This window comes from Brienomyrus brachyistius, chromosome 8 (genome assembly GCF_023856365.1).
Source record: "Brienomyrus brachyistius isolate T26 chromosome 8, BBRACH_0.4, whole genome shotgun sequence".
Lineage (NCBI taxonomy): Eukaryota > Metazoa > Chordata > Actinopteri > Osteoglossiformes > Mormyridae > Brienomyrus > Brienomyrus brachyistius.
The window spans coordinates 12,678,256-13,191,860 of record NC_064540.1 but is presented as its reverse complement, the minus strand read 5'-3'; the positions used below and the strand labels follow the sequence as shown (position 1 = coordinate 13,191,860).

Sequence of the window (513,605 nt, the reverse complement as noted above, 5' to 3'; positions counted from 1 at the left end):
CTACAGGAACTATTATTGCTTAGAAGTGGGATAAAATTTGCCATAGCAACAAGCAGGGTATGCACAGGGGAAACACATTTGTTTCTTTTCAAGGTTTAGGCAAGGTTGTAATCAATTACTTCATGTGCCCTTATGAGCATTTCTTTGGAATGGTGCATGTGATATTTTACTCATTTAGAAGTCATTGTGGGAAGGTTGACAAGCATACCGAAAATTTCCTGGGGTCTAGCAGAGCCGAGCAGCCTCTGTGAATATGTGGAGTATAGTATTGGTTATTTGCTTGCACTAACTAATCCTAAATTGCAATACTACTGTTTAGCTGTGCAAAAAAGTATGCTACCTAATATTGAAGTAGAGATATGATTAACCATATTTTGTGCTCAATTTCCTTAGTCCATCTGTATGCTTGGGATATGGACGCGTAACAGAACCCTTGTGCTATATCCTCTTTCACTCCCAGGACCTCTCTCGCGTTACAGCTGCTCAGTGGAATATTCCAGCTCTCCTGCTATCTGTTCACCTGCGCTTGTCTTTTGTTGTACTGAAAAATACTTAACCTTATCATTTACTGTTATTACTACTACTACTACTAATGCTATTTTAGTATTTTTTTAGCTATATTAAAAAATAAACCTTTCCACAATAGCTAATGTTGGGAAAATGTTTTGTAGGAAGCATTATTTTAACAGCTACTTTGAAAAGTTTCATATTGCTTTTAAAATACCTTGGATAAGGAAAATTAAATGTACAGGAAATCTTTATTTTCTAATGGGAGCAAAAATATGCAACAGCAACAATAATAATAATAAATTACTATTATTAGTATAATAATAATAATAATAATAATAATAATGTAATAATAATAATAATGATAATAATAATAATACTAATAATAATAATACTAATAATAATAATAATGATAATAATAATAATAATAATAATAATAATAATAATAATAATAATAATAATAATAATAATGGATTGAAATAGAATATATCTAGCTGCTGGGACCTAGACAGTAAAGGCAGCATCAGGTCTGTGTGAGAGGTCATCCTCAGAGGTGTAACTAGTGTCCAAGTATTATTTCTAAGCCATTACAGAGAAAGGTCAGAAAATCACCTGAGCAAGACCTTGCTGTACCTTGACTGGCCAAATTTTAAACTGTAGAGGGAATAGCCTCTATAGTTTTCTGTTACAAGAGAACAGAATGGTCCCCCAAGAAAGGTATCTTTTTAACAACATTATTTTCGTTTAAAACTACTATGCAGTCTCTCCTGACTAATCCTGAGCAGCACAGATTTCTGAGACAGTGCCCACTCCTCTCCTTGTTCCTGAGTTTTGTTCATCAAAACTTTCACATTTCCTGATCAGTCTAGTGAGATTGTATGGGATGCTGAAATAAATGTTAACAGCAAAGATAAACTATTTTTCTGCACTGTTTTACAAAATTACTTAGTCAGAAGTTGATCTAATTTAAAAAGTAGTGGAAAATACCTAGATTGCACATGTGATCCTGCTCTATCTAACTTTTCCTTAAAATACTACTCCCTACTAGGAGTATTAATCATAACAGTTTGTAGCTGTTTTTGATTTTGGTTGAGTGTATTATGTAGTGAGCGAGAAGGACCAGAGCCAACTTTTGGGTTATTCATCTGGGTCATTTTTCTTCTCATCATTCCTCTGTTAACTGAGCATCTAACGATCCCTGGATGGGACTGAACGAATACAAATCTGAAGCATAGAAAAAGGATTTTTTTTCTCACTTCTAATTACTGACAGGGGAGTAGGTGGGGCTACTTTTGTCATAAACATGTCATTGGCTAGTGAGCTATATTAAACGGGTATAATTATACTGAGATGCTCCAACGGTAAACGTTATACATTTATTATTTTAAAAAGTCGATTACACTGAATTTCGTTGTACGCACCATTACAATGCACTGCAGTTCGTAATATTTTTTTCCATTTGCTTCCTTGTAAAATTAAGGCCAGTATTAAATTAATCTTTGTTCCGGCAGTCAGACCCGCCTACTAAAATTACAGCGGCGATTACGGCACACCCGAAAAAAGCTCAACACCTAGCTTGGCAGACGCCGATAGCACATACCTATGTTGTGCGTCTCAGCTGCAAACCATTGCGTTTCACGTTTAACATATGCGCTCATTAAATATACGTAACCTTTAAGTTAACAAAATTGTAAGCGTTCACATTTATTAAATTAATGTAATGGGACGGACGTAATTGACGTATGTATTCTTACCGACATCAAAGCAAAAGAAAGGCAATTCGCTTGATTTAAATATTAACATTTTGTTGGGGCTTTTAAAGATACCGTAATATCCTTAAACAAAGGAACATTTACGAATAAAACTGGCATTTTATATTGTGCGGATCGTATATAAGGAATTAATAAAGCTTTTAATACAAATGAATTGACCTTTGGCCAATACAGGAAACATTTGATTGTACGCTCCTCTTTATTATTAGTATAGGGTTTGGTAGGATGGTAGGCTGCTTTACTTGGAGCAGATTAGTTTTGTTTAGGCTAGTTGCGAGCTAAAAGAATGACCTTGTTTCGGTTTAGCCTTGCTCAGATAACTCGGATGGAAAAAAAGAGAAAAGGGCTGGTTAAGTGCTTTCGTCATTTACCTAGCAACAGGCATAGCAACGACTTTTTCCTTTATGAAAAGAGGGAACTTTCTCGCTACTTCTCACTCAATAGCAGTACAGCTTAAGAGGAAACTATAACATGTGCATTATGCACTTACATGAAAGTGCATTAGTCCTTCAATAAATACCCATGCTTAAATTGTAATATTAAAATAACATTCATATTTAAGAATGTTTAATAGTTCGTAGATTTATACTGATCATATAACAATATTTGAATACACCCTGTAATTCTGTGCCGGATACCTAATTGGAAGATGGCTGCATGGATAGTTTTAACACTACAAAACCCCACACAATAACAAAATTTGACATTGTAACCACTTTTCGACTCAACAGTATTAGTTCTTAGCGGCTTTTCATCCATTCTTTAGACACATTTCACCTTATCTTTTGTCCTAGTTACTGCAGAAGCAACTATTGGATGTCATAATATACCCCACAGGGGTCAAGTAAAGAACCACATTTTTGATAATTGTTTTTATTATAGTAAATATGAATGCAACAGAAAATGATTTCCCTCAAACATCATTCAAATGTGTACTTAGTATTAAAGCCAAGGTGACAACCTTGAAGATTTAATTACACGAACAATGACTTACTGGTATGATATTATCCTGGAATCTTGAGTGGCTTGAGTTCTGAAGATCACAATTCAGTCCAGTTGAAAGGAGGATGACAGAGTCTGCTTGAAGGAGTGAGTATAAAGATCCATGTGGTGTTATTGTAAGGATCTGATATCTGTATTGAAAAAACAGGAAACCCTAGAGTTACAGTGCAAAGTCATTAATAGGACATATAAAATATATGAAAATGTAGGGGCCAACCAAAAGAATAAAACACCATTTATTGTTAATACAAAAAAAAATCCAAAGGTATGAGTAACAAAACTTGTGCACTTAAAAAACACCCATATAACTAAAGAAACCCTAAAAAAATCATATTATTTAATTCTTGTCAGCAATGGGTTGTTCATTTGAAATAATAATATACAGAATAATCTCCGGAAATATTTTCCATAATTTTACTTTGTAATGTTTGTTGCGTCATTAATATCTTGTACATATTCCAATTGTGATCAGATGAATCTTATTCTGTAGTTTCATACACAAATCCCAATTTGTATTCTTAGAAGTAGAACGTATTAACATTAATCTGTATGAACTACTAAGGTGCAGAGACATATCCTCATTGGCCCTTCCTACTCCATCTTGAAGCGCATTTAGACCTCAGGAGACCACTTAACCCCCCAACCCCACGCCCACCACCCCGTGATGGCCCTGCCCTGGATAATCAAACACCTGCAGAACCCAACGAGAGGCCATGCTCACCCCCACTTCTGTGCCCCACAGCTGACAAGGAGCTTTACAAGAATATTAGGTTACCTGTCTGCACCTGGTAATTGTTACACGTTGAAAATGCCTGAATTATTAACGTTTTATGACAACATGGGACATCACACTTGCCCCATTTCAGCATATTTCTGCAAAGTAAGACTAGCTTCATCCAATTAAAACAAAGCAGCATCTGTTTTGACCCAGTTACCAGCTAAGTACTGTTTATTACTTATTTTTATTTCGCATTATGGTTTTGCTTTTTTTAATGAGATTCAAATTTAGTGCCTCATCACATCACTCATCTGGCTGCAGTATTTTCATATTTTACCATTCATCTAGAAACTACATAAAACACAAAGCACTTGCCTGTTTTTCAATTAATTACATTATAATGTATTATATTTTATTGAGTCGTCATTTAATTAAATCCATATTAGCGAAGCAGCTGAATTAGAGTGAATACTACTACTAATAATAACAATAATAATAATAATTGATACTTTTTATAGATCCCCATGGGGAAATTCTCTTTACGCCTCCCCCCAGCTTGCAAAGGAGAGCCCCCTGTAGCGGCGCCCAGGAAGCTGAGGGTTAAGGGCCTTGCTCAAGGACCCGCAGACGTGGAGAGGCTGGGCTCGAACTGACGACCTTTTGACCACGGGCACAGAGGCTTAGCCCACTGACTGCTAAATATTTTCCATGAAAAGGAATAGTACTAAAAGTAAGACTTGATAGTTCTGGAACATAGTGTACAGTGCAGTATAAGAAACATCTCACAGCAATACTGCATATGACGATATGGCAACATATCATGCCCAGGATAACTGCAGTAGCCACAGCCTATAAAGTATTGCAGTACAGTACCTTCACAGCTAGTGTGTCATACATACATTAATGCATTATTACCCAGTCTACCCTGCATCTGGCACATTCTTAATTGACAAGGGATTTCTACGTGTTCAGCCGGCAGACCATATTAGGCCCCTCTGCAGTTGGATGTACTTCCTCTTGTCTCTCTAAGGAATGTCACTTTTTTAATTCTCTGTTCTGTTTCTTTTTTCCCCTGGGTAGCTTGTCTGCTAGTCGTTATTGATTTAGTTTATGTTATCTCAGGCTGCATTTTTCACTGTTTTAATAGTCTGCCCCCTTTGCCATAATTTGCTTAATTAGTAGAGTTCTAGTTTCTTTGGTAGCTCCTGACATTATTTCCAGATGTTTGTGGGTTCTTAATTCAATTCTTTCATTGTTTCCTGATTCACCTCTTCAGTTTCTTGTCCTGGATGTGATTGCAGTGCATTTTCTTGTAGTTCCTGTCCCTGTGTATGTTTTGGGATCTTTTCCTTACCTGGCCTCTTTTAAACATGTTTCCTCATTCATCTTGCTGCATTTCTGTCAGTCTTGGTAGTTAAGTGATGCATTTATCCATCATTCCTGAATACTACCATGCTTAGTGGTGGATGCTGTAAGGACCGAATAATGTGTATGCAGGTACTTTTGAGTACTTAAATTGAAAATTGCTAATCAGTGTTAATACTCAAGATCTTTCTTCTTGGGAAAAAACTTACTGTGAGTAGTAGACCTGAGGCACCAGGACTGTGCCATTTATTTAGTGTGAGTGAACCTGGTCATGTGACCCACATTAAAGTTCTCAATCCTGGTGTTTGTACCATAACCATCATTCTGAAAGACTTATGTATCTCTACACAGACACTCACACATCTTCATTACAGCCTGTCAAGTCAGATTCCTTAGCAGATCATTTCTAATTGTGTGCTTTATATACCTGATAAACTGCATAATTCCATTTAAAGTTATTAAATGTGATATTTCACTAGTTGTAGATATCGCTTCTAGGTACATGGTTGAAGGCAGGAAATGTTAATTCACGTGTATAATTTTTGTGTGCAGCAAGCTTCACATTTACATCCATACATACCTACATTTATCCAAGCGCATACTCACAGAGTGTTACAAGCACAAAGTAAAATTAAGAATAAATACTACTGATGGTTTCAGAAACCATTTACTCTTATATTCATATACTGTAAACACTCCTTGACATGCATACATGCACACAGACTAAGATGGTTATGTGTGTAGGTTAGAGAAGTTTTGAGGTTTGTGTCAAATGCATTAATGAGGACAGTGAAATGTATCAAATCTATTCTTTTCATCCTCCCAAATATCCACTTGCATTCAGAGAGACATCCATTCATGGTTTGAAAAAGCCTTTCCAGCAGAGGGTCTGTGAAAGTGGGAATTGTGTCAACAAGGTCACCTGTTTGTAATGAGCATACATTTTATTCAGTTTGATCTCAGAGTGTATGTTTTTGTTGTAAATAACTGTTACTTGCTTACTAAAGCACACATTTAATCCATTTCGTCCATGTTTCTGTCACTTATCTAATACAGGGTTTATGGAGGTGAGCATGCTTCATATTTTATGCTTTTTTAACTGCACTGTAACAAAATCATGCTATATGGCGCATGTCAGCATGCGTTTTGCCTACATAGATTGAGCTGAGGTAAAATCTTCCACGGCTGCAATTGAGCCTTGAAGCAGCACAGAGGTGACGTGAGCAGAGAGCCCTGCAGTCTGTACCACACCCAGTGGACCAAGTCACTGTGACATGGTTGGCTATTTCATATGATCCGTCTGCATGCATTAAAGAAGTCGTGTAGAGGAGGCTGATGATGACATGGTGCATCTTTTTAAAGGGACATGTTCTCATTTCAAAGGAAATCATAGTTTGTATTTGACAGTCTTGATGTTTTAATAGAGGTCGGCACATGTCTTTGAGAAGCCATGATGTGTGTTAGCGAATTGGGGAATTGAAATTGTGCTTTTCAAAAAGTGCAGGAATGTATTACAAAATAAGTTCATTTACTTACTTAAAAGGTACCTTTGTCCAAAGCGACATACTATTGAAAAACCAGGGTCGGCCAGTACCTGGAGCAATTGGAGGTTGAGAGTTTTAGATTAGATGTGAACCCATAACCTTCCAATCACAGGCAGAGAGTCTTAACCTGCGAAGTGATGCACTGCTTCTAATAGAGTGCTGTGGAGAAGCTGTGGAGCATCTTTTGAATAAAACATGGTGTATGTTTTGGTATTACGCTGTGTTCGGAATTGTGCTGTGTTTGTTTTGTACCCTATTGTATTCTTGTGTATCATGCTTCCTGTACAGTGTCTAAGGCTGGACTATGATCATTTTCTGTGGGAGGAGCTGCAGTTAACTGAGATTTTGACCATCTGGATCTGGCTGTTGGGACGTAACTTAAGGCAGATGGCAACCCTGTTTGGCACATTACCTGGGATTACCATAACAATAGCGCCCTACAGTCCCAGGTGGTATATGAGGCAGCTAAGGATTGTCCACCATCAATTAAAAAGAGAATATTTAAATGGGGAACTTAAGCTCATATTTAAATAATTTATGTTCATTTCTTCTAAGCAACGATGTAGTAAATTTTATGACTGTTTCTGAGTCAGTTCATGGGTGTCATCTACAATATTTTGATTCATTTAGATATGTGCAGTGTGAAGCAAGGCTTTATTGTACTGTAACTCAGCGTGTGCGTGCCTCAGAGGCTGAGCCGGACTTCACCGTAACTCAGCGTGTGCGCGCCTCAGAGGCTGAGCCGGACTTCACCATAACTCAGCGTGCGTGCCTCAGAGGCTGAGCTGGACTTCACCGTAACTCATCGTGCGCATGCCTCAGAGGCTGAGCCGGACTTCACCGTAACTCAGCGTGTGCGTGCCTCAGAGGCTGAGCCGGACTTCACCATAACTCAGCGTGTGCGTGCCTCAGAGGCTGAGCTGGACTTCACCATAACTCAGCGTGTGCGTCTCAGAGGCTGAGCTGGACTTCACCATAACTCAGCGTGCGCATGCCTCAGAGGCGAAGCGGGTCTTTGCCGTAACTCAGCGTGTGTGCCTCAGAGGCTGAGCCGGACTTCACCGTAACTCAGCGTGTGCGTGCCTCAGAGGCTGAGCCGGACTTCACCATAACTCAGCGTGTGCGCCTCAGAGGCTGAGCTGGACTTCACCATAACTCAGCGTGTGCGTGCCTCAGAGGCTGAGCTGGACTTCACCATAACTCAGCGTGTGCGTGCCTCAGAGGCTGAGCCGGACTTCACCATAACTCAGCGTGTGCGCCTCAGAGGCTGAGCCGGACTTCACCATAACTCAGCGTGTGCGTGCCTCAGAGGCTGAGCTGGACTTCACCATAACTCAGCGTGTGCGTCTCAGAGGCTGAGCTGGACTTCACCATAACTCAGCGTGCGCATGCCTCAGAGGCGAAGCGGGTCTTTGCCGTAACTCAGCGTGTGTGCCTCAGAGGCTGAGCCGGACTTCACCGTAACTCAGCGTGTGCGTGCCTCAGAGGCTAAGCCGGACTTCACCATAACTCAGCGTGTGCGTCTCAGAGGCTGAGCTGGACTTCACCATAACTCAGCGTGCGCATGCCTCAGAGGCGAAGCGGGTCTTTGCCGTAACTCAGCGTGTGTGCCTCAGAGGCTGAGCCGGACTTCACCGTAACTCAGCGTGTGCGTGCCTCAGAGGCTGAGCTGGACTTCACCATAACTCAGCGTGCGCATGCCTCAGAGGCGAAGCGGGTCTTTGCCGTAACTCAGCGTGTGTGCCTCAGAGGCTGAGCCGGACTTCACCGTAACTCAGCGTGTGCGCCTCAGAGGTTGAGCGGGTCTTCGCCGTAACTCAGCATGTGCGCGCCTCAGAGACGGAGACGGACTTTGCCGTAACTCAGCTTGGGCATTCACATCAGGTCCTGGAGAAAGGGGTCGAGTCAGAGGCCGCAAGAGGGTGTTAGATTTAATGAAGCTAATTTACCTGAGCCAAATGGCAGTTTTGACTCTGACTGAGAAAATAAACCCAGCCTATGGGAAACATGCTTAAGTTAGCAAAGCCAGACAGCAAAGAAGTAATCAAAAGACAGTTTATTCACAATTAATACAAGACACATCAATTTAACCAAATATAACATTAATGTAATTCTAACATGTGGCCACAAATTCCTAAACTATACCATCAAGTCAAAACAATTACATACCTCAGTTGAGTGGGCTCAGAGTAACTGCAGAAAATATCTGATTACAGATGTAGATTCATGCAGCACTGTGTGGGTGTTCTGATTACAGAGTGTCTCCCCTTGTTATTCTGGAGCTCTTCCTTAAGTATTCCAAACCAAGTGACGGGATGTCTTTGAAGACTAAATTTCCTGACCAAATATTGTTTTTTTTGATAATTTATTATTATTATTGATTATTTTAGGGGGGGGCGCGGCATAGTGGTGCAGTGTTTAGCACTGTTGCCTCACACCTCTGGGACCCGGGTTCGAGTCTCCGCTTGGGTCACATGTGTGTGGAGTTTGCATGTTCTCCCCATGTCGTCGTGGGGTTTCCTCCGGGTACTCCGGTTTCCCCCCACAGTCCAAAAACATGCTGAGGCTAATTGGAGTTGCTAAATTGCCCATAAGTGTGCATGTGTGAGTGAATGGTGAGTGAGTGTGCCCTGCGATGGGCTGGCCCCCCATCCTGGGTTGTTCCCTGCCTTGTGCCCATTGCTTCCAGGATAGGCTCCGGACCCCCCGCGACCCAGTAGGATAAGCGGTTTGGAAAATGGATGGATGGATTATTTTAGTGACTGTTTTGACCCTGAGTGTGTGTCCTGGAGAAGTGCTGATCTTATCAATTCTCAGACGCTCAGCCAATCGAATTACTTTAGGAGGAATGTGGGAATTCCTGTGTTCCACCAGGTGATAAGGTCCTCCACTTTGGTGGGTTTAGTTTTATTTTCTATATTTCTCTTATGTTAGAATGTACTGTGTTAAGGTTGAGAGTATTGTGCCCGTTGTACTGTGACCATTCAAACGAGACCAAACATGGGTGTATGTGTCCCTAATGTTAGTCTGGGGTAATACCTCCCATGTGAGGGTGAGTTAGCGAGCGTAGGATGCATCTGTGTCTTGAGGCAGCCAGGCCTTGTCGATGGAATTTGGCTGCGGGGTTCTGGCCACCCAGGGGGGTGAGATGTCCCTTTTGATGTGGTGATCTGGTGATTTGGGTCCAGTCTTGTCGGAGCCGGTCGACCTTTGCCTTAAGACACTGGGTGGAACATTACTAGCTTGTCAGAGCTCAGACCGCCGAGGCCTGCAAGGCCGTTGGCCTTAAAGTTCCCACCTTGGCCCCTTGGGACAGACCTTTGTCCCAGAGAGGGTCACTGCCTGGACCCCAAATACTCTTCTAGGGATCCAACTTCTGTAATGTTTACACCTGCAAGGGACTGAGGATGAAGGCGCTTTTGGTTGATGCCATGAGGGTTCGGATGTGATGTCAGAGGTAACAGAATTGGAGCAAGGTGATGATGAAAATGAGGCCACTTGTGATGACACGTGTTCGAAACACCCAGTCCCACCATGTGTACACGTACTGGGCTGAGCGAGTGGAGGCACTGGTCAGAATCTCTGTAGTCTTTTTTCCTAAGTTAGCTTCCACTTGTGCCTGATGGAGGTGATATTCAGTCTTTAAGATAACCTGCTGTACCAAATCCATGATTTTTGTCATGGCACAGGTGCCCTCTTCATAAACGGTGTCATCCCACCACGGGGAGATGGAAGTCTCTAGTTGTACTCTCCCTAGGATGTTGATGTGATCCCTGGTTACCTCCAGGCAGAAGGTGTGATTGGCAGGACATGTAAGTCCTCCATATGTGAAGGAGTTCATCTCACTGATGATACACTATTGTGTGTGTGTGAGACCTGAACTGCATCAGCATGACCATGTAGTGAGTGTATTTTGATGAGTTTTGTGTCATTATGTGAGAAGGGCTGTAGCGTGTTACAGGTGCAAATGATGTAATGAGAGGTCTCATGGCAACAGGTACGAGTGGTAAATAGAGTCTCAGTCCCTTTCAGCGTCATGGATCCCATAAGATGATCCCAATCAATCACCTGGTTCTTCACTACGACTCTAAGGTAGTGTATAGTGGATCCCACTTAATCACCTGGTTCTTCACTATGACTCCTAGGGAGCGTATAGTGGTAGAATTTGGATCCACTTGGCCTGGGTTGTCAGGATCGCTGGGTAGACGGGCAGGCAGGTAGCGGGGAAGGACGAGGCTGGCAGGTAAGGGTGCAGGATATGGGGTGTTATTGAAGGGAACGGGGAAGACAGGGCAGACGGCGACGAACTAACATTAATGACAAGTCTGGGGAATATGGACTCAGACGCGGACTAAATTCACAGATTGATAGAAAACAGCTGGGCACAATCAGGGAAGCACACGTGGATGATCAGGGGGCGTGTCACACGAGGACTGGACGCGCAGGTCATGACATGTATTACTTAGAGGAAAGGTTACAAAGAATCCTATACAACCAATACATTCATTTCCAGTGTACATCATGAGGGTGGTTAGTAATTCTGAATATTCCATTGTTCCCACCATTTCAGATTTTAGCCACTTCTGTAGTTCAAGTTTATCAATCAGGTCATTTAGAACATGTGTAGTTTTTCTAAAACGTAGGTCAAGTATTTCTTGCCTTGCTGTAGCGAACAAATCTTGTGCATATGCTCGGCAGGCTACATCACGCTCAAGGAGTTGTATCTGATTGAAGAGCACTTTGCTAAGTGATAAGAGTGTTTGTGCTTCAGACTTTACTACTTTAAAGAGGTTCTCATTGCCACTGGTGATACTGTATGTTGGAAGCCGGTTGGCTATCTGATTAGCCAACCATGCTGTATACTGGGACTGTCCCGTTATTCTATAGCTATTTGAAATAGAATTTCCTGTTCTAAAAAGTCTGGTTATGTCTGCTAATAAGTCACGTTTGGGCCGCCTAGGTGACACTTATAATCAGAGATCAGATCCTTCAGGCGTGTCTGTAACTAGGTCTACGCTTTATCCTCTGTGTTTTGGGTATGGGGTCCACTGTCGTGGGCCGTCGGGTCCCTATAGAACCTGAATTAGCGTTTGGTTTGTATTCCCTTACTCGAAGACTCCAAGATACTTGGAACAGCAACTCATCCCCCACCAGGAGAGGGGAATCCACCCTTTTCTATCCCAGAACCATGGCCTCAAACTTGGAGGTGCTTATCTGCATCCCGGCCACCTCACACTCAGCTGCCCCAGTGCATGCTGGGGGTCACCGGACCACATCATCCACAAAAAGCAAAGATGTAATCCTGAGGCTCCCGCACTGGACCACTTCCACCACATGGCTATGGCTAGAAATTAAAAAAATATATATATATTAACAGAATTGATGACAAGGGGCAGCCCTGACAGAGTCCAACACCCACCAGGAACGAGTCTAACTTACTGCTGGCAAGAAGGGAGTGGGACACTGACTGGCGGATCGGTACAGCATCAGCAGTAATATGGACATTGCACTTTTCTGTCGTACTGAATAGAGAGCTGAGCAGTTGAGGTGGTTCGGGCACCTATATAGGATGCCTCCTCGATGGCTCCCTGGGGAGGTGTTTCAGATATGTCCAACCCGGAGGAGGCCCCGGAGCAGACCCAGGACATACTGGAGAGGTTATATCTCTTGTATTCCCTCAGAGGAGCTGGTGGAGGTGGCTGATGAGAGGGAGGTCTAGGCATCCCTGCTTAGACTGGTATCCCCCGACCTGACCCTGGATAAGTGGCAGGAATTGGAAAGGAAAGGAAACTGGATTGGTTGTCCACAGTGAAAATGTTACTCTGCGTGACAGTATTTTTATTTAGTAGCTTACTAACTACAATGAAACTGAAGTCGCAGTGGTGCCACTGACAAAGAAAATCATGATGTGCGATTTAAGGTAAAGTTTACACCCAACATTACAATCGAACTTACGCTTAGCTTGTGCAACGCACTGCAGTCTGGTTAGGAAGCTATGAGCCGAATCATTTTTCAAGGAAGAGAGGTCATACATTATGTGAGATCTTCAATTTTAGAATTCATATTCCATGTTAACTGCTGCTAGACTTGCTCAAAGCATTAACGTTAGCGTATTTTAATAAACAATATCTCATATACAAAACTAGGGTGGCAATAGACAATTTTCGGGCGGCATGTGCCACTCTGCGCCACCACAGTAGATCTGCCCCTGTTCATACAGCATTCATAACGCATAATACACATGGCCATAATGTGTTATACCTTTGTATAAATATTTTTAGCCATTTTAGTAATGCTTTATGAATGCAGCATAATGTGTTATGTTATGATGAGACTTAAGGACACTAAGTTTGCGTTGTAATACTCCTATATGCTGTTCCCAAGAACTGAGCCCTAGTTACGTTGTAAAGAATCCCAGCCATATGGACTTTTCCTCTTTATTTCAACATCTTTCTTCAAAAGAACAACAGCAGGGTTCCTCATGAGACATGAAATGTTCTGGACACAAGTTCTGCAACATAAGGGTACTCAAGGGGGGTGGCATTCCCTAATGCCATTGTAATATTATATTAATTATAACATATACACTTTCCTTTTGACAAATCTCATTCTGACTAATGGGGATTACCATTAGGGTATCAGTGTCCTGTTTCTAAACGTACTACAGGCTTGTTCAATAGCAGCCAGTGTCTCATTCAAAGCAGAGAAGAAAAAATTTAGGAATAGAGATTAACTAGATACAGATGGACAACAACAGTCCATCAGGGTCACAGTGTTCTAGAGCAGGGGAAGCTGGTCCATCACACAACTTTCCCTGACACAAAGTACTATCTGGAGTCACAAAATCACCTACAAGCGTCTTTGGATTGTTTGGTGCAATGCAAACACAGGGGAGCAAGTACAAGATTCTATTAAATAGTGTACATTTTGTAACTATGCATAGTTGAGATCAGGCTACACATGCTTACTGAAAGTTCCACTTTTGTTGATGGTAACTAATGTAGGAAGCAAAGGGTATCATATGGAGGGAGCATATGATATCCATTATACCATGCTTCCCTTTGACACCTTAAATTGGGTCAACATGCAAGTCAGCTTAATACAGAATGAAAGTAACATGACAATAAAGTATATTGCAGAAGGAGGGAGAACTTAGAACCTGCTTTGAGTGATGTCAGAGGGCCAGTTGGAGATGACACATTTTTCTGAAAGTCCAAATTACAGTGTAGAAACTGTATACAGTGGTGGTGCAGTGGTTAGCATTGTTGCCTCACACCTCTGGGACCCGCGTTCAAGTCTCCGCCTGGGTCACATGTGTGTGGAGTTTGCATGTTCTCCCCATGTTGTCGTGGGGTTTCCTCCGGGTACTCCGGTTTCCCCCCAGAGTCCAAAAACATGCTGAGGCTAATTGGAGTTGCTAAATTGCCCGTAGCTGTGCATGTGTGAGTGAATGTGCCTTGCGATGGGCTGGCCCCCCATCCTGGGTTGTTCCCTGCCTCTTGCCCATTGCTTCCGGGATAGGCTCCGGACCCCCCGCAACGCAGTAGGATAAGCGGTTTGGAAAATGGATGGATGGAAACTGTATACAAAGCTGTGATGCGATTTCCATCAATCCGAATAATGTAAAAATTTACCAGTTAATATTTACTAGTCATTTTTTTTAAATTTAATTCAAATTTCATTCTCAGTGACTCCAGCCTTCAATTTTGCAAATCTATGTCAATTCAGTTTTTCAACTGCATATCCAGCGTAAGACAGACAGCACTTTGCACATTTTTGCTAGCATGTACTTAACATACCTTTGCTCATCAACAGGACCCCTTCCGGTCATTTAACTTTTAACCTTTTATTTGCAAACATGGTCGTTATCCTGGCAACAACCCCATCCTATGTAATTCACACCTAATATCGGTCATCCCCAATAACAATGCAATTATGAGACTGTCATCTCCTTAGGTCAAAACTTTCAAAAAAAAATTCTCAGTGTCAGAATCGCAACGTCTATATTGTATGTAAAAAAATTTTTTCGAGTTTATTATTTCTTTACAATGTCAGTAGTTTATGCTAAAATATTATCAGCTGACGAACAAGTCAGCTATACTGCAACATCCATCCATCCATTTTCCAAACCGCTTATCCTACTGGGTCGCAGGGGGTCCGGAGCCTATCCCGGAAGCAACGGGCACAGGCAGGGAACAACCCAGGATGGGGGGCCAGCCCATCGCAGGGCACACTCACACACCATTCACTCTCACCTACGGGCAATTTAGCAACTCCAATTAGCCTCAGCGTGTTTTTGGACCGTGGGGGGAAACTGGAATACCCGGAGGAAACCCCACGACGACATGGGGAGAACATGCAAACTCCACACACATGTGACCCAGGCGGCGACTCAAACCCGGGTCCCAGAGGTGTGAGGCAACAGTGCTAACCACTGCACCACGATGCTGCACCGATACTGCAACAATATAGTCTATATACTGCAACAATATAGTCATTAACAGAGAATGCTGATTTGTTGCAACTTTCAGCATTTTTTTTTCATTTAAATCCAATACAAATACACTACTACTTGGCATTATAATTTATTTTCAATTATACAGCAGTCAATTCCAACCAAGAAATCTGATGGGACAAGAGGCTTTCTATGAGTGCAGTTTACAGAGTATCATCGCACTTGGAAATTTCACATCAGTTGTATCACTCTGCTTTACAGGTGTATCTACAGATGTCACACATGCCTCATTTCCTCCAACACGGAGCTGGTGCTGGGCTGATTCTCGTTTGGTGCCTTTGAGAACAAGCCCGTGTTTCCACCGGTTTCAAAAATGAGCTAAGGCAGAAGTCAGTGTAAAGTAAAGGTTCATATGTATTCCGTTTTGTTGGATTTATTTTGATCTGTTTCGGATTTTAAGTTTTTATAAGCTGTCGAACCGAAAACAAAAACGTTTTAAAAACATGACCCGTTGCGCGCCGTCTCTACTGGCCGTATCCAATTCTGTCTCCACAAAGGCTCCCCGTCTGTGAGTTTATTCTCGCTCGCCGTTCTACCACTGGCCTTTCAAGGATCGCGCAATAATAGAGTCTGCTAATAACTGAATTTTGTTGTCCACCTCATGATCTCTTCGCCACTGGACCACCACAATATGTTGTTAGACCTGCAGCATGTTTTATCTTACCGTGCGAAGTAATTCTGCTAATAAACTAGCTATTTTTTTCATTGCTTGTGCTGACGATATTAGACAAATCTATATCGGTTACGGACTGAATTTCCCAGGTACGCGGAAGGTTTGGACGCAATAGCCAATCTCACTTTCACTTTGATTATCTTCTTATGACTGCATCACAGCCGTGATATTTTGGATTACAACCGCACTCATTCTCGTATATTATTGCTTAAGTATTTGAGTTTTATCACATTGAAATATCCAGAAATACAGTGAACAGATTTACTGTACACAGATTATATTATTTGAAAACTCTCACCTCCACTGTTGAGTGTATATTGCAGTTTGTACAGTAAACCTTCAAGCCTCACCTTCGCCCTCTAGTGGTCATCATGCTTATGTCTTCCAACATTTCAAATTCAGTGTTCAGGGAAGTAGTAATATGTATTCCTAGTTAGCAACGGCATAGATTTGGTTTCAGGGATAAAATCAGGCCTGAACCCCCTTCCCACGGTCGTTTAAGTATGATCACAATATTGGAATAATATTACCCATGCCCTTGAGGCTTAGCTTGGGTCTTGACTTAACTTTGCTGACCCATTAATTGAATTCAGACCACAAGAAAACCAATGAATCCAATTGTTTTTCTCATTCACTCGAAATAACTACTCACTGTGCCTAACACTGTAAGATCAGGGCTGCCCATTTCAGGACAAGTTGCCTCAGCAGTTGAGTTGAATATGCATCAATATAAAGTGTCCAAAAGCTAAATTCGAGCACATTAAACGGTGTTCTGTTAATGTGCAGGTATAACATCTTCCAAGACACAGTAATATGTGTAGGGAATTTATGCAGCATAGTCAAAAGGTCCATAACTGCATGTAGGAAGGCAGCTCATTAGTAGCATGTGGTTATTTAATAACAGCAAAGCTAAATGGGATGTCTTTTTATCCGTGAAGTGTAGTTGTGGTTTTTGAAATGAGGACATGTGGTAACACAAATGCAGGACATATTGCATTCAGGGAAGGATCTGTCGCAACAGTAGATGCATTTGTGCCGACCACAATCTACCAGTAGGGAGTGCTCTTTCCAATGAGTATCACTTCAGCCCGACACTAAAAATAGCTATTAGAAAGAGGGCAAACAGTCAGTAAAATGATAATTCCTCTTAGAGTTTGATTACAGCACCCTGTAGAAATGAGGAGAGAGCGACTGCAGGATTAAAGCAGCAGTTGACAGGAAGATCTTTGTGGGGACTTCCATTCAGGTCTAAGTACTGTAAGTCGTGTTATTGCACCCTGTGTATGTAAAATACTGAATTTCCTGCTTGATTAATTCAGTTCATTCATCCATCCATTTCCCAAACCGCTTATCCTACTGGGTTGCGGGGGGTCCGGAGCCTATCCCGGAAGCAACGGGCATGAGGCAGGGAACAACCCAGGATGGGGGGCCAGCCCATCGCAGGGCACACTCACACACCATTCACTCATGCATGCATACCTACGGGCAATTTAGCAACTTGCAGGCTTCAATATACATGCGTACATAGAGACTGATGCCTTCAGGAAAAGTTTTCTGTTCCTCCTGGACTCTGTTGAATGTCACCAACACGTAACTGCACCAACTCATGTTCACAATCATACATTAGACTTGATTATCACTCATAGAGTTTATGCTCATCATGTATCTGTCTGTCCATTTAATAAGTCCTTCTATGACCATTATCTAATCACCTTTGTGATTGAGCCACCCTCTTTGACTATGGCTGAGAAGATTATTAGGACACATCACCTAAATGATAGAAAAACAATCATTACAATTTGTTAATGCAGTAAGTAGTGTTAACTTCATTGACATCTATACTAGACATGAAGTCACCCATGACTTAAATGCAGTGGTTTAGTGATCACACACGCTCTTGCAAACAGGATTGCCACAGATTGGAACTCCACGGGTTTAGAAGTGTTCCAGTTGGTATGGTCTGACAGTCTGCAACAATACAAACTAGCCCTTCATAGGGCACGTTCAGCCTGTTATTCGAACCTCATTGATTGCAATTGAAATAACCCTCGCTATCTCTTTAAAACAATAACTCATCTACCAAATAAGACTGAACCTCTGCTACCGAATAATCTCATCAGAGACAAAATTACAAACATTAGACTTCAAATGTTCAAATGGCTCACAATTAACTTCAATGCAAAAGGAACGTGAACACACAAAAGGACCTGACACAAAACAGGGAGGCTCGGAGGGGCTGAGGAGGCAGGGCGAGGGACAGGTGAAGGGGATGAGGAGGGAGTCAGAGGGGGCACCAGGGGAGGCGATGAGGGAGCTGACGGGGAAACCGGCAAAGGCAAGGAGGGAGGGGAAGCCGCAGCAGGCGATGACATGGCCACAGCCGGCCAAGTGGAGTGGGGGGACCCGCAGGCGACGGAGGAGCCGCAGCGGGAGAACCCGCAGGCGACCGACGAGGCATCAGAGTTGGGGCCGAGGCAGGGTGATGAGGCTTCGGAGGGGGACCTGCAGGCGACCGACGACCCGGAGCCCTAGGACCCGCAGGCGCCCCCCGAGCCCTAGCCAAGGCGAGCCAGGGGGCAGGGTGGGCGGGACCCTAACCCCGCGCCTGTGTCCTCTCCCCTTCTGAGACACAGACATATGGGGTATGGGCTGGGGTCGCCCTTGCCGGGGCAAGGGAAGAGGAGACACTAGGGAGGTCCCCGAGGGGTCCCATTCGAGCTCCTCCTCCTCCAAGGAGGAAGGAGCAATAGTCCGATTGTTCGGGACCTCCTCGGGGACTGGAGCTGAGGGAACTGGAGTGGGGTCAGGAACCGGAATAGGAGCCACAGGGGTTGCAATCACAGGTGCGGGTGGAGCCGCAGGCGGAAGCAGAGGGGCCTCGGGCGTAGCGGGTGCCGCAGGCAGAGGTGGCTGCTCGGGCGTAGCAGGTGCCGCAGGCGTAGGCGGAAGCTCGGGCGTAGGTGCCGCAGGCAGAGGCGGCAGCTCGGGCGGTTCCGGAGGCGGAGGTGGCAGCTCGGAACCAGCAGGGGGTGCCGCAGGAACCTTGAGGGAGTCTGTTGAGGGGGACTGCTCTGTCCTCAACTGTAGCAGCCTCCCCAAGGATGCGGCGATCTCCTCCTGCTCTTGCGACGAAGACGCTGGAGAAAATGCTGCGAAGGCTCCCTGGAGCTGTATGACCAATTGGGCAGCCTCTGGAGCCTCGCATGCCATCTGGTCCTCCATCACCCTCCAGCAGAGACCCTGGAGGGTGAAATACGTCCCAGCCAGGGACATCACCGCGAGCCTCTGTGGAGCCTGGTCTGGAATCTCCAGAACCGGTTGATCAGGCACGGACAGGACAAGCAGATCAGGAGCACTGGCCAGTGCCGCTAGGGTTGGCGTCGTGAACGCAGGCACTGCCCCTTTAAAAGGCCTGGGGATCTGAGGAATAGCATCCCAGACGGCTCTAGCCCCCTTATTCGCCAGCCGAAAATTATTGAATTATTGCATTATTGAATTTTAAGTCCTCTTTTATTTTGATCTGTTTTGGATTTTAAGTTTTTAGAAGCTGCTGAACTGAAAAAAGTTGCGCTCTATCTTTGCTGCCTGTGTCCACTTTTGTCTTTTTACAGGTTCCTCATCTGTGTGTGTGAGTGTATTCTTTATTCTTGCTCGATGTTTTACCACTGTACTTTTGAGGATCATGCAATAACAGGGTCTGCTAATAACTGAACTTTGCAGTCCTCCTCATGATCTCTTCACCATTCAAGTACCACAATATTAGACCTGCGGCATTGTTTTAATTTACAATACAAAGTTATTCCACTAATAAGCTGGCTAGCTGTTTCACTGCTGGCACCAACTACATTAGACAATACTATATCAGTTACGGACTGAATCAATAAACAAAATATGCGGTATCTTATTACTGTTACACTATGCTACTCGATGAACTGTTTTATAAAAGCAATAACATACTCAAAATCATATGGCTGTACTCCAATATATCACGGCTGTGATTTGCTCGCAGGCACGAGGCCAAAGTGCTCTAAATCTGACACAACCGCACTCCTTCTTGTATGTTATTGCTTAAATGAGAAATATACATCGGCTAGTGTTCAGTCTTACATCGCTTATTTTCACCTAAACAAATTCAAATGACAGAAGGACCAATGGCCAAGGACCAATGCTAGCAGCAGAGTCTGCTAAGAGACAGAGTGCTTTATGTTTAGAAGTAGAGTATCTCTAGAGTCTCTCTGAGTTTTTGAACTGTTTTTAAGGAGGTTTGTCTCTAGGGCCTGAGCATAAAAACTTCTTGAAGAGATCTATATTTAGAAGTACTGTATACTTAGAGTGTATGGTGTGTAATTATATACTGTTTCAGATGTGTGTGTGCCTCAAAGCAATGTTTATTTATGCTTTTCAAAGTGAGCATGCATTAGGAATGAGATTACTTGTTTAAGGGAGTGATTCACTAGGGGTGCTGTGAGCTTAGGTGTTTTATTGTGGTGTTAGAGACAGTCTAATGTGTCTTTATTTTGCAGTGTGTGTTTGGGATCCATGTTTATGAACATCATTCTGTGCACATGGTATTGCGTGCCGTGCTCTGCTGAAGGGTGACCCCGCAATAACGCTCACATTTCTTTTTGCATCTCTCTGTTGGAGCTTGATTGATGCAAAGTGAAGATTCTAAAAATAGAACTGAGGTCAACAAGAGCAGTGAAATCTTTCCCACTGGGCCAGCAGCGGTCTGGCATGTCTCCTCACTCTACCAAATATAAGTTTGCTCAACTAAAGAGTTTGCTCAACTAGGGAGTTTCTTTAGCAGCAGTAGCTAGAAAATTTGCTGTATGCTTTTTTATCTCAGGGGGTTGGGAGGGCTGGTTTGTGTCTTACTAATCTTTAAGACTTGTTTTCCAGTAGGCCCTTCTAGGCCCTAACTTGGCACACAGTTATCGATTTATTCTTTGGAAATTTGATCATAGTCAGGCATCTGAAAAGAGAACCTAGGAGGACACCCAAAATAATCTTGCTATCTTAAGCTGCATGCAAGCAACTACAGGGTCACCTAGCTTGCAAGCTAACCAGCTAGGTAGTTACGATGAGTTTTGTTATTCTAGCAACAATAAGACTTCCGGTATGTCATTTCCTGTTCTTATTTCTGAAATTTAAAAGTTGAGGTAGACTTTCAAGATATGTGGAAAAAGGAAAATAACACATAACATTTAGAACTTCGTATTAAGAATCGGAATCAGAAGACTTTATTAATCCCGGAGGAAATTGCTCAGAAAAACAGAAGATATTTCTCTGTTGGAACAAATGAAACTTTAATGGTAAAATATTTAAAAAGCTGAAGTTATATGCTGAAATAGTTAGTCTGAGTATTACAAGGTACTACAAATGTATTTATTTAATTCAGGTATTTTAATTAAAGATATTTATTTGTAATTTTTGGTCCTACTTTAGTATAGGGGCATAAAACTAATTTGTAGACTCAGAATGCTATTCTTGTTAATTAATATATGGGTGTATTAACATTAATAATAAACTATTTTGTTTTATATACAGGATTGCAACTGGGTATCCACACACACAGAAACAACAGAAAACACCATTGGTTTTATCCAGGGGTGTATTTAGGGATAAATGGATAAAGTGGAGTCTTTAGTCTGGGCTAAAGTCGACAGTGGCAAGGAATAAGCTAGGAGGGGGCAGATAGCAAACTTATATAATATAAAAAGTTATTCATGACTTAAATAAATAAATACACATTTGTTTCAGAGGGTTAAAAACCATTTGTTTGAATTAGCCAGACTATTCATTAATCTTCATAGAGCATATGGGTCTCTTTACAAACCCTGCCTGCAGCAGTTGGAAGTAGCCTTTGTTTTTTTGAATGGCAAGTGCTTAGTGGGGTTTGGGTCGGTTATATGTAAAGTGCTTTGTGACAATGACTGTTTTTAAAAGTGCTATATAAATAAAATTGAGCTGAACTGAAATTGAATAGATATGTAACTGTCCTTAAGACATTATGTTTTGACCTGGTTCAGACCCCTAGAACTGAATCTGCACCCTGTTCTTATGAAGTTTCTCATTAATTGTGCAATGGAGAGTTTTTAATAAACTCAAAAACCTCAGAAAAAAATTAAAATGTAGAACTAACTTCGCATTCAAAGTGACAAGGGGTTTTCTGCTTGTGGCCAGTATGGTGCAGTTTTCTTTGATTAGCTGCAAGTGTTTCCCAGAAAGACCTATAGATTGGAGATGTCCAGATTGTAGGCTTTGCAAGCCACAGATGAGGACTTGGGGAGGCCCACAGCCTGGGAGGTTTCGAGGAACAAGAACTAGGACTGCTGCATTAAGCAAAAACATGTCATCTGTACCTTCCTGTCATATGGGTGATTTGAAATATCTAATTTGCCAATCAAATATTAGCAGCTACAGATCAGGAGCTTCAGTTATTGTTCACATCAAAGATCAGTGTTATGATCTGTGTCTGCTTTCTTCCCATTTGGCCAACAGAGGTCGCTGCTGGTGATCTCATCTCCTCCCTCTTGGGTCTCGTTCACACCTGCATCTCATTTGGTCCTCAACAATCCCTATATATTAGTATCTGCTTGTGTTCAGTCCCCTAGTTTGGTCATTGTCATTTTCTGCATCAATCTTTGTAGAAGTGAATTTTGGTGGTTGCATTAATGGCACTCTATCACTCCTCCTGCTAGTCCCGGATGTACAGTAGAATGGTGTTGCTGCAATATTTCTGTCCAATCTTGGACGGTCTGCGAAAAATGTTCATACTGTTGATGTTTCAATATATAGCGTGTTTGAAATTCTGGTTCTTAGTCTTGTTGGCTCATCTCTTTGTAGTTCTTCACCTCCAATCACCATTGTTGTTGTGTATAGACCACCTGGTCCCTACAGTAATTTTCTAATGGAGTTTGCAGATTTCTTAACTAATCCAGTGGTCACTACTGACAAGGCTGTGATTGTTGGTGATTTTAATATACAGATGGAGAATGACAGTGATCCTTTAACCACAACATTTGCTGCTACTCCTGACTCTAATGGTGTGGGTCAGAATGTAGTCGGGCCTACTCATGCCTGTAACCATACCCTGGATTTGATTCTTAGCCATGGTGTCCTGATGTAACACGTATCTATTACCCCACAGAATCCTCTACATTCAGATCATTACTTGTTAATGTTTGAAATGCAATACAGGCTCCTTTGGCCCCAGCTCTGAAATACAGTACAGTTGTTTCATAGCCTCATTATCCACAACAGCATTTTTTGACCAATTTTCACAATCCTTCAACCTTACATCTGGAGCCTCAACTGAAAATGCATGTATGTGTAAACACTGATAAATCATTTCACAGCACTCTTGATCTTATACCTCCACTTAAAAATATAAAGCATAGAGATAAGAAACCTGCCCCCTGGTACTCTGATCATACAAGTGAACTTAGACTTCACGCTAGCTAAAGTGCAAATGGTGCTCAACTAAACTAGACGTTTTTAGATCCACCTGAAAGGAGAGCCTCTCTGAATATAGACAAGCACTAGTGACTGCTAGGTCTGTGTGTCTCTCCAGACTAATAGAAGAATACAAAAACAATCCTAAATTCCTGTTTGAATCTGTGTGTTACGTCACACTCAGGCACGGACACGGACATGGAGCGGGGAAGCAGGACAGAAGGTAAAGTCGGGTAACGTGGGATTTATTAGCAAAACACGAAGCAACGCAACAGACGGTAGACTTCACTAACTTCACTGACTGGACTGGGGAAAACATACCTAACGCAGACTTAAATACATACATAATGGCAGCAACAAGAAACAGCTGGTAAACATGGGGAATCCACACGGGGCTAATGAGGGGGCGTGGCACACGGAAGGAGCGGATGATCAGGCCATGACACTGTGTCTAAGTTAACAAAAAGTTCTTCATCCATCCATCCATCCATCAATATTAAATTCAGAAGTCCCAGAAGCTCTTAGGAGTGATGACTACATTTTAATGGTAAAATAATTACGATTACACAGACCATCTGGAGCATGTGTGTAGCAGCATACAGCTATCAGTCTTCAGTCAATGGTGCCTGGTCAAATGAGTCTCAATCTCTGCTGCAACATTCAGATGATAGGGTTAGAATTTGTTGAAAACAATATGAAAGCATGGAGAAGATGCCAGAAGCATGTTCTTAAAGGCGCTGGGCCAGGACCAGCGGACCTCGTCCATCATAGACGATATTCCGTTGTAAGCGAGTCCACTATAATGGGATTTTACTGTAGTCTATGTCATAATTCCAGATCAAATGCAAGCACAGTGAGAACGGATTAAAATGAAGTACAAGAATATACTTAAAACTGATAAATATCGGTATATAACTATTTAAAGAATCGTTCACATTAAACATTTTGTGTGTATATATATATATATATATATATATATATATATATATATATATAGGCTATACAGTATCTCACAAAAGTGAGTACATCCCTCACATTCTTGTACATTTTTTATCTTTTCATGGAACAATACTAAACATATGACACTTTGGTACAATGTAAAATAATCAGTGTACAGCTTGTATATGAGTGTAACTTTGCTGTCTCCTAATCACACAGCCATTAATGTCTAAAACGCTGCCAACAAATATACACACACACATTTATATATACATATACTAGGTGGAGCACAAATACCCACCAAGAATTATGATGAACATCTGCTATTTGGCATGTTTTTACTACCCAAAAAGAAAAGATTTTTTAAATACTTGTACAAAATAAATATTCTTAAATACCCACTATTTCTGCTTTTACAAAGTCTAACACAAATGCATTTTTAACATGATTGACAATGTGAGTTTTGGATATTTTTAACCCCTTCTGCCTAAGGTACATATCTGTTACTGGCAGCCGTACTGTGGACTGTGGGGGGGAAATGACAAATTACACTGGTCAGTATGAGCTGCCATGTCTGGACCTGTTTATATGGAGAAGTTTTAATTATTATTATTATTATTAGCGTTTGAAATTTAAAAAAAAAAAAACTTTTTGCCAAAGTATATTTCTTTTATTCCTTTTTCTCGTTCTGTATTTCTCTTGAAAGATATTTTATGTATCACGACACGTGTGACCCGTCGCCACGAAATGAGTCTTTAAGTCGCACTGGTTGAATTACGGCAATAGGCCAATGTATGTGCTGTAGGTGAAAAACTTCGAGTTTTTTTTTATTTTGCAAAAACTTACTCTTTGATGTCTTTTTTGACTCTGTAGCATCCAAATTATCATTATTCTGTCATAAAGATGATTAATTCCATGTTTTTCAAAGGGTATTTTTTGATTTTACCCATGCCAATCAAAGGGTAAAAAATAAGCCTAAAAAGCTGGTAATTTCGCCCTACTTTGAGCCGTGTTTACAAAATCTTCACGTGGTCCGAATTCACACTTCCGCATATCAAAACAAAGCTTGTGACGTCAATTTTCCAAATATGGAATTCCATAATTATTCATGGATGCATGCCAGCAGACCAATAAACACCTTGGTTACGGACTGTGGTAACTGTAAACAACTGAAAATATCGCCGACCACGATATGTAACGCGCCACGCCGTTGGCTGGAGTCCGATCGAAAACGAGGCTCGATATGGTGGCGCCCATGTTTTTTTCGCAAATATCTCCAGAAATATTTATATGATGTGAAATGGCATTGTCTAAAGAAAGGAAAGTTGCCGATGCCCTCAGTTGTCTTCGAAACTGTAATCTGACTGGTATTTTGGCCCCAGCTGCCCTACAATCGATTGTCTTAGATTACTTATTGGAACCAGATGGTGATGATGCATTGTCCGAGAATGGAAGTGAAGGTGAGGCAGATTTCGAGGGAATTGATGGTGCGTTCGATTATTTCTCTCTAACTCGGACAAAAACGTCACTTCCCGTCGGAAACACGCCTCTTTTATGACGTTGATGTCGGAATTTTCTTGTCCGAGTTGCCCCTGTGACGTAATTTCAACATGGCCTCTGTGGATGACCAGGATGACCCGTTGCTACAGGTAATAGACGATCCAGAGGTGGAGGCCCCCTCTGGTGGTGATAATAATGAATCTGCTGATGATGATGCTTCTCTTGTGACTGTGAATGAGGCTGAACAAATCATGCAAAATTATGGGATTCAGACTGTTGAGCAGGACTCTGTGTCAGAGCTTGAGAAAATAAGAGACTTCAGCTGTGGCTGCAAGCAGTCGAAGGATGGAAAATGCATTAAGCTGTTTGACGAGATGTTCATTCATTCTATGCGGCTTAACATGGCTGAACTGTTCGAATCCGAGAAAGATCTGATCATCATGTCGAAGATAAGCTGCACAATAAACCAGTCTGCAATGACGGAGAAAGCAAAACGTAAGAACCAAACGGAACGTCAAAGACCCAGGATAGCATATCTCATCGAAGGGAAATCTGTGTGTCGTGACGCATTCAGATTCATGCATGCGTAAGTAAAAAATCTGCTATTTGCATTTTTCAATTCTAAATATCTGACATTAATTTTTGTGATTCCTCGGTTTAATTCTTTTACTTGACTAGACTTGTTATGACTGTAAAATAGCCTGCTGTTTCAGAAATTGCTTTCTTCATTACTACTGTTCAATATTGCTTCCTTTTACTTCAGGCTTTTTTCAGGTGCCTGACTGCTCTGTATTGATCCATGATTTTTTGTTTACCTTGATTTTTTATATTTTCTTTCAGGATCAGCCAGAACAAGCTCACAAGCTGCATAAATTGGTACAAAGAGAATGGACTCTGTCGAATAAAAAAGAAAGCTGGTGGCAGGAAATTCAACAGCAGGGTCACATATATGTAGACGACTCTTGTGAAAGGCGCTATATAAAAATAAATGGAATTGAATAATATCGGCAGATTTCGGGGTGGGGTGACGTCATCCGAATTCACAAACGGTGAACTTCGCCAAGTTTTCTTAAAATGTGAACATTTTTATTTAGGGCAACAAAGTAATCAGTGTCTTAGCGTCTGATTACTTGAATTACGTACAAGTTTAACAATAAATGAATAAGCATGATTGTCACATTGACATTTCGTTTTATTGTATTGTAGTTCGGGCGGCATGGTGGTGCAGTGTTTAGCATTGTTGCCTCACACCTCTGGGTCCCAGGTTCGAGTCTCCGCCCCAGTCACATGTTTGTGGAGTTTGCATGTTCTCCCCATGTCGTCGTGGGGTTTCCTCCGGTTTCCCCCCACAGTCCAAGAACATGCTAAGGCTAATTGGAGTTGCTAAATTGCCCGTAGGAGTGTGAGTGAATGGTGTGTGTGTGTGCCCTGCGAAGGGTTGCCCCCCCATCCTGGGTTGTTCCCTGCCTCGGGCCCATTGCTTCCGGGATAGGCTCCGGACCCCCCGCGACCCAGTAGGATAAGCGGTTTGGAAAATGGATGGATGGATGTATTGGAGTTCAAACGATATAACCATAGTTAAAATCTTCATTCGAAAAATCAGATTCATGTCCTGATGTCTTATCCTTTGTAATAAATACATTGAGAACTTCAGATTCCAGTATAAGTCACTTCATAACGGTATAAGCAAGTTTCTACTAACCGCGTGATGCTATTTATTTATTCATACATACGTACCAAAGTGGACGTTTCTGCCGGCGTCCCGTTTTTGCACAAATCCACAAAGCACTTCGGGATGTGAAGTTAACTTTTTCGTACTCCGAGACCGTTTTTACAGTTGTAGTACTTCGTTTCCCAGTATGCACTGCACGCATATTGGGAGCCACCCTAAAGAAAATCATTTCTGCCAAAAAAAAAAAAACTAGTCAGTCATTAATGGGCAGATGGATACTCAGGGAGTAAACCGCAGCTAAGGAAGAAATTTAAAATAGAAAAGTATGATGGTCGCATGCGAAGTTAAGGAGAATTTAAAACGTAACTTAAAGCGGTGCCTGGGAGCTTGTCATAAAAACAGCCATGGAATTTCGCGATCACTGAAATAAAAACTTCCAAAAGATCACTTCCCATCTCTGGGATCTCGATCTGTTATCGCTTGTCCTAACCCCTTCATCCGTACCGGCACAATATGTCCGAATCGGAGCCCATTTGGTCTGACGCGACGCTAACGGACGCCGATCCGCGGCAGCTCCGGGCAGAGATCGAGCGTCTGAACCGGGAACTGGGCGAAACCACCCATGAAAAGATGCAGGCTGCGGAGTACGGGCTGGCCGTGCTGGAGGAGAAGCAAGAGCTGCAACGGCGCCACGACGACCTGGAGCTGGAGTACGAAAGCGTGAAACAGGAGCTCAGTCAGCTGAAACAGGTACCCGCCTGCCCATGTTCACGATCAGGTACGAGGACATGCATCGGCATGAAAAGGTACCTCTGTTAATAATCTGATTTATCACGGCCATGTAGTTCTGAGCTGGCAAGCACTGTGAATAAATTTCCATAACTATATACTTTAAGCAGTTATTTTTAAAATGTCAGTTTAGGTATTCTGTATGCATTGATTTATTTTGTTTCTGAATTACACTCCATGCTTGACTAGCATCTTTTCCGTGTTACATATTTTAAGGCAGTTAGTGTACTTTTCAGTTATTAGGTAAGACCTGTTGCCAGAGAAAAGCCAGAGTATGATTCAGTATTTCAATCTGCAGTAAAGAATTGGACCCAGAGGAATGGTGAAGGAATGTCCTTTGAAGTTCCAATTATGAGGCATGTAAGAATGGGGATTTATACCTCTTGGGTGCTGTTGCCCATCAGCATAGCAGCGTCTTGCTTCAGAACCGGAGGGAGGGGAGGGGGGGGGGGGATATTACTCCTCTGTTGCCGTGTGACTTCTCTGAAACTTCAAAGTCAGAGTCCCAGCTGGCTGGACATGCTCCACTTTAGGAGCAGCAGTTTAGAATGATGTAAAAATGCTGAGAAACATAGGCGTGCCAGTCTAGAAGAGGTCTGATGATGGCAAGAAGGGAAGTTTCGGAGGCTAGTTTTATGTCTAACAAAACACATACTGAGGAACAGCCCTCTGAGGTTACACGAGGATCTGCTGTTGTATCAAATAAATCAGTAAAATTAAGTTAAAAACCAGTGGCTAATTAACAAAATAAATAAGCATTACCTGTTTGGTCATTTTCACAGTATTGCAAAGTTATGTAATGAAAGGAAAGGACCAGCCTTCAGATGCCAGATAACCAGCATCCCTAGTTTATAAATGGAGTAGGAGGTGGAGCAGGCCATGGACATTGGACAGGAAGTGACATCACTTCTACATTCCCTGTCTTCCATGTCTGAGTGGGTGAGGTCATTAGACGACTGCTCATCTGACAAACTCATTTTTCCACTGAAACACAGTGGACCTGAATGGAAACATCTGTTTATTTCCATGACAATGAAGCTTGGTTTTATAGACAGAGAAAAAATACAGTGTACCTCATACATGACTTGCATTTTGTTCCATTGCTTACACAGTATTCACTCATATTTACATTTGTTCATTTAGTAGATGCTTTTTTCCCCAAAGTGACAACCAATTGAGATAGCAGGGTCAACCAGTTACAGGAGCAATTGGTGTTAAGACCAATCCAGACATGAGGGAGGAAAACAGACAATATGGTATCCCCTTCATCTTTTTATTGCAGTATTTTCCAACAAGAGTACATGGGGTTCCTGCTGGACTAATGAAGGGGTATAAAAGAGCAGATTATGCAGGTCCATGGCACAATCTAAAGTATCACAATATATCTTAATAAAATAAATAGTATATAGTATATAAGCACTCATAGAAAAAAATAGCAAAATCACAGTATTGTGAGTGCATTTTTAACCCTGTTACCTGAGCAAGAATATCAATATTTTCCACTGTGAGTGGAAAGCCCCAATCAGTGAAAGTGTGTTCCCTATCCCTAAACCCCTGAGGGTTAAGTTACCATAGGGACCATCAACAGACAGCCACTTGTATTCTGAAAACAAAGGAAAATTCTCCTGATAAGAATGACCACATATTTGTCAGTTAAAAAGTAAAACATTAAAACACATTAATATAAAACTGTTATTAGGCTATTGGAATTACCTGTGGAGTTACACAAAAATAATCAACACCCACGTGACATCTCTGAACCAATAAGAAAACTGTATTTACCAATACCGTGGTACAGTAAGCCCTCGTGCATTCATAGATCCGCAAAAATTGAATTGGAACCGAACTTATTTGCATCCGCGATTTTTCCGCACATCTGCGAAACCCTCAGAAACCTCTACAGAAGTATTTATGTTTCATTTCCATAGTAATTTATAAGTTTTCATGCTTTTAAGTGTAAAATTGGTAAGACAAATATTGTTAATGAAGATTCTACTGTGTTTTTGGGGAAAGTTCAAGACGTACAATATAAATCAGTTAAAAAATCCCTTTAAAAACGTTCCATTTCATGTAAATACTATACTGTACCTTTAAAAGATGCGAATTCCATTCCCCTTTGGAACTGTCATGACCTGCTCGTCCGATCCTCCCGTATGCCACGCCCCAATCTACCTCGTGTGGAATCCCCGTGTGATCAGCTGTTTCGAGTTGCTGTCATTAGTCTTGTGCAGGGGCGCCACTAGCAATTTTGGGCCCTATGACAAAATATGAGGTTGGGCCCCCCTACCACACCCATTCAGATCTCTGGGGGCCCCTAAAGGGCGTGGGCCCTTAGAATTGTCCCAACTTTCCCCCCCTTAGCGGCGCCCCTGGTCTTGTGTATTTAAGTTTGCGTTTAAGTATGTTTCTCGGTTCTGGTCATTAACATCATTTTCAGTTTGCTGCCTATTATGTTGTCCTGCTTGTCTTTACTTTTTGATTAAACCCGCGTTCCCCAAATCCTTGCATCCTGTGCCTGCTTCCCCGGTCCGTGTCCCGGCAATATGTTACAGGAACACTAATGGTTAAATAAATATTAGAAAATAGTTAAATTACTATTTTGTAATCGTAAGTACACATTAATGTAAATTCAACGCACAAAAATATAAATTTCTTGAAAGGTGCTAATGTTTATTTAAATTGCAAATGCGTCCCGGGTTTCCCTCTCGAGATGATATAATGATATAAACACTGAAAGGGTTTGTTTACTAATTTTACCTTACTGTGAATGCAAAAGAAAATGGCAGCCAATGCCGTGTTCTATGAATTAGTAGGGGTAACTTTAGTATACTGTACTGTAAATGTGCTGGTGTGACAAATATCCGTTAGGCGATACTGTACTCTATTTTTACATCAAACATTTGTTTTTTTTAAAGGTAGTGCACTACTTATTAATGTATAACTGAAATTAAAGTGTTTCGGGAGCATATTTAGGGTTTAAACAATAGAAATAAGCACATATTACCATTTTTAGTGACTCTACCAAACATCCGCAAATCCTCCTCATTCGCGACGTTTTCTGGAACGTAACCTCGCGAATGTCTGAGGTCTTACTGTATAATCACTACTGCCAAATATTTTAGGTCAACTATGTGCTTATTATATGAACAATAATACTATGCAGTCATAAAAATATAATCCATGGACTAGCAGAGGATCGTGGTAACCCTCGTGTATATTCCTGGCGACATAGGCCTAAAGGCAGGAGAACACCCTGAACAGGATGCCACTTCATTGCAGGGCCCATGTTTTGTGCAAATTAACAGGTTGCTTGTTCTCCATTTTTGCTTCTGTTTTTATTACAATAAACCCTATTGTTGTCGCAAGTTCTCATCCCATACTTGTGGCAAACCTCAAGCCTACAACATGGTGCGCGTGACTGAGATCCTCAAGTAAAATCTGGTTTTACTGTGATTTAAGCAATATCTTAACTACAAAATCATAATTACTGTTGAGGTCAGAATCAAGTTTGAGGAATTCTGTAGCAAAACCAATTCCTACTAAACAAACACCATGATACCTGTCCCTGCTAACTTAACATGCTGTCTTGTCCCAGCTAAGATGAAGGCTGTGCCGATATTGGTCTTGTCAGGCTCACTGTTGCTATGCCATGTTATGATGTCATAGGACAGCTTTGGTGTAATTGTTTGCACAGGCTTTCGGACACGCCCATTCCAACCACAGGAAGGTGACGGCGGACGGAGAAAACCGCGAGGAATTGCTGCTGCAGGAGACCGCCTCAAGACAGGCATTATTTGAGCAACGCCAGCTGGACCTCCAGGTGGAGCTGAGGCAGCTACGGAGTGTACTCCTCAGTACCCAGGCTGAGAATGAACGTATGGCAGCAGTCATCCAGGATTTGAGGGAGGTTAGTCAGAAACCCTGAGCTCCATGTATGTGTGTGTCTTGATTTAGCTTGATACCTTAACACAGCATGTGTACATTTCCTGGAGTTGCAGCTGGCTTTCTGTGAGGATAGGTGTGTCGTGTTCATGGGTTATCTAGTGAGCAAAGTGCAATATGGCGTTATTGGCGTTTCTGCATGACAACTAGATGCAAGATGTTGAAGTTCATCCATCCTTATTCTTACTCAGCCAGTGATGAATTTGTTTCTGCTCCAGGGTTGACTGAGCAGAATAAGGGAATCCTCCAGAATTTCCTAATCCAGGCAAAAGACCTGCTGTTTCAACGAGTTCTTGGTGTTTCATTCTAGATGATGTATGTGTGTTTAGTAGCATTTCAGATGTTATGCTAAAGTACCTTATATAGTTTAAAAATACACAGAACAGTTTAAAAACACAAGAGTTCTCACGAGTTTTACAACACAGGATTAGGTGTTTTGGAATAAAAGAATAAGTAGCATTGGGCGGCGTTAATAGTTGGCAGGGCTTTGCACATCTGAAATGTCCTTGAGCTGCCAGGCCTGAATCTAACCTTCAGTCTGCATTGCCAGGTGCTTCCTCAGGGGCTTCTATAAGCAGCGACCACCGGGCAAAGAGATAGCAGTGTTAGATTACAGATCTCTGATTTTCACCATTGTGGCTCTGCTTAAGGTCAACACACTTGTAACTCATTGATCCATGAATTAACGCAAATGTTACATGGATTGTAGCTACATATTGCAAAATTAAAGTCTGGGGGAAAAATAATAATATTCTGTGGTCTTTTGTTATAAACTGTTCTTTGTCAGTACTTAGTCTGCGCAAGTTTTCTAATATTCAGGGAAGTACAGGTGTTTGTTGATTTGCATCTACATTTGGAGCCTGGACTGCTGCACGTAAGTCAATATGAGCGCATTTGGATAGTTATAGGTGATGGGCAAGACATTAAGCACTGTAATATATGCACAGTGCTCTACAGCAAATGACGATGTAAGTAAATAATCCTTAAATATATATATATATATATATATATATATATATATATATATATATATATATATATATATATATATATATATATATATATATATATATATATATATATATATATATATATATATGTGTGTGTATATATATATATGTGTGTGTATATATATATATGTGTATGTATATATATATATGTGTATATATATATATATATATGTGTATATATATATATATATATATGTGTATATATATATATATGTGTATATATATATATATATATATATATATATATATGTGTATATAAAAAGGCAAATGTATATTTTATATATATAAAAAAATGATTTTCCAAACCGCTTATCCTACTGGGTCGCGAGGGGTCCGGAGCCTATCCCGGAAGCAATGGGCACGAGGCAGGGAACAACCCAGGATGGGGGGCCAGCCCATCGCAGGACACACTCGCACACCATTCACACACACACACCTACGGGCAATTTAGCAACTCCAATGGGGACATGGGGGGAACATACAAACTCCACACACATGTGACCCAGGCGGAGACTCGAACCCGGGTCCCAGAGGTGTGAGGCAACAGTGCTAACCACCGCACCACCATGCCGCACCCATAATTATATAATCACAACACATAACAAAAAGAGGCACAAAATTCCTAGTGTTTTGTAAGTTACTGAAAATGAGTAATTACGTTTAGTAGTTACTTAATTAAAAAAATAATTACATTACTTTATTAATTACTGCATATAATTAAGCAATAACATATAAGAAGGATTGTAGCCGTACTTCAGTGAATCATGGCTGTGCTTTAGTGGTACGCATGAGGCTGGAGGCCGAGTGCCAAAGATAATCACAGTGATATATTGGAGTACAACCACACTCCTCGTATGTTATTGCTTTTATACAACAGTTCATCAAGTAGCATTTATAAGGTAACAGTAATAAGGTACAGCATATTTTGTTTATTTATTAAAAGATTTCCGCACCTATGCAAAACAAATAAATAGTTCTCTCAACATTAGCGAAGTGGGATGGGCTATTGCGTCCAAACCTTCCACATACCTGGAAAATTCAGTGTATAACTGATATAGTTTTGCTAATATTGTCGGTGCCAGAAGTGGTGGCTTAATGGATGGGGACGTGCATTTGTAATTGAAAGATTGCTGGTTTGAATCCCTGACCAGTAAGGAACCACTGAGGTACTCTGAGCAAGGTACCGCCCCCAAGCACTACTCCTGGGGTGTTGAATTAGCTGCCCCCTGCTTTGTCACATATGGGTTAAATGCAAAGAACACATTTTGTTGTTGTGTGCTGTGGTGTGTCAGCAATGACAATTAGTCACTCATTTCTAAATTATATAAACTTAAAATCTGAAACGGATCAAAATACATCCAACAAAATCGAATACATATGAACCTTTACTTTACTCTCACTTCCATCTACAATAATTTTTTAAACTTTTGGAAATGTGGGCTGATTCTCAAAAGGCACAGAACAAGTTCCAGCCCAGCACCATGTCCATGTTACTGGAAATGAGGTATATGTAGCATTTTTCAGATACACCTGTAAAGCAGAGTGATACAGCTGATATCCGAGTGTAATCATAGTCTGACAACTGCACTCATAGACCCCTCTTGTCCAGCCAGATGTCTTGGTCGGAACTAACTATAAAATTATTTAGTTACTTGGGAAAGTAACTTTTAGATTATTTCAACTCTCTTATAAATGCATACCCAGACAGCACACATGTCGCCAGACATTGCTTTAAGATCGTAACATTGCTAAATGACTGTGTTCCAATTAGAAACTGTATGCATTCATGTGGGGTAAACAGAACAAATCTACCCTATTGTAGAGGTTTTCCTGTAAGCCTCAGAATGCATAGCTTTCAGTGGTCCCTGCAGTTGGGTGATGTTCCCGTTTATTCCAAATCTTTGGTTCACATAAAAAGGACCTTTTGCTTTAATCTGCAACACTTGTGCTGTACAATGTGCTGGCGGCGTGCTGTTTATACCATCCTGCCTACAGGTGCTACGGTTAGAACCGTGTTCCCTCCACCATCCTCCGTCCAAGCGGAAAACACCCATTCCTACTCACCTGTCCTCACGTGATCAGACCACCCCATGCAATACACCCTCCAGTGGCCAAAATACATAATACACCCCAAAGTTATGAATGGCTCCCACACCTACTGTATAGAATATAAACATATATAGTATAAACCTATTGTGGGTTATATATCCTAATAGCAGTAGGTTAAACATGGTATATTGAGCTGGTTAATATTGTGTTGCTGTTGAAATGCATTGCACAACCATCAGGGGGATTTAATATCAATGTTCAGTAACGATGATTTTGCAGCATAGAGATGCTTTACTGATGGATTTTTCAAGCATTGCTGTGATATCGCGCCAATGCATGTGTGCTCTCTGGGTAGTTGTATTGTTGTCGTGTTGGTTCTGTAACAGTGTGAGACAATACAACTGTCAAATTTTACCTATCACTGTACCTATAATATCACCCCTTTCATTGAGCCACCGTAAAGTCGGATCACATTAGATCATAAACAGAATATTAGGGGAATAGGCTGCACTTGTCCATTAATATCTTCATGCAAGAAAAAAGTAGCAAATAACAAACCCATTTAAATTTCAGTGCTTTTCATTAAATTTTATTGCGTTATTTGATTTGAAAGGGTAATTAGTTACATTACTCATTACAGCCGAAAGTAGTGTAATTATAGTAACACGTTACTACCAACACTGCAAATTGCACTACAGAATCAAAAGATGCATACTGTAGCAAACAATGGGAGCTGAGACTGATAAAGAAAGACTGATAAAAACTGCGGTGAAATAATTTATTGTACAGTAGGTTGCTTTTTATGTAATGAAATAGTGCAGTACAAGTACTTTATCTATCATGTCTGCTTTTTGAAGCTATCCATCACGTATACATTACTATATACACACTATTGCAGGTTTAATTTGGACAGGGGTTACATATGTTATCATGGGATGTAGTGCTGCCCATTCTGTTGCGCTTGTTACAGTAAGCAATGTACCTGCTTATGTCCTACTGCGTCTGCTGTCAGGCGTCTCTCAAACAGTGCATATAACTTACTATGGACCTTGGAAATAAAGACAATTGGATGTTACTCGATGGGATGTAAGTCAACAGATACTAGTATTTAGGCAATCATTTTTTTTAAAAGTCTGATGTAAATGTCACCGGAACTGGATATTCTCCACATATGGGTGCCTCAAATTCTCTATTGGCATCTAGTCAGCTGTGCTCATTTCCGTCCTGCCTTGTCTGAGCTGATACTGTAAATATCACCGAAATATTTATGTTTAGCAAATCCTGAGTCTGTCCTTTATTCATGGTGAATATCGTAGTCTCCCTCCAGTGTTGCCGGAAGGTTGTGGGAATGCACTCGTCTGACCTTCAGAACCAAGTTGTTTGGATTGTGTCACATTTTTTTTGTATATAGTACATAGCCACATTTTGTTGCCATGATTCTTTGTAACCTTAAAATGCATCACTTCTTTAAGAAGCATAATTCCCTATGACTAAAAATACACCTTCTCTTTTGTACAACTGCACAATGTTCTTCTCCAAGTTTCATTCCATAACTGGAATGTCTGCATCATCACAATGCCACATTTGTTCTTGTTGTACCCTCCCCAGACTTGGTTTGCTCTCCCTCTCTTCAGGTCAACCAAGTGGGTGATGTGCAGCGCAGTCGACTGCGCGATGAAATCAAGGAATTCAAGTCCCGGGAGGGCCGGCTGCAGCAGGATTTCACAGAGCTAGAGGAGGAGAACATTTGCCTGCAGAAGCAGGTGTCGCTCCTTAAGCAGAATCAGGTGAGCATGGATATGGGCAGAGTTGCAAGCTTTTGGTCCTAAAGATGCATCAGGAGAGCTAAAGTCTGTTGTATCAGCATGCAATATATTGGTATAAAGGCAGATACATTTGCCTGCTATTCTTACAAATGCATTTGCAGATTTTTTTGTGAAGTTACTCCAAGCTAAATCCCTTCAGATAGTTAAGTTGTGCTTTATGTTGTTGCCACGAAAGATTTCTTTTGTCATGTGTAAAGTAATAACTAATAATAATTTTCTAGTCTGGCCTATCACCTCTTCTTAGGTGGAGTTCGAGGGCTTGAAGCATGAGACCCGGAGATTAGAGGAGGACCTTCAGTTTCTGAATGGTCAGCTAGAGGGTGTCATGCGGCTGAAGGAGATCACTGAGCGGCAGCTGGCTGAGGCTCTGGAGACAATCTCCTCAGAGCGTGAGCAGAAGGCTGCGCTGCGCAAGGAGATTTCCCAGCATCTGGTTGCCAGTTCTGTGTCCCCATGTTCCCTGAATTTGCCCGTAGATGGGCTCAAGGCCAGTGCTGAGGAATCACCTGATGCCCACGACAGCAGCTGTGGCACGCCAGCGAGCCGTGCTGAAGACACAATGGTAGAGGACGGGCGCTTCCATCCTGCCCCAAGTTTGGTGGATGAGCTACTGAATGAGCTCAGCATCTCCGAAATCCAGAAGGCGAACCAGCAGCTCCTGCAGGTATGTCCTTAGCCAGCCGCCGCTCCATAGGCCATACCTGGTTAGTCACTGTGGAAACACGAGGGGGCTGAATGGTTTCCTGTGTACTGCAGGTGGAGAGGGAGAAAGGGGCCCTCGTGATCTCACTGCAGGAGTCCCAGGTTCAGCTCAAACATACCCAGCAGGATCTAGCTGAGAAGCAGGAGCATTTGTGTCGCCTTCAGGAAACTCTTAGTGCCATGAGGAAACTTCAGGCAAGCAGAAGTCAAAAGAAGATAGCTGATGTAGAGCTTGACAATCAGCAGGATACTAGTGACTATGACCTGGACCTTGATGGGCCTGAGATTCTGGCATGCAAGTACCAACTGGCAGCTGCAGAAATTGGGGAGCTGAGAGAGGAGTTGGAGGGACTGCAGGCCAGACACCAGGATGAGCAGGCCCGATTTGAGAAGGAGAGGATCGAGCTGGAGGCCCAGGTACAAATGTTGACAGCGAGGATGTCAAGCCTAGAGGAGAGTAATCGCTCAGGGCATGAGAAAGCAACACATCTGTCACAAGAGCTGGAGTGCATGAGCAGGGAGGCGAGAGAGTGGCATGGTAACCTCAGTGTGGCCCAAGAGGAGATGGCGGCCTTCAGTGAAGAGCTAGCCAGCCTTTATCACCATGTGTGTATGTCCAACAATGAGACCCCAAGCCGCGTCACGCTGGACTTTTACAGACAGGGTGTGGCCAGCAGCCAGCCCTCAGAACCTGATTCAAACTCACAGAATGAACCTTCGGATGTGTGCAACCTGGGTGCTATCATCCGGAAGCAGCTGAAGCATCTCCAGCAAGCTGTGGACCGTGCCGTTGAGATGTCCCGTCAACGGGGAGCAGAGTCAGGGGCGTGTCTGCCAGCAGATTGGGACCAGGAAGCCTGCATGGAGGAGATGCTCAAGCTCAAGGCTCTGCTGAGCACCAAGCGTGAGCAGATTGCCACATTGAGGGCTGTTCTGAAGGCTAACAAGCAGGTGAGGATGAGGACGTATGACCTTCCGGTAGCTCATAATGACACAAAACAGGATGGTGGAGATTGTAGGGATGGTGTCAGATTTATCTATCAAGGAAGCTGATATTGCATGCTCTGTATCTCATTTAATGTTGATTTTCGTCAAGGCAAATGATTATACCCAGGTCATTTATGGGTAAGTCATTGGTTATTGTGAAGGTCAACAATCATAAAGAAACTTTTGGGACAACAGCTTTAGCCAGATAATCATTATAAGGCTATAGGTCACAGAGGTCTGAAGTCAAATCCAAGGAAGTTCTGTTGATTGATTGGTTTGCTGGCTGGGGCACTGCCTACCTGAAGTGCAGCTTTTGACCACTTAGACTGCTGAGGTGGCCCTGGCTAGTCTGAAGAGCAAGTATAAGACTGAGAAGGTAATGGTGACAGAGACCATGACAAAGTTACGCCAAGAGTTGAATACCTTGAAGGAGGATGCCGCCACCTTCTCTTCACTCCGAGCCATGTTCGCCACACGGTGAGTGCATGACTGCCATGTGGTCTGGGCTGTTGATAGCAGAAGCATATTAAGAACACACAGTAAGCGTGAATAATGGAAGAGATTTTTATAAGAATCTTTACCATCTTGTTCAGTCTAAGTAAAGACATGCATCTGTTTGTAACTCTTGGTGTAATGGTCATGTGTGTTTGATCGGTGATCATGTGACCATGTTTATGCATATGGAATGGTATACAATAAATCAGTATGGAAAAAGGTATATGTATCTGCACTTCTGTTCATGTTTGCCCTGTCATATTTGTACTCTAGATGCGATGAGTATGTTGCTCAGGTGGATGAGTTGCAGCGCCAACTGGCAGCAGCGGAGGAGGAGAAGAAGACCCTGAACTTGCTGCTACGTATGGCTATCCAGCAGAAGCTAGCCCTGACCCAAAGGCTGGAGGACCTGGAGTTCCACCAAGAGCAGTCAAGTCGGGGGGGTCGTGCCCATGGTAGGGTGCTGACAGGGCGGGGCAGGGCTACCTCGCATTCTCGCGTAAGTCCTTCATACTTTGCTTTAGCCTCCAAGATACTTAGCGATGGTGCTCAACATTCAGTTACTATTCACTTCCTGCAGCTGTGTGTTAATAAAATCAACCTTCTTTGTCCTTTGAAAATTAGTCTTTTATCCTGTATATTACTGATAATGTATAATACTATCTATCCTTTTTGTATTTTTCCTCATTGTGCAGTAAGGTATAGGCACCTCGATGGGTCCTCTAGCTCCAAGTGGCAGCTGACAGCTGGTCTGTCTCCACCATGACTGCTGGGACCCAAAGAAACCACAGTGCCACATTATCCCGACTGAGTCACTGTTACCATAAATACTCACCCAGTTCTTGATGCCACAAGTTGCAGGAATTTGATGCGCACCAACAGCTGAGGACTCATCAGGACGATCCATGGTCCTCAGTTTGGCCGTAATTTTTTTTTAGGCTTTCTACCAGTCGTTCTGCTTCCTCTGTATTCTCTAAATTTATTTGGCTTGTATGTTAACCAGTTGACCTGTTTTCTGTTAATACATTTATAATTTTTTAACAGTCATTATATGTAGTCAGTCTTTTCATAAGCCCGAATCCATCTTCAGTATTAATTCAGGACTGTGTTAACAAATAGTTGTAATTTGTAGTTCATAACAATGCATGGGCACTCTGACTGGCCTTTGGCTACGTAGCCAGATGTGTAACAGGGCTGGATCCCCTTTCTGACATTACACAGAACTTCCTTGCCATTTCAGAGATGGTCTGATCGAAAGTCACTCAGATCTGAATCTTTATTCCAGCCCATTTTTTTCTGCATTCAACATTTCAAGTCTGAGTACCAAATGTTAGCTTACCGTCTAATATATTCCAGACTTTAACACACCTTTTCTACATGATAGTCAATTCGTTTTGGCCCATCGATATATGTGTAATGTGAGTTTTTTTGTTTTCCTTTTTTATCTGGACAGTGGTGTTTGCATAGCATGCAAGAGTTTTCATGTTTTCTCCATGTAAAGTAGTGGGAAGAACAGTGAGATTGTACTGTGTGGGGTGGCAGTAACTTCTGTCACCTTTGTGGTAGTGATACATATTTACTGACACATCACAGCTTACAGGAGCTATGCAAATGCCGAACTGGTGCTCTTACCTTCCTGAAATTTGTTGTGTAGGTCAATTTCAAACTGCACACAGGGTGAAATCATTTACATGTTTATCACTAATGTCTTTCACTTGTTTTATGAACAAAACTATATATTTTTCTAATTTTACCCAGTGTTGATTATTATTGTCAATGGAAAAAATGGGAATTTAGCAGTATGTGTTACAATAATGACAATACTACATAACTCTGTAGCCTTTTTGTAATGTAGCAATAAAGAAAACTGACATACCTGCAATTTTAATGTAAATATTAAGTATTTCGAAATCAATATTACTCCAAAAATGGCCATTTTCAGTGAAGAAAATTTTCAGCATAATTTATATTCATACTAAATCTCTAAAGACCTTTAGGATCTTTGGTCCGATTATTACATTATTAAACCATATGAATCTAAATTCCCAGTGTTGTTACAGAATTGTGTTTAGAGTTCTGAAAATGGGTAGCATGGTGGCGCAGTGGTTAGCACTGTCACCTTGTTACTCTGGGATCTGTGTTCAAGACTCCACCCAGGTTCCATGTGTGTGGAGTTTGCATGTTTTCCCCTTGTCGTCGTGGGGTTTTCACTGGGTACTCACAGTCCAAAAACATGCTGAGACTAATTGGAGGTAACAAATTGCCCATAGCTATGCATGTGCCCTGCATTGAGTTGGCACTCCATCCTAAGCACTAAGGTCATTGTTTAGTCCAAGTTGCTTTATTAATTTAAACTTTTGCATTTTGCAGAGGGCAACCTCATTTCTGTTTGTTACTTTTATAATGGGTCATACAATGTTTGATATTTATTTGCGTGGTCATGGTATGAAACTAGGCTCTATTGCAAAGCCAGATGCCATTTATTATGAGATTTAAATATAAAACTGTGTGAAAGACAATGGAACTTCAGTGGAAAAGAAATGTTCCTCTGGGAAATGGCTATTAACTGTTACAATAACAATATAGAAAATATTGTATTTTTATACAAATTTATTGTTGGTATTTATTTCAAATGTTTTTGCAAATAACCTGCTATTTTAAAATATTATTAAAGTTATGAAAATGCTAAATTGGTGCCTATTGGATATATAAATTTTCTGAAGATTTAAAGAAATCAGTTTGTGTGTGGGGAGGGTGACAATAACATGGATGAAGTTACTTGGCAGCTAAACTGGGGGTTGATTAAAAATAAACTACTCAAAGGATTCACATAATTGAAAGTCTGCACAAATATGAAAGTGAATGACATATTTCTTGACAATCATATTCCATGCATTACATTCATCTGAAAAATGTCCCCTAGGGGCAGATGTATTCATGCTGTATTGACTTGAGATTATGACAGGGTCCTGCCACTTGGTGGTGCTATTCTTAAAAAAATTTGCCATGAAGAGTAAGGAAGTGATGGAAGAGAATGAGAGAAGTCTCCTTTGGATTGTTGTCACTAACTAGTGTCTGGAAGTTGAGCGATCAGAGATGGTATGTATCCTCTCGCTTTTTGTCAAGATTTTGCATAAGTGAACTTGCAGAAAATGATTGGTTACTAAGATTCTGGCATGCCTCATTGGTTCAGGAGTATGATTCCTATCTCTGATACAAGAGGTCCTGGGTTCAAATTGCATTCCCAATGCAATATAATGCTTACATGTATGGGCAGTGGTGTCTTAATGGTCAGGGAAGCACACTTGTAAATGAATGATTGCTGGTTTGAATCCCTGGCCAGCAAGGTACCACTGAGGTACCCTGAGCAAGGTACTACCCCCAAGCACTGCTCCACTGTCCCTAAATTTGGTGCCCCCCCTGCTATGCTATGATGTCACATATGGGTTAAATGCAGAGGGTTATGTTAGGATAGGTTAGGTTAGGGTTATAAGGCTAAAATCCACCTATGATAATACCCCCGCACCATCGGATTTGTGAGCGTAGTGGGTTGTGGCCTGTGGCCTGGTCCCTACGCATGCACGCGTGCAAAGGAAGGATCTATTTTGCTCCGTTTCTGAGATATTCAAAAACAACGTTATAACTTTTTTCCTATATAGGTGCATTTTGATTTTATTGGTTGACTCTACTTGTTGAGACGGGCCCTAGGAACTTTGTTGCAAGTCTCTGCGATATTCCTAGGCGGAGATACGCCTGCTTCCAGTTTGGATGCTAACATTCTAACTTTTGAGAACAGCAGATTTTACATCGAGGAGGCGCAGTACGCGTAGATCCAAAGTTTCAGCCATCTGACCATGCTAAGGTATTGTACATGCTAACTTTTGAGATAACTGCGGATTCTGCATCTAGGAGGCACAGAACACATAGATGCAAAGTTTCAGCCAGATGTGAGCTTGTTAACTGGAATGCTAAAATTTCCTAAGTCCAAAGTTCATTTCTGAGCAAAGTTGCCACAGTTCCTGTACAGAAATACATATTGGAGCTTCCTGAGTGGAATGGTATAGGTTAGGATTAGGTTAGGGTATACAATAGCTTGAAGTAACATCTATGATGTTCAGAGTGCACTGGCTGCATTAAACCTTTAACTTTTCCCCTTTCTATTGTTTTAGGTTCCCTTGGCAGAGATGCCCATACCCCCAGGTGAAGGCGGCGAGAAGTCCCTCTGGTGAAAGTGGCCCCCTAGTGGCTTGGCTTTAATATTGCATCTATAATTTTTTGTGTAAGTAGCCCTGTGGGGAGGATGATGTATGTTTTGGGTGCTGTCCTGAAACTGCTAAAATAAAATAGAATAGAAAATACAGATGAAAATAAAACAAAAAACGGCAGCGGCTTGTTTCTCCCCCATACCCCCCCGGGTTTTTTTTTTATTTATTTGTACCTCCCAGAAACTCCTGGCGAGAAAGGATCTCCTTATAGCCTAGGTAAGTTACTCTAATGTCTTTGTACCCCTTATTTGCATTTGAATGTTGAAGAGATTTTGTTATTTAATATGGTTGTTCCTGGCAGAGCTGAAGACCCTGTACGATGGAGGCTGACATTGGTGGTAAGTAGGAGTAGTATTTATCCATTAAACCTATATATGGTAAGTATGAAGAAACCTAAAGGTAAGTGAGGCAAATGGCTGGATAACACTCAGAGAGATAAAATTATATGCTTAATTTAATTATATATATTTTTTAATTAAAAATAAATAAGTGGGTCAATAAATAGATCCTACTGTATATTGCTAGGATGGATCAATACATCAATAAATAAATAAATCAAATGAATTGATACAAGAGGATAAACAGATAATACAAGCATAAATAAGTGTGACTAAAAGAAAATAAAATAAAAATGATTGGGGGATATATATATATATATAGGGCTTAAGGTGGACTTTAAAAGAGGGGTCTTTAGGGTTAGGGGGAGCGGGAGTAAGGGGAGGTTTTAGGGTTAGGGGGAGTGGAAGTACTTAGGGTTGGGAAAGGAGAGGGTAAGGAGGAGTTTTTTTAGGTTAACCCTCTGGAGTTGACGGCATCATCGGCGATGTCGTGTAACTTTCTTGTGTATTTCAAACTCGCTGAAATCATATTGTAGAAACATGGAAAAAATGATGACTAAGTCCATAATCTGTCTCCTTTTCATATTCATATAAACGGCAATTGTTGGAAATATTAAAGTTTTTAAAATTGATTTTAAAATCAGAAAAAAAGTAAACCATGTCATCTTTCTTTGTTTTACATTCTAAATAGCCGCATTTCCGCGTATTCAAATCGCATTCGCATGGTAATTTGATGCACAACGCAACAGTGAAACACGATCCAGGTACATCCCCATCAGCGCCATAAGGGGGGGGGGGATGTGGCCAGGTGTGAATGGCTCGTGCATACACATGAAAGTTGCTACAAATTCAATGAAAGGAGCTAGAAATAGTGACATGAGTTTTTCTTATTTATTTATTCAACTGAATGTTGCAACTACACCATTTAGTCATCTTCATGTAGCGAAGATTTTGCTGATCAGATATCTGGGATCAAAACAAGTTTCCATCATTGCTTACTGTGTAATTTTATAATATTTCTGCAAGTGTTCCAACCTGCATTTTGCAACGTCTATACTTGGATGTCAAATTACAAACTTCACATGAATCTGACATATTTACAAAGTACACTAAGATGAATATGAGTTTAATGCCAAATGAAATATATCATAAATAATTTATTTTCCATGAATTAAGTTTATGACATTGAATGAAATGTGTGACCATGCCCCAGTGAGTGAAACTGTCTTCCCTACCCTTAGACCTCAGAAGGTTAAGGGGAAGGGGAGTTAGGGGGGGTCCTCGGGCTTAGGGGGAGAGGGGGTAAGGGGGAGTCCCTTAGGGTTAGGGGGAGAGGGAGGATTCTGAGGGTTAGGTAATAAGGTTAGGGTTGCCGAACTGACGGTTGGTTATGGTTAGGAAAAATGTCATTTTTGATCTGTGTCATCAGATATCAACATGGGTTTTTATGACTGGGCTTGTCCCCAATAGGATAGCAAACCACAGATTAGCATGCTTTAGCAGCATATTTCCTACTCTCCAACAGCCTTTTGTTTGACCCTAAGGCCCCAAATTAGGGTTAGGGTTAGCGAACTGAGGCTAGGGTTAGGGTTAGAAAAACTATGGTATTTTCAAATATCAAAATGTGTTTTTATAACAGTTCTGCTCCCCCGTTGGATAGGAAACCGCCGATTAGCCTACTTTAGTAGCATATTTTCTACTGTCCAACAACATATTGTTTCACCCTAAGGCCTCAAATTAGGGTTAGTGAACTGAGGCTGGGGTTATGCTTAGAAATAATATGGCATTTTCAGGCATCAACATGGGTTTTTATGACTGCCACACCAGCTCTGGACCCTCCTACATTGTAGGCCCCGCTGGGTTCTCCGGTTTCAGTTCCTGCCCCAGCCTCCAGTTTTCCCTATCAGTCCTTCTGCATCCACCAGCTTCTGCCCTGATTCCAGTCCTGATTCCTGTCTGGGTCACTGTCCAGTGAGCCCCTCAGTGCCATCTGACCTTAGCCCTGCAGTTCCCTTGATGCCTCCAGGTCCCACCGGACTGCCAAAACCTATGGAGATCTGTGCTGTGGGACCGACATCTAGCATTCTGGTGTCCTCCAGAGAACCCAGTCCTGCCCTTTCTGCCCTTACGCCTCAGTGTTTGCCCTTCTACCCTGCCTTGTCTTGGTCCCCCCTGGTTTGCACCCTGCCCTGTTGTCTTGCCCTGTCTCGCTTCCTTTGTGATATGTACTTGGTTCTTTGACCCTGTCCTTATGGTCCTTCCACATGTTTGTCCTGTCCCTGACCTCTTGTCTGTTCAGCATGTCGTCCCTATGGGTTTTGTCATTGCCCCTGGTCTCCGTTGAACTCCTAAAACCTTGCCCCTTAGGGTTATTTGTGTTGTGTATGGTCCTGGTGGGTGTGTAGTGTCTCACCCCCTGGTTGTCTGTGGTCCTAACCTGGTTCGTCCAGTTTCCCCATCATCCCTGTTGTGTAGTGTTTTCATATTCGATCTGCTTAGTCTTATTCCTGAGTTTGTTTCGTCTTCCCAGTTCTTCAGTCTTGAGAGTCTGTGCGTCTGCTGTTCGACCCTCTCCAGCCATGTTTGATGAGTAGATGAACTTTTTCTATGATTTGTTGGGACATCTGGCTATGAGCATACATAAGATTTCATCTTTTTATATCCAATGGTTTCTCAGTTATAAGCAATTTTGAGTTACAGTGACTGCATTTGGCGATAGATATGAAATTTGGAGCATCACCCCAGAATGTCATACCATCTAGACATAGCAAGACTGATAAATAGCTTACCCCTCAAATAGTCCACACCCATGAAATACACTCGTCTGTAGCATCAAAAAAACTACCCTGATTAAAATCTTACAGACAAGTTTTTTGTCTACATGTAGATTCTCAGTTCAAATCAATTTTCAATTCAAATTTTGTGTGAATACTCGGTCATACACTGAGTAATTGTAGCCTGCTTAAATTTGATTGGCTGTTAGCCATTTTCATGAGTAGATGAAGTTTTATTAAATGATTAGCTGAACCGGGGCGACATGGTGGTGCAGTGGTTAGCACTGTTGCTTCACACCTCTGGGTCCCAGGTTGGAGTCTCCGCCTGGGTCACGTGCGGAGATTGCATGTTCTCCCCATGTCGTCGTAGGGTTTCCTCCGGGTACTCCGGTTTCCCCCCACAGTCCAAAAACATGCTGAGGATAATTGGACTTGCTAAATTGCTCATAGGAGTGAATGGTGAGTGAGTGTGCCCTGCAATGGGCTGGCCCCCCATCCTGAGTTGTTCCCTGCCTCGTGTCCATTGCTTCTGGGATAGGCTCTGGACCCCCCGTGACCCAGTTGGATAAGCGGTTTGGAAAATGGATGGACGCCACCAATAATAATAATTATTATTATTATCATTATTAAGTTGAAGCAGTTTTGAGAAATAGATACCCAAGTTTATTCTCTTCGTATTAACTCTTCCGCACATGCACAGAAGCCTCTCTCTTCATTTTAGTTGCCCAAGAGCGTTTAGGTGCAAAGCTCTACCACTGGCTGTTGCTATAACAATGGGGGCGGGGCGTTGGGCAAGTGGGGGTGGAGGAAAGCTCTTATAACGAGAGAAACGTATTTCTTTTCTGTTTTTCAATTCTTCTTCATTTCTTATTCGTCCTGCTCTGCAACCGTAACCGTAGAGCTCTCACTCTTTTACTGGAAAATACTTGATTAATGTCTTCAATATAAATCACGTACGACTTGGGAATTACTGCATTGAGTGAAAAGTAGCAGAGGCCAGGAGGCCCCCGGCTCGGAGCTCGAGGACTGCTTGTCTCCTGTTTTCTTTATAAGTCCTTGTGAGTATCAGTACGGATCCAAATTGTATTCGTCTAATGCTTGTGTGTCTAAATCAGACCTGTTGCTGTTGTCCTTGCAGCGTGGTTAAAAGTAGTTTCAGAGGGTTGATAGGTTTACATATTAGTGTTATTTTGAACGGAGAAAGTGCTTCTTTACCAGCATATGAATGTGCGGTTCGCGCCGTAGATCAGCTGCACAATTACATATTTTGATCAGAATAAAGCTGTGGTGGCCGCTGATTGATTCTAATCTCAAAGCATGGAGCTTTTCTTTACTTTAAGTGTTATTGCTATTTTTTTTTTACATAGTAATGCCACTTTATCAAAGAGCTTCGTGGTAGCATGTTAAACTATTGCGTCTTCATTCGCTAAATGATTTTGAACTGTCGTGTGGGTGAGTTCAGTAAATTCAGCACATGATGCTCAGTATCTGGGTAAATTGCAATGTTTACATAACTGCAGCGATCATTATTAAAAGATTAAAGTGCTGCACCATAACCGTTAACGTTTTATTAACAGACGTGACGTAAAGCAGCCATTTGATTTCTGAAGCGACTAATTTGTCCAGTGAATTTATTCAACGTTAGACTAATTCATGTCCAGGTTTATGAAAAATTAATTAACATTTAGCACGGTAAGCTATCATGTTGCAGGGTATGATATTTAAAATATCAAAATTGTTTCTCACAGGATGATATCTGTATTTAATTTCCACATTTTAAACTACAGTGTCTTACTACAAACGTTATAAAAAAAACCCTGCAACGGTTATTGGAAAGAAATTGTTTTAAAAGGTTTTTGTTGTATGTCTGTATTATCACAAAAATAATTTAAAAAATGCTGTTTAGTAAGAGCTTCGTAAGCAGTATATCATGCTTAAAATTCCACAAACGTTAAAATACATTTAGGCAAGATGGGAAAATTGAAATTTTTATGTTTTTAGATCTATGAAACACATTAACCAAAGTAACTAATGGTTATGGTGTCCTTCAATTTTGTTTTTAATAACTGCAATTAACGGAGTGGCATTTTTATTGTCATTAAATGTAAATTATATATTATAATTAAACATGATATTACATGATTAGTTTTGGTAATTTGGTCTGTTCTTCCCGCCAAAGAAATAGTTATTTCTGCAAATAAGTTACTGTTATCTCTTTTGTGAGACCTTGGATAAAATACTTAAGCACGGTCCCCTCCTATCTCTCTCTCTTCCTATGTGTCTGTAGTCGCTCTGTAAGGTTATTACTAAAGGTTAATCTCCTTTCCACAAAGTAACAATGTATATTTAGAATACCCACTCTATTGCTGGTGCCATTTTCCATTAATTTGAATGTCTGGGATGGACTACATTAAATAAGTGGTTGATGGATGGATGGATGGATGGTTTGCTTACTGGAATGCTGAAACGGTAATAGCCCAGTCTCACTGTGCATTGCTGAAGGTTTTTGGCTGTTGTGGGGGTTGTAACATAATTAGATATTTCAAAGGAATTCAGGTCCTAGGAAACCAAGGGTAGTCCATCTAATGCAGCTTGCCCCTTGCTAAAGACCAGGAGCTAGAATAGTAAATAAATAACATTTATAATGTGTGGTTACATTCTAAGTCATAAGCCCTGCTACCCTGACACGGAGGATTAGTTAGAAGATGGATGTTGGGACTTAGTCAGTGATATGGATTCCAAACGTTGATGCATAGCAGTTTGGGAGTTGTGTTCTTATGATCTTAACTCCACTCACATCACAAAGTGACAGAGAGCATTCACTGCTCCTTTGGATTAAGGAACTTGCTCAGTTATTATATGAATGCTCTGTAGCCATAAGATTTGAACCCACAACCTTCCAAACATGGGCACTGTTCCCTAATTAATTGAGCTACAAACCCCACCACTTGAACTAGAAAGTTCTGTGTTCTTTTGAATTACTTCAGTGTATGCATAAAAGTTAAAATGTATATACACTGAAGAGTCAAAACATTATGACCACCCATAGACTATGTGAATATCTATGATTTTGTGCCAAATACCTTGAAACACCTTCAGAGGTCTTGTTGAATCAATGTCTCAGCAGGTCACAGCTGGTCTTGTGGCACAAGGAGAACCAACACCAGGCAGGTGATCATAGGCTGCATTCACATTGCCAGCCACATCGTTCAGTTCCGATTTTTTTTGCTCAGATCGGCTTTGTCTATCTTGAAGGTTCACATTCATACCTACAAGTGACCTGTATCTGACTGCAATGTGAACGCATCGGTCCTCCGTCACGCATGTGCACATTGATACGTTTTTACATGGGTCAACTGTGTCACCAACAACAAAAAACGTCATATATGTGGGACGACTCATGGCATTAAAAATGGAGGCATTAGTAGCTCACGCATGTATTGCACTTTGCTCTGGAGGACGACAAACAGTGAATCAGCTGTACATGAGCAGGTCGAAAAGGAGAAAAAGCCAGGCGGCTAGCTTTTTCTGATTTCGCAGTTATTGCTGGAACTGCTGCAACAAGAGATGTGTGGGTACGAGCCTGCCGGTGCAGGCTGATGATGTCAGCGCATGCGTATAAGCAAAAAGCCACATGAATTCCGATCTGAGCGTTGACATTCAGGTCACATGGCTGCGAATTGGATATGTATTCGATTTAGTACCACATATGAAAGTGACACAAATCCGATTTAAAAAGATCAGATTTGTGTCACATTTAGGCAAAAAAAAATCAGATTTGAGTCACTTCAGCATGGCAGTGTGAATGTAGCCACAATGTTTTGGCTCTTTATAGGTATATGTAGGGGCGGCATGGTGATACAGTGGTTAGCACTGTTGCCTCACACCTCTGGGACCCGGGTTTGAGTCTCCGCTTGGGTCACATGTGTGTGGAGTTTGCATGTTCTCCCCATGTTGTCGTGGGGTTTCCTCCAGGTACACCGGTTTCCCCCTACAGTCCGAAAACATGCTGAGGCTAATTGGAGTTGCTAAATTGCCCGTAGGTATGCATGTGTGAGTGAATGGTGTGTGAGTGTGCCCTGCGATGGGCTGGCCCCCCCTCCTGGGTTGTTCCTTGCCTTTTGCCCATTGCTTCCGGGATAGGCTCCGGAGCCCCCGTGACCCAGTAGGTTAAGCGGTTTGGAGAATGGATGGATGGATGGAGGTATATGTATGTAGTGTGTATATAATACAAATTAAACAATCCAATAAATTCCTTGGACAATTGCAATAAAACATTATTCACCAGGGTATGTTATTCAACTGTCAGGTACTCTACCACATTGAATTCCCAGTTTGCGACTAATCTGCAATGGGATGTACGGATCTGGAAAAATTAAGAGACCGCGCTAAAAAAAAAAAAAAACTTGCATTTTAAAATCCTGGTTTAATCTTGGTTCTGCTGGCAGAAGGCTACACTGAGCAGCAGGTTGCTTCTAGGTTCGTGTGTACGGCAGTACACAAGAATAAGGTGAAGCAGACACTGGAAACGACCAGAAACCAGCCATATAAAGGTCAGAAGAGGTTAATTTATCCGACAGTTTCTCATGAGTTGGAGGATGTCATCAAATGACCTTCAAAAGGAATGGGAAACATTAATTGCAGGTATGAAGTTCACTGCTTGGGCCGTTCATGTCAGGCTCCTAGAAGCAGGACTGAAGTCCCGTAAAGCAAGGAAGAAGCCCTTCATTAATGGGAAACGGAGAAGAACCAGGCTCCAGTTTGAAGGAAAAAAAATATAGTATTCAGACGTACATTCAACGACTGAGTGAAATAAAGAATTGTGCTGTGGTGTAATGATTTTTTTTTCCAGAACTATATATGAAGAAATGCAACAGCATGTTCTCTAAACCGGCAATCCTCAACTTTTTAAACCACCAGGCCCAGCTGTTAGCCTGCGGGGGGTCTGTCCTTGTGGCAGCCCATAACGAACATCCTGGAGCCACTAGTTGATATTCTTGGCCCACCTGTGAGGTCCAATAATTGATGCACCCTGCTCTAAATCCTTACCATCAATGGCCTAGGAGGATTTCTCAAGCTGGCTGTTCGGGTCACAGAAATAAGTACTACTTCCAAAGGACCTGTTGTGTATAACCTGTATTGGTCTATTTTTCAACATGTTGATGGGCACAACAAAATGTGTTTTGGCAACAGCAGGGGACTTGGAAATGTGCGTTTTATGGGTTGGTCACGTAACTTCAATACACAGGACATGACACCAGCCTGAATGAAGGGGAATGCACAACAGTTTTTTCTGTCTAAAAATGGCAGATAGCTGAAAGGGATTTTTTTCTTCTTAAAGTTAAAAAACACCTTTGCTGAGCTCTGGAACATATGTTACGATAAATGTAAACGATAACCAAATGACAAATTCCATTTTTAAAATACGAACTTTTTTCTTATTAATGACCCTCTGTAATTAATTTGTAATTGCGTTTGTGGGTTTCGAGTTTACAAATTTAAGTGAAAGGTTTGTTAGTAGGCAGTTCTGAGATGGTATAATCTGTGATTGACCATTGATTAAGAATTGTATTTATTAATGCATTCATTGGGGGGAAGGGTTTCATTTTTTCCAAAAAGGGAAATCATGTGTCCCAAGTATTTTGGTGAACGATATATTTGATTTAATCCAAATTGCAGATAACAATGCTGACTGATAAAGAATTTTACTGTTGACATATATTTGTGCCTGATGATAATGACTACAATCATACATCTGTTGTCGTTAAGTAATAACTTACACAGTACAGGGCTACAGTGAGCCTTGAGCCAATCTCAGGAAATACAGGGTAAAATGCAGGAGGTCACCCTGAACAGAAAACAAGCCCTTTGTGGGCCACACACTCACATTTTCATGACAATTCAAAGATGCTAGTTTGCCTATCCACAGGATGTGTCAGAATAATAGAGAGGTGGAGGCAGGTAGTATTGGACCCTAGATTTATTGAATAGAATTATCTCTGGTATACTCTGCATATTGGCTCAGGGATTGAATGCACTTCTGCACCTTTGCTCTGCTTTGTACCATAAAGTACATTACATATTATATTTGTTATATATGTATAATATACATATTATACTTGGATTCTGAAATATTTCATTTTACTTTGAAACTTTTATGCAGTTCCATCAGCCCTAATTTATTCTGTGCATGTACTGTAGCAATGCATAAAATTATTTTGAGGTCCAGTATACTGTGATCTAGATTCTCCCAATAAAAAAATAAAACAAAACACGTTATGTTCAAAACTTAACTTACCTTTCTTATGTATGTGTTGAATGGTAAAAACATTTAGGTGAAATGAGGTTAATTCACCCTGTGACCCTTACCAAGATCAATGGATAGAAGATGGATGGCTTGGATGGATTAGTGCACAGGGAAAAATAATTTCTAATCCATTCATCCATCTGTCTATCTGGTACAGCTTAACCGGTATAGGATTACTGTTAGTGATTTTATGTGAACTAAGTTCCTTCCATATCATAAATACAAACCACATTGATAACAAATACATTGTACAGCCTGTTCCTTTTGATAATGATTCCTACAAACATACATCCCTTGTAATAAGTAACATATTATGTGTTCAAACATTCAGTATGCAGTCCTTTGGCAAGACCATGGTGATAAGCTGGACCAAATTTAACACCATATTAAATTTGCTTTCACAAGGATGTTTGCAATGGCACAAAAAAAGGAAAAAATCCTGAACAACACATTTCTTTTTCCTTACAGCTAGAGAGTGTTGGCTAGATGATGTCCTCGTGCAAGTCTCATCGTGCTGTGCAGCTCTTTGAATCTATTTTTAGTTGCACACCCAACCTTATGCAGATTGTAATTTGACATGGTAGCATTCTATCCTGAATTCCCTTCTGTTCCTCTTGGTGCTATATCACTTATGAAGCCTGAACATACAGATAACAGTGCTTGAAGTGGAGCAGAATGCATTACTAGCACCTTAGTGTTTTTCTCTTCAGAGTGTGCCAGCACCTCTCAGTATTGCTGGTACTGAAGAACAAGGGGAGTTTTCCCCACTTCCATCACTGACAAATAGTAATAGGAAGTTAGGGTGGCATTTGAATCCTCATTGCTGGAGGTGTAAGGCAGTGAGTGATACTATTCACTGTACCATTCTGTCCCATGTAAGGTTAATAATGAAAGGTAATGTTTAGACTCCTGCAAGTGCTGTGAAAGTCAAAATCTCCCAAATGCATACACTGCATTGGAGAATTGGTATACTATAGGATAGTGCTGGGTGATATCACATCAATTATTATATCACTCGTGTAATAAACACCAGGAATTCAGATGATGGGCGAAACATTTGGCCAGATGCCAGCTTTTCAATACTATATGGATGTTAATTTACACTCATTCTTAAAGAATAGGATACTATGTATTATATTTTAAGTGTTTTACAGATTTTTTTTTCTAAAAATTTAAAATTACACCATACACCCACCATAATAATATATACAAAAAATGACAGATATATAAAATCGTAAGTCAGAGTTAAAGTGTAAATATTTGTGTATATATAATATAATGTGGTCCATAATACGTTCTTCCAGTCTTCAGTAGTCCAGTGGCGGTGTTTCATGGCCCAGAGAAGCGTCTTTGTCTTATTCTGACGTATTAGCAATGGCTTTCTTGCTGCAACTTGTCCTGTCAAACCTGCAGCTCGAAGTCTTCTCTTCACAGTTGAAACTGAGACTTGCTTACTATGAGTACTATTACGCTGTGCTTGAAGTTGTGGTCCTGTGAGCCGCCTATCACACAAGCTGATGCTCATGAAGGTATGGTACCACAGTGTGTTCCAACACTGCTTTTATGCCGACAGAGGGGGTCATCCAGAAAAGTTGGAAAACCTGCGGGAATTAGTAGCACCAGCTTTCAAGGCTTGATCAACTTCCATTGCTGCAGAACAGCTTTAAATTTTTAACCCATTTTGTGTTCCTTAAAAATGACCTTTTTGTATAATTCTGAAACGTACATTATTTTCAGTTTTGGGCAACCTTACCTGTTTTTTAACCTCTGGCAGTTCACCACTTACCTTTGTACCATTTCAAGCTATTCATTGGACTTGAACAACTTGAATTGCAATAAATAACTGGGAAAATGTGCACATGATACATTTCTTGAGGTATTTCTTCCTCCTACAAGAAATGGAGTATCTTTTGTCCTCCAAAAAAAAATCCATCCAATTCATCCAGCTTCCATCCACTTACTTTCACTGGAGAATGGTGGTGGACTCTGTGCCTGTTTGAGCCAGTTCAAGCCTGGCCTTAGCACACCTGTGAGTTCTTGAGCAAGGCCCTTAACCCCCTGCTCCCTGGCCACTGCTATGGGTGGCTGCCCTTCATGGCTAGCTTGCTCTCACCAACACAGAACAAGTTGGGGGAGGCGTAAAGAGAATTCTATGTAAAAGTACATATTATTATTATTATTATTATTATTAATAATAATAATAATAATAATAATAATATTGATATTAGTATTTTATTATTAGTGGTATCATTATTAGTAGTATTTATAGAAATATTGTCTATCCATCTATCGGCAATTCTCATTGTATTTAATGGCAGAATGGCAATAGACAGAGGATATGTCTGACTAAATCTTAAATGATCCTTCATGGATAGTTTTTGGTTTACTACTAGATTTACCAGGTAAACCCAAAATCTGAAGCTGGGAGAATTAAACCAGTTGAAAAATTGTCATATGTGATCTTACTGTACTTGTCATTTAAATAGATACTAAAGAGGAAAGGTTGCTTGTGTGGAATTGTAGCAATAAAGTCATAAAAACTGTTAAAAGGCCATAAAGTAAAAAAAAAAATATTTTTCTCAACATAACATTGCATTGCAATTAGTGTTTTTTTAACTGCTGTACTGTTTAAGATTAACTTCTAAGTTCAGTTCTTTAATACCTTCCCTACAATCAAAAATGCACTTTTTGATCACTTCCTCAAAACGGTGGAGGAGATGTTGATTTATGATGGATAATCTCCCATGGTATCTGATTTAGTGGGTAGCAAAAGTAGCAAAAAGCATCACCATGCAACCATGCAATGAATATTTCCTGCTGCATTATTGTATTTCTTGGACTTATGGTTTAGTACTGTTCCACTGCCACTGTGATAACTCCAAAACCAATTGATGGATCTTTTTTAAAACCTTGTAGCATTGTACGGGTGATTAGACTAATTTAAATTTTGAGACGGATCACCCTTGAAGAGACAATCTCACATTGAAGAGACACCGCTTAGTGGCAGCAAAGAGAAGGGTGAGTACATATGATATGTATTCTATTTTTTTAACTAGAATTTAGTGATCATTGTTGACGCACCACAGTGCACAACAACGAAATGTTAACCCATATGTGAAGTCGTGACAGAGCAGGGGGCAGCTAATTCAGGGAGCAGCGCTTGGGGGTGGTATCTTGCTCAGCGTACCTCAGTGGTGTCTTGCTGGCAAATATAAGACATTACACACAAAACATTAAAAATGGCCTGGACAAAATTATTGGCACCCTAAACTTAATACTTAGTAGCACACCCTTGCAAATAATGTCATTTTAATCACTTTCTGTAACAATCAATGAATCTTGCGTCTCTCCACTGGAATTTCGGACCACACTTCCTTTGCCAGCTGCTCCAGGTCTCTCATTTGAAGGGTTCTTTCTCCCGACTGCTGGTTTTAGATCTCTCCACAGGTGCTGTATCGCATTTAGATCTGGACTCTTTGCTGGCCACTTCATAACTCTCCAGCACTTAGGTCAAAAAGTACCCAGAAATGGTTTAAAAAGTGTGCTTTGGGTCATTTTCCCATGACCTGGGTCCGGCTGAGACCCAGCTTTTTGACACTGGACCCTACATTGCGCCCCGGAATTCTTTGGTAGTCTTCAGATTTCATAATACTATGCAAACGCTCCAGACTACAAGTGCCTGAAGCAGCAAAGCAACCCCAAAACATCAGTGAACCTCTAACATGTTTGACTGTAGGGACCGTTTTTTTTTTTTTTCTCTTTGAAGGCTTCTTTTTGTTTTTGGTAAACAGTATCACCAGTTTATTTCTATTTGTTTTATAAAACACCTGCATGCACCAATGTGTCATTGATATAGGGACGAGCAATGGCACAATAGCAGGAATAAAAAGTTGCGTAACTGTCTTCAGTAGAGAATGTCCTATTTGCTTCAGTATTGACTACTAAGGACTATTGCAGGGTGCTTTTTTGGTTAAAATATATTAGACTTTTATTGAAAATTTGCAAAAGAGCCTGCAGCGTCGACTCTTAACCACATGAACCAAAGTTTTGATGTACTGTGACTTTGGCACATTTAGAGACATGTGTTCATTCCAGGGGTGTCTGAAATGGGGGAACGCGTCCACCCCAATATCTGCAGAACCATCTCCCTTCTTTCCAAGTTAATAAATAAATAATCAACAGCATGTTCCTTTTCTTTCATTATGATTCCACACATTACTGAGGACAATTCACTGCACATTCATAACACAAGGATGAACCTAGACTGTAGTTGTGTATCAGACAAAATAATTTTATCATATGGATCAGATATTTTTTAGTTATTTTTGGTTATGAAACTGTGCCCTTAACAATATTAGTCTTATTCTAAATGAGCTGACAACAGTGATAAGAGACAGTTAAGTGAGGCTCAGACCAACCTTACGAAAGAATATTTTATGGAGGAAATACTTAACTAAGAATGTTTTGGGACAGTGGAGCATTAACAGACAACTTTATTTAGAACTTACAAATGACATAGAGTTAAGAAGGTTTTGGGAAACGTGCACCTCGACTTGAGTTTTAAACGAATCACACCCAAACAGAAATAGCTCCACCTCATGATAGCAAAGAGAAGATCAGCTCTGGCCCTTGATCTTGTCTGCATGATAACTCAAAAATTGTTTATCTTTTCAAAAATTTGCAGGCATACTGTATGGTGAAGATCTGGACCTTTTCATATTTTGAAACAAACTTGAAGCAACTGCACTTTGTTACGGCCAAGAGAAGGATGAATTATGATGCATATCCTTGTGAACATGATCTATCAATCTATTATTATTTGCTCTGTTTTCCCTTTTTTGATCTTTGATGCATCTAATTACTTTGCAAAAACATTATATGGAAGAAGATCTACACCTAAAAATGTACAATTGCTCAGATTCAACATTACCTTAAAGTTCTATCTGCAATGAGAACCGAGAGCCTCCTTCTTGTGATAGTTAAACTTCCTAGGAATATTGTACAGGTCCGTCAGTCATACAGATTTTTGGTCACTAGCCTCCCCATTTGGCAAATTTTATCCATAGCAGTCTGGTAGCCAAAAAGCGAAATTCAGGTTGGGGGACTTTGCAAAACTTACTGTGGGAGAATCTAATCCTGTCACTTTTTTTGGAGATATGGGCAAAGTGTAAGTTTGGTAGGTAAGGAGAATGCACTGATTAGTGTGTTGTCACACCATCTCAAGGATGAGAGGCGAAGTGCAGCCACGTAGTGGGTGATTCCTCAGCACCACACTAGTCAATAATGATCCAGAGTGAGTTTTTTTTCTTTTTCGGTGTCTGAACTGCCAATCTTGCCACCAACCCCCAAGTTTTTCCCTGTAATTTGGAGGACCTCTTTTATAGAGTTGGATGTAGATGAACGTCATACCCAGGATGAAGCAAATGCAGGTTAAGGGCCTTGTTCAAGGCCCCAACAGAGTAGAATCACTCTGGGCATTCACAGGGTTTGAACCAGCAACCTTCCAGTTGCTGGCACAGATCCCTAGTCTCAGAGCCACCACTCTGTCTCACAAGGTAGGCTTTTCATAATTTTCTTTAGACAGCAGTATTTTTGTTCTGCAAAATTTATCATACGTTCACATGTAGTTAGTGTTCCAACATAACCAAATAAATGGCTTTACAGTGTACTTCCAAACTTCAGTCTCAACTATGTGTGTATGTGTGTGTGCATTTGTGTCTATAACTGTCATGACATGCACACAAGGCAGGTGCACCAACATGGACATACAACAATGACTGAACAGGGGCTAAGAGACGCTAATATACATGACTAACAAAGGAACAAATGCAGGCAGCTATGGCTGGCTAACAAGAGGACAGGAACAAGAGGTAAGACTAACAACTCCAGGCATGGCTGATCAGAAGCCACTCCTGAGGGAAACGCAGGGATTGAACAAGCGGGGGCAGGGCTAGACGTGACAGTACCTCCACTCCCTCCCTACCCCAAAGGTGTACACTCTCGGTGCGCAAAACAAATCGGGGAGGTGACCCAAGGGACCGCATGAGAGGATAGACACAGGGCAGGACCAGGGATGCTGGACAGGGTCGAAAACCAGGCAATCTGACTCTCAGGACCAAAGGAATTAGGAACAGGACCAAGCAGACAGAACAATCAACCATTACACCAAAGGATCAACAGCAGACACTACCAAGAACACTTACGGGACCAGACACTACTTGAACCTGGGGGACAGACAGAAGTAGGACGATGGACTTTGTGGACAACAACCTGGGCAGACAAAATGACAGGAAAAGGACTGACACATGGAAGTACCACCAGAATTGGCCCAGTGTGAACTACAGGGAGAACAGACTAGGGCAGACCCTGTCGCACCCCACTTCCCACGACCTCCCCCTTGAGAGCCTCGAAAATGGCTACAGTAGGCAAGGGGAGGATATGCCAACCTGGCAGGAGCTGAAGTAGCATTGGCTACAGCACAGGTGACGAAGGCGAGAAGGCGGTGCTCTGCGCTGAGTCGCAGCGATTCTTCGCAGGTGGGTTGGTGATGATGACTGCAGCTTCCCAAAGCTCACTGATGAAAAATGAACAGTCGAAGACTAGAGGAAGAGCCACTCTGGCTCTGGGAGCAATTGTCCCCCTCATCAGCTCATCTGTGTCTTCCATATCTGATGAGTATGCTTTTGACCGGTTCTCCATGTTGGGCCGGGAAGTTAGACGGGCAGCCTCCAGACAGGATTGGTTGGCTTCAATCACAGAGCAAGTCCGTCAGAAGATCTCAGATGGATCTTGGGAGCAGTCACGGGGTCGTTCAGTGGGTTCGGTCATTCTGTCATGTCATGCAAGAATTCCCTGAGCTGGGGCATTTTGTGAATCACACAAAGCAGGTGTACCAACATGGAAATACAATACAACAATGACACTAATATACATGACTAACAATGGAGCAAATACAAGGCAGCTGTGGCTGGTTACCAAGAAGGCAGGAACAAGGGGCAAGACTGATTAGAAGCCACACCCAAGGGAAACGCAAGGATCGGTCAAGTGGGGTGTGGCTGGACATGACAGGAACATATCAATGAATCAGTTCTTTCTGAGCTATATGTACTCGTGACAAAAAAAGTTAAGCACCCAGACGGTGGAAATGGTGGAAACAAAATGAATCTGCATGTGGTGAAAGGAACATGTAACTGTCTTGCAGTGATTATGATATCAGATCAAACGGAAAACAGAGTCGGCAGTATGGGTACACCGCTGAACCCGCGCCCCAGAGCCTGGATACATGTGGCAATACAATGCAGAAAGGAGTCGTACAGCCGATTTATCCTCTCCTGCAGCAAGTTAGCCCACAGCTGCTGTAACTGGCTCTCAAGATCCTGCAGAATGGCACTGGGCCTGAGTTGACGTCTGAGCTGTTCCTGTTTTCTGGCATCACCTGGTCAACTGTTCAGTGCCAAAAGCAGTATAATGTCATCTGAAGACAGGGAAAATAGAAGCTCGATGCTCAATCTGGTGAGTTTAAAGACGTGGTTTTTGTTGGTCAAAAGCGCAATGTCATTTCGCTGCCTTAAAATAGCAACGCGCCGATAATGCGCCTGGCCAGACCTCAATTAATATATACCACTCCTACAAGCACAAAATGAGTGCAAAATCAATTGTTTTTTTGAGAACGTGTGTGCTTGGAGTGAAAATGAGGTATAATCTGGAATGAAACTACCAAAACCATTGTGTCGTGCTTTCCACCAGTGCAAAATAGGGTCTTTAATGTTGATAGCCAGATAGCTAGCTAACTAAGATCATTGTTAATTGTGAATATAAAGTGAGATTAGTTTGTATCTTGTTGACAACAAACCATGTAAGTCTACTTAAAACATGAATCCGTTCACTGATGGCTGAGTAAAGATTGGTTTCTATTTGTGGTGCTAAGACATTATGTTGGTTTAGGTTTATTCATTTAAAGAACTTCCTAAGAAAATTTGTTTTTTCATGGTTCTGAAATGAATTTTTGGATATATGTGTTTTTCATCTGATATTGACAACGTATTCTTTGGTATGGCATGATCTCTGTGAAATAAGAGTCTGAAATGTATATTTTCCCGGTAGCTGGAAGCCATGTCATGAAAAGCTTTAAAAACAAATAATAAAACTTTAAATTCAACTCCTACCAGCAGCTAGTGCAAGCATGCAAGCACAAAAAAATGCTCTCTCTTTCCTTAGTAGCTGTTATGGGAGTAATCATCTCTCTTTTCTTGGTACCTGTTACGGGAGTATTATTCTCTCTTTACTTAGGAGTCTTGCAGCTGCATTTTGGACCAACTGCAAAGAAACTACCGCAAACCACTGTGTTTGTTTTTCAAACTTAAGAGCCGAATCAAAGATAATAAAAAAAAAGATTTTTTACATGGCTGGGTACTTCAGCTGACAGTGGGCCCAAGTTACTTGCTATAACTCTGAAAGCGTCAGGAATCCCAAAGATGATAATATCAGTTTTGTCTTGATTTAGTTTAAAAAATTGTTTGACATCCAGCACTGCACAACCCTTAGATAGTTAGAGATGCGTTGAAGTACACCATTTCCACCCGGATTGAGCGGAAGCTATAAATGTGTCATCTGTATAACAATGATATGATATACTTAAAAAAAATTTTAATTGACTATAAATATATTTGAAATAAGTAAAGAAACTGAAGAGTGAGCTTATAGGGGTTGGGGTGTATCTGTGATTATCCTCTAGGAGTACAGCTTGTAAAGGTGTTTTGGAGATTATTATGCGTATGAGTCCATGGCTTTTTCCACATTGTGCTCTAATAGTCCTTTATAATTTAATGCATGTCCAATGTAACTTTAAATGGAATGAATTAAGTAAAGTAAAAATCAGCTAGTTTGTGCAGAAACACTGCAGGGTATTCTACTTGCAAGGATATTTGGCATGACTAAGTAAACTATCAAAAATTAGAATGTTAGGTAACACTTTACTTAAGGATGACACCAACATAAGCCCTTCATGATAGCTGATATAATTTATAAAAACCATGTAGAAATGCTTGTTCCTACTTTTGTAACTATCGTAAATGCTGACATCGGGAACTCCTGTATCAAGTTGACATATCTTTGTTGACTGTTATTTATGCTGACATGAAGTTGTGTTATGATTTTTTTTCATTCAAGTGACAAAGGTTATGACTGACGACACTTCAGTGTATCAGAGGGACATAAAGTGTCATAATTTGTCATGTAAAGCCAGCTGTAAAACAGAAGGTAAATTCTTTTCAAAGGAGCATTACATGGCCACAATGAACAGCAGCATACAGAGAAAAAAAATGAATAACACCAACCATGCGGACATTTTTCATGTCAGCACCATATGATGCAGATTATTTATTTATTTATTTTTATTTTTTTCCGGCAGTGACAACAGAAAATATCTTGCTCCGTAACATTAGCCGCCACTGGCTGATAAATGTTAAGGAACGTAGTTCCTGGTTTTGAGCTCCTGGACCTTCTTGACTGGGAACTTTTGGAGTTCCTGCCCACTTGTTGTTTCCCACTGCACAACAGAAACTCTAACCTTTATGCTAAATAAGTATGGGTGATGCAAAAAGCTCGTAGGTTAAAATTCATATGCATAATTTCATATGAAACCACACCACCTCAAAACAATGGTGGAAGAACAAGTGATTTTGTTAGTAATCTGTTAGTTATTGGGGGGATCGATTGCGATCAAAACGAAACACCGGCTTTTATATTTCATTTCTATGACCTGGAACATTTTTATAACTCATTATTCAATCTGGCCATTAGACTCATCATTAGACTTTGTTTCCACAGAATAAAAAATAGCGTAACATTATTCCGCTCATAAGTGCTGGCCATCGGTTGTTTGAAGTCAGTTGTTGTTCACCTCAAATGATACCAACGATGCTTATTTAATTTGTACCATCTGTAAAGATTGAATGAATGAATATATAAACTTGTGCTTTTGTGACCATGTAACCCTGCCTAAAGTATTCACCTTCTCTTCTACAGTTGGCTTTACATGACAAATTATGTAATTTTATGTCACACTGAAACACTGAAGTGTACAGAGTCAGTCTTATAACCTTTTATGTCGCTTGAATGAAAAAAGCAACGTAAGACAACTTTATGTCAGAATGAACTTATGACAGTCGACCGTAGGTGATACGTCAACTAGACACAGGAGTAGCCAATGTCACCATTTTTGACAGCTATAAAAGATGGAATACACCTTTATAAATGATTTTGCCAAGGTATGTCAGCTGGCATGAAGGGATTCTGCTGGTGTCTTGGAGCCTTAAGTGCACCCTTAAGTCTAACTGAATGTTGTATAAACACGTGTGGCTTTGCAAGTGTTGCCATACAAAATTTACTAAGTACTCCTAGAAGAGAAGTAATAATAATAACAATAATTCAAAATTACTACAGTAGAAACTTGGAAACCGGGCTAATAATGGTCTTTCATATGCCGAGATTCAGCTGCCAAAACATGGTTCGATTGTTATGTGGGCAAGAAGGCCCAACTGGGAACCCCCCCCCCCCCCCCCCCCCCCCCCACTCACTCACATACACATAGAAAATGTCTATTATGCTTTGCTTCTAATGAGGAGACAAATTGTACTGCCTAATGTGGGGAGCATCAAGGGCCCCTAATAGCAAGCATGTGCTTTATTCGGATAACGCAGCCAAAAGAATCTAGCCATTACAGTTAGATGTTCTAAGGGATTCCTGTTGTTCACATTCCCTGTGTTGCTTGTGTTCCCTGCCTAATCAAAAATGTCATTCTCCACAGGGGCTCTGGACTAACTGAACTAGATCTGACTAGACATCCTTGCCTTACTGTTTTCTGCTTTTATTTTATTTCATCACACATGCTGTGTAAGAGAACCTTAATGTGAACAGTATTCCTAGCAGTACCTAATTATGCAGCTTCAGAGAGAATATTTTTGAATGAAATCAGCTTTATACTTTCTAGCTTCAAGGGAAATGGATAGTCTCTGTATGCATTTGAATGCTTAGATGAAAAATACAAATGAATTGGCAGCTGTGCTTTACAGAAGCAATATGCTGGAACATTGCAGTTGTGAGGAGATGCACAGGGACGGGATTGGGGATTTACCTAGAGTCATGTTAGGATTTCTACCTCCGACTTAATATTGCTTGACCCTTATCAATGCAAAAAACATTTTATTGCCCAGTTAATCAAATGTTGCACAATGGTTTATAGTCCAGAGGACATATACCCAGTACATTTCTGGCAGTATTTTTATAGATCAATTAAAAGACTAGTCTAAAAATAAAGATTTTAAAAGCTTATAAATATTAATCTAATGTTAATGTGAAATTATGTTGGTGTCATAACTTTTTCAATTAAACAAAGCTATAAGTTTACATGAATTACTTATCCAGTCCGTATTCAGTACATTTTAATTGTATATACAAATCACTGTACATACACAGGCTAGAACAACAACACAAAGAACCCTTGTAGCATTTGTAATAGTGTATTATACAAAGTTTAACAGTCATTCGGTTACAACACAAGCACAGGATTGCGACCCAAATAACCTATCCGCAGGTGTTCTCAAACACAAAGACTAAGTGATGGTAAGACTTAAACTAAAAGACTAGACTTTGTCTCCAAATTTCTTTTTCAGTACACTGTATATCCCACAGTAATAAACATCACATTTTACACCTGTCATTACAAAACATAGCTGTTAAAAATTTCACTTTATAAAACCCAAATAAAAACCTTGTTGCCATCATCACTGTAGCATTTTAGCTCAGCTGTCGTTCACCTTTCTTGGGTAGTATGGATTTTGAGCTTGGGCTCTTTGTTTGTCCTCACATCCATTATTATTACTATTTTTTTTTTTACTTAATATACTGTTGTTCATCTATGCTTTTTCAAGATGGCAGTTGTATTTTGTGTTTTAGAATCAGGTTATTTGCATAACCAGTTGACAATGAACACATTTGCAAGTCCCATCTTAAAGTACCAAAGTTCCAAAGGCATACCCTGCTGGTTTGGACCGGGAATTAATAGAAACAAGACAGTACCGAGTTTTTAGTACCAAAAGTTTGGTACCTGGTGCAGTGAAAAGGCTCCTGGTGGTGTTTGGAAGTCTTGTGCCTGGAATTTGCGTGTCTTCCATGTGTTCTCTTGGTTTGCACCCACATACAGTGCCCTTCATAATTTTTGGGACAAAGACACATTTTTCCTTGATTTACCCCTGTGCTCAACAGTTTCAACAATTCACACATGATTAAAGTGCATATTCCAGACTTTAAAAATATTTGCATATATTTCAGTTTCACCATGTAGAAATTACAACACATTTAATACATAGTCCCCCTCATTGCAGGTCACCATAATGTTTGGGACACAGCAATGGTGTGTATTAAAAACAGAGAATGTAACACAAACCCCATTATCTCACAAGGACAGTAGAGGGTACAGCACAGACGGAATGCAACAACGGGGAAAAGAAATCCTAAAAGATAAGATTACTAGTCCTCCCCACACAGACACCTCCCAAACTAAATTTAAATGCATATTACCTTTAAGGTAAAAAAAAATTAATTAAATAACAGTAAGGCTGCCACCAGGCTTTAGGAGGGAGTTTGGTTCAGGGGGTGTTTAACTCACTTTGTGTGATGTCACAAACTAAATATCAACAATATGTACCTGATTTAAGCTGAAAATGAGATGCACATTTAAACAACATCATTATTCTGTCTCTGTACTGCAAAATGAGCCATCCTTTGAAACAGAAGGAGATATAAATATCCATCCATCTTCTGAAACTGCTTGCCCTACTCAGGGTCACAGGAGGTCCAGAGCCTATGGGCACAAGGCAGGGAACAGCCCATCGCAGGGCACACTCACCATTCACACCTATGGGCAATTTGATAACTCCAATTAACCTAAGCCTGTTTTATGACTGTGGGGGGAGTGGGGGACCAAACCCAAGCCCAAAGGTGTGAGTTAACCGGGCTAACCACTGCACCACCATGCCACCTAGGATATAAGTAGAATAGATAAGGATAACCTGACAAACCTGACTTTTCTTCTTGTGTTAGAGTCTTGTCATTTCTGGGAAAAGGGTAATGCATTATTCATTCACAAGTAGGCGGCATGACCATAGATATCTATTCCTAAATGCCGAATAAATAGAACAACAGATTATGTTCCAAAGTGCACCTATTGCCGCGAATTGCTAGGACTGACATTCAGTTAATCAGGTTTGTAGATATATCAGATGATTTAAGGATCTGCTAATTGTATTGCACCATTTCATGAAACAATGCGGTGCAAGAATAATTTGCTCAAACCTGCATGTCTGTAATCTGGGGACCTTAACTAATCTTGTGTTTGTTTTTCTACTGTTTAATTAATCCATATTGGATTCCCAGGTTGGAAAAATGTGCTACATGTAAACACATCTGTAATTATTCTAGCTGAAATCCAAGCAACACAGGTTCCAAAGGGGCAATACAACATTCGTTTAAGAATGCATTACGTAGTATTGCATTGACTGTTACAAAATATGTAGGTACATATAATGTATGGAATGGTTAATACAGTATTGTCATTACTGCTGACTGACATGGTGAGAGGAGGAGGAGGTGAGGGAGAAGTAGATGTTGTCCATTCAGTAATTGATGAATAATATCAATCCATCCATTTCTCAAACCCCCTTGTTTTATGCTGGGTCAAAAGGGTCTGGAGCCTATCGACAGGTGCAAGGCAGGGAATAACTCAGGACAGGGCACCAACCCATTGCAGTAACTGATACTTTATTAATCTCTGTGGGGAATTTTTTCTTTACACCTCCCCTAACCTGCTCTCTGTAGGTGAGAGCAAGCTGGCCGCAAAGGGCAGCCACCCGTAGCAACACCCAAGGAGCTGGGGGTTAAGGGACTGGATGAGCTGCAGATGTGCCAAGGCCAGGCTCAAACCAGAGACCTTCCAATCACAAGCACATAGGGTTAGCCCACTGAGCCACAAACTGTCCCTAAATGAATAGTTTCAGGGTTAGGTTTAAAATTTCATTGTATTATGTATTATTTCTACTATTAAAAAACTAGACACTAAAATGCAAATATGATGGATCTAACACAAAAGGAGAAGATGGCCAGGCAGCATTTGCACACTAAGTGATTGCGGGCTTTGTTTACATCTCTAGCAGACATGCAGCTGTTCATCACCTCCCTCTCAGCACCGTTGCCTGGCAGCAAAGTAAATGGATTGCTAGAGCATACTGCTCCTCATTTCTTATCTGTCTGAGATGCAATGGATGGATAATTCATGTGTGACCGAAAAGGAAAGCACCAAAGCTTTGTCCTCAAGTGGATGGATGGAGTCTGCTCTGCTTACCACATGGGGATGGAAGGATTTGCATTCAGGCTACTTGTTTCATGATGAACATGGTTGTTGTTGTCATATTATTATTGTTACTACTATTATTATTACTATTATTATTAATAATAATGATAACAAAAATATTCACAAGATAGTCAACCATAATCATCATTATTATTGACAACAACCATTTTGAATATAACAATAATAATTATAATTTTAAATAATAGTGATATTAATAAAAAAGGTAGCCTTAATTAATCTCATAGACAGCAGAGCTTTATGATGGCCACAATATATTCTATTAAAGATAAAATGAGTTCTAGCTACTCTGAAAGTAACAGGTAAAGTAATGGAGAATGAATCGGGGTGAATGACAATTGACAGTTTTTCATATAATATTCATTTAAACCTCTGGATACATTGTAATATATAATGTAAAGTTGATTAGTACTGCTCAAATACACCCATCCAGAACCTGACCTATAATATGTCTATAAGCTGCAGAGCTCAAAAGTCTTGGCTAGACATGTTCATAATGCTTGTTTTTTTTTTTTTTTTTTTTAACTAACACCTGTGAAAATAGGTTTTTGAGAGGTGTATGTTTAAAGTTTATTTAAAAAAATAGAATAATGACATTTTAAATGGTCTCAGATTATTGGTACTGAGTTTGTGCTGGATTAAACATTTGTATTTATCTATAGGATAAATATTTTTTATACAGGTGAAATGTTCAACGGGTTAATAGTGTGATTTATCTAAAGCAGGGGTGCCCAATACGTTGATCACGATCTACTGCTCGATCGCAAAGGTAGAGTGGGTAGATCGCATGGTATAAAAAATGGAGGATGGATGACGCGTTCAACCGCGCCAGCTGTTGCAAAACTCCAGCAAGCAACCGAGTCGCCTCCAATTTATTTCTACTAAACTTAAAAAACGGTATAAAAATAAATGGGGGAGCTGGACCAAGTAAGAAGCAAAAACCTACCACTTACATATGGAAAGGAAGAAGGGTTTTTCCCTACAATGTCATATTCGAAGTGCGTTTACTTCATCTGTCAGTCTACCATTGCTTTTCCGAAGAAGGGAAACGTGGAGCGGTATTTTCGGACTTTTCATAAAAACTACGACATTAACTTTCCCCCGAAAAGCGATCTGAGAAAGAGGAAGGTTAAGGAACTACAATCCCAGTTCAATTTAAAAGTGCTTTATTTATTTATTTATTTTAAATAAAAAATAATAATAAAGAATACTCGGCATGTCATGACCGATTTCTGTGCGCGGAGCGTGGAAGCAGGAGAAGGACACGTAAGAGTGAGGAATACGGGATTTACTAGGAAAAAGGAGCAGGGACATGAGCAGGCAGCACTACACAATCAGACTTAACTTAAATGACAGACCTAAAGAAACGTATTAAAACGCGGACTGAAAAATACAGGACTAATCAGAAATAACACTAAACGGCTGACAATCGGGGTTTCACACGAGGTTAATGAGGGGGTGTGGAACACAGGAGGATTGGACAAGCAGTGCATCATACGGTATATCTATAAAGAAATATATGTTTCGCATTTTTATAGTAGGTAGATCATTTTGGTTTGGTCATATATAAGTAGCTCGCAAGCTTAAAAAGTGTGGGCACCCCTGATCTAAAGCAATGCATGTTGTCCAACTGTCTTCGTGCGATTTGCAGTGTCTTTTCTTCTCCCCAGGATTGTTGTTCTGAGATAATGAACAAAATGAAGAACTTTAAGCGACGTTTCTCACTGTCAGCACCAAGAACGGAGACCATTGAGGAGACTGAATTCACCGAGCAAATCAACCAACTGAACATTCACCATAATGAACGTAAGAAATGTAGAATGGACAGGATATAAAAAGCACCATATATTTATTATTGAAAGCGGGCATTATAATTTTTCTTCCAAAAATATCTGATATATGTTGAGGGGAAATTAGACAATATATTAAGACATTACTTTTCATTGTTTGTGCATCATCAATGTGTAAATGCATTGTGCAATTTTCTTTGGATTTTACCCATTTTTTAAAAATAGAATTTGTCTTGTAATAATATGGTGGTTGCCTTCTTGAAAGATATTATTATAGTTGAATTGCTGTATAAAAACCATTAATTCATTACCTGCTAATGGATCATCATATTGCTACCATTTTTTAAAACAATGATGGATCACTGATGGATAACTACTATGCCCAGTAAAAAAGGCCTCTGATAGATAGCCTGAGGAACTTACTGCTAAAGCTTTCATAATCCATTCATTGTTATGTGCACAATGGAGGTGGGCAAAAAACAGGAGGTGGACTGAGTCTAGCCACTGGGGGGGGGGGGGGGCAAACCAGCCTGTTCTGTGCCTGTTCCAAGCCCCAATAAATAGAGAGGGTTTGTGTCAGGAAAGGCATCCAGCAGTTTTGACCATTGTGGGAAATGAGCAAGGGCTATAGTGTTATGAGTGGGTCTGATTGACGAAGAAGAGGGAGAAGGAGAAATAAAGGGGTTAGCTGGAGATGAGACTGGGGACACCAAATGTGGGGACATGACTGGAATAAAGGAAAAGGTAGAGAGTTGCCAGACACGATGGACGGGAGATAAGGAGACACTGTTGGAAGTTGTTACAGAGGAGCAAATAATGGTATTGTATTATTTAAAAAGGAAAGTCTTGGCAGTATGAATAGGAGGATAGAAAGGATGATGAGCCTTGATGAGACTATAGATGATGCAATTTGTGCGTATGCTCCTCGGGTGGGAAGAGGATACGGAGGCTTCTTGGGCGCAAATGGATGAATAATTTAGGATGACATGAGAGGGTGATTGTTGGTGGGGATCTAAATAGGCAAGTGGGACAGAGTAGACAGGTGACTGAAATGGTACAAGGAAGATGAGGAGTAGGGTAAAGAAATGGGAGAAAGAAAGGGGAGGAGGTAATAGATTTCATCCTGGCATTTGATTTTGCAGTAGTTAACACTGAGGTGGATGGAAGGAGTAAAGGAGGACTTTTGCAAAGAAAGAAGGGTCTGGCTGAAATGGAGGAACACAAAAATGCCTTCCAAGCTTTGTGACTCATTTTGACTCCATGAGGAATGGGTTACATTAACAATCACAAGCTTTGCAGGGTTACATGATGCAATATACTCCTCTGCCTTGTGACCCTTTGCATGCTTCCCCGTTGTACTCCTCTGCCTCGCAACACCTTGCATTACAGTACTTTTACAAATGATTATACGACAGACACCTGCTAAGAAGATTATGTGCTGTAGAAGAGACGAGGTAGTTTTCACTGGCATCTGAAATTACAGCAATCTGATCTTCAGTTAAAAAAAAAAAAAGTATCAGTGGGCGTTCTCATATTAAAACCCCACGATTCATACCAAGTTGATGTTTTACTCCACCTTTTGAAATAATAAAATATCAATGCTGTAAAATCTGGACTTCTAATGGTAGTTCTCTAAAATTGAAACAATTTTAGTCCATTGTTCATTCGGGCAAAAATAACATTGAGAGTGCACTTAACCTTATAGTATCTGTGTGTTTTTAAGCCATTAGAACAAGTTTCTGTGTTTTTTTCCGAGTCTCATCCTGCAGTCCCTAAAACAAGCTGCTAGGCCCATTGGTGTCTCTGAATTACCTATAATATGTTATTGCTTGAGCGTGGGCTCTGAAATGTACTGGCGTTCCATCCCGGGTGTCCCCCTGACTTGGGCCCTGTGCTGCCTGGGACACAGACTCACCGTGGCACTATATCGGATGAGCTGTTGTGAAAAATAGATGAAACATGTAATTGTCTTTCTTAGAAAAAGATTAAGAATTCCCTAGACTCCAGATTTGTTTTCTTCACTTGGCCTCTATTGAACACACAAACAAGAGTGAAATATGCAGGTATGTTCAAAGACAGTATTTTTGCCCTTGCAGAGGGCAAAGGGTACTAGTGCAAGGATGAGCATGACCCCAGACTGAAAGTGGGGTGCAGCAATTGAATTTTTCTAGCTGCTGTCTTTAATTTTATGTGTGGCTGCCGAAAACTCAGTAAGTATCAGACATGGATTGGTCATACATGCCTGATACCTGATCCGACTAATAGGTGTGGGTCAGTGCCAATACCGATCCCAATAACAGATTGGTGCACCTCAAGTATATGGACAAAAGTATTGGAACACACATCTCAATCATTGAATTCTGGTGTTTCGTTTAGACTCAATGCCACAGTTGTATGAAATTAAGCACCTAGCTATGCAGTCAGGTTTACAAACATTTGTGAAAGTGCGTCATTGTGAAGAGCTCAGTGAATTCAATCATGGTGTTGTCATAGGATGCCACCTTTACATTGTCAGTTTGTGAAATTTCCTCCCTGCTAGATATTCAATTTATTGCAAAATGGAAGTGTTTAGGAAGAACGGAAACATGCAGTCACATAAAGTAACAGAGTGGGGTTGCCAAGTGTTGAGGTGCATAGTGTGTAAATGTCACCAATGCTTTGTTGAATCAATAAGTGCAGCGTTCCAAATTTCCTCTGTTATTAACCCCAGCACAAAAATTGTGCACTGGGAGCTTCATGAAATGGGCTTCCATGGTCAAGTAGCTGCATGAAAGCCTCACAGGACCAAGCACAATGCCAGGTGGTGGATGGAGTGATGTACTGCATGCCATTACTGGTAGCAGTGGAAATATCTTCTGTGGAGTGACGAATCATGGTTCTCTGTTTGGCAGTCTGATGAATGAGTCTGGGTTTGACAGATGCCAGGAGAATTTTACTTGCCTGACTGCACTGTACAAGCTGTAAAGTTTGGTGGAGGAGGGATAATGATACATATGGGGGTTGGACTTGGGCCCTTAGTTCCAGTAAAGGGAACTCTTAAGGCTTCAGCATACCAAGACATTTTGAACAAGTTTGTGCTTCCAATTTTGCGGGAACAGTTTGGGGAAGGCCATTTTCTGTTCCAGCATGACTGCCCCAGTGCACAAAGCAAGGTCCATAAAGACATGGGTGGGTGAGTTTGATGCGTACTTGACTGCCTGCACAGAGCCTCGACCTTAACCTAGAAAATTTATTATGATAAAATATGAAGTTTTCAAAAGTACATTAACAATGAAGGGCAACACCTGATCCCACCAAAGCCAATAATTATTATAATAATAATTATAATTATAATGAATATTTCCAAACATACTTTGTGGTTTTTGTAATTTTTGGTCTTTTTATTCATTTATTCATATTAATAATTCTATTTTTCGGAAGGGAATAGACCCTTCAAAAGCCATTCAGTATTGCCTTGTACATCTCACACATACCCACACACACATGTAGGTTTGTAATTACATCTTTGTGAGGTCTCTCCATTCATTTCTATGTGGAAAACTCTAATCCCAACATGAACACTTTAACCAACACCAAGCCCTAACCCTAACTGTGAGTAACCAAACTTAATACAAGACTTTTTTTTTTTTTTTGATTATTGTATTTACAGATCTTGGTGGGGACCTGAACACAATGCCAAAATAACAGGTTTTTAATCACGTTGTAGGGGACAGTTGGTCCACTTGTGCTCCAGTCTGCGGCACTCCTGATTGCCAGAGCATGTGTGATCATTAAACCATGGGGAGTGTCTGGTGGTTTTTACCACTTTATCTCTCAAAGGAGCTGTTTCATCTAAAATCTGACTAACCACTGTATTGATGTCATGGGTGATTTCATTGACATCTGTATTAGAACTAGAAGTTCACATTACTTACTGCATTAATATATCGTAGGCAATTTCTAGTCATAGTTAATAAAGCATGAAGCAACTTTTACATAAACAAGGAAGCTTCATTGTAGTGCGTATTAAATATCTGTACAATTTCCAAAACATTTTCAATAAACCGCTTCCTACACAATATGTTTTTTTCAGAATTTGCATGGATTATTAATGTTGCGCAGTTTTTACAAGGTTTCCATGCGAATGTATTGTGACAGTGTGATATTAAACCAACTTCCCAAGAGATTGAAATTTATTTTTTTATGTTGTAGAATGCAGTTTACTACACAGTGGCCCACTATTCACTGATAGAATTCCTGACAAATCATGTGTTAAATACGCGCGTTTAATGAGTACCTTTGTACATCTGCCCACACGAGGACATCAGTTGAGTAGGCGGTCCTGCTGTGTGGCCCGAGACATATTCGCGGTCACACTGGTATAAGAATGTAGCAATATGTGTCCCTGACCACCTCCGAATGGTGTTTTGAGCAATCTAATCTCTATGCATCCTCAATGCAATTGCAATGTTAACATGTAACTCTAAAATCCATCATGCTTTCCAGTGGGGACACAAGGACTACCCAAGCCAAAGCTAATTATGGACCATCTCACTCAATTTAATATAACGTACATAAAACCACAGATGATTAGAGGGGCCTGCGGGAACGGTTGGGTAGAGGCTTCATCTGACCTGAAAGTCTCTAAACATTTGAGAGGCAGGCAGAAAATTCTTTTCAGCTGCAAAAAAATACCATCTATATAAATGCCCCAAAGGATCCCAAACCTTGTGTTTGCCACATTGAGAAAGTAGCATCCATGCCCGCAGGATGGAATAGATAGTTGTCAATCAAGGGAGTGAGTGAAGGGGCTGAAAGGAATTTAAAATGGTGCCTAAACTGGTATGAGATGCTAATGGTATCAGTTTGGCTGATATTTTAAGTTCCTGGAGTAAAACAGGAGGGGCTGATAGGTAGATTTTCGAACCCTTTGTGTCCTCCCACCCAGGGGCGCTGCTAAGGATTTTGGGCCCCATGAAAAGAATCTTGACAGGGCCCCCAACACAGTTTATTGGGGGCTTCTCTGGGCCCCCTCTCAGTCATGGGCCCCGAGAATCGTCATCGTTTACCCCCCCTTTACAGCGCCCCTGCTCCCACCCCATCTGATCAACTGACTTGGATAAATAAAGAGAGATGCACCAAAACTAAAAAAGAAAGGCTGCTGCATTTTGTACCAGCTAAAGTTTATTTAAGGATCCAGATGGACAACCCGAACGGAGGCATTATAGTAGTCCAGCCTGGAGGTTATAAAGGCTTCTACCATAGCTTCGGTAACTACTATTTTTTTTATTGTTCTGGAGATGTCACGTGGGTTCATTATTTTTTTGTAACCGCACAGATAGTTCCGGCAGCCTAATAATTTTTTTTTTTATTAATGCGCAATAATTTCACTCAACATTTCAAATACATTTATGGTGTGGTACTCATAAATACGCAGTTATTCTTATCAGCATAATTTTCTTTGGGTGCTTGTGTTTTGAAAACCAATCTGTTCAATGTTTCTATGGTAACTTAACCCTTTTGTACATAGGACTTTCAGGAGACACTATTGCTGTACATAGCTCTCTCCTGAACACTAATAACAGTTTATAAACAAACTGAACGTATTACACTTTAAACGAAATTTCTTTTAAAAGAAGTTTGCCTAAGAGAGTTCAGGAGTGTTGAAGAATAATTGTGGTTATATTAAAGCTCATTAGAATTTTACAAACTCTCTTTGTGTTATATATTGTATTTACATGTATGTTTGCACATATTGCGATAAATATACATATTGTACCTGTCACGCCCAACAAGTACGATCCTCGTGTGTGCCACGCCCCCTCATCATCCACGTGCGCTTCCCCGATTGTGCCCAGCTCTTCCCTTTTATTTCGCCTTGTCTCTTGTATATCCGTCAACGTATTGCCCTGTCTGATGTCGGTCATTGATGTTATGTGCGTCGCTGTACCCCCAGTCATCCCTAATAAACCCTCGTTTTCCCGTATTCCGCCTACCTGCCTCGTCCTTCGCCGCTTCCAGCCTGCTGTCCACCGCGGAGCCTGACAGTACCTGTACCTTTTTAAAATTGTAACCTTTTTTTTTCTTCTTGTAAAATATAAAACATTATAGTAATTTCTGATCAAAATAACCTCCAAAAAATAATACTGAATAATATTTCATACTCACTGCCAGGTGAAATATACCTTCCTATAAATTTCATGCATAGCAAAGCACCTACCTCTCAAAATATGCTAGCATCAGTGTTTGTACCTCCATCAGGGTCCAGTGATCAAAATCTATTCTCTTTCGTAATCCACAAAACAAGCTAAATTGCAGAAATTACCGCTAGATAATGTCCAAGTCACACCTCACAGTTTAATGACAAAGAATGGGAGTCGGGAAAAAATGGTAAAAAAGTCAATATGAGCAAACTTCACTCGTGGTATTCTAAATAAATCTTAGTCAGGGAGTTCACATAAGGGGATATAGCACAATTTATTCAAGCACCATTTATAAATACAGCACTTAGGCCTGAAACAGATTGAATGTGTGGCGTGTACGATGCATTACGGCTGCAGCATTGAACTACTGGAGCGCGGAGCTGTGCATTTGTCCACAGCGCCCATGTTGCTACTGCGGCTCTGCTACCATTTGCGTCAGGTTAGAGTCTATCGGAATTTATACGGCTTACGGTCATACTTGAAGGTTTTATAATTTGTTTCCACGTTAGCTAATATACGTCAGATTTTTCCAACATTAAGAGACATTCCATCCCTAACCTTGAATAACTGTTTGACCACGAGATGGCATCAAAACACCATTTATCCCCCCTAGGAACACTGGGAACAGATGAAAATAGATATAAATATTGGTTTTGACTATAAAAATTATTTAATGCCAAAAATGTAATGACTTATTGTTTTGTAAAATAAATTTGTATCTCTTTAGGAGAAACATTATCAAATGGACTACTTTTGTAAAGCTCTAATAAATTTTGTACTCAAAGCCCCTGACTCCAGGGGCTGCCATTCACTTGAATGGATTTTCTATGCCTTTAGGGAAGTGTTTTTTGTTCAAAATCTATAAGAACGTTGCAGGATCACATGTGACCCTTAACAGCATGAGAGGTACAGACATTTTTAAGGCAATTTGGCACATTTTCTACATGATGGATTACATTTTAGAGAATTTTTTATGGGTTATGAACACTCCTCCCCTATAAGCAAATGAATCCCATTCAAATGAATGGTGGGATCACAAGTGACCCCCCCCCAACTAAATCACATGATGCAAGGTTTTTATGAGAACAAAAAATATCACATTATCAAACTGCTTTATACTATAATGGTCCTTTTAAAATCCAAGAAATCATCATGGTATTTGTAAATCTTTTTTTACTCCTTTTAATACTGCTTGGGATAGGTTACTATATTTGGTGAAAGGAAAAACAGGACATTTCGGGATCAGAATATTAATGAGTTTTCACGTTCACTGACCAGTCGATACATTGAGTTTACCTATGATAATGGCCATCAATAATAGAATGTTTGATTTAGAAAAGTAACAAAAGACCATAAAGTTGACCAGTTTTAACTAGCAAACAATCACATTATTTTTGTTTAGCCTCATTCAGAGTGAGAGATAGTGTACTTGAAAATGGTTAAATGGTTGCCACAGCATCCAGACAAGCTCAACCAGACTTTGTAACAGCTATAAGACTCCTGAACTCCCTGCAGTCCCTCACCAAGTGAGCAGCACCAACTCTTCACTCCACCAGCCACTTAACTTTCTTTAATTGATATGTTTGTATTTGTATTGCTGCTACATTACCTGCTGCTCTACTATACTATATAGCATACTATATTATGTACAGGTAGCTTACATACCACATCCTTATTTATGTTGCATAGTTTGTAATTGTATGTTGCATACTGAATTTAGTACAGAAAGGCTGTATTCAATATTATTATGTAGAGATAGTTTATGCCCATCATTCTAGTTATGTTACACATTTTCCATACCCGCCAGAGATATAATTACAAACCTGCTTTTGTGTGTGTCTGTGTGTGTGTGGCAATGGTGTCTCATATAGAGAGTCAGAGTGGCACCTCTTTTCATGTGTACGGTAAACAGTTCTCAGCTAAAGGCCTGTTGATAGTCATACTGATATCATGCAGGCAACATTACATGACTGATGTCTTTTACTATAGTTTCAATGTTTAGGCTATGTGTCATAGATATGAAAATGCATAAATATTTATTATTTTTAACCATTTTGGCAGTTGCATGTTATCAAAGAAGAAGGCTACATGTGTTCTATGTAGTCAGAGCAGAAAACCCAGTGTAGACGATCATTATGTTGACAAGTTAATAGTTTTCTGGTGTACATTAGATATAGGTTTCTGCTGGAAATATATTTTCTATATAGTCAACATAGAAAATATATATTTTTCAAATAACAGAGGAGCCTACTTACCAATTTTGTCGGGGAAAAAAATCTCAAAGAACATGAAGCAAGATATGAACCCAAGACAAATGCACAGTACTTCTGATTAAATGGAGATGCTACTCTGAACATCTATTTATACTGTTTTAGATTTAGTTCGGTAGCTATAATGTGAATTAGGGTCCTGTAATACTTCTTGCAATGTCCACCACTGGCAATCTGTACAACAGATACCCAAAACATGGCTTTTAAACTGAGCCAGCCTGAGTGCAGAGGGATTACTGTATAATTTTTTATTGTGATTATTATTACAACTGAGCATACACTTCTTGGTCCAAGACAATATTATGGTCCATGGTACTGAATGCTGCAGTTAGACCTAGCCACACAAACAAAGATATACAGCTATGATCGGAAGCCTTAAGCAAATTATTCATTACTTTTACTGTGGCTGTTGCTGTGCTATAGTTTGGTCTAAAACTAGACTAAAGTAGTAAATTATTATTGTTGTTCTGTAGAAAGGAAGATAGAATAAGTGGGATTCATAACCTGTATGATGCACATCTTGGTTTATGAAAGGTTTTATAAATCTGTACAAACGTTTCCTCTTCCACAAGAATGTACAAACATTTTTTGCAAATGAGCCCCCTGGTCCCTCTCTGACCCTGTATTCGATAGTTGATTGAAAGATGTTTGAATATCACCCCCGTACCTGTAATTCTGTACACTACACAGACCTGGCACCGGACTGGCTGGCGATGCAGACCCTGCAACCTGAGCTCGGTTCCCTCGCTGTAGACAATAACAGCCATTCTCCCACCCAGTTCCACTACCACAGCAAGCCACCACAGCAGCACTGCTTCTCTGTGGAGGTCAGTATGGTATACATATAATGCAATTGGTACAAAACATGGAATAAATACATTCTTCATACATATAATACTTGCAGGCCAAATGAGAATGCGTGGATGTCCTCCACAGTACTTGACACACAGAACAGTAATTTTATGTGTACATAAGCTGTAGCAGGTGTTGCATAGTCATGCACAGTATATATACATCAGTGGTTGGCAGCGCATCGACTGTGAGCTCTTAGTAGTTCACACAGAGCTTAAAAGAAATCTGAAGTATTTTTTTTTAATTTTGCATACAGATGTGTATTTGACTTTGTCTCAAACGATGATGAGACCAGGTCAAATACACAGTAGCTCCCCTATACAACTAGTAGCTCCCCTGATTATTTTCTTTGTTAAAGCAGTGAAAAAGGTTGGAGACCCCCTGCCCTGCATGATGTTCTACAATAATGCGGAGTGTTCATTCAATCAGTAAACAATATCATCTTCCTTTTTTTTTTTTTTTTTTGGGGGGGGTGTCATTTTGTCCACCCATCCATGCATACATTCATTCATCTATCCACATGTCCGTCCATTTTTCATACTTGTCCTTGTGCTGGCCACATGATCACATTGTTCATATGTTATATTTGCATTTTCCTGCTAGAACAACATGGACGTACTTTTTGTGAGGGTGACCAAGTAAAAGAAATATGCTTATTCGGAAGTCAATGGCTTAAATTTTCACATTTACTGGGTAGACCTATAGCAATAAGGACGCCATATTCAACTGTGGATAACTGTGACCAAAACATACAAAGCTCCAACACCTTACCTAACAGCCTCTTTAACATGTATGTAGGAGCAGTGTTTTTCAGACCTATTCTAACAGCGACAACATGGACTCTTCAGAATATATTTGGAGTTCAAATATTGTGTGCTTATTTAATAATATTAATCTTATTTTTCTAGGAGGAAAAGTATCAGGGCAGATTCTTCAAGATTTCAGGGTTGTTTATTGAACTAAAACATCTTCACTTTATACAACAGTTAATACCATTCCATAGACAATTTTACAGTGAATCACAGTAATGGTAATGTTTAAAAAGTGTATGGAAAAAAATATCAATTTTGTTCTGAAGGCATAAACCAAAGGATTGTTATGTACCATATACAGATATCTGAGTAATACAATATTTTGTAGTAATGTGATACAGTGAAAAATAGACAGTTCAGTTATATACAGTATACACTTAAAGGTAATTACTCAGACTGGGTAAACAAAGTGTTTGTAATAAAAACTCTCAATGTCATTATCCCCCAAAACACACAGGGTGTTTTGTGTTAATTGAAGTTTCTGTGGTACAGGATGTCAGTAAGCGCATGTCTCTGCCCATGGACATACATCTTCCACCGGAATTCCTGAAGAAGCTGCAGATGGACAGCACTGCACCCTCCAAACCCTTAAGCCGGATGTCCAGACGAGCCTCATTGGTCAGCACCTGTCTTCTATGTTTCTCAGCCAATCACTGTATTAGTCAGTGTCCTCAAAAGCAGAGCCAGTCAAAAGCAGCTTACATTACACACCAATGTACATTAAAAATCACTTATCTGCTGAGTAATTCCTGAAAAGGACATTTTCTCTCGAACATATACTGTACAGTTATGATGTGGTAAAATTGTGAAATGGTGGTTAATTGATGTACATGTGCAGTTCATCTTAAAACATCATGTAGAGGGAAAATCATATTCTATTTGGGCAGTTTTGCTTTTTTGTAAAACTGGAACAGGAATTTCAGAAAAGTTGCACTTGTTAACACATCTTAGTATAAAAGAATGATTCATAAATTCAATTTTTGTGAAAACCATATGAGTTTTTTTTAATTCATCTGATGTTCCCTGACTCCTGCCCATTGTGTCCGGGATAGGCTCCGGACCCCCCGCGATCCAATAGGATAAGCGGTTTGGAAAATGGATGGATGGATGGATGAATTCATCTGTTTTTGTAAATATTTCAAAATCATTCCAGAATGCTCCTTTTAATTTTTGGATATATACAATCATAAAAATTTGACTTTTTGGGTAAATAGTTGGTAAAATTAAATTTGGCAAAAGATGACAATTCATTTTTCTAAAGATTTTTGTGTTTTTGAGCCTCATTTGTGCAATTGTGCAATACAAAATAATGCTAATGAATAATAATAATAATGTTATGTTGGATTCAATGAATGTGGGGCCTGTATGACGAAGCTGGGTGTCTTGCTTAGCTGGATAACGAAGTAGAGGTACAGGTTTCTGTTTTCATGACACTGACTTTCTTCTTAGTGGCAAACACTACCATGGTGACGCATGCTACACGCATAACCTAGGAGCTCATTCATTAAAGCTTTGTAAAAATTAAATGAATTTCTCAGAACAGTCAGATGAACTTTGTGGAGGAAATGGAAAAGACTCATCTGGAGTTCAGATAGAAATGTGCATTTAAGTTGCATTTACAGTTATTTTTTACACTGTGAAATGTCCATTAATAAATACATTTTTTATTATCTAATACACAGCTAACATTCAGCATTTGTTTTATTGTTTTAAGCGAATGACTTTCTTATGTACCAATATATTTATTTTGTATAATCTAAGTTAGAGATATTCCTACTGAGAAGTCAACATGAGTAGGCACTAACACGTTTACTCACATGTAATAGGTGTGAAATGGCCCGTGTGTAAGTATGTCACAGGCAGTATAATCATTGGATATTTAGATTTATTAGAGGACATTGCTGGCAGCCAAATAAGAAGGAAGTGAATATTTGGAGACCACAATGATTATTTTTTTCGGTGATGATTTGGGACTTGTCAGCCATTTTAGACTGCCAAGAGCGATTCTGATGGAATTTGATAAACTGCCCCCGTCTCATGAACCTACTGAACAGCCAGGTTACACCTCCATCCATCATCAGGTTGGCATGGACATATTCCAGGACAAGAATGCGAAGATCCATTGGGTTCATTGTGGTTCAGGGAGCGTGAGGAATCATTTTCACGTATGACTTGGTCACCACAGAGTTGTGACCTTAACCTCACTGAAGGTCTTTGGGATGTGCTGAAGGAGGCTTTATGGGGTGGTTCAACTCACTTGTCAGTACAGGATCTTGGTGAGAAATTCATGCAAATCTGTATGAAAATAAAGGGTGAGATGTTGCATAAGCTTGTGGAAACAATGCCATGACAAATGTCCACCATAATCAAAGCTAAAGGCAATTCAACGAAAAATTCAAATGGCGATTTATTGTTTTTTTGGCCGGGCAGTGTACATGTCTTCTGAGTATATCTGCAGTCATCCCCAGAGATGTAGGGTGTTTGTGATACTTTGCTTTGACTGTTCTGTCCAGTTTGTGCCATCAAGTGCTATGGGATTGAGGATGAGTTTCATCCTTCACCAGATAGCTGTTGCACAATTTTGAGGTGTCTTCTGGGTTATTTTCTCGTTGAAGGCTTTCCAATGAGCCATAATCCTGCTGGAATGATATGCTGTTGAAGTATGCTTTGATAGCTCTAGGCATTGACAATGCCATGAATTTAATAAAGATCTCTAGCTCTGTCACAGTCAAAGCAACCCCAAGCCATCACACTGACTTTTCCATGGCTCGCAATGCACTGATTCTCAATAGTCCATAACATTGACTTCCCGCTCCTGTAGAGTCTTAGGCAGTCCAAAGAAATGTTTAAAGCTGTTTATCTGGGTAGCAAATGTACTTTGGCTTAGAACAAAAAACACAATTTAACATCAGAACATGTGCAAATGAAGAGTAACACAATAAAAACTAGTAAAAATTTCTTATGTTTTCTAAAAAGTTACTGATATCTAGTTGGATGGCTAGGTGGCTAGATTTTATTATATTTCACCAACAGCTCAATTAAATAATTAAATATATTGGTTTAAAAAGTCAGTGACAGATTGACCAGCTGTATGAGGTGTGCTAGTGGCCAAGTCAAAAAAATACATGGCTGCACTGGACGGTCACTGCAAATACTAGGATGGTTTTAGCAGAGGTTCTGAAATGGCGAAGCTGACACACTTTGACAGGCATAATATCATAGTTTTACACCGACACCAGGATAATCTAAACATCATTTTCTTTGCCTGCCTAAGACTTTTGCACAGTACTGTATATGTATATGTGTGTGTGTGTGTGCGTGCATATAATATGCATATATATATATATATAAAGAATATATAATAGATTTTTTTTTGTTTCAAGCAAGGATGCTGAACCTTTTGATGTATTTTTTTTCCTATTTTCCTACCTTTAGTCTGACATCGGCTTTGGTAAATTGGAGACATATGTTAAGTTAGGAAAGCTGGGGGAGGTGAGTATCGCAAACTTTTTCATTTACTTTCACACCCAGGAAATGCTGAAACTCCAATGCTGTGTTTGGCCAACTGCAAAGAGTCTAATCATTCTGCTGCTTTGTGAAAAAACCATAAGCATTTTCTATTCAAAGAGGATCAAATATAGAATAACAATTACGTAAAATAATAGATGTAAAACTTCAATGACATCTGTCTTTACACTGTTCTGTATGTGTTCCTTACATATCCAGGAGTACAGAGATCATCAGTGTCACTTGCAGCAAAAATGATAGAAAAACATGGGAACATTCCCAGGTCCTCAGAGTCACATAAGACTGTGGGTGTATCAACATAAGCACAGAAGAAATACAACAAAATGGCGCACCCAAATGACAAAAGACCAAAACAACAATTCTAATAAAGAACATTCATTGAAAACATAATTAAACCTTATATGAACACTGTGCTTTGCCTCTTTAAAACAAATTGAATTGTGACATGCCTTTTAAAAATGTAAAGTTGGCCTTGACAGGCTGACTGAAAATGATTTTCATGATCTTTTCATGCAACTAGGGTACTTATGCTACAGTATTCAAAGGACGCAGCAAGCTCACAGAGAACCTGGTGGCTCTGAAAGAGATTCGGCTAGAACATGAGGAAGGGGCGCCATGCACAGCCATTCGGGAAGGTATGGCATGGTTTTATGTGAAGTGAAAAAGGCTGCCATTTAGGGACATGGGATGAAATGTTCAGGCCACAGTAGCCTCTTCTTGCTGATGTTATTTGCAATTGTATGATTGATTACAGAAAAAAAATGTGAATAATTATAAATAAATCTGAATGTTACTGCAGTGTCTCTGTTAAAGAATCTCAAGCATGCGAACATAGTAACTCTGCATGACATCATCCACACTGACCGCTCACTCACCCTCGTCTTTGAGTACCTGGTAAGGAGTGGTTTATTTTATTATAATCGTAAAGAAGGAATCGAGAAAGCATATTTCATTCTTTGATTTACAATTTATGTTAATATAACACATTAAATGGAGGCATTGTATTGCTTAAATATTACACCTAGAGGAAAGAATTACAATATTTTACAATATTTTGAATGTAATGCAGCATAAATGACAAAAATGAAAAAAAAAAATCCTCTTCCAATATCCAGTTAATGGTTGAAGAGCTTATAAGTAAGGCTATAATTTGGAATGCTTTTCAGTTTGTTTCAATAGTCGAATGTCAGTCTGTTTAGGGTCACATACAGTATATGAGTGTATGTTGCTTGTTACTCCACCTAAACTTTGTGTACTTTTTTTGCATCTTGAACAGGACAGTGACTTAAAACAGTACATGGACAACTGTGGAAACCTTATGAGTATGAACAATGTAAAGGTAAGCTTTATGTCATTCTCCTGAAATGTCAAGTCAACCTATTGTCACATAAATCCCCAAGTGCAAGGACAAAATATTGCTTGATTTTATTGGCAAGTCTGTGGCGTCAAGTAAAGGAATGTTTTGAAATAAAAACCGCCCAAGCAGCATTCATGTCATACGACACAGTTCATATCTTTGTTGCCTAACCGGTTATAATACAGAAGTTAATACAACAAAAACACAGTCATTTACAAAAATAGTTCCTTTTAAGATATGTCAGACCTTGACCTTATGTTAGGGATAATGCCAAGAGGCACACTTCCCTCCAAAGCAGAGCACGTACTTTATAACATGACTTCGAAACTCAAAACTTTGTTCTGGGATCTGATAGATATTTCGAAGAATGACATCAAGCTCACATGTTTTGAAAGAATTACAAAACATAAAATATGGAGAGTACTATATCGCTATAGCCCGGGTGTCCAATTAATTTAGACAACCATAACAGAGACTATGGATAGTTATTTTTATTACTTGTTTTTTCTTTTATTTAGTTATGAAGCAACTAAATGGACCCCCCCCTTTCCTACATCAGTAGATCATAATTTTTTTTGTTTGTTTATGAGCCACCCAAATCTAGAATGTATATAGTAATGGTAATTTATCCACTTAAACAGGAATTTTAATCCTTACAAGAAACACTGCTTGTAGCGTTATAATAACAACAATAAACATTATTAAGGCTTTTAAAATACTGTACATATGAAAGAAACTGACTCATTACAGCAAAAGTGCTTTAAAAATATTTAACATTAAAGTTTTGAAAGTTTCAAGTACAAATGAACATTAATCAAGTTTTTAGTTCAAGATCTAAGCACTAAATTCTGAACAACTGAGACAGTACAATGAAGCATGATATATAGGCAGTGCTAAGATATTATGCACGCTGAAAGTGCTTTGTTTTGCATCACTCAGTTTTTGTTGTAGTACTCTTGCAGCCTCTTAACAAGCAGGCATAATAGGTGCTTATTGGTTTATTCTGTCCTTATAATTATAATGTTAAGTAATGCAGTTGTAACTTGGCATTCACTGGAAGCTCAGCTTAACTGCACTCATGCTTTATTGGCTCCACAACAACACATAGCCTTATGTTTAACATGTATTACTTGCCTCATTTGTATGTTGCTTTGGACATAAGTGTTTGATTAATAAAAGTAAATGTAAATGTAGTATTGTAACATAATTCTTACCATAACCCAGAAACGCTTATCGTTGACACAGAAATAAATTATTGTCATATTGTCACCACCAAGTGAAGGTATATTTTTATTGTAGACTTGCTCCCCTCTCACTCTATAGAAGCATTTCCAAACTACAATATTATCTCATTATATATAATATAAAATCTCTGTTATGTGAACATAACATCTAATTTTCATAATGTTGTATTTTGATTTTAATGTTTCATATTATTTTTAAATCAATTTCTGCTTCTATAACATGACCCTGGAAAAGAATCCATGACAGTAAATGTGTGGCTCTCTCAATCTGCCTGCCTGTATCTTTCACTTTCTTGTAGATCTTTATGTTTCAGCTACTGCGTGGCCTCTCCTACTGCCATACAAGGAAGATTTTACATCGCGATCTCAAACCACAAAACCTTCTCATCAATGACAAAGGAGAGCTCAAGCTGGCTGACTTTGGTGAGGCTTACGGCACATTCCTGAAACTAAGAGAAATAATTAACCCTTCCGTGCTGTGAGAGAGAAACCATTCGGCCCTAAATTTCCATAAAGGGATTATTTCCTAAAATTTACATTTGTCATCAATTTTAAAATACGTGTTTAAGATTGTGTGTTCACTGTAATTCTTAAAGAAAACTTTTTTAAAAAGTATGTGATATGCCATCTTTGCTATTCTAGGCCTGGCCAGAGCTAAGTCAGTTCCCACAAAGACGTACTCTAATGAGGTGGTGACACTGTGGTACCGTCCACCAGATGTGCTCCTGGGCTCCACTGAGTATTCCACCCCCATAGATATGTGGTAAGTAATCCAAGGAGGCTGCCAAGTGAAAACACTTGAGGAAAACAATTCTGGAGAGTTAAAAACTGTAGTTCTTTTGCTGTCCTATTCAAAACTGCTGTAATGTAGAGGTTGAAAGTATCCTGTTAGTATTTTAGTAACTACAGTATACCTTAGGCATAGTTTCCCTTCATCTGTTCAATTGGAGGTAGGTGAAACTGTTCTTTGATTATTTAACCGGCATTCCAGTCATTTAGCCTTTGCTCAAAAATGAAAAGATTTAAATCACATAAATGAACAAACAGAAAAAAAATTGCTATGAGTAAACCATGCACCCTTCATTAAAATGATTACACAAACCAGCTCACTAAGCAGCGTAACAGCATACTACTAATGTGTTCATAAAGATATTCTTGCTACATTAACTTAATAACGAAGCCACCCTAATCACCTGACATTCTACTGTTACGTCCCGGTCTAGGGACGGGGCGTAAGCAGCGATAAGGATAGGGATATCGGGTCAGGGAGTAATTAACACCCAAGGCGTTGATTTTAACGGAAAACAATGTGTATTTGGGGGAAATGTGAACTTCAGGAGTGACACCGGCCAGAACAATAAACAAAACCAAGTGAACTATGTACCCGCGTACCGACAAAACTTCCTTAACCCGAAAGAAAAATGATACAAAAGTTAAATGCTGTCCTAAACCTCTCTGACACAAAACAGGGACAAAACGTCACACACGCAGAAAACAAATGGCAGTCACTCCCTACAACCCTTACACCCATACACACACACACACACACACACACACACACACAGTATTTACACCGGGAACCAAGTCCAATCCGTAGTCATAAGAATAGTCGATAATCAGACAGTAGTCAAAAGTCGAGAGCCAAAAACAGGTCGTAACAGTGGGTCAGGAATACAATAAGCAAAGCAAAGACAGAGAGCACGAGCAAAAGCTGTCAGGTGGGGTGGTGAGGCATCTTTTATAATCCGCGGCTGGAGAGGCGGGAAATGGGAACGAGGCGATGACAACCAGTCCGTCCAGTTTTGGCGCGGCTTTCGGGGTGAGAGATGGAAAATGTGGAACCGGAATCGGCAGTCTGACGGAACGGGATCTAAAACAGAAAAAGAATGGATGCACATACCCACCCACATGCATACAGGCATAACACCCCCACCCACAAGTGTTGACCCACACACGCAATAACAAAAAAAAAACACAATGGGGGTCCACAAATCAATGTGACCTCGACAAAGCATCAGCCACTACGTTCTCTGAGCCACGTCAATGAACAATGACCAGATTAAAACTTTGCAAAATCAGTGACCAACGTAAAAAGCACTGATTTGAAGAGGACATTCGACTCAAAAAGACAAGTGGGTTATGATCAGTATAAACGGTAATCGGGACACTCCTTCCACCTAGGTATACTTCACAATGTTGGAGGGCCAACAAAAGTGCAAGAGCTTCCTTCTGAACAGTGCTACAGTTTAGCTGGTGTCAAAGTAATTGAGTGGATGATCCAACCCCATGTCATCTTCTTGCAGAAGTACAGCACCAGTACCGCTAGCATCCACCTCTAGTTTAAACGGTCTATTAAAGTCAGAGGTTGATAGCACCGGAGTACTACATAACAACAGCTTAACGGTGTCAAAAGCCTGTTGACACTCTGGGGACCACGCAAAAATTATGCCTTTCCGTAAGAGGCTAGTCAGAGGTAAAACCACATCCGAGAAATTTTTACAAAAACCCTGACAGTAACCAGCCATACCAAGAAACATCCTAAGGTCACGCTTGTTCTGAGGAGCAGGGAACAAATGAATAGCCTCTATTTTCGCCTGCACAGGCTTGACTTCCCCTTGCCCTACATCCATCCATCCATCCATTTTCCAAACCGCTTATCCTATTGGGTCGCGGGGGGTCCGGAGCCTAACCCGGAATCAATGGGCACGAGGCAGGGAACAACCCAGGATGGGGGGCCAGCCCATCGCAGGGCACACTCACACACCATTCACTCACACATGCACACCTACGGGCAATTCAGCAACTCCAATTAGCCTCAGCATGTTTTTGGACTGTGGGGGGAAACCGGAGTACCCGGAGGAAACCCCACGACGACACGGGGAGAACATGCAAACTCCGCACACATGTGACCCAGGCGGAGACTCGAACCCGGGTCCCAGAGGTGTGAGGCGACAGTGCTAACCACTGCACCACCATGCCGCCCCCCTTGCCCTACAGTCTTTCCTAAATAGGTAACCATACCTTTACCAAATTCACACTTTTCTAAATTCAAGACCAAAGAAGCTTCATACAGTTTCCCAAAAACTATTTCTAGCACACGCATGTGTTCTTCCCAAGTATTGGTATAAGCTATCATCCAAATAGACTTCACAGATAGAGACATTACCCAAGACTTTGTTCATCAGCCGCTGAAACGTAGCAGGTGCGTTTTTAAGTCCAAAAGCCATAACGGTATACTGCATAAAGGTAACTTAACTGCAACTTGGTAAGCAGATTAAGAGTATCTGCCTAATAATTTATAATACACCTAATATATTAATATCAGGCGTATTGCAATGCCCAAAATATAGTAATCTTCATACATTTGGTGTATCCTTATGTTTAATAAACATGTTAGACTTTAAAATACAAAAACTCCCACCACCTATGTCTTTTTAACTTCTTTACCCACAATATCTCCATTTTCAATTTTTTATTGATTTTATTAGTTGAACAACACATCCACATATTTTTCACAAACAAGTTAAATGATTAACAATAAGCAATGACTAAGTCAAAATCATATTTACATCATTTATTTCATATTAAGACATGGGAAGGGGTAAATCAATTGTGTCAATAACTATAAACAGAATTAGATAAAAATAATAATGACAATAATAATAATGATGATAATGGGGGCTTTCATGGGAGATCAGGAAATAAAGAATAGAAAGGAAAAATCTCCAGTATCTGTATCTCCATTTTTGAACGATGTTGTTCCTACTGAGCTGTCCCTTTCTTCACTGCCTCTTTAGTGCTTATTGCTTCTATGATTTTTTAAGTCCAAAAGCCATAACGGTATACTGCATAAAGGTGTCCGGAGTAGCAAAAGCAGAAATTTCAGATGCACGTGGAGAAAGAGGAACTTGCCAATAACCCTTTAAAAGATCCAGTTTGCTCACGTAAGTGGCAGAGCTGATACGATCAATACAATCTTCCATACACGCTAGCGGAAAATAATCTGTTTTGTTACGGCGTTTACCTTTCTATAGTCGGTGCAAAATCAGAATGTGCCATCTGGTTTTGGCACCAAAACACATGGAGAACACCATGGACTAACACTGGGGATGGCTAACCCGTTTTCTTCAAGAAGACCAATTTCTTTACGGAGTACAGCACAGTTCTGGGGATTTACCCGATATGGATGTTGTTTAATAGGCACCTGATTACCAACATCGATATCATGACAGAGGACATTTGTACGGGACGGGGTGTCTGAGAATAAATCCAGGCATTTTCTCACGAGGGACCAAATGTCTTGTCGAGCTAAATCGGGGAGATAGGCTAAAACCGTTGGCTAAATTTTTGAGGACTTCGGAATTTGGCAGACGAGCACAGGGAAAACACAGTTGCCCAAGATTAAGATCATCTTGTTCAGGGGAATACTCCAAAGAGGGCACTGGGACAATCGGGATTGACAAAACAGGTAGGGCAGACATAGCATCTATGTCGGAATCTGTACGTGTGCAATAAGGCTTTAGCATGTTTACATGACATACCCGGGATTTAGGCTTACGATCGGGAGTGTCAAAACATAATCCGCATCAGTGAGTTTCTTGGAAATCAGATCAGATCCCAAAAATTGTGCCTGCAGAGAGGGATGAGGCAAACGCAACAAAACCAACACGCGATCTCCAACCTGAAAGAGCGTTTGATCACTTTCAAATCATAGAGAGACTTCATCTCTTTCTGGAAAGCAGTCAAAGGAGCTTGAGCACAATCCCACGCCGCATGCAACCTAGAATGAAGCGATTCAACATAATATACACATATCCACCCACACACATACAGGTATAACAATACATTAAACAGCAAAATTCTTTTCTAGCAAGATGTGACTGCTGTTTGGATGAAAATTTCAACATAAATACAATCACTGCCGGACAGCTCCGTAGCTTGCTCCGCCCAACTAATCCATACTCGCCTCACACTCACAAACCAGTATTTAGAAGCATGGATTACCTGGAAATGTGAAAGTTAATGTAGTTTTACCTTGTTGTAACATGTATGTCCAAAACTATTCCCAGGGCTCCAGGGAATATAGCTTTGACACCAGTTTGCTGACGTAGACACTTTGTTTGTAAAGACAATAACTCTAAAACAATTTCGTGGATCTTTTTTTAAAAATTTCAGTGATGAACTAGAACTTCTAGGATTTTTGAATTTTGAGACAGAACACCTTACTAGCCTGTCACCACAGAGATACACTGTAGCTCCTTTACCTCCTCCAGTTATGTCATCTCATCCCCGTTGAAGATGTACCACCACTGTGTCATACACAGATTTTGCAATGGAGCTTTACTGGAGCTTTGTGTGGCTGTAGTCGAGTGCACAGGGAGTTAAGTAGCAAGCTTCAGACATAAACTTATGGGGCTCCACTGTTGATGATTAGGGTGTTAGAGTTAATTATTTATTACTGCTTCACAGAAACATTATATGAATAAAGATCATCACAGACAAATTGCCCTTAAAATGAGAACTGTGTGGCAGAAATGGAAAGAAATTGCAGTAAGCTTTCTGAGCACAGTAGCTCTAAAAGTATTTTACTGATATGACTTTGCAAACACACTCTAGGGAAGTTTTGGACAGATTGCCCTAAAACTGAAGCACCACCACACAGTGATACAAAAAAATGTAGTTTCAGACATTTGATCATTTTAGTGAAATAACTCAAAAAATATTTGAAAGATATTGTTTAAAATTTTGAGACAAATTGCACCCAATTTGCAGCAGTGCTGTATAGTGATACCAGAGAGAGGGCCAGCTCAGACCCTTGTCAGCATGATAACTAGGGCTACACAAAATCACATCACAATTATATAGCTCATACAAAATAATTACCAGGGATTTAGATGATTGGCGTAAACATATGTCTGGACACCCGCTTTTTGGTACTATATGGACGTTTACTTACACCCACAACTTGGTAAGCAGATTAAGAGTATCTGCCTAATAATTTATAATACACCTAATATATTAATATCAGGCGTATTGCAATGCCCAAAATATAGTAATCTTCATACATTTGGTGTATCCTTATGTTTAATAAACATGTTAGACTTTAAAATACAAAAACTCCACACCACCTATGTCTTTTTAACTCCTTTACCCACAATATCTCCATTTTCAATTTTTTATTGATTTTATTAGTTGAACAACACATCCACATATTTTCACAAAGAAGTTAAATGATTAACAATAAGCAATGGCTAAGTCAAAATCATATTTACATCATTTATTTCATATTAAGACATGGGAAGGGGTAAATCAATTGTGTCAATAACTATAAACAGAATTAGATAAAAATAATAATGACAATAATAATAATGATGATAATGGGGGCTTTCATGGGAGATCAGGAAATAAAGAATAGAAAGGAAAAATCTCCAGTATCTGTATCTCCATTTTTGAACGATGTTGTTCCTACTGAGCTGTCCCTTTCTTCACTGCCTCTTTAGTGCTTATTGCTTCTATGATTCACAAAATCAGTAGTATGTGGCACTCTCCACTGACTGAGTTTAATAAACATAAAGATTCACCGAATTTCTACAGTTTACTAAATTTTGGGTGTTATATTAATATTCTACGGGTAAATAATCTGCTTACCAATTTGCAAGTGTAAATAAATGTCCATATAGTAAGAAAAAGCTAACATCCGTACAAAGGTTTACACCTGTCATCTGAAACCCTGGGGATTACTGCGCATGCGGTATATAATCGCGATAATATCACAATGTGACACCGTGCAGCCCTAATGATAACTAAGAAAATTCTTTGTCCAATCTTTTCCAATTTTATAGACAAAAAGTATGGCTGCTGATCTGGAACTGTTCATATTTTGAAACAAATCGCACCAAACTGAATAAATGGTGCTTAGACACCTGAGATGATTAGATGCTTATTCTTTTGAACACTCTCTGTGGATCACTCTATTATTACTGTATTTTCTGTTTAATCTTTGATGGACCTTATTACCACTTCACAAAAATATTGTATGGATGAAAATCTACACCTGAAAATGTACATGTCAAAATTACCTCAAAACTGGTAAACTGGAACTGCAAGACAGGGGCAGCCCAGAGCAAAAATGAAGCCTGCAGCCACCATCTTGTGGACACAGCCACCTGCCATCTAAACATATTCTGAGGATCTTTTTGCAGATCTCCTCTGAACATTGTACAGGTTAATGATTCTCAACCTGTGAGGTGTGATATAATCTTCTGAGTTTTCTATAATAACATTAATACATTAATATTAGTATAATAATAATTATACAAATTTTCGTTGATAGACTTCCCATTTGGTATATTGTGTTTGTTAGTGATTCATTAGTGGTTAAGTATATCCACATGAATTTAGAATATTTATATGCTACTTTATCACTAACAATTATTGTATTTGTCCAGTTATAAAGCCATTTTGCATAATTTTTACTAGTTGTTGCAGATATGAATTTCATACCCTCAATATAAGATGCATATATAATTTTTCATACTGATGTTGGTGTCATTGAACCAATGTAATGACTCTTGGTTGTTACAAAATGTAAAAATGTCATGACCACTGCATTGAAATTATCCACAGCAATGCTAACACTGGAACATTCGTGCTTCTGATTTTAGGGGGGTTGGGTGCATTCTGTTTGAGATGGCAACAGGTCGGCCCATGTTCCCAGGATCGACAGTGAAAGAGGAGCTTCACTTTATCTTTCGACTCATGGGTAATACCATAAACAGCATGACCATAAAATAGTGCTGATAGCCAAGAGAAAACAATCTGCCACATCACAGTATACTAGGATGGGTGGTACAGTGGCTCAGTGAGAGGCACTGTCCCCTTAACCCTGTTTTGGGATTTGTATGCCACCAGTCCCATCTATATGTGTACAGTGTGCATGTTCTACCCTGTATCACGCATGTTTCCTCCCACAGTCCAAAAACATGCACTTATGCTAAACAGTGTCTCTAAATTGCCGGTACAGCGTGTGGGTATGTGTCTCACAATGGACTGGTATTCCATCCAGCCCTGTGCTGCCCTGGTAGGCTGGAGCTTCCTTACCAAATTTTGACAAGGATAGAAAGTGGCTCCATCTATTCTCAAGTTAAATGACATTTTCATAAAACATTCTGCACATTTTAATTTGATCTCTATAGCCATCTCACTAACATATTTTAATATACTAATAATGTATATTTTTACAATTAAGAGTTTCTAAATTCTTTTCTTCATTAAATACAATAACTTTCATGTATTTGTGCTGAGAGGGGACCAAATCTGGACCTTTCTCTGGATTGTAACTTTGGTAAAGCAGATTTCAGTGGACCTTGAATTTTGTTATATCCTATATTTGTACATTTACTGATCTCCATTGATAAATACCCAAAGGCAATCTCCTGAATGTGACAAACAAAAATTTTACTTGTGCATATTGTTCCAAATCCATCAGACTCCAGTGACCTCCATGAAGGTCATACTTTAGCTTTGAGACTTGATCTATTTTACATAAATAAAACTACTTCCTCTCACCTTACCAGTGTTCAACTGCTTGTTGTTCATTGACCATTGTACATGTCTAGCCAATTTAAGTTGGACCACAGAAGGAGTCATTCATCAAGGACATTGTCCGTACAACCAAAGTTCCAGCTACTCTCCTAAACATTAGCAGATGTCTACATTCTCACTTTATTTTACATGCACAGGCACTCCCAATGAAGAAAACTGGCCTGGGATAACAGCCAATGAGGAATTCAGGTCTTACCTCTTCCCCCAGTACAGAGCTCAGCCACTCATCAACCATGTACCTAGGTAACTGCTAAAACCCGTATGGGTTCACAAGTAATCTATGATCTTTATCACAAGGTAAGTATACCCTTTGAATGATAAACTTACTGCTGCATGCAGCAAGTAAATGTCAAATATGAGAAACAGGATTATCCTGCATATTTTCCTGTTCATATTCTTAATTAGCAAATAAGCAAACTTCTTGTTTGTTGACATAATAGTGTGAAAATGATATGAGAATAAGATGTGTTGATGCTTTTGAAAATTAAGTAATGCTAATTTCAGATTAGACACCGAGGGAATTGACCTTCTTTCAAGTCTACTTTTGGTAAGAAATATAACATTTAAATCAAACATACCATGTTTCGTTCAGTGTAAAAATTAAACAAATTGCAATGCACATTAAATATTTGTCAATATTACCAATAACTAAAACCTTATAATTTTAATACATTAAAAAGCTGTCAAGAAAATTTTTCAAAGGAATATTTTCAGTTTTTTCCTAGCTAATTGAAGCTAAAAATAAATTACTGTAAAAAAAATCTAACACTTAAATAAGCAGCATTTTACATTACCACATATATATTGTATAAACACAGCATTATACTGTTTGAAAAGTATAGTAACTGCTTCTTGATGCCTTAAATCCTGCAGTATGAAACGAGAGAGAGGATTTCGGCTGAGGCATCACTAAAGCATCCATATTTCAAGAGCCTAGGAGAGCAGATCCACAGCATGCCTGATAGTAAGATGACATTTCCTCCTGATTCTCTTTGGGAATCATACTCTGACCTGAATCTATCTCTGATTTGCATTAACAAAATTAACAATATTAATGAAAACAAGAGAGTCGTCTTCATACATTTATACCAGTGAATTAAAAAAAAGAAAAAAATGTTGTAATCTTAGAATGAATTTGCCTGCACTCTACCAAGCTGTAAATGTTAATTGACAAGTATTGTCTGGTTTCCCATTTCTGAAATTCTATATCAGCTGATAGCAATAGGTAAAAGGTGTACCAGTGTAGTAGTGGTGTGCGCATGGTTTAATTAGTACAGGTTTTCCCTCACATCTCCCTCACCTTCCTCTCTCCAGCATCCTCTGTGTTTTCCCTCAGAGAAGTGCAGCTGCAGAAAGACCCTGGCCACAGGGCCTCAGCATTTCAACAAGGAGGTAGGCCTCTGTCCACCACGGACATTCCTGTCACTTCACGCTGCATTGTAAATGTATGTGTGACCCTCAGAAAGAGCATGCAAAAAACTTGCCATAAAGACACTTGTATTGGTGACTTTTTGTCTCCTCCCCTTAGCTCGAGGCAGAAACCGGAGACAGAGCATATTCTAATCCTTTAGAAGAATGGTGTCCTAAAGAATAAGCAGAACCACGCATGTAAAGAAATTAGCTCTTCAGCCAAGACTCCTGAGAAAAAAATCCGGTCCATAGTTTTGGATCATGCAGCATGGAAATCTTCTGTAACCCTTCAAATATGAGCAGGCAGCGAGAACTGCCTTTGCATCACTCCAGTGAGGTGTCCAGAAGAAGGCAACAAATATGAGAACCAATAAGCAGTTTTTCGTAGCACCTTACGAGCCAAAAAAAAAAAAATGATGCAGAAAAACAAGTAGCCAATCAGCAACAATCAGTTACAGCAATCTAGCTTCCAACTTGTGAGAAAGCTTGACTTCGTAACTTGTTATAGGAAACTATGGTGTAGGTCAAGTTAAATTTTCAAGATAAATCAAACATTTGTTACGTTTTTCTGGGTGTGTTTCTTTTGTGGTAAATGAAGACAAGTACTGGAATATGTATTTTATTTAATGTTGTGCTTTTTATTTCCCTTCAGGTTTTGGTATTTTACATGTCATTTATATATGGGGCCATAAAATGAAGAAAAAAGTTTTATCATAGGTCAGCATGGTGGTGCAGTGGTTAGCATTATTGCCTCACGCTTCTGGGACCAGCGTTCGAGTCTCTGCAAGGGTTCCATGTGTGTGGAGTTTGCATGTTCTACCTGTGCCATCATGGGTTTTCTTCTGGGTTTCCCCGTACAGCCCAAACGCATGCTGAGATCGATTGGAGTTATGAAATTGGTTGTAAGTGTGAATGGTATATGAGTGTGCCCTGTGATGGATTGGCATCCTATTTTGGGTTGTTCCCTGCCTTGTGCCTGTAGCCTCCGCGATAGGTTCCTCCAGATCCCCTGAAACCCTGCATAGGACAAGATGGATAGATGGATGGAAGTTTTATCACAAAAGTAATTAAAATGGGACTGTAAAATACATATATCCCAACTACGCAAATTCTATTCTGTGAAGACACGAGGCCAACTTGTGATATATTGATTTAGATATTTTCATATGTAGATTAGTAAACAAAAAAGGTGTTCTTCAAATTAATGTACAGTGACTGTATTTCCCCACATACAAGGCTGATGACACCAGAACAGTACTATTATTGATTAAATGATGACTTCCAGCCCTATGTGCTTTGCACTTGATAAATGTAATAGTTCAGGGGAAGAATATGTATGTGTGTGTGTTTGCTTGGATAACAGCATTAAAATTTGATATAACCAAGGACAGAATACACCTTAGTATACCTCTTTATATTGTCACTGACGATATAAAATATGTCTCTTATTTGTTATAGTTAAATGCAATATACCATGTAATGTTGTATACTACATTATCTTGCACAACCAGTAAGTATCTCTGCGGCACTTTTCTTACATATTCATTGCAGATTAGTATAACTGTAAATACAAGAGAACCTTTACTAAAGAGCAGGGTACAACTCACCACTTAAATTATATCACTTAAAATATATTTCAGGAACACAAAGTAGTTTTGTTGTAAAAGAAAATATTTATTGTCTTAAAAGATTACTATAACTATTTTAACACAAAATGTTACCACTATTTGTTAGTCGTATGACAAACATTACAAGTAACTGCTGATTTAAATGATTACGGGTGTTTGTTTTATAAAATGTAGTTTATTTAGATTTTTTTGCATAAAATGTGGTACTTAATATGTTGTGTGATTAACTGTATTACAGTGTGATGAAACAGAATGTAACGTGAGTACTGCCAAAGCTGATTAAAAGTTAAGACCATAATAAATGTATAAATCATGTTAAACTTGTTTTCTCCCTTTTTATACTTAGGACTACACAAACATTCGCATATACTGGTGGAAAGACTTACCCGAAACCGCGGTAACATATTTACAAAAATGTTTTTCTGTGAAAAATATATTACTACTTTATCCTAGAGGTACAACGCTATGATGTACTACGAAATACAACGGTGAACTATTAACCGTTGTATGCATTAACCTCGAGAAAGCACTGTTTTACTATACCGAAACAGAAAGGGGAGGGTAAACTTAAATGCACCTGCTTTAAAGCCCTTACCCCTACCGCTCACCTGACATTCACCAGGGAGAAAAGAGGAAAGAGAGAAGAAGCAAACAGGGGAGGAAACAAAGTTGTTTGACAAGTATCAGGAACACTGACTGGAGGAGAAGGCACCGACTCCAATATCTACGTACGGCGTCCCCTGCTACCCGACTTCGGGGATGAGAAGGGATCGCTCATCTGTTCATTCCTGACAGAGCTAAAATGATTGTAGACGAGCGGATTCTCAGTCTCTTTAAAAGGAACTGGCAGCATACCCTAACATACTGGAGCGTTTTCTTCAGTTTCGGACTCTGCATCGCCTTCCTAGGTCCCACGATACTGGACCTTCGGTGTCAAACGCAGTCCACGCTGCAGGAGATCACCTGGGTGTTCTTCTCCCAGCAGTTCTGCCTGCTTGTCGGTAGCTCTATCGGTGGGGTCTTCAAGAAAACGTGAGTTTTTATTTAAGTAATGCAAACACTTAATGTTCCATCCGATGTTAATTGAGGGAGGTGAATTCGTGGTTTTTCATGATACACTTTCTTGCCTGTTGAAATGACTTATTTTACAAAAATCTTTCAGCCGCGTATTCCGGTCAGGGGTTGCGGGGTGTTTCACTATGTGCCTAGCGAAAACCTAGTGACTAGTTAAAATAGTATAACTTGGTTGTTTACTTCAGCAGCAACAGAAGAGGTAATTATCGAATATATTTTAGCGTTTTTCTGGTGTGGTCTGTTAAGTCTTGTTTCTTGGTTGTTTTATAATATTATTAGAAATATAGATGACAATTGTGTCTGTACTGGAATCTAAAGAAGTTTAAATAAAACATAGATGTGATCGTCGGGTTTGTGCCATAGTATTTTAGCCCCGATGCCAATCTTCCTTCAAAAAAAAAACGGACAAGGTCCAGGCAAACTTGACTTAGTCCCCGGTCTTTTCAACAGCTATAACCCCCCGGTTTGTGCAGTGTTTCATCAAAGTAGATGTTTCAAAAGCCATTTAAATGGAAGCTGTTTGACCTGGAAGTGTTGGTGGCGTTTGGTTATTTTGTTTCAGTTCTTAACGCGGATTTCATTTTCTGCCCATCGGCAAGTATATTCACAAATTAACTTAATTGTCTTTAATCTCTTCTGTGTGACTGTTTAGCTGGCATTGTGCCAGTTTAGGGATGGACTGTTTGACACAAAGCAAATCATACATTTAACAAACATTCCTTTTTTGTGGTATGGCAACAATGCCCTGTATGTCCCCAGTGAAACAACTTGCATTTTCGCTGTTAGTGCGCTAGTGCGTTTTGAGAACTTGGATACCTTCCAATGGAAAAATATTGCCATTAATAAAAAGGTGCCATTAATAAAGTAGTTTTTTTTTATTAGCTGTATTATGTAATCAGTATTGGTGTAATGTATAGTATACGCTTAAAGAAGAACGTGCTGTTTTTATTTTATATAATTATTGTTCCAGTCTGTTATGGTGTGTGTGTGTGTGTGTGTGCATTCGCCAGAGAAAGTGGATGTAAAAATAACTTATAACCACTGTCCATGAACCTAAGACCTCCAAAAAACAAACCGATTTTCGTTAGTATGAATACTGTGTGGTTAAAGGTTTTACATGTTTCGACTTTTAACACATTTTTACTTTTAACATTTAACATTTCAAATTAAGTTAACTCGGGGCTACTATAATTGAGTGTTTGTTGTGTTGTATCAGTAATATAGGTTATTCCCAGGCCAACAATTTGTCAGCAAACCCGTTGTCCTTCCAGGTTTCTCTTCAGTATCTGTGCTTTTGTTTATTAAATTGTAAGTGAAACCAAATATCATACATTGTTTATTGTACTTTTTCAGATTAATCTTTATCATGTTGGAAAGATAATCCTGTATCATTATATCTTTGGTATTGAGTAGTGAATAACCTGATGGAACTTTCTCGGAGGCTAACAGGAACGGCACTTTGTAGGTGTACACTTTGCTGTGCTTTTATATCACGGTGTCTAATTGTGGTGAACTAGCTAGCAAATACAGATTTCTTAGTGGTGTTTAATCTTCAGGCCATTATGAATCCAGGACTAGATAAAACTTGGTCTACTGAGTTATCAAAAAGTGAGTCAAGGTGACCCAGAGGTTTTCGTTCTAAAAAATAAACTGCTGAGAAAATGTTCGTTTCACTGTTAAGGAAAACTTTGCTTTTATCTGTAAGATAAAGAGCTTTGTAGAGGGCTCATTGTTGCACCCTGTTCTTTTCCTTGTTGCTAACAACCAATATACTGTGCAGTACAAACCGTATCTCACACACATATATACAATATAATATATAGCTACAGCGGACTTTAATATTATTATTATTATTATTATTATTATTAATAGTTTGTTTTCCATGTTGTTCTTCCTCTCTGCTCCTTAGGCTTTTTTGTGCATTGTCTGCCCTCCTCCTGTCCTCGCTGTCAATCTCCCTGGTTTTTGCCATCATTCCCCTTTGTCACAATGTGCTGCTGCTTGCAGTCGCTATGGCCATCGCTGGTCTGGCCATGGGGGTCATTGACACCATCGCCAACATCCAGCTGGTCAAGATTTACCAGAAAGATTCTGCCATCTTCTTGCAGGTGAGGGAATGCTCGGTGATCCTAACGTCCATAGCTCCTCGTGTGTATGATAAGTCATAGCTCAGCTTCCTATGCTCAGATAATTATGCCCTGGAATGTATGCCAAATTTATCGTATTTGAAATCAGTAATATGATGGAATGTATGCAGGTACACAGTTTCTCATAATAGTAATTGTAGTATTAGTACTGCAGTGCAAATTAAGAATGAGAGAGGGAGGTATGCAATTCTTCAAAATATTTTCCTATCATGTATCAGAAATTTCATGTCCAGAAAGAAAAAAAATCCAAACCAGGATTTTATGTTAATGAACCAGTTCAGTATAAAGAGTCAGTCAGAATACTCAACTGGTTGGTTGAATTGGATTGTTACTTTCTGGACCTAAAATGTCTGCCTGTTTCCTGTGAGTATATTGATGTGATAAGCTGCAGAGTTGCTGTGGTAACCCATGATATTTATGTCGATTTCAAAAATCATTTTAAAAAATGTGATCTTAAATCATCCTGTCATTATGTGACTGCCTGTTTCAGAATGGAGAAAATAAATGTTGACATCACTTTTGCTCGGGAAACTTTCTTTTAAATTAGCCCATTGAGTGGAGTTAGAAAGAAGCAGTATATAAAAATTAAGTGGAATACCTGACACAACATGCGAAGGAATGCATAATAATATGGGGAAGGAATCAACTTTGTTTCACCTGTCCAAATCGTCTGTAGTCTAATAAATGTCACCTCTTTTTCTACACCCCTCCCTGCGATATATACACAGGCTCTTCACTTTTTCATTGGCTTTGGTGCTCTGGTGAGCCCACTCATTGCTGACCCCTTCCTGTCTGAAACAAACTGTGTGGTGAGCAATGACACAGGGAACGCTACTGCTATGATGGAGCACCTGAGGAACACGCTCGCAGGAGGCCCCATGCCTAACGTATCCCAGTACCAGCTGCCTGTGGAGGGCAAGGTGATCACGCAGGTCTCCTTTGCCTTCTGGATCATGGCCCTCATAAATGTAAGTAGCACTATCAGAATTTTTCCTCCTTTTGTATTCATTAATACTTTAATGAACACATCGTCTTCCTGCCAACCATTGAAATATTTTTAAATACAGTGTTTCACAATATTTTACTTATGCTAAAAGTAGCATAGCTGTGTCCATTTTTGTTACCCTTTAGTATACTAGTAGCCACGTCTGTCTGGAATAAAGCTCTTGAATGGTTACAGCAGTAAGCTTGATGCATGCAAAATGATTGACTTTGGCCATTCGCAAAATGGTTGACTTGTTTACATGTATCTATGCTGAATTTTTGTAATAACAAGCATGTTTGTTTAATTAGGTAGTTCTCATTCCTTGGTTGACATTTGATGCAAGACATACCGGATGAACTTTGTGCAGGAATGGAAAGGAACATTTTGCATGATTGTCACTAAACCTTAATCTCTAATGGACTTTTACTTCTAGTTAAATAAATAACATGAATAAGCCATGCTGTTGATTATTGTAATTTCTCAGATTAGCCTATTGAAAATGTAATACAGAGTAATGATTTTGCTTTTCTTGAGCAGTTTATTTTTCCTGTTGCACGGTAGCCTCCTAGCATGCGGTTTTTAATGGATATCATTCTGGATCTCTTTCTTTAATTTCTTTCCCTTCCCTTTTTCCTTTCTGTATTACACTCTGAAATTATGTTTTAATATATCACAACACATCCATGGAAAGCACTTTAGGATGACTCTGTTGTGAAAGCCATTATATAAAAATAAATTGCACTGAACAGAACAATACAACAGCATGTTATAGATGAAAAATGCAGCCCCACTACCAGTCTACTTAATCCCTGTAAGTGTGAAGTTATATAGACACTTCTAGTATACTGAGGAATAACTTCACTGTAGAGCTGCATTACCCTGACTGGAACAGGAATCGGTGAAAGTGAAGTAGCCTAAATAACTGAGTAACATAAATATCAGTTAAACCAAGTAGAGAAGTGGATTGTCAGTTGGCAAATAACAACTTGCTGGTGTTATAGCTACTATTGACCTGTAAGTATAGCTGGAAAGAGATTCTCAAGTTATGAGTGTGACCATTTATTAATAGTATGATAAGATTCTCCCGGTAAAAGTTAAATGTTGTATGTAAATTCAGTTCCCATCCCAAATGAGTCAATGACTGATCCACAACTGTTTATGCATTGCCTTTTCAGAAAGTATGTATGCATTGCATATTGTGACTTTTAGTCAACTAAATTTAAATGAGCTCATTTTCAATATTCTTTTATGCCAAATGTTAAGCTATGACACATCTATGAATCTGATTTTTGGCGAAGCAAAGTGTTTTCTGGTGATTCTTGCCATTCATACTGTGGGTTTAATAATGAAGTTCATCTGACTGCTTTTCTTTACCAGCTACCCGTGCCAATAGCAGTATTCATGTTAATGTTCCGGGAGAAGCTGATTCCCTGCTGTGCCAGCGGTATGCCACCATTACTGGATCGGGATGAGCTTGCAATAGAAACTTGTCATGAGTCGAATGCAAAGGACCCAGACGCTGGCGGTAAGCAAAAAAACGTCCTCCGGCAGCACTTGGGTGATTGTACTTGTACAATGCTTTTACAGAACATTGCAAAGTATTGTGTAACGGAAAGAACAACCTGCTAAAAGTTCATAAGAGAAATGAGTTTCTGAAAGGGTCTGGTTTTGCAGGACATAGTGATCCATTCTGCTGCTGTCAGAATAATAGTCTGCGAGGCCTGCCCTCATCCTTCTTCGGAATCCACATCCTGGGTGGGATGGTCCTTTTTATGACGGACGGCATCGTGGTGAGTGTCCAATTGCTATTGCAACAGCAGGAAGTGTTCTGTAGCTGACTGCACCCTGTCTGCTCTTACCATTTCAGTAAATAGACTGATAAGTGAATCATGTCTTATTGGCTCTCTTGTAAGTGTTTACCTTCAAGGTTGATAAAGCACCTAGTGACTGAAGAACAAACAATGTCATTTGCCTTTTCATTGTTGCAGCGGTTAAAGAACCTTTTTAGCAGAGTAATAGAGTTTAAATCATATTACTACAAGGTTATTAACTGATAAATGTTCAGTATGTCATAGAATGCTGCTGTTCATTATGTTGTCATTAACGATTAAATGACCATATTCTTTACTTTGCATTTTCTGCAGGGTGCTTATGCAGGGTTTGTTTATACCTATGCAGTGGCACCCCCAATGTCACTGGCACACAGGACAGCTGGCTATTTGGCCAGTGTCTTCTGGGCCGCCATCACTGTGGGCCGGCTTGTATGCATCCCGCTCTCCTACCGTTTCCAGCCTGTTCGACTTCTCCTAATTAACCTGGTAATGTTTAGTCTTATTTTCAGATGAGGTTGTATTTATTTTAATTATCTTCGTCAAATGCTTAAACTAATGTCATATGCCATATACTTTTATAGAAATATTTACAACTATTTTAATATTGTATTTTTTTTCCAGTTTGATACAGATTGAGATACAAGAGCTCATTCTACCTTAATATTATCATTAGAGGTGCACCGATCCCACTATTTCAGTTCCAATATGATCCTGATACCTGAGGTTATTGGCCGATATGAGTACTTTTTTAAACTAATAAATACAAATGGAAATATGTCAAAAAAGCTTTGTTATGCTTCTAGAAACATACGCAACATACTGTTGCTCTAGTCATTTAATCTTGTTTTAAGCATTTTTGAAGCATTTACAGTTCAGTTTCAGTATCTTCCAGGAGAGTATACATAAGTGGCAAATGCTTAAAATGGCCCACAATTTTTCTCCCCTTGGCAATAGCGTCACTTAAACATTGTTGCAGTAGCAGCCCCTCATATATGACAAGTGTGCAAAGCAGCCCAGTGTAGCAATTCCCAATTCATCCATTGCTTTTGTAATATTACTCGCGTTGACTCGTATGGTTGTGTGCACTTTGCTAAGTGGCATTTTTCACTACTTTCACCTTTCAGTACTTTTTAAAAAGATTGCAACTTGCTGTGCTACTACTTATTGTTTCATGCGTAAAATACTTCCAGATCATCACCCTCTTATCTGATATTCTTACGCTCATGAAAATGACATCACAGCAGTGACTGCGCTCACACCCACTGAGTGGCAAAAAAATCTGGGTAGTTATCGTTTAGTTTGAATGCCGCAAAAAGATATCTAAAATGGGGGGAAAAAGCTGATATTTTAATTTATTCATGAGTATCACTGAGTTGATATATTTCCTTGTCTTCCCTGTTTACCAGGCTGGTGTGATCATCACTGTGTTGCTGCTCCTCATTTTCTACACCAACAGTGTCTTCTTGTTTGTGGGAACATGCCTGCTAGGTCTGTTCCTCAGCAGCATCTTCCCCTGCATGGTGGCCTTCACAGAGGACATCCTTGACTATCAAGGTATATATCTTGAATACTGTTTCTCTCTTTATCAGCTCTGAAGGTTCTTCAAGGTGATGATACACAAGACAATTTTTGGAGCAGTGTTGCCAGGCAATTGCCCACCAGGTGACACAAACTCATCTGGATCTGGATGAAAAGTCGCCCAACTGCTGATTTTAGTTTTTCAGATAGAAAGGCAGGAGAACATTTTAAACTGGACTTGAGGAAGCACTTCTTTGCACTGCATGTAGTTTGAGTATGGAATAGTCTTCCTGTTAGTGTAGTGCAAGCTAAAACTTTCGGTTCCTTTAAATCAGAACTAGATAAGATTTTAACATCTCTGAGCTATTAGTTAAGTTCTCCCCAAATGAGCTTGATGAGCCGAATGACGACCTCTCATTGGTAAATATTTATATGAGTATTGGTTGGCAGCATTACTCAAAATGTTGCCCTGTGTTTTGTCACCTTAAGTGTATGAGTCATTGTGTTGGTCTTCGTAAGGAAGCACTGGTTTTCCTTTGAGATATCTCTCTTCTCACAGGTTGTGCAACAACAGTCCTGGTAACCAGTGCTGGTTTAGGGGAGATGGTACTTCAGGTGCTTGTGGGTTCGGTAAGGGATGTATTTTTTTTTTTCCATACTCCTTGTGCTCTCTTACTTGATCATTACTTGTCTCTGATATTTATTCATTATTTACCCTTGCATTTCACTTATGTGCTCTGATGCTCCCATCATTGTCCATTGTAAGCATTCCACCATTTTTTCCCCATTCTCTTCACCTGACTGCATTTTATGTCCATACACTATATTGCCAAAAGTATTGGGACACCTGCCTTTACCCACACATGAATTTTAATGACATCCCATTCTTAATACATAGGCTTTAATATGGAGTTGGCCCAACCTTTCAGCTATAACAACTTCAACTCTTCTGGGAAGGCTGTCTGCTAGGTGTGTGTATGGGGATTTTTGACCATTCTTCCAGGAGAGCATTTGTGAAGTCCAGCACTGATGTTGGACGAGAAGGCCTGGCTCGCAGTCTCTGCTCTAATTCATCTCAAAGTCATTCTATCAGGTTGAGTTGAGGGCTTTGTGCAAGCCAGTCAACTTCCTCCACACCAGTCCACTTGGCATAATGCAGTCAGACAAGTACCGTTCTCTAGGCAACTGCCAAACCCAGATTCATCCATTGGATTGTCATATAGAGAAGTGTGATTTGTCACTCCAGACTCTAGAGTTCTAGAGTCCAGTGGCGGCATGCTTTACACCACTGCATCCGACACTTTACATTGCACTTGGTGATGTAAGGTTTGGATGCAGCTGCTCAGCTATGGAAACCCATTCCATGAAGTTCTCTCTGCACTGTTCTTGAGCTAATCTGAAGGCCACACAAAGTTTGGAGGTCTGTAGCTATTGACTCTGCAGGCAGTTGGCAAATTCTGCACACTATGTGCCTGAGCATGCGTTGTCCCTGCTCTGTGATTTTACGTGGCCTACCACTTTGTGGCTGAGTTGCTGCTGTTCCCAATTGCTTCCACTTTGTTATAATACCACTAACAGTTGACTGTGGAATATTTAGTAGCAAGGAAATTTCATGAATGGATGGGTGGCATCCTATCACGGGATCACACTTGAATTCACTGAGCTCTTGAGAGCCACCCATAATTTCACAAATGTTTGTAGAAGCAGTCTGCATGCCTAGCTGATTTATCTTAAACACCTCTGGCTATGGAAGTGATTGGAACATCTGAATTCATTGATTTGGAGGAGTGTGCCAATACTTTTGGCAATATAGTGTACTATAGCATACCATATTATTTTGTCACCATGCACAGTGTACTAATATGGTTGGTGTAAAAATAAAGCCCCATTTGACTTGACCTTATTTAGTGTTCTACTTTATGCTTTTAAAAGTAATGTATGTGATGGTGGGCACCTCATCCCATGTAGCCTTCGTATTTCACACCTTTTTCCAATACTGCCCCTTTCTTTATAGATCATTCACAGTGAAGGCAGTTACAGTTTCCTGCTCTGTGGCATGATCATTGGCTGCATTGGCTTCTTGCTGTTCTTTGGTCTACTCTTCTTTCATCGCATGCACAAGAAATACCTGGCAGGTATGCTACCCTACATATGCACACACTGACCTGTGACATTTTTTTAACCCACTGTTCCTATTTTAATATTTTTATTTTACTTGCACAGTCAGGGTTGAATAGGACTAGGCCTCAGAAAGGCAACTAGGTGTAGTAGAACTTAATTTTGTGGCATCAGTCTAATACTGACATTTTTAGTAAAATGTGACCCGTGCTGGCAAAATGAGTCAGAATAAGCAAATTTTCAAAATGGTTACATCCGTTAGAAGTTGTTTACATGAACAGGGCTTTATAAAAACGAGTTCTACTGGTTCAGAGTGATGTCATTGGAAATTCTATGCAAATTTTTAGAAAGTAGGCAAACCTCACTTTACGGTGATACCAAACAATCGGGGGGGGGGGGGATTCCCAGTCATGCCGCGAGTGAAAATTTAAGATAAAGGACTAATTTCTGAAGACAAAGCCCGTACAAAACATTCAAATTATGATGGTTTAAGGTATTTATTTGCTATTTTGATTATTGGGATCGATAGATGACTTGATGGACTAATTTTTGGGAAAATCTCAATTTCGACGAAAATTAACTTTGACATTTTTGACTCTGCACAGGTTAATTACGGGCTATTCCGACTCATTTAGCCAGCACAGGTCACAAATACTATTAAAATATCACATAAGAAAATAACACACAACAGTACCTTTTTATGGTGAAGACTTGTATGTTGTGTAAAGACTAAAGCATGTTGCTGTATGTACTTGTATTAAATCATATGGCATTGTGTAAATGTCTTGCAGGAAACTCCAAAAAGTCGCCCATGACTGAGGAACCAGGGCTGGATTGTGTGCAGCAGTGATATTCAAAGATGTGGACAATGGTGCAAAAGGAAGACTAAGATTAATGGACTGTGTCCAGGTATTTATGGGATGCTTACTGGGACAAGTTAGAAGAATGAAATCAAGCAGTATGATATTCGGCTTCACTATCACTGCCCTGGTCCTGTTTCGAATGTACAGTGGGCTTATATATGTAACCAACATTTTTTTTGTTAAATGCTCTTTACTTCTCTCTAGTCATCAGATAATTTATTTCTTAAAAATTATAAATCTTAAAATTTAACGTTCTCCAAAGATCAAAAAATTTATACTGAAAACGGATTCCATTTATATGCAATAAAAATATGCTCTTCACAACATGCTCTTCTTCAAGACCATGTTCCTCCTTGAATGATGAATTGTAGATTTTTTTTTTTTGTTTTGTTTGTTTTCCAACATGTTCTCAATGAATGAAAAAATATTCCAGTGTTAAACAAAATCACACAACTTGATCAGTCTTTCAGTGTCATGTACTTTTTGTTGTCTTGTATGTCTGAATACCTAGAGTTTTATCATTCTCTCTAGTCACATACACTTCACTAATGAAATCATTAACTTTTGGTCACATTGACTAGCCTTGCACTTCAGGATTTTGTCTGGTTCTGCATTTTACTTTTCGCATAATTACCTTCTGCTGGTTCATGTTCAGAGAGGACAAAGCATATCTTATGTTTCCCTTTCCATGAAATGGGGGAAATTTTAAACTGTGAACTACCAGTTTAGAATTTATAATTATATACATTTTCTACCAATCATCTGTGAATGATGAGAATAAAGATGATTCTTCACCACCTTGACCATAAGTGTTTTAATTATTTTTAATTTTCTTTTCTTTATTTACATTTTGTATAGTTTACTCTTTGTTGGTGATATCAGTTTGCTTAGGGGAAACCTTTATTACCCGTGAACGCCTATGGTGTTTATCACTGTCTACCGAGAAGGCCGAAGGTCATATTGTAACGTTTGTCACTACCCAACAAAGCCATAAACCTCTTCTCTACTAGCCTCCATAATTCCAAACTTTTGCTTACAAAGAGAAAATTTGTTGTGTGGTTTTGAATTTTTTTAAAACACTTTCGTATTGTGTGAAATATTTTATGTAAGGCTGTCTAATAAAAATCACAACATTATTATGAAATACAGTTTAAAGAATATACAAAGAATACAAACATTATGGAACACAACTTTTATGGAATTATTTAAAAATAAAAGGACATTCATTATTGAAATATTTTTCATAGATTATTATATTATGGTGTTCCACACAAACATTTCCAGCAATTTGGCTACCCTGAAATGCACAAATAGCTTTTAATTTCTTTTCCTTTTAATGTTTGGCAGATTCTGCATAAAGATGTAATTTACATGCTTATTTAAATAAAGTGTGAGAAAGTGAGATCCGATCGTTAGCGGTCAGTCGAGACACATGCGAAGGCTCATGTTAATGCCAGGTGTGAATGGACATATTTAGCAGTGTCAGCTTGTGATCAGATCTCCCAGGATGCATGTTCATACCAGGGCCTGCATGTGGCATCACATTTTCTTGGTAGTTTTTGTTTGTTGTGGAACCGAGAGGCTTAATTTACTTGTCTCTGTCACAAAATTTAATGGAATAATTGTGTGAGATTCAGAGAACAAATTAATTGCTGCAATTATTATTATTGTTAGAAATATTTTAAACCATTAGTTCTTCTAGGCATTTTTAATATATAATTCTGCTTTTAATATATACCTCTTTAATGAACTCCAGCTTTATAATGGATTATGATTTTGCAATAGGATGACATGCTCTGGGTTTCTGAAAGTAGTTTGTTGTAAGCAAAGACAGTAATATGGTAAAATATTAGGCTAAACTTAGAAGAAAAAGGAAGAAAAGTAAAACTAGATACTAACTAGAAAGGAAGACAAAAGAAATATGTGTGATGTGTATATGCATATATGCATTCACTAACCAGTTTATTAGGTACTCCTAATGCCCAGCTACCCAGGAGTCCATCTCTTGACGCCCCCTCCCCCAGTAAATTGACTATTTGTGGCCAACTGGGGGCCCCCAAACCAACTCAAGAGTGGCCAGCTGCACATGCATGTTTACAATGTGTGACTATTTTTACAAGTTGCTCATTGTCTAAGACAAAGCAAATTTTGATTTGCTGTTGAGACCTTTGAAAGCTTCATGTTTTGGGGTTAGCCCATTTTTTGCCATTCAGCAAGATATTAGTGACGTGTGGGAGGATGTTAGAAATTCTTGTTAGTCTTTATGGTGTTACTCAATTTGCATGCGGTTTAATATTTCTGCTTATTACCTTTACACAGTACTGTATAAATAATATAATCAACTGATCCCATTTGTTATGTGAACTAAACGCTGTGGGCTACTAGTAGTTTGCTGATGACACAATTGTAACCACTGGACTAAATGGTAGCAGTTTATTTTACCTTAACATAACATATTAAATATTGATTTTCAAAAGAGTCACTATTATGCATTTGCTATATTTGGTTTTTACTCATTTGCATGAACACATTTCACCGACCATTTTCTCGAACACAATCCCGGAATAATCCCTTTCATCAGCATAAAATCCACATTTCCGTGCTGGAAGCTAATACTTTACCCAAAAATATACTCTCTCTAAACTAAACACTAAGGTGTTATAGAATGGGTACTGCAGACAAGTTTTATCAGCAGAACACAAGAGTGCAACATGTTTGTCTGTATGCTGACAGTCCTTAACTGCACATACTAGCCAAGGACATTCACTTAAGTGTATTCTCCCACTGACTTAAATGGGGGGGATTAAACTACTTGGAGTTTAAGGTGCTTTGGGTGGCGAAACAACAAAATATGGGCGTGTCACATGTAAATGACCTGTAAGCGCATTCTGTCACTTATTAAATTCTCTAAAGTGCATTTTCTCACTATGTGCTCTGGAGCATAGTGGAGCTGGAGCACGAAGGCAATCACCTGGTGGCCAAGCCTCCACTGATGGGGTCTGGCTGGCTATAGCTTGAAGGGATAACATGGGTTCACCCTCCTGTGGGCCCACCACCTGCAGTGGGAGCCGTGGGGTCAGCTGCGAAATAGATTAGGTGGCAGTCAATGCAGCGGCCTTTACAGACCGAACGTCGGCTGTCAAAACTGGCTCTAGGCACATGGAACATAAGCCTTTCTGGTGGGAAAGGAGCCTGAGCTGATGTGGGAGGTGGAGAGATACCGACTAGATACAGTGGGGCTCACCTCAATGCAGGGCTCTGGCTCTGGAATCAAACTCCCGAAGAGGGGCTGGACTTTATTCCACTCTGGAGTTGCCCAATTTGAGAGAACGTACGGGTGTCCATAAGTGCACCTGGCACCAGAGTAACCTAGGCTGCTTTTGTAATTGTATCATTGGATGTGCCTGCATTTTTTGGACAACCGAGTGAAGAGAGGAGCTCAGCTGTCAACTGATCACCACCTAGTGGTAAGTTGGATACGATGGCAGGGGAAGATGCTAAGTAAACCTGGTAGATGCATGCATGGTATGCTGGAAGCATCTGGCAGAGGCCCCTGTCAGTGAGGTCTTTAACACCTCTGGCAAAACTTATATTGCATGCTGAGGGTCTCAGGGGATATTGAGTCTGAATAGGCCATATTCAGGGACCCCTCTGCTGAGGTGGCATTGGGGAGCTGTAGCCGTTGTTGGTGCTTGTCATAGTTGTCATAGTGGCAATCCTCGAACCCAGTGGTGGACACCAGGGCTAAAGGGAGCTGTCAGTGGGACCAATATGAATGATCTCATTTTGATGTGCTTCAACCGTCCGACACTGAAGTTTCCCGAGCTTGTGAAGGGGGCAATGCTCGTGTGGCTTGCAGGAGCAAACAATTCATTGTTTTATGTTTTGAAACTTTTGCTTTTACTTACCATCCTCCTGTGATGTTGTGCCAGTCATCATACAGATGTGGATAAATTTCTTGGTACCCTTTCCCAAAAAACATATCTATCGCTGAAATAGCTTGAAACTAACAAAAGTTTAATGACATCCCTTATTGTTTATTCCATATTTAACACAAATCAGACTTTGCTTTTGATTATTGATCCAGTTGAATTGTTTATGTAATTAAACCACGGACAAAAAAGATGGTACCCTTAATTTAATATGTTGTGGCACCAGCTTTTGAAGCAATCAATAGCAACAAGCGATCTCTGTACTTCACAGTGAGACGTCTGCATTTGAAAACAGGTAGTTTGGCCCACTCTTCCTGAGCAAACTGCTCAAGCTGTCTCAGGTTTGAAGGATGGTGTCTCCACACTGCAGTTTTCAGATCTCTCCATAGATGTTCAATAGGATTAAGATTTGGGTGACCAGAGGCTGAGCATTCTGACACTGGGCAGTATGTTTCACTCCAGGATGCCTTGGTAGTCTTGAGACTTCATTGTGTCCTGCACAGTCCTGCACAAAGGTCCCCCATGCCAAATGCAGCAAAGCAGCCCCAAAACAAACCCAAGCCCCCTCCATGTGTCACAGTAGGTATGATGTTTTTTTTTTTTTTAAAGCTTAATTTTTCCTTCTGTAAACATAGAGCTGGTGTGACTGGCCAAACAGCTCCAGTTTTGTCTCATCAGTCCAAAGGACATTCTCCCAGAAACTTTGGGGCTTGTCAACATGCATTTTGGCGAATTCCACTCTGGCTTGTTTTTCTGTGGAGCCCTCCTGGGTCTTCTTCCATGGAGCTCATAATTATTCAAAATGTGAGGGATGGTATGATCAGGAGGTGATGTACTTTGACCTTGGTTCAAGGTTCAGTGGTTTTGGATGGTTTCCTTGGGTCTTTTTCTACCATCTGCACTATCCTACTGATTTCCTCTTACGTCCATGTTCTAGGGGTCTTGGCTACAATCCCATGAACCTTATACTTTTTAAGAATATTGGCTGCTGTGGTCACAGGAACATGAAGCTGCTTGGAGATGGTCTTATAGCCTTTACTTTTAGCATGGTTATCTATAATCTTCTTTCTGAGCTCATCAGAGAGCTCTCTCCTTTGCTTTTTCTGGTCCATGTTCAGTGTGGTGACACAATGATACCGAACAACACAGCAGCATGTTCTTTCCCTTTAAATATACTGAATTGCTGATGAAAAGCTTGAAGGCATCTGTGATACTAATTAAGGTTAAACACTTAGCTTGAAACATGACTATAATGCAATAATACAGTCTCCTTAGGGGTATCAACAAATCTGTCCATACTATTTTAGTATATCTTTCTAAATTTAACAACAAATCATTTCTTGGTGCGGCATGGTGGTGCAGTGGTTAGCACTGTTGCCTCACACCTCTGGGACCCGGGTTCGAGTCTCCACCTGGGTCACGTGTGTGTGGAGTTTGCATGTTCTCCCCATGTCGTCGTGGGTTTTTCTCCGGGTACTCCGGTTTCCCCCCCACGGTCCAAAGACATGCTGAGACTAATTGAAATTACTGAATTGCCCATAGGTGCACATGTGTGAGTGACTGGCATGTGCCCTGCGATGGCCTGGCCCTCCAGTCCTGGGTTGTTCCCTGCCTCATGCCCATTGCTTCTGGGATAGGCTCCAGACCCCCCGCAACCCAGTAGCATAAGTAGGTAGGAAGATGGATGGAAATCATTTCTTTTCAGTTTTATTGGTTTACTCTATCACACACTAAAGGCATGCATGTATACATTAGACAATTGCTTTTAACTGAATCACTTTTCAGGAGAAATTAACCATTGTTTCAATGAGCTATAAGGGTACTAACAAATTTGTCCACATCTGTATGTTTATTCTATTTGTGTAATCACATGAAAGACTATGATCTAGGTATAACTGGAGTCAATGTTGTCTTCAAACTGCTTCTCATTGCATTTATGGTGTGCACCTGTCCATACCCACTGTTTGGATGGGATAATTATCAACAGGGAACGAGGCCATGGATATTAAACCGTGAGTTCAGTCTAATTTTGCAATACAGCAGATATGTAGACGTAAGTATGAACTACGATATACCACCTGAGATATCAATGAGAAATAACCTGTGTGCAGTTAACACAAACAAGCAAACTAAGAGGAAGCGAGGAAGGAAAGATGGTCTGAGATATCAACTAAAAACAACACAAGAAGAAAACCCCTGTCATTGGTTATCCTTGGAAATGTGTGGAGTCAACTGGATGAACTACAGGCTAATGCGTACCATCTGCTGCAGTATAGTATGCATGTATCATGGCCTTCACGGAGACATGGCTTAACTGTCCTGATTCAGATCTGCATATTCAAGGCTTTGGCATAATGATCCGACTTGACAAAGACAGCAACACGATCGGTAAGCAGAACGGGGGTGATGTCTGCTTATTTATAAACCAAAAGTGGTGCAAGACTATAGCTAGGTGGGAGAAAGTATGCGAGGCTGACATTGAGAAGCTGACTGTGGCACTGTGCAGAAATAATTTTTCAAGAGAATTATTGTATTTGTTTTAGTGTACATCCACTACTGCGTAAATGTTAATAATGCATCTGAAGTTATTTTGCACATGGTTAACAAGATGGACAAATATCTATTGATGTGCCTAAGTTTTTACAAGGCAAGTTTAACTATTGTTCATTGGGTAGCATTTTACCTGCATACTATTAGTACAATGACTGTCCTACCCCACTTATTTAGATACCTGACAAATGATACAGTTCTCTTCCAAGAGCTTACAGCTCCTTTCCTCTGCTGGGTCTTTGTACCACTGATCATAACTCAGTTCTGCTTGCCCCCTTATACCAGCCAGTTATTCAAAGAGAGAAGCCTGTCATTAAAACATTGATGGTTTTGTCAGTGAATAACATTCAGGCCCTTTGGGCTACTTTGAATGTATGACATGGGATATCCTTTCTGAGCTGGGCTCAGATATTAATCAGCACGTAGATGTGATATCATCATATATAAAAACTATTGTATGGACAAAGAGATTCCTTCCAAGGAAGTCATAATTTTCCCTAATAAAGGGCATGGATAACAAAGGAATTAAAAGTTATCTTTAAGAAGAGAAGAGTATTTTTGTGGAACATCTGATGAAAGAAGAGGGGTTAATAATGAGGTCAAGCGACCAGTGAGACATGCAAATTGCCCCTTGGGGACAAATAAAGTGTTTTTGATTTGATAAAAATATACATAAATGCAACTGTGGTGATATGTCTTCAGCCTGGTGAGGGATCAAAATTATGTTGGGGACAAACACTAATGTAGGCCTTAAATTTATTCATACAGAGAATGTTGAAGATGAGACCGCATGAATTGAATACATTTTCCCATCGTTTTGACACTCAGGATGTCAGAACCCAATTCAAGGACCTGCCAGAGACACTTTCACCTGGGTGGCCATTGCAGGTTTCTGCAGGTCTGAAAAGGATGAAAGTGAACAAAGCTAAGGATCCAGATGGAATATGTAAAAGGACATTAAAGATTATGTGCCAACGAGTGTTGAGTTTCAAAGACTTCTCCAACTCTCTTTAAACTGCTGGGTTGCTCCTGATCTCTCGAAGGACTCTACCATCATTCCAATATCAATGATAAGCAGACCTAAAATTCTGTGCATGCCTAGTGCATTAACATCATTAGTAATGGAAACTCAAATGTACAAATCAAGGGTAAAAAAAATGCAAAAGGCAAAATGACTGAAGAAATGTCCGGCATATGCAAAAACTTACATTGAGTGAGGACAACAAAATCATTTCAGTCGAATATACAAATCAAAAGTAAAAAAAATGCCAAAGGCAACTACAAAATGATGGAGAAGAAAGTGCATGAGTTGGGGCATAAAGAATGGGACAAAATGTGTATGGGTAGCATTGAAGTCAGGCAAACAGGGCAATCAAAGGTTCTAAAACTCTATGCAGTCACTATAAGTGAAAATGAAAACAAGAAATGGATGGAAACCCTGAATATAAATAGTCACCTACATACATTGAAACTTAATACACGATCAAAGTTTAATGTGATGTCGGTGAGCGGCTTTGAAAGAATTTCCAAACATTCACCTCTGTATCAGTCTGACTGCAAGCCAGTTACATATTTTAGCCACAAGATGGAGCCAAAACAAATCCAGCCGTATGTCCAGTCATCCATGCAACACACAAAATGTCCCTGTAGCATTGAAAGAATGAGTCAAAGCAGAACTGTGATAGTGAAACAGGAGGAAACGACTAATTGGGTCAACAGTATGGTTACAGTGGTACAGCCTAACAAAATCAGAATCTGCACTGATCCACAGAATTTAAATAAAGCAATAAAAAGAGAACAATACCCACTACACGCTATTGAAAAGATTGTCAGACATGCCGAATGCAAAAGTTTTTTTAGTGTTTGATGCTAATTAAGGGTTCTAGCAGGTACAATTGGATGAAAAGAGCTCCAAGCTCTGTACCTTTAAAAATCCATTTGGAAGGTATAGGTTAATCAAACTGCCTTTCGGTGTATCATAGGCCCCAGAAGTTGTTTTGAGGACATGGACGGTGTTGTAAATTTTCTGGATGACATCTAAGTGTGGGGTGAAGATGTTGAGCAGCATGACACGAGATTGAGACAGAATCGGGAGCATTAACCTGAAATTAAACAGAGAAAAGTGCAAAGTCAGAATGACAGAAATGTGTTATGTTGGACATGTGTTAACTGCTGATGGTCTCAAGCCAGTCCAGGAGAAGGTTAGGACAATGCATGAGATGCCTGAGCCTAACGATAAAGCTGCACTGATGAGGTTTCTCAGCATGGTCCAAGTTGGTGCCAAACCTCTCAGTAGTGACTGTACCGCTAAGGAAGGTACTGGTAAGTGACATAGCTTGGCAAGTACTTGCTTAAGTACTTGACATCAATAAAGATTAAAGATACGAAGAAGTTTTCAGTGGATGCAGGCTCAGAAGGACTTGGGCCATTTTGTTCTAGGTCCCTGACAGATTATCAGAAATGGTATGCAGATAGAAAAGGAGCTTTTACCAATTGTGTATGGCTGTGAGAAATTTCATCAATACATATACGGAAAGCCTGTAAACGTGGACCCAGACCACAGACCCCTTGAGACTGTGTTCAAAAAGCCTCCCCAAAAAGTTCCACCAAGACTCCAGCAAATGCTCATGAGGTTGCAGCCCTACCAGCCGCATGCTGCATACAAGCCAGGAAAATAGCTACATATATAGAAACGCTGAGTACAGCCTATTTGAGAGAGAAACAGAACAAGTCCTGGATAATAAGTTACAAGTCCTCTCCCTATCAGCATACTTACCCATCACCAAAGCGAAGTTGAACACCTTTAGAGCTCCAACAGAAGCAGATGAAGAACTACAGTTAGTCACAAAAACAGTAAAAGACTGATGACCAACACATACAAGACAAGTTCCAAAGTACTGGACCTTCAGAGAAGAGCCTGTATGTTCCGATGGTCTCTTAAAAAATGAACGTCTTGTAGTTCCACAATCTTTGGGAGCTGAAATGCTTGTGAGAATTCATTAAGTTCATCTTGGAATAGTGAAATGTATTGAGATAGCAAGGGATGTCCTGTTTTGGCCCTGTATTGGTAAAGAGATTGAAAATGTAGTGCTGACATGTGTGGTGTGCAACACCTTTAAACATATCAACACTAGAGAGCCACACATCTGTCACAAGATTCCAGACCGGCCCAGAAATGGGCATTTATCTCTTCCACTATGAACAAGGAGATTACTTACTATGTGTGGACTACTACTCAAAATTTCCTGAAATACCAAAAACTGACACAAACGACAAGTACAGACATCATAACAGCACTCAAGTCATTCTTTGCAAGATACGGAATTCCTGAAGAAGTCTTTTCAGACAATGGCCTACAGTTTGTATGTGATGCATTCAAGTAATTTGTCAAGAAATAGGAATTCCCACAGTCTAGTCATTGATTTCCGCAGTCTAATAGACAGAGTGATTGGGAAATACAAACAGTGAAAAACCTCCTGAAAAAAGCATAAGAAAAACAGAGATCTATATATAGCACTGTTGGAATACCATGACTCACCTACAGATGTAGTGAAGCTCTCCCTAGCTCAGCTTCTCATGGGTCGCAGACTCAGGACAAAAGGAAGAGCATAAAGGACAGGCAGCTGAAACAAAAATGCTACTTTGATTTGCCACCTCTGACAGTTGGGGAAAAGGTGAGAGTCAGAGTCAAAAACATCTGACAATCCCACAACTCTGATAAAGAGTCATGAGAAACCACATTCCTTCATGGCCCAATACTGGATGGAAACGTGTACAGAAGGAATCGGTAGCCTCTGTTTAAAACTGGAGAGAATAAGTTTCCACAACCATATTCTCTGATTGAAGACATTCGTCCAAAAGAATCAACAGAATCTCAGCCACCATTGCAGACTCCTGCTTCATTACCAACAACAGCAACCATGACACCGAATGTAGCCTTGCGTAAAACAGTCAAAAAGTCACAATATGGCAGGCTGATTTGACTACTTCAGAGGTACTCACCCTAAGTTAAGGGTGGAGAAATGGCAGTTTTTTTCTTGTTAACATCAAACTTCAGTCTTTTTTTCTAGTTGTGGTGGCCCGATGTTGATGTGAAATGCAATATTTCTTCTAATGACTAAGAGCAGCAAAGGATTTTGGGTTTTGAGCAAAGTAAATTCTTGGGTTGGAAAAAAAATCTTTCTGAAGAGGGGAGATGTGATGTACGGCATTCTGGTGTGTGTATGTGAATCCTCCATACCAATAGATGGCGCACTCCAACTCGGCTTCATATATTAGTATCATGTATAAGGCTGTAGAACGAAAACAGTAAACATACATATATAAACATATATAACAGTAAAATATACTATAAGTCATATTCATCTGGTCTTCACAAGTGTCTTTTCAACCACATCATCATACAAAATATCATATGAGAAGCTGATCGACCTCTCACGCGTATAAAACTGAAGAAGAAATCAAATTATGACGACTGTGAATGAAACAGGAGGGAATCAAGAAGGCAACGTGGAACCCGTTCTACAACTAACGAAGTGCGCGGAATGTTCAAGGTGAAATACCAGAGAACCATTCTACTTGAATGAAATTAAAATAATTCATTAGTCTGCGAGGATTTAACACTGATGAAAGCGTCCCATTTTTTGCTTTTTTTGGCAGTTCTTTGGACTTGCATCGGGATTTTGTTCACTCCTGCAGCAAAGGCCTAGCAGAGCATTAAAAAGGAGGAAACCCAGCGTCTGGTCATGTCCAAGACTTCAAGACTTCAGGCAGTCATTGCCTGCAAAGGCTTTTCAACTAAGTATTAGAATTGAATGTTTTATTTGCAGTTATATTAATTTCAGTTCTGTTCTACTCACTGGATTAAAGCTGAAAGTCTGCACTTCAACTGCATCTGAGTTGTTTCTTTAAAAATCTATTGTGTTAATGTATAGAACTTTAAAATTGAAAAACTATTCCAAATATTTATGGCCCTGACTGTATGTCATCACAATTTTCTAATGACCCCATACTCTCCTGTTAACCTGTTGGCTGTGTCTTAATGGTCAAGTTGGAAATTCAGATTTAGGTGGGGGAAGGATGCTTTGCTTTTCTACCTGTCATCAGAAACATTCGTTGGCTGGTGGCTGGTTGACGTCACTGTCTTGAGAGACCGTGTTCTGTAGGGACAAGAACAACCTGATCGACTGCATTGTAATGTATGGCACGCTTCTTTGGAGGGGAAGGAGGAGGAGAATAGGCCCAAAGGTTTAGGGATTACGAGAAATCTTGTGAGACCTTTAAACTCACTGCTTTCTGTTTCAGAAAAAAAGTCAGCAGCCTCCGTGTCCGTGTCCCCTGATCAACAGAGGTGGTAAAAAGGACATACGGTTCCTCATGTAACATATGGGAGGAAGGCTCAAGTAGAGTGGAAAAATCTAGGGCCTTGGGTTCAGGAGTGTAATGACAGAACTGTGGGCGAGTGGGTCAAAAAGTTACAAAACGCATTTCATTATCGATATCAAAACGTGTTGTAAACGGTGTTCCAATTACCACGAGGATCTCCTAGTTCCACACGCAATCACAGTCAGGGAAATAAAAGGAAATAAAGCTATCCATAGCTTTAGTTTACACTGAAAAAAACCTCTCCTAGACCTCTGATGAAGACATGGCTAACTTAGAAAAAAATTCAGAAAGAGCGGTGCAAAGGTTGTGCACAAAGTGGGCCAAAAAAGCAAGGTTTGGGAAAAAGTTGAACAAGTCGTCTCGTCTGATGACACCGTTACAGACTACGGTATCTGCTTTAAGTGTGATGGCGTGTTCAGTTCAGCAGGTAACGTGCTGGAAGCACATCGAAATAGGCTAAACCCCGGCATCCTCTTTCTCCACAATGCTTCCAAACAGCTGCCATAAATGCAGCTGGCGTATATTTCTCAATTTTGGAGTTTTCAATTTGTAGGATAAGCTACTAGTTTGGTGAAATATCACGGTTAAGTGTGCTCTGCTCTACTTCATTTTAGACAAAATTAAGTTAAAAGAAGACCTAAGTTCTACTAAGTTCATTCAAATTTGATAGTTCTAAGATCTGATGTTAAAAAAAGCCGACCCGCGCAACGCTACTGACTACCATATGTTTTGTGTGCCTAGTATGTGAACTATACTATAAGAGTGATGTCACTAGGAGCACTGTTGATCCAATGATTTGTGTCCAAGCAGCCTGTAAGAAGCCAATGTTGCACGACAAGCCAATGGTGTGGGGTTGGAGGGAAACATCACATCTAAGCACACACCAGTAAATTTAGTGGAGCAGTTAGCAGTAGCCTTGACAGTGGAGTTGAATGTATCTGAGAGTGAGAGTGTACTACATTTGAGAGTGTACTACATCCTCTAGATCAGCCACGAACCGTGATGCATCCAGAATAAACATGCAACATTCCTTACCAACAACTGCACACCACCATCCTCCACATCAGTAACAGATCCAATGGAATTCGATTCTGTAATGTCATCTGACAAACGGAATTCACCTCATCTTGTATTCCCTTGATAGTCAGCATATTCTCCACTTTCTGCCACTTCCATCTGTAGATCAGATCATCCTAGACCCAGGAAAAACATTATAAACCACTGCTTAGTCTGACTTAAGGCTTGCTGAGCCTAGGACCTCCCCGGATAGTAACTCTTCATCATGAGGGACATTTGGTGGAACCATACATGCCAAGTAACAAGAATGCGGCCTTTAGCAGGAACAACAGTATAACCCCAAGCCAATTATCACATGGATGGTGTGGAAGGGAACTTCCAGGCCAGGAGGGTTGTATACTGTTGGTGTTGTCAATGTCTTAGGTCTTAGGCAAGAAGACTGTGTATGTGTGTGTCTTGCGCTGACCCTTAAATTGGAAGCTGAAACTGCCTGTATGTGAGGTTAACCGGAGCCTCCTTTGCCATGCTGAGAAAATGGGACATAGGCTGCTGAATGCTGCAGATGAAGATAACGGGGAAGCAGTTAGAAATATCTAATAGAGAAACAGGCGTATATTATTATGTAGTCTTATATGCGTGCTAAGTCTAGCGATTTGCTTAACTGCATGAAATGGATAAAATAGAAATATGTGAAGGGCTAGCAAGGGTGGGATGAAACTGATGCCAACTGGCTGTGCCTGGCCCTAGAGGAATGTGGAGGTGCGTGAAATCACCACCACTGAGGCCATCACACTCTTCATTTTAACCAGTGGGGTAGAAGATTTATTATTTAGTGGAGTTACAGAAATGTATAAGAACCAAGCCCTTCTGATGTTTGGGCTTTCACTTCAACAGGAACAGGAATATTCTTTAGTTTTTTTGATGTGCATTCCGGCTGTGCCCTGCTTTAATAAAGAAATATTATTTTATTCAAGTCGTTTCAGGTAAATTTACTTCATACTTGGTGGTGCCAAACAGAATTTAGAGAAAGATAAGTGAGTACAGGTTTTTTACTTCAAGAATAATATACTGTATAATAACATTTTTTTAAGTCACTTTTATATCACCATTTTCTTAGTTCATTATTGTTACTCAGATACGAATGTATAATTTTGTGAGCAGTGCGAACAGTAGCCTGTGCATGAATGAATGCATAGAAAAAGCTACAGAATTTTAAAAGTAGCTGTGCTACTAACAAGCTACTGAAAAAAGTAGTTAAATTAGTAGCGTCACTAATTTTAGTTAATGTTCACATGCTTATTAGCATTTTAAAATATTTAGAAAAGGATGTATTCAGTATTACTGAACATTGTTCAAATATTTATCTACAACAGCATGCACATACACATACATTAAAGACACTGCACATTGCTGATGCCACTACTTAAACCACCAATATCACTTTTCTTTTCTCGATTTCTGTTAACATGACCTCCACTTCGCACTCGCTGAAATACTTCTCTTTCCCACTTGGTTCATTCATTGTTGTTTAAGAAAAACACTGCGGGTATTTATACAGATTTACATATGCAAATATACATAATTATGGGCAGGACAGGGGGTGGCTGTGGGCTCGTTCAAGTGCGTAAAATTTCACGCTCAATGGGATTTATAAAGGGAATGTGTGTCAATCTGTGCTTATGCAAAGTTTTGTGCATCTGGATTTTTTCTTGCTTCCGCACATTCTTAGTTTTGTCCGTACCTCATGTTTCAGTGTGAATTCTACACACATCGTTATACATGAGGCCCCTGGTCCATAAATACATCCTCCTTACATGCTAACATGGCACAGCAGCATCTTCACTTCCTCTGGTGGCTAAGGAGGGTAAGTCTACCTCCTCCCATCCTCATCATGTTCTATAGGGGCACCAATGAGTGTGTCCTGACCAGCTGCATCACTGCCTGGATTGGGAACTGCAATGTTTCTGACCGCAAGACCCTATAATGGATAGTCAGTGCACCTGAGACCTCTCTGCCCTCCACTGACGACATGTTTATGACATGGGGCACCCATCAGGTATCCAGCACTGTGGAGGATGCCTCCCACCCTTCCCATGATGTCTTTGACCCCCTTCCATCTGGCATAAGGTACCAGAGCACCTGAACCACTTCTGCTAGACTATATAACATCTTCTTCCCATGATGATCCAGACTCTGAATTTTTGCTGCCCGCCTCCTTACAGATCTAAACTTCAATCAAACTCTGACAACAATCAGTACTTTGTGTCAGAGTCAGCGCCTGTCTGACCCCGTCCTCCATGTCCTGTTTTTGGCCAGCGTGTGTTGATGGTCATTCTGTTTCCCCGCATACCTCTTGTAGACCTCAGCCCTTGTGTGCATAGCTCACAGAGGATGTACTCTCCAGTTGTGGGTTCATTGCTAAGCAGCAGGGTGGAGCTGTGGTCATAAGGTTGTTGGTGCCAGTTACAGCAGTAATCTCCTAACACGGTGGTGGACAACAGCGGTCAGTGTACAGCTTGTATAATGGTGTAAAGTTGATAAAGAGAAAAGTCCCCTCAAAATAACTCAACACACAGCCATTAATGTCTGAACTACTGGCAACAAAAGTGAGTACACCCCTAAATGAGAATGCCCAAATTGTGCCCAGTGTCAATATTTTGTGGCCACCATTATTTTCCAGCACTGCCTTAACTCTCTTGGGCATGGAGTTCACTAGAGCTTCACAGGTTGCCACGGGAATCCTCTTCCACTCCTCCTTGATCACGTCACGAAGCTGGTGGATGTTAGACACCTTGCGCTTCTCCACCTTCCGTTTGAGGATGCCCCACAGATGCTCAATAGGGTTTAGGTCTGGAGACATGCTTGGCCAGTCCAACACCTTTACCCTCAGTTTCTTCAGCAAGGCAGTGGTTGTCTTGGAAGTGTGTTTGGGGTCATTATCATGTTGGAATACTGCTCTACGGCCCAGTTTCTGAAGGCAGGGGATCATGCTCTTCTTCAGTATGGCGCAGTACATGTTGGCATTCATGGTTCCCTCAATGAACTGTAGTTCCCCAGTGCCGACAGCACTAAAGCAGCCCCAAACGATGACACTCCCACCACCATGCTTGACTGTAGGCAAGACACATCTGTTTTTGTACTCCTCACCTGGTCGACGCCACACACGCTTGACACCATCTGAACCAAATAAGTTTATCTTGGTCTCATCAGACCACAGGATGTGGTTCCAGTATTCCATGTCCTTAGTCTGCTTGTCTTCAGCAAACTGTTTGCGGGCTTTCTTGTGCACCATCTTTAGAAGAGGCTTTCTTCTGGGACGACAGCCATGCAGACCATTTTGATGCAGTGTGTGGCATATGGTTTGAGCACTGACAGGCTGGCTCCCCATCCCTTCAACCTCTGCAGCAATGCTGGCAGCACTCACACGTCTATTTTCAAAAGCCAACCTCTGGACATGACGCTGAGCACGTGCACTCAACTTCTTTGGTCTACCATGGCGGGGCCTGTTCTGAGTGGAACCTGTCCTTATAAACCGCTGTATGGTCTTAGCCACCGTGTTGCAGCTAAGTTTCAGGGTGTTAGCAGTCTTCTTATAGCCTAGGCCATCTTTGTGTAGAGCAATAAGTCTTTCTTTCAGATCCTCAGAGAATTCTTTGCCATGAGATGCAAATATCTAGTGACCAGTATGTGAGTGTGAGAGAGATAACACCAAATTTAACACACCTGCTCCCCAAGGACACCTGAGACCTTGTAACACTAACGAGTGACATGACAACGGGAAGGGAAAGGGCTAATTGGGCACAATTTGGGCATTTTCATTTAGGGGTGTACTCACTTTTGTTGCCAGCAGTTCAGACATTAATGGCTGTGTGTTGAGTTATTTTGAGGGGACATCAACTTTACACCATTGTACAAGCTGTACACTGATTACTTTACATTCTATCAGAGTTTCATATCTTTAGCATTGTCCCTTGAAAAGATATAATAAAATATTTACAAAAATGTGAGGGGTGTACTCACTTTTGTGAGATACTGTATGTATTTTTATTTGCACAGTTGTACATTTTAAGGGATACCGTGTGAAATGACTGTTGTGTGAAACCAAATGAGAAAATGTAAAAAAGGTATTCAAGGCAACAATGCTATGCCATCATTAAAATCTGATACTTAAATTTCATCTTTGTTGATGACGTAAGGTGCAAGTAATACGTTAAATAAAATATCAAATTGCATTCTTGCATAATAAGAAAAACATTACAAAAAAAGGTCAGTGTTTGCTTATAGGCTAAAACAGACAAAACTGATATACAGTATGCCTTATATTGTCTGCATGAAATATTGTATAGAAGTGCATATAAAGTATCAGAAAAACACAATGTAAAAGTGGCTTGAGTAAGAATATCAGAAGTTTAACAGCAAGTATAATAATTCAGTATTTTACAAATGGAATAAATATCTGATAACAGTGTTAATAAAGTTTACACGCACTATTTTTTCTGCTCTGGTGAAACATCCAATGTGCTACCGACAGTCCAGTGCCCTACTGACATTTTATATTAACTAGCAAACTAGTATCTAGTAAGCCGTGTTCCGCCTGGTATGTTGCATTGTATCGTTAATCCTGTATTACAATGGGCGCTGGTTATATTTGGAAAATACCAGAGCAATGATCTTCAGCTAAATTACAGCCGTATAATTAAACAGCAATGCCGTTTGTCTACCGTCTTGGGTTATAACAAAAACAAATAGTGCACTCTATTTTAATTATACTCACCAAGCCAGCCAGGATCTCTTTTGAATATGAACTCCCCAGTTCCGCATGTAATTGAATTATCATGGTAAAGATCAAAAGAGCCTTTGAAAATATAACGTTAGGCTAGAGTGTCTTGCTGACATAAGATAAGAGAATCATTATTCTAAATGCATAAAGTAATTGTGTCGATATTGAGTCTCTATTATGACCTGTTGTATTTGTCAGTTTAATGTTGTTTTTCATACACTAAAAGCTTGCTTTTCGAATGTATCGTGCATTTCCGAAAGCTTCAAATTCGGCCTGTGCGTACTGCACCTCAAAATTGTGGACGTGGTCCTAAACACCGACGCTGCACTAAATTGAATTTGACTAAAGTGAATTTATAATGTTTTGCAATTTAAGATACTTCCCACATTTTCATTAAAACGTATACCGCTTTTTAGAAATATACAGTGCTACATTTTTTAGATTATTACAAACGCTGTCTGAAATAAATTGCAGTAATGATGGTATATAAGAACGGGTGATACATAAAGCGATTTAGTTCTCCACCCTTTTTGAAAAGTTATGCTTTGAGATTTGAATATTAACACACTTTTTGGCTGTTACCATGGCCTGTATTACGAAGCAGGATTTCGTGTTTAGTCGGTTAACTTGGATTTAAGGTTTATTTTCGCCTAAAAGTGAAGTGAAGGAAGACAAAGTCCATTTAAGGTATCTTAAGTTCGAAATCCGGCGTCATGATACAGGACCCAGGTGTCATGAAGACATAGAGTGGAGAAATAAAAATATAAATCACTTAAGTAAATCATTTTCGGTTTCTTTTTGCCTTTATTTTGAATTATTTCCTATTTAATCACTATATATTTTAATTTCAAGCCGGCTGCTCCTTGTGAAATAGTTTCTGAAATATTTATGACCAAAGCATCTGAAGAGTTCACATTTCTCTCTCTCTTCTATCATTTCAAATTAAAGGGTATTATGCATATTTCAGTAATTCGCTGTTAATACATTTCTACTTCTAGTCAAGATATTAAAACAGATCTGATTTCATTTAATGTTTTTGACGGAAAGCGTTATATTAGCTTTATTATTTAGATGTCACATGGAAATTTTACGTTGTATAGGCCTAAGTATAAGTCTATACACCGGTAAAGCAATATGTTCACCCATTCTTTTTATTTCCTTATCAATTTAGATGGTTCAGTGGATAACAGACTAAAGACATGCAGCTAGGCTAATTAAGGTCTCTAAATTCTAAATTGCCCATAGAGCGTAGGCTAAGTGTCTGTGTTTTGTTTGATTGTTTGTTTGTTTCCTGCCTTGGACTGGTGTTGTCCAGGCTGTACTCCAGTCTTATGTCCTCTGCTGCTTCGGATCAGCTTCCAGCCCCCCAGGGACTTCGACTGAGACAATAAGTTTGTAGATGTATGAACAAAAATCACATGGAATAACACCTTGAATATTATAGAGAAGCTATTCACAATCCTCTAAGAATTAATTATGTAAGAAAATATTACGAAACACTTTTCACAGAACCAGATTTCATTTAATGTGTGAAACAAATGCAAAACCATTTAACTCAAACATGTTAACTAAATTAAATATATGAGCTGAATTATCCATTCAGTAAATTCACCGTAGTGATACAAAATATACACTACCCATTGGCTTGCTAAAATATGTGGTTCGCTGGGTTAAACCTCTGTGCTTGTGATTGCAACGTTGCTGGTTCAGCAATATCTCTGCACACTGCTATCTGTCAAGGGTATGTGTATCTCACGGAAAGCAATCTGGGAGTAGGGGTAAAGAGATCTTCCCCACTATTCTCTTCTGTGTGTGTGTGTGTGTGTGTGTGTGTGTGTGTGTGTGTGTGTGTGTATATATATATATATATATATATATATATATATATATATATATATATATATATATGCACACACATACATATATACACACATACATATATACACACACACAGACACACACGCACATACACAAACTTTGCACCCAACCCATTTGAAAAAAAAAAAACCATAGTCTGCTTTTTCAAACTTTTATTAAAAGAAAATATTTGACACACTTAAATGTAACTCACTGGTTTTGAAGTATAATGAAACAATTTACGGTGCATTGTAAGTGCAATTTAATGAATTTCATGAGTTTTCCCCCTGCCTTATCACAGCAGCAGATTCACAGCATCCATTCCAGCAATTTTTGGAAACTTGCGTCCAAACCCTCTTAGCAACTTTTCAAGCATGCAGACAGTTCTGTCTCATTTGCTAAACGCTCATTTTAAACTTGTTGGCCCAACTTGTCCCATGGATGAACCATCCATCCACAAGACCTGCTCCCAGTTATGTATACTCCAGTGCTTGTGTTGTTTAACTTATAGAGGTTCTTTTACTTGTTAACACAAAGTAAATGTTTTCTAGCAGCAACTCCACCATGCAGTCCAGCTGCTCTCTTTGCTCAGTCTTTGCTTGACTGTTTTAAGAGGTACCGGTTTCCCTCTGTTCACATTAATCGCAGTTCACAGACCATTACAGTCATTTTCTAGTTTCTTTTGCACATCAGAACTAAGTGTTGATTTTTAACCTTTGATGTCACTTTCCTTGCCCCAGACAGTTTCAGGTCACTGTTGCTTCCTGTGAACCTTTTTCTCTGTAAAGAGTTGGTCAATTGTGGCAATGACAGAACCCTTCACTCAAAATTTTGATTTCTTAGCTGTGCCTTTCTAGCCATCCTACTGGGTCGCGGGGGTCCGGAGTCTGTCCTGGAAGCAATAGGCACAAGGCAGGGAACAACCCAAGATGGGGGCCAGCCCATCACAGGGCACACTCACACACACACACACACACCATTCACACCTACGGGCAATTTAGTAACACCAATTAGCCTCAGCATGTTTTTGGACTGTGGGGGGAAACCGGAGTACCCGGAGGAAACCCCACGACGACATGGGGAGAACATGCAAACTCCACACACATGTGACCCAGGCAGAGACTCGAACCCGGGTCCCAGAGGTGCGAGGCAACAGTGCTAACCACTGCACCACCATGCCACCCCCCCCTTTCTAGCCATTACAAGCATAAAAATAACAAATATTTATCAAAAATTCTGACTTATCAGTTGTGATACAGTACAACAGATTGAAATGAGGTGCAGACAGTGCATTAAACCTCTCACAAACTGATCTGGCACAAGAGAGTAAAGTGGTTATGGTTTACTTCATTAACACAGAATCAAGAGTGGCCAAGAGCAAATCGAGTTCTGACATTACACAAAGTTTATGTCAATGCACTGAAGACAGACCTGATATGTCTTCTTTAAAACCAATACTTTCAGCTGTTGTGGCTAAATAATGTGTTACTAAAAGCTATAAACTACTGAAACCCAGTCACATTTGTTTTATGTATTTCTAATATTGTCTTGTACTTAAAGTTTGACAAACCAGCAGTGTTAATTTTGTCAACGAAAATTTTTACGATAAAAATTTGCTGACGACCTTTTATTTCATGACAAAATAAAAATAAATGGAAGAATGTTTGACAACGAAAATTACGGCAAAATCCCTGTTTGTTATGAGTAAAGACATCACAGTAGCCATCTCAAAGCATTGGTTGTTATTCTTATTAACCAATCATTTATATACGGATAAATCTGCAATTGCATGTACCAGTTCTTACAGTCTCTATGCATCTTTCTCATTGGATGATTTATACCCAGTTGGTGCATGTCTGCTTCTAGCATAAATAATGCTAAGTTAATACTACATGATTTTAGCCCAGTTTTTACACTCACTAACAGTTTTTGGAAATTGTTAAGAAAAGCCCCAGATCAGAGGCAAATCAGTGTGCAGTAGGTGCTGGCAAATCAGTGCTCGATCGCTATATGTTAACTGTTCACGTCACCCGATGGAGTTGCCAGTGCATCGCAGATGCCCGACAGATAACTAACAGGTTAAATATCTGGACCTGTCAGTGTGAAAGGTGCTGCGACTGGCAATGAGTACAGCAACAAGCCACATCCAATGACACAGGGTGAGGTGAAACCCAAGGGAGGAATTTAAAAAGGTGTAAAAAGTTCAATTTGATTAGGAACTGTTCTTAGTGTTCAGAGATACACACACACTCACACACACACACACACACACAGACACGAAGGGTATATCTATCTTTATGGGGCCCGCTCATTCACTTCTATGGGAAAAATGCTAACGTTAACTATGACAACCTTAACCCCCACCCTGCCCTAACCATAACTATAACCATAACCATAAGTAACCAAGTAAAATGCAAGAGTTTTTGCATTTTTAGTTTTTTTATAGCAGTCACTGATTTTTATAAAATAGAGTTTTCCCTTATGGGGACCAGGGAACCGGGTATTTATCACATTATGGGGACACTATGGGGACATTTTGGAATTGTATAGAAGTCTGAATTGGTTCAATCATGAATGTATGTTGATGGAACAACAGAGTATACACAGTCACTCCAGGTCAGTCCTGTCAATGATTACCCGTCTGGAAAAGTATATGGCCAGGAAACTGAAGCCAGTGGCACAGATCATGTAAGCAGTCACACTGTGGGTGAGCTGCACAATGTAACCCAAGAACAGAGATGGTACTACATGGGAGAGTAAATAGGCACTGTCCAAGATGGCCATGTCTAAGCATAGACCTCTGGATTGTGCTGAAAGGGTAGATAGAGAGTCAGGTAAAGGATCTTTGCTCATTGGTATAAACACATTGCTGGGGTGAGGATCAGTGACTCTGAAAGGTCTGTGTCCTGGTGATGACATTTCCACAGGGTGTCCTTCACTATATATCTGCTTTTTGCTATTAGGCAGCAAGCTCATGTTCTGCTCCATATCTTCTACCTGAACCGGTTGCATTTTTGACTGGGAACTGGCGAAAAAAACCTGAAATGGAGGTTTGTTACAGTTTATTAGATTTACTGTGTGGGTTACTTTGTTCTCTCATGATCCCTGCTGGGAAAATCATTCACCAAATGAGTTCCTTTAAGGACTATCGTGGTCTTTTCCTGTGCTCTTTAAGCATCTTGGTCATCTATTTAAAGTTGCAAAAGTAGCCATTGCATGGTGTACATGTATATGCAGTGTGTTATTTGTTTAGTAAACCTATATTCATGATGATGTATTTGTTCGAGGTTCTACTCATTTGTACAGATGTTTTTACTTCTTAAACTTAACTCTAACATCACTACTCATCTGTAAACTATGCAGATCAATTACAGATTCAGGGCACAAGTAGGACATGGGAATGATGCACAAAACCAAAACATGCTAAGCAACTGACCTAATTTGGTTTAACTACAAAGATACGTTTTTAACCCTATTACCCGAGATCGTACAGTACTTACCAGCTTATTGGAATGATACAGGCAGATCAGACTGTAGGGAAGTACTTCAAGTGTGCAAAAGGTAAATCCAGTTACCATGGTCATGAGAGTAACTAGGTAAATGTTTCTGGAGAAACTCATCACTGAAGTGGCTCCTGTCAGGACAACCACACTGCTTAGGTACACAGTCCTCATGCCCAACCGGGCTACCAGCTTGTTCATCATCAAGGAGGAAACCACTGCTGTGGAACCCTGTAAGAAAAGTCCTAGGCTGCCCATTCGCACACCTAGAGAAAGAAACGACAGTATATGAGATTTATGCTAAATGCTTTATTGCGTTTGATGCTTGAGTTATTTCATTATGTTACATCATTCTCAACACCTAGAGGAAACACTAGACTGAAAAAATGTAGAATTAAAATGCAGCTGAAGAATGAGAACGACAAACTAAATGTTGCCTACAATAAATGTTTAAAGATGATTATCCTTAACTGTGAAACTACATACTAGCTCTAATATGCAAATGGTTTCATTTTTATTTGGATGAAACTAATTAGTCAAAGTGTGATCGCTATACTATTTTATTGATTCCATTTATTTTGAAAATTACATTTTTAACTGCTTGGATGTCAATAAATTTGGTCAATACTATATGTCCTTATACTTATACTGCTATAATTGTAAAATAAAATGTAATGTCAATTAATAATAAATTATTAGTAATACTATAATTTTTGTTATATATGTTAGACCTGTCACAGAGTCATGTAAATACCCTCATCATATCGCAGTCTCTCCTGTGTGCCTGGCAGGGCAGTGGGCACTCCATGATACAGACCCTCTCCAATGAAGTCTGTATAGAACAGAATCAAGGTCATGAGGGCCATCCAGCTGCACAGCTCAGCCACAAACAACCGGCGGATGACCAGTGGCACCTGCAGGAACAGTTTGTACAGCTGGGGCAGCAGTGAAAGGCAGTTTCTCAGAGATCTGTACAAATGCAAGGGGTGAAGTTGGAAAAGGCATGGAGGACACTTCTTGGTCTTGTACATGTGTCCAGTGTCAGAGTGTGTCACAGTTGCCCCAAGCTCTTCAGAGATGAATGTGGTACTCAGCATGCAGAGCAGTAAGATAATTGTGAGCAGGGCATAAATTAAGGCTTCCTGGCTGCCCAGGTAGACTGCTAAGCCCCCAGCATGCCAGTCTACCACTGGTAGCAGGTAGCCCACACATCCACCCAGGCTGAGCATGAGTGAGTAGATAGAGAAGGCTTTCTGGCTCTCCTCTGCCCCGGGGAAGAGATCCGATACCAGCGCCTCCAGCGGTGTGAAACATGCTTGGCCACAAAATTCCAGTAGGCAAATACTGGCCACCAACAGTAGCAATTCCAACCAGCGAGGATGCCATGGCAGCAGGCTGGCTAAACGCTGGGAATGTGGGATCAATAGCAGACCTAGCAGCACACCCACGCACAGGGCCCAGATGAACGGCCGCCTTCGGCCAAAACGCCCACTCCATCTATCACTTGCGGAGCTAATCATAGGTACAAATACTAGCCCCAACATTGGTCCAACACCTGGTGATAGAAAAGTTAAGACATTTTATATATAGCACTTCCAACATTTGGATATCTATTGCAGTAGTATCTGTTTTAATTTTTGTATTAAACAATGACAAGAGCCAGTTTGCCTTTACAGCGACTCATGCACAAGGGGTGGACAAAATAAGAGAAATACTTAACAACATGTTCATGTCTAATAAACTAATATTAATGAACTAATAAAGAGGACAGTCATTGTTTGCCTTGAGGACTGCTTCAGTCCTTGGAATCATACTACTTCTGAACTGTATGTAGTGAGATACTGGGTAATTCTGATGAGTAATGGAGAGCAGCCTCTAGTTCTTTGAGGACTAAAGCAGTGGATTGCTACTTTGAACTCTGTATTCTGTAACTTCCTATAAAGTTACTATAATGTTCAGGAGACTGGGGCGGCCAATGATTGCATTTGACTTCATCCTGGTGTAGATAAAGCCAGGCAAATTTGTTTAGCTGTGTATATGGGTGCATCTGGTCTCGTGAAAAGGATTCATAGCCATGCAGAGGTTGTATGTTATACTCTTGTGATCCAATGACTTCAATCAAATAAAATGACAATATTAGAGACACCCACCATGTTTTAACTATTGGCAACAGACACTGAATGTATCCTTTAGGATTTTTCAAATGTACATATACATCAATAATGGAAAAATGCAGAGGAAAGGGTCAAATATTATCAAGAAATATCATCAGTCCGTGTCTTTTTCTTTCCATTGGTTGTAGGTCTAGGTTTTGTAAGCCTCACACCAATTTAAACATCTTTGTGCTTTGACATTGGATACAAATGTACTCTACTCTGAATAGCAGTCCCTGAATTAATTCTAGCTTTGTGACGCTAATATGACATCATCTATGTCATGCTAATACATAGTACTAATTGGCATTCAGCCTAATATGACTCACCTTTGCATTTTACATGTGATGTTTCCTTTATTTTGTCCACCCCACACACACAACTGTGCAAAGCGTTTTTTTTTATCATTGACTTCAAATCCATTTGTAAATACCAGTCTTTAATAGTATCGTGTATAATTACTTAACTTTACAGTTAATATATGGATTATACCATACACAAGTTGACTGCATAGCTTACGAAAATTAGGTAGGTACAAGGTGATTCAAATGGATGTGTATTGTCATGCATAATAATGAAAGTATAAAAATCATACTGTTCACTATACTACTATTTATTTTATTACTTATTTTGTAAATTTTTCCAAAACTCGATCTAAATACTGGATTTCTGTATAATGAAATTTATTTTGGACAAAGTTTTGGTCTTTTGAACCCCTTGAAATCTAATACTGAGTTTTAATTGAGTTTCTTACTTGGAGCAATACATGCAGTTATAGTGATATGCATTTGGTTATGTACCTACCTAGCACCATGGTCATGAACTGTTCCTCAAGACCCGCCTCCAGCAGCAGAGGTGGGATGTAAGTGGTGCCTGTAGCCATGCAGATTTCTAGACCGCAAGTCAGTGCATTGGCCAGAAGTAGCTGAATAAATTTCCCAGGCATTGTAGAGTCTGCTGTCAGGTCAGCTTGTATTCCTCATGTATGATTGTATCCTGTGATAATTCCTAATCACAGCTCTTGAAATCTTGATTTCCATGTTATTTTGTGATCTCAGCTCTGCAACGGAGAGCACAGGAAATGTCAACTCTCATTATAACAAAGTTTTGATTTTATATTATTTTGTGATTCATTTTGTGATCTGTTACTTTTAATAGTTTTCTTGTCCTGCCACTGTTTCTGTTGCTACACTTTTTAAAAAACCAACAGAATTAAAACAACGAATCTCAGAACATCCCAGGTCTACTCCAAAGAAGTACAAATGTTTGTTCTGTGACTACACTGTGTGCAGTGATGGTGCCAGGGAGGAGCTTGTGGAGTGCTGTAGCCCACATGACCATAGCACCCCTACACCCTGAAATACCTTTCTTCTTCTTCGCTGTAAAATCTGTAAATTACCAAAGCTGAGAAAGTATTTTTTTCTTATGACATATAAATTTGGTCCCCACAATGTGGTAAATGCAAACCCACACACATCTATGCTATGGGCCACTGAAACACAACACATAGCTAAACTAAACAAAACCCTAAACAACAACAAGTGCACTAACACACAGTCTATTTACTAGATCCTGAACCCCTTTCCAAAACATTTTCTTGAAATCACTTTTGGTTTGCCTTTTAAATATTACTGTGCTTTTTATAAACCAACAGTTATCTGTTTTAATTCCATCCATACATCCATTTTCCAAACCGCTTATCCTACTGGTTTGCGGGGGGTCCGGAGCCTATCCCGGAAGCAATGGGCACGAGGCAGGGAACAACCCAGGATGGGGGGCCAGCCCATCGCAGATCTGTTTTAATTGAATCTGGTAATTCCCACTCACATGTTCAGTGAAGGGTTGAGACTTGTTTTCATAACGACTAGCTTTGTAACTGAGCAGCTATAATCTATTAATACCGTATTATTAAATACACAGTAGTCACAGGAAAACCTGTGAATGTGGAATATTCCCTTTAATATGTCTTATAATTACTTAAAGAACAGAACTATACTTTAGTAAGGAAATTATCAGTTCAAGTATTTCAATACCTCAGCCTTGTGCCCTACGCTGCCTGTGATAGGCTCCAACCCCCTATGACCCTGTGGATTAGCAGTTAACCCTTTTATGTTCTAATAGAATATTCATTTCATAATTAACTCAGGTATGTTCTCCACATAAGGGTGTGACAAAAAAATCCACTATTTCTCTGAAAGGTTATTATTGGGACACTTTGCAAAACCTGCTTCACATCACATTTAACTGCCTAAAGTGCAGTTTCACATTTTGAATCGAATCACTGGGGGTTTTTTTATATTGCAGTCGCAGATTTGCATAAAATAGAGATTCCTCTTAGGGGAGCTGAAAAAGTGCCCCCCACAAAATCAAAATAATAGGTTTTCAAACCCCCCCTCCCCCCATTCTATCTGATTCCATCTTGAATCTAATCTAATTCCAAACATTGAATATAGAATTAGGTATATATGTTAGAATACAGACAAGGTATAACTTACCACAGTCTTTGGGCCTTATTTCCATCTTGTATTTCATTACCAATCTTCTCCATTTTGTTTTTCTTAGACTCTAGCAAGTTGTTGCTTAACCTGACTAGTGTCGTAGTGTTACACCTCCGGAAGTATGAGAAATTTGTCTCTCTCCAGTACTGAATGAAAGAACAATGTTGGACAAATCGTGTGTTCAGCTTGTGAATGAAGTGTCACATACTGTTAGTAATAATTACAGTAGACTTCTTTGAGATGGGTATTACATGCATTATCTCCACGAAATCTCAGTCCTACTGATCAGTCATTCTTAAAAGTATACAAAAGACATTTTGTTTTTGCAAAATTAAGACAGTTTTTTTTTTTTTAGTTTAGAAAATTTAGAAAAGTTTAGAAAATTGCTCATTTATATTCCGAGATAGTTATATGTGGAACATAGAGTATTTATTGGTTACCAGTACATCTTCCTAATAAATAATTATGTTACTGAAAACCATCATTGCTGTCATATGTCAATGCTGTCAATAAATGTTCATTATTATTTCCGTCCACTTATCCATTACAAGGTTGTGGTGAAATGGATAATATATGTTAACATTTAGAAACATTATATTTAAGACTGTACAGATGTATAGATATCAGAGATCAAATATGATATAATGCATTGGAGAAATATATGATTCTGCGGCTATAATTAAATAGTCTTACCTTATTTTTTTATTATTTTTCTGGAAAAAAATCCATTGATTTGAAGCGTGATGTCCGAGTTCTACACACACATCTGATAGACCTATGCACTTACTAAATGTATAAAATAAAGACTTCCTTTAAATGATACTGCTGTTTAATAAATAAGCAAACTTTTTGTGCCGAGAGCAGTGAATCATTTATTCTAATTCTGACTCGCTGGACTTGCTAAGTATTGATGCTTCTAATGAATTTTGGGAGGCGGAGTTAAGAGCCTACAAAAACAACAGATATGTACAGATCAGCCAGAACCAATAGAGAATTAGTGCTAAAGGCTTGGCTGTGGTATGAAACTTGTTTTTCGGCATTCCTAACTCACCTTCTTGGAAAACATATCATAAATAATCATAAGATGACAGTACACACACATATGGGAAGTAGCAAAGCTGCCTATGCTATTTTTATGTTTTATATTGTATTATTTTTATCCAAGTATGCCTGATTGAAAACATAATTAACTAGGCTTAAACTATATACACAATTCTATTAACAGGAATCAAAATTTGAAGCATTTGAATCCAACTCTTATGCATCTTAGTCTGTGAATTTTATGTATGTGCTTACCTTTTTTGAGGACGGAGAAGGCAATGTCATAGTCTTGGGTGGCTTTGGAGGTGATGTACGACATTCCATTAGGATTATAGCTAATTGAACATTCCTTCATTCTACAGTGACGCAAAGAAACCTCCAAGTCATGTCAGAGCCATCTGGCATAAAAGAAAAGTTAAGGACACCTCAGACGAATGATGTGCCCTGCTTCATCTCCACATATCAACACCATAGCACTTGCGTAGGACAAAAGCATTTTTCCATTTTTATTTAAGAAACACTTTTATCCAAAGTAACATACCTTTTTTGGCAAAGTAGGATCGGACAATCCTAGGAACATTTGGGGGTAAATTCTACCTGGGATTCAAACTGGTGACCTAACACACTGAGCCATACATTGGACCCATTAACAGGACCACAAACAGACAAAATAGCTAGGAAGACATATTTGGGTAAATTTGTGCTGAATCTTTTTAACCAAGGCAAATTGTGGCTCTTTTGACAAATCCAAGACTAACAAGTAATTTTATGCAAACCTTTTTTGGTTTGTATATCATCCAGACATTTTGTCATCTTATGGCTAGACTCGGGTTACCAAAGAAAATTGATACTAAAAATTACTATCAGATTAGCCACTCATTTGCAATAGTGACAACTGTAAACTAGACGACTAACTCTTTACTGACAGGGCTGCAAGCATGTCTCGTGAAACCACTACAGATGTAGCTACAATGCCACATATTAGTATTCTGGAATAAGCGCTTGGGGTAACAAATCAGTTTTTTTTTTAATAATAAAATACATATGAATGTGTACTGCTTGTATACAACCTGTTAGTTGGTAACCTTTGAGAGATAGGCATCCCAAAAGTGTACAAGTGTTTTAGAATGCCATTTCTGAACCTCAAAAAAAAGCTGTGGGGAAAGATAAAATGTTTTCACTTAACTGGGAAGAAAGTCCAGTTTAACTTATATTGAAATGAAAAGAGTCAACGTATTAGCAATGTAATAATAATAATAATAATAACAACAATAATAATAATGAGGTGTGTCCTGGAATGAACCACCATTCCATCCAGGGTGTCGCCTAACTTATGTACTTCTAGTAATAGGCCAGAGGTTATGTACTGGATAAGCAGACAAATGGCTCTAATATTTGGATGTGAAAATTTTTAATGAAGGGATTGTTACAAACAGTGACATCTTGTGGCTGTACATATGCAGAACAGCTACACTTCGTATTATGCCACTGAAAACATTCGTTTCATAAATGTCACTCAGATTACTTCACTAACAGCAAACTATAGGAAACCGCAGGCTGCATCACTGTAAAACAATAATTGTTTATGCAGTATAAAAAGTAGGTTGCTCTATTCGAAGTAGATAAATCAATTCTAAACACTTTTGCCACGGATATGGATAACCTCAGTATTATAATCGCTCACACAAGCAGAATATTTAACCATTTCTCTGATGACACAACGTTATTCTGCTCCTGACACAACTCACAATTTGCTTACATTTACAACACAGAGAAAAATTTGTCGTTTAGAATTTTTCCTTTCTTTAAATCGGATGACTGGTTTGAGGAAAACTCATTTGGTTTAAAAAAGCAGAACATTCATGTCTTTTAAAAGCCATATAAAAAGTTTTTGGTCCAAACCAAAGCAGATCTCTCACGACCCTTAATCTCAAAATGATCAGAGAATACATGTCATTCATATAAACATATCCTGATATATAAAATATCCACAAAAATATTCCCTTCCTCATGTAAAGGGAAACAAGACTGTCCAGTCCCCAGATCAAAGTATACATAGTAACAAAGTAAACGTAGTATGGTTTACATTGCAACAGAATGTGACTGCAATTTCAATTTTAAAGGACCTTTCAGGTATTTTTCTTCACTTTCAACATTCATTGGCCACTTTATTAGTTACACCTGTTTAAATGTTCTTTGAAGCAAATATCTAGTAAGCCAATTGTATGTCAGCAGAATACTGTATAAAATCATGCAGGTACAGTTAAGAAGCTTAATTTACACCAGAATGGGGAGGAAATGTGATTTAAGTTACTTTGACCTTTGGATGGTTTTGGTGCCAGATGGGCTGGTATAAGTATTTCAGAAACTGCTGATATACTGAGATTTTCATTCACAACCATCTTTAGGATTTACAGATAATGGACTGAAAAAGAAAAAACATCCAGTGAGTTCATTGGGCAAAAGTGCATTTTTGATGGCAGAGGTCAAAGAAAAATAGCCAGACTGGTTCAAGCCAATAGAAAGACAATAGTAACTCAAATAACCACTCGTTACAACCAATATGAAGAACATCTCTGCAAACCTACAGTGGACTCACCAAATCTGGACAATGGAAGACTGGAAAAATGCTGCTTGGTCAGATGTGTCTGAATTTCTGCTATGACATTCAGATTGTAGGGTCAGTATTTGGCTTAAACACAAAACCACTGATCAGAGCTTCGCAATATGACCAAAATCTCATATCCCAGTAATAATTTAATTCATGGCTGCACGTTGAATTTATGGATTTTTTCTACAGATCAGCTGCAGTACAAATTGAAGAAAAATCCGCAAATAAAAAGGAGGGAGCTCACAAATGTAAAGCAATGCATAAACAGACAAGAGACCATCCACAAATAGGCAAAACCCTTTCACGTGTACAAACTGCTCCGGTTTTTCATGAAGTTGTTCTTTAATATACAGTCCTTAAAACAACCGTGCAGTAAGCAACAATACACAGGCAAGCATGAAAGGCAAATGCGGGAAAGTTACACACCAGACGGGAAGACGTAGTAGAGAACACCAGTAATCACACTAACAAATATGTACAAGGGCTATTTTCAGGACACACAAAGGGTTATATACAAGGCTCCTGAGCATGCTGGGATAGTCAGTCCCCACCGATGTTACACTACTCCCCCTCAAATGTCAGCCGTCCCGGCGACCACCACCCCCAGTCCCCACTTCAGCACTGAGACAAGTCCCAGGGGTCCACTGGCAACCTCCAAGGACGGGAGAGACATCAGCTCCTGATGTTCGCAAGCTCTGGCAGGGCTTAGCTGCTGGCATGACAGCTCCCCCTTGGGCCACCGACCCTTTCTCCTGCACATTTAAGGTGGATCTGGTACCCCATCCAGAGGGTCCCCTTGGCCAGGGAAACCACTCCCAACGACTCCCACAGCCAGGCCCCCATCTCCAGGGACAGCCAGTGCATGGAGCAGCTGGAGACAGTTAACGGTATAGCCTCTTCCTGACCCCGGCCTTTCTTTCTCCCCTGCTTAGTGGGGTTCTGATGTTGTGCGGCAGGCTGGTACTGTTGTGGGGCCTCCTGCTTGCAGGGTCGGGCAGCCCTGCGCAGGCACTCCTGCTCCGCACCTCAGATGGCCTCTTGCAGAGATGCTAAAAGGGCTCCCTCCACTGTCTCTCATAGAGACCATCCACCAGCTGGGCCTCCAGAGTGCAGCATGACTTCCGCCTCCTGCAGCTTGTGGTGCACCAGAGTCGGCCGAGCTTCCAAATGAGCAACACACCTCCTCCAGGACAAGCAGCGACGTCTTGTGGCCCCATAATACCACCTCCTCTACCTCAACCGGGCACCTCTGGCTGCTACCATATCGCTTGCACCTGGCCAGCTTGCCACACAGTTGCTCCAGCTCCCTCTGCTCCTGCTCTACAGACTCCCGCAACCGCTCCCCGTCCTGTCTATCTCACTCCCACTGCTTGCGACCTCTCAGCTGCAGCACGGCTTCTCATGATGCTGCCTCAGTTGGCCCGCTGCTGGGGGTCACGCCATGACTCGTCGCAGTTGGCGAACGGAGAGTACTTGATGACCAGTGAACGGCTGGAGTCTGCAGAGGTGTCCAGCCGGCTTGCAGGAGTGGCTTGAGGTCACAACGCACATGTCCAGGGCACTGCAGGAGAACAGGGCAGCACCTTTGTCGCTGTGCCGCTCCTAGCCCGTCCACAGATGGGCTTGGGTGAGGCTTCCGGACAACATTTTAGCCGGTGCCCCTCTTGCCACAGTCCCAGTTGTCTTCTCCCCAACGCTGCCTCCTCTTTCGCTTTGTCTCTTCATCACTGCCCACAGGTCTACCAGGATGGGTAAGGAGCGTCCACTCCAGCAGCGTCAGTGGAGACGCTTCTGGCATCCCACTTTTGACACCAGTGTGACACTTGGCTGTCAGGCATTGCGGCAGCGACGGTGAAAGACAAGAAGAGACTTGCCCTTTAATGTACAGTCCTAAAATGGCCGCTCAGTAAGCAACAATACACAGAGCCAAACATGACAGGCAAATGCTATGAGGTTACACACCACATGGGAAGGCTCACACATGGTAGGGTAATTATACAACATTAAAGCACATCAGTATTTCACATACTGTATGACACAGGTAATGGTACAGGTGACAGTGAGGAACACAAGTAGTCACACTAACAAATAAATACAAGGCCTATTTACAGGACACACAAAAGGGCGATATGTACAAGGCTAATGAGCATGCCGAGATACTCAATCCCTGTTGATGCTACAATATTTTTTAAATAGTTCTACGTTCCCTTGCAATATTTTTCCATTACTAATAATACATGTACTGTGTCCATTTAACCTTATAATACTTTTCTGTTACTTATAACTGTACGGTGTCCGTTTAAAGTAAAAAAAAAAAAAAAAAAAAAGAGAATTAATGGACTGAAGTATAAACCTGAGGGACACAGACATGTCCAGTTAAGTGTGTTTTAAGCATTAAACTATGAGGGACAATGTACACTATGTAATTTTCATATATGTATTCTTAAATGTATTAATAATTTCACCATGTTCATTCATTGTCAGTGATTGTAAACAAGATAGCTGGACTATTGAAGGTGAAATGTAATTAAAATTTACCCACGAATAAATCTGGATAACCAAGGGGTGTTGCTTGCTTTTGTTGAAAGATATTACACCCGAACTTGTAAAGTTAACTAACTACCGTGGGGTCATAGTAAAGGTTTGAACCTGAACCCAGTTTTCCAGGTTTGGGAATACCTCCCTGGTATTCTCGCTTGATGTATGTGGGAACGTTTGGATATTTACTGAAATATTCCAGAAAGCGGAGCCGAATTTAAACCTCAACTCCAACACTGCGGAAAAACTAGCTTTATATACAGTTTTCCAGCTGTAATATATTTCAGTGTTTGTGATATATTTTAGTATATATATGTGTGCACATCGTGATCATGGCCCAGCTGTCTCGCTTAAAGTCACTGGTGGCGAATGGACACAGCATAATTATTAATAAATATGCATAAAAAATGTATACGTATGTATAATAATATAAGTTACATGGTGTACATGGGGGACTAACTTGTTTCAGGTGGACAAAATTCTCTTTTTGTGGATATAATTCTATAAAACACAAATAAAAAAATACATATTTGTGGATAGTTAAATATTTGTGGACCATGGTACCTATTATGGATTGTTTTCTGTGGGTTGCAAATAATAAAGGCCAATAAAAACTTCCATACAAGTGCCAGATCCCATGTTGTGGCGTGTAACCATGTGAAACTCAATGATTAAAATCCAAATAATTAAAAGATGATTAAATTAAAAGATCCAAATGATTAAAAAATGTTGCCATAAACAATGCATTTTGCAACACCACAAAATAAATGTTAGACTTTAACATGAAACCCTAGACGTTTGTGTGTGTGTGTGTATATATATATATAATATATATATAATCACATATACACACCTCATCATCATATCCCACAGCCCTATCATTGATCCATTCTGCCTTGAGTCAATTGTTCAAGCTTGTGGTGGTGGTAATGGTTGGATATTTTCTTGGCACACTTTGGGCCCCTTACTAGTAACTAAGCATCAGTCAAATGCCACAGCCTACTTAATTATTGCTGCTGATCATGTCCATCCCATTATGAGCTTCGTGAACCCAGCTTCTAATGGCTACTTCCAGCATGATAACATGCGATGTTACAAAGCTCATATCATCTTAGACTGGCTTAAGTTCACTGTACTCAAATGGCCTGTTACCAGATCTCAATTCAGTGCTTATGGGATGTGGTGGAATGGAAGATTTGCATAATGAAGGTACAACTGACAAATCTGCAGCCACTGAATGATGCTATCAACATTGACCAAAGTCTGAGTAATGTTTCAAGATCCTTATTGAATCGATGCCATGAAGGATTAAGGCAGTTCTGAAGGCAAAATGGGTTTCAATCCAGTAGGAGCAAGGTGTACCTAATAAAGCGGCCAGTGAGTATACATTGCTCAGTATTAAGCACAGTGGTTGTGACTTGACCTACATGCACCTGTGCTGTGAAATTCTCTGATTTGATTGCATTCATGACAGCGCCTCATAATTTGGACCAATAGAAAAAATGAACACAAAATATTAAAGCCGTTTATCCATTCTAAAAACAAGAAAACACACCGGAAATGATGGCAAAATTATCAGCTTGCTTAGACAGAATATTAAATTCAATGGTTACATTGAAGCTTGTTGATTACAAGATGTTGATTACAAAAATTGACAACTAACAGCATCAAGATTCCAGACTTTTTTTTACACAAGGGAAACAATGTAAAAGCTGCCTGCTAAAGACCCTCCAATTATTAGTAATCCTCCTCATGCCAGGGGGGGGGGTAGGTAATTACACTTAGTGCTTGCTGCTTACTACATTACCAAAAGGAAGGAAAGACATCTGCATGCCAGTAGATGTTAAGAAATTCAAATAGCTATTTTTATACCCAGGTGTCATTTCGCAATGTCAATTTAGATTCATTCATAGAATGTAGAAATCAGACTGCAAATGCTTAACTTTACAGATACTTACTTCCCTTTGGACCCTTGATGATGTAATTACCTTTGTAATATTTAAATTCAGAAAAAAACACGCCAAATCACAGAATTTGAAGACCAATTGTAAATGGAGTAGAAAACTACAAAGGAGGATAAAGTGTCCTCAGCACGCACACAAAACTCTCTCAATGCTCACGTCATGCAATCACAGCTTTACATCATAGCACATAAGATTACACAATCCTAGCTCTTACCTTACCATGATGAGGTATGAAAGAGGATTCCAATCCCAGACACTTAGCCCTTCCACATCTGAAGTTTAGCGTCTGCTCCATCACATCGTACTTAAGATATAGTACTGTGTTTTCCAATCAGTCAAATTAGAGGATAAACAATGACATAAAGATACTTGGACAAAAGCTTTTCTATCCATTTTTAAGCCTTAACTTGTTTACACTACAGCTAAGAGACATTTATTCATTTGAAATTGCCAAACTACACCATCGTTCACTGTGGGTTATGTGAAACACAACGTAATTCTTGAACTCACAACACAGATATGGGAATGGGATTGGTATAAAAGAAATTCTAAAAAAGTGGGTATGGCATAAGGGCCTAGATAGGAGCTTGTTTGCTCTCACAAGTAAAGAGATGGATATGATGTCGATTTTAAATCATGATAGATTTTATTTTTAAAAATAAACTAATATTACTGAAAAAAAATCAAGAAAGAGAAAACACAAAATGATAAACTGCCTGGTACAAAGGAATGAACCACGAGGTACATCTCCCACGCAAGCCATGAGCAGGTGTACCTGAGCTTAGCAGTGCTCTTTGCCCCAGAGATCCAAAGAACATTCACCCAAGTTGAGAACCAGGTCAACAGATTGAATGGATTGTAGAATGCTCAGTTCAGCTTAAGTATGAAAAGGCAGGTAAATTTACTTATGATTAACCATTTAGCAATAACGCTACAGAACTTGTCCTAGTGCGTGATACCATTTTTTTTATGTTCACAATCTAAGAATCATAGCTCCATAATACTTTCACATAAATTGTGTTACGATTCTTAGAAAGGCTGCATCATTTGCTAGCAAAGATAGGAGTTCTTGTAGGATCGAGGCTAGAACGATTCCCAAACTGATACAATTGCAAGCAGGCCAACTACATACTCCCATGCACACATGTAACATATCTAACATTTATATTCAGTTGACTTTAGGATGACTAGCTTTGAAAGATGAAGTAAACATTATACAATTTCTGAGAACCTGTGGGAAACAAAGACATCCTATCTTATCATTATTCTACACAAGATTACATTCATAGAAGCCCACATGTTCTGATACCCTTAATGTTAGAAGGGTAATTAGAAGGATAACAAATTAGCCTCTGTTCATATTCGTTATTAGACTAGATTTAGACACAGCAAAGCCTTGTAATATATTCAACACAAGCTAATGAGCACCTGATTCCCCATAACCCCTGCCCTCCCACACACACACATACCATTCTAAATAAACTGCAATTAAACTTTAACATTAGTTAAGGAAATATGGACCCATTAATTGTTCAGTAAGCTTTAGTGAAGGGTAGCTTAATGATAAACGTGGCGTGTGACTAATAACTAAGACAACACACACGCATATTCTTGTGTGCACCAAAAAGTACTCAGGAATAAACTGGTCCAAACCATTGAGCCAGGCCAACAGGATACTCTAAAGTTCTAAAGGTAAAAAGAATCAAAAAGTGAACGGCCAAACAGACTGCCACATACATCTAACTAGTCTTCCCCAGATGGAGCTTCTTCTTCTGATACATCATCTTCATCCTCTGGTACCTCCTCTGTCTTCTTGGAGGGAGTCTTCTTCTCAAGCTCATCATCTTCATCTTCTCCACTGGGGCTCTCTGGGTTAACTTCCTCTTTAGGAGATGACTTTTCAGTAACCTTCAGACCACTTGGACGCCCCTTGCCTTTAGTTTTTATAGGACTGGGGGAGACTGTAAAGAGAGACCGTGGTGAATAATGGCCCATCATTAGACACATTCCCACCAAAGTTAATAAACCTAGTTCCTGGGCCATCTCGACCTGGATCTTTTGTAGTTTTGCGTGTTGCTTTCCCACTGCGTAACAGGAACTGTCACCTTTATGCTAAATACGCAAAGGAGAGACAAAAGGGCCATAAGTTAAGCTTCACATTATTTCATACCAAACTATACTGCCACCCCAAAACAATGGAGGACAAACAAGTTGTTCTGTTGGTAACTGCGGGGATTTTTAAATATGGCCGTGGGCACCTGCAGTATGCCGGGATGTACTGTGTGTGCCCTTGGCATTTAGACTTTTTTTCACTTGCGAAATATGTGTTTTTTTTATAAACATGTCAACAACTTAAATGTAAAATGAGGTGCAGAGATGAATGATTTTTTCAGTCATATTTTCTCATGATTTTTGAGCAATTACAGTTGTGTATGAGTAACCTTTGGGTAAAATTCTGCAAGCACCCCTAAATTTGGTCAACAGATTGATCTTTTGTTTTCCACAGAATTCAAAAACGAAGTCACAATATTCCACTAATAACTGCTGGCATGTTTTATCACCGACCTCGGCAAAGACATGTTGGTTATCAAATGAATTTTCCAGTACAGAAATATGAAGGCACAAGCTTAAAAAGGTATTCATTAATGTATTTGATGTAAATGAGATAAAAAAATTATTCCATCTCCTCAGTTCCCCTCTGTTAATGCTAGATTTGTTTAACAAATCTGTAAGATTCTGTTTACACTAGATTCGACACAGTGAACACCACGAGACCGGAAAGCGTGCGCATCGAGGACAGCGTCAGTACACACACTGTGTCTGGAGAGGATGTGCGGAAGTGCCTCAGACAGGTGAACACACGCAAAGCTGCAGGCCCTGACGGAATCCCCGGCTGTGTCCTTGAATCATGTGTGGCTCAGTTGGCCGAAGTGTTAACGAACACCTTCAACCTCTCACTCTCCCAGTCTGTAGTCCCAGCCTGCTTCAAAATGGCCACCATCGTCCCTGATCCCAAATCCTCCACTGTCTCATCACTGAACGACTGGAGACCGGTAGCCCTGACCCCCATTGTGAGCAAATGCTTTGAGATGCTGGTCAGGGACCCTCATGGACCCTCTACAATTTGAATACCGCCACAACAGGTCCACTGATGACACCATAGCCCTGACACTACACACTGCCCTCTCACACCTGGAGAAGAGAGACACGTATGTGAGAATGCTGTTTGTAGATTACAGCTCAGCATTCAATACCATCATTCTCTCGAAGCCGGACAGGAAACTGCAGGATTTAGGACTGAGCAGCTCTCTCTGCAGCTGCATCCTCAACTTCATGTCAGACAGGTGCCAGGTGGTCAGACTGGGTAGCATCACCTCATCCTCCATCACAATGAACACTGATGCTCCACAGCAGTGTGTACTGAGCCCTCTACTGTACTCACTCTACACCTATGACTGCACGGCCGCTAGCAGCTCCAACATCATTGCGAAGTTCGTAAACGACACAACAGTGGTGGGTCTTATCACCAATGAGCTATCACCTACATACGTCGGCATATAGGGAGGAGGTCAATGCCCTGACACACTGATGCCAGTATAACCATCTCACCCTCAACGTCGCAAAGACCAAAGAGCTGATAGTAGACTTCCAGAGGTGCAGAGGTGCACATACCCAAATCACCATCAACGGCGCTGCTGTGGAGAGAGTGAGCAGCTTCCGTTTCCAAGGTGTACATTTAGCGGAGGAACTCGCATGGTAAGTTCACACGGTCAAAACAGTGAAGAAGGCGCAACAGCACCACTTCTTTCTCAGGAGACTGAAGAGATTCGGCATGAGCCCCCGCACCCTCAGGACCTTCTACCGCTGTGCCATTGAGAGTATCCTCACTGGATGCATCACTGCCTGGTACGGCAATAGCACCGCCTACAACCGCAAAGCTCTGCAGAGAGTGGTGCAGTATTCTGGAAGGATAATTGGAGGTGAGCTTCTCTCCCTCCAGGACATCTACAGGAACCAGTGTCTGAGGAAAGTCGGGAGGATCATCAAAGACTCCAGTCCCCCCAGTCACAAACTATTTAACCTACTTCTGTCAGGCAGGAGGTATTGCAGTATCCAGCCCCAAACCAGCAGGCTGAGGGACAGCTTTTTCCATCAGGCCATCAGACTGCTGAACCCTGACCACTAGTATTTCATAGACACTTCACTGGCACTTTTCGACACTTCATGCTATCTATACTGCACATAATTGCCTTTTTCATTCATCTATGGACATTCCATACACACACATACTTTGCGGGATATATATAATATATAAATGTATAGTTTGCATTCATATTCACTCATGTGCATATTTATTCTTATGTTTTGGATTTGTATATTTTGTATACCACTACAGCTTGTGAAGTTTGCACACAAGAATTTCACTCACATGTACTGTACCAGTCTACCAACAATGTGATGTGACTAAGTGATTGATTGATTGATTGTTCATATTCATATTCAGCATAGCTTCTAAGATAGTTGGCCACAAGCACCAGTGCTAATCAGCAAATGATTACTGTAAGCCCTGCCTAACAGTTCTTGGTCAAGTGGAAAGTACCTACTCTGGAGTAGGGACTAAAGCTATGTTCCAGAACTGCCCCTGAGGAACTACAATAGGGTTCAGTTCCTGCAGTGAGAATGCGACAGAAGTTCCTGGTTCCTGAAAAGGCATCTGGTTTCTGAAAAAGGCTCCTGTTGTGGAAAAATGGCTACTTTCCTAGAGGTAAATGAATGTAATTATAAATGCTCAATTATAAAATTATAATTAGGGATGTACCAATCCGATGCCTATATCGGATATCGGTCCAATAATGGCTTAAATAGGTGGATCAGATATCAGTAGCATTGAGCCGAACTATGGGACTGATGTATGAGATTAAATCATAAACTTTTTCTGTATTCATACACGTGCTTCTGCTGCGCACATTTGAATCAGCATGTTTTGGTAAGAAAAGTACAAAAACAATTAACAGTATGGAGAGAGTTAACAACAAAATTATTTTGAAAGATGAAGTAAACATGTGTGTGGAGGTAATTCACGTTTCCTGGGCCAACAAGTTCCAATATCTGCAAAGCCAATGTTTCACGGGGAGGCAGCAGCACTGCAAAGTATAACACGACCAACTTAATAAAGCACCTGCATAAGCATCATGCCAAAGAGTGTGAGGAGTCGAACAGAACAAAAACAGGGGATTGTTCGAAGCAGTTAACTCTACAGGCAGCATTGCAAAGATGTGAGAAACTCCCCAGCAATAGTGTAAAAGCGACAAAAATAACAGAAACGGTGCTCAAATTCATTGTTCTGGATGAGTAACTCCTCGCAATTGTAGAAAATGAGGGATTCCGCCACCTGATTGAACACTTTGAACCACGGTAGTTTGCCATCACAGAAAAAATGTTTGCGAGACCATTCTACTCTAAAGTGCACGTGATTTTGCGGGACAATGCTAGCAATATGAAAAAAGCCTTGGATAGCACAGGATTGAATAGCTTAACCTGCATAGTACATACGTTGCAGCTCGTGGTCAACGAAGGGCTACTGTCACAGTGGAGTGTGAGTGATGCTACAGCGAGTTGTAGACAGATTCTTATAACATTACCTAAATTGGAATTTCTGTTACTTTACTGTTACCAGGTTGACAGTGTCACGTTAATAGTAATTTATTTCATACATATTTGGGTGTGCGTGTTTTTTTTTTTTTTTTACATTGTTTTCCAAAATAAGGTATTTAGGTCAAGTATTTAAGCCTGATCTCTCAAATATAATCTCCATCTCCTCTTCATAGTGTGACGTACGTCTTATTAATCACCGGTATCAGATCAGTACTCAGGATCGGCCGATACCCAAAGCCCAGGTATCGGTATTGGTACTGGAACTGAAAAAGTTGTATCAGTGCATCTCTAACTATAAAAAACTATTAAACAGGTTATGCATTAGAATATCATCCCAGAACAAAAAATACATAACAAGTGAAAATGCTATTAAAATTTGAATCAGTAATAACCTGTGGCCTTCAGTCTTGGTTTGGGGGATTTCTTCCTGTCTGGCCTGGTTTTCCTGATGACCTTTTTATTTCTTTTTTTTGACCCGCCATAGTCACTGTCATCATCATCGTCCACCATGAAGTCTTCATCACTTCCAGATTCCTCTGAAACATTGAGAGAAATTAAAAACCCATTTAGGATTTACACACTTTTACACATCAAATACCAATTACAATATAAAATAATCACCATAAGTATTTTCAGTTCAGTATGTGATGATGCAAGAGATCACCTTATAGGGTACTGTAATCAGAGCACCACAGTCCTTGAGGGGAAATGTTCAACTGGAGGAATGTTTCGAGGTAAAATTACACTAGATATAGTCACCATTATTCATTTGACAGAAGTCCAGTACCCCTGGATTTAAGTGCCACATGTCTCGCACGCCAGAGGAAGAAAATGATTCAAAACAATAGTATTCTATTTAATTCAATAGTCATAGTAGTTTACTAGTTTAAAACCATCACAATTAAACCCACAAATCAAGGTCCTTACGGTCGACGCAGGCCTGTTCATCATCATCATGGTCTTCATCCTCACTGCCAGCATCACCCAACAGCATCTCCCTCTGTTTGGACACTGCTTTGGAAGCAGCTTGTCGTACTTGCCGCACTTTCTTGCTTACCTCCAAGTCTTCATCACTGTCATCTGCAGGGACAAGAAAAACAAAATCAGCAGTCAAGTATGCAACGAATCGATTTGTACAACACCTCTCTCTAACAGGAATCATTCCAGATGGTGACACTAACAGTGCAGCTCCATCAGCCATGGAAGAGGCTGGACCGTCAGAAATCAGTAAGATACTTTTGTGGTTGTGTTTAACCGGCTACAGCAAACATTTATTTAGTGATAGTGATATATTATTTCCATGGGCATGGACGTTTTATGACTTTGGAACTATTCCTTTTTAGCATGACCAGATCACACACAATTTGTGTGAACATGACTAGATCATTGTATTTGTGTATCAAGGTTATTTGTGTATTAAGTGGGAGTCTATGCATATCCTATTTGCCAATTAGTTTGCTTTAGTTATGCTTCTCTATGGCTAGGACAGAGATCGGCAACCTTTTTAAAGCAAAGAGCCAATGTTGGACCCAAGATTTACAAAGAGCTACAACGGGTAAAGGAGGAGGATTGATATACGATTTTTCAATGTGATATGTACTTACAAGTAAATTTTTTTTGGGGGGGGGGGGGGGGGGGTATCTCCGGTTTAAATCACTAAGACGTGTAACAGCGCAAAGGTGACTAACAGTACAACACTGATTAGTTCTGTAGTGATAATCTTCACCCTCCTCCCTCCTTTTGTTTTGCTCTGTAGTCGTCTGCTCTTCGCTCTCCACTTCAGTACTGTAACTCTGCTGACCGAGCAGTGCAAAATGTTCTCACCACTCCGAACTCATCTGGCTATGATATGTAAATCGGAGAAAATATTATATTTTTTACGAAGACCTGGGAAGGCGTGGAGACGATTTACTACAAAGAGTATATGAAAGAATTAGGAATTTCAATAAATGTTGAAGCGTACATCAAATCTCAGGTGCTTAAGAAAAATCCAGAAAGCATACCATTTAACCAGAGAGGTCATCTCGTTTTAGCAAATGACTTTGAGGAAGATGTAAATTATGCAGTTAAGACATAACAGAAGAATGCGACGGACTGCCTCATTCACATATAGCTAAAGAAATATCTAAACGAAAAATAATATTAACCCATCTTTACAAAGGCATGATGACATGAAAAAGTGAATTCGTCTATCGTTATAAGAGGAGAATATAAGGAGAATGCACGCAGTGCTCATATAAAAGTAGCAGAGGTAACCTATGACGGAGTAAAAAAGTTTTAGCAAAACAAACTCCCTGCGCTATAATGGCCATATACAGAACTAAAAGTAAGAAGTACCATACTTTTGGTACCTTCTTGAAGTACCAAATTTCTGGTACCTGTTGCGGTGGAAAAGTTCCTTACATGGCATTGCTTCAATTTTGGGGTGATCATTTTTAAAATTTAATTGCTTACAGTTTGGCGCCCACGCAATTCCACTGCAAAGTTTGAAAAAGATCCATCAAATCACCAATCATCTTAACAGGATCAAGTGTCAAAACTGCCCTTTTTGTTGTTACCACTCTATGGGGCTACTTTGACGTTGGGGAAATCCGTTAAAAATAATCAATTATATTTTGTTACCCTTACAATGTCTCCACAAAGTCTAACCAAGATCCAACAAGTGGTATCTTCTTAACAAGCAGAGTGTCTGTGGTGGCTGCAGTGGACTGGTCCCAAAACCATATATATTCCCCAGCACCACAGGAATACAACTACTAAAGTTTACAGTGTTTTTATACTGAATGGGATTAGGGCCACCACTAATGACTCTTTTTCTATGGATTAATCTATCAACTATTCTACCAATTGGTTGATTAATCTGAAAGGTTAATTTTCGTCCACAGAATCATATAGATAAGGCTTTAGATAATGGATGCCAGCATTTTGGCACAATATGAACATTATTTTCACCCACAATTCGATAAACAGATTAATAATACGCTTAAAATATTAATGAGATGCATACTGTGATGCCCAAAATTAGTAATAGGTATCAATTTGGAATATCCTTATGCATATTAAATTCGGTTAGTGGAACACACCACGTGACTGTTTTGATAAATCCTGAAAGCAATAAGTACTTAAGTTGCGGTGAACAAAGGGACCGCATCTTTTCAAAGTGGTATTTCAAAGATATTGTAGTAACATAAGTAAAAAGATGGTGGTGATGTGACAACACTTTTTGCAGATTAAATTCAGTTTTTTGTTGCAAACATAGTTTTCATTTTCATTTCAGTTTTTTTTTTAATTTACTTTCAGTTTTAGTTTACGATAACACTGATCCCAAAAAGCACAAACACATGCACACACCGGCACCAATCAATCAATGCAGAATAAGACCATATTTCAGCCTAAACATTTTCTCAAGCACTTACTCAATGAAAATTTTAAGGTAGCAGGCAGACAACTTTATGGCTTTAATAATGAGTGTATTTAGCATATACAAGGACAGAAGATATTAAAAGCTTTCTATACTAATGGAAATTTAAACATGAATTAACAACACTTGCGGTGGTTTTCCCTATACTGCCCAATGTCCAGAATAGTGCCTGTGTGTTTTCTCTCGTGCATAGCGGTTGTACATAGCGTTCGTATACCACTGAACTTTTCAGTGTACAAACCACCTTTTTATTTTGTGATAATTTGAACTGCTCCCATAATTACATGGCAATATTAAAAAACAATATTTCTTATAATGAATTGAAGCATTATAGAAATCCATCCATCCATTTTCCAAACCGCTTATCCTACTGGGTTGCGGGGGGTCCGGAGCCTATCCCGGAAGCAATGGGCACGAGGCAGGGAACAACCCAGGATGGGGGGCCAGCCCATCGCAGGACACATTCACACACCATTCACTCACACACGCACACCTACAGCATTATACAAATCATAAAGGTAATGTCATAAAAATTATTGAATGCGTCAATTTAAAATATTGATGTTGATGCATTTTGAGCATCAATGTTATAATGTACATTGACTAACTGCAGCAGCCCTAAATGGGATGCAGAAAAACCATTCAAACTATTAAATATTTTTCAGTATTTTCATTCCGATAACTGCATTTGGGCTGTACATGCAGCATAAATTGATATTGAGAGTCTACAATTTATTAAGCAATTTACCATTATCAAGCATTTCGAAAGTGACTAACAAAAAATATTATTGGGCATGAACACCATTTATGCTCTGATTTAGTTTAAGTTTAAGAAAATATGGGTTAGGACTGACTCTGTGACTAGAAGGTCATCAGTTCAACACCTTTGGCCAGCAGAATGATGCCACCGTGGGACCCTTGACCAATACCTTTAACCTCAAATTCTCCAGGGGTTCTGGATGCTGGTTGGTCCTGTGCTCTGACCCCCCAAACTTGAACCTGTCTGTAGCCAACTAACAGACTCAGGTGAAGGAAACCTTTACCTTAAATATTAAAGTTGACAAACATGATCCAGATATTTCCCTACTCAGTTTGTGAGCTCTAGTCTCCATGGTGCTCCATACCTGCAGCCCGCTTTCTCTTTGGTGCCCGTTTACTTGTCTTCTCATTTTTCCCTCTCTTGCCCCTTTTAGTCTTTTTATGATCATAGTCGCTGCCCCCTCCATTGCCATCTTCCTCTGCAAAATCATTATCCTCTTCACTCCCAAAATCATCTAAAAGAGAAGACAAAATGTTGTTCATAACTAGACACCAAAACAGTTGTGCTTCAATGGTTGACAGGACAGACATTTTTCTGGTGGTACCTCAGAAACTTAACTTTCACCATATTGTGACAAGTTTTGAAATAACAACAGTTAAAAATAATACCAAGATATTTCATATGATGTTAACTGAAAAGCAGACCCACCTGCTGAATCGTTTTTGGATTTGGAGTCTTGGTCATCTGAGTTGTCACTAAAAGAGCAGTTGAAGAAGACAGTCAGTGTGAAACATTCTCTAAGGAATTGCTACTGTTTTCCTAAGAGCGCCGAACATGAATGAGACCAAAAAAGAAGGAAGCACGCTGGACTGCTGGCTGGGTCACAGATTATTTGGTGAACAGGTAAAGGACAAGCTAATCAAGGCAAATACACAAGAGACAATACAATTACTCAATTAAACGCAACTACAATTTTTTAAAGCATCAACAAAAATAGCCAAAGCCTTAGTTGTCTGGACACACTTAAAAGTGAATGAAAATGCAACTGTCGGTAAGACTTGCTCAAATATCCAATATACTGCAGATATGTGCCATTTATCCTGAGTGGCATAGCCTAAAACACCAAAATATGAGTGTGTGGCATGGAAATGACCCTTACGCTCATTTCGATATTGACGCAAGTTCTTTTAATTGCATTTCACTACATGTGATATGCCTCTACACAACCAAATGCAATGTTGTGGTCTTCAGAAAGCCAAACACGCAACATGATGACACTTTCACATTTATGTGAAATATTTAATATATAAATTAATATATATTTATATAGTTATGACAGTGAAACCTGGAAGGGTGTTATTGGGAGGAATGGCCTACCCGATCAAAATCAAAGTAGTGATCAGTTATTGATCTTCTACGCTAACCACAGTTTGTCCATGACGAACACCCTGTTCGAACATAAGAGTGCATAATAAGTGCACTTGGCACCAGAGCACCTAAGGGCGCAGTTCAATGATCAACTTTGTAATTGTATCATTGGATTTGCGTCCGCATGTTTCTAATTGTCTCTATTATGGACAGATTTAGACATAGCCAAGCCACAAGGGGGGGGGGGGGGCCGGTTCGGGGCCTCAGAAATGTGTCTTTGCTTTTTATGGATGACGTGGTCCTGTTAGTGTTGTTGGATGGTGACTTGCATGTGAGGTAGCTGGGATGCAGATCACCACCTCCAAGTCTGAAGCCATGTTTCATGACCGGAAAAAGGTGGATTGTCCTCTTCTGATGGGGGATGAGTTGCTGCGTCAAGTGGAGGAGTTTAAGTATTTTGGGGTGTTGTTCAGTGAGGGAAGTTGTTGTCCAGTGATGGAAGTAGTGTTAATTTCGTCAAAGAAAATTGAGGAAAGATTATTTCAGACTAAACTGTAATGAGAACATAAATGGAAAAATGTTTCACAATGAAAATTACGGCAAAATCCCTATTCATTATGCTTTGATGAGTAAAGACAAGACGAAATTGCTGGCTCTGATTGGGGAGATGACCTAGATCACGGTAGCCATCTCAAAGCATTGGTTGGTATTCATTTACATATGCGTAAATCTACAAGTGCACATATCAGTTCTCACGGTCTGCATGCAGGTTTCTCATTGGATGACTTGTTTTTCCCGCTTGGTGCATGTCTGTGCAAATTCCAGCTTCTAGTATAAGTTCACACTACATGATTGTAGCCCTGATTTTCCGCTTACTGAGCGATGTAAAAACATTTTATCTGGTTTTGTGTCATTTGATCATAACTGCATACGGTAGTGCTTATTAGAGGAAAAGGGATCATTAAATCAGAGCTACAAATGGAAATTTAAATAAATTACCTAACAAATTAAGGTAATGCCAACTGTACAAAATTCAAATACTGCATTACACAGTAACACTTCGTTTTGTTGAAGGATTATCATGTTCCTGAAAATGACCAAATACAACCAGGTTTTGCCTGTTGTTAAAAACATTTAGTATGTAACCTGATTTTCTTGCTTTATTTAGTACAGATGCTCCTCTACTTACGAACCTTCAAACTTACGATCGAAGAGGACAGTAAGTCCAAATTGAGTTCTTTGGGCTCCCGTTTCCTGTCCGCAACATCAATTTATTCCACCTAGTACGACTTCTGGCTGCTACTTCTGCTGCACAGCAGCATAGCGTGCATACTCCCAGCATCCTTGCTCTTTGTACTTGCGTATACCCTTAAAATGATGTCGAATAACGACTTACGAACATTTCAAGTTACGAACAGCCTATCGGAACGCAACTTGTTCTTAAGTAGAGGAGCGTCTGTAATTAGAGTGATTGCACAGCTGCTTCTTTTTCAGGTTATGGACAGTTGGTGAAACTGGTGCTGATCGGGTCAGGTTGGGGAGCATGCACTGATGCAGTATGTTACCGCACCCACCACACAGCAAAACTCCTCAGGACCCTGGCCAGAGATCCCCCAGGCAGATACACAGTCCAGCTCCATGCTCCAGAGATGGCTATCCATCTGCTGTAGCCAGGTGCTATGTGGGCATCCGCTTAGCCTGGTCCAGCCACTTAGGTGCCCAGCAATGAGGATCCTGCGAGCTGGTTCGCCCTCAGGGAAATGCACCACATGGCCGTAGTGCCATAACTGATGCTCCTTCACAATGCAGGTAAAGTACCTCATTCGGGACTCCTCTAGCAACCACTCATTCAACACAAAGTCAAACCAGCAGTACCAATGTATTCTCTGAAGAGACACATTACGAAAGAAGTCCAGTCTTCATCTCAGCTCACTGGATAGCATCCATGTCTCACAGCCATACAGCAAGACAGGAAGCACCAGGACTCTAAAGACTTGGACCTTCGTCCTCTTGCAAAGATATCGGGAGGGCCACACACCCCTTTCCAGCGACCTCATGACCCCCCATGCTCTTCCAATCTGTTTGTTGACTTCATAGGAAGAGTCACCAGAAACATGAATGTCACTGCCAAGGTAAATGAACTTCTCAACAAGGTTGACATTCCCCCTGCGGAGAGACACACTACTGAAGGCTGTGCCTAAGAAGTCGTTAAATTCCTGGATCTTGGTCTTTATCCAGGATACCCGCAATCCCAGACACTCAGACACCTCGCTCAGTCTCTTCAGCCTCAATCAGAGCCTCTACTGACTCTGCTAAGATCACAGTATCATCGGAAAAGTCAAGATCAGTAAATCTTTCTTAACCAACAGACGCCCCACAGCCGCTAGACCCCACGACCCTGCCCAACACCTAGTCCATACAAGCATTGAACAGAGTTGGAGCAAGAACACATCACTGGTGAACCCCAAAATTAACTGAGAAGAACACAAAAGTTATCCCTCCACTTTGTACAGCACTTACAGTACCAGTGTACAGGCCAGCCATGACATTCAGTAACTTCAAGGGGATCCCGCGAAGTCTCAGAATGACCCACAGGGCAGTAGTCTAGTTTTACGCCTAAGAAGTCTACCATCAACCGTATCCTTGCACTCGGGGTTCTCATTCAGCACAAGCGCAAATATCAGCAGAGGTTCTTTGCAGCCTTTGTCGATTTTCATAAAGCATCCATCTTAGTTGATCCAAGCTGAACCTTCAGAGTAGCAACAAGAAGTCTGTCGTCAGAATTCAAAAACTGGGCACTTCTGTAGACCTTGCAGATCTGCCGGAGCCTCCAGCATCTGTCCACAAGGATGTGATCGATTTCCTTTGCCACACCCACCAGTATTGGAGTACTAAGTCCAACGATGCGGCTCGGGGTATTGGAACCTGGACCCAGCAACCTGTAGCCCCTGACCTTTCGCAAAGTCAAGGAACATGGAGCCACTTTCACCCAGGTTTCCAGACCCATGGGGACCGGTACAATCCTCATAGCCAGCCCTGTCAGTGCCAATGGTCACACTGAAGTCACCCATGACCTGAGCAGTGTCACCTCCTGGGCATCCTTCAACCACCAAGTGAAGTTGCGAGTAAAATGTTTCCCACAATGAGACATCACTCACTGCATTTGGAGCACACACCAAGACAACAGGCAAGACACCCAAGCAGTGCCTTAGCCTGAGTCTCATAATATGCTTGTTGAAAGGAGTGACATCAGACACCACTGTAAGAAGCTGATCCACTACAGCAACAGTTACTCCCTGAGTATGGTAGGTGAGAGATCGACCAGAACAAAAGTAGGTATACCCACCTACAGATATCTGGCCACTACCCAGTCTGCGTACCTCAGAGAGTGCGACCACCGAAATGAGGAGTTTATGAAACTCCCCCGACAGCAGAGGAAGATGGTAATTTTGCTGGAGAAACAAGACATTCCAAGCACCTATCTGGATGGGCCGCCTCAAACTGGGACTCAAGCACCGCCATGCAGCAGGCGACGCCTCAGCACCACACTAGCTCTGATCCCCAGCAGACTTGACCCTATTAGCTCCCCAACCGTTTCAACTCTTCCAGGGAAGAGGCTCCCGAAGGCTTTCCCCCATCCCCTTCATGGTGCGTGCAGCCTTCCTGCAAGCTACTCCCACGGAGAGCAAAAGAATATTTAGCTTGTTTTAATTGAGCAGTTGTGAGTTGTTTTACGGTGGCTGGAGTGCCAATCCCGCCACTAAACCCCAAAAAATTTCCCTGCAAGTTGGAGGATCGCTTGCAGGGGCAGATATAGTTTAATGTCAGACCCAAGACTTGTGCTGTGCTGATGAGGGGAGAATTTGGGTAACTTAAAACTTATGCAACCTGATGAGAGAATAGATCCTTGTGTGATATAATGTATAATAAAGCTACCTATAGCTATATATAAAGAAATGTAGACCACACACACAAAAAATAAAACTAAACTTTCAGGCCATTACTGAATCAGGCTGAACTTGCATTTATATTGTTGTGTTATTTCTAATGATATTTTTAAGGTTGTGTCTGTCTATATGGTCATAATACTGAAGGGTAAATCAGAATGACATAACATTGCAGCTGATTCACTTGGATGCCACTATTGACACCTTTTAAATCTAAGTTATTGGTCAGGCATCTCACCTGTCTTCCTGAGAGTTCTTCCCCCCCCTCTTCTTGTGTTTTACTTCTCTGGGTGGAGCACGCATCTTCTTGGGCCTCTCAGACTCTCTGCCATAGCCTTCATCTTTGTGAAATAAAAGCAAAAATGAACACATTCCATTTGCACACCACCAAGCATGAAAAAAACAAATAAAACATGATGCCATTGTTAGAATTGTGTCTTTTGCAGTGCCATCTATTTTAATGTCAAACGTTGTTCGAAATTTGGCTTAAGGTTTGGTGATCATAGAGTGCTTAAAAAGCCGTTATAAAAAGTTTCCTGTGTAAAGCTGCTTACCTCCATCATCTGATTCTTGGAACTGAGAGTAATTCACGACTTTCCTGTTCCTGTAGAAAAACAAATTAATATTTTAAAATAATAATCATCATATTTTTGTTGTCTGTGGAAACAAAACTGAAGGAATTCTAATTACAATTTAAATAAGTGCATTGCACTTAAACAACAGCATTGCATTCCCTGCCCATCTATTCCATACTGATCCCTCATTCACCAGCTTGAACAATTCCCCACCAATTACATGGTTACTTGTATTTGGTAGTCCTGAAAAGGATTACATCAGGCACCTAACAAGCACTGAACCAATTACACATAGTAAACGCAAGGTTGTCAGACGCCGTTTTGTAAGATGCATACACGGTGGGAGATTTATGTAAGCTAATTACACAAGGATCGGACCTGGTACACACAACACATGGGCAAACTCATTCACAACAATAAGGAAATGTAACCATTAACAATAACAACACAACGGCTATTTATTTCCTTCGTAGCTTTAAGAGAGATGAGGGATATTATTAGCCAACCTTTAACTTTACTATTCCAGAAATCGTTATCTACTGGTGGGGTATCTTATGACTGGCTTATATAACGCCCATATTCAAAAAAGGAGATAGAAGCAATCCAGCAAACTATTGTCCAATCAGTTTAACTAGCATTACTGGAAAAATAATGGAAGCTATAATCTAAGTGAAAATGGTAGATTACCTGGATTCAAATAACATTCTGAGGGATGGCCAACATGTATTTAGGAGAGGTTGATCCTGTTTAATTTACTTCTTTGAGGAAGGTACAAGAGAAATTGATCACAAAAAGGCCTAAAATGTGATCTACTTAGATTTCCAGAAGGCCTTTGATGTTGTCCCCCACAAACGGCTCTTGCTTAAGCTCAAAGCTGCAGGGATTTTAGGATCTGTAGTAGCTTGGATCGAAAACTGTGTGTGTAGTAACCTCACTAAACTAAAGACATTTCAATTGCATAAATTAATATTCATGCTTCAAAGAATTAATCAATTACAAACTATGAACATATTTATTTTGCACTGAATGCTGACATTCCAACAATGCACAATATAAAATAAAATTCTAAATATGTTTTACCTTGCCCCACTCCTGAATAGCCTACAGGCCTATAACTGACTGCTGAAACATTGTAAAATTAAATATCTTCCCTCATAAAACACAAAGTGCATTAAAGTGTATTTTAACATTCTCTGTAGGACCACCACAACAAAGTGCATTCAGATCAGGTGCTTTAAAAACTGCTGAAAGATTGCCATAGCCTTCAACAACAACAAATGCACCAGGAAAAGCATACATATGTGCAAAATGAATAAATCCAAATAAGCCTAGTCTATTTCTTGAGGAAACGTGGAAGGTTCTACTTAATGAACAGTAGCTTCTCTGCTTTATCGCGGTGAAGTCTGTTCCTCTTCTCATAGAGAACATGAGATGCAGCACTGAACAGTCTCTTGCTGTCAGTGCCTGTGCACGGAGCAGACAAGTACTTGCATGTCATCTTTGTCAGGTCAAGAAAGCGGCCTTGGTTATTTGGTTAGTATGCAAGTGGGTCATCACTTACGGGGATGGGGACTTCTGAGAGATAACTATCTAACTGGTGAGCAGTTGAACTTGCCATCTGCCTGGCATTTGAGACATTTGAAAGATTTGAGAAATTTTATTTAAATAGGGCTAGTGCATGAATGAACATTTTGTAAATTTTTAATAATTGCTAGATCTGTTATCCCTTGGCAAAAAAATTAAATCATCTGACAGTCACATATAGAGCAAGTCAGAACAGAGTAGCCTGCCTATTATTTGGGATACTCTCTTGGAGGATCTCATCGAACATACCAAACAACAAGGCTGCATGCCCCTCATATGGTGTAGACAGACAAGCCATATTTTCTGAGCTCTGCGCTCCCTCTCATGTGCTTCTCCATCTCCATGCGGGTTCTCCATATCCAACGCAGCCTGCATCATTTCTCGTGCGCGCTGCTTTATCTCCACATCCAAGTAATGATCTTTATCAAGTACAGTTGTGATGAAGTGCAGGGGATCCAAGTAGATCTCAGTAAAACGTGTGTTAAAAAGACACTAAGAGCATCAAGTTACACTGCCCGCCAGTGTTGAGCAGTTGTTTGTTTTCCTCGTGTCTCTCTACCAAATGTGAATATCTGTTCTTTTTAGCAAACCGGTTCATGTGGCTCAGCTCACCAATTAGAGTCGGCTCTTTCGGCTCCTAAACGGCTCTTTATTAAAAAACCGCCCATCTCTTTGTTTAACCTGATGCTGATTAGTGTGACCTGATTTGAGCTTATTAAAAATAAAACGCCGTCTTGTGGGCGGGCTTTTTCGGAAGACAACGTGTTCCGGCCAATGTTGTCCTTAATGTTTAGGCAGCTCAAAAACCCGGACAATTCTATAAACATTAATAAAACGGCTCTTGAACAGGAGCCGGCTCTCATCGTTCACTAAAAAGAGTCGGCTCAAAGAGCTGTCTTGTTTGCGAATGACACATTACTGGTAATGAGGCGTGAAATCTCGTGTCAGTGGGCTCTTTGCACGTCAGCTTCCGTGTTTATGTAAATTAGGCTCGCTCATTTCCGGTTTGTGAAAAATTACATGGATTTACAAAAGCTGTAAACGGCTTCTCCAAAGTACCAACGAGTAAATTAGAGAAGGGCTTTAAGATGTTTGCCTTGTCTTACAATCATGGATAAGAAGAGGAGTTTTATTCGTTGAACTTTGTGGCTGGCGTTAGACTGAGGCATGAAGAAGAAAAAAAAATCGGTTATGATGATCATCCAATTATAAATTATCAATTTCGTCCAGGCAGACGTGTTCACTATAAGTGGTAAAGTGTGGCAATAAATTATATGAATATGATTATATGCAATAAATTATATTTCTTATTCATAATTATATATAATTATAATTATATAATTTCTTACTTATTATATTCTTGCCAGACTAAAGCAGCTACGGATTTGCATATGGCCTGTTGAGGCACCTGCTTTTATTCATATGGAGTGTTTTGTTGTTAGTTAGGACCTTTGTAAACAAAAAGTGCTAACTGGAATTTTTGCCCGTTTTCCCTGTATGAGTCTAATGTTAATATTTTAAGGGCGATTTTGTTTACAGAGACTTCATAATCTGTCTCCTACAGATGTCACAGAAGCACTTTGCACTGAAAAAAAATGGTCAGCTGAGTCATCCCCCTATCCACAGGTGTGCATCACATACAATTAGCCTAATTTCCACTGGTCATATTGAGAAATATGTAACTTCCAATGCAAAAATTAAAGCTGTATATAGGATTAGCCTTGCAAAATGCACAGCTCTTTGGACAAAGGCAAGCTGATCAACATATGCAGCAGAACAAGTACAGAAAGCCAGCCAGAGATAGCTTCTGGTACCATCATGCACAAGGTGGAATTCCTTTTACGAGGCTATTTCTAGAATCACAGAAATTCCCTTGAATGAGCTGAATAGCTTGTGCACCAAGCTTAGAGTTAAGTGCTTCAATGAAAAGGAATACCAGTTCTTGCATGAGTACTGCATCGTAATGAAGCCCCTTACAGCTGCGCTGGACATTTTACAAGGGGATGACTGTTCTTATGGGGCTTTGTTACCCACGCTCAAAGTCCTGATGGCAGACCCTTTCTTTGAAAGGCAGCCTCTCCAGAATGACAGCTGACAGATGTCATTGTCAAGCTATGTTCCTATACATACTGCAGTATACTGTAAGGAAGTCAGTAAAGGTAAAAAAAAATGTTAATATATTTAACAGCGTCACAGCAAAGATTAAATCAAACTACTAGTTTGAGTAAATCACAACAATGGTTAGTATACTGTATGTTGTTCATCCCACAAAAGGCAGATTGTTGGACTACAGTAAATACCCTGCACTGTAGCCTAAATAGTAAAGTCTAATTATACAATTACAATATATATGTTTATGTTATTTTCAGGCCATCTAGACTCATTTTGCAGATGTACTGGGCAACAAAGACACACTTCTTGCTGCTGTCAGTTGTCCAAAATTCAAACTTCAATGGTTAAGGGATGAGGGTGAGGAACGTGAAGGAGCTTCTGACAGCAGTGTGGCACAGTTGCTCCTGTAGCAGAAGAAACTGCCAGTGAGCACACAATGTCAGCCATACCTGGCGATGGAATGGACTTTTTTGGTTTTGAAATCGAGTGTGAGGAGATCTACTCTGCAGAAAAAGAAGTTGTGGACTATTTGAGGTCAGGGGAGTATGAACCAGAGACTCTGACCCAATTCTCAAACATCAAGAAAATTTTCTTGAAGTACAACACTCCTACTCCATCTAGTGACCGCATGGGGAGGCTTTTTAGTTTGGGCAGTTTGGTCCTCACACCCAATTTTCATGTTTTTGGACAGTGCAAGTTAATTGCTGGATCCTTTGACATGGCACTTCATGCAGAAGCAATTGTCACATTGCAAGGACTGCATAACATAATCTGCTGCAATTTTAATGATGGTTCATTTTCAGCATTATCTAGTATAGAGTTTTTTTTTTTTTTTTTTTAAATCTGTCTGAAGTTTGCCGGCAATGCTTTGGAATGAGCACTGCATACAAAGATGAGTGAAGAGGAGAAAGGCGAACAAGAACTGGTCACAAAAAGCCATTCTTATTCTGCTGTATGGAAATATTTTGTATTTTATAGTGACAATGAGCAAAAGGAAGTGATTTGCTGGCGCTGCTTTCTGTCTGGTGGGACAACTCTCAGCAACAGCAAGTTATTCAACACTGTTGGTAGATAAGATAAAGATAGATAACTATATAGTAGGGCTGGCAAACAAAAAATGATCAAAATGAAATTCAGAACCTCTAATCGATGTAATTTCGCCCATGTTGGTTCCTTTTTTTTTTTTTAAATTCTGTTAATAGTTACAAAAAACACGTATGTACACGTACATGTGACAGACATGTACTGTCTCTTTAAAAACATACTATTGCGTGGTTGTCATGTGACTCCTCCACATCCAGTCTGTCACTTAGAAGCAACATGGAAAACTCCAGCAGCTTATACCAAAGAAAAATGCCCTTCCTGTTGTTTGGACACATTGCGGCTTTAGTGAGGACGACACTGAACAAAAAGAGGTCAAATGTAAACCTTGTGAGAAAACAGTTTCAGCTACCAAAGGAAATGGCGACAAAAAATTTCAGCTACCGAAGGTAATACCACCAATCAGTTTCAACACTAGCAATATATAAAATACAATGGAAATCCCTTACAGTGATCATGGTTATAGAAATAAACTGCTTCACAAAGCTTGGGACAGAATCATTCCTGTACAAATACTGTTTAAATAGTTCACTTCTAGTAATCAAGCAGTCAATTCACAGTGCTCATTTTGAGTCTTTTCATATATAACATATGGAGGGAAAAATGTTTTTTTTAACTTGCCTACTTGCCTTGTGGTCACCTGTCTGTTTCTCTACCTGAGGCTAATGCTCAATGTGCAGAAAACATGACAGGAAAAAGTAATTTCTCAATTACAAATATAGGCTCATCAAAGTTCATGATAAACTGCCAAAAACAACTCAATGAGATGCAGGATTATATACAATTCAGTAATGTAATTTGTGCAGCACTGTAATTCGGGTAAAGCATTTCATACAGCTGTATTGTATTATGACAGCGTCAAAATCTTGTAAATAGCGACCCTGTGCATTTCATTACCTTATATTTACGTAAAAAAATAATAAATGTCAATTAGATGGGAATCTGCCCAAGACATGAGGGGGGGAAAAAAAAAAACGGTTATAGTGATCATCTCCTTATAGTGATTTCACCCAGACAGACGTGATCACTATAAGTGGTTTGTTTGCAAGAAATGTAACCTATTTATTGTCTACTTTTTTTTAACGGAACTTGCTTTTTACATTAAAACTGCAACCTTTTTCATAATACGTTTTAATTTCCAGAGATTTGTTTTGATTTCAGTTTGAAATATTCACTAACCATAAATGGTTTGTCTGTTATTTGCTTCAATTATTTTTAACTCATAGTCTCTCATTAGAAAAAATATCCCAGCTTCAATAGTTGAGCATATTTACAGTACAAACCTTGTTGAGGCATTTCCTTAGTTAATTTGTAGTTATTTAATTATGCTCATTTAGTTCACTCATTTATAGCTATCATATTTCTTATTTTCATGCTTCTTTCTGTCTTTGCTACTTGCTCATCATGTTCTTTGCCTCTCATACAACTTACTCTCACCAAGGCTGTCTGACCCCCTGGCTCCAGGAGTCTGTACGAAGAGTCTCAGTGGGGGCAGAAACAGACACAGAACCCGCCGTGTGTAAACATCTTTCCGTAGCATCTTCATTCTGTCTTAATAAACTGCTTAAGCTTAAGGAACCTGCCTCATCATCCAACTCATTCAACCAGAGGTTTCACTGAAGAAATCTATCATTGTCAATGAAATATGAGAGCAAAAATACAAAATAATCATTCATTAATTGTAATCAAAGTAAAATGTTCAATTAATCGTTATATTGATTGGAGGTCATATCACCCAATCCTACTACACAGCCAAATGTAGAACTTATTTTACAACTTCTAAATATAGCAATGATCTTTTTCTAGTCTCGCTCAGACCTATTCAAAACATGCAATATGTTAGCAAAAATTGTTAACTGGTTATTATGTACCGTTTTATGTAAAATGATGTGGCTAAGTAACAGGGTAACCAATTTAGCAGTGATTATTTTTGACATACAGGAATCACAATAAGCAAAATAATTTATGTCAAAGTGATGACAAAGTCAGGCTAGGCTACTTCGAAAGGCTAAATTGGACATACACTATATTGCAAAAATATTGGGACACCTGCCTTTACACACACATAAACTTTGATGGCATCCATTTTTAATACGTGGGCTTTACACGGAGAGTAGGCCCACCCTTTGCAGCTATAACAGCTTCAACTCTTCTGGGAAGCCTGTCAACAAGGGTTAGGTGTGTGTCTATGGAGATTTTGAACCATTCTTCCAGGAGAGCATTTATGAGGTCAGACACTGATGTTTGATGCGATGACCTTGCTCACAGTCTCCACTCTAAGTCATGCCAAATGTGTTCTATCAGGTTGAGGTTAGGGCTCTGTGCAGGCGAGTCAAGTTCCTCCACATTAGACTCGCTCATCCACGTCCTGATGGACTTTGTTTTGTGCACTGGTGCACAGTCGTATTGGAACAGGAAGGGGCCATCCCCAAACTGTTCCCACAAAGCAGGGAGCATGAAATTGTCCATGCTGCAGCATTAAAATTCCTTTCACTGGAACTAAGGGGCTAAGCCCAACCCCTGAAAAACAATCCCATCATAATCCCCCCTCCACCAAACTTTATACTAGGGATGCACCGATTTAACTTCTTCAGTTCCGATACTGATGCCAATACCTGGACTTTGGGTATCAGCCGATTCCGAGTACCGATCCAATACCAGTTATTAATTAATAAGACGTATGTGACACTTTGTAGATTATATTTAAGGAGACATCAGGGTTAACTCTTGTATTTTTGTCACTAATGTTAATGGTTGCATTTCCCTATTGTCGCACGTGTTTGGCCGCGTCTTGTGTGTACCCGGTCCGATCCTCACATGTCTGTAGCGTGTGTAAATCTTCCAGTGTGTGTGCAACTTGCAGTTCGGTGTCTGACAACCTTGTATTTCCCATCTGTGTATTTGGGTTCAGTGCTCGTTGGGTGCCTGGTACATACGCCCCGCCGGTGCTATACTAGCATTAAAAAAGGAATCTGGTTGAGAGATCCGTTCGTCGACCAAATTTTGTACACGAACCAATGCATTTTCAACGAAATTTTTGGTTGTGAACCAAATTGTTTGTAGACCACAGCATTCATGAACCACAGGCACCACTGTACAATACAAGTGTATTAGATGAAAACACTGCACGCTGAGTCTCGCATGCCATGTCCAATCAGTGTGCAGTTAAAACTCAAAAGCGATAATGGGCACACAGAGTTTCAGATGTCAGCAGTGATGCTAATCGCTGGTACATCTTTTAACATTTTTGATACATGTTCGCATACTTTTTTCTACAGCTCAGGTAGGGTGGACACAGAAGAATATTTCCGTGATGGCAAACTGTACTGTGGTTCAAAGTTTTCAATCAGGTGGCAGAATTCCTCATTTTCTACAACTACGGTGGGTAGCTCATCCAGAACAATGACTTCGAGTACCTTTTCTGTTATTTTTGTCGCATTTACATTATTGCTGGGGAGTTTTGCACACCTTCAAATGCTGCCTGTAGAGTTAACTGCTTCAAATAATCCCGTTTTTGTTTTGTTCAACTCCTCACACTCTTTGGCATGACACTTCTAGAGGTGCTTTATTAAGTTGGTCGTATTATACTTTGCAGTGCTGTTGCAAACAGCCGTGGAACTTGTAGCAAGCATGAAATACCTCCACACAGATGACATTTTGTTGCTAGCACCCTCCATACTGTTAACTGTTCTTGTAGCTTTTCTTAGCAAAACGTGCTGGTTTAACTGTGCGCCACTTATGCATAACAGACTTTGAGCGCGCTTGACGTAGCTTCCGCACATGTACAAATACAGAAAAATCTCATAGATCGGCCCAATGCTACCGATATCCGATTGCCCATCACTTTAAGCAATACAGCTGAACTACTGAACATGAAGTGCACACACAAACATTAAAAAATGTTACAAACAGTGAAAGACATTACAGTCGAAAAACTACATATAAAGCTAACCTTACTGGCGAATTTTAATTAATATTTTACTGTTTGTCTGTGCACTTCACATTCAATAGCACAGCTGTATTGCTTATATATTGCATATTTCTGCGTTATTTATTGTATAAAATGCAAAAGACCATAGATCAGATACCTCAAACAGGAGACAGAAAAGGCTAGGTAGACCAGAGACAAAATGTGCTACGCAAGTATTTTTTTTTTATTTCATATTTGGCACGTAATGGAGATTATGACTGAAAAAAGAATTTGGCTCCTAAATATTTTTGGTTCAGGATCCAATAACTTTTTTTTTTTTTTTGGAGCCCTGCTGAAAAGAAGCAAAGGGGGTGTGGCAACCTAGAGAAACACTGCCCTATCTGGCCTCGCTACAGATACATTAATTTACTGCCATAAAAATTACAGGTCCTTTCTCCCCCCACTCGACACATTATACTGTCCTCTGCTATTCCCCCTTACTCACTATTCCATCACTGCAGGACAATATGCCACAAAATGGTTTAAAGACAAACGAGTGTGCTGTATTGTACTGCAGAACACAAACAGGGCTAAAACGTCTCGTCAAGGAACTAATAATCAGGTAGTATCCAGTCTTAGGATTATATTGCTATTCCTGCCGTTCGAATGAATGGGTAATTCTTTCCCCCTTAAAATTTAGTTTACTGTTGCTTCATATATGTTATTTGGTGTCTGTTATACGTACGTAAGTCGCATCCAGGTGCTACGGTCTTTCACAACTACACATGCAATGAAGCCCGCGCAAAATGCAAGTAGCTGGCTAACCAGCTATGCCTACAGCGAAAGGGCCAGTGTTAAAACGTATGCAGTACAGCACGAAAAGGTCGTTTTTTTCGAATAAAATTCACGTATTTTTTGCAAACAACACAGCATTAACGTACGCAGCCATAGCTTACAACGTGCATGCAATGGGCCACACCAACACAAAATACAATCGTACGTACCTCACCGGTCTTGACATTTTTCAGAAATGCTCAGGCTGGAGACTGTAGTACTATAAAATAAAAATCACAAGGGCAATTTGAAAACAATAGAGTTTTCAATTGTATTACTATTGGGAAGCAGACACGCGTTGCCAGGTATTACCAAAACCCACACGTAAAATGAAAACAAATAATAAAAAACGTATTTAAAGACAGGAATTTAGTTTAATTTTACCAACAGCTACACAAAATGGTGAATAAAACAAACTGAAACTGCAGGTTCTGCGCAACCTAGTAGCTCAGCACGAGGCGTGTACTTGGTTTGAAAGTACTGCCCACCACAGAGCTTTACTGGACAATCCTTAGCAATTGATTCTGCCATTGGACAGTTCAAAATACCATCGCGATGTTCAATTGGATGTACGGTCTGTATGTCAGATTTTCATGCTCATCCTAAATTTCCCTCCCCCTTTTTGGTAGGTTGAAGCAACATTACAACAACGAAAACAATAGGACGGCTGTAGTAGGTGTTGAACAGCTCGTAATTGTTGAAAGGAATAATATATTGATTTGTAGGCTTAAAATATTACATGGAAATGTCTAAGTGGCAGCGAATGTATATTTCGGAAACTGTGTGTCAATGGGAGGAAGAAAAAAAACATATTCAAGGCATATTTTTCCACAAAATATCATAGTAGATATTAAATATGGGCTTACGATTAACTCGCGATGTGTTTTCTTATGCAACCCCTCAGACAAATATTGTTTTCTTATAATATTAATTTAAAAAGAAGTAATGCCATTAATATACTACACAATAGCAAAAGGAGTTGGAAGGCAAAAATCGGTTTTATAACTGGAAATATATGATGGAACAAATAATATAAAAAACGAATGATGTCTTGATAAAACTTTGGTTGTAAACTGCCTAATTATGGAAGTGGAAGTGACTAGTATTCAAAAGGCAAATTAATGTTTGAGCCATATACAGGTACATGAGTGCTGAGAAAAAATCTTAGTCCAGTAGAATTTTGATTTGATTAGATTGACATCTTTCAAATGTGTTTCACGATTAAACACTGTTTAGGTCGTGCATAATCTGGGTCAATAAAGTGTATTTTGCAGTTTTAAAATTTTATATGCTGGTACGTGAAGACATAACTAGGAGGATGGATGCCATGAAAAATGTAAATATATACAGTGTACTTCATTGATCTCAGAGGAAAATTCTAAGAGAGGGACTTCATGGACATTACATGCATAATGCATTTTGGGAAAAATATCTGTTTTGGTGTTGATTTCCTGTTGTCTGTTACTCCCTAAAGAGAGCTGTATAATCCTAGGCATACAGGTGATTTTGAAGGCAGCTGGGCAGTACTCTGCCAAAGGGCTTTTTTGTAATATTCTGTGCAGTATTTTTAGTGTCACTCACATGTATGTGACTGGGACGCATGTGTTCTTTAGAATGTCCAAGACAAATACAATAAAGGCTAACTTAATCTAACCTAACCTAACCTGTTTTTTGTGACATGAATATCATTTTCTAGACCACAAGGGGTCAGTAGAAAAACAGAGTTTAACATGTATGACCGGAAAGCCGTATCAACTTCATTTTGAACAAACCTAATTCCCAACTAACTTGACAAGGATAAGAACCTAGTGGATGGATGTATTGACATACCTAATAATTCCTTTGGAAGACCTTGATTTCAGGGTCATTTCAAAATGCTCAAAATGTTTGCAGTTGAACATTTCATTTTAACCCATGGATATGTTGATTTCAGTATTCAATAACCACTTATCCAGTACTCAGGGTCACAGTGAGCCAAAAGCCAATTCCTGGAAGCACAGGGCGTAAGGTGAGGTAAAACCATAGGCAAGGTTTTTTTTTAAGATATCATTTGTGATGTGAGAAAATAATACAACTTCCATTCAGTCCTGCTTAATCACTATTTGATCTGCCTCACTGGGTTTTAGCAAAAGTTCTTCACATATTATGGCAGAGTCATGTATTAGCACGTAAAAAAAATAACTTTGAGTGGCTGCGTGATAATTTTGCTTTTTAAAAAATTTATGAGGTCAGCTGTGGAATGCCATGTTACTCAAAATAAATGAATATATTTATAAATATAAAAAAAAATAGTAAAAAAAATTTTCAATAATTAGATATGTCCTTTCATTTTTAAATAATACAAAATATAATTGTATATGATTACTTAAATATTTTGAACAAGAAACAATAAATATCACAATAGAGTTCAACTTTTCACATCGGTATATTTCTAAATGACGGGTTTCCAAACCAGCGGATTGTTTCGCAATTCCACTTTTCATAATAATGGTACGCTCTGTCAGTCCCTTTAAAGGGGTGGGACTGAGCCTGTGATTTGTTAATCCTTTGCGATCCATTATTCGGCCCAGCAGATAGAGGAAGTAGTCTCGTTGAAAAGTCCCGGGAAGCTGTGGAGGTCAATAATTGGATCCATAGATTAGCCCTGCAGACACTGGAAAGTTCCATGCCAGAACTATTACTCCTATGAAATACCATCGGGATATAAACAGAATACATCTCGAGACAGCATTTTCTCCTCTATAGGTCTCCACATGGTCTTTTAAACTCTCCAGACATGGTGAAAATGCCTGGTCAACGCCTGGTGAAAACGAGTTAACCTGGTACAAACGGATGTGTTAAAAGGATCTTGCAGTACAAAGATATACACTCACCGGCCACTTTATTAGGTACACCTTGCAAGTACCGGGTTGTACCCCCTCCCCCCCATTTGCCTTCAGAACTGCCTTAATCTTTCATGGCATCCATGATGCGAATCTCCCGTTCCACCACATCCCAAAGGTGCTCTATTGGATTGAGATCTGGTGACTGTGAAGGCCATTTGAGTACAGTGAACTCATTGTCATGTTCAAGAAACCAGTCTGAGATGATTCGAGCTTTATGACATGGTGCATTGTACTGCTGGAAGTAGCCATCAGAAGATGGGTACACTGTGGTCATAAAGGGATGGACATGGTCAGCAACAATACTAAGGTAGGCTATGGCGTTGCAACGATGATCAATTAGTAATAAGGGGCCCAAAGTGTGCCAAGAAAATGTCTCCCACACCATTACACCACCACCACCTGCCTGAATCGTTGATACAAGGCAGGATGGATCCATGCTTTCATGTTGTTGACGCCAAATTCTGACCCTACCATCCGAATGTTGCAGCAGAAATCGAGACTCATCAGACCAGGCAACATTTTTCCAGTCTTCTATTGTCCAATTTCGGTGAGCCTGTGCGAATTGTAGCCTCAGTTTCCTGTTCTTTGCTGACAGGAGTGGCACCCGGTGTGGTCTTCTGCTGCTGTAGCCCATCTGCCTCAAGGTTCGATGTGTTGTGCATTCGGAGATGCTCTTCTGCATACCTTGGTTGTAACGAGTGGTTATTTGAGTTACTGTTGCCTTTCTATCAGCTCGAACCACTCTGGCCATTCTCCTCTGACCTCTGGCATCAACAAGGCATTTTCGCCCACAGAACTGCCGCTCACTGGATGTTTTCCCTTTTTCAGACCATTCTCTGTAAACCCTAGAGATGGTTGTGCGTGACAATCCCAGAAGATCAGCAGTTTCTACAATACTCAAACCAGCCCGTCTGGCATCAACAACCATGCCACGTTCAAAGTCACTTAAATCACCTTTCTTCCCCATTCTGAAGCTCAGTTAGAACTGCAGCGGTTCGTCTTGACCATGTCAACATGCCTAAATGCATTGAGTTGCCACCATGTGATTGGCTGATCAGTAATTTGCATCAACGAGCAGTTGGACAGGTGTGCCTAATAAAGTGGCCGGTGAGTGTACTTAGGCTAATACTTTTCCGTTCAAGGCCACATGGTTCAGTCTGTAATACATTTTATTGGTTAACATATGATAATATTTCAGCTTTTAATTATAAGAAATGAAGCTCAACATTTGTGAACCTCTCAGCAAAGAGGTTCATTGTTTTGTTTGAGATGTTGAATTATGTGTCTGACTTTGTGCAAAAGAAGCAAAACTCTGAATTTTACACTCTATATCATTTTAGATTCAAGTTCAAGCCCCCGGTCAGCCCAGTATAAAACTTTATGAACAGTTTCACAGTTTTTTTTTTCTGTTAATATATCCATTATTTGGGGGCGGCATGGTGGTGCAGTGGTTAGCCTTGCATTAGCACTGTTGCCTCACACCTCTGGGACACAGGTTCGAGTCTCCGCCTGGGTTACATGTGTGTGGAGTTTGCATGTTCTCCCCATGTCGTCGTGGGGTTTCCTCTGGGTACTCCGGTTTCCCCCCACAGTCCAAAAACATGCTGAGGCTAATTGGACTTGCTAAATTGCCCGTAGGAGTGCATGTGTGAGTGAGTGGTGTGTGAGTGTGCCCTGCGATGGGCTGGTCCCCCATCCTGGGTTGTTTCCTGCCTCGTGCCCATTGCTTCCGGGATAGGCTCCGGACCCCCCGCGACCCAGGAAAATAGGTTTGGAAAATGGATGGATGGATGGATATCCATTATCTAGGCTATTGAACTTAAATTTTTACTTACACGCTTTAATTTTATGTTCATGTAATTTTTACAGGCGAGTTTCCCAAATATCAAGCGTGGAGCAGCTTTGACATAAAGTAAGCGACAAATTCCAAGACAGAGATCTTTCAGAAGAAGACCGGATGGAGATATACCACTGGTGCGAACTAGATCTAGAATGTGACCTTTTGAGTGTGTGGGAAAATTTACATGCTGGGTAAAATCAAAGCAGCTTAACAAATTAAGAAAATTGTTAGCAAAATTACAATTGTTTGAGCCGACATGTATGTTAAAATCACCCAGAACCAGAATGGACACACAGAGGAAAACAATTAGACAAATTCATTTATAAAAACAGGATTTGCTTTAAGAGGCCTATAAGTAAGTAAAAGAAGAAGTGGTAAACTAGTGATAAGGTGCTATGGGAAGAAGACAAACAGAAATATAACATCAACTAAACAAACTGATAATCCAGGTTTATGGGCAAAGTCATTAACAAGTTAAAAGGCACCAAGCTAGCAGACACCAAACCTAACAAGGAACTGTAAGTCAACACTGTAACACTGTAAGTGTGAGTCAAATAAAACTATACACACAAAAGTGAGCTTTAGTGACTGGTTGATTAAGTAGCCATAACTCCTGAACTGCTGTTGTTTCCAATTGTTGCTGATTGTACACTCTGTCAGGAACACCCAGCTCCATGAATTGAGCTCCCAGTGTTTTTGTTTTAATTTGGCCAAGGCAAAAGTGTGTCTACAGGATGGGAGAGGGTGGTGGACTAAGTCATGACCGGCACATGCGTTCAGTTCAGCTGTTCCATCCCAATATTGTTTTATATCATTCCCAGTAAACATACCCAGACCTAATGACTGACCCTGTACACAGTCATTTTCCATCCTCAATCATTTTTGTGCAACTCTAAAAACTATGAAATCTCTTTAGAACAGGCATGGGTTCAGTAAACTCATCTATTTCAGATTAAAATGCTTCTTATTATTAGTCATAGTCATTACGTTGGGGTGTGGTGTGTGGCTCAGCAGGCTTAGCCTCCGCGCCTGTGATGAAAAGGTCGCTGTTTGAGCCCGACCTCAGCAGAACAGTCACATGTCCATGGGCCCTTGAGCAAGGCCCATAACCCTCAGCTCCCCGCGTGCCATAAGCTGGCTGACCCTTTGCTGTGACCCCAAGCTTGCTCTCACCTGCACGCATGTCTTATAGAGAGCAAGATGTGGTAAGAAGAATTTCCCCAAACAAGGATTAGTAAAACATAACTTAAAATTCATCTTTTAATGAACTTTACATTTCCTATCCAAGTGGCACTAATTTCTTTGCCATATATTATTATGAAGCATTGTTTTAAGTGTTAAGTAAAATGTTGCTATGTTCTGTGCAGCTTGTAGCTGTCATGGCAGTTGACCAGGAACGCTTAGTCGATTCAGTCCCCCGCTTGTCTGTGTCAGTGAGCACATTGTTTTTTCTTATTCACATTATGTATAATTAATCTGAAGTGGGTCTTCTGCGGTTTTCTTCTTTTATAGTCCTGCCCTGTCCCTGCAACCATAAGAAATGCAGGTCTGTTTTTAATAAATGACCTACTGTATATCATGCTCCATTCATATAACATGGGGTTCTGTTCCTGACCACAATGATTCACACTTAGATCATTATTATATTTTTTTCCACCAGGCACATTAATGCATTTTGGCATATTTGAAGTACAAATATATCTGATAGTGAATGCGTAACACATTCTGACACATGATGAAATTCCAAAAACTAAGCATATGGTGAACTATCAATACCATGCATTTTCCATGACCACTTATCTAACATAGGATTTAGATAAGCCTGGAGTCGATAATACGGGGTATGAGGACAAACGGGTATGGAAGATGGATGGATATTGGAAAATATCTATGCATCCATCTTAGCAATGCTTATCCCAGTTTGGGTCCCTGAGGGGCCTGGAGCCTATGGCAGACAGCACAGGGCACAAGGCAGGGGTACAGCCGGCACAGGATGTCAGTCTATTGCAGAGCATGCACACATAATTATACTCTACAGTATGCATATTTTTGAGATTAAGTTAAATACATGTTTTGGACTGTGTAAGGAAATGAACATAACTATGGATATGAAAATGCTACAAGCACAGAGCCATGGACAAATTTGAAGCACCAATCTCAAAGGTGGGAGGTAACAGGGCTACCCACTAACCCGACATACCACCTTATTTGACTTTTTAGACCATCAAAACTATATTTAAATAGTAATCCAAAACAGGCACAGATTCAATAGACTCATCTTTTTCCAATCAAAATACTTTTTATTATTGGTAATATTCACTATAAATGTATTTTAATGAAAACAAGTTGGCAGTAAGGCCAGGTTTTTTAAGTATGTTTACTCTCAGAACATAATAAAGACATATTTAGAATCCCCAAACTAAAGAACATTCTCATTAACTTTACATTTTGGATCCAAGTTTCACTCATTTCTTTGCCACATGGTAATATGAAACATTTTAAAGTGTTAATTAGAATGTTGTTTTAAAATCCGAAATGGGTCTTCCTGGGTTTTCTTCTTTTTTAGCCCTGGCCTGTCTGTGCAACTCTGAGAAGCGCAGGTCTGTTCTTAATAAGCTATATCATGCTCCATTCTCATAACATGGGGTTCTGTTCCTGACCACAATGATTCTGACACTTATATCATTAGAATAAACTTTTCCACCAATCACATTAATCTGTTTTGGTACATTTAGCTGTGCTGAATATAAAAATACAGCAGATAGTGATTGCATCACACATTGTAACATATGAGTATGGTGGCCCTGAAAGCCCATATCATGTCAAAATTAACACGATTTAAAACATTAATACAAAACAAAAACGTTAAGGCACAAAAACATAAAGACAACACAAAATATCAAGACAAAAAACTAAGCAAATTTAATTTTTAAATGTGTTTTGCTTTCTTAATGTATTGTGTTCTCTTAATGTTGTGGTTTTCAAAACAGAAGTGCTCTGTGCCACTGGACACTCTGACACCGATGTCTATGGCAGCTGATTAGTCTTGACACGCTACAGATTCAGAAAACACTTACCCATGTGTTAAATGAGGGCAATTTTAACATCCATGTCCGCTGTGAATCTAAACCCTTAGTCAATGAGTTTCTCAGTCTTGTTGATTCATTTAACCTAACTCAATCAGTGAATGTCCCGACACATGTAAAGGTGCACGTGTTAGACCTTGTTCTGTCATACGGTTTAGATCTGTCTGACATCGATATATACAACACATGTATATCGGACCATTTTGCTGTTTTGTTTACTGTCACGCTGCCATCCTTCCATGCTCAACTCCGTGCTCCGGCTCTAGGTGTGCGCACCATTGATCCTTCAACTGCTGCTCGATTCTCCGTTGCCTTAACGACTCTGTGCTCTGTACCAGTGCAAATTGCGGTGATCTCAACACAGATGAACTGTTTCATCTGTTCCACTCCACATGTAGGCACTTGAGAATCCAGCGATCAGCGTCGGCCATTTTCTCCATGGTCACCTGTGTGCGGTATATCGCAGACGCACTTTGAGCTAGCATAAAAATATGGCATTTTAATTGACTCGCTGGTGGTATTCCTGGGGAATTCTTTGATATGACGTACTGTAGGAAAAATTTTCGAAATTTTCATGTTTGTCAGAGTTTTCAAGATGTCAAAGTTATGACATTTTCTGCATTTTGCTCGATTTGCACCCCTTCAAATATACCCAACTCTACTTCAGGATACATTAAAAAGTATGACGGATGTTACAATATGTTGTTATTTAACATTCTGTGAAGTTTTGTGCCAGTCTGAAGTGAAGAACTTGTGATTTGATAAGCCGGTTTGCAGGATGTGCATGACGCCATTTTGTTCTAGCCATTACCCGATAGTGGAAAATTTGTCCCAAAAGTCACCAAAATAAAGTACTCTAACTGTGTAAAAATGTGAAATTTAAAGTTCATTCAGTTTTTTAAACATCTATAGATTTTCTGAAAGGAACTGTCATGATCGGCTGTTAATGAGGGTTAGGGTTAGGGTTAGATCACAGATCACAGACTTTTTTATCTTAACTCATTATCCATTAAGACAAAAGGGACATTAATTGCAACTTCAATTTTGATTATCTTGGGGCTTGGTACGTCAATTTTTACAAATGAGGGCTCATTTTGTTCGGGAGCTTCACCTCTATCTAGTGGAAACATTGAAATTATCATTGCAGGTATTTGAAAAAAATGTCCAAGTGCCTACCACTTGTTCTGATATTCTGTACTCAGTAGCTCCTACGAGGATTAAACGCTCCAAACCAGTGACTGAACCATGGCTGAATGAGACCACAAGCGCTCTCAGATGCGCATGCAGGCATGCTGAGAGGAAGTGGAAGAAGGACAATCTTCAAGTCTCACATCTTCAAAAATATCCTTCAGGAGTATCAGAGAGCTGTTAAAGGAGCGAAATCACAACATTTCTCAGAGGTTGTATCAAACAATAGTCAAAAACCTCATGTTCTTGTAAATACCCTAAACAGTCTGATTAACCCTTCTGATTTTGCTGTCGTTGAACATTCACCTGCACTTTGTGAACAATTTATGTACTTTTTCAAAGATAAAATAGCAAATATCAGATGTTTTCCATCTACCCCTGCCTTAGTTACCTCCAGCTCTCCTATATGCCAAGCTGTTTTTCATCAGTTTCAACTAGCATCTCTCTCCACCCTAAGTGAAATAATTAAGCATCTGTGGCCATCTTTTTGTCCTACTGACAACATTCCACCACGCCTTTACAAGGATCTATTGAATTCCATCGGGTCACATATTGCTGACTTAATTAATTCATCTCTGATGTCCGGCTGTGTTCCAGCTGCCTTCAAATAAGCTGTAGTACAACCGCTCATCAAAAAAAGCAACCTGGATCACTCTGTTCTCTCCAACTTCAGGCCCATTTCTAAACTTCCCTTTTTTATCAAAAGTTTTAGAAAAAGTTGTTTATAACCAGTTACAGGTACACCTTGATTTAAATGGGATCTCTGAAAAATTTCAGTCTGGTTTTAAAACATGACGCAGCACAGAAATTGCCCTTCTAAGAGTTTTTAATGATATGGTTTTAGCTGCTCACTCTGGTAATTCTGCCATCCTGGTTCTATTGGACTTGACTGCAGCTTTTGATACAGTAGACCACAGCATCCTTTTACCATGACTCGATGCATGCATTGGAATTAAAGATTCTGTTCTTAAATGATTCCAATCATACCTGTCAGGCAGAAGTTCTCTGTCCAGCTACGGAAGTATTCTTCTACTGTTTTTCTTCTTGGCTGTGGGGTACCTCAAGGTTCCATCTTGGGTCCAGTCCTCTTTTCATTGTACATGCTTCCATTGGGGTCCATTTTCGGGAAACACAAAATTGCTTTTCACTGTTTTGCTGATGATCTTCAAATCTGCCTTGGGGTCATTCTTGACTCTGCCTTTAAACTGGATGGACAGATCAGATTAGTTGTAAGGTCCAGCTTTTTCCAACTTAGACTTCTTAGTAAAGTCAAGCACTACATGCCCCCTGATCAGTTTGAGACAGTAATTCATGCTTTCATCACCTCTCGCCTTGATTACTTTAACTTGTTATACATAGGTCTTAGTCAGTCACAACTTCAATGGCTACAAGCCGTTAAAAATGCAGCAGTTCGCCTTCTGACAGGGAAGAGAAAACATGACCATATTACATCCATACTGACCACCCTAAACTGACTTCCTGTACATTTCAGGATCCAGTTTAAAATTTTACTTTTTGTTTTTAAAAGTTTAAATGACTTGGCATCTGCTTACCTGTCAGAGATCCTTGTTCCTTACTCTCCTTCTACAGCTCTGCGATCCTCTGACCAGCAACTACTGAATATGAACAAAGCTCAAAGCTAGAGGTGGCAGAGCCTTTTCGGTAGTAGCCCCCAGTTTGTGGAGCAGCCTCCCTTTGAAGTTCAGAGCTGCCCAGAATCTTAATCATTTTAAAACGCTGCTTAAAACCAAACTGTTGACATGAGCATTTTATTCCTCTTGATTTTTTAAACTGGTTTATTATCTTATCTATTACTATTATTATTATTTTTATCTTATCTTATTGATTTGTGGCCTGCGGTATTTTATTGTATTAATGCTCGCTGTATATTAACTATTTACTCTGTATGTAACAAAATGGGGAAAACAACGACTAACTACACAGAATGACAAGGTCCAGGAACAAAGCAACACAGGGAGCAAGAACAGGCAGGCAAACTAATAATTAAATCAAGGAAGAATATACCAAAGACAAGTAATATATAATCACAAACACAGGCACCAAGGAAAACCCAGAATGAAACGCAAACCACAGAACTCATGAAGTATACATCTAATACAAAGGAAACAAAATCTGCTGAAGACAAACACAGTCTGTGGCTGGATTTGACCACATGACTACACTGGCATACGTGAACCACTCCACACCCGAGCTGTACCGCAAAGACAGACTAGTTACAGCACTGTTACAGCTCCCTTTGGTTTTCCACTGCAGTATGGTCAGCTTGGTAAAGACGGTAGTGACGTAAAACCAAAGAGAAACTTATTTACTGTTCACATGGTATCCATCATGTGCAATTATTATTATATATTTTTTTTTACTGTGTTCTAATTTCTGATAGCATGTCTCTGAGAATTGCAGTGTTATGCATATCAAACACTAGTGGAAGTAGCGTTTGCTTGTGTCAGTTTGCATTATGAATCCATTCTGTTCAGCTGTTCTATAGTAACTTTTTTAAGTAGGAGGTTGGAAATTTTCAAATCCCAAGTAATCAAGAATGTGTCAATACATTGTGATGTGTGATATCGCTAATAAAAATGGAATATATGCTTTTTCCTTCAGATAATCCATGTGCAGAAAAGTATCTCTGTGCATTTTGACCAAGCAGATGGTGGCGATGTGACCAACTTTGTTTGGTCACATTTTTGGTCCTGCTGGTAAGCCATGTCATGTGTAGTTATGGCTTGGGTATGTAGGAATATTTAGCTCAAATTTTTATATCTCCATCAGTATGTACTCATATTAATTCAATTTTAATCAATTATTATTTAGTGATGTTTATTAACTAATTGTTATTCCGAATGGTTGGTTCCTCCAAACTCCGGTAATGTAAACGATCGGTAGCGAAGCTCCCCTCACGGCCGATGAGAGAGAGTCTCGCGATATTTCAGGCGAGTTTGAGGTTTCAGAGCGTAGTATCCAGATTGCACAGAGGCAGGGACTATTGTGAGCACTCAATGACGGAGGCTGAAGTTGTGTAAAAGACATGCATTTATTCCTTACTAACACTACAACTAGCATAAGACAGACATTACACTTAACATAAACAACAAACATGAAATAACGGAATAGAAACAAACAGAATGTAATTATGGAATTATGGAAATGCAATGACCAGATTGAAATGGGTAACCTTAAAAGGAAATACTGTTCTGCAAAGCAAGTACAGTTTGTGGAAGCACGACCCTAAAGTCATATAGCAGGTTAACAGGACAGCTTAGGTTGTTATACTGTAATGAAAGGAAGCTGGTTTACTTGGCAGGCTTCAGGACGGGCTCCTTTACTTGGCCTCGCGATGCTTTGGCATACATGTCGTATATGCATGTGTGATCCTACAGGTACAGTTTGATTCTTGGTGGCAGTGGAAAAGCGGCACAAATGTTTTCTCCAAGGGCTGATTGCGTCCTTTGGCACTTATCTACGTCGTAGCACTGCGGCTTCATCTTTTGTGCAATTTGCCCGAAAATGAAATCCGGTACAGTACAGATCTCCCTTAATATAATGTTTTTACAAAGCAATAATAAGATCTATCAAATACCTTTTGACGTTTGACATTCACTGGGTCAAATGTTGTCTGCTTTCACTTTTCCCTTTGATGCCACTAAGTGGTGTCGCCTCAGTTTTGGGGCGATCGGTCTCCAGATTGACATGGTGTTAGTGCAGTGCCCATGGGGTGCCTCTGCAAAGTTTGGGTGATATCTATTTTTGAGTTATTGTCTTAACGGTATCAAGTGTCAAAAGTAGTTAAAATGCACTATAACATTTTTTTATTTAAGAAAAAAACATACAACAAGGTGACATCAAATCATTGGAAAGGAAAGATAAACCAGAAGAAACAAAAGGGAAAGATAAATAACAATAATAGAGTCAAGCAAATAATAATAATAATAATAATAATAATATAATAATAATATAATAATAATAATATTAATAAATGAAAGAATGAAAGAACCATTAAGTGATGTCAACATTTATATAATAATGTATATAATAATAATATACATATAATTGTAATATATTATAATGTTTATTATAATATGTTATAATTATACATTTTAAATGGATGGGTGCGGTGCGATTATAGTACACATTCGGTGTACATGTTTATATCTTGTAGGGACTACTACTGCAGCTACTACTGTTTAGGCAGAACTCAGAGGATGTCTTACCCACATACCGAGTTGGGGTAGAAAGGAAATGAGTTGCTGTGAAATAAAAGACACATTTTTGTTTTTTAACTTTACCTGGGTCTGCTGGCTTGTCTTTCTCTGCCATACCTTCCTGAAACTTTAAGTAACCAGAGATTTTAACTAACGTGTCACAGGATACACAGAATTGACAAGTAGAAATCTCAGCGGCTAAATCTAACACCGGTACATCTTTACAACACTGAATGAAAATTGTAAAACATTGAATGAACATTGATATTACATTGGTATTATTCTACTTTCCGCTGATGTTCAGCAGATCCTAAACTCATGCTTACAGACTCGATGTAATACTGATATTCATGCTGTCACATGAGCGCAATCCTTCCTGCACTCCTGGTCCCTGGTTCTAGCCTGGTTTTCACTTTCTTCCCGTATATTTCTCCATTACATCATCCCTAATCAGTTCTCATGTGTTCCACCTGCATAGCTTCCTATTTAAGTTAGAGCCTTTCCTTTGTCTTTCATTTGGTTTTCTTTGGTAAACCGTGGTGCCACATTTTGCACCAGCTGCTTCTCTTCCAAGTACTGCGGCGGCACAATAAGGCAGTTCAAGGTCACCAAATGCTTTGCAGCATTTTGCTTGCTGTGCCCACTGGACTGTGTGTTATCTCTGGCTGATGCAGTGTAATGTTCTGCACTTCCTGTTCTCCTGGGGTGCATAGATCTAAGACTAATCTTAGTGAATGGTTTGCACCTACATCTGTCTCAGTAGAAATGAATTTCCAGTAATGTAGTGTAAATTAATCAAAAACAGTAAATTATAAGTAGACATTCATTGCGAAAACAACAGACTTGCTAAGAATCCCGGTCTAATAATGATACGGTAGTAGCAACAGAATCACTTTCATCACACCTATATATTTTTATTTGTTTTGACAACAGATTTTACAAAAATACATTCTGTAGCCCATCTTGCAGTGGTGTGAGAATTTGTGAGACGTTCCCAAAATGCAAAATCCTAGTTACAGTAACATATTATATTGACTTTATTTTTATTATAATTAGGCTCTGAACCTAAAAGACTGAATTCTAAATTCTTTTTTCAATCATTAGGCAATTAGCATACATGCAGCCTATACTAGAAAAGCATTATCTCAAAATATAACTGTAAGACAGGGAAGAGCTTTTTATTTAACTTGAAAGCAGTTACATATAATAAAAATGTTTTTTATTCTTCTCAAGCATGACACGTGAGATCTTACTGTACTTCCCCGGATGTGAACTGTTTTTGTTCGTGTATATTTCCGCAGTTCTGAATCTGAAACTTATGTGTTTTGTTTTAATTTTACCTCTCTTTCTTGTTTAAACTATTCCCTAAATGAGGTCCCTGCTTTTTCTTCCCATCAATATGTCATATGGATCTTTTGACTGTTCTTAACAAAGCACGTACTACAATAAAATAACCTTACTTCAAATTTATAAATGAAGATTCTAAACATTGCATTATATTCAACTCCAATGCTGTACATAACCAAACAACGAATTTTGGCATCTGTGCATATGTCATTCATTTACTTGAACTTTATAAAACATTTAAAAATACGGTCAGAGATTGTGTGAGTGGATGTGGTTTGTGGAAAGGCAAAGCCTGTATTGGTTAAAATATGATGACAGACTGCCCACTCCCCTGTGTTGCATCTAGTGGCGTATATGGGTCTATATCCAGGAGGTCTGTTTGTCTGCAGGGAGAAAGCTAAAAAGAAAGAGAAACGGGAAGGGAGGGTGAGTGAGGAGGAGGAGAACCTTTTTGCCATGGACCTCATTGCCAGAATGGCACTGGAACTGAAGCTCTTATGTTTCCTTCTGTGGATGTTTTCTCTCAATTTGTGTTGCTACAGTGGCACTGAGAATGAAGGTAGGGTCACATCCATAGCATGTATATTCCTTGCTGTCTGTGTGTTTGGAGTTAATGCATTACGAGACTAGATCCAAGCAACATGCATGCTGTCTGGTCCTATTTACCAGAGTTGCTGCTTTTCAGGGTTTAGGGTAAATAGAGGATAATAGGGTTAGGATTGCTATGAATTTCTCATGGAGCAGTATACATGCACCGTGAGTGATGGACCTGTAAGCCACTGCTGTGTATGGATGCGAAGAGAAGCTTTATGCGTGCACTAGCTTTGACTATAAGCATTTCTTACATGGCCTAACTAGACCTTATTCTTTTCTTATTTCTGAACTGTATAAATAATAGATAATGTGTGGTGGCTGACTGGGTAGTATGGTTTCCCCAATCCTCCAGAGTTAGAGATTTAAATCCCACTTCCTCCGTGCATGTGTGTGTATGTATATACATGTGTGTGTATGTGTGCATGTTCACCATGCATCATGCAGGTTTCCTCCAAAAGCATGCGGTCTGGCTAACTGGTGTCTCAGAAAAAATCCCACACTTTATAGGTGTGTGCCCTGTAATGAACCAGCATCCTATCCAGAGTATCCCCTGCCTTGTGTCCTACGCTGCCTGGGATAGGCTATAGTCTCCTCTCCCTTCACAAACCAGAGCAAGATAAGCAATGGGAAGATTATGGCTGGATAAGTGAAGTGTTGCTGTTAACAGTTATAAAAAAATGTAAAAAGATTTTTAATGTTGCGGACAGGAAACAGGAGCCCAATGAACATAAACTGGACTTACAGTCCTCTTTGTTCGTATGTCTGAAAGTTCATAAGTAGAGGAGCGTCTGTCTTTATTTGTGGGGATGGACATAATATTTTGGTTCATTGAGTTCATTGTGTGTGTGTGTGTGTGTGTGTGTGTGTGTGTGTGTGTGTGTGTGTGTGTATGGTCCAGGTATATATTACATTGTGGGGACCAAATTTTGAACTATTATTTTGACATTGTGGGAACCATTTTCTTTTTATAAAAACTGACAACAAGAACATTTCACTTATCCAGCCACAATTTTATAAAAATCTATGATGGCAATAAAAAAACTAAAACTGTTTTTTGGTTACTTATGGTTAAGGTTAGGGCTGGGCTAGGGGTTAAGGGCATCATGTTAGGATTACAGTTTTCCCCATAGAAATGGATGGAGAGTCCCCACAATGATATATTTACAAACCTGTGTGTGTGTGTATGTGTGTGGTACTGATATACCTTACCTCATGCTGACCAAATGTCAACCATAGCCACAAAGTGATGAATACACATTTTTTTTACCTTATGGTTAGGTATGGTTAGGGTTAGTTTCTTGGTCCTCAAAAGGGATAACTCAATTTTCCAAAAATCCATGACTGAAATCAAAATATTTAAAATGAAAAAACTCTTGTAATTTGTTTGGTTACTTATGGCTATGGTTAGGGCTGAGTAGGGGTTAAGGTCGTCATAGTTAGTGTTAGCATTTTTCCCATAGAAATGTATGAGTGGTCCCCAGAGAGATATGATTACAGGTCTGTGTGTGTGTTTGTGTGTGTGTGTATAGCTGGATTAAGAATTTTTATGGGGAAATTAGAGGTATATTTTTAAGAATCCTATAAAAAATATTGCGAAGATTGAGCCCGGGGGGGTGGAATTGTATCCTCACTCTACAGTCCACAGAACTAAACAATGAACCACTGTGCCATCCAAGTTAATTAAAATTATAATTAACTAATCAGCAACCCAATGTGATAAAAACCTGGAACTTTTTACCTTTTTTGGTCCCCACAAGAATAACCTAATTTTTATAAAACGTGTGCGTGCTATTAAAAAACTAAATATGCAGAATGTCTTGCATTTTGCTTGGTTACTTATAGTTAAGGTTTGGACTGGGTAGGAGTTAAGGTTGTCATAGTTAGGATTAGGGTTATACTCATTGAAATGAGTGGAGAGTCCCCATAAAGATATGAAAATGTGAACTGTACACCTATATTGTATATTACTGCAAGAATTGCAATATTTTTATGGATATTGCCCCACATGATGATGGGTGTCAGGGTCTGTACCGTGACACCCAACTGTTCTTTGTGTCTCCTTCCCCCTTCCCATTTGGCCAGCAGGTGTTGCTGGTCATCCTGTTCTCCACCCTGGTTCTTGTCCTTCAACCTCCTATTGTGTTTTTCCCACCACCCATGACTCTGCTGCATGGCTCTATAGGCTGAGTGTGTAGTTTATTCGATTTTTGTTTCCCAGTTAGAGGTTTGCCCAGGTTTTGTCCTATTCACTTCTATTCCTGTTTGAATTTTGGTTTCATGTTACTTATCCTAGGGGGTATTTTCCGTACGTGGATTACTTAATTAGCTGGATGTAATTGTTGACGATTTGGCATGATCCTGGATCGGTCGGTTTCCCAAAACTCTTGCTGGATGTGTTGTCATGGGAGCACATCCAAATCCTCAAACCTTAAACAAGGATTAGCTCACGCACGTAATCAGTGTCCGTGCGTTGAAATCCAATCAGCCATGGCCTTGCCATTCATGAATGAGCGACCAATTGATATCAGTGCGCAAACTATAAGAAGAGAATTTCATACAGAGAGGGTTTTGTGCGATCGGCAAGATCCTTTATTGCTCTCGGAGGAAATTCGTTTTGATAGATACCGCTTTAGCCGAGGGGGAATATTGTACCTCAAAGATTTATTTGCACCTTGTATACACACACACACGTGGACAAAATTGTTGGTACCCTTCGGTCAATGAAAGAAAAACTGACAATGGTCACAGATATAACTTTATTCTGACAAAAGTAATAATAAATAAAAATTCTATGAAATTTAACCAATGAAAGTCAGACATTGCTTTTCAACCATGCTTCAACAGAATTATTTAAAAAAATAAACTCATGGAACAGGTCTGTAGTTTTGTTCGGCTATAACGGACAGCAGATACGTTTTCGGGATTATTAATTGTCACGCATCTGATCAGGTAAAGTTGGTTTACTACCTGGATAATATAATAATGAGTAAATGGTGTCCTGTACAGTGTTGATTGATCTTAAATGTTGAAGTATCGTACCAGCAGCTTGAAATGATCGTATTTTCTGAAAAATTATCATACACATGCAATTTCCATGTTGCTCAGAAAATCTGCTTCAATAACACATATTATCATAGACTGTGCATATGATGGTGTATAATGCAACTTTTACCTACAGAACGTTTGTAAAAACCACCTCTGGGCAGAACAGCGCCTCTAGCACAGTAAAACTGGCGTCTTTCTCCCATTCATTTCTGAAAGTCTGATGGCGATGTTGTGTATGCTTATGCGTCTTCCATAACTGCAACTCCGCCATGCAAATCCGCGCTTAAACCTTTCATCATTGTTTACTTTGTGCGTCACCACGTGTTACATCGTGCGTTGATTGGCTGTAAAGGCATGTGAGACGACTGCACATAAACAGCCGGATGAAAACAGAGATCTGTACCTTGTCGTACTAATGAAATAACTTAGCCATAAAATGAAGGGGTAAAATTATCATACATTATGGGATTTTTGAAATTATTGATCGTACATCATACAGAGGGTAAAATTATCGTACAAATATGATAATTATCGTACGTCTGGCAACACTGGTCCTGTAGTTGTGTTCTGGGCATACAGCAACTCTAGATATAATGGACTGTTTTGCCAGGTCCCTTGAAGTCCGTTATAACGGGATTTTACTGTAAAATAAAAGCGTAAGCATATTATAAATGTCAAACATGAAATGCAATGACTGAAACTGAAAAAAAAATCTGTTAAAATAATATGAACAGGAAGATATTTTTATATTTTGTTTAATCACTGTCTAGTTTATTACTAAAATAGCAAAGACTCAATATGGTTATTTGTGCAGAACATTTCACACGGATGCGATTCAAAGTATTTTATGGAGATCAAATAATACAGAATAACATTATACAGTAAGAATGACACGTGAACTCAACCCAGAAGGTTCCTTGTTGGCTATCGGGATCGAACCAGGAACTTTCACAGTGTAACGCGACAGCATAAACCCCTGTACCACCATGCCACTGTACTAGGCACTTTTAACATTTACGTAACTTACGCATTTAGTCTGTCTGCAATTCATTGCCAAGCCAATTCCCTGGCTGTATTTATGGCCACAGTATTGCCTTTTTTAGCGATTGCATCTTTGTAATTTTCATACAGCTCCATCAGCAACGTTTGTTCTGTGGCAGAAAGAAACACCACGCTCGTTTTACACGCTTTCTGATTCAGTTGATCTATCATTCATCCATTCATTTGGGCTTCTTTAAATATCACGGGTGTGCATACTAAGTAAGACTATGCTGGTCTGCCTTGAATGAGCCTTGATTAGTTAAATCTGAACTGCATTCGTTGAACGACATGAGGCTAAGTTTAGAGACGGTGCTTGGTTGAGTCTGACTTTTTCGGGAGAGTCTGCCTTTCTTTAGCTACTGGAAATGAACAAACATGGTGAGGCTCAGGTCTCTGGCCACGCTCAAACCCACAACAAAAGGGATATCCAGATGGCAGACAAGTGCTTAGCCCATTCAGCCATGCATTGGCCTGGGGAACTGTGAAACACTAGGAGCTACCTACCTGCGAAATAACTGGGATGAACAGTTACACCAACTGGCCAAATGGGTAAATGACACTTGGACTAAGGCAGGACAGGGTCCGATCCTGACAAAAAATAGCTTATTATAAATGTCACATGCAAATAATACACACATACACACACAAAACAGATCAATAAAGAGCATGCAATACAGATGACTGTATTGCAGCAGCCAGAGTTCTCACAAACACTAAAAAATGTGATCGCGTTACACCGGTCTTATCCTCCCTTAATTGGCTACCAGTTAAGTCTTGGATTGACTATAAAATATTGCTGTTAACCTATGAAGCACCGAATGGCCTTGCAGCAGAATACCTTAGTGACCTGCTGACCTGATACAACCCTCTGCGCTTGCTTCGTTCTCAAGGCACGGTATATCTGTTAGTACGTAGGGTCGAAATGCTACGGCAGACTGCAGAGCTTTCTCCTATAGAGCTCCTCAGCTATGGAATGGTCTTCCTCCCGATGTGTGGGATTCAGGCTCACTCACAATATTCAAGTCTAGACTAAAAACACACCTGTTTAGTTTAGCTTACAGGGACACTAGTTCTAGCTCTAGCTAACTCCTCACTCCCAGTCAGACCTATAGTGTGAGGTGTAGAGTTGGGTGGGGATCGGTGCCATTGACATTGGATAAACTGGACTGTCAGTGCTGTCACTCTAGCTTCACAATCCCTGGTGGAATTGGAGTGCTGACATTTCAGGGACTCCCCATACCTGCGTTCCCACCTGCCTCTCCCTCCTACTTATGCTGCCATAGCCATATCTGCCAGAGTTTGCACATTGCACTTCATATTGTACTTACTTAACTATTAGCACTGCCTATAGTCTCCCCTACTTTGACTAATTGCAAATTTTATCTCCCCTACTCCTCCTGGGGGGTGCTGCCTGGAGACCTCGATCTATTAAGATATTCAGCACACCCTGCTATATGTGACGTCGCCACCACCAGTGACGTCCCTGCATTCAGCTCGCCGTTCTGCCTGTGCCATCTTCCATGTATGACTCACTGCCTTACCTCTGGTTGCCTGATGACTGGAAGGAGAATCGGCACCGGCTTGTCATCACCTCCCTGCTCCCCGGTTATGTCTCAAATCTTATGATTTGGACAGCGTGACTTGGCACTTAACCATCTCTTCTATTTGACTCTCCCTGCCGGCCCCTGGAGGATGGGCTCCCCCATTGAGTCTGGTCCCTTCCAAGGTTTCTTCCTTCTAGGGAGTTTTTCCTTGCCACTGTCGCCTATGGCTCACTGGGGGCTTTGGGTGGGGATGCTGTAAAGCGCTTTGAGACAATGTAATGTTGTGATAATGCGCTATACAAAAATAAATTTCTTGTTATCGTTGATGACAAAAAAGAAATATAGCAGGTCGACGAAGTAATGTCTAGTTTTCACATATCTGACCATATCATGTTCCTGTATTATTACAGCTTTTCAATATCCCCACCCCGACCTGGCAAATGGTATCATGCCTTCTGTGAAAATCTTGAACACAGCCTTCAGATTTGTTTTGGCACAGACATCATTATAACTACCTAGCTAGTACCTACCATCAGCAAGCATTACTGATTTAAAAATATGCCCGAATAACTTAATTTATGCATGTAGATAATGTGTAGCTACCAAACATTTAGAGACCTATTTTGTATCAGGTGCAAAGTGATATCAGGCCTTTGCTAGCATGAGGCCAACGCATTTCAGTTTTAAAATAGCATGGAGTCAGATGCATTGTTCGTGCTTTCCTATTTTGAGGCTGTGGAAAGCAGTTGCAGTTTTTGACTAACAAAAAACCAGGTCTAGAGCCCTTTTTTAATGATCTGAATCAATACAGCCATGGTCTGAAACACATGGTTCAAATTCTTTTAGGGTGTGGCCAACTCACTTTTGCTATTTTGGAAAAATAGTCCATAGGCGCATGGTTCAAAAGGGTTGCATTAAATCTCGTAATTAGTCAACATCGGGAGCGGAGCAGGAGGGAGCAGGTGTAAAGTTACTGATATGTCACTGTTAAACTAGTATGTCACTGTCAAACTAGCAAAAGTGGCTTGACCATCCCCTAAAAGAATGCCATGCACTTCACACCATGTGCTTTAGATAATTAAAATAGGGCCCTTAATGTGTTTAGTCAGAAGGTGGTGTACGGGCTAAGACTTCTCTGTCTGACAAATTTATAGTTCTGCTCCTAGTAGATCAACCTAGTAGGGGATAGGAGACAACTGGTGAACACGGTCTGTTGATGACTTTTAACGCACCTAAAAAATAAGGATAAATCAAATCAAAGATGTGAATTTCGCACATATGCAATAACTCCCTGTCACATTTAAAGCACTATTTTCTTGGCATTTAAGTGTGGTAATAATCCTTTCAACAACTGACCTAGGCTTGGATAGTATGAAGGTAATATAGTATACCACAGAATTTTGAGAATATTTAGTTTTGTTACTCTATCGGCAAAATAGTAGAGACCTCCTACTCAGTCAAGACAAAGTGTGTGACAAGGCTGAATCCATTCATATGTAGACTTAAGACCACTCGAGATTCTGTTGAAAACACTCCAGAGGTGAACAGCTTGATTAGCTGGGCATTTGTGTAGACATGTGTCAGTGGTTTGGAAGCTGTCAAGAATCCCTATGATCTTACCAATTTCTAAAATGGTGCTGGCATTACTGGCTGGCTGCTCGCATGCCAAGTGTACTGTGGGTATTTTATCTTTTTATGTTTGAATGAATGAATGTCACATTTATATAGCACTTTCTAAGACACCCAAAGCGCATTATACAACCAACAGGGAGCCACTTCAACCACCTCACTGTGTAGCACCCGCCTGCATGACACAATAGCAGCCACTCTGCACCAGTACGCTCACCAGAGAGTAGCTAAGGAGGTGAAGGGGCAGGGGAGAATTCACCAATTAGATAGAAGGGATGATAAAGAAGATTGAATGGGCTTAACATCTTATACTGAATTAGAAAAATGACTCTATTATATTACAGCACATCACAAGAATGCTCGGCTCAAGAATGACATCACAACATGAGGCGATGCAATTAATATGATATTATTACCAGCATTGCATGTTATACACATCCAATTCAGGCTTTTTTTTACCTTCAGTTTGGTAGGGATATTATAACGCAGGGAGTTTAAGTCTCGCTAAAACATTTTTACTCTCTCATAGGAGAAAAACCTAGCAGGGTTTGCAATTTTAATGATCATTCCTTTTCAAGATTATCTAGTATATGTTTAAAAATCACTTTAAAGTTTACCTCCACTGCTTTTGCATGAGCACTGCTTGCGTTCTCTGACACAATCATAATCATTTTCATCCTTGCTGTTTAAATCACTCCTACATGGGTTTGTGAGAAATTTATGTTGAACTCCTTTGTTTCATAAATACCTCCATATTTAGATCAAAATTGATACTGAGAAAATGCTGCAACAATTAGGTATGACTAGGAGGTGGGAATGTAATTCATCAGTAGGCTGATTGGTGTGTGTGTGTGTTTGTGGGTTATGTATATATTACATTGTGGGGACTCAATTTTATAAAGATCTGTGACTACAATAAGAAAACTAAAAATGGCAAAAGTATTATATTTTGTTTGGTTACTTATGGTTAAGGTTAGGACTGGGTAGGGGTTAAGGTAGTCATTGCTAGGATTAGGGTTTTTCCCATAGTAAAAAATGGACAATTCCCACAAAGATACATATGATACATAAGCATGTGTGTTGCGGGGTGGGGGGGGGGGGGGGGGTGTGTGCATACCCTGAGATAATATCCTGCAGGTAGCCCTGGATAGAAGCAATGATGTCCTGAGATGACCCAATGCCTTTTTATACAGGACTTCTGTATTTACAGCACACTCCAGTCTGTTATCCAGGTGCACTCCTAGGTACCTGTGTGTATCCACCTCTTCCACATTCTCTCCTTCAAAAATGATTGAAGACAGGGGGCTTTTTGACCTCCTGAAATCAATCATCTTCTCTTAGGTCTTCCCAATGTTGAGCAGCAGCTGATTTGTATTGCACCACTCAACAAAGTCCTTCAGCAGATTACCTTAAATCTAAAAAGTTATCCAGCTAAGCAAGAAATCATGCTTCCTGGAACACCCCCCAGCAATTCTCTGTTATAAATGTTATAAATACGATATACAGTACAAGATGTATACAGTGTATTTTCTCTGCTGTTAACTGCTTATAAAAGGTTACTTTGCTGAATCAAAGATATGACATTTTCTTGCTAATAAAGGTACTCAAATGGTGAAGACACTGTAAATTTAATAGCAAAGAATATTGAGTGTATGCACTCAGTGTGTGCAAAAACTGACTGATAGTGTACGTGCATCCCCAGTTATAAAATATAGTGCCCAGGGACTGTTGTTGTATGCCAGAGTTGGCGTTTTTTTACTTTGTATTTGTACAAATGATATGTGTTTTTCTTTAGAAAATTACTCTAATAAGTGGTTAAAATGCAATACAGTACATCAACATGCTTCTACCATAGCTATGGAAGTGTACCTGTATGACACAGTATGGCTATGCATATAATTCAGCTAAGGATAGGTTTTTCTGTTTTTGCTGTAACTGAAACTGAGGCTTCATTTTGACTCAGACTTCAGAAAAGAACGTGTTGCCCATCCCTGGACCCCATGCCATTGTTTTCCCTGTGTCCAAATGGCTGACCCTTGACTCTCATTCCTCCCCACTGCTTTGTAAACCTGACTGGTGTCAGTACATTTATGTGCTACAGTTACAGCTTGACTGCACCAATTAATCAGATTACTGACCTTGTCCCAGTATACATGCATGGGAGGGGAATGGATTTAATGACCAAAATATGTCCAATTCCGCTACAGCAGGCGGCAATATGGCTCCTTTCAGCTTGTTAGTATTGGGCTTTTTCTGGTTGACCTATTACGTCACAGACATAAATAAATAATAAAAATTAATAATAATGAGTGCATGAACAAATTTAGTGACAGAAGCTTAAATTACGATCTGGTCAGAGGTACAGGCACAACAAGATCAGGATAGGATAACAAGAAATAAAGTATTTTGTATACTATGACAGAGCAGTATTGAAAAGTACTTCAAAAGTATGGTTTTAATCAGACTAACAAAATAATTCGATTTTCTTAGTGTACATGTAATCAAACTGTCTATGGTATTAGTTCTGCTCCAATTTTACAGCTCTAAGCTGTAATGTATGGACAGTGATCTTGCTTTTGTACCCATGGATATCCAGGGTACAGTTCTACTGGGTCAATGAAATACCAGGAACCAAAGTTGAACTTCCATGTTTCCAGATGGAATAAAAAAAAAATTATTGAGATCCCCTTCTTTCAGCAAGGGTGTTGTCACGACTTCAGCGGGGAAACAGCACAGACGCCGTGAGATTGGGTGACCGAGGGTTTATTAGGAGAGAGACAAAACAGGAACATCTAAGAAACGCAGGATGGATGTCAATGACCGGACTGGAGAAACGTACTTTAACATGGACTTAAGTACAGAGGACTAACAACAACAACGAACAACAGCTGATAACACGGGGATTCCACACGAGGTAGTGAGGGGGCGTGGCACACGGGAGGATTGGACGATCGGGGCATGACAGGTGTTGGGGATCTCCAGCTGTGAGGGTATATCCTTCCTTTTTGTATGTGCTTGCTGTATATCCAATGGCTATCTTTCCATCTTCTGTAATACTTATAAGGTCTAGGATCACTGTTACCATTGAGTCTATGTAAGGAAGCACAGGGCATGAGGCCTGCAGCCCACTGTAAGGCACACATTCTCACACTATGGAAAATTTAGAAATGTTCTTGGACCACAAAGTACCCTTAGGAGAACTGCACAAATGCAGGGTAAACATGCAGACTTCATGCACACATATCCAGGGAAGGAATTCAAAGTGCCAACCCTGGGGCTATAAGGTTACTGTTCTGCCATATATTATAAAACGTTTAGGAGACAGGAACTGTAGAATGGAGTATGTTTTATTGGCATCCTGAGGATATAATCACATGCAAAATAAACATAAAAAATAACTGCTACGCTCTCTAATACAAAGCAAAACAGAAAATAAACTCATAAAAGCCAGACTGCTTCTACTTCTCTCCCCTTCATGCACACAGCAAACATACAAGCATCATCTAATTACACCACATTGACTTGGTCTCCAAAATTAGCCCTCCTCCAAAAAACACACACATTGTGAGAACTCAACACACAGAGCCCTGGGTGTGTGTCTCAAAGTGCCCAGCCCTGATTGTTTCTGTTATCCAGTAATTATTGCACTTTCACAGATTTAATCTGATGAAGTCTGACAAATTTTAATCTCTCCAGTCATAATATCTGGTGAAAATAATTCCCCCTTAATTACAATTTTATTAAAATAGACCCAATTTCCACATATCTTTCTATTCAAAAAACGAATCTTCATTTTTTTATGAATTGGAAGGGTATAGGCTTGCCTCTATGCAGGACAAAACAACCATTATTTGTTTAATTCATTCTGATAAAGTGTGCACACCATAAAAACAGTAAAGAGTGAGAAAGAACAGATATGGCCAAACAAGCTAAGTATATTAATAATAACATTTATTTTGCATTATGCATGTGTGGCTATTGACAGGACTTATTTTACTTGGTGCTATGACCACGATAGCATGTCACGCTCTGTGTGTTTTATGGTGTATATAATTGCATTGTTGGTAGGAATATTTTTAGGTAAAAGTAGGACAATTTTAACTAATGACCGCCAAGCTCTCTTTGCCATACACAGCTCTGTGTTATGTGACTGGAGTAGGGAAATTGCAATTTCCCCGATCGTAACTAAGACTCATTTGGAAAATTAAAAACATTCTTTCATTCCCTGATCTTGAAAAAGTTATTCAACCCAAAAACACAGACGAGCCACCAAATCGCCATCCAGATATAGCAGAGCTAAATATACAGAACCAGAATGAACCAGCATGGAACCAACACCACCCGATTAAGATGGACCGGGGGTGTAGGCTGCCCTGCCTGGTGCCAGTACCCGAATGAACCTGCACTGACTCTCTGCTGTGTTCCTGTGAGACGTGGGGACAAAGATGTGGGAGTTAACCACAGAAATCTCCATTAGTTGTAACACGAAGCATTAGCAACTAGCATCAGTCCGGCGAAGATGGCTATGCTTAATGCCAGATCGATCTCCAACAAAACTTTTATTCTGAATGACTTTGTTGCATTCCGGGATTTGGACTTTCTATTACTGTTGGAAACCTGGCTTACCTCTGGTAACTCGAGTGCTCTTCAGGAGCTCACTCCCACAGAGTTTTTTGAGCATGCCACGAACTGCGGGTCATGGTGGAGGTATTACTACGGTATTTAAGAAATGTTTTAAATGCCATGCTGTTGTAAAATTGTTGTTAAATGCCAGCTCTCATTTGTAATGTGGGGATTGCTGTATATTATAAAGCCTATGTAAGAGAATATCATATTTCTGGATGTATACAGGCTTTTGGACATAGAAACCTATATGCAAGTATATGCTTATTTTTCAATTATTAAGAATAAATATTTTTTGTATCTTGTTGACCTTTATCTACTGCAAGGCTCATCTCAAGAAGACGTCTGGAAAAAGATTTCCCAGCAGGAAGAGGTAGATCAGGGAGAAGAGGAAGAAACAAATTAATGCCATCTGTCCCCATTCTGTGATCCTTTGCCCTGCCTCTCACAGTCAGTGCAGAGAGACAAACTCATTGTTCTAATTCTGTCATATTTTAGCATACGCTACCAAAGGAACACAAAATAGTACTTTTTCTGGTGTACTCTATTAAAGCTGAGACTGCTTGAAGTGCCATAGGAAGGTTATGTCTGTGGATATACTGAATATTAAATTTCAGTATGAATAATATATTTACAATAACTTAAAAAGTAACAGTGAAAAACTAGTTGTCTACAACATGAAGGAAAGTGAAATATAAATGAAAAGAAAATCAATCATTTTAAATTTTAATTAATCACAAAATTTTATTTCATGAAGCATGGCCTTTTAAAAGAGAATCCCATATCACAGTTCCCCAATTCCCTGCTGAAACCCACATAAAAAACGTGGTAATTAGCTGGTGAGCTGAAAAAGGTGTGTCTGAGCAGGGAAATCTGTGTTGCACACTGGTTCTCCAACACTGGAATTTGGGAGTCCTGCCTTTTATGTTGCTAAATAAATGTGCAGAAAATGGTGATATCCAAATTAAAGGTTGTGAACTATTATTCCATAGCTAAAGTAACATGAAAGGATACGTGTGGCACAGTGACTGTAATCTGAAGGGGTCATGCAAAGCAGGACTTTTAAGGATTTTTAAGGTTTTTTTAAAAGTGGTTTTTGAATTTGAACTGTCTTATTTACATCAGTTTTATGTGTATAGTACTTTTGACACTGAGAAATGTTACAGTTCACTTTGAAGAGACTTATGTTCAAGGTCCCTAGATTAAATCAAAATTTTGGGATGATCCAACTTCACGGGGAAATCTAACGTGGTCTAACCAGCACTGAGCAGTATGCGTTTGCATACTTTAAGGCAAGACGGTGAGGAAGAGAAATGCAAATACAGAAGAGAAATGTAACAATGCAAGACAGCATGGTGAGCGCAATAAAGAAGCTCTGGCAGATCTAGCTAAGGTAGCATCACTGGCAGGTGGGACACAAGCATGAGGAATCCCTGAACACCGGTACTCCAATGACACATGAGGTTGCATGCAGAGTGAAAGTGCATTCATCCTGAAGCCTATCCCAGGCAGCAGTGGACAAAAATCTGAGGCACTGGCATTCTCATGGATAGAGTGCAAGGCCATTGATTGGCATATATATGCACACACCTTTTAGTCTAACTGCATGTTTTTGGAATATGTGAGGAAACCGGAGTAACTGCTGAAAACATAATTTTCAATCCATGCAGTATTAATACAGAATTCAATTTAATATATTTCCTATAAAAATCAGAATCTTTATTGTCATTGTACAAGTACAATGAAATTGGATGCAGTCCCTTTCAGTGCAAAATAAAAGGCAAATAAAAATTTGAATTACAAAGCTAAATTTCTGAATACAATGTAAAAATAAAAAAATAAATGTACATATCTATTTACAGTGCAATGTGCCGCAACTGTGGCAGTTGCAAGAAGTTGCACTGTAGTCCATATTGTACATGGAAATGAAGTGATGTATACAGTGAGGGAAATAATTATTTGATCCCCTGCTTAATTCAACTTCACGCAGGTCGCATGTCAAGGTCTTGGAGACTTGCTACATATGTTACTATGTAGCTAAGGATCAGACTTGTTGGTCCCACGTGTCCCACAGATGCTTGACATGTACCTGGCTGCCCACAAGACAAGAAAGCAGGATTCATAGGACCAGTTGACCTTCTTCGATATCTCCAAGGTCCAGTTCCAACACTCATGTGCCCAATGCTGGCACTTTTGACAGTGGGCAGCGATCAGCATGGCCACTCTGACTGGCCTGTGGCTAAGCAGTTCCATACACAGCGGGGCTTGATTCACTGTGTGTCATGATGCATTACTCCCATGACCATTATCTTCCATATGTCACCTTCTCTTGGTTCGTACAACATGGGATAGTTACCATATAATACCTCCCAGATCTTGACATACACAGTTGTTATGAGAAAGTCTATATTATTCACTTCATGGAAGGGTGGCCATAACGATTTGGTTCATCAGTGTATGTATTTATAAATAATTATTATATGGTAGTACCCTAATAACAATATGCTGTAATTAAATATCACCGATGATTAAATAAAGCAAAAGTAGCAAACAAAAAACATAAAAAAGATAGCAAAATGTTACACGTAACTTGATTGAAACTGTATATTAAAATCTAAAAAAAAAAAGAACGGAGAGAAAATTTCAAAATTATGTCCCTGAACGTCATTTTCACTGCTAATGACTTTTGCATGAAAGTGGGGGAATACGGAGGTAATAACTGCTGTTTTCTTGGGATATGTTAAAAACTATACATTAAAAAAAAACAATTCTTGCTGTTTTGCAGTAAATCTGCTTGACACGTCTTCAATATCAGGTGATTGGGGCTGGCAAACGTACCCATCACATGGGGTGAGTAATCAGGATGCCTTTTTTATTTTCTTTTTTTAAAAACTAAAACCAGTTATATATGTTAAGTTCTTGTGCCATATAAATGTTGAATAAGTGTCTGAATCAAAAAGTCATGGATACTATTTATACTCATGTTGTTCTGTCTATCCATCTATCATCCAGTCACTTATTCAGTACCAGGTTGTGGTGAACCTGGGCTTATCCCAAGAAGTATAGTAATTAGGTTAGAGATACTCCAAACCGGATGCGACACTATCCCAATGTGTAAACTAACACATAGTTACTCATTAAGGGCAGTTTAGAAATTCACATAATCTCTCAATGAGAACATTTAAACATCATCAAACCTGCAGCATTGGCGGTATGTAGGCACAACCACCACTCCTATGTTACATTGGTTTAATCAGTACAGAAGTAATAATAAAATCCATACAGGAGATACAGAAACATATAAGTTCCTATATGATATGCCTAAGTAAGAACATAAATAAGAAATACCATCATTACATGTTAAGCCACATTTATTCAGTAGACCATACAGCTAAAGGAAAGTAATATGCATTTATATTAAAGTAATACACAAATATGTTTCATGTTAACTGTAAAGTATGAGATTTATGTTACGAGTGGGACATTCTAATTTTGCCAAGTTCAATGAGTCCCTGGGTCAACAAAGGAGGGGCTTTTATTGCACTTATTTAACCAATCACAGTCTTCATCATATGACATCACTACATCAGTCCATTATTTTTTTCTCATTTTCAATCTCAAGGCTTCCAACTGTAAGCTAGGCAGCGCTGTGGCTTAGCGGGCTAAGGCTCTGCGCTTGTGATGGGAAGGTGGCTGGGTCAAGCCTTTTTATTCTTCTTGTTTTAATTATCATTATTATGATTACCCTCATAGTGGTGCAGTGGCTAGCACTGTTACCTCATACCTCTGGTACCTGGGTTCAAGTCTCTAGCAGGATTCCATATGTGTGGAGTTTGCATGTTCTCCCTGTGTGGTTATGGGTTTTCCTCCAGTTTTCCCCCACAGTCCAAAAACATGCGGAGGCTGATTGGAGTTACTAAATTGCCCATAGGCGTGTGAGTGTGCCCTGTCTTGGGTTGTTTCCTGCCTTGCGCCCGTTGCCTCTGGGATTGGCTCTGGACCCCCCGTGACCCTGAATAGGACAAAAGATTTCAGAAAACAGATGGACTATTATCCTCATGTAATAAAGGTACTATACTGTTATTACATTCAATGTTTCATTAAGGTCATTTTTGTCTTAATTCTGGGATGGATTCTTAAATTTGGGAGTTCTGCGATAGATATTATAAAATTATTAGTCTACAAAATTTAGCATAGAGATTATTAACTCTCTAGTAACCAAAAGGTGGCCAGTTCAACTCTTGGGATCTCTTAATGTTCAGATGTAGAAATGACTTTGTATCAGTTCATCTGATCTTCACAATGCTGTTCTTCGTGAGAGCCTCAGTGACTGGTAGCATGGGTAACCAGACCTCTTTTTCGAAGACAACAGAATCTAGCTAATCCCTCTAGTGTTTTCTGGGTCTTCCCTCTATTGAGACGTGTCTAGGTCCCTCGGTAGCTGACTTAGTGCCATCCTTATAAAACACCTTTGCTAATTCCTCTTGATCTGAATGTGTGTCAAAAGTTGCTTTCTTTAATTCTGAATAACATGAAATTTTCCTAACAATGATGCAGTATATGTCATGTGTATTATCATGTCTATGTGTAATTCATATTGAACTATTAAGCTGTATTGTTAAAAGCTACACCTACATTTTGCATATTAATTTATCTGAATTCAATTCCATTTTAATAGTACTTCCGTAAGTTTAAATTCAAATTGCAATTCTGCATTGTTTTCAACTGAAATTCAAATTCAGATTCACAAATTGATTTGGAATTTCAGGGCCATTTCAATTCAATTCCGAATGGTGCAGGACCCTGACTCCTGCTATACACAGCCTGCGTAAGGTCCTCTCCCCCTTTCCCAAGGCATGGAATGATTAACAGAAATCAGATTAGGGCATTGCATTCATTGCATTTACAAATTTATCAAAGCTACGAATGTTCACCTCTACAGCTGCCTTCAGTATAGCCTTTCCGGCCTATCAGTACCTTTCTGCTGTCTTAGGAGACCCCATGCATGCATTTCGCTGAAAGCCTATTTCTTCAGCTTGACAGCTTCCCTTACCACTGGTGTCCACCAGCTGTCCCTGGGATTATTGCCGATTACTGTGGATTCAGGGCACAGCTCTTTCTTTTCAGGCTCAATTGGCATGTATGAAATGTTTTTCCAAAGGTATGTGGTGAATTCATCTTGCAAAGAATCTTTTTATTTCATCTTCAGTCAGATGTTCATTAAACGGTGCCTGCTTGTTTGGACTGCCGTAGGGGCATGGTAGGCAGGGGAACGTGGGAGACATAAGATTTGTTTTTTTTTCTTTGATTGGCGTGATTTTGTTTCTGTAATTGGCATGCTGTGCTTTTCGGGTTTTGTGCATTTGTGAAATCTGTAATTAATGACATGTCTAATTAATCGATTTATTTGCTATTTATTTTGGGAGGGGCGTGGAATAGAGGGAGGTTTTTTTTTTTGGGGGGGGGGGGGGGTTGTCTCTTCCTGGAAGAGACAAACACAGTGAGAATGGATGGAATGATTGGAATTGATGGAAGACATAACATACTTAACTAAGCCCCAGAGGACCTAGCCCTCCTGACCGCCTTCCCTCTCTCGTCATCGGAGGGAGAGTCACAGTGGGATCCTCTGGGGCTTTCCCTGACACCTTCCCCAGGGACCACCTCTATAGCTGGACTGGACATGGTTGAATTGCATGGCGATATTGCGATTAAGTGTGTTAAAGGAATGTTTGTATTTTATTTTGCATGCTTGTGGGTATAACTACTGGAAGGTCTGGTTTTTATTTCCTTGTAATTTTTTCTTGCTGGCTTCTTTTAAGCACCTGATGGGCGGTCATGAGTATAAAACTCCTGGACTGAAAATGATCCCACCTCCGTGCCTATGGTATTATATTTAGACATTCTGTGTGCCGGTTTTTGTGTGAATATTCTGTAGCTGATATTTCTGATAAGAGGGCCCACTAGCTTATCTCTCCCATATATTTACAGGTTACCCTATATTATTCCATCACAGCCAAGCCATCCACTACCTAACTTCATCACCAGTTCTCATGTTCGTCATTCCTTTTATTCACTGTTTGTGCCTTAATTCACCTGTTTATTTATTTGTTCTATTTATTCACTCCATTGTCCATTCTTCATATTCATTATCATATTAGTTTTTCCTTAGTAATATTTAGTTGTTCTTGTATTATTTTGTGTCAGTCTAATTTATTACAACTGTCTTCCTTGTGAGGATAAACAAGCGCTAGGAGTTACTGATTTCATAAATTCAGATTCCTCCAGATATCTCAGATGATAACTTCCTTAATTTTTGTGTGAATAATTCTGATTAACTGAATAATCCCATGGATGGCTCTCACACTGCTAATGTGATGAAAACCCCTCCAGCACAGCTGATATGTTCATTAATTTCAACTGTATTTTTTACATAAAAATTTGTAATCGAATAAAACGTATATTACATGTGTCTTAATATCGGACATCTTAATACGTACTCTTATTTTTAGGTTATGGAATAATGTTTCCACTTTTTCCTGTTATTCTAGTGGGAGTCCATCAATGGAATGAATGAATACTTCAGCCCAATACAGGCGTATCAAGTTTGTAATGTCAGGAGTCCTGGTCAGAAAAACTGGCTGTGTACTAACTGGATCCAACGGGACGGTGCACAGCATATCTATATCGAGGTCAAGTTCATACTGCGGAACTGCAACAGCATGCCTGGTGTGCTTAGCACCTGCAAGGAAACCTTCAACCTGTATTATTTTGAGACAGACCATGATGTTGGGACTAACATCTGGTATAACAGGTTTTCCAAGATTGACACGATCGCAGCAGATGAAAGCTTTACCAGCATGGACCTAGCAGTGCGGAGGCTCAAGTTAAACAGAGAGGTGCAAGGGGTTGGTCCCCTAAACAAGAAGGGCTTTTATCTCCTGTTCCAGGATACAGGAGCCTGCATCACTATTGTTTCTGTGAGGGTGTACTATAAAAAGTGCCTGGGGATGGTCCACAACCTGGTCGTATTCACAGACATAGTGGCAGGAGCAGACTTATCAGCGCTGGTGGAGGTTTATGGTCAATGTGTAGACAATGCGGCTGAGGAAGACACCCCAAAAATGTACTGTAGCGCTGAAGGGGAATGGCTCGTCCCGATTGGGAGGTGTGTATGCACTGCTGGGTTTGAACAGCAAGAGAACGCCTGTGTAGGTAAGTAACGACATTTTCTGATTCCACATTTCAATACATATTTCAGATTGGTACTGGATATATAAGTATTAAAAATCAATGTGGTTGATAAGATTTTTAAAACCACTGCACACCCAATTAACCAAAATTAATTATGGAGACACAAAAGAGCAAATGTGTGTGTGTGTGTGTGTGTGTGAGAGAGAGAGAGAGAGAAAGAGAGAGAGTATGTGTGTGTTTACATATAATTACACATATACTGTCTATCTGTAATTATATGCTGTATATAGTACTGTGGAAAAGTTTTAGGCAGTCAGAACAATATGTCTAAATATAATACCATAGACACGGAAGGGGGATCATTTTCAGTCCAGGAGTTTTATACTCAAGACCAGCCCATTTTGTCTTCATTCTGGGGGAAATTCAATATATTTTTTATTACAGGCTTTTCAAGTATCAAATAATAAACAACTTATTGAACTGTTCAAGTAGTCTGATTTTCAGCCCCACCTTTTTACACAATTGCGCACTGCTACTTACTTAGCCAGTTACTTTGTACCATGCCTGAGCATGATTGCCCCCTCCTTCCAATTCCCCCACTGGTCTCCCCTCACATTGCACTTAATGGTCCTGGCCCAAGCATCATTACATCATCATTACAGTGTATCTTTTTTGTGTTAAAGAAAACATCAGAAGAGAAGCACAATGCTCATGCAGCATAATGGAATTCATGATAAATTTCCTTATTTTGTGGCTTATTTGGAGCTGTTTTGGCCGCGGTGACACACGTAGAAACACAGCATGAAACACATTGATTATTATTTATTTGTGCTGCAGGTATAAGAACATAGTCTCAGCACATCTGCGGGTACTTGGGCGCCCCAACGGGTGGCTGCCCTTTGCGGACAACTTACTCTGCAAAGAGCAAGTTGAGGGAGGTGTAAAAGAGAATTTCCCCATGGGGACAATAAAGATGTCAATTAAATTAATTAATTAATAGTCCCACGTTTTACCAAATGAGTCTGTGCAGAATAGTGTTGCATGGGATACCGATACTGAAAAGTACCACGGTACCACATTTTTGAAAGCTGTTCAGTATTACATTTCTACCAGTACTAATTACACTACTACAGACATTGGTAATGCTATGGTATCGCTATCCATCTAATCTGAACCATGGACTCACTATATCTGAGTGTTGCGTAAGGCAAGGCAAGGTGGTGCAGAGCACAGAAACAGGTGTGGGAATCCAGGAGTTTAGGTAAAAACTCAGGATTTATTAAAAGGGGTAAGCACGATCAGGAAAAGAGAATCATTAGCGATGTTAAGACGTTAATGACCATATTGGGGAAAGACTAAGAAGACGGTAAGGCCTTAGACAGAGCGAAAGTAATTCAATGTCCTTTGTGCAAATCCAGTGCTTCTTGGTGATGTGGGTAAGATGACAGTACTTATTATTAACAAACACACACACACCTCCACCTCTCTTTTTCCTGGAGTTTAGATTATAATCCATCCTCACGAATGTTAAGTTAATTGACGAGTCCGAGTCCGTCTTTGAAAACCAGCTCTCTGTGAAGCAGATAAGGCAAGATTTCCGGTAGTCCAAAAGGTATTGAGTGCAGGCCCACAGCTCATCCACCTTGTTCCTTAGACTCTGGCCATTACCCTGCATAACCGATGGAAGTGGATGCCTGTGGGGTTGCCTTTTGATACGCTCCCGAACTCCTCCCTTCCTTCTGCATTTCCTTGATTTAAAGTTGTTGCTGCTTTTGATACACTCGGTTGGTAACAGCGATGTATCATTAATCTGGATATGTGTAGAAGGAGCTATGAGGCTCAACAGAAAATCCTGATTGTAGGTGATGTGACCTGTCTGGCCTCCATATATGAAATTGTTGCCAACTGCATATTTAAGAAGATCAAGTGAAAAAGCCCTCAGAATCAACAACAAAATAGCTAGATTATGCTTCATAATTGTGATTCACGTGGATTTGAGTCTTCGTGACACAAACTTTCAAGCACCACTGGAAGTGGTTCCCGATCAGAGTGCCACCACCACAGCAGCAAAGGTCCCCAAAGAGTTTTTGCAGGTTCGGGGCCCCTGAAGAGCTGCACAGTGACCAAGGGAGGACCTCAAGGTGCAAGCATGACTGGGTGCCCGTCTTCCCCTGGTCCTGTGGGCGTATTGTGCAGGGGCCCCATGGCTGCAGAGGATTTGACTCTGTGCTGAGCATCTTCCGGGACTTTGTGGGGTTTCTGGGACACTTAACTCCATCAAAGGGGGGCAGTGTAGCGCTGTGGTACCAGCGGGTAGCGTAGCAGGTTGGACTGATGCCAGCCTTCTGAATAGGTCTCCGTATTCGCATATATTGTCATGTAATTGTGCTGTAATGTCAAGTGTAGCGTTAAGTGTTCATCGTCGTACATAGAGTGTCTGTGTGTGCCCACCATGCATGTTAGGAGTAAGTGGGGTGACGGTCAAGGTGGCCAGTACAAGTATGTTGTAAGAACGACTGGTATGGGTGTAATAAAGTCTGCCTAGTGGTTAAACCCAGAAATGTCTCCATTTAATTGACCTCAAGATGGCTCAGCAACCCTTATAATATAGCAAATAGACTAGGTTAACATCATCAATCTTTACCTAAAGAATATTATGCTACACTGTTTTTAAGTTTTAAGTAAACTGTTTTTACACAGTTTTAAGCAGATAGTGGAGCCTACTGTGCTGCAGGGAAGCTAATTTATTTGCTTATTGAGCAGATGAATGGAAGAAAGCCAAGGAAACTGCTATAACCTTTATGGGCACTTGTACTATGTGTTTGCTATTTTCCTTTTTACAGTGGAGAGTAATGGTGATGAGTTTGGTCACAGAAGAAATATGTTTTACAATTTTGCATGCTCGCATGTTTTTTTTTTTCCCATTCATTACCGCAGCGCCCTCTCAAAATCCATACAACGAATCAGTATCCATAATATGATACCTGTTACGGACTAAGGGCATGGTGCAGGCAGGGAAAACAAGATGATAATCCACTTGCAGCTTCGAAAGACACCAGGGGGTTATTGGGGAAATTGAATACACTGGGCAAAACTACAAAAGAAAGGGACCACAGGGGATCAGAAAACCAACGGGGGAAAAAACAAGGAATTAACTAAACACCATAGCATAAACACAACTATCGATCTAAGCAGATGATGGGAACAGGAGTGCGCAACAGAGCAGGGTAACATTCACAGTAACTTGAACACAGGGACCTAATACAATAACTGACTAAAGAACTGAACAAAGGCAGGGACTTAAGCACATTTAAATAAAACACCTGGGGGTGTACCACAAAGCAGGATTAAGGAAAAGTCTGACTTATTTTGACTCATTTAAGTGGGAGTTCCATTAACCATAAGTAAGCAAACAAAATACCAGACTTTTGGCATTATTTCTTTTTTATTTGCACTCACGGATCTTTATGGGGACCTAAAAAGGAGTCTCCACAACTTCAAAATAAGAGGTTTTTAATACGTATTGGGGGACATTTGGTCCTCACAATGTAATATAAACATAATCCACACACACACACACACACACAAACACACACATAATTTACCATGGACACCATTCATTGCATTTCACAGACACATACTTACACATATAAATGCATTTCAATGTCAAATGACTGTAAGACACAGTTGCTGCATAGCTTCAGAATGAATAACAACATGCTCTATTATCGACTTCCATCAGCTTGTGAGGTGGGGTCCTACAAACCTTCAGCAGAAGACAAGCTGTGTAGAAAGTGCCCCCTACACAGCCATTCAGATGCAAGAGCAGCTCTGTTTTGTCCATGTGAGCCTAACTACTATCGCTCAGCTGCAGACCCTCCAGGCACACCATGCACAAGTGAGTGTCTGCTGAGGAGTGCCCATGCTCAGTACGGAGCCAAATAAGAGGTTGGACTAAAATTAAAGTCACCAACACCACATCATGCTGTCGATGATTAATATGTCATATGCGCATAACAAAGCCACTTCTCCACTACAGCACAGTAAATAAATTAAAACAGCTGTATAAACGTCTAGAAATTTGATTGAAAAGTTCTGACAAAAACTTTCAAAATCCATAATACTTTGTTACAGGACTAAAACAAAAGTACAAAAACGAGAAGGTAAACATTTCTTGCCCTGTTTATGATTGCATTTTTGTTTGCATTTGTATATAAAATTTTGCTTTGCTATGATTAATCTCATTCTGCGTTGGTGAAAATGTGCAAAACGTTAGATGATAGACTCCTTGTATGAAGGTGACTACAATAAAGATGTGGAGATTTCATTTTTGCAGGGTTACTTTTCATTGTGGGGTATCATAGCTTTCAATACAGTTTCCTTTCCATTACTCTCCTGCAGGACCCCCATCTGCTCCAGTCGATGTGATTTCTGAGGTGAACGGCACTTCTGTAAGCCTGGAATGGGGCCTGCCACTGGACCTCGGTGGGCGGAGTGACATCCTATATAATATAGTTTGCCTGAAATGTGTTGAGAACTGGACAAAATGTGAGGATTGCAATGCAGCCGGAGAAAGCAGTAGAAGCAGCAATGGAGGAAAGAGGGGAGCGATCCCGCCTGTGCGCTTCATACCTCAGCAGAGAGAACTGGAAGAGCACTGGGTTATGGTGCTGAACCTGCTAGCACACACAAACTACACCTTCAACATTCAGGTGTTCAATGGAGTGTCACACCTTAGCCCAGAACCAAGGAAGTTTGCCACTGTCAATATCACTACAAACCAGGCAGGTAGGGAGAAGGCCACTATAATGGTAACAAGAAGAAGCCGTTCCTTTTCTTATTGTGTTTTTGTTTATATAAAGCAGCACTTTTTATACATGGGTTCCTTTCTGTTGTTTTCATAATATAGACAGGTGTTAAAAATTTAGACTTCTTTTATATATATATTCTAATTTTAATATTCATCCATCCATTTTCCAAACCGCTCATCCTTCTGGGTCACAGGGAGTCTGGAGCCTATCCCGGAAACTATGAGCACGAGGCAGGGAACAACCCAGGATGGGAGGCCAGCCCATCACACTAATTTTAATATAAAGCTATATAAAACCCATAACATTAATTTCTGTCTGTGAAACAGCTTACATTACATGGCAATCACTCCCACACTAACGCCAAATTAGAGACACCAGTTAAACCACATAGACCAAATTAGAAAATTAGAGAATCTTTAGGAAGCCTATGAGGAACCTATTTAGGAACCACTGAGCCACCATGCCACACTATATCAGGCATCCAACCATCCATCTTCCAGCCACTTTTCCACTACAAGGTCATGGGGCACACTGTTTTATATTACGTCATATTGGACAATTTGAGGATTGCAATGCAGCTGGAGAGAGCAGTAGAAGCAGCAATGGAGGAAAGAGGGCAGCGATCCCAGCTGTGCTCTTCTTACCTCAGCAGATAGAATTGGAAGAGCTCTGGGTTATGGTATAGCTATGGTGGGCAATCCATCCATAATTTATCCACAAGCATTTATCCAACATCTTCACATTATATTGAAGCATATATAGGGAACCACAGGGCAAAAGGCCATATCAGTATGTTTGCAGAAACAATATTAGGTCTAAAGAACAGATGCAGTGTGAAATATTACCAGGGAGAAATTGTACACTTTTCTGGATCTTATATTTGCGCTTTTATATCAAACCAGTTGAAGCAGAATGCAGAACTGAGTAAGAGCTGTATTTACCCTGCCCTGTAGCACCATCCCAGGTGATCGCTATCCGGCAGAAGAACACCAGTCAGAACAGCATCACTTTGTTATGGCATGAGCCGGACCAGCCCAATGGTGTTATCCTGGAGTATGATATCAAATATTACGAAAAGGTACATAGTTTTTCCTTGCAGTAAAATGGAGTGCTTGTATAATGTACACTCTGAAGTTTAAGATACACTTGCTTGTTAATGTAAACAGTCTCATGCTCCAAATAGCAAATTATGTGGCTACAGCTAAATATGTAGCGCAAACAGACTGATTAAGAAGTTCAGTTATTGCTTGGATAAGAATTATAATGCATAAGATGTGTAATATAGCATTTTTGCATCCAGCTGGCCCCGATTTGGTGCTTCTAAATTCAGTCACTACAGTTCTAATGAAATACGTAATGGGCACTGTCCAGTGCTGGCTTGAGAATACATCCAAATGTCTGCAGTATTCACAAGCCTTGTGGTGTCTGAACAATAACTGAACATTATAATAAAAGTGCAATATATGAAATATATGGAGCCTTGTAGGTTCTGTGGTACAAAAAAATAGCATTTGGTAATTTAGTAGCATTTAGTAATTTGTGCTCTCTATTTGGTACTACAATCTACTACTAGTTAGCAATCTGTGTGCTTGACTTAATAATTTGTGTTCTTGAGTTAATAATTAGTTCCATTGAATTAGTAATACTAACCTTACAAACTTGAGCATACAAATGACTAACTCGAGAGCATTAATTGTTATTGAGACCGCAGGAATTAATCACTAGAGAGTTTGAATTACTACAAGAAATAACATCAGTCGTAAATGAATAATTTAATAGTGAAATTATGCAATGTGTCTTTCATCTACAGCCATTAAAAACACAATTTTATTGTTCCATTTCATTAAACATTGTATTATTTTGATCCTTAAGCAAAAGAACTTGATTGACCTACATATATACATCTGATTTTCATGTAGGACATGGAACATCAGACATACTCCACCTTCAAGTCCAAGGACACCAGTGCCAAAGTGTCTGGGCTGAAGCCAGACACTCGCTATATGTTCCAGGTGCGCGCCAGGAACTCTGCCGGCTGTGGGCGCTTCAGCCACAGCGTGGAATTGCACACTGGGAAATCTGGTGAGGACTGACCACAGCCTACATCAACAACCTAATAGTATACAATTAAATATAGGCTACTTACATAGCTCTACAAATTCTCCTAAAAAAATTACAGGAATGTTCTTGGGGTTGTCAGCATGTATAATGAGGTTTACCATTTTGTTTCATATTTTTAGAGCTTTTTGGGTATGACGCTATGACAATTATCTGGATTTTCATAATACTGGTCACAGGCCTGGTGGTATCTCTTGCTGTCTTCATCTGCATGAAATGGTAAGGGGGCATCACATTTCCTAGAGCTGTGTACCTTAATAAGTACCTTTTAAGTTTTTAAAAGGCAGCGTAAGCTGTAATAGACATACTTTAAAAAAAGGCACGTAAGGTGTAGATGTTGTGTATGAGTATTTATATTACTATAATTTAAAGAATCAAAAAATATTCATTTATATATGAGCTGTCTTCTTGATTTCTAACTTAATAACTTAATATTTTCCCACTTTTCACACTAAAAATCATTTTATAAAAATTTACTGCGACTGCAAAGAAGGTAACCTGTTATTCTAATTAACACTATTTCATAAAATTTACGCCAAAAAATGCTTAAACATCCATCCATCCGTCCATTTTCCAAACCGCTTATCTGTCAGGGTCGCGGGGGGTCCGGAGCCTATCCTGGAAGCAATGGGCACGAGGCAGGGAACAACCCAGGACAGGGGTCCAGCCCATCGCAGATTCTTACACATTAAAACTAATTAAACATATTGTTAAACACTTAACAAAAACTTAAAAATAAAATAGCTGAATTTTAGCAGATGTCAATCTTCTCTTCTTGTTGCAAACTGCTCCAATAATATTGAACAGAGATGTTGAATTAAGAAAATATCTTACACAGTTTGGTTTCCTGTGTTCCTGTGGTGCAGGCCCTGCAGATCCAGTAAAGCCATCCAGAATTCAGATGAGGAGATAACGAATGACCAGCATAGGCACAGTGTGTATTTACATACTTACATTCTTTATAGCATATTTACTGAAGTTTAAGCTGTAAAGTTCATCGGGGGGGGGGGTTCTTTTAGAGTTACATATCTATATGAAACTGTTACATTTACATATATATATATGTATGCATGTGTGTGTATAATAGCTACATTGCCAGATGCCAGGCTTCACAGCGACAGCAACACATATGAAGATCCATGTCAAGCTGTACATGAATTAGCTCAGGAAATTGAGCCTTCAAGGATAACAGTTGTGAAAATCCTTCACTCAGGTCAGTTTTATTGTACTTGTAAACCTGTATATGGTAAACCTGTAAAATAATGTACGTGGCAGTATTCTTGCACTATGGTTTAATATTCCCATTCATACAGGCGAATTTGGAGAAGTGTGCTTTGGCCGCATGAAGCTCCCAGGGAAGCGTGATATTCCAGTGTCCTTGAAAACTCTGAAAGAGGAATGCAGTGAAAAGCAGCAACGGGACTTTCTGAGCAAGGCCAGCATCATGGCACAGTTTGATCATCCCAATGTCATTCACTTGGAGGGCATTATCACCAGAAGTAATACATTATGTCCTTGTGATTGATATATATATATATATATATATATATATATATATATATATATATATATATATATATATATATATTGTGTATGGCCACGTTAGATGACAATATGGTATTGTATACATGCTGTGTATGTCTCTATCTGTCTCTCTCTCTGGTATATATATATATATATATATATATATATATATACACCAAGATCTTAGTAGTAGATCCTTTAAGTCCTGTAATTTGTGAGGTGGGGCCTCCATGGATAGGACTTGTTTGCCCAGTGCATCCCACAGATATTTGGTCAGATTGAGATCAGGGGAATTTGAAGGCCAAGTCAACACATTGAACTCTTCATGTTCCTCAAATCATTCCTGAACAATGTCTACCATGTGGTGGGATGCATTATCCTGCAGTAAGAGGAAATGCTATTGCTATGTGGGAGTGCAATTGGTCTGCTACAATGAGTCAAAGCAACATCCACATAAATGCCAGGAGTCAAGGTGTCATGGCTGTGCAGAGCACGGACCAGGGAAGCAGGCGAGGATGACGAGGAATCTGGAATAAGGGTTTTAATAGACATTGGGAGAGGCAGACAAGACAGAAAACGCCATAACACTACAATGACCGGACGGGGGAAAGAGACTTGAACACAGACCAAATACACTGGACTGTGGATGGCAACAGAAAACAGCTGGTGAACGTAGGGATTCCACATGGGGTAGATGAGGGGGCGTGGCACACGGGAGGAATGGACGAGCGGGGCATGACACAAGGTTTCTCAGCAGACCATTGCCCAGAGCATGCTAGCATGTGTTTGCATATGTGTGTGTGTGTGTGTGTTTGTGTGTGTAAATATATATTCTGTACATAATTATTATGAATGTTACTGCCTCAATGAGTCTAAAAAACAAAAAGGAACCAGAAGAGATATGTATGAAGCAGTAACATTCACAATGATTATAAAAAGTATTTTTTGTATATTGACTATACTGACAACTGGTTTCTTACCCCACAGGTAAACCACTAATGATAATTACTGAATACATGAAGAATGGATCTTTAGATTCCTTCCTCAGGGTCAGTATTAATGTCGTTTGACGTGCATATACACGTGAACTATCAAAAAATGTGAAATGATTGTTTGTTTTCCTTAAAAAGCCTGGCCTTGACCCATCTACCCTTGATAACTATCGTTCGATCTCTAATCTTCCTTTCTTTTCTAAAACACTGGAACGTTTAGTTTACTCTCAGCTCCTTTCCTTTTTGCATGACAATAGCCTCCTTGAACCACTTCAGTCTGGTTTTTGCCAATTCCACAGCACGGAAACCGCTTTGGTTAAAGTTTTAAATGATCTATTAGTTGCAACTGATACTGGTGCCATAAGCCTCCTTCTTTAGCTTGATTTAAGCACAGCCTTTGATACAGTTTCACATGCCATTCTTATCCAGAGACTTCACAATCTAGGAGTTTGTGGGGCAGTGTTTAATTGGTTTATTTCATACCTCACAGACAGAAAACATTTTCTTACCCTATCTGGTCAGACATCAGACATATCAGTCACACGTGGCGTTCCCCAGGGCTCTGTCCCGGGGCCACTGCTCTTCATCATTTATATTCACCCTCTAGGCCAGATCATTCGCCGTTTTAATCTAAATTTTCATCTTTACGCCAACGACACCCAGATCCAGCTCCATAAACACCCTCCCACCTGCACATATAGAAACCTCCATTCATCCATCCATCCATTTTCCAAACCCCTTATCCTACTGGGTCGCAGGGGGCATATAGAAACCTGCCTCTCTGAAATCAAATTATGGTTGAGCCATCATTTTTAAAAACTTTACAGTGATAAGACTGAACTAATTGTCTTTGGGACAAAATCCACACTTAGCAAACTTTGCCCGATAACCCTCAAATTGGACCACCCTACCATTTTTCCATCTCCTCTGGTCCGAAATCTTGGTGTCACCTTTGACCCAACCCTTTCATTTGACAAACAGCTTCATGTCATAGTAAGTACTGCTTACTTTCACCTCCGTAGCATCGCCCGTATTAGGCCACACCTTTCAAACTCTGCTGCCGAGTCCCTCATTCATGCCTTTATCTCTAGATGTCTTGACTACTGCAACTCACGCTGGTATCTCTGCTAAATCTCATCATAAACTTCAGATAGTTCAGAACTCTGCTGACCGCCTCCTTACTCACACTTATTCCTACCAACACATCACACCCATTCTGCAGAGTCTGCACTGGCACCCCATAAAAGAGCACATTTATTTCAAAATGCTGCTTCTGACACTTAAAACTCTTAATAATGAAGGTCCACCATATGTTACTGATTTGCTTCTGCCCTACCAGCCTCCCTGCAGTCTTAGATCTTCCTCCGCTGGCTCTCTCCTCATCCCCCTTTCCAAATTACATAACTATGTTGACTGTGCATTCTCCCGTTTAGCTCCCCGCCTTTGGAACTCACTCCCTACTGCCATACATTTATCGACCTTTGTTTCAGATTTTAAAACCAAGCTAAAAACCTTTATTTTTGCTAAGGTATTTAACCTTCCATATGCATGTGTTATCGGTTTTTGTGTATTTTCTCTGTAAGCGTCTTTGAGTTTATGCAAAAGTGCTATATAAATAAAATAAAATGTATTATTAACATACTGAAACAAAAGAAAAAGGGCGAACTCTCACCTTTATCATTGCGCATTATCCACGTGTTGTGAATTGTCCACAGACATGCGTTGAGAGTGTAGTTATAAGACATATATTATGAAATGCAGGGCAGCAAGAAGCATGCTATATGCATAGGCATCCTTTGACTTTCATCCTATTGAGTCATGTCCGATCTCTTTTCAGTCTGAGATATACAGTAAGTAATATACACTGATCGAGAGATGTCTGAAAGCAGAACCAATAGGATGATAGGGAATGTATGTCTTAGTGTAACAGGTGCAGGAGAATGGGCAGCATTTCCAATCATATAATAACCCACTGTCCATATCTAACTTGTAATACAGTATGCATACAGTAATGAGTATGTGATGGGCAGCTACAATAAGCAGATATGATACAGGCACAGTACCTGTACCGTACTATTTCACTACATGGAAAGAAATTTACTGTCGTGCACAATAAACGATTTTGCCACAGCTTCAGATGCTGTCTTCTATCTCAGCTCCCATTGCTGCCACGTCCAGCTGCTCCACCCGTCTGATCCCCTCCTTTTCCCACAGGTGTAACTCTAAACTAGCCACACCTGGGGCTTATTAGTCTTACCTCTCCTTCTTGCCCTTCTGTTAATTACTCACAGCCACCTTGTGTTTGCTCCCTTGTAAGTCAGTTATATTAGGGTCTCCCAATATTATGCTCCCTGTTCAGCCATTGTTGTCATCTATCAGAGCCTGTTATTCTGGGTGGTTGTGTCAATAAAGTCCCCATGCAGGGGGTTGTTCATCAAGCCTACAGCTTGCATTTGGGTCATGCCTTACCCACAGACATGACAATTGCTTGCTCACATCTCTTTTTATTCTAAAATGTTGTGATTTTATATTTATATTATTATTTGCTGTAGTGCATATTATAGTACTGTACTTAATGCCTTGCCTGTCTCCCATAACTGTCAAGATACATCCAAATTGACTTGCGTGGTCCTCGTCCCAAATGCAGATACAAATTTTCATATCTTTATGTCGAATGCCCAAATTAATCCCCAGCCCTATGTATACATAGTATTTGAATAACAGCTAACATTCTGTTTCATTATGCTTTGCTTTATACTGTTTTAGTCAGTTGACACATTACTTAGATGGCACTATTGCCTCACATGTTAATGGTGGGAACTAGAACTTTGCCCCAAATTCTGAAAGCATTATTCTTTGTCACTGCTGTGCTTCTTATTGTCAATATTCTTATTGTCAATATTCTTTTTTTGTAATGTCCAATACAGAGACATAATGGACAGTTCACTATCATCCAGCTGATTGACTTTCTGCATGGGATCGCAGATGGTATGACATACTTGGCTGATCTTGGATATATCCACCGTGATCTGGCTGCCCGTAACATCCAAGTCAGCAGTAACCTGATGTGTAAAGTCTCTGACTTTGGCCTGTCACAAGTGCTGGGGGCTGGCCCAGATGCAGCCTACACCACTGCTGTGAGTTCTCAGAGCTTTACACCTAAACCTGGAAACATATTTCTAATGTATTTCATAGATTATGACCAAGAATACACATAATGCATTTGCTGCTTAAAGCGATGCGTGAGGCAACCTCGTCATAACAGCACAATCATGTACATACTTTATGTGCATTTTACACTATTTTGATAAGAAATTAACATGAATTTTAACATTTATACGAGAGAAAATGCACAATAATTTCTTGTGATGACACATAAATACACATAAAACTAGAAATATTGGATGGACTGAGTGGAAACACGAAAGCCAATAAAGGTGCTTTTACACAGTGCAGTGAACCAATTGTCATGTTCAAGAAGCCAATCTGAGATTATATAAGCTTTGTGACGTGTCACGTTATTCAGCTCGAAGTAGCCATTAGAAGCTGAATACACTGTTGTCATATTGGGATGGACATGCTTAGTAGCAATACTCCGGTAGGGTGTGGCATTTCAACGATGCTCAATTGTTACTAAGGGGCCCAAAATGCACAAGAAATCGTGCACATTATAGGGATTTCGTGAGCTCGATTTAGTACTTTCTAGGAACGTTAAACTAATTTAACTGCACGATTTAATGCATTGTGGCCAGTTGAAAAAAAAAACATCCAAGGTTTCTCCACGGTTCTGTAATTACTACTCTATCAATATTGTATTAGAGTATATTTTATAGTTCTTACTGTTGTATATCAGAAAATGTTGGTCACAGTGCAAATGAGAAGTAAATATAAAATAAATATTTTGAGATATTAAAAAATAGTAACACTTTACAATAAGGTTCCTTAATAACTTAGTAGTAACTCGATTACTACTCTTGTACGAATCATGAACATATATATTAGCTACTTGAGGTAAAAGATGTGTTAGGATACATTAATGATGAACAAACATAAGATCAATATTTCACTTTTTGTGTTATTTTTTATTTGTTCCTTCCGTAGTTCACAAAGGTTTATAGAAGTAACAGATACAGTAACAACTACAGTAACTGCTTTAAATAAATGATCCAACATGTTTCATTAACGATGAAGGGACATGAGATCAATATTTCACAAAAAATCATGGAATTAATTTCCAGACATGGAAAAGCTATGAAAAATAAAAATAGAAAGTTTTGGAAAAGCCATGGGATTTTTGAGAACTTTTAAAATCGACTTTTGCAGTATAACCCCCTCTCTCTCGAGGAGTATCTTGATTATACTGAAACGCCAGCGGAACTTGTACGCCCCAGCATGCTCGTGGGCAAATGTATATAACCCGATGTATGTCGCTCCTTGTACTGTTGTTGTTATTGTTGTTGTTATAGTTAATACTTGTATTTCACGACTGGGGCTTGTATGTTTGCCTTATGTGCACCCTGACCGATCCTCATGTGTCCTTAGCCATTTATTTAAATAGTCCACCGAGCGTGTAGGCTACCTCACAGACTTCCTTGTGTGTCTGCGGTTTTGTTGGTTCTGGTGGTCGTGTTATCCCACTCTGAGCAGCGTTGGAATATGTTCCGTGTCAGCGCTGGTCGTGAGTGTGGAAGGCCGTTGGGACCGAAAACAAGTCGAAATACGTCTGGAAGTGGCATGAGAGAAAGGCGACATACATATCTCTAAAATTAAATGCAATGGAAGATGCATCCATATCCAAAGGATGAATGCAAGATCATAACACCTGGTTCCTCTGCACAAAGTACCTGTCTGTAATGGTGTCGTGATAAGAACGCTTTTCCTGAATGGGTTGAACAAAAAAATGTTTCTTTAAAATTTTGCTTTAAGTCCTGGAGAAGTCAATGAAAAGTCATAGAAAAGTGTACAAACCCTATTAATAGATATAGTGATTAGTACAGCAGCAGATCACCTAATTAACATGATAATGACTAGCCATTCATTTTCTGTAATGACCTGTTCAGGGTTGCAGGGGGGCCAGAGCCAAAGGGCACATGGCAGGGAACAACTTTGAATGGGGTGCCAACCCAGCACCCAGCATGTTTTTGAATCGGAGTGCCCAGTGGAAACCCACAATGACATGGGGAGATCAGCAAAATCCACACATATGGAGCAAAGGTAGAGATTCAAACCCTTGTTCCAGTGGTGTGAGTCAACAGTGCTAACCACTGCACCACCATGCCACCTCCCATGAAATTGAGCTTACAGCAAATGCTTAATTAACAATTATAACTAAATGACATTGTAAACATGAACTCCAATGGGAAGATATTATTTGTTCCCCAGCCTATTTAACATGGCATGTCTTCTGAATAGATGGATTAACTACATATAAAATCAGACATGGGTTGGCTGCATGTTCTCCCACTTTATTTTCTGGTCACAGTCCAGTCACATGATCCATGTTCAATGAACCACTACTGTATTTCCCATTTGCACAAGTACATTGGAATTCTTCTCTTCACCTACCCTGTCTTGCTCTCCATAACTTGGAGGGCACAATGCAGGGTCAGCAACACGCAGCACCCTTGGAGATGGGGGTTAAGGGCCTGGCTGTCATGCTGCTGCTGGGGCTCAAACAGGCAAACGTCTGCCCACAGGCTCAGACACTTAGCCCTCTGATCTCATGTTCATCAGTAATGAATCAACACATCTTTTTTCTCAAGTAGCTACTATATTTGTTCATGATTTGTTCAGCAGTAAATTATTTACTACTAAGTAAATAAGGAACTGTATTGTAAAGTGTTACCAAAAAATGAGTAATATAAATGCCATTTTAAGACACAAAGGTAATGACCTGATTGTTGGGAAAAAAATTGTGCAAATATGCCTGTAAGTGGGATGTGCAATAAATGAATAGGTGTAGTTTCAGAGTTATGGATCACTAGGAGTCAGGTAAAAACACAGTATTTTTACATTTGTTGATGATCCATCTAGTATGTCTAGAATTTTTTAAAGTTGGTAAGCGTGGGAGCGGGGGAAGCGGGGGTTGGATTCCCGATATCTTAGCAAGAGGATGCGCCTTGATTTTCTAGACATGGATGCTATCCAGTGACCTGAGACAAAGACTCCATTGTTTTGGTACTGTGTCTCTTTGGAGAATCCTTGAGTACTGTTGGTAATGAGGCACATTTCCTGCATTGTGGGGGAACACCAATTATGACACTACAGCCATATGGCGTGATTCCCTAAGGGTGATCCAGCTAGCAGGCTTGAATTAGGCCAAGGGAATTAGGCCAAGGAAACATCCATGTAACACCTGGCTACGGCAGATAGATGGTCATTTGCAGAGGGTGGGACTGGACTGCGGGATCCTGAGGTCTTTTGTTGTGTGGTGGGTGTGGCGACGCACTGTACCAGTGCATGCTCCCCAACCTCAAATCATCTGTGAGTGTGGGACGAATATGGCTTAGATGGACCAAATTACAGGGCGGTCTGCGGAATAGAATGCTGTAGTTTTCAGCAGCACCAAATCTAGTTTGTTGTATGTAATACAAACATAACTCACTTGCACATGCACATGCACACACGTTGGTGTATCTATCTAAATGGGGACCTATTCTTCTCTATGGGAAAAACCCTAATCCCAATCACGACACCCTTAACCCCTACCCAGGCCAAACCTTAACCATAAGTAACCCAATAAAATACTTTATTGCATTCATAGATGTTTGTGGGGACCTGGAAAATGGCCGTCACAATGTCAAAAAACAGGTTTTTATTACATGTGGCCTAACACCTGCACTATAGAAAATGGCATAATGCAATCATCTCCATTGTTTCAGAAATTGGATCAGTAATCCTTCCTTTTACAGTAATTATCTGGTAAATATACAGTAAATTATAGTCTATTATTGGTTAATTACCACAGGTAGTAAGTAGGTAAACACAGAGAAATACAACTGAAATACAAAAAAAAATCTCCACTATTACCCTTTAATACCATGGAAGCAAACTAGAGGAAAACTGTTCCTGCAGGCATTGTTACCAGGTAAGTATAAGGTTAAATTTAATATATCCTTTATAAATGGGTGTATCAATGAACAATAACTTGAATTGATGAGTAATAGGGTAGATGTTTTTAAGAATTTGTTGTCTATTTTACTAGGAAGTATGCAATTATACCCGAGTTATTACCAAATTAGCAATTTTGTTGCGTTAAAGGGCAATAGTGGGGATTTTTCTTATTATTTCAGCAGTAGTTTCTCTGTGTTTACCTACTTATTACCTGTGGTAATTAACCAATAATATGCTATAATTTTCTATATATTTACCGGTTAATTACTTAGTAATTATACGACTGTAAAAGGAACGGCTAGTGTTGTATCTTTAGTTCCGGTGCTGCTAAATTTTAAACTGAGACACTTTAAAAAGTGAAATTGAGTGAAAAATATCATGATTCATATTTTGTGTAGCCATACTCCTCTCTTTATGTTTCTGTTGCAGATGAAAAGACACAAAAAAACAAGTATAAAAGCAGTATAAAAGCTAAAGATACTCACAGTGCCTACAGCTGCAGGCACCCATGTGAAGATGCGAAAGATGTATTTCAATCTGTTGGTTTAAACTTTTGTATCTCATTACTGTGAAAAAGTGGCCATTGATCATCATACATTTCTCAAGTCTTTCCAAGTATTTGGAACTTTTTCATAATTTATTAAGTTATTAATCAAAATGTATCCTATACAGAATTATTTTATTAAGAATAAATAAGTAAGAAATACATAATTAGTAAGAAATCCTCGTTAAAGACATTTAAATTGTGTTTGTTAATTTTGAAATTACACACTGTACTCTATTGTTCCTCACTCTCATAAGCTAATATATTTCCAGATTACCTTCAATACTTACTTCAGTATAGACAATGAGACGTCTTCTAGCCTGACTTACAAAAAACAAAGCATCAGGAACTCCCATGATTCAGCATTTTGCATTTAAACTGGAATGTGATGATTATCAATACCATTTGGCCATTTTGTTGAAGATTTTATATTATATTTGACCTAGGTGGGAGAAATACCCATCCGCTGGACAGCCCCTGAAGCTATCACCTATCAAAAGTTCTCATCGGCCAGTGATGTATGGAGCTATGGAGTGGTGATGTGGGAGGTCATGTCATATGGAGAAAGACCATACTGGAACCTAACTAACAGAGATGTAAATACAAAGCATTTTTATGATTACATACATTTATTACAGTGTATTTTTTGTATTCATTCTTTGTTTTATCCATGTTTTGCTATTTCAAGCTAGGGTATATCCCAGAAATGCTGCCTGGGAGTCTCCAGGTCCCCCTACAACCCTGACCAGGATGGATGAATGCATGGATTGACTTTTGCTATCGAAAACCTTAAATATCAGTCATATAGAGAAACAGGACATGAACAAACAAAGCTTAGAAGCCAGAGTAACGGGTTTGGTAAATGTCTAGGCAAAAGTATTGTATGTCCTGGTAATAAAAAGCAATGTATGTAATTTCCACCTTGACAGCATGGTCTACAAACAGGTGTGATCAGCTCTAAGTCTCTTTCAACCATCATTACCTACAAACTACTCCTCAAAGCCTCCTACTGATTTGTTCTCCACAAAAGGCTTGGCGAGTTCTTCTGAAAACATAAATATAGATAAACAGTAACATCAAATCTTGCCTTATCTTCTACTAAAGCAGATATACTGTATATATTAAATGTAAAGACATTATCATTTAAAACAGGATTTGGATTAGAGGTAGGCAATCTAACCCCAAAAGGGCCATTGTGTGTGTGGATTTTCGCTACAACTCCCTAATTAGATTACTAATTAGAGGACTGATTGGCTAAGGACTCCTCAGTCCTGGGTTTGAACAGCTGACCTGAAGGATATCCCAAAAACTTGCATCCACACTGGCCCCTTGAGGATAAGATTGCCTACCCCTGAATTAGATGATGTTGATATAGAGTAAAGTGGTGTGTCACATATTTGCATTACCTGTGTCCAGAAGGTCACAGGTTCAAATCCTGTGACTGGTAGAGTAACCATAGGCACTTTCACACTGCTGGAACTTTCTTCTGAAACCAGTACCCTTTTTGGGAACCAGGGACTTTTGTCCTGTTTAAACCGCAGGGACTCAGCCAGATTGTAGTTCCTGGGAGGCTGTTATAGAACCCCTTTTTAGTACCTACTCCAGACTCGGTACTTTTTGAACCTCTGGGGAGGCGTTTACAGCAAAAGCTTGCTGATTGGTTGGCCATGAGCACCACCACTAACTTGGAAATTATGCAGAAGTACTTCAAAATATATATCGAAGTCAATATTTAGCAGATGGAATTATTTTTGTACCTCGATCACATTTAATGCATTGTTTAATACTGTACATTTTTTGCTTGCTTCTCCATATTTCTCTATCAGAAAATTTGATCGCTAACCAATTTATTTTTGTCTAATATCACTGGTGCCGGCAGTGAAACTTGCCAGTGCTTATGTGTAAAGTATTAAGTGCATGTTGGTTTTTAGGATTCTTGCATATATATCTATTTACTTGTAGAAAATTATCCAAATTCACATCAGCTCTTCTCCACCACAGTTCTTGTACATTATTGGCTAATTTTACAGTGTAGCAATCATTTAAATGGTATATTATTTCTATAGGTGATAAAGTCAGTGGAAGAAGGCTACCGCTTGCCAGCACCTATAGGATGCCCAGGGGCACTGCATACTCTCATGTTAGACTGCTGGCAGAAACACTGCAATGAAAGACCAAAGTTCTGCCAGATAGCCATAATACTGGACAAGCTGATGCATAATGGTGAAAACCTGAAAGTACTGGATGCACTATGCAGGTATTACTCCATTACATTATACCATGCAGATAAAGAAAACAAATGTGAAAACCAGTGCCTAGAAGTGGGCCGGCACTCACTGGCAGACAGTACCATCACCTCTTTATTTTTCATTTTGGAGTACTGGGAACAATTATCTGGCACCTAGTACTAGATAGGGGAGTACTGGCACCTGCTTTTCCCCTCCACTTCAAGCTCTGATGTAACCATCATTGTTCAGGTTAGATATAATGAGTCCAGCAGTCTCCAGTGTGAAGAAAAGAAATTCCCTTTTCAATACTTTTAACTTTTATTGATTTTTGTGACCAGACTGGTTGTTCACTTTTAATTCTCATTTGCTTTCATTCTAGGGTAAACAGCCGTTTGAGCAGAAACATTCCAGATTTCAGCAGCTGTGGTTCAGTGGAAGAATGGTTAGATATTATTAAAATGGGCCGCTACAAAGAACACTTTGCTGCACGTGGATATGTTACACTCAGACATATAATCGGAATAAATCACCAGTAAGTAACAGCATCATTAAAAATAAATGTCATATGCTCAAACAAAAATTTTTGCCATGCAACATCCAGCCTTACCTAAGAGGGTCATGGATTAAAACAGAATACTTTGGAACCAAAATGAATTCATTAATTGTCTGCTGATTTTGTAAGAAATCTACAACTATATATACGACTGAAATAATAAATAGACTCCATACCAGTGTTTGCTAGAGTCACCTTTTACTGGAAGTATACATTTTGCATTGATAGGCACTGTAGTAAATGGTATGGTATGGTATGGTATGGTATGGTATGGTATGGTATGGTATGGTATGGTACGGTGCATGCCATGATGTATGATATGGTATGGTATGGTATAGTATGGTATAGCATATAGTATGGTATGGTATGTTATGATGTATGGTATGGTTTGGCATGGTATGGTATGGTATGGTATGGTATGGTATGGTATGGTATGGTACGGTACGGTGCATGGCATGATGTATGATATGGTATGGTATGGTATAGTATGGTATAGCATATAGTATGGTATGGTATAGCATATAGTATGGTGTATGGTATGGTACAGCATATGGTATGACATGGTCTATGGTATGCTACTGTATGGAATGGAATGGTATGGTGCATGGCATGGTGTATGATATACTATGGTGTATGGCAGTGGTTCTCAAAGTCGGTCCTCGGGACCCACTGCCCTGCTTCTTTTCCAGCTATCCCTGCCCCACATACAAGTCCCAGCTGTCTTTCAGCTTCTGATTGGATAAACACATCTCATCCAGGTAATCAGCAGTGTGTAGGGCAGGGGGAAAAAAAGTGAAAAAAAATAGGTTTCTTGGTTCTTATATATAGGGATAGGTACATAATAATAATAACAACGATAATAACAATAATAATAATAATATTAATAACAACAACAACAGTCTAATTACCATATATCTGTATATTTACTTGCCAATAATATATTTATTTGGCAATAATCTCAAATTTAGCCAAAGCACTTCTGTTAGGTCATGTTTAATATTGTTCTTACATAGGCATAAGCCCTAATAATACTAATACTAACAGTAATAATAACAGTAGTGGTAGTGGTGTAATAATAATAATAATAATAAGAAGAAGACAAAAATACTAATTCTATCTATCTATCTATCTATCTATCTATCTATCTATCTATCTATGTGGATATGCATCCGCGGGGGGTTGGGGGGATGGGGGAGGTCGTTTATGCAGGGCTCTGCAGCCCCAAAGCCTGACAGACTGGTCCCCAGGACAAATAAGTTTGAGAGACGCTGGTCTGTGGTATGGTATGGTATGGTATGGTATGGTATGGTATGGTATGGTATGGTATGGTATGGTATGGTATGGTATGGAATGGTGCATGGCATGGTGTATGATATGGTATGGTATAATATGGTATGGTATAGCATATAGTATGGTGTATGGTATATGTTATGGTGTATGGTATGGTATGCAGTGTTAATTTTTGCAAGAATTTCAAATTTATTTAAGTCACTTACTGAAAATCATAGTGAGATTAAAGTCACATTTTAGCCTTTTGTTTTTGTTTTGTTTTAGTTCAAATTTAGTCAGTGGAACTCAGGTTAAATTTTAATTTAATTTAAAGCTATTTTTTAGTGATAATTTTTTCAGGAGGCCATTCAGCCCATCAAGCTCGTTTGGGGAGAACTTAACTAATAGCTCAGAGTTGTTAAGATTTAATTTAGCTCTGATTTAAGGAAACCCAGGGTTTTAGCTTGCACTACACTGGCAGGAAGACCATGCCATACTTTAACTATACGCCGTGTAAGGAAGTGTTTTCTCAAATTCAGTTTAAAATGTTCTCCCGCTAATTTCCACCTATGGCCAAGAGTTCTAATATTTGAACTGATATTAAAGTAGACATTTGGCTGAACAGCATCGAGACCTGTTAGAATCTTATATACCTGGATCATGTCCCCCCTTAATCTCCTTTGTGTGAGGCTGAACAGATTCAGCTCAGTTAACCTCTCCTCATAAAGCATTGCTCAAAGACCAGGAATCATTCTTGTAGCCCTACTGTACGTTGAACCTTTTCCAAGGCAGCAATGTCCTTCTTAAAGTATGGTGACCAAACCTGCACACAATATTCTAGGTGGTGTCTTACCAAGGAATTGTATAATCATAGCATCATCTCCCTTGACTTAAACTCCATACACCTAGAGATGTAACCCAACATCCTATTGGCCTTTTTTTATTGCTTCCCCACACTGGTGAGAGCAGGACATGGAAGCATCAACATACACACCGAGGTCTTTCCCATAATCAGCTTCCTTTATTTCAGTGGAACCCATAAAATGTCTGTACTTTATATTTCTGCTCCCTGCATAGATTACCTTACATTTATCTACGTTAAATTTCATCTGCCAGGTATCAGCCCAGTCACTAACTAAATCAAGATCCCGTTGTAGCCTCTGTGCTGCTAATTTAGTATCTGCTACACCACCCACCTTGGTGTCGTCTGCAAATTTAACCAGTTTACTGTACGTATTGGTGTGAATATCATTAATGTAAATTAGAAACAATAATGGTCCTAAAATTGAACCCTGCGGTACCCCACTATGAATGCAGGCCCACTGTGACATTGTGCTTCTAATAACTACTCGCTCCTTCCTGTCTGTTAACCAGTTTTCAATTCAAGCTGCTACAGTTCCTAAAATCCCTGCAGCTTTGACCTTAAGCAAGAGCCGTTTGTGGGGGACAACATCAAAGGACTTCTGGAAATCTAAGTAGATAATGTCGTAGGCCTTTTTGTGATAAATTTCTCTTGTAGCTTCCTCAAAGAACTCAAGTAGATTGCTGGATTACTCTGCAGGAGCTCGGCCTGATTGTAGTTCCTCAGAGGCATTTCCAGATCCAGATACATCCTCATCAGCACCATAAAAGGGGCGGGGGATGTGACCAGGTGTGAATGGCTCATGCATACACATGCAAATTGATACATATTCAATGAAAGGAGCTACAAATAGTGACATGAGTTAGGTTTTTCTTACTTATTTATCCAAATGAATGTTGCAACTACACCATTTAGTCATCTTCATGTAGCCAAGACTTTGGTGAACAGATATCTGGGATCAAAACAAACTTCCACCATTGCTTACTATGTACTTTTATAATGTTTCTGAAAGTGTTCCTAACTGAATTTTGCAACGTCTATACTTTGATGTCAAATTACAAACTTCACATATATCTGACATATTTACAAAGTACACTAAGATTAAGATGAGTTTAATGCCAAAACAAATATCCATCTATCCATCCATCCATCCATTTTCCAAACCGCTTACCCTACTGGGTCGCGGAGGGTCTGGAGCCTATCCTGGAAGCAATGGGCACGAGGCAGGGAACAACCCAGGATGGGGGGCCAGCCCATCGCAGAGCACACTCACACACCATTCACTCACACATGCACACCTACGGGCAATTTAGCAAGTCCAATTAGCCTCAGCATATTTTTGGACTGTGGGGGGAAACTGGAGTACCCGGAGGAAACCCCACGACGACATGGGGAGAACATGCAAACCAAAACAAATATATAAGAAATAATTTATTTGCCAGGAATTACGTTTATGATATTGATATCCATCCATCCATCCATTTTCCAAACCGCTCATCCTATTGGGTCGCGGGGGGTCCGGAGCCTATCCCGGAAGCAATGGGCACGAGGCAGGGAACAACCCAGGATGGGGGGCCAGCCCATCGCAGGGCACACTCACACACCATTCACTCACACATGCACACCTACGGGCAATTCAGCAACTCCAATTAGCCTCAGCATGTTTTTGGACTGTGGGGGGAAACCGGAGTACCCGGAGGAAACCCCACGACGACATGGGGAGAACATGCAAACCAAAACAAATATATAAGAAATAATTTATTTGCCAGGAATTACGTTTATGATATTGATATCGATTAATGATATTGAATGAAATGTGTGACCATGCCCCAGTCAGTGAAAGTGTGTTCCCCACCCCTAGACCCCAGAGGGTTAAACCACGGTTTTTGATTGGGCAATACATGGATGGTTCGAGAGGGAATGCAGATAGAAGTGCACCAATTAGTATACCTACTAACATTCTCTGTGTAGTCATGGATGTTACTGTTGGCTTCTTTGAAGACATTCATGTCTGTTGCCTGCAGGCAGCCCTGCAAGTCTGCCAGTGCATTTTCAGCCCATCTTTTAACGGTTCCGACTGTGACTGGGTTTGCTTTCAGTCTTGTGGTGTAGGTGGGCTGTAACAGGATTGCCAGGTGGTAAGCCTTACCAAACTGTGGTTTGGGGACAGCAGCATAAGCATTTCTGATATTACTGTAGCACTGGTCCAGGGTATTGTTTCCCCTGGTAGGGAAGTTAACAAACTGGTTTGGGCAAAGCTGTCATAATATTCAGTAATGAAAATGGCTGCACATGTGTATATGCATAGATTTTAATTCAGTATGGCGAGAACCTGATTCTTCAATCATCTGGAATTTCAGAGACATTCAGAGGCTGGGGGTGACACTCCTGGGCCACCAGAAGAAAATCATGACCAGTGTGCAAGTGACTCGTGTCCAGGTGCTCAACAGAAGCATGCCGTCAGTGTATGTATGATGAAGGCCTAGGCTCCTTCTGTCCTTAGGAATGTCCAACACACTCATATTTTCAGAGACAGAAATATATAAACTCCTGCTATTACCGTTCAACATATCCATGAATTGAAAAACATACTGCTGAAGATTTTGAGGAGTTTTGTTTTACAAAACTTAATCAATGGAGTTTTTTTTAAATAAATCATTTTGAAGCAAATATGAATTTGGATTAAAACTGTTGGATTAAGTCTGTTTATTAGAACAAAAATATATGATTAGTCTTTTTGTGTGTTTGTGTGTGTATAATTATTACAAGCACCATAGAAAACAACAAAGTACTAAAATGATCTTTCTGTAAAACCTTTGGCTACAATGAACTTCTTGTAGTACTAACTATATTAGATATTCAAAAGTCAGAAAATGCATATATTGTATATACAGTGCAGTGCAAAAGTCTTAGGCAGTCAGAGGAAATGTTTCAAGCAATTACATATATATTTTCTCAGAACAGAAAACACAATTTAACAGTAGAACATTAAGCAAATTAAGAGCAACACAATAAAAACTAACAGGAATGTCTTATGTTCTCCAAAAAGTCACTTGGATGGCAAAAAGTCCTGTTGGATGGCTAGAAGAACTCCGCTTCAATTCCCAAACCTCCCCTCAGAGGCACCTCAGTCTTTCCACGTATTCTTTACATCGGCTCAATTTATTATTAGTCGAGTCAAAAAATATATTGGTGTATAGGATGGTTACCCCAAATACTGGGATGACAATAGGAGAGGTAAAATATTTTGAAAAGGCTAAGCTGAATCACATTGACATACATCATAGAAGATCATTTGAACATTATTTTCTTAGAACACCTAACACTTTTGCACAGTACTGTATTTATATATGTAACATTTATAATAAATGTACAAATATTCCACCTCCTTTAAAGTCTGGTTGTTGATTTTTCATTTCTACCTTTCAAAATTCAAGATACTTTATTAGTTCATTTTCTCATTTTGTTTTTGAAAAGACTGAATATCATGTCACACCTTGCATCCAAGTCCAAGTGCTCTTCAACATGGGGTTACGTTCCAACCCATCATAAGTGTGTCACGATCAGTGCCGGACGGACCGGAGATCGTGCGGGCAGGCGTGCAGGGAGCAGGCAAACAGGCAGTAATCGGGGTAAAACTGGGGTTTATTACGGAACGGGGAGCAGGAGACACTAAACCATACAAGATCCACAATGATCACAACAAACTACAATGACGGACAGGGCAAACGAGTCAGACCAGGACTTAAATACACAGGACTGATTGAAAGTAAACGGACACAGCTGGGTACAATCAGGGAAGCACACGTGGGTAAGCAGGGGGCGTGGCACACACGAGGAGCGGACGAGCCGGGCATGACAAAGTGCAAAATATCGGAGGTCATCTATAAACACGATATGATAAATAAATAAGTAAATAAATAACTAATGTCACTGAATGAATAAATAAATACATAATTACAGTATCTTTTCTCGATTGCTTTGGCACATTTCATGAAATATGAACATTATCAAGATTATAAGACAAAATTACAATCAAAAAATTTCTGTGACTTCTTCAAGACTTCAAGGTAAATTTCAAAGAAACATTTTTTTGTTCAACCCATTCTGCTTTATTGCAAATTGTACTCCACAGAATGTGCAGCTTCTAAGGAAAGAGAGAATTATTTCTTAGAACAACTCACTTTGCCATCACTTAACAAAGAACAAACAAGAGATTTGGATAAGCTAATTACAAGAGAAGGGGTCCTCGATGTCATTTGCTCGCTTTGCAGCGGTAAGATGGCTTTGGACCTGAATTCTATAAGATAATATGGCAGGACATAGTAGACCCTCTCGCTCACATGTACCTAGACTCTTTTGAAAAAGGTGGCTTGCCAAAGACTTTGAATTTAGCAAACATCCTCCTTATATTAAAGAAAAATAAACCTACGGATGCCTGGAGCCGTATCTACTTACCCTAGTACATCCCGACCACACACTTTAAACAGCATGTTCTCTCTGTATCCTTGGATGCAGAGAAAGCCTTCAACCAAGTGGAATAGAAGTATATGTTTGATACCTTAGGGAAGTTTGGACTTGGTTGGGACTTTATTAAATGGGTGAGAACTCATTTAACGCAATAGAACTGCTGACTGAAAGTATTAGGGCTCACAAAGATGTTAAACTGGATAAAACCATGCATAAAATCTTCTTATAGGCAGATGATATCTTGCTTTGTATTACAAATTCCAAAAATTTTATCGATTATAATCTCATTTGGTTTAACATCTGGTTACAAAGTAAATTGTAGTAAATTTGAGGATATGCCCCTTGGGGACTCTCGGGTAAAAGACCCTCCTGAAAATTTTCTCTTTTGTTGGTCCACATCTGGATTTATGTACCTTGGCATTAAGGTGTTTCCCAATTTGGGAGAATTATGGAAACTCAACTTTTCACCCATTATAACAGCTGTAAAGAAGGATCTGGAAAGTTTGCATAAGCTCCCACTTGGGAAGGATGAGTCTTATAAAGATGAATGTGCTCCCCAGGTTTCTTTACCCGATGCAAAAGATCCCTTTATATATATATATATATATATATATATATATATATATATATATATATATATATATATATATATCAAGACAAACTGTACTAACCATAGAAAAATTCTTTCAACATTTTCTAATTGGCCATTCAAATTTTTCAACATTCTCTCAGCCTGTCCAACAACATGTGAAACATTTCATTTCAAGTTTTTATACCTTTCTATATTTAAACTCCATCCGGTTATAAGGAAATGGGAACATGATTTGGGCACAGAATATATTAACGATGACTGGAGACAAGCAATAGAATGTGTTAGGTCACCGTGTATGTGTAAAGAGAAACCCAATCCATTAGTTTGCAATAAAATAAATAAGCAATTCACTCCAATCTGTATTAAATGAAAAAGAGATGTTGGTACATATACAGTATCAATTGCTTCTGGGACTTTTACATTTACTTTTGGAGTAAGACAGCTAAAAACCTGACTAAGTTATTGAAGGTCGCTATTCAGAAAGACCCGAGTTTTTTTCCTGTTGAGTCCCAAATTTCTTGTATTGCACCTGGCAGACAACGTTGTCTAGCCTCTCAACACCACTATAGTATTCAAGAAGGCACTAGAATGTGTCCAATTCCTGAGGTGGCTGAGGAGGTCTACTTCTGGCTAACTCCAGGCACAACTTTTGTAAGAGCAGCTAATCTTTGCATGGTCTAAGTATTGTCTGCCTATCTGTGATCAAAATGTGCTTGCAGTAAGGCTCCTATCTCAAAAAACAGGGGGCAAGGCTTATAACGATATTTTCGGAAACAACAACAACAACAAAGACACTGCATAAACATAATAATTTATTCAAACATTCTGAGTCGTGTAGGTGTAGGGGAATAGTAAAGTAAGGAAAAGAATTGGGATCTTTTTCTGATCATGTGTGTGACAGTAAAATAAGTATTTTTTCCATAAAGTCTTAATAGTGTTCCATTTTACGAACTGCTTTCATGAAATGTGACGGGACAGGCTTCTGAGTGGTTTTGTGGTATTTAAGCAGAAATGCTTAAATGCAAAAAATAACTGTAAAACACTGAATCCTGAAAAATACAAAGGTAAGGAAAGTTATTATTTTATATCTTCTTTTGTATCGTGGCATTCAAGTTTGATATGCATTCAATTATGATGAAATGGTAGGTAATAGTTCAGGAAATACAGAGTATTGTTCAATGAATTATAAAAACTTCTTTGTATGTACAGATCTTATTCTGGATTTTTTTTTACATGCCATCTACAAATATACATGAAACATATAAAAAGACATGAATGAACAATTTTATGATTATCCTTTACATTTTTACAGAAAATTTTGAAAAATCACAGAACACAGAAAGTAGTCTGAAACAGTTGCCATGCAAAATGAACAGTTATTGCTTTATGAAACTACATTAGTACGTGTTAGTATCGATCTTACATGCTTGTGTTTTAATATATAGAACAATTAAAAAGTGCTGCCTTAATCATTATTTATTTTTATTTTGCCATTTTTTCCAAATTTTGAACAGATAAGGCTACATTTCACTGACCATTTTGGCCAAATCCTCTGTGTAAAGGTCTTAACATTTGAATAAAAACCCACAGCAATAGATCAATACTGAGACCTGTTGAAATAATAAATATATTTTACCACGTGTTTCAATGAAGAAAGACGTTTTGGACACAATGTTCATCTTAGGAGTATCATATTGGTAATACAATCCAGTTAATATTGATGTAACACAGTAAGCTGGCTGGCTCATGAGCTCGGATCGAACTGTCAGACTGCTTTCTTTGATAGTTGACTTCTGTTTTGATGTTGCTGTCATTTGTTGTCTCAATGTATGAATTCCTACACTTGAGAATCCATAGCATATTTTTTTCCAACTGCTGTCCTTCCAAACTGATATATAGATCTGTTGTACTGCGAAGACCTGGCATCTGGTAGAATAAAACAAAAAAACACACTGTTAATTAGCAACAGTACAGCATAATTTATATATATATATATTAGGGCTGGGACTTTCACGCGTTAAGTTAGTTAATTACGGAAAAAATTGCGAATTTAAGAATATTGATGCATTTCATTCGCACTATTCTGTCCTTGCTAATGTGATTGTGCAGTTTTTAGCTTGGCAGATAGCTAACAGGCTTCTCCAATAAACATTTCCATTTCCATGTATTTTTGTTTTTTAAAATTACAAATTACTTGTGTATTAATTTAATACTTTTTCTCACACCCGTATTTTGTTTTTGATTTAGTTACATTTCACGAACAAGTAGTTTGTACAAAATGACTTTTTGGTGTATTTATGCCCATTTCTGGATACAACTGACCACATAGGCCTGTATCAGAATACATACCTATCATATGTATATCAAATGGCTTGCCAAATCATTTTTGTGGTGGCCATAAAGCTTCTTTGAGGTTTTTCTCATACCATGTGTATTTCAGACTCCAGGACATTAACCAAAAGTCCTTTAAATCTTTAAAGCTGACCAAACTGCTGCTGTCTAAAAAGAGGAACCATGATATATTTCATAATTTTTATACACCAGACATTCCCAATAATGTCAGTGGTGGTTTCTACTGCATGAAATTGTGACCAGTTGAAATCCAGTAACTTTCTTCACTCAGATGTACAGAACACAAAGTTGATATGTAGGGCTAGGAAAGCCTATCATGTTGTCCTTAATAAATGCATGTGAAATTGATGTGTAACAGTCAATGTTTTTGATAATTAGCAGCTGTAAGTGTTCTGTGCAGCAACCCATTAGTCTGTGCTTCTTTCAATTTATCATAAGGAGTTATCACGCCAGCCCTACTCTTGTGACCCAGTTACAAAGCTGATCAAACACATTGGAACAATAATAATTAATTTTTCATCATAGTGTTTGTTTCAGCCTTTCCAAAGCTACTATATAATTCCTGTAATTACGTTTGTTCTCAATCCACACTTAGCACTATTTTATTTTCCATTAAAGCATTAAAGTCACCTAATATTACTACACATTTTCTCACATAAAAGAGCTTTCATTCATAATTCTTACTGCTATTTTATATATTTCTTGTAAGTCAAAGTGCAGCCTGACACTCGGAAACCTTTATTGGATTACAGACAGTCCCCGGGTTAAGACCACCTGATTTACAGACAACTCGTTCTTAGAAGCAGACTGGCATAAATCCTATAAAAATAAAATAAAGTACTTATTAAAGTAAAGTAAAAATTGGGGTTAAATACAATGGTTCATAATAACAAATGCAGGCATGCACTACTCTGATGCTCATGAGAACATTGTGTGGTTTCAGTAGTTCGTTGGCTTGAGGTACAGTCCAGTACCCTATTTAGTTACTTTTATTATTACTGTATAATTAATGATATTATATGCTATATTATAATTTTTCCAACTTCCCTACAAATTCAACTTAAAGACAGACAGACTTAGGGAAAGGATTTAATTCCTAACCTGGGGATTGCCAGTATAATAGACATACATTCTGTTTCATTCTGTTGGAGATTTTAACAATTTTACCTAGGTTCAGTCAACACATTACATATCACACAAGTGGTAAAAACATGGCGGACAAATGCTACACCCATCTATGAGGGTGGCAGAAAGCCCCCCCCCCCCCCTGTTTAGCTATCTGCAAATTGGGCCACATATCCATATTGCTGATTCCACTGTACAAATAGCAAATTGAACACGAATCACTAAGTGTGTGAAAAGCAGAGCTGCAACTACAAGACGACAACAACAGAAAACTTTAACAAACTGTCTGATGTCATCACCAGCTACAACTGGATATACAGTACTGTCATACTTCCCACAGTAAACATGAAGAAATGATTTGCAACTAGTCTTAGGGGATGGGTTGTGGTTTAGAGCATTTCCAGTTGGACCTTGAGCAAGGCTCTTAACTCCCAATTGCTCCAGGGACACGAACACAAATATCAACACTCAACCGTGCTTTCATCAGTATATATGTCTGCATGTTTCAAAGATGGGAAGATGAGATAGACAAAAAGACTATCTCCACATTGGGGATGAATAAAATATCACTATTCTATTCTATTCTATTCTATTCTATTCTATTCTATTCTATTCTATTCTATTCTATTCATAATTAAAATTGCATGTGATATGGATGCCTGTGAATAAATATTTCTTTGCTTCTGGCAGCAGTCGGTGTAAATGACAATACCTTGTTAATTATATATATATGCGTTTTTAGGAAATTATTTTTATTATATTGGGTGGCACTTTTGAAATGTTAAAATTGTTAAAACGGAATAAAATTGACAATACATTTAAAAGAGAAAGAAGTCCAGAAAAAAAGCTATAATCAATAGATTTTTACAGATGTAACTGGAATTGGAACTACTTACCTCTAAAAATGTACAGACAGCATGTTAGCACAATGGAGGTCAGGAAGCATCCAGTGGAACCAGCCATTCCGAGCCAACAGGACCAGCCAAACTCATAATGCATTCCTAAGTAAACATTCTTCAATACAAGTGTGGCTCTCTCTACATATACATCCACAGCATACCACACAGAGCCAATCATTCCTGGAATACCTGGCAAATGTAACGCAGAAATCAGTCTAAGGTCAGCATACAACCATTTTGTAAAAACATTGCTTTACCCAATAAAACACATTATAAATCAGGGAGTGCTTTCATCAGGACCTTAATAAATAACATGAATAAAATTCTCTTTCCTTCTGCTTATCTTCTCAACAAATTTGTCCCAACGCTGACTTTTACAATTAAAACTATATAACTCATACAGTGCAAAACCAAACTAGTTGATTATTATTATTACTATTATCCATATATTATTATTATTATTACTAATAATAATAATAACCTTGTTGATATTATTATTATAATTGTTGTAGTTGTTGCTGATATTTATTTGCTTTTCTTACTATTGAAATTTCTTTCTTGACTCCGTTTATAAGTATAGCAGGCATCCTACCTCCTAAACCAAATATGAAACCTGCAAAGTAGCATATCCGGAGCTTGATATGCGGCTCCTCCTTGAGCAGCTTTATGACGTCCAGGCCCAACACGAGGATTATGAGCGCAAAGCTGGCAAGGATGTCGGCTGTGATCATCAGAGCACGAGTCAGCACTATCTTCACTGCAAGAGACCACAAGATGTGCACTGCAGTATATCCCATACTGATAAGCCTTGTAATCTCTGTCATTTAATGGCAGCATTTTTTTATGTTGGGGGACAAAATTATTATTATTATTATTTTTTTAATTGATACTTTATTGATCCCTCTGTGGGGAAATTGTCTTTACGCCTCCCTCAGCTTGCTCCATGTAGAGCAAGCTGTCCGCGAAGGGCTGCCACCTGCAATGGCGCCCAGGAAGCTGGGGGTTACAGGCCTTGCTCAAGGACCCACAGACATGCTGTGGCTAGGTTTGAACCTGTGACCTGCTGCTTACAGGCTTAGCCTACTGCACCACACGTTGTCCCCTTATTTATCTGTATAATTTCTTAAATTGTTAATCAGTTCTTTATCTAGTTATGGTAAATGGAAAATTGTGAAATTTAGCCTTTAAAAACAAAAAGACACAACCATGTAACACATGGTTTTCTAGTGTAATATCAAAAACAATTGTTTGTTTGTTTGTTTGTTTGTGTATGATGTTTCCCATGCTACTGAAGGTCAGCCACACCTTTTATTCAGTCAGATTTAGAGTTGTGAGTGTGTGGGCTGTCTTTAAAAAGTCCTTGCCTCCATTTAAGGAAGACTGCTAGGGAAAATGCAAAACTGTCCTTTCTGAATATAAGAAGACAGCACAGGAACACTAGAGTGGTTTTTGTATTCAGTATAATTTTTATTTGGGGAAAGCTAAATGATATAAAACACTGTTGCTTGCTTTCATAATTAATTGCATTAGTGCAAATTTTGTGTTAACAGTAACAATAGAAATAATGTGTTTTAAATTCAAAATTATTTCTTTGGAATTTTTATGTTTTTTCATCCTTAAAGGGGCAGTACACCCCAAAATCTATAAATACGTTTCAGATATGCTGTATGGCTATTTATCCATCTTGATTGTTGTGGTGAGAGTTGCCTCGTTTTAGAGATTTGGGCTGTATAAATGTCAGTCTTCTCACGAATTTAATGGGACTGAATGGCATTCTTTCTGTGTTGATTATAGTGCCAAAAATACATTTTAAAAATTCACCAGTGTTACAGGTTGGTGTCTGGAATTTGGTAGAAACAAAATAGTTCCTACATGAAATTGCTCATTACAAGGTCTGTGGATGATCTGGAGTAACCAAGTCACAATTTCTGGTAAGAGACATTGCTGTTAGTTTTCCATTATATTCACAAGAAGACATTTCTACAGCTGATATCTCTAAAACTTGGCAAATCACACCAAAACTATCAAGATGGATTAATAGCCCTACAGCATACCTGAAACATGTTTTTTTTTGGGGGGGGGGGCTTTCAGTATTACATTAAATCAATAAACCATGAAAATCAATAAAGTTATGTTGTTCTGACTAAAAAAATACAATGGGTCAAACAGGCAAAATGCCTTTGTTTGGGCTAAAGAAAACTATCCATCCATCCATCCATCCATCTCCCAGCTGCTTATCTTGTTCAGGGTCTTAGGGAAAAACAAACTATCCATTCTGTATTGAATTAGACCTTATTGAGTCTATGTTAGTGCTCATTATGCCCCCATCAAAAGTAAGAGTTCAAATTGCAGACAGCAGTCTCCAACATAACATAATATCTGGTCAGCTTTCTGTCTTTTGTCTATATTAAGTATTCTTTACCAATTCACTTTCATCTGATCAAATCTGGGGTGCCCTGGTAAGTCTCTTATCTTTACCTTTGAAGTAAATTATGTTTAATTGGGTTTTTAAAGAGTAAAGTAAGTCAATTAATTGTAGTTCACTTAATCATCGACTTAATTATTAAGTATATTACATGTGTCATTATACCACATGGATTATAAGGTGAGAGTTAAGGACTTACACGGATGTTCTGCAAGTATAGTCTCATACTGGTCACATGTACGGATTCCATCCTGGGTATTGGTCACACACTCCCACCACAGGCCTCTGCACTTCTGACTGACCTGAAATATAGTATGTATTTCAGGCATTGCATGTATTTGTTGAGTTTTTTAGCTTACAAGCATACTACAAAGAATATTCAGAATCAAATTAAGCAGCATTAGTACATTGAAACAATCATAGTTAATGCTGTGGTAGGTACCTCTAGATCATCATCTGCATTGACCATCCAACAGTCAGTCCAAGTAGCCACAACAAGGAAGACGGTGGACACAAGTGCCAGACAGAATGCCATGAACTGAAGAACCACGATCATTCTAAACTCTGGAGGACTCCAAGAACAAAGCACTTTTTTATCAAATGTTTAATTATAAATGTTTAATTTGCTATACATAGCAAAAGACACGGTATGGTGGGGTGTGATATTTACATAGATTTCATGTAAATTAAGCCACATGTATGTGAACATTAATTCATAAATACAAAACGTTAATTTGCAAGAGCTAATATAATCACAGCTGGGTATGCATGTTTCTTCCTCTCTTTAAATTGGATGGGACAAAGGATTACAAAGGATTGTAACAAGATACTTAAAATGAAAGCTCCTGTTGTAAAATATTGATCAACGGATGGATCCATTGTTTGTAAGAACTTCTCCTGTACAGGGCCAGGATGAGGCTGGAGACAGCATAGCACATCAGGCAGGGGATACCCTGGATGACACGCTAGTCCATCGCAGGACACATACAGTATGGACAACTTAGAAATGCCAGGTTTTTGTTTTGGTTTTTTTTTCTCGTGCCAGTTTGTCTAACAACTTATTTTAAGAGCTGGGGGAAACCCACAAAGATATGATAAGAACATTTTAACTCTGTACACACAGAGCTAGATGCAGCCCCAACTCTGGAGATGCCATGCAGCCGCGCTATAAACTGGGCCATGGTGCCATTAATTAAATAAAAATTAAAAAAACGTGTTTCATTTATTGAAATATTTCAAATAAATTTATAAAAAAAATAAAAAATCACTCATGCTCAGCCACTCACTATTCTACAATTCAAATGACTCTGTAAACATTATTAATAACTTGTGTAGATCAAAGGATTACCTATACAAAAATTGGTTTGTTAAGACTTAGCATTATTACTACTGGACCAACTGAAAATGAAATTGTAACAAATACCAATGACAGTTTCAACTAATGATCTTCAAGTTTAAGTCGAAAATCAACTATTTTAAATTAAGTGAGAAACTTTTTAGTCATTATAGTGAAAAAATAAACATCTAAAAAAGAAATATCAAAGATCATGATTTGTGGTAGCTGTTTAATGAGCTTTTAATTTTTAGTTTTTATTAACAATTTTAATTGTATTGATCTGGTATAATTAATGAGTACTAAGAAAAACAGTGCTACAATTCATTAAATTCATCTTTACTCATAATGTCTAGGGTACATCAGCTGTACAACATGTTTTTAAGTCAATTAAATCTATTTTTAATCCTGTTGATTCTAGGAACTTATGTAAATAGGAATATTTACATGAATTCATGGAATCAGTGTCCTATTTAGACAAAAGTTCATATCAAATCCATTTTATTATATAAGGAAAAGTAAGCTTTAAGTATTGAATACAACCATATTTACCTCCACTTCGAGCAGGCAGGACACATGCTTAGATTCTACATGAAGGTTTTGTGGTAGATAAACCAGCCGTCTTGATGTACACATGAAGAGGGAGAAACAAAACTGAGTGAAAAAACAGGATAGACAGGCTGGACCAAACCAGATGGAAGCATTGGAATGGGAAGCTTATTATGAATAATTCAAGGGACCAATTAACTCTCCAAATAATTAACTTTTGCTTTTTCTGTTCACTATTTTGGGCCCTGTAATGCAAGTTGTGTATGCTTTGAATGCCTAATCAGAGGCTGCTGTCAAGAACTGTAATCACAATAATAGATGCCATTGCATGACAACAGATGTAAGCCAGCATTACCCCATGTGATTCTGTGAAAGGATTTAATGACTTATTGGCTACTGAAAATGCAGAGTTATTGGATAACACTTGACTAGATATGTATATTCGAAAAGGATTAAAATGTATTTTCCTTTAATCCATCATTGGAAAAATATCAGGTACATTTTAAATGTGTCATTATGTTGAAAACTATACAAACAATATTTTATATGTTTTGATAAAACTATATATTATATATATATATATATATATATATATATATATATATATATATATATATATATATACATATATCACCTTTGTCACGTGTTCATTATTCCAAGACCAATATTTTACCTTATGGCTCAGATTCTCTAAGATTTATGGTATAGAGGCTAAAGTAAAACTAGTTCAGATTTTATTTGTCTTATATGCAACAAATTCAACCTCAACAAACCAAAAATCAGCTTGAGTCATCTATCAGTCATGATATTTCACGTCCAGATGTATCAAAGCACTGAGCTCCATTATGTTTTTTCCCCCAAAAAATATCACACACTTAGTAAGAATTAGAAATGCAAATTCAAGGCTTGTCTTTCAACTGTGGGTGAAAACCGATGTGACATGAAGAGAGATTGAAATTCCACACACACATAGGGTGGGAGATGGAGGTTTGATACATTTGGACATGAATTGTCTGGACTGATAGATGACTCAAACTGTTTATATGGTTTGTTGAGGTTGGATTGGTTGCATAAGAACTACAAATCTATAATCAAATATATCAAGCTTCAATAATTGTCTTTGTAGCTTAAAATGTATATTATGAAAGCAGAATTTTTTTGGGAAAAAAAACTTTTCTTCAGTTCCATCCAGATATGGTTAGGTAAACTGCTATCTCCGATACAGTGTGAGTGAACTGGCACCCTGTGATGGACTGGCCTCCTGTCCAAGGTGCCCTTTGGTTTGTGCGCTGGGCCTCCTGAGGTAGCACACTACCCAGGTAATGGAATAATTCACCCATTTTCTGTTCCTGCTTGTTATTAAGGGTCAGGGGTCTGCAGTCTATCCAGGAAGCTATGGGCACAAGACACGGTATAACCCAGGACAGGGCACCAACCCATCACAGGGCACACACATCATTCACATCTGCACACAGTTTTGTGACTTCAATTCACCTTAGCATGATTTTGGACTGTGAGGGGAAAAAAGGGAGGAAGCCCCATGATGACACAGTAAGAACATGTAATCCCCACACACACAGAGCCAGAGGGCAAACCATGGTCCTAGAGGTTTGAGGCAATAGTGTGAACTATTGTACCACTGTGCTGGCAATGTAAGAATATCAAAGGCAAATCCACACTGTATCTGGAACAACTTTTGAAAGAACTTCAATTTCAGATTAAAAAACACACACACACATTTTTACAAAATACAATGGCAATTTATTCAAAAAAGAAAACAGAACAGTAATTTATTTTACATGGTGTATTGCTCGCTGAATACCCCTAATGAAATCTGTTGTATATATGGAAGTGATTATAAACTTCTAAGCTGAATGAATGAGTACTTGCCATTATAGTTATAATATTAATAACTCTGTTTTATTAACTATCTTCTGTTTTTTTCAGCTTGTTACATGTTAATATGTTTTAACACATCCAACAGAAATTCAACTGAACTTGGGACAATACAAAACAATTTAGTTTCATGAAAGTCTTGGTTACCTATTCTTCCGGAAAAAAAAAGAATGGAGTATACAATAATAATGTTTTAGTATTACATGTGTATATCCAGGTGAAAAATAAGCTCACAACATTTTATGCAACATATCTTAGAAATGACACACATTAAAAGCATTGTATAATGTTTGTATAAAACTGCTACTTTAACTGCACACAGGATTGTTGAAATCAAAAGTGAATTATACATGTAGCCATGAATTAGCAAAAATGATGATATGTGAGTTCATGTCAAGTTTATGTACAATACAGTATAAGGAAGAATCAATCCTTTTTTTTCAGAACAAGAATAATATTCACCGAACATTTCTAAGTAGATACGGACCAATTAAATGTAACGTTTTAAAATGTCAACATTTTAATTATTAACTTCTTTCTAGTATTATGTTAAAGTGATGTATGTTTTTCTGATGAATTGCTACTCTCATTCTAGCAGGATATTTTTGGAGTGCTTTGTACACTTGTTCCTGGGGGAATGTCCTACCTAGTTCTTCAGTGGTGGAATAACTTCAAATGACATCAAATCCACTGCACTTTCCCAACATAGCTTCTATTTGCTGATTTCAGCATCTTATACAAATTTTCTTGAGCAACCAAAGTGTCACTGTTTTATTAGTCAGATTTACTTTTAATTCATTTTAATTGAATGTTCATTTATTGTGACTTACCTTAAATAGATCTGTCAAACCTGCTAACCCACTATAATGACAAAAATAATTTCATCTGAAAAATATGGTGACAAAAACAAGAAAATTAAATTTAGCCATGCTAGCTGTTTTGAATATTGTCTGTTTTTATATATACAAGCAGATGATTGCTTGTCTACTTTGTACTTAATGTATTTTATTATAATTTATCATTTTAGTTGTAAGGCGAAGTCATCTAAAAACTTAGGGTAAATATTAAGAAAAAAATAATAATAACTAATTTATTTCAAGAATACAGTCCATTTCAGTTGGGCCTATGGATATAATACTTAATGGCTTTTTTGAGGGAGTGTCTTGTTTGTTGCAAAATCTAAACAGCATGTGACCAACAGTTGCCCACTTTGCCCAACTACAAGTACTGCTCTCCTTTGTCTGGTGGAGAACTTTTTACATTTGGTCTGCAATTTAAAAAAAGAGAAAAAAAACATGTTTAAGTAAATGCACAATTATATTTTCAGAAAATCATAAAACAAAAGGAAATACTGATTTAATCATTCACACTGTAGGAATCGCAATGCTAGAAATAAAATCATTACATAATTCTTAAACATTATACTGACAATTTTTGGAGTTAGGTCTACACAATGTATACAGTAAATCAATATATTCAGTTAACATGCCTCTTCCAACAAGTTTACAGAGAGGTGAATAAATGACGGAGATTGCAATCTTGAGGATGAGGGGAAGCGGGAATTTTAATTTGAACTTTAAAACCAGCTGCTTATAAATTACATATATTTATACTGTATTGCATATACTAAAAAAAGTGTAATATGGGTCCAAATTTTGAAGCTAAGTGGGATCAAGGAAAAGGAAACAGTGAGTAGAACTTGGATAATCTTCGAATAAAGGCAGGGGTGGTCAGTCAGGGAAACTAGTTTCACTCAACAATTCAGCCCTGAATTAGAAAGAGAAAACAGTCAGAAAACAGAATTAGACAAGAAGGGATACATATATAGACTTTCTTTTGATTTGTGCTTTCAGTGGTAGTTTACTAGTAGAAGCAAATGGACAAGAGAAAAAGACTAAAATATTTAAAAATTAATTGTTAAAAGTTAATTTCACCTAGTCAGCTGTCATGAAGAACACAGTCTGAAAGTGTAACTTTATAGCTGATCAAATTTAGCTTCCGCTTTTGTTAATCATTTAAAATGGTTGTGATGCAGTGTTGAAAGGCTGGTTTTGTTATATGCGATACATTGATCAGCATTGTATAAAACATAAATGCCAATGAACATGCCATGAACATGCCAAAAGAGAGAGATTTTTATTTCAAAGCTGAGTTACTCCTGCTCATATAGAATTATATAAATTTTAAAAGAACACAACATAAATTCTTTGAAATTTTCTCCAAGTAGTTTATGTATTTTTAAAATTCCGTTTTCAATACATTTTACATGCATAAAAACATACTGATCAAAGGCCTTTGTTGCTGTCTTGAGGGAATCTGTACATATAGTTCCAAAAATATATCCTACATGGACATGTGTCATCAGTATATTTTACCTTCACAAAAAAAAAAGCTTAAGCTATATCAAACAGTAAAATAGTCCACTTTGAATCAAGCAAATAAGCCTTATATATTTCCATTATATTTGTTTCTATATATTTGTTTGACATAACACAGCTGTAAATCTATAATCCTTTCTTTCATAATCACATTTCTCTGATGTTGATGTGTTATCAGTTGTGCAGTGTTGAAAGTGTTTTAAATCAATAAAATCATGATAATAGCAATAAAAATATTATCCTTTAAAATGAGGATTCGTCAATAGCCATCACATTCAGTACATTATATTGATATGGAGTAAATATTCCAAATTGTGAGAGACATTTATGCTTTGTTCACGTTGCACCTTACACACTCGACAGATTATCCCATTTTTTTCCCCCTTTGTTCCCACGCATGATTGGCTTTTGTCAGCCGTAATTCATTGCATGTGACTTCTACCCACTCTTTGCTTCCTGGTCCCTTTCTGTTTTATGATTTAATGTTCGTTTTTGTTTTTAATTGATAGTCTTATAAATTTTTTTTTACTTTATTTCATAAGCAAATTACTCCTTATATGAAGATACATTTTATTTGATGTGTCTTTATTTCTGTAATGTGTTTCGATCAATCTAATAATCTTGCCACAAAATTGCTTGACATTGTGGCCAAGTTAATATATTCCAAAATTTTAATTAGATAGAAATGTTTCATTTTTCTATTATGTTATATAGTGTTCCATTTAAAACATTACAGTTAAGACTGTTATATAATTATATGCTTGATATGTAAACATAAATATTTTAGCTAACAGAATTTATAGTCTACTTTTGCTTTTATTAATTAAAATATGAAAAGCCTTAGTAGCTTTTATTTACCTCAAAAGTTTTACTTTATTTAAGCTGAATGTTTTCATAAAATTCTAAAAATATGAAGTTAGAAAAAGAAAATTATTTTTGCATCTCTGTAAACTGCATAATAAAAATATATAAAATTTCATCTGAATCTGCACTCATGTTTGGAGGGATGTTACATAAGTTTACTTTGAAATCACCTGAATCTCATCTCCTAAGATTTATTTACTTGCATACTATATGGATGTTAGTGCGTCTGCGTGTGCAAAAGACTGCAGAATGCAGGGGAGGATGGGGGGAGCAGTTAAAAATAAGTCATAATCATGCTGCAAGTGAGGAGCCCCTTGGCTGAAACTACTAGAGAGGTGTTACACATACTCCCTGGCTGTGGAGGGCTGTGATTGTCGGTAATACTGCTGCCCTCTTCTCTCCTCATTAGGACAAGAGCAGCACAGGAAGGACCCCCCTAACATGGTCAGGCTGGCTGCCGCCCAGCCAACAAAAAGCGCAGAACCAAACTCATACCTGCAACACAACACAAGATGATTTATTTATTAGTTTGTTTGTTTAAAAAACTAAATAAAAAAAAACTCAATAAAAAAAATGTATATAATAAAAGTATGCAACTTGTGTCTTAGACGGTTTTTAGCATTGTAGTTCATGTTATCACATATATTTCAAAAAGTTTATTAAGTTTGGAACAGGCTCAATTACTACACTAATAATTTTAAAACAAATAATACTATTAGTATTAGATGAATGTACTGATGCATTTGAATTACCTGGCATTTACAGGTGTGTTGGGATTAAAAAACTGATGGGACACTTGTGTAGCATACCAGGATACTGACACCAGTGTACACAGCCCTGGAAAGAAAACAAGCACATTCATTTTAAGACGTAATGTAAGGATCAGGCCTCCATATTCAGGGATTTGGGGGGATATGTGCAGCGTCTTCATTTGATTGCCTTTAGCAAGTAGGCCTAAATCAAAGCTACAGGCCTAAAAGTTATTTTGTAAATTTGTATCATGTAAATTTAAGGACTGTATTTTTCATTCAAAAAATAAGACACAAATGATCCATTGAATCATAAAAAACATCTTACAAGAACCCATTTCAGTTAAAATGATCTGTTTAGCTTGGTGTGCTGTTCACCAATAGAAAATCATCATTTCCAGTAAACCCTTTAGAATTCAACCAAAGGTATAATGTACAAGATTTGCTAGGCAATAAAAGAAGATAATAATGAGTGTGTGGTATGTGTGGAGAGCTCACCGGCGAGCAGGAAGAGCACCCCGCCGGAGACAGCGATGCGGCTCTTGGTCAGCGGGTTGTTGTCTCCAACTCTGGTGCACTTCATTCCTACCACACTGACGATGATGGCGATGAACCCCATCAGAACAGAAACTACCATCAGAGCCCGGCATGTCTGGATATGCACTGCAAAGCAAGGAGATGGGTGCAGTTGGAGGAAATCAGTAAGAAATCCGAATGAATGTGCAGAAAAAATTCCATTTTATAAATGTAATTTTAGGAATCATGTACAAAGGATTAATAGGTGTGTGTGCGTGTGTGTGTGTGTGTGTGTGTGTGTATGTGTATTATGTCCCCCACAATGTGATAAAAACCTGTTATTTTGATGTGGGGACTATTTTTCAGGTCCCCGCAAAGATCTGTAAATGTAATCAAAAAACAAAAAATGCAGAAAGTCTCATATTTTGGTTAAGCTTAGGGCTTCATAGGGCTTAAGGTCGTCATGTTGGGATTAGAGTTTTCCACATAGAAATGTATGAGTCAACATAATATAATTACAAAACTCTGTGTGTATGTGTGTGTGTGTATGTGTGTAAAGTTTGCAAGAAATTTGCACAATCACCCGTAATCCACACCCTGATACAAGACTGGTAGTGCCTGGATCAAAAGAACGACATGTAAGTAATAAAGCAATAAGGTGTTCATTGTGCCCACTCCCTTAACTGGACATTGTTCATTGTGAATGTCCCTCTCGCTGGTTTAGCATTTCCCTATGACTGTGACTCATTCATACTTCATTCTGATTCTTTATTCAGAGCTTCTACTGTAAGTTTCTATGGGGCTCTTTCTTGCTTTCTAATGTAATGTGTGAAAAATGTTCAAGACTAACATTGGATGATGAAAGGTCTTGTAGCAGATGTCACAATAAACAAAAACTACTGAGAATATGGCCATAGAAATGGATCAGAAGACGCATAAGGGTTATATAGGTTTCTGTATTTAGATTTAATGATTGGATTATTATATTCATCTAATAAGGAAATGTTACTGCCACTCCAATAAATTACTGTTCTTGTGAAGCGGGACTTACTGCAAAATCAAAAGTTATGCTCTGACAAGACTGCATGTATACTGCAAATTATACATGTTATATATAATTACACAATTAAAGACATAGCTCGGATTGAAAACAACAGATTTAGTGGTTCTGTGTGTAACGCATCAGTTAGGAGTATTGATAGTAAAACTCCAATATGGTGGATAAACAGGTATGGTCCCATCACCAAATCACCAGTTGTAAAAACAGATTTCCTATCCTTCTGTTCACACTGTAAAGTTTGTGATACCAATTCTTCTAATCAGTAGAAATTTAAAGCTTTAGATTTATTAAACTGGGTTTGTTTCACTTTCTGTCTCATAATTGGCAAGTCATTAATAACATTTATCGTCTATCCATCCATCTTCTGTAACTGGTTGCCGTATTCAGGGTTGTCGGGGGTCCGGAGCCTATCCCAGAGGCTACGAGTGCAAGGCAGGGAACAACCTAGGATGGCACACTCACACACCATTCACTCACTTATCAGTCATGGTTTGATTAAATTTAATTTGCCATTTTTATATAATTTCCATTTATGCTTTATGTATGGCCTTCATGTAATGTCTCATTATTGTTTACAGTAGTACAGAGAAAATATGATATATAGCATCATTAAACTCATTTTATACATACACAATAAATGAGGGGAAAATCAATTCAATTTGCATTAGACACATCACAGAAAATGTAGAAACAATACCAAGGAAAGTATGTAAAATCGTGCATGACGTCTGGAAGTATATATAAATATATAAACATAGGATAAACTTCTATGGTGAAAATAAAAACTTTAAAATCACTCTAAAACATCTATAGATAACTATATTATAAAAATGCAATTAGGAAAGATTATCATCAAGCTGTATGTCCCTGTTCCTACTTATAAAAAAAAAAACACATTTAGCTACTAACTTACTATAGGCTATGTAAAAATCGAACACACAAACAATGTTTTCATAAGATGCGGGGAAACAGATTTCACATTGTGAAAATGACTTTGGCGACTGGCCCAGCACTGGGCTTTTCTTCTCATAACAACTGCTTCTTATTAGAGGAACAATAAGCTGCATTTATTACACTGATAACTAATAGGATTGAATCCTTGAAACATGCCCTGCAATAATATTTTTAAAATAATTTTTAAATCATAAATTGAAAAGATTATAACAGATCTGACATTTTTTAACAAATGAATTTTAAGCATTAACAAAGCAAATCTTAAAGTATTAATTACATAAGACAGTGTCTCTAGAATTAACTTTGTGATCTCAAAATATACCCAAGAATGTCCTTATGCTGACAGTCTCTGTACTTTGTTTCACAGCATTAGTTTCTTTGTAACGAAATAAAATTAATGTAATTAACTGCTGGTAACTCGTACCCAACAGCCGAAAACCAAAAGAGCAAATTCATGAATCATTCATTTAATTATAAAGAACTTTATTCTGTAGGCCTACTATACATAATGTAATGTATAATAAATATTTTATTGTTTTAGTGCAATAAATTTGAATACATATTGTATACTTATATGCCATAACATTTGCAAATTGAGAAAAATAAATGCAAAGGTTGTTTGTTTGAATGGATAGTGCTGCATATTGACGTAGTAACAAAGCCACGAAGATTAAAGTATAGCCAGGTTCTGCAATACATTTCCTGATTTAACTTAGATGTGACAGAATACTATGTAGGTTTCAATATGTTTAAGGAACTGTATTTATAATAAAAAGTTTAAGGTTTAACCCTAAAGAGGAATGCCTGTTGATATTACGTTGAGAATGAGCAGCAACATTTTTTCCAGTGCATATCCAGCTATACAACCCAAGTTACATTCGATATAGACATGTTTGACAAGAGAACAAATCTGTATGAAAGCTGAAAGACCCAGGAAGACTAGGGTCCCACTTAAACTCACCATCTAATGACAACATTGAATCGAAGACTTTGCACTGCACCTGCCCAGTGCTCTGGGAAGCACAGGACATCCAAAGGCCTTCATATAGCCCAACTGCTGTAATAATGGCATCCCCAGCATAAGATGATTGCTTCCATTGTGGCAGCGCTGTGGTTGAGATGATGCCAATCCACCCTCCAAGTGCTAAGAAGTACCCCAAAAGCTGGAATCCAGAATTAGCCATTTCTAAACAGATGTGAGTAGAGGATTTTTGAGCTTGTATTCCTTTTTCGTTAGGAAAGTCCACCGAGATCTCCTAAGAAATCCCCTCAAACAGAGATAATAAAGTTCACCCTTTGCTGGTACAACAGAAAATGTTTCTTCACCTCCAAAGCCGGACTTGCCGTCTTATACTTCCTTTTAAAAATCAAACAGCAAACTGTAACCACAGCTGGAAGATCATGTGCGCTATTTCTCCTTCTGTTGCCTGTTTAGTCAACTGCAAGTTCTTTGTTTTGCTCGTGTCCACAGCCCACTCTGTCATTTGGAGATTGTCTTTCCTTCCCAGTGATTCAAAAGCTTGGAGGGAGGAGGGTGATCCCTCATTGACAGTTACGCTAGGCTCGGTCAGAGGCTTCTGTGTTGCTTTTAAACAGTCTGTACCTGGATGCTGCTTTGAGATTCAGAAAAAATACTTCAGAGACTAGAACGGCCGTCAGGGCTCAGAAGCGAGCTCACTGGAGACTGCATAGTGTTCTTGTCACACTCTGGTGGGTTTGGATGGTGGTCAAGGGGTTGAACTGCAATAAAAACTTTGGAACAAAAAAGCTTTGACAGACTCAACTGCAGAATGTGAAAGGGGCGTAAACCAGGCCGCTGATTGGCTGGTAGGAAAGCAAAAGCTACGCCCACTGAGAGAATTCCAGGCATTCAAATAATTAGGTACTCAGAGTGGTAAGATCACTAGTGAAGTCATTTCCCAAACAAACAGAGCCTATTACATTTTGCTCTAATTACTTTACAGCCGAATACAAATAAATTTAGCCTCATGAATACAAAACCATTTAAATATCCTGACAGTAGCATCAAATGTAGTTGAATGTTGTCTATCAAAAAGCACAAGGAATCTGGGAGGTGAACATCAGACCCATGACCCTTAAAAAAAAAAAAAGTTTCAGTGTAGCAAAAAGTTAAACCTAAGTGAATGTCTTGAGATATAATATGCTGGTGTTTGTTAAATAAGCCACTGAGGCACATAGTTCACTATACCATGCTGTTAATGACAGCTTTCTGTGTCACAACACAGACTCAAAAGCATTCACTTAAAATAAATTTATTGGCTTCCACACCCAAACAGAGCACTTTGAGCTGAGCTATTCATCCACAGTGCCTGGTTTTCTGCCCATTGGTTCCTGAAACCATGAGACAACATACCGCAGGAAATAAGCAGCCAATGGAACTGGGGCAGCTAAATGGACAGGCAGCTCCAGAACAAGGTGCACAAAAGCCAAACAAGTGCAAAGGGACAGCAACCAGAACACAGGAACATGAAAATGGGGCTGAAACACAAAAACAGGATAACCACAACAGACCTAAAAAGAAGGCGTCAGTTGCCTGGCACACCAGCTGCAGTACTCTGGTTAATCAGGACCACAAACACAAAAACAAAACGATGGCACATGGAACCGCAAAGCTGCTAACAATGCCAGCAACCCTGTCCAAAACCCTGAAATAAAACAAGCAAATGAAACCCAGCCCCACCATTTAAGAAGTTATACTCTGAACCAAAACAAGCTGAAACTTACATTTAACGACCGGCAAAAACTAAGAAGGGAGCAATGCTCACTGTCCCATTTAAATAAGTTTCATGCACATATAGAACACATAAACCTAGCTCAGTTACCTGATTGGAAATGTATAAAATCAGTTTAACGATGCTACCTGATTGCAAATGCAGCACAAGTGTGATAGTTTACGGCATGTCCATTTGTGATTTTGTTTATGACAAGACGACTACTGGCCACACCCAATTTTCAATGAAAAGTCCATTTCCATTGTTAAATCCCCAGACCTCAGAGAGTCTGAATCTCTACCTTTTTACCCTAAAATACTCTATGATAAGTTTCATTACATAAATGTATTATTCAACTGAATTATTTCCAAAAATATTTTCCATCTGCAAAGCAGCCTCCCCCCCTTCATAGTTTACATTTGAATTGAATTCACAGGACTGTGTACACCGAATGAGCCCTTGGTCACAAAGCCCCTTTGCTCTTAGATGGATTAAAATGCCATAGGGGTTATGCTATGTGCCTTAACAAATCTGTGCAAGTGCATTGAGGAAAAACATTGAGGCTTCAGGATGGCTGCACCAACTCAACCTAAGTGAATTATCAGGTCATTTCTGTCAGGTAATTTTAATACAATTATAGAATTGTTTTAACATACACTTTTTATTTTTTAATAACTTTATTGAATTTTGTTTTATAATTTTTTACTTTCTTTTAATTATTTAACTGGAATCTTAACAATGTGATAATTAAAACAAGCTGAAAGTAGCAATGTAATTAACAAGACTCAATATTAAGCTGAGCTTAAAAGTCAGCTGACATGATCAAAGACAAGTTTTCAGCTAACAAGACAAGACTGAAATGCATGGACAAGACCTCCCAGAGACTCCCTATGTGTTCAGACATGGGAAAGGCTTTTGTTTCCAGTCCTTGTACTACCTTATTAGCGTCCAGTAATTAGCCACCATTCTCCATTTGAAGATGTAGGCCCAAGGCATCCCAGACCATTCTCCATCAGAATGATTCAAATACAGTGTGCACATTAAGGATTTGTGTTACTGTCGTTTCCAAGACATCAGAGTACCCTTGACAGCTACATCTGCTGAAAGGGCATAAGGGAGGCACTTATTTGTTGTCTGGGCTGGGTGGCTCCATTGTGGACATAATGTGGGGTCCCACCAAAGGAATGTTGATCTGGAATAGGAAAAATAGGCCATGTTTTCTAGAGCATTGTACACCTGGTTCCAGTGAAGGGCTGCTGTCTGTGGAGAATAAGTCAACATCGGCAACATAAACATGACTCTAAAAGGAGACTCCTGTAAAAGCACAGATCAGGGGCGAATAGTGAAAATGGGCACAATGATTGAAAATGTGCAAAAAAAACAAACATCCCTTAACTGCTATGTTATGAATAGGTGCCAAAGCACCCTGTGAAGAACATTTCCTATCCTATTTCATGTTCACTGTATATTTAGTTTTTGTCTACTAACATCATCATTAACTGTATTAAAACAGGCAGATAAAGCCCAACAAATCCTTTTTCATTGGTAATACATTTTACTGTGTCTGTTTGCCGTAACACATGCTAAAAATGAAACTACTTAAGATATGTGCAAGTTATTGCTACTTTTTTCCCATTAAAACTGCAAGCCTGACCCAATCTATGCATACATGAATCATTTGATTTTGAATCATCTACTTTAATTGCTGTCATTTTGGCTGACCACAAGTAACAGACCATGGTATAGAGGAATTCTTTTTCTTTTTGTAGTAATTAAACAAATAGAAGTTTATGTTTTAATGACTTACTTGTCGTTTTGGTTCAGTGACATTCAGAATCTTTTGGTATAATGGGCAGGATTTAACAGTACCCCATCCCAAAGTGTGTCCTCTAGGCACGGAGGACGAATGGGGGGAGGACCAAAGGGACCAAACACAAGGGTGGATATACAAGGCTAGGGACAGATAGGACACCGGACAGAACAGAGCATGGCAGGACTGACAGGGTAGCCGGAACAGACACCACACAAAACCAGAGGGGCTGAACCACTGGACAAGACAGGAGTGGACACACGGCACAACATTGGATACTGAACAGGCAGGGGCTGGATCAGGAAACAAAAGGACGACAGGAAAAACCAACATTGAACAGGGCCACCAGACAAAACAGACCAAACATGAGACGGAACCAGGCACCAGGGACAATGGACCAGGGACCACAGGGACAAACGCCAGACGTCAACCAGAGTCCAAGGACTGTTGCATAATCAAATGGATGTTTGATTTTGGTGAAAGAAAGTTCTGTCAAATCTCCTCAAATCAACATCATGATTAATGTTTTACCTTGATTTCGATTAATGAGCAATTATTTTGTGGGGATTTTTTGCCCTCATATTTCATTGATATGGTTAGTACTGTAAATATGCTCTTCTATTAAAGCTGGGATATTTTCTCTATAGACAGACTGTTTATCTTTATGATGTTAAAGTAACTGAAGGAAACACACAGATGAACCATTTATGGTTATTTATTGAATATTTCGAACTGAAATCCCAGCACAAATTGCTTGAAATGAAAACGTATCATGGAAAAGGTCACATTTCAGTTTTAATCCCCAAAAACAGTAGAAAACAAATAGCTTGCATTTCTTGCAAATAATAACAAAAAATGTTTATAGTGATCATGTCTATCTGGGTGAAATTGATCATTATAAGCAGATGATCATTATAATCGATTTTTTTCCCCCTTTTTCTTTATGTCTCAGGCAGATTACCATCTAATTGACATTTGTATATTTATCTCATGTATATAAGGGAATAAGACATACAGCATTGCTACTTACTGAATTTCATTGACTCTCAAAATAAAGTACAGCTGTTTAAAAAGCTTTTCAAATTATAGTACTGCACAAATTAAATTACTGAACTCTGTATAATTCAAAAATGCTATAATACAGTACAGTACTGTACAAAAAATATAGCTTAATGTAGTTTTGCTGATGTATATCAGTGACTCGTTTTAGCAGCTTATCAGTTTTCTGTGCACACGGCATTGGCCTCAGGAAGCTAACCAGAAGCAGACCAGTTACCGCAAGGCAAAGTAGGCAAGTAAAAAAAGAATTACCGTCACTTTCATTTTTTCCTTGTGTTATGTATAACACCCAAAATGAACACTATAAGCAAACTACTTGATTACTATAACCAAATAAAAAAAAAATAGTACAGTAAAATCCACGTATAACAGACTTCAAGGGACCTGGCAACACAGTCCGTTATATCCAGAGTTGCTGTATGCCCAGAACACAACTACAGGACACCATTTACTCATGCCACACCCTAGCAGACACACTTGTGGTATAGATTATTGTACATGTAGTAATCCAACTTTACCTGAGCAGATGCGTGACTATTAATTATCCCGACTACGTATCTGCGCTGGATATCACCAGCACGCTACGTGCCTTGTAGGCGGAGCCTGCATGTCCATTATAGCCGAACAAAACTACAGCCAAAAGTGGCCCTGGGGGGCAAATTGTTTGTCCCTTATAAGCAAAATTCCATTACATGCAAGTCCGCTATATCCAATGCTTTTTCTGCATGTTCTTAAAGGCACACAGCCGGGACCAGCAGACCTTGTCCCTTGTAGACAATATTCCGTTATAAGCGAGTCCACAATAATGGGATTTTACTGTATTTGTAAATCAAAAAACAAAGGAAATGATCAAAGACTTCCAGAAACAGCCACCTACTCATCTACCACTGAAACTGAATGGCTCATTCCTATTGCATGTACATGTTCCTGGCTGAAAGTGAAATATGATTCTGATTTTAATATCGCTGAAGTTAAGCTGATGTGAAGTACTATACTCACAAAAATTACAAATACTGTATTTCACTGTAACCTCTTTTAAGATACATTTTCAAGTTAGTGAGAATGTAGTGTATCAACATGTCATAATAAGCAATTAAGAATGGGCAAATATTGTTAAGTGCTCCAAATCTGTCAGATTGGGAGGACACAGATTTTTGATTGGATTTAGGTCTCGGTTCTGGCTGGGTTATTCCAAAACTTGAATTTTCTTCTGGGAAATCCATTTTTTGTTGATTTGGGTGTATGGTTGGGGTCCTTGTCATGCTGAAAGTTGAAATTCATCTTCAGCTTTCTAGCAGACACCTGAAGGTTTTGGGCCAAAATTGAGTGGTATTTGGTACCGTTTATTAATTCTCTTCAACTTGACTAAAGCCCCAGTTCCAGCTGAAGAAAAACAGTCCCAAACATGATGCTGCCACCACCATGATTCACTGTGGGTATGGTGGTCTTTTGGTGATGTGCAGTGTTGTGTTTGTACCAATTCTACCTTTTGGAATTGTGGCCAAAAAGTTCTAACTTGCGTTCATCAGACCATAACACATTTTCCCACTTTTCAGAGACTTTATGTATTATTTTTTTTGCAAAATTTAGCTGGGCCAGGATAGGCCCCACCCCAGACATATGGAGAATACAGGAGATTGTCACAACCAGTACTAGCCAGAAATTCCTGCAGTTCCTTCAGTGTTGCTGTAGGCCTCTTGGCAACCTCCCTTACCATTTTCTCCACTTCCTGAAGACTGTCTTCATTGTGGTCCATGGTACATCTAAAGCTGTGGAAAATTTTTGATACCCTTCTACTGACTAATACCTTTCAACAACAAGAACCCTTTCATGCTTTGCAAGTTCTCTGCCTTTGCTATAGCATGCAATGGAGTGAATTTTCATAAAAAGGTCACCTTTGTCAAGATCAAAAGGTGCGTCAACAAAGTATTATGGTAAGGTGTGCACACTTATGCAACCAGTTTATTGTTTGTTTTTTATATTTTCCCCCTAACAGATTTGTTTGTTTTTTCCCCCTAAATTGATTTGTACAGGATATAGGTCACATTACAGTTGAAAAAAGTTTTGAAATGATTTATCGTGAAATTTTACGATAAATGAAAAATGGCTATAATTTCTGACAGCTTATTTTAATACCTTTGTTAAACCCCATAAATTAAAGCTGAAAATCTATACTTCCCTCATATCTCAATTACTTAATTTCAAATATATTGTGGTTATATACAGAGAGAAAATTACAAAGATTGCAAAGAGTGTCCAAATACTTATGGATCTAACTGTAAGTAAGTAATTACCTATGGATCTCTTGTATCAACTGGGAGGAATTTTGGTTTAACTCCTCCACACTGAATTGCTTCAAATGTGTGATGTGTGAGGGCTTTCTTCCATGTACAGCTCACTTGATGTCCCTCCACCTCATTTCAATTGGATATATGCAAGCGAGGGAGGACTACTGAGGGCAGGCAAGTGGGTCTCTGATAGGGGCTCAAACCTCAGCTTGTGCTACATAGACAATGTCAGTGTTTTCTCATTGTTGTAGTTTGAGCATGAGGACAGCCTGCTGTTGTCTTCCTGCATGCAGTAAGCCACTCCAGGGGTTTAACTAGTGGTATGGATTTCATGGTATCTGCCAGTGAAGTTTATCTCATTCTTTACTATTGTGGAAAAGGAAACATATGAGAGGTCAAAAATCAGTGTGAAGGATTCCCCCTTTTTAGGAACATGCGAAGATTAGATTAGGAATGAAAGAAAGAGTATACAAACAAAAATCACAGAAAGCTTCCAACATAAATATATAAATCATAACAATTGACTACAAGTTTAAATGTCATTCACTGATATTTGTCAAAGCTTCTCTCTAGTCTTCCTGCTCAAAAGAAACAGATCTATAATTAGAAACTAAAGCATTCCATCCTAATTATAAGCTACACATAAAGGAAACACAACATACATTTAAGGATACCCTTTTGGCCTGTAAATTGCCAAACCAGAATTAAATTCTTCCTTAATTTACAGTCTTTATTGAACCTGACAATCCTTTCTGACAAAACTTCATGTTAAGGATGATACTTGATTGATATTCATAGGCCCAGTGTGTGAGCCTGTGCCCAATGTAGCCGCAGTTTCTTGTTCTTAGTTGACAGGAGAGGAGCCAAACACGATATCTGTTGTAGTTCCCCTTCCACCTCAAGGTTCGACATGTTGTGCATTCAGAGATGCTCTTCCACTTACCACTTTTGTAAGGTGTGGTTATTTCAGTTACCAGAACCTTCCTGTCACCTTGACCTAGTCTGGGCATTCTCTTCTGACCCCTTTTATGAACAAGGAACTTCTGCCCAGAGAATTGCCTGTCACTAGATGGTTTTTGGTTTTTTTGCGCCATTCTGTGTGAAAATCCCAGGAGATCACCAGTTTCTGAAATATTCAAACCACTCCATTTGGCACCAACAATCATGTCATGGTTGAAGTCACTTGCATCGCACATTCTCTTCATTTGGGGTGAACATTTAACTTTTACACCAAGGTGCTTCGGCATGATGAAGCATGTGTACAGCTGTTCCTAATTTATAGGATGAACTTTTCGCTTAGCAGCTCAGCCCATAACCGTAACCTAGGTGTCATCTTAGATGCAAGTCTCTCATTCAAATTGTATGTGTACAGTTAAGTAACCTTGCCAAACTACTACGATTCCTTACTATTCAACAGACTGAGATATTGATACATGCTTTTGTATATATTAGGTTAGACTACTGTAATGCTCTGTTATCTGGGAGCACACACTGTACGTTAAATACTTTGCAGCGTATTCAAAATGTAGCGGCTTGAATTGTCACTAGAAGCAGAAAGTTCGAAGATATAATCCCTGCTCTTTGTTCCCTGCACTGGCTTCCTGTTAGGTTCTGGACTGACTTCAAAGTTCTCCTGCCTACATACGAGGCACCTAAAGGTCTACCACCTGCGTACCTAACAGAAAACATTACTTTAGGTTTACAAGCTGTATCGTCCACTCAGAACACAGAACGCAGGTTCCCTTGTTGTTTCATAATTAAAAAAAGTAACAGTTGGCGGGAAAGCATTCCGCTACAGGTCCCCTATATTGTGGAATGGTTTGCCAGCCTATGTTTGAGATGCCGAATCAGTCTCAGACTGAAGACCTATTACTTCAGTTTAGCTTACCCGCAACTTAACATATAACACACCATAATTATTGCTGCTGCTGTACATGCCATTGTTATGTACTATGCTTGTCCATTAATGTATCAATGCATGTTCTAACCACCCATGCTCTCTATCTTTCTCCCCACGTGTCTGGAAGATACCCAGGATGGGCATCATCTGACCTGGAGTCCTGGTTCAGTCCCATGGAAGTCTATACCATGTATACCTTACTTTTAGCAAGCGAGCCCACTGTTTTCTTTTTTTATATATAATGTTAGTGTCCCCTGGGGGGTTGGGCAGCCAATTGACCTTAGACCCCCAGAGGTTTTTTTTTTCTCCCTACTTTGGAGTTTTTGGTTCGTTTCCTCGGTTGCCATCTGACTTTCTATTATTTCTTTGTCTTTCCATTTCTTTATGTTGTTGCACTTATCACAACACAACCATGTGTAAAGTGCCTGGGGCAACGCTGTTGTGAAAGGCGGTATATAAAAATAAATTAAATAGAATCTATCCTAGTCCACTCCTGCTTCCATAGTAAGCATTAACTTTCAGAAGAAAAATAAGAGGCATTCTAACAAAGTTGGTGGTATGAACACATAATGAATACATTTACTCTGTATCTTCCATATTCAAAGGCATCACACCAAAAGTCAAGTTTTGTCAGCCTGCTGCTTTATTTTCACAATTACCTTGTCAAATCAAAGTTCACAATTAATTTAGTGAGTCTGCAGCCTGCTGTGTCTTGCCTAATCCTGCCAAGTAAATAACTTGCTGGGTCTCCATGGAAACAAGTAATGGTTACTTTCATTTGCACCCAATGCAAGGAAGGAGTGAAAGAGCATGATGCAGCTTACACCACTGCACATTTAAAGCTACAGGCTTTTATAATAAAATCAACTTGTGTTTCTTTAGTCAAATTAGTCAACACTTTTTATCAGAGGTGGCAATTTCAGGGCCATTTACTTTCAACCAACCAGTTGAGCATAAAGAGTCACAGTCACAGAGGACTCAGCTGGTCGGTTGAAAGTAAATCTGGTCTGGATTTTTACTTTCTGGACCTGAAATTGCCACCTCTGCTTTTTATATTGAAACTTTATATGCCATAAAAGTGAAAATTAAAATCAGAAACATTAACATATATCCTATTTAATAAAAGTAAACTGAATATCAGCATATTTTCTGATCTTTAATTGGTTGCTTGATGATTTAGTGATTGTGGACCAGCTGTGTGCTTTGGTTCACAAAATTAAGAAGAGACCCCCAGGATGGTACGTTTATAAAACAGGAAAGCATATGAACTCAATGAAAGAGGTCTAATTCCAATGATTTCCTTGCATGAAACAGGCAAAAATAAACATACATAAGTGATTTTTTTCGAGTTCGGATATTGTCCCTTTGTTGAGGATATCCTTTTGACATTCAACACACTAGTCCAATGGTAAAGCCTTGGTATAGGCGAGTTGATATCTGTAAATTTCCCCCTGTATAAGCAATGGAGCCTACTAGATAACCCAGCATTGCATAAGCAGTTATGGAAAATGGATGGGTGAAACATTAACTTTCCAAGTCATTTGGAATGTATTCTGCTCTCTTTAAATAGGTCTTTTTTCAAAACCTAGCTGCCTAATAATGCAGGACCTTTGAAAGGAAGTCATTATAAAGCTATACAGGTACTATGTTCTAGGCATACTATTTGACTTTAACGTTGGCTACGAATGCATTGGAGTTAATTAATACGATAGTGTTGAATAAATAGAATTTTCTAATAAATAATTGCAATATATTTTCACTGGTGTTCTGCACAATTCCAGACTAAATTAATCTTACTAAGCCTTTGTTTTTCTTTCATTTATATAACTCAAGCAGACAAATTCATTTAGGAAACATATTAGTACAAAATATTCTAAATATACAAAAAAAAGAATACAAAATAAAATAATTTTATATTTGTCTACATATTTAAATACTAGTTTTCAACAAGGAACCTTGTGCTTAAATGGTGCATCAATATTTCAGACAGCCTTACTTAAAAACATATTTAAGTAAATTCAGCTTTAAATTGTGTTCCCTATGTAAATACATTTCCACCACACTGAATATCGAATGGCACTGATGATATTTCTGAACACCTCCTTGAAAATGTCAGCGGTTTGAAGCTGTTTGTGTTTATAAAAAATAAAACAACAACAAAGAAAAACAATTGTTCGCATGTACCAAGACTTCTTAAAGTGACAGTATGGGAGCAGAACTAGGTGACGTATGAGCTGGTAAATCTGCTCCTTTGCATTTTATGCCGTTTTCTAAAGAGTTAGCCCATAGCCCCATTTGGCTGTCACATTCTGCTCATTGCTGCGTCCTCCTACTCTATGACTGTAGGAGGACACAAAGAGAGGTTCTTTGTGTCACTAATACAAGGATACAGCCTATTCCATAACTCTGCAGCTGACCCGGCTTTGGTCCAGACTGCACCATTCAATTATAATTAACCTACTGTTTAAGGGAAAAAACAAGAGAATTGGTATTTGAGTTATATTATGTGTGAGTTTTACATTTTCTTATACAGATTTATTGGTTGTAATATCAAAATACTGTAGTTTGTAAAAGCTTTTTTTTTTTTAATTTATCACAAATAACAGAAATAGTCACACCTTGGTTAAACCACACAGACCATACAATATGAACATTGTAGAAACATACCATCCAAGGTGCCATCTGTTTGTGCATCCTGGGATAAGTTCTAGGTTCACCATGTACTGGACAAGCAATATGGAAAATGGATGAATTTATACCAGAATATTTACATTCACAGTCTCGTTGGCATGTAGTGAACAGCCCAAATTTTGGATAGAACAGAGCGCCTGTTCAATTATTTAAATTAATTTGGAAATGGTTTGTTGTGTCGTCACCAAACAAAAAAAGTTTTGTATGACTTAAGTTATGTTGTTCTGACATCTTTGATTGATATATATATATATATATATATATATATATATATATATATATATATATATATATATATATATATATATATATATATATATATATATATATACATACATACATACACACACACATATATATATACACACATACACACACACATATATATATACACACACGTACATACATACATACACACACACACACACGTACATACATACATACATACATACATACACACACACACACACACGTACATACATACATACATACACACACACACACACAGGTCAAAAATTTTGTTTTCTTAATGATGCCAAGGAAATTTGACAAAATTTTTATATTATTGCCCAGTTTCTGGATTTCTTACTGTCCAATTACATAATTAGATGTTCAGTCTGCACTGCCACCTTGTGTTTATCAGGAGCAATACATTCATGGGAAATTATGGCTTTATTCTTTTTTTATATGTCAATACTGTCTGTTCCATGTATCCATTTATCCACTCCATTCCTTGAGGGATATAACCTAAAATATTTCTAATGGTTTCTAATTTCAAAAACATTTCTAATGTCAGAAACATGGTTCAAATTTGCCAATAAGTACAAAAAAAATTGTTGCTCTATTTAAACCAAAAAAAAAAAAACCAAAAAAAAAAAAAAACACAACAAAACCCTCACAGCTCATCCTTCTTCTCTTCGGAGTCAGACTTATGAGTCTGAGTGTCCTTGCTCTTTAATCCTGACTGGTTTGTGTCTGTTACTGATGGTTTTGTCCCAGAATCTTCACTGATCTTATCTGTAAAAGCTTTTGCAACTGGCGTTTGGTCCCTTTGTCGGCTTTCGTTTCTGGAAATGTCTGATTTGTCAATAGTCTGTTCATCCATCCTGTCAACAGCTGGTTTGTCCATATTTGCAATGACCAGTGTATCCATCTGCTTTACAGCTTGCTTATCTTTTTCTGCCTCTTTGACCTTTGTTTTTCGTACCTTTTTCTGTTCTTGTTGTCCCTGTACATTTGCTGGTTTTTCAGCATCTTTCGTCATTCCTTTTTCATCTACTGGATTACCAGGCTGTTGATCAATAATTTCATCAGACGGAACTTGGGATTGCACTCCTGCCATAGTTTCTGGGACTGAGGCCATTGGTTCATTGATATTTTTCTTCACTTCAAGGAAATCAGCATCCACTGGACTAGATAACATTTTGAATAGGTCCTCAGCCTGGATTCGCTCCTGGAAAATCACCACAAGAGGAAATAAGAGAAAATATTTGTCTCATTTTAATATAAAATCAGAACACACTATTTTTCTCTTCTGTATATCAATGCAATTGAGAAACTATATAATGGCCATCAACAATGTATTTTGCCAATAAGCCACTCCAATGCAGTCACTCCTGTTACAGTGTCTTATCACCATCATTTTCAAATAAAATCATTTTCTGTATAAAAACAAGATTTGGTCTACAAAAGGCTGTTTTTTCAAAAATTAGTCTTAAAAAAGGGGGGTCATCTTATATTCAGGTTCAGCTTATGTTCCCGTCAAGACGTGGGCATGCCCAACCGCATGGTGGCTGTGGCTCACTACCCCTGACTCGCAGCAATTGATGGTAGCAAGTTTGGCATGTACAGTACTAGGCAATTCTCATAAGACCTACAAAATTGGTAGGAGCTGTTCATGGTATATTAATGTTTTGTTATTTCTTATTTAAAATGCATATAATTACATTATTTGCCACTGGAATCACTTTTTATTGTGCAATACATTTTGTTTGGTGCAATTTACTAAGTTTTGGAGTCATATTCCGTTTTTCAGTCATACATTCACACACTCTCTTAATCTCTCTTTGAAGCGGTCGCTTTGAAGACCATGTTAAGATTTTCTCTGACTTTTTGCATTTTTTAAAACAATCGGTCATTAATCACTATGATATTAAAATTGGCATCATAACTCCTCCTCAACTGTTAGATGATACTACCTACCTGACAACCTACTTTTGAACGACTTTGTTCAAGATGATGTCTTTCCATTATTCAGGCGTGTAGGACTAGGTGCTAGTTGTGTAGCATGGCGGCCAATTCACTTAAGTCAAAACACTCATTGCAAATTATTGTATTTGGCAGCATCTATTCCCTTTATTTTTTAGACCCCGAATATAAAATGACCACACAGATGTATTTTGAGAAAAAAAAAATCTTATCTTTGGGTCAACACGGTACTATTGTTCACTTGCATAGCAGTTTTTGTATGCAAGTAGTGTTTCCCACTAAGACCATATCACTTTGCAGTTCGTGTACAAATGCAAATGCAATTCCATTGTGTACTGCACTTGGTTACTAATATATATACCCAGAACCTGTCATGGTTAGCTGTTTCACTAAATTACTCCCACACAACTTTTCTGCCCTTCCTTTTTTGTTTTTACATCTTGTTTGATTTTCTCTCAGATGTTTTTGCCCCCGTTGCTGCTTAAGACAAATGCACCCTACAATGAGAGTCTAGACTCCTAATTTCTACCTGAAGTCAACATATTTAAAGTTTCTTTTTACATTTTAGAGAATGTAGTTAATATTTTCCTCATTTATGATATAACTATCCAGTGGGCAGGCGCACATGTAATTGAAAGGTTGCTGGCTCGAATTCCCGACCAGCAAGACACCACTGAGGTACCCTGAGTAAGGCACCGCCCCCACTGCTCCCTGGGCACATTAGCTGCTCCCTGCTACGTCACGATGTCATATATGGGTTAAATGCAGAGGACACATTTTGTTGTTGTGCACTATGTGAGTCAACAATGACCACTGATTATTAAATTCTATCCATAACCTACTAATCAGAATGCTAATTTTAATGACTCACCCGATCCACGGATTAACCATGGTGCCCACAGATATAACTGTGATCCATGCATCAATACTACCCAATACTAGTCAGGTGTACCTGATAAAATGGGTCCTACCCAGGATAAGCAAAGTGTATCTAATAAAGTGGCCACTGAGTATAGGCAATATACTCAATATACTCAATATTTGAGTACTATGTTATGCATCATGACTAAGAGAAGGCAGGCACCTTTTCATTGTGGCGTGGGTCTAGGGTAAACCACAAAGCAACAGCACATCTTTGGCCCTTTGTGACAGCCGTCACACCGTGGGGATTCTCCTTCCCAGCTCCGAAGCCAATGACCCTGCCGCAACGAGGTTTCACTTTGGCCTGAATGACAAACATATGCATCATTCAATGAACAGTTTAACCCAACAAGAAATACAGCTGAACATATAGCAAATCCAAAACTGTTGTAGTTCAGTTTGGTAAATATTTTACAGACACTTAATACAATATTTACAAACTGAACTGCAAGACAACAATTTTGTTCAGCAGACCAAACAATTGGTCTGGGATATTCAGCTTAATTGATTATCTCTTCAAAATAACATTAGGCATGTCACTGCAACTTCCAATTAAGAATATTAATATCATGTTGCATACGACATACCCTGAACTTGACTTATAATATTTACAAGGATAATATTTACATTATAAATGTTTTATACTTAATATATGGAAACAGATGATCCCCTGTGGTGACCACTAATGGGAGCAGTCAAAAGAACATGCAGGTACTTAATATCTAACTCCAAGTTAATGCAGTTAAAATAATTCCAATATTTGGAACCGCAAGTGTCCTGTATGACATAATAAAGGAACGTTTTCACAATTTAGTGGCAAAATAAGTTATTGCTGATGAATACATTCAGTAGGTCTTGTTTTTGGTGAAGGCTGCAAGTGTATTACATACAATTTAAAACATTTCACAATACCCATATTATGGTTGCTGATTTTCAGTTACATACCCCATTTCTGAAAAAGAAGGGATATTTTCTAAAGGGCAATAAAAACAAAGTTCTACAACATGTAAATTCTTTGTAATTTAGCAAGTTAAAATTCTAAAGAAAATTACTTTTAATATTTCGGCTAACCAATCTGACTGTATTTATAAACAAATTATGAATTTGATGCCTGTAACACACAAAAAAAAGTCATGAAGAGGAGAATCAGACAATGGCGACACAGACTGTTCAGCAACTGAAGTCTTGTATCAAGCAACATTGGGCAAAGATTCCACTTACAAAACTGTAACAATTAGCATCCTCAGTTCCCAGACAATTAATAAGTGAAATTAAAGAAAAGTGGCACGAAGGCATACATGCTTCTGTCCCAACTTCTGAGTGTGTTGCAGGCAAAAAAAATTCTAAATTTGTTATTTGAAATACAGCATTGAAAGTCTTTTCTCTGTATTTTTATCAATCAAATACAAATCTCATATTTTTTTATTAAAATATCCCAGGTTTTCCCAAAAATTGGGTTTTTAACATAGATAATGAAGATAATCCATGAGATTTTTCATTCATTAAAGTTCATTAAAAGTACCTCCAGAAGTCATTAGTAGTTCCACATACACACTATCCTGCACAGCAGATCCATATCTTAACCAAGGTAAGTGGGCATTAATGTGGAATGCTTGCTCTCTGAAGTAGATTAACCAGATCTACCATGCAGGAAACTAAGCATTTTAGGTCACAAATATACACCTACCGTAATGGTTTTAGCATCAAGTTCTGTGAAGATGAAATCACCCCCTTCAAAGTCATCATTCAGGTAGAGAATGGCACTGAAATTGGACAGAGAAAGAAGAGAACAGTGTATCCAAAAGCACAGTATTGTCTTTACCTCATCATTTCGCCTGCTGTGTGGTTCATTGTTACCTGTAGTCCCTGTGTGTGTATGCAGGTGGCTCTTTGACACATTCATTGAGCTCTGATATCAGCTGGCAGTTGTCCACGTGTATAGGGTGACTTAAATCCTCACGGCCTTCTTGCTTGTCTACAGAGAAATAGAGTTAGATTTATTCACAGAACTGGGTAACTATAATGTGGCATCCAATAAACTGCATAATAATTCAGATCCTATAATAAACTAACAGCACCAGAAAATAGCCACCATGTAGATCATATGCCACCGTTAACTAAGAGTTCCGGTTTAAATAATTTAATCACCATTAGATTCTCAAACGTTCATGCACTATGTTCACTATGAGATGTTTCTTTTTTTTTGTTGGTGCCCTACAGAAAGTTGTGGAACTTTGCTGAAGTTGTGTGTTCTCTATATGCTGCCTCTAGGAAGAATAGTAGGAAAACATAAAACTATTTTTTTCATAAATATACCTTTGTTGCACCAAATGAGACGCACTCTAGTAAACTGCTTTTATGAAGTAACAAAACGGTGATAATCTGTCTCTGAACACTAATAAAACACAAGCCGTGTAACTTGTAAATTGAGGACCATGCTGATAATGTCTTGTTATCAGCACTCGGTTTACCATCATCAACAGTATAACATTTTAGTTTCATTGAATAAACTCCTTACTTAGGAGTGATTCTCAGTAGAGACCACAAGTTTGCTGGTGCAATTCTACATGCCTCAATTTCAATCTCCTCTGCTTTTTTTGGTTAGATATGAGCATCTGTACTGATCAACTGCCCAACACTTTCCTTTTCACACAGCCAAACAACCTGTAATAGGGATGGAAATCAATTGATTCATGCTAAGAACACAGCACATCACAGGCAGAGCTACTGCTCAGTAAAGGACTGAAGACAGGGCTACAGAAGGCTGAGGAGAGAGTGGAACTACAAAAGATACAATGAGCCATGGACGACACGGCAAGTAACAGAACCAAACACCAACACACAGAAAGGTAAATACATGCAAGCACACTACTTTCTGACTTGTTTGTCAGCAAGTCCTTCAGGACTGAACAGTATGACCTCCCAGAGTTTTTTGTTTCCTTTTCTTTAAGTGATCGGGGGCAAAGACACTATATATAAAGTAATTTAAATGAACAGAAATAAAGCATAAAAATATATAGTGCTATCGGTTAATGCATCTTAAAACACACTTTAGGGAAAATGTACTGAAGGCATCTGTATACAAATTAGTGCAATGTGGTTTGTTTATTTTATCTGATGTTCCTCCTTAGATAATGTAAACTCCCTTATATACAAACTACTTCTGGATTCTATCTATTATTTTTCCTTTCTGGGTAATATTCCTTATAGATATTCTACACAGTGCATTTTTAATTAAGTAAAATGTGTCATAGCAAAATGCAAATGGACAAATTAATTAGAAACTGGAAATTGGTTGGGACCACTGAAGCTATGGTTAGACAATTAGATATTATAAAGCATTATAACATCACATTTTTCCAGTAAGTACAAATTATCAATCAACATAAAATGTAATTCAGTTCTCTCTGAATATATAGGATAAACACAACTAGTCAAAAGATTTTGCACACACAAATTTTCTACATTTGGATGTTATGCACTTAACATTCACTAAAAATACACTCAATATTCTTTGCTAACAAATACATTTACAGCATGTTCACATTTGAGTACCCTTTTTAGTGGTTAAATGTTATATCTTTGATTCATCAAAGTAACCTGCTCTAGCAGTTATAAAAGAGACAATTTGAGGAATTCTTTCCACAAGGGAAATTGAAAACTGCTCTGTTTCATGGGATGATACAGTTAACTAGAGTGTGTAAAGTTAAGAGATAGTCTAGAATTTGACTATGCCATCACCATACAACCAGTTACTAGGATGTCAGGCATGCACGGTTACATACTCTTTCTATGTTATAAAGGAAACTGCTTTATTTGACTTACATTTTTATGTATAGTTGGTCAGTCAACATTCAAATGCTTTGCAAGAATAAAAATCTACAGTTTATGAAGTAAAGGGAAAAGTGGTAAAAACCTGTGGTGTGCAAAAACTTTTGACTGGTAGTGTACATTTTCTCTATGGAAATATAAATAATATTACAATATTCCTTTATATAAGAACATTGTGTTTACAATGCAACCAATAATAGTACGGTATAAGACTATTGGGATCCATATTTTTCTCTCAAAACAACTAATAAATAATAATACTAGTAATAATAATAATAATTATTATTATTAAGGTAAACAAGTAATCAAAATTCTTTATGTAAAGTATATGGAATTCTGAACAACAGCAGAAAAATGTACTCACCATCAAATGCGGAACGGCAGACCAAGTGAGTGTAGGAGAAATAAAGTGGAGTTTCTAAGCGGAAGTAGGACTCTACAACTTTGCGCACTCTCTCACTCAGGTTGAAGTACAACTGGGCACTCTTGAGAGGGACCTTCCCCTCCTGCCCCATCTATATGAAAAGATAAACATACAGACCCTAACATCACAAAACACATTTCACCGAAAAAAGAAAAAGTGAATCTTTAAATCTATAAGGAAGAAAGACACTTGACTGTTACATATTTTTTGATTCATAAGCATTTCTATAAAGTTCACAAATAAACAAGATGACAAATTAATAATATATCATTATAATAAAAATAAGTTGTTACTATTATGTCTATTCTCCTTTTAGCTTCGGAAAGGTCTTAATTTATCTATTTGATCATGGATTTTCATTTCAAAACATACAAAAAATTGAAGCCTTGCCTTTGCAGCTTTCAGGACAGTAACTCCTTGGAACATCTCGCTAGGAGAATGAGGTGAGGGCTTCCCCCTGTAGCCATCACCTTTTAATGCAGCTGCCTTTAAGACAGTCATGGCATCATCAGAATCGATAGCATGAGTCAGAGTGAGACGCAGTACAGTGTCAAATGAGAAAGTGACAAATGAGAAATGGTATAACATGTCTTGCTAAAGCAGGTTTATTGGTTGCACCTATGTAGCTAATGGGTCCTCTTTTGAAATGCTTCCTTTAAAAGGCTACTGATCATGAGTAAAGGGCATGATAACTCTTGCATGAGAATACAAACGTACATTGGACAGCTGGTGTAGCTCCCGACACTCATCATCGGTTATCACCCCATCCAAGACCACCCTCTGAGACCCATTCAAGGATCTAGATGTCATGGCCACAACGATATCACCAAACGGCACACTTCCACCTGTGAGGACAAAGCCACACATATTTAAGATTAAAATATCAATATACTCATTTAGTATACAACACATAACAGAAATAAAAATTCCAGCAAACACTATTGTGGTACTTTAAACTGAAACCTATAATTGTGAAGAATAAAGTCTTCATATGACAACTAATCTAGGTGTTTTAACCCTTTGGAGTCAACGGGAGCGTTGGCGATGTCACGTATCTTTCTTGTGTATTTCAGTTCATAACTCGCTGAAATCTTATTGTAGAAACATGAAGAAAAAAAAAAAACGCTGACTAAATCCATAATCTATCTTCTTTTCTTTTTCAAAACGTCAACTGTCAGAAGTATTAAAGTTTTTAAAATTAGATTAAAATCGGCAAAAAAGTAAAACCATGTCACCTTACTTTGTTTTACCTGCATCGGGGGCATGTAGTTGCTACATATTCAATGAAAGAAGCCCAGAAATAGTGACATGAGGTTTTTCTTATTTATTTATCAAACAATGTTGCAACTACACCATTTAGTCATCTTCATGTAATCAAGACTTCGGTGATCAGATAACTGGAATCAAAACTAACTGCCACCATTGCTCCAGTGTTCCAAACTGAAATTTGCAATATCTATATTTTGATGTCAAATTACAAACGTCACATATATCTGACATATTTACAAAGTACACTAAGATTGAGATGAGTTTAATACCAAAACAAATATATAAGAAATAAATTTCTTTTAATACGCATTTTTTTGGTATTCTTATAATTCATGGCAAATAAATTATGACATTGAAGGAAATGTGTGACCATGGCCCAGTCAGTGAAAGTGGGTTCCCTACCCCTAGACCCCAGAGGGTTAACTACCAGCAGCTATTTAGTAATCTCCAGTATGCTCACCTTCTCGCACAATCTGGGCAATGTCAGTTGACTCCTTAGTCTTTTCTTCCACAAGTGTCTCAATCTCCTTCATAAGATGGCCAATTTCCTCTGTTATCCGAGCTGCTGTCTCTCTCTCTGTCCTATAGGGTGTTTCAGACTGGTGTGATTACCAAAGTCAAATAATAAACAAAGGGGAAAACTTGTAATGATCTATACTGGAGGGAATGTGAATAAACTGTATTACTTCTGTTTGTCTCTCAGCTTCTGAGGCATGATATCAGGAGGAGTCCATGAATCCTAAAAATGGGTGCAATGAAGTGGCAGTTACAGATTTTCCCTTGACCTGAATTCCTGAATGAGTCTTAGTTATATAGCATCATGCAGGGAATGTGATTTCAGAAGTATTAAAGTTCAGAAGTTTAAGCAGAAGAATACACCTGGAAAAAAAGTGAATTAAAAGATTTTTCACTACATGCAGAACAAACTATTGAAAATCATAAAACTGAAATTTTATTTTACCTACCGGATCAACAAATGCAATTCCAAAAACTTCATAACCAAAATACAGCAGTTCCTTCTCCAACAGAGATTGTATAATGTGCTTCTGGATCACCTAAGAGCAGAAAACAAAAATTAAACTCATAGAGCGAAATTTATTAAGCAAGGGAAACCAGAGTGAGGGAGCAAACAAGCATCTTTCCACAGCTAACCCACTGCGCATCAATAGTAAATCCTGATGGCCCTAATTTAACCGTTAGTAAATCTGGCCCATGGTCTGTAAAATTTTCAATCATCCATCCATCTTCTGCCGTTTATCCATAATCGGGTCAAGGGGGCAGCAGTCTATGCAGGGAAGCCCACTGGGGAAATACGAAGGCGTTCCAAGGCCAGTGGTGAGATATAATCTTTCCAGCGTGTCCTGGGTCTGCCCCAGGGTCTCCTCCTGGTTGAACATGCTTGAAGCACCTCCCCAGGGAGCCAACCAGGAGGCATTCATGATAGATTCCTGAATGTCCTCAACTGGCTCCTTTCAATGCAGAGGAGCAGCGACTATTTTGAGCTTCTCACCCTATCTCTAAGGCTGACTCCTTTCTGTCACCTTAACCTAGTGGAGGGGTTTGCGTGCTTCTGTGATCCTAGGAGATATGTTGTCTGGGGCAATATCCCTGGTAGGGTCCCCCAAAGCAAATTGGTCCTAGTTGAGCGGCCAGACTATGTGCGATTCAGAAAACCCCTATGAAGAAAAACATAAAGGACAATGTTACCCTGCCCAGACTGGGAGAACCCAAGGCCTCACTTTGGAGTTAGGCCTGGGGTGGGAGCTTGAAAGCAAGCTCCTGGTGGCCAGGCCTCCACCAACGAGGAGGCCCAGCTGGGCATAGCGCAAAGGAGTAACATGGGTCCACCCTCCTGTGGGCCCACCACCTGCGGGGCAAAACAATATTTCATATTTTGTAGGACTACCTCTCTGGCAGAAATGCCCACAGCCTGCTCTTCTCCCAAAACAGCAGAATAGTAAGCCACATTCTGATTCATGACTTCCTCCTCTGGGTGAAACAGCAAGTATGTTTTGGCGCATTCAATGGCCTTCTCATAATTCTCCCCTGTGACAAAGATAAATCATTTAAGTCTAGATACACAACTTTCAGATCTACAATACAAAAAGCAATTTTGTATTCTACATCATTTTAAACTAATCAAAAAACCTTACAACAGACACCAAACTACAGGTTAGTGACGCACTATTGAAGTATGAAAATTGCAAGTAGTTGAAATGTGCTGGCAGGAAATCTTCCAAAGGTTTTTCAGAGCCCGGCAGGACGGCTAGTTCGATGGCACAATTTTGTTTGCAGTTAAGAATTTGCATGTAGTGATCTGTGAAAGAGAAAACAGAAAATGTATGCTAGCTACATTCTACCTCCAACACATTTTTATTAAGTATTTAGTACACACATACTTAAGTACTGGGAGTGCCTAACTATTTAATATGAACTTGTCTGTGAGCGCTGAAGGTACAGAGTCCCCCTTTGTTTAGCCTCTGAACATCATTATCCTCAATAAGTTTCCGTACTGCCCTTATAATATAGCTTATTTTATGCATCCTACGTGAAGGTCAAACAACTTTTTTTTTTTTGGTATTCCTTAAGCACCAAATCAGCATTTGTTATATCATTTTTAACTATTAAGGTGTGATGATGGCTGAATTAACAATGCCCGTAAGAGGTAAGGGTAAGCATTTATTAACTGGAAGATTTAATACAGTTGTAATAAAACCAAGCTTATTATTATTAGTGGTCAGTGGAGGCTTAATGGTTAGGGACATGCACTTGTAATTGAAAGATTGCAGGTTCGAATCCCCGACCAGCAAGGCACCACTAAGGCCCCCTGAGCAAGGTACCACCCCCAAGCACTGCTCCCAGGGCACTGAATTAGCTGCCCCCTGCTATGTCACATATGGGTTAAATGCAAAAAAACACATTTCATTCTAGTGTGATATGGTATGTCAGCAACGTCAATTAATCTCTAAATTCTTATATTCAGCACTCCAGAAAGGTTAATAGTTTAAATGTATGTTCATATTAAAATAAAAAATTAACACATTCGGAAAGTATAAAATGCTCCACTTATACTTGCCTGTCATTGACTGGAAAAGATCAGCAGAGTACTCCAGGTAGTTATAACCATCATAGTCGTAATTTCCCTCACAGAGGGCACGGCATTCCAGATCGGCAGCAAAGTATTCGTCCACTGCTGCCTCAAAGTGCTCAATTGCAAGGCTAAACTCATCCAAACTGTAAAACTTTTTTCCTTGCAGGAACTCTGACTAGAAATACACACAAATATTTTCATATTTTTAATTGAATTGCAATGCAAACCTCACAATGTCTATATTAATATTATTGCAAAGAGGTATTATTACCAATAAAACAAATTAAACTGAATAAAATCTATGTACCATACAACCACCCGTATTCACCAAATACACACAGAAAACCCACAATATCAAACCTTGGCCCATTTCCATTACAGGCTGCATATTATTTTCACAATAGCTGTATGTAATACTAACAAAATCAAGCAGATAGCAAAGTTATGATGTGGATTTCTGTATTATTTTTAAAATTCCCTTTTAATTGTTTTAATGACAAGTTTAACATTAGCAAGAAGCATTTAACATTTAATTTAATGCTTGGTTTTTGTAGACTATAAATATTACATACTATCAAAAGAAGGGATACAATGAAGAACTATTTTTCAGACAAAATCAGGAGTACTGATGCCATACAAACCCCATTTCCTGAAAAGTTGGGACATTTTCCAAAATGCAATAAACAAAAATTTGTGATATGTTCATTTACGTTTATGTAACCAACAAAATTGCCTAGATTTTTACTGACAGTTCAACTGTATTTTGAAAATATAAACAAAGTTAGAATTGATGACTGCAACACACCAAACAAAGGTTAGGACACCGTTAAAATAATATTGAATATCATGAATGGGTATCCCCCAAAGGCTCCGTCTTTGCAAGCATGGCTCACCCATTTGTGCCAAAGAGGCCTTCTTGATTCATTAAGGTATGTTTATCAACTGTGCATTATCATCAGTTTCTTATTATAAATATGGCATGTATGTGAATTCATGTTAAATAAATCCCTTATCATAACGCCTGAATATATACGTAAAACCTATGTGTGTATTTTAATTGCTGTACCTAAATTCAGCACATTGCCGAGTCACTCTTGTTACTTACTTTTATTTTCATGAAGAAGTGCAGCAAATAAGTTTTATTACTTTTATTTTGTAGCCAGCTGATCCAGAGGAGGACACGGGGAAGAATGTTGAGATAGGGATCCTAATTGTTGCTAATGATGCCAGTGGATGTTATCCCTAAAGATGCCTGTACTCTCTCTTCGGTACTGGAGCATCAAATTGTTCTGAGCAACCTTAAAGACATCCCTGATGCATTTGTAATTTTGATTGGCCTTCTCCATGCACTGATATTTTGGAAATTATCCCAATTTTTCTGGAAATTATTTAGATTTGTAATTACGCCCCCTCCCCCCAACTTGACTCATTACTTTTACTGCACAATGATTATCTCCATGCTAGTGTCTGCTGCATACCATCTTGATGGTAATTTTATTGTACTCTTTCTTATGCTTAGTTTTTACATGTATAATCAAATTGTTAGTGTGATATGAACCTGTTCTCTTATCTCAAGAGTGAGTACATGTATAGTAAGTGTGAGTACATGAGCACCGAATGAAAAGTAACCATGTTACGTAAAGGAAACACAAAAGTACAATGAAATGAGGCGGTCTCACCATGTGGGGCTTTGCTTCCAGATCTTTGAAGTGGATCTCCTGAACTCCTGCCATCATCCTATAGTACTCCAGATTCTGCCTCATTTCCATGTGCTCAGGGTTGGCCAGAGAAAATGTGTAGGCAGCAGCCACTGCTTTATCCAACTTGTTGATCTAATTAAGTCAAAATATCAATTGAATATTAACAGGATACTCCTCATCCCAATGAAGTGCTGAAACAATTTTCATACCCAATTAAATATGCAAATAATCAAGTACTTACTTTGCTGGATTACACAAATCAAAGACAACAAAAACCCATATGGACGATCACATGTTATTAAAACAACACATTATACAACAATGTATTATATTTATAAATATAGCAAGCTTTTTCTGCAGAATGTAAAGATATAAGCAAATCAGGTCTCTTATGTACTTCTTTTCGCCAAAATTTCAAAATGACATCCCACAGAGAGCTTCTCACTCACACAGTATGCTAGATAAAGCATTCAGAGTATTTTCTTACAGCCATTGTGATTCTGTTAACTATGGCAGTATTTGTTTTGGTTGAATTTGTATGGCAAGAAGAGTATGACAGCTCAAGGTTCCCTAATTCCGGTCCCAAAAAAGATTAGTCTCAAATTCAGTTTGCAAATTTCTCTGCTCAAACATAAACTGCACTAGTAATGAGCTGATTAAGATGTGTTTGAGCAGGGAAATCAGCGAACTGTGTTTGATTCTGGTCCTCCAGGTTTGAAATTCGGGAACCCAGGCATTAGGGTGCTTAACGGGTAGAAGCAGACTTTATACTGCATTCCAGACAACTCGGAACTCGGGATTTTTTTTAATTTTGCAAATACGACCTCCGACTTGACTGGAACACAGCATCAGAGACAGGACTACATGACTCACAGTTGACCGCATATTAAAATTGCATGACTGTATCGATAATATCAGGAAAGACATCTAAGCTGTACTCTGTCCAGGCTATGCACTTCCAGATCACAGAAATACAATCCTTAAATCACTGAACAATCCTTAAATCACTGAACACCAATAAGGCAAAGCACACATTTTACACATATCAGGCTCCAGCTCCAAAAAGGTCATAATGCGTCTTTAAAAATATTTGCAAATAGTCTTGGTTTGCTTACAACTGGGGAAGTTGCTAAGGGAACCTCCAATAAAAGAATGAGATTAACTATACCAAAATGCATAAAATGAAATTCATAGATGAATTTCAAAACAACAGAAAAAAAATCTATATATCTTTATAATGTAAATTCAAGTTATTCATCTATGCACGACTCGCTCAAGATGATGATTCAGGACTACTTCGAGATTTTCTGTCTACTCTGGTAAACCGAACCCGCAAGCAGTAACGCTCTCCGCCTAACGACGTGGCACAAAAAAATCAAGGGGGTGTATAGGCAGTACCAGTACTATTTCAAAGATTAAAAACAAATACTGAAAAAAACTAGTCATAAGAAAATGCTAGTTACGGAAGTAAAATACGTATAGCAGATTTAATATACGATATGATATTTTCTTTATAGCGAAGCAAAATTTGTTTAATTTTAACAAAATGCAAGTATATGTTGTAGACAATAGCGCACAAACGGCGCATATCACTGCTCAAATATCTTTTAAGAATGACCAAGCAGTAAAAGTGAAAAACACCAATTAATTTAGTGTTTGCTTAGAATTACTTGCATGATTTACATTTCCTAAGATGCATCAAACAAACAAACAAAAAAAATAATTAATTAATTAAATAATAATAATCTACCTTGAAGTAGGCAACTTGTAGATAGTTATAGGGTGTTCTTTTCTGAAACTCAAGTTCCACTTCCTCGCTGATTTTGTGTTTAGATGGTGGGCCCAAATTTTCGGCTTCGCATGAATTTACGCAGTCAGCCCGTTTTAAAATTTTCTGGAAAAAGCTGAGATCCTCCACAGAACCGTTGCCCGGTACTGGAAATCCCAAGCCCGGCACTGGGTCGCCGAAAGCGTTCAGGTTTGCACACGTAAGGCGACAATGCGCCTTGACACGTCGGATTGCCCCCTTGTTCAGAAGCGCCCGCTCCATGTTAAGGATGACCGACATCCAGTCTCCCTTGTAATAAGCTTCCAGTGCATTGTCGAAGAGCAAATCGTACGGTTCTAATGTAACATTTATATTAAGAGATGTGTCCATAAAGCAATGATGAATAAAACTTAAAGTACAAATCAGATTTCTTACGTATCTATACATGCTAAAATCGGTCCTTTCCTAAGCATAAGCTAGAAGAAACCTGGAAGCAGCCGCCTAAAGTGAGGAAGAAACTCCTAAACGGAGGCACACATACTGGATACAGTGGGTGGAGTCCAGGGATCGCCAACCTGTCCGTACACAGTCAAATGTGTCCGTAGCAAGACTAATATATGTCCGTGGCAAAATGTTTTCATTGACATAAAAACTATGTAGTAGAGCTCGGCGATATAAATCATATACCGACTTATCGTCATATAAAATTTCAACAATAAAGAAAATTAGAAATTTAGATAAACTATCGACAATAAACATTAGGGGCGTTCGATTTGGGCTTAGGTCTGTCTGCAGCTGACGTGAGGTGGAGCGAGATCTGCCGGCGGTTGCAGGTATGTAGTATAAACTGACTGCAGCCAAGTCGGACAACTTCTACTCTTCGTGGTGTGCGAGACCTGACTGCAGTGACAGCACTGTCAGAAAGATGTAGATAAATCTATACAAGTATCACCTGCATACACATTACTTCTTTTACAATAACCAAATCATGATCTAAACTGTTAAGTGGAAAAATAAACTATTGTGTATAGTGGCCCTGTGTAAAAATATAGTTGCCAGAAAAAAGATCAAATACATTTATTTTAAGGATTCAAAGTTTTGGTCATGTACAGAGTACAATGTAATTCTTACTTAAATGCCTTCTTCACAGACTAGACATTAACCAAATAAAGCAGCGCAACTTTACAGTAACTTACAATAAACAAACAACCAACTTACGCGTACTATCAGAGCATTTATGTAATTTATTTAAACTTTATTTTACCAGGTAAATTAATTGAAAACCAGTTGTCACTACTTTACGTGCTTTTCGGCAGAAATAGCAAATAACGCTTCGGAACTTCCTGGGATACAAACGTCATGCGTGTGTCTAAAATCTTCAGCCAATAAGAGCAAACTTGTGTCGTTAGGGAGGCGGTTCCAGTTTGTGCAGCCAGCTGAGGGTTTTTATATCATTATTGAAGCTTTAAATTACAACACAAGTAATAAATGAAGAGTGAACATTAAGATTAACAAAAAAAGAACATTTACAAGACATTTACAAAACAAGCCAGGGGCACATAGTAGCAGCATATGCAGTTATAGTACATAATAAAACCGGATAAGAACAAATTTAGGTAAAAGAGATAAATATCAATTAGGCCACTTAAAAAAAAATTGGTTCTCGTCCTTTTTTTTTGGAGGGCGGGATTTTTATTTTTTTACAAATTTTGATTGAATGTTTGGACTTACGAATATGTAAGAAAATACATATTTGAAAATACATACCAAAGAGAGCAGACCTACTTAGTACGCCTTCTCAGTTCTTCCCGTTTGTTGCGTTTCAAATATATTAAATGTAAGAAAATACAAAAATGTAAATTCCTTGATACTTGTGTATCTCATAAATGCCTTCCCAACTATGGATTTGGATACTTTATGCTGATGTTTCATTCGTGAATATAAAAATGATACTATTTGAAACCAATATTCTGTTTGTCATTCCCATTCTAAATGAACAACCAAGATTTTAAAATATATATCTAGAAAGAAAGTGTATTAAAACATGTTAAAACACGAGGAATTTACAAAATACAGGAACCTGAATGGTTGAACAAGGAAATGCAACTCTACAAACAAGTACTTAAGAACATGTACCACATCACTTCCCCAGATTTAAATCTTTGCACCAGCCCATCTCAGGTAGAGACAAATTTAGGTTCATGAAACCATTCCAAGACTAGGATTACACAATGTGGATCAATCGTCGATGTGGAATGCGCGGGAAATTCAAATTTCGTCATTCTTGGGCATTTTCCATGCGATTTTAACGAAATAAAAAATTTAAAAAAATTCGGGTCAGAGGCATTTCGGCGGGTCTGGAGGGGACGAGAACCCATCCATCCATCCATTTTCCAAACCGCTTATCCTACTGGGTCGCGGGGGGTCCGGATCCTATTCCGGAAGCAATGGGCACGAGGCAGGGAACAACCCAGGATGGGGGGCCAGCCCATCGCAGGGTACACTCACACACCATGTACTCACACATGCATACCTACGGACAATTTAGCAACTCCAATTAGCGTCAGCATGTTTTTGGACTGTGGGGGGAAACCGGAGAACCTGGAGGAAACCCCATGATGACATGAAGAGAACATGCAAACTCCACACACATGGGAGCCAAGCAGAGACTCGAACCCAGGTCCCAGAGGTCTGAGGCAACAGTGCTAACCACTGCACCGCACCAGCTAGCATTGGTTAGTTGGGCCGACGTCGGCTGTTGGTCGTTATGTCGATGGTCAAAAGCGGACGTCGACACATCGTCAGCCCAACATAATGGTCTACATAATGAAAATAAGATTTTTGGATATTATTGTTTGTTAGATACATTAACTGCCTTTGAATCGATGAAATACACTTGATGTCGTCCAAATTTTTCGTCGGCGTAACGTCTGGCAGACGTCTCATATATCTTTACTCTATGTCCAAGATCGAATTTATACAGATTTCTTTTCAGATCAAGATGAACTGTACAACCTATACCTACACAGAAAAAGTTTAAAGGATTCCATAACAATCCCTTTTCTTCGTTGGCTTCACGTCCTGACAACGTCGGGTATTGACTAACTCATGGTCAGTCCCGAACGTTGTCCAGACGTGCAGCCAACGTCCAGAATGTACAGTATACCACAACCATAACAGCTTCCCAGCTAACATTTAACGTTGGCCCAACGTTGGTAGAACGTCGGACATAACGTCTGCCCAACGTCATTAGCAGACGTTGGCCGGACGTGCATCTGCACATCGGGTTTACGTCAACTCAACGTCTGCAGCGAACGTCAAATGCACGTTGTCCCAACGTGCAGTAAACCAAGTAGTGATAAGCAAATGTGTGCAATTCTCTGTGGCCAACGTAAAACCAACGTCCCACGGACATTTTGGGGACCATGTGCCAACCTACTTTCAATGTCTGGGTTACGTCCACTCAACGTCTGCAGCTAACGTAAAATGCACATTGTGCCAACTCTCAATTGCCAATTAAAGAGTTAATCATAGGTCAACATGCAAACTCACAAAAGATTATTTAGACACTTAATTATATTGCTATGATCAAGGCGTGTCTAATAAATAAACTTGATCCTGTTGAAAGTTTTCGTTAGCTTACCGACAGACGTTCATCGCGTCTGTAACCCAGGTTACAAATATTGTAAATAATAAAATAAATAGTTAGTAAATAATTAACTATAAGATAAGACATAAAACAAAGATTTGTAAAATAGTCTAATTTACACGTGAAAACATTTACATATAAAAATAAATGTTGTGCCCCTTCCTTCTCCTCTTGCATGCGCAGTAATGTAGTGCATAGGAGAGAGAGAGACTAACGGCAACAGGCTAAAGAAGCAGCAGAGACGCGAAGTTTGAATAATTTTGTAGTTTTCAAGATGAATTTCGGATCTTTTCTAGTTAAACAGTGTTGCAGATTGTTGAAACGGTAGCGACCTTAACCAGAGAAGTTTTGGCCAGGTTTTTATTCCACCCGGGAGAGTTTCCCGGGCATCGAGGGATAACGATGAAAGTTCATTAGCTCGTGCGCATGTGTGAGGAGACGCGCGTGCACGAGGACAGGCGAGGTTTGCCCAAGGATTTCGCGCTTTAAGAGGCTGAGACAACGTCACAACCGGCTCGAAGGGACACGGTTTGAACTTTATTTTTCCTACTGGAAGACCATCTCACTGATATTGTGGTAGGATTGTGCAATTACCTCTCATTGATTAAATGGATGAGGACTGAACGGAACATTGAACTGAATCATATTATAAAAACATCCCATGTAATGTACTGTTCATTATTGAATTCTTTTGCCATGTTGTTCATATGGTTTGAGTTGAATAGTATATTTTCAGCTGTATCCTAAAAGAACACTGATTTTAAAGGTCAGTACATTCAAGAAAGGCGCTATAGTATGAGTTGCAGACTCTTTCAGATTGAGAGTTACTGAAGGGAAGAAGGTAAATAGTTTAGTGAATCTAATTATCAACCCAAGACTAAGTATACAGACCGGTCTTAGAAAAAATAGAAACATCTAGTTGACAAAACTAATGAAAACTACGATAGTAATTACCAAAACCTATCCTAAACCTATCCTATTTGTCTTGAGTGACAAAAGTGATGATGAGATGTAAAGAGCACGTTTATGGGTACTTCCATTAACCAATGTTTTGCACAATGATTTAGTTTTGTACACAAACAATTTTTCTGCCAAATGAAGTTCTATAATTTTAAAGTTGATGAGAGAACTCTGTCTTTACCCTAGAAGATATCTTATTTTACCTTTTGAAAGTACATGTCTGGTTATTCGCTTACCTCGTGATGAGCCTTTGCTGAGGTGAATAGTTTTGGAGATACAATTAATTTATTAGGACAAGTTCGATATTTCACAAATCTGGAGTTGTTCATTTTTTCTATCTATTTTTGGTGCTACTAATAAAGTTAAATTTCAGTAAATTTACATTATGGTAAGCAGGCAATTTGGTTTTGAATCCTTTTCAAGGTTGGAACATTTTATCTAATGAAGAATAAATTTTTGCTCATGTATCATATTGGTCATTGGTGCAATTTGTAAAATCACAAGTACTGTTCGAATTTTGTGAGATGAATCTTGTGTTGCACACTTTCAGTTTCACTATAAATTATAATCTAGTCTATACTTTATAAATAACTTTTGTATAACTCCTGTAGAGATTGGTGCAATATTCTGTCCATCCTTTATTTAAAAATTTCATAGTTGCAAATGTTTGAAAGTTGTCATTTTGGCTGTTGAAACTGTGCCTATTTGCAGATTGTATCTCCAAATGTAGAGCTAGTCACATACACTTACCTTATTTGTGACCTATCACAACAAAACCGGTTATGTCGCGCTGAACTTGACAGCAATTTGTGAAATCCGAATTAATCTGTTGCACTCTTATTTCACAATAAGCTTACAAAAGGGAAATGAACGACGAGTCCATATTAACCTGGTCAAGTTCAGAGCGACTTATGACCGGTTTTGTTGTGATGGGTCACATTTATAACTAAAAAAGGCGTTGATACATTATTTGGTCCTGTTGGCATCCACTATTGTAACTAGTCTTAAATGTTCCAATATTTGTTTAAATATCTGCTTCTGTCAAGTAGTTTATAATGGCTTTCATTTTGAAGTGTTCCTGAATATTAGGTTAAAATTGTTTGAATCAATGCCTAACAAGTAACTGATTAAAATAGGTATTTTATAAATGGTCTGTGTGTTAGGTCGGACTACAGATACTTGTTTAACACATTCCACAGTTGTGACAGGGACTAAAAAACCGATATATACCTGCATATCTTTTAAATCATTTTCTGCATAAACATGTATTGTGTAAGCAGGGTAATGTCATATTAATATTTCTTTATTAAACTGTAGCGTTCACAATGTACCATGTGTTATGTACATAGAATACAAGTATTACCTGTAGTGAAAGAACAAGAAAATTAACATAATTGGGTACAAATGTTTTAAAATTCAAGGTGATTTTATTATTTGTGATGCAATTTAATGATGTTCATTTTCCATTATTACTGCTGAGTTGAATTATTTATCAGTGTCCTGTTAACATAGCTGTTATCATAACAACTGGAATGTTAAGAGTTACCTGAAATAAATTATAGGCAACAAGTTGTGACCTCAAACATTCTATATTACATGTATTTGGGTTGTTGATGTCATCCTGGTTAATGTTTGATGTTCAAGATGCTGTGTGTTTCTTGATGTCAGTTTTACTTGGTACCTCGGAACTTTGTACATGTAAAATGTTAGATTTTATGGGGATTTTAATATTTCATATCCCTTGTAAAATTTATTTTAAGACAATATAATAAATTTAATTTGGAAAATTTGAGTGTGTGTCTTTTTGTTCCCTTTTTAGAGAATTTTGATCATTTTCTTCTTTATTATATTTAGTTTACTGAGCGTTGGCACAACGTGCATTTTACGTTAGCTGCAGACGTTGAGTTGACATAAACCCGATGTGCAGATGCACGTCCGGCCAACGTCTGCTAATGACGTTGGGCCGAGGTTATGTCCGACGTTCTACCAACGTTGGGCCAACATTAAATGTTAGCTGGGGCCATGCCGCACCACATTTGAAATCGGCCAAGAAAAAAAAATTTAACGTTTTTTTTGTCAGTAAATTTACACTTATGATTAAAGAATTTTCCATAGATTAGAAGTTCAAAATGAAAAGAAGATCGCTATTTGAATCAACAAAACCAAACAAGACATTTTCAAAACACAATGTAAAGGTCAGCTCAACTCTGTTTTTAACAAAATGACAAAGATCAAACCAAAACCTTTTCACATGAACACATTTCCAAAACAAATGAGACAAATCTTCTGGGGGACGTTCACTGTGATGCCTGGCTCGTCCGCTCCTCGTGTGTGCCACACCCCCTGATTACCCACGTGTGCCTCCCTGATTGTCTCCAGCTGTGTCCGATTACTTTAATCAGTCTTGTCTTATTTAAGTCCTAGTCTTGCTTGTCTCCCTTGTCCGTTATGGTGTGGTTATGGTGTGGTGAAGTGTTTCCCGTTCCCAAGTCTTTCAATAATCAAGGTCCAGATTTGAAGAGCCCTGATTTAGACTGGGGGGTGGCATGGTGGTGCAGTGGTTAGCACTGTTGCTTCACACCTCTGGGACCCAGGTTCGAGTCTCTATTCAGAGTCAGACCTGATGCTTTGGAAAATAAGGAGATAGCATTAATGGCCAGTGGCATTTCAGATGCATCTTTTTCTTAAATTGTGGTGTCATCTGCGACCTGACTTACCATAAAATTAAAGTTCGTACAAGAGATGCCTTTCAAAGGGCTAGATATAATTTGGACAGCGAGTAACTGTGCACAAATAAGAAATAGATACGGAGATACAGGGCAGCCCTGCCTCACCCCCCTGTTTACCTCAAATCTTGGTGAAGTTCCAAATTTAAGCTTTATAGAAGAATTGATTTAATGGCATTACTGAAAAAATGTCCAAAGCCAAACTTAGCATGTGCAGAAAAAATAAAAGGATGCTCGATTGTATTGAAAGCTAAGAAGAGTATATAACCAGGGGTGGAGCTATAGGTGGGGTGGGCGGGGCCGCTATAGGTGGGGTGGACGGGGCCACTACTCCAGGGCCCTCCCCTGGATCGTAGAGGACCCTCCCATATACTAAATACACATTAAGTTATACTATAATTTCTCCAAAGCCCTTGTAAAGTAAAAAGCAATATTTACATTTTATATGTCTGTCATTTTTTGTATAGATCTTTATTATGGTGGATGCATGGTGTAGTTTTTAGAAAAAAAAATCTGTAAAATCCCTACAACAAAAACTTAAAGTATAATAGATAGTAATGTTTTGAAGTCAAACAAAGCTGTTCCTTTTGTATTTAATGATTTTCTGTTTGAGGTTTTTGCAAAAAACGCAGTGCATAATGGGTAGGATCTAGAGGCTGACTAAAGTCCTCGTCCGTCTGTCGACATACATCAGGACTAGGAAAGTGCATAATGTTCATGCCTAGTTGCGTTTGTTGGTCCAGAAAGTAATTCAATTTCGCCATGTAGGCTACCTTCTTAAAAACTGATATCAAAGACTACAATAAAACATCCCGAAATATGTAGTCTAATAAAACAGTTTAAAGAAGGTAGCCTACCTGGCGAAATTGCAAACAAACAAATTAAAAGGCCCACAGCATATAATCGAGCTATATCCATGCAGTTTTTAAGAACGTAGCCTACATGGCGAAATTGAATTACTTTCTGGGCCATAATGATCTAAATCACGCCCATATACAGTATTCATTATATTTGTTTACTAGAGATTCTTCACTGTCCCGATATAGCGGACGCGCAGACACATGTAAGAGTAGCGCCATCGCGCATGCGGGATCAATGACGTCCAGTAGTTGCTGTTGTGCGACGCCGTAAAGTGTAATGCGGCGCACGTATGCGCAGAGCTACAAATCGGACAGAAACTGCCCGTCAGTTAGTGACAAGACTGTTTAGATGCAATTTTCACTCACCAGAAACTGCGTCTATATCCAAAGTTTTAAAAGACATTTTTTAAAAACCAAATGGAAAATACGAATAGTTCTCCAGATCAACCCGATATAAATAATAGTGGTAAGTTTGCATTGTAAATTGGTGTTTTGGGAATTAGTGAAAGTACTTTGAAAAACCACGAATTGTGTACATTGACATACCACAGTCATATTATTTTTTTATTCTCCGTTTTGCACATTGGGTAAATTTTAAGAAGTTTTAATATGACTTTTTAATGTTATTCTATACAATAATTGATTATCGATTCCTTTTTGCAAGTTCGCCATGTTTACCAAGTTGTGTGTAATCAGAGATAAGTCTAAAAATAACTGTATCACACAAGTGGCAGGTTTTGAAAATATATTATGGAGGAACTTTACTATTGAAGGGTAACCTGTGCTAATATATTTAAATTGACCACAGTATTTGTCGTTAATTAACCCGGCACGAAGTTTTTACCGAAAAAAATTCAGATGACAATTAATTATGAAATCTATATATTTTGTGTATGATTTGAGGCTTTGTTGTCATTCATATTTTTGTAATATTTTATAAATTGGGCTGTATCCGAGTGCAATAATAATACATTAAAACTTGAGTTCGAGTCTCTCATTAGTATGTTGCTTATTATCCCTGTATCGTCTTGGTGTTTCCTTTGGGTATTCCGGTTTCCCCCCATAGACCAAAAACATGCTGAGGTTAACTGGAGTTGCCAAATTGCCCATGGGTCTGCATGTGTGTGTGAATGGTGTGTGAGTGTGCCTTGAAATGGATTGGCGCCCCGTTCTGGGTTATTCCCCACTTTGCACCCATAACCTCCAGAATAGGTTCTGGACTCCTCCCCAAAGGAAAAAAAAAACGAATGGATGAATTTTGGTTTTGAGAAACACTTAAACTGATGGTTACATTTTTGTTATTGAGATTCCTCTAATAACAGTATTTGTGATCAAAGAAGAGTAGTTTTAAGAAACTAATGCTTAATAATAGGAGACATTATGTTCATACTGACTGTTGATCGCATTTCTGCAGAACATTCTGTTTTGTTTTTTCAGCTTCTCAATGGCATATTTGTAATGATGATTTTGATGAAGCATGAGGAGTATCAGTTGCATATTTCACTAGGAGAATAAGGCTGGACTTAGTCAGACTCCAAGATAAAGCTGTTTTTGATGAGTTTGCATGCAATTTGTGTTAAGAACTTGCAGGCTTGAATGTGATGCTGGCTCTAATGTGATGTGGGAGACCTTCAGTTATTAGACCCTGAAGGTTGCTGAGGGCTATGTTGGTGTTGCCAGTGTTACCAGAAGGAGGTGTTTCATCTTGTAGGGCACCCTGGATATTATGGAGAGGAGTCGCAGTGCACAACTTGGTGGCAACTCCAGTCTGTACTGGGAACTGAGAAGGACAGCTGTGAGCAGATAAGGAGGCGTTTGTTAGACAAATCTGTGAGCAGGTGACACACCATCTGTGCTCTAGTGACCCACGTCCTGCTTACAGAGGAATTATGCACATCTGAATCTGTTCCTCAGAGACTTGCTGTTAGGGCGGGTGATGGAACGGTCCTTACGGATGACACTGCAGTTGTGACCCGCTGGGCAGACTACTTTCAGCAGCTGTTTAAAGCTGACCCCCCAGCTAGTATGTTGGACATCTCTGAGTTCATGGTTCTCGAAGCTGACCCTCCAATCAGCTGTGAACCAGTCAGTCTCACTGAGATTGCACAGATGGTGAATCAGCTGAGGGTAGGGATCTGGCTGCAGGGATCTGTGGTATCCGGGGTGAACTTCTCCAGGCTGGTGGGAAGGCTGTCCTCCTGGCATTGCAGGCAAACTTTGCTTATATTTGGGAGTTAGGCGTCATCCCAACTGCCTGGAAAATGGGACTTGTAGTCTCTATCTGGAAAGGGAAGAGTGATTGCCTGGGTTGCGGGAACTACAGGGGGATAACACTGCTTTCAGTGCTGGGTAAGGTCTTTGCTAGGTTCATCATTAACAGGATCCGTGATCACTTGCTTGCCTGTCGGCAACTGGAGTTTTTATGCCTAAGAAGTCTAACATCGACTGTATCCTTGCACTGAGGGTTCTTATCCAGCGCAAGCGCGAATATCAGTAGAGGTTCCTGAGACTTTGTGGGATCTTCCCACAGTTGCTGGACGTCATGGCCAGCCTATACACTGGTACTGTGAGTGCTGTGCAGAATGGAGGTAGAATATCTGGAGAACCATGCCAGGGGTGTGTTCAATGCTACTCGGTTCAATGCTTGTATGGACTGGGTGTTGGGCAAGGTTGTTGGGTCCAGCAGCTGTGGGGCATCTGTTGGTGAAGAAAGATTTACTGATTTTGACTTTGGCGATGCTGTGATCTTAGCAGAGTCAGTGGCGTCTCTGATCAGGGCTCTCGAGAGACTGAGCGAAGAGCCTAAGTGTCTGGGGTTGTGGGTGTCCTGGATAAAGACCAAGATCGAGTCCATTAATGACTTCTTATGCACAATCATCAGTAGTGTGTCTGTCTGCGGAGAGAATGTCAACATCGTTGAGAGATTTACATACCTCTGCAGGCAGCAGATGGATTGGAAGACCATGGGGAGTCATGAGGTTGCTGGAAAGGGGTGTGTGGCGTTCCCGATATCTTTGCAAAGAGGACGAAGGTCCAGGTCTTGCTGTATGACTGTGAGACATGGACGCTATCCAGTGAGCTGAGACGAAGACTGGACTCCTTCAGTACTATGACTCTTCAGAGAATCCTTGGCTACCGCTAGTTTGAACTTGTGCCCAATGAGTGATTGCTAGAGGAGTCCCGAATGAGGCATATTACCTGCATTGTGAGGGAACATCAGTTAGTTACAGCACTACGGCCATGTGGTGTGTTTCCCTGAGGGTTCACAGGATCCTCATTTCTGAGGACCCAATCGGCTGGACCAGTTAGGGGGATACCCACGTAACACTCTCTCTATCTTTCTGTCTGTGTCACTGATAGTGACCTTGGTGGAGTCCACAAGCACTCCTCATGGTTTGGAATTGGTAAGTTCATATCAGTCCCACCGCATTGGGGATCCCTTGGACCTTGTTATGCTGGCACACCAAGTACAGAAGGTAAAACATAATTATATCTTTATATCATATTTGTTGAACATGCTCATAAAGTCTTCTGGGATGGCAGTTTTTGCTTCCTGTGAAGTGGTTTTTCCCATATAAAATTTGGAATTAATACTGCAGTTAAAGCTTAATAACAAAATTTCTGCAAATTTTCACATTGCACCTTTAATAAAGACATATGTTAAATAATATTCTGCTATGACAACACCTCTATATAAAATCTGAATCTACTGCACAATGTAAATTAATGGCTTGGTTTTACAGGGAAATGAGTTTGTTAGGGCCAATGCCTGCAACAAGTTAACAGTTATCGCAGATCAAATTAGATACCTACAGGAACAAGCAAGAAGGGTAAGGAGATTAAGAAGGTCCCAGTTCTTCTTTTTCATAATCATATTTATAATTATCATCACTATGTTATGATGTGTGATAATTTCTGGGCCAGATATCATCTGACTCTAGAATGACCCCTGGTGATGCAATATTACAGTGATTTTAAATTTGAAAGATGTCTTGACCTCCTTGTAATTATATTCTTTAAAATGATACAGGGTGATCTTTGTGGAACTTCTTGTTAATGTAGGTTTTGGAAAATGCAAAAATGGATGCTGAACTCCACCATGTAGCATGTAACATGGTCAAAAAACCTGGAAACATGTATTACCTATACATGCGAGAGTCTGGACAGCGATATTTTTCCATTCTGTCTCCTAAGGTAAAGGGGGAAAAATTATCAATGACAAAATTTACTACAAAATGCACTGTTGAAATTACTAGTATTCATGTTGCGTTTGGATTGGCTTACAGTTGTTGTTTCATGTGTACTTAAATGTATTTAGGTTAGACGTAAAAAAAAATGCTTAGGCCACAATTAGCATGAAGAAAAGGAGTAAATGGCTCTCTTAATTACATGATTGCATCAAGATGAATTTGTAGCCTCATATATGATTGCAGCAAATCTAGACTCATTTAGTCATCTTATTCTGCAAGCAACAACTGGATGACTGTCTCTATGATTGTATTAGCCTTGATTCACAAAGTGTGGTCCTGTTGTGGTGACTCATAGTATGATAATACAGTATATCGCAATTGTTTTATTTGCATAAAAAGAACCGAATTAGAACTCAATCTAACAGCCACACCACAATATTGCTAGATATCTGAAATCTGAACTTAACATTCTTATAAGTACCTTTCAAAATATTTATTGTGATTTTTTTTTTCCCTTCTCAATGTAAGGAATGGGGTTCCAGTTGCCCACACAAATTTCTTGGTGCCTACAAGCTTCAACATGATATGTCCTGGACACCATTGGAGGAGTCTGAAAAAAAAGATTATGAAAATAGCATAATGGACAAGCTGCTGAGCAAGAAAACTGCTCTTCCTTTTACTGAGCCCCACTTTGAAGATTTCTTCAAATAAATTTGGAAACAGTATATAATGCCGTCGTAAACTAATGCAAAGGAATTTATTTAAAAACTGTCTAAATCATCTCAAATCACTGTTTAAGATTTTACATTACTATGCAATGTGACACCATGTTTTACTACATTTGTGCAATTTTGCTGTAATTTGTTGGATTAGCTGCATTTGAAAAAGAAAAATAATTTCCTTAAGTGATTTTGAAAACATTATAGATGACAAATTGTCAAATGTAGGTTGCTGCACTCTTGCAGCCCAAAAGTGCATCATGTTTATCATATCATTACACTTAGTAGGTTCCTGAAGTAATTGGTTTTAAATCTAATTGAATGATACCTAACTTTCTCATTTAGTGTATATTTAATGCACATATTTTAAATACAGGATATGTGTCATCATAACCCCTTCCAAGCCTAGTAATATTTTTCACAGGGGGACAATCCAAGAATTTTGCTGAGCATCATCATGTTAACTGACAGGGTGTCACTTAATCCCTGATCTAATATGAGTAGATGGAAAATTATGGTTGTCAAATGTGGGTCTTTACCATTTGGGATGATGCCTACCTTGTGCAATGGATTCTGTAGACCTTTTGTTTCTGTATTCAAATACAGACACACTACCAACATATTTTGCAATTCAAATTTATTATTAAAGAATATTATTGGTGTTACCGATGACAGCCAAACGTATCCAAAAATATTCCATAACAAAACTGACAATAATACACACCCACAATGAATCCAGAAAGGCATTAATTTCTAATATAGGAAAGAATTCAGTGTATACATAAATAATTTAAGCATTAAAAGTGTTTTAAAAATATACCCTCTGCTATGGTTATCTTCTTCTTAAACAATTAGACTAGGCTGCAGATTGCAGGTTGACTTATTTAGGTGACTGTTTTTAGGTAATCGTTTATGAAAGGCAAAAGTTCCCAGTTGTCAGTAGCAATATGAACTTGACCTGCATCTTCTGTATTTACAATTTTCAGCAACAGATGGTATTGAGGGGGAAGGTAAAAGAGGACTTTGTAACACTTTTTGTCAGGTTGCTTAGAGATTAGGTAGGGATTGAAATTCTCCTCAACAAGGTCAGAAATTTGCCGACCTCCAAGATCAAAACAAAACAAACTGGAGGCTTTTTGACTGAAATCATCTTGGCACATGGAGTTCCAGAGATGGTCAAAGAGTTGTTCTTGGGACTCTTGGGTCCAGTTCACTGGGACAGGCAAGGGTACAAATAAATCTGAGAAAGGTACAAGTAAATCATCCAACTGAGTATACCAGGACATCCCGTCATCTGTACTGAACACGGCACAGACATGAAGGTGGGTGGGGTATGGCTGTCGAGGCTGTAGTGCAAGCCGCACCACAGGTGGCTTCCTGCTTTTGAACAGGCACGGAATGTTAATATCACTCACTTTTTCATAACAGGAGTCTGTCAGGTCAAAATGTAGACAGATACTAAAGAGTTTGTCGTATAGAGCATTTACATCACCTACATGTATCAGATGGTACTCCAGGATCATCTTGGAAACCAATCCAGTGCTGACATACTCTCCCTCATAAGTTGTCGGACAATCTCCATGGCTCTCTGACTTTGTTTTCTGCATCACTTTCTGTGTCCTGATGTTTTGGACTCTTGTGAGTTTTAGGATTCTATTTTTTGTTTGGTGTACAGTCAAAGAGTTGGACAGTCCATCAGTCTCTGGCATGATAGAGGAGAGGGAGCATGTTTTAGCAGACCTCTCCACATCTGGTCCTCTTGCCAAGACCCCAGATAGCTTTTCTTGAGATAGATTATTCAACAATGTGTAATAGAATCTTGCATGGTCTTGAATATCTGTGTCTTCATAGTTATACATCAAGTACTGCAGGAGATCAGCTAGCTCACTGAACACCTGATGCAAGCTAGGGTGTTGGAGTGAATTGCAGCACACAATGAGCACTGCATTGCCCATCTTCCAGCCACCTGTTTTGCAAAGGCTTGAGTTAATGAGGACACTGAGCAGAAAACAGAGTGAGGCCCTTGGAGGAATCTGACTTTCCCTGGACACTCGACTCAGTATTTTGAGATGCCATTTTAGGTTTGTAAGGGTCATGAGTGGCAGAGGTAATTCCACAATCAGTCTCTGTAAAGCTTTCAGTAGCTGGATAGGCCACCCAGACTCTTCCAAACATTCTTGGATTTTATCAATTAGATTGATCAGATTTGGTGCAAGGTAAAAGTGTCTTGAATAAAGCTCACAAATGTTATTTGTCAGGTTATCAATAAATTTCAGATTATGGTAAAAATAGCTGAGAAATATAAAAGTTGCTCTAAAATATGTAACGGTCATCTCTCTCTTGCTATTATTGTCCACAACTTTGTACAGAGTCATCAGATGACGGAACAAGTAGCCAACACCTTTGTCATCGCTCTCATCTGCTTCCATGTACACCAAGCTGAGAAGACGCAACCTAGAAAGCATAGTCTTGCTGTCGTTAAACACAGTGGGCAGTAAGGATGCAGCCAACTGAGGTGTCACAAGTACTGGCAGGCTTTCTTCTCCATTGCCAGAAATCGGCCGATTTTCTGGAAAATTAAGTATACAGTCGACATAAAACAGTTTTTGCTGAATGTTTACTAATGGATGCTGAGCCATGCCCACCAGTCGCTTTAGGAAGAAAATCTCATCCTCAGTAGTGAACAGGCTGTCTGTGAAGGTGCTCTTCATTAGTAATGTAGCATGTAGCAGAGTGATTTCCTTAGTACCAAAAAGGCGCAGGAGCTGAGACTTGAACATGGCTGGGGAGAGGGCTTGCATCATGGCTACAATTTCAATAAGCTCTCTGAGTAAAAAAGCCTGGGAAACAGGGGTTAGCAGGTAGGACTCTTCTAACAGCAAGGATACAACAGACTTAAGCTCTTTGTTGTCAGTGCTTGTCTGTAATACAGGAATGTTCTCCATTAAGTTCACTGGTAAACGGGCAAGAACAGTTTCAAAAGCATTCCAAACAAAAGCATCATTTCCACTTATTGTCCTTTTCAATTCAGCATCTGTTACTCCCTTTTGCAGAGACAAGTGATGAATAGCATTCTTCAGTCCCAATGTATATAAAAGACTGTACTCTTGGTGTAGCGGTGTGGTCTCTTGCTGTTTTAAGAGACTAAGTGTTTCTAACTTTTGAGAAAGAAACCCTGGAAAACAAGTCTCTATCTCCCGGAGGCAGTCACAGGCAATCAACCTGGCAGAAAAAAACTGTTGCCCATTTTTGTGATCATTGGTGTCCTGGATCATCTGAAACACCATGTCAAGAAAGCTTCTGGCCACCTCACTATTCATGCAAGATGTGCACAACAAGACACTTGTAATAGCTACCATAAGCTGATCCTTAAAGTGGAATGACTTGTGAGGCACTTGATTGAAAATGGCTAGGAGTTCCAAAGCTGTTTCTTCTGCTGCTGCTGGGGTTGGACAAAGTACAGTGGGGTACTCTAACAGTGGTGACAGTAAGAAGATCTGCAACAAGATGATAAATATCAAAAGTGACAGGAGAATATGCATCCAAACTTCCAATCATTCAATTTGCACAACAGCTATTAAAATATCCATCTATCCATCCATCCATTTTCCAAACCGCTACTGGGTCGCAGGGGGTCCGGAGCCTATCCCGGAAGCAATGGGCACGAGGCAGGGAACAACCCAGGATGGGGGGCCAGCCCATTGCAGGGCATACTCACACACCATTCACTCTCACATGCACTCCTACGGGCAATTTAGTAACTCCAATTAGCCTCAGTATGTTTTTGGACTGTGGGGGGAAACCGGAGTACCTGGGGGAAACCGGAGTACCTGGAGGAAACCCCACGACGACATGGGGAGAACATGCAAACTCCACACACATGTGAACCAGGCGGAGACTTGAACCTGGGTCCCAGAGGTGTGAGGCTAACCACTGCACCACCATGCCGCCCCCTTATTAAAATATCCTAGTAGCAAATATGAATTATAATTAATTGAGGTCAGTATTAATGTTCACTAGGTAGCATTACTGTCTCCCCCATCCAGAATTTCATATTTAGTTTACGTGCAAATTTTGTTTCCCTGTTTTGAACCACCTTTATTCCTGGATTTCACCCTGGCGGAGTCCGGCGTGTATTCTATCATACCCCCAAGTTGTCCTGTTTGAGATCCAGATCACCACAGCAATAATGTGATATGCATTTTTTAATTAGTCTGAATATTTATTTCACCTAAAAATATACAACTAGAATTCGTACAATTTAAAGTACACCCTACTTCTTACATCCCTGAAATCGCATAGGAAAATACGAATATGAATAATTCTACTAAACTCTAACTTTGTTAAAGAAACGTAGTTCAAATATATAATTATATGTTAGTAGAAGCATCGCCGTGACATAAACACACCTTTGTGCTTTCGTTGGTCCTGTCATCCCTCAGTTCATGGAGAAGTTCTTCTAGAAAGCTCTCGGATGTTGTGCTGGACAAGAATTGAGATGGGCTGAGCAAGAAAGCAGGGATTCTTCGAGGCCAGGATACTGGAATCACGTTCGCCATTACTGAAAAAGTGAAAGATTTTCGATTACATATCTGCAGCTTTAAAGTAACTAGATTTTGCGTTTAAAAAACGGTGTATTAACTCACTTTCCCCTTTACCGATTGCGCTGTTAGCGAAATATATATTTTAATTTAAATGATTTGTTGAAGATCTGCCATCTATCCCCATGCAAGCAAATTTCACTAAAACGTATTTCGTGTATACAGATTATTCTAACTTCTATCCCGCTTCTCTCACTTCCTCATTCCTTGAAGAACCGGATCATACGACCAAAGCGACCTATTGAAAACTCTTCCGGTTTAGATGTTTTCATAATAAAAGGCTTTTTGTTATCGCTAATATAAAATTACCAAACTTCCGGTTTTGAGGCGTCAGTTTCGAAACATCAATCACGTGACCGCCGTGTAGCGTGAGTTTCCATTGTTGCAAACGATAGTTCAAATATACATATGTGCAAAAACGGATTACTTCTTTCAGCTGTCAAAGATTGAGAAATGCTTGGCTGAAGTTAGGAGCTGGATGCTCAGGCTTCCTTCTATTAAATCCTGACAAAAGTGGCGTTACTGCTGGGCCCTAGGACAGCCCAGAGTGTTGTTACTGCTGGACCCTAGGACAGCCTAGAGTGTTGCTGACAATATAAAGTGTGATAGCTAGTTAGTGTAATCATCGTGGTTAAAAGCCTTGGTGTCACTGTTGACTCAGCCTCGTCTCTGGATGCTCACATAAATAATTTGGTTAAAACGGCTTTCAAGGATATTGCAATACTTAGAACAGTGCTCTCACTTCAGGATGCAAAAAAGTTAGTACATGGTTTTATAGACCCATCACTTCAATTCAGCTTACTAGCAGCTTACATAACACTCTGTAACTGACTGCTGGTGCTGCTGTACATACAGAGAATAATTTTTTCTCTCCTCGCTTCAAGTCCCAGTCTTGCATAGATTACATCTTTGTTGCTTGCACTCTTGTACTTGGTTAATGCTTCTCTGCTTTCTTCTTCTTTATCTGATCACAAGTGTGCTGTCCTCCAGTCAGCTGTGCCATCTTTACCTCCTTGGGACTTGTGTTAGAAATGTAATACATCTCTGCTTCAAATCTCCAAATTTATAACTTATTTGACCCCTAGTCTTGAAGTATTTATTTCTATTGATACGGCTCAACTGACGACTCAGCCTACTGTTGGATGATTGTTAAGAACTTCTGTCATAATGAACACGGTTGCTCTCGGCGGTGGCTTGGCTTGCGAATGTCGTCAGAAGATTTCTGATGAAAAGTAGCATCTCAATTAAAAAGGATCATGAGATCCATATTTCCCAAGACAAGGGCTGAGCTGAATGGTCTTCTGTCATGTCGCGCCAAGTTTATGGTTCATCATACTCTAGCATGCCATTACTCCACAACCCTGTCCTGAACATTGGAGATCGCCCCATCTCTAGCTCACCATGGTCACAGTCAGGCATTTCCACGTTGGGTGACATCTTTGACAGCTGGGGTCTCATATTGTTTCACCACCTATTATTGTGGCAACTAATTCTTTTTTTATTCAGGTAATCTATCTTTCATATCTATAAAAACTTATTTTAGATTTACATACTTAGAATTACAAACAACAATGGTTGTGCCAATGTATTCTCTTTTGTTCAGATGATTTATCTTTCATATGCATAAAAACAAAAATTTGACTAAACATGCTAAGAATTCAAAACTGCAAAAAAATACTGCCAACTAATTATTATAAATGAAGATAACAAAACAGTTCAATTATCATGCTTATTTTAAACATGACAGTAATAAATAATAGTGGACACATTTTGAGGATCCCCGTGGGGAATGACAGCAAGCTCCTGTGAAGGACAGCTACCTGTTGTGGTGCCTAGGGAGTTAGGGGTCACCGGTCTTGCTTAAGGGCCCCCACAGGTGCTGATGTTGGGCTTGGTACATAAGCTGAATAAAATGCTAACACAAAAACACTGTTTACAGTTTAATAACTGTTCAGAATTTTGGCTACATCCTTGTCCAGAGGGGGCAGCATGTAGCTCAGTGGCTTAAACCTCTGACTGAAAGATTTCCAGTTCAAGCCCAGCCCAGCAGATCTTTAAGCACTGTTTTTGTACCCTTGGGCATTGCATGCAATGGGTGAAGCCTTAGTATGCTAAACTCAAATTTTAAAGTCTTTACACATATGAAAGATAAACCTTAAGAAAAGACAATAGGTCGGAACAACTTTTGATGTTAGGAATTCTTAGTATGTAAAACTAAAAATCTGAAGTTTTTATAGATATGAAAGATAAATTAACTGAACGAAAAATAACAACAGGTGGTTCTCTTGAAAACTTAGAAGTTTGAGTTGCCCTCAAAACTCAAATATCTAGTGCAGTAAGTTGCCTTGGAATTTAAAGATTTTTTTTTACAGTGTACCTCCAGCTGAGGTCCATGTTTAGGGCATGTAGTCTCTCTCTCTCCTCTCCTTTTCTGCCTCACCCACTGCACATATTTGCTTTGGCTCTTTCCCCCAATTCTAAGCCCGTGTCCAGTCTCTATTCCCTCCTTTAGAAATCCTCTCATAAACCTCTCTCAATCACTTCTGTCTGGCAGATGGAGCTCTCCCCCACCCCCATGTTATCCTGGAGCGTCATTATTCACAATATTAAAAACTGTTCTAAAATCCCAGTCATCCATCCATCCATCCATCCATTTTCCAAACCGCTTATCCTTCTGGGTCGCGGGGGGATCTGGAGCCTATCCCGGAAATTATGGGCACGAGGCAGGAAACAACCCAGGACGGGGGGCCAGCCCATCACAGGGCACACTCACACACCATTCACTCACACATGCACTCCTACGGGCAATTTAGTAACTCTAATTAGCCTCAGCCTGTTTTTCAACTGTGGCGGGAAACCAGAGTACCCAGAGGAAACCCCACGATGACATGGGCAGCACATACAAACTCATGTAACCCAGGCGGAAACTCGATCCCAATCATCAGCAAATGCAATTTAAATTTGTTGACAGATTGTACCTCACTCCCAGGAAAGGCATCTCATGGATTCTCTGTCCCCTTCAAATCCCTGGTACCTTTCTTCATATGTTCTGGGACTGTCCTCCTGTTGTTGCTCTTTAGGATTATGTTTCCAGCTTTCTCTTATCAATTCTTTCCTGTTCCATTCCTCTGTCCCCTGCAGTCCTTCTTCTTCTGGACTTCCCTCTTTCCCTTTCTTGCTCCCAGCACAAGCTCCTGATGTCTGTCTCCTTGTCAGCTAAGTCATTATTATACTCGCTGGAAATCCTCTGGCCGTTCCATATTCCCTCTGTCTGGATGTCTACCTTATTAAATTTGGTACAGCTTGAACTGTCTCTGGCCTGAATTAATAATTCCTCTAGCGCTACCATTCAGAGATGGCTTCTAGATGTTCAGCCAGTCAAGGGCTGACTGGGAGTCATTTACCAAGTCCATTTTATTATTTTTTTCTAACTAAACTACTCAACTTAATTATTTTTGTTTATTTATTTTCACAATTTCTACTTTTATTTTCGACTTTCAGCTGCGCTCTCTCTGGCTGGGTCAGTGACTTCTTCCACTGACGTATTTTATTTTCTGTTTCTTTTAACGTACTGTCTCAGGGTATGGAGGGGGGTGTTGTGTTTTGTTCTAAGTTCATACTTGTTCAATAACAATTTGATCACAAAAATAATAATAATAATTTGTATAACCTGCTCATCATAGACAAACAAAAACGTGGGCAAAATGATTACTTCTCTGGACATTCAACACTTGCATGGAATGTAAATATAAAAATTGCGTTTTAACAGAGTATACAACCATAGAAACAAACTCACAAATCTCTAAATGACATAAAAACCAAATATTAGTGCAAGAATGGTCTTGAAGACATACACAAGTGGAATTAATACTGAAACTTCTTAATTCATACTTTTTGAATCCCACAAAAACTAGAGATATGTCTATGGCGAAAGATTAAAAGTCTCCGTTAAGTTACGCAGTACGTGCCCCTGTAATTCTGAAGGGGAAACCCCGAGTTCGAAGTTGCCAACGCCCGGTGTAGACACAAACGGACAGGGTAAGGTAAGGGGAAATGTATTTAATTTAAAAAGACTACTACGGTCAGTGTTAAAAGTTATTAATAAATCGGTTTAACCTAAAAGCTTATATTTACCAAAAGGAAAATGTTATGGGTAGGAAAATAACATCAGCTGATATGTTCCGCTAGCTTGATACTTCATTGAATGTTTGCTAACTACGTGCAGGCAATTCTAAACATAATATTAAAAGCTCCTCGGCGCAGTTAAACACATATTGAGCGCATTGCATGAAGTAACTACAGTAACCGGTTTTTTTTCCTGATGCGACATTTATAGAGTTGATCTTGGCGGCTTGCTAATGGCGGTAGCTTTGTGGTACTCCAGCTCGACTGCACTTTATTTAGCAGCGACCTTACAGTTGAATTATTCCCAACCCAGAACACGGACTAGTATTGTCATTTTCATATGGGGGAAGTTTATAGGTTAGTACATTAGATGGGAATAAGCACGTTCCTTGGGTAATTTTTATTAGCGGCCTTGAGTTTTGTTCTGTGTTTGAGCCTAAGCCTAAGAGATGCCGGAAACCTAACTCTACAGAAGCTGCACCGCATATGCTGACGGACTGCTAAAAGTGAGCTGCAATATTTTGTTTTAACAGCTGTGAATCATAGGTTTGAGTTAATTTTTGTAGGATGCCAGTTGAATTATTATGTAGTTTATGGGAAATATTTTAGCTAATTAATAACAGGTAGCCAGAAAAATATCAATTAATTCACCCATGTAGCAATCTGTCAGATGGTAAAATATGGATCCTCGTGAATCTCCTGTTTTAGCTTTGTTCAATTCAATCCATCGCGATAGACTGTCTTTTGGGGTCTTTCCTTTCGTGTGCAGCGCTAACGGCGGTTAAATGTCTTTTGAACGAGTGTTTAAATCTGTCTAAAATGACAATGCACTAATGATTTATACGTGCCAAAAGTCAATTAAACCAATGTTTAGTTTTGTCTCCGCCGTCTTATTTTGACGGATGTTGCCATCACTGCTGGGTTGCTGGGATTTCATAAATATTTTGTGTGTGTGTGTGTATGAGAGTGTGAGTCCGTCCACGCGCTCGAGCCTGGAATATAATGCTTCATGATATACGGAGGGATGTATAGGATGTACTTAATGAATCCCTGTGAAAATTCTTAATATTATTCGTAGAAGTGACATTCACTTCATTATAGATCATATATATCTACTTATTTTAACCAAACACAACCTGAATGTTTATTATGGGTGCCATTTTGGCTGTTAATCTTAATTTCTGTTTAGGTCCTTTTCTAAGGCATTGTGGGGTATTGGGGGAAACTGGAATGGATCTGATTCAATTATGAGACTAAACGCTCTGAAAATTGAAGCAGTATTACATGGTGGCAGCAAGGGGAACATTGAAAGCAGATAACATTTGAATTTGTGAATGTTAGATCAAGAAGTATTTTAATCTTATAGCTGCTTCACTGTGACATTATACAGATGGGAATCTGCACATGGTTTCATTTTCAGACAAACTATACCTAAAATAAAGCAGCAGCAAAGGAAGGAAATGGCAGCTGTACGAGATGCTAGGTCTTGTGAACGCAACAGAGATGGGTGGCGGAAATTGTTACAAATCGCAATTATTCAGGATGGTGATTTTTATATTGTTGTGAGAGCTAAAAAAATAATTTTCTAGACATCAATTTAAACATGGTTTACTGATATTGTTCACATTTGGTACTGCTAATATTTTTGCCCAGTTGCGCACGGTCTGATTTTGCAGGACTTACATGTGCTAGTTTGGCACGGTGCTATCATGAATGAGTTGCTGTGTACAGAGACTTTTCCTATGTCTTCTCAATTTAAAGCCACAACTATCCGCAATTGTGTGACAGTATTATGACTGTAACATTCACACTGTCAGCTCAGGGGCTTGCCATCACTAGCCCTGTTTACATGGACACTTTTATTCAGTTTGATTGAATTTAATCAGATTACAGAACCCAACTGAACTGTTTACATGAGCGTCAAAGAAAGAGATCTGCGTTTGCTCCACATTTACATGTTCCATCCATTTAATACGATCGTACATTATTTTCATAAGTGCTGTGGTAGTCTTAGGCTACTTTAAAGAAAGAGAATGCTCTGTGTGAACCTCTGAGGCTTGCTTTCTCCTTGTTTATCCTGCCTCCATCGCGCGATTAAGAAGTCTCTTGTTTACCTCAGCATCGGCTACCTGAACAGTCCTGCCTCCGTTGCCACCCACTTATTTACATTTGAGCCTGGTTCATTTTAAACATGGATTAGACATTAATGTCTATTCTGTGTAACTTGGTAAATGTGCTGTCGATAATTCATTATCAGCGGTTTATGGTACACTGGCACTATTTAAGGGAGCGAGTTGAGGCAGAAGTCTTACCGCCACCACTGTGGATAGCCCCCCCTTCCTCCACCTAAGAGTAGGAGCCAGTGGATGAGAATCCGCAGCAAACACTGGTGGGAAACGGTAGTTCTCATTGAGTTTATCGACCAGGAGTGGAAGGCAAACTTCTGTTTGAGTCGGAGGTCTTTCATGAAATTATGTATGGTAAAGTTGCCTTACATGGCCCCAGAAGCAACCACTGTCAGAGCGCCGATTCCTTTGGTGATGCCAGTGACTGTTGTGTTGTATAAATTGGGAAGCTGTTCTGAATACCGTGTTGTGGCCAATCACTTTGGTGTCCACAAATGTACAGCAAAAAAATTTGTGCACCAGTTTTGTATCAGCATGATGGAAGGACCAGTAAGACAACTTTTTCATGTGCCAACTGATCGTAAAGCACTGGAGATTGTCAGAAGGTAGGCTATGTATAGCGTTTAAGACATCTGTATTTTACTTGCAAGATTAGAGATTGGAAGATTAAATTAGATGTGACTACCACCACCATTCGCTAAGAGAATGCAATTTCACTATGTCTTATACAGCTGTTGGTGACCGGTGTGTCAAAAAAAGATCCGATGTCAGACTGGCTGCCCTGTATGTCAATTAGGGGTGTACAATGTATCATTTCGGCATCGCCATTGTGATGTATGCATGTGCAATAGTAACCTTGCAGGACGTGTGATGTGTTTTTGCTAAACTAACAAATGTCACACTGTTCTTATTCTTAATTCACAGAAGTCTGTCTAATATGATTTAGGTCAATTTAAAGGTTTTTGGATACAGAGCCGACACGCAGCTTTGCATGCGCAGCTAACAAACATGTCGATCACAGAACGAACCACCAATCACAAACATTCTCTTTGTTTTACATTTTTAATCCTAATATTGCAATATATATTGCAGAATTTTTTTTGCCAGTATCGTGCAGCCCTAATGTCAGTGAGGTGATAAATGTCATAGTGCGGATGGATAACCATCCTCTATTTTCTATATGACATGCGACTCACCCACATTACCTTTGTGATCGACCAGTAGATCGCGATCGACATATTGGATACCCCTGGGCTAAACCATGCAACAGGTGGCACACTCGCTCAGCTCACGCACGTGCTCACACACACTTTGTCAACTACTAGGCTAAAATTATTATACTTACAGGTGACGTTTACCAAGGTCTCCTCCGGCTCAAATCCCACGTCGACACCACTGACATTTGCCAATGCTCGACATCCAAGTAATTCTTCCATAGCTTCAAAAAATGGAAAATTTGCTGGACTGGAACCACTTTTAGAGTTTTGCTTCTTTGCTCTGGTGTACGCAATCTTCAAAATTTTCCACCTGGTTTTGATCTAGTCGACTGTTCTGCCAATGCCCTCCTCCTGCACCGCATCCTGCACTTCCATAAATAACGTTTTGGAACGATATTGAATTGTCTTAATGTATCCAATAAAAATGTAGTGCCAGGGACTGACCAGTTTTTTGCTTTTTTCTTTAATAAAGGCCCATTCATTTTGTCCACTGTCGCACCTGGGTTAAACTGTACATGATTACTGGCTAGTAGCTACCTGCCGCGAGCTCACGCACATGCGCAAAAACAAGGGAATTGTTCTCATAATCGGTCTGCCTGTTTACATGAGTACTTTCCTCTATCGATCGGATTAATAGAAAGGTATAAACCACCACTTTTAATCGGATTGAAAATGTCAATGGATTCAGTCAAATCTGATTACTTGAACAGTTTACATTAGACGTTTTTAATCGGTTTCAGTAATTAATCGGATTAAAAGTGGAAAAAATTGTGTCCATGTAAACGGGGCTTCTGTTGTCAAGATGATTGAGTCTTGGGCTTAGTAGTTCTGGAAGAATCCTTTACAAATTGTAATTACAAATTACAGCCTTCGGCTATTCTTAGTTGCACATTAAAATTGAACAAACTGGGATTTTGTTTTAATTCATTAGATGTATTTTTTGTGGCACATAGCAGTGGTATTGGTCATGTTATTGAAATTTCACTTAATTATCCAATTATTTCTAAATCCACATAAGATTATTTGTTCAATCTTGTTTATATGGTTGTGTGGGATTATGCTTGTGTGTAAAATTTCTCAATATATTTCATAATGTGTTATTGTGTGCAGTATGAATACACTTATTCAACCTTTATATGCAAAAAGATTGAAAAGCACTAGATTAAAAGGAATACTCTGTTGAAACTCTGAAGTGTCATATGCAGCTTGCAACCCATTCCCTATTTGGCAACTTAGCATTATGAATGACATAGAGAAGTTGGTCTCTAAAAAGAATTCAACATGAGTGATATGAAACTTGTTTGATTATTAAAAAATATAATACCCTTTATGGAATTATTAAAAAAATAAATGGACACTATTATTGAAATATTTATTTATAGATAATTTTTCATTTTGAGTATTAAGGCATTCATTACAAAATCTTAGGCGGTTTGTGTACCCTGGAATGCACCAATAGCTTCTGATTTCTTCTTTCGCAGATTCTGCGTAAGGAAATGACTTATGTGTTTATTTAAAGTTGTGGGAAAGTGAGATACGATTGCAAATGATTGATCGAGATGCATGTGGAGGCACGTGAATGCGAGGTGTGAATGGACATATTTAGCACTGTCCACTTGCAATCGGATCACCCAAGATGCATGTTAATACCAAGTGTGAACAGGGAATAAGTGTATTCTGCCACTGACTTAAGTGAATTTTTCACTACGTGCTCTTGAGGGCTCTATGGGGCTAAGTCTAATATTGCAGTTTTCAGAAAGCTGAAGACAAAACTTTGTATCATACATTTAGAAACAAATGTTACAATCCAAAATGCATGTGAATAATTCATACAATTCTATAAAAATTATACAACACAATAATATATAGGCTCCCACAGAACTGCAGAGTTTACAGAAGTGCCTAGTCTATGAATTCTGCCTACCAACTTGCTATTCTGAACTAATAGGCTACCATCTACTAGGAGAAAGAGGCTGGTCCTGGCCAGACTCCAAGATCAGGCTGTTTCTAATGATTTTGCATGCAGTTAGTCTGAGGAACTTGCAGACTTGAGTCTGACTGCCGATTCTAATGTGTATTTGCCTACCAATTATGTGAACCCATGCCCAGGGTGCAGGAATGAACGGTCAACTGCTTCCCAAGGGGGACACAACAGAAAATGTTTGAGAAACATTGACCTAAGCCTTTTGGGGTGACACAAGCATGGGATGTCTTCATTTTCTGGCATCACCAAATCCTCTGAGCGGTGCCAAAAGCACTATAATGATGTCAGAAGATGGGGAAGTTTGCTGCTGAATGAGCATAGAGGCTGGGAACAGGGACTTATGCTTGTGTGTTTATTTTAAATCTGGGTTTGCAGTTCGCAAAAAATAAATAAAAATGCAGTCTTCAAACAAAACACAGCCTACTGTTTTTAAGGTGTTTTCAATGTTAAAATAAAAGGCAATTGGCCTGTTTTTTCTACAACTCATAATTTAAATTCTTTACCAGGTTACAGATGATTCAGGTCTTCTGCCAGCTGATCCCTCCTTGCCCATGGTGCTGCTGCTGTTGTACACTCCTTTGTTGGCATCGGCACATGCGGTTCAGTTTCATGTCTTCTAAAATCCTCTGTCCTCTGTTCAGTTATTTTATACTATTTCAAAAACTCGCCCATGACACCAAATTTCAGTGAACAAAAGTATGGGTACTGGTTAATTATCCCCCTGACCACTGCTAAATGTAATGTAGATCCAAAATTTATTTAATACTGCCCCAGACCTTACCCTCACCTGGGCAGCTTGCAGGGGTTGAGGTGGCTTTTGAAAGAGATTTTTTCCTCATACCGAGTCTTTGCCTTTTTTTGTCTCCGGCGCGTTCTTTCAGCATACTTTCTATGAAAATAATCACTAACAAAAAAACAAGAAAAATGAGAACTAAGGCATTACTGATGCAACAATCGCCATGTAGCGATCATTGAAAAAGTGTTCCATCAGCATGGTGGATGTACTCCTGATGACGTCACGTGCGCATTCCATCCATCCATCCATTTTCCAAACCGCTTATCCTGCTGGGTCGCGGGGGGTCCGGAGCAAATCCCGGAAGCAATGGACACAAGGCAGGGAACAACCCAGGATGGGGGGCCAGCCCATCGCAGGGCACACTCACACCATTCAATCACACATGCACACCTACGGGCAATTTAGCAACTCCAATTAGCCTCAGCATGTCTTTGGACTGTGGGGGGAATTCGGAGTACCTGGAGGAAACCCCACGATGACATGGGGAGAACATGCAAACTCCACACACATGTAACCCAGGCGGAGACTTGAACCTGGGTCCGAGAGGTGTGAGGCAACAGTGCTAACCACTACACCACCATGCCGCCCCCACGTGTGCGTTCCTTCTCGTGTAAAGAAAAGATCCATTTGATAATGTTACATAAAAATGGATGAATAATATTAAGGTAGCTCAGTGGAAACATTTTAATTTTAATTCTATACTTTGTAGAACAATATATATTCCATTGCTTAATGTTTGGATGGTATGGAAACTCTAAATTCTGACCAAGCCTAGGTCAGTTCATTGAATGTTACGATCTTCTGAAACAGATTAGTAGTAAATCTTAACTTGACAAAGAGTTGAATCTAAATGAAACATGTTCTCAATGTGATTTATTTGATCTCTTCATGCTGCCTGCTACTCAAGAAAAGTAGTGACTCGCCAGCATTGATCTGGCCTGAGTGCTGTACATGTTTAGATCAAAGCTGGTGAGTCAAAGCTATGCCTTTTGCTTTCTGACTGTTTGAATAAATAATTGTACTCTTTCTCTTCCAGATCTTGAATGAGAATAGTGGATCCTGCTAAAGTACCACTATGCAGACAATTAAATGTGTGGTTGTTGGCGATGGTGCTGTGGGAAAAACCTGCCTTCTAATTTCATATACAACAAACAAATTTCCCTCGGAATACGTACCAACAGTAAGTACACTTGCATCTTCTTCAGTTATGCTTTGATGGGCATTGGAACTTTGGATAGATGATTCTTTCAGGTTATTGGAGCAGTCAGGTAAGTCTCACAAGTCATCTTCCACATGAAAATGTTCAAAACGCATTTAAAGACAAATTTCCTTTTGAGGGTTTAAGAATAATGTCTAAACCTGCTGTGAACATTCCTGAATATTTGTTTGGATTTTTTTTGTACATTTCCATTTTAAAGATGAAGATCACAGAAAATTCTTTACCGCAGTGTGACATTATACCAAATGTATAATAAAAATATAATAAATATTTTCACCAGTTTCGAAAATAGATTAGTAAAACATAGGGAAGCTACATGAAACTGCAGATTTAACTGAAAGCTGACATGATTTTTTTTAAATAACAGAACTGTTACACATTATATAAATGCATTTACAAACATTGTGATTAAATCGATAAATACTGACTGTGCATCATATTTCGGAAATGAGAATTAGCAAGTTAGGCAGTTCAATACATTCACAGTTAAGCGTTCAGAGCTTTCCTTAGCTTACACGTGTAACGCACAGTACCACATTATGAAAAGAATATTGACACTGTATTATCAAATTTAAGACATCTGGGGAAGATGGTGGCGCAGGAGGTAGTGCTATTGTTCAGCAACCGGAAAGTTGCAGGTTCAAGCCCTGGTTCCTCCTGTCCCCATCAAAGTGTCCTTGAGCAAAAACCCCAAATTGCTCCCGGTGTGTAGGCTAGCACCTCCGCCACCAGTGTGGGGTCGCTAGCCGGTGGGTGTGGCAACACACTGCATCAGCACATACTCTCCAGCCTGACCTGGCCTGAGTTAATGATATTTAAATTAAACTTTATCCTGGTTTGCAAAAACTGTCAATGAAATAGTTCCCTGTATCTGACTAAGAAGGGAATGATTAAAATAAAAGATACTTTTAATTTGGCATATGTTACTTTTACTATTAGGCTAAATTCTTCCTGGTTTAATACATTTCCATGCCTTTCATACTAAAACATTTGTGCATAGTACATCATTATGTCATATCTACTTTTAGAAAGCTCCTGATATTCTGGGGCATTATCAGGCCTGTGGTAATATGGGTCAAAGCTTTATAATGGCATGAAAAAGTTTGGGCACCCGATAATTTTCATGCTTTTCCTTTATGAATCACTGGTTGTTTGCATCAGCAATTTCAGTTAAATGTATCATATAGCAAACAAACACAGTGATATTTGAGAAGTGAAATGAAGTTTATAGGATTTGCAGAAAGTGTGTAATAATTATCTAAACAAAATTAGGCAAGTGCATAAATTTGGGCACCCCAACAGAAAAATTACATTAAAATTTAGTAGATCCTCCTTTTGCATAAATAACTGCCTCTAAACGCTTCCTATAGCTTCCAGTGAGAGTCTGGATTCTGATTGAAGGGATTTTGGACCATTCTTCCTTAAACATCTCCAGTTCAGTCAGGTTTGATGGTTTCCGAGCATGGACAGCCCGCTTTAAATAACACCACAGATTTTCAGTAATATTCAGGTGTGGGGACTGAGATGGCCATTCCAGAACGTTGTACTTGTTCCTCTGCATGAATGTCTTGGTAGATTTTGAGCAGTGTTTAGGGTTGTTGTCTTTTTGAAGTATCCAGCCCCGGCGCAACTTCAACTTTGTCACTGATTCTTGAACATTGTTCTCAAGAATCTGCTGATATTGACTGGAATCCATGTGACCCTCAACTTTAACAAAATTCCGAGGACCTGCACTGGCCACACAACCTCTCAGCATGATGGAATCGCCACCAAATTTTACAAATTTAACACAAATATGCACACAATATTTTTATAACTAGAATCAGCTGTGATATCCTAAATGCATTATAAAACTTAGTCAAAAAAAATTATGGACCAGGACTGCGTTAATTGGTACCTTTTGAATGCTATTATGCTTGTATAAATAGTGGATATTCTTTTATTATATTTTTACTTTTTCAGGTCTTCGATAATTATGCAGTAACTGTCATGATTGGTGGAGAACCATACACTTTAGGACTGTTTGATACTGCAGGTATAGTATGACTGGGTGGGATTTCAACCATATCTGACCAATCACTTATTGTAATTGGCCATGAAAGAAAAGGCCTTTACCTTTGTAACATATCATTTAGCAGTCATCCTGTAGTCCTCTTCAGAAAGTATGTGCTGTATGTGGGTGTGATGTCCCTGGGCCAGTCTTCAAATTCATGTTTATGTACTTATCCTGATTCTGGTTTGATATCGCTGTTTGGATGTTATCAGGCAGTATTTTAACTAGGTTTTACTCCTCCACCCAAGGTCAGGAAGACTATGATAGGCTACGACCACTGAGCTACCCCCAAACAGATGTCTTTTTAGTCTGTTTCTCTGTCGTTTCACCTTCATCTTTTGAAAATGTTAAAGAAAAGGTGAGTGTTACCTCTCTAAAAAAAAAAAAAAAAGATTTTTTTGGAATTACGTAAATAGTGAAACTATTGCTTCCTGCTTTGCAGTGGGTACCTGAAATAACTCACCATTGTCCAAAGACCCCATTCCTTCTGGTTGGGACACAGATTGACTTGAGAGATGACCCATCCACAATTGAAAAACTTGCAAAGAACAAACAGAAGCCCATCACCCCAGAGACTGCTGAGAAGCTGGCTCGTGACCTAAAAGCAGTCAAATATGTTGAGTGTTCTGCTCTTACCCAGGTAAAGCCACTCTGTGTGTTTTTAATGATTTTTTCCATCCACCAGAGAGAGCAGTGATTATGAAAGCTGAAATCTGGTATTGTAACTCCACTGCAAAAAATGAAAATCTAAGCAAGTATAATTTTCTTATTTAGAGAGAATTCCAATTTCATTAATAAGCTGACTACACTGCAATAAATGGCCTGTGAAATTTAAGGAATTGTTTCTGTTGTGAGGCAAAAAAAGCCTAAAACTAGCAAAATGTGTTTTTAGTCAGCTTACTGATGAAATTAGAATTTTGTATTTTACTTCACGTTTTGGAGATGAGGCGGACCCAAGATGTGTGTAATACAATAATTACAGGCCAGTGTGGTATATGAAAATTAAACAGATTTCATGTCCAACATCAGTTCCTGACCTCACAAGTGCTCTTTGGATGAATGGGCAAATATTCTTAGATAGACTCCCAAATCTTGTGGAAAGTCTTCCCAGAAGAGTGGCAGCTGTTACAGCTGCAAAGGTGGGGGACCAGCTCCATATTGACGCTTGTGGATTTAAAGTGGGATATTATAGAATTTCCTGTAGGTGTAATGGCCAGGAGTCCCAATACTTTTATCCATATAGTGCATATTCTGTCATGAACTAATGCAGTACAGATGGTGTTTGAGGTCAGGTTGTCTTGATATTAATGGCTATGCTTCTCACATTAAGTTCAAGAATAATTTAGAAATTTAAATACAAGACAATAATAGAAAAAATACAATAACACTTTCAAGTCCACTGCCTAAAATCAGGTGTCTTATGTATTTACACTTGCACTCCAACTTCCTGGTTTGCAGTAGTTTCAAAAGGTACATTTGTATAACCAGATGGTAGCTGATGGGTAGCAAGTAAGATTTGTATTTTATGGAGAAAGAAACTGTTTTAGTATAATGCAACGATCGATACAAAATTCCATGATACTTTAACTCTCTGGAGTTGACGGCATCGTCGGCAATGCCATGTATCTTTCTCGTGTTTTTCAGTTCATCACTCACTCAAATCTTATTGTAGAAACATGAAAAATATGCTGACTAAATCCGTAATCTGTCTTTTCAAAACATCCACTGGCGGAAGTATCAAAGTTTTTAAAATTAGGTTAAATCAGCAAAAACGTAAACAACGTCACCTTTGTTTTACCTGCATCAGGGGTGTGTAGTGCCGCCCTCACCTGAAGATCGCTATTCACATTCCAAATAGCCGCATTTCTGCGTATTCAATCGCATTTGCATGGTGATTTGATGAACAACGCAATGGTGAAACGCGATCCAGATACATACCCATCAGCCCCATAAAAGTGGGGGGGATGTGGCCAGGTGTGAATGGCTCATGCATACACATGAAAATTGCTACATATTCAATGGGAGGAGCCAGAAATAGTGACATGAGTTAGATTTTTCTTATTTATCAAACTGAATGTTGCAACTACACCATTTAGTCATCTTCATGTATCACCAAGACTTTGGTGATCAGATATCTGGGATCAACACAAGTTTCCATCATTGCTTACTGTGTAATTTTATAATATTTCTGCAAGTGTTCCAACCTGCATTTTGCAATGTCTAATGTCAAATCACAAACTTCACATAAATCTGACGTTTTTACAAAGTACACTAAGATTAAGATGAGTTTAATGCCAATACAAATATGACATAATTTATTTGCCATGAATTAAGTTTATGATATTGAATGAAATGTGTGATCATACCCCAGTCAGTGAATGTGTGTTTCCTACTCCTAGACCTCACAGGGTTAAAAAGGACATTGCTGCCTTGGAAAATGTTCAACATAGGGCTACAAGAATGATTCCTGGTCTTAGAGGAATGTATTATGAGGGGAGGATAGCTGAGCTGAATCTGTTAAGCCTCGTGCAAAGGAGATTAAGGGGGGGGACATGATCCAGGTATATAAGATTCTAACGATGCTGTTCAGCCAAATGGCTACTTGAATATTAGTTAAAATACTAGAACTTGTGGTAACTCTCAGGTAAATACCAGGAACAGGTGTGGCTCATCAGAAGCCAAGTGGGACAGAAAATCTATTGGATAGTAGTTCTCCTGGACCGGAGTTGGAGACCCCTGCCATAGGTGGAAATTAGCAGGAGAACATTTTAAATTGAATTTGAGAAAACTCTTTTTTACACAGCATGTAGTTATTGTGGAATAGTCTTCCTGCCAGTGTAGTGTGAGCTAAAACCCTGGGTTCCTTTAAATCAGAGCTAAATAAGATTTTAACAACTCTGAGCTATTAGTTAAGTTCTCCCCAAAGGAGCTTGATGGGCCGAATGGCCTCCTCTCGTTTGTAAATTTCTTATGTTCATGTGTTCTTATGTCATTGCTGCAATTTTGAGCACTTTGTCAAGTTTATTATAGAATCCGTTCAGTGAATTTTCAATTATATTAACATTAAAGTGCAACTTGGTGACTTTCTTGGAGGCAGAAATGAAAGGTGTCATTCTCATATCCTGCTTAAGTGAGTTGCTTTACTGATATATATATTTTTTAATGAATCTCATTCCACTGTGAACAGTACAGAATTTTGAAATTCCCTGTTGAAATTTCAGTTTCCTTTATACTATAGATTTATTTATCCATTGCTGTGCTCTCACTATCGATCATATCAGTACTCGAGTAATCTATTAATCTGATTATTTGAGTAATTGTTTACATATAAATACTGCAAATAGCGTGAGGCAGGAATAAACCAGCTTGTTGTGTGACTGAGTGTGCACCCTGCAAGTCAGTAGCTAACTTAAGCCACATGTGACTTTAGCATTAGTTTGGGCAACCATGTACAAGAAACACAGTAACAACAGAATCCGCAAATGTACTGCGAGAGGGCAGCAGTGATCTCCACCCACTGCCCCACTCCAGTTAACACACATTTGCATGTTGAACTTGGAAAAACTTATTGGAAACTTTGACTTTGAAAATGAAGACAAAGGTTTTTAGATTTCATTTTATTTTATTTTTCGTTTCTTTTTGGAGGAAATACCTCCCATACAGACTTGAGTACATAGAGAGGGTTGAGCTAGTGAGCGTTGTGCAGACATGAGTGTGTAGGGAGGGTTCAGCGAGCAAGCGATCATTATGTAGATGATTGTGTGTAAATGCTTGTGTGTTTTTTATGGGTGCTGGTTTTGAGTTTAATTAAATGCCATGTCTGGGCTTATGGTCGTTGTGTGTGTGTGTGTGTGTGCGCGCATCCTGTTGCTGTATCATTGATATTGCGATATGACACTTTTTTAATAATGTACAAATTTATACCGGTATTATCCTGGATGATATGATATGGCATAGCCCTCGCAATACCCACTGTGCCAGTGCTACCTAGTGCACCGTTCCGCTCTCAGCTTGCACAATGTGCAATGTTAATATCGTCATGGCATTTCATATGCCAATGCAAATTTCAGTAATTGATTCATCTGCACTGCATTGGGCTGTATTTTGACGGTCTAATGTAAAGTGCAAAGGGTAACTAACATTATTAGGTGTGTCCAAATCCATTTAGCTTTTTTGATGCCGGAAAAACTTTGCGCCAGTGCAAGGCTCAAAAAGTTGTCCTAACTCTCTCAATTATTCAGAATCATGTTTAGGGCATAACATGCAATGAACCAATCAGAATTGTGTGTTACCTCAACTTTAAAAGGTAGCGTTGCTTGAGCTATGGCAGATTTGCTATTGCAATGGCGTGTTTGTCGGGCAAACAACATTGCTTTTATGCATGAGGTGAAAAGATGTGAGCACATTTACAGGAGCACCACTGTTTCACCAAAGCCTTTTCGAGGTGAAGCATCTGTGGGATGAGGTATCAGCGCGTGTCCTTGTTTTCTGGCGTCACCGGATCATCCACTCAGTGCCGAAAGCGGCATAATGATGTCATAAAATGGGGAAAACAGAAGCTTACTGTTGAATGAGCACAGAGGCTGGGAATGAGGACTCGGTTATGCTGTATTTCTCATTTATTTTTTATTTTAATTTTGTGTCTGCAGTTGACAGAGTGGTGACTCTGAGGCTAGGGATCTGTGCCCGCAACTGTAAGGTTGCCTGTTCAAATCCTGTGAATGCCCAGTGTAGTTCTACTCCATTGGGCCCTTGAGCAAGGCCCTGAACCTGCAATTGCTTCGTCCTGGGTATGATGTTAATCTACATCCGGCCTTATAAGGGACTCCTCCAATTACTGGGAAATACTTGGGGGTTGGTGGCAGGATTGGCACTCCAGCCACTGGAAAGACTCCATTCGGACTGGTGTGGTGCTGAGGTATCACCCTCCACATGGCTGCACTTAGGTTCTCACCCCTGAGGTGGTTTGTCATGTGATGGATGCAGCAACGCACTGTATCAGTGCATGATCCTTACCTCAGTTCGCAAAGCATACATAAAAGTGCGATCAATCTTCGTTCAAGCAAAAAACCTATTGTTTTTAAGGTAATAGGGCTGTCATTTTTTCCATTGCTGTTTGTCACAATTTAGATTCCTTACCAGGCTACAGACAATTTAGCTCTTCTGCCAGCTTTTGCCTGTACTGCTGCTGGCATACACTTTGTTGGCATCGGCACATACAGTTCAGCATCACACCTCAAGTCCTTGTGTCCTCCTTTATGTCCTACAGACATCCAGCAACATTGCAACATGCCACAAAGAATGCTATGACTTTCTGACAGCTGTGTTGTAATTTTCCAACCTGACTTATCTAAATATCTGGAACGCATTTGCAGCAATCCAAACTGTCCTTTCAATTACAGTATGTGCCCAATTCTGATAATGAACTCATTTTTTTTATAATATGGTTTGTTCTTTACTTATTTACAAGTAAAAATATTTTTTTTAATATTAAAATATAAAAAATATTTTTCCTAATTTCAATGAACAGTATGATTATGTGAAAGGACCACTCTATAATGAAACGTATATACAGACGCTCTTCTACTTATGAACTTTCAAATTATGAACTTGCAGTCCTCTTTGTTTGTATGTCTGAAAGTCCAGATTGTGTCTATTGGGCTCCCGTTTCCTGTCCCCAACATCAATTTTTTTTTTCTGCTTGCCAATTCTGGGTAGTACTTGTGGTCACTATTCCCGCTGCACAGCAGCGTAGCGTGCATACTCCCAGCATCCTAGTTCTTTGCTTGTGTATACCCATAAAATGATGTTGAATAATGACTTACGAACAGCCATTTGGAACGTATCTCAGTCGTAAGTAGAGGAGTGTCTGTAAATGAAATAAACTAACAAATCATTAGTGCACTTTGAGCGAATATCTGTGTCAGTAATGAGCATTGTGCCCCCTTAGGTTACTCTTAAATAACGGACCTCTTAAATACTGTTTAGCGATATGCCACTGACTTTTTAGACATGATTTTTGTTGGTCAAAAGCGCAGTCATTTTGCTGCCTTAAAATAGCAACGGACAATTTGCCCAGTCACGCCACATTTAAAAAGCACCGCTCCTACCAGCAGGAAATAGGCGCAAAATCATTAGCTCTTTTGACGACATGCACGCATGGTGTGAAAATGAGCAATGCGCTGGTATGAAATGAGCAAATCCACTTCGTGCCAGTGAAAAACTGGACTCTGTGTGTCTTGGCACAACTCACTGCAACACCAACTTATTTGACATACTGTTGGCAGAAAATGTTCTATTTCGCTGTTATTTTCCACTTCCTAATTTCGCAAAAATACTTTATCACCAGCTCCATACATGTACAAAGAGTGATGAAACAAGGTTTCTCCATGGACCCGGTGCGACATATAGCATCACACAGTACACTGAACATCACAGTAACAAGGTGTGCAAGGTGTACAGATATCACAAGGTAAACTTTTTTCCCAATATCGTTCAGCCCTAAGTTTTTATAAAAAAATCTTATGGTTATGTCAGATTAAAGGGCTAAGCGACGGGTCTAATCTTTGTTTTAGCAGTGATTATTTTGACATATGGCAATCTTAGAAAATAAATTAAGCAAAAAGATTTAAGCCAAAGTCATGAAGACGTTGTACTAATCAGAGAGGCTAAATGGCACATGCTGACCTCGCAATATTTGGTGAATCCGTCTGACCTAAATGTCTATTTTAGATGTACTTGCATTGCATTTATATTTAAGTTCTGCTTCATAATACACATAGTACTTCATTATTCACATTTAATGCAGTGTTTTACTGTTTTCGCTCTTTATTTGGACACAGCGCCATCTTATTTCCTCCATGTTGCCAAATCATCGCGAAGGATATTTTTTATTGATTTTTAATAGCGTAATCGTGACAACTCTAATATGTTCTCCTAATACACTGGGGCATTACCACATCTGTGACAGTATGGGTGCAAAGCACTGTTTTGGAAAACTGAGTACCTCAAGGTAAATGGGGTATACTAGTAAAGTCTTATGTAATTCTGTGCTTTTATTTGGAATTTCTGGATATTCCTGAAAGTTTGTGGGGGGAGGAGTTGGTTTGGTACTTATGTGAATTTCAAGAACTTAAGAAATTTGTTTGCTATTTGACGTGTGATATTTAAGTCTATGTCCCATGATTGACTAACCAGCAATTGCCATGATTAACTGACAGCCACAATAAGTATGTTTTCTGTATTGTACACCTACTTGTGAATTTAGGTGCTGTCCCTCTCAGGATATATATTCACTGAATTCATTGTGTGCACCAAACTGAAAGTAATGTAACCAAATGGTATACGACATAAGCAGCATGGTGGTGCAGTGGTTAGCACTGTCGTCTCACACCTCTGGGACCTGGGTTCAAGTCTTCACCTGGATTCCATTTGTGTAGAGTTAGTGTTCACCCCGTGTCATCATGGAGTATTTTCCAGGTACTCTGGTTTCCCTCCACAATCTGAAAATATGCTGAGGCTAATTGGAGTTGCCAAATTGCCCGTACGTGTGCCACATTAGCCACGTGCTGCCCCCTAATGCACAAATGAGTCATTAATCCACATTCATGTAATTTAGTTGACTTTGTGTGGCCGCTAGGCATACGTAACACAGATAAGCTACAAGCTAGGTAGGTGAAAGCTGTGCATCTCTGCATATCCGTTTGAACTGTTGCTAAATATTTAAACAGATTACTCATATTTCTGCCCTACACACAAAGGACTTGTGCTTGTGACAGTATAAACAGACTTATGAATGTTTAGTCTACTTTCTCATCACTCAATATGTTTACATGTACACTACGAAAATCAAATCATTGTGTTAGTCCGACTAATACTGGACTTTTAAAGTACATGTAAATATGCTAGTCCAACTGAAATCGTACTGAATCAAATTTCTTGAAGTCTAAGATACCCAGGTACAGTAATGTGACTGGGAGTCGATTTACTCCTGTATACGTTCAGTTGGACTCAGACTAGCCTAGGCACTCTTCAAATGCTCCACAGTTTCCCCCATGGGCTTTGATCCTTAAGAATCAGAAGAAGCATGGAGCATAGCAGTGGTCACGTTGTTGCTGCATTCTAGAACCATACGGCAGTGTCGTCTGCCTTTGGATGACAGTATAGACACAAGGAATAGAGTGCATCTCATTTATTTTAAAAAATGTATGAACAAGCATGTATGAAATATAAAGCGCTGTAAAGCTGTCCAATTCACTTCTCAACTAAAGGGCAGTTTTCCACCACACAAGGTACTGTGCTTTTGGTACTTCAAGGAGGTACCCAAAGTACAGCACTTCCTCGTGTTGGTTTTCCACTAACGTTAAAACTTCTGCTGGTGCCAAATGACATTAGAACTTTTTTTACCTTCAATTTTGGACAGATATTATAGCGCAGGGAGTTTCTCATTTACACATTTTTACTAGGTCATAGGAAAAAACAACTGGTAAGTTTTTTTTTTTTTTATTTATTATTTTTTTTTTTTGTAATTTCAATGATCTATTCATTTTCAAGATTATCTAGTATATTTTAAGAAATCATTTCAAAGTTTACCTCCACTGCTTTTGCATGCGTTCAAGAATCCATAATCATTTTCATACTTGCTGTTTAAATCACTCGAAGACGGGTTAGTGAGAAATTCATGATCTCCTTTTATGCTTGATTAATTACCCCAGTATTTATTACAATAAAATCACATCACAGTGTTTGAAGAATTGCCAGTATTGTGGTGTCATAGTATATAATACAAAATACTTTATTTCTTGTCATGCTATCCTGATCTTGTATCTGTTCTTCCGACCAGATCGCAATTAAAGCTTGTCTCCCTTCATTTGTCCACGCATCCATTACTGTTTTATTGTTTTTTATGTTTGTGACATAATAGACCAAGTAGAAAAAGCCCAATACTAACAAGCTGAAAGAAGCTGTATCACCACCTATTGTAGCGGAATTGGACACACTTCAGTCAATAAATCGATTCCCTTCCCATGCATATATACTGGGACAAGGACAGTGGTCTGATTTAAATGGTGTAGTATAGCTGTGCATGTAAATGTAGTGACTAAGAACAAGATCTGTGTGTGCGTGCTGTATGTTGCTGTGCATGAGAGCAAGAGCGAACGAGCTGCCTCCTGCCCCGCCCCTTGCACACAGGCTCTAAGAAAGATCCCTTTCCTGGATTAAGAATAATGAAAATACAGTCAGAAGCAGAGCTGGTGAGCTGAACTGTGTAAGAGGACTTTTACATAGCAATAACAAATCTATTTTCTTAATATCTCCAGTACCAATAGCATAACTGATAACGTCGGAGCTTATCGATACTACGGTCTTTAGTAATTTAGCACTGGAGCCCATTTAATATCGGGTTTCAATACCTATCCCGAAGTTCAGCGGTTTCTCAGCTTGAGTAAAAGTACCGTATGTAATTTTAATTATTGCTCCATTGTTACGTACTGCATTACTATTTCTCTAACTCGGCAAATGCATGTTGTATATTCTAGGGCAGGGGTCACCAACATGGTGCCTCTTGGCACCAGAGTGCCCCCAAGGACCACTTGAGTAGCCCGTGGACCTATTCTAAAAATAGCACAACTCACTGTCTAAAGTTTAATTTCTTAAATTTCTTAATTTATAAAATTTCTCCTTTAATTTCATTTGCACTTGTATGGATTTGAAAATGACAATATCTAAAAAAAAATGCATTTAAAACATGTTTTATACCTGATTTAAAAAGTGTATCAAACTGGTAGCCCTTCGTATGGCTCAGTACCCGTGAAGTAGCTCTGTTTCAAAAAGGTTGGTGACCCCTGTTCTAAAGTAAACCCAAATTACATGCAGTTTTGCAGTCTACATATTATTCGGCCCAGCTTAGTACACCGTTAACATATTCTAAGTTTGAAGACTTTTTGCATTCTACTTGCATGCATGTACCTCATGAATGGATTTTTGATAAGTTTTTCTGTGAAACAAGTTTTACTATTAAACTTTAATACTTTGCATTTTTGGTCCCCCAACATTCACTTGATGTTACAACTGCAGAGAAATTAATAAGCATTAAGGCAATGCATTCTTTCAATTTCACATACAACTGTTGGTTTCAATAAGTTGCTTATGTATGCCTATAAATGTTAAGCTTGGAATAAAACTGCAATATGGATGTTTTGAGGGATCCAGGCACATTAAGGACTAGTGTGTGTATTTCTGCCTAAAGTTCAGAACAGGTCCACATTATGCTGGGTCTGTTTGCTTACTTAAGTATTGAAGCGCTTAAATTAATTGATGGGGATGCTGTTGATGTGATGAATACTTTTGCCAAGCGGTGTATGCAGGTATTTGTTTGTGGTGATACAGTAAAAAGATGTTTAATAGTTCATTTCGTAGATTGACACATTTACAAATAAAGTATTCAATATACATTAGTTGAAACTGATTGCTGCTGCATGACCTTGATGGTTCTGCGATTGTCATCCTCTTTATGTATTTTTTTTTTTTTTTTTTTTTACACAAACAGAATTTCAAGGAAGTACGTTTAGTCTCTCCTGAAGCTTCCACCTGTGGAATTTGGCTGCTTAATGCCAACGTGTACTTCTGCTTGCTTTCTAATTGACTGGTCTGCTTTGATTGCTAACACCGGTGCTATTCTCTCCCCTTTCCTCTGTCTTTGTAGAGAGGTCTGAAGAATGTTTTTGATGAAGCTATTCTAGCTGCCCTTGAGCCACCTGAAACTCAGCGAAAACGGAAGTGCTGTATATTCTAAAGTCTCTAACACCCAACCTTCCAGTTGTTGGCTGCTTCTTGTCCCCTTCTGCGACATTTAAAATAACTGCCAAAATAACTTTTAGGCTTTCCTGGCAAGTTTGATAACCATTGCAACATTCTTGCTTTGTAATTACTGTCATTAACCCTATTACTTTGTACGCCATGCTCTGACCCATATCCTTATTTCTGTGTTTACAGATGTTAATTTGTATTTTGGTTGGGTAAGGCTGTCAGTCTGAAATGGGTATCGGAAAAGGCAGGGTTTTTAGACACTTTCCACTGTTTACATTTCAATCTCTCCCTCCCCAAAAACCTTTTCAGCTTTAATGCATTGTGAAGTAAGACTTGATAGTATAACATTCCTTCTGTCAGTGTTTTTTTGTACTATTGTATCATAGAATATTGAATTTGAACATTTTTATGGCTTAACATTGCTATAGATTATTCTTGGTGTACAGAAAAGATTGAAAACCTAGTATAACCTTGTGTATTTGTGATTAATAAAATCGTAAATTTACACCATTTCACATCTTTTGCATTGTGTACAAAGTGTCAAAACTGTGTTCTCTGTAAATGCTTGCTTATTTGCTTAAGGTCTTGTTCTTGAAATTTCCTTAGTGTGTACAGTTAATGCAATGTAACAATATTAAGTTGTAGTCTATGTCAGTGGTACATTTCACTTAGGCACCTGTTGTATTGTAATGGTGATCACTTTTCTACTATCCATTGCTCCATTGGAGCCAAGTCAACTCCTAAGTTCTCAGGCACCAGAATGAGGCATCGTGCTCAGGGTAGTAGGTTAATCCAAGGGCTGATCGACCCAGGGCTGATCGACTTTAATCATCAAAGGCAAGTGGCTGGGGAAAACTGTAAAGTTTTGTTTTGGAGGGGGCTTTCATCTGCCCATGTTCTCTGGGCCCCGTTTTATGTCTGCAGTCTTTCTTGTGGAATTTTGGTTTTCTTTTGTTTACACGTAAAGTTTTGGCCCCTTCTATTATTTGGTGAAACACAGGAAAGTATCTGCTGGACATATGTTCATCATTCACCTCAACCCCGTGACCGGTTTTTAATTTGCAAATTTTTGTTACCAAACACCCTCCCCCTCCCTCCTCCCCGGCTTTGTGTAGGTGTCCTTGTTTTTTGTGAAGCGCTGAACACAAGTGAATGCAATGGTGTGTTGCATCATCATGTCTGTGTCCTTGATGAAAAGCCCAATTGTAAATATTAATAAGAACATAGTTTTATAAATGAGAGGGAGCCAATTGGTTCATTAAGCTCTTTTGTGGAGAATTCAACTAATACCTTAAACTTAATTTTCAGTTTTCAGTAATAGATTGATACAGTCTGTCTGGTCTTGTCACCATGATTTTTTTCTACCTATATAAATCTTTTACAGTTTTGTCCTGTATGTTCTGTATGTTAACATAGGCATACTTGCATCCAGTTTGGAAAAGTGCTACATGAGCATTGTGTCAGTGAAAGTGCTTTATTACAAGAATTAAGCTCAATTCTTTTCTACATTTTTTGCAGAAAGGTCTGAAGAATGTGTTTGATGAAGCCATACTGGCAGCACTGGAACCACCTGAGCCGAAGAAGAAGCGCAAATGTGTGTTGTTATGAGTGTACTGTCCTGTCATTCCCTTGGCTGGGTATTAAAATCAGATTTTACTCCAAAGTAAAGCATGCTGCAGACAGTAGTATAAAAACAAATGAGCATACATTTGGAATATCCAATAAATAATTCTGTATGATCGAGAAGGATTTCAAGATGGGTTGAAATGAGCCTTTATGCAAAACATTGCAATGATTCTCTTTTGGATACCCTGAAGGTGACATTATTAAAACTATGGCTTCAGGAATGCCATGGTATAATTAGGCTTTGTTCCTGAAGTTCGCAGTAGTCCTAATTGCACATTTTACATGGGGCTTTGGTCATGGTTCAGTCCATATCAGTAGTTGAAGCAGTCACATGTTTGACTTGAATATGTCCTCCCTACCAAGATGGAACTTCAGCTCTTTTCCACTAGCAGTTGCATATGGTTTTCAAACACTTTACCATTTAGCAAAAATATTGTGATGTAACAATTTTTGTCTAGATTTTTGGACTACTATTAAAGGCTGACAGGGGAGTAGGGAAGTTTTAACAGTGTTAGCCGAATAAGCGGTGTATTAATGTGATGCCAGGGACCACACAGCATTTAACAAGAACTTGCAAGGCATAATTGGTTCCTTGTAATACTACTAATGATGTGGTTTGATTTTTTTTTTTCTTTTTTTAATTTTAAAATGGCAGTGTTATGCATTTTTACCAAAACCTCTTTCCATTTTATTAAAGGAGAGTTTTACATCTTTCGTTGTATGGAGATGAATTATACCAAAGCTTCGAAATGCCTTTTGATTTAATTGGGGTGGGGAGTGCAAACCCAATACCAACGAAGGTTTGGTTTTTGCTGGAATGCCCCATTTCTTCTACACTATAAACTGCTTACTCGTAAACGAACATTGGTATGCTCTGTCAAGCGTTTCATTCCAGCTTAATTTCATATCTTAGCTGCAAACCAAATGCTGTGTTTCTTTCTATGTGCATTTAAATATATATATATACAAAATGTATTCCTTATGCCTTTACTGATTTATATACCATTGATGACCTATGATGACTGATTTTAGCCACATTTCAGAGGAAAGGTGCATTTAGGAGGTTCTCATTTTGTTGTGTGAGCAATTCAGCTTATTCAGAATTGAATTACATTTTCTGGGAAAAAAAGCTTGGGTACACCACTTCTGGATGAGTTTGACTGCTTTGGCCCTATGAAAACACAAAAAGTCTATCTTTGGCAGTGACATGTATGTGCTTTGTGTCTGTGTTAATCCACTAGTAATTGTACTGAGGGATTTTTTTTCTTGCAAGATAGAATTAAAGTAAAATACTTTAAAAGCAAATACAATATTCTAAATGCCGTTTAGGAAAGAGAGATGTTAGACTAGTAAAGACGGTACTGGATAAGGGGCGTGGGCTTGGAACCTAAACTGTGCTAGCTGAAGTTCTAGCAGTGGCCTTGTCACAACATATGTAATAATACCGCATTATGTAATAATTTGTTACATTGTCAAGTTTTCATCACAATGCTGTTATTACATAATGTATTGTCACATCGTGTAGCAAATTAGATTTATAGCCTACATTATTTTATATTTCAGCATTTCCTCAATATCATCATAGTTCTATTTGTAATGTTAAATTTACATGTTTGAGTTATCTAATGTGGTGTTATTACATAATGCATTGTTACAAGCTTTCCTCTAAAACGTTTTGAGCAAGGAACCAGGGGTATACATTTTTCATGTTCTTGTAAGAAGTTTTTTAGGACTAGCCTTTAAATTTTCCGTACGACTAGCATAATTGTGCTCTTGCTCTGTTTCTTAACTCGGAAAGATTTAAGTTGGTTCACTGATAGGTAGGAATTTTATTTACCTCTAAAATAAACAATGGTGGCTTTCATCCTTTCTGCTGGGTGTATTAGTATGTATACTTTTCACAGTTTCTCAGAGAAATGCTGTGTAACGTATTGACAAATGGTATAGATTTCCAAAATACAACTAATATAAATGTTTTTTCTCATATTTTTGGAATGAGGTGATTGTATGGCTTGCAACTTATATAATAAATATACAATCTCTGTGTATTGGATTTCATTTTAATAACTGCCATACAGTTCTCTTTCCAGAAATGACAATGGGAGGAAGGAATGAGAACACCTTATTGGCCATTTGAAAGATGGTAATATTAATGATATGTCGTATTATGTTTTTTAAAACGGTATTCTACGCTAATTCAAGAACAGATGACTGAAGAATTATGTATGGTGTGTATGTTAAATGTTAGAGGTTTGGAAATAAGTTTCCCAGTGTGAATCACAGAACCTGGAGTTCAGTCATGTATCCATGTTCTACCTGCCTATCCTGATCTGGGAAACACTCCATGGTAGTGGTCCGAATTGGCAGAGACCTTCCACAGCACCCTGGCACAGTCTTTCAACAAGACAACACCCATCCACAAGCGGCACATGTGTTTATAGACTGCCTGTGTCACATTGAGGTCCTTCCAAGGCCAGCCAGGTCCCCCAATCTTTCTCCAATTGAACATGTGTGGGATCTACTCAATATGAGTTGCTGGCTAACCCATGTGTTTAATGTGTTTATTCATAATTTCTGCAGCTCCCTGGTTCTACAAAGCAAAAAAAAAAAACCCAGACCGGTTTATATATATAAACCGTTTACACGTGTATTTATCATAAAAATAATTTAGCCTATTACAATTACCACGGAAATATAGACACGCTATGGCAGGCTATATATTTAAATCTGATTATTGTATAGCACCAACAGTTTTATTTTTTATTACTATAGGCTACAAATAAATATAAAGAATATTAACACGTTAATAATTACAAGTTTTATTAGTTAATATTGTGCCGTACAAACCGGTCCTCACTCGTGGCAATACTTATTCTGGCCAATAGATGTCACTGCAGTACATAATTAGTGCAGGGTCCATAGAGTCAGAGAACCAGAAGATTCAGTGAACGATGTGAACCAAATGAACTGGTGAATTGGTAAACCAAGAACAACTAACAAATGAGCGAACGAAAATACCTGGTGAGCGAAAAGACCTGAACCTCCGAATGAACTGGTGAACAACCGGACCTGGGGCCTCGTATAAATAGTGCATATGCACGAAAATGTTGCGTGCATCCATTTCCATGCTCACGTCGAGATGCATAAAAACGAAAACTTGGTGCACCACTATGCACATTCTCACGACAGCTCCGGACACAGCATACGCACGTTTCTGCTCGGTTTTGTAAACGGACAGCACCCAGTGGCAAGTCATTGCTACTCTGGTTTCCCTTTTTAAACTCACAATCATGACATTGACTTTATCCAATACACCGACATTAATTGTATGTTGTTTACAAATGTACGGCACCTGAGTTTTAATCAATTTGTGACAATAAAATGACCGAACTATTACAACTACCATGTCAGCTCTTGTGTTATTGGAAGACGTAGCTTATGGAAGAATTAGAAGAGAGCGCGTATTCAGGGATCATAGTGATTTCTTGGTCCATGATGATGACTGACTTCTAAGATGACTCGTATTTCCAGGAGCAATCCTTTTGGAGCTGTGTGCTGAACTGGGGCCAGCATTACAAAGGCAGACCATGAGGAATACCTGTTCCTTTACAAGTTCTGTCCACTCTTGAGTTCTTAGCCACAGGTGCTTTTCAGCGAGGACTTGTGGACTGATCAGGTATTTCTCAGTCAACACTAAGTCATGCCATGCCGGCTGTATGGGACGGCATAATCCGCTTGTCACCCTTCATTAATGTTGTGGCTAGATGACCTGGCTCAACCCATGATTCGTTCATTCTCAGAAACAGTAGTGTTGGAAACAAACTTCAAAATGGGGTGGTACATGATGGCTGACTGCTGAGTAAGAAGATTTTTCCCATTTTATAATTTGGCCCAATATTGTAAGCTTTGTTTGATTTAACCATTTTACAGTTCCTTAGCGGACAGGGAGTACCCACTGAAGTCATGGCTTCTCACGAAGCTCGCAAACCCACAAAATGAGCAAGAGTGGCATTATAATTATGCCCATTCTCGGGCTCAGGCAGTGGTAGAGCGCACTATAGGGCAGCTTAAACAACAACAACAACAAATGTATTTTTGTATAGTGCATTATCACAACATTACATTGTCTCAAAGTGCTTTACAGCATCCCCACCCAAAGCCCCCAGTGAGTAAGCCATGGGCGACAGTGGCAAGGAAAAACTCCCTAGGAGGAAGAAACCTTGGGAGGGACCAGACTCAAAGGGGGAGCTCAACCTCCAGGGACCGGCAGGGAGAATCAAATAGGAGAGATGGTTAAGTGCCAAGTCACACTGTCCAAATCATAAGATTTGAGACATAACTGGGGAGCAGGGAGGTGATGATAAGCCGGTGCCGATTCTCCTTCCACTTGCCACGCAACCAGTAGTAAGGCAGCTGGTCATACATGGAAGATGACACAGGCAGAATGGCGAGCTGGATGCAAGGACGCCATGGGTAGAGGAGACATCACATGTAGCAGGGTGTGCTGGATATCTTGATAGATTGAGGTCTCCAGGCAGCACACCCCAGGAGGAGTAGGGGAAATAAAATGTGCAATTAGTCAAAGTAGGGAAGGCTATAGGCAGTGCTAACAGCTAGGTGAGTGCAATATGAAGTGCAAAGTGCAAGCTCCGGCAGATATGGCTACGGCAGCATAAGTAGGAGGGAGAGGCAAGTGGGAATGCAGGTATGGGGAGTCCCTGAAATATCAGCACTCCAATTCCACAAGGGATTGTGAAGCTAGAGTGACAGCACTGACAGTTCAGTTTATCCAAAGCCAATTGCACCTATCCTCACACAGCTCCACACCTCACAGTATAGGCAGCTAGTGTCCCTATAAGTTAAACTAAACCGGTGTGTTTTTAGTCTAGACTTGAATATTGTGAGTTAGCCTGAAACCTGAGCCTGGCACATCCTGCGCCTTGAGAACAAAGCAAACGCGGAGGGTTGTATGAGGTCAGCAGATCATTATGGTATTCTGGTGCAAAGCCATTCAGTGCTTTATAGGTTAACAGCAGTATTTTATTGTCAATCCGAGATTTAACTGGTAGCCAATGAAGGGATGATAAGGCCGTAATGCGATCAAATTTTTTAGTGTTTGTGAGAATTCTGGCTGCTGCATTCTGTACCAGTTGAAGTTTATGTAAGGATCCAGACAGGCAACTAGAAAGGAGGGCATTACAGTAGTCCAGTCTGGAAGTTACAAAGGCATGTGTTAATTTTTCTGCATCATGAAATGAGAGCATCTTCCAAAGCTTGGCTATATTCCGTTAATGATAAAACGCAGTTCTAGAAATACTTCTTATGTGAGCATCAAAACTTAGATCTGAATCAACTAGAAGACCAAGATTTCTAACAGATATACACAACTGTGTATCATCTGCATAACAACGAAACCCAACACCTGTTACCAAGAGATAGTATGTATACTGATGAACTACAACCTTTTCCATGATCTTTGAAATGAAAGGAAGATAGGTCTATAATTTCCTAAAACACTAGGTTCATGATTTGGTTTCTTTAGGACAGGTCTAATAACAGCCATTTTAAAAGGTTTTGGAATATATCCAAGCCTAAGAGATGAATTTAACACATTTAACAGGTTAGCGCTAATCTGCGGTGCAATTTCCTTGAAGATTTTATAGGAATTGGGTCTACGAGGCTAGTAGAGGATTTACAGGACTTCATAACTGATCTTCCCCTCTCAAAGGGCAATACCGTGATACTCACCATAGTCGATCGTTTTTCCAAAATGTGTCGGTTGATTGCTCTTCCTAAACTTCTTAATGCAGCAGAATTGGCTGAGTTACTACTGACCTGGGTATTCCGATATTATGGTATCCCAGAAGATGTAGCATCTGACAGTGGGCCTCAGTTCTCCTCAGAGGTGTTTCGCTCCTTCTGCACCAAGTTAAACATCTCCCTCAGCCTCACGTCAGCCTGCCATCCCCAATCCAACGGCTTGGCAGAGAGGACCAACCAGGAAATCTCCAAAGCATTGAGGCTCCTCTGCAAGGATAGAACTACCGAATGGGCGACTCACCTTCTATGGGCTGAGTATGCCCTCAACACCCGAATAAACCCGGTCAGTAACCTCTCACCATTCCAATGCGTACTTGGATTTCATCCACAGCTCTTCCCCTACTAGTGATGTCCCTCGAGTGGAGGAATGGTTCCAGGGGGCCCGAGAGATGTGGCGTCAAACCCAGCTCGCCCTCTCCAGACAATCTTCAAAACAGAAGGTCCAGGCTGATAAACACTGATGCCCCACTCCTCTGTATCAGGTGGGCCAACAGGTATGACTCTTGACCCGTAACCTCAAACTCTCATCCTGCCATAAGTTGTCGGCCCGCTTTATTGGACCTTTCAGGATCATCAAACGCGTGGAACCCGATTCCTTCTGGTTACAACTACCCAAAGTTTATTTAATCTGTCCCACATTCCACGCTTCCCTCCTGAAGCCTTTGTGTTATAATTCCACACACCCCTCTACTGACGCAGCGGTACCTCCGCCTTGCACCCTGCAGGATGGATCCCGCGTGTACCGGGCACGAGCCCTCCTGGACTCCTGTTGTTGAGCAGGACAATTGCAGTATTTGGTGGACTGGGAGGGGTTTGGCCCTGAAGAACGCTCATGGGTATTCGCATTGGACATCATAGACCCCACTCTGGTGACAGACTTCCACATTCAGCATCCCTCCAAACCTGCTCCCTAGCCGCGGGGTTGTCCGCATTGCCTATCTCGGCTTTCAGGAGGATGCTGTCGGGGGGGGGGGGGTACTGTCACGCCCACACAGGCTTACTGCCTTACTTGTCTTTTGTTCTCCCCGATTGTCCTGCCTGCTCTGTCCTACCCTGCTGTCCTGCCTACCCTGCCTATCACGCCTGCTCCATCGACCGGCCTCCTGCCTGCCTGCCCCATCCACGTCGTCCCTCCCTTCCTCTCGTCATCCCGTCCCGTCTCTCCTCGTAGGACTGACTCTCCCGGCTACCGACCTCTTGCCTGCCCTTCGACCACGATTCTGGATCTCCCTTATAACTGTGTATATTATCGTTTCATCATTAAACCACTTCGCTCCCACATTACGGGGTCTACCTCCTCTGTCCCTGCTGTGCGTCACAGTATCATTGCAATTTATGGAATATATTTTTAAATCATTTTGAACACTTGCTCAACAGTTTTGCATGTGGTGACTAATATGATGATCGTAAATAAATATATATATAGTTTTGGGTGTAATAATATTACAGTAGGAAGCTACATAATTTAAGTTTGACCAACAAGACTAATGACCAAAAATTGTGCCAAATAATGAAATTCGTACTAAACCATTTGCATATATGTACTAAAACAATTAGAAATTTGTGTGATGTAATGAGAAATGAAGTTTTGCTGTGCATAAGCAACACTATGGTGTGAGGGTTACTCTTGTTTTTGCAAATATTAATTGTCATTTGAGAAGTGTGCCAAAGCATTCTACAAAAACTGTAGTATCAGGCAGGAGAATTCTGTTTGTGCTAGTGATTGTGGGGCTAAAGAATAAATTTTCCACAGTAGGGGGAGTTGTAGGTCTATAACTGAAGTTTTTGAGCTAATTCACTGCCTCCAACCATTAGCAGGTAACCTACATGAAATAAATTGTATCTTCATTATCCTGCCTGAAATTCGTACTACTTAAATTTGAATGCCGATCCAAAGACCATTAAAAAATGTGCCAAAATTACAACAGGGACAATAGGGATAAAAATCTGAGTGACTTTGATAGGTGCCAGTTATAGCCAGATGACTGTCAGAGCATCACCAAATGTACATACTTTGGTGAGTACATACATGTTCTGATGCAGTCTTCTGGCCCCCGTCAAAGTGACTCAGATCTTTATCCCTGCCCAATTCTTCTACACTCAACATGTCGATTACGAGTACTAAATGCTACCTTACCGTCTAATATATTTCAGACCTTGGCATGTACTGTTTTTACTAGATAGTCAACATTTTTGTTTCAGATAGAGGTGGTCATAATGTTTTGGTTCATCAGTGTGTTTCCAATAAGGCCCTTAACCCCCAGCTCCCTGGGCGTTGCTACGGGTGGCTGCCCTTCGTGGGCAACTTATTCTACAAAAAAGAGAAAGTCGAGGGAGGCGTAATGACAATTTCACCACGGGGATCAGTAAAAGTATCGATTATATTACTAAAGAACACCACAGGTATATACGAACCATCAAGAACCATTAAGTACCTTCCTCTGCCAGATAATAGTCCACAACAGAACTTTCAGGTTTTTATATAGGGTGATATAAGATGGTGCAATGTATCATATGCTAAAGGTAACAGTCACTTTTAACTGTTATATTATACCATTATAATATTATGCTTCATTTATTGGGGGTTTGAAGCTATCTTCCTATAGGACAATAAATAGGTTTTTGTTGTTACCTCCAGTTTTACAATTGATCTCTTGCTTCTATTTGTATTGCCAACATAATTTTAGTATTTACTAATTAATTCATCCATTTGAGTGTTTTATAATTGATTTTTCTACACTGAAACCTGAGACTGTATACTTACAAATTGTGTTTAAAACTATTTCTTCTTTTGCTTCACTCCATAATAAATAATAATGACAAAAGACTATCCAGGGATTATCTCCATGAAGATGTATATATTTTATATAGCTAAGAGGCTGAAAAGCACTCTGATACTGTGTGTTTTGACTGTCTCCCATGTTTTTAGATAAGCCTAAGTGTGAGGAATAAGGTTCACTTTGTTATGGACCACAGTTCACACACAAACACCATGGTATTTAATGTTCATGCATTATCAGTATTTATTAGCATTTAAGTCTATGCTCTTTACACATGGCAATGAATAGGCTTCTATCTTGTTACACAACTCAGTGGTCCACAAAAGAAAGAAGAACTGGAGCTGTCATCACAAATAAGAAACATCTGGGTCATTTTTTTGTAACTTGTTTTCTTTTAATATGAGAAGTATGTTGGTGGAGATCTACAGTTTGAAGCTGGCTTGTGAAATAGAGCTGAACATTTTGGAATAAAAACTTATTTTCCATATTATAAGCAAGGAATGGGAATAACCCTCCAGTCCATGGTTAACCCTTCCTTCTCCTTTTCCTCCCTTATCTCTTTGACCCAGGTGAGCACATGAGCAGGTTCAATGAGATTCCTTTCCACTGCAGGGCACATGGGGAAGGAGGAGATCAACACAAGTACAAGCAGAGCATGGAAATTCTACACGCAGAGCTGGGGGTGCCAACTGAACTGGTAGTCCTGGAGGTATGAGGCTGCATCCATCCATTTTCTAGACCCACTTGTCCTATGTAGGAGTGTGGGGGTCTGGAGCCTATCTGGGAAACTACGAACGCAAAGCAGGGAATATCCCAGGATGGGACGCCAACCCACTGCAAGACACACACACACTATTCATACTCATATTCACATCTCATATTGACAACTCCAGTTCACCTCAACCTGTTTTTGGACTGTGGTGGGACATTGCAGAACCGAATTCAAACGAAACCTCACGATGACACAGGAAATCATGCAAACTCCACACAGATGGAGCCAGGGCGGAGACTCAAACCCACTGTCCTGGAAATGTTGGACTACAGTACAACATACTATTACTTATTCATTACAATTTTAAGTAAATTCATTGACTTCCAGAATACATTTTTCATTAAGGTAGGGTACCGTATAGTGGGTTTTCTCTACAGGTTTACTGTATTAATGTTTCTCTCAACTAAAGTAACTGGAAATTTGATAAATCTATTTGGACGCAAATGAAATAAAAAAAACGTGTTTAATGGTACAATCTTCTAGATATATTTGAAAGCAAGTATATTGACCAACTTCCTAAGTAGCCGCATTACTGCTACACTTTTGTTAGTGGTGGGGATTTCTTTGAAATGTCAGTTTAATGCAATCTCTCAGTAAAATCCATAGTAACTACATTTTTTTAAGTCTTGCTAAAACATGTTTATAAAGTTACGTTCTCAGGAATGGCATCCCGACCAACAAACACAGCCTGCAATGGCATTATAAGGGTTTGTCCTCCAAGAGATAATTTCAGCTATTGAAACAGCAATGCCCTTTAATGGTTTTCAGTAGCACAATTACCTCACGTTTTGTCTGCGATTGCCTAAGGATAGGGTAAGCTCTTTGGAGACAGACCACTGAAAAAATAATGTGGATAGAATTAGAGAGAAAAGTCAGGGACAGGATGCCATGTGGCCTTTATTTCATTGTAATCCCTATGGATTCCTGGATGCTTCTTTAAAAATTGTTTCAGCTGAATCAGACATGATGAAATCACAACTTTCCCATTTTTTTCTAAATAATATAAGCAATTGACTTTAATGGAATCATAAAAGTTCATCAATTTCATATGTGTCACGTTCAGGCACAGTGCGTGGGATGGGGAAGCAGGAGAGGGATGCGTAAGTCTGGGGAATACGGGATTTAATGGGAAAAGGGTGCAGGGACATGGGACAGGCAACGACAAATAGTGCTACACAGCGAGACTTTAATGACGGATCTTGGGAGACAGACTAAACGTGGATGTATATACACAGGACATATCAAAATAACAGGAAACAGCTGGCCACAATCGGGATTGCACACGTGTTAAATGAGGGGACATGGCACAGGAGGATCGTACAAGCAGGTAATGAATGAACCCCCCCAAGGCACGCACTCTGGGCGCGTCTCAAGGGAGGTGACGGACGAGACGAAACTGGGAACACGGGACCTGGAAGACAAAAGCAAGAACCTTAACGGGAGACCGGAAACAGAACGGACACACAGAACAGGCACAGGGACAGGAAGTAAGACAACACATGAAACAAAACAGGGAACGCAGATGGGCAGACCAGGGAAAGAGACACAGAGGGCACAGAGAACAGAGAAACAAAAGGACCAGGAGTGAACAGAGGGACAAGGAGCAGAGGCAGGAGGGACAAAATAAGGAGGCCAAAAGGGAAAGGACGGAGGACAACAGAGAGCATGAGGGGACCCTGGCAGACGGAAGGCGGAGGCTGCAGGAGCAGCAGGCGACCACAAGGATGGTGGCGAAGTTACCCTCGGAAGACGCAAGGAGGGAGCAGGAGGGAGCGTCAGAGTGGCCGATGAGTTAGGCGGGGGGACAGGTGACAAAGGGGTGACTGGCGAAGGGGAGAAGGGAGCAGGAGCTACCGCAGGCAAAGGGGACACTGCAGCCGGCGAAGGCGCAAGTGACCTAGGAGTCAGAGTGGGGAGGCTCGCCAGCGACCGACGAGGGCCTTGAGTCAGAACCACAAGTGGCTGAGGAGGCACCACAGGCGCAACCGCAGGCGACCGCCAAGTAGAAGCCAGGGGGACCGCAGGCGACAGCCGAGCGGAAGTTGGAGGGTCTGCAGGCGAACGCTGAACAGGAGCTCGGGGAACCAACGGTGAGCCAGGGGGCAGGGCGGGCAGGACGCAACCCCTGCGTTTGTGTTCTCTCCTCCGTCAGGACACCGAAAGGTGGAGCCCCAACTGGAATCCACCACGCTGGTGTGATGGCTGGGGTGATTCATCCAAAGGGTCCATTAGGGCCATCAGGGAAATCTGAGGGGTCCCACTCGAGTCCCCATAGGGGAAGGAGCGGTGTTCAGAAAGCCCGGGACCACCTCAGGGATTTGGGTCAAGAGAGCTGGGACAGGAACATCAGGCGCGGGCGGAGCTGGAGCCTCTGTGGGCAGCGCATCAGCCGTTGGGACTGGAGCCCTTCAGGGCGGCAGCACTGCAGAAACCACAGGAGGTGGAGGCGCCGGGACCTTGGGCGGTACAGGAGGCGTGGGCGCAGCTGGGACTTCGGAACGGACAAAGCCGGGATGGGCAGAGCAGGCGCCTCAGGAAAGGGCGGAGCAGCAGACAGAACTAGCGGGCCCAGCAGCACAGGAACAGGCAGGTCAGGCAACAGAGGAACAGGCAGATTAGGAACCGAGAAGGACGGAGCCTCGACCACCGGTGCAGGAATCACTGGGGGGTGGAGTAGGGGACTCCACCCCGGCTGCGGGCGTCATCTTCCTGGGGATTTTGGGAACCCTTGGGATGGCATCCCCAACTGACTATATATATATGGCCACTTTAAGGGCTATATATATATATATACACACACACACACACTCACTGACCACTTAGGTACACCTTCCTAGTACTACGTTGGACCCCCTTCTTATTTGTGGCATAGATTTAATAAGGTACTTGAAACATTCTTAAAGACTTTGGTCCATGCTGATATGATAACAGCACACATTTAAATTTTCTGTTACACCACATACCATGGGTGTTTTATTGGATTGAGATATTGTGACTGTGGACGCCATTTGAGTACAGTGAACTCATCATATTCAAAAAACTAGTCTGAGATGAATTTTTAGCTGAATTTGCAGAATTCCTTTCAGACCTAGTTATTTCAACTGAGAGAGGAATAATTGTGGGAGACTTTAATATTAATGTAGACAACGGACAAGATCCCCTGACAATAGCCTTTACTAATATACTAGACTCTGTGGGTATCATTCATAATGTAATTGGGCCCACCCACAACTGTGGTCATACCTTTGGTTTAATCCTATCGTTTGGTCTTGATATAGATAATGTAACTCTACTGTCTCAGACCAGTATTATCTCTGACCATCATCTTATCACGTTCAATATTCACCTTGCTCAAAATATTAACTCCCTAACTCGCTTTTATGCCAAACATACAATCATGTTACATAGAGGGAGTTACTTTATTGATAATCTCACTGAGCTATCGTTTTTGACCAAAGTAATGTCGAATCCTGCTGAACTTGATAGCATTACAGATTGTTCAGCATCTATGCTTAGTTCCACCCTAGATAAAACTGCTCCGTTAAAAATAAAAAAGATCAGAGTAAACAAAATTGCTCCTTGGTATAATGACCACTTGCGTACTTTAAAACAGGAGACACAGAAATTAGAACGTAAGTGGCGTCAAAAGTGCTGTTTGAACTAGCATGGAAAGAGGCTATGGGTAGCTATAAAAAGGCTCTTAGTGTCGGTAAATCAGAGTTTCTATCACAACTAATTGAAATAAACAAAAATAATCCTAGATTCATATTTAATATGGTGTCCAAACTGACTAATAACCAGACTACTACTCAAAGTGTGCGCGTGTTATTTTTGACTTTATGCAATGTTTTTGACCAAAAACTATGTTCAATTAGACAGAACATTTTGAATATTCCAATAACTACATTCAACGCGGCATGTGCTAATACTGTAACTGCACCATTTACCGAGGTTAACCAGTCAGAACTGACGTCCTTAATTTTATCTTCCAATTCATCTACTTGTATGCTAGACCCTATCCCAACAAAATTATTCAAAGAGATGATCCCGACAGTGATTGAACCACTACTAGCAATAGTTAACTTCTCCATCAGCATTGGCCGTCTACCAAAATCTCTTAAACTAGCAGTAATTAATCCTATATTGAAGAAGCCAAACTTGAATCTCTTGGAAATTATAAACTAAGGACCAATCTCTAATCTATCATTTATCCATCCATCCATTTTCCAAACCGCTTATCCTACTGGGTTGGGGGGGGGGGGGAGGGTCTGGAGCCTATCCCGGAAGCAATGGGCATGAGGCAGGGAACAACCCAGGATGGGGGGCCAGCCCATCGCAGGGCACACTCACACACCATTCACTCATACATGCACCCCTATGGGCAATTTAGTAACTCTAATTAGCCTCAGCATGTTTTTGGACTGTGGAGGGAAACCGGAGTACCCATAGGAAATCCCACGACGACATGGGGAGAACATGCAAACTCCGCACACATGTGACCCAGGTGGAGACTCGAACTCAGGTCCCAGAGGTGGGAGGCAACAGTGCTAACCACTGTACCACCATGCCGCCCCCTCTATCGTTTATCTCCAGAATAACAGAGTTGTAGCTAGTCAACTAACCTCATTTCTACAGGAGAATCAGATGTATGAAAGATAGGTCCAAATAGGTCATTAAATAAACTCCAGCTAGTCCAGAATGCAGCAGCCAGAATCCTCACCAAAAATATGACCCTATTTTATCTTCATTACACTGGCTGCCAGTTAGATTTCGTTTTGACTACAAAATACTACTCTTAACTTGTGAAGCTGTAAATGATCTTGCACTGCAGTATGTGAGTGACCTTATTTGCAACTACATTCCGAATCATATGATTCGATCGCAAGATGCAGGTTTTCTATTCATACCCAGAATAAAGAATGTTACTTTTAGGGGAAGAGCATTTGCTCATAAAGCACCACAGTTATGGAATAAACTTCCAATTAGTGTTCGGAACTCAGATACAATCTCTGCTTTTAAGTCAAGGCTTAAGACTTACCTCTTTAAACAGTCTTTTGGATAGTAAAACTCCCTTTTCTAAGGTGAATGGGAAATCTGGAGGTTCATGGTCATTTGAGATTAGAAGTGAAAGGGGGGATTGGTGCTGTCATCCTGCCACTCTCGCCGATCACTTAAGCTGTGGACGGTAGGTTGGCTTGATGCCAAAACCCCTGGAAACCCTCATGTCTGTGCTTCCTTCCAGGTCTCTCTTTTAACCTGGCTTCCACAAGTTACTTTAGTACTGCTGGAGGTTAGGTTAGGTGTAGGGCAATAACTCTCCTCCATCTTCTCTTTTCCGAGCTGATCCCGAGCCGACTACACCGTGTGAACCCTCACCTGGACTCCTTGGAGATATTTACATGAAACCAACTGGGATTTTTAAAACTATATGGACTAAAATTAATGTCAATGTAAATACAGTTTCATGCTCCCCAATTGCCCAGAGGAAGATGGGGTACCCTTCCAAGTCTAGGTTCCTCTCAAGGTTCCTGCCAGAGGGAGTTTTTCCTTGCCACTGTCACCTCAGGCTTGCTTGGTGGGGTTTGGGCCGGTTATATGTATATAGTTTTGTGACATGGTACGTTATCCTACAGGGAGTACCCATTAGAAGCTGGAAACACTGTGGTCATAAAGAGATGGACATGGTCAGCAACAATAATCACGTAGGCTATGGCTTTTAAATGATGCTCAACTGGCCCAAAGTTGCCAGGAAAACCATTGCATCACCACCATCAATCTGAATTCTTGATACAAACCATGATGTATCCATGCTTTTATGTTGTTTACATCAAATTCTGATCCCACCATTTGAATGTCACAGCGGAAATCATGACTCATCTGAGCAGGCAGCAGTTTTTTTTCTGATCTTCCTTTGGCCAATTTTGGTGAGCCTGTCCCCACTGTAGTCTCAGTTTCCTGTTCGTAGCTGACAGGAGCAGCACCCAATGTGGTCTTCTGCTGCTTCAAGGTTCAACATGTTGTGTGTTCAGTGATATTCTTCTGCATATCTTGGTTGTAACGAGTGGTTATTTATGTTACTGCTGCCACCAGTCACTGGATGTTTGTTTTCTTTTTTGGCCCAATCTGGAAACCCTAAAGATGGTTGTGGATGAAAATCCCCATAGATCAGCAGTTTCTGACATACTCATACAGCCCGTCTAGCATCAACAACCATGTACAGCAAAAACCACTTAAAGTTACTTAAATCATCTTTCTTCCCAATTCTCGTGTTTGAGGTGAATATTAACTGAAGCTCCTGACCTGTATGATTTTATACATTGTGCTGCCGACATATGATTGGCTAATTAGATATTTGCCTCAATGAGCAGTTGAACAGGGGTAACTAATAAAGTGGCCAGTCGGTGTAAATACACACATATTGCCAGTCCTTCACATTTGGGTTAGGGGAAGAAGATGTGAAAATACTTGGACCCATTATTAAAAATGCTAACTTAACAGCACTGAAAACTGTGAGAATCACAGACAGCTAAGTGAGGCTGGTTGCTGAGACACAGATGTGCAACATACCCAAGCCATGATTAGATCCCCAGTTTTTTTTTTAAACCAAAAAAAATAACTTTTAATACTAAAGATACAGCATGCACCAGTACTAACAAATACTGAATAACAGTAATACTTACATATTATATGATTTTATGGAAACCAAATCATTTTCAATGTTCTTTGTATAGCAATTCTGGCTCATGCGCCATCCATGAATTTCTGTGGTTTTTCGGAAAATATTCCCATTTAATTGTTCATCTTGCAAATAACCAAAACCATGAATATCAGATTTGTAAATCTGGAGGGATGACTCTGTGTGTGTGTGTGAATTAGGTATATATTACATTGAGGGGGCCATTTTTCAGGATTGTGAATACAATCAAAAAAGTTACAAATGCCAAAAGTCTTGTATTTTGTTTAGCTACTTATGGTTAAAGTTAGGGCTGGGTAGGGGTTAAGGTCCTCATGTTGGGATTAAAGTTTAATAGTGCATGTGTTTATTTAAGGCTTCTGTTTAGTTGTGTGTGTGTGTGTGTGTGTATACAATGCCTTGAAAAAGTAGTCATACCCTTTGAACTTTTCCACATTTTGTCATGTTACAACCACAAACTTAAATGTATTTTATTGGGATTTTATGTGATAGACCAACATAAAGTAGCGCAAAATCGTGAAGTGGAAAGAAAATGATACATGGTTTTCAAATATTTTTAAAAATAAAAATCATTTGAATTCAGCCCCCTGAACCCTTAAATAAAATCCAATACAACCAATTGCCTTCGGAAGAAACCTAATTAGTAAACAGAGTCCACCTCTGTGTAATTTATTCTCAACATAATTACAGATGTTTGTAAAGGTTTGTTAGAGAACAATAGTGAACAAACAGCATCATGAAGTCCAAGGAACACACCAGACAGGTCAGGGATAAAGTTGTGGAGAAGTTTAAAGCTGGATTAGGTTATATAGGGTGACCAGATAGTCCATCTCATCCTGGACAACTTGAGCTACTTCAGGTTTTACAAACTACCTTAAAACTGAAAGGCTCCTGCACCTGGCAAAATTTTTTAGTTCTTCTTGTGCTTTGACTGGTTTGTTTCCTTGACTCATCCAGCTGTTTTTCATTAACATTAGTGACACGTGCATGATTGTAGGAGGCTGACCAATCAGCACGCAACAAGAACTGAAATCCAGGTCCTTTTAATTGAAATGGTAGGTTAAAAATCTTGTCCTAGCTCAAGGTATCCGGGTTGACATGGATTATCTGGTCACCCTAGGTTATAAGAAAATATCCCAAGCTTTGAACATCACACAGAGCACTGTTCAATCTATCATCCAAAAATGGAAAGAGTATGGCACAACTGCTGTTGCCATATGATTGGCTAATTAGATATTTGCTTCAACGAGCAACCAAGACATGGCTGTCCACCTATACTGACAGGCCGGGCAAGGAGAGCACTAATCAAAGAAGCAGCCAAGAGGCCCATGGTCACTCTGGAGAAGCTGCAGAGATCCACATCTCAAATGGGAGTATCTGACTACAGGAAAACTAGTAGTCATGTATTCCAGAAATCTGGCCTTTATGGAAGAATGGCAAAAAGAAATCCATTGCTGAAAGAAAGCCATAAGAATGCGATATGTGGCGGAAAACTAACACTGCACATCACCCTGAACACACCATCTCCACTGTGAAGCATGGTGGTGGCAGCAGGTGCTTTTCTTCAGCAGGAACAGGAAAGCTGGTCAGAGTTGATGGGAAGACGGATGGAGCTAAATTCAGGGCAATCCTGAAAGAAAACCTGTTAGAGGCTACAAATGACTTGAGACTGTGGCGGAGCTTCACCTTCCAGCAGGACAATGACTCTAAGCATACAGCCAGAGCTACAATGGAATGGTTTAGATCAAAGCATATTCATGTGTTAGAATGACCCATCCAAAGTCCAGACCTAAATCCCATTGAGAATCTGTGGCAAGACTTGAATATTGCTGTTCTCCATCCAATCTAACTGACCTTGAGCTATTTTGCAAAGAAGAATAGGCTAAAATTGCAGTCTCTAGATGTGCAAAGCTGGTAGAGACATACACCAAATTACTTGCAGCTTTAATTGCAGTGAAAGGTGGTTCTACTAAGTATTGACTCAAGGGGACTGAATACAAATGCACGCCACACTTTTCAGATTTTTATTTGTAAAAATTTTTGAAAACCATGTAATCCTATTCTTTCCACTTCGCTTTTATGCACTACTTTGTGGTGGTCTATCAAATAAAATCTCAATAAAATACAATTAACTTTGTGGTTGTAATTCAGGGGTGTCAAACTCCAGTCCTGGAGGGTTGGAACCCTGCACAATTTTTGGTTTACACTCATTTAACACACCTGATTCAACTCCTTGTGCTAATTACCACACAGCTCTACAGCTGAATCATTTGTGGTGGAACTGGGGAAGAACTAAGCTACACAGGGCTCCGGCCCCCCAGGACTGGAGTTTGACACCCCTGTTGTAACAGGACAAAATGGGTATGAATACATTTTCAAGGAACTGTGTGTGTGTATATTTTCTTTTTCACATAATTTTTCTATGTATAGTCAAGTCTGTCTGCCCTAACATCTGCACAGTTCGCACCAAGTTAAATTCCATACTCAAATATTCTTTGGCAAGTAAACTTCACTTTAATTCTAAGATTGGAGCCCATCTAAGGAAGCACAGAGTAAGAAAGAGGAGACACCCTGCCGGTCCATTGCTAAGGATTCCTTAGATAAACAATCACACTCCACAGACAGTGTAGATATACCTACTCTCATAAGTATTTCTTCACATCTTGACGTGTTAACCCACACAAACACTGGGAGCCACCCTGTTATCATAAAAGAATACTTATTAAAAGGTAGATCTATGCTCACTGGATTAGCTGTAGATTGGTTCCAACCATGTGGACATGCAAGATAATAATAGTCCAGGGTGTGTTATACATTAAGCAGGTACTTAAGATTTCTATAAAAAATTAACTTTGGACTTTAGATAATGGCCACATACAGTTGAAATATGGAAATGCACATCTGGCTACTATGAAATTATTCTAAAGCACCATCAATAACGCTGGAGAAATACTCTTTGTGTGTCTACCCCTACCCAAATCCCAAACTCTGCCCAAATTCCAAACTATGGCCTTGGTCCCATTTGCTACTAAACTTAATCTCTCTCTATCCAGTCTTTGGGAGCAATGCTACTTCAGGATTCTCACCTAATACATGTTACAATAAATAAAAAGTTAAAAACATACAAAAATAAAAAGCAACCAAAAACAAAGAATCAACCGGCAAAAATAACAATCACAAAAATCCTTTGGGACTTTAAATTAGATTTTTTTTTTGTTTGTTTCTATCAATTCTATGTTTATATTTCTTTCCAATGGTCATCTGAAATTGCATATATGAATACCTGCTGTTTTGTGCTGTTAAATATTTTAATTTCCTAGTCCTGTGTAAAAACATGGCTGTGAACTGATCAAGATCACCGGCAACTGTGCATCTCCACCTTCTTATGGCACTGCTTACACTTCACATAGCAGCACCAATGGAATTTGCAACTGCACCTGTCCACTACCTCCACCTCTTCTGATTGGAAGCCACGCCCACAGCACATCAGCTCACAGCCATCAATGGCCTTGGAGGTCTTGTTGCAATACCGGCCAGCTGTGCCTAAAACCCCACTCTTGGCATCACGGTCGCAGAAATCTGGGCTAGAGTCCAAATAGACTAGATCCTCCTCTGTGTGTGGTTTAAACTGGGAGTTCTTGGGCACCAAAACTTTGGTGGTGCCAATCTTTCGCTGCTCCACCTCAGTTGCACCATCAAACTTCTCTTTGATCACATTTCCCACCTTGCGAAAAGGGGGCATAGCCCTCCAACAAGTCTTCACCTCACAGGAGCCTGAGACCCCATGGCATTTGCACTCCACGAGCATGTTGTTCAAGATAGCCTGGATGCCAGAGGAAATCAATATCACAACAATCCAACAAGTCATTACGGCATGTTGCCATTAAAATAAACAGAACCTTTTATCTATTTTGTCATAACAGCAATTCCTCGTGCAAGTCAGTCTCAATGATAATCTTGAGGTTACACCGGGTTTATTTGTGTTTGCAAGCTTATTTGTTACACAACACAGTTTGATGCATCTTAATTATCTTATGATTCTTGAGATGTATTTGAACTGATTGAAATATTTTTTGTTCACCATAAGGTCAGTAATACCAAATTCAGTTAAATGACAAAAATCATGCCCACCACTGGGAAAAACAAATTGCACTTCCCACTATCTGACTTCAGAATGTCAGTGCAAACTAATGATATCGCAAAAAAAAACTAAATATCTGCTGTATGGCGTTTAGTGCCAGTAACCGTGAACCTGCACCTTCTGTTTGCAGCTCTTGAAACACTGCAGGAAATTGAGGGCCTCCAGGAAATAAAAACTCTTCATTTTAAGTGCTATTTACATTCTAGTGAAGATCTATATGACTGTATATGAATTAATGAAGTAAAATAATATGATTACAGACATAAAAAATAAAATTGTGATACATTTCAATTGGGAGACCACTGAACACTACAAACCCATTCTGTAAGTATGACTTTGATGGAAGAAACTTAAATTTTAAATAATTAGCAATAGGACATATCATGGTATTTTGTGTGGTCACTGACGAAAGATGTCTAAGAAACTAAAAAGATAAATAACATTAAAAAACATTAGATAAAAACAGTGAATAAAAACATTTAGCCTAATTAGCTTATCCATTCTTTATTTGGACAATTAGCAAATAAGTTATAAAATTACCTACTGCTGACAAAAAGTAACCCAAGATCTGTATAAGTGTTACATAAAATGATTTTAAATTCTTTTTTTCCTATTTTTTTCCGAAGGAGAAATGATCGTCTTAGAGGTAATCTAAACCAGGTAATTTTCAGTTCTTCTCTGTAGGAAATGCCATTTCTTTTCCCCAATCAGTGAGCGGAATTATGTCATTTTCCCAAAATACATTAATTTTCTCACTGTGTATGTATATAAATACACACACATACACTGATGCAAAACATTATGACCACCCCCAGAATAATAATGTTGTGTGTCTCATAAAAACAGTGAGTGTCAAAGTCTGGGACATTTTAGGAAGTAAGCTAAAATACGGTACTCAAAATGTTCAATGCAGAAGAAGTGGGCAGGGATAAAGATCTCAGTGATTTTGATTTCGATGAAGACCAAATGATTCTGGTTAGACAACTGGGTCAGAGCATCTCGAAAACGACAAGGCTAGTGGGGTGTGTGAGGTCAGCTGGGGTGAATATCACCATGAAATGCTGATAGGGTGTTGAGCAGTTAAGACTTTTCAATGTGAGATGTGAATGAAAGCTTCCCCATGTGGCACAAACGAGCAGAAGGGCTACAGTGGCACAAATTGCAGATAATTTTAATGATGATCATAGGAATAATGTGAATGGAGTCCTGCTGCGTTGGGGGCTACGTAGCCGTGGATTCGATTTCTCAGTCCAACGCATCCCAAAGATGTTCCACATGCACATAGCAGTTCACAGGATGCAACAGAAAACAGGATTCATTTAACCAGTTGACTTTCATCCATTGATTCTAGGTCTAGTTTTGATGCTTTCATGCCTATTGTAGGCCCTTTCAACAAAGGACACTCACATCAATGAATCTTAGCCGCCCAACACCCTGTCAGCAGATCACTGTTTTTCCCTCCTCTGGCTATTTTCAGTAGTTACTCACTATGGCTGACCATGAGCACCCCATCAACCCTTGCTGTTTTGGAGATGCTCTGACCTGTCATCTGCCAATAACAATATGGCCTGTACCAAAGTCATTCACGTTTTTATCCTTGCCCATTTCTACTACATTCAACACATGACGATGAGTACCAAATGTCAGCTTACAGTGTAATATATCCCAGACCTTGACATATACCATTTGTACAATACTGCCAATGTTATTCACGACATGTGGCGGTGGTCATAATGTTTTGGGTCACCTGTGTATGTATGTATGTATGATAAATTAGGTACAGTTAAAGTCAGAATTATTAGCCCCCCTAATGAAATCACACAAAACCCTTAATATTTCCATGGAAAGTACCATAACAAAAACTGTTAATACTTGTTTTGCTTCCAAAAGAACAAAGACAAAAATATCCACAAACTTTGATTATATTGATATTTGATATTGTATTGATGTGCGGAATTTTAACAAGAAAACTGAAAAATGACAAGATCAAAATTATTAGCCCCCCTGACATTTAACGGTCAATAGTGTGGCCTCTCTGTCTTACAATTGACAACAACCTCTCCCTGTAGTTCTTAACTAGGTTGGTACAAGTCTCTTGAGGTATACAAGCCCAATCTTCCATGGCAAATCATTCCAGCTCATCCATATTGCATGGTTTTCAAGCATGGACATTGATTTTTCAACGGGATTGAGATCCACGCTCTCTGAGGGACACTCCAGTACCCTGATTTTGATGTTTGTGACCCACTTGGAGGTATGCTTTGGGTCATTATCTTGCTGAAAGACCCAGAGTCATCCTAAAACAAGACTTGCAGCAGGTTTATTTAAATTATTCTTCAAAATGTCAAAATACTGCTTTTTTTCATGACCCCATGATCACAAACGAGTACAACAGCCTGAAAACATGATGCTCCCACCGTTATGTTTAACAGTGGCTGCTGTATTTTTAAGGTTGAAGGCCTCACTTCCTTCTCCAAATAAGAGCTGTGCCCAAATAGCTCAAGTTTAGTCTCATCAAAACTCATTATTATGTTGTTTCAAATATTCATGGGCAAACTTCAATCGGGCATTGGTGTGCTGTTGTTTCAGCAATGAAGTTTTTCTTGGACAGTGACCTCGAAGTCCTTCACACTGAAGAGCTCTCACAACTGTCTTCCTTGATGCATCAACTCCAGAAGAGGCCAGCTCAGCAACAGTCACTTTGCCAGAGACCCAGGATCCTTGTTGACATCTCTGATTATTTTTCTCTCCAAAGTTTTTGAAATCTTGCGCTTTTGGCTACGCCCAGGTTTGTTTGTAAGAAATTTCGTCTTCTGGTGCTTTGCAATGATATACTGTACAGCTGTCCTAGACACTGCGAAACGTTTGGAAATGTCAGTGTAGCCTTCACCCTCACGATGAGCATCTACTATTCCTTATCGGAGTTCCAGACTAATTTGATTTTTTTTGGGCATGAAATTGCTTCTTCAGTTCAATGCTGATTGATTACTCAGGTGTGGTGTGCAAGTTAATTGAACGTTCAGGTGTGATTTTAAAGCTAATTGAATAGTCAGGTTTGTCTTGAAAGAGAAAAAAATCACGGGGGGGGTGGGGGGGGGCTAAGATTTTAGCCTTGTAATTTTTCAGTTTTCTTATTAAAATTCAGCATGAAAATAGAATTTCTTAATCAAACTTTGAGGATATTTTGTCTTTGTTCTTTTGGAAGCAATACAAGTATTAACTGTTTTTGTTATGGTCATTTACATGGAAATATTAAAGGTTTTGTGTGATTTCATAAAGGGGGTTCATAAGTCGGACCTTAACTGTATATCTGTGCATTAATGTGAACAGCAAACATTTACTTGAAGCTGATTTCATTATAAAACAATCAGTTTATTTTCAACAAATTAAACATTGCTACAGTATACAGTTTGTTTTCAAATAAAACAGTCAAGCGTCAGTTAATTTTACCTTCCTCCCAGCTTCATTGTTGTGGAGGTTCATCAGTGCCCTACTTGATGAGGAGCCTTTGCTTCTCTCCCTCACATCCACAAATGACTGGGAGAATGCAACACCATAAGCAATGTTGTCTGAGCAGCCGGACCACTGGAACCCTGCAGGATGACAGAGTGTGGTCAGGGTCTGCATTAAGCTCAAGGTATACAGAAATAGTGGTACGCTTGAGCCAGGATGTATGCAGGTAACATAGATGCAATACAGAGACATTAAGGAACATAATATACTCTTGTGTAGTGCCTTGGGGCAAACATGTTGTGGAAGGTGCTATGGCAATGTAAACTGAATTCAGAGTAACGGCAGTGTAAATATCTGAGGCCTACCCTCTGGGCTGACGCCATGCACATTGCGGTCACATCCACACTTCTCCAGTTCCCCACTGCTGCATGCCTGAGTCACTGCTAGGGCTACACTTGCTGAGGAGATGGCATACACAAAGGCCGCCTCTCTGGTGCCTGCTAAGACAGGTAATACAGAGGTTAGGATACTGGGCCAGCAACCAAAATGAGTTTAAAATGAACCGCATGATCTGTTGAGTAGCCAGATTACTTTCTTTGATTGAGTTTAATTGAATCCTGGTCTTAAGAATAAAAAAGGTTTAAAAATTAAGCTATTTTGTTTTTAGCATTACACAACATTTCCAGTCTTTCTTTGGACCATCTCCATTATCCCAGCAGCCATCAGAGGTGTTTACCTGGCCAATTATGCTAGGAACCAAAAAATGTGCCCCAATCCCAACAGCAGCTCTTTGCCGTTGGACTGTTCCACCCAAGAAGGAGAGCATAACCAGACCTGACAAGCTGATAACAGTCTATGCTACCAACATTCTTCAAGACTAAGCTTGCATGCCAACTCAGTCAAAAATAAATTTTTGCAAACATAACTAAAATGCCATAGCATCCTTTATCATTTGGTAATAATGTAGACGATTGCTTGTTACAGGGAGGAAATGTCCTGGTCACAGAGTCTAATTGCTTTGAGTAGTATGCATGTCACAGAAGAAAATTAATTTCATTAGAACAGGTAATATTTTTCCTGTGTCTTTATCTGTCCAATTTTGGTGAGCTTTGACCACTGTCGCCTGGTCTTAGCTGACCAGAGCAGAACCCAATGTGGAAATACAGATTTCTTACCTTGAGAGACCACTTTGCCAAAAATGGGCAGTGTGTCCATGGTGGAGCAGTTCCAGCGACGATTGCGGAACTGGAATTGGCATTCATCTATAGCAAGCTGGGCTCCCCGCCGAACGGCGTCCATGACTTCCACATTGCGCTTACAGATCTGTACCTGCTTCTGGATCAGGCCTTTTAGTTTTTCACATGTCTCCTCCTCAGAAATACTTCCCATGGCTGAGAGCTTAGCTAGGTACCTGCAGAAACCAACAAGCAACATTACATGGAAATGCTGTTAAAGACCCACACATGCAGAATGCGATATAATCAATATCTATTGAATCGTAATAGTATAGTTCAGGCCAGAAAGATTATATAGATTTTTTAAAACATAGAAAATACAGAATTAGTATGGATTCCATTTTGACCTGTAGTAACTATTGTAAATGAAATTTTAATCACAAACTACTGTGAGAGAGGAGTTCCCAAGCCAGAGAACACAGTCAATCACCAACTGGCTTAACTCACTTTACTTTAGCTCAATGACTCATGGTGCATGAGAGTCCTTCCTATTATGCAGAGCCTCATGTCTATCATCACTACAAAGACGTGGTGAACAAAGCTTTTCGCCAAATGGAAAAATACTCAATACCAATAGCCGCAAAATTTATCCTGCTGACCGACCCCACGGTGTCAAATTTTGTCAGTCGATCACGGACAGTTAGTGAGATCACTGCTCATGCAACATTGTATTGCTAAAAAAATATTGAATGTATCTTTATGAAAACGTCAAAATAAACCATTTTCTGTTGATATATTTAACTGAAGAAGAAAACTCAGAATTAGTGATTGCATACGTATTCAGCCCCTACACATTAATGTTTTGTCAAGGACTGTTTTCCTGCAATAACAGCCTTAATTCTTTTGGGGTATGTATGTACCAGTTTTGCACACTGTTCAGGAGGAATTCTTCCCCGTTCTTCAGGGCAGAATTTATAGAGGTCTTCTAGGTTGGAGGGATGGCACCTCTCCACAGCAGTTTTCAAATTGTGCCACAGATTCTCAGTAGGGTTAAGATCAGGGCTTTGACTCAGCTATTACAGAACATTCATCTTTTTGTTTTTGAACTATTCCAATGCTGCTTTGGCCTTAATCTGTTTGTGGATGTTAGCTTGGCATTTAACACTGTTTAACACCATTCTTCCAGAAGTCCTACGCTCCAAACTCACCCATCTGACTGTACCAGCCCCCATCTGCCAGTGGATCGCAAACTTTCTGACAGACAGGAAGCAGCAGGTGAGGCTGGAAAAAATCACATCCAGCACCCATACAATCAGCACTGGCACCCCATAGGGGATTGTCCTCTCCCCTCTGCTCTTCTCCCTCTACACAAATGACTGCATCTAGGCGGACCCATCCGTTAAGCTCCTGAAGTTTACAGATGACATGATGGTCATTGGCCTCATCAAGCACCGTGATGAGTTTGCATACAGGTGGGAGGCTGAACAACTGGCCCTCTGGTGCAGTCAGAACAACTTTGAGATGAACATGCTTAAAACAGTGGACATGATAGTAGACTTGCGGAGGTGCCCCCCAGTACTGCCCCCCATTACCATACACAACAGTACCATGTCTACGGTGGAACCCTTCTGGTTTCTGGAATCCCCAGTCTCCCTGGACCTAAAGTGGGTGGTCAACATAGACAAAATTTTCCAAAGGGTCCAACAGAGGATGTATTTCCTGTGCCAGCTCAGGAAGTTCAACCTGCCTCAGGAGCTGCTGATTCAGTTCTACTCCGCAAACACTACAGTCTGTTCTCTGCACATCCATCACTGTCTGGTTTGGTTCAGCCACCAAACAGGACAGGAAGAGACTGCAATGGACAGTTATGAATGCAGAAAAAAACGTTGGTGCTGACCTGTCCTCCATTTAAGACTTATACATGTTCAGAATCAGGAAACGGGCAGGCAAAATCACTGCAGACCAGTCACACCCTGGTCATAACCTGTTCGAAACCCTCCTGGCAAGCGCTACAGAGCACTGCACTCCAAAAGAGCCAGACACTTCTTTTCACAGGCCATCACTCTGATGACCACTTAAATATCAAAGACAATACTTGTGCAATATCTGCTATCACCAATCATCCACTGTACTTCATGTATATACAGTATAGCATCCAGCATCTTGGATTATGCACCTTTGTACTATGTTCTTCTGCCTTAAATCTCTTCTGTCCGTACTGTAGTTAATTATTTTTTTTTCTGTTGTCTCATTGACGTATGTCTGTCTTGTTTAAGTACATTGAGAGCGATGACAAACGAGAGACAAATTCCCTAAACATACTTGGCCAATAAAGCTGAATCTGATTCTGATTATGTTTCATGTCATTGTCCTGTTGAAAGATGAATCTTCTCACCACCCATGGGTTCATAGTAGACTGGCACAAGTTCCCCTGCAATATTGCGTGGTATTTGTGTCCATCCATTGTCCCTTCAGCTCCAACAAGAACTCAGTCTCAGCACACAAAAAGCATCCCCATAGCATGATGCTGCCACCACCATATATTAGGTATGGTGTTTCTTGAGACATTTTCAGTGTTAGTTTTACAACACATGTACCTCTTTAAAGTCTGGCAAAAAAAAAGTTCTATTTTGATTTCATCTGACCATAAAACCTTCTCCCACATTTTAAGTGCGTCTTTCTTATGCTTTGTAGCAAATTCCATATGAGCCTTTATGTGGAATGTATGAATGGCTTCTTGCTACCCTTCCATAGAGGCCTGTTTTATGTAGAGCTCTAGAAAATATCAACCCATGCACCTTCACTCCAGTTTCAGCGAAAGTGCATTGCAGACATCTGAGAGTGACGTTGGGATTTTAAGTAGCCTTCTCTCATCAATCGATGTCTTGCTCTGATGCTTAGTAAGGGTCTGGGTGCCGTAATGAACCTTCCACTTTCCGATGATGGATCCAACATTGTTTAATGGGACATTCAAACTCTTTGACATTTTTCCTACTTTGTTCCTTTCAGTGATTTTGTTTCTTACATCAGCAGAATACTCCTTTGTCTTCATTTTTGCTGTGATATTCAAAGACAACGACTCTTCCAAAGGGTACTTTTTATATCCAGTGAGAAACATCAGGACTAAGTAGCACTTAATTATGCTCAATCATGGTTGAATAACTGTCACCTTTGTGTCATTTGTGATTAATTTGTCATTTGTGTAAACCTGGAGCTTCTGAAGCTCAAAGTGGTTTGAATACCTATGCAAACAGCACAGATCATATTTTTATAGTTATCCTTTTGTTAATAGAAAACTGGCATATTTTGGTGTTTGAAAATAAACCAGAACAAAAGAATTCTCAACATAAATGTTGTTTGATATATGAATATATATTTTATACTTGACTTTCAATGGGGTTGAATACTTTTGCAGGACACGGTATATAGCATTTTTCCATATTTGCAGAGATATTTAAAAAGCTCTAAATGGATCACAAATTTACAAGTGCAGAGTCAATGAAAACAAATTGTGAAAATCACTAAAGAAAAAGGCCAAAGGCTTGTATACCAAAATCTTTTTATTTGAGGAACACAGGTGTGTAGTTCCTTAAGAACAAAACCAACCTTGTCTCTTTTAAAGCCTAAAAAGAATAAAGTCCAAAATTCACATGCCATGATTCAGAAGAATTTAAAGATGTGCCAAAACATAAATTAGAGTTTGTAATTTTGCATGAAAAGACGATTCACATGCTCAAGCAGATAGGTTGCACCACCAATGTCTTAAATGGTTACATAGGTTTGTCGTGTCAACTATATAATTTAACACCTTAAATATATAAATATAAATAAATAAAAAAACACTTAACAAATTACGTAACAAGCAAAGTGTCAAGTCAAGTGTCTAGTGGGTCTTTATTGTCATACCATCTCTATACAATTCACAACATACAGTAGCATGAAATAACGTTCCCCAGGACTGCAGTGCAGTATATATACATAAAATGCACAGACTGTAAAGAGGTGCAACACATGAGGAAGAGACTATAAACAAGTGCAACACAAGAGGTGAGAAGGAGAGTAATAACTAATAAATAAAAATAATAGTGAATACACATACACACAGGGGAGGTAGGGGTACACATACAATGTAACAGATATGGTGGTGATTGTAAAAATAAGAATTACAACAGATGTAACAATACGACAGACATGGCACAGATGTAGGAAAAGGTGTAGTATTGGGCAATTTCTACTGGATAAACGTCACAGTGTCGGAATCATTTTGAGTTAAATACAACCACACTTCAGGCTGTCTAGCTTTAGGCATTTTATTTGTTTTTAAGCACTAACTAACATTAGGTGTCAGCTGACATTAGAGCAAGTGTAATGTTAACTAGCGATGGCACATGAAGTTCAGTGAAACATATGTTGCTTGTGCACATAATAGCTCAAGCATTTAAGTGGCACCGAAATCTGCCTTGAGATACAGTCCAGTACATCTATGTTTAACCACTGTGAAAATTAACCTAGACAAAAAAATGCATATTAGCCTAAAAGATAAATGAATTTTATGAGTTTTACAGATTGATATCAAATCGGGCAAATTTTAAAACAATTGATCAAAAAATATATTTTTGCACACATCTAAACATATTCTGTAGATCTTTTTGCATACTTCAAAGGAGCATTGTACAGGTCAGTGATTCTAAAACTATGGGGGCGTGAGATGATTTTCCAAATATTCTATAATAATGTTTTCATTTGTTTTTCACTAGCTTCCCCTTCTGGCAAATTTTATCCACAGAAGTCCAATAGCAGGTTAGTGAAATGTATCATTGGGAACTCTGCAAAAGTTGTTGTGGGAGAATTTATTTTGAGAAGTAGGGAGAATGTGTAAAAGCTTGGCTTGTAACAATGTTTTCTTATTTTCCTATTTTTGTTTGGCAAAATTTGTCGTGGGGAAAGTTTAAGCATGTCACTTTGCTTAATCCAGTCCAATATAGTTAGTGGTGGCACATGGAAGAACAAGTATAGATCTGATGAGCATTAAGACATGTCACACAAAGTGCTCCATGGCCACAGTGTACCCCAAGCTTTGCTCTCAACTGTGTGGGTGTGTGGGGGGTGGGGGGTTTGCATAAATCACATTTGGGGACAAAAATGTCCCAAATTTGTGCTAAAATCTGAAACTTCCTTACTTTTGGGGACATTTCTGTGAGTGCAATCAAAAAAGTAAAAATGCCAAACATCTTGTCTTTGGTAAAGGTTAGGGCTGGGTTAGGGGTTAAGGGTCTTAAGGGTGTCATGAATGGGATTAGGGTTTTACACATAGAAAATAATGGACAGTTCCCACCAAGATATGAATACGGGTCTCTCTCTCTTTCTCTCTCTCTCTCTCTCTCTCTCTCTCTCTCTCTCTCTCTTATGTGTGTGTGTGTGTGTGGGTTTGCATAGATCACATTTGAGGACCGAAGTGTCCCCAAAGCAAAGTAAAACTTGAAATTTACCTACTTTTGGGACATCTTTCGAGGTTCCCATTTGGATAACCTCAGTTTTATAAAAATCTGTGAATGCAAATTAAAAAAGTAAAAATACCAAAAGTCTTCTATTTGGGTTGGTAATTTATGGTTAAGATTAGAGATGGTTAGAGGTTAAGAGTGTTGTGATTGGGAATAGGGTTTTTCCCATAGAAATGAATGGACGGTCCCTATTTAGATAGGGACAACTTGCATGTGTGTGTGTGTGCATGTCTAAAAAGGAATGTGATTAACCAGAATTTCAGGATTCAAAACATGACTTCACCCTTCAGGCAAGCTAAAGTCATTTTTTGCCAATATTCCTTGTTGATTTGTGGGAAAGGAATTGGTATACTCCAAGTGAAAGAGCCAAGAGTAAAAGATACTATGATTCATACATACTACTCTTGTTGATCATAGCTAAACCCTTGGATATACTGTAAATACGAAAGTTTGTCTTTAGTTTTTTGTTCAAAAGGAACATGGCAGTGTATTCGTGCAATTAAGTCTTTTGAGAAATGCAAGAATTTGAGTTTGTATCCATCCCATACATTTTGTGTTTGTCCTGTATTGATAAAGTAAAATGCTGTGTCCCGTTTTTAACCAATATGGGATGCAATATTACTGAAATTGTCTGACTTTGTAATCGTGAACTCAATATCTCATGGACACATTAAACGAAACATGATATATATAGTATTGCATCAGCAGTGCCCCTGTAGCTCAACAGAGAGAGTATTACACTGACAACCCAGAGCTCTTGGATTTAAATCCCAAGAAGTACACCTGCAGAGAAGGAACTTCCCTCTTCTCTAAGTATTTTTCAATAAAAATGTCAGTTAAACTTACATGAGTTAAATTTACATCATGTGTACAAAAAAAACCTGTCCATGGTCCCTCCATCTGTACTATATACTGGTATGCCACAGAAAATGCTGGTGTCACTGCAGAGGCGAAATAAATGGAAAATATATGTTCAATCAATGGGACTCGTGGAAAGGGAGTCCAGCTTCAGACAAGGCACGTTAAAGCCTCCACTCATAATGCTACTGTAGTTCAGTTTGTCTTTCAAGAGACTCAAGGCATTCTACAGCCATGGCTAAAAGTTTTGAGAATGACACAAGTATTGGTCTTCACAAAGTTTGCTGCTTTAGTGTTTGTATATCTTTCTGTCAGATGTTTCTATGGTATGTTGAGTATTTCATAAGTGTCAAAGGCTTTTATTGACAATTACATAATATTTATGGAAATAGTCAATATTTGCAGTGTTGGCCCCTTTTTCAAGACGTCTGCAATTCATGCTGTCAATCAACTTCTGGGCCAAATCCTGATTGATGGCAGCTCATTCTTGCATAATCAATGCTTGGTGTTTGTCAAAATTTGTGGTTTTTATTTGTCCACCTACCTCTTGAGGATTGACCACAAGTTCTCATTGGGATTAATGTCTGGGGAGTTTCCTGGCTATGGACCCAAAATGTTGATGTTTTGTTCCACGAGACACTTAGGTATCTCTTTTGCCTTATGGCACGGTGCTCCATCATGCTGGAAAAGGCATTGTTCATCACAAAACTGTTCTTGGATGGTTAGAAGAAGTTGCTGTCAGATGATGTTTTGGTACCATTTTTTATTCATAGCTATGTTCTTAAGCAAAATTGTGAGTGAGCCCACTCCTTTGGCTGAGAAGCAACCCCACACATGATCTCAAGATGCTTTAATGTTGGCATGACACAGGACTGATGGTAGCGCTCACCTTTTTTCTGGATGACCCAAACAATCGGAAAAGGGATTTGTCAGAGAAAATGACTTTACCCCAGTCCTCAGCAGTCCAATCCCTGTGCAGAATATCAGTCTGTCCCTGTTTTTCTTGGAGAGAAGTAGCTTCTTTACGGCCCTTCATGACACCAGGCCATCCTCCAAAAGTCTTTATCTCACTGTGCGTGCAGATGCACTCGCACCTGCCTGCTGCCATTTCAAAGCAAGCTCTCCACTGGTGGTGCCCAGATCCCACTGAATCAACTTTAGGAGAGAGTCCTGGTGCTTGCTGGACTTTCTTGGGCGCCGTGAAGCCTTTTTAACAACAATTGAACTTCTCTCCTTGAAGTTCTTGATGATCCAATAAATGGTTGATTAGTATGATTCCTTCCCTGTGAAGCCCTTTTGTGCAAAACAATGATGATTGCATGTGTTTCCTGGCAGGTAACCATGGTTAACAGAGGAAGAACAATGGTTCCAAGCACCACCCTCCTTTTAAAGCATCCAGTCTGCTCAATCAGCATAACAGAGTGACATCTCCAGCCTTGTCCCTGTCAACACTCTCAACTGTGTTAACGAGAGAATCACTGAAATGATGTCAGCAGGGCTGAAATGCAGTTGAACTGGGTTTTTTGGATTATGTTCAGTTTCATGGCATAGAGGAACTTTGCAATTAATTGCAATTCATCTGATCACTCTTCACAACATTCTCGAATAAATGCAAATTGCCATCATAAAAACTGAGGCAGCAGACTTTGTGAAAATTAATATTTGTGTCATTCTCAACACTTTTGGCCATGGCTGTACACTCTCATCATTAAGAACATCCTGACCAAGAACAACAAAACCCAACAATAGCCATTTTTTCTCTACTGTAGCTAAGGAGGTACTATTGCCAAATGAAGACCAGCACTGAAAAACTATTCCTCATTCTACATCTGATAACTTACATTGTCTTATGGAAATAGAAATATTAGTATTACTACTTTTATATTTTACTTTCTCTTATTGTATTTTCTTTTTTGTGTTGTGTCTTTAAGCACAATCTAGTGAACATGTGGCAATTGTATATCACTTGGTATATTTTTGTGTGTGTGACAAATTAAACTCAAAAACTTGATGTCGCTCATATTCCTTTTACTATTCCCCTTGCTTACTCAACCTAGTGCATGAGACGGGAACACTGCGGGTAGGCGTCCAGTCCATCAGAGGTACGGGCACATCCTCACACTAACTACTAGCCCCTATTACAATATATATCTATGAAATACACTTGCATAATATGTTAATACTGTAGAAATAATAAATACAACAGACACATTTTTAGCACGTGCTTTAAGCCAGTGTTTTGCAAACTTTCCAACCAGACAGCCCACTCATTCATCACTTATCATGTCAGGCACCTGGGGTAAATTTCACTGTAGGTGGTGGGGCAGGGGATCCCCTCGTTAAATACTGTTTAAATTTTGTTGTGACCAGGGGGAGCGACCTGATTTATGCACCATTTATATGTTACCATTAGTTCCCTTAGTGCTGTCACATTTAAAAAGGTAATTATGAATGGACACATACTGAAATCTAATTTAAATTTAATTTAATTTAATTTAATTTATGGCTCATCCTAGCTCCCTGGTCATCAGCCTCAGTTTTGAGCAGAACTACTAATTGCACCTGCCTATGACATTCCCAGACCTAATCTGCCAGCATTTGAGGGCAGCAGAAAAAGCGAGTTTGCACTGCTAAAGATGGCCCTGGACAACTTCTTGAGTAATCAGCAGTACAAGTATTAGGTCCTGCTTAGCCACCTTAAATTCCCCAGTGCTCTTCAGTTGGCAAGAGCCTATAAGCATGATTCCCAACCCTATACTGCAGTACTACAGACGTTTCAGGAGAAGTATGGCTAACTATGACAGCTTGTGCAATCAAAATTGGGTTCTATCCTGAATGCATCACCACTCAGAATGGGTGACACTAATGTCTTCGATGCCTTTGCCCTGTCAGTTCTGCCCCTAGTGGGCATGTTGTAGACCCTGGAGTGAATGGCTATGAACTTATGTGCGGCTCACCTGTTGATTTCTTATTGAGCAAGATGCCTCCCCCTTATTATGACAGCTTTGTTGAGTATTGTCTGAACTGAGGTATCCTTAAGATGGGTACAGACAAGACTTACACACTTCTTGACCTAGCGGCGTGGCTGCAGAGAAGGTCATAAGCTAAATGTATTGCCAGCCGTGCAATTTAAAAAGTTGAGTTTAATAAACCGACAACCTGCCAGATTGTCACCTGGATCAAGGACAGTAAGAAATGTTGGAGATGTGGTAGAACCCATACTGTATACACTTAAAACCTGAAAGGTCCATGTAAGGTATGCAAAGAGTTGCACCTAAGAATTGCAATAAGCCTACATTGCTGCTTGAAAGTTTGTGAACCCTTTAGAATTGTCTTAATTTCATCATAAATATGACCTGAAACATCATCAGATTCTCAAAGTAGATAAAGAGAACCAAGTTAAATTAATGAGACAAAAATATTTCACTTGGTCAATTATTTATTGAGGAAAATGATCCAATATTACATATCTGTCAGTGGAAATGTATGTGAACCTGCGGAATTAGAAGGTAATTTGAAGGTGAAATTAGTCAGGTGTCTTCAATCAATGGGATGACAATCAGGTGTGTGTGGGCACCCTGTGTTATTTAAAGAACAACGATCTATCAAAGTGTTAAGACATGTTTCTGGAAGTGTGTCATGGCACGATCAAAGGAAGAAAGCCACTGCTCTCCAAAAAGAACATTGCTCTTGTCTACAGTTTACTAAAGGTCAGGTGGACAAGCCAGAAGGCTATTGGAAGAATGTCTTGTGGATGGATGAGACCAAAGTAGTACTTTTTGGTTTGAATGAGAAGTGATATGTTTGGAGACAGGAAAACACAGAATTCCAGCATAAGAATTTACCCATAGAAACCCATAGATGATGTTTCAGGTCATATTTATGCAGAACTTTAGACAATTCTATAGGTTTCACAAACTTTCAAGCACTACTGTACTACCTACCAGATAGTAAGCCTACCATCTACCTGTAGACCAAAGCACTCTCAGAGGGTCATGCTAAAGGTTGTGAAGATCCTCATCCACAATGGTGATGAATAGTATGGAGGTCCATGTCGTTCTCCATGATGGATCATGGTGAACTATTGTATCTTAGGGGACTACCACTGCCCCCAATTGATCATGCCTGACCCCTTCTCCTGATCAGCTATGAAAAACCACACCTGCTGACTCTTGTGCAGCCAGTACTTAAAGGGTCAGAAGGCGGACCGATTGCTGTGTGCACACCGTTCATCACCGATGGTTAATCCAAGAACCTGCCAGTTTCATCCAGAACACATGGAGTGTGCAACAATGTCCACCACAGCTTCATCATTTGATGAGCTTCACCGACACATGGAACGGCACTAGCAAATTGACACCCTGCCTTACAGTGAGAAAGTTGTCACCAGATCCAAGCAAGATCAACAAGCCCACGCCCTGTTTCAGACAGCAACCATCTGAGTAGAGAGAGGGGATGTACAGCGTTATGCCACCCTTCTACTATGGTACACTCCAGGCAATATTCCATATGCATCAAAGGAAGCTATACTCCCAAGTCTACGTAGCACTGAACATCAGGGACCCCAAACAGGATGAATCTTACTGTTCAGAGATCTCTAAGTAGGAACAGGCTGGATACATAGCAAAGATTTCACCAGAGGAAGCCAGTAAGACCACTGAGTCCTGAGATCATTCCACACCATAAGGTGAACCACAATGCCAAAGACAGAGTTGTCTTTAACTGCTCATTCCAGTACCAGGGGCAATCCCTGAATGAACAGTGTAACAGTGAGTGGTGACATTAAGAGTATGTTGCACCAGGTACATCTCCTTCCTGCTGATAGACCACTATTATGATTCATCTGGCAAGAGATACATCGAAAGAATGGGCCCAGTATTTATAAAAGGCAGGTGTTGCTCGCTGGGACAACATGTAGTCCTTGCTGTGCTGTGTACGCCCTCCACCACCATGCACGTGAGCACACAGATAAAGCATCTAAGCCAGCCGATATAGTGAACTCCAACATCTACGTGGACGATTGCCTCCATAGTACTCCTATGCCAGAGGAGGCCGGAGATGTGGTTGATAGTCTATGCCAGCTAATAGCAGAGGGAGGATTTCAGATCAGGCAGTGGGCTTATAATATTCCTTCTGTCATTGAACACCTCACTGCAGGAGCCTGATCAACTAGCAGTGAACACTGATTGTCTCAGAATAGCTCTGACCTCCAAGAGCTAACCTTTGGCCTGCAGTGGAACTGCCTTGATGACACACTGCGCTACAAGCACCACGCTTTAGAGATGGTCCAGCCAGCTTTGAGGAATTTGTATATAAATACACTTGCTAGCCCAGTATGACCCACTTGGGTATATTATTCTCTTCACAATTTTTAACTATAAATAAAATTACCAGTGGTTGGCCTGGTCTGAGTCTGAAATAGACCTCATGTTGACAATTAAACTTACGGGAAAAAATAATGGAAATTCCATTTATGTGCCCTCTACCAACATAATGAACAATACAGCTGATGCCAGAAGGCTGCCTGAAGGGGCTAATACTTCACTATTTGAAGAGTGACCCCCGTAGGGCTCACCTGACAATAATTCAGATTCCATCAATCACTACTGTCCTCTAGAGGGCAGGCTTGTCTGAATAAACCTAAAATTTGATCTGGATTCACCTTTAATAAACAAAATTACAATGAAAAATTGTATAATTCTATCATAAATAGGACTGAAGACATTAACTTTTAAAATATCTTCAAAATTTGTATCTGTTACGTTCGGTGAGCCCGGGTAATGCGCACGGGCAGGCAGACGGGCAGAAAAGCAGGCAGGCAGGCAGGATCGGGGAAAAACGAGGGTTTAATCGGGAACGGGGAGCAGGAAACACCAGACATCAACTAACATCAATGACAGACCATGAACTAAGGCAAAACATGGACTGAAATAGACAAGAGAACAGGGTACAATCAGGGAAGCACACATGGATAAACAGGGGGGCGTGGCACACACGAGGATCGTACGAGCTGGGCGTGACAGCATCATTTTGTATGTATTTTATGTTTCTGCAGGGCAATTAAAATGCTAATTAATAACAGATACTTTGTTGACCCCTGTAGGGATATTCTCCCAATTTGGTCTATGTAGGTGAGAGCAAGTTGGCTGTGAAGGGCAGCCACCTGTTGGAGCACCCAATGAGTGTTGGGAGTTTGATTTAAACCTTTGATTTAAATTATTTACCGAGAGAAATAATCTCTCCAGCATGTCCTGGATCTGCCTGGGGATCTCCTCAAGGTTGGACATGCCTGTAGCATCTCCCAAGGGAGGCGACCAGGAGGTATCGTAGACAGATCCCTGAACCACTTCAGCTGGCTTCATTTGACGAAGAGGAGCATTCCAATTATAAAGCTCCCCTCCCTATCTCTAAGGTTGAGCTCAGACATTCTGTGAAGGAAGCTCATTTCTGCCGCTTCTACTTATTCTTTCGAACACTACCCAAAACATGTGACCATGAGTCGGGGTACGAATATAGATCAACCAGTAAAGCAAAATATACAACTTCCGGCCTAGCTCTCTCTTTCACAGGACAGAGCAGTATCATGTCCATATAACTGACATTGCACTGATCCACCTGTTTATTTTCTACTCCATTCTTCCTTCACTTGCCAACAAGATGCCAACAAGATTGCCCAGAGATACTTAAATTCTTCCATTGAATCTACAAAAATTAGACAAGATCCTGAGGTCAACTCCCTCCATGCCCTTGGCTGTACCTACAAATACTGTCCATAAAAGTTATGAACAGAATCGGTGACAAAGGTCAGCATTGGCTGAGTCCGGCATCCACCGGGAACAAATCTGTCTAACTTCCGGCAACGCAAACCTCTTGTTGAACTTATACAGGGACCTAATGTCACGTAACAATGGATCCTGTACCCCATTACCCTCAAAACACACCCCCACAAGACCACCCGAGGGATATGGTCATATGCTACTTCCAAGTCCACAAAACAAATGTAGACTGGCTGGGCAAATTCCCCAGAACCCTCCAGCCAATCCAGGGTTCCATGACAATTCTCCTGGACCTGGGGTTCGACTAACCAACGGAGCCTTCTCTCCAGTACTCTGGCATTGACCTTCCCAGGTAGGCTGAAGATACCCCCGAAGTTGGAACACACCCTCCGGGCCCCTTTCTTAATAACTGGCATCATCATCCCAGTCTGCCAGTCCATAGGCACTGTCCCCAACCTCCAGGCAAAGTGCAAGAGGTGTGTCAGCTAGGACTGGCCAAAACATTAACAGCCTTCAAGAACTTGGGGTGAATCTCATCCACCCCCCGAGGGCATACCACCAAAGAGTTTTTTTACTATTTCAGTGACCTAAGCTTTAGTGATGGGCAAGTCCTTCTCTGCGTCTTCTGACTGTACTTCCTCCAAGGAAGGCATGTCAGTGGTATTTGGCAGGTCCTCAAAGTACTGCATCCACCATCAGAGTATATCTCCAGTTGAAGTCAACAGTACTCAATCCATCCTGTAAACAGCATGGCAAAGCTGCTTCCCCAACTTAGTCCTCTATTTCCCAGAATCTCTTTAAGGTTGACCCAAAGTCATTTTCCATGACCTCACCATTCTCCTCCCACACCAGAGTTTTTGCTTCTGCAACTGCTAAAGCTGCATTCCACTTAGTTGCTGCATTCCACTTAGTTGCTGCATTCCATTTAGTTGCTGCATTCCACTTAGTTGCTGAATTCCACTTAGTTTCTGCATTCCACTTAGTTTGTTGGTCAACTGCATCAAGAGTCCCATAAGCTAACCAAACTGAGAAGGCCTCCTTCTTCAACTTGAAGGCTCCCTTTATCATTGGTGTCCATCACCGGGTTCAGAGGTTGCCATCACAACAGACACCAACAACCTTACAGCCACTGCCTTGCACAGTTGCTTCAGCAAAGGTAGCACAGAACACTGCCCATAGAGGCTCAATGTCTCCAGCCATTTTGTCAATATCTGTCAAATTAAACAAATTATAGCCTATTTTTTTCATATGTGCACAGTGCTACTAAACACATTTTAACAAAACTAAAATTATTTAGTTTTAAATAATTTTAAAACTATTATATAGCTGCTGAGCTATATAGCCATTGAACATGTTTTAATACCTTTATGACACTGATAACTAAATTACTGTAAAAAAAAATAGATCAAGGTCACAATATTATTTAAGTTTACATGGTATACAGTAATATACTGTAAAAGTAATAATATTAATATTTCTATTTCCATAAGGCAATGTATGTTGTCAAATGTAGAATGAGGAATATTTTATCAGTGTTGGCCTTCATTTGGCAATAGTACCTCCTTGGCTACATTAGAGAAAAAAATGGCTATTGTTGGGTTTTGTTGTTCTTGGTCAGGATGTTCTTAATGATGAGAGTGTACAGCCGTGGCCAAAAGTGTTGAGGTTGATACAAATATTAATTTTCACAAAGTCTGCTGCCTATAGGAAATTTGAATATACTCGACAATGTTGTGAAGAGTGATCAGATGAATTGCAATTAATTGCAAAGTTCCTCTTTGCCATGAAAATAAATTTAATCCAAAAAACCCAATTCAACTGCATTTCAGTCCTGTCACAAAAGGACCCACTCACATAATTTCAGTGATTCTCTCGTTAACACGGGAGAGAGTGGTGGAGAGGTGTAAGGGTGGAGATCACTCTGTCATGCTGAGTCAGAATAGCAAACTGGATGATTTAAAACAGGGGTGGGCAATCCTGCTCCTGGAGAGCTACCACTCAGCAGAGCTTAAAGTTAGCTATGTTGACGTTAAGTTGTTTCTCATACTGAGGGCCTACCGTGTTTGAAATCATTGTTCTTTCTCTGTTAACCATAGTTACGTGCAAGAAAACAGGTGCGGTCATCATTGATTTGCACAAAAAAGGCTTCACAGGCAAGGATATTGCTGCTACTAAGATTGCACATATATCATCCATTTATCAGATCATCAAGAATTTCAAGGAGGCTCTGTCCCTCTGGCCTTTGGTAGTGTCTATCCCATATGCCCCGCTGACCTCATGTGTCTGCCCTGTCGTTCAGTCTCCTTGGTCCCCTCCCTGTAAATCCTTTTCCCCCCAGTGATCAAGCTTTGAGCTGGGGGGTGGGGGGTTTGTTTGTCAACTCCTTCCCTCCATGTCCACCCGAACCCCCTGTCTCTCCCCTAGTATGACCCTAACAAACCACGCTTGTTCCTCGTTTGTCTTGCCTCTTTTTCATAACCCTCATGTTAATGTTATTTATCCTATTGAGACTCTTAGTGCTTTTCTTAGGAGTGATTCTGAGATGCTTTATAAATACGGGCACTGACCACCAGGTGCTCAGCTGTGAGTTCCCCCCAGACCTGGCTCCAGGGTGGGCCCCGGTCTCCAGGCAAGGTTACATGGTCATTCTTCTTTTTATTCATGGGGGTCTTCTGGACTGTACTTTGTCTGGCCACTCACATAGGACTAATTTGCCTTAGGAGACCCTAACAACCCCCCTGCTTGTGTTTCAACCTGAAACTAGGCAAGTTCGGAAAATCGTTTAGAAGGGCCATTTTAATTCTGTCCATTTATTCTGGTATTACATTAATGCAAGTGCACACATCGTCGAGCATAATACTGAATGCTTTCTTAAAATGTTTCTTTTTAAGTAAATGAATGAACGTGTGTGACTAATGCAGACAGATATCACCCAAATAATAATTAGAATAAAGTCATTGGAAGGAAAAAGCTCCACAAGTTAAATAATCTTCCTCTAATAAATCTCCAAACTCCAACACTCTGACAGATTAACCACTTCGCTAAACACTGACGACCTCTGTTTAGAGACAAAAACATAAGTTGTCACCATGTTTTCTGCCCCTGTGTTTTGTAGCTCCTGTAAAATTTACATCATAGACTGTCCGTCCAACACTCCCAATAGTATAATATGCAAAAACTGTTTAGTTATTGTAGAGTTAAAGGACAGGATTTACGTATTGGAGAAGTAGAACTTCAGATGAAGCAGATCGAGGGATTTTTAGATGCGGCTCTATCAGAGCACACAGTTAGATGAGATCTGGCAGTTGTCTCTCCTGCCATGATTGTCTCCAGTGTGGCTCTGGCACCAGCAGCCAACACACACAAGCCCTGGGTTACGTTCAGACGTGGTCCTAAGAGCTCTAAGCTGAGAGCTCCTACACGCCAGTCAGCTATTGCGCTTAGAAATGCGTTCTCTGCTCTCGGGAGTACGTCTGCCAAAGCGGAAAAGGTACTTGTGATTAAAGACTCGATTATTAGGAATGTTAGAGTTTCTAATAATCATAAAGCAGTGGCTTCTGTAAAATGCCTCCATGAGGCCAGAGTTTCCGACATTGACGTGAAATTGGACTCTACAACAATGAAGTCTCCACCTTCAACGCATGTTCACAATCATACATTAGACTTGATTATCACTCACAGAGATTATGTTCATCATGTATCTGTCTGTCCATTGAATACGTCCATCTCTGACCATTTTCTAATCACCTTCATGATTGAGCCACCCTCTTTGACTATGGCAGAGAAGATTGCTATGACTTCAGCTAAATTATGGAAACTCCCTACGATTTATTAATGCAGTAAGTAAAGTGAACTTTATTTCTATTACATATGTCAACTCTCAAGTCAACCACGGCTTCAATAAAGTGATTAGTCGGATTTTAGACAAAACAGCGTCTTTGAAAAATAAAGTCGTAAGAACCACCAGACACTCCCCAAGGTTTGATGATCACACACGCTCTTACAAACAGGAGTACCACAAACTGGAGCTCAAACGGAAATCCATGGGTTTAGAAGTGTTCAAGTTGTCATGGTCCGACAGCCTGCAACAATGCAACCGAGCCTTTTATAGGGCACATCCAGCCTATTATTCTACTTATTAATCGAAATAGAAATAACCCTAACCCTACCTTTTTAAAACAATAGCTCATCTAACAAATAAGGCTGAACCTCTGCTACCGAATAATTTCGGTAGTGAACATTTTCTGAACTTCGTTAATGACAAAATTACAAGCATTATGCTCCTGACCAATTTAAAATAGCAGTAATCAGACCACTACTGAAGAAATCAAGTTTGGATCCATAGGAGCTCAGCATTTACAGACCTGTCTCTAATGTACCATTTTTGTCAGTAGTTCTGGAGAAGATAGTTGCTGCTCACAGAAGACTTAGTCTCCAGTTGGGCTTTCATCCAGGACACAACACTGAAACTGCCTTAACCAAAGTCGTAAGTGACATAACAATGGCAACTGATGCTGAGAGAGCAACTGTGCTAATGCTTCTAGATCTGAGTGCAGCCTTCGTCACAGTTGACTATTTTACCCCATTACAAAGACTTAAATTTGAGGTTGGGTTGTGTGGAACAGTGTTGAAGTGCTTTAAATCGTATTTGACAAATCGATATCAATATGTTCAAGTGCCGAATAACTGTACTCCATTGTCTACAATATGTCACCAGTCAAATATGGAGTGCTACAGGGATCACTGTTTGGTCCTTTATTGTTTTCGCTCTGCATGCTGCCATTAGGTTATATAATGAGAAGAAGTAATGTTAATTATCACTCCTAAGCCGATGGCACCCAAATATACAGGGACAGATTCCTGGTGCTTCCCAACTTTTGGCCCGATGTTGCCTGGGATAAGCTCCCGGAACTCTTGTAATAATCGAATGGAGGAAGGATGGAAGGATGGAATGTTCTTGTTGTACTTCTGTGACAGTGGTTACTTGGGGAATTTGAAATACTTAATAAAAATGACTGCTGCAACTTTTCCTATCTTTAGTAGTTTCTACATAACAACGACAAACCCACAAAACATATTAAAGGGTTGGTCAACATCATGAAACAAAAACGTAGAAAACAAACTTTTGTGAGAGTAACATACACCATAGTCTTTTCTCATGAATTCAAGCTGCTAGCTGAGTAGGCTACAGCTTAGCGAAGTGTTATATCACATTTCAGTTCACCAAAGAATGTATTAAACTATGGCAGAATGTAGAGAAGTATACAATACATTTTGAAATGCTGAATATTCATCCCTCTAAATAAAACATATGAAAGAAATTTTCTGTCTAATATTCATTCTCCAAGATCTTCACCAGCACAAAAAGTCCATGCATACACGAGTAATATTCATTCCTAATTCATAACTAAAAGACACAATTTCAGATGCAATTATACCTCTCTTTTCCTTATGTCATTAACAAATTGAATGATTCCCACTTTCTTCCAAACCGTCTTGTGTATTCCCTCCTAAGTCATCAGACACAAATATTTACTGGCCATAAAAACACAAGGGATTCCTCAGATATGTTAATGACTTCTGTTTGCACAATCGAAGAATGTGCAAGCGCCCATTTCAATAGTTCTGCTCTGTAAAACCATATTTTACAGAGTACCTGAAAGGTTCTTTTCTTAAGCATACGTGTCTCTACACGTCTGTGGCTTACTTCTGTCACCACGCCTTGGCAGTTAAATAAATACATACATGCATGCATGCTAAATGTCTTTCAAAACATACATTTATACGTAATTTTTCTGAACGCGAATTTAAAACAAATATGAGTATTATTGCAATTCCACAAATATTTAGATGACATAATTCTATTACCTGTCAGAGACAATATTACAGAGTTCAAATGAACTCGAAGCTAGTTCTCTGCTTAGATATTAACTTCCTAAACGAAATAACTAATAATAAACAAATACGCAGTGCTGCACATGTGGCCTAGACTGAAAATAAATTGAAGTTGAAGATTTACCCCCCAGAAATGCAAGAAATGCTACCACCCCTCCAAAGAACTCCACACGCAGGCACATGAAACGCAATACACAAAATCCATTGTATAATACTTTGAATTAAGAAAAAGACAACGATGATTAAGATTGCGTTTCAAGGCAAAAAAAATGCAATTGATTAATCAATATAAGTCTAATGTATAAAATTAATTGCTGAAAAAAACAACATCCACTTATCGGATATCAATATGCTACGTAAACTGCTTTTATTCCACAAAAAAACAAATAAATTATTTCCAAACGTCTTCATACACTTACAGCCAGTTGCTAGCATTTGCGTAGAAGAGCGCTAGAATTAGCATCAGCAGTGACCTTAACAAATACTCCGATGTCATGTTGAGTAGTAGAAAGCCGAACTCCACAAGCCAACAATCCACAGACGATGAGATTTTATTGCATGTGCTGTGGTAGTGGTCTCTGTAAAGGGATGATGCACATCAGTTGTGTTATACACAATAAATCCAATATCAGAAATCCACTTGAAAAAAATCTGAAGTCGTCCAGATGTTTTAGTAATCCTTACCTATTCACAGAAAATGCTACAGATGAGCAAAAAAGTTAGTGACACTTGACGGCAATTTTTTTTCCTTTCTAGCACAACAGTTGTATTATATTTACCCTCTGATAATCAAATCGGAAATTAACTTCGCCCTTCTCAAAATGATCTTGAATGCAGTAAAACTGTTTTCCCCATTCCTACTCTAGGTTTTGATTCTTTGCTTAATATTTTCCTCTGACTGACAGCAGCATGACGCGGCTATAACGCAACACAAAACTGAACGACGAATTTACTAGCTCCTGAAGTACTTATGAGGGGCGGTTCGAAGTTTAGGGGAGGTTTTGATGTGTAAGTTTGGTGAGAAAGGCGGGTTTAAAGCTCCCCCCTGAGACTGCTTTTATATTTTTAACCAGAATGAAAGCAGGGCTGGCAGCGTGTACAAGCGAAACTACTCTCTGCGGTGTTTTATTAAAATACAAAGTTGCAATTCACTGCATCTCATCAATTTGTTCATAACATGTTGTCAGTTGAATATAAAAATTATGTAATAAAATCGTATGCGAAAAATTAGAGCCTTTACAGACCTACCTAGGCGGCAATGGATTTTAAAATATGATCTTCATATGGACTGATTTTAATTTTTGATCATTGCAGATTGTGAATATTTGGTCATTCTTTCACAACCGGGAGAAAGGTGAGAAAGTGCATTTTATTCTTCATTTCTTTCGGTTACAAGGAGATCACTAATGCAAAGTGTATTTTAATACGCAGTGTTACGAGTACATCATACAAAAGTAATCGGATTGATATTTGAATTTATTTGTCTGCATGTTGTTACCACTTTAAGCTCTGTGACATGGCACGTTATCCTGCTGGAAGTAGCCATTGGAAGCTGGGAACACTGTGGTTATAAAGGCGGCAGGATGGATGCATGCTTTTATCTTGTTTGCATCAAATTCCGACCCTTCCATCTGAATGCCACAGCAGAAATTGAGACTCATCTGACCAAGAAACATTTTCCAGCCTTCCATTGTCCAATTTTGGTGAGCCCCTGCCCATTGTAGCCTCAGATTCCTGTTCTTAGCTGTCAGGAGTGGCACTTGATGTGGTCTTTTGCTGCAGTAGAACATCTGCTTTAAGGTTGGACGTGATGTGCATTCAGAAATGCTCTTCAGTATACCTTGGTTGTACTGAATGGTTATTTGAGTTACTGCCCGAGATACCACAGATCCCTGCGGCCATCCCTGCTTCCAGCTGATTCACCACCCGTACAGTCTCAGTGAGATTGGGTAGTTCACAGCTGATTGGAGGATCACCTTTGAGAACTGTAGACCCAGACATGTCCAACATGCTAGCTGACTAAATCGGTAATCGATCTTCTTTTTAAAATGTCCATTATCGGAAGTTTTTAATATTGTGTTAACCATGTCACCTTAATTTGTTTTACCTACATCGGGGGCGTGTAATACCACTCTCACCTGAAAATCGCTATTCACATTCTAAATAGCCACGTATTCAAATCGCATTTGCATGGTAATTTGATGAACAATGCAACGATGAAACATGATCCAGATGCATCCCCATCAGCAACATAAAATGGGGGGGATGTGGCCAGGTGTGAAAGGCTCATGCATACACATGACAGCTCCTATGTATTCAATGGAAGTGTGCCAGAAATAGTGACATGAGTTAGGTTTTTCTTATTTATTTATCCAACTGAATGTTGCAACTACACTATTTAGTCATCTTTGACTTTGGTGAGCAGATATCTGGGATCAAAACAAACTGGCTGTCCTGCCTCAATCGTCCGCTCCTTCCGTGTGCCACACCCCCTTGTTAACCTCATGTGGATTCCCCATGTTTACCAGTTGTTTCCTGTTGCTCTCATTAGTTAAATGTATTTAAGTCCGTGTTTAAGTTTGTTTCCCCAGTCCGGTCATTGTATTGTCACTCTGCGTTTGTTGCCTGTTCCTCGCCACCATTCTAATAAATCCCGCATTTCTCAGATATTTGTCTCCCTGCTCCTGCTTTTCCAGTCGGCATTCAAGACAGAATTACCGGGCTCAACAACAACCAGCATCCCTGGCTTCTGGGAGGGCCGCTACACCCAAACTCCAGGTTCCTAGCCCAAGGGGGGGCCATATCACCTGCACTTAATCCCACAGCAGTTATGCCGTCCAAACCTGGTCCAAGATATGCCATTCTCTGAGACCACTCCACTGATCTGGGTTGCTTGGCTTTCTCTGCTTTACCTGCCATCCCACAGGAGACCCCAGGGGTTACGCCTCCAGGTGCCCCAGCTGCTCTTTGCTTGCCTGGCAGTCCCATGGTGCTCATCGCACCTGTGGCACTGAGCACCCACCTTGTTTACTGGTGTCCCACCTCGTTGCCTGGGTGGCCTCCTGGCTTTCCCTCAATGGTCTCCTCATTCCCTACAGATCACCTATAAGCAAATGCGTAATTCCTCAGTTGCTGTCAGGCCAGGTTGTGCAAACCTGGAGGATGCCCCACCTGGGGAATTAGAGGGGGATCCTCTGGGCCTTGCCCGGAGTCCTGCCCTGTGAGCTCCTGCTAAGGTCCACATTTACCTCGGCTTTGGTCCTTGGTCAGTGGTATCAGCTTAGCCCAAGTGAAGTGCTGGTCAAGTCTTCATCTCCCGGGTGGGGAGACGGGGACAAATTATCTGGGCCAGCTGCCAAGACTCCCATTCTCCCAATGTTGACTGCCTGAACAACTCTTCTGCTTAGGCAAAGAGAAGAGGGCCCATGGTGCACTCCTTTAGCCCTGCCAGGCCCCTGAGGTCCTTACGTCCTGACAGGCCCCACTGGGCCCAGGATGGTCTGCTTCCTAGGATCGCTGTCCAGCTCCCCAGGGTCCAGAACACTCACAGGGCACTTCCTGCTTCCTCCAGTCACACCTTAGTTCCTGTCCTGCCTCTGTTTTGCCTTGGCCTCTGTCCCCCTACTGCAACCTCCTATGTTTCCACCCCTGTCTTCATTGTTCCCCTACCTGTCCTAGGGTGTGTCGTGTTGTCTCTCCTGTTGCCTTTCTAGTGCCTGGTCCTACCCCTGCCTTTTCTATGTCCCTAGTCATGCAGGGCGTTCTCCCCCTCATTTGACAGTCTTCCCAGTCAGTTCCTTTTGTCTCGCTTTTCTTGGTTCCATTGTTTTAGCAGGGATTATTTTGTCCTAGAGAAAGTAAATTAATCAAAATGATTTAAGTCAAAGTGATGACAGACAGGCTAGGCTACTCCGATAAGCTAAATGGCACATATCTATGGCTAACCTCACATTATTGGGTGAGTCCTGAAATTCATGTCGAACCTGAATGTGTTCTTTTAAGGTGCATTTGCATTGCAGTCATGCTGCAGAAATATTTATGTTCTGTTTTGCAATCCTGACAGATGAATGAATTTCCATTCGCTTTTAATGAGAAATGCTTCCATACAACTAGTGCTTTTACCTTTTGGACCTTTTTCCACTAACAGCATCTTCCTTCAGCAATATTGCAGAGATAATTGGAAAATTTTTAGACGAATTCAAATAATCGAGCAATTGAGTTTGAGTAATCATGACAGCTGTAGCTATATGGATGAAATTTTGAATAATGCTCTTATCTTGTGATATCTATGTTTCAGTTTTTCTTGATTTTGCTTTGGAGTATTTCTGAAATATCTAACATTTGCAAAACAACCAGTGTAATCCCCAATTTTTATATATATGTAAATGGTTTTGTACATTTGTGATCATTTGGTTCAGTTTCTTTTTGTTGGTCAAAATAGATCATGTAGTTTCCCATTGTAATAATTTTACACCCAAAACAGTTATAAAGGGATTAGTAATGGTTTATAATCAGGTTATTAATTAGGTTGTAACACTTTGTAAATCATTACTAGATAATTATAAACAAACAAGTTATACCACAGTTTCATTCTTATTAATGAGTTACTACCATTTATAACTGGTAAAGGGTAGCCTTATTGTTACATGGTCATGAACTGACAGAAGACCTGCAGCTGGCAGGCGCAGCAGGCTGTTCACTGCAGACCAAGAAGCAGCAATTGTTCAGAACGTGCTGAGGAACAATACAGTCCATTTATGGGAAATACTGGTTGCTGTAATTGCAGACCACACAGCATTCCACAAGATCGATTCAGTCAGCTTATCAACTATTGACAGGGTCTTGAAACGTCACCACCTGAGCATGAAGCAAATCCACAGCGTACTATTTAAAAGGATCAGTGACCGGGTGAAGGAGCTGAGATACCAATATGTACAGGTAAAAAGTCACTATATGAGTTGTTCACTATATGTTTATTGTAAGTCTGTGCAGGACCTGTGAAATTGCATATGCATTCATGTGTTCCCTTTGGGATGGATGTTGTGATTTCAGAGGATCATGGAGCTCAGATCCAGTGCTGAACCTCCTATATTCTTGTTTGTGGATGAAGCTGGCTTCAATCTGGCCAAGACCAGGAGGCATGGGAGGAATATCAGTGGGCAACGAGCAGCAGTGCAGATACCAGGGCAGAGAGGTGCAAACACTACAATGTGCACAGATATATCAGAGACTGGTCCAGTGGTATACATCCCAGCAGTTGGGCCATATAACTCTGAGAAGCTTATTGTGTTCCTTGAGCTTTACAGAGCATTTCTGGAGTCTGACTGGAGAGAAGATGCTACAGTCACAGCTCAGCATTATGCTGTCATATGGGACAATGTTCCTTTCTATCACACAGCTGCTGCGAGGGGCTGGTGTGTCACTCATACACATCGCAGTGGAACTCCAAGTGAACAACTCATAGTGACTTTTTACCTGTACATATTGGTATCTCAGCTCCTTCACCCGGTCACTGATCCTTTGAAATGGTACGCTGTGGATTTGCTTCATGCTCAGTGCAATCAAACATTTGTGAAAGAATGGGCCATTTTGAGGAGCTCAGTGAATACAAGTGTGGTACTGTCATAGAATGCCACTGTTGCAATTATTCCGTTTGTGAAATTTCTTCCCTGCTAGTTATTCCATGGGGCGGCATGGTGGTGCAGTGGTTAGCACTGTTGCCTTACACATCTCGGGGACCCAGGTTCGAGTCTCCGCCTGGGTCACATGTGTGCAGAGTTTGCATGTTCTCCCCATGTCGTAGTGGGGTTTCCTCCAGGTACTCCGGTTTCCCCCCACAGTCCAAAGACATGCTGAGGCTAATTGGAGTTGCTAAATTGCCCGTAGGAATGCATGTGTGAGTGAATGGTGTGTGAGTGTGCCCTGCGATAGGCTGGCTACCCATCCTGGGTTGTTCCCTGCCTCGTGCCCCTTGCTTCCGGGATAGGCTCCGGACCCCCCGCGACCCAGTAGGATAAGTGGTTTGGAAGATGGATGGATGGATAGTTATTCCATGGAAAATGGTAAGTTTTATTAATGTAAAGTGGAAGCATTTAGGAACAATCACTCAGGTACAATGTGGCAGACCATGTAAAGTAATAGAGCAGCATTGCCGAATGCTGAGGTGTTTAGCGCATAAAAGTCACCAACACTCTGGTATCTCAATAACTGCAGAGTTCCAAACTTTCTCTGGCATTAACCCCAACACAAAAACTATATGCCAGCAGCTTCATGGAATGGGCTTCCATGGCTGAGCAGCTGCATGCCATCCTTGTATCACCAAGCATCATGCCAGGCATTAGATGGAGCTGCCACTGGACTCTGGAGCAGTGAAAACGCGTTCTGTGGGGTGACGATTCTCTTTCTGGCAGACTTATGGACATGGCTGGGTGTAGCGGATGTCAGGAGAACATTATCTGCTTGCCTGCATTGTATCAACTGTAAAGTTCGGTGGAGGATAATGGTATGGGGTTGTTTTTTAAGGGTTGGGCCAGGGCCCTTAGTTCCAGTGAATAGAATTCTTGTTTCCAATTTTGAGAGAACAATTTAAGAAATACACTTTTCTGTTTCACCATGACTCTACCACAGTGCACAAAGCAATGGGCACTCGCCTGCACAGAGCCCTGACATCAACCCCATTAAACACCATTGGGCTACAATGAAGATTGCAAACCAGACCTTCACACACATCAGTGCCTGACCTCACGAATGCTCTTCAGGATGAATGGGCAAAAATTCCCACAGACACATTCCGAAATCTTGTGGAAAGCCTTCCCAGAAGAGTGGCAGCTGTTATAGCTACAAAGGGGAAACCAACTTCATATTAATGCTTATGGATTTAGAATGGGATGTCATAAATGTTCCTGTAGATGCAATGGTCAGGTGTCCCAGTACTTTTGTCCATATAGTATGCATCCAGTTTACCATTCTGCGACATCCTCAGAGCCTGCCATTGTTTTTTTTTTTATATAGGCATGCTCTGTCCATTATAAACAGCATGAAGGATTAACCATATAACTAACACCCATCAACACCAATGCATTTTAATATGATTAGCCAATGCAAACATTACATTACAGATCTGCAGTCTTCTGTAATCCTGGTCTCTCGTGTAGCCCGAATGCTCTTATGTTGCACTTGTCTGTCATTTCAGTAACTCTCTTTCTTAGTAATGAGTTGTATAGCTCCAATGCTAGCTTGTGCTTGTTATTCATTATTCACGGGAAACTCAGTTATAAGATCAGAGCCCTGCGTTCATTCTGTAAATTAAGTTGTTTGGAAAATATCATTGTTTGCCTAGCTGTCTAAAAAGAGCAGGGGATGTAGTTCAAAGCATATCATGCCATATGGATATGGGGGGAATTCCACTGAGGGACTGAAATAGACAGCTAGAACCCTTTTAAAATGCCCAGCCAAAAGAGGTGGTAGACCTACTCCCCCAAAGCAGCTTAAGATACCATCAATATGAGGTGCCAGGGTGGATCAGTCAGGCATGAGGTCAGGATTCGCAGATATATAGTGGCAATGAGGTGACATCTCAATACTGGTCCACCATTAACCATTTGTGTGGCACTCTGAAAGGGGTACCAGCCAAACCAATTGGCCTCCCAAGGTCTCCCAATTACTTTTTATCTGAAGTCTAGCTTCTTATTCCTGGCCTTTCACTTGAACAACAGTGAGTCCCTGGGAAAACTGCTGAAATCATGTAAACCTTCTTTATTTGATAATATGTTATTGTGATTGAACTATACTGTAGTCACATAACTGAGCAGCTTTCTAGTCACAAAACTGATTGTGATAGACCATAATATCGAGACATATTTATTCTCAGAAAGCTTAACAGATGTCCTCTTCAGTACCTATTAGAGAAGTGATGAAGAAAAGACCACAAACTAACATGAAACCATCTAGCTTCAGTGACGAAAGCATTGCCCTGATCCAGTAGTATATCATACATAATCTATATAGATTTACAGGGGGCAGACACTGGCCTGTCATTATCCAGCAAACATGGAAAGGTGCAAAGTAAACAGAAGAGCTACTCGGGACAGATCTAGCAGAATATATGCTGTCTCTAATCCTAATCATGCTCTGTTGTTATATCTGGGTCATCTGACCTATTTATTATTTTAATAGGGGAGTCACGACTGCGATTTACTGGGAGGGATGAGTCAGTGGAGATCTGGCTGTCTGAGAGCTGTAAATGCCTAACAGAGCCATCAAACTTTGAGTCAGACAAGCACTTATAGGCCATAATTGTACTGTACCCTGTAGCACATGCACATGCCTAACTGCCCTGTTAGTCCTTGTAGCTTCCACATACATTACAAAAGAGCCCCCCACCCCCCCCAACCCTAACCCATATCTGAATATAAGTATGGTGAGTAAAAAGTACCGAAGGGTTCAATATATTTCCCAATTGCTTCCAAATCTTGTTTTCTTTAAGTAACTGCACTACCCATATAAAAATCACATTTTTAATGGTTTTTACAAGAGTCTTACAACTTGATGTGTGCTTCACCCCATCAGCACTGACCATATTTCTTACACACGCATACACACAAATGCATAAATATACACTACCAGTCAAAGGTTTCTGCATACTTTGAGATGTCATTCAATTTACTAAAAATATACTCAGTATTCTTTGCTAACAAATAAATTAACAGTATGTTCACCATTTGAGTACCTTTATTACCAAAAAAATGTCAAAACCTCCTCTAGCAGAGAAAATTTGAGGCATTCTTTCTACAAGGCACATTGAATACTGCTCTGTTTCATGGGATGTAATAGTTAAGTAGTGCATTTAAAATTAAATATTATCCTAGAATATGACTATGCTATCTCTCCCCACATCCAAAGGATGATCAGCCACCAAGAATTATAATGGTCCGGTTTCTGTGCTCATCTGTGTGGAAGAAGGTTGTCAGAGGCACCCGAACAGGAAGACACGGATCCAGATGTGCAAGCAGATGCTTGGTTTATTAGCGTGCTTATGGCAAAGGTAATAGGCGGGGCAAGCAAAGGCCGTGGTAGATTTGGGAGCACTGGGGTCGAGAACCAGGGAATCCGTCCTACAGGTAAGCACGAGACAGGTACACACGGGGGGGAGGGAACGGGACGTGCCGGTCTCAGCGGGGAAGGCAGGTCAGGAGCCGGAGCGGTTCTGGAGAGGGAAAGGAAAGCAGGTAAGGCAAACACGCTAGGAATACAGAGTGAAGTTGGGAACTCGGGTATGGCACGCTATCATTCGGCTCAATACGCGACGTGCTGCGGTAGGTTTGTCTCCTTTGTACCTCTAAATGTCGGTAACGCCGTACACCCGGTAATTCCTGCTTGCGTGGGCATGACCGGTAACGCCATACACCCGGTGTCCTTTGCTTGTGTGGCCGTGACAAAGGTACTAGAAGCAGTGAGGGAGAAAAGAGGAATGGAATGGATTTGAAAGGCTACAGGTTGTCATTCCTTCCAGATATGTCCAGGGAGCTGGCTGAGAAAAGGAGAGCATTTACAATGGCAGGAAAGTTGCTATTGGAAATAAATGTGAAAGACACTCTGGCACTCTGGAATTCTCCGGTTCTCGTGGGAAAGGGAGCAACATGAAGTTCGACAAAGCTATAGAAACAGTCAAGTTTATTTGAGAGCATGGTGGCAATGGTAAGTGAAGGGCAATGTTAAAGTGGAGGTATAAAGTGGAGGACAGTGCACCATCGACTACCAGTGGACCTAAATGAGATTTAATTTAGTTTTTTTGTTTTTACCAGATTTTTATATGAAGAAGCCTTTGTTCACTATACGGGGCTTTTTGTTTTCTTATTTAGTATTTTGGGTGTATGTTTTACGACCAGTTTGATCTTCTGTAATGTTTTGAATATTGAAAATATTAGACATCCAGACATTTTTATTGGTATATTAAGCAGGCACTCCCTTTACTCTTACACAGAGAGTATTGAGCTCTTGATTAACAAATATTGTTTTACTTAAGACAGTATATAAAAAGATATTTTATATGCATTTTAAACATAAGTGAAGTGATATTGCATTTATTCAGGAGATGCACATGGAAGATGAGGCAGCGCAGAATAAAAGTGACAGGGTACTTTTTTACTATTTTGATTAATAAGAAGCTAAACTCTTCGCTCCTTATAAGATTTAAAGATGACAATGGCAGAGTGGTTTGCATTGAGGTCTTGATAAATGGAGCCCAGGTATCATTATGTGGGGGGGGCACTGTTTTTTCATGAGGTCAACAGGATTTAGGGAATGTAGAGGGACACATTATCTGGGTTGGAGACTTTAATCAGGTTATGGATGGTACATTAGATCGGATCAAATATAAGAACATATTAAAAATACCAAAAGATAGGGTAGCTATGCAAATGTTAATGAAATATATAGGTGTAATTGATATCTGATACTTGGTCAACCCTGGGGAGAGGGAGTAGACTTTCTACTCCCATCGCTATAAATCACATTCCCGAATTGATTTGATTTTGGTATCCCAGGATATGATTGAACAAGTTATTGAATGTAACATTAATAAACAGAATATAGAAACAATATAGAAACTGGAATTAGAACATGGGAAAATAGAGAATGAGTTGGCAAGAAAATACTCAGAAAGCCTATTTCAAAACATATGCAGGTATAAAGCTGGAATACATGAGATATACAATAAGAAGGCAAAATATGCATTGCTCAGACTCAGAATGAAGTTTTGTGAGGGAGGGGAAAAAACTAGCTGACTTCTTGCTAGGCAGTTGAAACAAGAAGTTGCTTTGAACATTATCCCACAGGGGGATACAATAGTCAGCTCAGGAAAGGGAATAAACAATATTTTCCATCAGTTCTATGAGAAATTATAGAAATCAACACGCAATAACAATAAACCATTTTATTTCCAAATTTCCAATTTTCTGCAATATAGAGCTAACTTGGGTTTCACTAACAGGTATGGAGTTTCTATCTGAACCAGTGAAATCACAGAAAGTCAGAGGCTATACTATCAATGAAAATTGGTAAGTCACCTGGTTCAGCTGGATTCCCAGCTGAGTATTATAAAAACTACATAGATATTATTACCCTGATCCTAACTAAAGTGTACTTATAGGCCTTCAAATTGGATGCGCTACCACCTGCATTTAATGATGTGCTAATATCCTTAATACCTAAAAAGCATAGGGACCATACACATCCTGCTAATTTCATGACTAGTTAGTCTCATTAACGTGGACGGTAAGATATTGACTAAAACATTGGCTATGCATTTGGAAAGGGTGCTACCAGCTATTATACATGAATACCAATTGGGCTTTATGAGACATAGCTCCTCCGCTGATAATATAAGACGACTTCTTCACTTGTTATGGTTGAACCACTCAGAGAAAGTGCTGATGGTCGCTATTTCCCTTGATGTTGAAAAGGCCTATGATAGGGTTGAGTGGGGCTTTCTAACTGCAACTCTTTCAAAAATTCTTTGGCCCTGAATTTAGTAAGTGTATTCAGATAATTTACTCTAATCCAAGGGCCACAGATATAACTATTCTCTGAGCTCAGTAGAGGCACAAGACAGGTCTGCCCACTGCCACCTCTATTGTGCACGATTGTTTTGGAGCCCTTGGCAGTGGCTATTAGGGCAGACCCAAAAATCAGAGGGGTAAATGGAGGGAGAGAACACCACAAGTTGACGCTTTAGGCAGATGACATTTTATTACTGGGTGAAGAACCCCTTAACTCCTTACCTCCATTAATGGCTTTAATACATCATAATCGGATCTGTCTGGTTATATGACAGACTGGAACGAATCTGAGGCTATGGCAATGTCCACGTCCTATTGCCCTTGGTCACTCAATTTAATTTCAAGTGGGTTCCAAAAGGTATGAATTACCTTGGCATTTGTCTTACGTCAGATCTAGACAGACTAATGATACTGAACTATGAGCCACTGCTGCGAAAGATTAAAACAAATCTAGAAAAGGGGGAAAAATTAAACTCTCTTTGTCGGGGTAAAATGAATGTAGTATAAATGGTGGCAGCACCTCAGTTTAAGTACTTATCTATGATGTTACCCTTTAGTGTACTGATGCAGGTCTGTAGTCAGTATGACTAAATGATTAGAGATTGTCTTTGGGAAAATAAAAAGCCCAGAATAAGGGTGAGCAAACTGCATGCCCCTAAATTCAAGGGAGGGTTAGAACTTCCGGGTGTAAAATTATATAATATCTCCTTTGAAATGGCAAAGCTTGCTAAACATTGGTGCAACACAGCATCCAGGCTTGGCTGGGTATTTATGGAACAGTGGTTGACTTTGCCATTTCATTCTATAGAAGTTATGTCACAGTCTCCTGGGGATAGGAATGGTGACCATTGTTAGATACTCTAAAAAGATACAGTCTAAAGCACATGAAATATATAAGATATCAATATAAACAATGGTATTCATCCATCTGGCACAACGAAGAAATACAAGTAGGAAAGAAAAGTATATAGCGGAAACAATGGCTATTGAATGGGATACAAACAGTGAGTGAATTATTTAAGTAGGGTATATTTATATCATATGCAGAATGAATTAGAAAATGTCATGTATGGGAAAAGGGCCATTTTTGGAGATATTTGCTAATTTTGCATTAACACAAAGTTTCAGTTTAATGATGAAAACAAACCCTTAATGGATTATTTCAAGTTAACTTGTCCTAAGGCCTCCGTATTCCACAGAAATGCAGGTCAAGTAATTAGTAATACATGTGACAGTCTTCGAATAATCTGCCAGTAGGATCTTTATTGTCAAATAGATGAGCAGGTCTGGCAGAAGGTCGTGGGTAATAATGGTAAGGATATACAGTAAGCAAGAAGAAAATTTATCCAATACAAGCTGTTATATAGATATTACTGGACCCCAACCAGGCTCTTTAAAGTGGGACTAACTAATAAGAACTAATAAAGGGGGATAGTTGGGATGATTCCAAGGGCCTCTGAGTGACGAGGGCCTTAAAAATGTGGAAAAACAACTGGATTGGACTGAACTGGGGCCCCAAAATGATATGCTTTCATGGGACCCAAAATCTTTAGCATTACCCCTAACTGCACTGTCTGTTCTGAGCATTGTGAAATGGAGGTGCCTGGATATTTGTTTATGTCAGACCACGTACAGGGCAAGTGGGCAAGGAGCGAGGAATCAGGGTCAGGTAGATGGAAATCCAAAACACAGGGTTTACTGCAGGCAGACAAGGCACAACACGGTGTAGACTTCAATGACAGGATTGGGGAAACATATTCGAATGCGGAATGAAAATACACAGGACTCAATGGGAATAACAAGAAACAGCTGATAACAATCGGGATTGCACATGAGGTAGGGGGCGTGCCACACGAGAAGACCGGACAAGCAGGTCATGAGTTTATTTATGAATCAATAAAAGTTAAAATTTTAAAAAAGTACCTCTTACTGTAAAGAAGGTGGTAGACCCCTGTCCTGTGTAATAAAATACATAAAGGAGAGCAAGACACTTCACCTCAATCCAGTTTTTAATTTTGCATGCTTTTTCATAGGCATAAATGTTTGAAATGACACAATAAAACACTAAAAACTGATTTGCATCTTCAAATCAAAATATGTAGAAGCAGAATGTGAGCTTACACAGCTATGGCTTAGTCTGCACAAAAGAGACAGCTGTTATACGAAAGTAATTTGAGACAAAATCATTCTTGATGATCTTACATTCCAGAACTAGCCACCTTCAGATACCTCTTAACCGATGTACTGATATCCATGAAACCAAATCTGAAAGGTTTCAGATGTACAGTGCTTGAGACTAAAGAGGAGGGGTGGCTGTCTATGGACCCCCCATGTGGGACAATTGAGGGCTTGTGGCTCTAGAAATACTCTGTGGGTGAAGAAACCAGCCCGAATATTCCCAACTGATTTAAAAACCTTGACTAAACCTTGTGCACTGTGTGCTGTGGTGTGTCAACAATAATCACTGATCACGAAATTCTAATTCTATAAAAGCACAATACATCTTTAATGAAGAAATAAAAACCAAAAATGACTTATAATATCAAGCCCATAAATGGCAGAAATACAATTCCTTACTCCAAATAAATGGAGGAGTTGAATCTCCTCCTGTGCTGGATCAGATTTCTTATATAAATATCATGCACGACATCAATATTTGTACCACTTGAAATAGTAGTTCATTGTAGCCAATTCAGTTTTAAGAATGTGTGGAAAAACAACACCTACAGCAATTCAGTCAGTTCTTCTTCTGGAGCCTGGCCTGGGGGTGGGGCTCGATGGCGAGTGCCTGGTGGCTGGGCCTGCACCTATGGGTCCTGGTGTGCAATGCGAGTTTGGCAGTGGCCGAAGGCGGGGACCTTGGCAGACTGATCCTTAGCTGCAGAAGGTAGCTCTAGGGATATGGAATGTCACCTCTCTGGTGGGGAAGGAGCCTGAGCAGATGAGAGAGGTTGTGAGGTTCTGATTAAATATAGTCAGGCTCACCTCAACACACGGCTTGGGCTCTGGAACCAGTCTCCTTGAGGGGGGTTGGACCCTCTTCCATTCTGGAGTTGCTCGCAGGGAGAGGCACCAAGCAGTGGTGAACACACTGTACATTGGGGTTTACCGCAGTGGACAAGAGGGTAGCCTCCCTTCGCGTTCGGGTGGGGGGATGGGTTCTGACTGTTGTTTGCGTTTATGCGCCAAGCGGCAGTTCAGAATTCCCACCCTTTTTGGAGTCCTTGGAAGGGGTGTTGTAGAGCACTCCTCCTGGGAACTCTCTTGTTCTGCTGGGGGACTTCAATGCTCACGTAGGCAATGACAGTAAGACCTGGAGTGGCATGATTGGGAGGAACAGCCCCCCTGATCTGAACCTGAGCGGTGTTTTGTTATTGAAGTTCTGTGATCGTCATGGATTGTCCATAATGAACACTATGTTCAAGCATAAGGGTGTCCATATGTGCACTTAGCACCAGGACACCCTAGGATACAGTTCAATGATCAACTTTGTGGTCGTGTCATCGGACTTGTGGCCACATGTATTGGACACTCGGGTGAAGAGAGGGGCTGTGATCAGTGTCAACTAATCTCTACCTGGTGGTGGGTTGGCTCCGCTGGTGGGGAACGAAGCCGGCCAGGCCTGGCAGGCCCATGCGTATAGTGAGCATCTGCTGGGAACGTATGGCAGAATCCCCTGTCAGAAGGAGCTTCAATTCCTTCCTCCGGCAGAACTTCTCCCATGTCCCGGGGGAGACGGGGGATATTGATTCCGAATGGGCCATGTTCCGCGCCTCCATTGTGGAGGCGGCTAACCGGAGCTGTGGCCATAAGGTGGTCGGTGCCTGTCGCGGCGGTAATCCCCGAACCCGCTGGTGGACAGCAGTGGTGAGGGATGCTGTCAAGCTGAAGAAGGATTCCTATTGGGCCTTTTTAGCCTGTGGGACTCAAGAGGCAGCTGACAGGTACCGGCGGGTCAAGCAGGATGTGGCTTCGGTGGTCGCTAAGGCAAAACTCAGGTGTCGGAGGAATTTGGAGAGGCCATGGAGAACAACTTCCGGATAGTTTCGAGGAGATTCTGGTCTACCATCCGGCGGCTCAAGGTGGGAATTATCATCAACACAGCATCAAAACTGTTTATGGTGGGGATGGGGCAACTGCTGACCTCAACTTGGGATGTTTTGGGTTGGTGGAAGGAATACTTCGAAGACCTCCTCAATCCCACCAACACGCCTTCCAACAAGGAAGCAGAGTCTGGGGACTTGGGGGTGGACTCCCCTATCTCTGGGGCGGAGGTCGCTGAGGTGGTTAAAAAACTCCTAAGTGGCCGGGACCCAGGGGTGGATGAGATCTGCCTCAGAGTTCCTCAAGGCTCTGGATGCTGTGGAGCTGTCCTGGTTGACACGCATCTGCAGCATCACGTGGACATCAGAGGCAGTGCCTCTGGACTGGCAAACCGGGGTGGTGGTTCCCCTCTTTAAGAAGGGGGACCAGAGGGTGTGCTTCAACTTTAAGGGGATCACACTCTTCAGCCTCCCTGGTAAGGTCTATTCAGGGGTCCTGGAGTGGATGGTCCGCCGGATTGTCAAACCTCGGATTCAGGAGGAGCAGTGTGGTTTTCGCCCTGGCCGTGGAACAGTGGACCAGCTCTATACTCTCAGCAGGGTCTTTGAAGGTTCATGGGAGTTTGCCCATCCAGTCTACATGTGTTTTGTGGACTAGGAGAAGGCATTCGACCGTGTCCCGTGGGGAGTTCTGTGGGGAGTGCTCCAGGAGTATGGGGTGTCGGGCTTCCTTATAATAGCTGTTCGGTTCCTGCATGACCTGTGTCAGAGCTTGATCCGCATGGTTGGCAGTAAGTTGGACTCCTTTCCGATGAGGGTTGGACTCCACCAGGGCTGCCCTTTGTCACCGATTCTGTTCATGCTTTTATGGACAGAATTTCTAGGCGCAGCCAGAGCATTGAGAGTCCCTGGTTTGGTGACCTCAGGATTAGGTCTCTGCTTTTTGCAGATGATGTGGTTCTGTTGGCTTCATCTCACTGGAACAGTTTGCAGCTGAGTGTGAAGCGGCTGGGATGAGAATCAGCACCTCCAAATCCGAGACCATGGTTCTCAGCCGGAAAAGAGTGGAATGCTCTCTCCGGGTCACGTACATCATGTACGGGCAGAGTCAGGATATCAGGTACGGGCAGGTCAGGCGCATCAGGTGCGGGCCGATCTGAAACATCAGGCACGGGCAGAGCAGGAACAGGCAGGTCAGGCAGATCAGGAACCGTGGGGGGCAGAGCATCATCATCGGTGGAGGTTCCTCTAGCGCCACCCAAGGTTCCTCCAGCGCCGCCTGAGGTTCCTCCACCACCACCTGAGGTTCCGGCTGCGCCCTAGGAGGTTCCTGCACCGCCCATTCCAGCTGTGCCCCCGGATGATGCTCCGCCCCCCACGGTTCCTGATCTACCCAACCTGCCTGTTCCTGCTCTGTTCCCTATGAATATATCTCTGAGGCTGAGTTCAACCTGAAGAAGTCCAGGCAACAGTGGAGGAACATCATTGCCAGCCATACCATTGTCAATGTCCCTGGGAAGTGTGGCAGAAATGTCACCATGTGTGCTGCAATTGGTCAGCATGGGGTAATGCATCACCATGCACAACTAGGTTCCTATAACACTCTCTTTTTGCTAACATTCCTTGATGAACTCAAAAATATCCTCATTCTCCCACAGGAAGAGGAATTAGAGCAGCCCACCTTCATTGCCATGCTGGATAATTAGTTTCCACCAGGCCACTCTGGTCCACGACTTGTAGCACTGTACCTTCCACCATATTTCCCATTTCTGAATTTAGAGGAATTCTTTTCCGCATAGCAGTGGAAAGTGTACGAATACAGACCCCAGGGAGCTGATGTGGATGTGTTTGAGACACCACATTGGGTAGACAGCACAATAGAGAATGTGTTCCCCTTGCTCCTAATGTGTCTGCGGGTGCATGTGTACATATATAACATTTTTCCTTATTAAATTATGATTATTATTATTAGTAGTAGTTTCTTTATTGTGGTTAAGTTATTCCTTCTTATTATTATTACTATCATTATTATTTACTTGGTACTTATATGTTGAACACCTCATTACCATATTTACCTATGAAGCAGCAAATACTTACTCGTATTTAGCACCTACGAACAAGCAAGAATTCTGGCCCTCACAGACCTGTTGCGTCTTCTTTAACAAGCTCTTCTATCCTCCACTTGTTACCTGTATTAATGGCACCTGTTTGAACTCGTTATCTGTATAAAAGTCACCTGTCCACACCTTCAAACAGTCAGACTCCAACCTCCACCATGGCCAAGACTAGAGAGCTGAATAAGGACACCAGAAACAATATTGTACACCTGCACAAGACTGGGATCAGCCAATCTGCAATAGGCAAGCAGCTTGGTGAGAAGAGATCAACTGTTGGAGCAATTATTAGAAAATAGAATAAATACAAGATCAATGACAATCTCCCTCGACTTGGGGCTTCATGCAAGATCTCACCTCGTGGGGTACAAATGATCTTGAGAATGGTGAGGAAACATCCCAGAACTACAAGGGGGGGAACTGGTCAATGACCTGAAGAGAGCTGGGACCACAGTAACGAAGGGTACTATTAGTAACACACTACGTCGTCATGGATTAAAATCCTGCAATGCTCGAAAGGTCCCCCTGCTTAAGCCAGCACATGTTCAGGCCCGTCTAAAGTTTGCTAGAGACCATCTGGAAGATCCAGAGGAGGATTGGGAGAAAGTCATGTGGTCAGATGAGACCAAAATAGAAGTCTTTGGTATAAGCTCCACCCGTCGTGTTTGGAGGGGGAAGAATGCTGAGTTGCATCCCAAGAACACCATGCCCACTGTGAAACACGGGGGTGGAAACATTATACTTTGGGGCTGCTTTTCTGCAAAGGGGACAGGACAACTGATCCGTATTAAGGAAAGGATGAATGGGGTCATGTATCGTGAGATTTTGGGCAAAAACCTCCTACCATCAGTGAGAGCACTGAAGATGAAACATGGCTGGATCTTTCAGCATGACAATGATCCCAAACACATCGCCCAGGCAACAAAGGAGTGGCTACGTAAAAAGCATTTCAAGGTTCTGGAGTGGCCTAGCCAGTCTCCAGACTTCAATCCAATAGAGAATCTGTGGAGGGAATTGAAAGTCCTTGTTGCCCAGCGACAGCCCAAAAACATCACAGCTATAGAGAAGATCTACATGGAAGAATGGGCCAAAATACCAGCTACAGTGTGTGCAAACCTGGTGAAGACCTACAGGAAATGTTTGACCTCTGTCATTGCCAACCAAGGTTACATTACAAAGTACTGAAGTGAACTTTTGTTATTGACCAAATACTTATTTTCTGCACCATTATACAAATAAATTCTTTAACAATTATACAATGTGATTTCCTGGATTTTTTTTACATTGTCTCTCACATTTGCAGTGTACCTATGATGAAAATTACAGACCTCTCTCATCTTTTTAAGTGGGACAACTGGTACAATTGGTGGCTGCCAAATACTTTTTTTGCCTCACTGTAGGCAAAGAAATGTTTCCCCGAGATGTCCCTAATGTGGAAATGTGCAAATTGTTCATACTAGTGGCCTGATCAGCTATTGAGTAGCCTCACTGTTTGTGCACGTAGAAACTGTTGCAGAGCCTGTTTTTTTATTTATTTCTCACTTTTATTAATTCATGAACTTATTTTATAAGACAATGATATCACAACCACAGCTTAAATGCAAAGAAAAATGCTCTTTTGTCACTTTAATCTCCAGAAATAATATTATGATATGATATTTTGAGCTGGGTGGTTGCTGTAGGTTTTTTGTCATTGCATTCCCCACTGGAAATCTTGCAGCAGTAAAAAAGAGCCATCCATAGAAGGGTGTATCCAGGGCCAGGGACACCCCCTAAGGCCTAGAGCATCTTTCAGGGCTGACATAGCTTGCCTTCTCTTTTTGTAAGCCACCAGTGATAAATCTGTTCAGCTTCCCTTTCAAATTCCATTTAACTCAGACATGTTTTGGGGCTGCGGGGCAATGGCTAGATGAAACCCGATTTGTCATCTTGAAACATGAAAGATCCATGCTATAAGCTGAAATATACTTTCATACCCAAGTCAGTGTAAGGTTACACTTCAAGAGTATATTGTCAGCAGGAGGGCCCTAAAGGCACTGATTGAAATTAACTCTCTGTTGTGCTCTTACCTTCACATTCTCATTCACTGCTGTTTTTATAATCATGGATTAGACCATAGGTGAGACTACTGTAAATTAGATATACATTTTTCAAGTATTGAAGGGTTTTTCATTACAAATGAGTAGGATTAATCAAACATGTCAGTTTTATACAGGGCATTCATTGCCTTACTGAAAATCCATCCATCCCATCCATTTTCCAAACCGCTTATCCTACTGGGTCGCGGGGGGTCCGGAGCCTATCCCGGAAGCAATGGGCACGAGGCTGGGAACAACCCAGGATTGGGGGCCAGCCCATCGCAGGGCACACTCACACACCATTCACTCACACATGCATACCTACGGGCAATTTAGCAACTCCAATTAGCCTCAGCATGTTTTTGCACTGTGGGGGGAAACCAGAGTACCCGGAGGAAACCCCACGACGACATGGGGAGAACATGCAAACTCCACACACACATGTGACCCAGGCAGAGATTCGAACCCGGGTCCCGTACCATGCCGCCCCCCTTACTGAAAATATAATATGTAAATATTAAATAATACACTCTATTGACAAACGTATTGGGACAGCTGGCCATTATACCTTTATGACATCTATTCTAAATCCATAGGCATCAGTATTGAGTTGGTCTCCCCTTTGCAGGTAAATTAGCTGCCACTCTTCTCGGAAGGCTCTTCACAAGATTTTTGATTGTTGGAATTATTGCCCATTTGCCTCCAGAAGACCATTTGTGATGTCAGGCTCCGATGCTGGATGTGAAGGCATGGCTCACAATTTACATTCAAGTTCATTCCAGAGGTATTCACTGGGGTTGAGGTCAGGGTTCTTTGCAGGTCAGTGAAGTTCTTCCACAGCAAATTCACTCAGCCATGTCTCCATGGACCTCGTTTATGCTCTGGGGCACAGTCATCCTAGAACAGAAATGAACCTTCCCTAAACTGTTCCCACAAAGTTGGAAGCACTGAATTGTCCAAAATCTCTTGGTGTCCTGAAGTTCTCTTCACTGGAACTAAAGGGTCTACCCCAACCCCTCCTCCAAACTTTGCAATTGGCACAATGCAGTCAGGCAGGTAACATTCTCCTGACATCTGCCAAACCCAGGCTTATCCATCAGGCTACCAGACAGGGATGTATGATTCATCACTCCATAAAAATGTTTCCACTGCTTCAAAGTTCAGTGGCAGCATGCTTTACACCACTCCATCTGACGATCGGCATTGCGCTTGGTAATGTGAGGCAAACATGCAATTGGTTAGCCATGGAAGCCCATTCCATGAACCTCCTGGTGCCCGGTTTGTGTGCTAGGATTAATGGCAGAGGAAGTTTGTAACTCTGCAGTTAGTGAGTGAAGAGAGAGTTGGCTACTTTTACACACTATGCACCTCAGCGCTCGGCAAGCCTGCTCTGTTCTATTACGTAATCTACCATTTCGTGGCTAAGTTTCCTAAAAGCTTCCATTTCGCAACAATACCACTTACAGTTGACCATGAAATACCTAGCAGGGGACTTCAAACGTCTTTAAAGTACAAACCGGAGTGAGACAGGGCTGCCTACTCTCGCCCTTCCTGTTCCTGTTAGCCATAGACTGGGTCATGAAGACATCCACTGACCAGAAACGAAATGGCATACAGTGGACACTATGGAAGCAGCTGGACGATCTAGACTTTGCAGATGATCTGGCTTTTCTCTCTCACACCCAACAACAGATGCAGGTAAAGACCAGCATTGTGGTGGGAAACTCAGCGTGCCTGGGTCTGCACATTAATAGAGGGAAGAGCAGGGTGTTAAAGATAAATGCATCCAACGATACACCCATTATAGTTGAAGGTGATGCTCTGGAAGAGGTGGATAGCTTCACCTATCTTGGCAGCATACTGGACAAGCAGGGAGGAACGGATGCAGATGTCAGAACCCGCATCGGCAAGGCAAGGGCAGCCTTCCATCTTCCTTTGGAGATCCAATGGAATTAGCACCACCACCAAGATCAAGGTCTTCATCACAATTGTGAAGCCAATCCTATTGTATGGAGCAGAAACCTGAAGAACCACAATAACCACCATGAAGAAAATCCAGGTCTTCATCAATACTTGCCTCAGGACAATCCTCAAGATTAAACTCCTGCCCTTGGGGAAGGACTAGCTCCCCGATCTGGAAAGAGCATTCCACCCTTTTCTGGCTGAGGACCATGGTCTCGGATTTGGAGGTGCCGATTCTCATCCCAGCCGCTTCACACTCAGCAGTGAACTGTCCCAGTGAGAGCCGAAGGTCACAGTCCTATGAAGCCAACAGAACCACATCATCTGCAAAAAGCAAACACCTAATCCTGAGGTCAACAAACCGGACACGCTCAACGCCCTGGCTACGCCTAGAAATTCTGTCCATAAAACCTATGAACGGTATCGTTGACATAGGGCAGCCCTGACGGAGTCCAACCCTCACCGGAAACGAGTCTGACTTATTGCTGACCATGCGGACCAAGCTCTGACACCGGTCATACAGGGACTGAATAGCCCTTATAAAGTAGCCTGGCACCCCATACTCCCGGAGCACTCCCCACAGGACTCTCCCAGGGAACACGGACAAATGCCTTCTCCAAGTCCACAAAATACATGAGTACTGGTTAGGCAAACTCCCATGAACCCTCCAAAACCCTGCAGAGAGTTCCACGACCAGGGAATAAACCACACTGCTCCTCCTGAATCCAAAGTTTGACAATCCGACGAACCCCCTATATAAAGGTTCATCTCCAGAACCTCCGAATAGACCTTACCAGGGAGGCTGAGGAGTGTGATCCCCCTATAGTTGGAGCACACCCTCCAACCCCCTTCTTAAAGAGGGGGACCACCATCCCGGTCTGCCAGTCCAGAGGCATTGCCCCGATGTCCATGCGATGCTGCAGATGTGTGTCAACCAGGACAGCCCCACAGCATCCATAGCCTTAAGGAACTCTGGGCGGATGTCATCCACCCCTAGGTCCCGGCCACTGAGGAGCTTTTTAACCACCTCAGCGACCTCCGCCCCAGAGATAGGGGAGTCCACCCCCAAGTCCCCAGACTCTGCTTCCTTGTTGGAAGGCGTATCTACGTAGGCCAGATATGACCTACGTATATCAATCAAAGAGGCCAAAAGACAATACAAGCAGAGGCTGGAGGATCACTATGCCAACGGTGACAGTCGGCGCATGTGGCAGGGCTTACATCAAGTCACAGATTGTCAAAATAAAAACAGGGAGGAAATGATTGTCTGAACCTCGCTACCTGGTGAACTGAATGACTTTTATGCTCGCTTTGAAGCTCTCAGCGATGTGCCACAGAGTTATGGGCTGCAAGTTGGAGATAAACAAGATCCCTCTTTCACGGTCTCATCAGGAGATGTGTACGGGACTATGAGAAGAATAAATCCAAGGAAAGTGGCTGGACCTGACAGCATCCCAGGCCGTGCACTCAGAGCTTGCTCCTTAGTATTAGCGAACATCTTTGCAGACATTTCCAATCTATCCCTTACACAGGCCATAGTTCCCACCTGTCTCAAGGCAACAATCATCATACCAAAGAAAAAAACTGTGACATTTAAATATCTTGGTGTTCACTTGAGTGATGACCTTACTTGGTCTCACAACATCAATCAGCTGGTGACGAAGTCTCAACAGTGTCTGTACTTCCTAAGAAGGCTAAGGAAATTTGGAATGGCAACCAGAATTCTTAAAAACTTCTACAGAAGTACTATTGAGAGTATTATCACCAGCAACATCACAGTTTGGTTTGGGAACTCAACTGCAAAGGACCGGAAAGCCTTGGAAGGAGTGGTGAGAATTGCCCAAATCATTATTGGAGCAGGGGGCGGCATGGTGGTGCAGTGGTTAGCACTGTTGCCTCACACCTCTGGGACCCGGGTTCGACTGGGTTACATGTGTGTGGAGTTTGCATGTTCTCCCCATGTCGTCGTGGGGTTTCCTCCGGGTACTCCGGTTTCCCCCCACAGTCCAAAATCATGCTGAGGCTAATTGGACTTGCTAAATTGCCCGTAGGTGTGCATGTGTGAGTGACTGGTGTGTGAGTGTGCCCTGTGATGGGCTGGCCCCCCATCCTGGGTTGTTCCCTGCCTCGTGCCCATTGCTTCTGGGATGGGCTCCGGACCCCCTGCGACCCAGTAGGATGGGCGGTTTGGAAAATGGATGGGTGGATTATTGGAGCAGCTCTACCATCACTGGAGGATATCTACCACTCCAGAGTCATCAGGAAAGCCCATAGTATCATTAGAGACAATAGCCACCCTCAGCATAGACTGTTCACACTACTGCTTTCGGGCAGGCGCTACAGATTGAATAAATTTGGTGAACCACCAGATTAAAGAACAATTTTTATTCACAGGCCATCACTTCACACCAACTATCTCTTCAATGATTCACACCCACTATCTCTTCCCCCCTCATAACACTGACTTTGTCAGGACAATTACCCTTTGACCAAGTAGAACCATAATCACTCTCCACCCATGCACACACACACACAGACACAGGACTATTTCTGCAAACTCTGTACACCACATAGGCCAGTCTCTGAACTTTATATTCAATTCAGTTCTTATTTAATTGCTCTTTTGCACAATATTGTAAATTATTTCTTTGCACAATAGCTTTTTTTGTAATGCACACTGTATTGTCACTCTATGTTTAATGTTCTATGTTTAGGTCGATGCGACAGTACCTGTGGAGTAAGACTTTCATTGTACGTGTAACTGACTGTTTTTACCATGCATATGACAATAAATTTCTTAATCTTAATTATTATTATTAGTCTAAGATTATGAAATGACTTTTCTCATGAAGTCCGAATGGGTAAATAAGACTTATTAACTCATGAATAAAAAAATTGCAATTATTTACAATGTTTTACTTTTTAACAACTTGTGTTGCATAATTTCTTTTCATCCTATGTACTTTATGGAGAGAGACTGCTTGCCACCCTACCACTGCAAATAACTTGGTGTCAGTTTCGCAGCAATACTTTCACAAAATAGAATCTATTCAGTCGGCTTGTAACACAATATTGGACTCTAAAGACCTGGGATTAAGGAAAATGTTTTGTAGTGCTTTCTCTTATATAGAGCCCCCTCCGATTTCTCACTTCCTGAGCCAGACAGCAACACAAGTTAGAGGGGACCAGAAGAACTGGAGGTGAAGCTGATCAGCAAGTAACAATTTGCCCATATGGCTAAAACACATGCATTGTATACATGCATTATGGGATAATTAACCATAACTTCTATCATACTATAATTTTAAACTAAATACTGAACTCTTGAAGGTAACCGCATATATTTTACCATTTTTCTTGATTCATTTGGCGTGTCTCAAATGACAGTTAGTTTTTCTCGATTGCTTTGTAACATTTGATGAAAAATACTTAACATAATCAGAACTACAGTATAGGAGCATTTGTCAAAACAATTCATGCATATAGCATGACAGCAAGGTTAATCTGCAAAAGACCATAAGTTACCTAATAGAATTAGCTCCTCTCTCAAAAGCAAATAATTTTGTCAAATTAGCCAGTGCCACCAAAATTAAAAGTACAATCAGTACAGCATAGTACAATTGTTTTAACCAAGAGAGTCAAAATGCTTAGCTATGTTGTCAAAATGTCAGTCTGTGTTCCTGAGCTGCAGAGTTCTGAATGATAGTCATGCTTCACTTTCACAGTCATTGGGTGATCTTTCTTCTTTAGTAAACTAATACTCTACATTACAGTATGTAAAGCTCAGTGGCATTAGAAAGCACTCACATACATATGTAACTTTTCCAGATCTCAAGACAGTACAATAGCAAACAAAAACATCAGATACTATAACTCAAAAACAGGATAATAGCAATACAAGAACAAAATGACAATAAAATGTACTATGGGAAACAAAACCACAACAATGGCATACACTGTAATTTATGACATATTTTTGAATCATTTTGAAAGTCTGATGATTTGAAAATTTGTGTGAAACAATGAGAGATGACATTCTGCTTTGCATAAGTGCCATTATAATGTGGGGACTCTTATTTTGACATGAATAAATATCAGTTTGCTAAAAAAATTATGATCAGTCAATGTCAGTAAGAAAGTAGGAAATGATTATCATTCGGAATTGTGGAACTGTTGGAAATTAAAATGACATTTTGAAAAATTTTACTAAGCATATTTACTCTCACGGTAAAACGATTGTACCATGAGAGTGCTGTGTTGATTGTATTTTCCATTTTGGTGGCACTGAATAATTTCATAGAACTATTTGCTTTTGACACATGAGTTTGTTTTGGTGAAGGTGCTATGTGCTTAACCTGTTATGCAAAATCAAGCATAGTCATGAGAATGTTAAATATGTTTCATGAAATGTGCAATTGAGAAAAACTAATACAATCTCTTAACTGATTCACTTTCACTTTTAAGAAATCTAGTTATGGGCAGCACCCTTCAAACACATTATAGACATGAACTGTCTGATAAATAGTTAAGTCGCACTGAGAATATATAGGGGACATTCCAAACACTCTTCTAAAACTCTTCTCAGGTTGCACTTGGCTGCTTGAATGATTATAATTCTAGCTTCATCTGCAGATAGCGTGCCTCTCAACACCTCAATCCTCCATGCTGATCTTATCTTCTATTTACTGCGCAACGTGCATTCCTGCTGTTAAGGAGGGGTAATAAAACAACACTAAGGAGGAACACCTGGAATTTTATTTGTTCAATTTGTTCAGCAAGTCCATCAGTCTGTAAACATTTTGATCAATTTATTGTCTTGTTATAAGATTTATTTAAAATAAACAAATGGTTAATTGAAACACGTTAAGACACAACGATTGATGGACTTCTACTGAAGGAAACAGACCAACAAACAGGCTTAGTCATGGAATTGTTAGCAGTGAATGAACCGATATTACAATAACATATAATAGAAATTGGAAGGCTTCATTTAATTTTCTATAATATATGGCACCATTTCACATTATATGTGATGGAAAAAAAGTTACTATTTTCGTTAAACAGAGAAAAATAATGTGAATTCATGCAATTGGGAGCAGTGTGCAGAACCTCAGTATTGTTTGCCCCAACATAAATATCGTTTCCACTTTGACCGAGTAACAAAGTTACAATACCCTGTTAGGAATCTAATCTCTAAAATAATAGATTTCAGAACAGACTTTAGTTCCAGGGGAGCATTTAATTCAAATTGTATGAATTAAATGTGTTTCAAGAATATTCCAAAGTGTAGATGCAGGGCCCTTAGAACTGTGTCCTTATGCAAGGTACTTATTCTGAATTACTTCTGTAACATGCCCTGTTGTCTAAATGGATGAACAATGAAAAGTGTGTGTAGATCACTATTGACAAAAATCAACTAAGCAATTAAATATTACAGTGTTATACAGTCCTGTTCTGCTAGTCAAAGGTTTTATGTGACATGAATCATTTTTCAAAATAATTTATTTGGTGATTTAATTCTACAGCTTTGGCACCCAAACTCTGTCAGCTGAAATCTGCAAACAGAAAGAAAATTGAAGGGTATATTCTATGGAAGGGGTCAAAAGAAAAGACCAAATTACTTTCAGTCTTGCAGTGCATAGGGGTTCATTTCCTATTCATTACGACTGGTACTGATGGGAGTGAGAAATCCCCTTCTAAACACAACTTCAATAAATGTATGGTTCTCAGGTTCAGACGTGACTTAATTGCTCTTTTATGTCCTAAAGGTGTTTGTGATGCAAGTGCATGTTTGCCCACCAGTAACTAAAGTATTAAGTTCATTATTTGAAGTTCCATTCTCTTTTCTGAATGAACTAATCTTCTAATTAGTATATTTATAAAGCACAATCTTAATATACTTAATAACTATGTGCCATTTATCCTCATGATAACTCTGTGAGGTTGATAATTAATGTTTGGAATTGATAAATATCTCATTTTCAGAGTTTTATAGGTGATATACTCAATTATAGGAGTAAATATACAATTCTAGCAAATTATACAGACATGACTAATGGATACAGACTGCTTCACCCAGTATGAATGACTGTGATTATGGGAACATATCTTGTAAAGAAAATTATTTTTTAAAATAAAAACGAAGCCTTTAAATTATTTTACTCTAGCACAACATTTTTCAAACATATCTCATTATAATGTATTAAACCCCATTCCTGCCAGCATGCACAATGTCTCACTCCGAAAAATCATTCCTCCTGCTGATTTATATTAGGACTAAACTTTAATGAGAAAACTAACCTGGCATCTGAATGTCTGGCTGACCTCTGAGCTCTCTGCAAATCCTGAATTAATTAAAGAGTGAAATCCTCTGACATAGAATCAGATTTGGTGTCTTTTTCTCTGTGAAACAAGGGGATTAGAAGACTTCACTCAGTAAAAAAGGTTCAGTTTTCAAAACGGTAGCTATATTTTTTGTGGACATGTAACAGGTTAAATGTTACCCATGTAAAATACATATGTATGTATGTGTGTCTATATATATATATATATGTATCTCTGTATATGTATGTGTGTGTACAGATAGATAGATAGATAGATAGATAGATAGATAGATAGATAGATAGATAGATAGATAGATAGATAGATAGATAGATAGATAGATAGATAGATAGATAGATAGATAGATAGAGTAAAACTCCACTGGAAGAGATACAGCTGTATAGTAGCTGCAAGTCAAAGCTCACTAACAGGTAGTTTCTAAACACAATAAAAGTATGGCCTTAGTGACTACTGCAGAGCTGAGTTAGTGCCTCTGTTGACCAGCCTCTAGAAAACTGTTGGTTGTGAGTTTCCACAAGCTGGAAATTGTGGCAAGGGTGCTATTCAGAAGTGAGTTGAATCCAAAAATGCTACACACTGCTGTGTAACATGGTGTAGCCTGTCATCTCATAGGAGCCAATAAGTCTGATAATGCATCAAGGAATCTGAGGCCTTTTTGCAAAACCAAACTCTCCCTAAAGTGCAAATACCTTTCTCTCATGATGCTCCCATGTCCCAAGATGATATTGTCCTCATCAACATTGTTAAAAAATTTCAAAAGTGTTTCAAAAGTTTCACGAACACCAAGATGGAGCCAAATGTTTTCCATGCCTGTACCAGATCATTTATAGGAAATCTGGAGTTGAGAATGTAAAACATATGTGTAAAAATGGAGGTCACAGTATCACAATCCACACAATTCAGGACTTGCATATATATAAATTCTGTAGTCATTAAATCTGCTAGCAATGTTAGCAACAGAAGATTAATGATAGTATGGAGAGATAAATGCAGGCTATTTCTAGCTTCCACTGTTTCAACATAACTAATTAATTAATGTATATGATGTAGTTAATGGGGGGGGGGCATGGTGGTGCAGTGGTTGGTACTGTTGCCTCACACTTCTGGGACCCGGGTTCAAGTCTCCACCTGGGTTACATGTGTGTGGAGTTTGCAGGTTCTCCCCATGTCGTCGTGGGGTTTCCTCCGAGTACTCCGGTTTCCCCCCACAGTCCAAAAACAAGAGGCAAGAGACTTGCAAAATTGCCCATAGGTGTGCATGTGTGAGTGAATGGTGTGTGAGTGTGCCCTGCGATGGGCTGGCCCCCCATCCTGGGTTGTTCCCTGCCTTGTGCCCATTGCTTCCGGGATGGGCTCCGGACCCCCTGCGACCCAGTAGGATAAGCGGTTTGGAAAATGGATAGATCTAGTTAATTATTCTTGGTCTCTAGAATAAAATTAAATCTTAACAAAGACAGGATTGCTAAGGCAGATGAGGCAAAGCAGCATGATGACAAAACGCGAGATACATGTTTTTTTCTTGAGGCAGAGACTCGGTGTGGCTGGATGGTACTCCCATCAGCTAACCCAGCATTTCCTTGCTCCTGCCATTTTGGCACTGTTTTCCCACTCTTCAGCTACAGTGGCCCAAAACGCATGGATCCTTTGGTCCAGGGACTGGATCACTTACTGTACTGTTACTCTTCTGTTATCAAATATTTGTTAGCTGCACAATACAGACAAAACTTACAATCTAGTCCCAAAAATCCCCCAAATGTGATTTCAGGCATAAGCAGTGTGACTTTGGGGGGGGGGGGGGGGGCAGGCATGAAACACTCAATTCATTAAAAAAAAACATACTATACTGCGATTAGTATTAGATTTTCTTATATAAAAAAAAAAAACCATCAATCAAGTCAAAGTAATAGAATTAGTTAATACATGAATGATTAAAATTTATAGTAAATGTAGACAGTTACAAAGACCATCATTTAGTGGGCTGTACTGGGCTGTAAGAAAACATTGTTCAAGACATCAAAGTAGTACAATTAATAAAAAGTTCAGTGATTAAAATTTATAGTAAAGAAAATGTAAACAGTTACAAAGAACACCATTTATACTTCTGGAATTTCACTGATAATTTCACTTCACCTTTTTCCTGATTCTCTCTTTCTGGAAAATAAAATAAACACATATTATTACTAAAGACAGCTTCATAGATCTTGGTTAATTCTTCATACCATGAGATGCCTGAAAAGCATGAATATTTCAGTACAGGGGTTAAGTCAGGGGATACACTAGGATACACTAGTCCGTTTCCTCATCGACGACCAGGCAGTAAATGTGTACAGCTTTTCTTTGTCTTTTGAAGGAGAAAGAGAGACAAGGAGTAATGGTCCTGCTCTCATGGGTTTTTGGATTTTTAGTGTTACTAGTATAAACAAATAGTTTTTGTTTAAAGAGCAGACATATGTTTACTGTTTTGCCACACCAAATAAGTTTTCACTGAGATGAAAATATATCAGTACTGGAGATAGGCTACAGGAATTTTGCATACAGAGCTACTTATTTCATAAAAGTCTAGAAGAATCCCAGTGAAAACTGAATATTTTTTATTGGAGTTGTAAAATGTTTCCAAACTAAAGCCCTTAAATCTTGATTTCTATTATACAGTGGTACTTTATTATACAGTGGTACTGGAAAAAAAATAGAGAGAGAGAGAGAGAACATTCTGTTATAGCGGTACCTTTCAGTGATAGGTAAATATGTTTGTGATGGTTTTTAACAGTCACATATCTATACAGAAAATTACAGTACTTCATTAATAACAAAATTTAAGTAACTCCTATTTAAGTGTTATATTCTCCATTCACACGTAGTGGCAACTGCATGTTGTATGTTTACAGAACAAGCAAAGAAGTTCATCGCGTGGCATCACGAAATGTACATAAACATTTTAGGCATATGAAAATAATATACAGCATAATAAAAAAAAAACATTTTCGAAATTACTGAATTGTTTTAATGTTAATTATTTCATTTTTCTGGGGGGATGTTTTGTGGTTCTTTTCCGTGTTTTGATCGTCTTTCGAGCGACCAGCCAGCCAACAAGCGTATGCTCAGTTGTACTGTTTTATTTAATTTAGCATTATTTGTGTGTGATTAAGGTTATTTTAATTTAAGTCTATATTCTTTGTCACAGAAAAACAAAAAAAAATACAAAATGCAGTGTTTCTGAGGTTTGAACAAATTATTTGTATTACATTATGTTAAATAGGAAAAATTGATTCAGGTTGCAAACTTTTCGGTTCGCGAACTGAGTCCTCAAACAAATTAAGTTCGTGAATCGAAGTCCCACTGTAGTTTCATTTTTATATTCTCCATTATGTTTTATTTACCTAAAAGTCACACTTAAGTCACCATCTTGTCTACCCTAGGAATGGTGAGAATGGCCCTCATGACCTTGTTTTACCTCAGAAGTATGGGTTTGAAGTGTTACAGAAACTCTAGCTCTAGGACATAGCCTGGGAGTTTTGAAAAAGATCCATCAACTAGTTTTAGAGTTACTGTGTTCTTAAGCTGCAGCTGCCATTTCCTTCCTTTGCCACCACATAGTGCTGCTGCTTCAATTTTGGTATGAATTGTCTCAAAATGAAATCAGGTGTTGATCTTCATCCATATAATATTTTAATGTTTTTGAGATTTCACTTTCACAGTCTTACCGTCACCCTACACTTTGATACATCTAACCAGTGTTGCTTCAGTTTTGATTTGATTTGTCTCAAAATTTTATATCTCCAGATTCACCCATACAGTTTGTCTCCAAAGGTGGAAAAAAGCGAATACCTTTTCAGTTAGCACACTAAGGAAAAAAGTATGACAGTGATGGCAGCAGACCAGTACCTAAACAACATGTATTCCTCATCTTGGGAATACAATTAAATTTATGCTGCATTACAATAAGCACAAAATGCCTGTGACAAGCTTTAGAAAGATAATATAGGCTGGTATATTTTAAAAAGGCACAGAATACATACATAAATGACTGTACAGTTCTTCAGTATTGTTGTAATTGGCTGATATGTCTATCAGATATTTTCTGGCCCTGTACCGTATGTGTGGTTCATTTGAAAGGATTGAGGTGAGGCAAAGCAATATTGAACAAATGAAGAAGGCATTTAAGAGAGAGAGAGATAGTTTTCTTGTCATATGAACAGAAATCAAGCCATGTCGATGTACAATGAAATTGCTGAGTTCAACTGTCAACCTCAAAACACGGCAAACTAAGCGAAAACATGCGTGCATTTTAAAGGGTTGCTTTATTTTCTATTATACATTTAGATTCTTCATATGACAGGGGCAGCATGGTGGTGCAATGGTTAGAGCTACTGCTTCACACCTCTGGGACCATCGATCAAGTCTCTGCCATGGTTCCATGTATGTGGAGTTTGCATGTTCTCCCCGTGTCGTTGGGGGTTTCCCCCCACGGTCCAAGAAGATGCTAAGGCTAACTGGAGTTACCAACTCGGTTTCAGAAAATGGATGGATTCTTTTTATGACGAAATGAAAGTTAACTGTTCTAAGGACGTTGCTGAAGTCGGGCCTCTCAGACATTGCAGAAACCCATCCATAATTCTTTCTTGGGCACTGACCCATCCTTTTGGATGTAGTCAGAAAAAAGCCGTGTTTAAGACATGGGGATGAATGAAAATGAGAAAAATCCAACACTAGCATGATCAACGCTAAAGAGTTTAAAATTTCCATAGAGCTCTGCCACCAGAATGTTTATGTAAGACATAAAGCTTATTATCAGGCAGTGCCTACTGGTGAAGTCATAGTGTGCATCCACACCATCAGCAACACTGCATTCCTGACACCCTCTGCTGGACTAAAGAAGTAATTATCATACCTCCCTAAGGGTAGCACCAGAACGCAAACACAATGAGTGAGATTTTGACTCTTGGGAGGGATCTGGAAGCTGGTTCATTGAAATAAGCTCAGTGCAATAAGGTGTGGCACAAAACCCCAGATGATTCCACATGTCCAAACATTTCCCAGTCTGATAGATTTTGAAGGCAGTCTCTAATTCCCTGAGTATCTAGAATGAGTGATGTGGTGTATGCTTGTGTGCGAGCAGTGATGTGGAGAACCGTGATTTTTACATTTACATTTGCACTTATTTATTCAGCAAATGCCTTTGTCCAAAGCAATTTACTAGTTAGGCAAATAACACATTGCAAACATAAAGGTGTCAATCAGTCAACTAAGCACAAGTGAATACCCAATTGTCAAAATCAAAAGACAAAAGTAAAGTGCAACACTAAGAGCCTTTAGGGAACAAAGAGTAGCGTAGGCTTGTAGAGGTCTTTCTGCAACATATGGGTCTTAAGGCATTTCTGGAGGGTTGACAAGGAATTTGATGAACAGATGTGGTTCGGCAGCTCATTCCACCATCGAGGGACCACACATGAGAAACATCTGGAGTGACACTTCTCATGTGATGGAAGAATCTCCAACTGGCATTGGCTTACTGACCAAAGAGTGTGAGATTGGAATTGCCAGGATGATACTAGGTTCATGGTCCTTTTGATCTGTGATAAGGGCTGTAGATACTTTTGAATTGAGATTTTGTGAAGTGTTTCCATTAATGTTTTTTGGCCTCCATGTGGTTTAGCTTGTGAGTAGTAGGCACATTGATAGAGTGTCTCAGGGTGCCTGAAGCTGTGTAAAACCAGTTCTACACTGACATCTAGTGGTATCTATCTCCACTACAGACAGCCAAGGTTTGAGTGTGTCAAGATAGGAGTAGAGGTGAAGCTGTCTTTGTGGGTGTCAAACACATTCTATGCATCTGCTATTTAGGTGGTTCAAGAGGGTGGTGATGGGAACATCAATAAAGCTGAAAGCACTGAGAGAAATTGCTGAATCCTAGAAACTGCTGCAACTCCTTGACAGATCTATGAGATTGTTGTTGGGGGAAGGGTTTACTCCTATTAGAAACTAGATAAAAAAAGATCACATTTCTCTATAGTTTTCTTTCTCTAGTAGTCAGTGTTTATTCAACATAGGATTTCAGTAGTCATGACTAAAGAGTATACTACAATGTCATACAATAATAAATTGGTGGAACGCTGGTAGTGCCAAAGGTCATTGTTAACAAAGGATTCTTCTTCTAATTTGAGAAGAAAGTGAGCATATTGGTATGAAACTGGGATTCTATTTTGGAAGGAAAGACAAATATGTAAGCAAAACAGAACCAGACAAGCAACTAGAATCAGGGCAACTTGATTGTGTAAACTACTGAAGAAAATAGTTTTGAATGACATGATATATCTGGTGGGGGCGGCACGGTGGCGCAATGGTTAGCACTGCTGCATCATAGCAAGAAGGTCCTGGTTTGGGTCCTGGGTTCTTTCTGGTGGAGTTTGCACGCTCTCCCCGTGTTCACGTGGGTTTTGGCCGGGGCTTCACTTTTTGACTCAGTTTCCCTACCATGACAACTGGTCAGTGGAAAATGCCATCAACCGGACCCTCTACTTTGTATCTGGATCTGGAAACACCAAACATGTGTGCAGCCATCCTGTTCATGGACTTTAGTTCCAAAAAAAGCAGGGTCACACAGTCTCTGGAGTAATTGGGCGTTAAGTGTCTTGTTCAAGGGCTTAACAGTGAAATCAAAATGAATTTTCCTTTGCTGTGTGAATTTCCTCTTAGAAATAAATTTCCTCTTAGATAAATAAAGTATATCTTACCTTTTTGTGTTGATGGAAGATAGCATTTTTTTGGAGCATGAATTCTAAGGAGGATGGATTGACTACATTCAAAAAAATCTAAGAGAGAAATGTTAACAAAAGCAACAAAACTGACCTACTGAGGCAAGCACCTTCTACCTATATATAAATCCAGATGTCACCATTGCTGATTGTCAGTGTGACTTACTGGGTTATTACTAGATCACAGTAGGAGGACAATTCCTTTGGCAAGTGTATTAACATTTTTCATATTGCTTATCCAGTACACTTTAATTTATAGCTGGGTGAAAAACCTCTTTAATTTCATGTGGGCTATTGTGGGATTAAACTAAAGGTTTAATGTAATGTGGAACTGTATCTAACAGGAGAGTTGTCTAGACATGCAAAGAACACTAATAAAAAAAATCACTGAGGTTTGTTTGGGAGTATTCCAGTTGAACAAACACCTGACAGATGGTAGTACTGGACTGGAGCCAATCAACACATATTTCATGGTTTAATAAATTGCATTTAGCTCAGATTTCTGTGTACAATTGCAAATAATATTTTGTATTTGACAAAGTAAAATTTTACAAAAATTTCATTATTGAATATTTGTATGAAGGTCAAAAGATCACTGGTCAAAGTGAGATGTGTCCTACACCGATCAAGAATCTGGATGATTAAATTAGAATTCTGGTGATGGGGATTGCTAACGAGAGCTCAGTTGTGGTGAAACAGATGCATTTTCTACGTTTAACAAATAAAGCTCAGAGAAAGTATTTTTTTCATGTTCTGTCAGGTAGGTTTCATGATTTTGACTCATTCTGTAGCAATTTCTTCTGTTGGCCGTGGTCTCTGTCAGAGGATTCACTGGTTATTCAGAATTCGATGAAAATGTGGAAGATGTATAGATGTGTATTAAATACATGTAAATGCATTGTAAATATGGAATCAGTAGAAGCAGTGTTATGTTTAATGAATAAACAAAAATTACTGTATTGTATGATTCTTACCTAACATAAGGCCTAGAGGGAAATACCTCTTCAAACATTGTGAAATCATCATCCTGTCAATTATGAGTGCTGAAGTGGAGGAAAAATATCTTTGCTAGACATTTCTACCAATCATTATGAAAAATGAATCTACATTTTATTTGTCAATTGAAAAATAACCTCTGTTCTATTATGTAAAAATTCAGGAATTTATCTGTCAAATCTCCTTTATTTAAAGAGCATTATGCATAATATTTTTGGCTAATATACTCATAATGACCTTGGTTCCATTAGTCATGGGATTACCTGTGATGCACTCGTTTCAGGAAGCTCATAACAAGAGCATGCTTAGATTATCCAGAAACATTTCCTTCACATGTTCTGCATAAAGAATATCAACTTCTGCCTTCAGCAAGACATTTCAGAATTCCTTCTTTCAAACGAATTCCATCCATCCATCCATTTTCCAAACCGCTTATCCTACTGGGTCACGTGGCTAGCTGCTGGTCGGTGCTGACGTATCTAATCCACTCTGGTGCTGACCCTTCTTCTTCCGCACCTTAAGGGGACCTAATACTGCTACTAGGGGGTCTACCTGGCTGGGCCACCCCACACTAAATGACTTCCACAGCCAGGCTTGCTTCTCCGGGGACACCCAGTGCACGGAGCTACTGGAGGCATCTGGTGGTGCGGCCTCCGGTTGTGTGACCCCAGCCCTTCTGTTTACTCCGCTTACAGCAGAGGCTCTGATGTTGTGCGACAGACAGGTCTCGTGCTCGCAGAGTTGGACGGCCCAGCATAACTGCTCCTGCTCCACGTGTATGGCCTCTCGCAGGCGTACCAAGCGGGCCTCTTCCTTGTGCTGCTCGTGAATTTCTCTCATGTGCTGGTCCTCCACCTCCAGCAGCTCACGGCATTTCTGGGTCAGCTGGCTTTCCAAACTGCAACACGCCTCCTCCTGGCCAAGCAGCGCATTCTCGCGCCCCATAATGCCACCTTCGCTGCCTCACCCAGGCACACCTGCTGGTTGCGCTGCTGCTCCCAGCTGGCCAGCTCACTACACAACCACTCCAGCTCCTGCTGCTCTTGCTCCACAGACTCCAGCAGCTGCTCCCGGTCTTGATGGTCCCGCGCCTGTTGCTCATCAAGCTTGCGGTGCTCTTCTGCAAGCCGGGCCTCCCAGCTACAGCCTGCCGCCTCGCGCTCATGCAGAGCAGCCTGCTCGTGCTCACAGGTGGGGTCATGCTGCAGCTCCTCGAGATTGATGAGCGGGGAGCATTGGGTGGCTGGTGAGTGGCCAGTCCGGCGGGCTGGCAGGAGCGACTTCAAGGCGTGTGTGGGTCCGATGTGGCCTAGATGGAGTGGAGGGTGCCTTCCTTTCCCCGGTGACCCCTGCTCGTCTGCCAGGCGCTCTGGTGCAAGCTTTCGGCCAGAGGTGAGCTCGGTGCCCTTTTCTCCTGCGGCACCAGCAGACAAGCTTCACGTCTCTCGCTGGGTGCCGTCGCTTTTCTGCCGCCTCCAGGTTGATAGAGCCTCGTTCATAATATACAGATTTTCAAGTCCTTACTTAAAACCCACCTATTTTCCTTGGCTTTTGGTTCGAGTTGAGCCCAGACATCTTAGTACCACATAATTGCACCTGTAGGATCACACATGCACATATGATAGAGCTTAAATTCCAGCTGGCCTGAGATAAGGCCTACCCTGGTACAAAAGGTACTCGCTGGCTGTTCATCTGTTTCTACTTTGATTAAACCCCACATTTTCCCCGACCCCTGGCGTCCTGCTCTTCTGTCTGTGCTCCGGGGGCTTTCTAGCATTACAGCTTCAAACAGATTGTGGGAAGGAGTTTTTTTAACACATCTTTTTATAATCTTATAAGAAACAGGGGACAATATACTTTGCTACTGGCAATGATGTGAAGGAATCTGTGGTGGATAGGTTTAACCTGACACAAATGTGGCAACTTACAATACAAGAAGATATGTGGACATTGTACAAGATCTAGGGTGTGCTTAGAATAACTAAAATAGTACTATTAAAATTAAGCCAGTTCAGGTAAATACACGGAACGCGTCCCAGGTCTTCAACAACATATATGTTTAGATGCTGAGTACATCAAAGAAACTTTGTTATACGTTTAATGTTGGGAATGTGATCAGGGTGTTAAAAGCTTTCGGAAAGTTTGCCAAAGTTTATGAGCAAACTTTTATGGACAAGTATTTTACTGTTGCTGAGCATTTGCCTAGAGTGCCCCCGGTTAAAAGATAATGACCCCCAGGGGCTCAAATAACAAACATTGAGAAATGCAGGGTATCTGCCAAGAGGATCAGTTGCCAAACATAAGAGAAGATGCTTAAAAAAGTACAAAGAACAAGACATGTTTTCTAAAACTATGGCCCTTATACAGAACATGTCAGAGGAGTGCATGTAATCTAAACCAGCCATCTTTGCTCTGCCATTTACTGAGTATCAACAAAAATATACATGGAAGTGCCCCCACTCTCAGTCTTAACAGATAATGGACCGCTGGAGTTTTTTTATTGCTGGTAATGGGGAAGATTATCTAGATCTGAACAACACACTTATGGATCTCATGCGTCAAATCGCAAGGGCAAACAGAGTGAATTTGGATGCTGCTGCAAATGTGCGTATCATAAACTGCCTGATCGGCACAATTTTCTGGCAAGTGGATGTATTGCTGGGTGACCGTCTTGTGAGTCAGTCTAGCAACACTTACACATATAGATATGTCAGGTGGAATATTACAAAACAGCCCTCAGAAGGTTGTGACATTCTTTGTGGCATGTTGTATTTTGCATGACAGACTACTTCACAGGAAAACCACAATATGTCAGGCTGAGAGACTAATCAGCCGCACTGGAACAGGGGACTGTGTCTTGTTCACCGTGTACACATCTGACTTCACATACAACTTGGAGTCAAACCACATGGAATTAGGGATGGACAGGAGGGGGAGTACAGGAGCCTGGGGCTTAGGTCATCCAGACTCCCAATCATGCAACGCTGATTGCCTGGGCTGCTCTCCTGCAGAGACCCATGGGAGGGGACCTGTGGTGCACTCCTGCACTGGCCTTGCTGTCTCTTTGGTGCCCTCTGGCCCTGCCATCTCCTTGGTGCCACCCGGTCCTGCTGGCCCTCCAAGGCCCTTTGATCCAGCAGTCCTGACTAGTTCTGCCTTGCCTGTGGTCAAGCCTGGGAGGGTCCATGTCCCAGGGTTGCCACCCAGCTCTGCAGGGTCTGGAAGACCCCTGCAGTTCCCCACTTCTTCTGGTCGCACCTTGGTACCTGCTCCATTGCCCTATCCTGCCTCAATTTTCCCCCAGTCCGTGTCCCTTGTGGCTTATGTTTCCACTCCTATTTCTGTTGCCCCTCTACTTGTTTGTCCTGCCCTGAAATGTGTCACGGTGGTTGTCCCTCCTGTTGCCCTTCTGGTCCCTGGCCCTATCCCTACCTTACCTGTGCCCCTAGTCTTGCAGTGTGTCCCGTTCTGTGTTCTGCCCCTCATGTATTGCCTGGAATCTGCTCTGTAGTAAGTTTTACTCCATGTTACTGGTCTGGTCCTGCGTCTTGTTTGTTGTCTTGGTGCCATTGTGGTTTGGTCTCTGTCCCTTCTGCCGAGGCCTTTCCCCCACCTCCTCCACGATGCATGCAGCCAACCTGCGGGTGGCTGCAGTAGAGCTACACCCATGGAGAGCAGAAAGAAGTCTTGTCTGCTGTAAGAAAAAGTAGTAAAGATGTACCAATGTTCTTGGTTGATCATACAGTACAGATAGTGTCAGTAATTCATGATCATGAGGTAAGTCAAGGATGGAATAGGGATTCCAGTCGGCACCACTAGGGTGATAAGGAAGATAATTGAATTACAATCATCAGAATGTCTCCATCCTGTCCCGTCCCATCCCTGCCTCAGGCACCTCACAGTCCAGGGGGTCGATATCAGGATTATGAGTAATAAAAATGATGTGGTGGTTATGGGTGAATTTTCTCAGTTATGGGACATAGTCTCTGGCTCTTCTGTAAATGAACTTGAGATGGTGGAATTAGTACGGGATTGTTTGGTGTGGTACCTTCTCATTGGAAGTATGCTAATATAATGCCCATATTCAAAAAAGGGGATAGCAGTAATCCAGCAAACTATAGGCCAATCAGTTTAACTTGCATAACTCGAAAAGTAATGGAAGCTATAATCCAAGTGAATTGGAAAGTGGATTCAAATAACATTCTGAGGGATGGCCAACATGGATTTAGGAGAGGTTGATCCTGTTTAATTTACTTGAGTTACAAGAGAAAGGTACAAGAGAAATTGATCACAAGAAGGCCTACGATGTGATCTACTTCGATTTCCAGAAGGCCTTTGATGTTGCCCCTCACAAACAGCTCTTGCTTAAACTCAAAACTGCAGGGATTTTAGGAACTGTAGTAGCTTGGTTATTAGAGGCACAATGTCACAGTGGGCCTGCATTAATAGTGGGATACCACAGGGTTAAATTTTAGGACCACTACTGTTCCTAATTAATGATATTGACACCAATAGATACAGTAAACTGGTTAAATTTGCAGACGACACCAAGGTGGGTGGTGTAGCAGTACAGAGGCCACAATTGGGTCTTGAATTAATTATCAACTGGGCTGATACCTGGCAGATGAAAATTATCATAGATAAATGTAAGGTAATCCATGCAGGGAGCAGAAATATAAAGTACAGATATTTTATGGGCTCCACTGAAATAAAGGTAGCTGATTATGAGAAAGACCTCGGTGTGTATGTTGATGCTTCCATGTCCCACTTTTGCCAGTGTGGGGAAGCAATAAAAAAGGCCAATAGGATGTTGGGTTACATCTCTACTTGTGTTTAAGTCAAGGGAGATGATGCTACGATTATAGAATCGTAAGACCCCATCTACAATATTGTGTGCAGGTTTGGTCACCATACCTTAAGAAGGACATTGCTGCCTTGGATAGGGTGCAACGTAGGGCTACGAGAATGATTATTGGTCTTAGAGGAATGTCCTATGAGGAGAGGTTAGCTGAGCTGAATCTGTTCAGCCTCACGCAAAGGACATTAAGGGGGGACTTGATCCATATATATAAGATTCTAACAGGTCTGTGTGCTATTCAGCCAAATGGCTATTTCAATATTAGTTTAAATACTACACCTGGTGGCCATAGATGGAAATTAGCAGAAGAACATTTTAAAATGAATTTGAGGAAGCACTTCTTTACACAGCGTGTAGTTAGAGTATGGAATAGTCTTTCTGCTAGTGTTCTGTGCTATTAGTTAAGTTCTCCCAAAATGAGCTTGATGGGCCGAATGGCCTCCTCTCATCTGTAAATTACTTATGTTCTTATATTATAGTTCCCTTAAAAACAAAAGCAAAAACACTGGCGATGGAATCAGAGAATTCCACTTAAACAACTTGCAGAAATCAATAATTATGATGTTGCATTTTATTTTCACCATTTCAAAAAAAGATCATTTAAAATGTGAAGTTTTATATCTGTTTCATTTATTATTTAAATAAGGTTTCCTTCAGTTTTTCCATTATAACATTTGTATTGGTAAGTGGTTAACTGGTTTGATGCACGTGGTGATTGTTTTCTTCACTAAGCCAAAATAAATGTACCATGCGTGAAATGCATCTAAGTAATTTGTGATATTTAATTACATGTATCATTACAATAACTAAAATAGTACTATTAGATTTGCTATATCATTACAATACTATGGTAACATTACATAAAATAAGCTTATATTACCATAGTATAGTACATTTTAAAACATGTAACCATGGAAAAAGCTTAACAGATTACCACTGTATTTTATCTGACGATACACGGTAATTCTATGTAGTACAGTATGGTTTATAGGTGGCAAAGTTACAATGTTTTACCATGGCAATACTACTATGCTATTACTTTGATGATAACACCAAAGTACTTTTTGTAAGGGCTGTGCTAAACCAAATAAGAGAAATCAGGTGGAATGAAAATCAGACACAAAAACTGAGTTTTACGTGGCTGGTACGTAACCTTATTTATTATATATATATTAAAGACCTATCTACAAGCCTATGAATGTTTAGGTTTCAAAAAAAAAACTGGTTTTGGAAAAATCATAAAAATTGGTTTATTTGAGGCAACACTTTCGTTTGTACTACATAATAATACATATTCCACAACAAAACATATGGAGCTTGGTAATATTTTAACTGAAGCTTGATTTGTATAGCTGCATGTACATTCAATTCACAATGCTGCTCTTTCATGGTGTTTTGTCCATGTTTGATTAAAAAACCTCATTCTGCAGGACCTTGCATCTGTTTGCAGAAGGTTTCAAACTGCTGCTGCTCAAGGTCCGTCATCACTTTGTTTAAAGCATATATCTGAAACACATTAAACAACACTTTCAAGAAAAGGTTTTCTTACAAAAAATGTCTCATTTTAGCTAGTATTAAGTAAATATAAAAATCCAACGTTGCAAACTAATGTATAGTAATACAGAATAATGACGCAACCTCAGCTCGCTGCCGCTGTTTCAGTTCCTGCTGGGCCGACTTCTGTTTAGATCTGTCTCCCCGGTTTGACGTGTCCTTTTGTTTTTGCTTGTCTTTACGACATGCTGGTTCCATGATTGCATTCAACTTCTTGATTCTATCTGTTGCCAAACTAAATTACATTCTTTATGCAAACAAGCAGACGAGAAAAGTATCAAAATCATTTATCACTTATTCCCTAAAATAAGTGAACGGAATTAATATGATATTCTAGCATCATGAGAAATCAGTACACGACTTTGTGCATAGTTATAACAGTTACGCAGATATAAAAATTCAAAATTGAAATTTTGTAAAAGTATGATTTGAAATGCAGTAAAATATATTACTTACAGGACATGTTAAATATAAATCAGTAACGACATCTCCCCACAACAGGCATACTACATTCCGACCATTTTAATCCCGACGGAAGTATATTCTGGTGTACCAATTACATGTCCTCGTGCGCTCGAAATTCCCTTGCTAAATAAGTTCCTACTTTAAAAAAAAACTCCTTGCTTATGCTCGAAATATAAGTGGTTATACCATATGCCTGTCGATTAAGATTTAATATTGCTGTAATATTATTGTTAATCTTCATTGACTAGGTTAAGGTATAAAAAACAAATGAGAAATAAATATGCAATATATACTTGACTATATTTTACTTCGTTGCCAGACTAACCACACTGGCCGTGGCTTAGAGAGAGGTACGGGGCATGTGCTGATTACAGCACATTGCCACAACCACCACAAAACAAGTCACCTCAGAGATGAGAGCCTGAATACAGCAGGTGATACCTCAGCACCACACTGGTCCATATAGAACATGTGATAGCACTAAGAAGTCTGTGTTGTGCAAAAATGTTACAGTTCCCTTAGATACATTTTCAGAAGAAAAGAGTATTTTCACACATTTATTACATTATAAATAATTTTATGCATTGTGAGCGTCTCAGTGGGCTAAGCCTCTGTGCCTATGTTCAGAAGATTGCCAGTCTGAACACAGAAAAGTTACATGTGCGTGGGTCCTTAAGCAAGGCCCTTAACCCCCAGCTGGATGCTGCATGCTGGTAATCCTGTATCCCCCTTGCCTTCACCTGTATCTGTGTATTATGGGATAGGTGCAAAGAGAATTTCCCCATAAGGATTAATAATGTTTTTTCTTTGAGTATCTATATTCATCATAAAGTTTTTGTTTTGTTATAAAATAATACATTTTCCAATATAGTATTCAAGTATGGCATAAACACTGTCAACAGTCACAGTACTTGGATGCTCATAGTCTTTGAATTAACTCTCCTCAATTCAACTTTCATCTTTTTCTGTTCAGGCTTTGGCAAAGCAAAGGCTTTTGCAGTAACTAAGGAAATTCTACTTGACAGATTGCGTGCAACACACATTTGAAGACATTAATTTTTCTGTTCACAGAACTGCAATTCATGAGTCATCAGGGAGAATTCCACAGACATTTGCTGGCTGTACATTGGAAGATAATATAATAAATCCATTTGAAGTCTACTCATGACCTTCTCTAAATAGATACCAGGAATCATGATCAGGTTTCTAGGCTAAACTTCTACAAGCGTTACATTGTCCCATGCTCCCCTAAAATTTTCTTGGGTCTTACAACAAAGTTATTACCCCTTTCCATAATAATAGGTTCATACCCATTTGTTTTTCCAAATTTCTGTGAAAGTACAATACTGCCACCTGTAGGCTCACTGAGAAATAATTAGCCAATGTTTTATTGATTAAACCAGTGTCTTGAGTATACACCCTCAAAATTATACAAAAATAAAAAGAAATACAACATACCAAAACCAGTTTCCTTCAACAATATAAATAATATTTTGATAGCCAAGAAATACTTTAATTGAAGTCACAAAAAAAGAATATGCATCAGGATGTAACATTTTGAAGTTTATTTATGGTTCATGCAAATGTATAGTGGACATATCTGCAGTACACTGCTACAGACTGCTTATGTTGTTCTAAGGTTCTTTTTGACAACAGTGTTTTAGATTATAATTTATATAATACAATACAGATTTACTTATTTAGTAGAAGCTTTTATTCAATGCAATGCACTATTAAGAAAGCAATGTCATCCTGTCCTTGGAGCCTTGTTCAAGGGCCCGACATTGAAGATAATCAGATTAGTTAGAAATAGAATGTACATTTTCTATAATTATACATATTCATTTGCTTAGCTGATACTTCAGAGTTTATGGTTAATTCTGTTAGTTGGTACACACATATTCTAAAGCCTCCCACTCCTACCTATTAATGATGTATGTATAAAGTACATATAAAGTATAGCTGTGCCCAGAAACAGTATTTTAATATCCTGCATGACAAACCACAGAAAGTGCATAGTAATATATTAGTCTTCCTCTTGAACTCCTCTTAAATCTCCACTCTGATAACACTTCCTGTTACTCTCACTCCAAACCAGCCGTCCCAGAACCTGGTGTCCTGGCCCCCATGTTCAAAGGAAATGAAGCGCAGGCCTGGTCCATAGTCTGTGAAACTATGGCTTACCTGAACAATTAGAGAAATTGAGAATTTTAGCCATAAACATGGATACACATGATTTTACATATAATGTGACAAAAAAAAAAAAAGAGTACATTCCAGTCCAAGTTTAATTTATCAGACTAAATTAACAAATTACACAAGTAATACATTGTTATACAAAAACTGCGATCATTTTGGAAAAAGAACTAGTACTGCAGATTAGTAAAGTCATAAACTAGTTTGTATATCCCCAATATTACATGGTAAAGAAGAAGCAATTTACTGCTGGAGAGATTCTGTGGCATGACCTAGCTGCACAAAAACAAAATTAGTGTGCCAGAACTATTCTATGACAATGTGATTCTAGATTTATATTTAGATGGTGCTACAAGTTACTGGGTGCATACACCAGTTAAATGTTTTAGAACACCCTTCTGTCCAGTTATTTGCAAACCAACTAAAAGTTAAGTCTGGAAACTGTGCATTTCACGATTTGATTTGATATTTGCCTGTTCTTTTCTTCTAAGGCAGCTTTGACATTAACGGGAGGTATGTTTTGGGTCATCATCTTGCTGCAGGGTCCACCTTTACCCAGCCAGGTGTAGACCAGAGGATATTGCATGCTAGATATCTATACTGATATGGACTAGGCAATGTGTTAGGAACAAAAGGATGACACATTTTGATAGAAATTACATTTTTCAACTTACAGAGGGCTGAATTCCAAGACCCCGAAAATCAAAGTTAAAAAATTATACGGCAGGCTAGTCTCAAAATCTCCTTCCAGATCTGAAAAATGTCAGTGACCTCCACCTGTTAAACTATTCCTGTTTTGGGGGTCGTCTAATTGTTGCCCCTCTAGTGCATCTGTTATTAATTTCATTAACACCAAAGCAGCTGAAACTGATTAACAATCCCCTACTTAACTGACCGGATCAATATCCCGGAAGTTTAATTGACTTGATGCTACACTCTGATTAAAAGTGTTCCTTTAATTTTTTTTAGCAGTGTATATATAGACTGAGCTTGTACAGCTATGTACAAGTGGGTAAAGTATTCTTTATATTTGTGTGACCATAACAGAAAATCCATATTACTTTCATTCTCTTCTGTCAGTTTACATATGACTTATATTGGCCTTCTGAGTCTTTGTCCATAGGCACGTTTATTGTTTCCACATATTGAACTGTTTATTTCACGTATTGAATCATGTTTATTAGCAGGGTCATTCCTTTTTAATTAAAAAAACTCCAGAAAAGGTTTTGCATCACCATGTTAGATTTTGATTAAATATGGCGTGTAAATTATATGTACCTTCCATTGATCATAAATGTTTTTTGTTTATGTTTTTAAAATTATCCCTTTGAAATATGGGACCTTTTCTACACTGCAGGTAGAAAAGGTAACTTGGTTCAATTATAACGCAATGGAGACGTTATATATTACTACCCACAAACTTTATCGCATCGGCTTTAATCAAAGGAATACAGCTTCATATTGTCCAGCCTCAACAGATGATTACTTCTATGCCCTCTGGCTCTGCCCACACATCCAATAATTTCATTACTTGGTGATGCCTCTATATTACATATACCAAAATATCTTAAATCTTTCACATAACTAACCGTTATCAAAATGACTATACTATTGAACTGGATAGACCAGTTCCGAAGTTTCTATTACCCACTGTTTCAATTTACTAAAAGACCATTCAAATCTAGTAAAACTTGCATTACTTGCACAACTTTCTGCTGGTCCTGAGGGGTGATTCATCTTCCCAAATTAAAAGATGTGACAACACACAGCAATGCTGATAGGTTAGCTCATTATTTAGCCTACCAGGGTTGTTTAGAATTCATGAATTGGATATCGAATTGACTTGGCTGCACCCTGTAAGATGTTGAATTGGAATGACTGTAAGAAGAATTTAATTCATTTCAATTCAATCCTACAATACCTGAATGTCGTTTAATCTAGCAAAACACGAATAATTACATAACAGATTTACTTCCAAGATGGTAGATGTATATATCGATCTTATAAGTGTGCTAGTGAGTAACTTTATATTTGCAAAATTGTTTTAGCCTGTTCCAACAATGTGAAATTTAAAAATATATATTGTTTTTGCATATTTAACTGTTTATGTGTGTTACCATTTGTGAGGAGTCTGCATGCAGTAGCGTTTCCCGTGGGTTGTCAGATGGACAGGGTTGTGATAGAGTTACTTGTATGACTGCATGAAGTGCTCTTTCACTATGGTACACAAAATCACAGTTAAATTATTTATCCTATAGGTGACACTTCAAATGTGGAATTCACTATGGATAATAGTGACTTGCACAGAATTTTCAAGAAATTGCTAGGGGGACATGGCCGACAGGTAGTTTTTGCTTCCAGAAATATTCGTGATTGCACGGGGGGGTTCCAGTGTATCCGTTTCTGTTAACATGCTGGGTAATTCATATTTAGATATTAAGTTGCATCGTTAAAACTGCACTTACACTGTGTATATGAATTTATGTGAAATTAATTCCATTTTAATTCTACTTCCTTATATTCAAAGTCAATTCTGCACCCTTTTGCGCTGTTTCATAGTCTACATTATAGTTTTACATTGCAGTCCTAACCTCTTATATCATCAGCATTATAACACTGTCCAATAAAGAAGGACATAGAAAATAACGAGCGAGTTCAGAGCACTTATACATCTATGAGCGAGATAACGAACTACTTTAATTACGAAGGGTTCCTGGAAAGCTACGCCTGCTTTCCTAACTCCAGACACAGAGAACAAATCCCCAGACGGCAGGAACTACCTGTTTCCATGAGCAGCCTGGATCAAGGGTGACTTCCTCAGGGTTAAACTCTTGTAATACTTCATGATTCTCATCTAGCAGAGATACACTCAGCTGGTAGACGCATCCGCAGTCTGTGCGACTTGAGTACCTGTGCACACCCATGTAGTTAGGCTGGAACTTAAACTCTGTGGCCACTTTAGTGGTACATGCTCATATAAATAGAGCCTGCTCCTATAAACGAAATGACATGGCTGCAACTGAATATATGCAGCATGCAGACATCTAAACACTTTAGCTTCTGTGTAGCTAAGCAAAAGAATGGATCTTTTAAAAGTACAATTTATTATTATTATTTTTTTTATATATAAAAAGATGTGTTGTTGCATGTCAACTTTGTCAAATCTGTGAAATATCCAAATAGCTTACCAATCCTCCACAGTGACAGCAGGCTGAGAATCTAAGTCATGTGTTGAAAAACCTTCTTCCACCAAGTTTACCACCTGTCTCTTTAGGCATAGTCTGAATGGTAAATACACATAAAGCAACCATATAGTAAGTATATTTCCCAGAGGCTTACTTTTTCCCCCCATTCTTAGACCAATGTCAAATCTTTCAGTTGTTCATGTCTTACTCAAAAGAGGTGGCAAAACATGTTGAAACAGCCTCATTGCAGAAAGCATGGCCACAGTCCCCGGGCACTGGCTCCACCTTCCACTCGCTGCCGCCGTTCTCCGTCAGTTCCCAGAACTCCAACATTTCTATAAAGATAACCATAGAGCTTCATCTGATCACCTCTGCACTTTCAAAACAGTTCACTCAGAGAATTACAGAATGTATAAATCTTTCTCTTACCTTCGCCGCAAGAGTTTTTAAGTAGGTTTCTGGCCATCATTAAATTGGATAGGACAGACCTGCAAAGACACCGATGTTACCAAAGTAAAATCTTAATAACCACCAGAGTTCCCCCGTGAGAGCAAAATTTTCTGGATTTGTTGTCTTGTCTCAGGGTTTATGATTTTTTTTTGTCAGTATCTTTCTTCTATTTTCCTGGTTGTTGTAAACCAGAACTTTGCAGCTAGCCCGTCCAGCATACCTAAGATAACATTTATTCTCATTTTACAAAACACCAGGTAACGAAACTATAATTTACCAGGTAGCTTAGTACATGAAAGTTAGAGTTTAACTGTAAATAATGGATTAAAACAAAAAGCAATTAAATATACAGGAAAAATAAAATGATTTCACCTCAATGTACCTTACATAACTATCAATCCATCAAGATTAATGAAGGCTGTAAAGCTGGAGTGTGAAATACAGTCTACAGGGCAGATAAAGGCTGCAATACTGGCCATGGGGTGAATTTCTTTTGATATGGATTTTGAATATGAGCACACTGATTTAAAAAAAAAACAAACTAATTTTCTTCATTTTTTTCCATTATACAGTGCTGGGAAAGTGTAGTGTTTGGCACATTTGCTGTGTTGAAAAATGCAGTAGCCCACTACGGCAAATGAAAAGAGACAAAAGAAAATAAAATACTGATAAGGCGGACCACCCATGTTCTCTGCATTCCTTCCCACAGGTCCAATGGTGCCCAGAGTGGACACCATCTGAGCTAGAGGCCAGGTTCAGTCCCATGGAAGGGTGACATTATGGAATGTGACTTGTACATTAACACTGAGGATGCAGCCCTCATTCTGACACTTTATACAGACCGGCATGGAAAATGGACTAAATTTACAGCTTTGACCCTGACCACAGTTTACACCTTCTTATTAGCAAGCAAGTCCACTCTAACATTATAAAAAAGACAATGTACGCAGGGGGGTTGGGCAGCCAGTTCACCTTGGACCCCCAGAGGTATTTTTTTCCTCCCTACTTGGGATTTTTTGGTACCTCTCCTTTGCTGTCATCTCACTTACTTTATTTCATTTCTTCGTCTTCCCTTTCCCTCCATTTGATAAAACCATACATTAAGTGGTGAAGGAAGGCATCTGCCTATAACAAACAGACTTGACACATGATTCAACACATATTCTCAGGTGAATGGTGAAAACCACAAATACGAGGTACACAGAAAGCAGAAACTCAGCTGGATGTCCTCAATATTAGATGTGGTAGGGATTTCAGATGATTATGGACTACAGTGAATGAACCCACCATACAGATAATCATTTACCAGGGAGGGATTTGCCTTAAAACAACTTCCACCAGTCCCTGACACATTCCATCATCCTAACATGCCTCACCTAAAATGACCATCGTCCTGTTGTATTGACCTCTGTGGTGATGAAGTGCTTTGACAGACCTCATCTGTTCATCTCCTCAATTCTTTAGACCCTCTTCAGTTTGCCTACAAGCCCAACAGCGGCACAGACACTGCAATCTCTTACGTCATTCACTCCATACTTTCCATTTTGGACAGTGGAAGGAGGAAGTATGTGAGGCTGACGTTAATTGACTACAGTTCAACATTCAACTCCATAGTCCCCCTTAGGCTTGTCACCAACCTCAACCCTAAATATCTCTGAGGACATGACAATTAACAGGTCCTATGTCGACCCTGATGCAGAAAGCTAAGCTAATGCATCACCTAAGATAGCTGAGGAAAAAAAAACCTCTATGCTACAAAATGCTGAGGGAATCACCAGGACAACACTGCCCATCCTACAGGACATCGGCATCCAGTAATGTAGGTTCAGGGCATTAAGTATTATCAGGAGGTACTTTCTATAAAAAATCAGAATGACAAAGTTCTTTTACACTCTAATCTTTTGGGTTATATATACTTTAACAATAGTGTCATACTCTTTTGTTAGCGATAAAACAATTTGATGGTGTATTGGGTTATTTTCTGATGAACAACCCTCTCTGCTACTTAACTGACCAGATCAATATCACAGAAGTTTAACTGCTTTGATGCTACACTCTGATTCAAAAGTGTATTTAAAAATACCCCGCATGAGCTTAAAAAACTCATTAATTTAGAGCCAATAGTTCTCATACCTTCTAACACAACAAAACAGAATAGTGGATCACAGATGTTCAATGGCAGCAGTGACGAATTTCAAGTAATTCTGCTACGATGCTTTATTCGTCGCCATGCAATATATAGGTGTAAAATCTATTTGGAAATGTAGCGCGTGAACAAGTTTTCTAATCATCTCTAAATAAGTACATTAAAATCCTTCTGCATTGGTTCCCTTTTGATAACCTTACCCTGACATGTAACTTTTCCTGTATGTTTTATTTTTGTTCTCTCCTTTAAACCTCAAATCACTCATAAAAATCGTTTTTTTTAGTAGTAATATTATTTTAAAACACTTTATTGTGCAATATTGTACTAAGGATAATCAGTGTCACCATCTTTGGTCAGCTGGCTGACCTGATATTTTCAATTTAAGACAAGTCTACATATACATTAACATGTAACTAATTTTACAGTAGGTTTATAATTGATTAATATTGACTTGCCATAAGATTTCTTGCATGAGAGTCAGAAAGTGTGTCATTCCAGATCTGTGACAGATGACAACCCTGGCAAAATAAAAAAAAAAAAAAACTTTTTCTTAAAATGCTTAATACCAAAAAAAAGGTTTTGCTTACTTCTTACTGATTTTATTTAACTAAAAAAAATAATATTAGCAGCTCTTCAAGCACAATTTTGTATTCATGCTAGCCACTGACCCCACAAACCGGAAGCTAAACTGCCAGTATAACCGAAATACGTCACAGACATTGCATCCAGAAACAACAATGCTATTTTCTGATTGGCTGGTAGGTGACTAATAACCCAGTACAACTCGGGACAGCGATGAACTTGGCGGAAAGATCTGTATGCCTTCGCATTGTTCATTAATTTTATATAATGGCACACTTTGACAACACCCCTTACTTCTCAGCTTGAAAAACTGAGAAGAAACTGTTCCAGTTATAGTTCTTACCATCATGTCACGGAAATTGGCTAATTGGTGTCGAAAAATTCTGTAAACTAGCACGTTGATTTTTTAAAAGAACCTGCAATATACAATAAATACATTCAAAATTAAACATAAAAAAACACACGCTTTCTCAAAAAGTTCATCAGAAGTTATATTCTACTCCTTTTGTAAACATTCTTCCACATTATATGTGTACTAAAATTGCTCACACTGAGTAAATGAAATGCACTTCAATGAACACAGCGTTTGGCTTGCAATTAATATACAAAACTGAAGCCGCGACTAAATATCTAGGTTCATACATTGAATAGAAACGCCAGACGAATCAGAAACTGCGACTCGGCAGCCAACTACCCCATCGTGCACTTGAAAGCTTCATAGCAAGTAGGCTTATATGCAGGCGTCTTTCATACTAAGGACATATATGCTTAAGGCTACGTTCACACTGCCATGCTGAAGTGACTCAAATTGGATTTTTTGCCTTAATGTGACACAGATCTGATCTTTTCAGGGCTGTGTGGACACGCAAATCTGATCTTTTCAAATCAGATTTGTGTCACTTTGGCTACGTTCACACTGCCAGCCACATCGTTCAATTCCGATTTTTTTTTGCTCAGATCGATTTTGCCGATCTTGATGGTTCACATTCATAACTACAAGGCACTTGTATCTGACTAATATGAACGCATCGGTTCTCCGAAACTTCACGCATGCGCACATCGACACATTATTACACTGGTCAACTGCGTGACCAACAACAAAAAACGTCATATCTGTGGGACGACTTATGGAATTAAAAATGGAGGCGTTAGTAGCGCACGCATGTATCACACTTTGCTCTGGGGGACGACAAAGAGTGAATCAGCTATACAAGAGCAGGTCTAAAAGGAGAAAAAAAAGTCAGGCGGCTAGCTTTTTCTGATTTCGAAGTTATTGCTGGAACTGCTGTACCAAGAGATGTGTGCGTGTTGACAACCCTGCAGTAGGTTTTAAGGTGAGCGAAGATTTGAGTATGGATGACAGGGACAAGTCCCTACCAATATTGTATCTTGTGTGTTTAGCGGGACGGTTTCGGGGCTGATTATAAGACCCTAGGAATGTTGAAACCACACCTACGATCCTGGTGCTCACCTTAAAACGTACCGCAGGGTTGTCAACTCCAACGCATCTGGCGTACTAAATCTCATACGTATCAGATTCGCGGCCATGCGATCTGAATATGAACGTTCAGATAGGAATCCATGTGGCTTTTTGCCTATACGCATGCGCTGTAACAAATGGTTTTCCTGCAGTGAGTCTTTTCGTGTTATCCTCGTCTTAAGGCGCTGACAGAGGTACTCAAATGTAGTCGACATTCTGAAATTCGCTACAAACTGCTCATCTGTATATCCATCCACCTCACGGTCCCACCATTGCTGGCTCCTTTCTCGTACCCACACATCTCTTGGTGCAGTTGTTCCAGCAATAACTGCGAAAACAGAACTTTTTTTTCTCTTTTTCGACCTGCTCTTGTACAGCTGACTCACTCTTTGTCGTCCTCCAGAGCAAAGTGCTATACATGCGTGATTTATTAACGCCTCCATTTTTGCCATGATTCGTCCCACAGATATGACTTTTGTTGTTGGTGACGCAGTTGACCTGTGTAATAATGTGTCGATGTGCCCATACGTGACGTTTCGGAGAACCGATGGTTTCACATTACAGTCAGATACAGGTGACTTGTAGTTAGGAACGTGAACCGTCAAGATAGACAAATCCGATCAGAGCAAAACAATCGGAATTGAACGATGCGGCTAGCAGTGTGAACGTAGTCTGTAGTTCTGCTGAAACCTTAAGAAATAATTATCATTAATGTTAGGTTTCCTATCCTCCAAATTAAATTATCCAACTGCCAACAACCTGCCTATATACACCGAGGCTGTATATATTCGAACCATCCATGCATCTGTCATTAAGGAAATAAGGGTGTCAGTTTTATTTTTAAAACGTGTGACTTTGCAGATTTTAGTGACTTGTATTTTTATTGCGCTGACAAAGACCAAAGATTTGGGTATGGACAACAGGGACAAGTCCCTACCAATATTGTTTACCTACCGTGTGTGTTTACCGGGACGGTTTCGGGACTGATTATAAGACCCTAAGAATGTTGAAACCACACATACGATCCTGGTACTCGCCTTAAAACCTACCGCAGAGTTGCCAACTCCCACGCATCTGGCGTAACACTCACGCTATCAAAGCTCACACAAGAAATATTTTGGCAAATCTATATTATTCCATTATAAACCTAAAACTAGCTATATCGTTTTTTTATAAAAGCGTTGGAATATTTTGAAAACCCCACAAACTATTTACAATGTAATAAAACGGTTATATACATACGTAAATGCGCGTGAAGACTTGTCTCTAATTGAAAGTCTGATGCCCGTTAGCTAACCAAAGTTGGCTACCGCTTTCCATGAGCCTACGTTTCGACCTTCTTTGTTGAACAATGCAGATTCCTTTTGGGACGCTTAGATGTATTATGTCATACATCTTCCGATACTATATATTAATATACATGAATACAGATACAGGCTTATGTATATACTATTTTTGAATACTTACAAGCAGCTGGAACAACGTCAATTCACTTCAGGTCTTTCAGAAGACGCAGCCGGTATTTTCAGATCACGCGAGAGTTTACGCACCAACGACAGCTGAAAACCATCCCAGTTCATTTTCTGTATTTAATTAATTTTGTTAACTTTGTTAATTTTGATTGTTAAAATGTAAAGTTTCATAAGACATGTTTCTTCTTGTTTTAATAATAGGAAAAACATCTAGAGTTAATTTTCAACTATATTGTTATATAAGTATTAACAAAACATTACAGCCAATGTGTAAAAAAACTATCATTCTTTAATAATAATAATAATCATAATAATAATAACAACAACAATAGTAGTAATAATAATAATAAACAACAACAACAACAGAGAATGTGCATTTAATGTTGTGCCCAAAAGCTGTTTACGTGATGCTTTACCATTTCTTTTCCCAGTGTATTTCAATATCATTTTTTAAGTGTTTTATTGATCTCTATTTTGATGTCACTGGTCAGTTTCAATTCTTCAAGAAGTTTTTTTTTAATAACATATATTTATACAGGTTTATTGGTAGATTTTTGAGCAAACAGTATTTCAATTATTAAGAAAAATTTCTTATGTGTCCCAGACAGTTAATTTGGATGAACATATCTTTGATCCCGAAATCATGAGCACCATCCATTTCATGTATCTTATAAATATTACCACCAGCTCCTTTAGATCATTAACTCAATCAGTTACTGAACATAATGAGGTGTTGATTAGTCATACTAGGTGTGCTACAAAGAAATACACTGCAGACATGTGTATTTGCTCGTTTTGCCAAAACTATTTGATGTGAACATGTGCATGAGCTTTACAGGTACTGAATGTCACTTTTTTTAACCTTTGAGCACCTACCCCTCAAAGTCTCTGCACAGCCCTGGTATTTTGGATACTAACAGAAAATTGAAAAGGTTGAAAAGTTTTTATATGGTATGCTGACACACTTTAACAGGCATGAAATCATAATTTTAACATTTCTGTTCCATCTAAGACTTTTGTACAGGAATTTACATTTTATTGCCTTTAACAAAGCTTGTTTCACTTGGGTCATTTTTGTCTATGGTTTCTAATTAAATGCATGATCTTAAATTTCATATCAGATTAATCAAAATTCTAGAAAGCTTCACATTAGAATCTTTGTTTCAATTCATACCAAGCAATCACAAAACAAACGGTAATAGTCACTAGAGAGTTCACCGATTGGTTACTGCTGTGCTACAGATTGTCAGTTCCCACACAGAAGAGTCCAAAGGGGTTTCATTGGATTTGGGAAAGAATGACTTAATATTTTTAGGGGGCCACCTATGGGGTATGCCAGTTCAGAAAAGAATTGTTATTGATGGTTACTTATGCCCTTATTTTGATCTATTTTTGTCATTTCCTTTGCTGTTTTGTAGTTATGATTTTTTTGGGTTGGTTTCCCATTTTTACTAATGTTCAGACACCTGTTTTTGTGGCTGTCATGAAAATATGTGTTTTGCTTAGATACGATATAAATCATAAATCTCAGTAGGATAACCCACGAAGAGGACTTTATTCAAGGGATGCTACAGTCAGGAAGGTCCTTACATGGACCTACAGGAGTTCAGACCACAACAGAGAACAATACCTTGGGAACACAGGATGGAAGGGCACATATGTGCATTGGGGACTAAGTACTAACTAAAGACAGGTGTCAGACATCACCACATTAGGGTTAGGGTTAGGGAACCTGATCCATGGAGAGCCGGTGTGGGTTTTCGGGATGGCTTCTCAATCAGCCAGTAACAGTGGATTCCAAGGACTGGAGTTGAGAATCGCTGCTTTATTATTGGCTGACTGAGAGGTCATCCCAAAAACCCACACCCACACCGGCTCTCCATGGATCAGGTTCTCTACCCCTGGATTAGGGGATAACCGGACAGAGGTGAGGGGTGTAATCTCTACCAATGAGGCCTAAGTACGTGAGGGACAGGTGAGAGTGATTGGGGATAAAGAATGGCCAGCAGGTGAGACGTCTGTTGGCCAAATGGATGTAGGAGTCAATAAAGTGCATGGAGCCCTACTGCATATGTAGCTATGGATTAGATTTGTTAGTCCAATGCATCGCACAAATGCTTGACGTGTACCTGGCTGTCCTCATGATGGAACAGAAAATGGGATTCATCAGACAAGATGACCTTATTCCATTGCTCCAAGGTTCAGTTCAAATGATTGCATGCCCATTGTGGGTGATTTCAATGGTAGAATAGAGGCTATCATGTGCACACTGACTGGCCTGCAGCTATGCAGTCCCATTCAGCATATAATATTAATATATTTCAGAAAAATGAAAGTGCAGTGATAATTTCTGGATTAAAATATATGTATGTGAAGTGTGCACATGGGGTTTCCTCCTGGTTCTCTGGTTTCCTTCCACAGTCCAAAAACATGTTTATGTCAATGGGAGTAGCCAAATACCCTATAAGTGTGGATACTGTGCTTGTGCCCTGTGATGGGATGGTGATCCCACTGGAGGTCACTGACAGGCTATTCCCTGGCTTGTGCCTGTAGCTCCAGAACACCATGACCCTGAATAGAAGAAGCAGGTATAATATTTGATACTTTATTGATCCCTGTGGGGAAATTGTTTTCAACTTGCTCTATAGAGGAAGCTGTCCATGAAGGGCAGCCACCTTTTGGGGAACCCAGGAAGCTGGGGGTTAGTCCACTGAGTCACATGCTGCCCCATAGAAAATGGATGGGTAGTTTAGAGTTACCTTGGGCAGATTTTAATAACTTTTATATAAAAAAAAAAGTATTAGCAATTAAGGATTGTACATGACTACAGTTTGGAAATCAGTTTTTACAAAATTAAAGTAATGAAAAATTTTAAAAAGAAAGGGAAAAAAAACAAAATAACTGCCAGACCACACAGGTTAAATAAACATATGCAATCAGTAAGTATAAAGACTAAATAAACTGTCATGCCCCGCTCTGCCTGACGCTCCTGTTTCCTCCCTGGCATGCCCCTAACGAGCCACACCTGCTATCGTTTGCTACCTACCTCTCATTCCAGCCCTCGTGTGATTCACTCCAGCTGCCCCTTGTTTGATCTCTTATTACAGTAACTCACCACCGTGATCCTGTTTTGTTTTTTTGTGCTGTTCAGTTAATAAACCCTGTTTGTTTGCCCTGAATCCTGCTGCCGTGTCCTCAGTTTCACCCTATCCCGTGACATAAACAGTGTTACACAATCCTTTCAGTTTCATATTTTGAATGAAGGTTAAGAAATGATGCCATATGGTGTCATCTCTTACTGGTTCCTTTAATAGAAGAGTGAATTTTGTCACATTGTTCACGGTATTTAATATCGCTAATCCAAAGTCCAATTGTCGAGGTGAAGAGGCTTTCCAAGTACATAGAATGAGTCTTCTGGCCAAAAGGGAACCAAAAAGCTATCATATCAGCCTGAGATCTAGATAGTGTACCATTATGAGGTGCAACTCCAAATATTGCTATGTATCAAGATAGAACAATGAACTGGCCAGTTATTTCAGAGAAGGTGTCAAAGATTAAGTCCCAGAATTGTTTCAGTTTTGGGCATGAGCAAAACATCTGAAGCAGTGTAGCTGGGAAATCTTTGCATCAATTACAAGTAGAGTCAGAGTCCTTCCTAAATGTGAAAAGCTTAACTGTGGAGTGGTAAAGCTGATGCACAACTTTAAATTGAATGACAACATGTATAAGGCAAAATGATGATGAATATATTCTTTGAAACACTTTATTCCACATATCGTCTGCAATTTTTCTCCAACAGCCTTCTCTCATTGACACTTCAGGGAATCCAAATCAGCATTAGAACTTACATTAAGCAAACTATATATAGTGCCTATAGTGTAGCATACCCATTCTGCACTTAAGTATTAAATCCATAAGAGTTTGGGCAGGACAGGAGGGAAAGCATTCAGAGTGAGAGACAATGAAACTTTCAGTTCAATTCAATTATATTTGCATTGTGCATTTTCAGAACATTACATTGTCTCAAAGCACTTTACATTATCCCAGCCCAAAGACCCCAGTGAGTTTCAAAGCAAGGGGCAGGCAAATGCATGCGCTTCTTCTGATGGCAGTGGTACAGCTGCAGGACATACAGGAGAGACGTTACAGGCAGAAGGGGGAGAAGGCTGGAAAGATGCCACAGGTAGTGGAGGCATTGCAGGCAACAGCCTTTGAAACTTATAAGCTGCAAATATCTATTAAAGTGCGCCATAGGTATGATAAGATTCTTAATTATCTGTTCAAAAGCAGCAAAGTTGTCATCAGTTTAAAGGTCCCATATTCTGGTAATACCACATTGTGACAATACATCAAAGGCATCATCCATTATTGAAGGTGTAAACATAAAATGATTTGCACTATTGTAGTAAATGAGGTCACTAATTGTGAAGTGATATCTAAATTGATTCCAAATCTTTATAGAGTGTATCACAACTGGATTCAATGTGAAGCTAGAAATCAAAGGAGGTAAAGGTATTTGGAACATAATATTGAAATAAAAGGAGTAGATGTAATAGATTCCCCTTCTATATTTACCCAGTTAGGGACATTCGTACGACATTGCTCTTTTATTGGTCAACCAGGAATAGTAAGAAATGTGGGAGACCCATGCCTCCGAATTTACAAGGTCTCTGTAAAATTTTCCCTCTTAACTGTGCCTGTTTTTTATTACAAATAAAAGTTGCAGTTTGACTATTTAGATTGTAAAAAAGGATTTCGTAAGAAAAATAAAAAAGCACTGGAACAAATATAGAAACTTTGGTAAAACAGTCATCTTAATTATATTGATCCTTCCAGCAAGAGATAATGAAAGCGAGTGCCACCGTTCAAAATCTAATTTAAGATGAGAGACCAATGGCAAATAGTTTGCCTTTTAAAGGTCTTTAAATGTAGCTGTAATCCAGTTCCCCAGCTATTTAAATGTTCTCTGGGTAATTTTAAAATTGGTTGAAGAGATAGAAGCACAAAGATTTGCTGTGCCAAGTGGCATAGTTCACTTTTTTGAAGGTTAAATTTACAGCTATAAACTATAACTATATAAGGTTATAATTTATAAATTTATAAATTCAGCGAGTGTCAGTTCTTAATAAAGCTTGTTTGATCAGCTGTAATAACTAATGGAAGTGCATTTTCCAATGGCAGAGCTAGAATTTTCACTAGGATTTTGGCTACATTGAAAAGGGAGATTGGCCTAGATTGTTCTACGTTTAAAAGGAAGGTTAGTTGATGTAAGCTACATTTTGCAGGATTTTAATCTTTTTAAAATATATATATATATATATATATATATATATATATATATATATATATATATATATATATATATATATAATGAACTGACATGTAGTGGGGGGTAAGGAGTGATTTACAAAAGACTCAACAAAAATTGTGTGTAATAATGGGAAACGTTGGAGGGAAAATTTCTTAGAAAATTCTGAGGGGTATCCATCCAGACCTGATGACTTGCCACTTGCATGATCTTGATCACAGAATCAGATTCCAAAATTCTAATTACCCCTTACAACTCAGTGACAAGATGTGGATCTACAACTGTAATGTTTAATCTGTTAAAGACATTTTCTATAGCCAGCTTACAGAAAGATTTTAATAACTTGATAGTAAAACAAGCTCAGCTCAGTCATTTAGCTATGCTGAAAAAATAATCTGATTTGATTTGCTTAATTTTAAACCCTAAAAGTTTAGCTGAACTCATGTTAAACCATGTCATAGCTTGGATTAAAACAAGCTATGAGAAGCTGCAAGATCTTTTCTAAAAAAACATGTAATTTTCTATTGTTTCTGCCTCTCACCAATCTCTCTGTGTTGTCTCTCTTCTTCACTCCCTGCTCACAGAATCTGCAGTTATCTAGTTGACATTTGTAGGTCATTTGACATTAGCACATTCCCTGCTTTAGATTGGCTTTAAGGAGGTGGCTTCAGCACAAGAACTAACCAAAAAAAATAAAATAGACAACAGGACAAAAATGAGTGTTATATGACCATCTGGAATTGGGCATTGGTTAAAATGAAGGAATGAACTAATAACCTGTTTTAACTTTTCCTATTAGGGTTGCCACTTCCTTGACCCCTGAAATGTAGTGTTTGGATGAGTCCCTGTCCTGCCTTCTTCTATATTTCAGTTCCAATTTCATCAGCAGATGTTGCTGGGCATTCCATTAGTTCTGTCATATACAGTAGTCTAATGCGCCTGTAAAGGGAGATTTATGGTAAAGACAAAAGCTAGATGAGAGTTATAAAGCAAGCAAACGGAATGAAGTCTCCATCTCAATTATTTACAAGTTCTGTATATGTTTTTCTTATATCTTAAAGAGTTGAGTTGACGGCCATGTAATTGAGGTATCCCTTTTGCTTTGGGTTCGAGGCTGGCCAGAGACATCAACTATGTTTATATTTTGACATTTACGTTTTTGCATATCCTGGGTTTATTATGTATTTGTCTTACAGTTCATTATTTTTGCCGATTTTATATTAATCTTCAGTTTCCCTGGTTATCTAATCTCCCCTGATGTTTGATTATGTATCTGGTGATTGCTCTCACCTGTGCTGGTGTTCCTAGCGCTTGTTACTACCCACACCTCTCTCTTGTTATTTCTTGTCATGTCTGTATTTAAGTACATGCCCCTGCTTTATTCTTCAGTTGGTCATTGTAGTTGTTTTGGTGTACCTAGTCTTGTGTTTGCACCTGTGCTACTGTGTTTGTTTAAGTGATGCTCCCTGCTTCAGTTCTTCCTATCTGTGTTTAGACCCCTTGCTGTTCCGTTTGTTTCTTGTTTGGTTTTTAATTAAGTTCCTGTCTTAACTGAGCCACAATGTGAACCGTCTTTTTGTACTTCCAGCATGCCTCTCTGTTAAAAGGAGGACAATGGGGGAGGGAGGGGGTTGTCTGACAGTGGGTGACTATTCTGCACATTTTACTTTATTGCAGATGCCCAAACAACAATGGGCATCTTCCCACTGCAGAATCAGTACTCCAACCCATCAATCCATCCATTTTCCACACCGCTTATCCTCCGGGGGTCCGGAGCCTATCCCGGAAGCAATGGGCATGAGGCAGGGAACAACCCAGGATGGGGGGCCAGCCCATCACAGGGCACACTCACACACCATTCACTCACACATGCACACCTACAGGCAATTTAGCAACTCCAATTAGCCTCAGCATGTTTTGGACTGTGGGGGAAAACCAGAGTACCTGGAGGAAACCCCACGACGACATGGGGAGAACATGCAAACTCTGAACACATGTAACCCAGGCAGATACTCGAACCCGGGTCCCAGAGGTGTGAGGCAACAGTGCTAACCACTGCATCACCATGCCGCCAACCAGTACTCCAACACTGATTAAAATACACAAAACATGGTTTAACTCAACAGTCAGGGTGGCCAACTATGTGAAGAGGATTTTTAACTTTAGCATTATGATCTGTTTTACATTTTTAAATGCAATAGTGTTAATTGTCTGTGGTGGGGAAACTTACCCATTGGTTCCTGGGAGCCAATACTATCTAAAGGAGCTGAGTGCAGCAGACTTCTGGGATATGTAGTTCTAAGGGTGGCACTACATAGTGCAACTTTTTGAGCAATGTTTCTTGGGCACTTTTCCATGTATGAAATGTAATGTATAAATTCACATGCAAAATTATCTATTTACCAAATCTCAGAATATTCCACTTTCCAATCTGGTAATTGAGAAAGGTGTGTGTGATCTCTGGTCTTCGTTAGCGTCCACAGCTGGTGAGACAACACAGACAACACAGCACAGAAACATTTTAGAGAACACTTACGGAATTATTTTCATATTCTTGTTGACTAAAAAATTGTTAGAAAAGATTCAGGGGGAGAAAAGTCTGAAATATGAAAATTGTTAATAAATGAAACAAAAGTCAAAAGAACTGAACAACACTAAATGTCGGACAAGGTAACACCTATACACAGAAAACATCCAGCTGTCCCCAGATTCTAGCAATTGGCCCCATTTAAAACATACACATACACAAACAGGATCAATTTTAAACACAAGCATGCTTATACATGTACTTAATGCTAGAACACCTAGGCTAATGATCAACTTAGTGGTTGTGTTATTTGATTTTGGACACTTGAATTAAGAGCAGGGCTGTCAAATGATCTCCACTTAGTGAGTCTGACACTGTGGGAGCTACTGTTGGAATATGGGATACTGGGGTTCTGTGATTTTCTGGTTAAGACTGTACACTCTAACTGGATGGGTTTTTTTTTTACTTTAGTTGAACTAAAATAAATATATTAATATGAACTAGATTAGCATATTTTACATATTTTTGATGTTAAGTAGAATTTAATTAATCTCAAAAATGTCCTGAATCACAAATTCCATAAATCTACATGGATAGATAAAGACTAGAATTACAGCAATTTGTATAAGATGCATGAGATTTAAAAGTTTCCAGTCTGAAATGGGTATGCTGGAGAACATCAAAGGCCAAATAATAACTGATTTAATGGAAGAAGAAGACTTCCATAGCAAAGACATCAACAACATAGAATTTTTCATGAGGTCAACATTTAAGGAACCCCAATAATGGAAGAAGGGGTCAAATTAGTCATGGTACCACTGCAGGATCAAACTTGGAAAACAACTGAATGACCTACACATTGGACAAGATCACTTAAATTCCAGCATTAGAAAAGAAACCCTGACATTGTGTGCAAACTATTGTGCAATTTTCCTTACATCACAGACAAAAAAAGACATTTATTGAAATTACAGATCATTGATAAAGGAATAAAATATATACGGGTTCGAACATTTCACCCTTCTCTTATTTCGATGACATTATTAACGCAAACCGCAGTGTCCCGTCCTTTCCATTCGGTGGCGCTGTCGGTTTTAAAGAATATCCTTAAAAGTTAAGTAGTTTGCAGTAGTTCTCAGTGCCAACCTGTTTCGTGTTAAATATGTAAGTAAAATTTCATCTGAAGTACGCTTGCTAACAATATCGATCTTTCGGAAGTATGTACAGTTTTCCAAACGAAGTTCTAGAGAATTAGCTAGGTCCAAGTAAGAAAACCTAACTTGCTAGTTAGCTACCGGTGTTGATCTCAGACTGCTGGGAGAGACCGATGCACCGTAAAATGTGTACGGAGCCGAAGGCCTGTATACTTAACCGATGTGTGTTTGGGCGTTGTTTATTTGATACTTTCAGACTATTTTTCTTCTAGTGTAATATGAACTTTCAGTATTAAATGGTTAACTTTTCCTGTTGTTGTTACTGTTATTACACAGAAAGTTCGGTAATTTAGCTCGAGTAGATATAGCGCAAGTATGCTAATTAGCACAACAAGTCAGATGTATTTAACTGTCACTTAGAGTACGACAAAATTGCTATATGCTTTTGATATGCTGGCCTAAATTTCATATGTGAACATAAATCTTGTGAATCGGATTATTTTAGGGAAATCGGCGTCTGTACTTTTCCGGTTTGACGTCGTAGTCTAATAACACGGTACTTGATTTGTGAGACTTATTTAAAAAGGGCTTTGGTAGAGCAGAGCTAATCTTTTCACTGTTTTTATTTATTATTATTATTATTATTATTAGTTACCACCAAATGTTTTAGGTATGTTTAATTTGTGTTCAGTTTTCGTATACCACTTAGTGAACAAATAAAAGCGACGTAATTGCTGTAGCTCGCTGTAAAGTGGACTGTTGTTTGTGGTTGAGTATAATGCATTAGAGCGGTGTCCCAGCTTGTTTTATTACAAAAGCGCAGAATGGTTTGTGTGTGAATGCTGATCAGTTTAAACCCAGCTTTTAACTATAGCCTATGTTCTCACTATTTGCGCCCTCTTCTGGCAGCATGTGCAATTCCATATCAGCTACTGAGTCATTTATAAAATGTCTTGATAATTCAGTACGTTCATGTCAGCGTGCTTGGTAAATTCAAGTGATTCTGATTCTTATAATGGAACTTGTTAGTCGTATAAGTTTTTATAGCCTCACTGTTAATACTTGGGACATGCACGTTGTTTAACTGCTTATATATTGTGGTGTATATGAAATACATACACACACACACACACACACACACACATTATTTGCACACTGTCTACTATAGACTGTATATTATATGTTGTATACAGTGTTGTATATTGTTTCATGTTTGTACAAATTTTGGGCTTGCCTTTATGTTTTGCACTTTTATGCTGTATTGCACTGTCTGCTCTAACGGATGACTGCTCCAGCACAATAATCTAATTGTACTTGACAATAAAACTTGAAACTTGAAGAATTAGTAGTTTTATTCCACCAAAACTACATTTGATTTTTGATTTGTGTGTGTGTATAACAACCCCATTATAGTCAAATAGCAAGACATGTATTATTAAAGAAAGTTACATGTGAACTTATTCAGTGTTATACCATGAATGCAGGTCAGCCACGGTTCCAGAAGGTTCTGGATCTACTGGCCCGGCAGGGAGTAATCGCCGGCTACAGCAAACTCAGGCCCAGGTAGATGAGGTAAGATACTTTATATTCTTTCTGGTATGTATTTAGGCTCTGATTTGGAATTAATTATTACATTGTAATACTAATTTAAATAATGTTTTTCTTTAAATTCCTAATGCTATGTGTAAATGTAATTGTTTTCAATTGAAAATTGTTACAGCAGATTAGGAATGAAAAAATGTTAGCTTTTTTCAATTTTCTGTCTATCCTGGGCAAGCTTGAGGGCGGCCTGAAGCCAGGGGTGGAACTTTTATTTTGCTACTACCCAAGTGGGCAAATAAAAAATGTAGTCTGCAATTTCTTTTACTACCCAGTGGAGCTAGTGTTCACTTTTTTTGTATCTCCCCTTTATCAAAATTACTCCTCTCAGGCAAGTGGGAAGTTTAGTTTAATATAATCATATACTATGGACAATATAGACACCAGTTAGTATGTCTTTGGAACATGGGAGGAAATCTGTGTGACATGGCGGGTGTGCTCCACACGCACAGAGCGGTAAATCCCTTGTGACTATAACTTCTCGGATACAATATTTAGAGACAAGCATTCTATTTTGTAATATGTAAATTTTATTCTAATGCCTTACAAATGCAGGCTTGATTTTGGTCTTCCTTATTTTTATGAAAATATGAAGTTTTATTGAAGCCCTCTTTCTCAGAATGGAAAGATTTGTAACTTTGCAACTATTGTTCTACCACTTTACTTCTTAAATCAGGCTTAAAACAAGCTTCCATCTGCAGTAAGATCACTGAAGCAAAGGGATTGTGTGGAACATGTAGGCGAATCCTTTTGTCACTCTGACACTTCTATCTCCTCAAAACCTCTAGCTACTAATCTGGCTTTCGGTATCAATCCCTTGAGTGTCTCCTTAAGAGTGCACACCCATCTAGTGGAGATGTACTTTTGTCCTTCATCCCGAACTTCCTCAAACACATTGTTGTCACTCCAACTCTTCATCTTGGCTTGTTTGGCCTGGTCAAATGACACATCTTTTTTCACCCGTACATCCTCACTTTCATCTGTGCTAATAGTTCTCACGTCAGTAATGGCAGGCTCTATCTGAAGGTCTTCTAATTTTGATACATCAACTGAATTTGTTTGACCAGCAATATTATTTGGTTCAACTAGCAGCAGATTAAACCAGTTCTTGTATTTACCTGTAACTTTCCCACCTCTCCCGAGAACAACTTCTCTGTGTATAACCCCCCGTGTCACCGTCTCTGTATTTTAAAACTTGCCCTGTTTTCAGACGGACATCAATCGTCTGTTCTCTGTCATGTGTCTCTACAGCATCAACAGCATGCTGTGATATACTCTGCTTCCTAGTGCTTGTCCCTGTGCGTTCAGTTTCTGTGTCATTCATGTCATTGTCAGTAGTTCCTGTTATCTCCCATCTTTTCTCCACGTCTGTGTCATTTTCAGTGTAATCATCAATATCCATGTTATGGTCAGGTGCTTGTGTTAACTCTTCTCCTTGATTGATGTCGTCATTTTCAGCATTGTCATTTCTGAGGTGTTGATCATCAACACCTTTCTGAGTCTGAGGTAGTGTACTCTCATACAGGTTCTTCCGTGTCTGAGAAACACCACTGCTCCATCCTGACCAATGACAACTCCCGGTCTTTTCCACTGTGGACAGTCCATTCTCTTATAGAACACTTTGTCGCCCATTTCATATCTCTCATCCATGTTGCGCAGTTGTTTGCACAATGCACTCCTTATTCTTTCTGAACATTCTGCCTCTGTAAATGCTTTTCTTGCTGCATGTAAAGTGGAGATATGCTTGGCTACCCACTCACTTTTTGTGGTGCTCTCTAAAGCTGGAAGCTTGTCGATCAGCAAGTTTGGATTCTGTTTAAACACCAACTGGTGAGGGCTGTAACTGTGAACATTTTGCAAGGTGTTCTCTGCCATAAGTGCCCAGTCACAGCTATTACCTGCTCTCACCTTCATGATGATTTCAATCAGTGTCTGTGTCTTTCTAGCAGTTCATTGCTCCATGAATTGTATGCAGCTGTTGTCTTTACTTCTATGTTGAAATTCCCTGCCATATCTCTCACGTCGTCATTGTTGAACTCTCCACCATTGTCATTAAACAGTTTCTGAGGTGGGCCATGCACGCTTATCCAGTCCTGTATTAAGTGATTCACTATTTCAGAACCCCTCTTTATGTTCAGAATGCTTCCTGCACTAAACCTTGTGAGCTGGTCAATAATGTGAAGATGCCACACATCAGGCTCAAGTTCATGTAGGTCTACTGCAACAGTTTCATTGTGCTGAGATGCTAGTGGTAGGCCCATAGCTGGCTTTGGTGTGGTCCTATTGTATCTCTGACATGTTTCACATTCACTTCTATTTCTTTGCAGAAAGGTAGCACATTCAGGGTCTTTATTGCCTGAGAGAGCTAGAAGTCTCATTAGTCTGTCAGGTGAAGCATGACCAAACTGTCTATGGACCACCAGCATTTTTTGTTTCTGTGCCTTGTTCATTTTTTCTGAGATTGTCAGTATTTCCTCTTCACACTGATATTCTTTATCCTCAAACCTGTGTTCATTGAGTGTTCTCTACAGCTGCAAGAACATGGTCATCCTTTTTTACGCGTCAGTCTTTTCTGTCCATAATGTTCACACAGTAATGACCAGAACTGGTAAAGTCTAGTTTTACTGGCTGGTTGAACATCACAGCTCTCATTTTCCATATCTAGCTCAGTTCCTGCTCTTTTCATTGATGCTTTACTCAAAAGTAGTGGAATTTTTCCTGGGACAACTTCAGTCTCAATGTTGCACTTGGTTTGTCCAATTTTGGCAGGAATTTTGTAACGTTTTTATGGAGTGGATCACTTTTCCATCACCAAACTTAAATGGCCAATGACTGTATTTCTGTCTCCTTCAGAGTGGTAAGCTCACCTTGGCTAAGTTTTGTTATGTAGCTATCTAGTCATTCCTCTCCACATACAGTGCGCGTGCATGCTGTATCTATTATTGCGGATCCAAAGATTTCAGCCTCAGTAGGTGACTCATTAGCAAAGAGAGTAATGTTGCACTCTTCAGTGTCATCCTTTTTAGAATCCTCTGTCGGTTTTATTTGATCACTCTTATGCGGGCAGTCTTTAGCCCAATGGAAAGTGCTTTGGCAAACTGCACATTTGATCTACACCCGTATCTGTCCAGAGGGTCGGTACCTGGCATCGGTCTCTTGTTGATGATTTTTGGATCACTGTTTGTTTCTCTGTCGCCTGTGCTCTGTCACATACGTAGTTTCTTGACTAATTCCCATGGCTGTTACAGACTGCTTCCCTCCAAAAATCCTCTTTGGTGCCGATTTCATAGAGGCAAAAGTTAATTCTGTACATGCTGTTAGCGTTAACTGGCGATCTTTCACTTCCAAGCATGCAGTGTCTAGCAGTTTGAAGGCTAACACAGCGTAGGGAAGTTCCATCCTGTACTTACACATCCACGAATACCTCTGTTCAAATTTAATTATATAGTCCATCATGGAGACATTACTATCTCTCACAATTCGATCAAAGTTTGAGTAGGCTTCCTATGTTCAATCATCTTCCTCTTTCAGAAATATGCCATCAAGTGCTTTAAACAGTGCTGTCTTGCCATTTTCCTTGTTTAAATCATCTACCGGCACTTCCATCGCTGCTTCCCTCGCTCTCCCTGATAGCGCCAAAGCGACTGAAAGTGCTTGTTTTTCTTTGTCAAGTACTATTACCCTTGTCTAGACCGCGATTTCATTCTTCCAGCTTTCATACGGCTTGTCCTCGCCGAAGGTTGGCGGAATCTTATGACTAACCATCCTCTGCTGCCAATATTAACTAGCAATTAACACACTGCTAAACTCTGTTTTCGTCCAACTCCATTTTAATCCACACAAAAAAAACTCAATCCCATAACCCCACACTCCACTTCACCCTCCGTCACAATAAGTCTCCTCCCACCATACATTGTAAGTAATTAATACAAATGCATGGAATAGCTAAATAAGGGTATATAAACAAACACAAAATATGCACATAGAAATATTTATATCAAAAGGTTAACACAACTGCCTTAACCTTCACAACAGCAGAAACTGAGGTGTAAATTTCCTTTTTCTTATGTAGACTAAAAATCACATTTTTGCTTCTGTAGCGGAAGTGAGAATTATCATATATACAGCAAACATATTTTGCATGCTTTGGCCGAATGTGAAGTGTAGCCTGTCTAAGGTCCACATATTCATTTCTAGTAAGCTCAGTTTTCATGAGTGAAGTCTGCTTAGCCTGCGTGATGCATCAGGGTTTGAGGGACTGGTTGTGCCATTACTACAAAGGTAACTTTAAACTGACTTTAAACCATATTAGATAATCTATAAAAGGAATAATAATTAAAATCGCAAAGCTAGCTAAAGTTTTTTTTTTTCTGTGACAGAGTAAAAATTTTAGCGAAACTTAAACTCCCTCTGCTATAATATTAATGTCCATATACAAAATTGAAAGTAAAAAAAAAAAGCCTTATCGTTATCTTACAAGCAATGTGAGAATTACATGTGCATAACATACGATATTCGCATTAATATCGCACATCGTCCAGCCATTTCATACTAAAGCCATTTTTCGAATTCAGTACAAAATACCCCACCTTGTGTTGTTATGTCATTGGATAGTGACACATTGCAGCACATTTTCCTCTCCGATAAGTGGAAAAAATTACCCCCCACAAGATTTTTTGAGGTTCTTTTTTATATTTTACAGTTTTGGGGTGCTTATCTCATGCAGGGGACCAACTAACAGGTCAATTGTTTATATGATGTATCATGCACATCTATTACTTGTATCTAGTGTAGAGGACCACCTCAGAGACTACTTTTTTCATAAATGGATCTTTTGGGTTGCTAGTGATGTCAGTACATTTGGTTTCCTTCTTTGAATTGTTGTATGTGTCCTTAGGTTGTGGATATCATGCGTGTCAATGTGGACAAAGTCCTGGAAAGAGACCAAAAGCTGTCAGAACTGGATGACCGGGCTGATGCATTACAGGCTGGAGCTTCTCAGTTTGAAACGAGTGCTGCCAAGCTGAAGAGGAAGTATTGGTGGAAAAACTGTAAGGTATGAGTTGGTGGAAGATCTTGGGAGCTTTCTCATGCTCAGCACGGATGCTTAATATGGGAGAATACTGATTAAAGTCAGTGCCTTTGATGCTAGGAGGTAGGACTGTAATGCGATACATTTTGGTTCCCTTAGTTTATTAAAATTTGAAACTGTTCAAAATTTAGAATTTTTTTTGATCAAATAAGGTATATGACGGGCATACTAGCTCTTAAATTCTTGAATTTGACATTTTTGGGTTGGCATTTAACACATCTGATTCAACTCCATGTGCTAATTACCACACAGCTCTTGAGCTGAATCATTTATGGTGGAACTGGGAAAGAACTAAGCTACACAGGGCTCCGGCCCTCCAGGACTGGAGTTGGGCACCTCTGATGTAACGCAAAGCGTAAAACGCAAAGCAGAACTGAAGATTCTGGGTGTGTCCAAATCCATTTAGCTATTTTGGCGATAGAAAAAACAGACTTTGTGCCAGCGCAAGGCAAAACTAAGAGTTGTCCTAACTCTTAACTATTTAGAGTCATGTTTTGGGCATAATATGCAATGAACCAGTCTGAATGGTGCATCACCTCACCTGTCAAAGGCAGCCGTACATGATCTACTTCATATTGCTGTTACAATGGTGCATTTGCCCGGCCAACAAGATCGCTGAAAAGTGGTACAATGATGATAACAGAAGCTCACTGCTGGACGAGAATAGCGGCTGGGATTTGGGACTTATTTATGTATGTGTGTTTTTTTTTTTTTTTTTTTTTTTTTGGGGGGGGGGGGGGGGGGTCTGCAGTTCACAAGATATGAATAAAAATACAATCTTTGTCAAAAAACTCAACCTACAGTTTTAAAATTGTTTTTAAATGTTCAAATAAAAAACAATAGGGCTGTTATTGTTCCACTCTCACAATTTAGATTTCTTACCAGGCTATGGATGTTTCAGTTCTAAAGAAATTTACAAATGAGGAGGCAATTCGGCCCATCAAACCTGCTTATCTAGCTCTGATTTTAAAGGAACCCAGGGTTTTAGCTTGCACTACACTAGCAGGAAGGCTATTGGGAGACTTAGGAAGACTTAGTGTAAATATGTCAGATGTATGTGAAGTAAAGAAAAAAAATAAAGTTTGCAAAATACAGTTTTGAACACTTGAAGAATCATTATAAAAGTACATAGCAAGTAATGGTGACAATTTGTTTTGATGGTAACGGCATAGGCACTGAATCATATTTATCGCTTTCTATAGCAACTGCTCAGTTTTTCATGTTTCATTCCATCTACCAATAAACTGTGAAAAGGATTTTATTGTTACTTTTCACATCAAATACTTTCATTTGCAGATGTGGGCAATTTTGATAGCCGTTATTCTGACCATTATCATCATCATCATCAGTAAGTACCAAAACAGGATTTTTTTTGTGTCTTCGCAATAAAACCTACAGTGTATTTGAAATATTGATACAAAAAATATAAGAACTAATCACTCTAACTTTTTATGTTTCTGTAGTTTGGAGTGTGTCCTAAAGATGAACAAAGAAGTGGGATACTTGGAGAAGACAAAAAGGAGAACTTATTCCAATGCTAAATCGTTCTAACCTGCTGAGCTTTAGTTTATTGTGGGATGTTTTTTGTTTTGATTTATTTTTGGCAAACAGCTCAAAAGTGCCTGTATTGGTTTGTGTGCGTGTGAGTGAGTGTGTGGTTTCTTTTTCTTAACCAAAAAAAGTGTATATATACACACACACACACACACACACACACACACACACATGTGTTGTCAAGAACCATAACCATTTGTTTAATATTAATCCTTTAAAAAGACTATGTCCCTTATGATAAATTTGTCATGTGAAAAGTGCCAAGCGCTCTTGAAATTTTTTGCTTTTATTCTAGTCCTTAGAATTCTTGTACATTAAACTGCAATTGCTAAATGTAACATTTAAAGTTGTAGATCTGAAGATGCTTAACATGGATAAATAAACTGATTCAACCACTTTTAATCACCAAACTGATGCTTGTCCCTGTTTGCTCTTCTGCTATATTGCATTGAACTTTTCTGTTAACATACACATCTTGGCATTGATATTTAGTTATATTACGTGATGGCTGGTCGTTGTGAGCAGACCAGGCAGTCCTTGGGGGGTGAGGACTCCTTGCTTACCTTATACATCTCCACCAACATGTATAGTCGCCACATTAGATGCCCAGGCTAAATCTACTATGGAAGAAACAGCAGTTGCTAAGGGACTCGTTGGAGCAGTGGAACGTCTTACGGTGATGGTGGATAAGATGCAGACAGAGTTGGAGAACATTAAGGGCAGGTCCCATCGGGCACCTGATAGACAGGTCTCGCCGTACCAGGGAGAACGTAGCTATCATAGTCCCTCCCTATTGGTAACTATTGGTAACTGATGTTGCGGCCGATACATCAGTTGTTGGAAACTGGGGCCACAGCGGCAATACTATGGAACAAACAGCTGAGAAATGTTCAAGTGATGGTTCTTCGAGGACTGCAATTATTAGGGGGGTGGTAGAAGGCGTAGATATTTCTGTGCTCATTGATTCGGGCTCAAGTATCTCACTGATATCGGAGGAGTTCAGAATGTGTTTTCCGACCCTGTGTAGATGGGTACTTAAAAAATTCTACTATTCCTGGGTGGTGGATGGACGGCTGCTGGATGTTTTGGGTTCAGTGACTCCATCCATACACATATGGACTGAATACTGGATGGGAGAAGTGCCCATGGTTCGGGGGTTGACCCAGGCTGTGTTGTTGGGATTAGACTTCACAGTCTGTCATCACTCCATTCTAGACTGTGGCGCTGGGCTCCTGTGTGTGGAGGACAGGGGGGTGCCTGGCACAGGACAGGATGATGTATATCCCTCCATATCTGAGCAATGTTCTTTGAACACTCCCCAGTCAGTATACTCAAAACAGTCCTGTAATGCTGAAGATGCCTCCTCAGTCCATACCTGTACTGTTCTGGTGATCGGTTTGATCTTGCAGGTCATGGGAGTATAGGCTGGGATGAGCTCCCCTGCGATATGGTCCGACATACCCAGATGTGGGGCTGCTACAGCCTCGTATGCTCCTGGGATATTGCAATAAACTTGATCCAGAATGCTCGGAATTTGGGAAACACTTCATTTAATTGTACATGATTAAAGTCACCAGCCACAATCACAGCGTTTAGATTGGCATTCATTTGTCTGTTAATCAGGCAGTACAGCTCTTCCAGTGCAAGTTTAACATTAGCTCACGGTATATAAACATCCACTATCAGGCTGGAAAAGAACTCTCTTACCATCTTGAATGGTCTGCATTTCACTGCCAGATGCTCCAAGTCGGGGGAGCAGTAATGTTTGTAGGTGTACATTAGGATTTATTAATGTACAGAGCCAGCCCTCCACCTTTACATTTAGCTGAAGCTGCAGGCCTATCTGTCCGAAACAGAGCACGCCCCTCTAGCTCCACCAGAGCATCTGGGATGTTGTTATCCAGCCGGGTCTCAGTAATAATTGCCGCGTAGCAGTCTACCCTAAGTGAGGCGATCCTCAGGCGGATCTTGTCCATTATTGGCGAGAGACTTGGCGTTCGTGAGGAAGAGACGGAAGAGCCAGTTTGTATGGGTTAGCATGTAGCCTAACACATATGCCGCTCCTTCTGCCCCGCCTCTGTTTACGATGACTCCTCCACCGTCTCAGCCACAGAGAGGGGATGGTAAAAGCCCCAGTAGTCAGCCGTACCTCTGGTCAAATAAAATCCAGCCTTGGAGGTTCGTGGAGCTCGAACCGCTTCCCTATATTAACTAAATCAGCCCTTCCATACTGGATAAATGCTTTGAGTGGTTTAACTAACAGTAAAAACTTTATCACAAATAAAGGGAAGCCAAAAGCCGCTGCATGTGTCCCTGCCGACATTTTCATATGTCGCTATTAGTATCATCCATCCATCCATCCATTTTGCTAGTGGGTCACAAAGCCTATCCTGGAAGTAATGGACATGAGGTGGGGAACAACCCAGGATGGGGGGGCCAACCCATCGCAGGGCACACACACACATCCATTCACACCTACGGGCAATTTAGCAACTCCAATTAGCCTCAGCATGTTTTTGGACTGTGGGGGGGAAACCGGAGTACCCCACGACGACATGGGGAGAACATGCAAACTCCGCACACATGTGACCGAGGTGGAGACTCGAACCCGGGTCCTAGACGTTTGAAGCAACAGTGTTAACCACTGCACCACCATGCCACCCCTGCTGTTAGTATCAATATCTAGATATGTTATGTCTGCATGCATGTGTTTTTAGACAGTCTTAATAACTGTCTAATTGAGCATAAACAGTCACACAGAACTCACCTGGTTGGTAGAAACAAATCTTGGTCTGGATTTGTAGCTTCTGGACCTGAAATGCCCAACACCGCTAATTGGTGTCTCTAATGTACCTGTATGTGTTGGACAGTCTCAGGGCCTGCCTATGACCCTGACCAGGGTAAATGGTTGGTGGATGGATGGATGTGTTTATAATTAGTACATGACATTCAGTGTTCTAAAATGAGGAAATGTTTAATTAATCATTTATATTTCTATTCCTTTGTAGTGAAATTCCTGCTGTTTTTGGGCTAGTTTAAGCATATGCTTTACATTCATAGGCTTTTTCTTGTTGACTGTTAATAAAGTTACATTTGCATGTCATTTGACTTAATGGTAAAAATTGCTGTGAAGCAATGAAATTGAAACTTGGCCAAATTAAGTGAATCAGTCTACCATTGATCTACTCAATGAAGTATAGCACATAAGCTAAAATATAATTACAGTCAAATATAGCCATGCAGATTGGTTCCATTTATTAGGGAATTAAAGCTTGATCTTCTAGATATCTAAACAATTCTAATAAAGATTGCAAACACATCATATAATAGACATGGCATATCAGCAGAATTTCAGATAGGAAGAATGGGTTCTAGTACTGATACAAGTCATAATCTCTAACATTAATTAGATTCATACACTTAGCTTAAGTTAGAATTGTCATTACTGATCATCCAGTCAATCCACCCAACATAGTTTCTCACTTTTGTGTATACACCTGGGAAGGATGGGTTTGCACAGCCAACACCCCATGAGACAATCCCTTCAAAATGACCATTGCAGACAAGGGGGCCTCCTGAGTCACCCTGCAAAAATAGAACATTCAAAACAATTAAATGTAGAGTTTTCCCTCAACAAAGCCTTCAGTATCATTTTGTATGTCTAGTATATGTGCGGTGTGTTTGAGGCATATTATCATGTTAGGGAACTTTGTAATGCACTTTTTGTAATATGAATTTTTTTTATTCCAAATTCTGATTAATATTTTGTGTACATAAATACAACAGGCAGGAAATCAAAATGGAAATGGATGCACTCACTTGACAAGAGTCTTTTCCTCCAGTAGGAGAGCCAGCACATAGCATGTTATCAGTAATTCTCCAATAATAATATTTTTGGCAGTTAGAGATGATTTCCACATCAACAGCCCGTAACTCTGGGGAGAGATAGTAGCTGTAGATCTGTGTGACTCCCCATCCACTAACTGTGCACGTGGTTCTTCCAAACAGTTGCGGAGTGTTTGTGGTGGGCAGGGTGGCCGGCTGAACATTAGCATTCAGGTGTGCAGGACGACTGAGCTAAGTGTCACAGAAAATGCATTAGGAAAACTAATACAAATTATATCAGTACTAATAATATACATGCACAAGTGCAGTTGTTACACATTTGAGTTCATACTAAGAGATGTACAGTGGAAACCGCTTATAGTGATCATGGTTATAGTGATCAACCGCTTTTATGGATGAAAAAGCTTGGGATAGCATCATTCCTGTATAAGTAATGTTTAAATAATTTGCTTATAATAATCAAGTAGTCTGCTTATGGTGTTCATTTCTCATCTTTTTAAACATATGGAATTACTGTGGTATTTTTTCATTTTATTTTTTTTACTTTACTTTTTCATAGCCCTACTTTGCTATCAGAGGCTAATGCGGAATGCACAAAAACCACAGAACGCATGACGGGAAAAAGAAAGTCATTTTCTCTTAATGACAAATACAGGCTCATCAAAGCTTATGATAAATAATAAGTGCTTTGAGACAATGTAATGTGAAAATGTGCTGTGTCAATAAAATTTAACTGAATATTTATGTACAATACCGTATCCCATTATAGCATATTTGAATTATACTGTACAGTTCAGTAATTTAACTTGTGCAGTAATGTAATTTGAAAATTGTTTGAAACAGCTGTACCATATTTTGAAATCATCAAGAAAATTAAGTAAATAGCGGTGTTGTCCATTTTATTACCTTATATTCATGTAATAAATATACAAATGTCAATTAAATGGTAATCTGCCTGAGACATAAAGAAGACAAAAAACAGTTAAAATGATCACCTAGTGATAGTGATCAATTTCACCCAGACAGACGTGATCATTATAAGCATTTTCCACTGTATTTCAATGAGAAGTCCTTGAAAAAGGTGTACTGTAATACATTTTTTGATTAAACAAGTTTAATTGATTTTCTTACTTTTATCAGCATAATGTCATTGTTGAAAGTCTTGTAGTTGTAGTTGAAATGAACAAATATTTTGGAGACATTTAATTCTTGCTCAAATCCTTCTTCTTTGGAGAAACTATGTTCACTTAAAACCACTTTGATCAGAGAACTCCTGTTGAAAAAAAATCCATTTATTTCTCATTTTAGACTAATTCCAGGTAGAAGATAATACCAGTTTTTTGTACAATTGTATTGCATTCAATTTTTTCTTTCTCCTTTCCTTTCTTACAAGATTTAGTACTCACGGTCTCCAGCAATGGGCAGCTGAAACAACCCACTGAGCCTGGATAAGGGTACCTCCACAGTAATGGCGATGGTTGTACTGAATCGATGCTTGGTATTTAATGGAGTAAGGATCAACTTCTTGCCCTCCAATAATTCTTTGCTCAAATGTTCCTGAAAAAAAAAAATTAAATGGATTTAAAACAGTTTACTTAATTTCTTTGCATACATGCATATGATAAAGGCAGATATGTTCGAGATGAGAGGAATGCAGGACTGAACTGAAAGTAAATAGTGGAAGCACATTGTATTTTTAAATTTCTATGTTAGTATCACTACAGCTATTTCAAAGTGGGGTAACCTATCTGTTTTGTAGAATCAGGAATTATAAAGAAAGTTCCTTACAGTACATTTGATGCCTTCATCCCCAACCTTTGTCCTCACAGCTATTGCTGACCTTTCTCATTTCACCTTTCACAAGTGGGAATGGTGATTGCTAGAGCCCCAAAATATAACTGTTTGGTACTTTCAGTTGGATAATTAGATCCAGTATTAAATGTAATTGTCATTATTCTCTTTGACTATTCATTAAATTAAGTAAATGCTGTATTACATGAGAATTAATAGATGTATTGCTAATTATGTGATATGTTTGTTGATCAACATAATATTGAATGTTAACGTCAAGGGTAATATATTCTGAGGAAGGAATTAAATAAAGCACAATTACCTCTCAGCTTGAAAATCACAAGCAAGAGCACTCCAAGATGAAATCCGTTTTTCATATTTTGCAACTTGGCTTACCAATGTATAAGTGGCAATGACTTTATTAACTAAAAACACAAGATCAAGCAAAATAAACATTATGCTAACAGGAATATTTACAGAAATACATTTCCCTGGAATCAGTTAGAATTATTCTTAAAATGTATTGCTATGTATGACATAATTCCGTCATCCTACTTAAAGCCCTTATTGCATTTTTATAATTGCAAAACTGCAACAGAAAGAGAATTACAATATGACAGTAATAGAAATAGAGAAATAAAGATACACAAAAGAAAAAGATATATGAAAGAAACGTAGAAAAAGACTGCGATCACAAAAAGTAATTTTTCCTTGATATATATTATATTTAAACATACATTTGCACTTAGTTACTGATACTCACCCAGGGCAGATGAAGCTTTCACAAAAATGTATGTTGCACTGTTACAGAAAATACAGTTATGAAGTATTTATAGTGTAACTCTATCCCTGTCCTGCATTTCCTGCAGTGAATTAAAGCTGCCTCAAAGAATAATAAAGGAACTGACCTAGAACATCACAAAGATCTTAGTGTCACACACAATATTTCTTCTAAGTATCGCTGGATTTATCTTTGTTGGCTGTAACATATCTGTGACTAAACGGCAGGTCAGACTGTATCTAATTACTTTGCTTCATTATTCTTTGAGGACAGGAAGATAAAGCAATAGCAAGATAGAACCTGGCATTAATTTCTGTTGGCATTAAAATGGACACTGCAAAACCAGAACAAAAAAATAAGCAGGCAGTGTAATAAGGCTTCTGGAAATGTCGGGAAAACATGAAACCTCACAAGGTTTTGTCATGGAACTAAAATCATACAGATCACTATTTTTATAAGAAGTTTAAACCATACGCCACCTACTTTGATGATTTAAAGAATTAAATTTATTTATTAAATTTGAATTTCAAAACTGGAAAAAGGTTATGAGGTATGAGGCAGCATCTGCTACCCATCTAAGCTGCCTGACGTTATACTTTTAAAGATCAAGTGGTCTTCCCCCAATTGTAAGCTTATAGTTCTTCTGGCCCAGTTAGTTTATTCGCAAGTTGCTGCTCTTTCATTTAATAATTTAAAGTTATTACTACTACAAGGATTTTATTTATTTATTAAACATGCTCGTAGGAATAATTGCATTAATTAATAACTGCAATAATTGCAACAGAAACAATATTGATCTCTGTGTTACTAAAACCTAATATCATAATAATATTAAAGGCAAATATTATTCAAATAAAAAATATTTCAATAAATGCTGCAAAATGAATTTTCACTCATTTGATCACAAAATGTGTCAGTTGCTTCTTTATTTTAAATGCATGCCATTTTTAAATGCCCCTATTTATAATACAGCTATAATTCTTTCTGTTTCGTCACAGGCACAAAAGATTTTACAACAGGAGGCAAAATGAATTGATTCAAAGCAGAACTTCACTGCTCAAGGGCAATGAATTCTCTGGATGTCAAATTGGTTTTTAAAGCAATGCTGACTATAAAACCGACTCATATTCAACATTAAAGGTCAAACAACTCAACTTTCCCATTTCATCTGTTCCTCGCTGTATGTTTCTATGTTTAATATGGCTTTCATTGTTAATTTCCTCAGCAATGTTTACCCCAGGATTATAATCCTGCTTAAAAAACCTCATGTATATGGTAAGATTCAAAATACCTGTGGGTGTGTGTGTGTGTAAAGATTGAACCAGACATAAACACAGCAGCTACTAGAGGCTCTTCTGTCAGATGGTTCCTGTGTCAATTAGGGTGATTACTTAATCCATGTCAGAGAGTACAATATGAGTTATGACAGGGTTTTTAAACTACCATTTCAATTAAAACGACCTGGAATTCTCTATAGCAGTGAGTTCTTACTGTGTACTGGTTGGTCAGGCTCCTATAATCATGCATGTGTCACTAATGTTAATGTGAAACAGCTGGAAAAGTCTTTCAATCAAAGAATCAAACTAGAAGAAGCAGAAGAAGAATTTAACTGATTAGCCAAGAATAGTAGCCATTCGTTTTTAAAGTAGTTTGTAAAAACCTGAAGTAGCTCATAGTGACATGGATTAGTTAGTCACCCTAATTGACACAGGGATCATCAGGCAGAAGAGCTTCTGAGCGATGTCAGACATAGAATGCTGAACACTGTTTTTCTGAATGCAGTTCTGTGGGGAAAGTATAGTTTAAAATGTTCCCATAGCTGCATTTTTATATGATTCCTAATGTTTTCATGTATTGTATTTGGGTAGACTAGTTAAGGTTGATGCATTGTGATTTGAACGAATTAAGATAAAAGTAGTTGGTAGGTTTCGGAGTAAGCTTTGGGAAGGTGATTGTTTGCTTTGGGAATTTAGACATTTAAAATGAGCAGCTCAATATAACTCAAGAGTGATTTCACTAAGTAATTGGTAACACTTTATTTGGATAGTTCGTCTACAAAGGGTGTACAGAGTATTTGTGACATTTTAACAACTTATTAATTGACATTCAACAAGTAATATAACATTAGTTTAATGGAGTTGTGTAGTCATAGATGGTGCTTAAGGTGTGTAGGTACCCCCTGTGATCAAAATGTAAACATTTTGTTGTATGGAAAATTCAGAAATATTTAAATAAATTAAGTTTAAGAACTGTATTCCCTATCATAATGAAATCCTGTGAGTTGTTAAAGCACATTCTGTGCCCAGTATTGGGAGTCCACTTACAAATTTATATATCTTGTGATGGTTAAAATACACTATATTGCCAAAAGTATTGGGACACCCCTCCATATCATTGAATTCAGGTGTTATGATCACGTCCATAGCCACAGGGGTATAAAATAGAGCACCTAGGCATTCAGACTGCTTCTACAAACATTTCTGAAAGAATGGGTCACTCTCAGGAGCTCAGTGAATTCAATCATGGTACTATGATAGGATGCCACCTATGCCGTTAGTCCATTCATGAAATTTCCTCATGGATCCACGGTCACCTGTTAATGGTATGATAACAAAGTGGAAGCAATTGGGAACAACAGCAACTCAGCCACAAAGTGGTAGGCCACGTAAAATCACAGAGCGGGTGGTGCTGAGGAGGACAGTGTGCAGAAGTCACCAATTGTCTGCAGAGTCAATAGCTACAGACCTCCAAACTTCATGTGGCCTTCAGATTAGCTCAAGAACAGTGCATAGAGAACTTCATGGAATGGGTTTCCATTGCTGAGCAGCTGCCTTACATCACCAAGTGCAATGCAAAGCATTGGATGCAGTGGTGTAAAGCATGTTGCCACTGGAGTCCAGAGTGACGAATCACTCTTCTCTGTCTGGCAGTCCAATGGATGAGTCTGGGTTTGGTGGTTTCCAAGAGAACGGTACTTGCCTGACTGCATTGTGCCAAGTGCAAAGTTTGGTGGAGGGGGGATTATGGTGTGGGGTTGTTTTTCCAGTGTTGGGATTGGCCCCTTAGTTTACTGCAGTATTCAAAGCCATTTTGGACAATTTCATGCTCCAAGCCTTGTGGGAACAGTTTGGGGATGGCCCCTTCCTGTTCCAACATGATTGCACACCAGTGCACAAACCAAGGTCGAGAAGGACATGGTCTAGTGTGGAGGAACTTGACTGGTTTGCACAGAGCCCTGACCTCAACCCAACAGAACACCTTTGAGATGAATTCGAGCAGAGACTGCGAGCCAGGCCTTCTCGTACCACATCAGTGCCCGATCTCACAAATGCTTTCCAGGAAGAATGGTAAAAAATTCCCATAAACACACTTCTAAACCTTGTGGACAGCCTTCCCAGAAGAGTTGACGCTGTTATAGCTACAAAGGGTGGGTCAACTCCATATTAAAGCCTATGTATTAAGAATGGGATGTCATTAAAGTTCATGTGCCTGTAAAGGCAGGTTTCCCAATATTTTTGGCAATATGGTGCATATCTAGTTAAAAACCTATTCTTAAGAAATGGGAAAATAGGTTGGGCCATGCCATAGTTGGGTACACTGGGAATTAGGAGGTGAAAGGCCGGATATGCACGGTATGCACTCCCTGTCAAATTCCTGGTTAAACCTCTAGTTGAATGAGTAGTCAAATTCTATTTAATTATTCTGAGAATATGTAAATATGTTCATGAATCTTTACATATACTCTATATACCGTATATTCTGTTAAACATCTACAGACACAGTAAAACAGCTGAACTGTTGAATCTCAAATAAGTTGTTGAAATGCTACCCAAATAACCACCCTGTATAATAATGCTGCAACAGTTTGCACACCTGAGTTCATTCAATTTATGAGCTCAGTAAAGATCTGAATTACAGCTAGTATTATATAACCCTATTCCACTCCTGACACACAGAGAAGCGCACAAGATTCTCTTTTTATGGTTACATCCATTTATCCATCCTGGGTGCTTGGGCTCAATATATTACCAAGACAAGATTTAAAGCAGATGACAGGTGGTGGGGGTCAGGAAATGTGTCACACCCAGGACAAATCTGTATATAAAGCAAAAGGCAGAAGCAGAGAGAGCAAAGTTGACTTAAACCTCCTGCCAGTCGACCTCAAAAGAAACACTGCTCGTCTCCCCCATCAGAAATGATGTGCAAAATGCTTCTGTCCTGGACTCTTTTGCTTGCTGCTTCTGGTCCCCTTCTCTCACACCCAATTGCTGATTCTGCTGAGATGTCCTACTCCCTTCCAGGTGAGTTACTACTCTAGGAGCCAAAAGTCAGCTATGGGTAAGTGAATTTCATTGTTTGACTCCCTTCAGAGAGCCATTTGACAGATTCGGTGTCACAGATTAACATGCGGCTTCAAAGGTTATAGTTGCTGGGGACTATGGCCATGAAAAATGAAGCTACTGTGCAGTTTTCTGTGCGGCAGAATAAAGACAGGTTAAGTAAAGGTTCCAGTATATTTGTGGTTACTGTCATGTGGCTAACAAATACAACATACATGTTGTATAGTGTATATGTGCAATTAATGGTTTCACTAAACTAGGTTACTGTTACGTGCCTGGCAATATACCTTATAAATAGGATTCTATATGAGATTTGCTGAATTTGCTAAATTTATCCAACAGCGTTTTCAAACAACCAAAAATAAATTCATGTACTTTTATTGTAGCAAATTGTTTTGTTTGGTTTTGTTGGGCAAAAAACTACAGCATATGCATGAAGTCTAATAATGTATATTAGATGAAATTGGTTTTTGACCACTGGTGCCCATATATCAGCTTCCAAAATTACTATTTCCTGCAGCTATCATCACTTGTAACTATTGGCCACAGCAGTAATTTCACAACGATACGTCCCCCAAAAATTACAAATTTCAATATTACAACTTTAGGTTGGTATTTAATGTTAAAGCAATTCATCTTTAAAATTTTATCTGCAATCACCTCCAAAGTACATTGCATGTGCAGGTAATGTAATATCTTTATAATATTCCTTTGTGTTGTGCTAAATAAAATTAATTGATTGTAATCTTGTGATTGTAGCCATGTAATATGATAAGTTAATATACTGTTGAATTTATAGATGGTTTAGAGAACTACATCAGTCAGTTATATGGGCAATTATTAACTATAAATGGATCTTGTTGCAGGATCACTAGAGGAAGGCCAAGCAGCCAGTCATGATGAAATGCCTCTCACTAACCAGGCCTACTTGTCTCCGAGTGGCATGTACTTGAGCTATCCTGCAATGGCGACAGGGGAGTTCAGCGAAAATGGTGAGATCTTTCCTCAAATAAAAAGGCTTTAATTTGAAACCAAGCAGGTGCTTTTAACACAATTTTTAGCATAAGGTGTAAAAATAATTACAAAATGTGTGGTGAAATGCTTTAGGAAAAATCCAGTTGTCCAATCTTTATATAAAATGTGTAAAAGAGGGAGCGGGTATCAAGGTGTAATGCAAGACCACTCAATCCCGGTTCTGGTCCATGAATTTTAAATGTGTTTTCCACCAGAGAAAGTTATTAAATTACTCATCATTACATTGTTGGCTAATATGAAGCAGTAAGGTTTTAATCAGTATTTGAAAAAAGAGAATTGTATTAAAGTATCGTCAGTATGTCTTAATCAGATAAATGGAACATGAAGTAATATCAGTGCCAGATTAAGTAGTATATTGATTAACTGAAACTGAATGTATTTCATTACGTAATTCAGAAATATATTTCAGAACCTCTATTTCCTCCATAATTTTTGGTGTGTAGCTATGCAGTGCCTACAGAGGTGCAAACTTGGTAACTAAAGAGAATTTTTGTGTCACCACATGAGACAGTAACACTGGTGTTATTTTTTTCAGATTTGGGGGGTATTCCATGAAGGAGGATTTCTATCTTAGCCAGAAGTTCTTGGATTTAAGGTGGTCTGGGCTAAACGGACTTTATTTCCGTTCCCTTATATCTAGCCCAGACTACCTTAAATCCGACAAGTAATCCGGCTAAGCAAGAAATCCTGCATCGTGGAACAGCCCCCAGGTTTGAGATGGAGTTATTGTAATTATTATTACTGATACTTTATCAATCCCTGTGGAGAGGTTCTCTTTTGACCAACCCCATCCTGCTCTCCAAGAGACACACATACAGTTGACAGCAAGCATGGAGGGTAAAAGCACAGGGTCAGCCAACTTGCCGCACCCAGGGAGCTACAGGTAAGGGCCTTACTCAAGGGCCCATGGACATGTAACTATTTTGCCAAGGCTGGGGCTTGAAGGGGCAATTTTCTAATCTTAGGCACAGAGGCTTAACCCCTTCAATGTATTCATTGTAAATCACTAGGCCTCTGTTAATTGTATAAATATTAAATACCATATAGATGCCATTGCCCCAACACATCACTGCGTAAATGACTGTACTGGCAGTAACACACTGGTAGAAGACATGTAGGACTGACAATATAACACAATATCTGTTTATCTTCCAAGCATCGTTCCTAGGCAGCATAGGGCACGAGGTTAAGGAGAACAACCTGGACAGGATGCACGCATATTAAAATAATGACCAGCCTCTTTCTTTAATTTTGGACATTTTTTGTACCCATAACTGCTTCTCCCTGTGAGCATATTAGGGAAGAAACAGAGAGACACAACATCTGGATAAAAATAAAAAATTCTAATTTCAATTTCAATTGACTTATACTAACTATGCACCCATCTAACTGAAAAAAATTGACGACCCTAGAGTAAATTTACAGTAATAAAAATTTCAATTCAATTGAACTTTATTTATATAGTGCATTTTCACATTACATTGTCTCAAACATCTCCCTCGCCCTAAGCCCCTAGTGAGCAAACCAGAGATGACAGTGGCAAGGAAATACTCCCAGGAAGGAACATTGGTAGGGACCAGATTCAAAGGTGGAGCTCATCCTTCTGGGGCCAGCAGAGGAAGTCAAATGAACAACATGACAAAATCCTCGTTTACAGAGTCCAAATTTTAATACAGTGGTACCTCGGTATATGTCCTTAATCCGTTCCAGATCCTTGGACTTATACCAAACAGGACGTATACCAAACAAATTTTTCCAATAAGAAATAAAGGGAAAATGATTAATCCATTCCCTTGATAAAATACATCCTATTGTTATTGGAATTTAGTAATCACTGGTCATTGTTGACACACCACAACATACAATAACGAAATGTGTCCTCTGCATTTAACCAATACGTGATGTAGGGACATAGCGGCGGGCAGCTAATTCAGCGCCCGGGGAGCTGTCCTTGGAGGCAGTATCTTGCTCAGGGCACCTTAGTGGTACTTCGCTGATCAGGGATTCGAACCTGCAATCTTTCAATTATAAGTGTGCTTCCCTAACCATTAACCCACTGCCACCACTGCCCGCATTATATTATACATTGATGGTGTCCTGCACTTGCTTGGGCACGGAATGGGGAAGCAGCACATGAGCCTGGAAATCTGGCGAACGAGGGATTTTAATAAGAAAACAAGAAGGGACACTAGACACCATAAAACAGACGTTTGATGTTAATGACTGGACTGGGGAAAACATGCCTAATGCAAACTTAAATACATTGGACTAATGATAGCAACAAGAAACAGCTGGTAAATATGGGGATTCCACACGAGGTAGATGAGGGGGCGTGGCACATGGAAGGAGCGGATTAGCGGGGCATGTCAGTTGTGGTTGTATAAAATAATTTAAACACTGCTTAATACTAAAATACATAAATACAAAAGCAATTACATGAAATAAATGAAAAGACAACTACAGAGCAGATTGCTCACTGAATGGTAGCAACTGGCATACTGATGCTCGTGGGCAGTCGTGGCTTTGTCTCGAGAGAGGTAAACAAGGATAGCACGTGGTGTCATGACTCATTTTGACCCATACAAGTTCTAGCATGCGAGTCATATTCCAAACAAAGGTCGTATACCAAGCAAAATTTTTCGCGTCCAAATAGGACTTATTCCAAAGCGGACGTATACTGAGGTACCACTGTATTTGAGTATAAATATAGAGGGCAGATGATGATGACAACAAGGAAGTGATGGTGCTGCTTCTGACGGGAGGAAGAACGGTGGTACAGCAACAGAGTGGGCAGGAGAGACGCCACGTGAAGGAGGGCAGGCAGGCCAGAAGGACATCATGGTTAGTAAGGGTGTCACAGGTAGCAGGTTAGGCAAGATATCCTTTTTTTTCTCGGGGGACGGTCTCTGAAGTAAAGCATGTTAAGAAGCAATAGGTAACATGCTAGGGGGCATAGCATGTGACTCAGTGGTTCAATGCCAATGTTTGGAAGGTCACTGGTTTAAATCATGAGGGTGGTAAACTGTTGCTGTTTTTGAGCCCCTGAGCAAGGCCCTTAACCCCCAAGTCCAAGGGTGCTGCATGCCGGCTGACCCTGTACTGTGACCATAAAACTGGCTCTCACCGGTCTGTGTGCCCCATGGAGACCAGAATGGGGTATGCAAAAAGACAATTTCCCCAGAGGGATCAATAAAGTATCACTATTCTGTAATACATGATGATAACAATAACAATGGTAAATGCTTTAAACACTACCTTCCCTGTGCCAAACTTATATGATGTTTCTCCCTTAGATCTCCGAGCAGCTGGAATTCTTCCAGAGGGAGCAATAAAGAAGGTAAAATTCATTCGTAAGTGAAAGTAAATCCATTGTTGGTATTGGAGAAGAGTTGTATACCTAGGTCTAAATTCTGTCTTTTTAGGTTGTTTTCAAGAAACAAAGCAGACTGAACCCCTTCGGCCATTTCCTAGGAACCAGGAGGCAATTTAGGAAGAGAGAAAATGCCTCCGAATGCTTCTGGAAGTATTGTGTTTGAGAATAGCATCCAAATGTGCATATGTCAAAAACCTAATGACTGAGGTAGTCTCCTTAAAAAACAATTACTGGGTTTACTTATTTACACACACTGCATTTTTTCAATGGCCAAGCTTACAGAATTGCAAAATAAATTTGTATAAACAACAGGAAAAGTGTGATACTTTACTCGAGATGAAACAGTATGAAAATTTATTCACATATAGTTTGAGTGTGTTATGAATTTTTTTTACACTTATTACATTCTGAAAGTGTAAATATATATAAAAATATGGCTTTTGACAGCTGATGTAAATATTACACAAAATAAAACTTATTTGAAAACTCTTTTCAGCGTCAGATTGTAACGAAAGGCAGTCAGACGTAAAAATAACCTACTTGCTCAACCAGAAATTGATACATACAGCACATAAAATAATGAAAATGTCATATTTGTACCAAAAGGTTTGCTAAACTCTATGCTGATATTCAGTTTCCAAGAAGAAGCAATGATCCAAATGAAAACAGGTGTCAAAATTCAAGTTCCTCAATATGTACAGAAAAATTATTATTCTGCAAGACTGGGTTGGATAAGTAGTTGGAAAATGTATGGAATTTATATTAAATTAAAATTACAATGTAATATATAGCTAATCACTTTCAATACTCATCTGAAAACAGAAAATTATATTTTGTCAATGTACTTATACATGATCAGTTGAAAGTACCACCAAATGTTCACCAATCGAATTGTGATGTCATAAAATGAAAACTTCGTAAATTAATCAAAAGGAAAAAGATGCAACTATGAGTCTGTTTATCCTTTTCTTTGAGGCTGGTGAAAGGAACACTGAGGAACTCAACTTGGGTGATATGCTCTTTCACCAAAATCGTACAATATTACTGCAGTTACTAAAGTATGGTGGTTATGCAGAAAACCATTGCAACTCTCACCACAGAGATTGTTCTGAAGAAACATGCATTTTTGCTTTGATGGTTTCATGTATTCATACATGTCTATGAAGGTTATTTTATGGTCAGGTTATATTTATTATTTCGTGCATTTGTATACAAAATATATCCAAAAAAGAAGACATTTCTCAAACACACGAGTGACACATAATGACTCCTCAGTCATTATACATTGACAAAATAAAAACAATTCAGAAGAAAAACATAACAATTCCAAAGTGTAATTTGTCCATTCATTTTCCATAACTGCTTATCTAGTACAGGGTCAGAATTAAGCTGTAGTTGGCCCCTGGAAGCAAGGGGCACAGGGCATGAGCCATTATGGATGCAATGCAGGGAATGCATGCGTGTGCACACGTGCACAAACGCACACACACATGCACACCAAAATACAATTTTTGGACTGTGGGTGAAAATCCTGTGCAAGGTCAGTGCTTACATTACATAACACTGGCTAAATAAATATGTAGTACATTCCAAAGAAACATTTTGGTGCTAATTTTATTCCCTGGCTTTTGGAGAATACATGGGGTTTTAGCACCAGTTCGCTACCACCACAGACGAATGTGAGCTGATAACTAAAAACCGTATGACAGATCTTTTTCAACTTGATGAAATGAAACTGAATATTTCTGTATGAGAGTGATTAACTACGTTTAACCATGCAATACTTGAGTTCAGCCATCAGGCAAGATAAAGTCACTTGTTCACCAATGTTCCTTCTTGTTTTGTGGGCAAAGAATTGGTATACTCTAAGTGAAAGAGCCAAGAGATAAAAAATACTTTAATTTGTAAATGCTGTTCTTGTAGTCTCTTGGTGCTAATCCCATTTATATACTGTACTGAGAACGTAATTTTTTTTTGTTCAGTTTTTTATTGTGTAAATGGAACATGTCATTGTAGTCATGCAATTCAATCTGTAAGGATTACAGTTTGCACCCATTCTGCTCCATTTAGAAATGAAAATGGTGTGTCTGGTTGTTACCAGGGGGCGGCACGGTGGTGTAGTGGTTAGCACTGTTGCCTCACACCTCTGGGACCCGGGTTTGAGTCTCCGCCTGGGTTACATGTGTGTGGAGTCGTCGTGGGGTTTCCTCCGGGTACTCCAGTTTCCCCCCATAGTCCAAAGACATGATGAGGCTAATTGGAGTTGCTAAATTGCCCGTAGGTGTGCATGTGTGAGTGAATGGTGTGTGAGTGTCCTGCGATAGGCTTGTCCCCCATCCTGGGTTGTTCTCTGCCTCGTGCCCATTGCTTCCGCAATAGGCTCCGGACTCCCCACTACCTAATAGGATAAGCGGTTTAGAAAATGGATGGATGGATGGTTGCTACCATGTGTAGGATTCGGCTATGTCAAAACAACAAAACACCCACAATGAACTGCAATGTAAAAAAATGCTAAATTTATGGTAAATTACTGGCAGCTGTGGTTGCTAGAATTTCACCGTAAAAATTCCCGTAGTACTGTTTAATGTAATACGCTACATATTATTATTCTGTATCACGGTAAAAAGAAACATTGCTCGAAGGGTGTGAGACCAGGAATTCTGCTACCTCTTTCTGTGGTGTTAAGACTGTTACGATGAGCGGTCACTTGTTTTTTCACGTCGACTTTAAGGTCCGACCACTGCTTTTTAATTTCAGCCACTGTGTAAATAGATAAAAACATTTTTAACTGACTCCGCCATGCCGTGCCACTCTGTCAACTTTCATTTATTGCTGATGCCACTACTTAAACCACCAAATAATATCACTTTTCTTTTCTCGATTTCTGTTAACATGACTTCCACTTCGCATTTGCTGAAATACTTCTTCTTCCCATGTGGTTTATCCATTGTTGTTTACGAAAAACACAGAACAAAGTGGGTATTTATACAGATTTACATATGCAAATATACATAATTATGGGCGGCTACGCAAAATACGCTTGTCAGTATTTTGACTGTGTACACGTATTAACATTATTAAGAATATAATTTCATATTGTAATCAGGAAACGATGCCATGGATGTATTTCCCGTTGTGACAGAGCGTGCATGTGACGTCATACGCAGAGCATGTAAGTGCATTGTACTACAGCCAGACCCTCTTGCATCCCAGGCTTGCAAAGAGAATCTGGCGTCATACTCACGGTTTCAGACTCTCACGACCAGAAATCTTATGGCAAATCTATATTATTTCATTAAACCTAAAATTAACAACATCAAAAGTGCTGGGGTAATTTGGAAACGCTACAGGCTATTTTGAAGGTGATTAATCTGTGACATACATGAAAATGCGTGTGCAGATTTGTCTCGAGTTGAAAATCTCACGCCAGCCAGCTGACCGAAGCTGGAAACCGTCATCCAGTATTTTTTTCCTCTGCATTGTCACTTGAGCGGCATACCAAATTTCGTTGCACCCTGTACAACGATAATAAAGGTATATAAATACTTTTACAAAGAATGGGGCGCTGTTTTTTACACAAGAAAACTGCGCAGTTGCATTGATAATTTTACAGCAAGTAGCATAGAATTCTTATTTTAGCAATGCATGTACTTATATATCACGAACAACGCACTTTCGATTAAACCCTGAACTTTTAATTAAATTCCCAGAAATGTGACTACGCCATTCAAATGTAAATAACCACTACCTATTTGCGCATGCATAGTACAGGTTAATGATGCTACGTCATGTGGTGTATATACATATTGCAGATCGGGTAGTGAAATGCTCAATATTTTTCTCTGTTGCGCATGAGGTTGATTAGGTTGTGCATAAATTGTCTTAAATTGTTCTCAAAGCATGGTTGTGTATGCGTGTATGAATAGTTATAATCGAAACAAACAAGAATGATTATTGACCTTTACATAAGGACTACATAAGAAACAAAGTTATAATGCCATTTAGGCAAACAGCCTAAAACTTTCACAAACTAATACAGATAAATATAAAATGTGTTCCTATTATTATTAAAACGATGAGTATTTAATTTTAAAGTTTTCTTTTGTCAAAATTAGACCTGCCTAATTACTTCGGCAGTTAAGTGGCATACTTGTACACTACAATAATGTCCATTTAAAAGAGAATAAAGAAAATAGGGCTGCACTATGAGCTACTGTTCTATTTCGCGTACGATTTCTATGTTCAAATGCCACGTTCCGTACGCATTACATCATACGTGAATATACGTATTACGTGTACACGAGGCGTACGAGCAAGTTTGAAAAGAGGAAACATTTGTTTCAAAAACAGACGTGTAAACGGTAAATCGAAGTAAATATTGTTAATAGCAATAAATTGTATAAACGTCAACATAAATATGACTATACTGAGAAATATTGCTAGCTTTTTTCTGTTCTGCAAGACGCTGAAAACCAAATAGATAATTTCGAATTTAGAAGTCGTCGTATATGTAATTGTGTGGTTACATAGCTAGCTGTTTTAAATGTGCATTATTCTATAGTCTAGTTACTTTGTAATTGATATAATTCAGATTAATAACAGCGATATCGTATTTTGAGTGCTCACTTCACGCTCAGCATCGCTTTATTTCAATGACAAGCAAGCAATTTCGCAAGTAATTCGCAGTAATTAACATCGTACTATTCGTTACATGGTTACTCGGTATATTATTAAGTTGTTTTATTTTTCTTTATATTGGTTAATAAATTTACCATTGTAGCCGAAATTGCGATTGTCTAAATTGCGCCAAATTGTATAGTGAGCTGGCAAGTTGCATTGTCTAACATTTATGTGAAACAATAGATTTAAATCGATAACACAGAACGTACATATTTAAATTATTACGTCTATTTGTAGTTTAATTCCTATATTTCTACTTTAATATAATAACATAAATATTTGGATGGTTAGGTCAGTGAGTCTCAGCCAGTATTGGGATGGTGGTGATGTAGCATGGCTCCACGAATCCAGCTTGAGAGAGCCGCCTGGAGCTGGGCTGACACTGTGAAGCCGGAGGATGTGACGGAGGAGCACATCGAGAAGGCGTACCGTATCCGAGTGCCGGCCTGTAAAAGGGCCGTATGCAGGTGACCGCTAAATGCATGCCTTTAATGTTTATATTCGCGAATCATAACAAATAGATACTTGATATATGTTTTAAAATCGAATCACTATGTAATGAGTTAACAAGCATTACAGTTTTTTGCGTGCGTGCTAAAACTTTGATTCAGCACATAAGTTGCCCTTTAAGTAAATAAAAAAAATCTAATTCGCTTTTGTAGTTATGTGGTGCTGGCATAGACGAATGTATTTAGTATATGACTAACCTGGAACTTGAGTTGGAAGTAATTTCATGAGTTAGTGGTTGCAAATATATGAACTGTAACAAGTTCATATTTTGAATGTTAAGGTGTGTTAACGGTAATTTAACACTAGAGAACTGTGATGTGTCGGGGTTTGTTTGGATCGTAAGTAAAGACTGACTAGTGACAGGTCTTTTAGATTGTTTACTATGCTATCAATATTGGTTATTTGTGGGATACTAGTCATGGGTAACTACAATGATGTCTTTGTGGGAAAATGAGGTATTAAAACCAAGCATTACTACAGAACTGACATTCATTGACTCCTCTTCTTTGTATCGTCCTTCATTAATGTGTTTTAGACTGCTATTTCTTATGATATATTTTAACATTTTTCCACTGTTTCTTAGGAGAAACTGTAAAGGAAATCCTAATTGTCTTGTTGGTATCGGAGAACAAGGGTGGCTAGGTGAAATAGATGAAAATTCCTTCCACAGTATTGATGATCCAAATTCAGAAAGGCGAGACAAGGTACTAAATATGTTATCTTTTCAAATAGTTCAGAACAGTCTATGGTAACTGTTGTACTCAATGAATATTTTTATGTGTGTGGTTAAAAACTCTTCTCTTGAAAGTTTTTCTGTCAAAATGAATTGAAGAATTAAACTTCTCTCATTTCCAGAACAAGTTTGTTGGCTTGACAAACCTAGGAGCGACATGCTATGTGAACACATTCTTGCAGGTATGGTTTCACAATCTAGAGCTGCGCGAAACCCTTTACCTATGTCAGAATTCCAGAGCGGAGGAACACAACATGGAGTCAGGTCAGCAAATTTCCTGCTTATGTTAACTTTAGAAATGTACTATTATAAATAAATATTACTGTGTACAACAGAACATTTGTCAGTTACATAGTGCCTAATAGTCTTATTTTCCAAATGTATAAATCATACAGAATATACATCAGCCTTTGCATGCAAGACAGGAAAAAATGCTAGTCAGTTATTTTTCTGAACAAATGTGTAATATGCCACTATTCCATATATAGACTATGAGCCCCAGAGTATATGTGAACATCTGCAGTACCTGTTTGCATTGCTGCAGAACAGCAACAGAAGATATATTGATCCATCAGGTCTGGTGAAGGCATTGGGCTTGGATACAGGACAACAGCAGGTACATATCCTTATGTACCTAAATATGTTTCCCCTTTTAGTTTAGAAGAAAAACTTGCATATTATAAAGTGGATCATATAAAAAAGTACTATTTGAATAAAAAAAAAAGATGAAGCAAGTATGATTTGTCGTTGAACTTATTCCTTTTTTTTTGCATTTAACACTTACTTGGTTTCTTCAATCAGAATCTTACTTAGTTTATCTTTTTTTGGCCTCTTAGGATGCTCAGGAGTTCTCCAAGCTTTTCTTGTCTCTCTTGGAAGATACCCTTTCGAAACAGAAGAACCCAAATCTACAGAATGTAATACAACAGCAGTTTTGTGGGCAGTTTGCTTACGTTACTGTGTAAGTGAATTTTAAATCTTTTATTATTGTAATTAGACATATTATGTCAGTGAGTTAAATCGCTTTTCAGTTATATGCATCTGGGAAGGAAGACTGAATTAATCACTGTTGATTAATGATGCAGTAGATGACCAATAATGTCTCGTCAGTTTCAGTGCCTATGCTCTTTTTAAATAAATGTCCGCTAAACATCATTATGAACAATAATTATTTCTGTCACACTTTTTGTTGGTAAGTATACAAACACTGTAAATTTGAATTAAATCTGCATGAATTAACTCCTTCTAGCAAGGCAGATTTGTGTCAGAACAGTGATATGCAAAAGTGCAGTTGTAGTGTAGTTACTTTTCGAGGTGAAAATTACTCCTTTTTTGGGGGGAAATTACTAAAGATTTTAAGGTGTTTTAATCCCCTTTAATTCTTAGACCTTTAGGCTTTAGATAATGGCCAAGATCAGTATCGAGTACTCCAGCACTAGCACCTATGCAGTTAACTCACATCTTAATCATGTTTACCAAGTCAGCAACTATCCATTTTGCATACATAAATCATAAGGAGATTCTGTGGAAGACATTCTGTGGAAAGAAGCACACTGCAGAGTGCAAATACTGTAAATCATCGATTACTGAGGTGGTTGGCACAACCAATTTCTACAAACATCTGGAAAGGAAACGAAGATAAACATGTACTTGTAACAAACTGTTTTTCAAGAGGCAATGATTGGCCAAGTGTCCAACCAAAATTAGTTTTGCATAGTAATGTAGCTATTAAATTAGCTAACCATTGTCTTAAAATAATTATTGTTGTACTCTATTCATTCCCTTATTGGAAATTGTCTAATTTCATATTACCCTCTTTGGTATCTCAAGAAACACGAGTGAGAGTGAATTTTGGGATCTGATCACAGTGTCAGTGTCCAGCACCACTGGCGTAGTTATGTTTGTTGGTCATCTTATTCAAGAGCCTAGTGGTAATTTGATTGATCTGCCAAGAGTGGGAATCAAACTAGCAGACATAGGAGTCTTAAACCCTTATTGTGCATGGTTAAGAAAAAATGTATATATTCTGAAACTGCAGCTATGTAACCATTGCTTACTTTGTTGCTAGCTTTATTTTCTAACTGCATTTACTTAACATTTTCGTCAAACGGCAAATTAGGAACAAAAACTTTCTGTTGTTCTTATTTCTCTCAGGTTATTTATTCCTCAGAATTGTTTACTTTAGTACTGTCTGTTTTCTCATGTCTCCTTAAAATTGTATGGATCTAGTGATTTGTGTTGTTCTGCATTACAGATGCAATCATTGTGGTCGTTCATCTCTACTTCCTTCACGCTTCTATGAGTTGGAGCTCAGCATCCAGGGTCATAAGCAGCTGACAGAATGTATTACAGACTTTCTTAAGGTAATTTAAAGTATGACCAGCATATGACTATTCTGTTGATACTGTCCTCAGTAACAGTGAGATTTTTTTCCCAGTAGTTAAAATCTTGTTCATGGGGTTTTCTGCTTTTTGTATGAACTATTTTTCACAAAAATACTCTGAATGTCTTATAGCAATTTTTAACCAAATGAACCATTGAACCAATTATTTAAACCGTAGTGGTAGTAATATTCATATTAAGATTTTATTTACATATATGATTTTGAAAATGTATGCAGATTTGCTCCTGGGCCATTCCATTTTAATGGTGTTTCTATAGGAAGAGAAGTTGGAAGGTGACAACCGATACTTCTGTGAGAATTGTCACAGTAAGCAAAATGCAACCCGCCACATCAAGTTGCAGAACCTCCCACGCACCCTTAATCTGCAGCTGATGCGTTTTGTTTTTGACAGGTAACCCCATGTAGCTCCTACAGTCTGACACTATGAAAATTCCTAGTTTGTTTGTTTTTGTTTGTTTATTTATTTGTTTGTTTGTTTTTTTACAGGCAAACTGGTCACAAGAAGAAACTAAACACCTTCATTAGTTTCCCTGAAGTTTTGGATATGGGACCCTTTCTGGAGGAAAAAGGTATTTATCATTATTGTTGTTGCTTTTATTTTCATAGTAGTACATTTAAATAGTAAATTATTCAGACTTGAATGAAGTATGCTTTTGTTATATAAAAGTTCAAATGATGTAATTCCTTGTCATAACAGTGCAAGCGCATTTGCTCTGTCATGACACTGTTACTGAAACAGATATGTAACACTTTGTACAGCGAATGTGTACTTGTTTATAAGTTATGTCACTCCCTGGCTATTCTTTTCAAGCAAACTGTATCTGATTAAATAAATTTTATATTCCTTTTAAAAACATTACCTCTCAGCTGGAGGTGTTCTGAATTGCTGCTGATAGAACCTTGACTTGAACAAATTTAGACTAGCTTGCTCCATAGTTATATATGTTCCTTGCTAGGTCTAGCTGCTGTCCTTTATTGTACAAATGCTGATTGTAAAGTATACTATTTTGCAATCTCGGGATGTTCAACAGCTTGCAATAATCAGTGCACCTTGTGAGGCTGAATGTTTTCAAATCGAAATTGCCGTTTGAAACAATGAGAGCAGCAAATCGCAAAGGCTGCGATTAAGGATATGCCTTGTACAGCATGTCTGACCAAGGGTTTAAAACTGTTGTGAGAATAGTTTTACATATTCATGCCGTCATCCTTGTTTGATAGTCATTCTGTCAGTTTGGAGACTGTTCTTAGTGTTAATAAAAGTTTGCACCGCTACGGTTACTTGTGGCCTGATATTAAAATATGTATATGCCTGGTCACTAAAGGCTCAAGGTGTGTATACAAGGGTTAAAAAGTAATAAGTGCATGTTGGAAGAAATTCATATCTTCCCATCCTTGCATTAGAATATAGACCAGTTAGGGCCGGGCGATATATCAATATTATACCATGCATGCACAATAATCACCAGGGCTTCAGATGACAGGCAAAACATTTGGCCGAACGCCAGCTTGTTGGTACTATACGGATGTTTATTTACGCCCACAATTTGTTAAGCAGATTAATAGTATGACTAAAATATTGAGGCATTTTATGACACCCAAAAGTTACCAAATTCAGCATATCCTTATGTTTAATAAATGTCAGGCTTTAAACTTCAAAAAGTACCACCACACCACCAACGTCTTTTTACCTTGTCTATCCACAAGATCTCCTCTTCTAAAAGATATTGTGGCTGCTGAGCTGTTCCTTTCTTCACTGACACTTCAGTGCAAATTGCACTAAAGTGTACCAAACATAGTATAGCAAAACAGCATGATGTGGTGTGCTCCGCTACCCAATTTGAAATGCACAAAATGCATTTCATTAATATTTTAGCTGTACTACTAATCTGCTTACCAAATATTGGGCGTAAATAAATGTCTGTATAGTATCGAAGCTAGTGACTGGCCAAATGCTTCGCCTTTGATCTGAAGTTCTGGTGATTATTGTGCATGGGCCATATAATATCGGTATGATATCGCCCAGCCCAAAAATCAGTCAATATTTTCACGGTAGCTTATGTGTAGTAATGCTGCATCATATGTTTTAAATGTATTACACTCTGAATAATTGAACTGAAGCTTGACTGTGAAAAATATGACAGATCAAAATTGCAATCGCAATATCTGTCAGAAAAATACCGATTAGATATTTTCCCCCAAATCATTCACCCCTAGCACCTTGGATTAGTCCCGAGATCTAATCTTCACTTCTATTGAATTCCATTGAATATTGAAATATGCATATTCCCAGCAGTGTAACACTGATTATTTTTTTCTCTCTTCCCAGATGGAAAATGTGTATATGAGCTAAATGCTGTGCTCATTCACCGGGGCATCAGTGCTTACTCAGGGCACTATATTGCTCATGTGCGTGATGACCGCACCAAAGAATGGTACAAGTTTAACGACGAGGAGATTGAAAAAATGGAGGGAAAGAAACTGCAGCTTGGAATAGATGATGATATTGGTAAATGTTTTTTTCAAGTGATGTTATGCTGAGACTCGTTTTCGTTGCTGTCCCAGTATGATGCACACTTTGTTCAGTTTGCGTTGTAGAGAAACTTTTTTAAATATTGCCTTTAAATTCATCGGTTTCAAAAGAGACCATTTGTTTGCATTGAAGGATTTGTTTGCATTGAAATAATGATTGCAAATGAAAGATTACACTTCTTTTTCTGCTTAATTCATCATATAAAGCTGACACTACCTTGTAGTACCCTGTAGAAAACCACAATCTTACCCAAGCCCAGGAATAAACTGCATATAGTTTGAATGCCCCATTAAAGTGCAGCTTATCACAGTCCCTTGCACATCACTGAATTTCCTGCCTTTTTGGTATCTAAAGATTTCTGTCCTATCTAAGGGGTTTTAAGAAATCTAAGTAAAGATTGGACTGTTGTATAATACTTGTTTATTATTGTTTTTTGTATATAAAATGAAAAAGAATAGCACCGTAGCCACCAGAGGTTGGATCCCTCTTCTCATTCTGTCTGGAGTATGCATATTCTCCTTGTGTTGTTCAGGTTAATCCAGGTTTCTTGTCCACATATATGCAGTTAGGTCAGTTTGTTGCAGTTAAGGATGTATTCTGATATGAGACATGGGACTGCCCTCCCACCCAGGGTTTCATCTGTCTTGATCTTTCCATTTCCTACGATGGACTTCGGGCTCTTGTGACCCTGTACTGGATAAGCCGCTATGGAAGATGGCTGGTTGAAAATACTGAACACACCCTGTAGAGTTTGTTAGTTATAATGAATAGAGAATGTTTAATGCTTTTCAGTTATATAAAATATATTGAATTGACCCCCCCCCCAACTGTTGTTCTAGTTTTGCAGAATGTTTTGCAGCCATAAGATAATGTAGTTAAATTAATTGTATTGCCTTTTTTTTTTTTACTTGTCTGTGGGCCATAAATTTCATAATGACAGTTTATCATTCAAGACAAGAAATTTTAGAAACCTTTTTTAAAACCTTTTTTGTGGTCTCATAATGATAATACGTTGCACCATGTGAAAATGTGTAACATTAGGATTTGAAAGACTAGCAGTGAATGATAGTTAAAAGAGAATCTTTGCACTTGTTTATATTCATGGGTTATAGAACCTCATCTTCCAAATACAATACATTGCTGGACGTAATCTGTATTTTAATGTTTCGTCTACTGGGTTCGATAACATTTATTTGTCAACATGGTTATGAAATCATGGAATGCTAAGAAATGCTTTGTAAGCTTCAGCCTATGTATTTTACAAATTTTTTTTCTTCTTACCTGTTTAAAATTTAAATATTCGTTTTCAGCTGAAGCAAAGTCTCAGACACGTAAACCCAAGTGCAGTAAAGGATCCCACTGCTCCCGCAACGCTTATATGCTAGTGTACAAGCAGCAGACAGAAAGTGATGTTAATGAAAAGATTACAGAGGAGGTACCAGGTGAGAGCTCATATTTGATTTCTTTTTATGCTTGTAATAAGTGATGCACGGAACATTTAGTAATCGAGGACACAAATTATGAAAATTAAGAAATAATACTGTCATTCTCTATGCGTAATTTGTCTGTAATGCCCACTGTATTAAGGATGTATTCTGATATGAGACATGTTCGGGCCGTTTGATACCTCTACTGACCGTTTTTTTTCTAGCCTTCCTTCAGAAACTAGTGGACAGGGACAACAGAAAGTTTGAAGAGTGGTGCATAGAAATGGCAGACATGCGGAAACAAAGTGTTGACAAAGGCAAAGCCAAGCATGAAGAGGTGAAGGAACTCTACGAATTGTTACCTGCGGAAGACGGTCTGTAAAACATTATAATACAGTATTGCAATTATTACTGGAACCCATCAGCTTCCTTGCTTTTGACTATGATGTTAAATTAATTTAACTTGATTTGCTCTTTCTAAACGTTGTTAAAAAACTTAGTTGACTTAAAAAACTAATTTTATATGCTTATTACTTTTGGAAAATTAAACTTCATTAAGAGAACAAAGAGATGCATGTTTGAAAGTATTTACCCAGATTCTATATATTCATTTTGTTTTATTGTAATCAAATATGCCATACACAAGGTTGAGTGTTTTTTTTAAAAATATTTCTCTGTGTATTATGTCTTTATGTAACATATAGTTTTATATATTGAATATTAAGTAGGTTTACTGTCTTTCAATATAGGTCAGCCATTTGAGTTTGTCCCCTTGGAATGGCTTAAAAAGTGGCTGGATGACTCAAGCGTTACAAAATCTATAGACAACTCCAAATTCCTTTGTTCCCATGGGAAATTACACCTAGACAAAATTGGAGACATAAAGAGAATATCTGCAAATGCTGCAGAACACTTGTTTGAACGATATGGAGGGAGTCCCAGATTAGATCGTAAGTGACAACAGATGTTTGTATATGAAGGTTAATTTTTAATCATTCACTTTCATCTGAGTGGATTGAAGTCTAATGTACCCATTGTGTGTGTGTGTGTGTGTGTGTCATGCTTTGTGCTTCCTGGAATAGTTTCTGGGCTTTTAGTAGCTCTGCACCTGATAACCAATTGTAAAAGATGATAGCTGTGACTACTGTTAAGGGGTTCTGAAAACACACCCTACTGTGTAGACTTCTGAAAATGTCAAGTATTGGTGAATGTATTACAGGTGGTTGTGCACATTCATAGAATGGTTTTCATTAAGTCTTTGAAAAAGATGAAATTATCTCCCCTTGCCCAGCTTTCCATCTTTTCTGTTTTATGGCAAAGTTTTAGTAAATATACATTTTCTTTTTGCATAGAATATTGTAATTTAGTTAATTGTTAATTTTTTTTGTTAGTTGATTTCTGTTTGTTTGACAGTGTTGTGTTCAGCAGAATATAGATTTTTTTTAAATAGATATGATGTAGCCTTATTTGAATTTCAGTAAATCAACCTATAAATATTACTTTAAACGGTTATTCTAAATGCTGACAGGAGGGCCAAATACAAGTGGCATGATCTCCTGCACTCTACCTGGGCATAAACTGAACTGTCCGTTTTGATTTTCCTAATGGGGAGCATGTTTCATCTCATGGAGAAAAATGCAAATGTTCTCCAAGTGCCTTTATGTAATCTTGAAACAGAACAGTTTACTACTACTTTATGGATTTTCCAATGTGACTACAATGTGACAGCATTATTTGTATTTGTGTGAAATTCAGTAAATAGTTTATCTTATGAGATGATATGGTTTTCATGTTTACATGGGTATTATCATTATTATTTTAATATTCATGCAAATAAGTGCGTAATGTTGCTAATTTGTAATTTTCAATATGAAACTTGGTAAACTGACTACCTTCCTTCCTAAAGTTGTCCACAAAGTTCAAGTGGGTAATTTCTCTCTTTGGAAGCACGATCGAGGCTGTCAGATGGCCATGTCCAGCCATTCTTAGAGTGTCGACTGTCAACTCCCTCAATGCAAATGTCGCTTATCTTTCTCAGCAGGAGCACTGTCAGGTTTCTGGCAGTAAGCAATAAACACGAAACTGACTAGGTCACCAGAATGTCCTGAATAGAGCTAATGACTGTATGCATAAAAACTAAATTTAAAAATATGGGATACTGAGTATGTGAGTTTTCTTATGTGACCTTCCTTTATCATGGTTTTCAATAGTGGTCATTGCAACTGTGTAGTAGTTCATTAAGGAACAAGCCCTAAGTCATGTAATATGCAAGATAGTCTTACACCTGTTTTGTACCCACTGTGTCTAGGGTCTTCCCTTTGTAAGGAATGTGTAGTACAAAGATGCAGAGTGCTACGGCTCAAGAATCAGTTAAACAAAGATTACAAAGAAGTTTCCAGCCTTATGAAAATACCAGTAAAAAGGTCAGTGTTTTGGTAAATAAATAACAATATTCTGCACTGTCATTTATAGCTTCACCCTGTGTTTGTTTTGTAGTAATGAAGGTTTTTGGGTCGGAAAAACCTCTTTGAGATGCTGGAGACAACTGGCACTAGAACAATTAGAAGAGTGTGAAAAAGAAATGCAGCAGCCTAATGGAAAAACAAATGGGGAAGGACCAGAAATTTCTGCGCTCCAAGGTAGCACATTCAGATTGTAGCATTTTTCATATGCCGAATTATCTGGAATATGTGCACAAGTGCATTGCTGTATTTGCTATCCGTTGCATTCTTCATGCATAACAATACAGAAGTATTAATGTTACAGACACTGACAGCAAAGATCAAGAAAATGAAGAGATGAAAACCTTTAATGAAGATATTCTCTGTCTTCATGGTATGTACTATGTATCCCTGTTATTTACTTACAAATTGAAGGAGGGATTTATACATTTTACTATAAAAGATGTCTTGCATTTTATTAAAAACTTTATATATTCTGTTATCTAGGGGGCATGTCCATATCAGTGGGTGAGAAGAAACTAATCTCTCATGATGTGTGGAGCAGGCTTAAAGTGTACTTCCCCAGTGCTCCGGAGTTTGCCTACAATCAAGATTCCTGTCAGCAGTGCATAGTAAGATGCGCGTTCATTTAAAGAGCTCAGTTTCAATATTATAAAGCACTTAGAAGGTTATTTATGAACCACACCACCAAAGCTAAACATTACATTTCTTGATGATTACAATTTTATATAGATAACACAATTTTTGTCAATGTATGCTTTTCTTAAAGGAATAGCAGGGAACTGAGTTGTCTACTTATTTAAAAAAATAAAAATCAAAACATCTTTTTAGGCTTTTGTATTACTGGTTTCTATCAACGGGGGAACCATTAACTTGGACATTTCTCCAGAATGACCTGTCTTTTATCTTGGTGTTCATACATATTTTATGGGATTTTAAATTGTGTTATTTGTATGAACTGCATCTTCAAGGTGTACCACAAGGTGGTACATATACAAATTAAACTGTTGTATGCCCCATGTGATCTAGAAATGAAAAACCTTCTTTTTGGGGGCAATATATTGGTGAACAGGTTAGGGATCTGTGACTGTGTCCAGAAAGTTGTGGTGTTGAATATTGCAGCCAGTAGAGTAGTACTTAATAGTTTGACTTTGTTTCATTGGCTTTATGGAAAGGTCCATTTAATCCAATCATTTTAGTGCTGCCATTTATGACTTAAAAAAAAAATCTATCGACTATTTTTACCGATTAGTCATTTAATCTAAACAATTAATTTTCCTCCAGAAAATCAAATTGACCATTTCATTTAAGTTCATTTTATTTTGACAACAGCAAACTGCATGTCATTGAAGAGCTTTAGATAGTTTTTTTTTTTTGGCATTATACGGACATTTTGGTCACCCACAATAAGCAGATTAGTAGTATTCATGAGAGGCTATTGTGATGCCCCAAAGTTATTAACCTGTATAAATTAGGCATATCCATGTGTTTATTAAAAGCATGCCACATGCGACTGTTTTGTTATACCATGGAAGCAATTAGCACCAAAGTCGCAGTGAAGAAAAGGACAGCTCACCAATTACGCGTTTCAAAAAGATTTTTAAAATGTAGTTAAACAAGGTAAAAAGATGTTAATTGGTGGTGTGTTGGTACTTTTTGCTCTTTAATGTTCAACGTGCATCCATTTTCCAAACCGCTTATACTACTGGGTCGCGGGGGGTCCGGAGCCTATCCCGGAAGCAATGGGCACGAGGCAGGGAACAACCCAGGATGGGGGGTCAGCCCATCGCAGGCCACACTCACACACCATTCACTCACACATGCACACCTATGGGCAATTTTGCAACTCCAATTAGTCTCAGCATGTTTTTGGATTGTGGGGGGAAACCGGAGTACCCGGAGGAAACCCCACGACGACTCCACACACATGTAACCCAGGCGGAGACTCGAACCCGGGTCCCAGAGGTGTGAGCCAACAGTGCCAACCACTGCACTACCATGCCATGTTCAACATTATTTTGTTTATTTAAATTAGTTTCTGTTTTTATTTGTTTATGATAACACTGGTCCTAAGAAGGCCAACACACATGAAAACACACACTGACACTGTCAATCCATGTTTCTATTTTAGCCTAAACATTTTCTTAAGTTATTTGATGGAAATTCTAAAGTAGCAGGCAGACTTCATGGCTTTAATAATGAGTGTACTTAGCGGCTATAAGGACAAAAGATATTTAAAGCTTGTTATTCTAATAGTAATTTAATGAACCTGAAAAGACAGGGATGCACATAACTGGTATGCAATTATGCATTCACCTTTAAAAGGGATACGTGTGGCAATTGATTGTTGTCATATATGCATATGCATTTGTTCTGATATGACAAATTTATTGTGCATCTTAACATTTATATCCTAATTTGTACTTGATTTGATTGATAAGCATTTGTGCTGCTACAGCAATACATTGGTGCATGTATCACTTTTAAAGGTGGATGCATACTTGGATTCCAGTTATGTGCATCTTTTTGAATAGATAATACTCAGGGTGGTTTTGCCTATATTGGTGTTCCATCATTCACTATAGTGCCTATGCATTTTGCTTCAGGTGCTCATGCACAGCACTAGTGCTGCAGCTGTATGCCATCGAAACTTTGCACAAAACCACCTTTTTTATTTTGTGATTTTTTTTTATGTGAATTTGAACTACTTATGTAATTACTTGGTAATATTGAAGGAAAACATTTTCTGAGTATTTGAAGCATTTTAGAATCAAAAAGGTAATTTCAGTAAAATAATTTAAAAAGATGTATCAATTTCAAATATTGATGTCGACACATTTTTATCATTGACTACATCCACTAATTGCAGCAGCCCTGAATCATTTACATTACACCTACATATTTGTGTCAACCCTAATCAGCACATCAGTCAGTATTTCAGTTTTGCTTCTTTGCAGCCTTCTAAGTATCCTGTTGTGAAGTACTTGGAAGTATGATTGAATGTAAAAATGTACTTTGATAAAAGCAAACCTGAAAGAAGAAAAAACTACACAAAACCTTCTCTGCACTAGAAAACTGTACAGTAAAAGCAGAGCTAGGCAAATTCTGGGTTCTAAAAATAATTTTTTATTCAAATATTTTCTTAGAGGAATTAATATTTCCAGTAAGTAATTTATTTAATCAGTAATGGCAAACCTGGAAGGTGGTACATATACAAATTAAGCTGTTGTATGCCCCATGCGATCTAGAAATGGAAAACCTTCTTTTTGGGGGCAATATATTGGTGAACAGGTTAGGGATCTGTGACTGTGTCCAGAAGGTTGTGGTGTTGAATATTACAGCCAGTAGAATAGTCATTTCTTTAACTACACTGTTCCAGAGTCACTGAATGTTGGCTGACCTTGTATACTCACCCCAAGCTTTGTGCTCTACTATTATTATCTGTTATTGTTCACAGTCGTTATCAGCAAGTCGGAGTCAAGTCCAAGTCAAAAAATAATGAGTTGCAAGATGAGTCAGTAGTCAATTTTATAATTATTTTTATTTTGAGCACCTGACAGTTGTTTTGTGCCTTTCATTCTTGAACACTCTCCATACTCTCTCCATGACATGGTTCTTGTGTAACTGGCAGAAGGTTAGTGGTGTTTGAGTCTGTTTTGGGCAACGATGTGCGGCATAATTTACTACGTGCAGTTTTCTGCTCCATGTCAGACGTTTTGTAACCAAACCATATCTTTGTTATAAATGTAGCCCCACGTTTAGGAACGAACTCCTCAATTTGTCTTGGTTGGTCCTTCTTCTTCTCGGAGCTGCCCTGTTCTGTCTTAATTTCACTCGCCATGCCGGTATTCATGGTTCTGTAGGGATGGGACATGTCAAGCTTTTGAAGCACAGGCAATTAACGCTCTCGCACGTTTGGCCGGCATAAATGGTGCAAATCCGGCAGCAACACATGCGCACATGCTGTAGATGAATCTGATCTGGAAAGAATGGATGAGGTGGCAACAACCATAATCCAAATAATGAAAAAATATTGCCGTAAACGGTATATTTTTCTACACTACGAAATAAACGATAGTGTAACATCAGCATTTTTTTCCCCGTCTGATATAGTCAAATTGCACAGGCATACACGCGGCAGTTTCTTGTCGTAGCAGGGCAGATGTGTATGTGATTTCTTGTCATAAGTGCAATACGCAGAAAAAAGCTTGTATTCCACTAATGTGCATAAAATGTAGCTTATATTCCTCGAAAGAAGTACAAACTGGCCACAGAAAGGTTAAAATTACTGTAATTTCTTGTCACGACAGTGCAAATGCAGCTAAAATAAACATGCATTGTCTGCTATGACAGGATATTGCCACATGTATTTGCTTTATACAGGTAACGCATACTTGCATTCCAGTTATGTGTACCCCTTTATATATATATCAATCAGCCATAACATTAAAACCATTGACAGGTGAAATGAATCGCATTCATTTTGTTACAATGGCATCTGTGAAGTATCATTTTATATTAGGGAAGTGAATAGTAAGTTCTTGATGTTGATGTGTTGAAAGCAGGAAAAATGGGCCAGCACAAAGATCTGGGTGACTTTGACATTCCCGACAGGTTCTGGAACATAACCACATAAATGTCCGTGGTCTTACTGTACTGAAAAAGTTAATGTCTATGATAGAAAAGTGCCACATGGTGCTTCGCAGCTTACTGTGTAGCCACAGACCAGTCAGAGTACTTTTGCTGACCGTATCCACTGGTGAAAGTGCATACAATGGGCATGTGAGCATCAAAGCTGGACAATGGAATAATGGAAGAAGGTGGCCTGGTCTGGTAAGTCACGTTTTCTGATGCACCATGTGGAAGGTTTGGGTGCATGTGCACCGTTTTCCAAGGGAAGAGATGGCACCAGGATGCACTATGGAAAGAAGCAAATGCAGTGTGATGTTCTGGGTTGTGTTCTGCTGGGAGCCTTTGGGTTCTGGCATTCAAATGAATCTTTGTTTGACAGCACACCTTCAGAGGTCTTGTGGAATCCATGCCTTGAAGGGCATGAGCTGTTTTGGCAGCGCTAGGTGGACAATATTAGGCTGGTGGTTTTAATATTATGGCTGATTGCCATGTGTAATGGAAAGCAAAATGGGTTATTCACACATTTCCCAGTTTCCCTATGTTGCTACCTTCATGTTTGAACATTTATAGGTTTTTGTTTTGGATTTGCACCAAAACATTTTTCCCTATATAAAGGATTGGTATTTAATATGGGACTGTATTATTCGTGAGAAATCTATTGTTGTATCAATATGCTCATCAGCTCAGGCCTTTGGAGAACATTTAATATGCTTGATATTCTGCTTTAAAATTTCTTTATTCATTCATTCACATTTTATCAGATGTTAGAAAGGGAAGGAAAGGAAAATGAAGAACTGAACAGGATGATGGCCATTGAGCAGAAAACCAACCTCCTTAATCTCTTTCAAGATAGGAATCGTCCGACGCTACATAAATGGCCACAGGTATCATTCAAGGGTTTATAAAAATTAAGCGTTACTGGCTACAGAAATGTCAGTTTTCATTAGGAACTGCAAATTTGTTTTGGAAAGATTTCTCATCCCCCCTCTTTTTTTTCATTATAGGAAACAGATGTTCTGTACATTGTTTCCTTGTTTTTTGTGGATGAATGGAAGAAATTTATCAGGTGAAACCTTAATAAATTGTTGAAAATAAGTGTTTTGTATTTTAAACATAAAAATCCTTGTAAACTATGAATTTGAAGAAAATTCTGTTCAAATGTGAAATTCTTACTAATCCTGTCTCATCTCTTTTTTTTTTTTTATTCTAGGAAACCTACAAAGAGTAGCCCTGTCTCTAGCATTGGTAACAATGTTCTGCTCTGTCCACATGGAGGCTTCATGTTCACATACGAATCTCTGGTCAAAGGTGATGCTCAGCAGTAAGTGCAGCTGTTCTTTTGACTTATGCTTGTTTTAAATGTACTGCAGTAATATGCCATAATCATTTTCCCTTTACGTGTAGGTCAAATTCACAGTGTTTTAAATATTTTGAATGTTGGTGGTTGCTGTCAGTGATTATCCATATTACTGGAACATTATGCAGGTGATGGACACAATTGAATTTACTATAGCAATACAAGCGCCTTTTTCCAGGAATGACCACCTGAACCCTTGCTGTAAAACTTAAAATGAGAAACTGAAGGTCATTACCTAAGACTCACTATTATGTATTTTATTTTACGTATAATGTTGTATTCTCCTGTATATATTAGTACCCTTTGTGAACAAGTAATTCATTTCCTAGACAATAAGATCATAACCAGGAAGAGGACTGAAATATAAATGAAAATTGTTTAAAGGTAATTGTCCGACAGGCATTGCACATTTTTAAACACTTAGCTGCGGAAGCAAAGAACCACCTGCCGCACCAGAGGTGTGTGTCTAACCCTCTGAGGTCGACGGCATCGTCAGCAATGCCTGGTATCTTTCTCGTGTATTTCAGTTTATAACTCACTGAAATCTTATTGTAGAATCAAGAAAAAATGCTGATTAAATCCGTAATCTGTCGTCTTTTCAAAACGTCCGTTGTTGGAAGTATTAACGTGTTTAAAATTAAGTTAAATAGTCAAATAAGTAAACCATGTCACCTTACTTTGGTTTACCTGTATCTGAGGCGAGTATATGACTACAAAACAATTGTTTTATTTTAATTTGCATTTCACATAATATATATTGGAAAATGGCTTAATAATTTGGAATGAATTTGCTGGAAATAAGATTTTACTTAAAATAATGACTTTTGCAGTAAATCATATGTATAATTTACATTAAATGGTACAAGGGAGGTGCATTTCCCAAAAGCCTATTTGCTAATTCCATTAGCACTTTCATTGTAGCCTGTGAAGGGGCCGCACACACATATCAACCTCACTGCTATCGCATATAATGGAGAGAAATGCGTTCTGATGCTGGACTGTAAGGTACACACATGATGCCTACTTACAGAGAACATGGAAACACACCAGTAACTGGCACAGATCAAGCTACCCACAGTACTTGCATGAACCAAAGTATTTACAAAAACTAAATGCAAACAGGGCTATGTACATGGCTCACGAGCATGTTGGATATGCTAATAGGCTTTGCTGTACAGAGCCGTTTTGCCAGCGCTACACTATTATGCACCCAAAAACCTTGGAAATGCAAAACGTGTGATGTGTACCTTTGTACAGTACAGTATATACCAGATGGGAACTATTTATTGTTCTAATGTTTATTCATTGTTTTGTGTTATCCGAGTAGTATAATGTGATTTGCACTTTTTATTCATCAACATTTAATACATTCATGTTATACACTGTAAAAAGCCTATTAATGTCTCTTCTTAATATCCACACTGATTTTTCAAAGTGTTGGGTGTAGGGGGGCAGTGACAATGACATTCCAGACTGATGGACCATTTACAGTATGCAAGCTATTAGAGATGTGATGACATCTGTCTCATCAGTATGCATTATGTAGGCCACTGACAAAAAAAATATAACTTCAAAGTTCTAATGCTTATTAATCAAACCACATGAAATTTCTGAAGCTCTCATTCACCTATGTGTAGCTAACCCCTATGTCTATTAACTTCGAAGCTCAAAGTCTTAGCTAGAAATGTTTGCAATTAGATTTTTTTTCTTTTTTAACAATTTCTCGGCATCTCTGAAAATAGTTTTTTGAAAAGTGCATGTTTAACCCTCTGGAGTCGAAGATGATGCCGTGTATCTTTCTCGTGTATTTCAATTCATAACTCGCTGAAATCGTATTGTAGAAACATGAAAAAAACACTGACTAAATCCGTAACCTGTCTTCTTTTCAAAACGTCAGTCGTTGGAAGTATTAAAGTTTTTAAAATTAGGTGAAATCGGCTAAAAAGTACATCATTTCACCTTTCTTTGTTTTACTTGCATCGGGGGCGTGTAACGCCGCCCTCACCTGAAGATTGCTATTCGCATTTTAAATAGCCGCATTTCCACATATTCAAATCGCATTCGCATGGCAATTTAATGAACAACGCAACGGTGAAACACGATCCAGATACATCCCCATCAGCACCATAAAATTGGTGGGAGGTGTGACCAGGTGTGAATGGCTCATGCATACACATGAAAGTTGCTATATATTCAATGAAAAGGGTCAGAAAATAGTGACATGAGTTTTTCTTATTTATTTATCCAACTGAATGTTGCAACTACACCATTTAGTTATCTTCATGTAGCCAAGACTTTGGTGATCAGATATCTGGGATCAAAACAAACTTCCACCATTGCTTACTATGTACTTTTATAATGTTTCTGCAAGTGTTCCAAACTACATTTTGCAAGGTCTATACTTTCACGTCAAATTGCAAACTTCACATGAATTTGACATATTTACAAAGTACACTAAGATTGAGATGAATTTAATGCCAAAACAAATATATAAGAAATAATTTATTTGCCATGAATTAAGTCTATGATATTAAATTTGTGTGACCGTGCCCCATTCAGTGAAAGTGACTCCGTAGACCCAATAAGGTTAAAGAAGAATTAGCAACAGGATAAAATTTTATTTTAGACACTGCTCACTGGTGGGTTGTGCTATTTTTAGAATAGGTCCTCGGGCTACTCATGTGGTCCTTGGGGGCACTTTGGTGCCCATAGGCACCATGTTGGTGACCCCTGCTGTATAACATAAAATTAGTCAGTATCTCACGTGTACCTAAATTTCTGTAGCAGCAGCACAATCAGTTAGTTTTGATTCTTGTCACATGGCATACACATGGTGAAATATATCCGCTTGTCTTCAGACTTCTCTTGAGTTTTATTAAAGGTCTTGTGCGACGTAAGTACAATGGTACGTTGCACAATAGGACGTAAGTTGATGACTGACTGTACTTGCCTTTATGGATGAATGTACTTCCCTTTACAATTCTATAAACAAGCAAATATGCCCAATCAGTGGAGAGAGGCAGTTCCCAGGTTACGAACGAGATCCATTTCTAAGTCTATCTTTAGGGTGAATTTGCAGTTAAGTCTGAACCTGCTACGTACAGTATGGTTCATACATATAGTGTCAGTTAGTCAAATGTTTGTTTTTAGGATATAGTATATACTTTACTTTTTTATGCATGTAAAACACTTAAATGCTTCCAGATACACTAAAACAGCTTACACATAATATAATAATGTTAACATAACATGATAATACAGTAAAAACAAGTCACTACATATGGAATTGTACTGAAAAGAGAGCGAGAACCTCTATATGTGTATTTGTGTAGGTATACGGTTCTTAAGCCAGAAAGAGGGATGCTCAGAAGGTTATGGCAAGGAAGGGATTGAGGTAGGCAGTCCTTTCTCCACCAGACAGACAGATAGACAGACAGACAAGCTCAAGACTACCATTGTTGGGCTGGAGCTGCAGAGAACTACTGATTGTCTGATATGTTGGTTGTGCCTGTCCCCAAACTGCAGATTTGAACTCAGGGTTAATCCCTCAGGACCTCCCAAAGATAACTCACATGGCAGTGGGACAGTGGTTGTGGAGCACCTTTAGGGACCATTGCAGATCCAAGATCCCCCACTAAGTCTGAGGTCGCAAAACCCCAGTTACCCTGGGCTGCTCTGAAGAGGCATTGTAGGGTTCTTGGTGATGGAGAGGCTACGTACTGACAACAGAAGACTTGTATATTGCTCTCTGGACCCCAGCTGGGGTAGTCAGCAGCAGAAGTTAGGGAGCACTATGGCATGCATCCCTACATGCAATTGCTCACAATAACATGATGACGACATAGCCAGCCAGCCCATAGTTGGCAAAAATCAAGCTTAACCAGCTGGTGGAACACATCTTAAGTGCCCTCCCAGAAACGCAGTTTCCATTATTCTCTAAAAGAAAGAGCTCTTCCATAGTATACTAGTGTCCAAAATTGTTGGAACACTTCCAATTTTTAGAGATTGCAGAATTTTTTTCCAGTTACATCAGTTAGCATACATTGGACAATTAAGTATTTGTAAAAATTCCAAAATTGTTTATAAACACTGCTGCCGATAGTTGTGTAGCAATTTTTAAAACATAATGCCAAAAAATGCTAGGTGTTTATCCAATACCTTCCAAAAATCCTTGGTCTGTCCTGGAATGATTGAACCCATACTGAGATGCTTTCCACAACTAATTTCATTTCTATGGAACATGCAGTGGCTAAAAAAACACCTTTGCTGGACAGGGCAAAATATCTGCATTTCTGACCACCACCTACTCCATCTAGTCCTGTACAGGCAACTCAGTAATGCAAAACGGGTTGCTGACAAAGAAAGAGGCACTGTAAGGACTGTATGAAAAGACCTGAAAAGTTGCAACAAAGATCACTCTCAACCTCTGGAACTGCCTTGCAAGTTACCTGTGCCAGGGTGACTGAACAAATTCAATACAACATCCCACTGCAGAGAAGCAAAAGACATATCCAATGACACCAGAAGGTAGCTGGTATTACCCCAATATTTGGACGACTTTGCCCCATCAGTGGGTAAGTGTGCGGCTCATGCATAGGCCGCCACAGTCAATTGCAGTGGCATCAGCATCAGTGGCTCCGAACCCTCTGCAGGTGACAGTGGGTAGGAGGAAGTTGTCATCAGACACAATGGACAGCCTAAAGAGAGAAGTATACAGTACTGTAAAAAATCAGTTATTAACCAGTTTAGATAGAAAAACAAAGAAAAAAAGATCATGATTAAAGGTTAACTACTCTCCTTCTCTTGATGCCTTGTAAGTAGCAGAAGAACCAGTGTATTTAACTCAGAGTATTAATATAATAGGTAGAAATATAAAAATGAATTGGTTAAAAATCGATGTAAATATATGACGATTTAAACCGGCTGATGTGGAAAATTAATTGGTACTTAAGTAAAGTACCGTGATGTACTCCTAAACAGAAAAACCTGGTGTAATATTACATTTGATTTTACTGCGTATGTACTGCGTCACTGCGTATGTACGTCGACGTCGAACGTTTTTGGTTTTGACTGACCACGAGATGGTGAGCAAATTTGAAATTGAAGACACACTCCCCAATCTTAAATCGGCGGTGTGGCAGCATTTTAGCTTTCTGGTAATCCCAAACGAAAGCAGCGAGAAAAGCAGAGATGACAAAAACTGTGTGCAGACATTTTAAAAGGCTGATAACATACACAAATAGCACAACGAACATGCTTCAGCATGTCCACCGGCATCACAGTGAGCTCAATTCACCACCGCCAGAGCGAAGATTATTAAAAGGGCAAACCATGCTAAGAAGCTGCACATGCAAGCCTTAGTTTATTTGGTAAGGCTTTATATTAAGTGCACCTTCATAATGCATTCATAGAACATTCATAAGCAGCATGCAAGTACACTTTAACATCCTAACATCCCTTAATGGTTTTAATATACATTTATAACAAACATTAAATGATTATTCAATTATGTTTGCTGTTATATAATCACTGTTATTGATGTGTATTACAGCTGTTAATGGATGTTAGGATGTAAAGGTATACATGCATGATGTTTATGAATGCTTAATGAATACATTATGAAGGTGTGCTGAAAGTTGTATGAATGCAATATAAAAGCATTATGAAGGTGCAGTTAATGTAAAGTGTTACCGTTAGATTTTTAAAAAATTTGATTTCAGATATTTTTTAAAACAGTACTTCATTCAATTTCAGTTGCACTGTTAAGAGGAGGACACATTTTGCACAGTTTAGAAAGATAAAGGAATATTTTTGAACAAATTTGTCTGCAGCTCATTTTGTTAAAAAAAAAAAAATCATGAATATAGTGAATCATATCGAATCATGAGCTGAGTCTATCGTTACATCCCTAATAATAGGCTTCATGACAATGATTTCAAAAGGTCAAAAATAAGTGCCACCCTAACAAACGCACACACTGGCCTGCCAGTCAGCATAGAATAAGCCCAGATTTTAGCCTAAACATTTTCACAGTCACTTATTTAATGGAGATTCTAATATAGCAGGCAGACAACTTTATGGGTTTAATAATGAGTGTATTTGGCAGCTACAAGGACAAAAGATATTTAAAAGCTCTCCATATTTATGGTAATTTAATAAACATGAATAGACAATGCAGAGGTAGTTTTATTAAAATAATAAAAACACAATGCATCAATTTAAAATATTGACATTATTTCATCATTGACGCCATCGACTAATCTCAGCAGCCCTACTTCACAAGGTATTGATTAGTCGAACAAGGTGTGTTAGTGGTCAAGTGAAGAAAAACATGAGTATACAGGATGGTAACAGATTTGAGGGAAGTGTGTTAAGATGACACAATTTTACAAACACAAATTCACAGTTTTACACTAATATGAACAAAAGGTTTTCTGGGGCAATTTAAGGTTTTCTGGATCTGTTTTTCATTCCGGTGCAGGTATTTCGTCCTTTTGAAAAAGTATTACGTTTAATAAACATAAATCTAATATTAATTGCATTAAATTGTGAATTTGCTTCTAAAAATAAACTTAAATAACTTGATTACTAAATTGATGAATAATACTGATATTTCATATAGAAAAACTGGAGATGATAAAATAAGAAAATCATGCTAAAACAATAGAAAAATCTAAACTGCCCAAAAGGTTCACAAACTATCAAGCAGCACTGTATACATAAAGTAAATGAATATGAAACCTGGGTTGGGGGGTGAGATTACATTGACACACACTGTAAAAGCAAACACTGATGGTTTGCTTCAAATGGGAGCTGCAGAGTGGCTAGTAGGAGTAAATAATACATTATGTGTATATATGTGTGTGAGTGTGTATACACACACACAAAATATAGTGCAATAAAGTCAGTGTGAAGTTCATATCCGTGGGGAGGGGGGCATGGGGAAGAAGCTGTTAGTCTTGTAGAACTGACTTGAGTACTTGGGTACCTTCTGCCAGATGGGAGGGTGGGAGGCATCCTCTGCAGTGCTGGAGGCTCTCATAGTGTCAAAAGAAAAAAAGGTTCTCATAGTGTCAAAAAACATAATAAAAAAATCCAAAGATTTTTATGCATTTATTGTCTATACAATTATCTACTACAGGGCAGAGTGGTGGCTCTGAGGGTAGGGCTCTATGCCAGCAACTGAAAGGTTGCTGGTTCAAATCCCATGAATGCCTGGAGTGATTTTACTCCGTTGGGCCCTTGAGCAAGGCCCTTAACCTGCAGTTGCTCAGTCCTGGGTATGACATTAATCTACATCCAGCCCTGCAAGCCGGTCCTCCACTCCAGCCACTGTAAAAAAAAAAAAAAACTCACCGGTCCATTTGGGCTAGTGTGGTGTATCACCTGCCACCTGGCTGCACTCAGGTTCTCTTTCATGTGGTGGGTGCAGCAATGTACTGTAATCAGTGCATGCTTCTTACCTCTTTACTTCAGGGTTGCTTTGGATAAAGTATGTGTAAACTGTTCCTGTGCTCTTTGTATGCTGTTATATTCATAATTTGTGTTTATTAATATTAGGAAACTTATAAATATTGACAATAATATTCTTTTTGCACATATTCTACACCTTGTCAGCATGTGTTTGCTGTATTACCATCTATATCCTTCTTGATTTTCTACAGTGTAGTTCTGCTCTGGCCAAGTGAATGGGATGTCATAAGCAGGCTGTTCCTCGTGGATCAACCCATTTCAATTTACAGGCTGAGTGAAAACATTCAAAACAACACAAATGTACACTACCGAACTCAACCAGGTACTTTAGCAATGTGAATGTATTTGCACTAATTATTTTTACTTTTTATTTCAATAGTTATTTATATATTTCTTTTTTTAAACCCCTTTTTTCCAGAGTTATGCTTGGATTGCAGAGAGGGACTGATTTTCCAGCAGCAGAGAGACCTGCAGGAATACACCCAAGCCACTGTCTATGTCCGTAAAGTCACTAACAAAAGAGTGAGTTTCCCTGTGCCATTTAGCATTACAGCATGGCCGTTTCTGTAATTTAATGAAGGTTCTTTCACTGCAGATTATGAAGGAGAGTGCACCTGAGCTCAATGTCAGTGGCTCAGAGGCTGAAGATGAGAGGGAAGAACTAAAAGTTGAAGGTGAAAGTGACCCTGATTTTTACCAGGTAATCTCAATCCCATTTGTTTGTTTGTTGCTGATTTTTTTTTTAAACACAGAACAGAAATTGATCGAATATGTAGGTGTGTGTTTATTTTTCTGTGTGTTACACCTTGAAGTGACATAGTTGTATTCCCAGAACTGCATGGAATCGGCCCACTATATCTGTAGGTACAATCGGCATTATCCAATACAATTGGCCCACTATATCTGTACGTTACGCATCCGCAGATTCAACAATCCACGGATCGAAAGTATTCCAGAAAAAAACATCCAGAAAGTTCCAAAAAGCAAAACTTGAATTTTCTGTAGGCCAAGTGCTACGCTGAATCCACACAAATGAAGTGATGTGTAGGTAGAGAGAATGAATTCATATTTTTTCTATTTATATATTTTAAATATTTATTAGGATTTATTAGCATCTGTACTAAACATGTTCAGATTTTTTTCTTGTCATTATTACAATACCCTAAACAATACAGTACAACTATTTATGTAGCGATTTGTTGTAAATTTAGTGATATAAATTATCTTGCCTCACTTTACCTATCATTTAGATCACCCAGCCCTACCTCTTGTGTACTCCAAGCCAAGAAATTTCTCTTCATCTCTTAAAATTGGATGAACTCAAATTCTACTATTTTGTAAATCCAGGACCTCTGTTTTGTACTTGATATGCCACATTTCATCACAATAAAAAATGGTAATGCAAAATATTTTTTGGAAAATTTGTTGAATTAAAATGGAATGACCCAGGTGTAAAGTGCCCTGAAAACTTATTCTTGGATCCTCGAGCTCAGCACTGCTGTAACTTTAATGGGTGCTTATATTATCCACAATTTTTTTTAATAGTGCACTGTCCGCTCAAAATACATATAACGTATGTATAAGTAAAATAATCGTGTTCTGGCCCACCTCTCCAAGCAGGTCAGGACATGGTTAAGTGCATGACGCCTGGGCTCGGTATAAAGCGATCACACTGTGCTCCGGCATGGTACAGATGGGCTAGCATGAGTACACCATAAAGCCAGGTTCGAACTTCTCCACACGCGTGCTAGTGGATGTGTCGGCTCAAATGTTTATGACGTGTTTGACGTCACTGTGTGCCTCCGCAGATGAATGCCTGATGCACTCCAAATTTGTGTCCGTACAGTGGTGTGCATGCAGCTCTGGACACACTGCGCATGATCAGTTTGCTAGCATCCACTTTAAATTCTAACATGGGTGCTTTTTTTATATTTATATTAATATTATAATAAAAAGATAAATACAACATGTTGTGCGCATGTGGAAAGTACGTGACTCGACTGGAGAACTACGAACGTTTCCATGTACGCATATGCAGAGTGGATACGTGAATGTTGCGCTTGTGTGAAGAAGTATGAACCAGCCTTAAGGGTGCTACGGTCTTCCTGTTGTCCACATGTGACGGACAGTGTTTAAAGCTGCGTATACACTATTGTGCCCTATGATTATGTACGATAAAAATTATATACCTCAGATACAGTGGGGATATGATTATATTTTCCATTGGAGTCACGCCACCCCCTTGTTGAATTTGTTTTACAAGTTTGTGGTCTTTCTCATTCTTTAATCAATTAAATAGCTTATTTTGATATTTTTATTCTTTGATATTTCCTCTCAGTTCCAATTAAGAAAAAAAATCAGCAAAATCAACAGATTGGTTGAGAATCACTTGAGAATGAAAGGCTGTCACTTTTTTCTCCAGTCGGGGGACGGTGCCAAGCGACAGAAACTTGGTGACTTTGTTCACAGTTCTCCAGTGATGCCCATCTCTCAGAAATCAGGCATACGGAGGAGCACACGCCACCGCAAACTGCGTGGGGAGAAAGCACTCATTGTTTCAGCCAACCAGACTCTTAAGGAGCTGAAGATACAGGTGGGTTAGCAAAAGTGAGGATTGTTTGAAATTGGATGTGAATGTAAATTGTTACTGGAAGATTTGTGTTTTTTGATCCAAAAGTCTTATCTGTCTTAAATCAGAAACAGAATGATTATTCTATTTAAAGGAAATTTTGTAGCTTGGCATAGATAGAAGTGATTTGACGATTCTGATGCACTGATGCATCGTACCTCCTGGGAGTTTGATTGCAACGAGCTCCAGGAGAATGTGGAGTTCACATATTATCCATGTTTTCATACTGGTTTCCTCCTGCAGTCCAAAAACATGCAGCTTTTGCATTCAGCTCATTGAGTATGAGTTCCAATTGCTAGGTTATTATCTAATATATCCTAGATGTTGACACGTATTGTTTTTGAAAGGTATATAACATTTTTCTCTCTGCATGAGTGTGGTTACTGTGTTTTAGCTCATTGGTGTATATTCATTTGCAAAAACAGAGAGTCATCTGTCATTGTTAGATAATTTTCAGTTATCTGTGAGTTTTTATGGTGAGAATGGTTCTTTGCAATCACATCAAATGCCATTGATGTATTTACAGATTATGCACGCCTTCTCCGTGGCCCCATTTGACCAAAACCTCAGTATAGATGGAAGATGTTTGACAGATGATTCTGCTACTTTAGGCAGCCTTGGAGTCATACCAGAGTGTGTAATCTTTTTAAAGGTATGAGTGGAAAAAGGAAATTACTTGTTCATAATCACATAACATTTATTATATTTTTATAATTCTGATTTTAATAAGTGCAGAATTCTTTTACCACCATTAATGCAAGCTTTGCAGTATTTCGTTGAAGATTCAAATCATTAAAAGCTGAGAAAATATTTTTAACAACATAATGCAGTTTAATTCTAACAAAACTTTCCCCTTTTCTCTAAAAAAAAAAAAAAAAAATGTCTCTGCTTTCCCAGGCTGATGAACCCCTAACAGATTATGCTGCAATGGATGATGTTTACCAGGGTAAGGATTTTTCAGTATGTTACATCCAGATAAGTGAAATGTAAAATTAGTTTTTAGTTGTAATAGTAATAGTCCTGCTTTAATCTCCTTTTCGATTTCGCGGAAATGTGGACATTGTATTGTCGTTAAACTCATCGCTCGTACTGCTACACCCTTATTCGGGTGTTGCTTTTCTACTAAATTTTGACTATACGAGTGAGGCACGCAAACCGAGACCGAGCATGGGAGATAATTACCCACAATCCCGCAGCCAGAGAGAGAGAGAAGAACCATTGGCTCAGTTGTGATTATGTGATGCTAGGCAGACAAAGCGTATACGTAATACTCGTATTGCAAGACCTCGCTCATTTAACAAGTTATTAAAATTTTTTACTCATCTTGCAAAACACCCACAATCCAAGGTTTTACTGTATGTATTTAATAAATGTATTTAATAAATTCGATAAGCATTGAAGTTAAAAAGACATTGGCGGTGTGGCAATAATTTTTGCAGTTTAAAGTCTGACATGTTTTTTGGTAAATGTAGTTTTCATTTTTATTTCAGTACACAAATATTTTTTTTATTTAGGACCATTTTTGTTTCCGTTGTATAACAAAGTCCCAAGTCCAGAGCACACGAACACACAAACCATCACCATCAATCAATGTAGAATAAGCCCATTTTCTAGCCTAAACATTTTCTTAAACACTTATTCAATGGAAATTCTGAGGTAGCAGGCAGGCATACAGTCATTTAATAATGAGTGTATTTAGCAGTTAAAAAGGCAAAAGAAATTAAAAAGCTCTTTATACTAACGGTGATTTAATAAACGTGAATATACAACACTTACAGTGGTTTTGCCTATTCTGGTGGTCTAGAATAGTGCCTGTGTTTTCCCTTCAGGTGCTCATGCATAGTGCTAGTGCTGCTGTGGTATGCCACTGAAACCTTGCACAATGTACAAACCATTTTTTAATGACATTTAGAACTACTCTCATAGTTACATAGTGATACTGAAGGAAAACATTCGTTATAAAGAATTAGAAATCAAAAAGGTACCTAAATTTTTTAAATGATGCGTCAATTTAAAATATTGATATATTTTCAGTGTTAACGTTATTGACTACATTGGCTAATCAAGATTCAAGAAGGTTTATATGCAGATCGGTATCAGCACCCACCCAAACATATTAGATGGATCTGGTATCGGTCATATGTGACCGATCCACATCCGATACAGGGAGCATGAACATCCGATAAGAGCCTCAAAAACGCTTAAAATATGATGTACAAATAAGGTGGAACAGTATGTTATGTATGTTTCCAGTAGACTAAGGATTTTTTTCCCATTTTTATTTACTAGTTTTAAAAAGTAATATATATAATATATATTTACACTTTATGTATAATATTAAAATATTAAAGTAAAAAGGGTTCTTGAAATTTGTGTCTGTATCAGCAGTTGTGTATCGGAATCAGATCGGAACTGAAAAAATGTGGATCGGCCCATCTCTATAACTTCTGGCACAAATGTGACCTAAATGAAGGTTTTAAAATATTGAATTGAACAATATTGTGAATGTGGTTTTAAAAGCAAATTATTATCAATAAGCATTGGTAATTTTCCCTCAGTTTTTTTTTCTCATAATTGGTTATTATACCTCCTAGTAAAATAATATTTATTGGTATGCACTCTCGCTTTTTGAGCTGTTAAACCTGTTTTGATTTAAAATGTGTAAAGTGCTGATTTTCTTTTTTTCGTCTTTTAGTCTGTATGCCCGAAGAAGGATTTAAAGGTAAGGATGTTGATATATCTGGAGTATAACACAGTAGAGTATTCCACAGGATATTTGTCTAGTTCCATCCCCATTTGTTTTCAAATAAAATGCATGTCTTCTCATTTCATACAAACAGTTCCACTTTTTAATAACATAATTAGTTTGCTACGGTTAAATGAAATTAAGGTTCTATGTTGAGATTTTTCATAATTTAATTGTTTATTTTTTTTGTAGGTACTGGGCTTCTTGGACACTAAACGAAATTGCCACTCAGTGGAATTCAGCATTACCTTTTGATTTATTTCACAGTGGCAGCTTTATCATTTTTGTTGAGTTGATTTCCAATGTGTACTTGCTTTCAAAACATCTTCATTATCTAAAACTATAATTGTGCTTCTTATAGCATCAAAATTAATAAAAAGTTATCTATAGGATTTTTTTCCTGTCTCAAAGTGATGTCTGTGGCATTTCAGTTTTACAGGTTCAGTGTAAATGTGGTTTTTACACTTCAACTCTCGCAAGAGCTACAAATATCAAAATACAAAAGGAACTGCATCACATCATTATAAGCCGAATTTCAGTTACTCTCCCAATACTGCAAGTGCTACAAACAATCAACAAAATGAACATGTTGGAACAAAGACAATTAACAACACAAATCTATAGTATAGACCTTAATTTATTAATTAATATTAATCATACCATGGATCACAATAGAAATGTTGTAGCACGAATGTATTTGTTAAAAAGGTCTTTCAGTACTGGGATGTACCTAGGCTGATACTTTTCTATTCAAGGGCAAAGGTTTCAGTCTGTAAGGCATTATATTGGTTGCCATATGATAATATTTGGGTTTTTATTTATAGCTACTGAAATTTAAATTTTGTGCAAATTTCACCAAAGAGGTTCATTGTTTTCTATGATCAGCTGAATTAATGTTAGAGCAATTAATAGTTGGAGCAAGTGAAGTATAAGGAGCAAAGTTGTCAGGCTATGGAGTTCAGCACCCAGGCAGCCCAGTATAAAACCATTTAAAAAACCATTATATAGGCTTTTGAATGCACATTTTCACACATTCGCTTAATTTTATGCTCATGTATTTTTTACTGGCACATTTCACCAATATCATTAAAGTGTGTTTGATACAGGGACAAAAATTCAAAAAATGTGGCACAGACCAGAAATTATTGGTGATTCAGAGGAGTTGGTGAAGTGCGTAATATATATATATATATATATATATATATATTATTATTTTTTTTGGGAAAAAAAAAATTGTATTTTTGGCAGGGCATACAGGAGAGACATCACAGGCAGAAGAGCAAGCAGGCCGGAAAGATGCCACAGGTAGTGTGGCGGGCAGCAGGTTAGGCAGAATATGTTGATATTTTCGGGTCTCCAGTCAGCACACCCGAGGATGTGTAAGGGAAATAAAATGTGCAATTAGCCAAAGTAGGGGAGACTGGAGGCAGTACAAACAGTTAGGTTAGTGCAATATGTAAAGTCTAGCAGATATGGCTATGGCAGCACAAGTTGGAGGGAGAGGCAAGTGGGAACGCAGGCATGAAGAGTCCTTGAAACACATCGAATCAATTCCACAAGGGGGTGTGACGCTAGAGTGACAGCACTACAGTTCATCCAATGCCAATGGCACCAATCCCCATCCAGCTCTGCACCTCACACTATAGGTCTAAATGGGAGTGAGCAGTTAGCTAGAGCTAGAACTAGAGTCCCACAAATGTGTTTTTAGTGTAGACTTGCATACTGAGAGTGAGCCTGAACTTGCAGGAAGACTATTCCACAGCTGCAGAGCTCTATAAGAGAATGCTCTGTAGCCTGCCGTAGCTCTTCTTGCGTTAGGAACTAATAGATATCCTACTCCTTAAGATTGAAGCAAGCGAGGAGGGTTGTAAGAGACCAATAGATAGATATTATTACTATAGATAGATAGTATTACTATTACTATTGTTATTTTTATTATTATTAGACCTGAACTGATTTGACTGGAATTAGGTTGCAGAAGCGAAGCTCCGTGGGCTGGCACGAACCTAATCACGGACTGGCATTTTGTTGTTTTAAAATGCAGCCCTACTTTTAAAATGTCCTTTTAAAACTAATAAATGAGAAAACATTATACATATCGGCACTCATACATATATGTTCAGCTCTATGTCACGTGACAATAAATACTGTCAAAACGTTTTTGAATTGTACTGAATTAATTTGATTTGTCAGTCAGATATTGATTGCATACAATGTTGATACAACTAATAAGCTACTTAAATATATATCACACTAAATAGACATTACGATCTTCCGAACCTTTGCATCAAGAAGTTTTCTCTAACTCAACCTCGTTAAATTTCAGTTGAATGCCCCTGCCTTACATGAACTACATTAGTTCTGATTGTATCTTGCCTCTGGCAAACATTTTCGGCTCATTTTCATTTGTTGATGAGTGTCAATACACATCGTCATAGTCTTAGGTCTCGCAAAATCATTTTTATTTAGTTATCGTCTCGTTTTAGTCTGAAAATAAAGGCCGTTGACGATAACGATGAAAATATTTTAACAAAATTAACACTGAGTTTAACAGATATTTATAATTTAATCATTAGCATAACAATAGAACCCAACACCATGATTTCTAATAATGTTACTAAGTGGTAACATATACAAAGTGAACAGTAGCAGGCCCAGCACTGATCCCTGTGGTACACCATATTTAAATTGAGTGACCTTAGAAGATTTGTTGTTCACGTAGACAAACTAATAACAATTAGTTAAGAGCAAAACCAAGAGAGAGCTGTCCCCTTAATGCCAACAACAGATACTCGCTGGTCCAAGAGAATATCATGGTCCCCAGTGTTGAATGCTGGAGTTAGATCTCGTAACACCAGCAAATATATACCGCCACAGTCAGAAACCATAAGCAAATCATTCATAACTTTGATTAAAGCTGTTTGCTTTGGTTTGGTCTAAAGCTAGACTGATATACAGTAATTCATTAGCATTATTTTTCTGTAAGAAAGAAGACAGCTGAAGAACAACTTTTTCGAGGATCTTTGAAATGAAAGGAAGATTTGAGATAGGTATACAGGTTCCTAAATCACTAGATTCAAGATTTAGTTTCTTTAGAACATATCTAATAATAGCCATTTTATCAGGCTTTGAAACATAACCAAACATAAGACATGCGTTTAACAACTTTAACAGGGTAATGCTTATCTGTGGTGAAATTCTTTCATAGGAATTGTATCTACAAGGCTGGTAGAAGATTTCCATTCATCTTCTTAAAGAACAACCCAGGATAGGTGTCAACTCATTGCAGGGCATGCTTACACACACACAGGCAATTTGACAACTCCAATTAGCCTCAGCATGTTTTTGGACTGTGGGGGGCAGGAACCCTCGACAACATGGGAAGAACATGCAAACTCCACACACGGAACCGTAGCAGGGCTTCAACCCAGATCCTAGAGGGGTGAGGTACCAGTGCTAACCACTACACCACCATGCCGCGCCAAGTAGACGATTTGCAGGAGGAGCGGAAAAGTTCTGATTGTTTTATAGAAAAGAAAGATTCAAGGGTGTCGCTGTCAGTACTAATATGACTAACAGAAAGCTGATAGCTGTATGCAACTACCGACAGGCTCTGGATGGTCTGTCTAATCTTAGTTATTTTACCATTAAAAAATGTAATAAAGTCATGACTACTAAGAAATTGTGGGACTTGTGAGTTTAACATTGAAGAATTTTGTGTTAACCTAGATGGATTCAAACAGGAAATTAGGATTGTTTTGTTCTCATTTATTAGTCTGGAGAGATACACAGACCTAGCAGTCCCTAGTCTGTGTGTATACTTAGAGAGGCTCTCTATCCAGGCTGATCTTAAAACTTCTAGTTTAGTTGAGTGCCATTTGTGCTCTAGCTTGCATGAAGCCTGATTAAGTTAACCCGTATTATCAGAGTACCAGCAGGTAGGTTTGTTATCTAGAGCTACAAGATCTAGAGTGCTGCAAAGCGATTTCTCCATGTTTACAGTTATCAGTTCAAGTTAATTTTTCACGTAACGTTGTAGATAATGAGGCTATGGAATGTTTGATACTGTGCTTTAGAGCTGAGGCAGAGGGGTGCTACATTGTGTTTCAAACATTAACAAGTAATGATCTGAAAGTATAGGATTCTGAGGGATAATAGATATGTGTTTCACCAGGGCACCATGACTAAGAATCAAATATAGGGTATGATTACAGGCATGAGGAGGCCTGACTACATTCTGACATATACCTACAAAGTCAAGAATAGCAGCAAACGTTGTTAAATGATCACTATCATTCTTCATGTGCATATTAAAATCACCAACAACAAATGTTTCAGTAGTGAGCACCAGGTTTGAAAAAAATAAATAAATCTGGAAACTCCTTTAGAAAATTACTATATGGACCAGCCAGTCTAAACACAATAACAATAATTATTGAAGGTGAACGCTTACAAGGAGATGAGCCACAACGAGATGAGTCAGCAAAACGAAGAACTAGAATTTCAAATGTGCTAAAACTATACGCACTTTTCTCATACACTTTTAGGTTGGACTAAAATATTGGAGCAACACCACCACCTTTGCGACTTAGTTGAAAGTTTTGCTTATACAGTGTTGTGCAAAAGTTTGGGTACCCTTGATAATGTTCATGCTTCGTTTTGGCTGTAATTTATTTTGGATACATTTTCAGCTCCTTTTTTCTAGTATCATCCAGTACTACTAAACTGTGCAAAACTTACTAAGGAATACTTTTCATAGCGAAAACACTGCAGAAAGTATTTCATGTGATTTACAGTTAATCTTCAAAAAGCAAACAAAAAAAACTTAAGTACAGTAAAAGCTGAAAACTCCATTAATCAACAAAATGAGCTTGTCATTGTTCAAACAATGATTTCCAATCATTTCATCATTCTTTAGACTTTGTAAAATTAATTTCCTAAGAATTACATTTTTGCTGAATTTAGAAATTCTTGTAGCATTTTCTGTCAAATGCCATTTTCTGGCACATACTCACCTACTGATATACTGTATAAATGTGCTAAAGTAAGGATAACAATAGGGGAAAAGTATATCAAAGCACATTTTAATTCATGTATGCTCTCCTTTCATCACTCCGGAGAATCTTTCAGAACTGAAATTAAATCTGTGAAGAAAAAGACACGTGAAGAAATGTCAGTCAACACATTTAAAGACTAATGATGAAGCTGCAGGTTTCAGGATGCACTGCAGTGAACTGCACTACCAGTGTTGCAGAAGGGCTAAAAAAGTATAACTAAAAAGCATATTTGATACATGCACAGCAATTGCATTTATTCAGAGAGGATACAAATTTGTAATTGTGACTATGGCAATTACAATTGGCCTTCCATATCCACGGATCAAAAATATACCGAATCTATGCAAATGAACTGATATGTAGCTTCTGTGTAATTGTTTTTTCTATATGTACTAAAGTGGTTACATCTGTACTGAACATATACAGACTTTTTTCCTTGTAATTATTCCCTATAAAATATAGGACAACTACTTACATAGCACTTAGATTGTATTAGGTATTATAAGAAATCTAAAGATGGTCCTAGAACTAATGCCCCATGAATACAGAGGGATGAATGTACACTTAAAAAAAAGCTTATAAAGGTACCATTGCAACATAAGGTAGAGATAACAGTTAATTACCTGATTGTCTGTATTCCACATTGGTTAGAAAAAGGCCATCAGGAGGGGCAGCTATATTTTGAGGATAAGCCCGAGAGTCCTTGGCCTCTAGCAATGCCTGTAGGTCTGAGACAGAGAGTTTTCCTTGTCCAACAGCCACTAATGCTCCAGTCATTCTACGAACCTTTATTGGAATAAGCAAAAACTAAAATGAACAAGATGTAAGCACTAATTATTGTACATGGCTAATGAAGTCACAGTAATGTGTATGTTATGCATTGACTACACTGAGTATCATTACAATATCATTGAACTCCTCAAAAGTCTAAACGCATAGAAACAACTAAAAGTTACCTGCTTGTATAAGAAAGATCTACTTCTGAAAGTAAGTTCCCAGTACTGTACATCCCTGTAAAAGAAGTAAAATATTAAATGTAGTTGGGACATACGAACCAACAACACTGTATTCTGCAGAAGAGAAATACGTTTTCCACTTTCTTGTTAGCACAATTTGTTGGATCTTTGCAGAGGTATTGTATAGGTGACAAACTAGGATTTCAGTCAGATTGCCCCACAGTTGAAGCAGCGTTACATAGTGATAGCAAAAAAAGGGGGCAATTTTGACATTTGTTTTTAAGACGATAACTCAAAATGTTTTGACAGATCTTTTTCATACTTTGCATTGTATGAGTGCCGAACTGGGGATTATTAAATTGTGTGACCAATCACCCAAAAATAGAAGCAATGATGTTCAGTGGCAGTAAAGGGAAGAATGAAAGCAGAGAACAATTGAACAATTTAACCTTATGAATTTGATAAATCAAAAACTATTTGATGAATCTTATTACTGCTGCAGAAAACATTATATGGAAGATTTACACCTGATTTCATTTTCAGATAAACTGCCCCAAAAATGAAGCAACAATGCTGTGATGCAGCAAAGTAAGGAAACTGCATCTGTAGAAGACACTTGGTCTTGTAAAGACAATCACTCTAAATGTATCATACAGATCATTTTCAGACCTTTCAAGCATACTGTAGGGGTGACAAACTGGAAGTGATCAAATTTTGAGATGGATGACCCCAAAACTGAAAGAGTGCGGCATAGTGATGGCGAAAAAGAGGGGTAGTTTCCGACATTTGATCCCATCAGCATGATGACTCAAAAGTATTAGAACTTTTGCAGACATGTTGTAAGGGTGAAGATCTGAACTTGATCAAATTTTGAGACACATCGCAACTGAAGCAGCACTTCATAGTGATAGCAAACAGATTTTTCATACTTTGTACATATTTCTAAACATTCCTATATCTCTAAACATTGAAAGGCAACAGGACACAACATTTAGTATAAACTGACTGCAATGGGAACTATAGATGTGCATTTCTAATACTATGATGTTCTGTCTTTGGTTGGTGTGTTTGCATTGCAATGTAATGTAAAGTAGAACAGTAATGTAAAGCTATGTAGCTTATGCATTAGAATAAAAGGCAAATTCATAAAAAACATACCTGATATGTAAATGGTAACAAAATTAAAAAACAGAAGAACAGAAGAATACATTTTGAATGGGACACATGCATTATTAAAAAGACATCGGCTTAGAGATTTATGTATATATTTGTATATACACAAATCCAGAATGAACAATCTGAGACTTTTTGTCATTTTTGTATTTTTTGTTTAAATCAACTTTAAACATACACTTTTCAGAAGCCTATTTTCAGAGGTGCTGCGAAATTGCAAAAATAATAAAAACCATTATAAATGTTTCTAGCCAAGATTATTGAGGTCTGGACTTATAGACATAGGGAGAAATTCACAGATTTAATTGTTACATCATAGCATAAATACTCCAGTATCAATGCTTGGTTCAATTTGAGAATGACACAAATATTGATTTTCAAAGTTTGCTGCTTCAGTGTTTGTAAATCTTTTTTGTCCGATATTTCTATGGTATACTGGCGCAAAATTACAAACATTCCATAAATGTCAAAGGATTTAATTGAGAATTACATTAAGTTTATGCAAAGAGTCAATATTTGCAGTTGGCCCTTCTTTTTCCAGACCTCTGCCATTCTTACATAATCAATACTTGTTTGACAGTATTGATCAATACAGAGTTTGTCAGAATTTGTTGGTTTTTGTTTGTCCACCCGCCTGTTGAGTATTGACCACGAGTTCTCAATGAGATAAAGGTCTGGGGAGTTTCCTGGCCATGGACCCAAAATGTTGATGTTTTGTTCCCCGAGCTACTTATCACTTTTGCCTTATGGCACAGTGGTCCATCATGCTGGAAAAGGTACTGTTCATCACCCAACTGTTCTTTGCTCCTCTCAGAGGAGCATTTTGGTACCATTCTTTATTCATGGCTGTGCTCTTAGGCAAAATTTAGAGTGAGCCCACTCCCTTGGCTGACAACTCCACACATGAATTGGCATGACGCAGGACTAATGTTAGCGTTCACCTTTTCTTCTCTAGTCAATCCCTTATTCCAGATGCCCCAAACAATTGAAAAAGGGGACTCATCAGAGAAAATAACCTTTTGTAGAATTTCAGTCTGTCCCTGTTGTTTTTCTTGGAGAGAAGTGGTTTCTTTGCTGCCTTCCTTCACACCAGGCCATGCTCCAAAAGTCTTCAGCTCACTGTGCATGCAGATGCACTCACACCTGCCTTCCATTCCTGAGCAAGTTCTGCCCTGGTGGTACCCCGATCCCACAGCTGAATCAACTTTAGGTGACGGTCCCAGCGCTTGCTGGACTTTCTTGGGTGCCCTGAAGCATTCCTTCTCCACAAAAATTGAACCTCTCTCCTTGAAGTTCTTAATCATCCAATAAGTGTTTGATTTAGGTGCAATGTAACTAGCAGCAATATCCCTGTCTCTGAAGCCATTTTTGTGCAAAGCAATGATGTTTCCTTGCAGGTAACCGTATCAGTCAGGGGAGTGTGTGGCTCAGTGGGCTAAGCCTGTGTGCTTGTAATAACAAGCTCGCTGGTTCAAACCCAGCCTCAGCACATCTGTAAGTCCTTCAGCAAGGCCCTTAACCCCCAGCTCCCTGGGCACCCCAACAGGTAACTGCCCTTCGCAGACAACTTACTCTACAAAAGAGCAAGTTGAGGGAGGTGTAAAGACAGTTTCCCCACAGGGATCAATAAAGTATCAATTATTATTAACAGAGCGAGAACAATGATTCCAAGCACCACCCTCCCTTTAAAGCATCCAGTCTGCCATTTTAACTCAATCAACATGATAGAATGACATCTCCAGCCTTGTCCTTGTCAACACCCTCACCTGTGCTAATGAGAGAATCACTGAAATGATGTCAGCAGGTCCTTTTATGGCAGGGTTGAAATGCAGTGGAAATGGGTTTTTTGGGATTAAGCTGATTTTCATGGCAAAGAGGGACAATGAATTGCAATTCATCTGATGACTCTTCATAACATTCTGGACTGCCATCATAAAAACTGCAGACTTTGTGAAAATCAATATTTGTTTCATTCTCAAAATTTTTGGCCATGACCGTATTTCTAATGCTGGATTGTCAGTCCGTCCGTCCGTCCATCCATCCATCCATCCATCCATCCATCCATCCATCATCTTCCGCTTATCCAAGGTCGGATCATGGGGGCAGCACTCTCAGCAGGCAAACCCAGACTTCCCTCTCCCCAGCCACTTCATCCAGCTCCACGGGTAATCCCGAGGCGTTCCCAGGCCAGCCGAGAGACATAGTCGCTCCAGTGTATCCTGGGTCTTCCCTGGGGCCTCCTCCCTCACCAGGGAGATGACCAGGAGGCTTCCTAAGTAGATGCCCGAGCCACCTCATCTGGCTCCTCTCAATGCGGAGGAGCAGCGGCTCTACTCTGAGTCTCTCCAAAATGACCGAGCTCCTCATCCTATCTCTAAGGGAGAGTCCAGCCACCCTGCATAGGAAACTCATTTTGGCCGCTTGTACTCGCGATCTCGTTCTTTTGGTTACTACCCATAGCTCATGACCATAGGTAAGGGTAGGAACGTAGATCAACTGGTAAACCGAGAACTTTGCCTTTTGGCTCAGCTCCTTCTTTACCATGACAAACCGATGCAGCGCCCGCATCACTGCTAATGCCACACCAATCCGCCTGTTGATAACCCGCTCCATCGTTCCCCACTTGTGAACAAGACCCCGAGATACTTAAACTGCTCCACTTGGGGAAAGACTCCCTTCCCGATCCGGAGAGAGCATTCCACCCTTTTCCGGCTGAGGACCATGGTCTTGGATTTGGAAGTGCTGATTTCCAGCCACTTCACACTCGGCTGCAAACTGCTCCAGTGAGAGCCGAAGGTCATAGTCTGAGGAGGCCAACAGAACCACATCATCTGCCAAAAGCAGAAACCTAATCCTGAGGCCACCAAACTGGACACCTTCAACACCCTGGTGGTGCCTAGAAATTCTGTCCATAAAAGTTAAGACACCCACCCACCTGAACAAAAAGGACACTTATGTGAGAATGCTGTTCAGTTCAGTATTCAACACAATCTTTCCTCAGCATCTGATAGGAAAGCCGAAACTACTGGGGCTGAACACCTCCCTCTGCAACTGGATCCTGGATTTCCTAACTGGAAGACCTCAGTCAGTCAGGATCAGCAGAAACATCTCCAGTACCACCACGCTGAGCACAGGAGCCCCCCAGGGTCGTGTGCTCTGCCCTCTGCTGTTCATGCTGATGACTCACTACTGTGCAACAATGCTTAGTTCAAATTACATCATCAAGTTCACTGATGACACAACCATGGTAGGTCTGATCAGAGAGAACAAGGAGGCGTACAGAGAGAAAGTGCAACAGCTAACGGACTGGTGTGGAACCAACATCTTATCTCTGAATGTGAATAAGACAAAGGAGGAGGTTGTTGACTTCAGGAGAGCATACCGTGACTCTCCGCTGAACATCAAAGGATCATGAGTGGAGATCATCCAAAGTACCAAATTCCTTGGTGTTCACATTGCAGAGAAATTCACATGAATCCTCAACACCAGCTCCATTGCCAAGAAAGCCTAGCAACATCTGTATTTCCTAAGGAGAGCACCCCCCTTCCCAAACCTCACTACATTCTACAGAGGGACTATAGAGAGTACCCTGTGTAGATGCATCATGGCTTGGTCCAGGAATTGCTCCACCTCAGACCGAAAGACCCTACAGAGGACAGTGAGGACAGCAGAAAATATCATCGGTGCCTCTCTCCCCTCTGTCGCAGTCATTCATGCTGCATCCGCAAAGCCACCAGAATTGTGGACAACCCCAAACACCTGCCCCACACCCTCTTCTCTCTCCTTCTGTTTGGCAAAAAGTTCTGTAGCATACAGGCCTTCATTGCCAGAATGGGAAACAGTTTCTTTCCTCAGGCTGCCAGACTCTTGAATCAAAACTTATTTGTGAACTATTTCATATACAATTTATACTATACTGCACACTCTCTGTCCTGCTGCTACTACTAAAACTGCACTTTTCTTTGCCATGTATTGCAGTCTTGCTGCTAAAATACAGTCAAAATACTGTCTCTGCAATGACACTATTCAAATATCCATTTCAGACAACTGTCAGCTGCACTGTATGTTATCTTCTTCTGTATATTGCACTTGTGTAGTCCTGTGTTGTTTCTTTCTGTCCCTTTTTTCATGCACCTTGGAACAATGTTTCATTTCACTGAATACTGTGTATATGGCTGAAATGACAAATAAACCTACTTGACTTGACATGACAAACAGGGATGAGTTATGTATTAGACATGACTGGGCTGGCAGATTTCACAATGTTACAGTCTGTACTTACTGTATTTAATACGAGGAGAGACTTATGAACCATATATTTAAGGAATTTTCCAGTTTTTTGACCCGTAATAACCTGTGATTACTGAAACCACGTTGAATCATTATCATTATTAAATGCACCCCCACACTACTGTAAAATTCAATATTTAATAGCTTCCATTTGTGTCAAATGGAGGGACAAAAGACTCATTAACATGAATTCAAAAGCATGGGTATGTGACAGCACACTAGTCCCCCCACCCCCCAGTCTGGGCAATACAATAAAAATTATTTTCACCTCTAGCATAATGGCTCTTGCAATGGTAAATTAGTATATTCAATGCAAACTAAAATTTTACCATTTCAGAATGGAAAAATTAGGATGCTAATAGAAAGTAATTAGTATCAGATAAAAATGCTGTGTCCATCGTATACATGTAAAAATTATATCCAGTAACATACCTGTGGAAGTGCTTCTGAGAGAAGGAACCTGGGCTCAGCTCAATTTGTGCACAAAGCAGTGTTTTTACAGGACTCTTGAAGGAGGCATCAGAGTTGAGTGCACGAAAAGAACTAAAGTCATGAGTACCAAGCAGCAAGGCACTGGCATCCTTCATAGCTTTAATATCCAGTTCCCTGTAGGAAAATCGAACACATAAACAGCTACATCTATAAGGTTGAGATTACAGAATACAAGTTTCACTATCAGTGGGCATAAGGAATAAAATTATTTTTATCGGTTGTTTTCCCTACTAAGAACCACTGTGTCCGAACTATAGATTGAACAATGAGTATAAAGATAGGGTATTAAAACAGCACCAAAACTCGATGTTCGTGCTTATAACTGCACTCCCATAATCAATTGTCAGGGTTCTTACACACTTTCCATTTTAAAATTTCATAGTTTTCCAGACTGTATGGGGGGTTGGGGACTGGGGGTCGGTGGTTTGGGGTTGGCAGCAACAAAATCGGTGGTCAGGGTAGAGGAGGATGCCACACTTGGCAATTTCCCACCTTGCCCACGATCGGCCATTGGTTGTGACAGCAATGCTTCTAGCTCCCCATGCATTTTGCCTCCTGTTCACATTTGAGATCTTTATCTAACTAGTCAAAATTTTGGTTTGGCCAGCCAAGCAAGTGAAAACTTTCCCTATTATGAACATAGTAAATTGCAAGATAACCTACATGAATTGTTTTTGCTGGGGATTTATCAAGCGAGCACCCTACAGACTTGCACTATATGGACATAAGTATTGGGACACCTGTCCATTACACCCACAGGAAATTTTATGGCATGCCATTCTAAATCAATAGGCATCAATATGGAGCTGGTCCCCCCTTTGCAGCTATACTGTAACAACTCCCTCTATTCTGGAAAGGCTTTCCACAAGATTTTGGAATGTGTCTGTGGGAATTTTTGCTCATTCATCCTGAACAGCATAATTTGGACACACTCCATATACAGTAGTGTATGTTAGGGATGTTTCTCTTCAGTGCATGCTCTATGCACATTCTGGAGCTGCCAACCAGCTCACATTGGTGAATTCATCAAGAACATTAATATGTTATTTCAGAAAGTTTACACAATAGGCCAATTTGTTGCAGAAGTCTGGAAATACCAAAATGAATACTTTTTTTTCATTTCCCCATGAAATTCCATATTTTTCCATACTGTGTAGGAACACTGTATTGTGGAATTGTTACATATCTTGTCCAAAAAGTATAGGTAAAAGTTACGAGATAAAGCAAAAAAAACAAAAAAACAAAACGATGATCTCTTTTAATAGTGTTTTGAGAAGGCAAGTGTCACTCACATGTCTGATAAGGACCAGCAGAGGTTCTTGTCTGTCATGGGCAATTGAGAATGATGACTGACTTTTGTGGCTAAGCGATAAACATATGTTCTTGAAATGGCAGAATGTCGTGCGTGGAATGTATCTGGCACTTGGATTGCTCTTATAATGCTAGGGAAAAAGAAAAATAAAGGTCATAAGTAGCATCACTCAAGTATGGCTAACAATGTGTCATTTTTTCCGCCTTTCCACATGTCCAAATGGTGCCTGTGGTGGGCACCAACTGAGCTGGATTTCTGCTTCAGACCCATGGAAAGGTGTCACTGTGGATCTGACTTAAGAACTGTAATATTGTGAGGACAGCTAGCAATTTGCCACCCTACACAGGCCGGCATGGAGAACGGACTCATTGATGGACTACGGCTTTGAACTTGATTATAGTTTACACTTGCTTTTAGTAATCAAGCCCACTCTTTCTTTTTTTTATTTTATAATGTTAGTGTTTTCAGGGGGGTTGGGCAGCCAGTTGGCCTTGGACACCGAGAGGTTTTTTTTCTCCCTACTTGGGAGTTTTTGGTGCGTCTCCTCTGTTGTCATCTAGCTTTCTTTCTTTAATAACTCTGACTTCCCTTTTCAATTTTTCAATTATTCTGTATGATGGTGACTCTGTTGTGAGGCGCTATATAAAAATCAATTGAACTGAATTGAATTAAAAGCTACCAGCTACAATCAAGTCAACCTGTCAGAAATTTCTTAAATAATATGTAGGCTTGCTTTGTAGGGATGTGATTATACCAACAACTCATGGTGTGATATCGCAATAAGTTCATGGTACGATATTTATTATGATTTCACAAAATGAAGAAAAATTATGACGATAAAATGTCCTTTATTAAATAATAAATCAGCAATTTTGTATTGGTATAAAATTTATTTTCCCTTTTAAAGTGCTTCTGCTTTCCTTCTTTAATAAGATAAAATAGCCAAATAACACAAAAAATAAACCAATTTTGCAGGCGTGGGAGCTAAAAATAAAAAAATACTTATATGCAACAGTTTCCAAGTTGTAAGGTATATTGAGTTATAGCTCCCCCTACTGGGTGATTTTTATGAAATTTGGACAGACATCTCAGAATGTCATATCTACTAGACATAGCAGGTTTGGTGAAAATTAGATGTTCTGCTGATGAGAAAAAGTTCATTAAGTGCAAATAGGCCATGTTAAAGAAATGAATTGGTCTGTAGCATATGAACCATTAGGAGGTTGATGATCATATTAGCAAATGATTGTCTGAAGTCAAGAAATGTGGGGGGAAAATTACAGTAACATTTAACTTAAAGCAATCATTATAATGCATTATAAAGAATTATAAATGTGGCTATAACAATTTATAAAAGGCATAACACATTATAACCATGTTTATTATGCATTATGAATGCTCTATGAAGCTCTCACTTATAATGCACTATAGATGCCTTCATAATGTATTATAATAGAAGCTCAGGTCCTCAGCAATGTGAATCCTGCGAGCCAGATCTCCCTAAGGGAAACGTAGGTATGTGTAATTGTTTAATTTTCACTCAGCCATATTTAAGAGTAAGTGCTATAGTTATGCCTAATGGGACATTTTATTATTTTCCCAATATATACATTTTAACTAACATTTTCAGATAATATATATATAAAATACGACAGACTTCTTAGGATCTCTAGTGAATCTCTAAATGCATTTACTCACCTAATAGGTTCAGGTTTAAGGTAAAAATTAAGTGCTCTTGTTAGGATCTGCCCTGTGAGTGGGGGCTTGCCAGGCTTTCGCTGAATGTCCAAATGTGCCGAGTTACAAAGTGCATGGACTCCTGTGTCAGTCCGACTGGATATGCAAAAGGACACCTCATTGATTGGCTTCAACTTCCGTACTGCATTCTGTGTAACAAAAAATTGGGAAACAATATGTGAAGATTCATAGTAAACCATATTATCACACACACTTCTGGTAGCTTAATTGTAGAGGGCACAATATCGTTTGTGTGGGTCCGATCCTAATATAAAAATCTTGAGTATCTGCTGATACCAATACAATCCAAGAGGAAGTTAAAAGTGGGCATGCTGCTGGCAAGTTTCTTTCAGATAACAGCCTAAATTGCCCAACAGTAAATACATAAGTAAAATTAGCTTGCAAAAAAGGAAAATTTGAACACATAGCAAGTGTAAAATCCTCATTTTACCACTGTATGATGCATTTTACCTTATTATTAGCTGTTACTTATTATTAGCTATTACTGTATGTTTTTTTTTGTTTTTCCTCGTTTGAATTATTAATTATATTGTTTCAAAAGGAGACAATGAGAATCCTCATACAGAAAGAAATACGATTTGAAAAAGCACATTTACCTTCATGATTAGCAGCAGTTTAAGCCTTACATACATACTTCCCCACGTACTCATTAAATATAACATAGAAGATACATTTTTATATTTTTCTATACCCTTATCTTGGGAGGGATTTTTGGGGGAAGTGGGGAGGGGGCAATAGCACACTACTGCGTCTGGTGCCCAAAATTTGGTGCTATGGCCCTGCACAGCAGGGTTTTTTGAATCAACAGCTTGTTTTATTGTCACCAAAGGGCCAAGTGAAAGCGAGAGTACTTATGGACCACACACGGGTAGGTGACATCCTGTATAGAATCGTCCCCAACCTGCGTTATGATGACGACAACCTCTCCACTCGTATCATTCTCTGGCTATATACAAAAGTATCTCCATACACACATGGAAACTAGATAACAAAAGTGACGTAGGTCTTAGCCTACAGTGGACATGTGTGCATCACAGTGGCCAGTAAATCAGTTTCTTTTTGTGTACATATGCAGTACTCACGCTATGTAACATACTATTTAGCTGCATACAAGTCAGCATACACCTGCCGCACAAGATGGAGGCTTTATTAGTCACTTTGTACCAAGCTCAGAGTTAAAATGTCGAAATTTTTACACTAGCTGTTTGGTTTTGCTGTTTTGGTGCCTAAAATTACATGTGAGCATCTTTGGAAAAAAAAAACATGTATTGAAACTGTCAACATAAAAGAATTAACATTAGAGGACACAGATGTTACAACAAACAGTGACAAAAAAAAGTTTATCATATTCTTATCATGATGGTACTGAACAAGAATGTACATCAGCTCCTGATACTCCTGTTAAATTTAAGGCCAACCAAAAAAAACAAACCCAGAACTGAACAACTCCAACCAAGGTTAAGTACCAATAAATGATATCAGAACTGCAAAATACAATTATGGCAGTCTTTGGAAAAATAAATGAAAAAGCAGACCAGACAGACAAGGCAGTCCATTATAAAACTGTCCTAATTGAAAAATTAAAAAAATCTCTGGACTTTGTCTTCAAGAAGTTGCAGATCTGAAAAAGGAAAATGTGGTGCTCAAAAACAATTAGGAGCAGCAACAAAAAGTTAGAATTTGCTGAGCAGAAGGAGAATGAAAATTAAAAATTCAGGTGAACATTCAGCTTTCACCTGTAAGGTGTAGCCAAAAATAGTGAAGAAAATAATTACGGAGATGGGACTTCGGCAAATTCTCGCGAAACTTTTCCGTTACTACTAATAACTGCGGTCTGTCAATTAAATCGCAAACATAGGATTAAAGTTTAGCAACTGATATTTACATTACTTGAAAAATCCTGACATAAAGCAGCCCTCTATATCTGTCTAACTATAGGTCACTCCATAAAACACCGTGATTCAGGGGAACCTAAATCATTTTCAACTGGATGTCCATTTTCCACAAAATTCAAAAGGGATGCAATTCTGTTACTATTAATAACTGCACTCTGTCAATTAAAGCGCAAACATAGAATTAAAGGTTTTACGGGATGATCTTTTAAACCATCGATTTTCCCCTCCATGCCCATTCCAGGGCTCCGCTAATATTTAACTAATTAAGTCGATTTCTCGATTAATATTTTACCCCCAAATCACCGAAAATAATTAGTAATACATGTTCAGACTAACCTCCACATGATTCTGAACCCCTTGGACTAGTTGAAAAGAAGGAGCCTTCATCACACCGCTGAAAAAAAATTCAAATTATGCCACCTACTTAAGTGCACTTAAAGAGTTAGTATATTAGAAAGTCACTCTCAAAACAGTATTAGTCAGAGATTTAACGCATTCAATTACCTACGATAGCAAAAAAAAAAAAAAACGACAAATTTTAATTATTAAAAAACGTACCTATATCTGGTACCGAGATATTGAAAATAAATGAGATATCGAACTGTGTTCATGTCGAAACCGCATATACACATTCCACCACAAAAAAATATTATATTTTAGATATTGGATTTTTCGAAAGGTTTCAAATTTGACCGCCAAAGACAAATATCAGCACACTATCACGTATACGTGATCGCTAAGCCGGCAGCATATTTGCGCACCATCTTCGCGTACTGTCACGAGGACTGATGACGTACGCCCTCGCGAGATTATCGGGACCTTCGTGACCGAGACAAATGGCCAAGCTGTTTTTTTTTTTAGATTTTTTTATTCAAACATGTAACTTAACATACATGCATGACATATCACAACCATATAGCATACAAATAAAAGTAGCACGAGCGTTCAAAGTAGTATAAACAAAATTGACAAAAAAACAATTCAAGAAAGGACAAATAATTTAAATAGACTTGAAAAGCCTTAACAAAGTTACAGTTTTACTAAGTTTTTTTGTTGTTGTGCTGAAGCTGAATATTTGTCAATGTAGAAGAGTAAACAAAAATCAAAATGTATAATTGGTCCAAAATGATTCATGTTATTTTTGTTGATGTCTGAGTGGGGTGAGGATTTCAATCATGACTTGTATCTTTCTGGGATTTATGTATTAAAACCTGCTACTGTCTATTGTGCTCTTTTAATTTTACATATAGACTGTGGAAGGATGTTAATTATTTTATAGTTGACAACATTCAGATCTTGTTCTTAATCATCGAAATGTTCTACAATATTTAGTTGCTATGATTATAGTGAAAAAGACACATACGTTTTTGTATACCTTACATAATGGATTAAAAATTGTATATAGGGAAATAACTGTGACTACCAGTTCATTACTTTTATCCATCCATCCATTATCTTCCGCTGAATCCGAGGTCGGTTGCATGCTGGACAGCCGGTACGTTGGGAGTACACATGGGGGTGACGAGGTGGACGTGGCAAATGAGAGGGCTGGATGGAGGGATGTGACAATGTGTTATATTATTAACATGGTGTGTGTTATTATTAGATTGTTTTTGTTCCCAGAGATGAGCTATAGAAGTTGAAAACAGGCATAAAACCATATAACTTCGGTGTGTTAAAACTGAAAGAATGTTTTCATTTTTGCCACAGTACAGTATTTTTATTAAAAAGGTAATGCTAAATCACAACCCAAATAATATCATCAAAACCCAAGTAATGACCTAGAGTACTGAGACACACAAAGTTTAGGGAGTTTAACTGTAAGTGTAGAGAAAGAAAGAGGTTGTCAGACTGTCTTCAGATGGTGGATTGTTACTCCATTTAATATTAATCTTTTAGATAAAAAATAGCGTACTAAGCTTTGTTGTACAAAAATTTGGTACACGTAATAGTGGTTTCATGAGTTATTCTTATATTTTTCTTGGTAAAAAATATATATAACATTACAGTATGCATACAGTCTACAATTTTCAGGGAAGTGAGCGCCGTGTGGTGGCAGGCTGTGGAGGAAGGACTGCGAGGGAGTGAGCTAATAACAGAAGGCCAGGCATGTGGGTCTGAGAAAAAAGGGAGTGAGATAAAGGTGGGGTACAGATCAAGTGGTAGTGATGCAGAAGAGCTGATGCATCTGCTGGACACCCATAATCCTCCATGTAGAGGATGGAGTCAGTTTCAGGAGAAGGAGATAGAAACGGAGAGTGAGGAAGGAGTAGAGGAGGACAATGCAGATCATAGAAAACAGGACGGCTGTGAGGCACAGACACAGTATGTGCCGTGGGCAGGACAGGATCTGGAGGGCCTGCTTCTCAGACTCCCAGTTTTGGCAGATGGGGCTGGAAAATGAATGAAAGTATTTGAGGAGGAAACTATGAGGCAGCTCCTGGTGATAGGGGACATAAAGGCGGTTCTGGCTTGTGTCCTGGGGGTAGACGAAATGGAGAGAGTGCCTTGAAGCAGTGGCATGGCAGTGGTGACAGGAACTCCTGTGAATGATGCATATCACTCTGACAGTTTCCATGCTAACCTCCGTGACTGAATATGGCTGAAATGAAGGTGGAGCCCGTAAAGGAGGGGGAGAGCCCAGCTGTCTATCTGCAAGCCCAAGAAAAGCGGTGGAGCACTGAGACAGAGCAGGACCTGCAGGATTCGTTGTTCAAAGGTCTGTACTGGAGGGCACTGCAGGACACGCTGCCGAAGCCAGTGAGAAGCAGGCTAAGTCAAGTGGTGGGGCTTATTACTATGCTTGAGGAGCAGCTGATCCACGCTATTGACTTGTACAGAGAGGAGGAGGACTCTGCTAAAGAGCATGAGAGGGAGCTGATGATGAAATTGAAAAATCTAGGCACCTGTGGGCTCTCCGGACCCAAGCCCCTGGGGGGCAGCCTGTGGAGAGTCAACAGTCTCCTGTCACTGGAGCTCCCCAGGACACAAGTGTTATATACTGTACACAGGCACTGAAGCTGCCTTGGTGAAGGTCTTAGCGAAAGGGGGGCTTGAGGTGCCCAAGGCTAAGCTACAATACTGATAAGAACAGGCTGCATACTTGGGGTGTGAGTTCAGCCACGGGAGGGGGCCCTTCTGAGGCCTCTGTGTGGAAACAAAGAGGGATGCTAAGGACTCTGATGGTCTGTTTCACAACCATGATGGATTTTTGTTTGAGTCTCTGTCGTGTGGTTGACACCTTGATAATGAATGCGCATGGTCTTCACCATTACGCAAGGGGGGAGTGCTACAGACAAAAAAAAAGAAAAAAGTTGAAGATTTACATGGGGTATCCAACTCAAATATGCAAAGATATTTCCAAGCAGGAAAAGGGGAAAACACAGATAGCAAAGGAAGACACAGACGAGGACAAGCCAGTCAGCTCCACCTCAAAGTGTTAAATCGCAGGGGTTACAGGATGAGATGGCAAGAGGTCAATATGCAGGAATGTTTGACTGGCGGTATAATATGTGGAGAAGTTGGCAGCAAGCCATTATGAAACAATAACAAAAACCAGTTAAAATGTAATGACAAAACTTTAATATGCAAAACCTAAAAACCTAAAGGTAAACTGACAGTATGATAGAGTTGATTGAAAACTACATCGGAGATTGTCAGGATAACACCCCTCTAATGATACACTACAACAAAACTGAGTGCGACATGAAAGGGTTTCACTTGTTCAACTTTCTCTTGAACAAGTAAGTAATAGTCATATTGTTACGATCAGTCCCTGTTCTGCCTCTTTGTTATGTCTGTTCCCTGTCTGGTCAGCAGGTGTCACTATAACATAAGTAATTGGTAATATGTATATCATATGACATATCATAAAAACAGGTTGAGGAGAAATCTTCAATCATGCCATTTTTTTGCTACAGTACGTAAAGCAAAAATATACCTGTTGTTTATGATATGATATAAATATTGCCTATTACTTATAATTTATATATAATGATGGCAATCTAGTGTTATACCACTTATTCGCCATGTGGTCTGGTGAAGCCCAGGTGATGTCCATCAGTGTTAATTTTCACATCAATTTTTTATTTAGTTTTAGTCATAGTCTTTTGACTAAAATGTAATTTAGTTTCATTCATAATTTAGTCATCTAAATTATTTTAGTTTTAGTCTAGTTTTAGTTGACTAAATATCATAACATTACATTTCACTAAAACTACAGTTGATTTAGTCGACTAAAATGAAAAGTGCAAAATATAATGTTTAAAGATTCCCTTCGATTTCTGAAAGTCATGTTCACCAAGATGAAATGAAATCAGTGTTAAGGAATGGTGTTAAGGTCTGACTGTGCAGTACACAAATACACAGATTTCACTCTTATTTGAATCCCAAACATATGTTTATTCACCCGGAAACTGAGTACTGTAAAATCAGTAGTGCCATTAGTGCAAAAATAAAATCACTTCAAAGAAAAAAAATGCATAGGGTATTATGTCACCAGGCCTGCTCTCTCTGAATATTAAAATAAAAATATTTAAATACATTTTTGTAATATTTTTATTTGCTATAGTTCGCTGTTAAATGTTTCACCAGTAGCAGGAAGTGCAACTATTCTATTTTAGTATTTTCAACATCAAAATAATTACCCCAAGGCTACAATTCTATTAGTTTATAGAGCCAGAAATCCTCTCTTTCAGGTGATTTCATGTTCGTTGAAGTTTCCGCTTTTTAACAACTGTATAAAGTAATGTTATTTGTTATATAAATCAACTCAGGTGAAACAAAAAAAGATGTACGTTTTCAGGGTTGCCAAATCTCAAGCTTCTGGAATGATACGTTTTCAGACTCACGGAGGAAATCTTACGGCAAATCTATGTTATTCCATTTTAAACCTAAAACTAGCTACGTCAAAAGTGTATTTACACGGTTAAATACAAAAGCAGACTATTTACAAGGTAAGAACTATTTCATTTGTGTGCAGACAACTCGAACTGAAAACCTCATTCCAGCTAGCTGACCGAAGTTGGCAACCCCGCATTTTATTTGAAATGAAAAGTAAAAGGCAGTTTTCGCCTGAAACGGTCATTCAGTTTGCGTTGTTGCTCCGACAAATATCAAACGAATATGAGAACATGTCACGTTTTATAATATGTTTCGAAATAATATGACTGTACATATCTTACTCTAGCAGCGATTGAAGTGATAAGTTTGTATGTATTTATATTAAAACGAGACTTTAATTTTATTACCGTTGTGGGATTATCGAAACCAATACTTAAATTCATGAACACTGAAATATATGACATCATAATACATTGTATTATGGTTTTACGGTTTAAGTTAAGCACTAATAATATTAACGATAATGCATTTTATTTAAAGGCACCTTTCAAAGCACAAGACACCGCACAGAATTACACAACGAATAAAAACAATTAGAATAAAAACAAATTACAAAACTAAAACAGTACAAATAGCTAAAAGAATTTACAGAGAGTAAGTACTCTTAAACAAATGCGTTTTGAGTTTTGATTTAAAAAGAGAAAGGAGTTGATATTTCTAATGACTTTTGGTAGGGAGTTCCAGAGTCGGGGAGCAGAGCAACAGAATGCCCTGCTCCCCATAGTGACAAGGCGGGCAGAAGGGACGATGAGGTGAATAGAGGAGGAAGACCTGAGGGAACGAGAGGGAGCAGCAATGTGAATAAGATCAGACAGGCATGTAGGAGCGAGATTGTGGATGGCCTTAAACGTATAGAGGAGAATTTTGAAATTAATGCATAGACCCAGCTAGCATTGGTTCGTTGGGCCGACGTCGGCTGTTGGTCGTTATGTCGATGGTCAAAAGCGGACGTCGACACAACGTCTGGCCAACATAATGGTCTACATAATGAAAATAAGATTTTTGGATATTATTGTTTGTTAGATACACTAACTGCCTTTTAATAGGCAAATTTCCTTTCTTTCTGAATCGATGAAATTTTTCGTCGGCGTAACGTCTGGCAGACGTCTCATAGACCTTTACTCTATGTCCAAGATCGCATTTATACAGATTTCTTTTCAGATCAAGATGAACTGTACAACCTATACCTCCACAGAAAAAGTTTAAAGGATTCCATAACAATCCCTTTTCTTCGTTGGCTTCATGTCCTGACAACGTCGGGTATTGACTAACTCATGGTCAGTCCCGGACGTTGTCCAGACGTGCAGCCAACGTCCAGAATGTACAGTATACCACAACCATGACAGCTTCCCAGCTAACATTTAACGTTGGCCCAACGTTGGTAGAACGTCGGACATAACGTCGGCCGAACGTCATTAGCAGACGTTGGCCGGACGTGCATCTGCACATCGGGTTTACGTCAACTCAACTTCTGCAGCGAACGTCAAATGCACGTTGTCCCAACGTGCAGTAAATCAAGTAGTGATAAAGCAAATGTGTGCAATTCCCCGGGGCCAACGTAAAACCAACGTCCCACGGACATTATGGGGACCATGTGCCAACCTACTTTCAATGTCTGGGTTACGTCCACTCAAGGTCTGCAGCTAACGTAAAATGCACGTTGTACCAACACTCAGTAAACTAAATATAATGAAGAAGAAAATGATCAAAATTCTCTAAAAAGGGAACAAAAACACACACACTCAAATTTTCCAAATTAAATGTATTATATTGTCTTAAAATAAAATTTACAAGGGATATGAAATATTAAAATCCCCATAAAATCTAACTTTTTACATGTACAAAGTTCCGAGGTACCACGTAAAACTGACATCAAGAAATACACAGCATCTTGAACATCAGGCATTACCCAGGATGACATCAACAACCCAAATACATGTAATATAGAATGTTTGAAGTCACAACTTGTTGCCTATAATTTATTTCAGGTAATCCTTAAACTACTTGACAGAAGCAGATATTTAAACAAATATTGGAACATTTAAGACTAGTTAGAATAGTGGATGCCAACAGGACCAAATAATGTATCAACGCCTTTTTTAGTTATAAATGTGACCCATCACAACAAAACCGGTCATAAGTCGCTCTGAACTTGACCAGGTTAATATGGACTCGTCGTTCATTTCCCTTTTGTAAACTTATCGTGAAATAAGAGTGCAACAGATGAACTCGGATTTCACAAATTGCTGTCAAGTTCAGCGCGACTTATAACCGGTTTTGTTGTGATAAGTCACAAATAAGGTAAGTGTAAGTGACTAGCTCTACAATTTGAGATACAATCTGCAAATAGGCACAGTATCAACAGCCAAAATGACAACTTTTTTTCAAACATTTGCAACTATGAAATTTTTAAATAAAGGATGGACAGAATATTGCACCAATCTCTACAGGAGTTATACAAAAGTTATTTATAAAGTATAGACTAGATTATAATTTATAGTGAAACTGAAAGTGTGCAACAAAAGATTCATCTCACAAACCATATGAACAACATGGCAAAAGAATTCAATAATGAACAGTACATTACATAGGATGTTTTTATAACATGATTCAGTTCAATGTTCCGTTCAGTCCTCATCCATTTAATCAATGAGAGGTAATTGCACAATCCTACCACAATATCAGTGAGATAGTCTTCCAGTAGGAAAAATTAAGTTCAAACCGTGTCCCTTCGAGCCGGTTGTGACGTTGTCTCAGCCTCTTAAAGCGCGAAATCCTTGGGCAAACCTCGCCGTCCGATGTCCTCGTGCACGCGCCTCCTCACACATGCACACGAGCTAATGAACTTTCGTCGTTATCCCTCGATGCCCGGGAAACTCTCCCGGGTGGAATAAAAACCTGGCCAAAACTTCTCTGGTTAAGGTCGCTACCGTTTCAACAATCTGCAACACTGTTTTAACTAGAAAAGATCCGAAATTCACCTTGAAAACTACAAAATTATTCAAACTTCGCGTCTCTGCTGCTTCTTTAGACTGTTGCCGTTAGTCTTTCTGTCTCCTATGCACTACATTACTGCGCATGCTCGTGGAGAAGGAAGGGGCACAACATTTTTTTATATGTAAATGTTTTCACGTGTAAATTGGACTATTTTACAAATATTTGTTTTATGTCTTATCTTATAGTTAATTATTTACTAACTATTTATTTTATTATTTACAATATTTGTAACCTGGGTTACAGACGCGATGAACGTCTGTCGGTAAGCTGACGAAAACTTTCAACAGGAGTTTATTTATTAGACACGCCTTGATAATAGCAATATAATTAAGTGTCTAAATAATCCTTTGAGAGTTTGCATGTTGACCTATGATGAACTCTTTAATTGGCAATTGAGAGTTGGCGCAACGTGCATTTTACGTTAGCTGCAGACGTTGAGTGGACGTAACCCAGACATTGAAAGTAGGTTGGCACATGGTCCCCATAATGTCCGTGGGACGTTGGTTTTACGTTGGCCCCGGGGAATTGCACACATTTGCTTTATCACTACTTGATTTACTGCACGTTGGGACAACGTGCATTTGACGTTCGCTGCAGACGTTGAGTTGACGTAAACCCGATGTGCAGATGCACGTCCGGCCAACTTCTGCTAATGACGTTGGGCCGACGTTATGTCAGATGTTCCATCAACGTTGGGCCAACGTTAATTGTTAGCTGGGGATGTACTGGGAGCCAGTGCAGCTACTGCAGGACAGGGGTAATATGATGTATTTGTTGTCAGACCAAACAGAAGTGAATTGCAGTAGTCCCGCCGTGAAGTGACTAAACCGTGAACAAAGATAGCGGTGGTACGGGGGGGGGTAATGGAGACGATTAATATTGCGAAGCTGGAAATATGCAGACCGAATTATATTGTTAATATGAGATTGAAAGGATAATGTGCCATCGCGAGGACAACACCCAGACTTTTAACCTGAGGGTACGGGGAGACACAAGAGTTATCGATTGTGATTGAAAAGCTGTCAGCTTTAAAAATTGTTAGAGAGTTGAGAATGGTATTGAGACTATTGTTATAGTGAGAAACCAGATCATCAGGGGTGGATAAATTATGTATATTCAATACACTATTCATACTATTGAAAAGAGTTTCTAGATTAATTTGCTTAATTTTACGATATGAGATGATTTGTGGAAGCATAGTTATACTGTAGGAAGAGTAAGATTAATATCAAATGAAAGAAAAAAATGATCAGTTATAGACAATACATCAGCTGTACAATTGAAAGGGATGAGACCAGAGCAACAAAATCCAAAATGTGACCTTTTCCATAAGTAGGAAATGTATATAAGTAGGAAAAAACCAAAACTCTCCAGACAAGATGCAGAGTCTTTAGTGAGAGAATGATTAATATTGTCCATATATATTTTATATATAAAATATATATCACCCAGCAGTATTGTATTGGGTGAAAGAGTAGATAAGTACGCAAGAAAATCAGTGAAGTCATTTATAAAGTTCAAATTGGATTTAGGGGGGGGGCGGTAGACAGAGGCAATAATGGTGGGAATAGATCCAGAAACTTAACACACAGTTGATTCAAAGGAGTTGTAGGCAGGAACAGTCATCGGCTGGACTTTCCACTTCTCACGATAGATTATCGCGAGACCTCCTCCATGGCCAGAGCCACGAGGTTGAGAGATGTAAACAAACCACGGAGGAGTAGCCTCGTTGAGTTGTGAAAAATCATTAGGTTGTTGGAAAATCTCAATCAAATATAGAAGATCTAACTTACGGTCGATGAGGAGATCCTGGATGAGATGCCCCTTGCTCGTAAGTGAGCAGATGTTTAATATTGTCAACCTAGCTAGGCTGGCTAATATCCCATGGTTAACAACCTGGCCAGTGTTGCGTTGAGTGCGGGTGGACCAGTAGGATTTTATCGGTTTGGAGATGTCAGAGTGAAAATGCCGGCGAAATCCCCGATGAATGTACCTCCTACAAGGCAGGAAAATAATGTCTGGATGGAGGAGCAACTTTGCCGGTGGGGTGGGGGCGGGGGGGGGGGGGGATTTTAATTGTATACTAGATACTACATTCGATAAATCTTGCCCTAAACAGGGCAGTAGAATTTTTAGATCAGGGGAAATGTTACTATCTTGTATGCAGTTCTACAAACTCTATAACCCGTGGAGGCATTCTAATCCCACTTCTAGACAGTTCTTTTTCTATTCACCGTGCATTTCTCATTTTCTAGAATTGACTTTTATTTAATCAATTATAAAGTAGTCTCCTATGTTACCAATTGCCAATACCATTCTATTATAATTTCTAACCATTGTCCTGTACAATTAGATTTGACATTTCCAAATAACATTCAGTCACAACGTACTTGGCAGCTTGATCCCCTCTTACTAACTCACGATCCATTCATTAAATTCATTTCAGAACAGATTGATATTTACATAGAAATCAATAGTACCCCTGGTATTTCATATACTGTTATATGGGAGTCCCTTAAGGCCTATCTTAGAGATCAAGTTATTTCATATGCAGCGTATGAGAAGAAAAAACAAAGTAGGCATCTAACCGAATTAGCTGAGCAAATTCAAAACATAGACCGAAAACTATCAACCAAATCTATTCCCGATATGTTTAAGACACGACTTGCTTCAAACAGAATATGACAGCCTCGCATTTGAGAAGGCAGAACGACTCCTGCTTAAAACCAAACAAACATACTATGAGCTTGGTGAGAAACCTAGGAAATTACTTGCACTTCAGTTGCGACATATAGCTGTACACAGAGCAATCTCAGAAATTCGCACCATAAATGGTTCAATAACTACGAACCCTATAAAATATTTACGAGCAGTTTAAAATGCATTGCATAAATTGTTATCAATCCAGACATCTGCTAATACAACTCAAATTCATAATTTTTTGAATGATTTAGAAATTCCTAAAATTTCCGCCGAGGACCAGATTTTTATTGATTCTCCAATAACGAATCAGGAAATCATACATGCAATAAAATCAATGCAGAGTGATAAAACACCAGTTCCAGACAGTTTCCCTATAGAATTCTATAAGGTTTTTGCCACTAAACTAACACCTTTGCTGGGTCTATTCTTCCAAGAAATTATCACAACTAAGAAGCTGCCTGACCCCATGTCACAAGCTGTGATATCTGTAATTCCTAAAAATGACAAGGATCCACTTGATTGTGGTTCCTGCCGCACAATAAGTCTTCTATGTTGTGACTACAAAATTCTCAGTAAAATCTTGTCCCAGCGTCTTAAAAAGGTAATACCCCAAATATACTACCCTGATCAGGCTTTATGCCGGACAGGCAGTCTTTTTATATTGTGCGGAGGCTACTTAATATGTTGTATTCTGCTCGTTCCACCCTACATCCTGAAGTCATACAATCTCTTGATGCCGAAAAAGGCCTTTGACAGGGTGGAGTGAAACTATCTGTTCACAACTTTGGAAAAATTTGGCTTTGGACCGTCTTTTATTACATGGGTTAAGATTCTGCATTATTCTCCAAAGGCCGCCGTTCGTACAAACTTCAATTACTCAGAACATTTTCTGTTACATATAGGCACAAGACAAGGCTGCTGCCTGTCCCCTTTTTTGTTTAATTTAGCCATTGAACCTTTAGCCATAGCAATATGGCAATCATCAAAGATAACAGGTATTACTAGGAATCTTAAGATGCATAAAATATCATTATATGCAGACGACGTACTACTGCACTTAGCCGACCCACTAAATTCGATTCCACATTTGATCTGGATTCTGCAGCAATTTGGAAATTTTTCAAGGTGTAAATTTATTTTTTCTAAAAGTCTGCTTTAAATATAAATAAGATATAAATAATATTTTTTAATAAGTCCTATAAATAAGATAACAATTGACATAGATTTTAACAGTTTTCCATTTAAATTAGAGAGCCAGTCATTTTCTTATTTGGGTATCAATTTCACACAAACATATAAAGATCTCTATGACTATAACGTCAAGGTATTATTAGAACGCACCAAGTCAGATTTTAATAGATGGTCATTGTTTCCCCTTTCACTAGCGGGTCAAATTAACATTGTTAAAATGACAGTATTACTTCGTTTTTTATATGTATTTCAAATGATTCCTATCCTTTTAAACAAAAGCTGGTTTAACAAATTGAATAGCTACATAACTAACTTCATTTAGAATAAATCGATGCCACATATGAAAAGAGCCTATTTGGAGGTACCAAAATCAGCAGGAGGGCAGGGTTTACCCAATTTTATATTTTCCTACCGGTCTGTTAATTTAGTTAAACTAAGCGATTGGATTTCGGCACATAAGTCAAGAGAAGGCCCAGCTTGGGTTATTATGGAATTAACTTCAACCACCAAAATGAAAAACCCAGTTGTGAAAATAACAGAATGAAAATCTGCAGTAGTCTGAGTGGAGAAGCAACATATTTATGTAACCCTCTGACATTTTTAAATATATCAATATCTCATCAAACTTACAGTCGTGGGTATTTTTGATGTTGCTGCAATAACCAATAATATGAAATGTTTTGTATTGTATGATCAGTATTAAGATCACATTCAATATTGGTAAAAACACTGTGGGTCAGTTAAAGTTTACCTATAAGTATTAAGCTGAAAATCATTAACCACCATCAAATTTGTGTATTTGTGTATACGCTGCAAAAAACAAATGAGCAGCACTTTTTCGGAAACCATTCTTTGCTTCTTGTTGTTGTCTTTATACATACATATACAATGTTGGTTCAATAATTAATCAGGAGCCTGTTTTGTGAAAGGGCTTTGGGACGGGGAGAATTTTTTAAAGTATTTTAAGCATGTTTTTAAAATGACATGGTGTGAGTACAGTTCATTCATTTAAAAATTAGCCCATTTGTGGCTAAAACTGAGCAGCCATCTGAGCTTTAACAACAATAGAATGCACTGTGAGAATTTTTGAGCTACTTTCTATCTAAAACTCCCTCCTTTCAAGTACCCCCCCCCCCCCCCCATCCCACATTTCTCCACCTAACGAAGTGTTTTGGGCATTGGCCTTGTGTAAGACATCCTTTATCTGTGTTAAACTAAACTGTCATTAAAAAGTAAGGTTAGTAACAAGCATTGTAAATTATCTAATTAAATCAATAATTAGCCATTGATTGTCCTTGAACTTTCAGCTAAAGGGCTGATGAACATGCAATTATTTTAAAGACACCTATCCATCTTCTAACTTGCTCAACCTGGTAAGGGTCGCCTGGAGCTGACCCCAAACAGCAGGGAGCACAAGGCTGGGGTTCGCCATGGACCAGTTGACCACTGAAGGGCCCACACATGTGCAGAATTACACATCATGGACAATTTAGGGGCCGTGAAGTATGTTACAAAAAAAATGTTACAGAGCTGAAATCAGTGTCAGGTGGATGTTTTTGTTTTTTCAAATAGATATGTTGCAAGGACTGAATTCATATTCATACTCATGAAGTCATATTATTGTTTGTTAACAAGTCAACAATTTTAAAGCATTTTTCACCTCCTTCTTTGACTGTTTCTTTTCCTCTCTCACTCCCTCTCAGCTCTAGCGTTTCATTTCTTTTCTTTGATTTCATTTCACTAATAGCCACTCAGAGGCACTAGGCAGAACGATACTGCATGTGCGACGTGTACTAAAACAGATAGTTTCTTTCACCATCTGATTATTTAAAGGTCTGTTGTGAATGGCAGGCCAGGCCAGGCCACCAGGAAATCTGGTATTCCCGATGGCCAGTCTGGGCCTGCCTGGAAGCCATCATACCTGGTCTGTGAACCATTGAAAGTGAGTGATTTATATAATTGAAGCACAGTATAAGGGAAATATGATAATTATTATGATAAGTAAAATATAAAGCTACCTTGAAAACATAAGGTGTACAATTGCAGGATATGAATATTGTGGAGTAATTATTTGTCAGTGATTGATAGATTATACTTTTATCGATCCCCATGGGGGAAATGTTCTTTTTACCACCCATAGCAGTACCCAGGATACAGGG

General features: G+C 39.3%; 20 protein-coding genes, 1 long non-coding RNA gene and 1 pseudogene across 52 annotated transcripts; 10 read left to right on the top strand and 12 right to left on the bottom strand.

Moving 5' to 3' along the window:
• Nucleotides 1-10,269: 10,269 nt before the first annotated feature.
• On the bottom strand, nucleotides 10,270-12,413 carry LOC125747771 (uncharacterized; annotated as a pseudogene).
• Nucleotides 12,414-27,919: 15,506 nt separating this feature from the next.
• On the top strand, nucleotides 27,920-42,152 carry LOC125746985 (protein bicaudal D homolog 2-like). The gene is made up of 8 exons (XM_049021605.1): nucleotides 27,920-28,412; nucleotides 32,146-32,358; nucleotides 37,087-37,239; nucleotides 37,523-37,942; nucleotides 38,035-38,931; nucleotides 39,293-39,444; nucleotides 39,736-39,961; nucleotides 40,158-42,152. Exons 1-8 carry the CDS (start codon nucleotides 28,176-28,178, stop codon nucleotides 40,158-40,160), a joined length of 2,301 nt encoding a protein of 766 aa, XP_048877562.1. The 5' UTR covers nucleotides 27,920-28,175; the 3' UTR covers nucleotides 40,161-42,152.
• Nucleotides 42,153-47,646: 5,494 nt separating this feature from the next.
• On the top strand, nucleotides 47,647-97,568 carry cdk18 (cyclin dependent kinase 18). 2 transcript variants are annotated; one of them, XM_049021616.1, is made up of 16 exons: nucleotides 47,647-47,897; nucleotides 69,242-69,377; nucleotides 78,504-78,640; nucleotides 79,970-80,095; nucleotides 82,913-82,969; nucleotides 83,526-83,640; nucleotides 83,805-83,899; nucleotides 84,282-84,344; nucleotides 85,906-86,029; nucleotides 86,249-86,369; nucleotides 93,271-93,368; nucleotides 94,348-94,453; nucleotides 94,715-94,757; nucleotides 95,084-95,174; nucleotides 95,525-95,602; nucleotides 95,739-97,568. In XM_049021616.1, exons 2-16 carry the CDS (start codon nucleotides 69,260-69,262, stop codon nucleotides 95,771-95,773), a joined length of 1,407 nt encoding a protein of 468 aa, XP_048877573.1. In that variant the 5' UTR covers nucleotides 47,647-47,897; nucleotides 69,242-69,259; the 3' UTR covers nucleotides 95,774-97,568. The 2 variants fall into 2 exon arrangements, 1 of the variants encoding a protein (XP_048877573.1); XR_007399128.1 differs by lacking the exons at nucleotides 95,525-95,602; nucleotides 95,739-97,568 and having other exon boundaries at nucleotides 94,348-94,507.
• On the top strand, nucleotides 97,527-108,588 carry mfsd4aa (major facilitator superfamily domain containing 4Aa). Its single transcript, XM_049021612.1, has 11 exons — nucleotides 97,527-97,645; nucleotides 97,871-98,280; nucleotides 100,232-100,430; nucleotides 101,198-101,437; nucleotides 102,832-102,979; nucleotides 103,129-103,244; nucleotides 103,599-103,772; nucleotides 104,693-104,840; nucleotides 105,364-105,434; nucleotides 106,819-106,939; nucleotides 107,714-108,588. The coding sequence occupies exons 2-11, from the start codon at nucleotides 98,051-98,053 to the stop codon at nucleotides 107,770-107,772; spliced, it is 1,506 nt and encodes a 501-aa protein (XP_048877569.1). The 5' UTR covers nucleotides 97,527-97,645; nucleotides 97,871-98,050; the 3' UTR covers nucleotides 107,773-108,588.
• Nucleotides 108,589-127,464: 18,876 nt separating this feature from the next.
• Nucleotides 127,465-136,897, bottom strand: LOC125746987 (solute carrier family 45 member 3). 4 transcript variants are annotated; one of them, XM_049021609.1, is made up of 6 exons: nucleotides 136,754-136,897; nucleotides 135,455-135,603; nucleotides 133,764-134,019; nucleotides 131,561-132,361; nucleotides 130,807-131,072; nucleotides 127,465-130,345 (listed from the first exon to the last, which is right to left on the bottom strand). In XM_049021609.1, the coding sequence occupies exons 3-6, from the start codon at nucleotides 133,903-133,905 to the stop codon at nucleotides 129,914-129,916; spliced, it is 1,641 nt and encodes a 546-aa protein (XP_048877566.1). In that variant the 5' UTR covers nucleotides 133,906-134,019; nucleotides 135,455-135,603; nucleotides 136,754-136,897; the 3' UTR covers nucleotides 127,465-129,913. The 4 variants fall into 4 exon arrangements, with proteins under 4 accessions (XP_048877566.1, XP_048877565.1, XP_048877567.1 ...); XM_049021608.1 differs by lacking the exon at nucleotides 136,754-136,897 and adding an exon at nucleotides 136,151-136,421; XM_049021610.1 differs by lacking the exon at nucleotides 136,754-136,897 and adding an exon at nucleotides 136,151-136,421 and having other exon boundaries at nucleotides 131,561-131,638.
• A 7,337-nt stretch (nucleotides 136,898-144,234) lies between these two features.
• nucks1a (nuclear casein kinase and cyclin-dependent kinase substrate 1a) lies at nucleotides 144,235-169,341 on the bottom strand. The gene is made up of 8 exons (XM_049021656.1): nucleotides 169,049-169,341; nucleotides 159,317-159,366; nucleotides 159,001-159,103; nucleotides 154,156-154,202; nucleotides 153,812-153,961; nucleotides 150,194-150,346; nucleotides 149,659-149,802; nucleotides 144,235-145,572 (listed from the first exon to the last, which is right to left on the bottom strand). The coding sequence occupies exons 1-8, from the start codon at nucleotides 169,063-169,065 to the stop codon at nucleotides 145,355-145,357; spliced, it is 882 nt and encodes a 293-aa protein (XP_048877613.1). The 5' UTR covers nucleotides 169,066-169,341; the 3' UTR covers nucleotides 144,235-145,354.
• Nucleotides 169,342-183,810: 14,469 nt separating this feature from the next.
• On the top strand, nucleotides 183,811-228,502 carry epha8 (eph receptor A8). 7 transcript variants are annotated; one of them, XM_049021589.1, is made up of 18 exons: nucleotides 183,811-184,003; nucleotides 198,706-198,770; nucleotides 202,469-203,132; nucleotides 206,854-207,009; nucleotides 207,513-207,899; nucleotides 208,876-209,000; nucleotides 209,842-210,004; nucleotides 210,163-210,259; nucleotides 210,907-210,974; nucleotides 211,128-211,253; nucleotides 211,354-211,539; nucleotides 212,552-212,613; nucleotides 215,484-215,693; nucleotides 220,660-220,809; nucleotides 222,280-222,470; nucleotides 222,821-222,973; nucleotides 223,684-223,752; nucleotides 227,486-227,594. In XM_049021589.1, exons 1-17 carry the CDS (start codon nucleotides 183,901-183,903, stop codon nucleotides 223,727-223,729), a joined length of 2,952 nt encoding a protein of 983 aa, XP_048877546.1. In that variant the 5' UTR covers nucleotides 183,811-183,900; the 3' UTR covers nucleotides 223,730-223,752; nucleotides 227,486-227,594. The 7 variants fall into 7 exon arrangements, 6 of the variants coding, with proteins under 6 accessions (XP_048877546.1, XP_048877551.1, XP_048877545.1 ...); XM_049021594.1 differs by lacking the exon at nucleotides 223,684-223,752 and having other exon boundaries at nucleotides 207,513-207,596; nucleotides 227,486-228,502; XM_049021588.1 differs by lacking the exon at nucleotides 223,684-223,752 and having other exon boundaries at nucleotides 227,486-228,502.
• A 5,526-nt stretch (nucleotides 228,503-234,028) lies between these two features.
• On the bottom strand, nucleotides 234,029-237,544 carry LOC125747770 (claudin-16-like). Its single transcript, XM_049023255.1, has 5 exons — nucleotides 237,431-237,544; nucleotides 237,188-237,290; nucleotides 235,156-235,320; nucleotides 234,561-234,752; nucleotides 234,029-234,033 (listed from the first exon to the last, which is right to left on the bottom strand). Exons 1-5 carry the CDS (start codon nucleotides 237,542-237,544, stop codon nucleotides 234,029-234,031), a joined length of 579 nt encoding a protein of 192 aa, XP_048879212.1.
• A 3,070-nt stretch (nucleotides 237,545-240,614) lies between these two features.
• cldn19 (claudin 19) lies at nucleotides 240,615-249,048 on the bottom strand. Of its 3 annotated transcripts, none has more exons than XM_049021665.1 (5): nucleotides 248,249-249,047; nucleotides 245,256-245,420; nucleotides 244,761-244,845; nucleotides 244,357-244,503; nucleotides 240,615-242,033 (listed from the first exon to the last, which is right to left on the bottom strand). In XM_049021665.1, the coding sequence occupies exons 1-5, from the start codon at nucleotides 248,469-248,471 to the stop codon at nucleotides 241,985-241,987; spliced, it is 669 nt and encodes a 222-aa protein (XP_048877622.1). In that variant the 5' UTR covers nucleotides 248,472-249,047; the 3' UTR covers nucleotides 240,615-241,984. The 3 variants fall into 3 exon arrangements, with proteins under 3 accessions (XP_048877622.1, XP_048877624.1, XP_048877623.1); XM_049021666.1 differs by lacking the exon at nucleotides 240,615-242,033 and adding an exon at nucleotides 242,065-242,533; XM_049021667.1 differs by lacking the exon at nucleotides 244,357-244,503 and having other exon boundaries at nucleotides 248,249-249,048.
• An 11,069-nt stretch (nucleotides 249,049-260,117) lies between these two features.
• On the bottom strand, nucleotides 260,118-275,585 carry p3h1 (prolyl 3-hydroxylase 1). The gene is made up of 15 exons (XM_049021601.1): nucleotides 274,962-275,585; nucleotides 273,191-273,343; nucleotides 271,497-271,686; nucleotides 270,606-270,737; nucleotides 270,327-270,466; nucleotides 269,386-269,475; nucleotides 269,107-269,159; nucleotides 268,881-269,002; nucleotides 267,869-267,996; nucleotides 267,542-267,637; nucleotides 267,092-267,242; nucleotides 264,754-264,871; nucleotides 264,584-264,659; nucleotides 263,060-263,200; nucleotides 260,118-261,220 (listed from the first exon to the last, which is right to left on the bottom strand). Exons 1-15 carry the CDS (start codon nucleotides 275,424-275,426, stop codon nucleotides 260,663-260,665), a joined length of 2,613 nt encoding a protein of 870 aa, XP_048877558.1. The 5' UTR covers nucleotides 275,427-275,585; the 3' UTR covers nucleotides 260,118-260,662.
• A 7,861-nt stretch (nucleotides 275,586-283,446) lies between these two features.
• On the top strand, nucleotides 283,447-288,900 carry c8h1orf50 (chromosome 8 C1orf50 homolog). The gene is made up of 5 exons (XM_049021672.1): nucleotides 283,447-283,640; nucleotides 286,535-286,650; nucleotides 286,918-287,004; nucleotides 287,237-287,368; nucleotides 287,893-288,900. The coding sequence occupies exons 1-5, from the start codon at nucleotides 283,592-283,594 to the stop codon at nucleotides 288,073-288,075; spliced, it is 567 nt and encodes a 188-aa protein (XP_048877629.1). The 5' UTR covers nucleotides 283,447-283,591; the 3' UTR covers nucleotides 288,076-288,900.
• On the bottom strand, nucleotides 288,704-424,013 carry ap5b1 (adaptor related protein complex 5 subunit beta 1). Of its 3 annotated transcripts, none has more exons than XM_049021597.1 (3): nucleotides 292,881-293,016; nucleotides 292,493-292,644; nucleotides 288,704-291,580 (listed from the first exon to the last, which is right to left on the bottom strand). In XM_049021597.1, the coding sequence occupies exons 2-3, from the start codon at nucleotides 292,640-292,642 to the stop codon at nucleotides 288,968-288,970; spliced, it is 2,763 nt and encodes a 920-aa protein (XP_048877554.1). In that variant the 5' UTR covers nucleotides 292,643-292,644; nucleotides 292,881-293,016; the 3' UTR covers nucleotides 288,704-288,967. The 3 variants fall into 3 exon arrangements, with proteins under 3 accessions (XP_048877554.1, XP_048877553.1, XP_048877555.1); XM_049021596.1 differs by having other exon boundaries at nucleotides 292,730-292,932; XM_049021598.1 differs by lacking the exons at nucleotides 292,493-292,644; nucleotides 292,881-293,016 and adding an exon at nucleotides 423,990-424,013 and having other exon boundaries at nucleotides 288,704-291,894.
• cdc42 (cell division cycle 42) lies at nucleotides 296,614-320,685 on the top strand. 3 transcript variants are annotated; one of them, XM_049021668.1, is made up of 6 exons: nucleotides 296,614-296,727; nucleotides 303,969-304,112; nucleotides 306,114-306,186; nucleotides 306,453-306,562; nucleotides 306,647-306,844; nucleotides 318,532-320,685. In XM_049021668.1, exons 2-6 carry the CDS (start codon nucleotides 304,008-304,010, stop codon nucleotides 318,619-318,621), a joined length of 576 nt encoding a protein of 191 aa, XP_048877625.1. In that variant the 5' UTR covers nucleotides 296,614-296,727; nucleotides 303,969-304,007; the 3' UTR covers nucleotides 318,622-320,685. The 3 variants fall into 3 exon arrangements, with proteins under 3 accessions (XP_048877625.1, XP_048877626.1, XP_048877627.1); XM_049021669.1 differs by lacking the exon at nucleotides 318,532-320,685 and adding an exon at nucleotides 316,910-317,528; XM_049021670.1 differs by having other exon boundaries at nucleotides 296,643-296,722.
• wnt4 (wingless-type MMTV integration site family, member 4) lies at nucleotides 335,162-363,456 on the bottom strand. 4 transcript variants are annotated; one of them, XM_049021650.1, is made up of 6 exons: nucleotides 363,189-363,456; nucleotides 362,924-363,082; nucleotides 343,475-343,710; nucleotides 342,665-342,799; nucleotides 342,297-342,439; nucleotides 335,162-338,528 (listed from the first exon to the last, which is right to left on the bottom strand). In XM_049021650.1, the coding sequence occupies exons 2-6, from the start codon at nucleotides 362,998-363,000 to the stop codon at nucleotides 338,061-338,063; spliced, it is 1,059 nt and encodes a 352-aa protein (XP_048877607.1). In that variant the 5' UTR covers nucleotides 363,001-363,082; nucleotides 363,189-363,456; the 3' UTR covers nucleotides 335,162-338,060. The 4 variants fall into 4 exon arrangements, with proteins under 4 accessions (XP_048877607.1, XP_048877608.1, XP_048877610.1 ...); XM_049021651.1 differs by having other exon boundaries at nucleotides 342,665-342,796; XM_049021653.1 differs by lacking the exons at nucleotides 362,924-363,082; nucleotides 363,189-363,456 and adding exons at nucleotides 350,378-350,514; nucleotides 350,723-357,849.
• On the top strand, nucleotides 388,652-434,381 carry vamp3 (vesicle-associated membrane protein 3 (cellubrevin)). 2 transcript variants are annotated; one of them, XM_049021676.1, is made up of 5 exons: nucleotides 388,652-388,656; nucleotides 427,211-427,298; nucleotides 432,223-432,381; nucleotides 433,714-433,765; nucleotides 433,881-434,381. In XM_049021676.1, coding segments are annotated over exons 1-5 (318 nt in total). In that variant the 5' UTR covers nucleotides 388,652-388,654; the 3' UTR covers nucleotides 433,898-434,381. The 2 variants fall into 2 exon arrangements, with proteins under 2 accessions (XP_048877633.1, XP_048877632.1); XM_049021675.1 differs by lacking the exon at nucleotides 388,652-388,656 and adding an exon at nucleotides 425,611-425,736.
• LOC125747012 (small vasohibin binding protein) lies at nucleotides 404,433-405,359 on the bottom strand. 2 transcript variants are annotated; one of them, XM_049021678.1, is made up of 3 exons: nucleotides 405,218-405,359; nucleotides 404,846-405,008; nucleotides 404,433-404,713 (listed from the first exon to the last, which is right to left on the bottom strand). In XM_049021678.1, the coding sequence occupies exons 2-3, from the start codon at nucleotides 404,957-404,959 to the stop codon at nucleotides 404,627-404,629; spliced, it is 201 nt and encodes a 66-aa protein (XP_048877635.1). In that variant the 5' UTR covers nucleotides 404,960-405,008; nucleotides 405,218-405,359; the 3' UTR covers nucleotides 404,433-404,626. The 2 variants fall into 2 exon arrangements, with proteins under 2 accessions (XP_048877635.1, XP_048877636.1); XM_049021679.1 differs by having other exon boundaries at nucleotides 404,846-404,996; nucleotides 405,218-405,347.
• fbxo2 (F-box protein 2) lies at nucleotides 406,777-416,820 on the bottom strand. Of its 5 annotated transcripts, none has more exons than XM_049021661.1 (7): nucleotides 416,733-416,772; nucleotides 412,107-412,182; nucleotides 411,037-411,095; nucleotides 410,816-410,942; nucleotides 410,611-410,703; nucleotides 410,203-410,332; nucleotides 406,777-407,410 (listed from the first exon to the last, which is right to left on the bottom strand). In XM_049021661.1, exons 2-7 carry the CDS (start codon nucleotides 412,139-412,141, stop codon nucleotides 407,276-407,278), a joined length of 579 nt encoding a protein of 192 aa, XP_048877618.1. In that variant the 5' UTR covers nucleotides 412,142-412,182; nucleotides 416,733-416,772; the 3' UTR covers nucleotides 406,777-407,275. The 5 variants fall into 5 exon arrangements, with proteins under 5 accessions (XP_048877618.1, XP_048877616.1, XP_048877619.1 ...); XM_049021659.1 differs by lacking the exon at nucleotides 416,733-416,772 and adding an exon at nucleotides 412,434-412,461; XM_049021662.1 differs by lacking the exon at nucleotides 412,107-412,182 and having other exon boundaries at nucleotides 416,733-416,820.
• A 2,822-nt stretch (nucleotides 434,382-437,203) lies between the features above and the next one.
• On the bottom strand, nucleotides 437,204-440,457 carry si:dkey-33m11.8 (trypsin). The gene is made up of 6 exons (XM_049021657.1): nucleotides 440,372-440,457; nucleotides 439,931-440,033; nucleotides 439,224-439,374; nucleotides 438,949-439,090; nucleotides 437,791-438,048; nucleotides 437,204-437,556 (listed from the first exon to the last, which is right to left on the bottom strand). Exons 2-6 carry the CDS (start codon nucleotides 439,983-439,985, stop codon nucleotides 437,392-437,394), a joined length of 771 nt encoding a protein of 256 aa, XP_048877614.1. The 5' UTR covers nucleotides 439,986-440,033; nucleotides 440,372-440,457; the 3' UTR covers nucleotides 437,204-437,391.
• An 818-nt stretch (nucleotides 440,458-441,275) lies between these two features.
• Nucleotides 441,276-449,626, top strand: uts2b (urotensin 2, beta). Of its 2 annotated transcripts, none has more exons than XM_049021674.1 (4): nucleotides 441,276-444,690; nucleotides 445,596-445,721; nucleotides 449,058-449,101; nucleotides 449,187-449,626. In XM_049021674.1, exons 1-4 carry the CDS (start codon nucleotides 444,585-444,587, stop codon nucleotides 449,298-449,300), a joined length of 390 nt encoding a protein of 129 aa, XP_048877631.1. In that variant the 5' UTR covers nucleotides 441,276-444,584; the 3' UTR covers nucleotides 449,301-449,626. The 2 variants fall into 2 exon arrangements, with proteins under 2 accessions (XP_048877631.1, XP_048877630.1); XM_049021673.1 differs by lacking the exon at nucleotides 441,276-444,690 and adding an exon at nucleotides 444,720-445,337.
• A 3,780-nt stretch (nucleotides 449,627-453,406) lies between these two features.
• On the top strand, nucleotides 453,407-483,112 carry usp48 (ubiquitin specific peptidase 48). 4 transcript variants are annotated; one of them, XM_049021584.1, is made up of 28 exons: nucleotides 453,408-453,498; nucleotides 454,109-454,284; nucleotides 454,911-455,031; nucleotides 455,183-455,324; nucleotides 455,549-455,676; nucleotides 455,897-456,021; nucleotides 457,315-457,423; nucleotides 457,722-457,855; nucleotides 457,951-458,033; nucleotides 459,791-459,970; nucleotides 461,305-461,436; nucleotides 461,646-461,795; nucleotides 462,171-462,371; nucleotides 463,730-463,844; nucleotides 463,918-464,060; nucleotides 464,188-464,256; nucleotides 464,370-464,494; nucleotides 469,277-469,399; nucleotides 469,520-469,581; nucleotides 469,726-469,836; nucleotides 477,537-477,667; nucleotides 477,764-477,867; nucleotides 477,941-478,045; nucleotides 479,768-479,938; nucleotides 480,501-480,626; nucleotides 480,872-480,920; nucleotides 482,670-482,696; nucleotides 482,913-483,112. In XM_049021584.1, the coding sequence occupies exons 2-28, from the start codon at nucleotides 454,151-454,153 to the stop codon at nucleotides 482,933-482,935; spliced, it is 3,123 nt and encodes a 1,040-aa protein (XP_048877541.1). In that variant the 5' UTR covers nucleotides 453,408-453,498; nucleotides 454,109-454,150; the 3' UTR covers nucleotides 482,936-483,112. The 4 variants fall into 4 exon arrangements, with proteins under 4 accessions (XP_048877543.1, XP_048877541.1, XP_048877542.1 ...); XM_049021585.1 differs by having other exon boundaries at nucleotides 453,419-453,508; XM_049021587.1 differs by lacking the exons at nucleotides 453,408-453,498; nucleotides 454,109-454,284 and having other exon boundaries at nucleotides 455,183-455,242.
• On the top strand, nucleotides 469,855-476,976 carry LOC125747017 (uncharacterized). The gene is made up of 2 exons (XR_007399134.1): nucleotides 469,855-473,266; nucleotides 473,398-476,976. It is a non-coding gene; the product is annotated as an uncharacterized LOC125747017 (long non-coding RNA).
• Nucleotides 472,095-500,451, bottom strand: pusl1 (pseudouridine synthase like 1). Of its 3 annotated transcripts, none has more exons than XR_007399129.1 (9): nucleotides 500,212-500,451; nucleotides 499,990-500,047; nucleotides 497,699-497,886; nucleotides 495,981-496,130; nucleotides 494,629-494,802; nucleotides 488,734-488,788; nucleotides 488,401-488,563; nucleotides 487,736-487,864; nucleotides 472,095-474,569 (listed from the first exon to the last, which is right to left on the bottom strand). XR_007399129.1 is itself a non-coding variant. In XM_049021654.1 (8 exons), the coding sequence occupies exons 1-8, from the start codon at nucleotides 500,283-500,285 to the stop codon at nucleotides 487,830-487,832; spliced, it is 897 nt and encodes a 298-aa protein (XP_048877611.1). In that variant the 5' UTR covers nucleotides 500,286-500,451; the 3' UTR covers nucleotides 485,857-487,829. The 3 variants fall into 3 exon arrangements, 1 of the variants encoding a protein (XP_048877611.1); XR_007399130.1 differs by lacking the exon at nucleotides 472,095-474,569 and adding an exon at nucleotides 477,186-477,204; XM_049021654.1 differs by lacking the exon at nucleotides 472,095-474,569 and having other exon boundaries at nucleotides 485,857-487,864.
• Between the last annotated feature and the right edge of the window lie 13,154 nt (nucleotides 500,452-513,605).

Bases quoted from the DNA above. Each gene is read 5' to 3' on its own strand.
- cdc42 (XM_049021668.1), top strand. From the start codon at position 304,008: ATGCAGACAATTAAATGTGTGGTTGTTGGCGATGGTGCTGTGGGAAAA. The intron at 304,113-306,113 runs GTAAGTACACTT...TTACTTTTTCAG, and splicing joins CCTCGGAATACGTACCAACA to GTCTTCGATAATTATGCAGT. The intron at 306,845-318,531 runs GTAAAGCCACTC...CATTTTTTGCAG, and splicing joins AGTGTTCTGCTCTTACCCAG to AAAGGTCTGAAGAATGTGTT.
- LOC125746985 (XM_049021605.1), top strand. From the start codon at position 28,176: ATGTCCGAATCGGAGCCCATTTGGTCTGACGCGACGCTAACGGACGCC. The intron at 37,240-37,522 runs GTGAGCATGGAT...ACCTCTTCTTAG, and splicing joins CGCTCCTTAAGCAGAATCAG to GTGGAGTTCGAGGGCTTGAA. The intron at 37,943-38,034 runs GTATGTCCTTAG...TGTGTACTGCAG, and splicing joins CGAACCAGCAGCTCCTGCAG to GTGGAGAGGGAGAAAGGGGC.
- fbxo2 (XM_049021659.1), bottom strand. The intron at 411,096-412,106 runs GTAAGTGAGATG...GTGTCTTTGCAG, and splicing joins AGACGAAGAAATGAAATAAA to GTCTGTCCTATCCAATTTAA. The intron at 407,411-410,202 runs GTAGTTCCTGCC...CTAATTGTTCAG, and splicing joins CAGGCTGCTCATGGAAACAG to GTAAGCCATAGTTTCACAGA.
- nucks1a (XM_049021656.1), bottom strand. The intron at 159,104-159,316 runs GTAAGCAGCTTT...TATTTCACAAAG, and splicing joins CCAAGAATCAGATGATGGAG to ATGAAGGCTATGGCAGAGAG. The intron at 149,803-150,193 runs GTAAGGACCTTG...TCAATGTTTCAG, and splicing joins TGAACAGGCCTGCGTCGACC to AGGAATCTGGAAGTGATGAA.
- LOC125747012 (XM_049021678.1), bottom strand. From the start codon at position 404,959: ATGGAACCAGCATGTCGTAAAGACAAGCAAAAACAAAAGGACACGTCA. The intron at 404,714-404,845 runs GTTGCGTCATTA...AATGTGTTTCAG, and splicing joins AACAGCGGCAGCGAGCTGAG to ATATATGCTTTAAACAAAGT.
- c8h1orf50 (XM_049021672.1), top strand. From the start codon at position 283,592: ATGGAAAATACGAATAGTTCTCCAGATCAACCCGATATAAATAATAGT. The intron at 283,641-286,534 runs GTAAGTTTGCAT...TGTCACTGATAG, and splicing joins ACCCGATATAAATAATAGTG to TGACCTTGGTGGAGTCCACA. The intron at 287,005-287,236 runs GTAAGGAGATTA...TTGTTAATGTAG, and splicing joins TACAGGAACAAGCAAGAAGG to GTTTTGGAAAATGCAAAAAT.
- LOC125747770 (XM_049023255.1), bottom strand. From the start codon at position 237,544: ATGATCGTGGTTCTTCAGTTCATGGCATTCTGTCTGGCACTTGTGTCC. The intron at 237,291-237,430 runs GTACCTACCACA...ACTATATTTCAG, and splicing joins ATGCAGATGATGATCTAGAG to GTCAGTCAGAAGTGCAGAGG. The intron at 234,753-235,155 runs GTAGGATGCCTG...TACATTTGCCAG, and splicing joins TTTCATATTTGGTTTAGGAG to GTATTCCAGGAATGATTGGC.
- mfsd4aa (XM_049021612.1), top strand. From the start codon at position 98,051: ATGATTGTAGACGAGCGGATTCTCAGTCTCTTTAAAAGGAACTGGCAG. The intron at 102,980-103,128 runs GTAAGCAAAAAA...CTGGTTTTGCAG, and splicing joins AAAGGACCCAGACGCTGGCG to GACATAGTGATCCATTCTGC. The intron at 105,435-106,818 runs GTAAGGGATGTA...CTTTCTTTATAG, and splicing joins TTCAGGTGCTTGTGGGTTCG to ATCATTCACAGTGAAGGCAG.
- uts2b (XM_049021673.1), top strand. From the start codon at position 445,187: ATGAAATTGGTTTTTGACCACTGGTGCCCATATATCAGCTTCCAAAAT. The intron at 445,338-445,595 runs GTTGGTATTTAA...ATCTTGTTGCAG, and splicing joins TTTCAATATTACAACTTTAG to GATCACTAGAGGAAGGCCAA. The intron at 445,722-449,057 runs GTGAGATCTTTC...TTTCTCCCTTAG, and splicing joins AGGGGAGTTCAGCGAAAATG to ATCTCCGAGCAGCTGGAATT.
- pusl1 (XM_049021654.1), bottom strand. From the start codon at position 500,285: ATGTGTATATGCGGTTTCGACATGAACACAGTTCGATATCTCATTTAT. The intron at 494,803-495,980 runs GTGAGTGACACT...ATTTTCCTACAG, and splicing joins TGCTGGTCCTTATCAGACAT to GGAACTGGATATTAAAGCTA. The intron at 488,789-494,628 runs GTATGTTACTGG...CTTCTTTTACAG, and splicing joins TCTCAGAAGCACTTCCACAG to GGATGTACAGTACTGGGAAC.
- wnt4 (XM_049021650.1), bottom strand. From the start codon at position 363,000: ATGACATCGGAGTATTTGTTAAGGTCACTGCTGATGCTAATTCTAGCG. The intron at 342,800-343,474 runs GTAAGAAATCTG...TACCTGTCTTAG, and splicing joins TGGCAAAGTGGTCTCTCAAG to CAGGCACCAGAGAGGCGGCC. The intron at 342,440-342,664 runs GTAGGCCTCAGA...GTCATCCTGCAG, and splicing joins GCATGGCGTCAGCCCAGAGG to GGTTCCAGTGGTCCGGCTGC.
- LOC125746987 (XM_049021609.1), bottom strand. From the start codon at position 133,905: ATGCCTGGGAAATTTATTCAGCTACTTCTGGCCAATGCACTGACTTGC. The intron at 132,362-133,763 runs GTAGGTACATAA...TTCTATCACCAG, and splicing joins GTTCATGACCATGGTGCTAG to GTGTTGGACCAATGTTGGGG. The intron at 130,346-130,806 runs GTAAGTACTGTA...CCTCCATTTCAG, and splicing joins TGTATCATTCCAATAAGCTG to GTTTTTTTCGCCAGTTCCCA.
- cdk18 (XM_049021616.1), top strand. From the start codon at position 69,260: ATGAACAAAATGAAGAACTTTAAGCGACGTTTCTCACTGTCAGCACCA. The intron at 86,030-86,248 runs GTGAGGCTTACG...TTGCTATTCTAG, and splicing joins GCTCAAGCTGGCTGACTTTG to GCCTGGCCAGAGCTAAGTCA. The intron at 95,603-95,738 runs GTAGGCCTCTGT...TCCTCCCCTTAG, and splicing joins CTCAGCATTTCAACAAGGAG to CTCGAGGCAGAAACCGGAGA.
- cldn19 (XM_049021665.1), bottom strand. From the start codon at position 248,471: ATGGCTAATTCTGGATTCCAGCTTTTGGGGTACTTCTTAGCACTTGGA. The intron at 244,504-244,760 runs GTAATTCAAATG...GTTGTGTTGCAG, and splicing joins AACACACCTGTAAATGCCAG to GTATGAGTTTGGTTCTGCGC. The intron at 242,034-244,356 runs GTATGTGTAACA...TTTAAATTGCAG, and splicing joins CAGCCCTCCACAGCCAGGGA to ACCAAATGTAAAAAGTTCTC.
- ap5b1 (XM_049021597.1), bottom strand. From the start codon at position 292,642: ATGGCGAACGTGATTCCAGTATCCTGGCCTCGAAGAATCCCTGCTTTC. The intron at 291,581-292,492 runs GTGTGTTTATGT...ATCTTGTTGCAG, and splicing joins GGACCAACGAAAGCACAAAG to ATCTTCTTACTGTCACCACT.
- vamp3 (XM_049021676.1), top strand. The intron at 427,299-432,222 runs GTAAGATACTTT...ATGTGTCCTTAG, and splicing joins CTCAGGCCCAGGTAGATGAG to GTTGTGGATATCATGCGTGT. The intron at 432,382-433,713 runs GTATGAGTTGGT...TTTCATTTGCAG, and splicing joins ATTGGTGGAAAAACTGTAAG to ATGTGGGCAATTTTGATAGC.
- usp48 (XM_049021584.1), top strand. From the start codon at position 454,151: ATGGCTCCACGAATCCAGCTTGAGAGAGCCGCCTGGAGCTGGGCTGAC. The intron at 464,061-464,187 runs GTAGCACATTCA...TTAATGTTACAG, and splicing joins AGAAATTTCTGCGCTCCAAG to ACACTGACAGCAAAGATCAA. The intron at 480,627-480,871 runs GTATGAGTGGAA...CTGCTTTCCCAG, and splicing joins AGTGTGTAATCTTTTTAAAG to GCTGATGAACCCCTAACAGA.
- epha8 (XM_049021588.1), top strand. From the start codon at position 183,901: ATGGACCTCATTGCCAGAATGGCACTGGAACTGAAGCTCTTATGTTTC. The intron at 220,810-222,279 runs GTAAATACAAAG...TTATTTCTATAG, and splicing joins GGAACCTAACTAACAGAGAT to GTGATAAAGTCAGTGGAAGA. The intron at 222,471-222,820 runs GTATTACTCCAT...CTTTCATTCTAG, and splicing joins GTACTGGATGCACTATGCAG to GGTAAACAGCCGTTTGAGCA.
- si:dkey-33m11.8 (XM_049021657.1), bottom strand. From the start codon at position 439,985: ATGAAAAACGGATTTCATCTTGGAGTGCTCTTGCTTGTGATTTTCAAG. The intron at 439,375-439,930 runs GTAATTGTGCTT...TTTTTTTTTCAG, and splicing joins TGTGATTTTCAAGCTGAGAG to GAACATTTGAGCAAAGAATT. The intron at 439,091-439,223 runs GTGAGTACTAAA...TTTTTTCAACAG, and splicing joins GCTGCCCATTGCTGGAGACC to GAGTTCTCTGATCAAAGTGG.
- p3h1 (XM_049021601.1), bottom strand. From the start codon at position 275,426: ATGTATAGATACGTAAGAAATCTGATTTGTACTTTAAGTTTTATTCAT. The intron at 273,344-274,961 runs GTAGATTATTAT...TGACTTAATTAG, and splicing joins TACAAGTTGCCTACTTCAAG to ATCAACAAGTTGGATAAAGC. The intron at 270,467-270,605 runs GTGCGTCACTAA...TCTTTGTCACAG, and splicing joins GCAATTTTCATACTTCAATA to GGGAGAATTATGAGAAGGCC.